At 32.8% G+C, this 442,500-nt stretch overlaps 18 protein-coding genes and 1 long non-coding RNA gene across 23 annotated transcripts in view; 9 read left to right on the top strand and 10 right to left on the bottom strand.

Moving 5' to 3' along the window:
* LOC148303970 (glutathione S-transferase 1-1-like) overlaps window positions 1-1,902 on the top strand; it is a 2,906-nt gene extending 1,004 nt beyond the window's left edge. The window contains exons 2-3 of the mRNA XM_088269078.1: window positions 414-584; window positions 1,537-1,902. Coding sequence (XP_088125204.1) covers window positions 414-584; window positions 1,537-1,686 — 321 coding nt within the window. The 3' untranslated portion in view covers window positions 1,687-1,902. The remainder of the gene's footprint in view (window positions 1-413; window positions 585-1,536) is intronic.
* On the bottom strand, window positions 1,838-2,587 carry HemK2 (HemK methyltransferase 2). The gene has a single exon (XM_088269079.1). The coding sequence runs from the start codon at window positions 2,585-2,587 to the stop codon at window positions 1,961-1,963; it is 627 nt and encodes a 208-aa protein (XP_088125205.1). The 3' UTR covers window positions 1,838-1,960.
* On the bottom strand, window positions 1,838-3,363 carry Snapin (SNAP associated protein). Its single transcript, XM_088269080.1, has 3 exons — window positions 3,077-3,363; window positions 2,823-2,988; window positions 1,838-2,749 (listed from the first exon to the last, which is right to left on the bottom strand). Exons 1-3 carry the CDS (start codon window positions 3,226-3,228, stop codon window positions 2,621-2,623), a joined length of 447 nt encoding a protein of 148 aa, XP_088125206.1. The 5' UTR covers window positions 3,229-3,363; the 3' UTR covers window positions 1,838-2,620.
* Window positions 3,364-5,355: 1,992 nt separating this feature from the next.
* LOC148303967 (general transcription factor 3C polypeptide 1) lies at window positions 5,356-17,772 on the bottom strand. Of its 3 annotated transcripts, none has more exons than XM_088269075.1 (13): window positions 17,531-17,772; window positions 15,257-15,535; window positions 14,677-14,807; window positions 13,971-14,109; window positions 13,712-13,866; window positions 12,942-13,125; window positions 12,430-12,556; window positions 11,178-11,388; window positions 7,735-10,647; window positions 7,173-7,308; window positions 6,463-7,098; window positions 5,680-5,779; window positions 5,356-5,515 (listed from the first exon to the last, which is right to left on the bottom strand). In XM_088269075.1, exons 2-13 carry the CDS (start codon window positions 15,527-15,529, stop codon window positions 5,400-5,402), a joined length of 5,121 nt encoding a protein of 1,706 aa, XP_088125201.1. In that variant the 5' UTR covers window positions 15,530-15,535; window positions 17,531-17,772; the 3' UTR covers window positions 5,356-5,399. The 3 variants fall into 3 exon arrangements, with proteins under 3 accessions (XP_088125201.1, XP_088125199.1, XP_088125200.1); XM_088269073.1 differs by having other exon boundaries at window positions 15,257-15,579; window positions 17,433-17,771; XM_088269074.1 differs by having other exon boundaries at window positions 17,632-17,730.
* Window positions 17,773-18,022: 250 nt separating this feature from the next.
* Pka-R2 (cAMP-dependent protein kinase type II regulatory subunit) lies at window positions 18,023-33,999 on the top strand. Its single transcript, XM_088269071.1, has 6 exons — window positions 18,023-18,587; window positions 27,794-28,076; window positions 29,126-29,384; window positions 30,236-30,407; window positions 30,952-31,041; window positions 31,120-33,999. Exons 1-6 carry the CDS (start codon window positions 18,383-18,385, stop codon window positions 31,248-31,250), a joined length of 1,140 nt encoding a protein of 379 aa, XP_088125197.1. The 5' UTR covers window positions 18,023-18,382; the 3' UTR covers window positions 31,251-33,999.
* koko (cyclin Q) lies at window positions 33,982-37,803 on the bottom strand. Its single transcript, XM_088269072.1, has 5 exons — window positions 37,602-37,803; window positions 37,184-37,402; window positions 35,478-35,690; window positions 34,744-34,983; window positions 33,982-34,273 (listed from the first exon to the last, which is right to left on the bottom strand). The coding sequence occupies exons 2-5, from the start codon at window positions 37,394-37,396 to the stop codon at window positions 34,184-34,186; spliced, it is 756 nt and encodes a 251-aa protein (XP_088125198.1). The 5' UTR covers window positions 37,397-37,402; window positions 37,602-37,803; the 3' UTR covers window positions 33,982-34,183.
* A 595-nt stretch (window positions 37,804-38,398) lies between these two features.
* Window positions 38,399-52,953, bottom strand: LOC148303964 (focadhesin). The gene is made up of 16 exons (XM_088269070.1): window positions 52,798-52,953; window positions 52,311-52,604; window positions 49,466-49,666; window positions 48,788-48,959; window positions 47,969-48,251; window positions 46,791-47,356; window positions 46,418-46,641; window positions 45,564-45,767; window positions 44,329-44,615; window positions 43,491-43,708; window positions 41,810-42,052; window positions 40,386-40,661; window positions 39,589-39,794; window positions 38,983-39,102; window positions 38,704-38,902; window positions 38,399-38,606 (listed from the first exon to the last, which is right to left on the bottom strand). The coding sequence occupies exons 2-16, from the start codon at window positions 52,583-52,585 to the stop codon at window positions 38,442-38,444; spliced, it is 3,639 nt and encodes a 1,212-aa protein (XP_088125196.1). The 5' UTR covers window positions 52,586-52,604; window positions 52,798-52,953; the 3' UTR covers window positions 38,399-38,441.
* A 24,407-nt stretch (window positions 52,954-77,360) lies between these two features.
* vret (vreteno) lies at window positions 77,361-119,047 on the bottom strand. The gene is made up of 27 exons (XM_088269086.1): window positions 118,815-119,047; window positions 118,325-118,465; window positions 113,793-113,874; window positions 112,642-113,100; window positions 112,489-112,558; window positions 112,355-112,382; window positions 111,284-111,665; window positions 110,451-110,589; window positions 105,186-105,306; window positions 101,437-101,809; window positions 99,934-100,114; window positions 99,144-99,198; window positions 97,769-98,141; window positions 96,894-97,059; window positions 94,623-94,671; window positions 93,357-93,482; window positions 89,376-89,757; window positions 88,788-89,211; window positions 87,632-87,692; window positions 86,085-86,224; window positions 85,299-85,430; window positions 83,182-83,351; window positions 82,456-82,582; window positions 81,680-81,837; window positions 80,578-80,653; window positions 79,210-79,380; window positions 77,361-77,859 (listed from the first exon to the last, which is right to left on the bottom strand). The coding sequence occupies exons 1-27, from the start codon at window positions 118,850-118,852 to the stop codon at window positions 77,696-77,698; spliced, it is 4,788 nt and encodes a 1,595-aa protein (XP_088125212.1). The 5' UTR covers window positions 118,853-119,047; the 3' UTR covers window positions 77,361-77,695.
* Window positions 105,498-110,360, top strand: LOC148303963 (uncharacterized). Its single transcript, XM_088269088.1, has 3 exons — window positions 105,498-105,622; window positions 106,148-109,669; window positions 110,195-110,360. The coding sequence occupies exons 1-3, from the start codon at window positions 105,498-105,500 to the stop codon at window positions 110,358-110,360; spliced, it is 3,813 nt and encodes a 1,270-aa protein (XP_088125214.1).
* Window positions 119,048-120,618: 1,571 nt separating the features above from the next.
* Window positions 120,619-128,310, top strand: LOC148303961 (protein KRI1 homolog). The gene is made up of 11 exons (XM_088269085.1): window positions 120,619-120,944; window positions 121,099-121,401; window positions 123,124-123,287; window positions 124,212-124,372; window positions 124,758-124,914; window positions 124,993-125,205; window positions 125,513-125,651; window positions 125,833-125,915; window positions 126,691-126,972; window positions 127,103-127,272; window positions 127,393-128,310. The coding sequence occupies exons 1-11, from the start codon at window positions 120,830-120,832 to the stop codon at window positions 128,177-128,179; spliced, it is 2,574 nt and encodes an 857-aa protein (XP_088125211.1). The 5' UTR covers window positions 120,619-120,829; the 3' UTR covers window positions 128,180-128,310.
* A 1,250-nt stretch (window positions 128,311-129,560) lies between these two features.
* HSPC300 (hematopoietic stem/progenitor cell protein 300) lies at window positions 129,561-130,626 on the top strand. Its single transcript, XM_088269067.1, has 3 exons — window positions 129,561-129,789; window positions 129,885-129,967; window positions 130,294-130,626. Exons 1-3 carry the CDS (start codon window positions 129,663-129,665, stop codon window positions 130,318-130,320), a joined length of 237 nt encoding a protein of 78 aa, XP_088125193.1. The 5' UTR covers window positions 129,561-129,662; the 3' UTR covers window positions 130,321-130,626.
* Window positions 130,627-132,018: 1,392 nt separating this feature from the next.
* Window positions 132,019-137,749, bottom strand: Not11 (CCR4-NOT transcription complex subunit 11). The gene is made up of 9 exons (XM_088269066.1): window positions 137,646-137,749; window positions 137,474-137,565; window positions 137,186-137,400; window positions 136,423-136,583; window positions 135,579-135,732; window positions 134,827-135,144; window positions 134,000-134,139; window positions 132,905-133,070; window positions 132,019-132,206 (listed from the first exon to the last, which is right to left on the bottom strand). The coding sequence occupies exons 1-9, from the start codon at window positions 137,684-137,686 to the stop codon at window positions 132,060-132,062; spliced, it is 1,434 nt and encodes a 477-aa protein (XP_088125192.1). The 5' UTR covers window positions 137,687-137,749; the 3' UTR covers window positions 132,019-132,059.
* Window positions 137,750-138,073: 324 nt separating this feature from the next.
* Cpsf73 (cleavage and polyadenylation specificity factor 73) lies at window positions 138,074-149,843 on the top strand. The gene is made up of 16 exons (XM_088269089.1): window positions 138,074-138,264; window positions 138,502-138,565; window positions 138,846-138,943; window positions 139,031-139,159; window positions 139,754-139,931; window positions 140,109-140,198; window positions 140,872-141,022; window positions 141,101-141,276; window positions 146,015-146,144; window positions 146,244-146,419; window positions 146,737-146,877; window positions 147,437-147,545; window positions 147,643-147,833; window positions 148,393-148,518; window positions 148,641-148,763; window positions 149,659-149,843. Exons 1-16 carry the CDS (start codon window positions 138,194-138,196, stop codon window positions 149,758-149,760), a joined length of 2,055 nt encoding a protein of 684 aa, XP_088125215.1. The 5' UTR covers window positions 138,074-138,193; the 3' UTR covers window positions 149,761-149,843.
* Window positions 141,754-145,381, bottom strand: LOC148303958 (delta(24)-sterol reductase-like). Its single transcript, XM_088269091.1, has 4 exons — window positions 145,176-145,381; window positions 144,576-144,772; window positions 143,272-143,539; window positions 141,754-143,010 (listed from the first exon to the last, which is right to left on the bottom strand). Exons 2-4 carry the CDS (start codon window positions 144,756-144,758, stop codon window positions 141,863-141,865), a joined length of 1,599 nt encoding a protein of 532 aa, XP_088125217.1. The 5' UTR covers window positions 144,759-144,772; window positions 145,176-145,381; the 3' UTR covers window positions 141,754-141,862.
* A 1,711-nt stretch (window positions 149,844-151,554) lies between the features above and the next one.
* yip2 (yippee interacting protein 2) lies at window positions 151,555-165,776 on the bottom strand. The gene is made up of 8 exons (XM_088269092.1): window positions 165,561-165,776; window positions 160,267-160,433; window positions 158,571-158,702; window positions 157,596-157,860; window positions 156,513-156,688; window positions 154,745-154,945; window positions 153,504-153,658; window positions 151,555-152,129 (listed from the first exon to the last, which is right to left on the bottom strand). The coding sequence occupies exons 1-8, from the start codon at window positions 165,577-165,579 to the stop codon at window positions 152,048-152,050; spliced, it is 1,197 nt and encodes a 398-aa protein (XP_088125218.1). The 5' UTR covers window positions 165,580-165,776; the 3' UTR covers window positions 151,555-152,047.
* Window positions 165,777-167,216: 1,440 nt separating this feature from the next.
* Window positions 167,217-173,518, top strand: LOC148303955 (uncharacterized). Of its 2 annotated transcripts, XR_015838409.1 has the most exons (4): window positions 167,217-167,533; window positions 170,048-170,207; window positions 170,898-171,139; window positions 172,921-173,518. It is a non-coding gene; the product is annotated as an uncharacterized LOC148303955 (long non-coding RNA). The 2 variants fall into 2 exon arrangements; XR_015838410.1 differs by lacking the exon at window positions 170,898-171,139 and having other exon boundaries at window positions 172,921-173,486.
* A 2,091-nt stretch (window positions 173,519-175,609) lies between these two features.
* LOC148303953 (uncharacterized) lies at window positions 175,610-197,580 on the top strand. Of its 2 annotated transcripts, XM_088269081.1 has the most exons (4): window positions 175,610-176,052; window positions 177,478-177,612; window positions 193,629-194,230; window positions 196,069-197,580. In XM_088269081.1, the coding sequence occupies exons 1-4, from the start codon at window positions 175,895-175,897 to the stop codon at window positions 196,236-196,238; spliced, it is 1,065 nt and encodes a 354-aa protein (XP_088125207.1). In that variant the 5' UTR covers window positions 175,610-175,894; the 3' UTR covers window positions 196,239-197,580. The 2 variants fall into 2 exon arrangements, with proteins under 2 accessions (XP_088125207.1, XP_088125208.1); XM_088269082.1 differs by lacking the exon at window positions 177,478-177,612 and having other exon boundaries at window positions 175,620-176,052; window positions 196,069-197,578.
* Window positions 176,204-179,292, top strand: LOC148303954 (protein spitz-like). The gene has a single exon (XM_088269083.1). The coding sequence runs from the start codon at window positions 176,960-176,962 to the stop codon at window positions 177,419-177,421; it is 462 nt and encodes a 153-aa protein (XP_088125209.1). The 5' UTR covers window positions 176,204-176,959; the 3' UTR covers window positions 177,422-179,292.
* An 8,736-nt stretch (window positions 197,581-206,316) lies between the features above and the next one.
* LOC148303952 (uncharacterized) lies at window positions 206,317-431,617 on the bottom strand. Its single transcript, XM_088269087.1, has 6 exons — window positions 430,666-431,617; window positions 361,371-361,725; window positions 338,589-338,702; window positions 337,196-337,324; window positions 225,534-225,737; window positions 206,317-209,797 (listed from the first exon to the last, which is right to left on the bottom strand). Exons 1-6 carry the CDS (start codon window positions 431,583-431,585, stop codon window positions 208,421-208,423), a joined length of 3,099 nt encoding a protein of 1,032 aa, XP_088125213.1. The 5' UTR covers window positions 431,586-431,617; the 3' UTR covers window positions 206,317-208,420.
* Between the last annotated feature and the right edge of the window lie 10,883 nt (window positions 431,618-442,500).

Raw genomic sequence — 442,500 nt, 5'->3', positions numbered from 1 at the left:
GCGGCCAATAAAGGTTAAAATACAAATCGGGGAAGCTACTTTAGAAAAAAATCATTGAAATCTGATTTAAGTCGATTGCCTAAATGACATATTTTTGACTAAAAATTTAAATTTCGCGCTTCGTGTCGAACATGCTGTGATCGAATTTAGCCATTTTTAACGAAAAATACGTAACACAAGTTTAAATTAAAAAAAAATTGCGAATATATTAAGGTTATGTCATGATGTAGTCTTCATCTTATTCAACTATTTACTAGAACTCTGTGGGTCAGTGTTGGCACGACCAAAATTAAATAAGTAATTTTTATCTTCATATTCAATAAAGAAAATATATAAACAAAGTACAAATCATATTTTCCAGTTAACAATTCCAAGAAATTATTGTATGTATACAAATTTTTAACATTTTTTAGTTCCCAGCTCTGTTTTTGGGAGAGAAAAAAGTCTCCAAAGAAAAGAGGGAAAGTCTGAACGAAGCTTTTGGGTTTTTGGACAAATTTCTTGAAGGAAAAAAGTGGCTCGCTGGAGGAAACAAATTCACAATTGCCGACATAGCCAATGTGGCATCTGCAGCAAGCATTGTGGTGAGTTAACTACGCCATGCCAAATTAATATGTCTGATAGACATTGGCAATTTCGTTATTATACTAACAGATCTGGCTTTGAGTTCTTCCTTTTAAATTTACAGAAATGGTAAAAAAAAAGTCGTGTGGTTTTCTTGTCTTTCAAAATGTCATTTACCATTTTTTGATTTTTCAGAATGATAGTTGATGAAATGTTTGCAATGAATTTGAATGATTTATTTAGTCTCTATATTATTAAACTTATGTAATCAAGGGGTTTATTTGTAATAAACTAAAATTTAGCAAAAGATACCTTGAATGTCATAATTGTGTATTAACCAGTTTTTTTATAGCACAAAATATTCAAATCACTATTGAGCTAGTATGTTGATTCCAGGAAATTTCTTAATTTTTTGAAGCCATGCCGAGGATATAAAAAAAATTGTTCTTACAGTTTTCAAATATAATATAACAAAATAGTTTATGTAAATGTTAGGGTAAGGGCAGGATTTCAAGATGATCATGTAAATTGATAATTCACAGTTTCGTTGACTAAGTAAAACAGGCTGCAAATGATCTATATTTATATCTTTCATTATGCATGTTTTTTAAAAACAAAAACTCCTTTTTTTATAAATTAGAAAATCAAATAAATTAGAAGATAGAATATAAATTAGAAGTATAATAAATAAATGCATTCGACCTTAGATCGTTCTACATTTTAAAGTTGAATTATTGTGCAACATAATGACAGTCTAGTTTTGTCATTTATTTTATTTTATCATTCATTTATTTTATCATTTATACACAAAGTATACATTGAATTTAGTACGTTTAAAAAAAGTGTTTGAAAAGAGTGAGTGATTGAAATTTTATCTATAAATTTTATCTCTTAGCATTATTTTATGAGTAACACTAATACTTAACAGTACTCTTGTTAAAAAACTTTTTTCTTAATTTAACTTTGTTCCAGGGAGCTGGCTGGAAACTGGACGAGTTTTTAAATGTTAAAAAATGGATGCAAAATTGCGCTGCAGAGATTCCAGGCTATGAAGAAAATAAGCAAGGAGCTGAGGTGTTTGGAAACGCAGTTCGAAGTAAACTGGATGAGGGCGAAATATAATCCTAAAATGGTCATTGAAAAATACTTCTCATTGTCGTTTGTAAATCCGTAATAGTCTAAAAATAATTATGTAAAATATGCTATTGATGATTGCGAATTGTAAAAAAAAAACAATGTGAAAAATGACAGGGTTCATAAGACAAAACTCAAATCATGGTGATATTAAAATTTTATATGAAAACATTTTTGTACGGTTTAAATAAACACTTTGTTGAAGGAATGCGTATTATTTAAATATATCATAATAAAAATTTAATAAAGAGTTCATTTAAACTTATATAATTCTTGTTATTTTCAAAACTTGCAGTTTTTCATTATAAGCTTTTCTCTCGATCACAGATGTTGAAGTAAAGCCCAAACCTCTCAACAAGTCTTCTATTTCACTCGGTGAGTTATCTTCTATGACCAGCATATAGCATACGCCCTCAGCAGATAGTATCTTTGGCAACAAAAAGATGAATCTATCGATTACTTCTCTCCCTTTGATGCCGCCGGCCCAAGCTTTAGAAATATCACTCTGGACAATTTCTAGACTGTCAGTCACAACATACGGAGGATTGAAAATAACAATGTCGACCGTGTTGTCTTTCAGGCAAGTGGTCAGGTCCATATTGACACAGTCAATGTTTGTTTTATTCATTTTGCCAGTGGCGCAAGTGATGTGACAGGCTTTGGGATTTATGTCTACGGCGATGCAGTAACAGCAAGGAAAAATTTTGGCAAAGGCAGTGATATTGATACCACTTCCAGACCCGACTTCGAGGCAGACAGAAGGTTTGATAAGAGATATGTTTTCCAATTCAGACTCCAGCGCATCTAGCATGAGGAAAGAGTCGTCGGAAGGTTCATATACACACTCGTAATCGCTATCCTTGATATGAGACAGCGCAGGAGTCTCCATTTTATGCCGTATAACTATCAGTTAAGTTTTTCATTAATTTATATTCCCTTCTTGGGAGACCTCATTGAACCCAGAAGTAGACGGTTGTTCACTGGTGTCGAGAATCGCTTGTCTCCGGGCGGCTTCTCTGGATACTAAATGATGAACTTTGTCTAATCTCTCCTGAAAAATCGACAACTCATAAATAGTAAGAATATTTCAGCAATTCCTATAATTTATTATAATCTATATTTACCTGAGTGCTCTGCAAAATTGTTGACACTGCTGTTATTTTGCGTTTACTGTTCATTAACTTTTTAACATATTCTTCAAGGTCTAAGAAGTTAGATTGGCTGTCAGAAATCTTCTTTAGTTCCTCGGCAAGACCATCAATTTGTTGTTTCAGTTCAACTTGTGTTATTCTAGAATATTTGTGTAAAAATACATTAAATTCAAAACATTACTGAACATATTAAATATGATATTTACTTAGCTTATTAACCGTGTTACCTAGTGGCTCGAACACTTTCATCCAATTTGTCAACAGTCGGTTTTAAAAGTCCCATAAGACCCTCAACCAAAGTGTCCCTCGTCGGGTTATCGCAAAAGTTTTCCGTGTTTTCTTCGATGGACGTTGCGGTACTCTCTGTATCGCCATCCATTTCTTATATTAAATTTCACGCATTGTAAAACCATAAAGTTGTAATAAAATATTTTCAAATATAGTTAGTAATGTGCAGCAAAAAAAATATATTCCGAAAAAACATACGTCTCGTATTTCTCTTTTTCAACTTGACAGCCTATGACAGCCGTTATCGCAGCTAAATCCATAGAAAAACTTGTTTAAATTTAAGATAGCCGTACACGCAAAAGTTCCGCCGGCGTTTTTCTCATTCGAAATTCGTGAATCTCATACAAAATTCCAAAAGCGGATATTTTCAGATTTGAAACAATGCTTGCTTGGAAAATTGCAAAAAAAGAGAAGGCCAAAATGTGAGGAGGCTTTGATAGGGATGTACAAGAATAAACTCAAAATTAAACAGCTATCTATTGCAGGGGTGACCATTTAATATGGTGATACTTAGCTATAATAATTGAAACATATATATATGTATGTATATATACATATATATATTTATATATATATATATATATATATTTATATATATATATATATATATATATATATATATATATATATATATATATATATATATATATATATATATATATATATATATATATATATATATATATATATATATATATATATATATATATATATATATATATATATATATATATATATATATATATATATATATATATATATATATATATATATATATATATATATATATAGGGTCCGCCATCTAAAGTTTTTTTTTTCAACTAGTGCTTATTTCGTGAATGGTAACACTTAGCTCATGTCTGATTTGACAGATAATTAGTTTTATCCTTCCGCTGAGCGAATATGGTTGTGTATACGCTTGAACAACGCTGGGAAATATTGCGACATTACTTTGAAAATCATGGTAATGTTGCAGAATGTGTGCGAAAATTGCGTACGGTTTTTGGAAGAAGAGAAGCACCGTCAGCTCCGTATGTTCGTTATCTTGTGAAAAAAGTGAAAGAAACTGGCATCCTCATCGATATTTTGCATAAAGACCTTGGTATGACGCCATACAAAGTCCAATTGGTTCAGGAGTTGAAGCCAACTGACCATCCAATGCGTTTTCGCTTCGCTGAGTGGGCCTGCGACCGACTTACAGAAGATGCCGATTTTGCCAAAAAAATCATCTTTTCGGATGAAGCTCATTTTGATCTTGGCGGGTATGTAAACAAGCAAAATTGTCGTATTTGGGGCACAGAAAACCCGCACGCATACATTGAAAAGCCGGTACACCCAAAACGAGTCACTGTTTGGTGCGGATTTTGGTCCAGAGGCATAATTGGGCCATTTTTCTTTGAAAATGAGCAAGGAGTGGCCGTTACAGTCAATGGCGATCGTTATCGGGCCATGTTGAACGGATTTTTGTTCACAAAAATTGAAGAGGAGGATATTGGCAACATTTGGTTTCAACAGGACGGCGCTACGTGCCACACAGCCGAAGCTACACTCGATGTTTTGCGCCCTGTTTTTGAAGATCGCATTATCAGCCGCAGAGCTGATGTCGTTTGGCCACCTCGGAGCTGCGATTTGACACCGTTGGACTATTATTTGTGGGGTGCCCTCAAAGATAAATGTTACGCCGACAAGCCAGAGACAATTGACGCTTTAAAGGACAATATTCGTGAAGCCATTGGTGAAATACAGCTGCACACAATCGATAATGTGCTTAAAAATTGGACCGATCGTGTAGGCTACTGCATGGCCAGCCGAGGCAGCCATTTGAATGAAATTATTTTCCATTATTAACCGGAAGGATTGTACTTATAAATAAAAAAAGAAATTTGAGAAAATATTCAGTAGTTTTTTTTTTATAGCATTTTCAAAAAAAAAAAGTTATTTGGCGGACCCTTTATATATATATATATATATATATATATATATATATATATATATATATATATATATATATATATATATATATATATATATATATATATATATATTTATATACACTACACCTGGGTTCTTTTTTACTGGCTTCTTTTTGGTCTTCCTCGTCCTCTCTTCCCTTTTTTTTCTCAATTACATTTATATTCATATTTTTAATTGTATATAGTGAACAAAATGTTTTTTTTACAATAATCCATAATGTATTGAAGTTAGAAAAAGACATTGAAACATTTGAGCATGTTTATTTTCTGAATAAGACATTTAAGAAAATCAAATTTCTTTCTTATATTTCCCGGAGAGTCCTTTATATATCGAACATCTGGTGATTGCATCTTCTAATACTTCAACATAAATATCTTCATTATCATCAAGAGTTGAAGCATTTTCTGTAATAAAATAACAATATTTGATTTCAAAAATAATAGTAATGTTTTTATGATCGAATATAATTCATAATTGAACACAAACATATAGCCATGTAACAAAACATATAGCATTGTGTTTGGTGTTGTCTCTTCAGGACATTTATGATTTTTTGCTTCGTACCTACCTTTTATAAATTCATTATTTATATTGTCATCTTCGAAGAGACCCGTTTTCTCATTTGCAGGAATTAAAAAAAGCCGAGTACATCCCATTTTAGTGGTCATCTGTGAACAAGTAACAAACAACAAATAAAATTTAAAACTTATGAATATCCTCTTATTGATTAATTTAGGCTGAAACAACCAGTGTCCATTTATTATTTAATTTTTAGATTCCTTGTTTTGTTATTTTATCTTTTTGATAACATATTTTGTACATGTAGCTATATAAAAACAAACTTTGATATTAGGAAATCAGTGTTATTATGCAGAAAATTCATAAACTATAATTAAATACAATTTTATTATTGAATCGAATTACCAACATGTAAGGAAAACCTTTGCGAACGTTAATTGTTGCCATGTACACTTTTGGCATTTAAATTCTTTAATTTTATTAATTCTTTTTAGAATCTGAATACATACTGACAGAATGGTTTACCATACACATTTGGAATTTTCTTAAATAATAAATACGGCTTCTTGTTATTACATTGTTTCATTTAATGGTTATCGGCATGGTAATGAACACTAAATTTCTGTTTAATGCTTTTAGAGGAAACTGTACATCATTGTTGGGGGAATGTTTTTTTTTTTAGTAAAATAGAAATACTTGTTCATTATATAGAAGGCAAAATACGTAAAAGATAACCTTATTATTTTAAAATAAAAATATTTGTTTCCAATATATGGATGTTTAACCGTATAACAAAAATATATAAATTGTCAAAACAAAAGAAGTTTGTTACCTCCAGAAGCAGTCGTAAGTGAAAAGGACTCATGAAAGAGAATCTCTTCTGCAGGAGAGTAAATTCAATGAGCGGGTGACAGATTAAATAACACAGGATTGTTCCTATCCATCGCCACAGAATTCGAACATTCAAGTTTCCATCAGGTGTAATCCAAGGACTTGGACATAAAAACATTTTCTCCAAGTTTCTATTGAAGTCAAACTCTTCACAAACTGTGGAGATGTTATCTTCATCGCCGCTATCTGAATCTTTTAAATTATCAGCCATTGTCATCTCAGCTATACTAACCATTCGTTGAGAACGCTGTGGTATATCTTCTATTTTACTTATTTTAGCAATTGCATCTATAGCATCATCGTCATCATCTATTCTTTTTCTTTTAGATGCTTGTCCGGTAAATGACGAAGACAAATCATTAAGATCACTCTGACTTTTCTCTACAATCTCTCTTTGGTCAGTATCTGTAGAATGTATAACATTCTTATCAAAGTCAATTTTAATGAACCAACTGTTAAAAAAGTTGTATGAAATCCAACGACTATTACATATACCAACTCGAAAAATATACTTTTTTCTTTTTAAAGCAAATAATGTTCTTTCTGTTTCTGATTTACTAAAAGCAGCGAATGTCCCCTGAAAAAAAAATTCTAAGCTTTATTTGGCAAAAAATATTGTTAAAGTTTAGAACAATTGAATCCTAATCAAACCTTGATATCCCGAGTCTCAGCTCCAATTTGCATTTTCTCATTAATAAACTTGAATATCTGATTTGCCAAACACAAATCACAATTTTCAACCAAAAATATGTCTATATTGACAGCTTCCAATTTGTAGACCGTATCGCTAAAATACATGTGAAGATTAATATAAGAAAAAAATGTTTATCTGGAATATAAAATAATGTTTATATATGTATCATGGATTGGAAAAAATAATGTTTGATTGGAATTTTAAAAATAATTATGAATAGATGGAGACAGTATTCCTCAATTATATATAATAGCCATCAATCAGTTTTGAACATCATCATAAATATTGCAAGAACTCATTTTCATTGATAAAAGCAACCCCTTACTTAGTGTATTAATTTGTACCTACATTTACACATTTTCATTAATGCAAATCTTCAAACTTTTTTTTTCATAATGGAACTAACGTATGACTCATAGAAATTTTATTGAAATCTCTTAATCAAAGTAATTTGATGTAAATGATTAATGTGATATGAAGAATAATTAAGTTCCTAAAAATGGATTCAAAATAGAATACCTTATCAGTTGGGTGAAGATATCATTTATTTCATCAAAATGTATTTGAAATTTATCATTTAAGTCACAATTAAATGTGACATTTAGATCACAGGAATTAACAACAACCATATCTTGCGCATGAGGCAGCGGTGGCTCTAGGAGTTGTAGTGAGCTTAAGGAAATTCTCGATGGATGAAGTTTATCATCTTCCATGAACAGTGAGGAATTTCCGAGATCATTGCTGGAACTCGGTTTTTCGGGTCTCTTAGGATCGATGATTAAAAGATTGTCCGGGATTGTGAGTTCTAGATTGACAAAGCCAGCAGAGGTCAAATCAAACAGCAGAGAAGTGGCCCCAGAATCCAAAACCTCAGGAATAAAAGACGTTCCGTGTTTTTCAATCATCGATGAGAAATGCACAAACAATTCGGAAAATATAGTATAGGGCGTTGTGGTGCACAACTGATATAAGTAAGTCTGAGAGAGGTGAAACGATGTCGTGTATGATGAGAGACAACTATTGTCTTTATACTTTTTCGTCATAGCAAACATTCCCGAAGATTTAATTTTATGAATGGTTTCTCTAAGAAAATTCTCAGAAAACTGACGATATATCTGTAGCAGGTGATACGCTTGCGACTGCTTTCCAGTTTTACAAGAGAGTGCGCTATGGATGATGCAAGTAAGGGCGTGTTCTCTTATTTCTCCTATTTTTTTTGGTTCAGTCAAAGCGGATGAAGGTGTGTGATGCGAGAGATCGATCAAAAATTTAGAATGCAACTCGGTCAAAGTATGAGGAAGAATATTTAAACTACTTCTATCCGCAGAACCTCCGTACATAATTTTGTGCAAATATTGGACAAGTTCAATGAAATGGATTTTGTATTCTCTTACAAAATCCGCATATTTTGGATGCGATTCTACAACTCTCGTCTTAGAATATAGTTGATAATATTTCTTTTGAATAAAAGGCTTTTGTTTGACTTCGGCCAAGCATAATCGAATGCTATGTGATATTTGTGGATTTTTGGCCATATAAAGTAGGCGTCTACGACAAGCGGCGGAAGTTTTGTTGGCAATGTGAGTTGCGACGTGCAACATGTCCCTGATGACTGTAGCGGGGGCGAGTCGAGAGTTAGAAAACATGACACCCACTGCAGTTTTACATAAAACCAGAAGCCGGTCCTCTTTGGGCTGCCAATTACTACGTAAAGATGTCAAATTTTTCAAAGCATTTTTATCAACTTCATCATAAAATGGTTTCCTTTCCTTGGTATTTTTACGTGGAGTAATGGTGCGCAGCGTGTATTTTCCTTTTTTTTTGTCTGGCATAAATACTATTCCGACATCTCCTCTTGAAAGTTTCGGTTTCTTGCGAGGAATGGAGGACATTTGAGAAGATATTTTTTCTGCCTGTTTCCTTTTTATAGTTTTAACAGGCATAAGAGTAACCCAACACCTTCTAATATGCGTGAAGAGACAAGAGTCCATTCCTCCAGCCCCTCTGCCGTCTCCTGGAATAGTTCCATTATCCGACGCTTCCGCTTCCGCTACAGAGTAACACCTAAACTCCTTAGCCATCTTGGCTTCCGCAATCTGTATCTCCACTTGTTGACCAATAGCCGCTTTAGAAAATCCTAACAAAGTGTTCAAACAGACAATTTGCAATCGATTCCAATACTTATTTATATCTGAGATTGATTGTAAATGAAAAGACTCACGTATGTAAGTTTTATTTTCAATTAGATAATACGAGGGAGTAGATGCAGTAGTGTCTAATAAACTGATATTTTTATTTAAATAGATGAACACTCTATCTTTATCCTTCATTATTCTTTGACCAAATTTGAGCAAACCAAACAGACACAGTCGTTCGACCACATTATATATGGAGAATATGTGGCGTCTTCTTTCGAATAAGGAATTCTGAATCTCCTTAGGCAAGTTCTTGACTAAGACTTGACACTTGAGAGGATGCTGAGCGTATTCTGCGATTTCATCAGAAAAGACGGTCACCTTGTGAATTTTCAAAAATACATTTAAAGGCATACATAATAGCACGTCAGCTAGTAGCATCCAACCACGTGGCCAGTTAGCATGCAACGGTACCGGTGGGACAAATAAGTACTTATCCGGAGCGTTATCGTACACAGTAGAGATTTCTGAAGGCAAAAGATCTTTAATCAGATGCTGTTGAGATAATTCCTGCAAATTACCTTCTTTATTCTTGTGGTCTAACATGATATAGAAAAGGAATTCATGGAGAATACGCATTTTACAAAATTTGGGAACATACTTGTATTCCTTTTTAACCTCTGAATACTTGGAAGACCCAGGTAGTAGTTTAGTTTCTGTCGCTACTTTCTTACAACTTCTGGCTAAAGCGACCATCTTGGCTTGTTCAACAACCGACTTGATATAAGAATGGTTGGAATCTATATGAGGTTCGCAAATGAATATAAGTTTGGAAGGAACTTTTCCATTCAACTTGACTGTAATCAGACGAAGATGGCCTTCGCTTTCCAGCCGTAGTAGAATTCGCATAATTGATTTCTTATCGATAAGCCCGTTTGTACACCCAAACTGACTTTCTACGCGATTGCATATCTTTAAAAGATTGGTAATGTCATAAATAATGTGGCGTTCACGCAGCTGGTCCATTATTATCTTGGCGCGTCGCAATTTTGTTGCTGTCATATAATTGCTGCGCCCGTGTTGAGAACTCGCAGAAAGTTCCCCTAAGTTCTCATCATTTTCGACAGCCATAAAGGACATATTCTGGCTTTTAGAAACCTCCTCGGCCCTGGTTTCAATATGCTCAGTGTCGGTTTGCTCAGTATTTTTGTTACATTTAATCAGTTTTGTCTTCTGCCCTTCGTTTTCATTCGCAAATTCATTTAGGTGGAGGCCAACAAACTCTGGGCAAGTATACCTGAAATATTTTAACCAATCAAGTGAGATCTAGATGTATACACAATTTATATACTGCAATTTCACATAATTATAGTCCTAAAAAACTGCCATGCGATAAACCCAATATCTCAAATGTACTTGTAATTATATCTAGTGGAAAAAACACAGTAAATATTAAATGCTACAATATTGTATAACACACTTTTTAGTTATTAATTGCAGGTGTGCGCTGTTGCACCCGACGCTTATTACAAACAGAACTAAAAGTTATCTTAGCAATGGTGCTTTATCATCAATAAAAGGAAATATTCAATGGACTATAAGACAATTATGGTCGTAAACTTATAAAGAAAAATTAACAATAAAAGTACAAAGATTAACAAAAGTTTTTGATATAAATTTCTGATCCATTTTATATAAAAAATAAATATTTTAAAATACGTTATTTTTTTATGCTGTATTAAAACACCTAAATCATGGAGTTCTTTTGGACCAAAGTTATGTGAAATAACGGTATTACAGTTATCAAAATACAGAAATGTGATTTACTTAGTTGTTCTCTGTTTCTTGACATCGACCATGGATCGGTGTACATCGCATCTTGTTCCGATATATTTTAAGGCATTTCTTGCGGTGAGGTGGTCCAGTCCTATACTTTCACAAAGTTCACGTTGGGAGATTCCTTTAGGGCCGGCTGCATACATACACAGGTATACCTGACGCAGTAACGTCTCTCCCACAAATCCAGAACCGTTGCCATCTGCAGATGACAGATAATGAGCTTGATATTTTGTTTGATTATTTTATTATTTTACATTGGCAAGCTCATTGTTAAAAAGCGATAGCATAAATTGACAAAACAGTATGTACATATTAGATAAATAGTACAGTGAGAACTAATATAGGGGCGCATCTTCTAAGAAATATAAAAAATACTAATGGATTAAAAAAAAAACATCGGAAGTAATAGTTGCGAACTATTGTTTAATGTGTTGATAATTTCATCTCCGGAAATCCGAACAAGATTTTTAAGAAAAACATTTTAAAAACATGCAAAGACTAAACCACACATTTATTATTACATAAAATTATTATATTATATATGTAACCTCATTTCGTTTAAAACTTTTTGAAAAGTTAATCAAGTATACAGTACTGTACTTGTATTGCTACTCAAGTACTGTAATATTGGATTAAAATGTAAATTCTCGGCTAATTTGAACTTTTTCAAATCCGAACAGACCACAGCCCCAAGTAGTTCCAATTTTCAGGGGTTCCACTGTACAGTAATAATAATTTTAAAAAGTAAATAAGTACATTTTACAAGCAGAGAAGAGTAAAAAAAGTATTTTGAACAACATTCAGGATTTTATGCAAAGATAGTAATGTTTCAAGAGTTTTTGAAGGTACATGTTGTTCATTCTATAGTCTAGCTACTTGTACAAAAATTTAATTATTTAAGAATGATGTGTTATAGCGGGATTTGGAAATTGTTCTCTTTTGAGAATAACAAAGCTTGTTTTTTTTTAATTTTGCAGAAAATTAACACATATTACATTTCAGAAACCTTATGTTGCGGCAGTGTGCACAGTTTTGTGCATTCTAGTTACCTTTAAAATAATTTAGAAAAAAATTCACCTTAAATATATAATTTCTTGTCATATGTATTTGCTCTGCCTATGTCATATGGCTAAAAGTTATTCTTTTGATGGGATCTAATATTACCTATGTTAAATTACATTTCTTTTACAAACTTCACCAAAACCAATGTGTTAATATAGTAAAATTATGTTTTCAATACCTAATTCATCTTCATCCTCTTCTTCTTTTTCTTCATCCTTTTGTTCTATGAGTTGAAAACCTCGTATTAGATTTTCATTACCACTATTTAATTTACATTTGTCGGGGTACACATCTTTGTATTTTAGCTGTAACGTAAGATTTAAAAAATAGTTGATTAATTTTATTATAACACAATCCTTCAAACATTGAAATAAAATAAATGAATATGAGCTATCATAGATACGTAGCACTAAGTGTACTATATTTATCATTGCTTTGTATACAGCATTAGTTTAGCATTTTGTATAGGTGAAAGTATGTGAATAGTGCTTTAGTAGTACATAGTATGTAGTGTTTGTATAATAATTAATATTTCATTTTAAACATATTAAAGAAAAATTGCATACTTGGTATTACAGATAATTGTAAAAACATCACAACTTGCTAACAGGAGTTACCTTGGTTATAGAAAGATATTTATCTTTATAACATTAGTGGAATAATTATTAATGTTTAGAGTAATGTGCTTACAGTTACTGTGCGAATTTTTTTGACAAATTCAGCCAACTTGACAACACTTTTAGGAACCATATTGTTTGACATGACATAGTTTCTGATATCTTGGTAGGTCGCTGTAAAATTTGGTTTCTGTTTTAAAATTTCCACAATTCCTTCGACAATTCTTTCCAAATTTGACATGTAAAGACGGTGGAAACTGGAACAAATAAAAAAGGTTAAAGCCACACATAATCAATTGCATACCTGCACATTTCTTAGAACTAGAATCCATTAGAAACAGAGACAGCTTTGTAAGAAATTATTAATCATTTCATTTTCATTGTCACGCATGTCATTGTGTAGAATGGAAATATTTCATAACATCAAAATACTGAATAAATCATGTTATTTTTTTATGATGATTCATGTGCAATCATTTTCATAATTTTTCAATAGGATATATTAATAAATTTCACAAAAAAAACAGTAAGTGTAAAGATTATAAGCATACATTTTAAAAGGTCATTTACACAGTGTGAAGGCAGCCCACTAAACCAATTTATGAGGATATTCCACCAAGCAATCCAAGACATGCCCGCCAACTACATTTTTTTGCTAATGGACTCACATTTTAACTAACTGGATAAGAATGAGCATTAACAATAGCCCGATAGACAATAAAATCCAGTGCACGAATGGTGGGGAAAATGTCTTTTTTTTACGTTTATGGGGTGCATGTTGCGAGTGACAGTGTTATATTTTTGCAAAAAAAAGAACATCTTTCTATGTGTATTATTACTAACCGTGTCAAGTGCAGTAATCGCCAGCTAGAAATATTCCTTTGCGAGAAATTTTTCTTCAAGATTAAATTAAGGCTTAATAGTATTTTCCGATAGTGAAATAATGTTTTTGGATCTTCTCCTGGTATTTGACCGGCCAAACCAAATGTAGTATCTCCCTAAAAGGATTAATAAAAAAAATTAATTAGTATTTAATTCTACACCATAAAATTAACAGTTTGATAGCTTGAATTTAAATTTTCAAGTATGTACAAATAATTACATTATATCTGGTCCGTCCTATTCTTTCCAAAAGGCTAAATTGCGCATTGGTGATGTTGTCAAACACAGGAGGAGAATAGGGTGCCAGTGCTCTCCAGCGTGCTTCCATTACACCAACAATAACCAGACTGTTTCCCCATCTAAATGTTAAACGAAATACACATCACTATTTAGAAATAAAATATAATTTACTACTTTTCGTATTGATATTTGACAGGTGCTGTAACGTAGATGGTAGACACTCGACTGTAAAATTGGTATAAAGGTCCGATTCCCGGCATTTGTAAAATGAGTAAGAAATATTTCTTCTCATTCGGTAAGAAAAGGTATTGTTTAATAATTTTTTTAAATATACTAAATATTTTTCAAATGGAGAAAAAACCTTCAGGTTTTAGCTAAAAAGACTGTTGCACAGTAAAAAGTTCAATAAGTGGCTTGATATTTATTTTTAATACGTTGTATTATATTTTTAAACTTTAAAAACGTTCTCCTGAAAAATCAAGTTTTTTGATTAATGACGTTCTTGAAAGGAGTGAGCGAATTGTCTGGGTATTTGTGACATATTTTTATAACTGCTCTACCTATTCTTACCACTTGCAGACAAGTCTCTAAAATAGAGGCCTTACGGCTTTTTACTTAGTTATTAGGTAGCGACATAGTTATATTTCTTCCAACTCGGACTGACGGTAGGTATAATCTGTGCATACTTTTCTATGGCATCTTCAAATGTTGTACAGCGGGCAATTGATGTAATATCCACTCTTGTTTTGTAATGTTGACAAGAGCCACGTGCCTCCTTTACCGGAACATAAGGATATATCGACAGCTGGGGATCTTCCTGAAACAAAAATTATGAAATCATGAAATAAAATCATATGACAACAATTTATAGATTTGTTATTTAATTTGTAAAACTCGATTTAACTAAATATTAAAATCAAACACTGATTTTTTGTGTCTAAATTGTATTTTATTATCGAAAAAACAATTTTTTTTAAATGTGACAATTGTTTCGCCTTGTTATGGCATTTTTAAACTACTGTAGTTTGAAAATGCCATAGAAGGTGAAACATTTGTCACTAATTAAAGTTTTCATGTGTTTTTTATAATGAAATACAATTTAGTAGACTCTAAAAATCAGTGTTATATTTTAATACTTTATATGTTATACTTTATGACGATGCATTTTCAATATTTTCAATTGTCTCTAAATAACGTGTGAGCAAATGTCTAATATATACGGATATTTTTTTAGTTTTAGATGTACGGTGATATTTTAATATTTACCAAAGCTTCGGGTTTTAAAACAAAGACATTGTCCACGGCATAAAATCGTTGAAAAGGTACGAGATCACCTCTGGGATCTGGTAACTTAAAAAAATCAACATCTTTCAAGTGGGTTACAATGTTCCAAAATCGTTTCTGCAGAGCTTCCGGAACCTGGTATTCCAGCCTGTCAGCCAGTCGGACCCATAACGCTTGGAGAGTTATTCCATCCAGGCCTTCCAGACATATCTCATCCAGGATAATACTAGCATAATTGACATTTATGTTCTCCATGACAATCTGAAATGGTTGAAGAATGGTGAAGATATTAATAAATAAAATAACTGAACAAAAAAAAAACACACACATTTTATTGTGATCAAGTGTATCTGAAGTCACCAGGAAGACAATGTAAACGATGCAGTTTTTGTAATTCTGGTTTTTAGATAAAGCAGATTATTTGAAAAAAAAAATGTTAGTCTGATGAAGATTTTTAATATTATAGGTGTCTCAGTTTGAGATGAAACATATATCGTATTTTATATGAACAAAGATGGCGGTCTGAGTGTCCCAGGGCTTACGACTTGGCGTTTGGCCGGGTTAAGTTATCACTTTATACACTTGAGTAACATTCACCATTCTGCCCATTACTGAATATTGCATTAATTTTATTAATTAGTGTATATATATGTAATGTCTTCATTAATTAATTCGGCAGTCACTTTGTGGTAAAATCTATCCATTTTTAATTAATGATTTACTTGTGAAAGGAATCCAACAACATTATATATTTTTAATTAATGTTTTACTTAGTAAATACCACTATTTCTTAAAATCTACTGTGACACGTGTTTCGATGCATTCCGCATCATTTTCAAACACCATATTGAAAATGATGCAGAATGCATCAAAACACGTGTAGATTTTAAGAAATAGTGGTATTAACTAAGTAAAACATTAATTAAAAATATATAATGTTGTTGGATTCCTTTCACATGCTAGTTCTTAGTTCATAGATTTGGCAGTATGGCTGATGGAGAAATTTGGAAAATATATACATATGTAGCTTACTCCATTTGAAATCTGATAGATGTTTCATCTCAAGTTGAGACACCTATGATATTGATAATCCAAGGGGTGAGTAACCCAGTGTCTTTCACAATAAATAATATTAGTAAAAATGTATGCATCAATTTTGAATATCAACAACACTATCTCAAAGGTTAAAATGATATTGGGTAAGATTTTATATTTTAAAATCAACAAATTGGCATAACTTCATATCGCTCACTCCTTTCAAGAACGTCATAAATCAAAAATCGTCAATTTTCAGTTGTGCATGTTTTCAGAATGCCCAGAAAATGTACTATATCCCAGAAAAAGAGGCATATTTTTTACTTAATATTTACCCGCTACAGGGCAGAAATTGTTGTATTTGCATTTTGAAGAAAAGGTATTGTTTAATTATTATTTCAAATAAACTAAATATTTTTCAAATGGAGAAAAAACCTTCAGGTTTTATCAAAAAAGATCTGTTGCACAGTAAAAAGTTCAATAAGTGGCTTGATATTTATTTTTAATACATTGTATTATATTTTTAAACTTTAAAAACGTTCTCCTGAAAAATCAAGTTTTTTGATTTATGACGTTCTTGAAAGGAGTGAGCGATATGTATACTCTTGGTATATCCACATGTCATATTAAAAGATGACATAGACAGAAAACCATAAAGTGTTTGAAAATTCCACAAAAATGGTTTTTAGGCAAAAGAGGTAGTAGCATCATCACTCTTTCAGTCAGTCTTATGGTGGGGACTGACCGGAGCCATTTCGTCGTAACATAACACGTTACGATGCGAGCATTGGTATAGTCAGCACAGCGAGCCGGGCGCTCCATCCATAGTCGGAGCGCTACCTTTAGTAATAGTTTATGAATCAGACAATTATTATTGGAGACCGTAGGTAGGCTCAAAAACAGAGACATTAATATAGATAACTTTCAATGAAATATAAAATCTTTATAAAATTTATTTGAATTAAATTATTGTAAAAATTATCAATTACGAATACTTTTTTTTAACATTTGTTTCTTAATTATATCATTATTGTTTAACGCGTGTAAAAAAATAATTATCCTATTTTTTCATTATAACCTTAAATCCAGGTAAATTAAATGAAATATTTTCGAAGCCGGTTACGTAGGTAGCCCTATTATTTTTTTTAATGTGCATTTATAATAAGAAAACAATAATAAAAGGAATTGACAACAATAAACAAAATATACTTAAATAGGTACCTATATAATTAACATGCTTTACACGGTATTAAAACCGTGTCAGAATATGTATCCGAATCGAATAATATTAAATTATTAGTCGAATAATGTTATCAGTTTACTTTGCTAAAATTGAAGAGAATAACCACACGACTGACGTCTCAACATTTGACAACGATTATACAAAGATTATATATATCTTCGATACCTTCATTACTTTTATTTTTTGACAGCTAATTTACGTACCATAAACTAGAAATATAACAAAATGTTACTAGTTGAAAATAATATTTTCCCAAATTATAAATAAATCTAGCACATATGTAGTTTGTCATTATAAAAGTGATCTCTTTTAAATTATGTACTTTTTCCTCTATTTTGGGCAGCCTTGTTCCATTTTTGAAAAACGGGAAAATTTTATAAAAGCGGTAGTTCCGATTTGCGAGTTTCTCAAGCCTTTTTTTCTTCCATATAGTGGGAGTTGTATGAAATAACCTGATGTCTATGGGACATTTTGTTATGGCAACTTCAAATCCACCATTTTTAGTGAAGGGTTTATAGAAAATTTGGGATTGTCAGGCTGGAGGACGGCGAGTTTTGGGATCAAAGTGTGTTAAATAGTTTTATTTCAAATAGGCTCTTGTTTGTGCTGTATTATTTATTCGAGTAGGTTAGAACCCGTGTTTTGCTTCCACCTAACGAGCTTGTAGATCTTTAAAATCAATTAAGTCTGCGTGAGTGTGTGTATAGGGCTTGTCCATAATCCTTAAACTAATGGCTAATCCCGTTGTGAAGTGCTAACTGAAAGACTTATCTAGCAGTTGTAGCCGCTGTGGGTCGGATTTTTGTGTAGAAAGGCGACACGAGGGAGAGATGAGCCGGCCGCAAGCTGGGCGGATACAAGTCCCGGACGACCTCAGGGAAATACTCTTGGAATTCACAATTAGCTACCTTCTAGAGCAACCGGGCGATGTGATAAATTATGCAGTGGAATTCTTCACCCGCCTGCAGCAAAACAGAGCGGCCACCGCTTGCACCGCCGCCACTCCCGATGAGTCCATTATATCTGATGAAGATGGTGAGTCTAGCTTTCTTCTCTCCTATTCTATTCCTCGTTTGCCAGACTCCGTCGGGAATATTCGTGCACGATTTCGCTACTCTACGGCTGGTGAACCACTTTTGGTACTAGGGCTTTTGCACTATTTTAATATTTATAATCTGGTTATTTTTATGTGTAGATATTTTCTTATTTATTTTTCATTCATACTTTTTCCCTATACATCTTCTAGCAATAGTGACCCCTTTTTTTAATAAGAATTATGGCTTTAGTTCCTTTCTATATTTATAAATATTGCTACTTAATTTATCTTAATTCTAACTAATCTTTAGTTAAAAGTTAACTGATCGATGTTGCCGGAGATAGATCTCTTTTAAGAACTTCAGAAATGAAGACAATAAGGAGCATAACCGGAAACACGTTAAGAAATCGAATAAGGAACACGGAAATTTGTAAAATATGTAGTACGGAGCATATAGTCAGATGGGGAAGACAGCAAAGACGATTTTGAAATGACCATGTCAATAAAATGCAAAAATATACACTGGGCCCAAATTGCTCTTCAAGAGAATCCAGACAGAATTAGATCACCTGGAAGACCTAAAAAGCAATGGTTTGACAGCTGGCAGTTCACATGACAAAAAACGGATAACGAAACGGTCAGAGTTTACGTGGTCTATGTTTGCTGGGTGGTAGAGAGCTGATGCCTCGTAAAAGAGGCAAGACTGATTACATGGCTTTCAGGATAACCAACTCAATCTCCCTTTTCTTGGTGATAGTTGTGACTGCAGGTTGCTGTGTCCATTGCCTTATTTCCACATTCCTCACCAACTCGAATCACCACATGCTAAAATTTGTTAAGAGCGGCAGAACACAGTTCTTTAAACTTATACTGCTGTTCTGGGCCCTTGGAAGGTTTTACATTTTACAGCCATATAGGAGAAAAGATGTAATGCAAACATTGAATAGGCAGCATTTGGTCATCAGAGTTTAATTCTCATATTCCGATACCTTTTTCGCAGTCGAGCGTCTACCCAGCTACACCTCGGTGCCTGTCTTAACAACACTTGCACTTAATTAATAATACTTGATTGTTTTATTTAAAGTATACTCTTATCAATACCATTATCCTCCTTGTATTGCAAATAAATAATGTATTGGCAATGAATGGAGTACATTACTATAGTATAAAACATATTTCTTATGTTTATTTTCAAGTGTTCAGTACTATTGATAAACATGAAGGAAACACATTATTCTTACGTTATATATTCAGTTGCGATATAAAAATATTTCTTAATTTGTCGTTCTAGAATTAGTTTGGTCTATGTCTCCGGAAGAGTGAAATTGTGTTACGTATATTTGGAGTCTTGGAATGAAAGTGAATAGGATGAGAGTTTTGGGAGGTAAATGTTGAAGTCCTTTGAGGTAAGGCATTCAATATTCAACTAACCGAGGGTTGTCTCTTGGTTCATACCTGTGCCAGGATTCTGAATGTATATAGCTCAATTTTCATTTGTGACTTGGTTCAAGCTAATTCCAATATGACAAAACATTATAATAAAACCAATACATACTATTAACAGCTGTGCTACATTTAGTATATTTTATAGTTTACATATTCCATTACTTTATAATGCGCAATATACATAAAGATACGGCACCATCAATTGATATAAATAAATAAACGTGCTAGGTTGTGGTCCCGTGGTTAGTGTCGCGGACTCTTAAGTCAGAGTTTCTCGGTTCTAACCTACTCTACCACAATTTGATACCTATTTCTAATAATGAGCCGCTTAGGCTCACAGAAGTAGTAGGAAATTGAAATATTTGTGTAAATAATAAAAACGCAAATATTTCTCTTTTAAAAAAATATATATATATATATATATATATGTATAAATATTTTTTTTTTTTCTTCTTGAGTTTGTAGGTGTAGGTGGCTATGTCATTTGTTGAGATCTGTAACATCTGATTTGATATATTGGATTAGTGTTTTGTTTACTTAGTTGAGAGAAATGTAAATGAATCAAATATTTGGTAGCGTGTCACCCGTAAATGGGCTAGAGGTAAAAATAATATTGGCTTGTTTTTGAATACCTTGATTTTTTTTACCATATTATTGTATAGAAGTGTCCACAGAATTAACATGATAGAAGGAAGGATGAATAGTTGGAACGTGTATTCAGCTGGTTTAAATAAATGCGGGGTTGGGTAATTTAATTTATTTCTTCTATATGTAACAGGATCTGATTCTCTTATTAAGTGCTGGCGTAGATGTATAGCGTACGCAACTTGGTACCCAGAATACTGGGGAAATGATCTTTAATGAGAGGTTTCCTGATGTTGGCTGCTTCAGAAATCTTTATCTCAGTCACTTGAGCAAATTTTGTCAATCAATGTTTACTTGTAACAAGTTAAGTTAAGAGTTCCACACATTTATTTCCTAATCAGTGCTTTCACCCATCACGGGCATCTTCAGAATGGCACCCGTTAGTGAGTAAGTAATTGTGGAAATAATTGTGTGGAGTACCAAATGTTTCCATGAATTTTCTGTGATAGTATATGTCAAGTAGCCGCCTCCATAATGTAATGGTCAGCGCGCTCGGCTACCGTACTGGAGGCCTCGGGTTCGATTCCCAAGGGGGGGTGAAAATAAATATAAGTGATTTTACACTGTAGTATTTATTTAATATTACGCCTTGAAGCGCAAGAGTGATCACCTTGCCTTCATGTAAGTAACGATCAAGATAACACTGCGTCAATACAGTGCCTTATGCACCATTGGGTGCAGATGAGGGTAAGAATGAATGAATGAATATATATTATTTTTTGACATCTCATGATGAAGAAGAATATAGAAGTGGGCATTTACGGGGCTGACGACCGTCATAGGCTGGTTTAAGTGATCACTTTACACACGTATAACATTCACCAATTCTACCCATTTTTGACAACCACACTACTCAATCTCTTGGAAGTTCTAAATATATGAACCAATTTAGAAACCTTGTTCTTGAATCACTAGAACTCCACTAGAGACATCTATTGGGGAGATGTAAATATAAATATGAATGAAAATATGTTTAAATCATTCCTAAAATCAATATTTGAAACAGTGACTTTGTAATTTTTCCATTCTGTAACTTACGAAATAACTTTATCGTCAAAAATACCTCACTGCTGAATATTTTGAATGCTTAAGTGTTCTTTTTGTGTCAAATAAATATAAAACGTCACAAAATAAATATTTGAACATTTTTTTTACTTGAAAAACGAGTGTTGTACAGTAGTCCCTGTGTATGTATGTTTAATTTCTTCATATGTGTACACCACATAATTTAAAAAAATGTATTTATTTGTAAATTTTTTTAAATTACATATTATTTTTTCGGATATATGTAAAAACAGAATTAGGTATTTATCCAAATTCATAAATGTGTTTTGTGTACAATGAAGGTCCATATAGTGGAATATGCCTGTGTACACAATTCTATTGACAACATATTGATCAATTAAACATGTGAATATACATATGTTCACGCATTGTTTAAGTATACATTCAAAGTACGTATGTAAAAAATTAAGATGTTTGTTTTTTTCTAAAGTTTAATTAAAATTTGTGTCCATAATGCTGTGGCTAGTATGTTTGGTTACTCTTGTTGCCCCAGATTCGATTCTTGGAGAGGGGGGTCATTAAACATATGGCATATGTGATGAAGCACACGCATGGTTTTGGCTCATACAGAATGCAAGTACATTCGGTAATTTAAAAAAAATTTCAATGTGCCTTTTATTATTCAATTATTCAGCCTTCACTGGTATACTGCATGGAACATGCTTGGTCCTTTTTTATCTTCTTCTTGTAATCCTCATCCGCATCTGATGGTGTTTAGGGCACTGATGCAGTGTTATCTTGATCATTAACTGCATGAAGGCTAGGTGATCAGTCCTGCGCTTTTTGTACCAGTCCAGATAAATATGAGAGTGAAAATCACTTTTAGTTATTTTGATCCCCTGGGAATCGAACCAGGACTTCCAGCATGGTAGCCAAACACGGTTAGCATTACACTACGGAGTCGGATCTCTTTTATGCCTTCTCTAAACTATGCACCATTGGGTGTGAATAAAGTCAGAGGATTATTATACTGTTTAATATATATTTTTTTAATATTTGAATTCTGATACACACAAATACTTCATTTAACTCTTACCACTCTGTAGGCCAGACTTTCTGGCCCATATGATTCTAGTAGGCACTCCGTGGGCCACAATGTCTGGCCCGGCGCAGGTATAACTTTAATCACTGATTTCTCTATCACCCAAGTGTATTCTACCAAAAAATATTGCAGTTAATCTTAATTAACATGGTCATACGAATTGCCAGACAGAGTGTCCTAAAATTAGGGAACCAAAATATTTATTTTAATGGTAGAAAAACTTCATTTTTTTTTATCAGAGTAGCTGATCAGTTATGAGAAAAAAATGGTCAGAGTGGAAAGGGTTAAATACTATTTTCAGGTAAGTTTGCGTGATTTGTGTTTGAAAATAGGAATCAAATTGTGGCAGGGCAGTGGTCGAGCCTATAGACCTTCCCGGCAGTCCGAGACTTGCACAGAACCACAACCTAACTCGGCCATTACATTTGACATAAATGGTTTAAGATTATTAAAGATCAATATATTTTTTAGTTATTGAATTTTTAAACACCAACAATGATTTAATTTTCTTGAAAATAGGCACTTAAATCTTTCATTAAGAGTTTTTTTTCAAACGGATTTTAGTTAAATGTTATTTAAATGGATTCGGTATTTGCATTTCATTACTAAAGCTTATTTCTGTAACGAATGTTTCGCACATAATGAAGTGTGTCTATCTGCGCTAATATATTCCCGAGAATTGAAATTATTATGTATGCAAATTGAAGAATTAGTTTCAGTTAATTTCTGGTCAGGTAATATGTTGACACAATTAACTAAAGTACAAATTTGTTCAGTTATTCATGGCTTCGATTCAGCCTCAGTTTTAGAAATGAATACGAATGAACAGTGTTTAATATTATATAATTTATGTGTTGATGCAACGACATGCTATGATGTTCAAACATGTCTGTTCCTCAGCCAAAGTAATCGGATATGATTTGCTTCTTTATACACATTAGTCTCTTGAAGTCTTCATTTATTTATTGAAAATCGGAAATGATCAAGTCATTGCCACATAGAATCCGAGGTATTTAAAGCAAGCTAGAATAATTATCCTCCAGAATTGAATGAGTTATTGATGCTTAAATAATATTTGTGATCATCTTATAAATTAGAATTCTCTGATAACTTCAACGACCTCATTTGTATGAATTCAAATTGAGAATAGTTTTATATTCCCGGTCAAAGTATATACTAATTCTCTCTTCTTTTTTTTTACGGCTTTTCACCCTTCAAGACTATTATTGCAAGTGTCTAATTGTTTTTTCTCAATTTCATATTATTTTTTAACAGACATTATAACGTGATATTTTCATACATTTTCTTTTTGCCATAAACTCTTTACCTATGTGAGTGATATATGTATAAAAATCTATTAAAATCTCATATTTTTTATTCCCTGTATTCTTCAAACTGCAAATGTACTTAGAATCTAAAAATTATACTTTTTTCACAGTAATTTTTTTTTCCTTATTTAAAATTCTTTTGCATTACATAAATTCAAAAACAAAAAATATTTATAAAAAATAAAAATGAATACAAAAAAAGATCCCACAAAGGCATGGCCTGTGTGTGGGTATACAAAATAAATAGTCATAGTACAGGGTATAAGGCTAATGTTTTTCTGTTTTTTGTATGTTAAGAGTTTATGTTTAAAAAAAATGATAATACTATGTTATGATGCTCCTTTAGTTAAAAGGTTACAATGAAAATATCAATATATATATTTTTTTATGAAACAACCAGTTTTTTTTAAATGTCTAACCGTGTAGTATAATGGTTTGTGTGTTTGTATCCTTAAGCATGACTTAACATAGTTTGATTCTTGGCCGCTCAACTTAACATAAATAAAGAGATTTATATGAAACAATTATCACAGTATAATTTTTTATGTGTTTTTGTTAATAAAATACAACTTAGTAGACTCAAAAAATCTGTGTTTGATTTAAAAAAAATACATCAATTAAAATGGAGTTCTACAAATTAAACGCCAAATCAATAAATAAATAAAGAGATATTAAATTTTTTGGGTCTTGCTGTTTATAAATATGTAATTCTGCTTCTGCATACTTCAACAAGTATCATTAAAAAGTGATAGCTTATCTATTACTATAGCTTTAATAATTCCTAGTCATAGCTCTCAAGTGATATGGAAACCATGGAAACCTCATTATAGCACTTGATGTATATTTTCTTAATTATCAGTTATAGAATGCGCTGTTTTTTTTTACCAGTGTCACACAAACAGTCTGTGACGCCTTTGACAATGCAATGGATTTGGTTAACAGTTTGTTACCGCGCGGTACCTGGAAGCTCAGTTCAAAGCTCAGTTTCTATGGACCGATTATTGGCAACCTAATGATTTTGATGATGCTAAAACTTGAGTATTTAGGTAAAAATATATTGATTTTTAATTAATATTTTACTTAGTAAATACCACTATTTCTTAAAATCTACTGTGACACGTGTTTCGATGCATTCCGCATCATTTTCAAACACCGTATCGTACGATAAATGATGCGGAATGCATCGAAACACGTGTCACAGTAGATTTTAAGAAATAGTGGTATTTACTAAGTAAAACATTAATTAAAAATGGATAGATTTTACCACAAAGTGACTGCCGAATCAATTAATGAAAAAATATATTGCTCTAATATCAAACACACACAATGCCTACGCTAAAAATAGCGAGAAAATAATAGTGAGATGTCAGATTAAAGGCAAGTGATGTAACAGGCAAGTGATGTACTTAATAGTAATGATTTATTGACTTCGTATTTTTTTATATTTGCATATCTGTTACTGTACTAAAAATTAATGGTTCTCCAAAGAATAAATGTTAAATTAATATAAATATCGCTCACTCCTTTCAACTTCATATATCAAAAATTGTAAATTTTCAGTTGAGCATGTTTTCGGAATGCCCAGAAAATGTACTATATCCCAGCAAAAGCGGCATATTTTTATCTTAATATTTACCCGCTACATGGCAGAAAGTGTTGTTTTTGCATTTTGAAGAAAAGGTATTGTTTAATTATTTTTTTTGAATATTCTAAATTTTTTTCAAATGGAGAAAAAACATTCAGGCTTGGTATTTATTTTTAATACATTTCATTATATTTTTAAACTTTAAAAATGATCTCCTGAAAAATTAAGTTTTTTTTATATATGACGTTAAAAGGAGTGAGCGATACGTCAAAAAAATTCACCACAAAAACCTTGGTTAAAAAATTATATTCACATTCCAGAAAAAATAAAGAGATCAGGCCTAATATTTTAGAAAATGGATTACGTGTTTTGTAAACTCTTCTATGAAGCTCATAATGTGAAGCTTAACTTTCCAATCATAAATAATTGATTTGCAGGAAGAATATACGCAAATTTTGAAAATAGATCAGTGGTTTCCTTTCAGCAGAATATTACTAGTACAGCCAATCCCGTAAATAACACACAAGATAAAATAAACAATGTCGGTCTATTTTCAAGGAGCTATCTTTTACATTTTGTTTTGGTTATACCTATTTTTACAGCAGAGATATTTTTGCGTTAAAATTCTTCACCGGTCTGTTTACTTCTTAATACTTTTTTATGTTTTATTAGCATTTCTCGTTTTACATCAAAGATTCATTTCTGGAGTTGAACTGACTGAAAATAAATTAATGTTCAATGCCTTCTGTATAAAATAATTATATACTTTAAAAAATATAATTTATGAAGCGCAATTTTTATAAAATAGTATCTCAATGGCGCTTATGCTCTGTACTATGTAAATTTGAAACGGTCGGGTATAGTTTTTTTATGAAAAAGTAAAAAGCAAATCGTGTTATGTGCTATTTTGAGTAGGTAATAATTATAATTTATCACTTAACCCTTCAATGAGGATTTTATTTTGAAAAAGGTTTTTTTAATTTCAAATATATGATATTAAGATATATTAGAAAAATACGAAACAATACTGACAATGGGCAACAGAGTCCACTACAGTCCATACACATAGAGACACTGCAATATTTTGTTTTCAACTACCCCATAAAATCATATGGGAAAATTGATTTGAGCTATTTCTTTGCCGGGTCGCCCTTACCAGGTACGAGCAAATCCGCAAAGGCCTTTTTTTTAGGTTGCATGTGGTACAGGCAAATTGGGCATAGGGTTAAATTATTGATAATTTTTAATTAATTTTATCATTATAAATGATTAAAAAGTCAGTGTAACTCTTCAGTTTAGGCCTTGTCAGATTTTTTTTAGTTTTTTTTTTAAATTTTGGGTGCTATAGAATGTGATTTAAAATAAAATATGTAGTTTGAAAATCCTTTTTATTCATTAACACAAATTAACATAAATATCAACCTAATATTCTATTTTTAATCTCGTCTGTATCAGAGTTCTGCAAAATAAACACCGTTATCGGTCTGTCAAATAAGAGTTGAACTTGAAAAGATCTGAAAATCTGATAAATTTTTACAATGCCAACAGCAAATTGTGTTTTATGTCACTGGCATTACAATTGTTAAGTGGTTTGAATGCAGACTGGTGAGGAAATGAAGTATTTACTTGGTTTTGTGTTTGTAAGTTTGATTTGAGTTTTAATTTAAATTAAGTTTTAATTTTTTAATTTAAATATTGTAGTTAATAATTAGTATCTTATAAAGTATCGCAATTAGCCTCCTCAATTATTTTCCACTCTTAAAAACTGTACATCAATGAAATTGCAAATGAAAACACATGTTTTTTACCACTTCCGTTATATTTATTTTAACGACTAGTTTCGGAAGCTACAGATGCTTCCGTCTTCGGGTCTAAATGTAAACTATAATCAGTTTATATTTAGACCTAAGATAGATCTGTAGCTTTTAGATCTGTAGCTTCCAAAACTAGTCGTTAAAATAAATATAACTCAAGTAGTAAAAAACAAGTGTTTTCATTTACAATTTGATCATGTCTTACCACAAAGTGATTGCCGAAACAATAAGTAAAGTAAATAAATGATATAATAATGATTGTTTTATTGCGATTGCGTAGAGCCGCCGGTGGCGCGCTTCAACTCTCGGCGCAAGTCCGTATTCGCGGAGACCTATGACCCGGAGGAGGACTCGGAGGAGGGGGAGGCGGGCGCCGTGCACCCCAAGTCAGACGGGCAGCGCGCGCGGCTGCAGGAGGCGGTGCGCGCCATCCTGCTGTTCCGCTCGCTCGACCCGCAGCAGATGAGGGAGGTGCTGGACGCCATGTTCGAGAAGCGCGTGCAGCCCGACGACTACATCATCCGCCAGGGAGACGACGGGGATAACTTCTATGTCATTGAGAGGTAACTCCACCACACATGTATCTTTAAATACTATAGCACTTTTTAAAAATATATATATATCATCGACTAAAATCCCCCGCTAGGAGAGGCGAGAGAAGTTCTTCCGAAAATCACTGAGCAGCAAAACCATCAGATTTCTTAGACTAAGAAATGGAATAGTTTGAATATTTAAAGCATTACCTTTGTGGATCACTGTGATGTAAAAAAATGTTGTAAAACATATATGGCTAACTAAGTATTGCACCCACCACTTCAAGCTGGAATAAAGAGTTAAAAAAAAAATAATAATAAGAAATGGAAGCCTGAAAACAGTGTTCAAATCATTTTATTCAATAATTAACATAACAAATTGACATTTAAGGCGTATATATTGAAAACATAAATTACTAAGTAAGTAAAAAGACTCTTGTCAAAGTCGTATAAGAATCCCGCTTCGGAATATCCCCTCAGACACATGGAACAGATCAATATCCGGCGTGATATTGTTCAGCATAGCGGTAGCTCTTCAGACAGGCATAACCATCGGGAGGTTGGTCCTGTATATAGGAATGTGAAACAATCTATGCTGACGCTGTCTTAGGTAACTATCGGGAACATGCTCCAGATAATTTCAGGATTATCGAACATACCGCGCAACAATTGATACAGATGCGTAATCAAATACACATTCCTTCTAGTCTCTAATCATTTGTAGCTAAGCATTTCTTTTAACCCTTGTCCGCACCCAATGGTGCATAGGGCACTGCATCGTAGTGACTCAGTGTTATCTTGATTGTTAATAGCGTGAAGGCAAGGTAATCAGCCCTGTGCTTCTTGTAAATAAATATGATAATATGAGTCAGTGTTTGATAATGTCTTAATAAGACGAAATGCGTCACATATTATCATATATATGTAAATAAAAGTAGAATTCAATCCAATAACCTTGTTTAATTTTGAATATACTACCCAAAAATTGATAATATGTAGCCAAGCATACCCTGCAGAAGTTCATTTGTTGTCGTATTGTTTGTTCATCTCTGATGGATTGTGGTTGTGTGTTTCGGCAGCGGGCAGTTCAATGTGCTGGTGCGCGGGCCGGACGGGGCGGATCGGTCGGTGCACACGTACGACGGGGCGGGCAGCTTCGGGGAGCTGGCCCTCATGTACAACATGCCCCGCGCGGCCACGGTTCGCGCCCAGACGCCCGGCGCGCTGTGGGCCATGGACCGCCAGACCTTCCGCCGGATCCTGCTGAAGAGCGCCTTCCGCAAGCGCAAGATGTACGAACAGCTCCTGGACCAGGTCCCCATGCTGAAGGCTCTGCAGGTCCGCCACCCATTTATTTTTCCTTTTTTTCATATTTATTTTCTTTCTAATTTATTATGTATTTTTTGTATGATTCTGTGTGTATTAACACATTTCGGACGGGAGTTTTTACGCCTACCGACCGCTGGCAATGGGACTTGACAATTGTGTAAATGTAGTTTAGACCTTAACAAAGAGATTTGTACATAATATTCATTAAAAAAACTTCAAAAACGTAATTCCTTCTTTTCTGACCTTTAAATAAGGCCAGCGCAGAAGGTAAAAATACTATTCCCATTCTTAAGCATGCATCAACCGAACGGGTAGTAATACCTTTCCCTTGCTTAGTGTGTTAATGTATAATATACATGGTATGGAAATAAAGTCCCATATTTACAGCCTTGGCTGTGGAAATGTATGTTCATGTAAATTTGGAATTTTTACGTATTACAATGAGAATTCAGGTATAATGCCTCAGTTTTTAATATTTGTACATAAGTTCGTATTGGAAAGTGTTCACGAGTACCCTAGTGATGAAGAAGGAATGTATTTTTGCCACTATTACTATCAATGAAATATATTATTATTTATTTGGCGCCTATCTGCTATTTAAAAATAACAAAATATTAAGTATTTTGAAGGAAAATGAAGAAAAAAAATATCCGGATTGATGGTAGATTTTATATTTTTTAAGCGATTTGATAGTTTGTATAAATGTAAAGGACAGATAGATACAGTTGTGACTAATAGTAATTATAAGCATATATATTTTCGTGCCAGTTTTCCGTATAAAATGTAAGTGCATTTTTCTCAATCTGTACTGCGCATGAAATTTATAATATAATTGGAAGTAACATATTGTCCACCTACAGCCGTACGAGCGTGCCAACTTGGCGGATGCACTGGTTCCACGCCAGCTGCAAGACGGAGAGAAGATCATCCGACAGGGAGACTCTGCCGACGGGATGTACTTTGTGGAGGAGGGCACCGTGAGGATCACCCTCACCAGGGATGACGGCCAGGAAGTCGAAATCAACCGCATCGGTCAGTACAGTGCTAATATACATATTTGTACTTTTATTACTCAAAGAATATAATTTTAAATACTGAATTTTGCTAGTATGATGTGGTGAAATCGCATCTGCGATGTAAATGACAGCGGTGAGCAGTCCGTAGAAGCATAAAATAAATTGGGTTTCTAAAATTCAAATTTAAATAACACGAAACGCGTAATTTAAATTTATAGCTGATTTGCTGCGAAGGGAGCTTCTCATCGGCAGCTGTGCTGATTTTGTAGAAGTGCAAGCTGACAAAAACATATGACAGTACAGTTGATCCATTCCTGCACAAATAAATTGTTCAAACCTTTTCATATACTCCGAATCGTAATTTTTTTTAATGAACTTTTTTATTTATCATTTATTATTACAATTCATACAGAATATACCTGCATTCATATTTGAAACAAACATATTTGGATACAAATATTGATTGCTTAATTTTACACCAGCTTTGGTTAATTGGGTCAAATATTCTTGTCCCGATGATGTGTCACTATTTCTCGGGAGTAATAGGAGTTCTGTTTCAGGAAAAGGAGGCTACTTCGGGGAGCTAGCGCTGGTGACCCACCGTCCGCGTGCCGCTTCCGCCTACTCGGAAGGCAGCACCAGAGTGGCCTGTAAGTATCCCCCCTCGACGCAAGTGTCCCTGTACATACAGACAGTGCGCATGTACTCACGGGCGTGTTCTCTTGCAGTCCTCGACGTGGAGACCTTCGAGCGCCTGCTCGGGCCGTGCATGCAGATCATGAAGCGCAACATCGACGACTACGAAGACCAGCTGGTGAAGATATTCGGCTCCAAGGCCAACGTGGAGGACGTCCGATGAAGGGCTCCTCGCTCCGCATGCCCCCATCCCCCCCTCCCCCCGCCCGCAGTATGTAGCTTCCCACCCCGTATGTTGTACATGATCCAAAAGCAATCCGGTAGTTTGGCCCCGATCAAATCGGCTAAATTTGTATCGTTATTTGTAATTTGAATGTTGTCTACGGATCCTACGTAGGTCGCTTGGCGCGTCCATTCCTCATCTCCCCATAGCTCCCCGTGTTACTGTGTTTCTCACCCGTACGGTACGGTATGTTGGTACTCTCTCACTCAAACTGTTCCAGATGTGCCGTGTTCTATACGCCGACTCGTATGGACAAACGTTATCTTAAATTTTCTAACTAAACTAATATGACTAACTTATGTTTTTATACCGAGCCCGCCGCTTGAACAATACTCGATATTAGCTTCTGTTTACCCGTCGGACGAACTGCAAATATGCCGCGATGCAATCCTTATATCTAGAAATACCTCGTGGACCGCACATGAACAGACTTGTCGATTAGATCTGCATATACATACTCTACATAGACTAAAGTTTACATCTATTTTCACATGACATTTAGAATCTCACATAGTTGGGTTATTCTCGAGCAATAGCCGATTCCCAAAATGACTAAGTTAAAGCTAGGATTTTAGAGAAGCTTACAATAACTTATACCTTGAACATACGTTTTGGATACCCTTAATAAGTGTTCATGAAATTGGTACGAAGTAATATTTTAATATATTTTATCCACTCAAATCTTAAACCAAATATGTATGAAAAATGTATAATTGCATTTTGATCAATACAAAGAGGGAAAAGTCAAAGTTTCGTACAACAATTGTACTGTTATATAATTAGGAATAGAGTTGTATTGATCTGAAACTGGTATTGACGTACCACACAGAGGTGGACCCGTATCTCCATACAGAGACTCATTTATATGTATTCTTCACCTGTTATCCTGCATTGGACTTTTAAATGTTTAACTACAATTCATTGTTTATTTTACCCTGGAAATGTTTTGTTGTATATATTTTTGAATCTCGAGTCTAGTCATTGTTTTCTTTCGCTCATTGTTAATATTTCTACACCAATTTATTCTTCTCAATTTTTTAAATTCTAATTTAGGTTATATACGACAGCCCGGGTTAAATGCAATCAAAGGTTAAATGTAATTAATGTGCGTACTTGTATAAGTACTGGACTGTGTCATCCTATGCTCGGCTTCGTAGGTTCCCGACGGGCTGTAGGGGGCACTAGAGAACCTAGGTGACTACCCTCTCTTCTCTCTATGAAGGGACATTCTGAAGAGAAGTTTTGGCCAAAAAGGTTGGGAACCTGCGTTCTACATTTATCTGGGATAACTACAAATAATGTTCAAAAGTGTACCAAAAATTGGAAATGCAATATGGTTTTTATCAAAGGCATTTCCTCGTTTTGTTTGCCATAGTTTTATTTACTCATTATATTTGGACTAACCTCCGTAATCTCTATATGGTAACCTTACTATCATAATATGTACTAATTACTATACCTAACGTATAATTTAGAATGGAATATAATATTGATCATGGGTGCACACAATATATTCTGCATATTACGGTTGAAGTATTTTAGTTAATATTGTTTGTGTACTTTAATGTAGATAACTCTCCTCACCGGTTATTTCCATTAACAGTGTTGGGGCGAATGTATTCATTTGGCTCCTACTGCATATTTTTAGTTTTGGACCAATTTTGTATTAAATTCCAGTAATGGAGGGCAGTGCTCCTCGGAGAGGATTGTAACAGGGTAGGTGTAAAGTGGAAGCGGACGAGAAGGTTATATTATTGGCCGGAGTTTACTTTGTAAAGAATATTTAGCCCTCGGTCTTCTATACGTCAAATTGTGCGTGACATAAATGTTTTCTTATTAAATTTAAGGATAGATTTATTAAGTACCTTAAGGAATACAGAGATAGTATTGCCGTGGCAGTCCGAGTGACACCACACACCCGACACCGCAAGGGAAACGTCTTCTGTCATGGACTATCTGTTCGTTCCCTTTTTCGGTACAAACATTATTATTTTTATAATCGAGCTTTCCTCTTGTTCATTCCTTAATTGAATTTATCAGTATTTTATTTATAATAGCGATGTTATATGAAAATAATTAGACAGATCTGCTGGCAAAGTGGAATCCGGTGCTGGTCACCGGCTTGTAGTTGTCCCTTGTTAGAGTTTAATGTTTCTCCTTCCCCTTGTGTCTCATTTGGTGTGCCATAGTACCATGTACTGCGGAGATGACGACCTTCAGGTGCCATTTCATGTGTATCAGCGGGCTAATGAACCTGTGGCAATATTAGGACGGAAGTGTGCAATACCGTAGTCGAATGTTGTGTTTCCCGTTGGTTCAGCCTAATATAGTTTCCCTTTGTAGAAACGACGTAATATTCCACATTTGTTGCCATATCAAATCCTAAATGTGATAGCTTATAAGGTGATGTCTGTATAATTGGTTTCCTCCAGTTTACCCTTACTTTGTGCTATATCCGCCCCCATTCGATGTGACCATAATTACTATACTAATGCATATCAAGGTAGTGGTTGGGTTTTTGTGTTGAATGGCTCACGAAATAATAGAATCATGTACTTTCGTGTGTTGCACCTTTTATTTGGTACTTGAAACTGCTTCCCCACGTAATGAGCTTACACCTCCAAAGTATTTATAATATATTATGTATTGTGAAATTATAAATAAAATTATGTTTGTTTGTAGATTTAATGTGCCTTTTATTTAAACCCATTACAACACTCCGATACTTGTAAGATAGAACAGAACAACCTACAATTTATATGCAATCAAATGAAACATAATCTATGAACTTACACAATATTTTAATTACGGTTTAGTCTTATCAAAATACAAAAGTCAATATTGGAATTACATTCGTGTCTTGATGGTGATATTTATGGCAATTCTTGCTCTGTATTGTAAACTTGCATTATCTTCTCCATTATCTCCCAGTTCTTTTCTCTCGAAAGATCTTTTGTAAAAAGCTGAAAATAAATAAATATATAAATTAATATTTTATTTATTTTCTTATAAATAAACAAAATTACAAAAAGTGTTGTTTTACAACGGGATTCAGGACACACTCATAGCAATCGGCAGCAGGCAGCCAAATCAGCTCTTTGCTATTACTTTTTTAGAAGATGAAAGTATAACTATCAAAAGGTCTAAACTTAAAACACAGTTGGGGACATTTTTTTGTAGTACGTTTTTTTTTGCATTTTTGGACTAAGTAGAATACTATAAAAAAATGTCCCTTACTGTGTTTTGAGTTTGGACAGTCGTATATAGTGCGAATATGGTCATAATTTTTTGCAAGTGATATCTGTCCTAAATGGTTAAAGATTGAGGACTTGAGGGCAAGATTTAACTAACACAGATCCGTCACAACAAATCTACGTAGTAAGTAGTCTCAAATGGTGCTGCCCCTAGACTAGGATAAGAAGAGTGTCCTCACCGAGTACCAGGTGGTGTCATCGTCCAGGGTGTTGGTGAGCGGCACCACCACCCCGAGGCAGTGCAGCGTCAGGCTCAGGCAGGCGGCTGCCGTGTGCGAAGGCCGGTACTCCAGCACTGCGGGCGAGTGGTGGAAGTCCTGCAGAAAGGCAAGCGCCGTGCGTGCGATGGGTGCCGCTGCCCACTCTTCCGCCGGGAACCATCCTTGCAGAGAGCGCAGGTAGTGCAGGAGGTAACGATGCTGCAATGCAACAAGAAAGAACATGCAATCACAATACACATTCATTCCGGTTTCGATTTATAAAGCTTAATTAATATCAAACACTTTGCCAAAAATATTGACATATCCAATTATCAATTTTACATTATTGAAAACTGTCAATTACGAAAACATACTGTCAATCTTTATTGATCAGTTGACCAATTTATTTGTATCATTTGACAAGCGTATACCTCGTAAGGTAAGGACTGACCGGAGCATTTCGTCGTAACGTGACATTCGCGGCGAGCATCCGAACATCAGATGGAGCACTCGGAACACTGTACTGACTATACGAATGCTCGCATCGTAACGTGTTACATTATGACAAAATGACTCCGGTCAGTCCCCACCTTTACAGTTTTACAAATAAATTTATGTGCTAAAAAATCATGATTACGTATCTAAAAAGTTTGGAACGGTTCTCATTGGTATGAGTTAGATTTGAAAAAAGAGAAACACTAAATCTCGCTTACCGGAGATGGTGGGTCCGGCTTGAAAGCCAGCGTCCTGAGAATAAGCAGCTCGGCGGTGGCGAGGGAAGAGCGCAGTCCCCAGTACTCCTCCCCCAGCTCCAGGGGCCCAGCCGAGCGCTGTAATGCTCCCCGAGATACATTCACAACGTCACGCAGCCGCAGTGGGTCATCGCGTAACTTCCCCGCGAGACAGAGGCAGGCTGAACCAATCACCTAATGATGAATAAATGTTTTTTTTTATTTTTATTCCATTGAAGTATTGGGGGGACTACTGTCATAATTAAATATATCATCGTTGCATATCTAATAAGCACTACACATGGCTCAACTCTGGCCGATGTCTGTACACGACGGATTCTTCAGTTCTTTGGACATGTTGCGCGTGGCAATGAGGATAGCCTGGAATGGCTGGTTGTGATCGGTAGCCTGAAGGAGAAGAGAGGGAGAGTAAGATCCCCACACGATTCTGATCAAGTTAAGGCAGCAGCAGGCACCTCAGTGGTTGGAGCGCTACATGCAGCGCAGTCAAGGGATAACTGAAGAAGAGTCACTGCTTCGACAAGGGTCACAACCTTCAGTAATGAGGACTAAGACGGAGAAGAAAGAGAAAGTATGTGTGATACTTTGGCTCTAAATGATTTATTCAATTATATCTAGATAGATTTACATGTTTCAAGGCAGTACAAAATTATTTATAAATATAATTTAAACATGAATTGAACAAGTAAAAGTTTGACCATCTATGGGCACAATAAAGGATTCATGTATTCAATTGAATAAATCGGTAGTGTAAAGGCAAAGGGTATATCTGTCTCAGACCAAATTTTACAGGACTGCAAAAATAAACTTGTGAAATTAAATAACTTATTTGTTTTATGTATTTTATGTTGCAACTGCAGCTATATCCTTTTGCCAGATTATGGAATTTGAGACATTTTGTGGAACAAACATAAAAAATTAAAAATTGAACAGATATACTCCTTTGCCATTACATTACCGAAATATGGTTAGTATAGTATGGTCAAAAATACAATAAAGGCTGTGAAGTGATAACATTAGATAGAATATGATCGATTTCATTTGATGACGTTTGGAAACAATATATGAGATCATTTCATTGTATTTTTTTTTTTAAGATGGTACCGGAAGCCTAACTCATGTAATTAATAACTATGATAACACAGCATCATTCTGTTGCAGTGCTTTATGCAATATTAGGTGAAAATAAGGAACATTTTGAGTGTGTCCAAATACTTCTTCACAAAATCTGGATTAAGTATTTGGACACACTCAAAATGTTGTAAATAAATTATCTGGTCAAATTATAAGCTTTAATAAAAAATGAAAATGGTATTTTCTGGCGTTTCTCATGTGTGTGATTATAATCCAGGATTCGGACCTCACATACAAGTTTCTGCTTAATAAAAAGCTACTTTACATCTCACCATTAGATGTCTCTAGTGAAGTTCTAGTGATTCAAGAACAAGGTTTCTAAATTAGTTCATATATATACATAGAACTTCCAATAATTAGAGTAGTGTGGTTGTCAATAATGGGTAGAATTGGTCAATGTTACACGTGTGTAAAGCGTTCACTTAAACCAGCCTATGACGGTCGTCAGCCCTGTAAATGCCCAGACTTCCATATTCTTCTTCATCTTTGATGAGATGTCAAAAAATAATATTAAAATAAGGAAGTTTACTCACATAGCAGTCATAGCTCGACTTGTCGACTTCTTTGAAGAATTTGTGAAATAAAGCGGCGGCCGTGGCTACTGTAGCAGGTTGAGCATTCAATTTTATACCACATTCAAATATGTAATGAACTGCCATGCTGTGTCCCGGGGCGACTATGTAATCCACGGGACTGACTCGTGGCTTGTCCCTCTGAAGAGCCATCACATCAATTACATCTTTCATTATAATCTGAAAACATTATTTATTTATTTTATTTCCAATTCAATTCCAAGCGAAAGTAATACAAATTCGAAAGAATTCGCGAATTTCGATTCAACTTTAAAACGTACTCCGCGGCGGAATAAAATATAAGGATTATGTATCTTTATACAAAAACAAAAACAGAAAAAAATAATTACAAAAACAGAAATAGAAGAAAATAACAAACTTTGTTTTTCGCCGGCAAAATTCGATCGTTTTCAAAAATTCTCTCGAGTCTCAAATATTGTTAGTAATGCAACAATCAATTATTTTTTTACTCTTGTGGTGTAGTTAGTAAATTTCCTTGCTTAAAAAAAGTTTAAATGCGAAGTGACTGATAAAGCGAAAGAATGACTTTCGAGGTTAGTTCAAAGACTATATCACGACTATATTGTGTTTGCTTTTGTGAAACCATAGACAATTATTTTTTTATTGTCAGGGCTCAGGGTGATTAATTTAATATGTAGGTACTCACGAAATTGTGACTGGCAATATTTTCGTAAACGAAAATTCCAAATATAAAATGTCTATAAAAAGCATTGTACAGAGAACGCAAGTGTTATTGTCTAGAATTTTAACTCATGAATTACATGAAATTATAGTAACTTTAAACATGAAGAGTAAATCCACTTACGAGTAGGCATAGGCTATGAAACTAAAAAAGTCGAAGCCTGAGTAGGGTCATGATAAGCGGTGTTGCATAAGCCGTAGCTAGATTTCAGAGACACTTGGAAGTTAGGTAATTTAAAAAAAATACATTGTACAAAATGTTCTCTTTCTTGGACGAAAAATGGTGCATTTTTTTTTACATGTTCATTTTTTTAAATGCATAGGAGGGGGTGATTATAATTAACTTTTTTTTGTCAATTAATAAAATTAATAAAATTTTGTCCAAATGCTTTGGTGGACTCCTAGCGATGTCTAAATGTATATGTATAAATTTAGAGGTTTACTCTTCTTGCTCCTTTGTATAATAAAAGTATATTGAATGAAAAAATATTTATTGAACTTAAAAAATAAACATAACTCAAATGTATTGAATGATTGGTTTTACACTTAAAAATTTAGTCCACACATTTTGTTTCTTGAAGTAAGAGCTAGACTTCCCAGCAACAAGTGCTGCGTAAAAAGTTTCTGTGTATTGTGTCGGAAGTTTTTCATTGAAACGGCTATAATGAAGCCATTCTAGTATCTGGAATCAAATACAAAAAATATTTTTCAACAATGTATTAATTTCAAATAAGTGAAGAGGAGTGATAAATTTTAAGAAAATAATAAAAGTTCATTACCTGACCATTAACATCTGACCACTTTGTCTGTACAAGTAAAAATGACATGGCTTGCGGAAACATGCTTAGTCTGAGGGCTTTAGAGGTAATTATTGCATCTATATTTCTCCAAGTAAACACATAATAGTTTGTAAACATCAGAACACTTAGGATGACCACGTCACAAAGAAAGGAAGATGATAGTTCTGTAGATGATTTTCTGAAAATAAATAAAGATTAATATTATTTTATTTTTAGCAGGTATAGCATGGATAAAAAAAAGAAGAACTTTAAACTTACTCTGCCATATGAACTTGTGTTCTAGCGAGAAGCTGCAAGAGCCAATCCTTAGTAGGAATATGATCACATTTAGTTTTCATCAGTACAGGACAAATATTTTGTAAGACGAAAGCATGTTCCCTGTAATAATATAAAGAAGGAAAAAGTGTTAAATACTTATACATAGTAAGAAATACGTAAGTAAAGCATAGAAACACAAGCAGAGGAAGACTGAGAAAACTTGATATGATCAAGTATTTCAAATATTTGAAAGTGTTCAGATTAGGAGTCAGCGGGTATGCATAAGGAGATGCATGAATGTGGAAGAGGCCAAGATTGTTTGCAAAGACAAGAGTAGTGTGGCATTTATTCTCTCCGCCTGCTGCCTACTCCTGCAGCGAAGTGGCATGATGGTTAGTTAGTTTTTGGCATACATATTATAAACTGCCTTGTTTAGTTTTTGATAAAAAGATGCATACTTATCATCTAATTTTTTTTGACATGTCCTATGTTTTTTGATAATCAAATTGGAAAGGCCATGATGTATTTTTTATAAGATTTTGAGAACAAATTAAAAATAAGAGTAAATATAAATTTAAAAAAAATTGTATAGTGGTAGAAATTTACCTAGGCATATTAATGGCAGCATCGATTATTTCATTTAGCCAGAGTAAGGGGCACTCTTGCTGACTCGTGCGAGCCATATGGGCCCTTATGCAGCAGGACTTACGGAGCATTTCTCCCGATACCTCCCACCAGCTGCTTGGTGAAGTCATCCTCTCTAGATACTCTGAGGACAACTCTCCACAGGCTTCGACGACCAGTGGCCAGAACTAAAAGAATGAAATCGCAAAAAAAACTGTGATTGAACGATTCCGCTTGGTTTAAAGATGTTTTTACTATTGGTAGATATTTAACCGATACAAAACTGTTTCACAGAGCTATAAAATAAGAAATGTTAGGTATATCCTTGAGAAAATTTAATGAGTGAATAAAGCAAAATACCAAGGGTGCAGACATCACAAAAACTATGGTTGACTATGTCAAGCTTAAATATAGGTGAAGTGGGATTATGCCGGCTGCGTAGCGAGGCTTCAAAATGGAAGGTGGAATCTAATAGTACTACAATGGTGGTCACGACTCACATATTACTCATATATTACTCAGGTATTACAATAAATTTATTTTTTCACCATCAATCAAGTAAATTAAAAGCCTACTGCAGTTCTATGTATTAATAATAATAATAAATTTGGATAACTTATAAAGCGCCATTTTCGTAAAAAAAATACCTCAAGGGCGCTTCACGGTGAATTCATTGGGGAAAATATTATGGTGGAAATGATTTAGCAAACAAATGTGTTTTTAGTCTCACACAGTATTTCCCATACAATCGATAAATTGTTAATCTAAACGATACACACCTTGTCATCACAATTTAAGTTCTCAAAATAATGCTCAACTAATCCAGAGAGCATATTCCTACTATCCTCAGAGATGTTCTCACTGTTGAGGGATGCTGTAACTGTTTTCATAAGTGTTACCATATCGCACTTAATATCACCTTTACTTTCACATATAGAGTCATGGTTGAGCACAGCATGTTCCGCTATTTTCCACAGAGTATCTCCGAAGAAATTACTTTGAACATTTTTACACAATATTGGAAGTATTTGAATAATTTGACTCATTTCCTCTTCCTGTAATGAAACAAAAAAATATTATTATCATAAATGTTTAAAACAGTCTTATCAACAATCGAACATTAGAAAAGGGATTATCCGGGATGTTTTTCATTTCCAAAATCAGTGTCAAAGTAGATTCTAAAATTACGAAACTAACAAAAATATTCCTTGTTTTTATGATGATTAAATCAAACACATCAAGTATTGTTAATATTTTTAAATATTTATAGCATTTACTTAGTGGTCCGTCATTTTTACAAAATGTTAGTATATAACCACTATTAAATATTTAAAATAACAAAATAGATTTTAATATTTTTCATAAACCAACTTATACAGACACCGTCATCAACAAAAATTTTAAAAATTCAATTTCTTACAAACATTCCGCTTTTCATTCAATGTTACATCGCTTAGTAAATTTACCATTATCAAACTAATTTTGATAAAAAACTCATTATGATAAAACAGATTGTAATAAAAATATAATGCAGAATGAATTGACACTCCTTAAATAAAAATAAAATGAATAAAAGTCCCTTAAATACTTTTCTATCAATCAGTAATATGTAACGACTTCCTGAATTTCCTGTCATCATCTGTTGAAACTTTTCTGTAAAATAAAATCTATAATATCTTAGTGACAATGGGTCAAGGGTTTTTTTTTTAGTAGGGAAATTGCATTTATTATTTACCTTGCTTATTATGTACAAGGTTTATAGATCATTTAATGGATTTTTGTTTCTTCTAGCTAATTAAATATGTTTTTATTTGAATCTGTGTTGGGAACAGGAGGGATAATCTAGTGTGGGCCAAACAGGAACTTCTCAGCATTTGCTCATTGCTGGGAGGAAACCACGTTGCACTCCTCAGGAGAAGGCGGACTGTTGACTGTCATCAGCAGACCTTCCGTTCCACTAGAAGAGGGTTCGGCATTTTGTGTCCTACTTTGGTTTATGTTACCAATGTCCTTCACTATTTTTATCATGTATGATACTACCTCTCGTGACAGTTCCTTATGAACTATTACGGATTCGATGTTGGATAGGTCCTCACCCAGGCTCCTGCAACGCGCCTCCAGCTGTTGTCAATGGGCCAAGGGTTGAATCCAGTATTTGTGTACAAAAATTTGAATATACATAAAATAAAGTTAATTCCCTTACTTTTTCCTTAACGATGGGCAGTTCTGGGAGGTAGTTTTGTAGGAAGCGGAGAGCAGTGCCGGAGATAGCGGCCTGGCGCGCAGCGAGGGTGAGCACGGCGCCGCACATGTGCTGGCCTCGCCCCATCACGTCCACCAGGAAGTTCCACTGTATGGGCGGCAGCAGGCGCGCACGCGCCCGTCCCAGGCACTGCAGGCAGTCCAGAAAGGCCTCGGGCGGGCAGTCAAAGGTCGGGCTGATTGACTGACAGGATAAAATGATCTGAATTATTCCTGACAGTGATTTTTACTATTCTTTTGTCATACCTGACGTCATTATGATTTAAATTAGATTCACTACTCTCAGCTATTCGGCTGTCTAAACTCAAAACACAGTAAGGGACATTTTTTTATAGTAGTTTTTTTTTTGCATTTTTGGACTAAGTAGATTCTACTTAGTGTAAAAAAAATGTCCCTTACTATATTTTAAGTTTGACAGCCGTATTGTGTCTTTGATATATCGGCTGTCCAAATTTAAAACACAGTAAAGGACATTTTTTTTGTAGTACGTTTTTTTTGCATTTTTGGACTAAGTAGACTCTACTAGACAGCCGATATCGCTCACTCATTTCAGCAATGTCATATATCAAAAAACTTGATTTTTTAGATCATTTTTAAAGTTAAAAATATAATAAAATGTATTGAAAATAAATATCAAGCCACTTCTTGAACTTTTTACTGTGCAACAGATCTTTTTAGGTAAAACCTGAATGTTTTTTCTCCATTTGAAAAATATTTAGTAAATTTCAAAAAATAATTAAACAATAACTTTTCTTCAAAATGCAAAAACAACACTTTCTGCCCTGTAGCGGATAAATATTAAGTTCAAAATATGCCGCTTTTGCTGGGATATAGTACATTTTCTGGACATTCTGAAAACATGCACAACTTAAAATTTACGATCTTTGATATATGACGTTGTTGAAAGAAGTGAGCGATATGGTGTCTATACTCTGTTAAGGATCCCTTATTACTAATGGATGAACATGATAAGTAAAGAGTAAAAAGTATCACCAATTTTTGACAATTTATTTTTACATTAAGTTCGGATGCGTACAATTTGTTTTGGAGTGATCGATGTATACAAAAAGTAAGGAGAAATTCTTTTATAATTATTTTGAGTCAAATGCTTTGGGATACGTATTGTCAAAATTCGGCAATATCATATGGCCACTCATATTGCCTAATTTGACAACCATTTTCTTTACCAGTGGATAATTTTGCAGAGCAGTGTGGACTCTAGTAAAACAACTAGGATCTTTTGATACGTTTGTTCACAAATAAATATAACAGCAGGTAGTTGACTGAGTTGGGACGTTTGCCCGAGCTTACAGAAATTGGTTGAACTCGTTACTGAATATCGGAAACTACTATCAGTAATTACAGGTCTATTTGCAGCTAGGTTTAACAGAAAATAGAAAATAAGACAGCCACATACATATAAACATTTCCATTTAACCCAAATATATTAAGGAGCCTTACTCATATAGAATTTAATTCTAACAACCAATCTCACAAATTCTAAAAACCTTATGTAAAAACTCTGCAGAATCCAAATTTAAAACATAAAATACTTGTCTATAGTTACTTCAGGAAAATAGAAGGTGTCTGTTTTTTATTTGAGAATGTAATGTTATTAGTACCTCGCGTCTGATAAACTCCATTAGTCCCCTGACCACACTGGCCGTTGGGAGGTAAGTGGCTGTCTGGGGCTCGCCACGGGATTCCTGCCCATCAATTAGACCGTAGACTCCACTGCGATATTCTCGCACTTCCTTGTCCATAAGAGTGTGACACATGTCCGACACACCCTCCAGAGCTGCCTGGTTTGTGTATTTGAATAGGTTGCCCCAACACTCACCTACAATTGTAAAATGTATAAGAACTTAAAATCAGCATCTATATGTGATACTCATAGAAGTGATTTAAGTCCATATTTTCTGAAATTGGAATTAATCAGATATAGCTGCCGTGGTGCCTACATATTAGAACCCTATCAATACAAATGCAGGGTGACTAAACAGAGGTCTCTAAACTAAATCTAATTAAGAGGAATCCCAACATAGTATGTATCAGGTTTAATTTTTTAAGTATGAATGATTTATTCTATAAAGTAATCATTATTCACATTAATGATACTCTGTCAATATCGTGGAAGCATACAATTCCATTTTTATTTAATTTCTACATTTTTATTATTAAGTAAATATTCAAAAATCGAAATTGTAGAGTTCCATTTGAAGAAGTTTGAATTTCGCAAATGGTTATCTAAGCTGCCGAAAAGAAAACAATACATATATAAATATATCTGTAGAAAACAATACATATATAAATCCTTTTTTAAAAATTTTGGTCACAGCAAAGTAGGACTGTGGATGAAGAAGGGTTATTTATTTAAGTATTTGTTTACAGTTTTGAGAAAATTGATGAATCCATCGTTACAATGAATAAAAGCTAATCAATTATTATTATGCTATTTACTGGGAACATAATCGAGGACATCTTCTGGTTTTCTCGCCGCATCAGATGGTGTAGAACAGTAAGCAGCAGGCAGTTGGACTCCTTTGCGGTATATCTCAGGAACTTGGTTAAGTCTCATGGTATTGACCTTGAAGTTTGACAGTGCCCGTAGAGCCGCTATGCTGACCTCAGGGTAGTTTGAGTCTACTACATAACTCCACAGTTTGGTTAAAACCTCAGATACAAATGCATCATATTCTGGCGTGTCAATGTATAGTTTGGGGACTTCGGATAAAAGGTTGCAAACACTTGAATAAAAAAGGCAATAATTAAATTAATAAACTATCCAAATAATGGGTAAAAAACTGTAAAGAAATATCTGTAGGGTACATATCGTTTTAGTATATTTTATTATGTGGCACACCTAAATACTTAAAAACACTTTTTAAAAATATGTATTTCCTTCATTAATAAAAATAATAAATTTGGATAATTTATGCAGTGCCATTTTACCTGAAGGGTGTTTATACAGACTAGATAATGACATGAAAATGATAATGATACTTGGGAGTCTTTAATTGGTCTTGGAGACTCGTGTGAACTGAGTCTGTTGAGGGGGGGGGGGGTTTCTGTTATTTTAACTACTAACACTAATATCACAAAATTTTGAAATATAATAGCTCCACAAAACGAAAAAATATGGTCACAAAAAGTGGGAGTATCCTTGGAGAACCGTCATAAATGAAAGATAACGACTGACTATCGACTGTAACCCAAAAAATATTAGCGTATGACAAATATTCTATCACCCAAAATGATAATCTATTTTTCCTAGATTATATCTAAGTTATGGAAAGTTTTATTGCAGAAATGTTGGTTAATTCAATATTTTGCGATGATTAACCGCATATATCTCAAATATTTTTTGGTAGAATATACTTGAGTGATAGAGAAATCAGTGACTAAACTTATACCTGCGCCGGGCCAGATATCGTGGCCCACGGAGCTGCCTACTAGAATCATATGGGCCAGAATGTCTGGCCTACAGAGTGGTAAGAGTTAATCGAAAAAAAATCCATAAATATATTTTATTTTAAAATTTGAATTATTTTTTATAACAAGATTAAATGGGAGCAATGTGAATACTGCTTAATTTTTTTGAAATTTATATAAAAGTATGAAGTGCTGTCAATGGAGACATTTATAATAATTGATAAAAGATTGCATGAAAGTAAATAATTTCAGGAGATTCTTACCTGACTTGGACACTTGGTCTTTTATCTTTGCCAATCTTGGGAGCTAGGGCTCTCCAAGTGCTAGCGGGAGCTACTATCCGAGCTTGCCACAACGCCTTCAAGGCATCCAATGTCAAGCAATATGCAGTTGCAGAACTGCTATCGGTGCAGCGGTTCAAAAGCCCTGATATTATGGGTACCATTTCTGCCCCGTAGTTGTCGGCCCTGATGATTTGAAGAAAGTCAATAACAAAACATAATATTCAAACAGTTTTGGTAATTTTTAGTCAAATGACTAATAGTTTTGGCATAACCTTTATAAGAGTTCTAATTACTTATTTAACTTTTTTGTTGGTGTTAAAAGTATTGTTATTTTATGGTTTCAAATTGACATTACTAGTTTTAGGAGAGCAGTCCTTTCCATCGAAAGGTTATTTAAAAGAGAAAAAATTATAAACACAGAAATTTCTTAATGGTAACAATACAAATATTTTAATTTATTATTAGATTAAAACCAATATTTTTAGCTTTTCCACTTTTTTATTTGACCAGCGACCGGGTTTCGTCGTTACAGACATCATCAGACATTTTGATGTCTGTAACGACGAAACCCGGTCGCTGGTCAAATAAAAAAGTGGAAAAGCTAAAAATATTGGTTTTAATCTAATAATAAATTAAAAATGCAATTCCATCACGAAGTGTCAGTGGATAATATAAATCTATTACAAATATTTTAATTTTGCATGTTGATACATAAATTTCTATTAAGCTGTAAGAATAAAATATATTCTAGAGATTTAATGCACATAATTTTTATAATTATTTTTTAGTTTTAAAGATCATAAGAATATTATGTAGCAACGTCTTATAGATACCTTTCTTGACAAATTTGTTTTACAGCTGTTGCTTTTGCTGTGAGGATCTCCCAATCGTAATCAGTAGTTGAAGATTTATTATCAATTAAAAGATCTTGTAAGTACGGATAGCATCTTGTTTGATTGTCGACTAATAATGTGTATAGGTCAATAAGGGTTGATTTTGGAAAAACCTTGTCATGGCGAAAGTTCTCCAATATCTGGACTATCAAAGGAACATTTTCCTGAAAAAAAAATATGTATTTACAAATATGTAGATATTCGGTGCTTCGTTTTAGAAAATCATGTTTATATACATATAAAGATGCAATTTTTTATTGAAAATACTTTAAACTGATCAAAAATATTTAAAAACAAAAAAACCGGCACTCACTTTTGAAATGGAGAGGTGGACGATTCCTCGCAGCAGTTGGATAATGTCGGCTGGCTCCTTAGAATATTTCAGGCTATTTAAAACTACAGGCAACATTCCGGCACCAACTTCTTTCTTGTATTCCACCACATCACGCAGTACTTTGAGGATAGTCAACTTGTTCATACTAACCTCTTTACATTTATATTTATGTATTAAAAGTGAGTACAAGTAAAGCACAATTTGGTATTTAATATCAACATTACTGGACTCGTCCAGTTGCTTGATCCAGAATTTGAACATTACATTGTCTGAAGCCAGTTTGGTGTGAGAAATAATCAACTCGGTAACTTTATAAATCCGGCTGTGTGTTAATTTGAAAAAGTTAAATATTTTGCCTAAATTTAATTTTGATGTAAATTGAGAGGTGGGTTTAAATGGGCGCTTTAGAATGCAATCCAACATTTCCCTAGCTGTTTCTGTAGCATCAGATGATAATGTTGTGGGGTAATAGAGCCATTGCAGTAGTGCCGATGCAAGTATGTACTCTGATATTGAGGACTCGCATAATTTATGGACGCTTTTGCCTGAAAATTTAAAAAAGAAATTTTAATATAACTATATATTATTAATTATTGTGAGTATACTGCAAAAGCCTGACCAAGTCAATTAATGTCATTTTGAAATAAGGTTCAACGGTTTTAAATGGTTCATAACTCTAAGAGTTCTATCACTTTGTTTTTCAAATTGTTTTATAATATTGCTAAAAACATTCTTTTTTTTCTGGACTTAAAAAAAGCACAATTAAGTTTTTAATAAAGTATTTATATAGTCATGACAACTCTTTTGAATATTCTTTTGACTTGGTTTCATTAAAATCACTTAAATAAATGATATAATAAAAAAATAGTTTGACAAGTATTATCTGCATGTAAGCAAGGTAACTAGTCTTGCGCTTCAAGCGTCAGGCCAGGGTAATATAGACAATTAATATAGTGAAAAATGTAATGTACATTTTTTATGGGATTTAAACCTGAGACTGAATACATGCTTCACAAATGTGCTTATTATGAACTGCATTAAGGAAAAGACTAACAAATTTTACTTTGAGAAAAAAAGTTTTAGTGCAAAGATTAAAAAAAAAACAGATGTCAAATTATTAACATTGAAAAAAAATTCTCGTCATAATCAATACTTACATAAGATGAACAGGTCATTCAAATATGGCAGGGGACACACCAAGATACCTTCTGAGAGAATACTAAGCAAGACTTCAGAAGAAATCTCAGCGCCTAAACAATTCAAGGCTTTAAGGATGACGGTGAAACAGGGTCTAGGGTCTTCACCAGAAAGAATTATGTTGACTGCCATGTTCCCCAAAGCCAAAATAGCACAGCACATAAATTCATTATTCTTGATAGAAATAGCCCACTCTAAAACTGCTGTCAGCATGCAATATGTCCGCTTTGACCAGTAATTTGCCTGTGACAATGAAAATATTAGCGGCATAAACAAACCAGGAAGTTTTATTCTTCAGAAAACAAAGATTTCAAAATAAAAATAAAATACTTTAATAAATGCATACTTTAAATAAAGCGAAATATTTTTAGAATTTTACTCAATTGTATTTACAGTTCAATTATTAAAATAAAATATGCATTCTCAGTATACAAATTAACAATAAATTACAATATTTTTCCACATTTTAAATATTGGAATATGATCTGTTCAACCAACCTTCTAAAAAAGAAAATTGTAAGTATTGAAATAAAATAAATAATGAATATTTTTATAAAAACCTTTTTAAAATCTATTTATAGGATTTACAGAAATTTTACACCTACATCTAAGACATATACAGATACAGGTCCAAAAAAAGTTGGCGATGAAAACTGATATGTACAATTGTGGTTCCTACCACAAAATAATAACGAAGTTTTTAAAGTGTTAACAGATGTGAAAATCATAACGCTTATCGTCATTTTAATAAATGCAAAAAAAAGTGACTTTATTCATACCTGTTGCCATCCTAAACATTCTATTATAAGTGGAATTTGTCCAGTACATTTCTCTGATGAAAGCAAAATGTTAATGGCTCTGTTATAAGTTTGAATGGATTGATTTTCATTTGGATCACAAATGATCCACATAAATACCGGTCTCATTAATTCTAGGCTTCCGGTGGACAATCTAGAAAATTTCAAAGATAATGTCAAGTTCTTAACCCTGTGATTTGTAAGTAGTACACATTGCTTCTAATAACTTAAATATCTCTATAAATATAATAAATACTGCATTTAGATTTCAGGTATCCATCAATAATATGTTTTCGCATTGAATTATAGAATAATATTCATAATAATTTAATAATTATCACTCATCTGCCATATTCGAGATACTTTGTGAAAATTAATAATAAATTTACCAATACAATCAGTATTGCGCCAGTGTGTGAATTAGGTATATTCATTCCAGAAAACGAGCGATGCTATTCACATCTCACTCTAAATCTCTTTTGGTATATAGAAATAAAAAAAATTAAAGCTCACTTTGCACTTTTATTTGTGTCTCGAAACTTGGCCACTCTTGGGTATCGAATAGAAATGGTTTTTAAACTATTTAAAAAATTTAGCACTGACCATTACCGTAAAGAACTCATTTATATTGAATATAATATCAAAGAAATTGAAACTTACTTAACATTAAAGAGACACATAGATTCCACTTCACTGAGAATGCTATCAACAGCGGCTGGCAGTCGTTGTAAAACCATAACCAAAGGATGTTGAGGCGAAACAAGAGACCAGTTACAAACATATTGTGATTCAGAAGTAATTTCCTGTTCTGCTATTAGTGCAAGAATACTTGATATTATTGAAGTCATAGCAGAGAAATTTCTGAAACATATAACAATCCATAAATAAATCAAAATAAATACAAAATAAAATATATAATTTAATATGCAAGTATTATTTCAATTAACATATTGGCTACCTAGTTAGAAAAAAAATCCTTAAGGGCCACAGCTGTAAACAGACTACATACAAATGTGAAGGCTGTGGTTCTTTTTTTTATATTGACGTTTTTTCATGAAACACAGAGCAATAAAAATATGATTATGAGGATTTAAAAATATTTATGCTATATTTCATAAATATTTTAAAAACATTCATTAGTTTTCATTTCTTTTCTCTGAAAAATAAAGTAACTTTCACCTAAAATTGTATCTTCATTTCAATGCAATGCCAAGTGTTTGTTTTCAGAGAAAAATCTGGGGGTCACACAGAAAGTGCATACATTTACATTACATGGCAAACGTGAAGCATATCCAATTCCCAGAAAATAAAATCCAATCTATGATTGGAGTTATATTTAACTCACGAAACCTCTTGACCAAACACAGCGTGCGTTAAATATAACTCACATGGCGTTCATCGTGTTGAAGAATTTAAAATGTAATTATACAGCTTAATTTATTATTAGATTAAAACCAATATTTTTAGCTTTTCCACTTTTTTATTTGACCAGCGACCGGGTTTCGTCGTTACCGACATCATCAGACTGGTTATACAGCTTAAGTTATAGCATACAGAAATCCCTTAGAACAGTGTTCCACAAACTTTTTCTGTTCAAGGTACACCAAATCAAGAAATTTTAGAGGTACACCAAAGAAAAAAAACAAAGTTAATTAAATATTGATTAATTATTAAAATTAATATAATGCCAAAACATATCGCTCACTCCTTTCAAGAACGTCATAAATCAAAAATCGTCAATTTTGAGTTGTGCATGTTTTCGTAATGCCCAGAAAGTGTACTATATCCCAGCAAATGAGGCATATTTTTAACTTAATATTTACCCGCTACAGGGCAGAAAGTGTTATTTTTGCATTTTGAAGAAAATGTATTATTTAATTATTTTTTTACATACACTAAATATTTTACAAATTGTTAAAAAATATTCAGGTTTTACCTAAAAAGATCTGTTTCACAGTAAAAAGTAAAATAAGTGGCTTGATATTTATTTTTAATACATTGTATTTTATGTTTGAACTTTAAAAACGTTCTCCTGAAAAATCAAGTTTTTTGATTTATGACGTTCTTGAAAGGAGTGAGTGATATATTAAATATTATGTTTAATGCAATATCTAAGCCTGTTTACAGTTAAGCAGTAGCTCAAGCGATCAAAATTTGGAGCCATTGTTGATAAGGCTGCTCTCATCTCTTCGTTGATCATCCTCATGCATTCTCTTTTTTTTATTATTTAATAGCACTCAGAATCGAAAATTTTAATTCGCACAAGTAAGTCGTGGCAACTGGTAAAAGAATTGCAATAGCACGCTTTGAAAGCAGTGGATATTCATTTTTTATATGCAGCCAAAATGTGCTAGCTCTGTTTTTTCTTCTGAACAATTTCAGTTTTTAGTTCCATGAATTCTTCTTGCTCATTTATCGGTAAGTGACTTTTTTTCCGCAGCACACCAACTAAACACCACGGTACACCAGTGTGCCGCGACACACATGCGGCGGAACACTGCCTTAGAATAAGGTGACCATTCTTACTGGTTTTATCAGTACGGTACTGGTTTCTTTGGCATTAGTCCTGGTCAGTTGGAAAATAAAACCAGTACAGATTTACCCATATCTAAGTATTGTTCTGGCTGACTCAGCCACTGATTATATATTAGATTAATAACATTATTATTGCTAAGACAACTGTGAAAAAACCTTATACATATGTAAATGTTTAATATATCTTGTTTTATCGATCGATGATTTAAAAATAAAAGGTAGGTATTGTAATTGCAGTAATTAGTAATTCGATAAATGATGGATAAATACCGATTTTGATATGTCGAGATCAACTGCCAAATAACCCCACCCCCCCCCTCCTGAAAAATCTGTGCGTTGGGTTTTTAAACGTGTACTGGTTTTTGCTTTGAAAAAAATGGTCACCTTACTTAGAGGTGCTAGTAAAATTTAGATTTGCAATAAATAAATAAAAATTTCAAAATGATTTTAACCCTTCCCTTACGATGCTAAAAACTTCCGCGCGCTCCGGTGATATGTATTTTGTACACAATATGAAAATGTGATTTAAAAACGGGAAAAATGTGAATATTCCTAAATGTTGCTTTTGTTGACCATAGTTGAAGTTAAAATGTATCAATTTTGTAATGTTAGCTCTGAAAGTACCTAAAGAAGAAAAAAAATACATCAACTAAAATGAGATCTTCTGAAACATTATGAAGGCGTGTGCGTAAAGTGCGGCACGCACGCATACTCTGAGAAACATCTGTGTATTGGCGATTCTGTCCCTGATTTATTTTACAATTGATTTATTTCCGTCGCTGCAAATGAATAACTTTATATTTTAATACTTTTATGTAACACGTAATAGTATTACGGAGGAATAAAAAAAATTCTGAGCCCGTATCTATTATATTTTATACTGATATTCTCATTTTTAAATTCGAGTTGTAGTAAATACATATCACCGGGAGGGGAAGGTTAAAATAAGCATATGATTATAAATACTTACTTGGCCGACGGAAGCATGGACATGGCGGCAGACATGGCCGGTGAAACTTCTAAAATACCCCCCGCTACTAAGCTTACAAACCCCCTACTCGCCGTGAGACTCACAACGGGATCTTCAGATGTACATTTGTCTTTTAGGAATGTCAATGGACACACAGTATCTTTCGACTCTATACTGTCTCCTGATGCTTTCACAACTAGTTCTAAAAGTCTCTCAACGGCCTCAGTTATAAGAATTACATTCTTGGATTTGAGCTTGTAATCAATTTCATCCATTTTTGCAGATGTAGATTTGCTAAAAAATGGTGGAGATCATTAAACTACAAGTAATTATTGTGTGTTCAGATAAATGGAATAAGTGATGGGAAATCAGGTAAAAAATATGAATATTATTAACTTTTCCGTAAATTCATACAAATGAAAAACATTATTTAACTATTAATTTCAAAATATTTTTGATTTTTAAAATAATCAATGAATTGATTTACCTTGCAATTCTACTACATAAAATAAAAATAAAACACTTTTGTGTTTTAAAAAAATGTTTTGAGATATTTTTAGGGTTATGAATATCTAAACCGTCTTAAACGTCACATTGACAATTCATATTGCCAGTGCTTACTAGATAATAATTACCCATAGACAATATATATGATACGCGCCAATATTTTAGTTTATTGGAGATTTTCGTTTATCCAGTACCCACCTAGATTGATAAATAAAATAAGAATAAGGGGTGTAATGGTAGCGTGTTTACAACACTTTGAGTGTGTCCAAATACTTAAAAAGTACTTTACGTGTGTAAAAGGATAACTTAAACCAGCCTTTGACGGTCTTCAGCCCCGAAAATGCCCAGACTTCCAGATTCTTTTCATCTTTGATGAGATGTAAAAAAATAGTAGCGTGTTTAGCTTTAGTATTAGAAGTGATTTTACACTTCAATATTTATTTGCGTTGCAAAAATGCATCAAACACAATGGTGATTACGTAGGAAAATTGGAAATAGCCTAAGCTTTCCAAAACTATGCATGTCAATGCAAATAAATGTGTTTATACCTTTTCAAAAATCATTGGAAACTTTATTTTACAGACAGCCTTCGTTCAGAGAGCATATGAAAATATGGACATTACAGGGTTTACAACCTGGCATTGGCTGACTTGATTGATCACTTTATAGGCTGTATGACATTCATCCTTCTGCCAGTTATTTGAGGCTCAAAAATAGAACAATAACAACAAAAACAAAATTAAAAGTTTCCCTTTCAAGATTTTTTTTATTAAATGATAAATGATCCAACACAAATAAAACTTCGGTTTTTAAGGATAGGAATGGTATTTTATTCATAAAAAGATAGGTGACTACATAATAAGTTTAAAGAAACAAAAAACTAACTTAAATATTTCACATCACCATTTAACAAAATATGATGGTACATACAAACAATTACATTTGATAATTACACAGAGATGTAATTGATACATTATTTTTATCTTGACAAAGGAACAATAAGTATATGTATATGTACATAGTTGGTACGAAATAAGTAGAAGGTGACTAATATTTCTTATTTTTATTTTAGTGACTTCAAACACATTTAATTTTTATTTAATTAAAACATAAACCATAATATCAGTGATTCAAAAATGAATTTCATGTAGTACAACTTATGATAAATGCACATATTATAGAAATTCGCATTACAGTTTATAATACAAAGTAAAAATAAGAAAATCATGTTTAATGGAACGAGCTGTTCATCTCATCATTAAGACTAATTTTATATAAATTTTGTAAATTTATTAATGAAAATGTAAGGGCACTACAATATTCAATATGAATATAAAATTAAATGAAGCAACATAATGAAGCAACAAAGAAAATAATGCAGAAATTGCACAAATTGCTTCAGATTAAAGTAAAAGGTATGGAAAAAAGTTGATAGCGAACAAACATAATTATTATTTAAACATAAAATATGTTGAAAAAGTTTATTTTGTATTGTATATAAAAGTATTATTTCTAAAGGATTTTATAGTGTTTTACAGCGGACACTTAATGAAAATGTAACAAATCTAATTACTTATTAGCTTGTATAATTAAATCAGTTAATTACTATGTCATATACATGTATAAAACCCTTTATTACTTGCATGGGTTTATAGTACTTGTGCACTTAAAAAAAAGTACTTGCCGCATTCCAAATTTCCCTGCGAAATTATTGGTGTCAGCATAAACCTTATAAACGTTTGAAAGTGATATTGGAAATAGTATCCAATATCCATAAAGTCGACATGAAAAAATGCAGAATTCAGAATTAAGACTTAAATGATATATAGTGACAACAGATTTGAGCCCTACACGAAGGATGAAGAATGAGGAGTTTGTTCATGAAACAACTGAATGGAGTTCTGGTCAAGTAGGATGGGATTTGTCATTGTAACGAGTCCAGTGGTTTTTCATTTTTTCTAAATGTACCAGGTGTATAAATTACTCTTGTCAAATTTTATTTTTCTATAAAATATGTTCACCAAAGGTTAAATCTACTAAAAGTTGTGTAATGGTTACGTATTATTTCAAAATGCACTATAGAAAAACACCATTCTACTACGTTAATTACATATCACATCAATACACATTTGTATTGTGTAGTGCAGGCCTGGCCAACCGCGGGCGCCTCTACGTGCGGCCCGCGGCGCCTTTACGTGCGGCTTGCGGTCGTGTGATAATTTTTTTTTGAGTATATTATTTTTTTCAAACTGTTCGTCGGAGAAATAAAACTTAAATAGCCGACCATATTAAATTTTTAAAGCGTATTCTTTAGCTTTCGAAGAGACCACAGATATTTCAGATAGTTCTCAGTTGGCAGTGTTTATTCGTGGTATTAATAAATCGTTCCAGGTTACATAGGAATTATTAAATCTCATAAGCTTGAAAGATTCTACAAAAGGTGAAGACGTTTTCCAAGCCATAAAAAAATGTTTGTTAGATAACGGCTTACATTTAGAGATGATCTTCAGCATTGCCAATTTAAGGCATACCTCACTGAATTAGATTCTGAGTACATATAGTGACATTGTTTATTTTACCAATGTTAGGTGGTTTAAGACGATTTTTTGAGTTACATGAAGAAATTTATTATTTTATAACCAAGGAGAATATGCCTATTTCAGAATTAAAAAATGAAGAGTGGTTGCAATACCTTTGTTTCTTGGTAGACATTATGGCAAACTTGAATCACTTAAATATGGAGTTGCAGAATCAGAATAATTTAATTACTGATGCTTATGATGCAATACTGATGCAATTTGATTGAAGCGTTCCAAATAAAATTATTGGTATTTGAAGGCTAACTTAAAAATAATAATGCACAACATTTTCCAATGTTGGAAGAATGGCAAAATAATAATTTTTCAAAATATTCTGACGAGATAAGAAAACTTAATTGTCGTTTTAAAGAACTGGTAAATTATGAGAAAACTTTTGAGAAGATTAGTTCTCCATTTAGTGTCGACGTTTCCACTGTTTCAGAAACCTACAAATGGAATTAATCGCCGTCTTTATATTTAAGAATTTAGACCGTCTATGCGGCCCAGGGTTTAATTTGGGTTGGCCAGACCTGGTATAGTAGTTATGTATTATTTCCAGCTCCATAGTGTACATGACTATGAACTCAAAATACATACAAGTGTTTTACTCAAATATTCATTTCATATGATCACCTTGCCTTTATGTAATTGACGATCACCTTAACATTGCATCAATTTGATGCAGCGCCCTTTACACTATCGGGTGCAAATCAGTGATAAGTTCTTTCCGCAACTGCGTAAGAGTTCCGCACGTTTAATGACATCCGTTCCCGCAACTTTTATAACATAAATTTGAATGGAACGTTAAGTGTGGGAGGGGTGTTCCAGGCGTTCCGGCCAACTACAAGTGAGCTGTGTGCCCAAATGTGAAGTCAAATAGAGTAACGTTATACGGGTCAAACTATTCTTGAAGAATGGGGCGTACATCTCGAAAGACTGCATTGCATGGTTCGTGGTCGTGGATCTAACATGGTTAGAGCAATGCAGTCAGTGCAGGACTTACGTATAAGCTACACAAGTGATTGTCGTGTACGTAAACTTAAAAATACCGCAGCATTATTAGTCCTTATGCTGCACGTCTGGGACATCCCATAATCTTCACCCAATTTTTTAGCGCATCTTTTTAAAGAACAAATCGGTATTTGCCTAGGGTTTCCATATATTTTCATATACTGAGAACTGGTTTTGCAAACCCTAGGGGGGATTCCCGGATTCCCCTGTGTTGCTCCGGTACACTCGAACATGCACTGACCTTTCGTATGGTTATTCCGAAACTGGTAGTCATGAAGTAGTGTTTTTAAATGGTAATACACAAAGTGAATGATAAGGAGAGTGTCACAGCCTCGGTGACCTAAGAAAGCATAATCAAACAAAGTCTATAAACAGTTTGGACGATATAAATAAATTCTTTTCTTCTGGGAAGAAGACAAACCAAATCAAACCAGAAAGGTTTTAAGGGAGACATCATTACATTGAGTTTTGTGTTTAATTGACATAAATGGTACGCTATGTGATTTGGGTGCTATCAAAGTAGTGAGTGGTCTATTCACCCTTCCCATTCCTGACTACCTTAGTAAACTCAAAGCTGGTGAAAGCGAGGAATGGAATAAAATATTCTCTATAACATCCACTGGATCCTATTATAAGTCAATCCAACCCGTGATACCCAAATCCCCTTAATTCCGCAATATCAAGATTCCCAAGCTGAATGTGTCCCTTCTGTGCAGGCTGAGGATCGGACACACAGTACTTGCATCCCACCTCAAAAAGATTAACATTCTAACTTGTTCGTTGTGCGCGTGTGGAGAGGAGGATGAGACTGCTGACCACATATTTTTCAACTGCCCCTTACTCCCTAACCTCGAGTTCATTCAGGACATTCGGTCGGAGGGTTTGTCCTTCCCGCTGAATGTCCAACACCTATTGTCAATCAACTCCAAAAATGTTAACGGTGCGATCATTAAACATATAAAAAAGTATGGCAAAAGCGTGTGACCCCAAAAAAAATCAATAAAAAAAAAATATTGTTTAAGTAAAATCACTAGTATGGCAGGTATCACCCAAAATTGGGTGCTTTGCCAATAAATTAAAAAAAAAAAAAAAAAAGTAGTGAGTGAACCAGATGTGTCGAACGTTCCCGGGTTTGATGAATTGGTATCAGTTTTTGAATGGAAAACGGACGACTTTATTCCCATTGTCAACTCGTTCTCTAGCTCAAGATCAGGAGTGGATATAAAGAGTGTTGGTATCAGAGAAGTAGACTTTTTCAAACTATTTATGAACAGCACGCTTATGAATTTTATCGCCGATCAACCCACAATAAGCAGTACCAATACCTCAAAAACAACTGCAACGAATTAAGTTGGAGGCTAAAATAGTGGGTAGACGTAACAGTCGAAGAATTAAACCTCTTTCTTCTTCTTCTTCTTATTATACGCCTTGCGGCCTGTTTTTAAGATGGATTAGCCTCCTGCGACGTCGATTCCCAGCTATCGACCCATCTGTTTAGTGGTCTGTCTGGGAGTCGTCTACCATGAGGTTGGCCATACAGTGCGATGTGGGGGAGTCTGGATGGTTCTATTCTTCTAACATGCGTATTCTTCCCTACCTAACGACATCTTCGATCTCGCATATACATATTTCTCTCGATCTCGCATATACCTCTTTCTTGCGATATCTATTTTGATGGCCTGCAACTCAAGGAATAAGATAGATCGATAACTGGTCTACTGATATATTGTTATTTTCACCAATATATTCCGATACCAAGTACCGCAACCGATTCCGGATAATTCTTAGAATGCTTCATTTCTGCGACAACACGCAACAAGCAAGTGGAGACAACATGTTCAAAATACGATTCCTCGTTGACCATTCCGAAAGCATTTCTGGACGATACATGTATCCTTACATGAATATATGTATCAATGAAAGTTTGTTCACGAAACCACAACCTGCTTTTCAAGGGCAGGTTGTAGTTTCGTGAATATATTTCGCCAGCCGTTTCGGCATATTTTTTTTTGTCATATGTGATTGTGCTACGGGTTATGTATTAAATTTTATTGTTTATACTGGAAAATCGACAGAATATGTGACACACCCGCACATCGGTATTTCGGGCAGTGTAGTTATGTCACTAATGGAGCCATATTTAGATCGTGGACACTTGTTGTTTGTGGATAATTGGTACACCAGCCCAACTTTGTTTCAAAACTTACACGCCCGAAATACAAATGCTTGCGGTACTGTTATTTTATTTTCTATGACAAATTTTGTGACAAACCTGCACCATGAACAATTAATTTTATGATTATGGATAAATAACTGCACGACTGGCGCGCTCTTCATTTATTTGGTAAGTTTTATAAATAAACTTTATTACACTTTCAATAACTATATGTTTAGAAGGATTTATTTTTGTCGTAAAATTCGCAGCGTGCTAGGTACCGGCCATACATGTACCTGCCGGCAGTTAACCGGTTAACAGTAGAATTTTGGCAATAAAATTTGCCAGTGCAAGAAGTCGGAGTGCGATTTTCCTGAACAGCACTCGGGCTCATCACTACAATGCAAACTCCTAGCCCAAGTCATACTCGAGGTAAACTGGGAACTGGTTAAAAACGTAAACAAGTTGAGTGAATTGATACATTTTATCGAGTCCTCTATACGTGACCATACTGTCCCCGCTGTTGTTCTCATTATGCCGCAACTACACTTTCCAGATAGTGATCTGCAAATCATGATCATTACAGAACAAAGGTATGCTGCTACCTTACAACATCTCTGTCAGTACAGTGGGAATACTTTAATATTTGCAACATCTATGTTTATACACTTGTGGTGAATGTCCCGCGCAGTTGCGAACATAGCAGTGTGACGTCACCAAGCCCCTATAAGCGAGAGCGAGCCGAGTACATTCTCTCTTTCGTCACCGAAACTGCAATTGTGTCTCGTTGTGACAAAAATTTGTAACATTTTAATAAATTTTTGTGAATTTCAGTTTAGAATAAAAACCTGTAAATCTTAAGTTGATTGTAAACCAAAATATTTTGTGCTAATAAACGCGGATTTCAAGTAAGTTCGATTATTTATTCTTTTCATGTTTTCATTTAATATAAATTGCAACCTCTGAGGACATAGTGGACGTGGGTGCCCGTAGTCAGTGCAATTGGGTAAACCACGCTCCCACACACTCTTCCACCATATGTTATACAAAAGTAATTATTTGTGCATTCCTCACCCTACACATATCAACCGAGCGGGACATACAATATTGGGTATGGGTAGGACATATGAATACGTCCTTGAAATATATGTTGCCCTGGAACGGGCGGTATGTATATTTTCCAACAACAAAGGTATTAGTCATCCGTACATGTCTCCACATGAATTTAAGGCACGAAGGAATTAGTATCATTTCACTATTGAGAGTGGTGGACGTGTTCTGGGTGAGCAGTGACGGGTACGTACTTACACTTACCTACCTATATTCGTATTATATATTTTTTATACTTCCAACCTTTTTTTTTTAGAATACATTTTTTAAAGTATCCTTCAAAATTAATGAAAGCGATATCAGCGATGACGAAATCAATGTACGAGCAGGTAGAAAATGGAGAAGTATTATGAGTTTGTCATTGGAGTCATCTGACTAATTTTGAGAAAAATTTTGATTACGACATGGAATTGAGTGATACTGAGAATGATGGTAAAGAAGTTGGTCCTAACAACAGCATTGCTTCTGAAGAATGGCTACCTCAAAATGCAAAAGAACTACTTTTCCACCGGATTGTAAATCCTGGAAAATCTTTCGATACTCCTCTTGAGAAGATTGACGTGAAGAATTTTAGTGTGGTCGAAAATTCAGTTCCGTAATAATAAAATATTTTGTTTAAATTAATCAATTTGTCGCGAGAATCGGCCTGAAGCTTTGGTTGGCTTCAAGTACCGCCTAATGTTCAAAGGCACATATTATTTTAGAATACATTTTTTAAAGTATCCTTCAAAATTAATAAAAGCGATATCAGCGATGACGAAATCAATGTATGAGCAGGTAGAAAATGGAGACGTATTTGAGTCATCTGACTAATTTTGAGTAATTTTGAATACGACATGGAATTGAGTGATACTGAGAATGATGGTGAAGTTGGTCCTAACAACAGCATTGCTTCTGAAGAATGGCTACCTCAAAATGCAGAAGAACTACTTTTCCACCGGATTGTAAATCCTGGAAAATCTTTCGATACTCCTCTTGAGAAGATTGAAGTGAAGAATTTTAGTATGGTTGAAAATTCAGTTCCGTAATAAAGAAAAATTGTTTAAATTATTCAATTTGTCGCGAGAATCGGCCTGAAGCTTTGGTCGGCTTCAAATACCGCCTAATATTCAAAGGCACATATTATTTTAGAATACATTTTTTAAAGTATCCTTCAAAATTAATAAAAGCGATATCAGCGATGACGAAATCAATGTATGAGCAGGTAGAAAATGGAGACGTATTTGAGTCATCTGACTAATTTTGAGTAATTTTGAATACGACATGGAATTGAGTGATACTAAGAATGATGGTGAAGTTGGTCCTAACAACAGCATTGTTTCTGAAGAATGGCTACCTCAAAATGCATAAGAACTACTTTTCCACCGGATTGTAAATCCTGGAAAATCTTTCGATACTCCTCTTGAGAAGATTGACGTGAAGAATTTTAGTGTGGTCGAAAATTCAGTTCCGTAATAAAAAAAAATTGTTTAAATTATTCAATTTGTCGCGAGAATCGGCCTGAAGCTTTGGTTGGCTTCAAGTACTACCTAATGTTCAAAGACACATATTATTTTAGAATACATTTTTTAAAGTATCCTTCAAAATTAATAAAAGCGATATCAGCGATGACGAAATCAATGTATGAGCAGGTAGAAAATGGAGACCTATCATGAGTCATCTGACTAATTTTGAATACGACATGGAATTGAGTGATACTAAGAATGATGGTGAAGTTGGTCCTAACAACAGCATTGTTTCTGAAGAATGGCTACCTCAAAATGCAAAAGAACTACTTTTCCACCGGATTGTAAATCCTGGAAAATCTTTCGATACTCCTCTTGAGAAGATTGACGTGAAGAAATTTAGTGTGGTCAAAAATTCAGTTCCGTAATAATAAAATATTTTGTTTAAATTAATCAATTTGTCGCGAGAATCGGCCTGAAGCTTTGGTTGGCTTCAAGTACTACCTAATGTTCAAAGGCACATATTATTTTAGAATACATTTTTTAAAGTATCCTTCAAAATTAATAAAAGCGATATCAGCGATGATGAAATCAATGTATGAGCAGGTAGAAAATGGAGACGTATTATGAGTCATCTGACTAATTTTGAGTAATTTTGATTACGACATGGAATTGAGCGATACTGAGAATGATGGTGAAGAAGTTGGTCAAAACAACAGCATTGTTTCTGAAGAATGGCTACCTCAAAACGCAGAAGAACTACTTTTCCACCGGATTGTATATCCTGGAAAATCTTTCGATACTCCTCTTGAGAAGATTGACGTGAAGCATTTTAGTATGGTCGAAAATTCAGTTCCGTAATAGTAAAATATTTTGTTTAAATTATTTAAGTACCGCCTAATGTTCAAAGGCACATATTATTTTAGAATACATTTTTTAAAGTATCCTTCAAAATTAATGAAAGCGATATCAGCGATTATGAAAACAATGTACGAGCAGGTAGAAAATGGAGACGTATTATGAGTCATTGGATTCATCTGACTAATTTTGAGGAATTTTGATTACGAAATGGAATTGAGCAATACATACTGAGAATAATGGTGAAGAAGTTGGTCCAAACAACAGCATTGTTTCTGAAGAATGGCTACCTCAAAATGCATAAGAACTACTTTTCCACCGGATTGTATGTCCTGGAAAATCTTTCGATACTCCTCTTGAGAAGATTGACGTGAAGAATTTTAGTGTGGTCGAAAATTCAGTTCCGTAATAAAAAAAAATTGTTTAAATTATTCAATTTGTCGCGAGAATCAGCCTGAAGCTTAAAGCTTTGGTCGGCTTCAAGTACCGCCTAATGTTCAAAGACACATACGGGATCGAGGCGCGTGTTGCCAAATCTCCAGCAAGTGGTCCCGACAAAAGGTTTGCCTAGCAGCCCCTCTCTCTTCTCCCTCTTCCGAGAGTTTCGCTTTTAATGCCCTCCAGACGTAGTCTACCACGAGCTTCCGGTTTTAGTAAGGAGTTTCGTACAGGTTGATTGCTCTTTCGTGTTGTTTCCTTAAAATTCAGTAAAGTATGGTTAAGACTAGGCTTGAGTGGTTTGTGAAGAAGAATAACCTATTTCCACAATGGCAAATTAGTTTCCGTAAAAATAAATCCTCTGTCGACAACCCCAGTGTATTGGTTACCGATATCCATATTTCACGGTGCTGTAAAACGATGTCATCGCCTGTTTCTTGGATGCAAGTAGTGGGTATAATGTCCTTCTTCCATTATTGGTGGATAGAATGAATAATATGGATAGTATCATAGATACTATAAAAGGATCCGTACTTAGGACGGTGTGCAAGGGTCTGCCACAAGGATCGGTACTGTTTAATATCTTTTGTTTAATATCTACACGCGGGATCTACAATCACACATCCTCCCTGAACTCTCCATTTTACAGTATGCAGATACTTTATACATAATTTATGGGGCACTGGAACCCATTTGTGCATGGTTCGAGGGTAGTAATCTGGAATTGGCTCTGACCATAAGTCAAATTGTAGTTTTTTCAAGAAAGCACAATATTCCCGAGTTTAATATATATATTTTTTTCCTTTATTTGAACATTTTGCATGCATAAATGGATGTTTTTAGAATAAGTGTAATTTTTTTCAATATATCGGGTGTTATCGACGTCATTATATTTAAAAATGTAGTCCTGAAAAAGAACTTTTTTTATAATTAAGAATAAAATTTGGTAAGGCAGTGCTGCCCCTCCAATAAAGAAATAGTTTCACTTCCGGGGGGTGGCCACCTTAATGTTCATCATTGGAATGTTATTTATTAAATTAAATATGTATGTGCACAGATAATACCATGAAAAAATTGGCTGAGATTTCAACTTAGATTTCATTGACGTTTGCGGGTTCAGCTGATGGCCAATAACTGCCTCCATATGTTGTGTACAAATCTGTTAACCTATATGGACACATGGACAATGAATGGTCTAAAAATATAGAAACAAGAGTGGTTGGTTTGACACTAATACACCTAATAGACCGAAAAAACTTTATTTTTCATTTCATAAACAAACAATGCCATCTTGAATCACGTGTTTGGTGTTTACAAATATTGCGCGAGTGATGGATAATTTATTTATTTTTTAAGAATTTGGTGCTTTGTGCCTAACTTTGTGTAAATTTAAATACGTCACAATTGTCGGAAAACACCGGTAATCATTTCGAATACTTAATCCAACATTATTGGTATTCGATACAAAATTTTTCCGATTTAAAAAAAATGAGTGATACAAAAAATGTTACGTCATTATCGCCGGTAGGTGGGCCCTCTCGGCGCAGCGAATCTCGGAAAAGATCCCGCAAACCGTTTGGTTCCTTGTTGTCAGGTTCAGAGTCTCCAGAACAGACAGCAAAAGCGGCTTTAAGTGTTGATGGACCCACAAATTGGCTATCTAGTTCAACAGATAGGACTTCTGGCTGATGCAGTGTTTCAAAGTCGAACCGGCGCTAAGGTCGCGGCGCCAGGCGACACTTCTTCCGTAGACTTAGGATCACAAGAGGACGACAATGGTTTTCTACTCAGGATATCCAAGTAGAGCTGCAGTTGGATTTTCAGAAACCCAGCTACTCGGATATTTCGAGCATTTTTTTATTTTGGAAACGTCCAATAAAGATCTTTCATCTACGTATTATATTTTCCTCCGGCGAGTGAGACAGATATATATCGATTGTTCTTCGACAAGGTACTGTCCAGTCCTGTAGTAGAGCTACTTCAAGGTAGAAATATCATTATTTTGGGTGATTTTAACCTGCAGTCGGCAAGAAACATTACAAGTGTAGAAGATGACCTCACTCTTCTGTGCTCGATGTTGGATCTCACACAGTATAATAATATTTTGAACTTTAAAAGTAGAACGTTGGATTTAGTGTTCAGTAGAAGGGCAATTGATGTACTTCAATCATTATCACCTCTTACGAAAGAAGATAATTACCACCCAGCACTTGAATTTTGTTACAATCCGATTGCAGATCGCCCCAGTCGATACAGAGTTCCCGGAGAGAGTACGGTTCACCGGAGGGGCTGGAACATGGACGGTATCGATTGGGGAGATCTGTATAAAAAATCGGATGTTAATGAGGTGGTACAATATTTTAATTATACTGTTGAAGGTGTATTTGATTCCTGCTTCCCTAAAAAATCTCAGGCTGCTGGTGGAAGGCGATATCCGAAGTGGTTTTCTAGGGATATTATTAGAGACATACGGACTAAGCATTTCTATCATAAGAAATGGAAAGCTTCTGGCTGCCACAGTGATTATGAAATGTTTGAACGTTACAGATCTGTCGTAAGACATAGCGTTTGATTAGCATACCGGGAGTTTATTTCCAGCATGGAAAATAATATTCTTCAAGATCCGAATACTTTTTGGGACTATATGAAGTCTCAAAAAGCAGATGGCGGGAATATTAACTCCATTACTTGGGGTGAAAAAATAGTACGGGTGCAGACATTGCAGAGGCGTTTGCAGGTCATTTTAAGACTGTATATCGTAATGAACCTCCGCTTCTTGATATTAATATTGCCAAGAAATGTTCGCCGATCGGTGAGCAGTTTATTGATGTTTGTAATATCAACGAGAAAGATGTGGCCGACACTATTAAAAAATTGAGTAACACTAATTCTCTTGGTCCGGATTTCATTCCAACTTTCTTCCTAAAAGGCTGCATGGATTTGATTAAAAGACCACTTTGTTTTTTATATAATTTTTCCGTGAATACAGGGGTCTTCCCGGAAACATGGAAGATGTCAAAGGTTACTCCTATTCATAAGAGTGGCTCTAAGTCATCCGTAGAAAATTACAGACCTGCAGCTGTACTTTCTGCACCAGCTAAGGTATTTGAAATCCTAATAAGTAAAATCGTCGCTTCCCGAGAAGAGCCGTTTATAATTGATGAACAACATGGATTTAGGAAAGGCCGATCGGTTGAAACAAATCTGATGGTTTTTACGAATTACGTCACAGAAGCTCTGGACGCGGGACATCAGATAGACTGTTCATATAGTGACTTCGCCAAGGCCTTTGATACAGTCAACCATGATGTCTTATTGAAGAGGCTGTATGAGATCGGTTTCTCGGATGGTATGCTAAAATTAATGACGAGCTACCTTTAAAACAGAAACGAATACGTCTTGTGGTGAGCCAACCAGCTCCGACCACCATAGACAAGTACTCTGCGGATGAGAGCGAAGTCACCGCGCCATCGCGGACCAGCGTGACTAGAGGCCTAAGGTTTTATAATGGATCTTGGGTTGACAAAAGAAGGTTACTCAACGATGCGACTTGTAGCAAAAGAGAGAGGGACTAACATAATAGAGGGGACGATCGAGGGAATAAACGCCAGAGGACGCCCACACCGCGAATACCTGAGGGACTTATACGAAGACATGGGCTGCTCGACGAGGAGCTGAAGGGTGTTTCGGAAAATAGACGAGAATGGCGAAGGAGATGTCATTTGTTGCTGCAGACCAATCCGCAGGATTGAGACCAGAGAGAGAGATCAAGTGATAGCAGAGGCAAAAAAGAAATGTTATCTTACAAATATTAGGATAACTTAAAATGAGGCTGTTGTGCCACTGCTGATATTTTTTTTCATACAACACAACCTCTGGCTCATGTACAAGCAGATGTAATACTACACAATATTTCAGAGGGCTGTGATACAATCAATGTTTATTGTAAATGGGGTCTAGATGGCAGCGGTGGACATAGTGTATATAAACAAAATTTGGCAAATAACTCAGAATATGCAGATTCCAATGTAATTTTGTGATATTCAAGTGTTTTAGTTTTTTTTTAGTTTTTTGTTTGTAAAACGCTTGAAATAATTATATTAAACTGGTTTAATATTATTTTCATTGGGTAAGTAATAAAATAATCACTTTTATGTAAAATTATGGATAATATTGTGTAAAATGTTTTTGGTCACAATACCCAAAGAAGAATTTATGGCAGTCGATGAACAAATAATCCCCGCCAAAACTAAAACATCGCGCATTATTCAATATAATCCTAAAAAACCTCACAAGTGTGGATATAAAATGGTTGTTTTAAGCGGAATATCTGGGTTCAGTTTTGATTTTGACTTGTATTGTGGGGCACATAGTTTCGTGAAATTACCAGAAAATACTCCAAATTTGGGCACCAGCAGCAATGTTGTGGTTCGCTTGGCGGCCAATATTCCGCCATTACTAAATTATAAACTTTTTTTCGACAATTGGTTTACAAGTGTTCCCTTACAAATTTACCTTACCAAAAAAGTCATATGGTCTCTAGGAACTGTTAGAGCAAATAGAGTTCCAGGAAATGGCATACTCAATAACAATGAGATGAAAAAAATGGAGCGAGGGACTATTGTGGAAAAAAACAACATTTAATGATGGCATCGAACTGAGTGCGGTTTCGTGGTTTGATAATAAAACTGTAAGTCTGCTTTCCACATATGCTGGATCATTGCCCATTTAACAAGCGAGCAGATTTGTAAGGAAGGAAAAAGTAAGGAAACAAATTCCATGCTCTCAAGCCGTCACGGTTTATAATAACTACATGGGTGGCGTAGATCTCTTAGATTCAATGTTGGGGTATTACCGGATTAAAATTAGGTCCAAGAAATGGTATATAAAAATATTTTTTCATATGATAGATTCGGTGACAGTAAATAGCTGGTTGCTGTTCCGAAAAAGGAATGATTATTATATACCCTTAGTTGACTTCACAATGAGTGAAGGAAGGCCAAGCTAATAGGGCACTCAAAATTAGACATAGCACCTTTCTTAGCAACATCTTCGAAGGAAGAATCTTAGGAAAACAAACAAGAGGCCGCCCAAGAACTTCATACTTCCAGGATTTGAAGCGGCTCATGGACGTCTCCTCCTATTCGCAGCTCAAGAGGATGGCGACTGACAGAGACAAGTGGCTGACACAACAAGGCGCTGCCTTTAGAAGATGATGATGATGACTTCAAGCTGATGCCTTAATAAAATGCGGGAAACTTAATTTAGCTATAAAAAGGGGAAGACCTAGCCAATTTGATTTGGAAAGTCGAATTGCAGAAAAAAATTAAGGCAGGGTCCCAAAGCAGAAATGCCGGAAACGGATGTGCGGTTGGATCAAACTGACCATTTGCCAATTTGGGACACAGACCATCAGAGGCGTAAGTACCCAGATTGTACAGGTCGATCCTTTGTCATCTTCGAAAAATGCAAAATAAACTTATGTCTGAATAAAGACGGGAATTGCTTTACAAATTTCCATGAAGAATAGTGGTTTTCGTTTCCAAGCCATGTCATGTACTCCAGTATTTTTTTTACTACAACTGCATGGCGTGCCAGATTTGGACCAAAATATTTGTATTTTATATAGGTAAAAATAAATTATTTGAAAAATAAAAAAAATATGTGTCTTTTTATTCATAATTTACCCATATATTTTTTTACAAGTTTTAAAAAAAATCCTGCAGTAAGGGGTTAAACCTTTCCTGCCTGACGGGACTTGTAGTTGTGCTAAGTTATGAGCCCATATCTAAGTTAACATTTTATATATTTTCTGCCTGACGGAACTCCACTGAGGTTCACTGACACCTACACTAAAATCATATTTGGAAAAGGTACTGGAAAAATTCAAGATGTAACGGAGCAGCAACATTTTGTGACTTGGGTATAATTTTTGAAAATCTAATCAGAGAAAAGTTTGAGAGCGCAGAGATTGAGCACAAATGTAGACAGATTATCGGAAATTTGATGTACGCAACTGGTTTGGCCGATACTTGTCGCTGGTACGTTTTGAATTTCAAATGACGCCCGACTGCCCGAATGCACGACAAAAGCGAAAGTACCGTCAGTAGCGATTTAACATTACTCCGGCGCACTCTATAACTCGTAGTGAAAGACTTTCGCCGTATTTTTGTGACCCGAGGACCGATTTTAACACCATGGAGCCATCAGCCATCCAGAGAGAATCGCCTTGATCCCAGCGCTGGATCAAGAAACAAACTGTATAAGCGTAAAAGGTTAGTTCGTCATTCATATGTATTGTTGATATTTATCTAAATCACCGTCCCTTTGTCTTGTAAGTTTCGAGAATAAATCGTCAAACTAACTCGAGAGAATAACACGACTCCAAAGCGATCTCCATATTTCTCTTGTAGAATCGTCGTCTTATTAAATTAATATTATTAAGTATTTCTAAAGTGTCGGTAACACGTGGTGGTCGCATTTCACACTGTGGCAAAATCACCGGCTACACGGGTTTATTCTAATCACACGTGCCAAAGAATTACTGGTCCTTCGAATCGATATTATTTTTGAGTTTATTTCGCACTGTGGCGAAACCAGCAACTGTAGGGACAAGACTAGGTTTATGTTTTATTACTAACAAATTGGATAGATTTCAGAGCAAACTATCTTCTGATTTGTATAAAGCGCTGAAACGAGTATTGCAATATGTTAGAGCCACTCTTAATGTTAAACTAATATAAATTGATAATTCTAATTGTTATTTGGAGGGATTTGTAGATGCAAATCGGGAAGGCGATAACGAGGATCGAAAATCCACTACAGGATATGATTTTCAGTATTTAATTGTTGCATAAGTTGGGCATCCAAGAAACAGTAAGGAGTCAGTTTGTCATCTACTGAAGCTGAATATATTGCTTGCGCACAAGCAATGCTCAAGGCTGACGTCTTGGATGATTTTAAAATCAATATTACAGGAAAGATTGTTATATTTGAAGATAACCAAGGCGCGATCAAGTCCGCATTAAACGCAGGGACGCAGAGACTCCAACATATCGACATAAGACATCATTTTATCAAGGAGAAAGTTGAAGATGGGTCGGTAGTACTAAATTACATTAAAACCAACGAGCTAATTGCAGATATTTGTATTCATATAGCCATGTATTTTGTATTCATATAGTTCATATAGCCATGGAGTCTTTTGCTCACTTATATCATCAGTTTTCTGACGGTATCTACTCGCGTTTTACGCGTAACCTCACCGGCAACGGTAACTCAACGACCAGCACTCTTCTTGACGACTCCTTGTGGAGTAGGGAACGACCAGCGAGATTCCCACACACGATTTTGAGTAACATCCCCTCAATACGGTCCAGTTTCACGACCATCGCGCGATCCTCCCTCGATTTGTTCTTGGGTGTCGTGAGATTGTTACTGGAGTTGACGAGACGAGTCCTCACCACAGTGGGCTCCACCTTCACCACCTTGGGCAATTTCCCGCTCGAGACGACGACCGTAGCAACGACGGGAATCCTCACCGCGGCTGTTTTACGATTCCATTACGTGCGACAGAACTTGCTTTCGTTGCTGCGTGATGGGAGGCACTTGTGCTAAGGCGGCGTGTGGAGGTCACGACGCAGGAGATCGGATGGACTGGGCCGAGTTAGAACGTTTGTACACAGCGTACACCCATCGCTCGAACAGTTTTCCCGAAGAAGTAGAAGAGGCCCCGCAAGCCGTCATCCCGAGAGATGAGTTGCAGAGACGGATCAACAGATTCCTCGAAGAAGAGCGCGCCATTGCGATTCATAACGCAATTGGTAACAACTACTACAATGAGCGCGTGGTCGAGGATGTGGCGAGAGGTGTTGTCACCCTGGAAGAGTATGTTACCGACTATAATGGCCGGGAACGTCCAGCCGGGGAGACAGCTATGTCAGCCCTTTCTCTGCGACGGCAGATGATGTACGAGATAGTTGGAGGGCGGAGAGATCTCATGTACTTGTACAGTTACAGGGCCCACAGAGAGGAGCACATCCGTGTGGAGGCAGTCTTCTACACCTTGACTGAAAGCCCCTTCCACTCCTTGGACGCCGCTCTTCTCTTGGAGAGTGATGTTGAACTATTACATCGTAACTTGTATGACGGCTACAACGGATTCTTCCAGGCCGATTTCATGCGCATGTTCGACAGATTGGTAAGTAGAGGAGTGAATAATCCCTCTGACAAACGCGTAGCACTGGCTTGCTGCGCTGAGATCTTCGATGGGATCATTTTACCCCCGAGCGAACTGCCTTCGGAGGATGAATAGATGACTGAGGGAGACTTAAACCGATGAAACTGTGGGAGAGATAAACACTCGATGAAACTGGTGGCGCTGCGAAGCGTGTTTGAGAGAATGGTGCTGAGAAGCGTTTTCGCTTCCGTGCAGGGGTATACAATACTGCACGTTAAATCTTGTCTTACTTTAACTTACAAATTTGCCGTGCTTCTAGTTAAAAGTGAGGTGAGAGAAGTTTTAATTAGCCAGGGTCGTATCAGCATCGTGTACCAGAGGGTACAGGTAGAAGATAGCTGTCTCATCATGAAATGTTTCAAATGCATGGGTTTTGGACACTCTGTTTCCAGATGCATGGAGGGGAAAGACCGCTGAATCCACTGTGCGGGAGATCACAAGTCGATCACCTGCACCAAAAAGGAGACCAAAGAAGAACACCGTTGTTGGATGCGTTAAGATGGCCAAGGGTAAAACCGAGGCCTCTAAACATAGGGCCAACGACAGGGACTGCCCCTACCGGCTAAAAATGATGCTGAGGACGATGGAGCGAGTTAATTATGGCTAATTCCGCTGTTCCGAATGCCACCGGGATCCAAATAAACAATTCAGGCGCGACTAAGGTTATACAGTGGAATTTGGGCCGCTGCAAAGCGGCACAAGAAGAAGCACTGGCCAACAGAAGGGGAGCGGATATACTGCTGCTTCAAGAACCTTATACAGGGAATACAGGCAAAATTAATTCATCGGGGGTTACCGTCTTTCAATCGGTAACTTCATCGGAGCATGTCTGCAAAGCGGCAGTAATAATCTGCAAACCCCACTTAAATGGTATTCTATTGAGTAAATATAGTAACTCCAATACAACACTGGTAAGCATAATCACCGACGCAGGCCCAATTATTATAGGATCCATGTACGTGGAACCACACGCGGACGTCAATCCACATTTAGATAAAATAAAACTCCTCGGAAAGGTACAAATACTCATAGGCTGTGACCTTAATGCTAAAAATGTGTGGTGGGGAAGTGCTAGAACGGACAAAAGGGGTGAAAACGTTGCAGATTTCCTTTCGGAACTCAATCTGCACACCTTAAATCAAGGTAACCGTCCAACTTTCGAGACCTATCGCGGTCAACGCTACCTCAAAAGCGTTATTGATACAACATTCTGCTCTTCAAGCCTATTAGACAAAGTCGACAATTGGAGAGTAGAATCCAATGACAACCATTTGAGTGATCATAACCCCATTTATTTTGAAATTTCTTCAAATATACAAAACCCCACGGAAAACAAGACAGCAATCTATAATACAAAAAAAGCCAACTGGGACAAATTTTCAAACAGAATCCAAAGTAAATTAAGGGTTAAAAATATAACGGAAACGTCCTTCTTTGAATTAAGCAACTCACTTGAATTAGAGAAGAACATTAAAACAATTATGCAAATTGTAAGCGAGTCGTGTAAAGCTAGTATACCGATCAGGAAACCCTCTTCAAAGAAACCTTGTCCATGGTGGAACGCTGAACTCGACAAGCTCAAAAAAGAAGCTACTAAATGTAGGCACAGGCTTCAGAACTCGGGAAGACTCCGTAGAGAGACAAAAACGCTCCCAGAGTATCTCGAGGCTAAACATGCCTACAAAATAGTTATCGAAAAAGCCAAAACAGAGTCATGGAAAATTTATTGCGCGTCGTAAAAGATGATGATCAATCGGATTAACTGGCATTTTCATCGTAACGGTAAGTTAAGTCCGAAACAATATGGATTCACACCCCAAAAATCGACAGAGGATGCTCTCAATGCCTCAGTCAAGGTAATCAGGACGGCACTGCAAGACAAGAAAATGATCGTCGCGATTTCGCTTGACATACGGGGAGCTTTCGATAATGCCTGGTGGCCATTCTTAATGTGCCAACTTAGCAGTAAAAAGTGTCCTAGGAACTTGTTCTTGCTGGTGAAAAGTTATCATCAACAGAGGAAAGTCGTGTTGTCACATTTTGATGCCACTCTCGAGAAGGTCACGACCAAAGGATGCGTTCAGGGATCTTCCTGCGGACCGAGCTTCTGGAACTACATCTTAGATGATGTACTCCAGAAAGACTTGGGCCAGGGGGTAGAACTGAGGGCATTCGCGGACGACCTTCTCTTGACGGCTGTGGCCGACAGCACGACGGATCTCGAGATAATGACGGATAACGCCCTGAAAACCATCACTACATGGGGAATTAAGGCCAAACTCCATTTTGCAGAAGATAAAACGAACGCAATGTTTATTACCAGACGAAAGGACCGCCAGCCGGAAATATACATGAACGGAGTCCGGTTGCAATTCGTAGACCATTTCAAGGTTTTGGGCCTCACCATAGACCGCAACCTAAATTGGTCTAAACACGTTGACAACGTTTGCAAAAAAGCAGCTGGCATCACGAACAAACTCTTGAGAGCCGCCAAACCGACATGGGGAGCGTCACCGGAAGTTATGCAGCAAATATATATAGGCGCTGTAGAACCTCTGATAACATATGCCTCAAGCGTGTGGGTGGAAGCGGTTCGCAAGAAAGTCATCAGAAAGAAACTGGACTCCATGCAAAGACATATTGCTATCAGGTCATGCAAAGGGTACAGGACAATCTCCCTTGTTTCAGCTCAGGTTTTAAGTGGATTTATGCCACTCGATCTGAGGATTAGGGAGCTTGCTGAGGCATACGCAGTCAAGAAAAGCCTTATCTTGCAGGACCTGCCGGAAGACAGATTCTACCAGGGAGTCGGAGACTACTTCTCCCTCCCTCATCCAGCTGAACGACTTTCCATAGATCACGGCTACGACGACCAGACTCTACCTGGGACATTGCAGGAAGAGTTGAGGATCTTCACCGATGGTAGTCTCTTGAACGGCAAAGTAGGTGCAGCTTTTGTACCCTTCGATGGCGTGAGAGAGCTGCCGTCGAGGAAGTTGAAACTCGACGACTTCTGTTCTGTGTTCCAGGCGGAACTTTATGCGATCAAAGAAGCCTTGTTTTATGTTTTGAAAAAACCCCCAAACAGATGGAAGCAGATAACGATCCTGACAGACTGTAAATCTGGCGTCCACGCAATAGCGGACCGAAATTCGATCAACCCTATTGTCATGGACATCAGAACAGATATTCAAAAGTTAAGATGCAGACACCAGAATGTGTATATCGGCTGGATAAGGGGTCACTGCGGTATCCTAGGGAACGAAAAGGCGGATGAAAAGGCCTGGGAGGCAACACTCAAGAAGACTGCCCCTGACTATGCCAACTTCCCGCTAAGTTTTACCAAAAGGAAAATTAGAAGCAGGACCCTCCAACTCTGGAACGATCGTTATTTGAACGAAACCACCGGAAAGGTAACCAAAATGTTCTTACCAACCATTTTCCATGCCTTTGATTTCAGGAGACTTTGATGCTCAGCAACCCTCTCCCACCGTAAGGCACGTTGAAAAGGCTCGCTGTAAAATATGCGTTAAATTCCCAAGAGAACAAGTTCCTAATTCTGTCGGATTCTCTGAGTGTTCTACAGAAATTGAAGTCTCCTCTTTTCCTATACCCCGAAGATGAATGCTGCATCGAGACTCGATTCCTCTTACTACAGGCGGCCTCGTTGAATAAAAAAGTTACTATTGCCTGGATTCCGAGCCACTGCGGCATAGAAGAAAATGAGAAGGTGGGCCCAGAATATGTGAATGAACTCAGCATCGATGACCTCCTCGTTATTGTAAAGAAAAGACTTTTTCACTCATGGCAGGAATATTGGGATACCTCTGCCCAAATAAAGGGTAAAAATCTATATTACATATCCCCTTTAGTAACGGAGAAAACCTGGTTCTCCCGGATAACTCTAAGCAAGTTCGAGACAACATCTATATGCAGAATGCGATAAAGCCATTGCTGTCGCAGTGCTCACTTGTTTAGAATACATGTCCGGGATACTGCCATGTGTGAATGTCGTCTTGAAGAGGAGGATCTAGATCACATGTTCATTGGGTGCCCGTTGAATGACGGCTACCCGAGCTTCCTTTCAGACCTCTCCAGCATAAACGTTCCATTTCCCACCAACATCTTAACCTTATTCACCTCCCCTAACAAACTTGTACGTAAAATAATTTGTAAATATCTTAAAATTAATTGTATACCTACATTTGTAAAGGTGTATGATAACTCACTAAACAAACTAACATTACTAATAAAAGTAACCTTCTTTGTTTGCCCAATAAATGACCAAATGCCAACATTTTTTAAAACTCTGGCCCCGCTTATTCCCCTCCCTACAGATATCCATCTCATCCTGGCAAGCAGGAACCCAATTATGTACAGACTTTTAGTTTTTTTTTTAATTGAATGGAATAAATTTATAGTTTAATAATAAGTCTATCATATTTTATAATTAAGAACAATATTCAATTAACTTGACATTGGCAAAAGCAATGTATTTCATGTGCAACGCCATTCTATATAAAAAAAAATATAATAAAATAAAACTAACCTCACTAACAGGAATACTAACACTTGAAATTCAAATGTAAAAAGTGTAAATAAAAAATAACTCGACACTGGCTATAACACCCAAGATGGGTGAAAAGCCATTAAACAGAAGAAGATAAGGCTCGCTTTATCCCCTAATATTCCAAGACCACCCCATATACCAATTCCCAACAAATCATCACCTTCACACCTTCCCCTGACCCCCTCCCTCACCAAAGCTCCCCACCCAAACATACCACAAATCAAGCCAAGTTCAAGGTAATCCAAATCAACCTCCACCATGCGAGGGCTGCTTCCGCATTGGTGTCAGACAAAATGATATGGGGAAAACTTGGCGTCGCTTTAATACAGGAACCATGGATCGCATTAAGAACATGGTTGCAGGACTTGGGACCGCTGGCAGGACTTTATACTCCACCAACGCGACCAGACCAAGATCCTGTATTATATTTGATAAAAACATTAAATTCCTGCCTATACCGGAAATCTGCACCGATGAACTGATAACAGCACATATAACACTCCCTACACAGGAATCCCAAAAAATAGTACTATGTTCTGCATACCTGCCGGGAGAAAAAGATGACACAACATTGCAATTTGCTCCGGTAGTGGACTACTGAGTAGACCAGGGAGCTCAGTTGATCCTGGGCTGTGACAGTAATTCCATGATACTACCTGGGGCAGCACGGACACCAAACATAGAGGTCAGTTACTTTATGATTATATCCTAACGCATAAATCACATACACTAAATTGTGGCGCCATTCCAACTTTTGTCTTTTGATTTCCCCCCTCACACACAAAGGTGACCAGGAACTTACGCCACCAATCGGGCCAAACCTCAACTACCACCTAACTGCCATAAGACTTAAATCAAGAAGACCTCCACTAAGACAAGGAAAAAACCAACAGTTTCAGTGTCTAAGAGGTTCGGAAGTCCAGACGAGAGGAGACTTGGAGCCTAATTCCCTGCCCAGCATCACGGAGAGACCACCCGGTATTGATCTCCCAAGCAGAGTTTGAACCAAACTGAACTGAATCCGGACAGGCCACGGGAGATGTGCCAACTTCTTTAAGTGCGAGTGGTTGGATTCTCCGAGGTGCAGAGACGCAGACCGTGAGCCAAGTCGTGTCAGAATTCAGTCTCAAGACCGTATGAAGGGAACCTGGAGGATTTCCTGCTCTCGAACGAATCAGCGACCGAATACTTAAAATATTACTTTAAAATTTTGACAAACACTTTTTTTGTGCTATTTGTATTTAGAATATCGATGCGATGTGATATTATATAACCATTCGATAAATAAATAATCCATGACCCCAAAGTTGGAATTGGAGATAGAGGAGCTTATTGAAGAACATCAAGAAGAGCCGACAACTGAAGAGCTCCGAGCGCTTCTAGTCTGGCAACATAATGCAGCTCAAAGGGAAACTTCGTCTCATATCAAACATGTTTCACATAATGAACTTTTAGCAAAATGAACTTGCTCCTGGACGAACGAATTAAGTACATTATGCGACCTTTCTTCAATTATGTATCAGTAATAGTTGATGAATAGATATCAAAGATATTAGAGGGAACCCTCTCAATCATAAAATATCCATCAAGTATGACAATTGAGTATCCGTGGCATGTCATGAGACATAACCGGTGCTTACATCTAAGTAACCATTATTAAAACTATTTTATGGTAAGAAGTCATCAATACTTATGTATATTACCATAAAAATTACTAAGTATATAAAATGCAAGTGAGTTCTTGCTAACTAAACTTTTTAAAACATAAATTGTTAACATTTTCCACAATAATCATAGTCCAAAAGTGATAAAATGGTATTGAGTTACGGTCGTTTTTTTACAATATGTGTAATCTATTATAGAAAAACTATGCAAAGAAGTCCGCATACATTATTACAAGTTCTGTTTTAAATACAGGCCTTGAATTATAAATGTGAATGCAACATTGTCAAGCATTTTCTTACTGCTTTGATAATAAGGTTCGTCCATACTCTTATTGGTTGGAAAATGAGGTTTGTCAATACTCTCCGATAAGTTAACACGTCGACTGCCACGGCACTTTTCAGAATTCCGGTCTAAAAAGCCAATTTCATTTACAATAAAAATCTTCTTTTACTTCTTGATTTTAAATAATTATATTTTCTGTTCATTTATTAATAAATTTTATGTTGATATAAGCCAGCGTTTTATCCTCTTCCCAGAAGCCATCTATCCATATTAGCACTGATATACTATGAATTTTACCACAGCTACACGAATATGGTGAGTAAACACAGTACGAGATAACTCCTAGTCGGCGTCCTAGCAAACATGCAATCTCCGAGTTATCTGGTAATTGGCAGTCAACGTGTTAATATCTGTCATTACATTTTAAGATTTAGTAGTTAAAAATTAATTGACCTCAATATCCTGTATCTCGGTCACAGCCAAATTTAATATTGACCTGTCAATACATAAAACAAACAAAAAAAACTTATAACAGGCATTCATTCTTGAGACAGTTAATCAAGTCGGGAATACCAATTTCATAAACGTCTTCAGAGTTTTGTTTCAGAAAATTCGGAATCACAGTGGGTTTCGTGGCGAGAAATTCTGCCGCTCTCTTGACTAACTCTGGAGATGGTTGCTCGGGGAAGTCTGAAAATTTAAATCATTAACAAGTGAGTAATAATTATTAACAACAAATAAAGCCAAATTCACATATCCCTCACTCCTTTCAAGAACGTCATAAATCAAAAAACTTGATTTTTCAGGAGAACGTTTTTAAAGTTTAAAAATATAACACAATGTATTAAAAATAAATATCAAGCCACTTATTGAACTTTTAACTGTGCAACAGATCGTTTTAGGTAAAACCTGACGGTTTTTTCTTCATTTGAAAAATATTTAGTATATTAAAAAAAATAATTAAACTATACCTTTTCTTGAAAATGCGAAAACAACATTTTCTGCCCTGTAGCGTGTAAATATTAAGTTAAAAATATGCCTCTTTTGCTGGGATATAGTACATTTTCTGGGCAATTCGAAAACATGCACAACTGAAAATTGACAATTTTTGATTTATGACGTTCTTGAAAGGAGTCAGCGATATATTGCGCAAATGAATTATTTACGCAATTAATTTTAACACATTGTTATCAAGCAGTTATTTCATCAAATTCGACCCTAATTATACTCAGTCTACCACTCGACCCTCAGTATACTAATCACAAGTAACCACAAACCCAATTCCGATCAGCACAATGTTTTTTCCCCTCTCTCATGCTCTTCCAAAAGTAAACATATAGAATGCTCATGATCATCATCATTCCGCTTTCTACCAACAGTATGCAAAAGACGCTTTTAAGCGTTTCCCGCAAACAAAACATTAGGTTTTTTTTTTTTTTTACTCCAGATGGTAACTATTCGTATATAAATTGACTATTCTAAATTGTCCGCCTCCGTAGTGTAATGGTCAGCACGCTCGGCTACCGTTCTGGAGGTCCCGGGTTCGATTCCCAAGGGGGGTAAAATAAATATAAGTGATTTTTTCACTGTAATATTTATTCAATATTACCCTGGACTGGTACCTGAAGCGGAAGGCTGATCACCTTTCCTTCATGTGTAAACGATCAAGATAACACTGCGTTTATATGACGCAGTGCCCTATGCACCATTGGGTGCGGATAAGGGTTTAAAAAAAATAATTCTAAATTGAATAGTTTATCTGGGTATTGATTGTCCCAACAGGTTTTGGAGAAAACATTGTTGAAATAAAAACTAAGCGATACAAAATTTTACTTTTGGGTCCATGGCAATAACTGTAAAATAAGTAGGACAATTGATCTAAATATATAATTATATAGATCGCTTCTTGCCCTTCATGCTTCGCACATAATCTTATACTGGCACATTGGTCTTCTGATTATGAGCTATCCTGATGTTACAGACATAGTTGATGGACATAAGTGTGGTTTATTTATGAAAAAATAAATAAATATATTATACCTTTAACAGTGCACAACGAAGACAAGGCTGGGAGAGGATCCAATAATTCAGGCAACATTTTTCTGATCCGAGAGAAATTCACGTCATTGCTCATGTTACCATAGTCAAAGGACCGAATATTAACCAAGTCTTTTACAACCTCCGTCACATAACCGCGATGCCACTTTCCATCTGGGAAGTTGAAAAAATCTATTATTGACATTTTGAAAAATGTTTATTGAATTGGATGAAAACAGGTGCTATAACTACGAAAATTTAAAGCAATAATGTGGTATTTACACAACGACAATCTAGAGTCCAGTCCATCGAGACGTTTCAATGGGATAATGTAAATAGGAATTTTTACATTTTGAGTGTGTCCAAATACTTGGAACTCACATACTAATATAAGAGTTTCTGCCCAATAAAAAGCTTCTTTTCATCTCACCAATAGATGTCTTTAGTGAAGTTATAGTGATTCAAGAACAATGTTTCAAAATTGGTTTATATATATATAGAACTTCCAAGAATTTAAGTAGTGTGGTTGTCAATAATGGGTAGAATTGGTGAATGTTACACATGTGTAAAGTGATAATTTAAACCAGCCTATGACGGTCGTCAGCCCTGTAAATGCCCAGACTTCCATATTCTTCTTCATCTTTGATGAGATGTCAAAAAATAATAGGAATTTTTCGACAGTGAAATATTTTCAAGACCATTTTAAGAAAATCTAATGAGTTTTAATGCTTTCGAAGGACCTGACCACTTCAAGTATTTAAAACACTTGATCATGCCAAGTTTTCCTCGATCTTTCTCTTCTTGTATTACCAACCACATTTGCCTCAACTATCCTTTCTTCATTTATTCCATTCACATGCCCAAACCGTCTCAACACACCTTTCTTACTTTTATAGATAATACTTATCTCAGCCATGCATTCATTCTTTATCACCATTCGAACATCTATCATAAATTATACAAATAAAATAAAAATAATTTATATTTGAAGCACTAACCTTGTGATTTTCCATTTTATAATTAAAATGTTACTTTGTTTTAAAATCAATATAAATATTTTAGTAGAGCTTTATTAAAATGTCTAAACACATTATAATTAAGTTATAATAAAATATTTAGTGATTTTAAAACATTTTAAACTTAAGTTACATTTTAATTATAAAATTAAAAATAAAATTATAACTTGTTAAAATCTTCTCGTCAAGTAATAATCCACAAACAAACAAACACAAATCTGCAGTAATATTATTGATGACTCGGGAATGGTAGGAATGACAATGAAAGACACATCATTCACCTTCAATGATACAACAGCTTTCCAATAATGGAGTATAAAAAAGGTAATGTTTACCATTCATTGGTAATGTTTACCTTTATACTTAAAGATGCACAATTCCTCCTCCCTTGGCAGGTATGGATCAGAAATGCTTTTGCAATACTCTTCAATCTGTAAAAAGGAAACATGATTTTAAATTTTTTATGTAGCTTGTAATTCGACCAGTTATTTTTATTTTTTCAAGACACAGCATTTTGATTGTGTCCAAATACTTTTCCCAATATGTAAAAAATAATCCAGGGATCTCGCATACAAATAAAACGGTCTCTGCTAAATAAAAAGCTTTTTCAACCCGACATAGATGTTGTAAACTCGTATGTACTGTGTCATAAGATTGATCATATATCTAGGAGTTCCGAAAATTTGAGTAGTGCGGATGTCAATCGTTAGTAGAACGGTGAATGCTGCACGTGTATAAAGTGATCAGTTAACCAGCCCACTAATAAAAGAGTTTCTGCTCAATAAATAGCTTTTTTTCATCTCACCAATAGAGGTCTCTAGTCAAGTTCTAGTGACAACAACGTTTCAAAGAAGTAATAGTTCAAGAACAAGGTTTCCAAATTGGTTCACATATATATAACTTCCAAGAATTTGAGTGGTGTGGTTGTCAATAATGGGTAGAATTGGTGAATCTTACACGTGTGTAAAGTGATCGGTTAACCAGCCTATGATAGGTCATAAGCCCTGTAAATACCCAGACTTCCATATTCTTCTTCATCTGTGTTGAGATGTCAAAAAATAAAAAAAATAAAACTAAGGGAAAAAAACAAATTTTGTTAAGAGATACAGTAGTTAACATTTGTGGTGTTGGAGGCGCATGATTTGAATCCTATAGACAGCCAGACCGAACCCAATTGTCAGTTGATACTGTACACGACGGATTCTCTAGTTCTTTGGACACGGAGCGCGTGGCGATGAGGATAGCCTGGAACGACCGGTTATGATTGGAAGCCTGGAAGTGAAGAGAGGGAGAGAAAAATCCCCCTCACAATGGACCGATCAAGTTAAGAGATAAGAGGAGAAGCTTTGCTTCATTGCTACCACAAGCGTCACAACCCTCAGTAATGAGGAGTAAGACATAAAAGGAGATTGGACACACTCAAAATGTTGCAAATATAATATTTTATTAGGACGTACCTGTTCAGTGAGACATTTAAATTTTTTGCTGGTGAAATCATTTTCATTGATGCATGAGACAACACCGATTACGAGCATATTTGTGTCGCTGATTTTCAGTGGTTGCCCCTTTCTTAGCGGTTGGTGCTTCATGTCATGTACCCTTAGAATAGGTAAACCTGAAAATAGATACCGGACTGGAATTATGAACACTATCATATTGAATCAAATAATGGACTATAAGTAAAATTTATTTGGTTGTTAATTAAAGGAATTTTAATTTAATTAACAACCAAATAACGTAACGCATGTTTGTGCTGAAACCTTTTGTGCATGTTGGTCTTCAGGTCGACCAAAAATCGCATGTGTTAAACATTTTATGTAGTTTTAAGTGTGTAAATGGTGCTATGGTGGTGACGGGTGGTATTGTTTGCATGCTGTGGTAGTGATTGTCCTGACGAAGAGACGGGTACGTCTCGAAACTGGTAGACATAAAAATCTCGGTGAGTGGTTATATACTAATATTATTAACATTTTTGTAAAAATATAAATAAGTAAAACTGACTAACCACAAAGCAAATGCATTAAATATTAATAATATTGAGAATATGATTTTATAACGTTTATCAATTTTATGTCAGTACTATGCTACATATTTCTTGGACGAAGTAAAGGGATTGTTTAAACAGAAACAATTTTTTTAAATTAAAATTTGTAAAATTTGATTTTGAAAATGAATTATATATTACCACAAAGTGACTGCCGGATAAAATAATGAAATTATCAAGTCAACTTACCAAGAATGCTTTTTCCAGATTGCTGCAATTTCTTCCATTGTGGTATCGCGAGATCAAGGAGTGTCTTATTGAAATCCTGCATACTTTGCTCTACTATTAAAAGTATGCCATCGGTATCGATACTTTTCTGTAAAAAAAATCTATAGTGAGATGCATCCTGTTAAATTCTAGTATTCTGTAAAAATCAGCCTCCCTAGTGTAATGGTCAGCACGCTCGGCTACCGTTCTGGAGGTCCCGGGTTCGATTCCCAAGGGGGATAAAATAAATATAAGTGATTTTTTCACTGTAATATTTATTTAATATTACCCTGGACTGGTACCTGAAGCGGAGGGCAGATCACCTTTCCTTCATGTGTAAACGATCAAAATAACACTGCGTTTATATGACGCAGTGCCCTATGCACCATTGGGTGCGGATAAGGGTTTAATTTTATTTTATTATTCTGTAAAAAAACATCAACAAATAGGGCCGCCAATAATTTAGCAATGACACCAACATAACAATAACTCCATCGTTTCTGTGACGTCATTCATTGCCGACTTACGAAAATAACGTTTTTTTGAAGGCGAATTTTCCAATAGAAAATGATGAATGAAAATATTAATTATATCAGCTGTTATAAACACAAAACTAATCAAATACAATCCTTTATAGGTTGTTATAGTATATTAATTTATATATTCCTCCCGTCTGACAAAGATCCATTGACATGATAATAGACTTACGCATTTGAAGACTGCCTTCTTTTCTATAAGCGTCCTAATGTATTTAAGGCAGAGTTCATTGTGCCGAGTGGAGGCGAGTTGAGCGAGCGAGACGCTCAGAGGAGGGGGCACCTTCCCTACCCAGGTGGGAGAGGGACGGAGGCTGGACACTTCCACTTGTGCCCTCTTACCTGCAATGAATCACATCTTGTGTTTAAACCAAGGCTTTTTTCTTAAGAAAAAAGGTGCAAAATATGAGTTTATTTTTCATTTCAAGTATGCACTTATCTTAACCCTTTCCGGTCCCCCAAAATTTAAAAAAAAAATCTAGGTAGACAATTACATTCCAGTTGGAAAAAATCTTGTCCTCTGCTCCACTTATTTTTGTAATAGATACGAGTAGCAGAAATGTAAGCTTGGAATTCAAATAAATAATACTAATGATGAAAAAAATGTCAATTAACATCCGACATGGGACCTAAGAAGAAAAAATCGATGTCGAATAAGATTCGACATTGGACCAGTAAGGGTTAATATAATTTAACCACTCAGAGAAAAAGTTTTTGCAAACTGAACTCTATTAACCTTTTAACCGCGTTCACTTTGTTCCTGAGAGACGCCCGTGCGCGGCAGTATTTCGCCGTTTTTTAAATGATTACTTTTATCATGTATTTAGTTAAGAAACAATTTATTTTCCTAAACAAAAACGTTCAATGGGATTCATTGTGCCTTTTTGGTACTCTATAATACACTCGTGTCACATTATTCTTCAAATATATCGTAATATAAGCAAATAAGATCGTAACATAAATAAATCAAAGCATGCATCGTGTGTCACTCTTACCCACTGGCAATGCGTAGCGTTGAGAGTGAGACAGATATAGGGCATGATTATGGCGCGGACTAATTACCAAGAAAAATCAGGGATCTGTTCTTTATTTATCCTTGTGATGTTACAAATTATTAGTCAGATATTTCAACAGATGTCATAAGGCCAAGGATTGGCGTATTATTTTATCCAAAGTTCCACACCATGAAAAAATACCTCCAAGTTTAACTGAGGTTCGAAACTTGGAGCAAAGTAAAAACACAAACGGTTATGTCAGCCGCGTACGGGGAATATTTTGTGAAAACACATACGGTTATGCGAGCCGCGTGGATCCGGTTAAGGGAGTGATTTTTATTAGTTAAAATTTTCACATGATTAAAGATCGATAAATAAATATTGTGACATGCATACAACGTGATTTGGCGGGTACCAAGAAGTATTTCTATAAAAAATTAAATATTGAATTTAGTAAAGAAACAATTGAAATTTTTCTCGGTAAATAACATTTTTTATTAAAATCCATCGTCCAAGTTACCACTGATAAAAAAAAACCAGCTCATACCATTTCTTCATCCTTCAACGTTCCAAGGATACAAAGGACACAAGGATTTAAATTTAAGACTTAGCTTCATATAGGGTGTTAAAAATGATGCAGGATGCATCGAAACATGTGTCACAATAGATTTTAAGAAATATTGGTATTTACCAAGTAAAATTCAAATTAAAAATGGATAGATATTACCACAAAGTGATTGGCGAATCAATCAATGAAAGCATTTTAATTTAGGGAAAACATTTTTTAAACTCTGTTGTCTGTAAATAATGCATTTATCGCTCACTCCTTTCAAGAACGTCATAAATAAAAAAACTCGATTTTTCAGGAGAACGTTTTTAAAGTTTAAAAATACAATTTATTAAAATTAAATATCAAGCCACTTATTGAACTTTTTACTGTGCAACAGATCTTTTTAGGTAAAACCTGAAGGTTTTTTCTCCATTTGAAAAATATTTATTATATTTAAAAAAATAATTAAACAATACATTTTCTTCAAAATGCAAAAACAACACTTTCTGCCCTGTAGCGGGTAAATGTTAAGTTAAAAATGTGCCTCTTTTGCTGGGATATAGTACATTTTTTGGGCATTCCGAAAACATACACAACTGAAAATTGACAAATATTGATTTATGACGTTCTTGAAAGGAGTGAGCGATATGTAAGCTGTTTTAGACTATCATAAAATGCTTACTGGTGACAGACAACACACTGGAAAAAAAGAGGTGAGATGTTTAAGATAAAAACAGTACTTACAAAGGTCAAAGATAAAAACAATACAAGTGCAGTTAAGAGGATCATATTGGATTACTCTGGCTCTATAATATTGGTCTTTAAACTTGCACAGGAGAACTTCGTCAGGTATGGGACTTCGGTCCAGAGGGTTAGCTACAAAAAACATGCAGATTTAATTAAAATAAAACATGAACAATCTGTATGATAGGTCAGCAAAGTGTAGCTTCAGAGGCGCGTGCGGCTCTCTGACCTTTTAATTGCACAATAAGGTTATTTATTATTCATTTAAAATATCCGCAAGAAGGTTCATTGACTGTACATATTCATGCGAACAATCTTTTTAAAGCATGAACCTAATCAAAAGCAAACTGAGAAATCGTCTAATTGAAGAGAACCTGAAAACGTGTTAAAAATAACGACAAGGGTTTGAATGAATTAAATATACTTGTAGTAATTTAATATGTCATTACTGTAAATTGTAAAGCAATGTTGGGGTGATTTCTCATAAAAACGGCGCTACATAAATTCTTCATCTTCAAACCCTCATTCGCACCCGATGGTGCATAGGACACTGCATAATATAAACGCAGTGTGATCTTGATCGTTAACACATGTAGGAAAGGTGATTAGCTCTCAGCTTCAGGTACCAGTCCAGGGTAATATTGCATAAGTATTAGAATGAATTATCACTTATATTTATTTGACCCCACTCTGGTAATCGAACCCAAAGTTATATAACAGGTCATGGACCTTCTTCTTTTATTTTTTCTTTTACTATGGGGAATAGTGGAATATGTATGTGTTTACCTCCATAACCAATGGTTGCCAAGTTGTCAAGGTGCAAAAGATACTTATTATTACTTTCTTCATCACCCGGCCGAAAATACACATTGCAGAAGTCAAAAAACTTTGCAAGTATCAAAATCATTCCCTTAGTGATGACCAATCTAAAAAAAGATATCGTATTACAATCTGCAAATTAAGTTTGAATGAAATATTCAGTAAATTTTTGACCATCGCCACCTTAGGTGGTAGGAAAAAAGAGTAAGGTAAGGATATTATTAAACCATATCCGCTCCCTAGGTGGAGCATATGGAGTCCACAAACTGTCTCCAGGCTTTTCTCTCGGCTGCCAGCCCCCTTGCACCCTCCCAAGTCAGATCCGCGTCCCGAAGTTCTGACGAGAACTGCCGACAAATTGCCAGCAGTGGTCGTCCTGGGCGGCGCGAACCTGATGCCTTATAAAAGAGGCAAGCTTGTTAAGGCTCTCAGGAGGCATGCTGAGTACATGGCCAAGCCAACTGATTCGCCTTTTCTTGACGACAGTTGTGACCAAGATTTGCTGCGTCCTACGCTTCTCTATCTCTTCATTCCTCGCAAAGTTTAAAACCACGGCACGCCTAAAATTCTCCGCAGACACCTATTCTCAAAGTTTAGTACACGGCTGCTCTGGGCAAGGTAAGAATAACAACCATAAATTTTTGCAAAAGTTTAAACTAAGGGAGAAATACAAAAATAAATAATTCAACATGAGATGGTTTAGACATGTGGAACAAATGAGTAAGGAAAGATAAATATTTGAGGCGAATGTAGTTGGAGATAGGAGCAGAGGAAGACTGAGGAAAACTTGGCTTTAACATGTATTTCAAATGTTTGAAAGTGGTCAGGTCAGGAGTCGGAATAATCAGAGGGTATATAAGAGGTCAGGGACCAGTCCAGTGTAATATTAAATAAATATATAGTATAAAAACAGTGTGTCGGGTTGTGGTCCCGTGGTTAGCGTCGCGGACTCTTAAGTCAGAGTTTCTCGGTTCGAACCCACTCTACCACAATTTGATACCTATTTCTAATAATGAGCCGCTTAGGCTCACAGAAATAGTATGAAATTGAAATATTTGTGTAAATAATAAAAACACAAATATTTCTTTTATTAAAAAAAAAAATCACTTATATTTATTTTCACTCCCCCCCCTGGGAATCGAACCCGGGACCTCCAGCACGGTAGCTAAACACGTTAAAATTACACCACGGAAGCGGAAGGATCACCTTGCCTTCATGTACGTAAGGCCTTGATCAAGGTAACACTACGGCAATAGGATGCAGTGCCCTATACACCATTGGGTGCAGATAATGGTTAGAAGAAAAATATGTATGAGGAGATGCATGATTGTGGAAGAGGTGAGGGATGTTTGCAAAGACTAGAGCGGTGTGGCATTTTATTCTCTTTGCCTACCCCTGCAGTGAAGCGGTTAGTCAGTTAGAATTCAACATGTCTAGATGTCTACCGCACACTTTAATTAATGATTAAAGAGTCTAGTGCATTATTTTAGGTAAATTATTTTTTAAATGCTTACTCAGTCATGTCGTTATACATGATGATGTCCTTCCTCCATTTTTCTTCAGTCGAAACTGTAGCTGCAAAATTTATTTAATATTTTTATTTCAAGAATATTAACACACTTCAGACGGGAAAAGTATTTCTAACCGTTTGGTCGATTGATGCTTAAAGACGGTTAGGGTATTTTTACCTTCTGCGCTGGCCTCATTTCAAAGTCAGAAAAGATGGAATTATCTAATGTTTTTACTACTACTACTACTACTACTACCATCACGCCGTTTCCCCGCAGGGGTAGGCAGAGAGGATGGAACGCCACACTCTTCTGTCCTGACATACACTCCTCGCCTCCTTCACATCCATACATCTATCAGAACGAGGAATAATTGAAAAGATTAGAAAGAGCTCTTTGCGGTGGTATGGACATGTGGAGCGAATGGATAGCGAGAGAATGACTAAGAAAATATATGTGGCGAATGTGAGAGGGAAAACAGAACGTGGACGACCGAAAAAGACTTGGCACGATCAGATCAATCAGAACCTAAAATCTGGCGGTGTCAAAAGTCTGCGTAATCGGAGGGCATGTATGACTAGATGTATGGATGTGAAGGAGGCTAGGAGTGTATGTCAGGACAGAAGAGTGTGGCGTTCCATCCTCTCTGCCTACCCCTGCGGAGAAACGGCGTGATGGTAGTAGTAGTAGTAGTAGTATAATTACTTCCCGAATTGCATCAGGGATAAAAGATGGCAGCTGGTACATATATATTACATCTGAAATCTTGGTATATATTTGGAAAATATTTGGGTACTGGAAAAGTTATCCAATTATGTATTGAGTTGACTCAATCACTAATCAATCGATTCTCTCACTCAATAAATCGAAAAGGTGCGAAAAGTGCCAAAAAGGGATTGCTATTATTACTTATAAAATAAAACAAAGAGGGATTTCACATTGAAAAAAACAAGACAACCAGTACTCAGTAGCAGAGGCTTGCATTCTATATAGGCCGAAAAGCTGTGCCTACTCTGGATTACTCGCGTTTCATATAGAAACACGACCAGTGCCTACTGTGCCTTTTCCTTACACAATACTACTGCGTACCCTTATTAAAAACGTGCACGCCACTGCTCTGTAGGGGGCTGTAAAATAATCATCATAAGGAAAAAGAACTCACATTTCATTAGGATTGGTTCTGAGACTGCATGTATCGGTTTTGAGACTGCATGTATTGGTTCTGAGACTGCATGTGTCGGTTCTGAGACTACATGTATCGGTTCTGAGACTGCATGTATCGGTTCTGAGACTGCACGTATCGGTTCTGAGACTGCACGTATCGGTTCTGAGACTGCACGTATCGGTTCTGAGACTGCATGTATCGGTTTAGAGACTGCATGTCTCGGTTCCGATACTATATGTGTTGGTTCCGACACTGCATGGATTGATTCCGATACTGCATGTAATTTTGGAGTAACCTTTATGAAAGCGATCCATGGGGCCATTGTTCCCGATATAAGTTGACCATTTACATCGATTTGAACTTTAACTTTTCTGTTTTCTTGAGATTTGGATACAACTTTAAAGTTATAAGCCATTTGTGTCTGAAAAAAATAAATTATAATGTACATAGAACCTTCATTTATCGACTGATTCAAGTCATCATGGTTCAGTTAATGGTAAATCCGTATAATATATTGAAGTTATAACAAGTTTTTTTTGCTATTAGTAAAAAAAATTGTTAAATAAAGTGTTAAGGTAAAATTACCTTTAGTTTTTTGGGGTCAGAAAATATCTTGCAGCAGAAGAAAGGTATTTCGGAGAAGGGTTTCGGGCAGATAATGGTGGATTTGATGTCTTTTCCCGTCACCGTCCTGCCGTCATCTATCAATGCCCAAAAGTCATTCCCGATTGCGACCGCGCGATACCACATACCGTCCTGTTTCAACAGAGCCGCCACCAAGCCGCTAGACCGTTCAACGTGGTTAGTTTGGGCATCGGAGATTATTTTGCCGCAAACGATGGCGAACTCCTTGCAGAGTTGTTCGTACACGCTGCGATTTCTCTCGCTGACTGTGAAGCAAATGTAACCTCTACAGATGTTCAATCTCATTTCTTCGCCTACAGCACACAGTTCCGCCATGAATTTCCTAAAGGAAAAATACACATTTAGTTTCTTGCAGATACTTTGTGGCACATTTTATAAAACTTTATAAAATAAAACTAGAGCTTTGTATTTAACCACTTTTATTTTTGATACTTCATTCAACCGGTTTTGACATGAATCTTGTCATCTTCAGGGATGGACATGCGCATATCCATCCCTGAAGAGGAGAAGGTTCTTGTCGAAATAGGTTGGAGAAAAGTACCAAAAATAAAAGTGGATAAAAACAAAGCTCTAGTTTTATTTTGTTAAGTAGTATCACAACTATGAAGTTAGTTAAGTAAAAATAAAACCAAAAAAAAATACCACATGATGCAAGCAAGTACTTCTCAAAATACTTATATATACATATATGTATAATCTTGTTATATTTATGAAAATAATATTCTACTTGTATTATATTATATCACTCCCAAGTTAATTGTAAGGAATATATGTAGATAATTCAGGCGATTATTTAAAATACTTAATTTTATTTAAAAAAAGACAAAAATCGTTTCACTTATTTTGTAGATTCACTATCGCCATCTTTATAACATATTTGGAAACATTACTACAGAATTGAGGCAATCAGTGCACAAGTAAGATGTCTCACAAAAATGTTGTCCTTAAAATTGATAAACATTGCAATTATTTTAATTGGTCCTGAATAGTTCATGCCACAAGACTAAACATTTTTAAAAAAGCTTGACCTTTTAATGGTTACGTTACTTCTGCGCTACACAGATATTTTACTTAATTTTAAAAAAATTATTTATACTTTAATTTATTAAATAAAATTAAAAAAAGTTAAAATAACTGTGAACAGAGTGTACCATCTAAACTGTGTATTTGAATCAGATCACCCTGCAGTCAATGTAAACTCAAAATATTATGAAGAATATACTGTTTTCACTCGGAATGTCGTATTTAAGATATTTGTATTAAAATTTTAATTTCACTTGGTAAATATCACTATTTCTTAATTCTATCAATATTACCACAAAGTTACTGCCAAATCAATCAATGAAATTAATTTATTTTATTTTTGAATTTTTTTTTTTTTTTTATCAATTTCTTTTGCAGAAGAACTTATAGTATATAATCCGGCATTATACATATTAAGTTGTCAATGTTACACACACATAGTATGTAAAAGTTCCTACACATGTTAGTTCCCCGTTTACAGTATGAAATTCATCATTCTTCTTCTTCAAACCCTTATCCGCACCCCAATGGTACATAGGGCACTACATCATATAAACGCAGTGTTATCTTGAATGTTAACACACGAAGGAAAGGCGATCGAACCTTCCGCTCCAGGGTAATATTGAATAAATATTAGTGTGAAAAAATCACTTATATTTATTTGACCCCCCCTTGGGAATGGAACCCGGGACCTCCAGAACGATAGTCGAGCGTGCTGAACATTGCACTGCGGAGGCAAATGGATGAAGTCCATGATTAGTATATATAAACTCGGCGTTAGGAGTACGACACAGCGACAGAGGTTTTAAGTTCTGCCACTAGAATAATATAAATAGTTTAACTCTTTATATTTTTACTATAACAAGAACAATAACAATAGAACTTATTGTCTATTTTGTTATTATTAATACCAAAATTGTCAAAATTGACAATACTGAAATCAAAATATAACCCACCAAAATGTATGTTAACCTTAGACTAAGACATTTTCATTTTCCAAATAAAATGGGAAAATAACAAATGTTGGTAAAGTTATCACATTATTCATACAGGTTAGCCCTCCACACATTCCACATTCCGCATATGAGGACTAATGTCTCCTGAGCAGTGTCCACATATATAGAAATGATGCTTATTGAAAACGACAAAAGATGCCTAAAGGGATTCTCTTTAATCTGGTAGCCTTAGCATTTATGTGCAGAAAAAAGTTTACTTCAAGTTTACTTCAATACAGGCTTCAATTGAATTGAATTGCTTGGACAAAATGATCATCGCCATAATCATTACAAAGGACCTTGAAATTTTTAGGTTAAGCCGATAGATCATTGTCCTACACAATCTGTAAAGAAACTGTGGATGGTAGCAAAAAGCTCCACTCGGTTTTAGGCATGAGAAAAAGCGACAAGACAAGAAGTTTGGTATATATTACGTCCTAAAAGCCTTAATTATTATGTCCATAATAATAATAATGCTTAAATTTAACATGCGACAGAAAGTGGGCAGTACAATGAACAGAGATAAGTGTCGAGTTGTGGTCCCGTGGTTAGTGTCGCGTACTCTTAGGTCAAGAGTTTCTCGGTTCGAACCCACTCTGCCACAATTTGATACCTATTTCTAATAATGAGCCGCTTAGGCTCACAGAAACAGTATGAAATTGAAATATTTGTGTAAATAATAAAAACAGAAATATTAAAAAATTATAATAATAAGAATTTAATGAAAATTTAGAAGTTGGTGGAGAGAAGAAAAAAAATTACAACTTGATCTACCTTAAGGTGATAATTTCCAATCCGATTGCCAAGCATCCAGAAGGAAAATCATAAAAGAGATTCTATGGTTTAATGAGATATCACTTCGGTTGGAAAGGCATTTTACATACTAAATTCTGGACACGTGCCTGATTTGTAATCATGTAGCAGTTTAAATAGGTGAAGCAAACATAATTTTCATTGTTTGCCACCTCGCGATGTTACTGTGTATATGTGCCTTTTTTATTCCATAGTTTTTATGAATTTCGATTGATTTCTGAATGACCGCGACCAAATCGACCCATGCGGCCAGTCAGCAGCAGAAATAAACTGATCATATTTTTTGCAGATCTCGTTTTACTCATTTTTATTCGTTTTATTCAGACATGTCAATGAGAGGGTATTTGTAACAGTCAAGGTATATTTATCAACTTTGTCAGGATTGAAGACTTAGACCCAGTTCAGATGCTCAGTAACAGTGTGCATATAGCTTATAAGCATTTAATACTTAATACTTGTAGACTGTTCATGAGGCGTTTACATGGAGTCAATTTGGACTAAGTTTAAAATCTTTTCATTACTTTAATCTCGGTTTGAGTTTTACTTGGTGAATACCACTATTTCTTCAAATCTATTGTGACACATATGGTGTTTGAAAATGATGCAGAATGCATCGAAACATGTGTCACAATGGATTTTAAGAAATAGTGGTATTTGCCAAGTAGAACTTAAATTAAAAATGGATAGATATTACCACAAAGCGACTACCGAATCAATACATACATGAGATTAAGGCAAAATATGTTATATATAATTCCGTTTCTGTAAAACTGGATGTTATGGCTTACGATAGTATATGTAGGAGACAATATATCCAACATTGGAGAAGTAATTTATATGACGCATCATACTTTTCCGTGACTGATCTTTATCTTGGTGTATTAATTTGTTTAATGTTAAAATGGGATTAGCCTCACTTCTGCTTCTGACCAGCCAGCCCTATATGGAGAGAGGAGGGAAATGGACTAACATGGAAATGTTTAATAAATAAAGCATAAAAACCAAAATATATTTTAATTCTAAAAGGTCATTCATTACAAAATGGTGGGTTATATGGAGTCGAGATTATGTAATGGATGTTATAGCATACTTGGTAACATTTTTCACATCCCCATCGTTAGCTCCATTTTGTAAATTTTTATTTGATATTTTTTCATCGGATTGTATTTTCATCGGAGTGATATTGTTTGGGTGAGTTTTTGCAGAGGATGGGTTACTGTAATTAAAAAGAAAATGACAAATGAAAAAATAAGGAGGGCCGTAAGAAAAGGTTTTTTTTTGTTTTTGCAAATCAGCATCTCCTAGGATGATTGTTCGGTACAGGCGCCCAGGCACTTGCTTACAAGCGAGAGGGGAACAATATGTTGGCATCAATTTACAAACTTGTACATTCCTGTCCCTTTTTAGCAAGTGGCAGGGTGCTAGATTTGGCATTATGCCCCCTATTTGAAAAATGCCATATTCCCATTTTATCAGCATAACACATGCTGTTATATGTAAACTGCTTTCTAAAGTTTTCTACACACTCTAACACAAAACAACACTTAAAAAAAAAAAAGCAATTTAAAAAATATATATATATCATATCATATCATATATATAAACAAAATAATAAATTGAGTATTTTTTTTTTATGTAATCAAAGAATAAAAACAAAATCTAGATGGAATTCATATTGTAACTCTTGTAATAATAGCTGAAAAATATGTTAAACGAACTTATTTTTTGACATCTCATCAAAGATGAAGAAGAATATGGAAGTCTGGGCATTTACGGGGCTGACGACCGTCATAGGCTGGTTTAAGTGATCACTTTAGACACGTGTAACATTCACCAATTCTATCCATTATAGACAACCACAATACTCAAATTCTTGGAAGTTCTATATATATATGAACCAATAGAAACCTTGTTCTTGAATCACTAGAACTTCACTAGAGACGAAAACCATGGTCGATGAGATGGTCGTCAGCCCCGTAAATGCCCAGACTTCCATATTCTTCTTCATCTTTGATGAGATGTCAAAAATTATTTGAAAAATAACTCCTATAATTGGAGATAATCCAGAATTGTGAACAAGTGTTTGGACACACTCAAAATGTTGTAATTAAATGAACTTAATTATTATAATAAAAAAATAATAAGCATTAAAAAAATAGACTACTGTAAGAATTCACAGTTCTTCATGTTATAAATATCAATAGAAAGTGATGTAATATAAAATATACAGTTGTAAGTTTAAAAAATTATTTATGCATTTAAAAACAAAAAATAATAATTTCAGTCTGTGAATATATCATTTTTAAGTAGAGTTTATGGTAAAAATAAATATCTACAGAAATAGTATATAACATACCTTGGAACGCCGTTGGGCGATGTCTCAGTCCGGGTTGTTGATGGAGGAGCTGAAATAAGTTAAAAGTAAATTTAAACCATGAAATGCCATGGATGATTGTTATTTTGAGACATCTGTGGGTGTTAACCTCTAAGCTGCTCAATTACGAGTGTCAAACTTTCCGTCCCATGCTAAATTATTTTACATTACAATATTTTTGACAAAAAAAACATATTTTTGCCTATTTTTTGTTGTGAAACTTTCGGAAGTCGTTCGGATATCCATTATAGATGTTCACAGTACACAATTCACTTTAATTACATATTATGTTTTTATAGTGTATTTACACAAAAATATTGACATTAACGGAAAATTTGGCTGCCGTATAGAAGACGCGGCTGCGGTACAGTCTATTCGTTGCGCAGTTCTTTTGAATGCGTTAAATTAAAAAATAAATGTGAATTAAAATGAAATTTAGAAAAATATTTTAAATTACAGTTTATATTAAAAAACGGACATGATTAATATTTTGGAATTGTGTGAAAATCTTGAAAACAGGGATCAGAACAAAAATGCATTTTGCATGTGGGACATTAAAATTGTGTGACTTTATTCCTTTTCTCGCGTTTTGGTAATGGTAGCTTTCACCATTTTTGCTTTCAGAATCGTTGTTTATTACAAAAACATGATATTTTCGTCATTGCCGTATAAATTTTAATTAGGTAGAGACATATTTATGACGATGAAAGTTATGAAAATGCTTCCAGTATTCGAAGCATCGCACGATAATAAGCAAACAAAAAAAATAGCACAAAAATATTACAAAACACCGTATTACACAATCACTTGTTAGTTAATTATAATATCCTTCTCGTTCCACACAGTTAATAAATATAATAAGTATTAAAATAAACCGATTGAACAGACTATACGATACTGAGAGCACGGGCCGAACATGAGACGACCGGAAGTATTCACTTCATGACAAAGTTGACACTAAATTAAAGTAATTTTGATATTTTATGACACTAAATCAAAGAGAACTAATTCATCCATGCCTCAAACCAAATTTAAGTGCAAAAAATTATACATAGGTGTTGATATAAGTACGTAAAGTTGAAAACCGACTATGCATGCGATGCGCAGTCAACGGTACTTCTATAAAAAATGACAATAAATGCGATGCGCAGCTTACGGGTTAAAAGACAAGCTTATGTTAATTAAGAGGTTTTTTTATTTTTCTATTTTTAGAATGAGAAGATTATTGCGGGGCTTAAATTTTGCGAAACCTTATTTTTAAATTAACACATTGTTCGTGAGAAACGCATAAAAGCATCATTTACATATATAATATAAGGTACAGAGCGGAAGACGCTTAAAAGCGTTCTATTTTATTACTTTTCGTACAAGGAGAGACGCCAAAAAACATTATACAGATCGGAACTGGGTTTGCAGTTAGTTGTGATTAGTATACTGAGGGTCGGGAGACTGTGTAAGTATAATTAAGGTCGGGGTTGATGGAAAACCGCCTGACAACAATGTGTTAAGGCAAAATTTCAATTATTGTTATGTGAATTAACGAGGTTTTACTGTACATGAATTCGTTAAAAAAATATTAACCTACTATGGATTTTAGGGCTATACGCAATGTTGTGTTTCTTCTTCTTCTAACCCTTATCCGCACCCAATGGTGCATGGGACACCGCATCATATTGATATAGTGTTATCTTGATCTTACTTACATGAAGGCAAGGTGATCATTCCTGCGCTTCAGGGACCAGTCTAGGGTAATATTAAATAAACACAAGATTGGAAAGAGTTCGAGTGCGCACTGCTCAAACCCGTTCATCTGAAACAGATGAGCAATGGAGAGCAAGATTAGCTCCGGCCTCGCCTTAAGTCTGACTTATTCAATCGGGAGGCGAGAGGCTTCCCACGAGGCGCTTCCATTAACTTGCTTTTTTTTTTAAATAGTGGAATTGCAACGCATGCCGGGTACACGCTAGTATTAAATAAATATTAAATCACTAATAATTATTTTCACCCCCCCTGGGAATCGATCCAGGGACCTCTGGCACGGTAGCTAAACATTACTCACGGTAGCAACGGGGAGCAAGATTAGCTCCGGCCTCGCCTCAAGTCCCCACGAGGCGCTTCCATAAACTTCCCTTTTTTTTTTAGTAGCATTGGAACGCATGCTAAACATGCTAGCCATTACACCACGGAAGCGGACATGTTGAGTTTACAGGACAGAATATGCCAATGAAGATTAATGATGGAAATGGGTCATACCGTTGAATACCGGACCAGGTGAGATGTTGGGTTGATCCTCAATAGTAGAGGGGATCCAGGGCTTCAGTGTCCCAATGAAGGATACCTGACTGTTGGATACTGTGACACTTAATGTTCTCTCCGAGTCGTTCTTGCTGTTGATTTTTACGCAGTAGGGTATCGAGTCCTGAAGAAAAAAAAGACAATAAAAATTTATTAATAACAATTTGGGTGAGGTGGGCTGGGTTTCTCGACTATTTTAACATTTCAACATAGATGAAGAAGAATACGGAAGTCTGAATATTTACAAGGCTTACACCCGACATAATAATAATCCGAGAAGGATCTTGCATACATTTAAAGTCTCGTTTGTATCAAAATCTCTCTACTAAATAAAAAGCTTACTTAAATCAATCATAGTATGTGAAAAAGTGTGATTCATTTAAAACACAACGTAGGTTGCAGAGATTTGATTTAAAATAAAGCTCTACACACTGTGAGAAAAAATTTGCGATTTAAAATACAAAAAAATGTATTGTAACTGCAGACAGTTGGTAGAATTCCATACTGAATTGTTGGGTAATATATCCAAAATTAAACAAGGTTTATTAGATTTAATTCTACATTAATTTATGTATATGTTAATACGTGACGCGTTTCGTCTTATTAGGACATTATCAAACACTTGCTGTTTGATAATGCACTTAATATATTTCAGATAAATCACTTTACACAATTGAGTATTTGATAATGTCTTAATAAGACGAAACGCGTCACGTATTAACATATACATAAATTAATGTAGAATTCAATCCAGTAAACCTCGTTTAATTTTGGATACATTACCCAACAATACAAAGTATGTGTTTTTCACAAAGAATGTAAAAAAATCTTACATTGAATTCTTTGTTATTATGCGTCAGCAGGCAGCAAAAGAATGGGATGTCGGCATAGGGTAGCGGGCACGCCACAACACGGTTCGCCTCCGCCAGGGGCACAGAGCGCCCGTCGTCGGGCAGCGCCCAGCCCGGCGCGCGGCTTACGGCGCGGTACCACAGCCCGTCGCTGCATAGCCGCACGGCCATCAGGCCCGCCCTGCCGGGCGCCTCTGCCAGCTTCTCGCACACCGCCGCAAACTCCTCGCACAGGGACTCGTACTGAGGGGTCGTGCCCTTGTCCAGAGTGAGGCACACCGTGCCGTTTGCTTCCGTCATCATCACAGACAACTTTAGTTCCTCGTTCACTTTGCAGGTTTCGGCGGCAAATTTTCTAATGAAAAAATATGGGAAATTAAGGTTTACATCTGGCGAACTTTTTTTTATTAATATATTTGTTAGTTGCCTTAGAAAATTTTCTTTGCCTATTATGTACAAGGATTTATAGCATATTTAGTTTAAATCCATCAATCAAGATCCGTCACATAGCTAATTTCTTTGTCTTATTCACATTTTCCAAAAACAACACCACCAAATCCGAAGATAGTCAACTACCCTATTTTGCACATTATGTTTACAAATCTGGCAAACTTAAAATAGATCTCCCCGTCCTCAGGTTGTAGGTCCAACTATCATTGACAACGTCACCTAGGCCATATCTTTCAAACAATGTTATCTTTCTGAAGAATCCATGAATTCTTTAGTATTGCTCTAGATGCCTTTCAAGGAAGAACCATGCCGTTTCCCCGCAGGGGTAGGCAGAAAGGACAGAACGCCACACCCTTCACATCTAAAATCTAGTCATACATGCCCTCCGAGTATGCAGACTTTTGACTCCACCAGATTTTAGGATCCGACTGATCTGATTGTGCCAAGTCTTTTTCGACTGTCTTATACTTTCTTAGTCATTCTCTCATTATCCATTCGCTCCACTTGTCCCTACCACCTTACTTCTTCATTTTTTCAATTATCCCTTCAGCCTTACATTTCCAGAATTTATTGATTTACGGCATTACTGCCTTTTACAAAAAATAACATAGATGCATAGTTTTTCTGCAATCCTTAGGGCATATGTGTCTTCAGACCAAAAACGCATGTGATTAATATTTTGTGTAGTAGTGTTTGAACAGTGGTTTGTAGTATTGTTTGCATGCTGGTGTAGTGATTGTCCTGATGAAGAGACGGGAACTTCTTGAAACCGATAGACTAAAATCTTGGTGAGTGGTTTTATACTAACATTTTTGTAAAAAATAGGAAAAATTACTAACCACAAAGTAAATGCTATAAATATTAAAAATATCAATAATATTAAAGAAATAATTTATTATTTTGTTACCTGATTTTTGGAGTGGAAACAATTTTATCCACTTTAGGTGACGTTGCGTTAACCACTGGAAAAAAAAGCAAGCCTCAAATGTAAAAGGTGATAATTTTTTAGAAATTATTCCTAAATATAGACATAAGTACCACTAGCATATTTAATTTGAATGATTATATTTAAACTGCTAGAATGCATCTTTTTATTTCACATTTTGATTTTATACAATTGTCGTTATGCAGAAACGCACCAAGTCTCCTGGCAATTGCCCTCGAAATTTCTCTTAAATATTTAGTGGATCACAAATTGACCATGACTCGTGAAAGGGAAATTAAGTAGTTGAAGGTAGTACTAAATTAATTAGATAAAATATTTGTCAATAAAAATCTAAACAAAAATTATGTTTTTTTTTTGACAGTTCAACATAGATGAAAAAGAATATGGAAGTCTGGGCATTTACGAGGCTTACAACCATCATAGGCTGGTTTAAGTGATCATAGTAATTGTTGAGTAATTTGTCCGCCTCCGTAGTGTAATGGTCAGCATGCTCGGCTACCGTTCTAGAGGTCCCGGGTTCGATTCCCAAGGGGGGTAAAATAAATATAAGTGATTTTTTTCACTGTAATATTTATTCAATATTACCATGGACTGGTACCTGAAGCGGAGGGCTGATCACCTTTCCTTCATGTGTAAACGATCAAGATAACACTGCGTTTATATGACACAGTGCCCTATTCACCATTGGGGTGCGGATAAGGGTTTTATTATTATTATTGTGAATCCAATTAAGACAGTAATTGTGGAATACCTTGATTGGATGTGCTAGGGGCAGGGGTAGGTAACAGTGGCACTTTACAGTCTGGAGTAGTAGGTATCCAGGGCTGCAGCTTCCCATTAAAAGACACCCCATTGTCAATAGACACTTTCACACTCAATGTCCTACAGGCGTCGTTCTTGCTTATTATTTTCACCGAGTAAGCGATCGAAGGCTAAAACATTAATGAAAGCTTCAATTTAAAAATCATGAAGTTTTAAAATATGTACTTCTTATAGTAGAACCCAACAGCCCCTTATACTGTGTCAGTCCTGAAGAGGAGAAGATGGACATGTCCTTAGAATGCCTAAGATCTAAGAAGATCTGTTGCACAGTAAAAAGTTCAATAAGTGGCTTGATATTTATTTTTAATACATTGTATTATATTTTTAAACTTTAAAAACGTTCTCCTGAAAAATCAAGTTTTTTGATTTATGACGTTCTTGAAAGGAGTGAGCGAAATGTCAAATATGATTGACATACGACGCCATTAGCAATAAATTACATTAACACATTGTAGTCGGGCGCTTCGAACAATAGACTCTAGCCTATAGCGGGTGTTTTTCGCGATTGGCGCAAAAATATATCGCTTTCTTAAAGTTCAAAAAAGTTCAATAAGTGGCTTGATATTTATTTTTAATACATTGTATTATATTTTTAAACTTTAAAAACGTTCTCCTGAAAAATCAAGTTTTTTGATTTATGACGTTCTTGAAAGGAGTGAGCGAAATGTCAAATATGATTGACATACGACGCCATTAGCAATAAATTACATTAACACATTGTAGTCGGGCGCTTCGAACAATAGACTCTAGCCTATAGCGGGTGTTTTTCGCGATTGGCGCAAAAATATATCGCTTTCTTAAAATTGACACAATTTCTAAACCAAATAATACTTTCGATTGAAATTTTCAAAGAAATCATATATGACATTTGATCATCAAAAATAAATTATAATCATAATTTTCAATTAAGTATTCCGTATTTCACAATTTTAGAAGCATTGTAAACTATAAAAAATAGTCTTCCCCTCCGAGGTATCATTCCCTATACAATGCTAATATATTCAAATAATAACACACCAAACAGTAAACAAAACAGTGCGAGCGGTATGAAAAATAGTCCAATACGTGAAATGGCTCAAACTAAACTTGAGATTGAGATCGCATAAAAACTCTAGATTTCTGGGGATGCCTTTACAAGCGACACACTAGCCAATCTGGACAAGACATCTCAAATAACGTCAACAGACTATCGCCTAGCACCCAGGTAGCAGATTACCCTTCAACGCATTTTATTTCACGCTGATAACAAACCCGTACATTGCCGTTTCCCGCCGATAACCGACAGTCGACAAAAACGGCATTTGCCGTGTCCCGCAGTTGACCGACAGTCCGCGAAAAACGGCAAATGCCGTGTCCCGACGACAACGTGTTAAGTTTGTGCCACCCTGTATTACTTAACATTTTTATAATAAAAAAATCTTTTTGTACTCACATTGATGATTTTCTCATTGTCAGTCATCAGACAGCAAAAGAAGGGAATGTCGGCGTAGGGTAGCGGGCAGGCCACGACACGGTCTGCCTCGCCCAGGGGCACGGAGCGCCCGTCGTCGGGCAGCGCCCAGCCCGAGGCGCGGCTCACGGCGCGGTACCACAACCCGCTGCCGCGGAGCCGCACGCCCACCAACCCCGCCCGGTCGGGCACGGCCGCCTGCTTCTCGCACGCCTCCGCAAACTCGTCGCACAGCGACTCGTACAGAGCCGTGGTCTCACTGTTCAGAGTGAGGCATACCGTGCCCTTTCCATCGGACATCACCGAAGACAACTTCAATTCCTCATTAACTTTGCAAGTTTCGGCTATGAATTTCCTGAAAGAAGTCAATAAAATTAAAATTCAACTCATGAAATTACTACTTCTAATTTATTTATTGTAACTGCAGACAGTTGGTAGAATTCCATATTGAATTGTTGGGTAATATATCCTAAATAAATAAGGTTTGTTGGTTTGAATTCTACATTTATTTATGTATATGTTAATACGTGACGCGTTTCGTCTTTTTAGGACATTACCAAACCCTCAATGGTACTACTTCTAACCCTTTTCCGCACCCAATGGTGCATAGGGCACAGCATTGTATTGAAGCAATCTAAATTGTTACTTACACGAAGACAAGGTGTACTCAGAAGCGCAGGATCACTCCTGCGCTTCGGAGACCAGTTCAGGGTAATAAATAACTATAAGAATGTAAAATCACTAATATTATTTAGAATGACTAATCAATTAAAATCACTAATTTTATTTTCACCCCTTCCTGGATATCGAACCCGGGACCTCCAGCACTAAAGTAATTTACTCCTTACAAAGTAATTTTGGTCTGCCTATGTAGTGTAACGGTTAGCGTGTTTAGCTACCGTGCTGGAAGTCTCAGTTTTGATTCCCAGAGGGCGGTGAAAATAAACATTAGCGAGTTTACACTCTAATCTAATAATTATTTGATATTACCCTGGACTAGTCCCTGAAACGCAGGAGTGATTGTTACTTACAATCAAGATAACACTGCGTCAATACGATGCAGAGCCCTGTGCATCATTGGGTGCAGATAAGGATTAGAAGAAGAATAATCAAATTAATTTACTTAAATGTTATTTATATTAATGACTTTGTGATTTTTCATTTTATAATTAAAAAATAAATTTGGCTTCAAAATCACTTCTTTAAATAAATTTGTAGTGATTTTAAACTAATGTAATTTTTTAATTATTTATTATAATAATTATTTAATAATTTATTTATAAGAAGCAGTAAGGATGCCACACCAATGCCAAGATGGTGCCGAGGCAAGATAACAATGTGTTTATATAATGCAGTGCCCTATGCACCATTGGGGTGCGGATAAGGGTTTGAATTTAAATTAAATTATATACCAATCTCTTTGTTAAGGTCGTAACTATTTGCACATAATTATCAAATCCTGTCGCCAGCGATTTGCAGGCGTAAAAAAAAACCTGTCAAAAGTGTTTCAACATCGGCACTGTAGTAGAAAATATGTACATATTGGGTTGATGCTAAAGTTTTGACGTTTTTGACTTATAATTTTTTCTAATTTTTTTTTTATATGTATTATTTATTTAACAAATTATATTATTTTCCATCGGTTCTTATAACCTTCTCCCATCTTTCTATCAACTTATTAATACCAGTACTAAAAAATTCCGCAGATTTTGATGCGAAAAATGAAGTAAGGGATGTTTTTACCTGCTCTATTGTATAATTTTTTTCATCATTTAATTTTTTTTGCAGTGATCGGAATAAATGAAAATCAGAAAGAACAAGACCTGGAAAATACGGTGGATGCTTGATAACATCCCAATTTAACTCATTTAGCTTGGGTTGGGTCATCAAAGCCACATGTGGTCGCGCGTTGTCGTGATGAAACACTACCCCTTTTCTGTTTACCAATTCTGGTCTATCCTTTTGAAGGTCCATGTTCAATTTGGATAATTGCTGACAATATCGTTCTGCTGTACTTGTCTGATCGTGTTCCAAGAGTTCAAAATACACAATACCCTTATCATCCCACCAAACACAAAGTATTACTTTTTTTATGGATTTCGGCCTTCGAAGTTGTTAATGGGGCTTGTCCAGGTATAGCCCTATATCTTTTTCTTGTCACGTTGTTGTACACGACCCATTTCTCATCCCCGTCACCAAACGATGCAAAAAAGGTTCACATTTTTGTCTCGCACTCAAAGCAACGCACGTTGAAACACGATCCAATAAATTTGCAGCCGACAATTGATGAGGTATCCAAACGTCGTACCGCGAAACCATTTCCATACGTCTTAATGTCTTAATACGGTTGTTTGGTTGACTCCCATCATTGACGCGATCTCCCTGATGTTTAGACGTGGATTGGTGTCAATTATGACTTTTAACTTGTCGTCATCAGACTTCAATGGCCGCCCGGTACGTGGTTTATCAATGAGTGAAAAATCTCCAGATCGGAATTTTGTAAACCATCTTCGTACTTGTCGAACTTTGATGACATCTGCTCCATACACTTCACAAATGTTTTTGGTTGCCATTAGCGGTATTGTCTTTACGATGACGTAAATATACTTTATCGAGCGACATTTTGAAAAAATACAAGGGGTCATTACTGTACTCTGGCTAGGCCAAAACTGAATTGAAAGTAGAAAGAAAGCATCCTTTATACAATGGAATCATAAAAAAGTAGATACTATTCATAATTTATGAAAAAAAATTTTTTTTACCTGGGATCATAAAAAACGGTCATAACTTTTGCATCAACCCAATAGAAGGCATGGAGGGGAAAAAACAAACTCGAAGTAAGAGGATAGGTTAAGTGTCTTATAAGGAGGATAGCTTGGTATTCTATACTCTCTGCCCACCCCTACTGGCAAGCATCATGATGCTTGCCACTTGAACGAATTGTTACTTGTTACTTGAACGAATGGACACTAGCTTTTCTCTTTTACCCTGAGTACATTAGCTTTTCTCTTTTCCATATCATTTTTTGACATCTCATCAAAGATGAAGAAAAATATGGAAGTCTGGGCATTTACGGGGCTGACGACCGTCATAGGCTGGTTAAAGTGATCACTTTACACACGTGTAACATTCACCAATTCTACCTATTATTGACAACCACACTACTCAAATCCTTGGAAGTTCTATATATATGAACCAATTTAGAAACCTTGTTCTTGAATCACTAGAACTTCACTAGAGACATCTATTGGTGAAATGAAAAGAAGCTTTTTATTGAGCAGAAACTCTTTTATTAGTATGTGAGGTCCGAATTCTGGATTATACACATGAGAATGCCAGAAAATACCATTTTAATTTTTATTATTTAACCTTATAATTTGACCAGATAATTTATTCACAACATTTTGAGTATATCCAAATACTTGTTCACAAAATCTGGATTATCTCCAATTACAGGAGTTATTTACATATCATTTTTTGACATCTCATGAAAGATGAAAAAGAATATGGAAGTCCGAAAATGCCAAGACTTCCATATATATATAATTAAAATAACTCCTGTAATTGGAGATAATCCAGATTTTGTAAACAAGTATTGGGACACACTCAAAATGTTGTGAATTTATCTTTTCCCTCCATTAATTTTCCCGTGCGGCAGTAATGTCTTTTTCCTTGCGTTCCAATGATTTTCACATGACTGATCACCTTGATAGGGTTCTTACTGTACTTACCGTGTTACGTTGGTTTCGGCATTGCGCTGATAAGACATAGGTGGGTTTTTTACGATCGCAGGAGTTATTTTTGTTGCATCAGCAATTACAATGTTTTGGCGTTTTGCTGGTTTAGTTTCAACTGAAATGAATATTACATTTTTGTAAATAATAATTTTAAATTTATAGATTGGCGTTTAATTATATTTAATTATATTGGTGGCTTATTAGAAACCATAGAAAAAAAGAATAAGAAAGATGATAGGATATAGACTGTGGCGCGACGACCGTATCTCTACAATATTTTTTTCAAGAGGAAGATCAAGGAGTCGAATGGAGAAGTCGGGCGTTGTAAGCGACGTCATCGCGTACCCCGTGCGGCGGCCCAGAAAAGGAACTCTGGGCGCGCGGCGGGCGAGACGGCTGCCCGCCACACTGCGGCCCGAAGAAGGGATTTTGTGTATATTTAATTAGCTTAGGGACCTCGGTATGTGTACGCAATGTACTGCCCCCTCAATAAAGACTATAATGTGTCGCTTTCGGGGGTGGTCTTTGCCCATACCGAGGAGAATTAAGCTCTAGGCTAGGTTAAGTTACTTTTAGGAAAATAGTTAATAGTTAAAAATATAATTCATTGTTGTAAAGGCACCGGTACGGTATAGAAATGTAGCCCGTCCGGTGCCTCTTAGAGAGAGACAGAAATATGGCTGTCTCTTTCCCCCGGCCGCTGATTGGCTGTACTTTCCCACTGTCGGGCGGTACGCGATCACGGCCGGGTATATAGAGGGCGCATTTCGCGACAATAAAGCAGTTCAGTTCTAACACCGAAACTTGTTATTACTCCTCCGCTCCCGATCTCTGAAACCTCGCCGCGCCGCCAGCCTGAACCGCTTCGCCTCTTTGCACCGATTCACGGACCTGTTTCGGAAAGCCCTTTTCAGGGCTATAGAGGTTGACTTGTCGGTGCAGCGCTTTGTACCCAGCTTACAACTGGGTACAGCGGTTGCGGCCATCGCGTCATCAAGCGGTATTTACGCCACCGCCAAACCGCCGGGACTTGCCCCTTCTTGCGCCGCAGAGGAGACCGGAATTTATAGTCTTGTGCGGACGGAAGACGTCTCGTACAAAGTGGTCCTTCGAGCCGGATCTTCTTCTGTGACGCCAGCCCCGACGAAGATGACGCATTCGCTACGCTCTGGGAGGTCCGCGAAGCCCACGCCCGATTCGGAACCTGACTTCTCCGACTCCGACGAATCCGTGGCCGGACAATCCGTAGACACGGTCAGAGACCTGAGAGCGAAGAACCGAGAACTCCGCGCCAGACTACGGCGCCAGACGGCTCCGAAGAGCCCGCAGCGCACAGATGCCGTCCCAGAACCGGCTGCCATCCCCCCCACGGAACTGGGGAGTGCTGAACTCACACAGAGGTGGGTCAACAACTCCGCCGACCCCATGGCGCAGATGGCCAGCGCGCTTGCTGAGATGGCTGCTGCCATCAAGAACTCCGTCACCGGGAGCCCCCGCCCGGCCGTGATGGAAGACGACGGGACCGCGGCCGCCCTCATCGCCCGCCAATCGAACGCTAAGCACCTACCGACATTCTCCGGAGAGCCGCTGGAATGGCCAGCCTTTCGAGCGCAGTATCTGCAGTCAACGAGAGTGTGCCGCTTGTCCGACTCCGAAAACCTGCTGCGCCTCAACTTGTCACTCCGAGGACGAGCGGAGGTAGAAGTCTCCGCCCTACTTCTAGACCCGAAAAACGTTCCGGAGATTTTCAAGAAGCTGGAGCGACGTTTTGGGCAGCCAGAGACCATCGTTGCAGCCATGCTCGCTCGTGTCGAGAGACTCCAGTGCCTCGATGGAAGTGGATCGGCGGAATCGCTGCTAGAGATGGCCAGTGCCATCAATAATGTGGTTACCACCATAGAAAGCTACGGAGCGAGCTACTTGGCGACCCCACAACTACTGAGCCAACTAGTTAACAAGCTGCCCCTGTGTATGAAGGTGATCTGGTGGAACCATCGCCGATGCACCGATGACAGAGCTGCAGTCGGAGAGTTCGCCCGCTGGCTCGAGGAGATTGCCGAGTCAGCGTCACGTTCCGGAGGTGCCGAAACAGTGAGCAATGTCCGAGGGAACAACCGGAAGACCCGCGACCACCACGTCAACGTTGCGACAACAGCGCCGCCGCCGGCACCGCGATCGTCGGTCGACAAGAAGTGTGACCTTTGCGCCCGGTCGCATAGGCTACAGTCGTGCCCGGACTACAAGGACATGAGGGTCAGCGAACGCTGGCAAATAGTGAAAGAGAAGAATTTGTGTTTCTCGTGCCTAAGAAACACCCATCGCGCGCCGCAGTGTGACAGAAGTCGTGTATGTGGGATCAATGGATGCCGAACGACCCACCACGAGTCACTCCATGAGTCGCGTCGTGCCGGTTTCAGCGAGACACGTTCGGCCGAGATCGAGCCGTCGAGATCGGACTGTGACGACACATACCGCAACGCACCCGTGTACGCAAACGGGAGAGCTGAGGCCAGCACCGCGAGTGACGACACTTACCGCAACGCGCCCGTGTACGCAAACGGAAGAGCTGAGGCTAGCGCCGCGAGTAAAATGTCGCGTCAAACAGAATGGAACCGTTCCGATAACGGGGAACGAAATAGGACAGTTGCTACTGTCTACGAGTCAACACGACACTCGGTGTTACTCAAAGTAATACCAGTACGTGTGCGTGGGCCCGAAGGCCATAAAGATATTTACGCGCTACTGGACGAGGGATCGGCCGTGACCCTCCTCGACGCCGCAGTCGCCGACGCGATCGGCGCTCCAGGACGAGTTCACGGGATCCAGATTCAAGGAGCCGGTGGCATGAGCACAGTTGATGATACATCGCGACGCATCGAACTAGAAGTGTCCGGCAGCAGTAGGGACGCCTACCCCATGCGAGCCAGCACTCTGACACAGCTGAGCCTGCCGCGCCAACCCATGTTCACTGGTGGTAGTATCAAGAGTGTACAACCACAGTTGCTGATTGGGCAAGATAACGCCTCTCTCATAGTGACGAGAGACGCACGTAGACGGGGGGAGTACATCGTCTCCGTCACCACCCTGGGCGAAACTGTGCACGGAGGAAGTGCGCGGAAAACCAGGCAGCCGATATTCACCGCCTTGCCAGACGAAAAGCTGGAAGAGCGGGTGAAAGTCGTTTGTACTTCTGACGAACAACGACGGGGGGAGCAGGCTGCTCCCATCACCGCCCTGAAGAAAGTTGTGCAAGATGAATGTGCGCATCAAGCCAGGGACGTGATCTTCACCACCTCGCCAGAAGAGAATCTGGAAAAGCGGGTGAAGGCCATCTGCGTTGCGGGAGCACGGAACCAAGGGAAGCAGATCGCTCCTATTACCACACTGGTCGATGCTGTGCACGAAGAGAGTGTACAGGAGGCCAGGAACCTGTCCTTCACCATCTTACCAGAAGAGAATCTGGAAGAGCGAGAGAAGATCAGCCACGCTACTGACGAACAACGACGGGGGGAGCAGGCTGCTCCCATCACCACCCTGAGGGAAGCTGTGTACGAAGGAAGTGTGCGGCAAGCCAGGAACGTGATCTCCACCGCCTTGCCAGAAAAGAATCTACAAAAGCCGGTAGAGGCCATCGACGTTGCAGAAGCAGAGATACGGGGAAAGTTTATCACCACCCTGGGCGACGCTGTGCATAGAGAAAGTGCGCAGGAAGCCGGGAACTTAGCCTTCACCACCCCCCCAGAAGAACATCTGGGAAAGCAAGCGAAAGCCACTCATAATGCAGAATCACTCGGGCGAGAGGAGCACGTCTCTTCCGTCATCACCCTGGGCAATGCCGCGCACGAAGGAAGTGCGCAGGAGGCCGGGGACATGATCTTCACCACCTCGCCAGAACAAAATCTGGAAAAGCCGTTGAAGACTAACTGTACTGTAGACGCGATGGGAACTCTCCCGCTGGAGCTGATGTCCCGGGATCAGATGCGCGCTACGGAGATGTTCGGAAGGCGCCGGGAGAAGCGATATGGATCGTTTTTAACCGGTATGACGACGAGAGGTGTTCATGACAAATTGGGACCCTTGCTGAACACTGACCTCGTGATCCCGACGCTAAGAAAGATGGCAACTCGCAGAGGCCATCCGGCCAATCTGTGCTCGGGTAATAGAACCCATGTCGAATCGATGAAAACGAAGATAGATGCTGCAAAGTGCAGCCGGGCCGATGATAACCGCCTTCAAGATGCAGCCACCTCAAAGGGCATCAAATGGAGCTTAGATGACCCCCCCACTGACACGAAACGACCCAAGGTGGAGATGGATCGAAGAAGAAGATGTCGTCGCAGCAAAGGATCCCACGTAGGGATGGTGGGGAGTGTAAGCGACGTCATCGCGTACCCCGTGCGGCGGCCCAGAGAAGGAACTCTGGGCGCGCGGCGGGCGAGACGGCTGCCCGCCACACTGCGGCCCGAAGAAGGGATTTTGTGTATATTTAATTAGCTTAGGGACCTCGGTATGTGTACGCAATGTACTGCCCCCTCAATAAAGACTATAATGTGTCGCTTTCGGGGGTGGTCTTTGCCCATACCGAGGAGAATTAAGCTCTAGGCTAGGTTAAGTTACTTTTAGGAAAATAGTTAATAGTTAAAAATATAATTCATTGTTGTAAAGGCACCGGTACGGTATAGAAATGTAGCCCGTCCGGTGCCTCTTAGAGAGAGACAGAAATATGGCTGTCTCTTTCCCCCGGCCGCTGATTGGCTGTACTTTCCCACTGTCGGGCGGTACGCGATCACGGCCGGGTATATAGAGGGCGCATTTCGCGACAATAAAGCAGTTCAGTTCTAACACCGAAACTTGTTATTACTCCTCCGCTCCCGATCTCTGAAACCTCGCCGCGCCGCCAGCCTGAACCGCTTCGCCTCTTTGCACCGATTCACGGACCTGTTTCGGAAAGCCCTTTTCAGGGCTATAGAGGTTGACTTGTCGGTGCAGCGCTTTGTACCCAGCTTACAACTGGGTACAGCGGTTGCGGCCATCGCGTCATCAAGCGGTATTTACGCCACCGCCAAACCGCCGGGACTTGCCCCTTCTTGCGCCGCAGAGGAGACCGGAATTTATAGTCTTGTGCGGACGGAAGACGTCTCGTACAGGCGTTGTCATATAAAAATCTGAAAAAGCTAGCTAGGTGCTTCACAGACATGAGGTTTGCTCTGGAATTCAGTATATAACATATATTATGCAAATGATCAATTCTTCACTAACCTGTTATAGTGACGGATATAATCCAAGGTTTCAGTGTCCCTCTGAACATCATACCATATTCTGAATTGGTCACGCTTACTTCGATAGATCTGTCGCCTTTATTCATTGACAATATTTCGGCAGTAAACGGGATATCCTCCTGTAACACAATCATATATAAATAAAATACATAAACACATTTCACAATAGATTTTAAGAAATTCAATTAGTAAAACTTAAATTAAAAATAAAGTATTTTGGATGAAAACTTATTTCTTCTAGAATCGTGTTTATTTTTGTTTAATATTGATTCTAGCTTTCTGATTGGTTGATTAATTTTGCCCTATGATGCTTTAAATTAAGTGACTCAGTGGCATTCTTTTCTCTCCGCCAACCCGTTAAGGGTTGTTTAAAACACTTCGGACGGGAAAGGTATTTCTACCTGTTCGGTGGATTGATGTTTAAGGACGGAAAGGGTGTATTTACCTTCTGCGTCGGCCTCATTTCAAAGACAGAACAGAAGGAATTACATATTTAATGTTTTTCTATTAATATTATGTACCAATCTCTTTGATAAGTTAAGTTTTACTTCCGTATATTTTCAAACGGTGTTTCAAAATGATGCGGAATGCATTGGAACACCTGTCACAATAGATTTTAAGAAAAAGTGATATTTACTAAGTAAAACTTCAATTATATGCAATGGATAGCTTTAACCACAAAATAACTTCCACATCAATTAATGAAACTCTTCGATAAGGTCTAAGCTATATGTACACAATTATCAAATCCCGTCGCCAGAGACATGCAGGCGTAAAAAATACCCGTCCGAAATGTGTGGAAACAAAAATCACCTTGGGGATTTTAATCTCATATGTCATCAAGCAACAGAAGAACGGGATGTCGGCAAACGGCAGCGGACATGCCGCGATGCGGTCCACCTCGGCCGAGGGCACAGAGCGCCCATCATCGACCAGCGCCCAGTTTGGCGGGCGGCTCACGGCGCGGTACCACAGCCTGTCGCTGCGGAGCCGCACGGCCATCAGGCCCACCCCCGCCGCTTCGCCAGACACCGCTGCCAGTTTCTCGCAAACAAGAGCAAACTCCTCGCACAGGGATGCATACTGTTGTTGGAATTTTTTATCAAGGGTGATGCACATGGACTTCTTGTCTTTGGTTTTTACTATCGACAGAGTCATTTTGTCTCCGATTTTGCAGGACTCTGCTATGGACAACCTAAAAACAAACAAAAAAATCCTTTTTAAGTTTACTTTAGCAAATATCACTATTTTTTTTAATCTATCGTGACACGTGTTTCGATGCATTCCGCATCATTCTCAAACACTGTTTGAAAATATTATTACGGTATAGTATTACCGTATGGTGTTTAAAAATGATGCGGAATGCTTCAAAACACGCGTCACAATACATTTAAAAAACAGGAATATTTACTAAGTAAAACTTAAATTAAAAATGGATAGATTTTATCACAAAGTGACTACTGAATCAATTGATGAAAAAAAGTGGTAATCCGACATTATGCGTGCAGATTTTTCAATAAAATAACTAGCAACTTGTTTTAAAATTATTTCTTGAGTACACCAAACTAACAAAAAAATCATCGCTATCACTTATTTGAGGACAACTTATGATGTCTCACTGTGTTGATCCATGTGTTGTGCAAAATTGGATATGAAAATATGATAGATGTTAAAAAAAATATATATATGTCAATCAAAATTTTAGTTAATCGGCTAAAAGAGTCACATTGTTATACAATTACATATACTTTCAAATCACAAATTACACATAATTACTTTCTTTTTAAATAAAATGTTGAATAAATTTTTTTGATAATGAAACATTCAAATTTTAAAGCAAAATAGTCATAATATAAATAAAAATATGTTTACAACAGTTTTTACCTTTCAACATCCTCTATTTTAGGTGGAGCTGAAATAGAAATAAGAAATTGTTAACTAGAAATATATATTTTTTTGATTTTTATGTCTTATGATTGTAAGTATTATAAGATATTTTAAACAAAAAAAATCATTACCAGGAACAAAATGTTCTTCCTTTAGAGAAGTTAATTCCTTCAGAACGGAGATTGCTTTAGGTGATGGTTTCTGTAAAAATTAAGTTATTATTTACACACATATGCTAAAGGATGTGTATTCATATCAAACATAAATAGCTTTTTTTTAAATACCTCAGTATCTTGAATGAGCAGATTAAGGATATCCCGTAGTACTTTCGAATACTTTATATCTTTCAACATTGTACTTTTCAATTCTTCATCATTCAATAACAAATTCATTGTATTATTTAAAACAGCTTCTACGTCAGGTTCAGGGGTGGCGACGGCATTTTGTCTTACGTTGGCATCTCGCGAGGCATCATGCATGTTTTCAACAACTCCAACTTCCAGCTTGCTATTTGGCTTTTTCCTTTCTTGCTTAAGACTTGACCGAGAACTTTGATGGGAATTCTGATGGGAATTTTGATGGAACCTTTGATGGGGACTTTGATGATAACTATTATCCCTGTGTGCTTCTTCAGATCCATTAGCCTTGGGAGTTATAGAGATGTTTGATTTTTCCAATGGTGGATTGTCTTTATTGGGACTAATCTTATTTTGTTTTCCCTTATTAAATTTGTCGTTTGGATGCTAGATATAAGAGAACAAATAGATTTAGTTCACATGATAATTTATTTCTATAAAAAAAACAGTGGAAGCTATTTTATACTAAAATATAATTCCAAGCAGACAGAAAAAGAATTTCATATACAGAAGAAAAATGCATAGACATTTCTGTCATAATACTTATTAGATTTAAGACAATAATTTCAATCAAAACTAAGTGAACACTTATCACCTGATCAGGAACATAGCATGCTTTGTTACATAAAGAATAATTCTTCCGAGTTTTCCCATCAAATATTTTAAATCATTATCAACCACTTTTCATTCACAATTATGAATAATGTTTATTGATTTGGCGTTTTATTTGTAGAACTCCATTTTTATTTATGTATTAATTTTAAATCAAACACAGATTTTTTGAGTCTACTAAATAAAAAATTAATATTGTGACAATTGTTTCGCCTAGTTATGGCATTTTAAAACAAATGTTTGAACTGACAAAAATGTTTATCACAATTTGCGATAGTGAAAAAACCATCTAGTATAAGTTTTAAGGAAAAAGTTTTTTGCTTCGAAACCAGTCAACATTATAATAAGATATTTTGTGATTTTACAACAAAGTTATTTTTTAAGTTATAGGTAAGTATAAGATTTTTTTAGAATTGCAACCTTTTAATTGTAACATACAGATTTAAATATAATTTTGATAAACTTACATTTGTCTTACGCACAGCATATGTGATGTCAAAATAAAATGGGGGCTGATTTGTATTGGCTAGCATTGCCTCTTCAGCATCCCTGTTGGGAAAAACAAAATAGCATGTAGTTATAATTGAAGACACAACATTTTAATGAATTTTAATAATCAAATACATAATGTATCTCTACAAATGTAATTATATTAATCCTGCTGCAAGTTTAAACCTTTAATTACGGGGTCAGGTATCAGTAATAATAACTCGTAATTAGGATGCAATCGGTTTATTCAACAGGTCGCTATGACAGTACAAGAACAAGTGTGTGCAGTCTCTTTGTGTCAATATCATCAGGGTTGGGTCTAATAATATAAACACACCTACAATATTATGTACACCCCTGCCCTGCCCCTAGAGGGCGCTTGGGGTTATGTTCAAGTTGTTAGAATTATTGCACCGTAACATTTATTTTTCCCAAACCTTGATGACAAACCTGTAATGTAGATACATATAAACTACTGTTGTATCCAAACCCGTAATGTAGATACATATCGCCCACTCCTTTCAAGAATGTCATAAATAAAAAAACTTGATTTTTCAGGAGAATATTTTTAAAGTTTAAAAATATAATACAATGTATTAAAAATAAATATCAAGCCCTTATTGAACTTTTCACTGTACAACAGATCATTTTAGGTAAAACCTGAAGGCTTTTTCTCCATTTCAAAAATAATTAATATAAAAAAAAATTATTAAACAATACGTTATCTTCAAAATGCAAAAATAACATTTTCTGCCCTGTAGCGGGATATTATTAATTTTAAAAATATGCCTCTTTTGCTGGGATATAGTACATTTTCTGGGCATTCCGAAAACATTGCACAACTGAAAATTGACAATTTTTGATTTATGACGTTCTTGAAAGGAGTGAGCGATATAAGGTAATGTAAAAACATGTTGACGGGACACTTGTAAAATGTTTTTCCTTAATTGTGGTAGGGGACACATAAATACATTGTTTTTTCGGAATCATCCTGTTGGTTGTTTGCAGTATATATACAGGTATATATACAGGTTTGAATGTAGGCGTTAAATACAACATCACAACTAATGATTCAAGCTATAATTTCAAATGGAAACACTACACTATTCAGGGTGAGGTATAAGACTGTCAACAGTATCATAAATATTGAAGCTCAATGGGGTAGTCGAATTTCATAAAAATTTGAAGCTTAATTGCTTTCTTGGTTATTTTAGCCTGCATGTTAGATTATTATTTAACAGTGCTGGTGCTATTTTTCATTCCTTTTAATTCTTACGTTATACATATACAGTGGTACCTCGACATACGAGTTTAATTCATTCCGCAACCTTGCTCGTATCTTGAATTACTCATATCTCAAAGCAAATTTCCCCATACAAAACAATTGAACTACCATTAATACGTTCCAACCTCCAAAATGTCACCCCCAGTTATTTTTGTTACGTGGTTATCAAATATCAAAATATTTATTGCACAAAAACAAAAAAGAGAATGTAAAGAAATAAATTAGATATCCTCACTGGTTTTTGCCTTTTTCGCTACATTTTTCTCGCTTTCACCTGTAGGCCGTTTAGAAAAAAACATGTCCAAGGAGGTTTGTTTCTTCCTCCCTCTCAGAATGTTCCGGAAATGAGTTAGACAAGTGTCATTAAAAAGGTCAGATGCACGACCTGTTGCAACTTTTTCTGGGTGTTTTTTTTCCACGACTGTGTGTTACTACCGAACCGAACTCGTATCTCGAATTTCACTCGTAACTAAAAGCAAAAAATCACTTGCTCGTCGGCTCGTATCTTGAAAAACTCGTATGTTGGGGCACTCGTATGTCGAGGTACCACTGTATAATGTAATGGCCCAGCCATTTGTCATTCGCACTTTTTCCAATCCTACCTAGAAAGTCGAGGGACTTGTCATTTGCTTCCAATGTGTTGTCCGGTTTTGGTGCGAGATGCGTCCCACGGCCATAAATCAATACAACATTTAAGGATTCTCTACCCTAAAGCAAGAGGGTTGTTAAATAGTCTAATTTCGTATTTCGTGAGAGTCGGGTGTAACATCACTTTACAGAGCTGTTTGGAAACACATGAGTCTTGACTGCCGTATTGTTGTTTCAAATAAACATATATATAAATAGTCGATACTGTATTCTTAATTAATACTGCCAATCCAATCCCATCTGCCTCCTGACAAAAAGGGGACTCAAGTGTCCTTGTTTTATTGGGTGTCAACAAGTGCTTATCAAAAGTGTCTTTGCACACATAGCACACATCCTATTACAATAATGACTCATGGCATCATCTTTATATGGAGGATAATTATTATTTGGCTTGTACATATGTTTATGAGATATAAGTATATGTGTGGGGAATGTTTATGTGACTAACTACATTTTTACCACACAGGTCTCAAGTTTCATTATACAAATGGCCAGTAAGAGTTGTTTTTTTTATGTCTCTATATTTTTTTTCTGGCAACAGATAAGAAAAAAAATGTACATGTGGTATTTCGTGCAGGGTTTTAACTAAATGTCACTAAACTCAATATTTAATGTACTTTTTGATAAACTACAAGTGTAATATTTTTATATACAATGTTAGGCACAATAGCTCTAACCGCTTGAACTTGAACCTATGACCCCAAGCACGCGCTAAAGGCAGGGCAAGGGTGTATGCAGGGAATGTTTATATTATTATTATACCCAACCCATATGAAAGCTAGACAAAGGAGTCTGCACACACTTGTTCTTGATTGCATAGATGAAACCTAATTACGAATTATTATTACCTATACCCCACCCCGTAATAGAGTTGTTTTTTTATGTCTCTATATATATTTTTTCCAACAGATAATAAAAAAAATGAACATGTGGTATTTTGCGCAGGATTTAAACTAAATGTCACTAAACTCAATATTAAATGTACTCTTTGATAAACTACGAGAGTGTAACATTTTTATATGCATAATCCAACGTATTCCTTTTAAGGGGTGTTAGACCAGCTTATGTCTCACCAAAAATTGAAAATATGACCTCAGTAAAAGTGCCTTAGTTTTTGAGATAATTCTACATTTATGTATTTCCCGAACACCTACGCCTTAGATCAGTTTTTTTTATTGCCACATTTTCAAATTTTAATATTTTAGGATTCTAATTTATGTTTTATGTATGTTATATTATGGGAGACCCTGTATATATTTTTTTGTATTTTGTGAATAGATTTTCAAAAATATATATATACGCTACTGGGCATGGTGAACACTACACTGAAACTTTCATCACAAAATATGATATATTTCCAAATATGATGATTTATACACAAACGTATAATTTTTTATAAATCAGTAAAATGAACAATGTGTTCAGGTACTGTTGGACTTCTGTACGACGAACTTCTGCTTAGAGAAGTTCTCAAAATAAACAATATTTCTAATGAACACAGAACTTTAAGGTGGAAACTGACCGGAGCATTTCGTCGTAACATAACGTCGTAACATCGCTCGCGGCGAGCATCACCGAGCATCCGAAACTATGGATGGAGCGCTCGGCTTGCTGTACTGACTGCCTGAATGCTCGCATCGTAACGTGTTACGTAACGACAAAATGCTCCGGTCAGTCTCCACCTTTAGGAACATGCTTTGTGTATTTTGATTTATATAAAACGAAGAATAATTTCTCTACATTTTGCGTGTGTCCAAATACTTGTTCACAATCTGGTGTAATGGCCCTGCCATTTCTCATTCGCACTGTTATTGTCCCGTTTAGAAAGTCGAGGGACAGGTCATTTGGTTGCAATATGTTGTCCGGCTTTGGTACGCGTTCCCATGGCCACCATAAATTGGTACAGCATTTTATGATTCCCTATCCTAAAGCAAGAGGGTTTTTAACATAGTCTAATTTGGTACTTCGTGAGAGTCGGGTGTGTCGGCTTAACAGAGCTGTTTGGAAGCATATGAGTATCGACTGCTGTATTGTTTGTTTCCAAATAAACATATATATAGTCGATACCGTGTTATTATTTAATACTCGCTTCAGTCCAACCTGCCTCCTGACAAAAAGGGGACTCAAGTGTCCTGTTTAATTAGGACGTCATCAAGTGCACGCGTACGCTAATCACAAAGTGTCTACGCGCACGCAACGCATCCGCCAAATATTACACTGGATTATCTCCAATTAAGAGTTATTTTTTATATTATTTTATGACATCTCAACATAGATATGGAGAATATGGAGGTCTGGGTATTTACGGGGTTTACGACCGTCATAGGGTGGTTTAAGTGATTATATATATATATATATATATATATATATGTGTATATGTGTATATGTGTATATGTGTATATGTGTATATGTGTATATGTGTATATGTGTATATGTGTATATGTGTATATGTGTATATGTGTATATGTGTATATATGTATACATATATGTATATATATATATATAGAATGTTCGAGAGGGTTGAACATGGAACAATATTTAAAAGCAACTTGAGAAAAATACAATTTGAGTACTTACTCCGGAGTCTCATATGTAATAAAGGTAAAATTCTTAGGTGCCTCAGCTCGGAAGATGTGAATAGGTTGTGGGTTCTGAAAAATCCTGGCCAAAGCTTCACGGTTCATTTCTTCGGGTATTTTTCTTATGTATAGTTTGGTGCTGAAAAATAATGTGATACAATTTTTTTAGTAAATCTGAAGCCTAAATTGATGTTTTATTGATTATGTTTTTTTAAACTTTCAACCGAGGGTTGGTTTCAAATGACGAGTCCGAAGCAAACTAGGAACTAAAAGATGACTATTAGCAAGCAAGGATTATAAATCCACGTGGTAAAAACAAAAAAAAGGACGCAAATCATTTACGCAGCAATCAATACACCACGGGAAAGATCTCCGTAGATAGCTTGAGACCACAAGTAGTAATAGATTGGGACAGATATAATCAAAAAGTTCCATCAAAATAAAATCAATATTTAGTTAAAAGCCAAAGGACATAACATTGAACTTACTATTCAAGATCACGGGATGATTGACCGTTTCGAATCATGTTGAATCCTTCCAGTTGCAGTCCAGTTCAGAAGCTTATGGTGGCAAAATAATTGCCAATTGAGAATCAATCAATATTTGAAAGCGCGGGATTAGTGTAAATAAAAAGGCACGAGGAAAGAAAAATAAATCACAGATATATTTGTATCACAGACCACAACGGACCGCAAAGGACACAGGACCACAGACTAATTGCACAGAATTTAAAATTATATGGGTAAAATTGTATGTATATTCTACCTAATAGAATTCGCAAGACCAAAGCTTATAATAGACTAATACATATATAGAATTTACCAGTATGCGCAAGACCATAGACTTCCAATTATATAGGTATATACAACAGTGTCTGCGCAGTCTCCGGTGACTCCCGGAATTTCACCGTCCGGCAGTCCGGTTTTGAAACATAAAAACGACTACGACAGTTTAGCGTGATCGAATTTACGCGCAACGTGTTCATGCACCGATTTAACAATTTCCCAGAATCTTCAAGACGTTATAAATATGGACATTGATGTTGAACCCCGTGGTTTTTTAATTTACTGGCAAAGCACCCAATTTTGGGTGATACCTGCCATAATAGTGATTTTACTTAAACATTTTTTTTAATGATTTTTTTTTGGGGTCACACGTTTTTGCCATACTTTTTTACATGTTTAATGATCGCACTATTAATATTTTTTGGAGTTGATTGATAAAATGTGTTAGACATTCAGCGGGAAGGACAAACCCTCCGACCGAATGTCTTGAATGAACTCGAGGTTAGGGAGTAATGGGCAGTTAAAAAATATGTGGTCAGCAGTCTAATCCTCCTCTCCACACGCGCACAACGAACAAGTTAGTATGTTAATCTTTTTGAGGTGGGATGCAAGTAAAGTGTGTCCGATCCTCAGCCTGCACAGAAGCAACACATTCAGCTTGGGAATCTTGAACCCCGTGGTTGTTCATGGCTGTCTGACACCCTCACATGCCTCACATCCTCTAGGTAATCTAAAGCTTTTTTCAAAAGTTCTTCACCTAAAAATTTGATACCTTTCCCTGAAGTTAAATCAGCACAGAAAAGATCCGTAAAAAAAGAGGGAAAGCAGCAATTTTGCAACTACATCTCTTTACAAAGCTTACAAGAAGCAGGAGAAAAAAGAGAAAGGGCAAGAAAAAAACAAGATAGAATGAAAAAATCTGAATTAACAAGAGCCAGTAAAATTAATAGAAAGCAACAACAAAAAACTGAGAAGAGTTAAAATTACGACGACACTAGTTTGCAAAATAAAGATACCAATTATCTTTATTGCAATGCACTATATTCCAAGTTGAGTGAAAGCAAGTATTCTTCTTCTTGATTCGCTACATATGGACTCATTTACTTTGTGCTAACCTAGACAGTGACAATGATGATTCTGCACCTCATAAATAAATAGTTAAAAGTCATCTAATTTGTGTGCCCCATTTTGTTGTACCTAGGGCAGAATGGGAAAATTATACGTTAAATTTTGTTAAATGTTTTTATTTAATTTTTTTACATAATATTGTTAAAAATAAATGAATAATGAGAATATAAACAAAACCCAAGTACTTTTTTTCAAATTCATTGTCATATTTCACAGCAAACATTAGGTACCCCGTTCCGCCCCGGTGTCGCCTACCTACCTAATAGGTGACAGTGCTAAAAATATTTGACTAGTGGTTGTTGATCCATGGTATGATCATATTATTGTCTATGATATAATTTGGTTGCAGGTTGTCACTATAATCATAATCTTTGTTGTCACTTGTCAAAATGCACGTGCTGCGTTTGCACGTCAGATTTCGTGCAAATAAATAATTAGTGCCCCGTGTAAATTACTATTATAAAAATAATTAGTCGTGATTTATTTTATGTGATATCCTGATGGTTTGCTATCTCGTGGCGAATATGATTAATTCACTTTTTTATTAATTATTTTGTTCACAAGGGAAAGTATAGATTTTTTTTAAAAAAATGGAAAAGAAATTATTTGACGATGAAGATTCGGACAATGAAGTTACATTCAAAGCTAATTCTGAATATGCAAAGAAATATAACATATTGCGACGCAAAGAAGAGTTGTTAAAATGTAAGAACAACTCCAACCTCTGTACTGATTAAGCATTTGATGTCATATTTTAGTGTCATTAAGACCTATAAATGCAACAAGATATAAATATTTTAATAGAGTATTGGAGCAACAAAAGAGCATCGATTTAATCCCAATATTATATATTTTTCAGTAAAGAATAAGTATGGAGAGAATGCTGTTTTATCCGAAGGCTCGAGCAGTTCTGAGGATGATGATGACGATGTTGTTTTGACTGAAAAGTTTGAACGAGACTTTTTCAAAACATTATCCTGCTTAAAGAAGAAAGATCCTCGTATCTATGACAACAATGTAAAGTTTTTTGAGAATGATTCTGTTGATAATGAGGCAACATCTCAGCCCATTAAGAAGTCAAGTAAAGAAAAGCCCATGACTATTCGCGATTATAATAGAAAAATTATAGTCGAAAATGAAGGGAAAATGAGTGACGATGAAGGTATAATATTTTAAATTTACATTTCAGTAAAATTTGTTTTTGTAAGTTGTGTTTACAGACTAAATGGCCTTGATATCCGACACAATATTTCCAAAAGTCACAATTTCTAGTGACTAGTTACCCTCTTTAACTTTTACCACTCTGTAGGCCAGACATTCTGGCCCCTATGATTCTAGTAGGCAGCTCCGTGGGCCACAATGTCTGGCCCGGCGCAGGTATAACTTTAATCACTGATTTCCCTATCACCTAAGTATATTCTACCAACAAATATTTCAGATAAATACAGTTAATCTTAATTAAGATGGTCATACGAATTGCCAGACAGTGTCCTAAAATTAGGGAACCAAAATATTTATTTTATTGGTAGAAAAACGTCGCATTTTCTTGATCAGAGTAGCTGTTCAGTTATGAGAAAAAATGGTCAGAGTGGAAAGGGTTAACACGATGACCGTCTGTCGCGTGACAGACTTGCGTTTCATGTGAATATCCAATAGCGACTCAAATAAATACACGTCTCCGTATGAGTGCCTCTATGGATGGGCCTAGCAACTGTTTCGTCATCTTTATGAGGTCTTGATCCTTAACCTCATCACTGTACAGAAGTGCATTTATGAAAATACTTGATAGATTTTGTTAAATTAAATTTGCACGCTCTTTATTTATTAAACAATTTATAAAGTGTCGTTTTCAGGAAATATCACCTCAAGGGTGCTTTATGAAAATAATAATAATTTTGGATAGTTTATATAGCGCCATTTCTATAAAATACTACCTCAAGGGCACTGGGATTGAATCGAGGAAAAAGAGATATTAATGATTCAGTGAACAAATGCATTTTTAGTATTTTTCTAAAGGTCATCTCACTCTCACTATTTCTAACTTCTAGTGGAAGAGCATTCCACGCCATCAGCCTTGCAACAGCAAAAGTACCCTCACCAAATTTCAGCTTAAAATTTTTCATAAAAAGCTTTACAATTTATAGTAATTTTAACATTTAAACATCCTCTTCAACTTTTCAACCACTTTATTTGTACATAAGTTATATTTGAAGCACTAACTTTTTGATTTTACGTTTTATGATTAAAATGGAACTTTGTTTTAAAATCACTAAATATTTTATTATATCTAATTATAATATCTACCAGTTTCAAGCTAACCGCTTCTTTATCAAGACTAAATAAAGAAGCGGTTAGCTTCGAATTCGGTAGACATTATAATTAAGTTACAATAAATTATTTATAGTGATTTTAAAACAAAGTTACATTTTAATCTCTTTACTTGTGATGAATTTTACCAATAGAAGGTATTTTGAGTGGTATTAAAGTATCAGTTCTCTGTAATACAACTAATAGGCGAAATGTCATATTTTTACAGAAATAAAATGTTATAATTGTGATTCCGTATTATGTCATATTTCATCTTAAATATGATTCATATATTAAATGTTAAAATCAAACACAGATTTATTGAGTCTTCTAAATTGTATTTTATTATTTTTTAACAGTAAAACTCAATTTCATAGACTCAAAAAATCGGTGTTTAATTTTAACATTTAAATATAAATTAAAAATGGAGTTCAACAAATGAAACACCGAATCTGTAAACAAATAAATAAAATATGATTTTATAAAATTCTTTTTATAGAACATAGATAAAATGCCAAGTAATCTCTAGGGATACAAATGTGAGGTATGCAACTGTAATCTTTTAAAAATATTTTAGAAGACAACGAAAATGATTATAATGAGCGACCGACTTCCCCTTCATATGTACAAGAGCAGGAACAGATTAAAAAAATGTTGTCGTCAGCCATTAAAGATGGCGATGAGGACTCTGATGAAATTGGAGGACTGTTTAGTAAAAAGATAAAATCAAAGCAGGAAGAGGTACATATGTGTTAGTTAATAATTTCGAATCTATATCTTAAGTGTTAAATGCAAGTTCTTCCAATTTATGTAACTCTATGATGGCTATATTGTAATCGCTGTCAAGCCTGAATAGTTACCTCTTGTTTGGATCTGGGAGTTTTCTTTTTTTAATTAATTAATTGAAGTACGCATAATCTATTTTCAATTTAAGGTTTACTTGGTATATACCACTATTTCTTGAATCTATTGTAGCTGGTGTTTCGATGCATTCCGCATCATTTTCAAACAGCGTATCAGTGTTTGAAAAAGTAATACTTAAATTAAAAATGGATAGATATTACCACAAAGTGACTGTCAAATCAATTAATGAAAATACTTGTTATGTGCGCAAAAATTAACCTCAAGGGACTCTTAAGTATTAACTGTAGCTTACATGAGTATACGTATGTTATCCTGACAGACCTACACATTGCCGCTAATCTCATTTTCCTCTTCTGAATTATATTTACTATCCTTTCTTCATTTCCTTTCTATTATATGTTCTTCATTCTGAGCTCCTTCACTAACATTATCTTTACCCTATCAAATATCTTCTTCTATATCCAAAAAACTCAAACTAAGGACTGATCACCTTACTTTCATGTAATTATCAATTATTTTTACGCTACGTCGGTTCACCAACTAAGGGTGTTTAACCAAATTATAATTAAATGTAATTTCCCTTAATTTATTACAATATAAATCTAACCCTTGTATGTAGATATATCACTCATGATAATGCAATATATATGTATTTGGTATAATTATGAATGTAACAACAACAAAAACATTTCGAAAAGACGGAAATTGCAGTGTTTACCTTCCTTTAATTTTTTTTACGAAGCAGATCATGAGATTTTGTTTTATCATGACCGACATAAATATGTTTGTCTATCTTACTAGGCAGAAGAAGAGAAGGGCTATAGAGAATGGATCGCTGGGCAAGTTAATCATTTGAAAAACGATTCAGATGAAAATGAATTGAAACCGCTAAAGGATTTTTGGTCTGATCCATTATTAGAAAAAGATGAAGCTTTTCTGAGAGATTATTTTCTAAATCAAAGGTAAAATGCATAGTATTTTATTATTTTATATTGTAATTACATATTTACCATATTAATATTTTAATGTTAGTTTGTCCGCAATATTAAAAACTTAGATATAAATAAGAAAAATAAATACCCAGATTGTTTTTTTAAATCTCATCAATCTTTCCTTTGGATTTTTATCCAAACCAAATAAAATATGTCGTCACTGTATTAGGTACCTCAATTTAAAAAAAAAAACTACATATGTATATCTGATTTGGTACCAAAGTGCCCTGTGGATGAAACATCAAAAGAACTTATATGTGACTTAACATATATATTATTCGTAGTTTTCTTTTTGTTGTGGTTTTCTTATTAGCGTGATGTTGTAAACATTAATATAATTCTTGCTTGCTTTTAGATTTAAAGAAAACACAGATAGCAGCAGGATTCCGAGTTATGATGAAATAGTAAATGAGTCCGAAGAATATATATCTGAAGATGAAAAGATTCTTGGGGAACAGACTGAATTTGAGCACAAGTTCAACTTTCGATTTGAAGAACCCGACCAAGACTTTGTACGACAATTGATAAATTGGATGCCTATCATTTAATAATTCAATTTTATTTTATTTAATAATAAATTTGTTTTCTAGATTAAGCGATATCCACGTACCTTGGAGCATTCTTTGCGACGTAAAGACGATAAAAGAGCAAAAAAGAGGTCCGAGGTGAAGGAAAGAAAAATCGAAGAGAAAAAACGTAAAAAAGAAGAAATCGCGCAACTCAAAGCACACAAATTGAAAGAAATCCAAGAAAAAATCATAAAACTGAAAGAAATTACTGGAAATGATCAACTGGCATTCAATGTAAGAATATCGATTTCACTTCCCACCCCTTGAATCATTATTAACCAATATTTTAAGGTGTTAAGATTTGAAGGGCCTTTATTTGCCGAATAAGAATTTATGTGCTATCTTTTAAAAACCAATATTTTCTTAAACAAAACATAAATGTATTTTGTATTTTGAAAGCATTAACTTGGTATTATAACACTTTTATCATTCATCATTCACTTTATGTAATAACACTTAAAAAACTTTTTTTGTGTGGTATTATACAAAGTGAATAATGAATGACAAGGAGTTGAGGTACTAAACATAAATACTCTTTAAGGATGAAGATATTGAGGGAGATTTTGATCCTGATGCCCATGATCGGAGGATGAAAGAACTGTTTGATGGAGAATATTATGAAGAACAGGTCGATGAAGATAAGCCAGAATTTCCCGATCTTGATGAAGAATTGGAAATTGGTAAATGTTAAAAATGTATATTTGGTTGGTTCCATATTCTGATATGAATTTAAAATTTATATCATAGAGTTATGATAGATATTAGTATATTGAAATAAACACAGATAAAAGGCATTTTTAGACCGTTTTGTCAAGACCAAATAATATGAAATATTAAATTTATTTTAATAATTTTTTACAGACAATTGGGATACATACAATCCAAAAAAGGCAACGCCTAATGCCGGTACAAGTGAATTGCATTGTGAAGATGAAAATTTTAATGTAAGAAAAAATACTTCCAATATTTTAATTTTAACTATAAATCTTTGATGGAATTGAATAATTTTGAACACTGTGAATGTTAGATTAAAATTTATCATATTTATATGTATTTGTAACAGTTAATATCGGCAATGGTGCTAAGTAATCCATCACTCAATAAGTTCATAAAATGACAAAAAGTCCACAAGATAGTTTTGGCGGATGAAGTTGCATTGGATATCTGACACCTCAAAGATATCAGAAGGCGGTGTATTCATCATTTTGCATCAAAATTTGTCGATGAGAAAACTCTGTTAAAAGTGGGTACCGCGTTAGCTAACAGTCAATTAAAAAAACATGTGTCGACAATTCAGAGTGCTATTTGGAGCTATTTTAGCGCAGTAAAAAGGAATTTTATGCAGTATATGACAACAGATGAAACATATCCATCACTACACTTCAGACTCATATTGGTAGTTGACTGGGTGGATAGCAACCGGCAAAAGCTGATCAAAGCGACCAAAAATACAAATAACAGCTGTTAAGGTTTTGGCCGTTGTATTTTTAAATGCCCTCGGTATTTTATTTTAAAATTACCTCAAAAGTTTTATCAGCCATCCTATGAACTTATTGAGTAATGAATTATGTACATTACATCAATAGTTTGTTTTAGTTTTTTATGTGTGGAGATATGACATTATGTATAGGACATGTAGATTTTATAATAACAATTCGGTAGTCTGTGAGTTAACATAATTCCTTTTATTGTTACTTTTATTGAACATTTCAATTGTAGATGGATTGTGATTATGATCCAAGTGTGGATCGCAAAGCCAATGTGTTAGACAAATTAAAAGAAGCAACAGACGGGCGTAGAAAGAGACGTAAAAGGAAGAACAAGTTAGCTGAAGTTTTGGCAAAAGAGAAACCTATTTTTGACCCGGAATCGGACCAGACCTTTGCGCAATACTTAGATGAGTATTACAAGTTGGATTGCGAAGATGTAATAGGAGATATGCCATGTCGATTCAAATATAGAGAAGTGGCACCCCTAGATTATGGGCTTACTACTGCGGAGGTAAATACCATTAACACATTTTCTTACTTCATTATTTATATATTGCTGGCTGGTAATGTTATAGGCACGTTATATTATTATGCAAATTATGTTTGAAGATTTTCAATATATGTACATACATTTTTCTTAGATTTTAATGGCAGATGATGATGAGTTGAACAGATGGTACCCATTAAAGAAAACTTTACAATACCAACCAGAACATAAACAAAGAAATGACCACAAAATTCTTCAAGCAAAAGCAAAAAATCTCAAGCTAAAAATGAAAATCCTCCCTAGCCTCTTTAAGCAACAAGAAGAGTAAGTACAATCACAATATAAGATACCATTCATATTTTTTCTATTCACTCATTGACTTTTATGATTGATTTTTTTCAAACTTTCATTTTCTTTACAAAACTAATACAAAATATTTCACAGGGAAGTTGACAATCCTGCTGAGGCACAGGAGCCTATGAGTAAATCTAAAAGAAAAAGAAACAAAAGGAAGAGGAAAAAAGAAAGAAATAGTGCTGTTGGAAATGTTAGTGGTGTATCTGAGGCAGAAGTTGACAAAGTGGACATTAAAAAACAGAAAAAGACTTCTGATAACAAGGAAATAGAGTTATCAGAGGGTAATGAACAAAATTCTGAAGCCAAAATGATTCCCGGGGATGCAGATAAAACATCAGTCATAGAGAGAAAAAAAAGAAAAAGGAAAAGTAGTGCTGGACATCTGAGTGCCTTGCCCGAGCTAGAAGTTGATAAAACTGAGAGTAAAAAACAGAAGAAAACTTTGGAAGGTCATTATGCTATTAAAATAGCATCACTGGAAACTAATGAACAAAATTCTGAAGTTACTTCTAATGATCTGATATCAGTTGTAGAGAAAAAGAAAAGAAATAAGAAAAAGAAGGAAAAGGAAACGGACGACAATCATATATCTGAAGTAATAATGAATGGAGAAATTGTCGAAGCCGACAGTTCTCCCCCTAGAAAGAAAAAGAAGAAGAATCCCAAACATAATGTTGATTCACAAACAAATGGTGAAACAAAAATTAATAAAATATCCAAACCTAAAAAAGATTTTAGCAAACATGGAAAGCATACTAATAAGTTGGATACCAGAAAATCTGATCCAATAAATAACATTTCAGATGAAAGATTAAAGGCATTTGGACTAAATCCTAAAAAATACAGGAGTTTCATGAAATTCAAGAAATATTAAAATGAAATAAATTAAGATATTATTAAAATATATTTTGTATAATAATATATTATATATTATTCAATAATACATGAATGTAATCATCAATTTGGTTTTATTGATTCCTCATCTAAGAGGTATTTACAAAATTAAATTATGAATGTCTAAGTGCATAATTTTAATAAAACTGTTTAAAAGCCAACATTATTTTGATTTTTACCCAACCAATATTAGTTTTATTTATTTTAAAACATTATTGTTACCTAGACAGATATAATATTGTAAATGCTTTTTGTTCATAGCTACCTCCCACACCCCCTTCAAAAGCAAGCTTCAAGTAGACTAAAAATATGAATCCCATATAAATATTGCACCCTTTTGGCATTGCGAAAAATTGGTTCCATTTTACGAAATACATAGTTCGCATACTTTGTTTATATCAATGAAAAATTTGAGATCGGAATATTTTCTTTCAGTTCGAAGAAGGTAAACCAAAATATTTTAATATAAATAAATAAAATATTTAATTGATGACTCCATCAAGAGTCTTCGTTTAACTGTCGAAACTGTGAATAGGTATTCTACACACATAGGGCTTACAATAAATGGTGCAAAAGCCCATGTGTTGTGCATAAGCTCATGCCTAGATGCCCATCAACCTTTGACGTTGAGTAACCAGCTCATCGAAAGGGTCGAGAGTTTTCAGTACTTTGGAGTGTACATAACTGCAAATGGCAGCCTTCAAAAGGAACTGGGAGTGCAATTATGACTCGCAGGGTCCGCATTTAATAGTATGAAGGCTGTTTGGAGATCAGATTTATGCTCGGTGAAGACTAAATGCCGCCTATACAATGCCTGCATTGCTCCTATTCTCTTATACGGCTATGAAACATGATACCTTACGAGGGCCCAGAGCAGTTATGTACTTAGCTTTGAGAATAGGTGTCTGAAGAATTTTAGGCGTTCGGTGGTTTGACTTTGTGAGGAATGAAGAGATAAGACTTAAGAGGCAGCAAATCTTGGTCTCAATTGTCGTCAAGAAAAAGCGATTTAGTTGCATGCCTCCCGTGAGCCTTAATCAAGCTTGCCTCTTTTACAAGGCATCAGGTTTAAGCCACCCAGGACGACCGCTGCTGATAATTCATCGACAATTGGCATCGGACCTGACTTGGAAGGATGCAAGGGAGCTGGCGACCGACAGAAAAGCCTGGAGACAGTTTGTGAACTCCATATACTCCACATAGGCAGCAGATATGGTTGAAATAATACTATAATATTGTTTTTTTGGAAGCTATGATTGATTTTTGTAAATACAAAAAAAAATCATTATAGATTTGGAAATTAATTCCGAAAGAGAAAAACGCGCGTGTGCTCGTTATTTTTTAATCTAGTTTATGGTTTTGTATATCTGTGGTTTTGTCTATATAAAATAGTTAGTCTGTGGTTTTGTCTGCGAAACGTCATTTTTGTGACACAAGAGTCAAAATAATATTAAAAACTAAAAATGTCGACGCCCGGTCGGGAAAATGAAACTATTGGCAAACAAATTCAGCAAGATTGGGCCAACAGAGAATACATCGAGGTTATTACGGGGAGCATCAAGAAAATTACAGATTTTCTAAACTCGTTTGGTATGTTTAGTCACTTACATCTATTATTATTTTTTTATATTAGAAACATACTTATAATCCCTAATATCATTTTAACATGCTATCTTTGTATTTAGATTTGTCATGCAGATCTCGCCTGGCTGTTTTAAACGAGAAGTTGACTGTACTAGAAAGAAGAATTGACTTTTTGGAAGCTTGTGTAAGTTACACTTTTATAATATTGGTCTGGAAGGTTTTCTTCTATTTTTTATGCTATATATTAGTGGACATTGGTTTACATATTTTTATAACTATTCCCTTATTAAACTTTTTTTACTGTTCTCTATTTTAAAATGATTACAACTATATTGTACACCCACGCACGGGCTGATCCTTCTTCTTTGTGTGTCATATCAGGTCCTCCGACGTTGACTATCCTTTGGGAGTAATTGCCCTGTCTTGAACAGCTCTAATAAGAGGGATCTAGATCCGAATTATAATTATTTCTGTTTGTTTTATGAATAATGGAATTTTGTTTATTTTCAGGTGACAAAAGGGGAAACATTGACATGAAAAGAAAAATTCTACTGAATCTTCATTGTGTTATTAAAATCAACTTTAATTTATCTGCATCGTTATTAGCACTCCTACGTCAAATATGTGCACCATAAGTTTTGGTGACATATTAAAGAAACTAAAATATTAAGTTATTCATGAACGCAAAATTTATATCCGCTTTATTACTGAGTACCTGTTTTTCTATGCAATATTATAGAACCGAAAGCAAAGTATTAAAATTGTAAGTTTTGTTAAAACTTAATGTGTGTACTTTTAAGGAAGTGTATGTCTTTTATACTAAGAATATATCTATAAAAAATTGTCTTGTTTTCAATCTATATTGCACAATATCGAACAGATTAATTGAAACAAAACTTTTTGTTGTTGTATTTTCGTAAAAAGTTTTGCAAAATCTTTTGTTTATTAGTTATATCACAAATTAATACTTAATATGATCTCATTTGGGCTCAATCAAAGATTTTACTCTTCTTGGCATCTATTATATAAGGTTTTGACACGTGGATGCCATTTTTTTGTCTCGAAACCATACCTGAATTATAGACAAAATAAGCTTTTCCGCCGTAGTGCAAACAATTTTGGAGAGCCGATTCTTACATATTGCTCATAGATTTTCAATTAGATTTGTCTGCCAAAATTCTTGATTAGTCCTAACACAGTTCATTGTTATTGTGTGAAAAACTTCATCAATTTTTTTGGATTTGTGGCAGGGGGTTAAATCCTGCTGAAATATTCCATTACCATTTGACCTTTGTTTTTGTATCTCTGGTAGTATCTTTTCCAGTAGAATTGGGTGATACTTCTCGCTATTCATCATCTCAGTCACTGAAAGAAGCAGCCCTGGTCTATATAATACGAGGAACACCCCCAAAACATTTTTTAGAGGGTGTTGAAAATAAAAAAAAAGGTTTATGTTTCAATTAATCTATTCGATACTGTAGGTAAATACTGTCAAGTAATTTTTTAAAGCCTCCTTTAGTTTACTAGCGATTTTGGCTCTAACAAACAAAATACATTATAATAACAATAAAAAAGGATAATAGAGGAGATAATAGAAGAGAGAGGAAAAAAACAATAATAATAATTAAATCAAATCGCAGGAGGCTAATCCCTCTTAAAAACAGACCACAAGGCCTACACCAAGCAGAAGAAGAAGAACTCACGTTAAGGAAAATGTAAAATAAACTATAATATATAAGTAGGTGAAATAATGCCTTCTCTTCTACTAAATATTTGCCACAAATTTTTACCATTATCTTTGCCATTTTTTTACTGCAAAAGTGGATGTTATCAATGTATTGTGACTTTACAATATCTAATTGTTCTATTTCTTCTAGCTTTCTAGCTTTTTCTAAAGTTAATTGTTTGTTTGGCTTAGTTGGATGAAAGACTTGACCGGTAATCATAGGACCTGGATTTGAATCCTGAAACTGTTGTTTTTTCATGTGACATGTGTTATTATTTATCTTCACTTGTTAGATAGTTGAATATTTTAAATTTGGCACCATGGTCACTACTTTTTCTTTTTTTGTAATACATAATACATAGTGATTTTAGTTTTCTCCAACTCCAACTCCATACTTCACTGCCATATATTAGGGTTAGTACCATAACTTAACTACTTAAATACTGCCAGTTTAGCTTTTACTTGGTATTCGAAGTATTGATGCGAAGGTTGGCAAATAAAAAGTTTAATTTATGTAGGTTTTAATTCTTTAATTTACAACTAAACAGTATCATAAATCATTTTTGTCAGTTTTATGATTGGTTTGAATATTGGGGCCCTCTCCGGCATCAAGCTGCTTGAGAAGTCTGTACAGCGCTGCTGCCTCTCTTATTCTGCTGAACCCAACACAGAATGCTTCCACTTCAATAAATAGTTCCTGTAACAATGACAATAATTTTAAAGTATTACCAGTTTAATTTATGTATATCAAAATTTAAATGAAATAATTTAAAAAAAAAATACATTGTCACCAACACTGCAAAACACACATACTCAGTCGAGGTCTAAGTTTTTTCAGCATTCATGTATGGTATTCTTTGAATAGATGAAACTAATTTATGTATTAATTTTTACAATAATTAAAGAAAACACTTCGTTTTTTACCACTTGAGTTTAATTATAGTTTTCCCCCTATCCTTATTTATAGAACAATTTTATATTTTATATTTTAGTTATTATACAGACCTGAATGATGGAAGTTTAGCTTCTGAAACATGTAGTCTATAATTAAACTCAAGTGGTAAAAAACGAAGTGTTTTCTTTAATTATTGTAACATGTGTTACCACAAAGTTAATGCCGAAACAATAAATAAAATATTAATTTTTAAATCAAACACAGATTTTTTGAGTCTACTAAGTTGTATTTTATTTAAAAAAACACATAAAAATTAATATTGTGGCAATTGTATCGCCTATTTATTTTTCATAATATTAATTTTTGTGTGTTTTTTATTATTATTATTAAAATACAACTTAGTAGACTCAAAAAATCTGTGTTTGATTTAAAATTTAATACATAAATTAAAATGGAGATCTACAAATTAAACGCCAAATCAATACATAGATGAAACCAACCTTGACATTGATAATCTTGTTGCGAATGAGAGACTGTAGAAATACACAAACCAGTCGCACTAAGCGATTTTGCATATATCGATCTCCAATTGTTTCGCATGTGGATATGCAATTGCTTATATAAAGATGTACAAATTCTACCGGCAAGTCTACAGATGTTGTGAGTCTGAAAAAAAAACAATTTTTATTTTTCATAACTATTTAAACACATGCATAGTTTGCACCATGTGTCAAATTGTCCTTAACCCTCCCTTCCCAGTGTTGTGTACCTAGTACACATTGCTTCTAATAACCATCAATATCTCTATAAATATAATAAATACAAGGCTAAGATTTTAGGTATTCCTCCATAACATATTTTCGCATTGATTTAAAAAATTATATTGATAATAATCAGAATTTATCGGGTACATCGGAGGTATTTTGTGAATATTGGAAACAAATTCGCGTATAAACGGCGTGTGAAGAGTGCGACACTATATTCGCATCTCACTCTTGCATACTTGCACTGTGCAAACGAGAGGAGCTCAAAGCTCAATGTTCTCAGTCTTCCTCCGGCTAGCGCCGCTATCGGTAGTGGCAGTAGCTCTTGGGTTTTCAACTAGAGCGGACCTATGCTTGTTCCGTGAGCGTTGTCAGATGGTTTTTTTAATATTTTCAGCAAATAAATCTAAATAATTAAAAATTTTGACTTCATTCATAATTAATTAAGGGGATTAGCTATGAATATTCGTATTTTTACCATTTAAAATAACAAATTTTTTATTGTGTAGTAACTACCCAACACCGGGACGCGCGTTTTTTTTAGCACCAGAAGGAAAAGGTTAATTAAATGCTTGCTTTGAGTTTGATCATATTTCAATGTAAAAAATATGGTAATATACCAGAATTTAGAAGAGCATAAAATGTTACATGCAAAAAATAATAATTTTTGAGATGTTTTTTGTCGGAAATAACACAGTATTAAATTACACATTGTTTTTTTTTATATGAACAAATTATAAAACAAAAGATCATGAAAAAAGTTTAATCTTCCAGTATTTTAAAAACTGATAAAAACAGACCCCACAAAACATTTTAATGATTTCATCAAACCTGTTTACGACTTCCATAGAGTGTAGAGACATTTCCATATTAACCAATTCACTGAAGTAGTCGGTTATTTGTTGCGAATGGATTAGTTTAAGTAAAACCGAAATTGCGACCATGGGATTATTCTCTACCAGTTCAGGTAGCTGGAAATAAATAAAATACTATTGCATTAATATATACGACCAGTGGCAATTATATTTTTGAATTAGAATATTGTGAAAATTGTTTACAGCATTACTGGAGAAATTATCAATATCATAACCAAATCAATGAATTATTTGGTACATAAAAAAACTTCAGGAATATTGTCTGGTGTTTATTTTATGTTTGTTATCTGTTTCGGCTGTCAAAATGCATATTTTTCTCTGCAATAAAATGCTGTTGATCAACATATACTTTAGCCATGCAGGCCTAATTTTTTTTGGTAAAAAATGCAACCTGTGTCATGAAACAACTTCATGTGTGAATGTGCAAATGTAGCAAAAAACCTTTATAATCAAGGTTCATATTTAATACATACCAATGTCATAATCGGTAGTTATAAGCTTAGAAGTTATATCAATTGTGGCGTTGGTATAACTATGATGCTTTAGTTTCTACCTTGAAAAAGGCCCCTGCGAGGATGGGGGGGAATGTTGGAAGGAAAAAACTACGTCCACACTTATCTATATAGTTTTTTACCTTACTTTCATTCGGTTCTTGTACGTACGAATTTCAGGAATTAATTATATACGAAAATAGAGGATCATCTGTATACATATGATTTTTTCTACTGTAAATTTGATGTTGTAGTCGAGTTATCACAATTATCGCCATCTAGTTATCTTTACCTGCTTCGGAGTTATACCAATTTGATAAACAATATTTGGATCTTGGTCCAGACACTCCAGCAATCTTTGTTGATGAGCGACAATCAGTGCTCCTTGGAGAGCAAGTTGAACCAGTCCTTTGGCTTCCAAACCGATACTGGATATGGCCGTGTCATTCTGTGAACTCTCACTCGGTTTTACAGCGGGTTCGTCGTTACTGGTTGTTGGTTTACTTGCCGCATTGGGCGGTGGAAGCGGCTTTTTTGATGCGAGGCCATCGAGGTTTGTATCGTATATCGGTTTGTAAAGCGAACGGTTAGGGAGATCCTTCCAGACCAACTGAAAATATCATTTTTAATTAGATAAATATTGATATACTATCCCGGTTTTAATCGAAGACTTGACATCAGTTAATAAATTTTATGCCAGCAAGAAATAGATGCTGCATTTCTTCTCTACTGACGATGATGGAACAAATCCAGATACAATTGTAATGTTCATTCAAGTTATTAAAAGAGTTTTTAGTAATAAATTCGCAATACTAAAATGATAAAATATATTTATAACATGAAGATTTATGAAAATAATTTTTACAATCAATTTGTAGTGAATTGTACATCATTTTAAAGACTTAAAGTAAAAAATCGTAGATGTGGAAGGAAATAAATTGACAGCAAGACAGATCTTCTAAGTGGAAGTCAATAGATACTAATCACCTTACGTAAATACATATGTATGTAAAATGAAAAAAAAATACAGAATTAGATAGATACCTCATCTACAAAATCCTTTTCATTGTCATCCAATTCTATCATTTGTGGCGAGACCCAAGTGCATCGTGGGACAAGGGTGCTATGCAGCAAGAATCCATCATCAAGTAGTAATGCTTCTATAAGTTCCTTAAATGCCGCTTTATTGAACGGGCCCCTTAAAAAAATAATAAGACATGAATAATTTTCCGCTTTCATTAAAACAACTGATCTTGGTGAAAGCAAATTTTTTTGTTATGGCATACTTTGTTAGTAAGCGATTATTTATCAATATCATTTGTTACTTCCGGTAAATAAAAACTCTGAAAAAAAATAACAAGGGAGATTTCCACTACCCGGAATTTGACCGTCCGGCAGTCCGGTTTTGAAAAATGAAAGCGACTACAACAATTCAGCGTGATCGAATTTACGCGCAACGTGTTCACGCACCGATCCGAAGAAATATGGACATAAGCAAAAGCCAATCCAAGCCAATCATCGTTTTAAACGCTAACTGACGTGCCAGACGGTAAAATTTCGTGTAATTCCGGGTAGTGGACAAGCGCCCTAAGGGTGTTATGCAGCAAGAAGCCATGATCAAGTAGTAATGCTTCTATAGACCCCATGCTTCACTTCCATACATTAGGGTTGGAACCAGAACTCCGTTGTGTACTGCCAGTTTAGCTTTCGGTGATAGGTTTTTATTTGGTATAACTGATTTCAATGGGGTCTTATATGAACAGGAAAAATCATCTTTTATGAGAATTGTTACATATTGTTTTGGAGTACATGAGGTTAAGATTTTGGTTTGATTTGGGTTGAAATAACTAAGATATTATAGCTGTAATGAAATTAAAACAAAAATTACCCGTCTCCAACAGGAATTATTCCCGGTAATCCGCATCGAGCTGTGGAAGGTAGTTCGGAAAGTTTTTCTGCTACAGTCATTTGAAGACCAGAATAATCGAATTCCAAATCCTTCCTGTTGCAGTCCATTAAAATGACTTGTTTAGCAGATTTCTTCATAACCTAATAACAAACATATTTTATTTTCATTAAACGATTCCGCAGTCACTTTGTGGTAAAATCTATCCATTATTAATTATAGTTTTACTTGGTAAATACCACTATTTCTGAAATCTATTGCAGCATAGGTTTCGGCTTCACTTTGTTGTAAGAAATGATGAAATTGTGAAACTAGTTATTAAAATAAATATAACTCAAGTGGTAAAAAACAAGTGTTTTCATTTACAATTTAATAAAATTATTAATACAAAAAGACATAAACTGCAACATTTTTAAACAATAGAAATTCATACAAATAATAATTAATTCATAATTAATAGGACCATGACTAAAGCCTCACCCTATTGTCTATGTTCCCGCAGATAAAAAATAAATAAATAAAAATGAGAAACAGCTCCTACCCCCTCTTCAACCATCAACATCCCAAGGACAGAGCTCTAAAATTATGATTTCTCATACGGTGTTTGACAATGATTTTAAGCAATAGCAGTATTTAGTAAGCAAAACTTAAATTAAAAATATATGTATTTTAAATTGAAGGCACTAATAAAACAATACTATAAATACAACAAGGGAGTTAAACTGTTTAAGTGAAAGCAACATACCTCTCGTCCAATTCCTGTTATAAGATGTCCTAGAAAATGTCTTTCCTGAGGAATCAAAACTTGCGGGCCATTCTTAACTTCCAATAATTGTATAAATAAAGGATTGAATGGATTATCCTGCTTGTAAATATCATAAAGTACAGCCAGACCGATCACTCTTTGTCCTGGTAAACTGAGATCCCCCCCAGTTATCAGAGTGGAAATCAGAAGGCAAACTACAAAAACAAATTGATTAGAATACAAATAAATAAAAAAATGGTATTTTTAAAAGAATATTATTACACCAACCGTTAAAATGTTCATGTTTTGGAATACGTTTCTGAACTTGGGAGCAGAGAGATTCCAAACTTTGAGTCTCGATACTTTGCTCAGAGAACAAACTGAAAAATAAATATCAAAACAATTAGCTTGAGAAAGAACAATGTAACAATTTTGCACAAAATATATTCCTTATACATACTCGCATAAAAATTTCACGTTATCAGTGACTATTTGTGTCATTTTTAAATACGAAACTAAGAAATTGTACAACTAAAACGAACATGTCAATCTTTATTTTTTGACATTTGATATAAAGAACAAAAGTAAGGTAATGATTTTGTAGATGGTTAAGAGAAAATTTATGAAGGTAGGTAAATATGATAGGTAGGTACACAAAAAAGTGGTGATTATTTAAATTACGGAAATGGAGCTGTAGATGGTATATAATTTTTTAGGTAAGCATAAATGATGTCTGGGAAGGGTAAGTAGGTATATAAATAAAAACTAGCCTTCTTTTTAATCATTTTTTGTGGATCTGAATGAATATTATCTAGAAGGCACTGAAACCATGAAAGTGTTTTATTGTCTATTAACCCTATATATTGTCTATGGCATTACAATTTATATAATATCTATGGCTTTTGTCGGCGTTTTATCCGTTTTTCCTGTGTGAGGTTATGTTGTTGATGTTTATTTGTAAATTTGATTGATTAATCTGTTTAAAAAGTTGTAATTAAATTTCCGAAAATGTCTGTCAAACGCAAGATAGATAATCATAATGTTGTAGAAGAAAGTGATCAGCTTATAATTCGACCACTGTGAGTTCATTTTTGATATTTTTCATGCTTGAAATCAATATTAATTAATTTAATATTTCGTATCTCAACAAATCTGTGAAATCGCTTGCTAAAATGCTCAATTATGCAAATAAAGGTATTAATCCTTACAATTATTTTTCTCAAAAAAATGGATACCTATGACGGAATGATATTTTAATTATTTTGATCTAGTTGAGGAAAATATATTATTTTTATATGTTTTCGATTTATTTACAGTGGGGCTGGTCAGGAAGTGGGCAGATCGTGCATTATGCTGGAATTCAAAGGCAAAAAAATTATGGTATAACTAAATTAAGTTTTTAATCTTTTGAAATGATTTTTATTTTAGGAATTAGAATTCATTTTCACTTATAAAAAAAACTTTGGTGAACAAAATGACCGCTTTGAATTAATATTGCAACATGTTTTTTTTTTAACCAAAACTATGCGCTTCAATAAATCACTTAATTTTTCTTACAATGTAGTATGTTTTATAATATTATTAAACATTATGTAGAGCAGCATATTTGCCTCTTATGATTTTATGTTTATATACAATGTTTTCATTGCATTATTTTCAGTTGGATTGTGGCATTCATCCAGGACTATCTGGAATGGACGCTCTTCCTTTTGTTGATTTGATAGAAGCAGATGAGGTTGATCTACTACTCATTTCTCAGTATGTACTTTCCATTTCCCTGTTGAATTTTGAATGAATTGTATTTGCGTGATTATTGTTATTATTCATATATTTTTTAAATTACAGTTTCCATCTTGACCACAGTGGTGCCTTGCCTTGGTTCCTTACTAAAACATCATTCAAAGGAAGAGTTTTCATGACGCATGCTACAAAAGCTATTTACCGATGGCTTGTATCTGACTATATCAAAGTCAGGTAAGTGATAGTTCATTTTGTTATTGTAATGACTGTCACTGTAGATAAATACTACACGTGTAACCGGTGCAGTTTTGTGATTATTTCTATTTGCAAAAGATCACATGAGTTTTGTGTTGTCAATTTGTATTTTTTTACATTTCCTACTCTTTTGTCTAAATTCGTTCCGGAATCTTACTCGTTTATGCGAAACATTTTTTGTTTTGACTGGCGTAGAAGTCCTGGCTTACAAGTCAATGTCGTGAAAAAGGGACTTGATCTTTCTCTGTTAATCGAGGTTCACTATATACTCTAGCAGATTTAAGTCTGTTGCACATTCAATATATATATAATTTCATTTCCGCTCAGTACCTTTGTTCTGTCGGCACCTTGACTCATTAACGTCTTCCTGTGACAATGGCAAGTTATCAAGCTTTGTAAATGACTGTAAGTGTGTAGTTCATTGTGAAGGAGAGCCCACAATTATTTATAGTTTTTATACGAACTGGAGAAAAATGAGGTACTAGGAAAGTAGGACACTCAGAAGTAGTTACTGCATACAAAGAACTCGGTACGTAGGCAATATGTATGCATAACAATTTTTTCTTCTTTCAGTAACATTTCAACAGAGCAAATGCTGTATACTGAATCAGATTTAGAGAATTCTATGGATAGGATCGAAACAATAAATTTCCATGAAGAAAAGGATATCCAAGGAGTTAAGTTCTGGGCATACAATGCTGGTCATGTTCTCGGTGCTGCTATGTTTATGATCGAAATAGCTGGTGTCAAGGTACTTTTAGTTCCCAAAATTGTCGATTATTATCACTTATTTTACACAATTAAAACTCAATATCTAGCCTTGTAATCTTTGTGTATAGTATGCACAGAAATGTCATCATTGTAACATTGAAATTAATGTCATAATTCAATGTGAAAATTTCATGCTTATATTTATAATGAATTTTAGGTTCTATACACAGGAGATTTTTCAAGACAAGAAGATAGGCATTTGATGGCTGCAGAAATACCAACAGTACATCCGGATGTGTTGATCACGGTGAGTATTTGCGTCAATCGTAAAGTTTTTATTAATTGATTCGGCAGTCACTTTGTGGTAAAATCTATCCATTTTTAATTAATGTTTTACTTAGTAAATACCAATATTTCTTAAAATCTACTGTGACACGTGTTTCGATGCATTCCGCATCATTTTCCTTTACTTAACTACGATTACCATGATTTGGCAATATTACATTTATTTGCTTTTTGGCAAAATCAACCAAAAGACTTAAATATAAAAGTAAATATAAGGTTTTAAAAAGGGTTAGTAATATATTTATACTTTTTAAAATCATATAAAGGCAGCCTTCGCTGGTGTATCTATATCTCTTGCACTGTACTTTGTCATCGAAATGTATTTTTGCATTCTTGCGGTTTTTAAACATGTTGAATTGTCAACTAACTTTGGAAAGTTATTTAATTTTTACACTACTCTGCTGGATAGGAAGTTTTTCTTTGGGTTGAGGTGGTAATTGGTTGCGTGGCATTTCTCATTTAAATTGATTAAAATAATGGTCTGTTTTTTTAAAATATTTTTTAAAACAAATTACATACTTGGTAAGTGAAAAATGCTTGTTTTTCTTAGTTTATTTTTTGATTAAGTTATACAAATAAAAATGAAGGACCCTTTTTAATCTTTGGTGTTATTATAACTTTTGTTTTTACTTTAGGAATCTACATACGGAACTCATATACACGAGAAAAGGGAAGAACGGGAGAGTCGTTTTACAGGATTAGTATCAGATATTGTGACCCGTGGTGGACGCTGTCTTATTCCGGTATTTGCTCTCGGCCGTGCCCAGGAACTCTTACTTATTTTGGGTAAAAAAAGACAATTTATATCTGTGAAAAATTAATGTTATAGTAACGTGTTAAATTAATGTTTTTTCTATTATTTAGATGAGTTTTGGTCCTTTCATCCGGAGCTACACGATGTTCCCATATACTATGCCAGTTCTCTAGCTAAAAAGTGTATGGCAGTATACCAGACGTATGTGAATGCGATGAATGACAAAATCAGAAGGCAGATAGCGATCAACAATCCATTTGTATTTAAACACATTTCAAATCTTAAGGTAAGTTATTAAAAAAATTATTAATTTGTGCATGTAAATTAAAACCTCATTTTACACAGTATAATTGTATTTCTGGTAACCTTCATATAAATCGACATAAATTTACCTTGATTTTACGACACTCATGTAACCCTGTTTTTACACTGTTTTGAAAATCTGAATTTTGACATTTCATTTTTCTAGGTAAATTTATATTTGTTTGCTACATACATGTTTTTGTGAATGTTTTTTGACATATTGCTTATGCAAATTTGATATCCAAAGAAAAATAGGTAAAAAACCCTTCTTTACTAGCATCTAAGTAAGATGCATGCAAGTAAAGACTGATGAATCAACAAAGTAGGTAAAATTTCCTATGGCATAAATCAATGTAAAAATAAATTTTTTAAAAAATCATCAAGTTGGAGTTGGCAAAAACATATAGGTAGTTACGCAATGTGATCAGTGTCTATGGGGTAAAAGTGAAAGTACTATGGATATGAGATCCGGAAAGAATAGATTTTATTTAAGTTTAGATTGAAACTCAGCAAAACTCTGAATAGGTATTCTATATATTTATGTATTACATATTACAAATCAATAATCATTATTTGATTTTATTTTTGTTTCCAATTTCATACACATCAATTTCTGGTTTTGTTTTGTCATATAGATGTGGAAAGGCATCTTCAGCCCGGTATTTTTTCCTTACAATTTCATACAGTGTCAAATCAAACATTTGTTCAAATTCTGCCCGAGACATAAACGTATCAGCGTACAGGAAGGAGAATCCTCCTACATCTCGAGTAAATTTTTCCATTTTCCTCATAGCCGTAACGGGATTATACGGTTGTTTATTTTTCACTTGACCCGGCACTCCATATATTCCCAAATCGTTGTACATTGCATAGTTTGTATTCGGTACCATATACTTTTTATTTGGTTGTTTCAACTGTCCCGATACTGGCCCGTGATCATAAATCCTGCAAGGGTAAACTAGTAAGGGATAGGCTTCGAATAACTTCTCCGATATATCGATTTGCTGTTCCAATTCATTTATCGGTAAGACGATATCTTGAAATACCTGCTTTGTGAATGTAAATGCTCTTATACCGGGTGTTGTCGTGAATTTCAAGAATGCTGGCTTTGGGGGAAGTAACCAGCCGAATAAAAGTCTAAACAGAGGATTATTTCCGAATGGAATCATAGACTCTACTACCCAGAATATAGCTCTATTGTGTCTTAGGAGATATTCTCTTAGAGGTATAAGTTCTTCATACTCTCCTTTATTAAGAAAGCTTTCCACATGCTTATAAAACCACGGTTTATACCAGTTTGTCAAAGTGTTTACTGGTAATTTTTCATTATAATCCGAGTAATCGCCTATCATTATCACCGCTTTGTCTTTACTGTAAATTGTTGCTTCAACGTAATTTGGCAATTTTTCAACGGGAGTTTTACCATCTGCACCAGATACCTCTCTTATCTTGTCGCAGTATTGTTTCTGGCCAGATACTGGGATGTATTTCATCCTTATATAAGGTTTAACGGGCACCACTTTAAGCGTTAGGGCAACGAGGAATGCGAGGCTCCCGTGTGACCAGGGAAGTGTCTTGAAGAGATCGGAATGCTCGTTGTCAGCGGTGGCTTCGATGAAACTACCATTTCCAATCACAACTTCAAATTTGGTGATAGTTTCATGGTATAGTCCTACCTTGTGGGAGTGTGTAGTCATTCCAGTTCCCATAGCCAGACCTGAAAACAAAATTATAAAGGTACGTGAGATAAGGATATTCAAAAAGCTAATCACGCAACAGGTGTAAAATAAACTGCTTGCAAATCTGTTTCTATTCAATTATGTATACGATTAGATGTACGTTGAGATTCTTATCTTTATAAGAGATAATATTAAAATAAAATCATACTTTTCTGTTACATGAATGAATGACTTGATTGATGTAACTACATATTGTGTAAAATTCCTAAATAAAATAAAATAATACAACCATAACTTACCGCCAAGAGTAGCGTCGGCTATTTCCAATGTCACGGCCAGTGTATAGCCCTTAGGAATGAGATATTTGGTTATATCTCCAACAGTGACCATCGGCTCGACTCTAACTGTCCGCTCTTTCTCGTTGAAGGATAGGATATCATATAGAGGAATAGGAATTTGATGACACAAGTCCTTGCGGTAAAATGTGGTAGACAGAGATAGCCAGTTGGGGCGAGATGTACATAGAAGTTTCCTGCCTTCTTTTGGTAGTTTGTTCCATGTTGATACCTGTAAAAAGACAATATTGTAATTTTCGATTAGTGTCCTTAAAAAAAATGAAACAACTTTATTACTACATACCAGAATAAAATATCTTGTTTTCAAGTATGTATTACCGTTTTACAATTACAATAAGAGTCCAGTGTCGTTTCTAAGGATATTTTCACATTCTTATATTATAAGACTTCAGTTCACCTGTTGATGGGAGAATTGCTCTCCTAAAGTTAGTAGTGTTGATTTAAAACCCTAGTAAGACAGTACCATGAACATCGCAACAACTTGATTTATTTATCGGCAATTATAAAATGTTAATGGTGAAATCATTAGTAAAATTAAGATTTCGCAAGTTAACCTTTCCCTCCCGGTGATATGTATTTACTACAACTCGACTTTAAAAATAAGAATATCAATATAAAATATGATAGATACAGGCTCAGAATGTATTCCTCAATTTGTATTCCTCCATAATATAATTATGTAAATTATTTGTAGTATATTAGTAGTATAATTCTCGTTTTCAGATACTTACCAGAGCTAACATTTCAAAAGTGTTACATTGCAACATCAAGTATAGTCAATAAAAAGCAACATTTGGGAATATTCACATTTTTCCCGTTTTCAAATGATATTTTTTATATGGTGTACAAAATACATATCATTTTTGCATGCAGAAGTTTTTTTAGCACCGTAAGGGAAAGGTTAAGAAAGTAGACTTGATTAGTTTAGAAAATATATCTAACTTTTTATTTATTTAGCTTCTAAACGCAGTATCACAAATCACTACTTATCCATAAAAAAATCTGAATTATAAATTTACACAAAAAAGAAATATATATATAGACATTCTATTGCTTTGATTCCGTTTGGGTGCTAAATTTTGCTGAAGAGTTTAACTAGACTGATGTAGCTTCTGTATATATAAAAATTATTGTTACTAAAATATAAAATTTGCATCTACAAACTTTGCAATAGCATTAAAAATTTAGTTCTCATGCTGTATATTTTTTAATACTGGTTTTTACATATCTCTAATTTAATACTTTACCTTATCTTGAATAGTTCTCACTCTTCTGTCGTGATAGTCAGGACTGCTGAATATTTTTTGATAAAACCAATTTCTTGTTTGGAGTACAATTTCGAAAATGAAACTTGCCGGAAGGCAGAACACTAGAACTACCAGACCTCTGTTTTCCTCGAGGAAATATATTAAAGAATCTTTCCACCCCATTGTTTCTTCGGGTGCTGAAAAAATGCTCGGCAATCATAAATTATCACTATTTGGTGTCGTGTTGTTTCATTTTGTTTTTCCCTCATTTGGGTCCATTTATAAAGGAGCATCGCAACTTTGTATTTTCAAATGTATTTATTTTACCACGGGCTCTTTTTACTTAAACTAAATGTGAAATATTATAGAAGTTTAGTTATAACACAATGATATAGTTGTCATATGTTTAGTAAATACATAAAGCGACAAAAATATACAAATTAAAAATATATCAAAAATATACTCAAATGTTGATAGCTCAAAAGTAATAAATATGTGTTATTACAATATGGTGCAGAATATATATTTTATATATAATTATTTTTATTCTGCCTCCATGTAAAACTTGAAATAAAAATGAAAAACTTAAATATTTCTAACCTTAAAACTTGATTTTCATTAATATCAAATTTACCCTTGAACTCCAAACTTATCAACTACTGTCGCTGAAGGATATAAAATGAACAAATTCTATTTTAATCTCTACCTATCAATTTATTTGATAACAAAATACAGGCATATTTGTATGTAATTACTCAAATTAATTGCCGCCTTTTTGACATTGACATGTAACGGTTGCCATGATTAAAAAAAAAAATGTTGACAAAAATAAAATGGGGTTAGTTGTTTCACTCTTATTATTGTAATTAAATATAATGTAGGTACATTGCACTTAATAAGCCAAGTAATATATTGTAGTAATTAGCCATTTAAAATAATTATTTATATTCATATAAAAATATTTACGAAATTACATAAACATTTATTATACATATTTTGCTACAATATTTCTGTTTTCCTCATTTTAAAACAGCTTATGTGAGTGCTATACATGCAAAAATTAACATTTTTAGTTGATAATTAACGATTGTTGTATAATTCACGCCATACAGAAATGTAGAAGTAAAAATACAAAAATGAAAACATTTATTCAATGAGTTAATTTATGTTTAAAAAAACCTTTTTTGTATTATTGAAAAAAGACAGAATAAAATATTATCGGTTACTACAAATTTTCAAGTATTGAAAATAGTCACTTCTGCTTTTATATCCCCCATGGACACAAAATTACGGTTGGGACTATTTATTTATCTCACTTGGTAGCTCAATTTTTACCTGGAGTAAATTTCACATTTGCTTACATTTTCAGGGGTAAAAATGTAAATAAAATTTTTAAACTGAATTCAATATACATATGTATAGAGTTATGCTGGTTTCAGGGCATCGATCACTTCGATGATATTGGTCCATGTGTTATCATGGCCTCTCCGGGAATGATGCAATCCGGACTTTCCAGGGAACTGTTTGAGTCATGGTGTACAGATCCCAAAAATGGTGTTATAATTGCTGGTAAGATAAAAATAATATATCATATGATAAAACACAAAACATGGATGAATTAATGTTTATAGTTTAATTAAATTGATATTGTTTTGTTTCATTTTTCAGGTTATTGCGTGGAGGGAACATTGGCAAAGACAATTCTTTCGGAGCCAGATGAAGTGACTACGATGTCAGGTCAAAAATTACCACTCAAGATGTCTGTAGATTACATTTCTTTCTCAGCGCACACAGATTATCAGCAAACTTCAGAATTCATCAGGATATTGAAACCCCCTCATGTGGTATGTTCTGAATTTATTTTTATTTGGTTTAAATTTACAAACATAGGAAATTAATCCGAAAAATTGAGATTTTTCATATTTTACTCCAATATCATTGCCATAAAGTAAAACTCATCTTGTGTCATGAGGATAGTTCTGCACTTGATGAGTTTTATTTTTAAATGATAAAAAACAATAAGATTTTGTTGCCAGATTTGGAACATTAAAATCTATAAAGAACATTTTAAAATTTTCAAGTGTGGAGACGTGGAGTGTCCCGCTCAACAGGTTTTGAAAAAACTTAACTAAGCCCTGATGGAATCAATTATTGCCACTAGGTTCTTGTCCACGGAGAGCAGAATGAGATGTCTCGACTTCGCGGAGCTTTACAGAGGGAACACGGCACTGCTCTCACTCTACACAGTCCCAGAAATACACACGCCGTACGCCTGGTATTCCGAGGACACAAAACAGCCAAGGTTTGCAACTTGCAAATAATAATAATAACAATAAACCCAAGGTGCATAGCTCATCTCAAGAGCACAATTATTATTTGTTTCGATACATAATCTGCGCATATTTTCAACCTTGTAGGTTTTTAGTATTTTTTTTTTACTTTTAACAAAAATGTTAGTAAGCGAAAACCACTCCTTTTGTGAGAGGTTACACACTAACATTTTTGTTAAAAATTAAAAATAACTAATCGCAAAGTAAATGTTTTAAATATTAAATATATATGTTTTTTTTATATTGCCGAGATTGAAAAAACATTGTTACCATGTTTTAAATTGCAACAATGTGTTTATATAGTGCATATGTAATATTCCTTATCGAGTTTTTTTTTTTGTTGCAAATTAACTTGTTGGAGTCTCAATTACCATTTATAAATTAAGAGATTTTATGAATTATGAGTATAAATAAATAATAAATGTGATTTTTGGAACCAACATTACAAATTATTAAATTTTTATTGTATCCTATTGCTTCATGTAATATAAATGTATAAATGTTTTATCTACTTGATGACTGGACTTGTAGGTGGTTGGAAGTCTTGCCATGGAAGGCCCAAAGCCCAAACAGGCTTTATCTGGACTCATCGTTAAAAGGAATTTTAACTACCACGTATTAGCCCCAGAAGATCTCAACAGTAAGTTAAAATAATCTAATTTATGTCTGTCTACGTCTAAGAATAATTCCAAATTATATTTCTGCCTAACTAATTTTTATTATTTGTAATTTTATAGAGTACACGGAATTGAGTCAATCTGAAGTGACTCAGAGGCAGTCGGTTCACTATGCGGGATCCATTCCTCTCTTGAAGCACATGTTGACTCAGTTAGCGGGAACAATAGAATTAGTCGATGGAAATGAATCAAAGTGGAAACTCTACAAATGTATAGATCTATTAATCAACAATAAAAACATTACAATTGAGGTAAGAGTTTATACATCATATGGTATTCAGTGTAAGGCGGGGTGTTATTCATATAGTGTCTGAAATCAGGTATCATCATGCAGTAAGAATATCCGAGTAGTATTCAAATAGAGATTTTTTTTTAAATAATAAATTCTCTTTGCAATGAAATTTGTTTATAAAAATCCATGAAATATTTCCACTTGCAAAATTTGCTTATTCAAAAACACTACTACAAATGTGTGTTTTTAAAGTTGGTATCAATGCTGTTTTAAAACCAGCAGATTCTACTCTTTCTTCAAATTACTTAAAACATGGTTTGCCAACCCCGCAATAACAGTACAGCCCGGGGACCATAGACAACAAATAGCCAAGTCTTGCAGCTAGACATGTACTGATGTCACACCAAGTGGCCTCCTGATTTAGATGTAATGGCGGGAATTCAAATTACTAGAATTTAATCCTTTATTTATACCTCATTTCTTTACAGATTTCAATAAAAATAGTGATTTTTTTATCTGAATTTATTTGCCATAAAAAAGCGAGACAATACCTAATTGCACTATGAATGTTGTTTCAGTGGGTTGCCCAACCTGTAACGGACATGTATGCGGATGCGATAGTCGCTGGCGTTATGAACGCTTCTCTCTTACCAACCCCAAAAACACAGCCACTTATGCAGAAATTGGATAGAATGCATTTTAAGGTAAGTTTAAAAATGACCATGCCAAAAAACAAGCGTTGAGTATGAGCATATTATAACAAAACCATTGTAAATAGGTCTACAAAAATTATTTGCACTTCTAATAGTCTTTTATTTGCTTCCAGGAGTGTGTTATTGAAATGCTTCAAGAGATGTTTGGTGAAGACGCCGTTCCGAAAATGTTCAAAGGAGACAAAATAGTTATCACTGTCGATGGGAAGAAAGCAAACATTGATTTACTAAGTCTTGTAAGTGCCAAATGCAAAATAGAAATATTTGCGATTTTACATACAAATATTTCAATTTATTATTATTGGTTTGGCCGGTACTTATCGGTAGTACGTTTTGAATTTCGAACGACGCCCGACTGCCAAAATAAAAGACAAAAACAAAAGTACAAATAGTTGCAATTTGTACTTTTAAATTGCAACTATTTGTACTTTTGTTTTTGTCTTTTATTTTGGCAGTCGGGCGTCGTTCGAAATTCAAAACGTACTACCGATAAGTACCGGCCAAACCAATTATTTTAGTACTCATTTTTAGTAGCGTGGCTTGTTGATAAAAAATTGAATTAACTTCAACTAGTCTAACAAACATATATGTAAATGTATTTGAAAAAAATTATGTTTGAGAAGAAAAAACTTCTCAAATTCATTATCCGTTATCTGACATCTTTCCTCGTGCTATACTCCATGTTTCTTGATTTCTTACAGTGGTGGGCCTTTATTTAGTAAACTTAACTAACTAACTAACCATCACGCCGCTTCTCCACAGGGGTAGGCAGAGAGAATCGAACGCCACACCACTCTGTCTTTGCAAACATTCTTTGCCTCTTCTACATTCATGCATCTCCTCATACATACCCGACGATTATTACGACTCCTGACCCGGCCGCTTTCAAGTATTTGACATACCTGATTGTGCCAAGTTTTCCTCGGTCGTCCTCTGCTTCTTTTTCCAACTACATTCGCCTCATAAATTTGTTTAACCGTTCTTTCTTCACTCATACGCTCCACATGTCCAAACTAAACTTTTGCCTCACAATTAGTTTTATGCAAGATTAATCTCAGTAAAGACTGCGGGATCGCTGCGTTTAACTTATAAATAATATCCATGTACATTTGTATTTACAATTTTTTTCAGGAAGTTGAATGCGAAGAAGATGAAACATTCCAGCACATAGTTCATACGGCCATCACTAAGCTTCATCAGTCATTAATGCCGATCAAAGTGTCAGGGAACTAGCTGTAACTTGACTTCTTTTTACAGTTGTGTGATATGTATTTTATAACATTTTTAAAAATTATTAATAAAAATTCTTTAATCAACATGTTGTTAATTTTGATTAATAATTATGAAGGGTTTATCTTTTTTACTCTTTATTATAATATTGAAATAAAATATAATTGAATGAAATGCTTATCTCTGGCAAATTGTACTACAAATTACCTTTAACACTGGTTGTGCACTAACGATCTAGAAGTACAGTGTATGAAAATATTGTAGTCCAGTAGACTCTTGATTTACCGTGGTTGCTTAAACCGGAAAGTGGGTTAATATCGAGATGTTTAAAAATACCTATGATGCAGGTCTTTCAAAATTCGAAATGCACAAATCAGTGGTGTTACCTAATTTCTAAAAACGATTCTACATGTTTACCACAAGACGCAACACAATATGACAAAACATAAACAGTTGATTTGATTCGTTAACCGGATCCACGTGGCTCGCATAACCGTATGTGTTTTCACAAAACATGCCCCATACGCGGCTGACATAAGCGTATGTGTTTTTACTTTGCTCCAAGTTTCGAACCTCAGTTCAACTTGGAGGGATTTATTCATAGTGTGGAACTTTGGATAAAATAATACGTCAATCCTTGGCCTTATGACATCTGTTGAAATATCTGACTAGTATTACAAGGATAAATAAAAGAACAGATCCCTGATTTTTCTTGAGGTCGATAATTAGTCCGCGCCATAATCATGCCCTACATCTGTCTCACTCTTGACGCTACGCATCTCCAGTGGGTAAGAGTGACACACGACGTGTGCTTTGATTTATGTATGTTACGATCTTATTTGTTTATATTACGATATATTTCAAGAATAAAGTGACACAAGTGTATTATAGAGTACCAAAAAGGCACAATGAATCCCACTGAACGTTTTTGTTAGGAAAATAAATCGTTTCTTAACTAAATACATGATAAAAGTAATCATTAAAAAAACCGCAAAATACCGCCGCGCACGGGCGTCTCTCAGGAACAAAGTTAACGCGGTTAAAAGGTTAAAACAACTAAACTGTCCTCTATTGGATTTATATAAGCCGGTCATATTATAGGGGCTAACTACCCCAGGAATCAAATGTGCGTCTCTGGCCACTTTTATAATGCACGGTAAATTCATAGTGAAGTTTTTTTTAATGTACAAAAGCTTAGTAAGCTTCAGGCAGGTATTGCAAAACATGCATTTTGTGATATTTATTCATTAACCAGGATATTTATTTAACCATATTAATTTTATCGTAGTCAATGTAGAGTATAGCATTTTGCCCTCAACTTACATATAAATCACATATAGGTGAAAAAAATATGTGTGAATTATTGTAATTACTTAAGAGTTTATGGATTGATATTGATAAACATTTCAGTTCAATTACTTCATTTAATTAGAAATGTTCAATCAAGGGCACAATGATGAATGTTACACAGTATGTCACTTAAACCAAGAAAAAAAACCTTTAAATGGCCAGACTTTTCCTGTCTCATAAAAAAACATTGTTATTTCATATATTTTATTTTAAAAAAAAATTGAATAATAATATAAACGAGTATAAAATAGTATAAACATTAAAATACGCTTCCTTTTTAGTCGAGTTAAAATTCCGAAATTATAATGAAATACGTATTTGTAATTTTACTACACATGTGATTGCATTGCTTGCTGAGAAGTATTGGCACTATATAGTTTAACTGTTTAAACTGCACAATAAATAAAAAAGAGAAAACATGGGTATTATTAATTTAAACATTAAAAAAATTACATATATTTTTATTATTATTTATTGAGCAATGTTAATTTTTTAGACTTTGAAACACAGGGTGATAAAGATAAAATTTGATTCAGTTTGTGTTTGTAGAATAATTGGGTATAGTCGACAAAGTCCAAAATGAACTAGAAATTTGGGCTATTGTGAGTGTAAAAATTGATTTGAAAAGGCATTAACAAAAAACAGTATAAAAAAAAATATCTAAATATGATTGAATTAGTAGCATTTACATGTGTTTAGCAATTGTTATCATCAATCGAAGTAAATAGATGCTTCTTCATACCCTGGAAGTCATAAGAATATAAGTATTTTAAAAAATCGAGGTATTAAGGTATTAATTTGTGCTCCATGTATTCAATATGTTTTATAATTATATGATAAAATATTTGATATAATCTTATTTGTTTCCTGATAAAGAGATAAAGAGTGGAAGGAAGAACTTGTTTGTAATATATAGGCTTGGGAGTAATTTGTAGATTCTTCAAGGGATTTCTACAAGCAAAGCGATTCCTTGTCCTCCTCCGATGCATGCTGATCCGATTCCCCTCTTCAATCCTCGGCGCCTGAGGAACAAAATTTAAATAAAATTAACAACCTATTATTTATTCTATCAGACAAAAGATTGGTAACTGGAGTGAGCTATATACATATTGTAGTCGTACTGGAGAAAATGACCAACTAACAAAATGTAAAATGTTCAGGAGGGCCATTTAAGTCACTTTTGCTTGGCAATAAAATAATCATCAATGTAATTAGTCATTTTTAACAAGTCAATATATTATACTTTCAAGTTTAAAATCTTTTGGGATTTTTTCAGGGCAATATTAAGCTAGTAAGATATCAAATAGTCAATGATCACGTTTTTGTAAAAAATGCACTTGGTCACTTTCTCCTGTATGACTACGATATACACCACAAATTTCTAAACTGATGGCGTAACTATTAGCCATACTTACAAATCTTTAAAATAAAAACCAGTATGTGAAATGAATCCGCGGGCATTGCATATGTACATATGCAATGCTCGTATAGTTAAAAAAAATATTGCAATATGGATGTTCAATAATGGGCAGAATGGTGAATGTTACACAAGTGTATAAAGCGATCATTTAAGCCACGCAAATGCCAGGTCGTAAGCCTTGGGATGCTTAGATTCCAATCTTCTTTTGTATAAAAAAGTATAGATGTTTCATCTCAAGTCGAGACATCTACCTATACTAAATTAAATTACTTTGACCGAGAGAGATATGTAGTTTAAAAAAATGTTTATAGCTCACAAAAAAAACTGTCTTTTACTGCTTACCAACATAAAAATAGCCACTTAAGATTTCTACCCAAGACTGCCAACTGCCAAATATTTGATATTTAATGTAGACAGTGTTCAGGAAGAAACTATTTGCTTAAAAAACCAGTTGACATTATAATTATATTAAAAGATATATAGTGATTATATAACAAAGTGCGCCGCCTCCGTGGTGTAATGGTTAGGGTGTTTGGCTATCGTGGTGGAGGTCCTGGGTACGATTCCCAGAGGGGTCAAAATAAATATGGTTGATTTTCACTCTTTTATTTATTTAATATCACCCTGGACTGGTTCAAGAAGCGCAGGGCGGATCACCTTACCTTCATGCAATTAAAGATCAAGACAACATTGCGTCACTACGATGCAGTGCCCTATGCACCATTGGGTGCGGATAAGGGTTTAAAAAATATATGTTTAGTTTTCAAAAACTGCCAGTAGAGAATTCTGATAATCTTGCCTCTAAATTTTGGGTTTATGATTTTTTATCTTGCATCTACCAATTTTATGTGGCTTTAACCTAGATTTTACTTTTATTTTCAAGATTTACCTTTAAATGAACACAAATTGCACTTTGTTTGGGGTGCTACTGTATATGAATTGTGTTGCTTAAAAATATGTAAGTAACTAGTCATACTTAAGCTCATGGACCAGGTGAGCTGTGATTCTGGCACCAGAAGCAGCCAGAGGATGTCCTAAAGCGATTGCACCTCCGTTTACATTCAGTTTCTCCATATCCAAATTCAATGCCTTAGCACAAGCCAATGTCTGAACTCCAAACGCCTCATTAACCTGAAAAAAAAACAATTATAATAATTAGGAATGCATTATTAATTATTACTTATTTATGATGTCGCTAGCATTACTGTTTATTAATCGGCAACACAGTGCATGGTTGTAATTTAAGGTCAGATATATATTAGTCGTATTTTCTTTGCAGAATAAAATGTCATTTTTTCTACTTTTACTGCATCAGATAATAGTTGATATTGTCAACCTCTTTTCCTTTATAGTTATGAATTGTTTGTGAATTAAAAGTTTTGACAATGTTATGATATTAAATTTAGAAACATTTTATGAAGATTATTAAACCCAATACATATATCGTTTAAAAGTTGCGTTAAATACATTTTTTAAATAATTGGCAATATTTTTATTAAAGTATCTACATTTTACAATTTAAAAAAAAAACTAACTAACCATCACGCCGCTTCCCCGCAGGGGTAGGCAGAGAGAATAGAGCGCCACACCACTCTGTCCTTGCAAACATTCTTCACCTCTTCCACGTTCATGCATCTCCTCATACATACCCGCCAATTGTTACGACTCCTAACCTGACCACTTTCAAGTATTTGGCATACCTGATCATGCCATGTTTTTCTCGGTTTTCCTCTGCTTCTTTTCCAACTAATATTCACCCCATAAATTTGTTTTACCGTTCTTTCCTCACTCATTCGTTCTACATGTCCAAACCATCTCAACACACCTTTCTTAATTAAACATCAGAAATTATACCAGTATTCATAAATCCAGTTAACATTTGATCTTTCAATTAAAAAATCTGTAAAAAATATATCCGGGCGATCCTCTTAGTTGAATTGTAAGCTAGTTGAAATCATAAGTTTTCTAGTAAATTTTTAGTACTCATCGCAAAAAAAAAACAATAAGTAAAAATTTGGATAGTAAAGACTCCACAATCTATGTATTTACTTTCTTTACAGTTTTGTTTGCTAAGAAATGTCACTTTGATAGTTGTTCTTTCCTTCCAATTATTTATTGTTTTATGTAATAAAAATAATAGACATTGTAATGGAAAGTTTATTATTACACAGTCTCTTATTCGACTTTCCAACTAGATAAATTGATTTGTAATCTTACCTCAATGAGGTCAATATCGTTGAGGGTCAGTTTGGTAGCCTTAAGGAGATTCTGAATGGCGTTGACTGGACCGATGCCCATGATCTTGGGTTCCACTCCGACGGTGGCCCACCCTGACAGGCGTGCCAGGGGAGTGAGGTTCTGGGACTTCATCGCTTCTTCATTTGCCAGCACGATGGACCCGGCTCCGTCGCAAATACCCTGGAAAGGACAAAATTTGCAACTCTCAACAAAAGACAGCGTCTACAATCTAGTTTTATTGCCGGTGAACAAAATATGGCATCCATCATTTAAATTTACACTTTCACAGCCTTCTAGATGTTGAGCTAACTCATATCTAATATCAGTAAAATTTCTTCTCTTATATCTCCACATTTTTAAACATATATTTAACCCTTGAAAACTAAACTATATTTAAAGATATGTACATAGTAATTAAACATTCGTCAAAACAAACTAAAAATTATAAAAGTGAAAATTATCAAAAGTATTTATTAAAAATACTAACCGGTTACATGACACTTAAGTTTGGTTTATTAGGAATTAACGTAAGAGACATTTAACAATAAATCACTATTCCGTAAACAAAGCCTTGCGGGTGCGGGGTGCAGGGAAGTAAGTGCACTTGACTTTTTCGGAGAAGGGCGTCGTCACGTGGACGAATGTTTAGTTATCTAGGGCTAAATAACATAGTGCCGATTGTCTTGTGATCGTTTCTGATTATTCATTTATCTGCTATCAAAAATAAACCTCATAATATACAAAGAAAACATAGATGAATTTTATTATTTGTGGTTTATTGCAAATATCCTTATCTATATTTTACCTTTGACCCGAGAGATGACTAGGGTATTCAGCAAACCTTATCATATAATGGCCAAAGTCCAAATATTAGACATATTATTAAAACATCTTTATCGTGAGCAAAATATCAGGTAAATAAGTTATCTAATGCCTCAAGCAACCATGTTGTTATTTAATGTTTTATTGAACAGAGAATATTATGATCTCATTCGGATTAAACGGATAAATTTTGGATTACATAATACAAATTGGCATTGTTCTTTTTATTTGTTTAAGACTTAGGAGTACATGAAGCTTAGTGAATCAGTATTTTCCATACACAAATGAAGTGGGGTGATGTTTTATTATAATTTCGACCAGTTTCCAAGCAAACAGCTTCTTCCTCAAGACTAATTAATACTTTGATAATATAATGATGTATAATAAGATTTACATTGATTTCATAACAAGATTATTTTCTTAAGTCATAAATAAGAAGTACTTTCAAAACATCGTTGTGAATATAAAATGCCCAAATTTGCAGATTCTTTGGGTTTTTAATGTACTCATTTTGGTACGCTTGAAGAAACAAAATTTTGACATTTATAGTTACTTTCTGTAACTCACATATGTTATGTTTGTGTTTAAGGACATGTAAACCTTAGAGGCTAGCATACTCTACCATTTGAATAAATAACGAAAGCAGTGAACAAAATTGGCAATGTAATTAAATACATTTTTAAAAATTGCTATTTTATGAATTCAAGTTAAAAGATCAAACGAAATTCTTTAAAGTTTAAAAGTTTTAATTATACATTTACTAGTTATAACCATCGACAAAGCGGATGGAAGTAGTAGGTAAATCCACCCATATTGTGGTTTTTTTATTTGATATGCACTGAATTATTTTTTAAATACCTCTTTATTCAGAAATTTATGCATTTATAATTTATCCTCATAAATAAGTTATGTTTGATAGACTCACAGAAGCTGATCCGGCTGTCACAACTCCATCCTTCTTGAAGACTGTTGCGAGTTTTCCGAGACCTTCAATTGTGGTTTCTGGACGAGGGTGTTCATCTACTTTGATTTCTACATCCTTCCTCTTAATATTAACTGTTACAGAAGCAGTTTCAGCAGTGAATGCGCCTGCATCAAAACCTGAAAACATAAACAACAATTATTATTAATAAATCATTTTAAATAACTGCCATTTTAATTGATGCAACACAAACAATGCTTGCTATACACATTTATTACATACACACATACACATCTATATACATACCGATATACATTTTACTTTAATGAAACACCAATCCTTCTAGCTCTTGCTTTTATTATGTAATTTGATTAATTGATTCGGCAGTCACTTTGTGGTACTATCTATCCACTTTTTGTTTATGTTTTACTTGGTAAATACCACTATTTCTTCAAATCTATTGTGACACGTGTTTCGATGCATTCTGCATCATTTTCAAACACCGTATGTTTATTATTTTACCATGTATACTGTATTACATTATTATAATTTATATATCAATTTTGGATTTACAATTTATTAAAATCTGGTTTGATTATAGCGATTTTTATAAATCATAGACAAAAAACGTTACGGACAAAGAAAAAGACAATTGCATGAAAGATCTTTGCAACAATTTTATATAGAATAGTATTTTTTTTTAAACGCTTATGTGCACCTGATGGTGCATAGGGCACTGCATCACATAAACGCAGTGTTATTTTGATCGTTAACACATAAAGGAAAGGTGATTAGCCCTCCGCTTCAGGTACCAGTCCAGGGTAATATTGAATAAATATGACTGAAAAAAATCGCTTATAATTATTTGACCCCCCTGAGAATCGAACCCGGGACCTCCAGTACGGTAGCCCAGCGTGCTGACTATTACACTACGGAGGCGAAAAAAGAGTAGTAAATATTTAATTCTTAAAAAAAAAAATAACCTTTTCAAAGCGAGTCAAAGAAAGGTATCATTTGGATATGACTATATTTGTGAATATTTACATACAAAAATTATTTTTATTGAATCAATGGCGATATCCTCACCAGCCTTCCAGAGTTTCTGCGACCTCAGGGCAAACTTGTCCACCTCCTCTCGGGGGATCTTGTACTGCTCACCGAGGTTCTCAGCGGTGAGGGCCATCGGCAGCTTGCAGTAGCTGTCCGTCAGTCCGACCCACAGGGTGTCTTCGAAGGAGATCGGCATTCCCAGGGTCGTGCCGAATCGCACCCCGCGCACCGCGTAGGGCGACTGGGACATGTTGTCACAGCCCCCCGTCAGAGCGATGTTGGCAGCCCCCGTTAGGATATCCTGAAGCAAAAATAACCCACATTAACTAACCATTGAATCAATAAACTGAACAAACAAAAAATAACCTTATTTTATAATCTTATGTAGTCTTTCCTCAGTATGTGGATAGGTTATGTTTCTAGACAGGCGCCGTGGAGTAGTTGGGTAGACGGTCGACTGCGAAACTGACATCGCGGGTTCGATTCCCGTCAATTGCAAAATGAATTCAAGAAAGATTTATTTTCAATTGGTTTGGGTGTTTGTGATGTTTTTTTTTAAATTTACTTTCCCTATCCTTACTATCCTACCTGCAGACAAGCATCTAAATTAGACGCTTTGCGGGTTATTCCTTAAAAAAAAAGGTGCAAATATAGAGACTTCTTATTTAATGAGTTATATAAATGACAAATGAATTTTGATTTGCATTTGTTTTATCAAAAAGTTTTTAAATTTTGATTCTAAAGATTGAAACGATATTGAAAAATAATATGATCGGTGAATACGCAAAACTGTGAGAAGAATAAATACACAAACGCTAATGGAGTATTATGCGTTGGCATTAAATTGTCAACTATACATGATATTTGAAGTCAAATATAAAATAAATACAATTTTGGTGATGTTTTCTTATGTGCTGACCATTTTGCTACTCATCAAATCAAAAGGTTAACAAACGTAGAGTGGATTACAGATATCAATAAATACTTTAGTAAAATATAACTCAAACTAACTTGGGCACCATTGACGACTGCCTGGAATCCGGAGCCACATAGCCTGTTGATGCCTAGAGCAGGTTTATCTATGGGGATACCACATCGGAGCGACACGTGGCGAGGCAGGAACGCACCATCGGAAGAAGAACTCTGAAATGACACAGATCATTTAGTTGGACCATACTGGATGAATTTTAAACTTGACAGCACACTGCCAACAGATTAAGATAAATAATAAAAATAATAACTTGATACAAAGCCATCAATAATCTGGATTTGACATTTTGTATCATGAATTAAGAAAAATTGTTTTTTTACTAGTTCTCATTTTGGGCAAATGTGGACAATATCACTAATTCAAATTAAAAAAAAAAAAATGTTACAAATATTGGAACCAATCAAAAGTTTTATTTCTGCTGTAGTAGGTCTTAACACATTGTTTGCGGGAAACGCTTAAAAGCATCTTTTACAGTAGAGAGCGGAATGATGATGTTTATAAGCATTCTATTTGCTTACTTTTGGTGGCGCGACAGACGCCAAAATACATTGTACAGATTGGAATTGGGTTGGTGGTTATTTGTGATTAGTATAGGACCCTAATTAATATACCAATTAAGTTCTGAATAAAAAAACTGCCTGATAACAATATGTTAATGGTAATAGTTTTTTGGGTTTATTATGAACGATTTAAATTAACAGCGTTGATCATGCTTTTGACAAATTTGATATTCTTTATCATTGATTTTTTTAATATTCATAGTTCTTTTGATTAATGTTTTTTTCTCCTGGAAAACTGACATCCACTTGACTAACACATTATAAAAACATTCCTGTTATAAAAATAAACAGCTTTTATGACTCGGTATGAAAATAAGGGTGTTGTAAAAAATATTTCCTAAATTAACAACATATTTAAATATATAATCATAAAGACATTTTTTATCATTTACAAAAATACTTTAATTTCATACTTTTTTGTAAGCCTAAGCGACTCATTATTAAAAATATGTATCAAATTGTTGTAGAGTGGATCCGAACCCAGAAACTCAGACTCAAGAGTCCGAGACACTAACAACAGGACCACAACCCGATATAATAAAAGTAAATATTTATTTATTTAAAATATTCATAAATGAGGTACTTAATATGATATTATTATTATTATGTCTAGAAATAATAGATACATCACAATTCAAAACAAATTATAATTACGTAATAATGATTTAAAACACTAATATGTTATATTGATTTTTGAATTTTTTTTTACATATACATGTTATTTTTATTTACAAAAATACTTCAACTTCACACTATTTCTGTGAGCCTAAGCGGCTCATTGTTAGAAATAGATATAAAATTGTGGTAGAGTGGGTTCGAACCGGGAAACTGAATCAAGAGTCCGCGACACTAACCACGGGACCACATCCTGACATATGAATATATTATATATAATTATACATAATTAAAAAAAAAGCAAACAAATAACAATAAATAAAAAAATATAAAAAATTGTATTAACATGTTAGTATTTCGGCTCAACACAGGCCATGCCTAAAGAGCCGTAATACATATAGTAAATGTATCTATGAAATACATAATAAATAAATTTAAAAAAAAAATATATATATATATATATATATATATATATATATATATATATATATATATATATATATATATATATATATATATATGATGTAAAAAAAAAACTTACGACCAATACGTTTCCAATAACTACTGAATCTACTTTATCAGGGGAAACTCCGGCTTCCTTTAAAGCTGCGGTACATGCTACAGTTTGTAGGTCGGCAGAACTCTTTCCCTTGAAGACTCCTCCATAAGTACCAAAAGGGGTACGTTTAGCCCCCACAATAAAAATACCTAAAACAAACATTTTCAACATTTTTACAATTGTGTTTTGTGAAAAAATTGCTGTTTGACCTTCCAGCGGGCGCGTTGTCATAAAATTTATCACAAATGCACCTTATCGCTTCCTCCACCCTTACCACTTATCCAAGTATCCAGCTCCGAGCTATTCGAGGGTCAGTGTGGCTATAAAACTACAGACGTACCTAGTGTGCTAAGCTTGTTTTTCATTGAAATTTGGAAATTTCCTTTGAGCGTTAATTTTAAAAAAATCGCTCCTTAAAGTGTATTTTATGTATTTTATAGGGAAATAAACTAATTTTCCTATTTATTTTTCATTTAAATTGTTTTCTTTACAGCTAAATGTAATTTTATTTATTTTAGACGTTTATGTTTTACACATTAGTGTTTTAACAGGAAAACATGTCAGACCAACTGTAGAGAGGAGAAACTGAGAGAAAAGAGTATTGATTTTTCTATTTCATTTTATTCCTAACTTAACGAGTTTTGGCAGATTATGTTAAATATGGATGATAATATTTTAAATTTTCTACCGATATGCGCCATTGGCAAAAAACTTAATTTTTTAACATAACGTGGTTTGCAAGTGGACTACTCATATGTAGGTTACACTCAGTGGCGGACCTTCCCTAGAAGCCCAAAAGCCCGGCTTGCCTAACAACTCCACATAAAGATGACTAAATCTAGACCAAATGATTAAAAATACAAAATTAATGCATGCCTGTTTTTAAATTATCGCGCGCTTTTTCGTACTACCCGAGATAGCCGAGTGTAAACATTCGGCTTTCGCCCTGTCTGTTGCAGGTGCAGGCGATACAAGATTAGCCATCTCGCTCGCTCTCATTGGCTTCAATTTGGGCTTCTGGTTCCGGCAATATGTCTTATATTTTTGCTTATAAAATATAACTCTAACCATAAAATAGTAGGTACATATATGGCATTTTGTATGAAATTCGGAAGCCAGCTTCTATTGGCCTGAACCTAGCCACACACACGTGCTGCAGAATTTGCAATTGTATCGAACGTATTTCATAATGGTTATCTGTCAAACTATTCTCAACGACTTTTATGCCTTTGTATTTGAGTCAATTATTATTCATTGATTATTTGCCTAATCTACATATTTATTTATTATTGGAAATTATCTAATTATTTCCTTACGTATTCATACGTCATAATGAGTTCGGAAATGGCCGATGTCGTTCCTTGTAATGATTTAAAGTGTGTAAAAGAGTTACTTCATAATGGAAAGGTTAGCGCTTTGAATTTTATTAAAAAAAAAAGAAATGATTACATCTCTAAGACCTACTCCCAATTTAAATATATCGCAAACTGTTAAATCGCATAAAAGGAAGTTTAATCGGTCAGTATACAAAACTCGATGGATTGCCGGTTGCTCTCATATTAATAAATTATTTTGTTGGTATTGCGTTTTTTTTCTAATGACAAAAATGTGTGGAATTCATCCGGTTATGATGATTTAAACAATTTAACAAACGCCATAAAACGACATCAAAATAAACAGAAGCATTTGAACGCTGTAATAAGTTTCCATAATTTCGGTAAACATAGAATAGAAACACCCATATCTCGGCAATTATCTGAGGAGGTAACTAGACATAATTTAAAAGTAAACCATAATCGAAGTGTTTTGCAGCGGTTAGTCGATGTTGTTTGCTATTTAGCTCAGCAAGAACTCGCTTTTAGGGGACACAATGAATCTGAAACATCACTTAATAGAGGAAATTTCCTAGAGCTCATTTCAATGTTGTCTAAATATGATCTTGTTTTAGAAAAACATATGCAGCAAAGCGACAAACAGGGTCCTAGTTACCTTTCTAATAAAATACAAAACGATATTATTTGCAGCGTATCGGAAGTAATGAGGAATCAAATAAAATCGGAAATAAAAATGTCCACTTTTGTATCAGTAATTATAGATGACACGCCAGATATTAGTAATAAAGAACAATCATGTGTGATATTTAGATATTTCTCTGGAAATTATATACATGATCGATTTTTAGGATTTATTGATGTATCCGAAAATCGAACCTCAGATGTACTTGCCGAGATTATCATGCATTACGTAAATATTTATGACTGCAAAAATAAATTAGTCGCGCAAAGCTACGATGGCGCGAACGTCATGTCTGGGGTAAGAAACGGGGTGCAACAAAAAATTAAAGAGTTTTGTCCTCAGGCTATTTATATTTGGTGTAATGCCCATATATTAAATCTAGTTTTATCCAAGTCTTGTAGCAGAATTGGTGAAATAAGTTAATTTTTTTCTGCTGTTCAGGCTTTGGTTCATTTTTTTAGCAACAGTACAAAAAGATCCGCTCATTATGATAAATTTTGCAATAAAAAAATACCACACATTTCTGCTACTCGTTGGGCGTACTCATCGCGTACTGTAAATATTATATTTGAACAAAAAAATAATCTAATTGGCTTATTTAGTGAAATGGCTGACAATCCTCAGCAATGGGAAGGCGATACAAATTTGTCGGTGGAATCTTTTTATAATTCTTTAAAATCTTTTAATTTTAATTTTTTTTACAAGTATTTCACATAATATTTGAAAAAACCGATAGTTTATATAATATCATACAAAAATCCCAAATCGACGTGGGTTACTGCAGCAATAAGATAAAAGAATTTCATAATTGGTTGAGTACGGATTTTCAATCGCAATTTAATCAAATATATGTCGTTGCATCTCAAAACAATACTGCCCCTCGCTTAAGACGAAATGTTTCGTGTGCTCGTACGGAATACAAAAGAATTTTCATCCAAATTATTGATAACATATCTTCCGAAATTAATGACAGATATTCTGAAATATTCAAACTTCATTTTTTTCAATTGCTCAACAACAAGCTTTACGACAGATATAAACTGAATTTTCCAACTGACGAATTAGAATCTTTAGAATTTCACTACGGTATTCATTTTGATAAGCAATCATTAAAAAATCAATTAATATGCCTGTACTCTTCTTCGGACTTGAAGGATTTTAATGTATTTCAGCTTATAGATTTTATCAACAAAAATAGTCTTGAAGATGCATTTTCAGAGTTGCTAAAGTTAACTCATTTGGTGATCACTATACCAGCTACAAGTGCTTCAGGAGAACGCGCATTTTCAGCATTAAAACGAATACACACGTACTTAAGAAATACACAAGGACAAAATCGCCTTTCCGAACTCTCTATGATTGCCATAGAAAAAAAACTAATAGCAGATCTCAAACATTCAGTGACTTTTTATGAGGATATTATAAAATCGTTTTTGAAAAAAGATAGGCGGTTTGCTTTAGAATACAAATAAAAATGTTTCAGTACGTTGCGGGGGTATTTTTCACTAATTTTAAATATGTGTATATTCCTATTCTATAACATTTAAGCAAATTTATTTGTATGATAAATAATTCTCGAAAGCTTTTATTTATAATTCATAAAAAGGTTTGAGCAAATATATTTTTTAGGGTTAATATTTTTTTAAATCCTATCAAAAGTGATAAACATACCATATATACTTTATCAACCATTATTGTTGTATGTATACATATGTATGGATTCCGATGATGATTATTAAACACTATGCATGCCATTATATGGTGATGGTACTTATTGGTGATGGTTGATATCTGAGGATGATATTTTATTTTAGTGAACATTTTCTTTATTTCAAAGTGATGGCTATACCTTACAAAAGTTACATGTATGCACATTTTTACAATGATTAGCATACATTGTTTAAATTTATAATACTTTCAGGGTGCTTACTATACTGGGAATGATATGAGGTGAAGAAATTATAGGTACATCATGTATTCACGAATGTGAAAAATAATGGGCTTGCCTTACTGGTAAACCCTAGGCACGCCACTGGTTACACTGTACATATTTTATAATTAAAACGCAACTTTGTTTTAAAATCACTATAAATATTTTATTATAACTTAATTATAATGTCTACCGGATTCGAAGCTAAAGTCTTGATAAAGAAACAGTTAGCTTCGAAACCGGTAGACATTATAATTAAGTCATAATAAAATATTTATAGTGATTTTAAAACAATGTTACATTTTAATTATAAAATGGAAAATCATAAAGTTAGTGCTTCTAATATAAATTATATGAATATATTTTGTTGGTTGGAACTAAAAATATAATAAAATACATTAAAAATTTCAAATTTGTACATTTCTGGGTTATACTTGTTTCCGTGCTCTAAACAATATCGTGCCGTACAAATATCCATGCCTGCCCTACAACTTTTCTATGTATTTTACTAGTCAAAGTGTTTGGCAGTATCAATATTTCTCATCATTCTTCAATAATTCCTTCTCTGTCCAAGCGGTCAGATTATGGAATGAATTACTTCTCCGCATAAAAAATGCACCCTCTCTAATAACTTTTAAGAAACGTCTGAGACATTACTATCTATTATTACAATCCTAACTGTCCATCAAACTTCATCCCTTAGTTTTTTTCCTCTTCTACCTCCTTCCCCAAACTCCGTTTTTCCTTTGCCTTCCTTATTATCATCAATTTGTATTTTTTTAATGTTCAAGTACTATCTACCCTATGATTGCAAACAGCTATATAAGGTATCAAACCTTTTGACCAATATCACATATCTGTTTTTGGTTGGTTGGAAGATACAGCTTTTTAACAATAAGCCGCCAATGTACTTTTTTTTCTGTATAGGAAGTTTAAATAAATCAATAAATACCTGAATATACAGAGACACCTCTTAAAATTATTATAAGATACTATAAAATTTTAACTGCGCTTTAGGCTCTATATAACAGTAGGTTTTTTTTAGTCACCAAAGCAGGTTAAAAGAAAACGTAAGAAAAAGTGATCCACACATTTTGAATACAAACATAACAAGATGTTAGTATTTTCATATGTAAGAAAATAAAGTAAGCTGCAACTACAAAACAAGTTTAATTGGACTTTGGAATCAGTCAGACTCGTATTTCGTATGAGATAATTGTGTTATTAATATTCATTTATACGTTTCCAGAAATAAAAAAAAATATTTAGAGAGGGAATGAAAGAATTTGTAATTTATAAAATGTTCATAGCCAGAAATATATTTTCCTACCTTTTACTGCAGTTGACATGGCTCAGTATTATTTATCTGTAGTGAAATGGGCAAAATCAGAATGCAAACTGAGGAGATCAACTGAAGTCTTTCTAAAATGGTAAGATAACGCTAACTGATAAGAATAAATTCCGATATGAAATATTATTACAAACAGGTACGAAAATATCGGCACCGCTAAAAACACATAGCACAGATTGAACTTTGGCACGTAGCAAATGTTTTTGACATTTTAGTTTGACAAATGAAAATATTATTATTGTCTATGGTACATAGAAATGCACATAGGTACCTACCTACAATACTATCATAAAAGGAAAACCAAAACGAACTTACTGAGTTGTTTTGTAATCTAAAAATCTTAAAGGAATAAAATAAAATAAAATAAAATAAATATGTGAAATTCTAAACATTTGGAAAATTATTAACAGTATGCTAAAAAATAGATAGAGGTTGTTTGTTACCAGCACATTCAATGTTTGTAAAATATGAATCAATCATTTCTTAAATTAGGACACTCACATTAAAAATCACATAACGAAATATTTACATAAAATAGTCAAATTCAAACGAGATTCTAATTCTAACGTAACGTTAACTTTAACTGGTGTTGACATCGTTAACATTGGTTTTAGTTTAATTTTTTTGGCAATTAATAACTCTTTTTTGGTAGACTGACCAGAAGCAAATAGAAAAGATATTGAAAAAACACATTGTTATAAAAAAAAAAATACTGTCATTTTGTCTAAATAACCATTTCCGATTTTGTTTTTATTACCTTATTCTTTACATTATTGAAGAATACAATGATATCATTTGAATAATAGCATAATTTTGTCTTTTTGTTTTTATATAATTTTTTTCACTGTAGAGGGTTATTTATTTACAAAACTTTGAGTGTGTTCTAATACTTGTTTACAAAATCTTGATTATCTCCAATTATAGGAGTTATTTATCATTTTATTTTTTGACATCTCATTAAAGATGAAGAAGAATATGGAAGTCTGGGCATTTACGGGGCTGACGACCGTCATAGGCTGGTTTATTTATTTCTTATTCCTTTCAAGTACAAACATGATAAAGTTATTCCCCTCTGAGAATGAGGGTTTTATCCATGGAGAAGTAAAACAAAACTGCACCAAACATTATCTGTGCAGATTTTGAAAACTACCTAGATCAGAGATGGCGAACCTATCGCACGCGTGCCATACGTGGGACGCGAGACGATTTTGAATGGCAAGCGAATTAAGAAAGAAAAATACTTAAAAAAGAGAATACTTAAGAAAACATAATTTTAAAAAAAATAGCCACGTAATACACGTGGCCATTTCTTCGTTTACCAATATTTTCATTAATTATTATTTTCTTCAATGAACTTTAATAAATCAGACGTGAGAAGTAGACTTATAAACCAAAGTACAAACAAAAGAAAGCTACCAGCTATGAACCCGATAAAAAAATTAGCATCTAGTATTCAACAACAAAAATATCACTAATTATGAAGTTTTAAGGGTTCTACGTTTTTTGATCATGTCTATTTTTTATTTAATATATTTATTTTGACATTAATATAGTAAGTACTTCATTATTTTTGTTTTGATGTATTAATGCTTTTTATTAAAAATCTGAAGTTAATGGATTTGAATTTCTATGACATGCTATGGACGCGACATATTAATATATTGAAAAAAAATGGCACTCAGGCTCAAAAAGATTCGCTATCCCTACAATGATAAACGGTTGGTGCTGTGATTACGGTGATAAGTCAAATGCAAATCTTCATTATCTGCTATTTACATTATCTTTAATCAATAAATACGCGATCAGAACAAAAGACTGTTAGCCAACTTCTGCATGTTTAAAACATTTGTATTTATGAAAAAACTTTAGATGACCAACATGTTAAAACAATTAAAATCTTACCATGGTCCAAACTGGGAAAGTGTCGATTATCAAGGGGAAATTTATGTGCGGTATGTTATTTTATTTATTCATTTTTGTTCATAGCAGATCATCAGCTCTCTCTGTCTCGAGACCATAGTTGCCAGACTCGAAATACTGGAATAATTTTTCCTTGGTTGTTTTTTTTTCTAATTAAAAGAGAAATATTTGTGTTTTTTATTATTTCAATTTCATACTATGTATTTATGTGAGCCTAAGCGGCTCATTATTATAAATAGGTATCAAATTATGGTAGAGTGGGTTCAAACCCAGAAACTCTAAGTTAAGAGTCCGCGACACTAACTATGGGACCACAACCCGTCGGGTTCACACTAAAAATATCTAACTCGGTTTATTTAATGGAGTTGTTGCAAATCAATGTGACAGAATTAAAAATTAATGTAATGCTGAGTAAGGGATAGTGGAAAATATATTTTGAGGTGGTTTGGATGTGTTAAGCAAACGGTACCAAGTCAAGTCCTGGGTTGAGCAAATCATAAAAATATTCTACCGCACTCTTCATGCCTTAAAAAGACTTCAGAACTTCCTCCCGACCTCAGCGAAAATAAAATTGTCCCAATCTATTCTTCTTTCTTCCATATGCTATGCCAATGTTTGCTACATTGATGCGAACGTCGATCTTATAAATCGTCTGGATCGTCTACAAAATCAAAGCACCCGCTTCATTTCCAATTATGACCATGTTTCGCGGAACTAAAATGGCTTCACTTCAACCAGCGCATAAATCTTCAATCTCTCACGCTACTATATAATATTCTTCACAACCCCAATGCACCTAAATATCTGTCTGAAAATTTTATATACCTCTCAGATCATGGTCTATCACTTCGTTCTTCCCAAGAAAGGACACTTTCCATTCCTCGCCATAACACATCATTTTTCAGTAATTCCTTCTCTGTCCAAGCAGCCAGACTATGGAATGAATTACTTCTTGTGAAAAATGCACCTTCTCTAATAACTTTTAAGAAATAACTGTCGATCAATCCTCCTCCTCTAGTTTTTCCCTCTACCTCCTTCCGTAAACTCCCTTTTTCCTTTGCCCTCCTTATTATCATCTTTTGTAATTTATGTATTTTTTTTTAAATGTTCAAGTACTATCTACCGTCTGATTGCAAACAGCTATATATGGTATCAAATATTTTGATCAATATTGATCGATATTGCTTTTTAGCAATAAGCCCGCCAATGTACTTATTTATTTTCTGTACATGAAGTCTAAATAAATAAAAAAGTCTATGAACTGGAGGGTATAGATGAAAAGGAAGAAGGAAAGTATATCAGGACAGATGAGAGTGGCGTTTCATCCCTTCTGCCCACTGGCATGATGACAATAGTAGTTGTTGTATTGAGATGCGGAAAGCAAAATATGTCGAGGGTTAATGTTTTTATCTCTATTGATATCTCTTCTGATAAAATTTCACAATGATATTAAAAAAAAATTATATTTATTTTTCTTTGATCTTTATCCACACTCAGATGGTAAATAGTGCTGATGATGGAGTGTTATGCAAACTTAAATACCTCAATTACGCCAGCTCCCATTCGTATGAAAGCGAAACCGGAAAACCTCAGAGACAAAACCATCATGTCGGATCACGGAAGGGCAGCAAAAAAGGATAAAAGTGAAGTCCCGTTTGAACTGTGCTAGACTGGAAGTTGGAAGTTGGCCATCCACAATGACGAGGAGCTCAACAAGCTGCCCTCCAGCGTGACGACTATCGCTCAGGAAGGCGTTCTGCCCAACACCTTGGCCATTCTCCAGCCCATGGGATCAAGAGGAAGGCGTTTTAATATGTCGGCTCATCTTTTCTCCGCTCCAGACTCGACGGCCCGAGACCGATTGACGACGTTTTAATCCATTTATTTTTTATATATCATTATCATCATCATCGTATTATTATTATTATTAACATCATTATCCATGTCTTTATAAGCGCCCTTGAGGTGGTATTTTACGAAAATGGCGCTGTACAAATTATCCAAATTATTATGGGATTATGAATTTAAAGAAGGCATAGTAATCAGTTCTGTACTCTAGATTCTTGGATTTAGGAGGGAATTTATATTTAGTAGGTGACAAAAATGGAGTAGTTCAGGGTGAGCAACATTGCTGCTGTATGGAGGAAAATTTTAGGTAGGAAAAGGAGAATGATAGAATGAATGGCAATTGAAGATGCATACCTATGCCTCGTGCTAGCGTTAGTAAATTATACAATGGTAATTTGTGTGAGTCTCTTAGAGAAAAAAGCACTATTGTAAAACTTTCATAGCAAGATACGGCGTATTTAATTGCAAATGAGTAAAAAATACTTCAATAATAGGAATGAATGTTGGCTTCATATTTACTTGTAAAGTTTTTTGCATCCTTTTTCATTTGTTTTTTTTTGCTCTCTCTAAGCGTCTGGATAGCATATATAGCATATTTGATTATATTTTAGAAATATTTATTTATATTGAAATTAAACATCAAATGAATAGTAAAATGTACAATGTTATGAAGACTATATTAATTTTGCTTGTTTTAGGATACCTGTTATGAGAGGCACCCCTGAATTTATTTTTATAGCAATTAAATTTCCGATACATATCCGAAAAATGTATCGAATTCAAAACCCCTTGGCCTATTTGAGATTTGCTCTGTTTGGTGAATATTTATTATTGCAGGAAAATAAGACTCTACCAGAAGTAAGTATGCTTTATGAATTTATCAACTGTAAATTATTTTGTTAACACGTTCACTGCCTTTAAAAAAATGCAATTTCTTTCAAAACAGACAGATTTTTTTTTTAGTTTCCAGAAGTGTCTTTATTACCAATTAAAATAAATTTTTTGTACAAATTTTTTGTGGTATATTTGCCCATTTATAGCTATCACTCGGATCCTTGTATTCAACTCTCGCTAGCAGTGCACGCAATAGACTGACGCATTTGTATGTTGATGTGATCATGGATCACGGATCCGTGCAGTGGGCACCATGCGCTAGATGCTTGATTCACGGATCCGTGTAGTAGGCATGCAAAGTGTTTGATTGTTTAAATGGTTTTGGAGTTTTAATTTAAAGAATTAAGTTTTCAACTCCACCGCCACTGTAAACTTTTACTGAATGATTCAACTGTTCATTTTCCAGAGGACTCTTTTATAGGGTGACTCTGAAAGTTCCCGCCACATTCCCAGGTCCGGTATAGAAACTCTTGGTTTTCATTCGGACCTATCCATTCTAAAAAAATATATATTTAAAAAAAAACTTTTATCGGTTTTTAGTAATCAAAGATAATTTTATTTACTAATGCCTTCTAAGTCCCTATCAATGTCAGCGGAGCATATAACTTCATACTAACTAGTTTGTACAATCCACCACCATGTTTTAATACCCAGGGTGACAGCGGCAGGAAAGTTAGTATCCCTACTAGGGGACCCCAGCCCCATCCGCACCGATATTCCAACCTCCCGCGCTCTATACCCACCCCTAAACCCAAAGTCCTAAGGAGGAATACCAAACAATCTATGCTACCAAGCATTTCCTAAACCTAAAGTTCAACCTGATGAGGGTAGGGCAAGACTCAGGAAGGCGACCAAGGATGATTGTTAGTATTCAATGGGACCGTAACAGCACAGATGTGAGTTCAGTTAAGCCTACCAAAACAATAACTCAATTTGAAGGTTTTAGCCAATTAGGATACCTGAAGGTGGATTATGCATTCTCCTTAACATCTCCCATTTTTCAACCCAGCAAAAAACGAAACAGCCAAAGGTTCTGAGGTTATCATTATTAGCCACCGGATTGGGGCGCCATACCGGCCTTATCGTACCAAATCGGCAACCATATGGTCTCTCTCAACTGGCAGAACAGGGCAGTGCCACTGAATATATTCCATTGACTGAGCAGGAGCGCCACAAACGCATCCAGGGTCTGTCGCAAAAGATAATTCATGGAGTTAACCCCTGACCTCCCCGTGTCCAGTGAGCATTTGTACCATGTAATGGTTTAAATTGATCTTTTCCAATTTTGATCTGACTCTAATATCGGGGAAGAACGAATATATCCATCTCTCAACCAATGCGGCGTCCCATCTTTTCTTAATCATCCTTAGGTATCTAGATGCCGAAAGGCCCACTTAGTGGCGATGACAGATCGGCCATTTTCAATAAATGTGCGGACGGCAAAGCCCCAGTTTTGTCCAGACCAAACTATGGTAATGACTGAAAGTGGCAAGCCTCTTCCGATACAGTGAGACCACTCCCAGGTTCCTACCCCCACCACACGAGATATACCGGCCTTTCAAAACTGCACTGGCTATTTTGCCGCACCTTGTATATGGTTCAGTTTTCAAGTTTTTTATCACTTCTGTTTTGTTTTTTTGAACTGGACAACTTTTCAATTATGTTAACTCTTTAAATAAAAAAATTATTAACTTGATATTTTTAGTTCTATTTTTGTGTAAAAATGACTGGAGCATCAAGTGGTAAATAAGTTTACACGGAATAGGGCTAGGAAGGGGGAAGATGGGCAGTAGTTGATAGCTGAATAGTATGGATTTTTTATTCGCAGTTCATCAGTGATCATGAGTGTTAGAACCATATGTGGTAAAGAATTACAACTCTCATATAAACTTGGGTTTTGAAGCCATGTCTGTTATCTGTTAAAAATCTGTCACAAAGAGATGTACCGAGTATTCAATTGATCAGGTGGTGGCCAGGATTAAGGCTAACTGGTTCAACAACCATCACAATAACCAGCTGCGAAACAGACCTATCGGGTTGCCAGAAAACTTTGTTACGTAGATTTAAACAAGCTCAGTGACAGGTCAGAAAGCATGCTGTATCGTTGTTCCTCTATGGTAACAATGTTTATTGAAATTCGAGGTTGGACATGTCTCCACCCTTACAAAATGTAATTTGTCCAAAAAATAAAATCCGAGGACCATATGAAGTTCAAAAATGTCTGAACTAATGCTGGAGAATTTCAGTCTGGAAAATGACATTTTCAAAGCTACCTTCTGTGACAAATTACATTCACCATCTCAAAGGGATAGCCACCCACACAAAATTATTAAATTACATACCACAAAGGTACTTTTGGTGTGTATTAAGGTGACACAAATTATTAGATGGAATGCAGAGCTTGATGGTGAAAATATGCCTTTACTTACAGGAGTCTAATAACAGAGAGAGATAACATAATATATTCACAATTAAAATTAAAAAAAAAAAAACAAAATTTATATAGCATCACCTTTTTTAAAGATAAAATATTTTGTGAGATGTACAAAGTACTCACATTTCAAAAAATATATTTTGACCTGTCATCCCTCAAAGCTGTTCTAGTCAGCCTTTAGTTGTTAAAATGATTTGTTTGAAGATGGAGATGATTGTTTCTTATTTTCTATTTTTTTTTCAGTTTATGGTATTTCACCCAGTTTCACCACAAGATGTGGATAGTGCTATCCGCTATAATTGTGATGAAAGATATTACTCAGACCCACAAGGAAACTTCTTTTCTGATGCAAGCAGATTGCCGATCAAAAATACATATAATTCTGTGATTGTTTTAATGAAACGAGGAAACATATTTGATACAAATTACACTAAAAATCATTTTCCAATGTACCTTATTGAACTTTAAAATTGTCAAACATTATTTTTGTTTTCAATATTATGTTATGTTTGATACTAAAAATACTTACTATTCTGACTTGCTGATATCCTTTGATTCATTCATATTTTTAATTTTAATTTTATTCATTTATTTCATAGATACATACATTTTTTTTTATAAGTATTAAGGCTCTTTAGGCATGGTCTGTGTTGAGCCGAAATACTTACATATTAATAAAAAAAAATATTATTTTATTATTATTATTATTTTTTTTTTAATTATTAGATTATATATATACTACATACAATAGATACAATAACAATTTAAAATAAAGGTTTTACAATTAAATAATTACACCTAGACTTTAATTAATTCATTTTCTACCTTGTCCCTTCCAACGAGAAGCAACCATCGACGGAGACTGTTCTTAAATACATGATCACTACTGGAATTCTTAATGGTTACTGGCAGTAAATTAAATATCTTTGGCATATTTAATGTTTTTATATGATTTTTATGTACCAATCTCTAGTTAAAGTCTCATGTACATTATTATCTTATGTACAATATTAAGTCGTCACCAGCTGTCCGCAGGCATAAAAAACACCCTTTCTATGTGTGTTTATATGCACTTATTTGTTTTTTGTTTTTTTAATTATTAGATATATACATTACATACAATAACAATTTACAGTGTAATGGTTTTACAATAAAATACTTACACCTGGACTTTAATTAATTCACTTTCTACCTTGTCCCTTCCAACGAGAAGCAACCATCGACGGACACTGTTCTTAAAAACATGATCACTACTGGAATTCTTAATAGTAACGGCAGCAAGTTAAATATCTTTGGTGCAAGGAATGAAAAGGAATAATATTATTTATTTATCACACTGAAATGCGGGATCAAAGCTTACATATTATTCTATTCCAGGCAGATTACTTCATTATTTGATAATCTATTACAGTATTACATTTGAGTACCTTAGAATCAAAACTTGATTTTAAGAAAAAAGTTTAAAAAAAACCCTTTGCATTATATTCATTAAAAATGTATCCTCGGCACGGAAAAAATCAGTGAGGGAACACTAATGTGATTTGTTATTATGTATGTGATGAAAAAAATTAATTCATACCTAAATGTCACTTCGTACCCTTTTTTTATTTATTTTTTGTTTTTGTTATGAGGTTGCTTAGCAGAGGTGACACAGAAGTTGGAGAGTCGCAATTTCCTATGAAAAGAACCGCACGTGAGCCACGGTCTGTTGACCCCTGCGTTTGGCTAAATTATTTTAATTTTAATTAAGCGGCTACAACAGATTAATCCCTCGCGATCCACTCTAGCACTAATTATAAAAATAAAGAACAAGTGAAGTGTAAACCTTGTATGTTATAAACAATACAAATGATAATGCTTCTCCCATTCTCTACAAAGATACACTAGGGCTTTTGTTTGCCAAAGAGCCAAATATGCACATTACGATTTAAAAATACCTCTATTCAAATCTATTTCCAATTCTAATACACCTTAATTATAATTTTAGGTCTTTATTGAATTGCGGGTACACTCAATAAAACTCGATTTCACACTTAATAGGCAATTTATTCATTGGTAAAAAATCTTTTGAAAGTAAGGTGTCCATAAGAACACTACTAATTGCGAATAATGTCCTTGCATCTTCTTCAAAAGTTTGATCAAGTCAGATTTGTATGTCGTTATTTTTAGCATGTTTCCAGGTTCTTATTATTGAGACGATTTCTCAGTTTGCTTTTAATAAGGTTCATGCTCAAAAAAAATTGTTCCCACAAATGCGAACATGAGTCAAAGAGCCTTCCTGCGGATATTTGTGCCAGAGCCGCACTTAAGGGTCAAAGAGGCGTATGCGCCACCCGAGCCACACTTTTCCTACCAATGCACTGGACCAGGTGAGCAATTGGAACTTGACTCAAGTGAAGAAAGCTTTGTTCCTATATGTTTCATTCCAATAATTTTAGATAAAGTGTCAATTTCATAAAATGAAACATCGAGTGTAATAAATGTAATTTCTGTTTTGTTTCTACAATTCAATAGATTTAAAACCAGGGACCGAAAAGGAACTGTTGGAACAGAAAAATCAGGTGCTACTTAAAAAAAGTGAATTTTTTAAGGATGCGGCATATATTTTTGTACGATATTTGAAATGTAGCCTTTAAATGTAGCATCATCAGGGTTAAACGTGTACATGTTTAACCCTGATGATGACAAGATTCTTGTCGAAACCGGTTGGAGAAAAAATGTACGAATAAAAAGTGATTAAAAACAAAGTTGTTTTATTTTATAAAGTTTATAAAATATGCCACAAAGTAGGTATCTGCGAAAAACATAATTTTTTTACTTAAAGAGATAAAACCTATCACCGATATAATATAATGAACTAGTAACAATTTAATTTAATTAATTATTAATTTCCTTTATTCAAAAGTTGACAAAAATGTTAAATCGTTAGGGATTCAGATTTTTTTTATCTAGAAGGCACTGAGGTTGCAAGTTGCAATATTTTGCGCATGCGCTTAAATCATAAACATCGCAAAAAATGTATGACGTTTGAATGTCATTTTATAAGTAAAAATAATTAAACGTAATTAGCATCGTGTAATTGATCGATTTTTTTGTGATAATGCGTATATAACATAGATCAAAGGCTTCACAGAATAATTAAGTGCATAGTGTTTCTACTGAAGTATTGATATCATATTCGATCTAAGAAAATATTGTTAATACATTTAATTTTAAAATGAAGCCGTTGCTCCTTGCTTTCGGAAATCCTTTGATGGATATATCTGTATGTATAAATGATTCCAGTTTGTTGAAGAAATATAATTTGTTAGAGGACGACCAAAGAGAAATCGAATCAGAGGTTATAGACGCTATTTTAGAAGATATATCTCCAAGGTAAGCAGTAAATGTTTGTATCATATTTTTATTTTGTTTAATTCATGTTGATTAATAGATTTCAGAAAAATGATTTTTCCTTGTTTTCCTACATTATTTATTTGAAAAAAGATTTTAAATTTATGAATTGACAAATGGAACGGTTTCATAGGAAATGTACCCACGCTGAGTTCCAATGGTTCCAATGTTTCACTTATGAATTGCTGAAATAAGGCTTTATTGGAATTCGGAATGAGTTGCGATTGGAATTCTACTTGTATAATAATGTAACATTGTACGTACGTAACTCGGAGTGTAGGTAGGTACACGGTTGTGTCGTGAGTGTGAGTTAGTGTGTACGGACAGGAGTAGGGGGGCGGGCTCGAGCGCCAATGCGCATGTGTGGGTCACCACTACGCCAGCAGCGGTCCGGTACACCGTTAACCCACACTTTCTTGCCATTCATTCTCCGTCTCTGCCGGCAGATGGCGGATGTAGTAAAACGCCCTTCTGCCACCGAGTTCATAGACAACATTCTGTGTACTTCCAACACCATTTTGTGTAATTTTGGTCGCGAAAGTGTCTCGTCGTGTCTGTGCCGTCCGAAAACTAGTTAATATCGTTTCGAGTGTAATTATTCGAACTTTTAACAATCTGAAATACGAATACGCGAACTCGCATCGCGTCTCGAGTGGGATTTCGATAAACCTACGCGATGTACTGTACGCGTTCGTTCTGATCGAGCGATCGAAAGTAGGAACGATCGAGATAAACGATGCATTCCGAAGCGTTACGGCGGTCCCGTCCCCAAGTCCGAGATGATAGTTTGGTATTCGGAAAGTGATCGGGTCCACCGCTGCACGGATCTGGGCCGACCGTCATCGATGTCAGAATCGGGCGGCCGAGCATCGAGCCGGAGGCCCTCGTCATGCGCTCGCTAGTGGCGCTCCTGCTGGCGGGGCTGGCGGCCCTGGCGCTGCTGCGGCCCGCGGCCGCCTGCTCCAGCTCCATCTCCAAGCGGCCCGCCAGGCCGGCGGCTCCCGCCGCGCCCCCCGCTCCGCCGCCGCCGCGCACCAACGTCACGTTCCCCACCTACAAGTGCCCGCACCCCTACTCGGAGTACTACTGCCTCAACGACGCCAAGTGCTTCACCATCATCATCCAGGACAACCCGCTGTACAACTGCGAGTGCAAGGACGGCTTCGTGGGCCAGCGCTGCGAGTACAAGGACCTGGACGGCTCGTACCTGCTGTCGCGCTCGCGGCTCATGCTGGAGAAGGCGTCCATCGCGGGCGGCGCCGTGGCGGGCATGATGGTGGCGCTCGCGCTGCTGCTGGCGGCCACCATGATGCGCGCGCGCGCGCGCGGCAAGCGGCCCGACGCGGCCTAGCCGCGCTAGCGCTCTCACCGCTGCCACCGCTCCCACTGCTCCGCTCCGTGTTGCAGGGCGTCATGGCGCGCGGGCGGCGCGGCGGCCAACAGCGCGCGCGCGCTGGCGTGGTGCGGCGCCCGCGCGGCGCTCAGCGGCGCCGCCTCGGCGCCCGCCGGGGCCCTGCTGCGGGCGGCGCGCGTGCTGCCCTGGTACGTCGCCTGGTACTGCGTCGGTGCGCGCCGGACTGTGCGGACGCTGCAGGCATAGGCTACTTTTACCACTTGACAGTGTTGTCGGATAGTGTAGTGCCAGTGGATGGATGTTCCCCGAAGCCCGCGTACCCCGCGTACCCCGGGAGTGAACAGTAATTTTAACGCTTAGTTCTTGTATTAGTCTCGATACGATAATGTAGGGTTAAGATTAATTGTGCCTCGGAAGTATTCGGTGGTATTCGCCTGGAATATGGAATAACGTGGAAAGCTTTAAGTAGTAATACCAAATATATTACATTTTTAATGAACTTTACTCGGAATAATGATGGCCTTAATCCGTTGTTGGATTCTCTTCATAATTCGATTATAAGATACTGCCTTAAAATTCCACTCGCGTCGCTTGTATTTATTGAAGAAATATGTATTTCCGCTTGTTTGAAGCCTTCCCGATATTGTTACGGAGTTTTGTGCAAGATTCTCGTCTCGCTTCCTGTAAATACACTCCGCCACTTGTACCAAGTTGCTGTTAACTCCTTATTCTACCAGCCGTATGTTTGTCTCCTAGAGTGAGTACGAGGACATTACGAGGAACGTTGTTTGTATAAAATGAAATATATAAATATATTGGTGTATCGCGGATTTCCTCTTGTAAGATATGTTTTGCCTCGAAGCGGCCCGGCGATCCACCCGGCCCGCTAGTGTTACGATATACATACATATAATATTATTGTGTACATAGTATCATATTAGGTATTTATTAGATATTTAACTATATCCTTTATTTATTTATCATGGAGTACTTTAGACACGTTTATCTGACAAACTTTGTGTTTTACACAAATCTTCCGTCACATTTTCCCAGAATACAATTCCACAAAGGACAAGTTTTGTTTGCCAGACACGTTCATTCTTTTATTTGCCAGAATTTGATATGTTATTGTGTCATCTTCTAAAAACTATAATATTATACTTTATGCTGCAAATTGACAGCATCCACATTTATTTAGTACTATTGTCGGAGTGAATGTAGTGTACCCAGTATTACCGGAGTGATTGCACTCTCAACTGTCTCTCCCGCAACTTGTAATGTTGGATTATTATTTTGTTCATCTTGTATTCTAAACATTTTCCAAGTGATTCATTTGTAATGAAAATTATGTTGTACAGTTGCCTCGGTTTAAGCTTATCTTTAGTGAATCTATGTGTTGAATATTACTATTTTAATGCACTTCTTTCAGTGAAATAAATGTTATTGTTGTGAATATGGAAATTATATATATATATTTATATTACTACGCATTGAAATGACATAATTATGAATTTGTATTATTAAAAAAAAACCTTTTTGTTTATGCACAACTTGGACAATATTAGTTTTGGTTTTGTAAAGTTAAAAAATGAATCACATGTGACCGTTAGTTGATTTTCTCAGTACAGCAATTTGCATAATGTTAAAACGAATGAATTTGTACCTTTTTGAATCTGATATTGGCTGTTTTTCTTTGAATCGAGATATAATTTATTAGTCGTATTGAGCGGAAGGATGTGTGCAAGTATTATCGGGAGTAAATGTCTCGCTGTCAGTTTGCGGCATGCCCCATGGTAGACTGGAGTGCCTTGCCTATACGATACGAACCAGTTCGTGGTGTACAATAAACTAGACTGTTGGATGCATAACACTTTGTTTGATTGCCATTCCCTCCACTCCGACACTGCTGCATTCACTTCATGATACTCAAGTTCCTAAGGTTGGGCGATGACTCCTCAATCCATTGGCTGTTTTCAGCTAATTCAAAATAAACAATGCTATTGTTTTTTGTATATTTTTTGTATTATCGACATATAAATAAAAATGTTGCCGAACAGAACATACACTTTATCTTTACCCCATTTTGTGTCACTCGAGTGTTTTACCTTCAAATAAGTCACTATTCCTCGACTTCACATTTAGACATTCCCATTATGGTAGATTTCTATAGATGTTCATATACAAGTGCTTAAATACAACTTTTCTTGGTATCAAACATACATATATACAAACAAATACTCCTGGAATTGTATTTGTATCTCACCCGAAGACAACATTATACACCTACCAAATTCCCAAATCAATCTACCATTTACTTTTGCAATTACACCACTTAAAGTTGGTACATAATTAAGAATTATAGTACATACTACATATCCAAGAAGATATTGATTGGAACAGTTGAATCGAGCAATATAATGACTATTGTACATTGTCCTCGATTTAAGGAAGAAAAGATTAGCTGAGAACACAGTCTATGAGGTGGATTGAAAGAACATACTTTCAGTTGTGACTAACCTTATGGTTTAAGACTCAGGTTTTATGGAAATACAATAAAAACACCACATAATAAAATACAAGGTGTTTGAAGTAGTAGAAGTACCATGTACAAAGAGAGTAGGTATTGCCTCTGGTAATGTTGGTTTAGGTATACAAACAAATATTTAAAAAATTGCCTCTCATTTTTTAGTTGTGATATGCCAAAAGAAAAAATTTATAAAATTTATTTAAATTTAATTTTATAGTTGTAATATGGGAAACATTTTCAAACTAGAAATAACTATTTATTCACCTATATTCCAAACCTTCAAGTAAGGATCCATACTTCTAAGAATCATATGGTATATATACACATGACTTAAAACACAATGAAAAAAGTGAGATGATTTAAAAAAAAATTCTATCAATATGTTTTCAATACAAATGTAGTATTCAGATATTTAAACAGAAGTGCAAGGGGCATTCTGAAAACACATTTTTTGTAGTGAAAAAAGATTGAGTTCTATTTTTGCTTAATTGTTACTTTTTGTAATGTCAACCTATAAATAAGTTGTCACATACTATAAAAAGGATTATTTTTATTGTGATCAAATCAGACACAAAAATGGTAGGTATTTTGTGTATTAACTAATTCATAAAATATAAAAAATACAGTACAGTTCGAATCATTGTTTTTTTTTTCAAAAATAATATGGGAAAAAATCCAAATGATAAATAAAGTTCTATTATTTCTAGCAATAATATGTACAAGGGTGCTTTGATCTTGAATTCAGTCAAGTCTTTTCTTTTGCTTTCTTAAAAAATATTTGAGCATAAAATAAAAAAATGCAAATTCTCAATATTATTAATATTTAAAGCATTTAGTTTGTGGTTATTCATTTTTACTTTTTTTTTTTACAAAAATGTCAATAATATTAGTATATAACCACTCACCGAGATTTTTATGTCTACCGGTTTCGAGACGTACCCGTCTCTTCGTCAGGACAATCACTACAACAGCATGCAAACAATACCACCCTTCACCACCATAGCACCATTTACACACTCAAAACTACACAAAATGTCCAACACATGCGATTTTTGGTCGACCCGAAGAACTAAAGGTTAACTTCATATAAAAAATTGTTAACTTGATTTTTAAAAATCTAAACATTTTTAATAGCGCTTGGAGGTTATATTTTAGCTCAGCAGGCTGATCAAGAACGATGGCAGGTGGTTGAATATTGTATATGGGAGCAACGAGGTTTTAGAGTGCATCCCTGAAGATGGTAAGGCAATGGAACCATTCCCCATGCCTTCTAAAACAGGGCTTATTGATTGTAACGTAATTGCCTTCTTCTCTTCTAACCCTTATCCACACTCAATGGTGCATAGGGCACTGCATCGTATTGACGCAGTGTAATCTTGATCATTACTTACATGAAGGTAAGTCGATTTCTCCTGCGCTTCAGGGACTAGTCCAAGGTAAAATTAAATAAATATTAGAGTGTAAAATCACTAATATTTATTTTCGTTTCAACCCCCCTGGAAATCAAACCCGGGACTTCCAGCACGGTAGCTAAACACGCTACCCTTTACACCATGGAGGCGGACAAACGTAATTGTAATAAAGTTAATTTTTCATATTATTTTTTTTACATCTCACCAAAGATGAAGAAGAATGTGGAAGTCTGGGCATTTACGGGGCTTATGACCGTCATAGGCTGGTTTAAGTGATCACACGTGTTACGTTCACCAATTCTATCCATGAGTCTTAAGCCCCGTAAATGCCCAGACTTCCATATTCTTCTTCATCTTTGATGAGATGTCAAAAAATAATATGAAAAATAACTCCTATAATTGGAGATAATCCAGATTTGTGAACAAGTGTTTGGACACACTCAAAATGTTGTAAGTTAATTTTGTACTAATTTTTCATTCTTCTTCTTCTTTGTATAGGCATTGTGGCCTGTTTTAAAATGGGATTAGCCTCCTGCGATGTCGATTCCCAGCTGTCAATCCATCTCTTTGATGATCTACGTTGGAGTTAGCCGTGCCGGGCAATATGGCGGAGTCTGGATGGTTCCATTTCCCTCACATGCGCATACCATTGTCTTCTTCGTTGCCTTCCCACCTAACGACATCTTCGATCGTTCCTTATTCTATCTCGTAGACTCTTGCCAGATATGCTTCTTAGAGTCTTAGCGCGTTTTTGGTTACTGCGGTGTGTCCGCTCTGCGTTCGATCCCATATCGCTCCTTTCAAGAACGTCATAAATAAAAAAAAACTTGATTTTTCAGGAGAACGTTTTTAATGTTTAAAAATATAACACAATATATTACAAATAAATATCAAGCCAGTTATTGAACTTTTTACTGTGCAACAGATCTTATTAGGTAAAACCTGAAGGTTTTTTCTCCATTTAAAAAATATTAATTATATTTAAAAAAAATAATTAAACCATACTTTTTCTTCAAAATGCAAAAACAATATTTTCTGCCCTATAGCGGGTAAATATTAAGTTAAAAATATGCCTCTTTTGCTGGGATATACTACATTTTCTGGGCATTCCGAAAACATGCACAACTGAAAATTGCCGATTTTTGATTTATGACGTTCTTGAAAGGAGTGAGCGATATGTCATGATGGGTCGCACACAAGTTTTATATATTTTGATTTTGTTTATTAACTAAATAACTAACCGTCTCGCCCCTCCGCAGGGATAGGCAGAGAGATAGAACGCCTCACCCCTCTGTCTTTGCAAACATTCTTCGCTTCTTCCGCATTCATACATCCCCTGATACGTACTCGCCGATTATTTCGACTCCTGACCTGACACTTGCAAGCATTTTATATGCATGATCGTGACAAGTTTTTCTCGGTCTTCCTCTACTCTTTTTTCCAATAACATTCGCCGTATGAATTTGTTTTACCGTTCTTTCCTCGCTCATTCGTTCCACACATACAAATCATCTCAACACACCTTTCTTAATTTCATCGATGATTGACAACCACACTACTCACATTCTTGGAACTTCTACATATGTATATTGATCAAACTCGAAACACAGTGTTTGACTTCACTAGAACTCCACTAGAGACATCTATAGTGAGATGACTTCCATATTCTTCTTCATCCATGTCAGTGCTTCTCAAACTTATTTCGTCTATCGCCCACTTTGAAAATCAATTATTACCCTTAAATTTTTTTAACTTTACTACAGTGAGATTCATTACTTTCATTCTAAACGACACTTTTTTTTACCAGTGGGAGCAATTAAAACGCAACTTTATAAAATTAAGAGTATATTTTATTCAAATAAAAACAAACATAATTAATTTTAATTTTAAAATTAATCTAATTTGAAGGATGAATCTGATGATTTTTAACAAGTTTGTTGATATCCGGTTTGAATTTACTCTTCCATTTTACCCACCATTTTTTTCTGGGCCCCTTTTCCGCCCCCCTCTAGGCCACCAGCGCTTACTTCATCTTCAAACCTTTATACTGATATATTATGACTAAGGCACTCAGAGTTACATACCCGTACTCGTCAAGCTTGTGAAAGCTAACGCGAAAATGTACAAGCCTCTTGAGTAAATATTCTTCTTATCCTTATCCGCACCCAATGGTGCATAGGGCACTGCATCCTATAAACGCAGTGTTATCTTGATCGTTAACACATGAAGGAAGGGTGATCAGCCTTCCGCTTCAGGTACCGCTTCAGTCCAGGGTAATATTGGAATAAATATTAGAGTGAAAAAATCACTAATATTTATTTTCACTCCCCCTCCTGGGAATCGAGCCCGGGACCTCCAGCACGGTAGCCGAGTGTGCTGACCATCACACTACGGAGGCGGACAATCTGCCAGCGCGTACAAGGGGGCATTATCGCTCACTTTCAGAAAAGCTGATCTTTGTTGAGATGTCAAAGAATAATGTAAAAAATAACTCCTAATGGATCATTCCCATGATGTGTTATTATTGGCTAATAAATTAATATGAAATAATCACAAGACTATCGGTAACATTCTTATTGAAATCTGTAGAGAAATAAGGGAGATATGAAGGTTTAAACTTTAGATATTTTTAATAAAGCGAAAAACGGACACCGCTATACGTCATCAAATTTTACCTCATCGGGTGTGTTATGGGGCGTATCCCTTTATGTACCTGCTTTATAGAGCTGTAATAGTGTTGATTCGTTTCTATGACGTCAATCGTTACCAACTTACGAAAACGACGCTTTTACGAAGGCGAATTTCGCAAAAGAAAATGACGAATGAAAATATTTATTATATCGGCTTTTATAAACACAAAACGAGTCTTACACAATCCTTTATAGGTTGAGTGTGTTAAATTAGATATTCCTCCAGAGAGATAATACGATCCAGATTTGTGAAGTATTTGGACACACTCACAATGTTGTGATTAAATTCATGTTTGGTGTAAGATATTGAATAGTGGAGTGAGCGGGTTTTGTGAGATGGGGCCTCTTGGAAGTGTCGCGGCGCATGCGCCGTAATGGCGATAGTAATAATAAGATTCGAGTAAAGGTAAAGAGTAGTTTATTATTATTACTAGGCGGGATTTGACCCCGGAGCGGCGAGGGTAGCGGAGCGCGACATCACCTGCCATTCCCCACTAAGCCGAGCCGACCTGCCCAGACACAGTGGACTTGTGAAACTTTTTATTTTATTAAAAAATCTTATAATGATTAAAGAAAACACTTGTTTTATGCCACTTGAGTTATTATTCAGACCTGAATGATGGAAGTTAAGCTTCCGAAACTAGTAGTCTTTAATAAAACTCAAGTGGTATAAAACAAGTGTTTTCTTTAATCATTGTAACATGTCTTACCACAAATTTAATGCCGAAACAATAAATAAATAAAAAAATCTTATGATTTTCCTTTGTGGGTTTTTTATTTTATTTAGAAAAATATTATTTTCATTTTTATATTTGTTAGTTGCCTTAGTCCGCCTCCGTAACGTAATGGCCAGCACGCTCAGCTACCGTTCTGGAGGTCCCGGGTTCGATTCCCAGGGGGGGGGGAAATAAATATAAGTGATTTTTTCACTCTCAATATTTATTCAATATTACACTGGACTGGTACCTTAAGCGGAGGGCTGATCACCTTTCCTTCATGTGTTAACGATCAAGATAACACTGCGTTTATGTGATGCAGTGCCCTATGCACCATTGGGGTGTGGATAAGGGGTTGAAGAAGTTGCCTTAGAAAATTTTCCTTGCCTATTATGTATTATGTGCAAATATTTAAAGCATATTTAGTTTATATCCATCAGTCAAGATTTGTCACATAGCTCATTTAGTTGTCTTGTCACATTTCCCGATTAAGACACCACCAAATCCGATAGATCCTTATGCCCCACTGCCTCATAAGTTTTTGTCAACTTTTGTCAACAATACCCTCTTTTGCACATTCTGCTTCTAATATAAATCTCTCCATTTCAAAAATTGGTCATGCCCAGACAAAATAAGGGACATCCTGTGAAATCATCTTCGTGGGTTACAATCTGTGTGATGATCGGTTTGTTTCTTTCATGGTCAGTCTTCATCCGTTTCTATTCTCAGCTCGTCTCTTCAACTCGGTGTATTCGCTATAACGCATGTCGGAGATAATTTGATCTAAGTAAGTTATAAGTTTATGCCTTCGCACATGCCTTTCGCATTCGTGGTATCTTATAATATGAACGATTATTAAAGTTAAAAAAAATCATAAGTTTTTATTTTATTTGGGAATTTATTTAATTATTTTTTAAAGAACAGTCAAATCAAGTCATTCAAATATACAGAATAAGTAATAAATAAATAATTTTGGATGATTTATACAGCGCCATTTTCGTAAAATACTACCTCAAGGGCGCTTCTTGAAGTACATACTGAAAACGTGATTTTCAATTAAGTTCATTTTATTACTCGTACTATGTGTTTATTTATTTGTATTATTTTATTTTATTTGGGAATTTTACGGAACAGTTACTGTTCATATTTATTTTACCTCTGATTTATATTTCCAAAAAAATACCAACAACTAGAGGTAAAATAATTGTAGATTCTTTGTACACCAAGTCATTCATATACGAGTATTACAAAGTAGGTAGAAAATTTCACATTCGTATAAATACCTCTTTATTTGTTAAAAAAATATACACGTAAATATACACACACACAAGGAAGTGACCTATATCCAGCAGTGGGAGACAGAAGGCTAGAAAAGAAAAAGAACCTATAGCAAAAGAAGACAGCGAGGATTCAGAAATTGCGAAAGACCTATTATTGCCTATAATGTCTTTGCACTATTCCGTGTCTGTCTGCTGTGCTGATCGGGGTTGTGGGCGTCTGTGTACCGGCCAGCATCGGGTCGGAATCGGATCTAGCTGACTAACTGACTAACTAAGTACTAATCCCTTTCACTGCCTACACCGGGGTACTTCTAGAAAATTTGGTGATGGATTTATAAACTTGTATTTGTTTAGATTTGCAGTGACAGGGATTTTGAAAGCTTTTAAATGTAAAATCACAGTAAAATCGGGATACAACTTAATGTTGTATCACATTTTCAATAAATTTAGCAACTTAGATAAAAAAAATGCTTTGCAAGAGCAGATCTGTCAGGAAGCCTAGATGCTTCTGTATCAGATCTGGGCATGCGGTGGGACAGCTTTCAATATAGACCTATTATTGCCAAGTGCACTGGGGTTTGGTTGTAAAAAGCTATCAAAAATGATTGCGGCCGCTTACCACTACTGGCGATGAAGCGATTCTACGAAATCTGTAGGGACAATAACGATTATTATTACGAAACTTTCAACTCTGGACCCTCTGCCCCCGTGTCAATACACTAAACTTGCCCGCCACTGTACTTTGATTACACCAGTGGTCGCCAACTTATTAGCCAAAGAGCAAAAATATGCACATTACAATAATTAAAATTTTTCGACATACATGAAGAAGAATATGGATGTCTGGGCATTTACGGGGCTTACGACTGTCATAGGCTGGTTTGAGTGTAAATCACGTTACACAGTGTAACATTCACCAATTCTACCCATGATTGACAACCACAATACTCAAATTCTTCTGCACATTACAAAAAATTAAAATTTTCGACATAGATGAAGAAGGATATGGAAGTCTGGGCATTTACGGGGCTTACGACCGTCATAGGCTGGTTTAAGTTTAAATCACTTTACACGCGTGATACATTCACCAATTCTACCCATGATTGACAACCACACTACTAAAATTATTGGAACTTCTAGATATATTGGAAACACAGTGTTTGACTTTACTAGAACTTCACTAGAGAGATCTATGATGAATTGACTTCCATATTCTTCTTCATGTGTTTGAGATGTCAAAAAATATTTTTAAAAAATGTAAAAAATGTTTACAACGATTAAAATTTTTCTTGTGAACCAAATCTTTTTGCAATTCCAGTACACCTTAATTATAATTCTTCTTCTTCTTCTTCTTGGTGTAGGGTTTTAAAAGGGATTAGCCTCCTGCGATGTAGATTCCCAGCTATCGATCCATCTCTTTGGTGGTCTGCCCGGGAGTCGTCTACCATGGGGTCGGTCGTACAGTACGATGTTGGGGAGTGTGGATGGTTCCAGACTATAATATAGTAATAATTTAAGAGTAATTATAATTTAAGATATAAATATAAAATTATGGGTATACTCAATAAAACTTGATTTCACACAAAACAAGGATTTTATTTTTTGACAAAAAATCTTTTGATTGTGTCCATAAGAACACTACTTATTGTGAATAATGTCCTTGCGTCTCCTTTGAAAGTGTGATCAAGTCAGGTTTTTGCGTCGTTATTTTTAGCACGTTTCCAGGTTCTCAGACGATTTATCAGTTTGCTCATAATAAGTTTCATGCTTCAAAAAGATTGTTCACATGAATACGTAGAGTCGAAGAGCCTTCTCACGGATATTTGTGCCGCACTTAACCTTTCCGCAAGAGCGCAAGAGTGATCACCTTGCCTTCATGTAAGTAATGATCAAGATAACACTGCGTCAATTCGATGCAGTGCCCTATGCACCATTTGGTGCGGATAGGGTTATAAGTAAGTAACCTTTCCAGGAGTATGTTCGTATATGTACGACCAATACAAAACATGATTTATGACGTGATATATACCAAAACATGTTTAAAACATGATTTATGTCAGAATTGCCAATGTTGCGATAAATCATGTTAACTTGTGTAAAGGTTTTTTTTTACTCAAGAAAATATGTTGCTTATAGCATCGACTATGATATAAATTGTCCGCCTCCGTAGTGTAATGGTCAGCACGCTCGTCTACCGTTCTGGAGGTCCCGGGTTCGATTCCCAGGGGGGGTCAAATAAATATTAGTGATTTTTTCACTGTAATATTTATTCAATATTACCCTGGAATGGTACCCGAAGCGGAGGGCTGATCACCTTTCCTTCATGTGTAAACGATCAATTTTAACACTGCGTTTATATGAAGCAGTACCCTATGCACCATTGGGGTGCGGATAAGGGTTTTATTATTATTATTATGATATAAATTATTAAAAGTAAAAAAATATTTAAAAAAAAACTCACTCCAGGTTAAAGATCAAAGAGCCGCACGTGGCTCCGGAGCCCCAGTTTGCCGACCTATGGATTACACCATTATACGTTACACCCCCCAAAATGTGACCACATTAACTAAATATTGAATTATTATTTTACATACGGTTCATTCCCATTTACGACACTGCTCACCTGTCAAATTGCATGATTGCCCTTAATCCTGTCCTCGTTTTCTCGCGTACATCACACTAAAATTATCAACTATTTGATTTTTTATAAATAAAGAAATATGCTTAGATTTCCAATATGAAAATTAACTCCTGTGATTGGAGATAATCCAGATTTATGAATAAGTATTTGGGCACACTCAAAATGTTGTAAATAAATTAACTGGTGAAATTATAAGCTAAATAATAAAAAATAAACATGACATTTTTCGGCGTTTCTCATGTCGCTCACTCCTTTCAAGAACGTCATAAATCAAAAATCGTAAATTTTGAGTTGGGCATGTTTTCGGAATGCCCAGAAAATGTACTTTATCCCAGTAAAAGAGGCATATTTTAAACTTAATATTTACCCGCTACAGGGCAGAAAATGTTGTTTTTGCATTTTGAAGAAAAGGTATTGTTTAATTATTTTTTTAAAATATAATAAATATTTTTAAAATAGAGAAAAAACCTTCAGGTTTTACCTAAAAAGAGTTGTTGCATTGTAAAAAGTTCAGTAAGTGGCTTCATATTTATTTTTAATACATTGTATTATATTTTTAAACTTTAAAAACGTTCTCCTGAAAAATTAAGTTTTTTGATTTATGAAGTTCTTGAAAGAAGTGAGCGATGTGTGTGATTATAATCCAGGATTCGGACCTCACATACTAATATAAGAGTTTCTACTTAATAAAAAGCTTTTCTTCATCTCACCAATAGATGTCTGTAGTGAAGCTCTAGTGATTCAAGAACAATGTTTCTGAATTGGTTCATATATATAGAAAAAAATATATTCATTTTATAGTCAGTTACAGGTGTTACTTTTACTTTTTTCAGATACATAAATATTTTTCCCTGTACATTTATTTTTTTCTACGTTTTCCATGGGTACACATCAGCTTCATACAATCGATTGTCTAATTTATAAGTATAAAATAAAACTATTGGAAATTACAGGAAGCGAGACCAATAAGAACTCAATAATGGTCATTTCTGCCTTACTTAGAACGAATAATTGCCATAAAAAATTATCTGACATGTTGAGTTTGTCATAATCGCATTATTCTATATTATCAGGTGATCGAATGGATGATTGAAATGACTTAATAAGGTGATCGGTAATTACAGGTTATATTAATTGCCATTATAGCCAACACCTACTCGTAAAAATGCAACATTGTGTCAGGTAAAATAAACATATAGGGTGGCGCAAAATTTATCACCCTGTCGGAAGATGTTAAAATTTTTGCAAATGGCGTCTTACGTCAATTATATTTGGCATTTGTGAACTGGATAGCTGCAGTATACAAACTGATTCAGGCTGGCGCAAAATTAATCATCATTTTTTTTATTTATTTAAACTTCATATACAGAAAAGAAATTACAGTGCAAAGGCGAGCTTATTGCCATGAATATATTCCAACCAACCAAATTTTGTTTTTGAATTACTTTTTTTCTAAATAAAAAAGAAATGAGTAATGGAAATCCTTAATGGGACCTTTACAAATTTTCTGTTAAGTGGAAAAGATGGCTGCCGCCAGTCTTGATACACATTTGTGCCCGTTTTATCTGTATGTTTGTATACTGCAGCTGTCTAGTTCACAAACGTCAAATATGACTGACGCACGACGCCATTTGCAAAAGTAATGACATCTTCCGATAGGGTGAATACTTTTGCGCCACCCTGTAGTAGTCGAGATCTCCGAGCGCCCGCACAGTCTGTCGTATAACTCTATAAGGTTGTCTTGTTCTTATGTCAATATACATATTATGTCAATGTTATTTTATGTTATTTTTGTTATTTCATTTTCAATTAATGTTTTACTCAGTAAATACCACTATTTCTTAAAATCTACTGTGATTCTTGTTTCGATGCATTCCGCATCATTTTCAAACACCGTATGTGTGTGTTACTACATTTTTTATTTGAAATTAGAGTTTTACATAGTAGATATACCAAATAGTGTTATTTACTGAGAAAAACATTAATTATAAATGGATAGATTTTACCACAAAGTGACTGCCGAATCAATTAATGAAAAGTTGTTATTTTAATTTGCTTTTTAATATTGAGCCATGCGATTCTTTCGGAGCTTAATTACTGGGTACTGACAATGTAGGCATTCGGAAAGGAAAAGCTACCATCTATTATAATCCTAGAAATTACCCTATAAACCTATAAAAGATTGTCAGAAATATTAAGGCCCAGCATTCGTTAAGTCGAAACTTAATTTTCGAATAAACCCAGATAACATTTTACGTCATTGTTTTTTTTCTTAAAACAACGTTTTTGTATTGAATAAATAAGTTTTTTTCGAAAAAAATATATGGTTTTGAAAAGAAAAGTGTTATAGAAATACAAAGAATAATTTTTTTTTCTGCATATATTCTAAAAAACAAAATATCTAATATACATCTTTGCGGTGGTATGGACATGTGGAGCGAATGGATAACGAGAGAATGACTAAGAAAATATATGTGGCGAATGTGAGAGGGAAAACAGAACGAGGACGACCGAAAAAGACTTGGCACAATCAGATCAATCAGAATCTAAAATCTGGCGGTGTCAAAAGTCTGCGTAATCGGAGGGCATGTATGACCAGATGTGTGGATGTGAAGGAGGCGAGGAGTGCATGTCAGGACAGAAGAGTGTGGCGTTGCATCCTCTCTGCCTACCCCTGCGGGGAAACGGCGTGATGGTAGTAGCAGTAGTAGTAGTTCTTTAAAAAAATCGGGCGTGAGCAGACAAGTGACCTCTCCGGTGGTCTCCGGTGGAATGAATGCGATTCAACGAATGTTGGGCTTTAACCACAGTATATCCTTTTTCCGCCTTCGTAGTGTAATTGTCAGCACGCTGGGCTACCGTACTGGAGGTCCCGGGTTCGATTCCCAGGGAAGCTAAAATAAATGTAAGTGATTTTTTCACTCTAATATTTATTCAATATTACCCTGGATTGGTACCTGAAGCGGAGGGCTGATCACCTTTCCTTCATGTGTTATCGATCAAGATAACACTGCGTTTATATGATGCAGTGCCCTATGCACCATTGGGGTGCGGATAAGGATTTGAAGAAGATGTTCTTTTTTAGCCTTAAAATATTTTCAATTAAATTCTGAACCGAATCATGTATGAGGCTATTAGTTGCAGAATCAGAATCCTCCACTTAATGACTCTGGATCATTCAATAATTTTGTAATAATGTTTGAATATTGTTTGAATTGTACTCAGGAGGGTTTTAAAGCGAAATTGTTGTTTTAAAATATAGCTATTTTTTTAACTTTATTTTCGTACCAATCACAAAATTTTCGATTTTGTTGGATAATTCTAGGTTTGCTTCTGACACCCTCATATTATATCGTTTTGGTTGCATATTTCTGTTTGTAGACTTACTTTTTTTATTTGATTGGTTTGTCAAAAAAATTGGGATCATATTTTTTTTCTTCTCTTCTTTTCTTCTCCGTCTTAATCCTCATTGCTGAGGGCTGTGACCCTTGCAGAAGCAATGACTCTTCTCCAGTTATCCCTTGACTGCGCTGCACGTAGCGCTCCAACCACTGAGGTGCCTGCTGCTGCCTTAATTTGATCGGTCCATCGTGTGGGGATCTTCCTCTCCCTCTCTTTCCCTCCAGGCTACCGATCACAACGTGTCGTTCCAGGCTATATTTTTTTAGCGTGATGAAATTTTTCACCAGGGTTAACTTTAACATTATTTTAAACCGGACATGTATCCACCGTCAGTCAGTTAATTTTACCAAAAACAAGTAGTATTTATCTTTTTTTTGTTTTTGTTTTTTTTTGTTGTTTTGAATATTGAAAACATTTACTTTGTGGATCATATTGATATATTATTTCGAGAAATAAAAATACTTTATGTTCTGATCCGCTCACATTTTTATTAACCAACTAGTTTCGGCAACAACCTGTTGCCCTCTTCAGGGTTTATTCAGTAATAAATGTTAATTTTAGGTTAATTCAGTAATAAATATTCAGTAATAAATTAAACCCTGAAGAGGGCAACAGGTTGTTGCCGAAACTAGTTGGTTAATAAAAATGTCAGTGGATCAGAACTCAAAGTAGTATTTATCTTTTTCATATTATTTTTTGACATCTCATCAAAGATGAAGAAGAATATGGAAGTCTGGGCATTTACATTCTTCTTCATCTTTGATGAGATATCAAAAAATAATATGAAAATAACTTCTGTAATTGGAGATAATCCAGATTTTGTGAACAAGTATTTGGACACACTCAAAATGTTGTATATATTTATCTTTTTATCGAATAGAAGTAAAGTCTAATTTATCTACACTTAACGCTATTGGAATCGATATGTATATAATACCTTCATAAACATTTTTTCTATTATTATGTTGTAAGAGCCTTGTATAGTATATTATGTACAGTAAAACTTCGATATAACGCAACACTATTGAACGAACTTCGGATATAACGGGCGAAAAATCCCATCAAATTATTGACTATTCGTCAGATATAACGAAGTTCAACTAAATTTTACGCATTTTTATAATTTCAGAGAGTTGACTATAAAAAAAAATATGAAACTTCAAAAGAGCAAAAAAAAATTTCTTTTTCAAAGCAGGATTACCGAAAGCAAAGTCGTCACTACGAGTGTCCGAAGACAATAAATAGAAATTTGTTTGTGTTTTGTATTGTTTACTTATTAATATCTCTAAATACAGTGTTCATATTAAATAATATTGATTTACTTTAAACCAATTATTATAAAATGGTCTCCCGAGTTTAACGGACACCACTTCTCCCCAAATAGTCCGTCATATCGAGGTTTTACTGTATTATGATATTTTTAATGAAGTGAAAAGGTCACGCATCGAAGGGTCAATTAGGCACAATTTGGTCTTGAACTTTGATAATTTGTTATTAACCTTAATTTTTTATCAACTGTGGCAATGCACGGCACAGTTTACAGGAACTCCCCCAATACCCAAACGGACGATGCGTTTGTCTCATCCACGGTGTACACAGATCCCTTGTGGCGAACGTCGGAGCTGCCTTGCATTACTCCCTGGACTTCGCGAGGACATCGGTACAACTGCAACCTTTGATAGAAGAAGCCAGGGTCATATATGTGGAAGGATTCTTCGTCCCCAACCGTTTCCCAGTCTGTCAGTATCTGGTCGAACGAGTCCAGACACGATTGAAGAAGTGTCTCGCCTTCAACCTGAGCGCTCGATACATCTGCGAAGATTTGACGGTAGAAACAGCATTCATGGCAGAGAGCGCCGATATCCTTTTCGGCAATGCGAAAGAATATCAAGCATTCGGAAGGAAGAGGTATGGCCTTGAAACTGCGGAGGAATGTGCGGTGAGAATACACGAATTGAGCAAGGGTGATGATAGAAAATCTGACGAATCTGTAGACAGTTACTTGAATAGATTTGGGAAAATTGTCGTGATGACGAACGACTGTAATTCCGTCATTATGGTTTGGGGAAAAAACGAAAGTTGTAAAGAAATAATTCCTGTGAAGAAGTTGGATCCCAAAGACATCGTAGATACAACAGGTGAGCTAATACGAATATTTATTTATATTTTTTACGCCATTTTTATGAAAAACTACCTCAAGGGCGCTTCGCTGTGATTTTTATTTTTTATTTTTATAAAAGAGAAATATTTGTGTTTTTATTATTTACAAGAATATGTACTTCAATTTCATACTATTTCTGTGAGCCCAAGGGGCTCATTATTAGAAACAGGTATTAAATTGTGGTAGAGTGGGTTCGAACCGAGAGACTCTGACTCAAGAGTCCGTGACACTAACCACGGGACCACAACTCGACACTATTATAATAGAACAAGTGCTCTTTTTTTATGATTACAGACAAGATAATTTGTCATAGTATTTTCTTATCTTCCAATTGCATCTACACATTATATTTCCTCTAGAATTGTGTCCATGCTCATGTTGATATAAAAATCTCCAATATTATGTTGTTCTTTCTGCATTCAATTATCCATATCCTCTCCCTATGTGGAGCATATGGAGTCCATAAACTGACTCTAAGCTCTTCTGTGGGCTGCTAGCCCCTTTTTACCTTTTCAAGGCAGATCCTAAGATCAGAATCGCCTCTTTAAGACGTCAGGAGTGACCACTAAAATTCTTCGCGGGCTTCTTCTTTCTTCTTCTTTAACCTTCTGTCATCCACTGCTAGATATATGCCTCTTCCGTATCCTTCCATTCTCTTCGGTCTGTTGGTGTTTGCAGCCAGTTTCTACCCCCCCCATAGCGGCTATGTCGTCGGACCATCTTTTTTGAGGTCTTCCGACGCCTATTTTATTCTCCCAATGTCTCCATCTCAAATTTTAGGTGTTCATCTTGTGGGGGTCCTGTTTTGTAACATGTCCCGCCCAATACCACCTGAGTTTTGCCACGCGATCCGTGATATCCGCTTTTTTGGTTTTGTTCCTGATTTTTTCGTTTCTTACTTTATCCCTCAGGCTTAAACCAAGCACGGATCTTTCCATTGTTTCTAATTTCGTCACGGACATCTACCCTTGAATAGGAAGATGTTAGTTATATGCGAGTATTCCTATGATTTTCTTTAATCTTCATAAAGTATTTGGCTTCCTCTTTGACATATGTGGACATATCACATCGTTAGGAATTCGCTGGACATCTTTTCGGTTCGGTTCGTTTGGGCCACCTTTTCGGCGGGTCTCAATTAAAAACGGGCCGGATTATTTGTGTTGCTTAGTTTGATATATTGTAGCCACGCGAGCCGAGTGGGCGCATTTCCCACCGTTTGTTTAATTATGTCATAAAATCTACATAAAACAACAGACTGAATGTTTAGCGCGAAGTCTGGCGGAGTTGTCGGTAGGTGAGCAGTGCACAGTGAACGCGGCGATGGCGTGCGTTTGCAAACGGATTGTGTTCGGTTTTTTGGTGCCGCATTTCAGACATCCAATTTTTACGTTAGTGGAGTTATGAAACACGGGGAAAGTGTCGATCGCTGCAGCGTACATTCTTTGATCGGCAAACCATGCAATGTGTGTTATAATAAACGAACAATATATATATATATATATATATATATATATATATATATATATATATATATATATATATATATATATATATATACATTTATTTCATCATGGGATTTGCTGTGTCCTACGCCTTCTTAACTTCCAAGAATTCGAGTATTGTGGTTGTCAATCATGGGTAGAATTGGTAAATGTTACACTCGTGTAAAGTGATCACTTTAACTAGCTTATGACGGTCGTAAGCCCTGTTAACGCCCAGACTTCCATATAAGAGTATCCAAGAAAAATACTTGTTGACTTGTCATGAAATACTGTAATTTAATTATGATTATTGTAATTAGATATTTTGTTGTAGGTGCAGGGGACGCTTTCGTAGGGGGCTTCCTCTACGCCTTCATGGAAGGGCGGAGCCTCGGGGCTGCCGCTCGCTATGGGTGCCGTATCGCCGCTGCAGTGATCGGACATATGGGGGCTGACCCCCCAAACACTCCCCCACCGGATCTAGATGAATACCCCGACGAATAAAATAAACACTGAACTAATTCATTCGTGCGAATTCTTCCACGCTAGAACTTTTTACGCATTGTGATTTTTTGATAAAGTTCATATTATTTGTATAATATTATATAGTTAGTACCAGGAAATTTTCTGGTCAAATACCACCGTTCGTTGGTCTAAACCTGTGGCCTATGCTGCATCTTAACTACTCTAAAAATAATCTGAACATCTTTAATATATCTCTTTATTTATAGATTTGGCGTTTTATTTGTAGAACTCCATTTTAATTTATGTATTAAACGTTAAATCAAACACTGATTTTGTTCCTCATTACTGAGGGTTGTAACCTTTGTGGAAGCAATGACTCTTTTATACATAAAAATATTTTTTTTGCACACAATCTTCGCCCCTTCCACATTCATACATCTTCTCATACGTATGTACATGCCGATTATTGCCGACTCCTGACCTGACCACTTTCAAGTATTTGAAATACTCAAGTATTAAAATCATGCCAAGTTATCCCCGGTCTTCCTCTGCTTTTATTACCAACCACATTTGCCTCATAAATTTGTTTAATTCTTTTCTTCATTCATTCGATTCACATGTCCAAACCATCTCAAACAACCCATTGATAATGCTTATCTCAGCCTTGCATTCTTTCCTTGCATCACCATTCGAAGATCTATGAAGCAACGTTTTGCCACACATTCGTCTGGGAGAACGCATCCAATCCAGGTCTGAAGGGGTGTAAGTGAAACCACGTGAGTTGGAATGAAAACGCTTCAGTGGGAAATATATCGACCCACATTGTGTACCTGATATTATGCAATGATGTTTGTACCTACTCGTACATACAATGCTTCGGAGCCAGTTCCAAGACGATTCTAGCTACCCTTTGAGGTCATCATTTTTGTGTGAAACAAATAGTGACTAAGTTTAATTTTAAGCAGTAAATTTGAAAAGGTGAAAACCATTAGTTCAAAGTGACGCATGGCAAAAAAGGAGCAGAGAAAGACCGAAGAAAACTTGCCATGATCAAGTATTGCAAATAATCGAAAGTGGTCGGAATAATCGGCGAGTACGTGTGAGGAGATGCATGAATATGGAAGAAGCGAAGAATGTTTGCAAAGACCGAGTGGTGTGGCGTTCTTTTCTCACTGCCTACCCCTGCGGCGAACTGGCGTGATGGTTACTTAGTAAGTTTGGTTAGTTACCGAAAATATCTGGATGTGGAAATAAAATCTAGTAGGCATTGCTTTGCGATTAACTTGACTTTTTGCGGTATAAAAATATTTTATAATTTATATTTGAAGCATTAACATTGTGATTTTGCATTTTATAATTAAAATGTAACTTTGTTTTAAAATCACTATAAATATTTTATTATAACTTAATTATAATGTCTACCGGTTTCGAAGCTAACCGCTTCTTTTGATAAAGAAGCGGTTAGCTTCGAATTAATAATAGTATTAATCAGTCTTGATAAAGAAGCGGTTAGCTTCGAAACCGGTAGACATTATAATTAAGTTATAATAAAATATTTATAGTGATTTTAAAACAAAGTTACATTTTAATTTTAAAAATATTTTGTTTTGTATAAAAACTTGGTTTAAAAAAAATCTTGAGTTATGTATTTAAATTATGATGATTTATGAAAACGTAAATGCCTCCTTTACGCATGACGTCAACAGGCGAACTCAATCGGGTACCACCCCCGGATTACGTCACTTTTCCGATATCTTATCAAAGCCCTTTTCTTTTTCCGACTACCTATAAATTTTGTCATGAAAATTCACTGTTCATAGTGGCCACACTAAATGGAATAGTCAGGGGTTGAAAACCTGCCGGAGTTGAATTTAATTAAATTATTGTTTAAAAAAAAAACGTAGCTAATCTATAAGACATAGCACGGAATCTAGGCATTTTATTTGAGTATGTTTTCAGTACAGTTCAAGTAATCATTGCCATGCTATTATTCAATACTTTTTAAAATTTGATTATGGTATGTACGTCCGCCTCTGTGGTGTAATGGTCAGCACGCTCGGCTTCCGTTCTGGAGGTCCCGGGTTCGATTCCCAGGGGGGTTCAAATAAATAAAAAAGATTTTTTTCACTAAGATATTTATTCAATATTACCCATGACTAGTACCTGAAGCGGTGGGCTGATCACCTTTCTTTCAAGTTATCGATCAAGATAAAAGTGCATATATATGATGCAGTACCCTATGCACCATTGGGGTGCGGATAACTCTTTTCTTTTCAAAACCATTTAATTATATCGAAGAAAAACTTATTTTTTTCAATGCAAAAATAAGTGTTTTAAGAAAAAAATATTTACGTGAAATGTTATCTGAGTTTATTCGAAAATTAAGATTTGTGAGAATAAGAGAATATAAAAGAGAACTCTTTTCTTTTCAAAACCATAGAATTATATCGAAGAAAAACTTATTTTTTTCAATGCAAAAAATAGTGTTTTATGAACAAAAATATTTACGTAAAATGTTATCTGGGTTTACTAGAAAATTAAGATTTATCATTATTTAAATGATGATTTATCGTATATCGGGCCTTAAATACAATATCCCTGATTATTGAAAAGACCTATTGTTTCGAAGCTCTGCAATAAACTTCGACCCCTAGTTCGTGGTGTTTTTATAATTTACTCCAGAGTGGACTGTGAATGGACATTTTGTTTGTGTGTTTGACATCGGGGCTAAATATAAGTATCGCGGTTTCTGCTCTGTGAATACGGGGGTAAGTGTAAGTACTAGATTGTGTCATTAATTTACGGGGCGGGGGTGTTTATTAATTGCCATTTATGGTAAAAATCACGCCATTCGGAGAATACCATGGCGTTCGACAATCCACGCGTCGGGAGAATCGTGCGGAAACACCCTTTGTTCCGTTCCAAATCCGATGATTACATTTCAATATAAAATATTTTTGTAGATTCAAGATTTGTTCGCTAGCTGAGTACACGATAGGAAAAAGCTGGGGCGATGACCGATTATTTGAAAAAAAATATTTATTTGAAAGAAAGCTAATTTTCTGAATGGAAAGTCGAACTGAAAAATTTCACTTTGATTAAATAAATAACATGTTGAAAAATATAATTAAATAGTTTTTTTTCTTCTTTGACACGTTGAATGCCGGCCTGAAAAGCTAGATTTCAGGATACGGCGAAATCATAATTATATATATATATATATATATATATATATATATATATATATATATATATATATATATATATATATATATATATATATATATATATGTATGTATATATATATATATATATATATATATATATATATATATATATATATATATATATATATATATATATATATATATATATATATATATATATATATATATATATATATATATATATATATATAAGCAAGTCAAAAGAAAAGTTATGCTTTGGCCGTCTCCTGAAATCTAGCCTTTCAGGCCGACAAACTTCAGTTTTTATCTACTTAGGTTTAACATAATGTATTTTAATATTTTATCTATGTAGATTTAACATAATGTAAATATTTATCACGCGTTAAAGCGTGATCGGCCATCGGATGACGGGCTGGATCACGCGTATACGCGTGACCGGCAATCACCGTGTTAAAGGAATAACTCGCAAAGCCTCTACTTTCAGAGGCTTGTCTGCAGGTAGGATGTAACGACGGGGAAGGTAAATGTGAAAAATACTACACAAACACCCAGACCAATTCAAAAACGAAATCTTTTATTTATTTATTTTGCAATAGCTAATATTATAACTGCTAGTAGTTCATTTAATATTGTAGTGGTTAGCATGTTAGGCCCCGGGTTCGAATCTCAGGAGGGCCGAAATAAATATCAGTAATTTTTCTAGTAATTTCTCGGCTACCGTTCTGGAGGTCCCGGGTTCGATTCCCAGGGGGGGTAAAATAAATATGAGTGATTTTTTCACTGTAATTTTATTAAATATTACCCTGGACTGGTACCTGAAGCGGAGGGCTGATCACCTTTCCTTCATGTGTAAAACGATCAAGATAACACTGCGTTTATATGACGCAGTGCCCTATGCACCATTGGGGTGCGGATAAGGGTTTTATTTATTATTATTTTAATTGTTCTAAGCTTCTATAGGATGCAGTGCCCTATGCACCATTAGGTGTGGATAAGGATAAGAAGAATATTAACTCAAGAGGCTTGTACATTTTCGCGTTAACTTTCACTAGCTTGACGAGTATGGGTATGTAACTTTGAGTGCTTTAGTCATAATATATCAGTAATGACCGTTACTCTGAACTCCTTCAAATGAAGGTTATCTGCATTCAATTAAACATATGCTACTTTATTTGTGAAACTGTAGCGTAGTATCCTGCCTTCAAATGGCCACAAAGGTGTTGACTTCACGTCGTTCTGACGCAGTGCCCTATGCACCAATTAGCTATGTATGTATGTAATATTAGGGGCCAGTTAATTAGCTAGATATTGCATATACTTTGATTAAGTTTTGAGTGTGCGCTCTTGATTCAACCATTACTGTGTTACTTTAATTTGTTCATATTTTAAAATTTTTATTTATTTTATTTTTGTTATGGTTAAATTTTTATTTAATTTATTTAATATACTTGCCAGATGTCCAAACTATACTGACATTTCAAATATGAAAAATCAAAATATTGACAGTAAAACATTGTCATCATATAACACACGCATGGCTACACTGTTGGCAATATAAAAAATTAGTAATAATTGAACCAGTGTCTTATTATCTGTAGTTACTTTGAAATATGTCAGTAATAGGGGCTAGGTCAGTGTTAGGGGCGTTTACCTTAGTTACAATAATAGTTTTACTAATTTAATTCATTTGCTAGACATTTCTACTTATGACAATCGTAAAATTAGTTTCGCTGTTCTCTTCAATAAAGAGATTAAACTCTTGTGCTTGAAGAGGGACTTACACTTAATATTTATTATTCATGTTTGTGGGTGATATAATTTATCTTATTTTATAAGTGTTTTTTTAAATATTTTCAGTGTGTTTTTTCGATTAACATGATATATGAGGCATTTAATTGATTTTTCAGCATTTTGATGTCAGCTCAGCGACGAAGTTGACTTGGTTCAACCACAAATAACTATAATTCATAGATCGATCGTAAATGGTAGTGTACGCCGCTCCGCTCGTACTACACATTTACTTATATCGCTCACTCCTTTCAAGAACGTCATAAATAAAAAATCGACAATTTTGAGTTGTGCATGTTTTCGTAATGCCCAGAAAATGTACTATATCCCAGCAAAAGCGGCATATTTTTAACTTAATATTTACCCGCTACAGGGCAGAAAGTGTTATTTTTGCATTTTGAAAAAAAGGTATTGTTTAATTATTTTTTTAAATATACTAAATATTTTTCAAATGGAGAAATAATATTCAGGTTTTACCTAAAAAGATCTATTGCACAGTAAAAAGTTAAATAAGTGGCTTGATATTTATTTTTAATACACTGTATTTTATGTTTGAACTTTAAAAACGTTCTCCTGAAAAATCAATTTTTTTGATTTATGACGTTCTTGAAAGGAGTGAGCGATATGGGTAAAAGCGCAAAGTAATACCAATATGGCCTCAGAAAATTGCATGAGAATATTCAATTTAAAATACCCGATAATTTTCTTACTCAACAAAATAAAAACACTCCAGACGTTTTTTTTTTTTTTTTTTTTTTTTTTTAAAACAACGCGACACTAATAGAAATAGAATTAAATTAATTGTATATGATTTTTGCAGGGTTAAATTTGGATTTTCACGGCCTTATGGTGATAGCTTTTTCAGGAATGTAATAATTTGTAGGTAGATTTTATCTTAAGAGAGAAAATTAGTACATTCATATACATAGATTAATGGAACATGCTTTTTAAAATATTTATGATTTAAGTGTTTGCGGTAACAACCTTATCGTAATATAATCTTTTTAAAAGGGCTAATTTTGTAATTTTATTTTTGTTTTAAAATGGTCCCGATTCATAATTTCTACTTTACTGATGTATGTATATTTTTAGATGTTACATTTTTTTTATACGTAAACATATTTTGTATACAAAAATTGCAATTTTTTTATTATTTTAAAATGGACTTGTTTCGTAATATCGACTTTTCTGAAATATACTCGGTTTCCGATATCTTTAAAAAAAGATGTATACTTATTTTATATGCAAATTGTACAAATTATGTAATTTTATGAAAGTAGTTTTAATTGGATGAAAGTAGACTGAATGCAGTCGAAATGCGATCTCTCAGAAGAATGTGCGACAAAACGATGTATGATAGATGTACGAATAGTGAAATAAGGAAGGAATACAAAGCTGAGATAAGCGTTATCGATAAAATTAAGAAAGGTGTGTTGAGATGGTTTGGACATGTAGAACGAATGAGTGAGGAAAGAACGGTAAAACAAATTTATGAGGCGAATGTTAGCGGGAAAAGAAGCAGAGGAAGACCGAGAAAAACTTGGCACGATCAGGTATGCCAAATACTTGAAAGTGGTCAGGTTAGGAGTCGTAACAATCGGCGGGTATGTATGAGGAGATGCATGAACGTGGAAGAGGCGAAGAATGTTTGCAAGGACAGAGTGGTGTGGCGCTCTATTCTCTCTGCCTACCCCTGCGAAGAAGCGGCGTGATGGTTAGTTACTTTTTTTTTATGTAATTTTATTTTCGTTTTAAAATAGCCCTTTTTCAAAATATCAACTTTACTGGTATATTTTTAGGTATTGCATTTTTATATGTGTTATTTGAACTTATTTTGTATTAAACATAAGTGCAAATAACAAAAATAATTATAATTTTATTTTTGTTTCACAACGGCTTTTTTTTCATAACACAAGCTAACTGATATATTTTAAGGTATAACATTTTTATATGTGATATTGGAATTTATTTTGAATAAGGACCGTCAGTCCATTTGATGATATATACATTCGTTTGATAATGCCATAACAAGGCGAAACAATTGTCACAATATTATTTTTTAATGTGTTTTTGTTAATAAAATACAACTTAGCAGACTCAAAAAATCTGTGTTTGATTTAAAAATTAATACATAAAATAATAACATATGTCTACACGGTTGCGAAAACTGGGTTCAATGAATTGAAAGAGATTTTATCCTTGAAACATTTCTAACAATGTGTGAAAAATTCCTAAACAGTGTTGGCGTTCAAATATTCGCATTCAATGTCAAATACTATGCTCGGTTTATTCGTTTCACGGAAGAAATGAAATTACTGCGGTATGAACTGGCGAAAAAATTACTAAAGAAAATATCAAGTGGGCGACAAATTCTATACATGAAGGCAGGCAGGTTTTCCCGTACTGTAATAATTTGAAATTGGTAATAATTATTATTCCGCTCCGGGGTGGTATGTGTTAAAGGGTGGAGGCAGAGCCGGATTGAATATTTTATTGCCCTTTTGCCACATTTAAAAAAAAAAAATTCTCTGAGTAGTTGGAAAACCAGCTCATTTGCTCTGGATGACTAGAATCTTGAAACGTCTTTTTAAAATTGAAGTTTGACTTAAATTTAAACATCACTTTTTCTTAAAATCCATTATGACACGTGTTTCGATGCTTTTAAGAAAAGTGATACTTACCAACTAAAACTTTAATTAATAATATATAGATATTACCGCAAAGTGACTGCAGAATGTCACGTAATATTGTCTGTATTAATATTTTTTCAAACGTATAATACATGTATTTAATAGTTTTTTCAGAAAAAATCCTACATTTTTTAAAATTTTCGTTGTCTTCCCCTAAAACATGGTGTGTATGTTAATTATCGACAGTCATCGTGGTGTACTTGGATAGACGGTCGATTGCAGAACTATCTCCAGTTCGCGGGATCGTTTCCTGCTAATACGCAATAATTATTGACGAAAAAAATTTAACGTCCCGTGTGAAAATTCAAATTATTATTAAAAAAGTATTAAAAAAATGTGTCTACCACTTTCCAATTTTTCCTCATTTTTATCAGTTTATTACACACCTCTTAAGTACTTTGTGTGTTTTTACTTAAAATTATAAAATACATTTGTGAGTAACAAAAATAAAAATGAATAAGTATTAAAAACAAATATTATTTTTCATATATTTGAATAAAATAAATACTGCCTCTGGTGTAAAGTTTGTTTTGTGATCGCATCCAGCCCTGTGTGTGTGTGGGCCCCCCCCGGGTGCTGGTAATATTTTAGGGGTCTACCGAGGTTGAGAATAAAAATGATATCGATTGAAACTTTTTTGTCATAAAAATACATAATGGGCTTCATACAAATAAACGAAAAGTTACATTATTATACAATAAATTATCGCCTCAGCGATTTCATATAATAATGAGTCGATAAACTCGGTTTATTTAGTTACTATATTATTACTATATTTATTTATTATTATTTAAATACAATTAGTATCTATTGACCTCTACTTGGATTCTGTCTGTTCATTTCCTTCCACATCTAAGCCTAAAATAACTGGTAGGTAATAATACTTGTAACAAGTAAACAATCAACATATTATTCCATAAAGTTAATGCCGAATCAATAAATAATACGTATAAGATATAAGTAAATAAAACACAAAAGAATTGGCAATTTCCTTTATTTATATACTAAATTGGCAAATATTTTGTACAAAATTCTCGATACAGTCCTATAAAATTATACATTTTTGTATTAAATTACTATTCATACGTATTGTTAAATAATAACAAGTAAGGAAATATATTTTAAATATAAAGAAAAACAACGTTTTATTCTCCACGTAGAATAATGAACAAGTATTAAAATAAAATATTAATTACAAGTTATCTTCTATACAATTTATACAAGCTCTGCGATATAAAGCACATTTAGGCTGATATACTAATTTGTTTTATGATATTTACATTAGTAAAAATAAAATATGAATTTACTGAAATAAATGGCGAGTAAAAAGTCCTTCCATGTAAAAATAAAACTTATCATTGGTCTACTTTAATGAAGCTATAGGTCCAATACGATATTTGCTCTTCTAACATTTCGAAAGGCTCCAGAAATATCCAATAATGTATTTTGATTGTTAAAATTTACATGTTAAAGAAAAGGTTTATAATTGGGACTGTACCGCCCCACAGTGGACTTATGAGTGGTCTTCTAAGGGGGTAATAAGTGCCTGAGGTGAACGGAGGGGGCAATGTTGAAAAAAATATAGATATTATTTCCCCTTTCTGTCAGGGGATTTTCTATAATAGCAATTTCATTCGCTCCGTAGTCAGATTTTTTTTGTTAAGAGTACTGGGCCAAAAACGTTGGAAACCCGTGTTTTAATATATATTGTTATGAATGAAAGTTGACAGTTGATTTTTTAATGTGTTAATGATAGATATGTATTTAAAAATAATTGAATTGTACGTTAAAAAAAGTGGTTTGATTTTCTTATCACATGTGTATATTAACGAAGTATGTATATTATTTAATATATTTTTCTATCGTTGTATTTCTGGAATCAAATTAAATAATTATTAAAAAAATGTGAAGTAAAGAGTTTAATAGCAAACAATTCATATCCACGTCGATTAGACCTTCAACAGTATTGCAGTACACCATTCATATTTTTATAATCGTACATATATCAATTATTAGCAATAACTCTCAAACAAGAGAAAAATTAATTATTGCGAATTTTAAAACACGAAAATATGTCGTTGTGATGTATGAACACATTAATCTTATAATATAAAGAAAAATAGTCATGCATAGTACCAGTTTTACACGTGCCACGTCATTTATCCTTTTTCAATATTTTGCTTTGCGATGCGTTATGAATATATTTAAATTTAACCAAATGATATGTATTTAGAATAAAATTTAATTTATGCACTGATATGCGACACCTAAAATTAAAATTCTCAAAATTGTGTTATTAAAATATTTCACACTGTTTTTTCGGTATTGGAAATCTGATTATAGTAATGAGAATATCATATTTTATGCAGAATCAACAAAAAAGGAATTCTCATTTATGTAAATTGAATTGCTCAGTTAGATATTACATATTAATATGACGTCGCACATCGATTTATTTTCCTTTTCTAGCTAGCTTTCAGACAACTCGTGAAAAATATAAAAAAATAAGAAGAAAAATAATGTACATTTTCTGTCAGAATTTAACAGCTGTTAATTTTTTTCATAGTTTGGACGGATACAACCATTACCATTCAAGTCTAGGCGGTAATGACACAACGTAAATCAAAGTTGCGTATGTTTTATTTCGATGATTTTTTTTTTATTTCGGCGTTAAAAAAAAGTACAAAATATTTTCTTAGATTGCGAAAATTGTGAAATATTTGGACACATTCAAAATACAACAGTAAATAAAATAATAAGTTAAATTATAAGCTACATAAAAAATTAAAATCATGATTTCAGGCGGGTCTTAAGTATGTGAATATAATCCAGGATTCTCGGACCTTGCACACAAATAAAAGAGTTTCCATATAATTTATATTTGAAGCACTAACTTTGTGATTTTCCATTTTATAATTAAAATGTAACTTTGTTTTGACTGAACAATCAGTCTTGATAAAGAAGCGGTTAGCTTCGAAATCGGTAGACAATATAATTAAGTTATAATAAAATATTTATACTGATTTTAAAACAAAGTTACATTTAATTATAAATGAGTTTCTGCTTAATAACTTGGAATCATGTAAAATTACAGTATAATTGTGTACTTATTTTTTTGAAAAGGACAGTGGTAAATTTATAATGTTTTCGAAGTATTTAGGATAAAACACCTGGTTTCTTGATAAACGAGTATTTTTAAAGAATGTGAATTCATTTTCTTGAATCAATGCCTTGCTGTTTAAACTTCTAAAGAATGATGAACAAGTGTATGTGTCAAGTCATAAGTTTATAGTGACGACTTTAGTCGAATCAATAAAAGAAATAAATGAAAAAAATAACATAAAAGTATTTCATTTTTACATATACCAGTATTCATACAAATTATATGAATACATTATGGGAAAGAATATTCGATCCGAAATTATTATGTTGACAAATGATTTAAATGACGTTTCAAAACATTTTGATGAATCCTATCAGTCGCAGCTTGCAAAATTGTTGACATATTATTAGTGAATTATCATTCTATTGGAAGCACAATACATATTACATTATTATATTTATATTATATAGGAATACAGGGTTGCCCCATGGATTATAATGGCATTCAAGGGCGTCACACAAAAGCAACATTATCCGAAAGGGTTCAACATTTACATGAATGTGTAAATTTTACATTATGATTTTTACAAAAGCCTCAATATTTTGTTTACATTTTAACTTAATCTGAAAACAAGTAGGTGTTATAAAATTTAAACAAATTTGTACAAAATAAACTTATTATTAAAATTATTTAATATGAATTTCTACTTATGAGTATTACTTTAAATTAAAAAAATACATTTGTAATTTGTACTACGTTGGAAAATATCAAATCAGATACACAGTATTGGATAAAATTAAAATAATTATTTTTAATTATATTTTGTAAAACAAGATTCCCTTATCTTTTTTACAAATAAATAAAATTTGCGTAATTAACTAAATTAGAAATGAAAAATATAAAAAAGGGTTTTAATCAAATATTTTTGATTTTAAATTAAAGTTTTTCATAGTAAATACCAAATAGTGTTATTTACTGAGAAAAACTTGAATAAAAATGGATAGATATTACCACAAAGTGACTGCCGAATCAATTAATGAAAATATTTTTGTATATTTATTGATTCGGCATCAACTATGTGGAGTGACATGTATTTAAAAAAAATAACACTTGTGTAAAACCACTTAATGAGTTTTATTCAATTTATTTTGACTTGTTTCGAAAACTACAAACTTTTGCTCGTTAGTTTTACTATTCACCTGTAGATGTAAACATCTGTAGTTTTCGAAACTAGTCGTGTATAATAAAATAAAACACAATCAGCTGTATTACCAAAGTGTTTATTTTTTTTAAAGTAATGAAAATATTTTGAATACAAAAATATACATTAAATTACATCGCGGCTAAAGTAATAATTTATCGGTGTCAGGAGAAATATATTTTCTACTGGTAAAGTCGTTTATATTTGGGCTGGCGCTATAACAAGGCGGTCAGGCGTGCGGCACTACGCCATCAGGAGAGGATGCAGCGCTCGTCCTGCGGGCGCAGCGCCCCCTGCGCCCCCGCGGGCGCCCGGGAGCCCCGCGCGGGCCGCAGCCGCGCCGCCGCCACCGAATCGTTGGGCACGTACGCTATCCGCACGCCGCCGCATGCGCGCCGCGACGGCAGCGAGTACAGGTCGTCGCTGCTCGAGCTGCTCGAGCACGTGGAGCAGCAGTCGTCGTCCCTGGCTGGGCCTCCCGGGACTCTCGGGAGCCCCAGCCCGCGGTGCCGGGACTCTCGCGAGCACCCGTCACGGTCGTCATCTCCTTCGAACCCCTTGTTGTCGTCTCCTTGGAATCTTACGCTCAGGTTAGCTCTACCTTTCGGTGTACGAGGAGCCTTCGCGGGAGAAATATCCATTACTTTCCCTGGCGCAGGACTTCTCGTTAACTCGGGCATGGATCCCGTTTGAGGCCCGTTTTGTCTGCCTTCCTCCCATTTGAGAGCGTCCGCTAGCGTCTCCATCTGCAGCGGGTCTCTTCTCTTGTCTCTGGACGCATGCCATTCTTCTTCGGCGCTATGTTCTCTCTCTAGAAGTACTCTGTCGAGGCTTTTGCTGTGTCCCGGGACGAAGGAGCATGCTGGCGCTGGCGGTGGTGGGGGTACAGGGGGTGTACTAGGTGGTGGAGGCGGGGTGGGAGGTGGGCTAGAGGGAGGAGATTCAGGAGGTTCGCTAGGTGGCATAGATTCTACGCACGGAGTAGAACAAGGAGCGTCTTCGTCATTTTGGGAGTAAGCGAACTCCGCTCTTGCTGTGTAAGTTTCAGCGGGCGGTGGGGTTTCAATACCTATGGGGCTAGAGCAAATAGTAGGTCTAGGAGATCTCTGGAGAGCTCTTCTTCCCATTTTGGGAGATCGCATAGGCGTGGGGCTCCTGAGAGACACGTGAGCTGGCGACCGCACGGGGCCTGGTAGAGCTTCTCCAGGCGGTGACGGTGGCGGTCTGGTACGCGGGGGTCTAGGGGGGCGGGCCCTGGGGCCGGAGGAGTCCGAGGGTGTGGGCGGCTCGCCCTTGGAGCACGCGATGGAGCAGTAGATGGCCCCCTTGCGCGGCAGGAAGGGCCGGCCGAGCAGCGAGGCGCGGCAGGTGTGGCAGCAGAAGCAGCGCTCGGCCGCGTGCCAGTGCTGGCCCTCGTGCGACATCTGGCCCTGGTCCACGCCGATGGGCTCGCCGCAGGAGTCGCAGTACTCGGCGAACATGGCGTCAAAGCAGTCCAGGCAGTAGGGCCGCTGGTCGCGCATGATGTAGCGCTGGCCGCCCAGCTGCCGGTCGCATTCGAGGCACGCGAAGTGCTTCATGTGCCAGGCGCGGCCCTCCGCCTCCGTGCACTCGTCCGCCAGAATTATCTGCAACAATTCAAAATAACAAAAATATATACAACTATTTTATTTGTATTTCAAACAATTTTATTTGTATATTCTCGATATTATTAATATTTAAAGCATTTACTTTGTGGTTAGTCATTTTTACTTATTTATTTTTTTACAAAAATGTTAATAATATTAGTATTTAACCACTCACCGAGATTTTTATGTCTACCGGTTTCGAGACGTACCCGTCTCTTCGTCAGGACAATCACTATGGTGGTATTGTTTGCATGCTCTAATAGTGATTGTCCTGACAAAGAGACGTGTACGTCTCGAAACCGGTAGACATAAAAATCTCGGTGAGTGGTTATATAATTATATTATTAACATTTTTGTAAAAAAATAAAAAAAAGTAATTTTATTTGTACTTCTTTACTTAGCTTATATTACATTTAATACGAACTATTATTTACATTTAATTTACATCGTAAATACTGTGGAAGTCCAAGAGGGAGGCCTTCGTTCAATTCTGGACATAAGAAGAAGGTTGAAGTAAGTAAGTATTTACATCTTCTTGTAAGAAGTGCACCTTCGTACAAGGTTTTGCAGATCTTCTTTTTATAAAACTTTTCTTTTTAAATTCATTCAGACTCTTTTCATTCTACATTCAGGAATCTCATCACCAATAGCGAAATAAGTTTGCATTTTATCAATGCAAATGTAAATCAAAAAATATTTTAATAATTGAACATTCTTGTACATTTCCTCAAGGAAGTGCATGTGAACGGAAGACAGCGGGAAGTTGGAGTCACAGGGGTCAGCCGAGGATCTCACGCTAAGCTGAGCAGTAATTCTGCTACGTACTCATACATATAAGTGTTGATATTAAACACACCATTTCAACCACTTTCTCCAGTGCAAAACATTAAGAAATATGTAATTGTGATATCACTCACTCCTTTCAAGAACGTCATAAATCAAAAATCGTAATTTTTCAGTTGCGCATGTTTTCGAAATGCCCAGAAAATGTACTATATCCCAGCAAAAGCGGCATATTTTAAACTTAATATTATATTATTAGATTAAAACCAATATTTTTAGCTTTTCCACTTTATTTTTATTTGACCAGCGACCGGGTTTCATCGTTACGACGAAACCAGGTCGCTGGTCAAATAAAAATAAAGTGGAAAAGCTAAAAATATTGGTTTTAATCTAATAATATATTAAAAATGCAATTCCATCACGAAGTGTCAGTGGATAATATAAATCTTTTAAACTTAATATTTACCCGCTACAGGGCTGAAAGTTTTGTTTTTGCATTTTGAAGAAAAGGTATTGTTTAATTGTTTTTTGAAATACACTAAATATTTTTCAAGTGGAGAAAAACCTTCAGGTTTTATAAAAAAAGTTTAATAAGTAGCTTGATATTTATTTTTTAATATATCGCATTATATTTTTAAACTTTAAAATCGTTCTTCTGAAAAATCGAGTATTTTGATTTATGACGTTCTTGAAAGGAGTGACGAATATCAAGAACTCCCATTCCACAAACGGTATTTGTAAGGCGCTCTTTGAGTGTTCATAGTGTTAAGTGACTTGTTTTTAAGGGTTGAACCATGTTTTATTACATTTTGACATCTCAATATAGATGAAGAAGAATATGGAAGCCTGGGTATTACAGGTCTTATGACCAGGCTACAAAGCCTGATTAAGTGATCACTTTACACACGTGCAACGTTCACCATTCTACCCATGACTGAGAACCACACTACTCAAATATTTGTGAATCAAATATTTTAATAACCTTCCTACGGATGTATAAAAAAGAATATGTTAAATACTTAAAGAAAAGTCCACACAAAAAAACACAAAAATACTGTAGGTACATCCTTAATACATCCCTGTATTCGATAATCTTAATTTTCTTTAACCCCAGGTAAAATTTGATGTAATTGATTTTTTTTATCTAGTTTTTGTAATGAATAAATAAGTTTTCTTCAAAATAAATTTATGGTTTTCTAAAAAAATGGGCTCTCAGAGCAGCCGACCGCTTAATGAATTATATTATTGCGAGATAGGCCTTAAGTAATATAAATAAATATTGATTGTTAGTCCCTCTCCAAGCACAAGAGCTTAGTCTCTTTTTTGAAGAGGCGCAGCGTAACTAGATTTTTTTTTTATTAGATATGCGTAGCTAACTAATTAAATTGTATTTTTTTTATAACTATATTAATCAAATAAAAATTTACAAAATATATCGATTGATATGTTTGAGAAAAAAAATATAAGAATACAAAAATGTCGGTACTTGGCGAGTACTGGGAAGACTTGATGTGTATTCTGGAACAATCGTGTTCCGGAGGATGCGAAAATGGGGCAAGTTGTTAATTGGATAATAAACGTATAAAGTATGAGTTCTTCTAGCGAGTAGGTACTTTCTGTTAAATGCAATTCCGCGTCATGTCTCAACAACACGGGAGGAACAAATTAATCAAAAGATACAAATGTTACATTCAAACAATACTTCAAGTGAAAAATTATTAAATATGGAATTGATATTAGTGTTAAAATACAAAATAAAAATTATTGAAGAAACAGGTAGAATCATGAATATGTTGACTCAAAAATGTTTATAACTGTAAATTTATATCAGACTTCATCATTTCATTTGCACCAAAACGATCCCTACCCGGATATCATTCTCGGCCCCCGCAATAATTAAAGTGACAAAGAAAATATCTAAAAAAGAAGACATCAGTTAGCAATGTGTGAGTAATTACATCGCGCAATTAGTCATTTATTGAGGTCGAACTGTGGAATTTGTTGATACAAAAAGTACGCATTGCGAACTATCGCTTTATTTGTTTTAGATTCTGTTATCTCGTACCTGCAGTCACATATCTTCTTTGATATTTAACCGTCTGGTATCAACTTTAATAAAAAATGCTGAAAGAACTTAATCGGACCAGGAAGTGATGACACACTGAAAACGGAAATATCAGGGTACGGCTGGGAACAGTCTAGTCTAAATGGATTGTTTGCTTTTTATATCATGCTGATAAGGTAATTTCAGCTAGTATTTTGAAAATGAAAAGTATTATAGACGTTGTATGACGTAATGTTACTATTTAAAATGTTTTTGCAATTTGTTTAAGACCACCTTAATTAGTGTATATATATATATAATATATTTATATATTATTTTATTTTATTTGGGAATTTCACAAAACAGTTACATACATCAAGTCATTCACATATACAAGTTTTACAAAATAAGTTCTTGTATATATATATATATATATATATATATATATATATATATATATATATATATATATATATATATATATATATATATATATATATATATATATATATATATATATATATATATTATATTTACGCATCAGGGTGATTTAATAAGATAATAAGAGAAGCAACTATGGTTTTTATACGAAAGAAGATGAAAGTCTGAACATCCCGAAAATAAATTATCATTGGAAAATTCTATAATTTATATTTGAAGCACTAACTTTGTGATTTTCCATTTTATAATTAAAATGTAACTTTGTTTTAAAATCACTATAAATATAATAAAAATGGACTGGTACCTGAAGCGGAGGGCTGATCACCTTTCCTTCATGAGTTAACGATCAAGATCACACTGCGTTGATATGATACAGTGCCCTATGCACCATTGGGGTGCGGATAAGGGGTTTGAATTGAATATAGAAAATATTGAATAAATATAATGATTTTAAAACAAAGTTACATTTCAATTTATTTAAGTTACATTTGGAACATTCGTTAATCATAACTGCGTGAACCAGTAAAATTATAATTTTTACTAGATGACACATTCAATACTCATCAAGTTAGCGGTTTGAGGAAGTAGGTGATTTGAGGTTACGGTTAAATGGAAAATTATAAAATAAGAATTAGATAATTTTAAAATGTAGCAGAGTAGTCCAGTAAATAAAGAGGTATAAATTATCGATTTTACAATACGAGGATTATCCAGCATGACAGGGTGTCTTTTAAGTTTGCGTGTTTGTTCGGCTTTATGGCAAGTAATGTATTCAAGGCTTTCGTGAGATTCAATCAAAAATGTAGTTTAATTTATCAACTTACGTATAATATATGTATCTGAAGACAGACTTGAATTTCAAATTTGTTTTTCTTTAAATTTCAACTTGAAAAAATACGCAGTGCTTTTAACGAAATCGTTTCATAAATATGAAAGAGAAGATAATAATATTAGACATGAGATTATAATTCATTAAAAATTATTATAGAAATTAACTCACTGTAAATTGATTCATTATAATTTTTTATTTAATTCATTATAAATTATTATTTATAATCATAAATCATTCGGTCATCTGAATTGGTGATTATTTTGATTCCATTTGAAGTTTATGATCAACTTGGATAAAATTATGCAGCATTCAAAACGATGCAGTGCCCTATGCGCCACTGGAAGCAGTAAATACAATAGAAGTGGTTTTAGCTACAGCTATATTCTTATTTTCTCATATTCTCAACTACATCCGCTTCATATATTTATTTACATGTTCATTCTTTACTCATTTCGCTCACTCCTTTCAAGAACGTCATATATCAAAAAATGGATTTTTTTCAGTTTTTAAAGTTTAAGAATATTATTAAATGTATTAAAAATAAATATCAAGCCTCTTATTGAACTTTTTACTGTGCAACAGATCTTTTTAGCTAAAATCTGAAGGTTTTATCTCCATTTGAAAAATTATTATATTAAACTAACTAACTAACTAACCATCACGCCGCTTCCCCGCAGGGGTAGGCAGAGAGAATCGAACGCCAAACCACTCAGTCTTTGCAAACATTCTTTGCCTCTTCTACAATCATGCATCTCCTCATACAAACCCGACGATTATTACGACTCCTGACCCGGCCGCTTTCAAGTATTTGACATACCTGATTGTGCCAAGTTTTCCTCGGTCGTCCTCTGCTTCTTTTTCCAACTACATTCGCCTCATAAATTTGTTTAACCGTTCTTTCTTCACTCATACGCTCCACATGTCCAAACCATCTCAACACACCTTTCTTAATTTTATCGATAATGCTTATCTCAGCCTTACATTCTTTCCTTATTTCATCATTCGAACATCTATCAAACATCGTTTTACCACACATTCATCTGAGCGATCGCATTTCGACTGCATTCAGTCTGCTTTCATTATTATATTTAAAAAAAAAAATCAAACAATACCTTTTCTTCAAAATGCAAAAATATAAATATATGAAAACAATAAACAGGTATAATAAATAGGCATAAGAAGCATTTTTAAAAGAAATAAATGAAGAAAACATAAGATAAGAAGCATATTTAAAATAAACAAATGAGAAAATATAAAAAAAAACATTAGATAAAAACAAAATAAGAAAATATGACTAATCACTACATTAAAGATACTTTATGGAAAGATTTCCATAAAGTATCTTTTCAGATCATTTATTTTGGATCCCCGAATGGGTTCTACTTTATATATGTCAGGCAGCTGGTTAACATTTCTATCTATTCAAATAAATATTAGCGAATACGATTCCAAATAGCTCCCTGAATTGCTTAATAATAGTACCAAACCTCGACTTAAGTCTTGGTCGATGGCTGAAAAGTTTCAGAATTTAAGTGCCGTGTACTTCGTAAAGGTGGCGTGCTCACTCGAGGTACTTGAACTAATTAAAATACATTCAAGTGTCAAGTACCTACTCATGTTAGTTTCACCAGTGCGTGGTTTAGTGAACACATAACCGTTTATTTAAAAAATAAAACAAAAATAAGATCACTTATTACGTAAGACGAGGGGGGTGAGTGCAGACATGTTGTTTTATTAGTTTCGTGTTCGGTTTCTCCCTAAAATAATGGCTTTCATGACTACGTGAAATTATATCGAATATTTACATGGCATTTTTTCGACTAATTGGTTGATCTTTGAGCGTATTATACAACAACTTAAAATCAGGTTTATTTGATAACGAAGCATGTATTTTTTTCACGACCGAGTACTGAATAACTATTTTCCGGTGTACTTCTAAAGGCCCAGTATTTGTTGATTCGCAACTTAATTTTATCTCAATTTAGGTAACATTTTTTGTACTTAATTTTTTTTCTTAAATCACAATTTTTGCGTTGAATCAATAAATTTTTCTTGGAAATTATTTAATGGTTTTGAAAACAAAACAGTTATTTGAATATATATACAGTAAACATTCTTTAAAAAAATCGGACGTGAACAGATATGTGACCTCTCCGGAAGTTTCCGCTGGAATGAATTCTGTGTTTGCGAATATCTCCTTAAATATCATTATATTGCTGATTAAGTATCTCTCTAACCCTAATCCGCACCCAATGGTGCATAGGGCACTGCATCGTATTGACGCAATGTTATCGTTGTTCGTTAATTATATGAAGGCAAGGTGATCACTTCTGCGCTTCAGGGACCAGTCCAGAGTAATATTAAATGAATATTAGAGTGTAAATGCACTAATATTTATTCTCACCCCCCCTGGGAATCTATCCTGGGACCTCCAGCACGGTAGCTAAACACGCTGACCATTACACCACGGAGGCGGACTAACAACATTTTAAAATTGGTTTACATATATAGAACTTCCTAGAATTTGAGTAGTGTGGTTGCCAATAATGGGTAGAATTGGTGAATGTTACAGTGATCACTTAAACCAGTGTGTAAAGTGATCACTTAAACCAGCCTATGACGGTCGTCAGCCCCGTAAATGCCCCGACTTCCATATTCTTCTTCATCTTTGATGAGATGTCAAAAAATAAAATGAATATTTTTAATGTTTTAATTTGACAAAGTACTGAATTAATTTTAGCATATTTTATTTCAAGGATAAATTGTAAGATGGTACCCATCACACCTTGTAACGTATCCTAGGTACTTAACTTTCCTAAGCTTTGCGTGCCATAATGCTAAATATAATATTATAATTTGCAATTAATTTATACCGAATGACTCATTTTACTGTGTTAAGGATGTTGTTCTACAGAACTCAGTAGTTGGTCCTGCTCAAGGAAGGCCATGCTCATTTGTGCGTGTTTGTATTCAAGACAGGGTTGGTAATATTCACTCGAACATAGTAAGAGGAAATAACAACACTCGCTACATAATTTAGTTGACAGGAAAAATAGTGTTGTCATTTTTCCGGTTCAAACCCGGAAAGTCCGGTTGAGATTTAGCAAGGTAAGACTGATTTGACTTATTGATTTGGCGTTTGATTTTTAAAACTCCATTTTAATTTATGTATTAATTTTAAATCAAACACAGATTTTTTGAGTCTACTAAGTTGTATTTTATTTACAAAAACCCATAAAAATTAATACTGTGACAATTGTTTCGCCTAGTTCTGGCATTATCAAACAAACATTCATTTGATGCCATAACTAGGTGAAAAATTTTTCACAATATTATTTTTTATGTGTTTTTGTCAATAAAATAAAACTTAGTAGACTCAAAAAATTTGTCTTTGATTTAAAATTAATACATGAAAAATACTATTTATTATAATATGAGGTATGTAAACGGATGCTTGGGAAGAGAGTATATTATTTTTATATCATTGTGACATGTGTTTCGATGCATTATACACCATTTTAAAATACCGTATAATGATGCGGAATGTATCAAAACACGTGTCACAATAGATTTTTTAAAAATGTGGTATTTACCAAGTAAAAAGTTCATTTAAAATTGATAATGATTACCACTAAGTAACTGCCGAATCAATAAATGAACAAAATTAACAACTTGGTACCCATAACAAGTCTGTAAATAAATCCGCGATGTGCAATTCCCCAACTGTGCCTGAAAATGTCTGAATCGGAGCACCCTCCAAAAATTCTCATTTTAGAAGACCTTTTAAACTAACATGTACCGCTCACTCCTTTCAAGAACGTCATAAATCAAAAACCGTCAATTTTCAGTTGTGCATGTTTTCGGAATGCCCAGAATATGTACTATATCCCAGCAAAAGAGGCATATTTTCAACTTAATATTTAACCGCTACAGGACAGAAAGTGCTGATTTTGCATTTTGAAGAAAAGGTATTGTTTATTTTTTTTTTTTTAATTTATTAAATATTTTTTAAATGGAGAAAAAACCTTCAGGTTTTACCTAAAAAGATTTGTTGCACTGTAAAAAGTTCGGTAAGTGGCTTGATATTTATTTTTAATGCATTGTAATATATTTTTAAACTTTAAAAACGTTTTCCTGAAAAATCAATTATTTTGATTTATGACGTTCTTGAAAGGAGTGAGCGATATATGAAGACAGATTTTACATAAATGGTATTTTTCTTGATTAAAGTGGCAAAGGATCGGTTATTATTTTAACAGGTGTTAAAACATTAACCGAGGTTGAAGAATAGCTATCGTTATCCTGCAGAATACCCGCCAGACAGTAACTGGCGGAGAGACAGTAATTTCCCGACCAGCTGAGACACGAACGCGCTCTTCTGGAAAAAATGGCAATTTTGCATAAGATTGCGACCCAATTGGATAATGAACGCAATCACTCAAACACGACGACCATATCTCTGTCAAAACTGTTTGTCTAATAAATGATGTCTAATAAAATGTTAAAAATAAAAATTGTCTAGTAAAATGTTTAATGACGTAGATATATTTGGGAAAAGCACTAATTCCATAAAAAAAGAACTAAGCAGGAAATTGGGTGAATGATTGATCGTTGGCGTTTGTTCAACAAGCCAACTGTTTATAATCCCTGTTTGTTGGATGATTTATTTTGATATGGAATAGGTACTATACACACACACACACACACACACACACACACACACACACACACACACACACACACACACACACACACACACACACACACACACACACACACACACACACACACACACACACACTCACACACGCTCACATTCACCCCAACCAACATAACTTTCATAAGAATAGTATTTTCAGTGGATTTTTTTAATTGGCTGTAGATTTGTTAATTGTTGTTGTATATTGTTTTGTGGTGGCTGTAAAAAACCCAAATAAATAACAAAAAAAAACTCATCTTTACTGTACAAAAAGGATGCCCATCTAGTGTACCGAAATACAAGGAATTGAATGAATTAAAATGAAATAAAATTTGAAAGGCAAACCTTTCAATTTTGGTTTCATTTGAATTCATATTTCATTTTCGATTTTGCAATTTGCAATTTTGAAATATGTATATATATACTTTTATATTTTTTTAAATTTTACAATTTGACTATTTGAAAAGCGTCAAATTTCGAATTACGTTAAGCCCGAGATCTCGAGCGTTCAAATCACAACGCGCTCGGTCGCGCTGAGCTCTGACATAATGTGTAAAGGCAAAACTACCCGTAACTCGAGTTGCGGCTGTTTGGCTTAACACGGCTCAAAGCATTCTTATAACTGGCCTCTATCATATGCAATCACAGATTTTTCTCCATCTCTTTTCTTTACATTAATTCATTATCCATATAGCCTCAAAATTGTATATGATACATGTTTTGGCAAAAAGCATCATTTTCTAACTCGTTTATTTCACTTGCGGCTATTTGCCTTTCCACATTACGCTCACTCCTTTCAACAACGTCATATGTCAAAAATCGTCAATTATCAGTTGTGCATATTTTTGGAATGCCCAGAAAATGTACTATATCCCAGCAAAAGCAGCATGTTTTTAACTTAATATTTACCTGCCATAGGGCAGAAAGTGTTGTTTTTACATTTTGAAGAAAAGGTATTGTATATATGTATATATTTTTGAATATGCTAAATATTTTTCAAATGGAGAAAAAACATTGAGATTTTACCTAAAAAGATATGTTGCAAAGTAAAAAGTTCAATAAGTGGCTTGATATTTATTTTTAAAACTTTGTATTATATTTTAAAACTTTAAAAACGATCTCCTGAAAAATCAAGTTTTTTGATATATGACGTTGAAAGGAGTGAGCGATTAGTGACGCCTCTTTACGCTCATTTTTTTTAGAATATTTATTGGAATTAGACGATTTTTTAGAATATACATATAGGGGAGAGTGCCCATGAGTGGGACAGAGGATGGATGGGACAATCGTCCTCCAGCCCAAACTATTGTTACAAAAAAAAATTAAAAATTACCCAACATTAACGCTACGATATTAGACAGATTAATCCTCAAACCTCAGTTCTCGACTGACAGTGAAGCGAGTAAGACGTGTTACAATTTTTTTGCGCCAAAAAGTAAATTATATATTGCAGTTTGATTTTGTTTGTACATATAGGTTATGATAAGTGCTGCAATTGATATATACAATTATTTAAGTTGGTTCTCTCAGGATATTATAAAGTATGTTTCATCAAATTTACTTTAGAATAAATGTATCGATTTATCTATTTTTCTAAAAATCACGCATTTCCTTGAATGGGACGCGCGCAGTGATCATGAATGGGACGGTCCCACTCAAGGGAAAATTGCCCCATTCATGGCGAATACTTTTAATTTATATTAAAAATCGTTTGTACTCGTTTGTATTACACGCATTGTAAACGTTATATTGTTTTTAGGTTATAATGCCAAAAACACGGCATCGTTCACCAACCATCAATCACCAATGTTCTAATTGAAGCTGCTGTAGAAGAGGTTTTAAATAAAAGCAAAATATTAGGTCGGTTGCAAAGACATATGCAATAGGAAAATCTTCTCTTTATAGACATATCAAACAAGTAAAGGCTGATAGGAAATAAAAGAGCCTATCAGCGGAAGCTAAACTGGCAGTGCATAACGGAGTCCCGGTTCTAACTCTAATGTATGGAAGTGAAACATGGAGTTGGCAAAATAAGGATGAAAGTAGACTGAATGCAGTCGAAATGCGATCTCTCAGAAGAATGTGCGACAAAACGATTATGATAGATGTTCGAATAGTGAAGTAAGGAAGGAATGCAAAGCTGAGATAAGCATAATCGATAAAATTAAGAAAAATGTGTTGAGATTGTTTGGACATGTAGAACGAATGAGTGAGGATAAAACGGTTAAACAAATTTACTAGGCGAATGTTATTGGAAAAAGGAGCAGAGGAAGACTGAGAAAAACATGGCACGATCAGGTAAGCCAAATAATTGCAAGTGGTCAGGTTAGGAGTCGTAACAATCGGCGGGTATGAGTGAGGAGATGCATGAACGTGGAAGAGGCGAAAAGAATGTTTGCAAAGACAGAGTGGTGTGGCGTTATATTCTTTCTACCTATCCCTGCGGGGAAGCGGCGTGATGGTAAGTTAGTTTTTTTAGTTAGTTAGTTTAGTCTGAAGCGAGAAGAAATACTTTCCACGTATTTAAATTCAGCTGGAAGAATATGTTCTACAGTACAGAAATAAATCAGTAAGGGGAAATCAAGTATAATATCTGACACTTCAGAAAAGGACAAGTTTTTGAAAATACAATTATTTAAGAATGGAAAATGAAAACCTATAGATAGACCATAAAATAAGCCTAACGCTAAAAGAGTTTTAAAAAAACTCAGTTTTCAACAAAATATTTCAATGAGTGATGACAGAGATCAGTTCAGATAAATCAGTTGAAATAGAAGGTGTATCACTGACAAAAACAAAAGGAAAGGAGGATAATAAGTCTCACATATGTGAAGGAGAATATCAATATAGTTTTATGCAATGGCTTAAATGTAAAATTTGTGGCCCATGAAAAAAAAAAATTTTGCCAAAAATGTTGCAAAAATGTTTAATAAAATTTCTTTTACATGTGTCTACGTATTATACGAAAGTGTCTACAGATGATTTTTGTTTTAAAATATAATTATTCCATCAATCTAGCATTTTAATTAATGTCCCATTCATGGTATACTGGTGTCCCTCTCATGGGAGGGTGTTTATGAATGGGACATTTTAGGACATTATTTGAAATCGATTTTTCAGGCAGTTAGGTTAATTTTTTTAGAAAACAAAGTATGGCATATTTGTAGCTAAAAGATTGAATAAAGAGAAACCACGTTTACTTTTTGTGATTTATTTTACAGAGAAGAACTAGAGAGGCAAAATCAAAAACGTCCCATCCATGGGCACTCTCCCCTACTGAATTTTAATTTTTTTTTAAACACCTTACCTTTTTTAATAACTCTTTTCATTTAAAAACCAAATACATACATACATATTTAAATGGATTTCGATTCATACTGATTGTGAGTTCTTCATTAAGCGATTTTACGGAATATACTCGTAAAATAATCGCTTTAGATACGTATTCATATAAATTAGTTAGATAACATTCCTAATTGTAGATGCAGTTTAGTTTGGTTGGTAACCTTACTCGAGTTGGCTACCAATTCCTATGCAGCTACGCTTCCCCTTGACCCCAGTGCAGTACAGGTGCATTGCTGGTGTTTCGTAAAACCATTCATTCGTGACCAATAACAAATAACCCTTTGATATTTTATTTGTGCATATAATAATATTTCCCTTTCGGATCAATCGACTTTGCGGCATGCGTGAAATTATCAATAAACATTATGCCAATTACTAAATAAGCAATTTAACTACATACTTAATATTTTTTTAAATTATTTAACTGCTAAATAATATTTGTTCTGAAAGGTTATAAAAATTATAAGGCCCAAACCATCTCAACACACCTTTCATAATTTTATAGATAATGTTTATCTCAGCCTTGCATTCTTTTCTTATATTATATCATCATTTGAACATCTATCATGCATCGTTTTGCCGCACATTTTTCTAAGAAATAGCATTTCGACTGTATTCAGTCCACTTCGTGGCTTTACTTCCATACATTAGAGTTTTCTTGTGTTTGTGTGTTTGTTATCAATTTGTACAAATTAAATGAAATACAAAAAATCGGTAAAAAAAGGACTCCAGTGTTTTTTTCAAGTCGAGATAGATTATTCATATTGAAGTGGGAAAAATCGACGTTTAAAAAGAGATTTAATTACATCTATAAAGCAAAATTTGAAAATGTTTTAAATTAGGTTTGTACAAATTTCCAATATTATTAATATTTAAAGCATTAACTTTGTGGGTAGTCATTTTTACTTTTATATTTTTTTACAAAAATGTCAATAATATTAGTATATAACCACTATATACAAAAATATTCGTAAAAAAAATATAAAAGTAAAGTTAAGTCAATTTATAATTTTGCAATACTTGCCTACCTCTGAGAAAAAATATCACGATCGTTAGTTGGTTAAAAAATTACTTATTCTAGGCACGAACCATATTATTCAAGAACCTAACTATTGAATTTATATGTTTTTTTTTTAAATTACGCATTAATACTTCCTTTAACATATTAATTAAAATATACGGATACATTTTTAAACTTAATAAAATCAGACTAAATAAAGCTTGCGAAACAAATTTAGGAACCTTATAAGCCGCTATATTTTATAAAGAAATCTTTCATTAATAACACACCGTGGTAACTAGTAATTTCGCCAATTTCGGGGACGTCTGAAGGGGGTTTCCTAGTAAAATACCACCCTCGTCCCCGTTGATGAATGTAAACTCGAGAAGGGATGAGGGTGTAATGTGTAGGCGCATACAACACTCACTTCCGCTGCAAAACCTTTGCCTTTAAATACTTCATACCATTTTCCTGCTTGATAAAAGGTATTTTCATATTCAAAGGGGGAAATTCCAAATGTCCTAAGTGTAGTTTGATGAACTTTACTGGAAAATTACAAAAGTTCTTGAGCAGATACATGTCATATTTGGTATGCATTGGTTAAGCGACTGACAGGCTTTGAAATGTTGGTGCTTCTAGCTGTCCATGTGCCTCTAACACCAAATTTCAATTGCGTGAATTTTTCTCCTTTCTGCTGTTTTTATGGTCTATGTTTCAGCAGCATTAAGAAAAATGGAGTGGACCAAACTCTTGACAAGCTTTATCTCGGTGCTTGTTACTCACATTCCGGTTTTTACAGATTTAAATTTAAAATACAAATTATAATCTAAGTCAAAGAGGAAGGTAAATGCAGCTTCGAAAATATTACTACTACCATAACGCCATTTCCCCGCAGGGGTAGGCAGAGAGGATGGAACGCTACACTATTCTGTCTTGACATACACTCGTCGCTTTCTTCACATCCATAAATCTAGTCATACATGCCCTAAGATTACGCAGACTTTTGACACCACCAAATTTTAGGTTCTGATTGATATGATCGTGCTGATTGATATGAAGTCTTTTTCGGCCGTTTTCGTTCTGTTCTCCGGCTCACATTCACCACATATATTTTTATAGTCATTCTCTCGCTATCCATTCGCTCCCCATGTCCATACCACCTTAGAGAACTCTTCTTAATCTATTAATTATCCCTAGTTCAGCCTTACATTCCTTTCTAATATCTTCGTTTTTAAACCTGTCTTACAATAATTTTCCACACATTCGTCTGAGGGACCGCATTCCAACAGCGTTTACTCTGCTTTAATTCTTCCTTTGCCAGTTCCAAAAAGAGTTTCGGTAACGAATTACAACTTTTGACGAACGTCCTTTTTTGCATATATTTTTTAATGAAATGGCACATAGCTCGTATGAATTTTTCACTCTTTATTTAGTGAACTGGCCCACGCCATCCGGGATTTGGGATTTTTATTCAAACTTTAAAAAAAATATATAATTTATATTCGTGTTCTTTTATTAACTGGAAAGCTATTGGCCAACGTACCCACGCAGATAAATTTTCCTTCATTATTATTTCAAATAAAGCAAATGTTCCAGTTCATATTAAAATAAGCGAACTACGATTTAATCAAGATTGCTAAAGTAATATACGTTTAAAAATATTACCCCTTTCTTAACTCAGTGAAGTTCTTTTTTATACTCTTTTTATTGTTTTCATTTAATTTGTAAAAAAATACAGCAAAAATATAAAACTATAATGTATGGAAGTGAAGCATAATGTTGGTAAAATTAGGGTGAAAGTGCACAGATTTCAGTCGAAATTCGATCTCTCAGACGAATAAGCGGCAAAACGATGTATGATAGATGTTTGAATGGTGAAATAAGGAAATAATTCAAAGCCAAAATGAGCATTATAAAATTAAGAAAGGTGTGTTGAGATGGTTTGGGCATGTGAATCGAATGAATGAAGAAAGGATAGTAAAACAAATTAATGAAGATAATATGGTTGGTAAAAGCAGAGGAAGATCGAGGAAAACTTGACACTATCAAGTATTTCAAATATTTGGGCGTGGTCAGGTCAGGAGTTGGAATAATCGGCCGGTATGTATGAATATGGAAGAGGCGAAGATTGTTCGCAAAGATAGATTGGTTTAGCGTGGTCATTTATTTATTTTCTAAAAAGAGAAATATTTGTGTTTTTTATTATTTATAAATATACTTCAATTTCATACTACATATTTCTGTGAGCCTCAACGGATCATTATAAGAAATAGGTATAAAATAGTGGTAGAGTGGGTTCGAACCGAGAAACTCTAACTCAAGAGTCCGCGACACTTACCACGGGACCACAACCCGAAATAGTCAAATAGGTTAGTTAAATATATACGAGATTGAATGGGGATCAGGACTACGGTAGAGACGCTGTTTAGAACTGCCCAGGACACAGATTACTTTCAAGTGATGATAGTCGACGTCACGGGGACCTGACATGGCACGAACAAAAGAAAAAGTGGTTGTTCTCGCATCGTCGCAAGCCGAGCACCTTGGCTTGAGGGTCCACATGTGGTTAGTTAAATAGCGGGTTGTTCTCACCTCGTCGCAGGCCGAGCACCTCGGCTTGAGCGTCTCTGCGTGGTGGCGGCCGCAGTAGAGGCGCCCGGCGCGCCAGAAGTACACCAGGTCCACGAGCAGCTCTCGGCAGACGGCGCAGCGGAAGCACGCGGGGTGCCAGCACGCCGCTGGACCAGCTCGGGAAGCGCTAACTCCAGCATCACCGGGGCATATACTATCCCCGCACTAGAACGAAAAACAAACACACAAAAATTAGATATTTAAAAAAAAAAAAAAAATTTTTTGGGAATTTCACAAAATAGTTACATCAATCAAGTCACTTACATAAATGAATTACACAAAATAAGTACTGTAGAACGGGGCTACTTGAACTTTGATGTGTTACTTGAGCCCAGTACAAAAAAAAAAAAATCCGTATTTGGTCTACAATAATGAACGTGTCGTGACAATAAGTGTCACCTGTCAGGGAAACAATGAATCAAGTCGATACGTTCATTATTGTAGACTAAATACAGATCTATTTTTTTTTGTACTGGGCTCAAGTAACACATCAAAGTTTAAGAACCCCGTTCTACGGTAGATACTTGTACTAATATGTTGTACATAATAAATAAATAAAATAAACTTAAGATTTGTACCCTTGGGACGTTAAAGGATGAAGAGGGGGTATAAGCTGTTTTTTTGAAAATGATGGAAATTTCTTCCAGACAGGCTTGTGGGTTTCAGCAGCTAATTCGATGCTGAATTTAGTAGACAGGAGAAAGCAAGCTCGGGCGGGCGATGTCGCTGCGCTCCGCCGGCTACATATTATTATACCATTATTATGACGGCTTGTATAATGGCGCAGGTTAATCGGCAAGATGCTGACGCCATCGGCACATCGACGGCCGACACTCTTCGCCAGAGAAACTCAACCGAAAAACGAATTTCTTATTTATTGTAACTGCAGACAGTTGGAAGAATTCCATATTGAATTGTTGGGTAATGTATCCAAAATAAAACAAGGTTTTTGTTGGATTGAATTCTACATTTATTTATATATATCTTAATACGTGACGCGTTTCGTCTTCTTAGGACATTATCAAACACTCATAATGTCCTAAGAAGTGTGTTTGATAATGTCCTAAGAAGACGAAACGCGTAAAGTATTAAGATATACATAAATAAATGTAGAATTCAATCGAACAAAAACCTTGTTTTATTTTGGATATATTACCCAACAACGTATTTCTTTTCGATCTATTCAAGTCTTCAAATCGAACTATACAAATACGTTTTGCCCCTTACAAACCAACCCCAAAAAATCCCACTCCTATGTACTCTCCTTTTTTTGAGATTGTTCGGTTAAAGTGAGCAATTTAACATTAAAATATTCATTATTTTACCCACTATTGACAACCGCATCACTAAAAGTTTACAATCAATCTGGTCAAATGAAAAAGAAAAAAAGGGCATATAAGTAGTCTACTTACAAACCACGTTATGTTAAAAAATTAATTTTTTTAGCCAATAGCTGCAATCGGTAGTAAATTAAATCTGCTGATTTGAACTTTTTGAGAGATTTTAGAAAGTGAACTTTCGATCAGCATAGCGAATTTGCAACGGTTGTTGATTTTTCTAATACTTGATTTAATATATAGAAAATTAATTCTTCTACCGATTTGAGTTTTTTTGAGAGATTTTAGAAAGTGAAAGAGTTTTGCCAGATTATGTTAAATATCGACATTTTTTACCGAATGACGCCATTGCCTGAAAAAAACTTTTAAGGCAATGGCGACAAACCACGTTACGTTATTTTTTTTCAACATAACGTGGTTTGCAGGTGGACTACTCATATAAAAACACGCGAGTATTTAAAACACAATGTCAAAATTTCTGAGTCCTTACTCTGAATCTCTTTGGATTTAAGATTTTGAGTAAACGAACATAGGCATTTTTATTTATACGAGTATATACAATTACTTTTTGATAAAAACTCATAAAACATCTTCTTCTATGTTGAGATATCAAAAAATAGCTTCTAAGTGGAAAGAACCATATTTGTAAACAGTCATTTGGATATTATAAATATTATATATTTTTATTGCAGATCTCTGGTTGTTTGGACTAGATTATATTAAATTTAAGTCTTATACCATAATTTGAACTTAAAGCTCTTCGATATAATTTATAAATCCCAGATTAAAATCATAATGAGCATGCAAATGCTCGAGATAACTCGGGTTTGACGTTGCAGCACGATTCATTAGCGGACTATCTGTAAGGTGTCTGGGGCGGGTTATACACGAGACTCCCGCACGAAAACCACGTTGGTTCAATGTCCACGTTCCTATATCGACTTCCGGTCAATGTGGATAACTGGGAGGCAGGGATAGTCGTGTATCCTTAACCTCAATAGTTTATAACTCTTGGAGTTTAGAGGCTAAATCAATGTTCAGAAGGCTAACTAACTATATAACTATATATATATATATATATATATATATATATATATATATATATATATATATATATATATATATATATATATATATATATATATAATACACTAGCTAACTAAATAGTCCTGCATCCTTTTTTTAGATGGGAGTTGTATTTACTTTTTACTTTGCTTATTATGTATAAGGTTTAAAGATCATTAAGTTTTTTGTTTCTTCTGACTAAAAATATATTATTATATTATATTATTATTTTATTATATTATTATTTTATTATAATATAATAAAATAATAATATAATATAATAATTCCTCCGTAGTGTAATGGTCAGCACGCTCGACTACCGTTCTGGAGGTCCCGGGTTCGATTCCCAGGGGGGGTAAAATAAATATAAGTGATTTTTTTCACTGTACTATTTATTCGATACTACCCTGGACTGGTACCTGAAGCGGAGGGCTGATCACCTTTCCTTCATGGTTAACGATCAAGATAACACTGCGTTTGTATTACGCAGTGCCCTATGCACCATTGGGGTGCGGAGAAGGGTTTAATTTTTTTTTAATTATATTATTATTTTAACCTGTGTTGTGAACAAGAAGGAAAGACTATTGTGGGGTAATCAGGAACTTCTCCCAGCAATGGGCAAATGCCGAAAAGTTCTGTGTCCTTAACCGAAATAGTTTAGAGCTCCTGGAGTTTAGAGGCTAAACCAATATCAGTTCAGAAGGCAGTACTAAATACTATGTTACGGTCAAGTGGGCCATCGGGTACACGACCCACCAGCCAGCCGGAACGCTAAATTGGATGGCCTCTTCTGGATGTTAAAACTCTCTTGGATTGGAGACAGGTTGATACATTTTCATAATGATTTGAGTGTCTCCAAGTATTTGCTCACAAATCAGGATCTGTCCACTTAGTAGTTATTTATATTGCCATTTCAACATAGATGGGGAAGAATATGGACCTGTTTCTTATTTTTTATCAGTTAGGAACATCGACAATAACGGGAGGCTTTGGTCATTATAGTATTGTTAATTATGGATTTGATATTAATTTGGATTTCTATTATAGTTAGTGTCGGGCTTTGGTCACATGGTTAGTGTCGCGGACTCTTGAGTCAAGAGTTTCTGAGTTCCAACCCACTCTACCACAATATGAAACCTAATTATGTCATATTAATTGTATTAATATTTTTAATCATGCGCCGCTTAAGCTCACAGAAAAAGTATGAAATTGAAGTATTTAAAAAAAATAATAAAAACACATTTTTTTTATATTTTATTATTATTTTGAGGTAGGTACTAATGAATAGAATTTGCCATCTCAAATATCAATGAAGAAGAATATGGAAGTCTGAGTATTAAAGTGATCACTTTATACACATTTAACTGATACCATTCTACCCATGATTGACAACCACACTAATCAAATTACGGAACTTGTATATATTTTTTAATTGACACGTTCTTTCACATGTGATATTACGGCACCATCCATGTATACAATTTGAATTTGTATTTGTAAAAAAATGTGTCAATTGAAAGATATATGTTTGTATAAGTAAGAGTTTAAGTAAGAGTTTTTTAGTTTTATAAGTAAAAGTTTGTATAAGTAAGAGTTTTTTAGTTTTAGTTATAAGTAAGAGGATTCAAGTGGACATCCAGGTTCAATTAAAGTATCCAGGTTCAACAAAATTTTTATTAACGAAACTGTTTTTTTTTTGAACTGGCATAAAGAATTCGTTGTAGTAAAAAATTATGTAAAAATGGCCAATTTATATATATAACGCCATTTTTGCAAAAAAATACTTACAAGGGCGCTATGTAATACTGAAGATTTTTCATTGTCCATTTGTTAAATAAAATGACAAACCATCGAAAATATCAAAAGAGATGATACACCATAAAAATATACAAATCAGCATAATATAAATTACGGTGATGATTTTATTAGTGCAATATTGGCAGTATATAAAATAATCATTTATCACCAGAGCATTGACAGCTGCAGTTTTATGCTTTTCTCAATTATAGTCGAGTCGTCTGAGATACAACTTGTGAATGGACTTTCGATGATCGTAGCCATCAAGAATGGAGCATTCTCGGACATGTATGAACATACGCGATTCAATTGATCAGTACCTACCTATATTGATTGTAAATTACATGCCAGTAGCCGCGGAGGCAAAAAGGAAAGTGAATAGGAAGGACGGAATTTAATCCTGGTGTCGATGAAAAGGATTTTTTGCTATCGCGACGTGACGTGTGTCAGATTCTTGATGATGTCAGGACCAAGTTTCCTTATAAGGAACGACCTTGCGACTGGACGTGCCACGGGAACATACTACATGTTTACATTCCTTTCTATCAATTTATGCCACGATGTAAAAAGGAACAAATTACTTTACTATGTCTCATGAAAATATTTGCAAATTATTTGAACTTTATTCACCGCGCATCAAAATTGATAATTTTTTGTTACAAATTTGGCCACAATTTAAGTTATTGGGATACCTCAATTAGTCCGGTTTAATTGTAGTAAAATCTATTATTTCGATAACTGTAAATGCTCTAAATTTCACTGTTTTTTAATATAAATTTCAACTGTTTTTCTCTTCTTCTTCTTCATTTTAATGGCTTTTCACCCATCTTGGGTGTTATAGCCAGTGTCGAGTTATTATGTCAACTGTTAAAACATTAAAAATCTTACAAAACTATGTATAAATTTCTGTCAAACAATATTAGGGGATGAAAAAACTTAGGAATATAATATCATAATTTTACACATGATTTTACAAGTATTTTTTTATGCAAAGTTTTCTGGAATCACGGTGAATACAAGGGTTGAGGATCGGCCTAATATAATTTTGTATGGAGTTTTATTTGTTTGTAATGTTGTGAATTCTATACTCAAAGGCATGAATTCGGAATGTTAGTGCAGCAAACAGACTATACGCTTTCAAGATGTGGATACAAGAAGCAAGGACTCAATTTGTGACTCTATCTTGCGTGGATAGATAGTCACAAATTTAGAAGTTCCGGGGTAAGTCGTGAACTGTTAACTAATGTAAAAATGGGCAAGATCTTTTACCTGGAAAAAAGTGCTGTTAGAAATATGCATTCCTGTAAAAACTAACGCCGCTTCACCGCAGGGATAGGCAGAGAGAATAGAACGCCACACCTTTCTTTGTCTTTGCAAACATTCTTCGTCTCTTCCACGTTCATGCATCTCCTCATACATACCCGCCGATTGTTTCGACCCCTAACCAGACCGCTTTCAAATATTTGGTATACCTGATCGTGCTAAGATTTTTTCGGTCTTCCTCTGCAATTTTTTTTTTAATAATTTCCCCTCATAATTTTTTTACCGTTCTTTCCTCACTCATTCGTTCTACATGTCCAAACCATCTCAACGTTTCAACATTCCTGTAACTTATTGTAACTTATTGTAACCATCTCAACATTCCTGTAACTTATTAAGAAAGAGAAAATTCAGAAGAGTTGAGGAGCTTGAAGGAACCAGATGTTTTGGATGAGAAATACATATGAGATTGGACCGGAATAAGAAGAATGGGGTAGATGCTCAGAACAGCAGAGGAGAAAGAAGGTTTCTCCAGAGTAATCACTAACGTCTCGGGTACCTGATATAGCACCAGAAGAAGACAAAGATGGAGTTTCGTTACTAAGTAAAAAATTAACAGAATTTGTGAATACGGATATAAGCGAGGTATACCCGCGCTAAGATCATTCTTAGTTGATCTCCTAAAGAAAATTTAAATAATATTTTCGTCATCAGAATTCACTTCGCCGCCCACACATTGGTAATCGAAAGCTAAAAATTAACAAAGCAATTTTTTTACGAACATAGTCCATATCTCGCAGGATGTAATAAAACCATACAATTTACATTGTATAATACTTTTGAAATGGAAATTGAGTACATATATTTTTTTTGTACTCAATATAGATCAATGGATCAGGATCACATGTTTATCGCCTAAATTTTAATCTGCTCTTAAGGCCCAGTATTCGATAAGTCGCAACTTAATTTTCTCTAAAACCTACTAACTAAAAGGATACTGTATCAATTTTAAATTAAACATATTGTAAAAAATATTGCTCGCGAAAAGACGTCCGACCTCTAGCGCGGCTCTACGATATGAATTTCAACGTAGGAGATCTCAGCCTTAATAATTTGTTTACTTTTTATGGAAATGGGAAGCAATTTATTTTAATATGTATATTTTTTTAATTACCGAAATAATTAAAAAGTGTCGGGTTGTGGTCCCGTGGTTAGTGCCGCGGACTCTTAAGTCAGAGTTTCTCAGTTCGACCCACTCTACCACAATTTTAATCCTATTTCTTATAATGAGCCACTTAGGCTCATAATTAAAGTATGAAATTGAAATAATTATGTAGATAATAAAAACACAAATATTTATCTTTAAAAAATATACATAAGTTTAACACATCTTTTTACACACACACACATATAATATGAAGACATAAGTATTGACAATAAGAAAATATTTGTAAAATTAAAAACATTTTTATTAGTAATTAGAATGTCAATATGCCTTTTATTTAAAAAAATAGATTAAAGTGTAGAATTTATTACGTCATTGTGATACTGTTATTCGATCATATTAGGTTATTAAGTATCCATCGTATTAATAATTAATTTTAAGGTAGCCGATCTATCCCACACAGTAAATATTAAAATTATTATTGTATTGAATAAATAAATATGTATTTATCTCAATGAGTGTTTGTGGGCGCAGCTGACCATATATGGAAGCCTTTTAGATTTTATTTTATTTATTATGTTAAAATTATGCAAAATTTTGTAAATGACTGTTTGAAATATGTAGGCCATGATTTAGATGGAGGGTGTTGGTTTGAAGGTTTTCATCGCAATCATTTAATGTCTAACGTTAAAAAAGTTAAATAACAAAACAGTGACATATTTATGAATAAAAAGGAAATATTATGGAACTATTTTATTGATATCGTGATGCTAATTGAGATGGTAATATAGCTGTTTACAGGGCTTACGACTTGTCATTGACTAGTGTAAGTATTCACCAAATATTATGAGTAACATTCATCATATACTACACATGATTTACAGTCACGCAAGTCAAGTCTCGATAAAAGTTAAATTTTTGCTTCAGATGGCGTATATTATGACTTCATAGAAGACTTCTATGGTTCCGATTAGTATGTAAGTAAGCTATCAGTAACCTTCATTTATGCATGCGAGGTTCATTCTGATTTTTTCAACATTATAGGAAACACCCGAATATATCGGTTATATTTTATATTATGTTTACATGTTTTATGGGTTACTTTAATATTCGGATATAATCGAAGTATTGTGAAATATTAATGATTGGTTTTATTGTATTTTAGTCAGATATTTTTCTATTTTATGTATTTTAAATCAAACACAGATATTTTGAGTCTATTACTTAGTATTATTTTATAATAAAATAATACTAAGTGGTATTTTATTGTTAAAATAAAATAAAATAAAAATAAAAACACAAAAAAATTCATATTGTGACAATTGTTTCACCTAAATAAGGCATTGTTAAACGATTCAAATACAACTTAGTAGACTCAAAAATCTGTGTTTGATTTTAAAAACATAAATTAAAATAGCATTCTACAAATTAAACGCCGAATCAAGAAATAAATTTTTCTCTTGTTGATAATGAAAGGTGTCTATTTAAATTTATTTTGTAAAAAAATAACAACAATACTTATAACATACGGTAAAACTAGATTTTTACATGATCAAATATTGTATTTTTCAAGCGACATGCGACGATAACTTTTTTATTTTACTTTAAAAACAGATCGTTTTGATAAGATAGCGTGGTAGGTAATATTTTAAAATAAAAAAGTTCAAACATCTATTCACAATTTCCGAGGTTTAAGCAATTTGCGAAACGTCTTTTTCTTGATTTATTTCACTAAAACATGCCTGACGTAGAGCTTGTCCACGGTATCTAAGCTTAATCTAGCCTTAAGTAATCCGTGAATTTATGATCGGTTATCTGTATATATTATAATTTATTTATAACGAATGAATATATCCCTTCGGCCAAGGAAGGGTTATGCACATTAATATTAAGTATATAAATAATACGATTATACGCTCACATATCGCTCACTCCTTTCAAGAACGTCATAAATCAATAAACTTGATTTTTCAGGAGAACGTTTTATAAACTTTAAAAATGTAATACAATTTTTTTAAAAATAAATATCTAGCCACTTATTGAACTTTTTACTATGCAACAGATCTTTTTAGGTAGAACCTGAAGGTATTTTCTCCATTTGAAAAATATTTAGTAAATTTAAAACAATAATTAAACAATACCTTTTCTTCAAAAATGCAAAAACAACACTTTCTGCCCTGTAGCGGGTAAATATTATGTTAAAAATATGCCGCTTTTGCTGGGATATAGTACATTTTCTGGGCATTCCGAAAACAAGCACAACTGAAAATTTACGATTTTTTATTTATGACGTTCTTGAAAGGAGTGAGCGATATGTAGTATAATGTGGAAATGAAAATAGCAAAGAAAATTATTAAAACAAAAGACATTGGATTTGTCAGCAGTCATCAACAAATCACTTTTTTCTGCAGATTTTTATTATTTTATTATCAGCGAGCATCCGAAACTATGGATGGAGCGCTCGGCTCGCTGTACTGACTTTACGAATGCTCGCATCGTAACGTGTTACGTTACGACGAAATGCTCCGGTCAGTCTCCACCATTAGAGATGTCAAAGCAAAATGAAAATGAAAATAGCAAAATTAGCGTGGTCTTTATTTTTTAAAGCTAATTTTATAAAGCCCGCCTTCATAAGGTCCGCCTCCGTAGAGTAATGATCAGCACGCTGGGCTACCGTACTGGGGGTCCCGGGTTCGATTCCCAGGGAAGGGGTGTGAAATAAATATAAGTGATTTTTTTACTTTAATATTTATTCAATATTACCCTGGATTGGTACCTGAAGCTCAGGGCTGATCACCTTTCCTTCATATGTTAACGATCAAGATAACACTGCGTTTATATGATGCAGTGCCCTAAGCACTATTGGGGTGCGGGTAAGGGTTTGAAGAAGAAGAATTTTACATGGTGTAAAAAAGGAATCTGTGCTCTATATGCCACTCTAGCTGAAAGAAGAATATTTTATTTAATCTTTCTCTTAAATAAAATCACTATTAAACATAACATACTTCTAATCTAGTGTCCGGATTCGATGAATCATTGGGCGGATTCAAAGAGAAAACATCGTAACTCAAAAATCATAATATATTTTCTTAGAAATTGTTCAATAGTTAGATGTCGCTAACGAATAATGACTAATGGAGTAAGTAATGCATTTTCGCTCATTTGTGTAAGTGATACCCAACCCAGGTATAATAATTTAAATCCGAATTAGTTAAGGTCTTTCAGGTACCCTTATAATCGGCGCATATGTATGAGGAGATGCATGAGCGTGGAAGAGGCGAAGAATGTTTGCAGAGACAGAGTGGTGTGGCATTCTATTCTCTTTGCCTAAGATTGAGTAAAAATGTATTCCTCCGTGGTGTAACGGTTACCGTGTTTAGAGGGGGTGAAAATAAATATTAATAATTTTATAATGTAATATTTATTTAATACTACCTGGGCTGGTTTCTGAAGCGCAGGAGTGATCACCTTGCCTTCATATAATTATCAAGATAACACTGCGTCAATAAGATGCAGTGCCCTATGCAGCATTGGATAAGGGTTACAAAATGGATAGATATTACCACAAAGTGAAGAATTAATTAATAAAATAAGTTATTGTGTTTGTCTGGAAGCCGAATCAAGAATTCGCTTCACGAGCATCCTACCATTGTAGACTGCGCGAGGGAGGAAGGGGGGAGGGGGACCGGAAGCGGTTCCGGATTGTCCCCGGACCGTCGGAAGTCGGATTCCTGGAACCGGTTCGTCATTTGCCGCGTTTTTTGGTCCGTTTGACAACTGTTTGTCTGTGGTCTTGTTAGCGTTGTCTATTTTTTTAATCCCAAACGGCGGAAGCTTAACAATATTAACCCTTTCTCAATTGAAAATTAACATATCATCGGTGATATTTTTAAATAATTTTATTATGAATCATGATAAGTCTCTTTCTATATCGCTCACTCCTTTCAAGAACGTCATAAATAAAAAAACTTGATTTTTCAGGAGTACGTTTTCATTGTTTAAAAATACAATACAATGTGTTAAAAATAAATATCAAGCCACTTATTGAACTTTTTACTGTGCAACAGATTTTTTTAGGTTAAACCTGAAGGTTTTTTCTCCATTTGAAAAATATTTAGTATATTTAAAAAAAATAATTAAATAATACATTTTCTTCAAAATGCGAAAACAACACTTTCTGCCCTGTAGCGGGTAAATATTAAGTTTAAAATATGCCTCTTTTGCTGGGATATAGTACGTTTTCTGGGCATTCCGAAAACATGCACAACTGAAAATTGACGATTTTTGATAAATGACGTTGTTGAAAGGAGTGAGCGATATGTTATTCTTCTATATTTTGCTAAAGGTACCCTGTATTTGGTTAGTGCAGTTATTTTCAAAGATGTTTCGTAACTGCAGAAACAATTTATGGGAAAAAAAATTAACAGAACTTCTAATGTGGAAGCCCAAAGACTTTCTTTTTCCATTCCCATAGATTGCTTCGTCTCTTTGAGACATCTAAAAAATATTGGTCAAAATCCTGCTTAAAATTTAAGTATTTGTTTCAATTGATTCGGCAGTCACTTAATGTTTTATTTGGTAAATATTTCTATTTGGAAAAAGGATCAGAGGAAGACCGAGAAAAACTTTGCACTATCAAGTACGCCAAATACTGAAAGTGGTCAGGTTAGGAGTCGAAACAATCGGCGGGTATGTATGAGGAGATGCATGAACGTGGAAGAGGCGAAGAATTTTTACAAAGACAGAGTGGTGTGGCGTTCTATTCTCTCTGCCTACCCCTGCGGGGAAGTGGCGGGATGGTTAGTTAGTTAGTTAGTTTATTTCTATTTCTGAAAATTTACGGTGGCACGAATTCCGTTTCGATGCATTCCGCATCATTTTCGACACCATACGGTGTTTGAAAATGATGCGGAATGCATCGATACACGTGTCTCCATAGATTTTAGGAAAAAGTGGTATTTACCGAGTAAAGCTTTATCTGAAAATAAAGTATTTGTAAATACATATTTGAAATATTGTTAATGCTGTGTGCAGAAATAAAAGTAAACTCGATTTTCATGAAATTTCCATAGAGAGCATATGTTGAATTTTGATTATTTTCAAAAAAATATGTATGCATAAGAAAAAGGTGGGTAAAACCGTTTAAAAAAGTTTTTTTCATTCGAAATTAAATGAAGATTAGGAAACCGAAGTACGCAGCGCTACCAGGATATCATGACTAGCTCTAGGGTGAATAATTTAATCATATTGGGTATAAAGTGGGACACATTTATGAGCATTTTTACAATGTCACAATGTCGTTGAAATGTAGGAAAATAGGTCGAATGTAGACAATTACCCGTGATTACCCCACCGATATGACAAATTGGCATCATGACAATAAATAATCGTTCCACATGGGGAGGTTGTTACATTCCACGGACTAAAGGTAGGTAGGGTAGCTACCCTTCACCTTATTTGGAATTGCCCCATTCGACATTCAATAAAATTAAACGAATTGATTTTTATGAAACTTCTCAGTTAGGAGAAAAAAGCGTGCTGCGATACAATAAATGTTGTGTGCCTCTTATTAATGGGGTTGATCACGAATACAGTGACCCTAAGCCTATCCGCACACTTGCGAGAAATCAAACCGAACGCAAATCAGTTTTTATTGTTTTTTATTTATATCTGGAAAAACCGTAATCGGTAATTAGTTAGTACTCGGTACGTATTCGGTCGTCGCTATATACTTATGAGATGAAAAATCTTCACTTTTTCGATTAATTTCGATTAATTGAAACTTTTATTCTGTTTGTATTTTATTTTATTTATCTTTTAATATTCGTCGGTTATCAATTATGAAGCTGAAAAATAGAATACTTGTACAGGCTAGGGCGCTCGGAGTTCCAAATTTGCGTGTTGAGTTATTTACATATTAAAATATAACCGATCAGATGGTGCGCTTAATAATTGAAGCTAGAACTAAAAAATTAATTTGAAAACTAAGAGTTACATACATAAAAACCTAACCAAAATGCAATCTAAATGCATTTGCAGGCGAAAAACCTCAATGATCGGTCGCCTATTCGAAACAATCCATCTTGCGAAGCAAATAATATGCGGTAATTTCCCGCAAGTGTGCAAACACCCTAATTCAAAAGTAAGTGTGGAGAAAATAATGAAACCGACGTAAAAAGCGTAAATTTTATTCTTCAGCCAATTACAATGATCAATATCACGAATATGCTTCTTTTGAAAAATAACGTTATCGTTCGATTCTCATCTTATTTAGTTTACTAGGTAGTAACATCTGATTAAAAACTGAGTTCGGTAACCTTTACACCAGTGTTTTTCAACCTTATTTGTACCATGGCTCAAATTAACAAATCAAGAATCTACACGCCCCCCCTATCAGTTTTTTATTTACCAAATAAACTCTGTGAAAAGTAATTTGCTTCAAATAAGAAGTTTACATGTGCAATACATACTATTTTTATTTAATTTTCACAAATAAATAATATGTTATTATGTTACATTACAGCTCGAAAGAAAATTAGTGCGATCCTTGGTATTGGTTTGAGAAACCGAAAAGCGAATAAAATTCTAAATACTGACGATCTTCTTTTAAACTAGCACTATCAATTTTTGCATTGGGTCAGAAACTATAATTATAATAAGTTTTTAAACTTTACAAACTGTAAACGAACGAAGAAGTCTAAGAAAGAAAAAAAGAAAAAACACAATAAATAAATACATAAAAATAAATTCTTTTAACAACAGTCATAAATAATAAAAAAATAATAAAACCCTAATCCGCACCACAATGATGCATAGGGCACTGTGTCATATAAACGCAGTGTTATCTTGATCGTTTACACATGAAGGAAAGGTGATCAGGCCTCCGCTTCAGGTACCAGTCCATGGTAGTATTGAATAAATATTACAGTGAATAAATCACTTATATTTATTTTACCCCCTTTGGGAATCGAACCCGGGACCTCCAGAACGGTAGCCGAGCGTGCTGACCATTACACTACGGAGGCGGACAACATAAATAACAGATGTAAATCCCTCTCCAAGCCACAAGAGCTCAGTCTCTTTATTGGAGAGAACTGCGTTTTTAAAATAAAGATTATAAATATAAATATTTAGGAAATTAATTAAAATTATAAAAAAAACTTTTGTAACCATATTAAATAATAAAAAAAGACAATCACACACATGCGAAGTACCCGACTGTAATCTCATTTTTTTTACGTTAGGCTAGTATTGCCATCTATCACTAAAATTAACATGGATGAGTGCAAATAAAAGAAATATAAATGTGAGTCCATCATATTCTCCAAAAGTCAGAGTGGCAATATTTTTTTTCTTCTAAAATGTGTTTTTTCGACAACAATGTAACAAATATCAACGATTTTCCCCCCAAGACATTCAAATTGCCCCACGTTGGGAAGCACTGCTTTACACGTACGAAAAATTCTCTATATAAGTAGAGCCGATATAATAAACCACCCAAAACCGTGATAGTTTACTTAACGCTAAGGGTGAAAATAAGATTAAATTATAAAATAATATATTGAACACTCACTAAACAAACACGATCGCGATTTCGTGATTTATTAATAAGATAAGATTGAGTTTAATGGATTAAAAATAGAAAAAATAAAGTACTTGATTGAAAGATTGGCAGAAAATAAATATTTGTAAATTTAATACAACCGAAGGTAGTATACGAGTCTCCCGCTTTTCGTATTTAAAAAAAGGAAAACGAAAAGCCAATTTTTAAACATTCCATCCAAAATTAAAAATACAACATTTTGGATATGTCCAAATTCTTGTTCACGAATCTGGGTTTCTTAATTTAGGAGATATTTTAAAATAACTCCTAAGAGGAGACACTCATATTTGTGAACAAGGATTTGGACACATCCAAAAGGTGGTGAATAATATAACTGGTCAAATTATAAGCTGCTTAAAAATTCAAAATTATGTTTTCAGGTGTCTCCTAGTACGTGAAATAATTTGGTTTGTAATACATCTAAATAAGATCCACATAAGATGCCACAAATCCAATATTTTTTTTAAATTTTCACACAATAATGAACTGTGTTGGACTGGTCAAGAATTTTGCCAGACATAAACCTAATTGAAAATCTATCGACGAACTGTAAGAATCGGCTCTCCAAAATTGATTGCACTACGGTGGAAAAGCTCATTTTGTCCATTCAGGTATTTGTTCGAGACGAAAAAATGGATTCCATGTGCCAAAGCCTTTTATAATAGATGCCAAGAAGATTAAAATCTTTGATTGAGCCGAAGTGAGATCATATTAAATATTGATTTGTGATATAACTAATAAACAAAAGATTTACAAAAAAAAAGTTTTGTTTCAATTAATCTGTTCGATACTGTATATATATCAGCAGAAAAAACGTGTATTCATGTTTAAATTAATTAAATAAAGAAAATGCTATAAAAGAGGTCCTCAGGCGTACCACCTACCTAAGCAGATGACAACGATATATTAATATAAGCCTAGACGAAGAATAAAATCATTCACTATTACTCATAATAAAAGTATGTACAATACTTTTATAGGCGCCAGTCAAACCGCTTTCAATTATTGTAATGAAAGGTGCGGACACCAAGACGTTCTCGATGATTTGTTTTAAATTTACGGTTAAACGTTTTCACGGAACAGTTCATTGTATTTGGTGACTAATCGTCCCAGATTTTGTATTCTAATGACAGGACATTTCTGTTTCCAAACCAGAGACAATATGATTGTCCAAACATCTAATATTTGAAGTCTCTTGATGAGTCTTGTTTTTTTTCTTCGCATTGTCGATTGTCTGTGGTGACATAACTGTTCCATATTTGAATAAACGTCATGCAGCGAGAATAGAAGAATTAGGTAGGAAGGTACCTGGCTATATTTGATAGCGTAGAATATTTGTTTTGAGCTTTTGTGTCTCATATCGTCAGACAAAGGAGGCGCGATGTTTCTACCTTTTTTACATATCTCGTTTCCCATACAGAACCTTTTGTGCGTTCAGAAAGTAAACTTGCTCTATGAATAGACTGACAATAGGGGGCAATGTTGTCGATTAATATTTTCTTTAGCATTGTCCGATTTGAAAGTGTTTGGTAATCTGTAATTGGTGTAGAAGTAGATAATTTTATTAGGTTACAAATGGCCAAATGCAAAATACAAAGCAATAAAAGATACAGTAAATACGCATATAAAAAAACATAAGGTAAGTAGCTTATTTAAAGGATTAAAAAATATATATAACTACCAATAACACAAATATCTTTTCATAAAGCATTTTTCTAAAAATTTGTTTTACTTTTCACCTGTAGTTTTCACAAGTCGTGTGTAATGAAATAAAACTCATTAAGTGGTTATTATACAAGTGTTTTATTTTTATTTTTTAAATAAGCATGTTTGTCCACCTCTGTAGTGTAGTGGACGACACGCTTAGCTACCATTCTGGAGGTCCCGAGTTCGATTCTCAGGGGGGATCAAATAAATATAAGTGATTTTTTCAGTCTAATATTTATTCAATATTATCATCCTGGACCTGAAGCGGAGGGCTGATCACTTTTCCTTCATTTGTTAACGATCAAGATAACACTGTGTTTATATGACGCAGTGCCCTATGCACCATTGGGGTGCGGATAAGGGTTTAAAGAATACAAGTGTTTTTTTTAAAATTATTTTTAAATAAGTATGTTTTAAGTTAATTTATTTTGGATCCCTGACCGGGTTCTATTTAATGTACTACGAATGTATTCTTATTTAAACAGCGATATTCACTGCCACAACATGTTCTGATCAATTTGTAAAAACCGCATTATAAAACCGCACGAGAAAACATCAAGACATAAAGTATACTCAACTAGTTTGCGGTTATTTCACTATTGCCTATCCGCGGCCAGTTCAAAGGGAGGTCCAATTTCGTATCCCACCCAAAGTGTTGTCGTTATTATTATATGTGTTTCCTATAATTGGGCGGTAAAACCAACACAGGGCGGCAGGTAGGCGCAGCTGAGTCGGTGCGCAAATTTGTAGGCGGCAAAGAGAGGCCTTTAATGTGAGGGTACTAGGTTCTTTCTCCCGAGGTGGTCGAGGAGATAAATCATTAGCGAAATGAGCCTGTCCACCGGGTTTGATTCGCGGCACGTTTGTTTGGCTATAGAAAACTATATCGGGACGTCTTTGATAAGTGATACTTTTAACGATGATTCTATGAATTTGTGTAAAAAACATAAAGCTGTATGATTCTTCGAAAAGATTCACGAATACATACTATTTGTAGCGTCCAAATATCATGTGATTTTCAAGAAATTAACCCACAGGGTCAAGTGCTTGAGTACGCTTTTAATCTATGTAGCTAACCTTTTATTCAATTTTTACATTCATGCATATTTTTGACATCTTAACATGTATGAAGAAGAAAAATATGGAAGTCTGGGTATTTACAGGGCTTACGACCTCTCATAGGCTCGTTAACTGATCACTTTACACACATGTAATATTCATTATTCTACCTTTGATTGACTACTACACTACTCAAGTTATGGAAATTTTTATTTTTATTATTTATTTATTTTATGATATTTATTATAAACTGTATTGGAAAATTTCTTAATCCAATCATAGATAGCTGTTGTGGACTCAATCATGGAATGTCATGAGATTGATCATATGTGTTTGAATCGAAAAATTTGAGCAGCGTGGTTGTCAATAATGGTTAGAAAAGTGAATGTTACACGAATGTAAAGTGATCACATAACCAGCCTATGACATGCTATAAGCCCTGTTAATGTACAGAACCCCGAATTCTTCTTCTTCTATGTTGACATGTAAAAATGTAAAATAACTCCCAAGCGCAGAAACTCAGATATGTGAACAAGTATTTGGCCACACTCAAAATTTTGTGAATTCGTTTAAAAGAAAAAATTACATTTTAGCCTCTAAAATGGTCAAACACGCGTGATATCTTTTAAAAAGATATTGGCAATAACATATTACAAAGCGTGTGAAAGGGATTATTTAAAAACATATCTTTGTGATGTAAAAATTAACCGTTTATTGCTTTTGTAGAATAGAAGTATAAGAGTATCCTTAAACTAGAAGTTGTGATTTCTTGATTGCCAAACTAGAAAATGTATTATTTAGCTTCAGAGTTTGACCGAGTTGAGAGCGTGGACAATTAACGATTTTGCCTCTTACCATATTAATGAAAACTTAACTGGATATGACCAAATTCGAAAAACGCGAGTATTTAAATTAAAACAATACCAGTTTTGAGGTCAATAACTATTATATATGTGTAAATATAATAACGGATAATTTATATGGCATATTGCCATTTTCGAGTTGTAATAATCGGCGGGTATGTATGAGAACATGCATGAAGTGGAAGAGGCGACGATTGTTTGAAAATACAGATAGTGTGGCGTGCGGTTCTATTCTATCTGCCTACCCTCTCAGAAAAGCGGGATGATGGTTAGTTAGTTAATATTGAATCAATTGCGGATATTTTATCACAATATGCAAGTCACTTTTAGAAAAATTATATTCCTGGAAAATCGTCCGTTTCAAATTAGGAATCCGACTTTCTATGGTGTACATAGCATAGAAACACGTTCAGAAAATAACAGAATTGGCGAATTATTATGTCTATGGTTCCTTTTACGACGGCGCGGCATTGCCAACTGTCAACAAAGTAAATGCCTAGTTAACAATGGTTGGCATTTTCCGCTCCTAGGCAGGTCTCGTCACACAAGAGTGTTGGCTTTATTACCTCTCTGCTGGGTAATAAATTACTAGAATCGCACACCGCTGTGGGCCAACAAATTGAGACATTAGACTGCAAAGGATCAAGACCGCCCATAGCTGAGATATGCAGGTACCTACCGGCGGACGGGAAGAGAAGACCATTACGGAATCTATCGCAGATTATTTATATTTATTTTGCACGGATTTTAGAAGTATTATACGTTCTATTCAGACACCAAAGAGTCGTCAAATAGCGATCATTGTCGAACTGAACGGTATCATACTGACAATTGATATCGTCGTAATCAGCGTTAGCTCCTGAGCGCTGAAAAACTTCAAATCAGATTAAACATGTGGAAAATTGTAACGTCAAAAGATTTTAGTGTCATATTTTGACGATAATTGAATACCTACTCAACTGATTTATACAAATAAGTAGTCATTTATTGGGTATTTACATTCGCAACAACGACCTAAAGCATTAGAATTTTGTATAATTTGTTATCTGTATTTGGAGAGATATTTACAGTATAAATTTAGAAATAAGGAATGAAGATTTTTACTTTCATATTCAACATCGGTATACTATGGTTCACCCAAGAGGTCACTAACGATATTCATAAAAATATATTGTTAATATGTATGTATTAATAGTTTTAAAAAATGTCATACATGGGTATATTATTACCAATTATTTTTATAGAGCTAAATGAATTTAAGAATATGTAATTCCAAGCATTAAAAAAACCATTCAAAATATATAAAAACAATCATACTATTCCAGGGTTTATATGCCGACGTATTTTCAATTTTTAGAAACAATGACGATATTTTTTTGTTGCTGCAAATATGTGATTCTTCTTCTATTCTTATCCAAAGCCAATGGTGCATAGGACATTGTTTGATATGTTGATAAACAGTATTACTTTGATCGTTAGTTAAACAACAGTCCTGCGCTTCAAGCACCAGACCAGAGTAGTATTTATTAAGCAAAACTTAAATTAAAAATGTTATTAAATAAGTGAAAATTATGTATTATTCAATATTTATTGTATTTTGCTATCTTGGAATCGAAACCGACACCTCTGGCACTGTAGTCAAATGCCCTACGACTATTCTACCGAGGCAGACTAAATTATTTTTAATTTTAGAAAATATTTGTTGAATTTTGTAATGAAATTAATTTATCGTAGTACATGGTGAATTGACTATATATTCTTACATCATCCCTTCAGAATTACTGTATGGTTTAAATAATATTTGTATTTGCATTTTCTTGTTATTTTATTTATTTATTTATGTAGTTGTAAACAAAATATGGCTGACTAAGTATTGCACCCACTGCCTAGTAAAGCCGGAATGAAATTATTTTTATTATTATTATGCATTAAATTTATAAATTTATCACCTTTTAAAACTAGAACGCTAAAAAACAGAATATGTTCTTCGTTATAGTAATTATCATTAGATACAAATTAAAGCGAATGAACGTAACGTTTTTGGTAGTAAAAATGCTCAATTGTTATCGTTAAAAATATTCCCCGCTATTAATCAAAGATCAATTATTGAATGTACATATCTATGAATAGATGTAAAAAAAAGTTTATCATTGTCTATGGACTCTCACAGAATTTCGAAATGAGAACATGTGAATTATTTAAGTACCTACTTGTACTCTTAAAACTTCACAAAAATCGATCGATCTGAAAACACATGCTCTTGTTTATTGTTAAAATTAATAACTGATTCTGTACATAATTAATATTAAAAATAGCTGAAAAGCGTGATGATGTATTAATTATATTTCTTGGATAAGAAGATATTACTTAATTTTTACGAGGCGATTTGTTTTCTCCCATGGCCCGCCAAAATGGGTCATTTTTTAGAGTTGCCATATTATATATTAGGTTTGTTCTTTTATGTAAGACAGAGAAATACGATTTATTTAGAATTTAAAATGAATATCAACCGTAAAAAATTAAAATAAAAGGGTGTACAAATCACGATATTACATGTATATTTCATAACACAAAAAAGTTTCGAAGAGATTGAACTCTCAAGCTAAGTATAAACATAGCATGTATGATAGGAGTCCCAACAGTGATGCATCTATTTTTATATGAAGGGAATATGGAAATCTGAGCTGAGCTTGCGAGGGTTTACGACCTGGCCCTGGCTGCCTTAAGTGATCACTTTATGCACTTGCGACGTTCAACATTTTGCAAATTGTTGATTATTCACATTGCATTCACTATCGAAAATTACACTGGTTTAACAATCCCATGTTATCTTAGAACTAACAGATGGTGCTGCCCTCATACGACGTCAAATATTGCAAATATTGATATATCATCCTTATGGTGAAAATCCAGTGTTTGACTGAAGACAAACACAAATGAAAAAAAAAATAAATATAGAAAAATATAAATTACAAAATACAATTTGCTTTCGTATAAATACAAATTATTGCTTAACATTCGTATAAAGCAATGAATAGTAAATATTTAAGGTAAAATACCATCTGAACTATGATTTTGACCGAATTTCAGCATTATAATTAAATGTTAATAAAATAAAAAATTGGTTCGGATAAATCTTTGATCGTAACAAGAACCGAATGATCGTCAAAGTTGCGGAAAAAGATGAACGCACCTAATATCAGATTATCGCTAAAATTTCATTATGTCTCTTTTATTTTTTTTATTTTTTTTTTACAAAGATGGAAAACCAATATGAGAAACTTTATTAATGTGTAAAAAGGTAATTTAATAATTAAATTTAGCCGTTGAGATTTTATAAGGCCCAATATACGATAAATCGCAACTTGTTTTAGTTTAAACCCAGGTAACATTTAACGCAATATTTTGTTTTGCTTAAAACATTGTTTTTATAAAGATTAATAAGTTTTTCTTCGAAATAAAAATTATATATGGTTTTGAAAACAATTATTAAAAGGTTGTTAAAAGAGTTATTTTTTTACTATTTAAGTCACCTTTTGGTAAGGAGTTATTTTCTTTTCCAATACTAATTTTTTTTCAAAAACTTATTGTAATAAGTATATATTCTAAAAAAAATGTTACCAACTTTAATGTTTAAAAAAACAACAACTGTCCTGTTTCGTTAGCAAATTTTCAAATGTACCTCGCGACTGGCCTAGCTTTGTTTTTTCGCATTTAAGTAAAACTGACAGATGAGGGTGATGTGAAAACTGAGCTGATTTTGTAATAATAATTGAATAATTGTAAAGAAATTCTCATGATATGTACCATTAAGAGAAATAAACTGTAACGAGGAAATTAATGAATACAGATTTTGTTGATTGAGTTTATTTGGTCCGGAAGAACTCTAGCGTGTTCAAATCTGAGTTTATTTTAAATAAGTTATCTCTGGAGATTCTCCAGCAGTGTTTGATTTTAAAATCTGTATAAAAAGATGTTATGTATGTCTAAATGCAGTAAAAATGCAATCCTTCGGACGAATGTGCGACAAAACGACGTATGATAGATGCTCGAATGGCGATATAAAGACAAAATGCAAGGCTGAGATAAGCATTTTCGATAAAATAAATAAAGGAGGGTTGAGATAGTTTGGGCATGTGAATCAAAAGAGTGAAGAAAGAATAGTAAATATTTTTTTTCAGGCGAATATAGTTGGAAATTGAAGCAGACCAAGACCAAAGAAAACTTGGCACGATCGAATATTTAAAATACTTGAAAGTGGTCAGGTCTGGAGTCGGAATAATCGGCGGGTATGTATGAGGAGATGCATGAATGTGGAAGAGGCGAAGATTGTTCTCAAATACAGATTAGTGTGGCGAGGTGTTTTATTTTCTCTGCCTATCCCTGCGGAAAGCAGCATGACGTTAAGCTAGTTAGTTTATAATGTATGTATTAAATCTTAAAATCAAACACTGATTTTTTTAGTCTACTTAATTGTATTTTATTGTTTAAAAACACATAAAAATAAATTTTGTGACAATTGTTTCGTCTTGTTATGGTATTTTCAAATTTAATATATTTGATTTTAACATTTCATATATAAGTTAAAATGGAATTCCACAAATTAAACGCCAAATCTATAAATAGTTTAAAATGTATTGGATTAAAAAAACTACTATGTAATTTTTTCCTCACTAATTTTATTTGACCAGTAACCGACATTATCAGACTGATGCCGGTTACGACGAAACCCGGTTGCTGGTCAAATAATATTAATGTGGAAAAAAATTACATAGTTGTTACTTTATTATATAAAATGCAGTTCTACCAAGAAATGTCAGTACAAAACTTTAAATTAAAATGTATTTTCAGATGTTGGATATTCGAGATCGAAAATGGTTATTAAATTTATGTTTATATTTCAGATTCGACCACACAGAAAAATGACCTTGCCATTATTCAGTCCGAAACGTTTTGTAATAGAATTTGCAAGTTTCCGACACTAGAGACTGTTACCTTAGCACGGATTCGGTGTATGTTTTGATATCGTTCGGCAAACTGCTCATAGACAAACACTGCCACGATAATTAGAAGGCGGTGGAACGATTGATGTAGCGGACAGTGATATGGGTAGAGCCCGGTGGTAGGAGAGATGATTAACAGATAGTCAGATGGATGATAAAAGGCCAGGACGAGATCGATGAAAAGACTGATTGGTAGTCCGATCCTAAACCCATTATCCCAATAATGGTTCATAACGACAAATGATTACTGTAGACTTAGGTTCAGTTTTGGGATAATACAAATAAATATAGCAAAAAATATCTACGAACGTTTATAATGTAGTTATAAAAACAAATATATTTATAAAATCTATTTGAGATAATTTTTATCTCTAAAAATATCATAGTTTAAGAATTGAGACAGAAAAAAACACATATCACGTAATTAAGTGAAAAAAATATATGTATACATTTTTTTTCATATAAAAAAGTCCTCAAAATGAATGACATGCACATATTATGTATATAATAATGTTTAAAGAAGTATTAATTATACAAATACGCATTTTTAAAATGATAAATTGATATCAAAAGCTTAAAAAAATTCGTAGTGTATAAATAAACTTTGAGTTAAAAAACATGATTAAAGCTCAAGAAGCTAAAGTTTTTTTGGAACGATATTAATCTTTTTCCACTTACATACTTTATCTCTTCCTAAACTGCAGGCAATTTTTAAAACGCTGAATATTTATATTATATAAGGATACGTATATCAGTATAAATGTAAGTATATTAATTTAAACAAGAGTTTTTTTTTTAATTTATCGCTTTGTACATATATTGGAGACCAAATTTCTATAGGTGTAACATACATATAATAACACAAGAATGTATATTGTGAAATATATCTTAAATTAAAAAATTATCGTGTCCAGGTTAATAAATGTTGAAAAAAATAGCGTAATAAAATCCAATGTGACAATATAAGCTAAAATATTTTTGTTCTTATGGTTTATTTTTTAAATGTCAAACACTTATTTTTTTCCAAATTAACTTGTAAATTTTGAGATTCCCAGATAGGGTCCAGACAGAAGTGATACAGATAGGCATCGGAGGTGATATAATTGATCTAGTACGTCTCCAGTGTCGCCACAGCGAGGGGCCTGGCTCCGACTGCGGGCCCAACATGCGCCAGGCCTGTCCAAATAGAAGAGGTGTCGCTTTGATTCAGCCCGCCTTGGATATCGGCCAGGGGTTTAAAACCTTGGAAACAAGCTTTTGGAATTCAGTTAATTATCATTTGTTTATTAATTTATTGAACAATTTATATAACGCCGTTTTCGTGAGTAATGGGACCACAAGGGCATTTTACAATTCACGATAATTTTAACAATTAAAAATTAAGTGAATTTTAAATTTTTGTTACACACCAACATATGTAGATATAAAATTTATATATTGCGCAATAAAAATCCACCATAGCACAAACTCGGAATGATTAAATGTAGTATTTTTATTTTATAACATTTTTAATCGGTGATACACGAAAAACGTGAATAAGTAACGAAGAAGATCAATATGATCCTATTTAAAAATTTGGTAAAAAGTGTTTTTTTTCTCATAATTTATGTAAGTATGCAAATTATAGTATGTAATGCAGATAATTTCCGATATTGCATAAAAATATTAATCAAATTGTATTAATTTTATCTTTATAATTCTTACATAATTATTTTTACAACTCTATTTATACGAAGATAATATAAATAACATGATAATATTTAAGATACCGAAAAAATTGTATATAGAATTCCTGATAAAGGTCTTCCATTAATTATGAATTGATAATAATGGTACTTAAAATGCAATCCGGCGCCAAAAGATAATGCAAATATTTTAATATTATATAATGAAGATATCAGTTTTATCGCAATTTAAACTGATTTAGGAGAGTAGCTTTGTATTAATTACAATGCCTTGAGTTAAGGGTGGTCACTCCTGTTGGATTAGCGACCTTTTTATGTATTTAACGATCAAGATAACACTGCTTCTACTCATATACAATGCAGTGCCATTGAGCATAGGCACCATCGGGTGCAGATAAGGTTAAGAAAAATATAATTGGAATAGATAGATACAATAAAATAACAACTATATACATAGTTTTTTTCCACTTTTATTTAATTTCTCTTATCCATATTCTAAGGGTTTTGTCCTTACCGACATATAACGACAATACCCGGTCACTGGTAAAATAAAATACAGTATAAAACTATATTTTAGTTGTTGTTTTATTATATAAAATGTAGTTCCACCAAGAAATGTCAGTACAAAACATTAAACTAATAATATAGCTCGTGAGTTACATGACTCATGTTGGTCTTGGCAGTGAGCTGTAATACAAAGGGAAGTCACAATAGACCTGATATGGTCGCGATGACATAAGGGATGCAAGATCCCTTGACCCCCAAAGGAAAAAAAAAATAAACTAATAAAGATCGATGGTAAAGATTTTTTAATTCTTATCTTGATATATGAAATACAGTGTCTGCCATAAAAATATATTGAAAAAAATTGTTCACACAAATATATTTCTAAATATAAAATGTTGACTACATCTTTATATTTTATCTCCTGAACGGTGATCATGCCCTAATGTAGGTATAATTTATCGGCTCGTTATGGTATATAAAATACTCGAGATCGGTCGGGTCTTGTGTCGGGTGAAGGGGAGGTCCTCTTAGCGGGGGGAGGGGGATAGAGGGTGTCCTGATGTCCGACAATAATTAAGTCACACTCTTCTGTTTTTTATCTGCTTTTTTTTACAGTGGGAACATTCCGATCGTCTTGGCGCTTAGCGACATCGATCCATATACTGTCACAGATACTGTTATCGCATTTTCTTTTTAAAAATATTTCATTTCGTTTAATAAGAGAGCGGTTTTAATACGAATAGTGTTTAAAGATATTAAAACTGTTAGGTATGTATAAAATATTTGAGTGTCAGTGCCGAAATATCGGCGTTTATTATATTATTTATCGATTTGGCATTAACTTTGTGGAATAATGCGATTATTTAAGGAAAATAAAACAATTGAGTTTATTTATGTAAACACAACATTTTCTTGAATGTTTTTCGCAGATACTTTGTGGTACATTTTATAAACTTTTTAAAGTCATTATTTATAGTAAAACAACTTTGTTTTTAACCACTTTTTATTAGTAGACTTTTTCAAACTAGTTTCGACAAGAACCTTGTCATCATCAGAGTTTATGTACTTATTCAATACCCGATAACCGAGGTATTATGAGGTGCATTATCATTTCGAAATATAAATTGAAAAAAGTGGAAAATTTTGTTCGTGAAGGAAGAATTCATAAGAAGGAATGTCTTCTACGTGATATTTCTTGTTTTAAAGTAAATAACTTTCCAGGGAGTAATAATAAGGAGAAGTACTGTAACCGAAATACCTTTAGCATACCTGACATTCATAGAACCGTTAGAGTCAATTGAATTGCAATTTAATGAACACTTCTAGTACATACAATTTTGTTGTTAATATTTGATGATTAATTTTAAGTATATTACTTGAAGAAGAGTATTGAAATTTTACCTTATAATAAGTTAAGTATAAAAATGAATGTTTCTATTTTTCAAATCAGTTGTCAATATCAATAGAAAAGAAAATTTAAATACTATTTCATTTTTTAAATTTAAATCACATTTTGGCCTAGAACAAGGTTGGCGAAACGAAGAAACATGTATAAGAGATGGCATTATTAGAAAATTAACGGCAAAAAATTCATAAGTAATCATAAAAATTAATGGATTTTTAAATTTTTTTCATGATTAAGAAATAAATGAAGAGCAGTTAATTACAAAATTACAGGTACATTTCTTATTATCATTTTATCGAATATTTTTTGCTGATACTTTGTGGCATATTTTATAAATTTTATAAAATCAATAAAATTCGTTGTTTTTAACCACATTCATTTTTGGTATTACTCTTCCAACCGGTTTCGACAAGCACCTTAATATATTGTAGTACGCATCATTATACATTATAGCACGTATCTGTCCATGAAGAAGACAATGTGCTTGTCGATAAATAGTACCACAAATGAATGTGGTTAAAAACCAAGTTTGAAATTTATTTATTTAAAAAAAATTAATAGTTTCATATTTAAACGAGCAGATTGAATCTTCAATGTACTTATATGTTTGCCTCCGTGGTGTAATGGATAGCGTGTTTAGCTACCGTGCTGGAGGTCCTGGGTTCGATTCCCAGGGGGGGTAAAAATAGATATTATTGATTTTGAGTATTTATTTAACATTTGCCTGGACTGGTCTCAGGAATTGCAGGAGTTATCACCTAGTCTTCAAGTAAGTAGAGATCAAGATAACACTGCATCAATGCAGTACCTATGCACCATTGGGTGTGGATAAGAGTTAGAAGAAGATATGTTTATGTATATACATATACATATATATGTATATATATATATATATATATATATATATATATATATATATATATATATATATATATATATATATATATATATATATATATATATATATATATATATATATATATATATATATATATATATATATATACATATATGTATATATATATATATGTATACATGTAATAAAATTGACAGATACTATATCATAATCCTTTAAATCCTTCTCCAGTCAGTTTTCTAAGAAATCGCACGGCATTCGGCATTTTCTCTGCCAACAGGCTATCGATATGGGAAAGAAAACATAAAGCGACAAGATGAAAGAAATACATATAAGGTATTTAGAAGCGAGTATACTAGGACACGTCACAAGAATATCTGTTGCTTCTCCGAACTAATACAAAAACAGTCCTTGCGTCCTTTTTGTGCTGAAATACCGGTCTGCAGGACTTTACGTGTGGTCCTTGACGCGGATCGCAGTAATAGTACTAGGTATGTGGTGCGTATGTATGAACATACATACTTGTATTATATATATATATATATATATATATATATATATATATATATATATATATATATATATATATATATATATATATATATATATATATATATATATATATATATATATATATATATATATATATATATATATATATATATATATATATAAAATAATAATAATAAATTTGGATAACTTATATAGCGCCATTATAAGACAACGAAGGAAAAATATAATTTCCATTAAAAGCTGTTTTTAAATGTATTGAAAAATACTCATGTATTTGTAAAGTTCATTTGATGATATTAATAAATATTTATGAAAATTACTTCACTGAAAATGAATTTCAGTTTGCTTGATGTGTATATGTTCATATATATGTATTTGTATTGTTATTTTTGACATTTCAACATATATGAAAAAGAATATGGAAGTCTGGGTATTATATTAACAGACCGTCTGGTAATCACTTTATAAACTTTCCATGTTCTTCTTTGTCTATGTTGAGATGTCAGAAAAATGTATGAAGTAACTCCTAATTGGAGATAATCCAGATTTGTGAGCAAGCATTTAGATACACATAAAATGTAGTAAATATTTTATTTATAACGAAATGTGTACATGATTTTTTTTACTAATTGTAATGAATAAACAGGTATATTGTTTCAAGATATAAAAAATAAATAAATAAAATCTTGCCACAGTTCAGGCGTCATTTTTACGACTTCTCACGAAAGGTGGCCGCTTCCACGGTAACGCTCGCTTCTGCGGCAATGGTTGGTAAAGCGGAACTTCGTGACCGTGTAATGGGTGGTAAAGTACACCCCGAGGGCGGCTCCGGGGCCCGGGGGCGCGTGTCCGCACAATGGGCCCCCGTCCGCACGTGAGGAATGCGGCATGAAGAGGATTTACCCTACAGAGAAATGCGGACCCATTTTTTTACGCATTAAAACTTATTCTATGAAAGTTTGGAGCAATAGAAATAGGTGTATAGCATTGAAATACTTGCAGGAGGCTGATATCTACTGATGTGAATAATATTTTTTACTTACATCTCAACAAAGATGAAGAAAAATATGGAAATATGCATATACTATAGGGTTTGTTGCCTATTATAGACTGGATAAGTGATTAATTTATACACGGAACTTTTGGAAATGGAAAATTTTTGGAAATCCAAAAAATATAATCTAAAATTGTTATCCGGTTAGGATCTGGCAAACATCCAAATAAAATTGTCTCTGCTAAATATAAGCTTTCCCAATCCAACCATATATAGCCCCAGTGAACTCACATGTACAGTGTCATGAGATTAATAATATATGTAGGAGTTCCAAAAAATTCAGTAGTGTGGTTGTCGATAATGGGTAGAATGTTGAATGTTACACTTGTGCAAAGTGATGACTTAACCAGCCTATGACTTGTCATAAGCTCTGTGAATACCCAGACTATGATCTTCTTCTTTATCTATGTTGAGATGTCAATTAATAATAATACCTTGAAATATCAGTATTAGAAATACAAATTAATGTCAAACCCATAATTAACAATACGATACTGACTTAAACCTCCCATTATTATCGATATTCATATGACACGTCATAAGCCCTGTAAATACCCTGAATTCTTATGACACTACGTTGAAATGTTAAAAATATATTAAATTTGATAAAGTCTTTACTTAAAACACTACTGAGATAGACATCAGAATGTTACTTATATATTATTCATTATCCATTTAACAATCAAGATAACACTGTTTCTATACGATGCAGTGCCCTATGCACCATTGAGTGAGGATAAGGGTTAGAAGAAGAAGAAGAAGATTTTATTAAATAAAAAAATGTATTGATTGGTTCATACGAGTTATTAAATGTATTTCGATACAATCCAGAATGACACATGCTTAGGTTACTGCTTACCTTCTATAATATACATACACAATACGCGTACACATATAAGTGAGTAGGTAGAACCTTATTTACTTAGTAATAAATCGTATTATTCGATTGAGAGTTTATTTTTATACACAATTTCAGTTTTGCAATACAATAAATCCTCCTTCAATAGAAATAACACCCTGTTTATAAAAGTGGTATAACATTTAAAAATATTATACAATTATTTCGTTACTGAAAAAGAATACTATGCATCTTCTTCTTCTTGGGACTTTCCCAACTTATTGCTGCTGAAGGCAGTTGGAGTTAAATATTACTTCTTCTATTTCACAAATCCACGCAGGATTCTGTCGCATAATGTCATCCATATATTCTTTGTTCCCTCTCGATAGATGTCGAGGGATATTCATTGAAAAATAATACTACGCGTTCATTATAATTTTTAAATAAGTATTTTGTTTAAAAATAATTATAAATATGCATTAATGTTCGCTTGTTAAAAATCTCAGATTTTGTAAAGTTATTCACCGATTGCTTTGAAATTTTGACACAACATTGCATTCAAATACGCAAGTGACAGATAAAAGCTAGTTTTTATACGGTGATGTCAGCGCCATCGGTTGAATGTAACAGCAATACACCCAATAATAATATTACTCATGGTGAACAGCGTATTTCTTGGCAGCTGCTAAAGTATTGTGAAATGAAAATGTGTGCTTTCGCATTTCGTAGAAAAACTAATCAGTAAAAAAACATCACGCTGCTTCCATGCAGGTGTAAGCACAGTGCATAGAACGCCACCCTTCTTTACCACTTTTTTTCCTCGTTCTTTCTCTACTCTCATTTTTAACTACACTCGTCTCATAAATTTGTTTTCCCGTTCTTTCCTCTCTCACACTACTGACAGTGTGAAACCGTGTTATTTTAAAAATACATAATAAAACTTTCGCTTTGTAACTTTTTTTTCAAATAACTAATAATAATAAAAAAGAAAAAAAGTTAAAAGCCTTTGCAATCGCCGTGTGGCTGTGGTTAAGTATGTTACCTGGCCACCGTCACACAATCGTAAATCCTTCGTCCTTTTGTGTCCTAATAGTTAAATGTGGCGAGAAATTGGCGAAGCCTCTGTTCTGTCATATGCCGATGCTGTGTGACATGTCCTTTATAAATACTTTACAATTATCATACACCATTGCACCAGTGAATGGATACAATTTCAGCAGTTTGTTTTTGACGAAATTTATACAATACGAATTTAATATGGTTAAAAGTTACATATGAGAATTTCAAATACTTGGGAGTGGTCAGATTTTTGGAACTTCGGCGGGTATGTATGAGAAGATGCGTGAATGTGACAGAGGCGAAGATTGTTTGCAAATACATATAAAAATGTGTGGCGTTCTGTTCTCTCACCGGCTTGCGGTTAGATAGTTTTATTTTCATTAATTGATTAGGCAGTCACTTCATACGTGGTAATATAATATCCATAAATTTTTATTTTGAGTTCTACATGGTAAATACCACTTTTTTTATATCAGATCAGAATAAATAAATAAAAGAAAAATAATTTTGGATAATTTATAAAGCGCCATTTTCGTAAAATACTACCTCAAGGGAGCTTATTACAGCGTGAGTATTGATATGATGATGATAATGATAAATAACAAGAGAGATCGCATGTAAGAAACAGAGGGAAAGAGTATCTCAAGAAAATACAGCAATCCTAAATATGCATTCAAATACTCTGTTTATACAATATTTACACTGTCATTAATTGGTGCTTGAATTGATACTACTGATATTAATGGTTTGTGATAACTGAAATGTATGATCCGTGATTCGATATTTTCGAGATAACTAGAATAAATTGTGATTCCGGATTTTGTTGTTTATTCCTTGGGTTTGTTAAAACACGACACTAAATATTACTATAAAGATAGATATTGCTTTATATTGTTCATATATAGCGTCATGTATAGCGTCTGACGTGTTTATTTAGAATCTCATTCTATCGCTTTGTATCGTTATATTAACATCCCTCTCTTTTGTTTTTCTCCCGTGGCGTCAGAATGTGTATCTCTCTTTCTGCTCTCTACTTTATATCTTTTTTCTTTCTCATGTAACGAAATGTACCTATCAAACGTGACACGTCTTTCGAATTAAACTCTTGATTCTCGTCCAATTATCAACAATGAATCACTGCCTAAAAAGTTGAAAAACTTTAAAATATCAGACTTCGATTGTATGATAGATGTTCGAATAGTGAAATAAGGAAGGAATGCGAAGCTAAGATAAGCATTATCGATAAAATTAAGAAAGGTGTGTTGTGATGGTTTGGACATGTAGAACGAATGAGTGAGGAAAGAACGGTAAAACGAATTTATGAGCCGAATGTAATTGAGAAAAGAAGTAGAGGAAGACCGAGAAAAACATGGCACGATCAGGTATGCCAGATACTTGTCAGGTTAGGAGTCGTAACAATCGGCGGGTATGTATAAGGAGATGCATGAACGTGGAAGAGGCGAAGAATGTTTGCAAAGACAGAGTGGTGTGGCGTTCTATTCTCTCTGCCTACCCCTGCGGGGAACCGGCGTGATGTTTAGTTAGTTAGTTAGTCGATTGATACCTTTGAAGTTCGCGAAACTCCAGGAGGCCAGAAGATTGTAGGAGGTTTAATTCATTGTCCCATACATGCATATGGTATAATGGAAGTTTCGCACCTCTTAGCATTGTGGCGGTTCCTAGAAGCGAGTAGTACGGAGTCCCTACCTAGTAGTAGTGAGGCTAGGCCGTGCCGTCGACAATAATGAAGCAAACGTGTCAGCAACACAATGATCCGCCCAGGACCATTTGCAATACAAATATTTTGAAAGGCCCATTCATTATTTGGGGGTCCTTTATGGTTAGCGGACCCGCCGCCTTCCAATCAGCGACCGAATCGACTAAAAACTAAAAGGATAATCTAAATCGTAAGGATAACTGGCTATATGCATAAGTAGGTAATATTATAATATCCACTTTGTAGCGTTTTATCCGAATTTCACATTGGCTTTGATCATCTTTAAATGGCGAGAAATTTAATACTAAAATGTACCTATAACTTTTGAACCAATGATGGCAAATGACAACTATAAGTTAGATATCATTATCTTAAGTTTTCGTATTTTTAAACGCTGAATAGGCACTTCAAAATGCTTGCTTTTTAGTGTTGAGCGTGACGTTTAGCGTAATGGCAAGTAAAGATGTAAAGATTATGTTTTTATTTAAGTTTTACTTGGTAAATAAGTGGTATTTACCAAGTAAAACTTGAATTAAAAATATATAAATAATACCGTAAATTACTGACGACTCAATTAATTAAATAAAATAATGATTATAACTATAATTTCAGATTCGTGACTTTAATTTGATGTTTGCTATGATGAACAAAATAAAATATGGCATATTCGGTTTATTTTTACTTTGTGAGTATTAATTTTTATTAGAAAATTCTAATGGAATAGTTTTCGTGAAAAATCGCTTTAAAATTTACTTTGAATTTACTCACAAAAAAGTTTTACTTAAGCGGGTTTTTAGCAATAGGATTCAGAAACGTACAATTTAATTAATTAAAAAATTCTTAAAACCTATTGTGACACGTGTATTCAGCATTGATGCTGAATGCTGAATGCATCAAAACACGTGTCAAAAAATATTCTTAAAAATAGTGCTCTTTACCAAGTTGAATTTAAATAATACGGATAGGTTTTATACCAAAGTGACTGCTGAAAAATAAAAAAAATAGTTTAAGATTTTTTGACAATGTTTTTGATATTGTTATTACTCGTATATAACTTTCAGACAAACAAAAATCATAAATCACATAAAGATTAGGAGACAAAAATCGATTGATCAATTTAATAAGCTTTGAATTAATTTTATAGTCCTCAGTTTAAAAAAATCCCCTTTCTTACTAAACATGGTCTATAAATGTCATCAAATTTAATGGTGACATAAACATTAAATAAAATAATATAAAAGATGATGTTTTTTCGTTCAAAATACGATTCTCATTGTAATATATGCAGATTTTTATCAGCAAAAGACACGCTACTATTTTAAGTATATCAGTAATACAATCAGTTTATGGGATTTTATATTATGGAGATATTAGGAAAAAGATAAGTTTATTTATATGGGCTAGTATAAAAATGAGTGTCGTCGGTACTAAGGCAAAGATTTGTTTTATAATAAATTCATTTATATAAACTTTACTTTCTATAAATGGAGTAGTGAAGTCATGCCCAAAAATCAATTTGGTTTTAATCTAATTGAAATATTTTATATTATTTATTACTTCTATTTTATATACCCACCAATTTTCTTGGAGCAAATTTTACATTTGACCCACATCAGTTTTGTGAAGTTATTAATATAAGATGCCTAGAGAATGAGTCCATTCGCCAGGAACTACGCCTGGATGGCTTGACTCTGGCCAATAACTGTACCCGACGGATTCTCCAGTTCTTTGGACACGTTGCGCGTGGCAACGAGAATAGCCTGGAACGACTAGTTGTGATCGGTAGCCTGGAGGGAAAGAGAGGGAGAGGAAGATCCTCACACGATGGACCGATCAAATTAAGGCAGCAGCAGGCACCTCAGTGGTTGGAGCGCTACGTGCAGCGCAGTCAAGGGATAACTGGAGAAGAGTCATTGCTTCTGCAAGGGTCACAGCCCTCAGAAATGAGGATTAAGACGGAGAAGCCTAGAGAATATACATGTGGGTTTTTTTTCGCTACAGGGGTAGGCAGAGAGTACCAGATTCTTCATACGTCTAGTTGTATACACCCTCCTCACACGAAAACTTTTGTAGGGCTAGTTTCAGCATCAGATTCTGATTGATTTAGTGGTATTTATGAAGTATTTCTTGGCACGACTAAGGGTACTCAGGTACCACGGAAGAGGATCATTGTGCGAAGTGTGATGGAAAATTATCTCACCACAAATAAAAATTAATATCGAAAAAGTAATTTCTCAATATTTAACGACATTTTAAAGGCCTCGTTCGGTTTGGCAGATAAAAACAAGGCGGCTTTCTGTCGTGGGAACGGATTATTGCTCTCCCGAACCAAACACGAGGGATTAAGTATTCTGGACTCGCAGAAAAGTGCTGTAACTTTAAAATATGTAAAAAAAATATTCGCTGTTATGGCTCTGGACTGGTATGGATAAGATTACTTTGTCTCTATGTTATTAACACCAAGAAAATAACGTATGTAGTTTTAAATGATCTCTTATTGGTATCTTAACGACCTCCAATTCATTATGATTTTAAATAATTTTACTTGCAGTAGTAAAAGAGATGTGTGTTTCTGTGTTTTGGATCTCGTTCTATGTACGTTACCATAAAGTGTATCAATTGTAATTAGTCGGTTTTGTTGGGAGGTCTTATGTTATGTGAGAGTAATTCTTAAATGCATATATTTATGTTTATATTTATAAATTTTTATATTTTCACATTTGTTTATTTTAAATATGCTTCTTACCTTATGTTTTCTCATTTATTTCTTTTAAATATGCTTCATATGCCTATTTATTATACCCGATTATTGTTTTTATATTTTGCCATGTATTAGTTTAGGTTATTTAAAAAAAATCTTTTTTGTAACTTTATTATTTGTGTTCCGAAATGAGAAATAGAAAATACTCATTTGGAATATTATGTATGTGACAATATGTATGTAATATGTTTTCAAAAAAAAAAAAGAAAAAAAAAAGAAATTTGTTATAGTATGTGTGTGTAAGCATATTTAAATTTATCATTGACGATACTACGTAGTATAAAAACTTCTATGACATCAGATCTATAGGATTTTTGCAGGTGTCGAAGACAATTGGATGTGTAATCAGTAGGCACCATTACATTGGGTGTTTCCCAAAGTAAGAAGGCTGGCAAATGGACACAATTTAAGCTCGTAGACAATTGCTATTAAGAGGGTGTACTAGTATCTAACATACCTGTCACTTCCATTGTTCAATGTCACAGTGTACATTAACAGAAGCGTCAAATATTTGACTTGTGCGAGTATTATTTTTGTGAATAATGGGACGAGGAATTTTACATTTTCATTGTATGCAGAAATTGGCAAAGCATTATTAAGCATATTTGATTGAAGCATCTTCAGCTTAAAAATATTTTAAGAACAAAAAAACTAACGGTCACGCCGTTTTACTGAAGGGGTAGGCAGAGAATTTGCGAACAATCTTTTTATATATATATATATATATATATATATATATATATATATATATATATATATATATATATATATATATATATATATATATATATATATATATATATATATATATACATATACGTATTGTGAAGTTGAAGAAGAAACATAAGAAATATGTGATATCGCTAAAATAAAAACAAGATAACTACATATCACGCCGTTTCTTCCCAGGGATAAGTAGAGAGAATAATACGCCACATAACTCTGTCTTTACAAGCAATCTTCGCCTATTACCATCGTTTTGACGCACATTCATCCTAGAGATTGCATTTCGACTGCATTCAGTCTATTTTCATCCTACTTTTGCAAACTCTACGCTTCACTTCCATACATTTTGATTCGTGTAGGGTTTTGGTCCCGTGGTTAGGGTCGCGGACTCTTGAGTCAGGGTTTCTCGCTTCAAACCCTAATCTACCACATCTTGATACCTATTTTTAAAAATGAGCAGCTTATGCTCATAGAAATAGTATGAAAGTGAAGTATTTTTGTGAATAACAAAAAAAAAACTTTTTTTTTTAATTTTAAAAATAAACACATTGTATTTGTAGATTTGGCGTTTAATTTATAGAACTCCATTTAAATTTATGTATTAAATGTTAAATCAAACACTGACTTTTTGAGTGTACTAAGTTGTATTTTATTGTTTAAAAAACACATGAAAATGCCATAACTAGGCGAAACAATTATCACAATATTGATTTTTAAGCGTTTTTTTAACAATAAAACACAACTTAGTAGACTCAAAAAATCATTGTTTGATTAAACATTTAATACTTAAAATAAACATTAAGGTTGGGGAACTAGGACTCGAAAAAAACTAATAACTGTCATACAGATAGTCTGAGAGAAAAAAAGATTAATTCTGCATATTTTATACCGTGAATTACGTCTTCGATTAGGAGGGTCATTACACATTTGAAGAGTCAATGAAACGAAATCGAAGGCAAGCATTACATCGATCCCTGAATAATTTGGATGTTCAGGACCCCATTATTAGTTCTGCCGGAGACCGACCCCAGACTGCTCCATCCATCAACGTGTTGTGATGACGGACAATAATTAGGAATTGAAATGTCAATAATGGTCGCAGGACCCATGTGCCTTGTGTCCTGGGAACCCTTTGTGAATGCCACGGCGTAATAAGGGCCTTCCTTCAATGCCCGAGTCTATGACTGATGCTCTCGGAGGCGATATCACACTGATGTACCAAAACCGAAGATATTATGTAGGTACCTATGTATTAATACAGAAGCATAGAGATGGTAAAAATTATGACTAAAGATTCAGATTCGAGATTTTTGTTGATCTCATATTGTTATAAAATATTAAAGTCAGTTTATTTTTCAAATTATTACCATTTATTAACCAAGTCATTTGGCACCGTTTATATCGTTTACAATTAATAGTAACTTTAACATTTATACACACACACATATATATATATATATATATATATATATATATATATATATATATATATATATATATATATATATATATATATATATATATATATATATATATATATATATATATATATATATATATTAATAAACATATTGATATTCTTTTGCTTTTAAAAGAAGTACATTTAGCATAAGTAGTCTTTCTTAAGAATTTAATCAAAGACTTTAAAACCGAAATTCGTCTAAAAAATCTTCGTTTACGTGTTTTATTCAGATATCGGTGTATACAAGATATAGAATCAGGTAATGCCTCATAATCATAAAATATAAAAAGTATAAGTCCTACATTACACGGTAAAATTAGTTTATAATAATGGCAGACTGATCGGTAACTGAAACCGGCACAGAGGGCTAATAAATCCAAAGTGATAAATACGAATTAATAGTAATAAAGACGGCATTGGAATACCAATAAATTTGAGTAATAAACACTATACTAGTCGGATCTTGATAGCGTTATTAAAATAAATATACCACGTTTGCTCCTGGTGTGATATTTACCCAGTACGTGCTTGTTTTGTCATGTCCTCAGACGCGTGGGGTCTGTCGGCATACACATTATACATACACCACACAGCTCTCCCTTCTTCCTTCCTATTCTCTCCTTTATCATCCCACCCCCTCCTGTCGACCATTTTGATTCTACACCCTCATCTCGACAACTCTCACTGGTCGTATTATCTGTGATGTTAGCAATGAAAAAATAAAACAGAGCTTAGATTAACACATGATGTTACCTACATAAGTATTTCTCCAAACCATTATAATTTCAAAATTTTAATTTTCTTGTCTGATTTGATGTATTAACGGCTAGTTTAATGCTAGATCTATATACCTAAGTAAATCTCTAAACCTAAATTATATCACTATTTTAATTTATTACTCTGATTTGATGTATGAACGATTAGTTTAACACTAGATTTAGATATCCAAGTATCTCTCTAAACCGTTTAAACTATTCTTATATCCATATTTAAATTTTCTACAGTATTGACGGCTAGTTTAATATTAGATCTAGATACCTAAGGATCTCTCCAAACCTTTTAAATTATTATAATATCAATACTTTAATTTTCGACTCTAATTTGATGTATTGACAGCTAGTTCAACATTAGATATAGATACCCAAGTATCTCTTGAAAAATTCCAAATTACTTTAATATCAATGGTTGATTTTTCTACTCTGATCTATGTTTTGACGGCTAGTTTAACACTGTATCTGGATACCCAAGTGTTTCGGCAAACCTTTTTTAATTGTTAAAATATAAATATTTGGTTTTTCCACTCTGATTAAATGTATTAATGGGTAGTTTGTTCCTAAATCTAGCCTTAGTATCTCTTGAAACCTTCTTAATAATTATACTGTTTATAATTTTTTGCTTTAATTTATTTAGACGTTTCTGGAGAGATCATGTGAGAAGAGCGAGTTCGGATCGAGTGGTGAGGGTGGCAGCGGACAGCAGCATAGGCGGGATCAGACCCCAAGGAAGACCACCTAAACGATGGAAGGATAGCTGGTCTTCCACCTCCCAGGAGCGACCCGAGAATGACAGGACCTAGTCCTAAAAGAAGAAGAAGAAGAAGAAGAAGAAGCTTTAATTTCATGTATTAACGACTAGTTTAATACTAGATCTAGATACTTACATATCTCTCAAAACCTTCCAAATTTATGTAATATCAAGATTTGTATTTTCTTATCTGATTTAATGTATTAACGGCTAGTTTAATGATAGATCTAGAAACCAAAGTAGCTCTCCAAATCTTCTAAATTATTGTTATTAATTTTATATCTTATGGATCTGATAAATGACACTAATAACAAGAGGGTTAAATGTAATAAACGTAAAGGTCAATTAATTGCTTAAAGTATATAAAATACTCGTAAATAAACTAAATCCCATATCTGCTGAAAGCTGAACTTGAACATACGAATTGTACATTGATTAAAGAAAACACTTCGTTTTTTACCACTTGAGTTTTATTATAGACTTCATGTTTCAGAAGTTAAACTTCCATCATTCAGGTCTGTATAATAACTAAAATATAAAATTGTTCTATAAATAAGAAGAGGGGAAAGTAAGGGGAAGGGGTTAGTCAAGGGACGGAGTTTGAAAACAAAGGAAAAATGGAAAGCAATGGTGAAGAATTTTGAAACAATAAATTATTTAATAAATTATTATTAGAATTCAGGTTTTTTTGGATTTCTAAATTTTCAAGATAATTCATAATTTGGCCTTTATATGGAACAAGGTGTAATAATTTTAATTTATGAGAATGAAATGAGTGATAAGTATCTATTATATGATTTGCAAATTCCGAAAAATAATTACTAACAAGACCGCTATGATGTTCTTTAATTCTAATCTTTAAATTTCTCGCAGTTTGGCCAATATATTTTTTATCACAATCTCCACACGAAATTTCATAAACACCACTTTTTTGTAATAAATCAATTATTATTTTTTAGTTATTATACAGACCTGAATGATGGAAGTTTAACTTCTGAAACATGTAGTCTATAATAAAAATCAAGTGGTAAAAAACGAAGTGTTTTCTTTAATCATTGTAACATGTCTTACCACAAAGTTAATGCCGAAACAATAAATAAAATACGAATTGTTCATATCTAATTTCTTGGTAAAATTACATAAATTATTTTTCGCATTGAATTCGGTATGGCAATTCGTCAATTTTATTATCCATTTTCTCACAATTGCTTCGTATTCAGTGTTCCAAAAAAAATCAGTGTACTTTTTTCTCCCCATACATTGCTTCTGAAGCAGCGTCATAACCCTTGCAATAAATTTCACTCGCAGACTTGTTTGCTTTTATTTCCATGTTGTATTAAACATGGCATGAAATTGAACTGTCTACAGACGTATTAATAATTGTCAAATGATACCAGGCGCCACCCCTCGGTGCTATAAAAATGTCTGTGAGATTTTAATGGACTTTATGCAGCATCGAAATTGGCATTAGCCAAAATGTATTCACAAAAATATTTCACAGAAAATAAACTTAAGTTAATTTTATCCCGTCTGGAAACAGGGTGAACAAAAAGCGTTCAAAAAGTAAGGTGGTGTTAATTTTTATTGTAAACTAAAAATTTAGACAGTTTTTTTTTAACTGTCAAAATAAAACAGAAAGAACTTAATTTACAACATTTTGAGTGTGTCCAAATACTTGTTCTCTGGATTATCTCCAATTACAGGAGTTATTTTCATATTTTTTTTGACATCTCATCAAATGTTACACGTGTGTAAAGTGATCACTTAAACCAGCCTATGACGGTCGTCAGCCCCGTAAATGCCCAGACTTACATATTCTTCTTCATCTTTAATGAGATGTCAAAAAATAATATGAAAGAACTTAATGTTTAGGCTGTAAAAATGCACCTTATTGATTCAAGTTTTACTTAGTAAGTCCATTTTTTCCTCAAAATCAATTACCACACGTGTTTCGATGCTTCCCAGATCAATTTCAAACACCGTATGTGAAGCTTACTCTTAATTTTAGAGTATAGAGGTGTTATTATCAAGTAAAACTTAAGTTAATAATGGATAGATTCTCACAAAGTGACTACTAAATTAATAAAATAATTTATTTTTGTTAATGGATAATAATATAAGATTTAAGTTTTGTACTGACATTTCTTGGTGGAACTGCATTTTATATAATAAAATAACAACTATGTAATTTTTTCCACATGAATTTTATTTGACCAGCAACCGGGTTTTGTCGTAACCGACATGGATAATAATATATTGTTTGAAATAAATTCACATGAAATAATTGTGTTTATTATGAATTTATTATTACACATATTATAGGTATTTTTAATTTTATGATATAAAAATAATAATAAATATTAAGATAATTTATGTTATTACATATCCTAATGTTACAACTTTTGGTCAATATCATCAGATAATTTTTTGACATCTCATCAAAGATGAAGAAGAATATGGAAGTCTGGGCATTTACGGGAATAACTCCTGTAATTGGAGATAATCCAGATTTTGTGAACAAGTATTTGGACACACTCAAAATGTTATCATCAGATAAGTTAGGAAATATCATAGAAATCTGAAAATTGAAAAGGAAAAATAAATTAAATAATGCTTATAATATATAAATTAAATAACAATGAGTTTTTGCGATCGATTTTAAGATAACCAAATCAATAATCGTGTTCAAGTTATTTACACATCTAATAAAATATAATAAAACCCCTACCGTACCCCAACGGTGCATAGGGCACTGCTTCATATAAACACAGTGTTATCTCGATCGTTTTACACATGAAGTAAAGGTGATCAGCCCTCTACTTCAGGTACCAGTCCAGTGTAATATTGAATAAATATTAGAGTGAAAAATCACTTATATTTATTAAACCCCCCTGAGAATCGAATCCGGGACCTCCAGAACGGTAGCTGAGCATGCTGACCATTACACTACGGAGGCGGACAATCAAAATAAGAAAAATATTTGAATCAATAAAATACTAACGGTTTTAATAATATCACAGTGAATTCAACCCCCAAATTTAATTTAAAATAATTCATAAAATTATCACTTTTTTTCGATAAATTCAACTGATTCGAGATTGTTCTAGTCAAAAGCGAATCTCCCTTTTTAGCTTTATATCCAATGTAACTGAACTCAATAAAAAAATTCTAAGTCAGAAATCAGATTGGAAATTTCTTTATCACCAGACAGAAAAATCATGGAAATATTAAAGAATAATAAAAAAGTTCCTACCCAAGATGATGCACTATAGAAAAATCTTATTGGAAGTTTCTTTGAGTCAGTAAACAATATGAATATATGCCCTCGTATTACAATGGACTACAATGCGAAGCATATCTTATATGGGATTATAACACATTGAGACAAGACCTCTATCAAAATATTTATTGTTGCTATGGTGAAAATGAGGTAAATCGAGAAGTTAAAACCGGCTTCACAATGGAAACTAGACTAAAAAAATATTTTTTAAATAATCATAAAAAAGTTTTGATGATTTTAGATACGCACATAGTTTCACAATACGTTTTATAATATCAACACTCAGTTCATCTGTTAAAAATGATATCTTACTTATGGAGATTAGTTTTTTATCCGCATTTTTATAACGATGAATCTTACCTTTAATGGTGCATAGGGCACTGCATCATATAAACGCAGTGTTATCTTGATCCTTAAAACATGAAAGAAGGGTGATCAGCCCCCCGCTTCAGGCACCAGTCCAGGTTAATATTAAACGACTATTATATCAGAGTGAAAAAAAATCACTTGTATTAATTTACTCCCCCTGAGAATCGATCCCAGGACCTCCAGTACGGTAGCCGAACACGCTGACCAATCATGGGTAGAATTTGTAATTGTAACACGTGTGTAAAGTGATCACTTAAACCAGCCTATGACGGTCGTAAGCCCCGTAAATCCCCAGACTTCTATACTCTTCTTCATCTATATTGAGATATCAAAAATATAATATGATAAATAATTCTATTATTGGAGATAATAATCCAGATTTGTAAACATGTATTTGGACATACTCAAAATGTTGTTAAAAATATATTGTTGGATATTATTTTTTGAAATCTTATCAAAGATGAAGAAGAATATAGAAGTCTGGGGCATTTACGGGACTGACGACCGCCATAGGCTGGTTTAAGTGATCACTTTACACACGTGTAACATTCACCAATTCTACCTATTATTGACAACCACACTTCTACAATTCTTGGAAGTTCTATATATAAGAACCAATTTTGAAACATTGTTCTTGAGTCACAAGAATTTCACTAGAGACATCTATTGGTGAGATGAAAAGAAGCTTTTTATTGAGCAGAAACTCTTATATTAGTATGTGAGATCCGAATCCTGGATTACAATCACATACATGAGAAACGCCAGAAAATATCATTTTTATTTTTATTATTTTAGCTTATAATTTGACCAGTTAATTTATTTACAACATGGACACACTCAAAATGTTGTAAATAAATACATTGTTGGAATTTCGTAGAGTCGATTGTGGTCCGGGCCTAAGCGTATGGTGTGTGGTTCCCAGTAGGTGTACGCTAATGGTGAAGTGGCCCCAAATAAAAGTCTAAATCGATTTTTATTAATCTGGGTCCCCTTATCTGGGGCCCGGATCGGCCGGTCTAATCGAAAATCCAAATAGCGCCCTCTTATCTCGCCATCGCGCAGCATCCCAATAAATACTGGACCTCTAAGGACCTAACCTTTCCGCGCGACTGGATATTCCGATTTAATTTTTCAATATCGGTATTCTGAGAAAGTTATGTAAAAATTTAGAAATGTCTTAAAATTAAAATATAATAATTGACTGTTTAAAATAAAAATAAAATATTCAAAATAATACTACTTTAGATTATGTATATATATATATATATATATATATATATATATATATATATATATATATATATATATACAGTGGGTGGCCAAATTATTAGGGACACTTGTACTTTTTTGTAATTTCCAAGTTTAAATGAATTTTCTGGTCAATTAAATTCGTTGTAATTATTTTTTCTAATGTTTTTTTGTTGCTGGTATCATTACTATTATTTTGAAGATGTGGCAATACTGTGAAATATCAAAAAAGTAAGGTTTTTTTATCATTTGGATGTTGATTAGTGAAAAATGGTATTGGTGTGAGCTCAGTTAATATTTTTTCAAACCATTTTTGTGTAAGTTTTTTAAGTTCAAGACCATAAAAACGTAAGTATTGTTTAATAATTTATTTGTTTTGCTAATTCAACAAGTTAATTTCAATTCATTTTTAACTAAAATTCAATTTAGTTTGAACTGAACCATAATATTCTCAAATTAAGTATGGGCAAGTCTTCAAACATATCTCTAAGAAAATGTAGGGATGTTATAACCTGACTACTTCATTCCACATATTTTTAGAAAGAAATAGCAGCACTTACAGAAGTTTCAAAATCAGGAATTCATCGGATACAAAGAAAAATTGATAAAAACCTGCCTCTAGAATCAGCCCGCTTCGGAAAAAAAGGCAGAAAAAGGATCAAAACTCCGCGTGGTGCCCATAAAGTCAGGGACATCTATTTCCAAAATCGTAAAATGTCTATTGATTGTCTAACTGTTGTTAACTTTTGTTGATAAACGATGAAGGAATTAACGTCTTAAAAAGGACAGTTCAGAGACGGTTAGTTGAAGTAAATCTAATGGGTCGACGTCCAACCAAAAAACTACGCCTGACTAAGACATGAAGAAAAACGACTCTTATGGGCCAAAGAACACCGGAATATAACTGTTTCGGACTGGAATCGAGTATTTATGACTTATATTTGTATAATAAAATAAAAAAGTAATTAAAAATACACATTTTTGCAATCATGGTAATACTTTATAGGTCTGCTTCTAAGACGAGTCAACATTTAAAATTTTGGTGGGAAAAACTTCATTCGTCCGACGTGGCCCAGGAGAAAAATTCCACCCGGACTGCCTTGTGAAGAGGGCTAAAAACACCCTGTTAGCATAATGTTGTGGTTCATGATTTCATTTAAGGGTATGGGACGATTCTATACCATGGAAGGGACCATGAGGCAAGACCAGTACCAGCGAGTACTGAAAAGTCGGGTCCAGCCGAGGCTAAGGAATGGTTCCCTGGTGATGAAGAGTATGTGTTTATGCATGAATAGGTACCGTGTCATAAAGCCAGGAGTGTTACCGCATTCTTGGCTGAAAAAAACGTCTATTGAGTATGTGTTTTGCCTTGCCCGGGCAATTTGCTGGATATGAACCTTATTGAAAACATTTGGAGGCTAACGAAACGGGAAATTGCTAAAAAAGTCATCACCACCAAGCGGATACTGATAGAAACTCTTACCAGAGTATGGCATGGTAACCTTAATCTTCGGCACAATGCAAAAATCTGCATAGAAAGCATGCCCCGACGTTTGGAAGTTGTAATTGCAGCAAAGGGTGTTATTACTAAATATTAAGGTTTTTTCTGAAATTTTTGAATAATCGCTTTTTATGATAAAAATAAATTACTTTTATTAAATGTATGATTATATTGTTTCTATATTCTAAATAAAGTAACCCAATGAATAGAAAAATAGTTAAAAAACCTAATTATTTGCTCATTAAATTCATTTGATCATGAAAATTACAGGAAATTCAAAGTGTCCCTAATAATTTGGCCACCCACTGTTTATATATATATATATATATATATATATATATATATATATATATATATATATATATATATATATATATATATATATATATATATATATATATATATATATATATATATATATATATATACCTAGTGGTTGTAATAAAATAAGAATCGAATCTAGATTCTAAAAACTAATCCGTATCAGAATCTAAAATGGCATCATAAAAAAGTGAATTTAATTATTTTATTATTATCCTTATAATAGTGTTTGTCGTTCGCACCTAAAAGGTTAAAGACGGCGCGAGTCTGTGAGAAGAGAAATAAAACAATAAAAGGAAAAAATACATATTCTCGATCCTTCTTCGTCCTTTGGATGGAGTAACCTTGAAGTAAAAATGCAAGGAATGCGAACCTCCTCTAACATGATTCATTACAGTACAATTTACTCAGGAATTTGGTACTACAGATTAATATTTTGTATAACACATTACGCATCTTCATCTTCGGTATTACATCTAGGTATGGGCGATCGAATTAAAAAACCGAATTGAATTACGAGTCCTCTAAAATAATTTGTTAATCGATTCGGTTTTAGGAAAAGTTCACTTGAAGCTAATCACGTAAAAATCAGTTTACAAATTTGGTTTTGTCAATATATTATATTAAATGAAATATATGTAAAAAAAAATATTATCTCTTGCACCAATTTTTTTTATTTAAATTGTTTTAAACTTAGCAGGTTAGTATTTCGGCTCAACACAGGCTATGGCTAAATAGCCAAAATGCAGATAAATTATAAGAATATATATATATATATATATATATATATATATATATATATATATATATATATATATATATATATATATATATATATATATATATATATATATATATATACTTAAGAAATTAATAACTTTGTGGTAAATTCTACTCATTTTTAATTTAAGTCTTACATGGTTAATACCACTATTTCTTAAAATCCAATGTGAAACGAATTTTGATGCATTTCGCAGTTTTTGAAAATAATGCGGAATTAATTGAAACACGTGTCACATTATATTTAAAGAAACAGTGGTAATTACCAAGTAAAACATAAATAAAAAATACATTTGGAATTTTACATTTTATACTGAAATTTAAAAAAAAATAAAAAATTTAGTTTATTAATTTCTTAAGTATATATATATATATATATATATATATATATATATATATATATATATATATTATATATATATATATACATATATATATATATATATATATATATATATATTTATATATATATATACATATATATATATATATATATATATATATATATATATATATATATATATATATATATATATATATATATGCATCAAAATTCGTTTCACATTGGATTTTAAGAAATAGTGGTATTAACCATGTAAGACTTAAATTAAAAATGAGTAGAATTTACCACAAAGTGACTGCCAAATCAATTAATGAAATTACCAATAATTTAAGATGGAAAGAAATATAACCATGTCAATCGGATAACCTAAAAATAAACTGTTACCCATTTATCATATTTCTAAGTACATAAGTTTTTTATTTATTAGTATTTTAATCGATGAAATATATCTGAAATAGCATCGACTGATAAAAGTAATGTGTGTAGTTATTTCGACCATTTTTGGAGTGGATGCCCATGGATGGATAATGCGTTTATGCTTTAAAAGTAGAAAAAAATATAAAGGAAAACTTACCTGTCTTCTACACATCTTTTGTATAAAGATTCAGAGTATGTTATATTTAATTTATTTACCTGAAACAAAAAAGAAAAAATCAATTAATCATAATGTTTTTTGAAAATATTATTATTAGTCTCAAATAATTTATAAATTAATGTTTTGGAAACTGTAACATGTTAATGTATGTTTATATGTATGTGATGTAATTGAGTGTAAATAATATATCGCTCATTCCTTTCAAGAACGTCATAATTCAAAAAATGATTTTTCAGGAGAACGTTTTTAAAGTTTAAAAATTTAATACAATGTATTAAAATTAAATATCAAACCATTTATTGAACTTTTTACTGTGTAACAGATCTTTTTAGGTAAAACCTGAAAGTTTTTTCTCTATTTGAAAAATACATAGTATATTTAAGAAAAATAATTAAACAAAACCTTTTCTTCAAAATGCAAAAGCAACACTTGCTGCCCTGTAGCGGGTAAATATTAAGTTAAAAATATGCTGCTTTTGCTGGGATAAAGTAAATTTTCTGGGCATTCCGAAAACATGCACAACTGAAAATTGTCGATTTTTGATTTATGACGTTCTTGAAAGGAGTGAGCGATATAAAGAACTTACAAGAATTTGAGTAGTGTGGTTGTCAATAATGGGTAGAATTGGTGAATGTTACACGTGTGTAAAGTGATCACTCAAACCAGCCTATGACGGTCGTCAGCCCCACAAAAGCCCAGACTTCCATATTCTTCTTCATCTTTGATGAGATGTCAAAAAACAATATGTACATAATAGTTTATATTGAATGTGATATAGGGTAGACTAAAGAAAAAAACTGACGTAACGGCCCCATCTTGGTTTTTCTCTGTCGCTCACTGTTTTATTGACGAAAAAAAATTAAAGAAATATATTCCTTTACATAAATTTGTTCATTTTTCGACCTCCTCGACATGAGTTGGTTCCAATCAAGATACTCATCTCTATCCCGAGCGTTGTATTCCTATTAACATTGAACAGGACCTCTCAGTTCGTGACCCGGACACAATGGAGCGCTACCGGGTGGCCGCGTTACAAAGGGATGTTTCAACACTTTCAGTTTTACACAAGATGATAACCGGTTTCCAAAATGTAATTCGATCTCCAGAAGTAGCGACGAGATTAAGAGATATAGCCTATCTTTTTTTTACCAATTAATAATAAACGTGGGTAAGTATACATTTTGATTAATAACAATACCCTCCTGGATAAAAGCGGGTGCAATAGTATAAGAGCATATCTAAGAAATGTATGTACAATATAAAGCAGGTAATTTAGATGTTTTATTATTATTAATAGCTGTAAAAAATACTATGTATATTCCCAATTGGTAATATGTGTTTTTTAATTTTAATTTTTTTTTATTAACATAAATTGTAAACATTTATTTAAATCACAATTTTAAAACATTTAAAAATATATATATTTTGCAAAGACCCTAAAAAGCCACCTTGTGTGTCTTGTCGCTGGAGTTTTTTTTTATACATTTTATATTGTTTTTTACCATTTTAACCTAATATACAGACAAAAAAGAGAGAAAAATTGCGAATATATACATTTTATAATTTTCATAAAATTAACTCTTGATCATTTACCCATTCCTTTATCTTGCCTTTGTTCCATGTTTTATTTTGACCTCTAACATCCGTCAGCAACAAATTAATTTTTTACGCATTTTACTATCCGTATTCATAAATCCTGTAATAATTTTATCTAGAAACGAAAAGCAGATAAAAAAAAAATGGATATCGCAAGCCATAGGGAAGCTACAGTTCTAATTTTCTGTCGTATTTAAAATAAAGATGTTTCATTTTAAGTTGAGACGCCTACAATATTGATATCTCTTCCGTAGGATGAATAATCCTGTGTCTGATCGATATGGCAGAAAAAAAAGATGTGTTGAGATGGTTTGGGGATGCAAATCGAATGAGTGAAGAAATATGGTATGGTAAAATAATTTATGAGCTGAATTTCGTCAGTTATACAAGCAAAGGGAGACAGAGGAAAACTTGGTAGGATTAAGTATTTCAAATACTTGAAAGTGGTCAGGTCAGGAGTCGGAATAATCGACATATGTATGTCCGCCTCCGTAGTGTAATTAATAGTCAGCACGCTCGGCTACCTTTCTGGAGGTCCCAGGTTCGATTCCCAGGGGGGGTGAAATAAATATAAATGATTTTTTCACTCTAATATTTACTCAATATTATCCTGGACTGGTACCTGAAGCGGAGGGCTGATCACTTTTCTTTCATGTGTTACAAACACGGAAGCTGATTTTTTATACGAGAATCTACAAGAGGTATTCAGTTTTTTTAGTCAAAAGGCCGTATTAGAGCAGCCAAGGGGTCTAAAGGTCCAAGGTTCTCAACCCCTGGTTGAAATTTAATTGATTTTTAAAATCTTACTTGTTTTTTTTTTTTTTTAATGTAAATTGTTTTACACAATTATTGTATTAAACTTAGCATCTTAGTATTTCGGCTCAACACAGGCTACGCCTAAATCGCCAAAATGAGATAAATTATAAAAACTAACTAACTAACTAACCATCACGCCGGTTCCCCGCAGGGGTAGGCAGATATAATAGAACGCCACACCACTCTGTCTTTACAAACATTAATCGCCTCTTCCACGTTCATGCATCTCCTCATACATATCCGCCGATTAACCTGACCACTTACAAGTATTTGGCATACCTGATCGTGTATATTTAAGAAATAAATTAAATGAATATACATAGAGGTATTCAGTTTTTTTTTAAGTCGAAAGGCCGTATTAGAGCAGCCAAGGGGTCTAAAGGTCCAAGGTTCCCAACCCCTGGTTGAAATGAGTTGATTTTCAAAATCTTTCTCGTTTGCTTTCAGAAGCGCCATCATCTGATGATAATATGTAAATCGTGATCGAGAAGGCAGTGTCTTTTCATTCTTCTCCACACCCCTCGGCCAACCTACCGATCCCATTCCAGATAGCTCGCCTCATCCAGCGGGGAACAAATGAGGGGGTAATTGTGTCGGGACGGCCCTTTGTGCGCGAGATGGAGAGATCCTCCAGAGGCGAGGGATGGACGGGGTATGCAGAGCTGATTAGCGGACACAAAGAGAGACAGAATAGAGATCACGGAGAACTGATAAAGTGATGTGATCGACGCACGAACGTTGTCAAAACGTCTTAATTTTCATAATTCAAGGAGACATTGACATCACACATCGCATATGTGGAGGTCCTCACCAAAACGATACATTTCCATTATAAATGATTTAAAGTAATCAGGAATTCTAGCTTGAAGATTTGTTATGTTTTGGTGCGATTTAATGATTTCATATTGGTTTAACACAGGTTTGGTCACGTTTTGTCGCGACTTTAAAGAACAAATTTACACTTAAAGGTTTTTGTGCAATATTGGAAATGTAGCTTTTTGGTGATGACCTCCACATATGTGTATATATGTAAGTATGATAACCATCAAAGTGTCCAAATAATTGTTCACAAATCTGGTTCTAAATGGAGAAACCCAGATTTGTGAACAAGTATTTGGACACCCTCAAAAATTGTGAATTATATTTACGTTCTCGGCAAATACATATATGTATATCTACATGTATTTAGTCGAGAATATCTCTCCCTAACCCTTATTCGCACCCTATGGTGTATAGGGCACTGCATCATATTGACGCAGTGTTATCTTGATCGCCACTTACATGAAGGTAAGATGATCACTCCTGCGCTTCAGGGACCAGTCCAGGATAATATTAAATAAATATTAGAAAATAAAATTAATTATTTATAATATTTTGTAACAACATTTTGAGTGTGTCCAAATACTTGTTCACAAAATCTGGATTATCTCCAATTACAGGAGTTATTTTCATATTATTTTTTGATATCTCATCAAAGATGAAGAAGAATATGGAAGTCTGGGCATTTACGGGGCTTGTCAATAATAAGTAGAATTGGTGAATGTTACACGTGTGTAAAGTGATCACTTAAACCAGCCTATGACGGTCGTAAGCCCCGTAAATGCCCAGACTTCCATATTCTTCTTCATCTTTGATGAGATATCAAAAAATAATATGAAAATAACTCCTGTAATTGGAGATAATCCAGATTTTGTGAACAAGTATTTGGACACACTCAAAATGTTGTAAATAAATTATCTGGTCAAATTATAAGCTTAATAATAAAAATGAAAATGGTATTTTCTGGCGTTTCTCATGTGTGTGATTATAATCCAAGATTCGGATCTCACATACTAATATAAGAGTTTCTGCTTAGTAAAAAGCTTCTTTACATCTCACCAATAGATGTCTCTAGTGAAGTTCTAGTGATTCATGAGCAAGGTTTCTAAATTGGTTCATATACATAGAACTTCCAAGAATTTGAGTAGTGTGGTTGTCAATAATGGGTAGAATTGGTGAATGTTACACGTGTGTAAAGTGATCACTTAAACCAGCCTATGACGGTCGTCAGCCCCGTAAATGCCCAGACTTCCATATTCTTCTTCATCTTTGATGAGATGTCAAAAAATAGTAAAAAATTAAGTATATTTATTTTCACCCCACCTTGGGAATCGAACCTGGGACCTCCAGCACGGTAGCTTAACACGCTAACCATTAGACCACTGAGTCGGGAATGTACCCAGGGACGATGCATCGACCTCTGATGTTAGCCGTTAGATTCGATGTTTGACATGTGGCGTGATGCTTCTTGCAAATTTCGTGACGTCTCTCCGTCAGAAATTCTCAGAACGGGACAATAAGATAATTCGCTTGTTTAGCTGAATTAATTCCCACTTGACAAACAGCTAGTCAGTTCCCAGCATCAGACGGCTATAAAAATGTAATTTTCTTATCAAATTACGCCAATTGTCATTGTCTCCATGATGTTGAGATTGTAAAATGTCGGAAAGTCATCTACGTGTTAAATTGACAATTTAAAATGTAACATTTTATTTATTTATCTTTACTTCAAACCTTGAGTGAAGTGTGCCAGATACTAAGGTTCATATGTCATATATTATAACCTTTTGAGTGTGTCCAAATTCTTTTTCACAAATCTGGATTATCCACTTTAGTACATAACAGTTCATATCTTGTAATTGGGGTTATTCGAATACTACTACAGGATATTTGTAACAACCTTTGATGGCGTAATTGGCCAAGGTCAAGTATAAGTCGCCATGGTGATACTACAAATACGGGGAAATAATTATGTAAATTGTTTACTACGTCGATTCAGGGGAAACTAATGGGGAGAAATTACGAAATTGTATTTTCCTCGTTAATTGTGAAAACCTACTCTCTCTTGTGTGGAAATCATAATATAGAGAGACCAATTAAAATTAAGGATGAGATTTTGAAAGACTAGACGTCTTTACGCGCACAATTTTTTCTAGAATATGTAATAGAATTTGCCTTTTTTCAACGAAAATGTATCGAAGTAATACATTTTCAAGTAATAATAAAACTCTTTACCTTTCAATGACTCTTTTCTTTTCGAAATCATATATTTATTTCAGAGTAAAACTTAGTTTTTCAATCCACGAACAGTGTTAAAATAAAATAAATTGTTACGTCAAATGTAATCTGGGTTTAATGAAAATAAAATATGTATCAAGAAATTAAAATATTTAAGCATGACAAGTTTTCCTCGGTATTCCTCTACTTATATCACCCTAGATACCCTGCATACAAATAAAAGGGTCTCTGTTAAAATAAAAGGTTTCCAACATCCAAACATAGATGGCTGTTGTGAAATCATATGTAATGTGTCATGAGATTGATCATATTTCTAAGAGATCTAAAAAAAAATAGTATTGTGGTTGCCAATTGTGGATAGAATGGTAAATGTTTCACGTGTGTAAAGTGATCACTTAACCAGCCTATGACTAGCCATAATAGACCTCGTAAAGACCCAGACTTCTGTATTATTTTTGAACTATGTTGAGATGTCAAGTGAATACTGATATTTTGTATAGTAAAATATTGTTGACTTTGTGTGTCATAGTTGACCTCATTTGACCTCATTATGGAATGATTTTAAAAAATTTAATTTAATTTATTTTTTATTAATTTCATAGATACAAACATTTTTTTACTATTTGTATTACGGCTCTTTAGGCATGGCCTGGGTTGAGCCGAAATACGTACATGTTAATTTTTATTGTTTTTGCTATATTTATTTGTTTTATTTTAATTACTAGATTATATACATTACATACAATAGATACAATAACAATTCACGGTGTAAATGTTTTACAATTAAATCATTACACCTGAACTTTAATTAATTCACTTTCTACCTTGTCCCTTCGAAGGAGCAACCATCGACGGACACTGTTCTTAAAGACATGATTATTCTGAAGCCAGTAGTCATAAGGTAGTTTTTGTTAAAGAGGTTTTACAAAAAGTGAAAAATAAATGATAAGGAGAGTGTTAGTGAATATATAATACATATTATTTTTAGGGAACATTTCTATATTGCTATCAAATATTTAGCAACATACGCAGTTAAAAAAGTATTCTTATTTCTAAGTACTTGAGTACTTGGTTAGAAAAACCTCCCCCACCCCTAGGGTTCATGACCTACTACGCATTGAATAAAAAACATCCCCTAAGTACACCGTAAGCTTGGTATTTGGGTCGTAGTGCCTTTTGTCAAAGCCTTCTCCCCCTTTCTATAGGTAAATTACCTCCTTTGTTAACTTGAGATGCCGGCAATAAGTACGAAAACAAGAAAACAGAAATTCAGGAAGAAATCAACAGGTAGGTACATAAATATTTCAAATACATAATTGAGTAAACAAAGCAACATGTTTTCGAGAGAAAATATTGTTGACATTTTGTTGTGATAAAAATATGTAATTTTTCGGTGTTTTAAATAGAACTGTTATATAGGAACATTTTTTTCCCGAAATGACAAATCTCAATTAGTGTATGGTATGTAAATATTTACAATAAATATTAAATGAAAACAATTCTTAAAAAATGCGGTTGATAGTAAAATTTCAAAAACTTGTATTTTTAAGGAGGCCTTGAAATGAATAAGCCCTGAATTCAAGGAGTTAGTTGATTTTGAAAATGACCTTAAATTTTATTATGAATAAATTTTAAGTTTGTTATATGTTAAGTAAAAATTACACGAATTTACTTGTTCTTTGATAAACTACGATTTTTTAACTACGTATATATTTGTGGTATATTTTTAGCTTATGATTTAGGTTTTTTTAATTATTAAAAACATTGGTTAATTTGAATTACTAAGTAATCACGTTTATAACTTAAAATACTTAGCATACAAATACCAAGTATGAAAAAAATTGAAATAAATATTATTTTCCCCGTCTTTCTCATATTACAGATAAACTGAGAATTAATTTTTATCACAAAGTCAACCCTTCGACAATTTGTTTTTTAGATCAATTATTACAAGGGCAAAAGATCACTCGAAAATATTCAAGTGCAAATGTCAAATAATCGTAAATCAGAAAAATGAGAAATTAAGTCTGAGAAAAAATCCTATCATACTTCGTAAACCGTTCGAAATTATTATTTTATTCTTTGGAAAAATAACCTTTTGTCAGACAGCAAACAAAGCCATAAACCAACCCGTTTCCTTTCTACAGTATGATTCAACTATGATTTTAAAGAAAATTATTTAAAAATCTTTGAAATTATTAAGTTTTCTAAAATGAATAATGTCTATCGATGATTTTGTATATTTAAAAATTATGTTTTTAAATATGGAAAGGAGAGTAAATACTGGACACAACATGAATTTTGCACTGAAACCAGTTATAGTAAATAAAAACCTTTCAGCGACTGCTTAACTGGCAGTGCACAATGGAGTCCTGGTTCCAGCCCTAATATTTGAAAGTGAAACATGGACTTGGTAAAAGAAGGATGAAATTATACTGAATGCAAGCGACATGCGATCTCTCAAACGTATGTGCTGCAAAACGATGCATGATGGATATTTAAATGGTGATATACGGAAATAATGCAAGGCTGATTATCACCATTCGAACATCAGTTCTCTTTTATTAACAATATTTTGAATACCTATATCTATGTATATCGTTGTTCATAAAACCTCCATATTTTTTTCCATCTATGTTCAGATTTTAAAAAAAAATGAATACTTCCTAAATTGTATGATTCATTCCACTATCTGGAATTATCTTTGACTTGGTTTTATTTCCTGCCCAGTTAACCGTCGTGTATGGTGGAAAACCCAAAGGGTTTAAGTGTGCGTTTAACGATTAAGAAGAATTGATAAGGAAAACTATCGCGTATTGTCTTATCTGTAAGTGGATATTACTCGGTGATACCTATATGTTTCCCGTGCCTTACAAATTAAATACTATATAATTTAGCACATCTGAAATGTTAATGACCGATTACGAGAAGGTCATATGTCGGCAGACTATAATAAAGAAATTTGGACTTTGAAAAACCCATTGGTCAGGTCAGAAGTCGTTATAATCGGCGGGTATGTATTTTTAAAGATGCTGTAATGTGTTTCATTCACAAAATAAATGTTTAAAAAATCCCATATATCAGATTGAAGCATAACAATTAAAAATATACCTACCTCTCTGCCTACCCCTGCGGGGAAACGGCGTGATGGTAGTAGTAGTAGTAGTAGTATTAAAAATATATTTATACACACTTTTTAAACATTTTTTTAAATCTCGAATAGAAATACCCTCAGAACTTATTTCTAAACGTCAAAATAAGAGTTTCATTGATGTAAAGTATACATAAAGCTTTACATTTAAAGCATAAAATTGGAAAATGTGTTTGAATGAACGTAAAAAATAAATAGTTGTCGTGTAAAAGTTCTATTTTTAACTGGTTCGGCTATTTACGTTGCCGCATAAATATACTCGCACATATAGGATATCGCTCACTCCTTTCAAGAACGTCATAAATAAAAAATCGTCAATTTTTAGTTGTGCATGTTTTCGGAATGCCCAGAAAATGTACTATATCCCAGCAAAAGCGGCATATTTTTAACTTAATATTTACCCTCTACAGGGTAGAAAGTGTTGTTTTTGCATTTTGAAGAAAAGGCATTGTATAATAATTATTTTTAAATAAACTAAATGTTTTTCAAATGGAGAAAAAACCTTCAGGTTTTACCTAAAAAGATCTGTTGCACAGTAAAAAGTTCAATAAGTGGCTTGATATTTATTTTTAATACATTGTATTATATTTTTAAACTTTAAAAACGTTCTCCTGAAAAATCAATTATTTTGATTTATGACGTTCTTGAAAGGAGTGAGCGATATATACACACATTGATGTCCACATTCGTGCAATTCCCCATATATACCCGCCGATTCCGACTCTTGATATGACCACTTCCAAGTTTTTGAAATTTCACTTTCTTTGAGGTCCATCTGCTTCTATTACCAACCAAATACGCCTCATAAATATGTTTTATTGTTCTTTCGCTTTATAAATATCTCTCTTTATTAATGTAGTTTATATGCCATATTAACCTTAGAGGCCTAGACATTTTACATACAGAATAAAGATGATTTATATATACATATATATATATATATATATATATATATATATATATATATATATATATATATATATATATATATATATATATATATATATATATATATATATATATATAATATATATATATATATATATATATATATATATATATATATATATATATATATATATATATATATATATATATATATATATATATATATATATATATATATATATATATATATATATATATATATATATATATATATATATATATATATATTTATATATACATAAATTTCTTTTAAATTTAATTAAATGTGAATATATAAATATAAAAGTATTTTTTTTTTAAATTTGGAAATGACTTTCAATTTGTTCTTCCTCTTTTGCCTTGCAAATAATTTAGCCTAAAGCATTTGACGTAATTATAATAATATTTAATAAAGTTTCAACTATTCATGACGCATTTCAAAACATGACATTGTTTAATGGTTTCCGATTAGTGTTATCAAATCTTGATTATGATAAGAAATAAATTAAAGCAAACCGGAAATATAAAAAGTATATTTATTTCGATATCTAAAGCTTTTCCGATATTGAATATTTTCAGCGAAATTACTCAATATAAATAAATAATCAAAACAGCGGATACAAGGTGCGTTGTATTATTTTCTATGATTTATCATGATTAAATAAACAAATATTTGACTGTCTTAATAGATAAAGATTATTAAATTCATTTTATGAAAATATTTTTGATATTTTTATATTTTAATATTTTATTATTTTATTTTATTGGAAGGAAAAACAACAGTTACAATATATGATAAATCAGAATACAAAAAAAATCATGTGTACCAATTACAGTTTTTCACAACTATGCATAAGAAAAGTCTATATATAAGAAGAGACATGAGACAAGGATGGGATAAAGAGAAAAGGAGATGACAGTGATAGGAAAAGAAGAAAAGGAAAGGACAGGGAATAGAATTACCCTTATAGGTTTAAAAGGTTTCGAACAATTTAGCTTTAAAGTTTGAAAGATCGGAGTAAAACATATCAACATATCAACACATTGTCATAACCTGTTTATCATGATTCATACAAAGGCAACATTCGAATAAATTGAATTGATATTTTTGGCATCTCAACATTGATGAAGAAGAGCATAAAAATCTGAGTATTTACAGGGCTTATGACTTTTATTTGGCTGGTTTAGTGATCGCTTTACACGCGTGCAATCACCAATTCTACCCATGATTGACACTATGCTAACCATTACACTGCGGAGGTGTACACAATTATTGCATCGTATGGGTACTAATTAAAAATAGCAGTGCCTTCTGTATTTTATAAAAATAAATATGTTATGGCATCTTCAGAGGCGTGCGTTCTATATGGGCAGAAAAACAGTGCCTACGCTGGATTACTCGCGTTCCATATAGAAGCCTGACCAGTGTCTATCCCTTACCCTTACCCAACCCTACTGCCTACCTTGATAAAAAATTTTGTACACGCTACTGGGAATCTTTATAGTATCCACATCTTATTAAATAAATTTTAGTTGTAAATTTTGAACATTATGGGAATTTTTAATAAGTTTTTTTTTTATGTTTAAAAATGAAATGCATCATAAACAGGTATCACAATAGATTTTAAGAAATAATAGTATTTTCTAAGTAAGGTTTAAATAAAAAATGCATAGATATTACCATAAAGTAACAGCCGAATCAATCAATGAAACGATTTGAGAGTAAAACGAGTATCAGACTCCTAATTTTATGCGAAGGATGTACCAAAAGTTAAGAGTTTATGGAGAAATAATTTCAAATATTGTATTGTATCGATTTTAGACTTCAGCTTATCTGAATACCGATTTAATTGTAGGGCTGGTCGAATAAAATTAATTACCTACATATCCTTAAACTATATCAAGGTTCATAGCAATCAAACACGCATATTTTTAAAACCTAATTAGTATCCTTAGATTTATGTGTTTTTAGCAGTCGAATAAAGAACCATAAAAAATAATGTTCTATAAATAACTAATGACCCAACCTTAAAATCCTGATCCTTTTAAAAAATCCGAATATTTAAAAAAAAAAATTATTTTATTTTTTATAAGCCACTGAGGGAGGGGGAAACAAAAGTTATCTCTCGACGAAAATAAATTAAACTAAAAAAAATTAAACAACTTTGTTTTTACTTATTTTTTTATTTTACAAAAATGTTAATAATGTTTTAGTATATTATTAGATTAAAACCAATATTTTTAGCTTTTCCACTTTATTAAATAAAGTGGAAAAGCTAAAAATATTGGTTTTAATGTAATAATATATTAAAAATGCAATTCCATCACGAAGTGTCAGTGGATAATATAAATCTAATAATGTTTTAAGTTTAACCGGATGTAGGAAAAATTAAGTTATCACTACTACTAACCATAGTTAAAAAGTTTTCTATTCATAGTAATACCAGCTTTCTTTATGACAAATCCACTTTCTATAAAGTACAGAGTGACTGGAAACTTGTTAGAACCTGCCATTTTATTTTCGACACGGTAAACCTTCCTAACAACTGGGGTCTACCCTAATGTGGTTTACTAACACTAACGCGCCCGTAATTATTTGTGGAGGTATGATGATTTGTACCACGTGCTATGAGCTCACTCTATTTTTGCAACAATCCCTCATATGGCGCTCACACCTGCCCTTACTTCCTGCATCCCTGGGCGCACATCCGACCAGGAGCTACATCTTCCGTTCATCTGGCTAAGAAAACACCTGGATAAAATGCCCAAACTGATACGAAACGTATCAAATACTACTTTGAAAATGATCGAAACCTTTTGATAATCAAGAAAAAATTAGATAAAATTCAAGCAAGAAATTATATTTTTGCATTTCGTCTATTCTTTTTCAAGTATCCTTTTAGGCATGGGTCGTCAAAGTGTGGCTCGGGAGCCGGCTCCGGTACAAATCCTATGGGAAGGCTCTTCGACTCTACTTATTTATGCGAACAATTTTTTTCAAGAATGACCCTTATTAAAAGCAAACTGAAAAATCGTCTTATTGATGAAAACCTGGAAATGTGTTAAAAATAACTACATACAAACCTGACTTGATCAAACTTTCAAAGGAGATGAAAGGATGTTAATCGCAATTATCATGTTATGTGTTATGTGTTGTGTTAACAATTATGTGTTCTTATGCATACCTTACTATCAAAAGTTTTTTTTTAAATGAATAAAATCCTTATCAAGCGTGAAATCAACTTTTGTTGAGTGTACCAGTAATTCAATAAAGGTCTAAAATTCTAATTAGGGTGTACTAGAATTACAAAAAAATTGTAATGTGTATATTTGGCTCTTTGCAAATAAGTTTTCCCATCACAGGTTTAAGGTATAAAACACTTTTATAATTAAAGTAAAATACCCAAAATAATACCAAACATCTCAAACGCCACCTTGAATTTGATCGAAACCTTACGATATTCGAGAAAATATTTGATAAAAATCAAGCAAGAAAGTATATTACTGTGATTCATATATTATTGTTCAAGTATTTTAAAAGTAAAGAACACTTTTGCAAATATGGTAAAATACCCAAAATAATACCAAACATCTCAAATGGCACCTTGATTGTGATCGAAACATTTTGATATTCGAGAAAAATTTAGTTAAAAATGAAGCAGGAAACTATATTTTTAAAATTCATATATTATTGTTTAAGTATCTTTCGAGATAAGAACACTTTTGTAGCAATGTAAGTAGTGGATGTACTAACATTATTTGATGCTATTATTACGATTTTACCCTTTAAGTAAATGTTGCATATTTTCTTGCGTTTTCGGATTGTCGATTGTCCGGATTCACCAGCCGGCGCACGGGATATGGAGCACAATGAACAAGTCTACTAAAGCACACGACATGTTTTAATATCACAATTTAAGTGTGATCTTGTACATCTTATGAAAGGACACGAGACAGGGGGTTGGACAGAACGGTACACGGAAAGGTGCAAGAATTTTTTTTGTGAAATACTTTCTAGCACAAAGCTTGCATCTGTTATATCAAATTCATCGAAAGTTTTCAATAAAGAAGCAGATGTATCAAAACAGTGCTTTTGCAGGATTAAAAGCAACACTTGGTTACGTTTAAAGTAAAAATGTGTTTAATAGACAATTGGCTCTTATATGATTGGTTAAAAATATACGTACTTTTCCTAAAAAAGGTTCAGTGATAAAAACACGTTTAAACCCTTATATATAAATTATGTTTATTTCTTTCGTTAGCTTATATAATATTTAATATACAAACTAATATTTACATTAAATTTAAAATCATGTTTATTTTACATCTTCTTACAATAAACATAACATTTATTTTTAAATTCATTCAAACTCATTTTATTCTTTATACATACATTCTGGCAACTTATACATTTTTAAAAACTTTATACATAATGCGGAGTCCGCCTCCGTGACGTAATGGCTGTCGTTTTTAGCTATCATGCTGGAGGTTCTGGATTCGTTTCCCAGGGGGGGGGGGTGAAAATAAATATTATTGATTTTATACTCCAATATTTATTTCATTTTACTGGTCCCTGAAGCGCAGGAGTATCACCTTGCCTTCGTGTAAGTAACGATCAAACATTGTGTCAATACGATTCAGTGCCCTATGCACCATTTGGTGAAGATAAGGGTTAGAAGAAGAAGATACATAATGCGGTTTTGCGGTTCAGTTTTTTTTTTCAACAATGGTCTTATTTTTTTCTTATTTATAGTTGATGAATAAACCTTTCGGCTTGATCGCGTAATTTATTATTATTACAGTTTAAATCCCTAGCTGATGTATGCACGTGTAGATGCATTATTCTGTATTCACTCTAAGCCATACGATACAGCATGCAAATCGTTTGACAATATTACCCAATAAACATGCATAATCGTACTTTGCGGTCAGTGATTGGGATTCAAATGCGGTTTAACGCAATCGTGTGTTGTTTAAACTTAATCATACTATTTATCAGTACAAACCGACCACAGGTGCAGTCCACATATGGTAAGATGATTTATTTCATAACTTTTGGCATTAAAAAAGTTCATTTAGATTTTTACATCGAAAGCTTAGTTGAGAAAGGAGTTAAATTAAAAATAAAACTTTTTTTTACCACTCGAGTATTATATTGTAACAACTAGTTTCGAAAGATAAAGACGGTTCCACCTACGGGTTTAAATATTACTAGTTATTGTTTCAACACAACATTTTGAGTGTGTCCAAATACTCATTTAAATAGTTATTTTTCATATTATTTTTTGACATCTCATCAAAGATGACGAAGCATATGGAAGTCTGGGCATTTACGGCTAAATAGCTTATTTTCATCTCACTAATAGATGTATCTAGTGAAGTTCTAGTGATTCAAGAACAATGTTTCAAAATTCGTTCATATATTATATTTAGAACTTCCAAGAATTTGAGTAGTGTGGTTGTCAATAATGAGTAGAATTGGTGAATGTTACACGTGTGTTAAGTGATCACTTAAACCAGTTTATGACGGTCGTCAGCCCCGTAAATGCCCAGACTTCTATATTCTGCTTTATCTTTTAAGAGATGACAAAAAAATAATACTCAAGTAATAAAATAATAACTTTGTATTTTTTTCCGGATGAATTTTATTTGACCAGCAACCGGGTTTCGTCGTAACCGACATCATCAGACTGCTGTGAGGATAGACGAAATTCTATGTTATATACTCAACAAGGCAGGAGTTTGTATAATTTTCTCATCAAATGATTTAAATTACTAAAGTATTCGGATTAGCTAGTTATTTTTTCAATAGTTAATTGTCTAAATTCACGGAAAAGATCACCAGTTCACTCCGTCCCTTGCGGGGCGGTGATTGAGAACATTTCGTAATACGTAATGGTAATAAGGAAATGAGTAGCTGGCAGGCGGCGCAGCCACTTGATGCTTGATGTAACACAAGTAGGTACCTAGGCATGCAGTGTGTCACCGTTAGCTGATTAGGCCAATTGCAATGTGTAATCCTCACCGTGCGTCTTACACGTCGCGAAACAGGCGGATACTAACGTCCGATTAAGAGGAAATATAAGGAGAATTAGAGAGTTTGGAGATAAGATTCGGATGCTTAAGTCCGATCGTGAATAAATAAGGATATATAGAAGAGTTTCTGCTCAATAAAAAGCTTCTTTTCATCTCACCAATATGTAATGTTATCGACGGACGCGTCGCGTGCGCTACGTGCGCGAAGACACCTTGTGATCAGCGTACGCGTGCACTAAAAATTACATAGTTGTTATTTTATTACTTGAGTACTATTTTTTTTGACATCTCATCAAAGATGAAGAAAAATATGGAAGTCTGGGCATTTACGGGGCTGACGACCGTCATAGACTGGTTTAAGTGATCACTTTACACACGTGTAATATTCACCAATTCTACCCATTATTGACAACCACACTACTGAAATTCTCGGAAGTTCTATATATATATGAACCAATTCAGAAACATTGTTCTTGAATCACTAGAACTTCACTAGAGACATCTATTGGTGAGATGAAAATAACCTTTTTATTGAACGCAAACTCTTATATCAGTATGTGAAGACCGAATCCTGGATTATAATCACATACAAGAGAAACGCCAGAAAATATCATTTTCATTTTTATTATTTAAGCTTATAATTTGACCAGTAAATTTATTTACAACATTTTGAGTGCATACCACTGTATTAATATTTTTCCATCATAAATCAAACCTAATTTACTTAAAAGACATTTGAGGAGTGTCTCAAATTACATGTTCATAATATCTTAGCATTTAGCAGTTCTGTAATCTGTGCTAAATCACTCATCGAGTGATAAAAAACAAGGAACTACCCATTAGCTAAAATGTGGCTTCTTTGACACATTTTTTCCGTGCTCCAGTAAAAAACAGAGCCTCATTAATTGCTTCGGCAGTCACTTTGCGGTAGTATCTGTCCATTTCTAATTAAACTTTTACTTGGTAAATACTGATATTATTAAAATCCATTATGATTTCGCTGCATTGGATTGCTATGAAAAAAAAACTTCATTAATCGGTTCGGCAGTTTTGCGGTAATATTTAAACAATAATCGAAATTAGGTTTATATATAGCACGAAGTATAACATATAATAAATTTTAAAAAAATACACCGCTCTTTACACGATTTCTTGTAAAAATGGTGCTTTACAAATAAGCTAAATATTATCATTATTTTATTTATTGTTTCGGCATTAACTTTGTGGTAAGACATGTTACAATGATTTTTCGGAATTTGCAAATCATATAATAGATACTAATCACTCATTTCACTCTCATAAATTAAAATTATTACACCTTGTTCCATATAAAGGCCAAATTATGAATTATCTTGAAAATTTAGAAATCCAAAAAAACCTGAATTCTAATAATAATTTATTAAATAATATATTGTTTCAAAATTCTTCACCATTGCTTTCCATTTTTCTTTTGTTTTCAAACTCCGTCCCTTGACTAACCCCTTCCCCTTACTTTCCCCTCTCCTTATTTATAGAACAATTTTAAATTTTATATTTTAGTTATTATACAGACCTGAATGATGGAAGTTTAACTTCTGAAACATGTAGTCTATAATAAAACTCAAGTGGTAAAAAACGAAGTGTTTTCCTTAATCATTATCATTATTATCATTAACATTAATACAACAATTTCTTTGGTTAATCTTATTCCTTATAGAAGGTATCTTACTTGAATTATTACGCAAGTCGTAGAAATAACAAGAAATAAATGAAATATTATTTAACCATATAAGATAAAACACAAGAATACGTTAATATATTGCAAAATCCTTACTCCTTTTATAAGGAAAATCATTTTGCGGGAGAAAGTTAAGACTTCAGAAAACAAATTTGGTCAATGTGATTCAAAACCAGGTGTGCCATGAGTTGTATGGGAAATTGCGCACAATGTTTTACTTCGTAAGGAACTTTTAAAGCACATAATACTGCTATAATCAGTATGTCACATATTTATAAGGAATTATCATTGGTCAATTTAGTATAATGTAATTAATTTATTCCATCGTATTGTTCACAATGGAGTTACTGCATTATTTTCTTCTACCTACCTATTTGAGATAAGCCATTGATAATGTAAGTAAAGAAGGATGAAATTAGAATGAATGCAGTCGAAATGCGATCTTTTCGTGAGGTGAAACGATATATGATAGATGTTCGACGGTGAAATAAGGAAAGAATGCAAGGCTGTAAGATAAGAATTATCGCTGAAATTAAGAAAGGTATTTTGATGGTTTGGATATGTGGGATGAGGGAGTGGGAATTTTTATTTTTTATTTTAATTTGAAACATGGCATCAAACATCATTATTATATAATTGTAATGTAAATAAAATACCTTCTATTAAGAAAGGTGTGTTGAGATGGTTTGGACATGTGGAACGTATGAGTAAGGAAAGAACGGTTAAACAAGTTTATGAGGCGAATGTAGTTGGAAAAACAAGCAGAAGAAGACCGAGGAAAACTTGGCACAATCGGGTAAGTCAAATACTTGAAAACGGCCGAGTCACAAGTCGTAATAATCGTCGGGTATGTATGAGGAGATGCATGAATGTAGAAGAGGTGAATAATGTTTGCAAAGACACAGTGGTGTGGCGTTCGATTCTCTCTGCCTACTCCTACGGGGAATGTCCTACAAGGCGATGGTCAGTTAGTTAGTTACTTAATTAATAAAATGTTTCATTTATTTCACAGATGTAAGTAAAATATAAATTTATTTTGAATTTTTATAATGGTGAATCAATTAATTTAAAATGGTTAATAAATTATTTCTGTGACGCATTTTTCGCATGGTGGTGTGCCAAATAAAACAAGTTAACCAACCATGATTTCATGTACCTACGCATATTCATCATGGAATAAAATTTAAAATTCCATAAAAAACCTGTCAAGGATAATCAATGAGAGATTAATATTTTCTTATCGATTTTCTGTTTATGAGAAAACTGACGTTTTTAACTCACACAAGTCACAAATCCTTCCTTATACATTCAGATATTAAATTAACTCAATTATACTCACCAGGTGTTGCTCGTTTTGAAAGTGATGAAGTGCATTTAATGCAATAATAAAAATAAAATTCGTAAATGGGCACAGCCAATAATTTAACACCATTAAAACTCACGCAAGTTAGTTAAAAATAATGTATAAGCATCACAGATTTAAATATTAAATGTGGCTAAGTGAACCGACTTGAAAGTCAAGAAAATTGTTAGAGAAAAGTAAAAAAAAATATTTTTCAATTGAATCCAATATTTTACCTATTCTTGAAATAATATAGAAGAATAGCTATTTGTAGCAAGAGATAAAATAAAAAAAAAAAACATTATATTTTTGTAAGAAAAAAATGACGCTAGAAAAAAATATTTATGTATTTACTGTGTACTAAAATATTATTATTCTGATTTAATGGTAATTTTTTATGACAACATACTTGATTTAGTGTGGAGAATCAGCGTAAATTTTTATTTATTTTAACATTATTTTTTAATTTTTTGTATGACTATTTAAATGATTTTTATCCGCGAAAATGAAATAAACAAGAGTATGCATTTTAAAATAAAAAAAAAATAATTGTATTTTTCATATTAATTATGTATTTCATCTTTAGCTATGGCAATTTGTTTAGTTATTAAATAAACAGGTACGTATTAACTATCTGTGTTTTGGCTCTTTCCTGTATTGTGTCGAAATACCTGCACGTTTAAGTAATACAATTGACTTATATATTTTATTTAGTTATATTTTTTATGCACACGTTATAAATCACTAACAATATCTATATTTGACAAGAGTCCAGATTACCTATTGCCATTCTACACATTCAATGTATTGGTATCATAAATAAAATACTAGTTTGCGTTTCGTCTTCACATTTTGATAGCGTATTAAGGAGCGCCTTAAATCGAGCAACGCGGCGTGGAACATCTGTGGAGGCAAAAAAAACTCAACATTGTCTAATCGAAACTACAGCAGAAAAAAAGCAGAAAACACAGCACCGTCGGCCGGCGCAAATATTATAAGAACAAACTCAGTTCGAGGGCTCTGTTATAGTTTTTTTTCCTGTAAATTTGGAGCCCTTGCTTTGTGGATTTGAATTAAATAGAGAAAAAATAGGACGTGTGCCGAGGGGGAGGAACCGACAGATGGCAAACGTCTCAGCGCATGCGCCGAGCGGGCCTTTTGACAAATATTACATAGAAAGCGATCGGAAGTTCAACCTTAAGGATATTAATATTTATTATTATTTTTTAAATAAAAATATTTTGTTGTTAAAAATAAAACAACGTTTTTGTTGGATTCAATTCTACATTTATTTATGTATATCTTAATACGTGACGAATTTCATCTTCTTAGGACTTCCATATTCTTCTTCATCTTCGATGAGATGTCAAAAAATAATATGAAAATAACTCCTGTAATTGGAGGTAATCCAGATTTTGTGAACAAGTATTTGGACACACTCAAAATGTTATAGTTTAATTACATTTGATATACAAATAAAAAACATCAAAATATAATGATTTGATTTAACAGGATTTTCTAAATATGTACATAGATAATTAATATATCCTTTTCAGGTATTAAAAAAAGTTTATAATAAATAATATATTGTATATTTCAAGTCTTTCGCCTTCTCTTCTCGGCACCCCCTTATGTTTTATAATTATTATTATACGCAAGGACCTCACCGTTTATCGGCGGTACTTGGTTCCTGAGGAGAGGAAAAAACCTGTGTTTGCACTGCACACAAGCTCACACACGACACGCACACAAACACGCGAGACACACGTGCTTCGGGCGAGATGAAATATATGGGTCGGTAGATCGCTACCGCAAACATTTTAAGGTTATCAAAGACCCTCAATCTGGGAGGCGTGTCGACGTTATCTTAAGCAAACTAACCTAACTTAACGCTTTCGTAATACCACTAAAATGTATAATACACTTTTGAGTGGTATAACATTAAATGATGATAAACCTAACCTAACTTAACACACTTGTTATCATTCATCGTTCATTTTGCGTAATACCACTCAATAATAAACTTAAGAGTGGTATAACAAAAAAAAACGAATTATGAATGATAAGAAGAGTGTTATATTTTAACATCTCAACATAGATGCAGAAGAATATGGAAGTCTGGGTATTTGCAGGGCTGTGACCTGTAATAGGCCGGTTAAGTGATCACATTATACACCTGTAACATTCACTATACAACCACACTACTGAATATTTTAAAAATCCTTCATATTAATTTACCTCATGACATTGTTAACGTGAGTTCAATTTTCTCATTTACTTACATACATTTAAATTATTATACTCGGTTACTAACAAAGGTCATAGACAATTTAGGAAATTTAGAAATACATAAAAAATTAAGTTACAATAAAACGTTCATTAATAATATGCTTTTTCAAAATAAGTTCAAAAATAAGTTGTCATGTACATATATGTATGTATATTAGTGAATTGAATTGAACTGAAAACTTTCTTCATTAAATCAAACTATTTTGTTTTTAACCATTTTTATTGGTAATTTTCTCCAACCGGTTTCGACAAAAACCTCGTCATCATCAGGTTTAAACATGTACCTTAACATGTTATTAAACATGTACATGTTTAAACTGATTATGACAAGGTTCTTGTCGAAACCGGTTGGAGAAAAGTACTAACAAAAAGTAGTTAAAAACAAAGTAGTTTGATTTTATTAAATGTGCCACAAAGTATCTGCGAAAACATTCCAGAAATGAATAATTTCTACCTATCATTAAGTAAAAATAGCGTAATACGGTCAAAAAACTTCTTAAAAAGAAATAACCCGCAAAGCCTCTATTGGAGGCTTGTCTGCAGGTAGGATAGTAAGGATAGGGAAGGTAAATGCGAGAAATACATCACAAATACCCAGACCAATTGAAAAAAATATTTCTTGAATTTATTTTGCACTTGGCAGGAATCGGGTTTCAACTCGCCACGGCGCCTGCCAATCAAGTGCACGGAACTGCGCCCCACAGTTTGAGAGTCACCCGCAGATGGCACCGCAACCAGCGCGGTGTTGAGTGCGTTCAGTACGCGAATGTAGATATGATATGTTCCGCAGCAGACCCCCTCGCCCGCTCCCCGCCGGGTACCCGGGCGCAGTGCTACCCGGCCGCCGCCAACCCTCCGCGAGGGCAGCTGCTGTAGCGGGCCGAGGGGCGCCTCCTGCTCCCGGCCCTCAAGGTGCAAGGATCACAGCATCTTTATCGTGCATTAGCGTATCGCGATGTCTTCGAAAATTAAAAATAATAATAATAATACCCTTATCCGCACCCCAATGGTGCATAGGGCACTATGTCATGTAAACGCAGTGTTATCTTGATCGTTTACACATGAAGGAAAGGTGATCAGCCCTCCGCTTCAGGTACCAGTCCATGGTAATATTGAATAAATATTACAGTGAAAAAAATCACTTATATTTATTTTACCCCCCTCGGGAATCGAAACCCGGGACCTCCAGAACGGTAGCCGTGCGTGCTGACCATTACACTCCAGAGGCGGACATTATTCGAACATTATTCGACTAATATTGGACTAAATAATCGTCTACAACATTTTCAATGTTTCCATATCGGTAGTGTAAAGGCAAAGGGGTATATCTGTCTCAGACCAAATTTTACAGGAGAACAAAAACAAACTTATGTAATTAAATAACTCATTTGTTTTATGTATTTTTATGTGAACATATCTTAATGAAACTAAATAAGTATTGCAACTACAGCTATATCCTTTTGTCAGATTATGGAATACACTGTTTTAGACATTTTGTAGAACAAACTTAGAATATGAAAAATTTGACATATATACCCCTTTGCCATTACACTACCGAAATATGGATTATCTCCAATTTTATTGGAGTTATTTTTCATTTTTGAATAGATTTGGCGCTCAATTTTTAAATCTCCATTTTAATTTATGTACCAAACGTAAAATCAAATGATTTTTTGAGTCTGATAAATTGTTTTTATTGTTATGAAAAAAAACACATAAAATTCAATTTTATGACAATTGTTTCGCCTAGTTATGGCACATTCAAACGATTTGTGAAGATGAAATGAAATAAAGATTAAATAAAATTTAATTTTCGAATTCGCTCGAAAATGCCATAACTAGGCAAAATAATTTTCACAAAATTGATTTTAATGTGTTTTTCAACAATAAAATACAACATTTCAAGTCCCAAATATAGAATCCATTTAAAATAAAACGCAATTTTTCAAATACTAAAGGGTGACAACTATTTAAATTTAACAAAAAAATTTTCATCGAGATTCTCAAACGATTTTTCTACTCCAAAATGCAACACCAAGCAATTTCAGCAAAACATCAAATATTCGGCAATCAAACATTTCAATAAACTCCCTAAAGAAATAAAAAAATAGATGATATAAAAATACATTAGAAAATAATTAAAGCTCTATACATTTAAATCTTGAAAAAATATACAAAAAAAGACTATTATATCTTTTATTATAACATTACACCACGAGTGTAAGTCCCTCTCCAAGCACAAGAACACACTCTCTCTTATCGAGAGGCACAGCGAATCGAAATATAAAAGTTCTCCATATGTATAAATGATTCAAATGTATTATGTTATAAATAAAAATGTAAATATATTAAATGAATAAAAAAAACTTAACCTGATTATTGAAACGCCTGAAAATATGATTTTCAATTTGTACGCAGTCTTTAATTTGACCAGATAATTTTTTTCACTACATTTTAGGGTATGACCAAATCCTTGCTCCCCCAAATCTGGGTTTTTCCAGTTAGGGGTTATTTTTACATTATGACATCTCAAACACAGATGAAGATCTTCATCTATGTTGAGATATCAATATATAAAAAAACTCAGGAGAACTGTGGAGAAACCCAGATTTGTGAATAAGGATTTTTATATATTTAAAAATTAATTAACTAACCTGTTAGTTAATAAATTGCTAGTAAATTTGTAGTCAAAATTCGATCCCTCAAACGAATGTGCGTCAAAACGATGTATGATAGATCGATGTTTGCATGGTGAAATAAGAAAATGATGCCAGGCTGAGATAAGCATTTTCGATAAAATTAAGAAAGGTGTGTTGATACGGTTTGGGCATGTGGAACGAATGAGTGAGAAAAGAACGGTTAAACAAATTTATACAAACAATAAAATATATTAATTAAACTACGGGTAAATTAATATTCTTCTTCTTCTAAGCCTTATCCGCACCCCAATAGTGCATAGGGCACTGCATCGTATAGAAGCAGTGTTATCTTGATCGATAAATACACGAAGAAAGGTGATCAGCCTTCCGCTTCAGGTACCAGTCTACAGTCATATTAAATGAATATTAGACTGAAAAATATTTATTTTGACCCTCTACAAAATAAATATTACAGTGAAATATTTGTAATCCAAATTTTAACGTCATGTTTTCCGGTCAAAAAATTCACGTACAAATATTTCGCCTTTCCTTTCGACGTGACACGATCGAAAATATCACATTCTAATGAATATTAATTATTGTTTATGTGTTATACTTTCCGGGGGTCTTTGCCCTCGCAACCCCCCTCCCTGCCTCCACCCCGCCCCCGTCACGGGCAGGGGTGTTCACCTACCCCATATTGTATGCATAGGATGTGTGTTATTACCTATGGCGGAGTGTGTCCGAGACACATTTCATGACATTGGATCCGGAACATGTTGCCTTGTGTGCTATGGCCAGAAACCCAGTTGACTTCTGCCGTAAATTTAACAGTAAAAAAGTAACTAACATATCTGCAGAGGGAGGCAGAGAGAACAGAACGCCATACTAATCTGTCTTTGAAAACAATTATCATCTCTTCCACATTTATGCATCTCCTCATATATATCAGTCGATTATTTCAACTCCTGACCTGAGCACTTTCAAGTATTTGAGTAATTTGAGGAATCGTATTTCGACTGCATTCAGTCTACATCATCATTCTTTTTTCATCGTCTTTCATCATTCTTTTTCCAACTCCATGTTTCACTTCCATACATAAAAGTTGAAACCAGGACTCAATATTGATAGTCAAAAATGAACCCTAAGTTAAGGAAATAGAGATAATTTTGTACACTATTTCTAGTCTAAAAAATAAAAATAAAATATGTAAGGTTCTAAAGCTAATAATATACGCCTTTTCAAGTGTAAAATGTTAATGTGTACAAGTCTATTAAGCTAAAAATGTACACTTTTCAAGTATAAAGTAAGTAAAAGTGTGCCAGTTAGCTAATGATGTTCATTCTGTCAAGTCTAAATGTTGAAGTGTGGAAGCCTCTAAATCTAATAATGTACCCTTTTTCAAGTCTAAAATGTATACGTGTCCAAGCCTCTAAAATTTATGATATACACGTTTTCAAGTTAAAAAAGTAAATGTTTTTAAGTTTGTTTATTGGTTTTTTTGTTGTTTTTTTGCTATTGCCTTATAGCACTTATTTTTACTTTATTGCTCTTCTCAACTTTGCATCTTATAACTGTTTATGTTTTTTTTATTATTATATTTACTTTAGCTCCAAAAACCTTTGCTATATTTTATTCTTGCTGTTTACTTTTAACTCATTTAACATTTGTGAAATTGGAATGTTACAATTACCTGTTTTATTTGTTATTCATTATTGTAAATGTATTTATGTTAATGTTCTGTAAAATTTCTAAATAAATAAAATAAAAGTGCGCAAGCTTCTTAAGCTAACCATGTACACTTTTCCAAGTCTAAAAAGTAAACTGGGACATTCGGAGACCCTTTCCGCCATGTGTCCTTTGTACTTTGGGGCTTCCTGGGCACGCGACCCTCTGCCCCGATCTTCCACATTATACCCTTAATGTGGTCCCAGAGTACACAAGTAGGTACCCCGCGGGCAGGCTGCGGCGAGCGCCACTCCATTAGGTGCTACGTCGGACCAGATGAGCCGTGAAACTGCAGAAACTGCTGTCACACGAGTGGGATGTCACCCCTAAAAACGTCGTATAGTAAAAAAGTTCGACTTCTGATTGAATATCATAACTATGATGCTTGGTCAATCAACTTTGTTAAAAATTAAATTAAAAAACCTTCTTAGAGGAGATTGGTATACTGGCATACCATATAAAATAAGGTGAGCAATATCCAATATTTTGGGTCATCACATAAGTAAGTAGTGCGGTTTTGTTAAAGAACTTTTATTTTTTAAATAAGGTAAACAAATCTTTAAAAAAATCTAAAATATATTCTCTCACGCTTTCTTCGATGTTTTTCATCTATCTGGTAGACTTATAATTATTTTTCAAAATTAACTGGTCTTTGACAAAAATATTCCGGTACTGATTTGACCTCGTCTGTGGTAAAAAAAATACTATTTCTTATTCATATTACATATTCTTGATGCATTTTTATTGTTTTTTTTTATTCAAATCATTTTTTAAATATGTATTACCTCAAACAGATACGATACATAGATTTTTATACGAAGAAAATATGGAAGTATGAGCATCCCAAGACTAACAATATTCGTTATTATTACATACCGTCGTTGTAAAAATAGTGAGTGAAAATCCAATGTCTGATTTTTCATCAAAATATCAATAAATTTTCTGGAAAACATCAGCTAAAAAGTATGAATTATCCATGTATAACGCAATGAATGAATTCAATTTGTTTTTCATCTGATCTGTTTGCAATAATTTATTTACTTTGTTTACATTCTCGATTATTTAAAACCAGAAGCATAATATGCAAAACGATAATCGAAAATACCAGGTTTATATATTTTGTTAAAGAAAAAACCTACATTAATTATTCAAAAAATAGATATATAATATAATGATGTGGATAAGAAAGTATTGAAGAAAATAAAGAGAGTTATACAGCAAAATTGAAAAGGAAAGTATTTGGTAAACTAGCGAAGAGTCATCTGATTCAATCTCTTCACTTAAGTTTGATTTGATTTATTGATGACTGATGAGATGGTTGTGAATGGATACCATGTATGTAAAAAAATTGCGGAAAGATCATAACGGAAGTCCGAGAGACGTACGGCGACATTCCGATGCGAATTGCTCGGTACGAAATAGACATACTAATTTAAAAATAATTCCTTGATGAATGCAAGAAGCTGTGAATGCAGTACCGATTTAGATTTAAGGGTTTTTAATAGAATCAACTCAGACGGCCCTTAGTTGGACGTAGACGCCATATCGGATCAATTGAAGGAAAAGTCGTAAGGTGTACTGCAGAATTCTGGTAGAGCAGTGGACTGTAGTAAAACACCCATGATCCCAGACGTTTATTGTCCAATAATGGGAACAGTAGACAGTTCAATGAGTTGGGACGACTGCTCGAACATGCAAAAATCAGGTGATTGGGGACCACTGACGATCCGTCGCTTCTAAAGTGAATAAAAATTATGTTTTTTATATTTGCTCTTTGGCTATATTTTCTCATTTTTTATATTTTCTCATTTGTTTATCTTAAATATGCTTTTTATCTTATGATTTTCTCATTTATTTCTTCTTAATATGCTTATTATGACTATTTATTATACCTGTTTATTATTTTTATATTTTGCCATGTATTAGTTTTGGTTATTTAAAAAAACCTTTTTTGTAACTTTATTATTTGTGTGTGTAATAAAGCTGTTTAATTAATAATGTGAAAAAATATAATAATAATTAAAAATGGAAAAATTAACACATGAATTTATAATATTTTCAGGGCCGTTCATATACGATTAGCATTTTTTCGGGTAGGTAAGTATATATGTACGTACCAGACGCTTTCTGGCCATATTATCTGCTCCGCAATGGGAAAAGGCATCAGAAAACTATTTATAAGACGCTAAAAAAGACATCCATGTAAAAAAAGAACCAAAATCTTTTTCACGTATATGTAGGAGCTTCAAAACACATGGTAGCATATTAAATTATGTATAAAACATTTAAAGCGGTAAAATTATTAATAATTATCAATACTTATATTTAAAATTTCATTGTTTTGCTGAAATAATGACATATTGTTCCCGATCAAGGCCAGAGTTGGATGAACGATTAACAGTTTTAGTGATGTGCGGATCTTTGCGTACCTACTTACACTCGATATATTGTTTATTATACGTTATGAATGGTATTATGTATTCAAATAATATTTTTAAACAAGTGACTAACTCGGCCAGGCGCTCGAAATTGCGCGATGTTTCAGACTGTTGTGTCATATTGTGTTATTACGTGGTACGTACGAGTTTCTACAAGTTCTTTCAGCGATTTCATGACGAGAGAAATACGAGATGCTTCGTCAGTGGTTTCAGGAACATTCCGCGCGTCTATTTTCAGACTATTGCAACTCAAAATCCAATCGAGGATCCAGAATGAATAAACCGAAAAAATACTTTAAGGAAAGATATTTGTGTCAGTGATTAGTTATATTATATTTTTTTTCCTTTAAACATACTTCTTCACTTTTTTAAAAATCTCTATTTACTGTACCTTTTATTGTTTTATGTTTTACATTTTGCCGTGTTGCCTTGTTCGTTATTTTCTTATTTGTTTTTCTGTATTTTTTAACCTTAATTCATATCCCATATGTTTTAGGTATGATTTTATGTAATTTTATTAAATAAATGGAATCGCTGGTTGACCAATACACACACGCCGATTATTCTGACTTCTGACCTGACAACTTTCAAGTATTTGTAATATTTGATCATGCCAAGTTTTCCCCAATCTTCCTCTGCTCCTATTTCTCGCAACATTCGCCTCATAAATTTGTTTTACTATCCTTTCTTCAGTCATTCGATTCACATGCCCAAACCATCTCAACACACTTTTCTTAATTTTTATCGATAATGCTTATCTCAGCCTTGCATTCTTTCCTTACACTCGTTCAAAGTTTCGCCGCACATTTGTCTGAGAGAACGCACGATTTTTAACGTTACATTATTATTTATTAAGAATCCTTGGACAGGAAGAGCGCTCTGAGGCGAGTCCGCGCGTCCGACGGAATTATGTCATTCCGTCTAGACAGAAATCCGCGGTCGAATTTATTTAAATTTAGTGTCACTGGCCTTCATGGTAAATGGAAAAATTCTCTCGTCCTTTGCGGCGATACGTCACGCGTCTTCGGATATGGAAGAGGCTTCCTGCGCGGCCTCCTTCAAACCGGAACACTTTGCAAAATTCGGCGGTGGTATCAAAAGGGTTAAGAGGAAAATTTCAAAATTAAACGGAATTATGCTTATTTTACCACAACTGCATAACAGTTATTATGATTTAACTCTTTCAAACCCAGTATCATATAAAAAAATATTAAAAAATAATAAAAAACACATAATTTAATAAATACGAGATTCGCATATTACGAGTAAAAGTTCCTATATTTTTCGTTTATCGAAATTAGTTACGATGAAATTGGGGATTTTGATTTTAAGGGAATATTCGCACACACAGATTTCATTGCACCAGAGACTACCGGAGAGGTCACATGACTGTTCACGCCCGATTTTTTAAAGAATGTATATTGTATATTTTTTATTAAAAAAAATATATATTTATATTAATTAAAAAAATTAATTAACTCCTAATCTTTCAGTTCATCATTTCATTTCAAAATAAAATAATAATTATAGAGAAAATTTTCTTTTTTTAATGCAAAAACCTTAAAAAAAAACAATTACGTTTAATTTGACCTGAAATTGAGTTTTCATTTGAAATTACGCCATAATGAATACTGAGCCTTAATTAATTCTAAAAGTGGTCCTCTCCTGTTGAATACTTATAAAATAAAACTTAAATAAATTTATTATGTATTACTTCTTATTATGTATTGTGTTAAAAAAAAATTTCGCTAGCCTTCTTAACAACAAGTTTTTATTTTTATGTTCGTAAGTACTTAATCTTATCTATGATAATACATAACAAAATAAATAAATATTATTCAAACATTGAAGTGTGTGCTATACCAAGTGTTGGGATGTAATTCATTTGTTGGAGTGTCTCTAATGCAAATAAAAAAATGATTTAATGATAAAGGACTCGACAAAATGATACGTACGACTGTCATGAATGAAATCACATATTGTGTTGGATAATTTATAACTCGAGAGTGTTATATTATGCTATATTGTTCCACACATGGGCAGTGTGAACGTTAAGAGGGGTGTTTACTAAAAAATTGTAAACATACTGACTGGGTAATATCGCTCACTCCTTTCAACAACGTCATATATAAAAATAACTTGATTTTTCAGGAGATCATTTTCAATTTTTAAGAATATAATAAAATGTAAAAAAAAATAAATATCAAGCCACTTATTGAACTTTTTACTGTGCAAAAGATCTTTTTAGGTAAAACCTAAAGGTTTTTTTCCATTAAAAATATTTGGGTATATTTAAATAAATAATTAAACAATACCTTTTCTTTAAAATGCAAAAACAACACTTTCTGCCCTGTAGCGGGTAAATATTATATTAAAAATGATTACATGATAATACGGATTATTCGTTTCCATGTTTTATTTCATATTAAGGAGTACACGGACTCTCGTCTTAAAAATACTATATTTACATAAAAATCTTCAATGGCTGCGTATCAAACAGTCGTACAATGTCCTTTGTGCGGACACAAAACGCATCATTATCTAAACAAATTAAAGATGAATGCACAGTCTGTGTGTGTCTCTTTCTCCGTGAGTCACCAAGTTCTGTCATTTTTTTGGAAATTGAACCTACCTTGATAAGAAAGGGAATGACGTACCTGGCTGGTAAACACTTTTTTTATCAGCCCGTTGACTGTGCCTTCTTATAATTTATCGTCAAAAAGTCACGAAATAGCGAGTGTTTTTGCCTAGAATTTTCACTCATGAATTACATGAAATTATAGTAACTTTAAACAGAAAAGAGTAAATCCACTCACGAGTAGGCATAGGGTATGAAACTTATAATGTTGAAGCCTGAGTAGGGACGTGATAAGTGGTGTTGCATAAGCTGTAGCTAGATTTCAGAGTCACTTGGACGTTAGGTAATACAAAAAAAAAGCCACGATTTTTTTTAAATACTAAAAATAGGTTCTATGAAAAATGCATAAAAAGGCACGAAAACGATAAAAAAATTATTGACATAATAAAAAAGATGGAGAAAAATATGGAATTCAGGTATTTAAAGGGCTTACGACCTGTCATGGGATGGTTTTAAATGATCATTTACAATACTTATAATATTCATAATTCTAACCATGAATAACGACCACACTACTCAAAATTTGGAACTTATAAATATACAATACAATCACATAATTGACACATGAAGTGTGGGTTCTCGGCAGCAACTGTGATTAATTTAGCAGATACAATAATTTATAAATGTATGTAATATTCTTTCCGAATCCCGAGACGCCTTAAAATACCATTTTCGATTTTAATGAAATCTATAACCTGAATAAAACATGACAAATTAATAGTTAATTATTTATCGATAAACCTGATTCAAATATATATATATATATATATATATATATATATATATATATATATATATATATATATATATATATATATATATATATATATATAAATCTAAAACACTTCTATAATTGAGATTATTAATGCAAACACGACTAGATTCATCTGAAACAGTTTATATTTTCATATGCTGATGAGAACATCTATAGTTCTAAAAAATTATCGTGTTTATACATTAATATTAAAATTTCAAAAATCTTTATAAAATTAAACAACTTTGTTTTAACCACTTTTTTATTATTAGTACACTTTAACCTACCGGTTTCAACAAGAACCTCGTCATCATCAGGGTTTATTAAATTCTAAAACATTAAAATACTCATAATTAATTACATTCCCTTACTAAAAAAATAAATCCTAAAAGATCCTTTTCCTAATTCTATTTTAGGATTAAGTTTTTGGCACATTTTATAAAATAAAATATGCCACAAAGTATCTGCGAAAAACATTAAAGAAATTCTAAAGTCGTTTCAAACAATTGTTTTATTATTATATTGAAATATATAAAAGTAGCTTTGAAAAGCTCAGATGATTTAGTCCCGTCTAAAAAAGAATATGAAAATAATGTCATATGTAAATACAATTATAAACAGCTTCGATTCTCGATGTGACGGATTTGAATATACCGTGAAGAAAACCGGATATTTAAGTACTAAACTTATAAAATACTAGAAAGTCAAGTGGTCACCACCAAGTTCGCTATCACACATGGCGCTGCAGCGCGTGCGCGTCTGGCAACACATTGCGCCATTTTTTGTGTTCCAATTGTGAAAATGGAGCCAAGATAATGTTGAACCGGGCTTTTTTCTAGGGGTTTTTTTGTGTCTCGCAGTTAAAAGTGCATATCAATTTTTATATGGTGTTTATTCAGTTACGTCACAACATCTTGCACTGTGGCGATGGCAACTCTCGCTGACAAACTGACGGTCAACAGGTGAACTAACCAGGACAGGTTTTTATTAGTTTTTTCAAGTGAAAATCTCTTCAGCTGTCAAAACTTTGGACAAGTGGAAAAAAGAGAGATAGAAAACATTAAAAAATATATATAAAGCCATACATTCTTTAATATCACTTCGGTTTTGACAACCACCTTGTCTTCTTCAGGGATGGATACATACAGACTCCTAACAGCTAGTAAAAATCAACCCCTAGAGGTTTATATATTCATTCATTAAACACTTATCCGCACCCCAATGGTGCATAGGGCACTGCATCATATAAACGCAGTGTTATCTTGATTGTCAACACACGAAGGAAAGGTGATCAGCCCTCCACTTCGGGTACCAGTCCAGGGTAATATTGAATAAATATTAGAGTGAAAAAATCACTTATATTTATTTGACCCCCCCAAGGAATCGAACCCGGGACCTCCAGAATGGTAGCCGAGCGTCCTGACCATTACACTATGGAGGTATTTAAAATACATTAATAAAATACATACATATTTTGTATAATATATGTCGCAATATTTTAGACATTTTAAAATTTTAACAATTCTGAAAAGCTCAGGTAAAATAATGCATAATTCACGGTAACAATTTTTTGGAAAAAATAGCATTTCTGAAAAGGTGTTTTTTTAAGAACGAAGACTATGTAATGCCAATATATCACTAGAGAAAACTTTTTGATAAGATGGTATTTTTGAATTACGTGATGTTGTGGATCGTCAGGCTGCATTAAAAAACGCACACAACTGCATTTTTCCTACCAATACTCTGAAATACACCTGCCGACGAGTGCAACATCCCCGCTCGGGTAATTCCGTTATCCAACCCATCACAAGAGGCAAGATGCTCTCTTTTTCAACGAAATATATGATGAAGATTTAAAAATTATAGTAAAAGATATTCAATATTAAAAATTATATATTGTACTGTTACTGTGCTTAAATGGTGCCATTAAAAATAGGTTGTTATTTAGTGTTTTCCAAAGCTAGACATTTACTTTCTGGTATTGAATGTTTATTTAAATTATTGATTTGGCATTAACTTTGCGGAGTAACACAAAGATTTAAATATATAAATTATACTCCTCTTATTAGTGTATTAGTGTAAATACGACTAGTTTCAAAAACTACATACGTTCTCATTATGTGGTGAAAATACAAAATAGTTTGTATTTTAAAAAATAAATGTGTAAAATATTTTTACATTTATTATGTAAAATTCTAGTAACGTTCTAAAATCGTTTTGACATTGATATGATAAGAATGCAGTCTACAATATTGTCAAAAAATACGCCTGGCACGCATAATAACTAAGGTTATTCTAATTTTTTGTTAAAATAACATGTTATTTATTGTTTCGACATTCACTTTGTGGATTGATATGATTAAATTTTAAATAAAACATTTTTTTACCTCTTGAGTATTATATTTTGTTACTAGTTCGGAAGCTTCAAACGATTCCAACAATGAGTTTAAATTTATACCTGTAGATGAAAGCATGTGTAAATTTCGAAACAAGTCGTAATAATATATTATATAATACTCAAGTGGTGAAAAACAAGTGTTTTATTTATAATTCAACTATCATTTTTCTATAACAATGCATTTGATTTGAAACAATACCAATAAAAAATCCTTTTCTCTTGTGGAGAACGTGTATACCATCTTCGAGTTATCCTTGGGGTAGATCGCACGGAAAAGGCAAATTCGAGGATTGAATCTGAGCTTTTGGGAACTAAATTCTATCACAATATTTTGAGTGTATCCAAATACTTGTTCACATATGAAATGTTGTGAATTATATAATAAGTCAAAGTAAAAGCTGAATAAAAATTGGAAATCATGTTTTCAAGCGACTCCAGTACGTAAAATAATCCGGTTAGGATCTTACATACATCTAAAATAATCCTCGGTACTTAAAAGCTTTATCAAACCAACCATAGATGGCTCCAGTAAACTCACACATAAAGCGTTATGAGATTTATGATACCTTTATGTAGCAGTTCCAAAATTTTTAGTTGTGTGGTTGTCAATCATGGGTAGAATGGTGAATATTATATTTGTGTTAAGTGATTGTCAAGCAGCCCATAGGTTATAAGCCCTGTAAATAACCAGACATCCATATTCTTTCATTATTTGATTCGGCAGTCACTTTGTGGTAAAATCTATCCATTTTAAATTAATATTTTACTTAGTTAATGCCACTATTTCTTTATCTATGTTGAGATTTCAAAATGTAAAAGTATATTTTAGCTAAACGATGTTTGAAGTGGTATTGTACAAGGTGAACTATGAATGATACGTTACGTTATCATACCATAAAGTTATTAATGTTTTTAAGAAAGAAAATACATTTTTTATTATTAGTCTCAGGGTGTTTTCCTGGGAGACAAATCGTCAGAAGCCGAAGTTGATTTTAAAGTAAGAACTACCGCTTACCTCAACTCTCGACTGACGATTGCAAGCGCCGAAGAATTCTCAGTCCTTGATGCACTCCATTTCCACTACATAAAGATCAATTTCCTTATTTCAAATAACAACTTGTACCTACACTAAACCGGCTCAAAGCTCTGTCTGCTATCCAGGAGTGTTGGAGCAAGGGATGCAGGAGGTCCTGAGACGTGAAGCGATCCTTCGCATGTATTTATTCATATCTACAAGTGTAATAGGGATTTCTCATGATGTTGTTTTATTTTAATTTAATTTAATTTTATTTGTATAAATTTATTTAGATCACATTTTTATTTGTATACATTTATTTAGATCACAATTTATACATATTTAGAACTTTTTTTTGCAGAGACCCACCAAGCCACCTTGTGTGTCTTGTCGGTGGAGTTCTTTTTTAATACATTTTTTTTTGTTTTTAACGATTTTCACCCAATATAGATACAAAAAAGTGAAAAAAAAATAAGATTATAAACATTTAACAATTTCCATAAAACTAACTCTTGATCATTCGCCCATTCCTTTATTTTGCCTTTGTTCCATATTTTACTTTGACCTCTAACATCCGTCGGCAACAAATTAAAAATGTTCGGAGCGAAATATTGCAGTGTTCGACTCCCATATTTATTGTTAATACTTGGGACTATCAAACCTTTGTTGTGTGTCAGTGAATAAGTTAATAAATTAATATAAAAAAATTTCAAGACCATCGGTACGATTCTTATTGAAATCGTACATAAATAAGGGAAATATGAAGGTTAAAACTGCATATTTTAATAAAACGAAAAACGGACACCGCTATACGTCATCAAATTTTACGTCATCGGGTGTGTTATGGTGCTTATCCCTTTATGTACTGCTTTATAGAGCTGTAATAGTAGTGTGGATTCGTTTCTGTGATGTCATTCGTTATCAACTTACGCAAACAACGTTTTCAACGAAGGCGAATTTCGCAAAAGAAAATGATGAATGAAAATATTAATTATATCGGCTGTTATAAACACAAAACGAGTCTAATACACACCTTTATAGGTTGACTGTGTTAAATTAGATATTCCTTCCTATATTAACTCCCCCTCCCGATTTTGTTTCTGCATTAACTTTATGGATTGACATTTTGATTAATTTATTAATTAAACACTTGTATAATACCACTTACAGAGTTTTATTTAATTACACACGACCATTTTCGAAAACTTTTGTCCGCCTCCATAGTGTAGGTCAGCACGCTCGGCTACCATTCTGGAAGTCCCGAGTTCGATTTCCAGGGGGGAATATAAATAAAAGTGATTTTTTACTCTAATATTTATTCAATATTATCCTGGACTGATACCTGAAGCGGAGAGCTGATCACCCTTCCTTCATGTGTTAACAATCAAGATAACGCTGTGTTTATAAAATACAGTGCCCTGTGCACCATAGGGGTACGGATGAGGGTTTGAAGTTTCGAACTACAGATTTCCATCAAAAAGTGATTACAAAAACTGATGAAAACATCTGATCAAAAACTGATTACAAAAACTGATGAAAACATCTGTAGTTTTCGAAACTAGTCGTGTATAATGAACTAAAACTCAATTAGTGGTTTTAAGTTTTATTTCATATGAAAAAGTATTTTATTTTTAAAATAAGTAACTGGGTATTAGATTTTTTTTTTATATATCACTCATTAATATTTTTGAAAAAAATGGTGAAAGTATAGGTAGATTCTGTAAACGGCGATAGGAAATAAATGACACGTAAAATACCTGGATGTCCGTTGTAAGTTGGTAATAAGTTCCCACGACAGGAGTCTCGGTTGGCAATAAATCCATAAATAACTAAAACACTGTAAATATGTTTACGAGCACCATAAACATACTTTAAGGATGTGCGAAAATGTCTTACCTCAAAGGGACTAAGGGATTTAAAATGCGCTAGACTCTCTTTACACGGTTTCGGAATAATACGGTACTGTGTTTATTATTATTTAACTATGTTTGATCATGTTAATTAACTATCCTAAATGTATAATTTATATTTTGTATATAAAAAGTAAAAAAAAAGATATAAAAATCGTCAATTTTCGGAATGCCCAGAAAATGTACTATATCCCAGCAAAAGGGGCATATTTTTAACATAATATTTTCCCGCTACAGGGAAGAAAGTGTTGTTTTTGCACTTAGAAGAAAAGGTATTGTTTTATTATTTATTTAAATAAACTAAATATTTTTCAAATGGAGAAAAAACAGGTTTTACCTAAAAATATCTGCACAGTAAAAAGTTCAATAAGTGGTTTAATATTTATTTTTAATACATATAATAATATCTCCTGAAAAATCAAGTTTTTTTCAAATATATGACGTTGTTGAAAGGAGTGAGCGATATAACCAACTAAATTTAACTTAAAGTTCACTTTTAAAAATGATTTATTTATGATCTTTCTCTCATTCAAAATTTTATTTTTGTATGAATGTCAGACCGCAATAATTTCAATTTCATGACCTGATGATGGGATGATTATTCTGAAACCAGTAGTCACGAATTAGTGCTTTTTAATGTGGTATTACACAAAGTCAATGAATGATAAGGAGATTGTTATTTAAGTTAAATTGTATTTTTTTCATATATATTTAAAATATGTTTTGTACAAACTGGCTACAGCCGTTAATAAAAAATATGAACAAGGGTGAATGGCTAGCCTTTTACGTGTGGAGTTTTCTTTTTTTTATTTAGGGGTTATACAAGAGCCTTTTTCGTTACTGTAATCAGTAAAAAATATTTAATTTACTGTGTGTACTTATTATTTTAGGCGCCATACTTTATATTTTTATTATATTTTTACGTTCAAAGGGTTACGTTTCTTGTATATTTACGTATTATTTTCTATTTTATTAGAATTCATAAAAAAATAACAGTCTAGTACATTTTATACAATACTTTCGACGTGAGATTTTTGCTTTCTTTTTATGGGCGATTATTGTTGAAATAAATTTATAACATTAAAATGTTCATTAATATTTCATGAAGGTTTCAATTAAACCGTTAATAAAAAGTAATAATTTCAACCATAGATGTCACCATTGAAACACCATGCAGTGTCTACGTATTTTAAATGAGGCTTAGTACTTTATTTATTGTTTCGGCATTAACTTTGTGGTAAGACATGTTACAATGATTAAAGAAAACATTTGTTTTATACCACTTGAGTTTTTATTAAAGACTACATGTTTCAGAAGTTAAACTTCCATCATTCAGGTCTGTATAATAACTATAGTTACTATACAGACCTGAATGATGGAAGTTTAACTTCTGAAACATGTAGTCTTTAATAAAAACACAAGTGGGATAAAACAAGTGTTTTCTTTAATCATTGTAGGCTTAGTACTAGTGTAAATTCCGAATAATCTAATGTGCAAAGGCAAATAGCCGCAAGATAAAAACAGTTTTAGTTTTAAGATGAACGAGTTTAAAGTTAACTTAAAGTGATGCTTTTTGCCAAAACATGTATCAAATTAATACAATTTTGCGGCTATTTGAATAATGAATATCTCGGTACAGGAAAGAGATAGAGCAAAATCTGTGATTGTATATGATAGAGGCTAGTTATAAGAATGCTTTGAGCCGTGTTACGCCAAACAGCCGCAACTTGAGTTACGGCTAGTTGCCTTTACACATTAGTAATGTGGTTGTCAATCATGTATGGATTGGTGAATGTTACACACTGTATGAAGTGATCACTTGAACCAGCTAATGAGAGGTCGTTAGCCCTATAAATGGTCAAACTTCCACATTCTTCTTCATCTATGTTGAGATATCAAGTATAGAAACCTTGATATTGATTAGAATTTAATTCCATTAATTCATTCGGCAGTTACTTTGAAATAATTAATATCTTTCTATTTTTGATTAAATTTTTACGTGGTAAATACCACTATTCTTTTTAAGTATGGTATTTACTAAGTTAAAGTAAAGTAATAAAAATAGAAATACGTATTTAATTCGTTTGAAACTTGACCTCCATTTCGAGGAATAACAGCAAACTGAGGTCATTTACCTAAATGTAAAAATGTTAAGGTTCGTTTGTTCAAATTCTTAAAAAAAATAAATGTAAATATGACAGGAAATAAAATATGTTTTTTAACTGGTTTTTAACGCAATGGCAGCGCCATCTGTTGAACCGAGGAGCAAAATATTCAGTACCGAAAATCGTTCATGGGGAAAAGCGTGCTAAATGTTGTCATTAAGCAAGTTCAATGTTTTCCACAGATTTTTAATATTTTCATTGCCTCAGCAATTTATACATATTATAAATGTGCGTTTTCTATTCAGTTTAATTTCCATTTAATCAGACTGAGTCACAGAAACGCGTAACTGGGTATATAAGTATAGTTAAAAATAAAAAAAATGTTATAAGTAAGTGTGCTAGAAAAATTTCGGAGTTGAAAATTTATCTCAGACGCAAACCAGATGAAGTATTTTTATTTTATTTTTGCCTTCGTGTCTTGTATACTAGTGCCATCTTTACGCAATTGCTGACAGTTCAGAGGAAATCCCCCAAATGATGCCCCGGCGCCACTGAGAATTGTGACTACGAGCGCCATCTACCATAAATTGTGTGAAGCTTTTTATTAAGAAAAGTAAGATGGGCGTTGATAGTTATTAAAAGCTTCGTACAACCTTCGCGAGGGTCGCAATAGCAAATGAATATATTTTGTCATCTCAACAAATATGAAGAAGAATATGGAAGTCCGGGTATTTACAGGGGTATGACTATCATAGGTTGGAAAAGTGATCACTATATAAACTTGAAATATTCACCATTCTACCAATGATTGAAAACCGCATTTCACAATTTTTTTAAAAACATACTGTTATCGTATAAATCTCACGTCGCTTCATGTATGAGTTCGCAGCAGTATCTATGGTTGGTTTGATTTTGCTTTATTTAGCAGAGACCCTTTTATTCAAATGTATGCTTGATCCTTACTGAATTATTTAACATAAGCTAAGAGACGCCTGAAAATACGATTTTAATTTTTTATGCATAAATTTAAGCAGTTGTTGGAATTGAAAAAATCTAGGAAAAATCAAATGATGGAAAATTAGAGTACCAAATGTAGATAGTAATGTTTCAGGCGTTTTTCGAAATTCATCAGAGATGGCTTGATATACAAAAAAAATATATTGATAATAATCTTATCATACCGGCTACCGTACTGGAGGTCCCGGGTTCGATTCCCAGGGGGGGTCACCCTTATATTTATTCAATATTACCTTGGACTGGTACCGGAAGCGGAGGGCTGATCACCTTTCCTTCATGTGTCATCGATCAAGATAACACTGCGTTTATATGATGCAGTGCCCTATGCACCATTGGGGTGCGGATAAGGGTTTGAATGAATGAATGAATAATCTTATCTCACCTGCAAAAGTTGTTTCAGAAAATCCTTAGTGTCACAATTACACTTATCGACATTTTTTTTACCGACAGAAAGCTTGGAAAAGTTGTTCAAAATCTTATCTTGGTCCAAAAGCGACAACTGCGAGATTCGCGACATTTTGCACAACTGGCTGCGACATTGACAATGGAACCTTTTATATTCAAATCCCAAATTCAATTTCAAGAAATCACGATTCCACAATGAAAGTATCTCACGAGATTTCAATCACGAAATAAAGTGATTTAGCGGCATTATCGAAAGTTTTTTCCACTTAAGGTTTGAAAGGAAAATTTATGTATTTTTACAGAACTTTGTGGTAAAAACACAGTAAAGCACGTTTGATTAAAAAGCGAAAGTTTACTAAGGGCTTTTACGAGTATTAAATAAAAATGAAAAGTGATTTACGACTGTGCAGTAATTTAATATATATTCGCCCTGTATACTATACAATAAATATATAAAACACTCTCCTTCCCATCCATTGTTTACTTTGTGTAATACCACTTTTTTAAACACTTATTTGTGACCACCGGTTTTGGAAAATCATTCCATCATCAGGTCATTAAAATTAAAATTAAATTATTACATTTAAATTAAAATAAAATTATTACGATTTGACATTTGTACAAAAATAATATTTTTGAAAGAAAGAAAGACGACAAATGAATCACAATTGTGATTGAAGGAATTTGAAGTGGAGGTTTTTATTACCAACCACAAAGTTATCAATGCAATATACAAAATACAATAAATATATATATAACGTGGTAATATTTTTCTTTTTAAATTGGGTGTAAATAATATGTAAAGTGGGTGTATAATAATAAAATAAACAATGTGTTGCTTTGTACTTTAAGTTTATAATTAAAGTTCATTCTTAATTAATCTTTACAATATTTTTCTATCTATATATCTAACTGATTCTGACAGTTAACAATATTATATTTTTTCTATCTGATGTCTTTTGTTTTATTCAGCGCGACGCATGCGACATCTGGTGGTAGATCTGTTTTATGTAGGTACTATATGTAAGAACTTAAAAAAATGTATAGGTAGGTACCTTGGTATTTTATTACATATATTAATGGAATTATTTATGTTATTATTAACTTATTCGTTTGTGAGACAAAATCACTATTGACACATATTAATATAACTGTCCTTTAAATATATATTTGTATTGGATACATAATTCAATATTTAAAAAAAAATCAAATGGTTTTTAGCGTGATGGTTATTTAGTTAGAAAAGTATGATAGATGAGTTAGATATATAAAAAGAGATGATTTAGATAGTTAGATTGTTATTCAACCTGTCAACCAGTATATTTTTTGGAAGAAAATTAAATTTTAAGCTCTATGGACGAAAGATGAGTAAATAAGACTAGTGTTAAAAGTAAAGAACATAATGGTCACCCGAATTTCATAAAATATATGAACGGTGGAAAAGATAATATTGTTAGAACGATATAAGATCTCGAATATGAGACAAGGATTGTCCATAGCTACCTAGTGTTTAAGGTATTTTAGGGATGTGGTCGGTTCTAATACTTGTCTAGAAATTTTAATTAAATAAAGTTAGCGAAGATTCACACCGTCGTGGAATTTTCACCACAAAATGAAAAGCCGTAATATTCGTAGTATACGAGAATCACAAGACACGGTGCATAACAACGAAGTAAAATTCGGTTAAATTGTTTTTCATCGATATTTCATATAATGTTATTTTTCACGTTAATATAATTGCAACGAGTTATCTATGTCAGTATTCAGTCTTCCTGTAAAATATTAAAGTTGTCTGAACTTGCAATGAAACATCTATTGTTTTTTATACGAAATAAGATTCTAAATCTGGACTCTAAATCTGTCGTAAGCCCTACAATGCTGAAACTTCCATCGTCTTTCGGATAAAAAACGATAGATATTTCATCACAAGTTGAGCTTTTTATACATATTTAGCAGAGACCCTTTTTAAATTTAGACACTCCCAAAATGTTAACATATAGTGGAAAACGTTTCAATACTGAATTGTTCTCAATTATTATTTTAGTAGATTTTTAACACGTTTCTTTTAAAAAACAGTATTGCCAAGCGTCAAATAAAAATGGGTCTGTTGATGTGGTGTTGTATAAGCGGTAGCTAGATAATACATACACAGAGACGTTTTGATGTAAGTTTTTTGGTTTTTCTTCTGCATAGCTCTTTGATGTATTAAATTAGAATATCTTTAAACTTAAACCTGCGTATGATATATTTTCCACACTTTTCATGAGAAATAAAATTGAAATAATTAAATATTGAAAAATAACGTTTTACGAATTGTATTTTTTTTTAAAAACCCTTATCCGCATCTCAATGGTGCATAGGGCACTGCGTCATATAAACGCATTGTTATCTTGATCGTTTACACATGGAGAAAATGTGATCAACCCTCCGTTTCAGGTACCAGTCCAGGATAATATTGAGTAAATATTAGAGTGAAAAAATCATTTATATTTATATGACCCCCCATGGGAATCGAACCCAGGGCCCCAGAACGGGAGCCGAGCGTGCTGACCATTACACTACGGAGGCGGACAAATTGTATAGTTAAACAAAACACGATGTTATGATCCTTACCCAAAATAAATGGCAGGTAAAGTAACGCGAGCTAGAAGGGTTTCCCCGTATCTCGCACGGGATCGAGTCTCGGTGTACGAAAGTAATTTTAGGAATTCGGTGGAAGTTTGTTTTACGAAATGATTTATGATTTGTCCCCTCTACTCGTGTCTCCGCGAAGCTCAAAAGTAATATTTGAATTTCACGGATCCGCGAATAGCGGCCGGGAAGTTTGAAATACGATATTTGAGAATTTGCATTTTTCTCCAGACTTTAAAACACGCTCCGAGGTCGGACGGAGCTAGCTACCTTAAGAGTGAGGCGGTGAAATATGATATGAAGAAATAACACAAGACGGTTCTGGGCGGGATAGTGACTGATGATGATGAATTGATTAGGCACTTATGGTTTTATATTTGTATGACGCAATTGAAGGGTAAAGGTGCCTATATTGTTGGGTAAAAGTGCCTTTTTTGTCCATCAAAATTATGGGTAGAATGAATATTAATTTATTAAAATTAAACACTTGAACAAACCACATTAATGAGTTTTTATTTACGACTAGTTTCGAAAACGACAGATGTTTTCATCTTCTTGTACAAATTAAAACTAACGAACAAAAATTTATTTAGGTGTATATATAGGTTAAAAAATATAGGGAGGGGGGTTAAGGAACAAGATTTTTTGTAAAAGGAAACATTGATAATAATGGTGACGTATTTTGAAACAGTATATTATTAATAAATGTTTTATCTGAATTTAAATATATTATTTTAATATACTGTTTTAAAATACGTCACCATTTTTATCAATGTTTCTTTTTACAAAAAATCTTGTTCCTTAACCCCCCTTCCTATATTTTTTAACCTATATATACACCTAAATATATTTTTGTTCGTTAGTTTTAATTTGTACCAGAAGATGAAAACATCTGTCGTTTTCGAAACTAGTTGTAAATAAAAATAAAACTCATTAAAGTGGTATATTCAAGTGTTTAATTTTAATAAAATAATCATGTCATTCCTCAAAGTTAATGCCGAATCAATAAATAATTTGAATATTAATGTTTATATCCACATAATCCATTCATAAGCGAACTACAATATAACAGTTTATCGGTATAATATCAAAATGAACTATATACTAAATAAATTTGAGTATATGTGTAAAATGAATGAGTGGGGACAATTAAAAGAAAATTGATTTAAAATTCTTTTGGTTACATTTTTTGTGTGTATTTTCATATAAACATGTATTTATGTTGATGTGAGTGTGAATGTGTATTTATATGTATTTATGTATTTATATGTGTAAATGTATTTATGTTAATATTTTTGTATATTTTATTTATTTGTTAATTTTTTTAAAGTTTAAAATTTTATTTAACATTGTATAATATATGTTTATATGCCATATAAACTTTAGAGGTCAACAAATTTTAACTCGAGGTTTGGATAAAAAATAATGAATAATTAAATTAGTATAATGCATAAATAAGTTCAAAGATTTTCCTATTTGTTTTTATTAGTAAAATAAATAATGTTAAAAAAAATAATTTGCAGTTTTCCGATTTAAATAATTTTATCTAATGGTAAAATATTCTTTTTAATTAAAAAAAAATACCCGTATGATGATAAAAAATGCTTTTAAAATTAGGAGAAAATAATAGACATCATGACTATCAAGACTGACAAAATATTAATCGAGATTAATGATTTAATTTTAACTCCAATTTAAAGTAAAGTTCATTTTAACATTTTATTATTTTACAAATAACAAATATCTATTTTCAAAGTAGGTGAGAAATTTTTCTAGGGGTTTAACAGTATTTTTCTGGAGAAATGTTAAAAAAAACACAGCTGGTGCGATGAAACAGCCCTATCGATAAATAACTTTAGCGAGAAAAACTTGTGTAAATCACAAATTGAATTTTCCTGTATCTGTGGGCTTAAAGCAAGTGCGCCGGGTCACATTTCAATAGGGAAACGAGGCCAGATGGCTTTATACACGCGGATGTAGCCGGTTTTGGATGCTACTAAAACTAAACTGAATTTCAATTTTGGAGTGTGTACAAATCTTTGTTGAATCTAGTTAGGCCGCCCAGGAGCTATATTGTTTTATATTGATATTTTAACGGAGATTAATAAGAATATAGAAGTATATATGAGTATTTATATTAAATTTTATAAATTTAATCAACTTTGTTTTAACCACTTAATTTTTTTAAAAGTGCTTAAAACAAAGTTGATTAATTTTATAAAGTTTATAAAATGTGCCACAAAGTGTCTGCGGAAAACATTCAAGAAATTTATATTTAAGTTCAAGTATCTGGGAGTTGACATCAGTAGCACTTTAAATGCGCACAAGTGTTGGATGCTACTAAAAGTAATCTAAATTTCACATTATTTTGAGTGTGTACAAATCTCTGTTCCCAAATCTAGGTTAAGCCCACTAGGGATTATTTATTTTATATTGATATTTAAAATTGAAGAAGAAGAATATATTGAACTTCAAATTAAAAGAATATATTGAAATTCAATATATTGGTATGAGTATTTATATATTGATGTTCAAGAGGAAAGAATGGATGATAAGAGAATAACTAAGAAAGTATATTTGGCATATATAATTTATATTTATTTTAAGCCCATTTTATCCGAATGCTTAGTGTAGTGGTTAGCACATTTGGCTACCGTGCTGGAGGTCCAAGGTTCGATTACTAGAGAGTAAAAATCAATTACAAGTGTTTTCCAGTCATAATATAATATTGATTTAATATTACCCTGAAATAGTACTTGATCGCCTTGCAATACAATAACCGATCATATTAACATTGCATCCATTTGATGCAGTGCCCTATGCACCATTATTAACGGTTAAGGGTTACTTGACTTAGGTATTTACAGGGCTAATATAGTTTATATTAAATTTTTGAATTGTTAGGATGCGTGAATAAAAGCAAAATGTCGTACACCCAACATCGTGCAGGCAGCCAAGGGAAGGAAAGGTTAAGCTTTCATAATTTACGATGTATTTAAGATCCTTAATAAAGCATAAAGGACGAAAGCCGAAACGTTTCTGGCGCCAGGACATTTATTGGGACATAATTCATAGTATGAATGGGAATTTCGCTCCCGACGCCAATTTTATACTCAGTCAACAAAGTGATTCGTACAATGAATGTTAATATAAACTTTCTGACAATTTTTCTAACGTGTGAAATTGTTTCAGGCAGGCGCCGTGGCGTAGTTGGGTAGATGCTCGACTGCGAAACTGGTGTCGCGGGTTCGATTCAGGCCAATTGCAAAATAAATTCAAGAAAGATTTATTTTCAATTCGTCTGGGTGTTTGTGGTGTATTTTTCACATTTACCTTCCCCCTATCCTTACTATCCTACCTGCAGACAAGACTCTAACAGAGGCTTAGCGGGTTATTCCAAAAAAAAAATCTCAACAAGTTTATAAAATGATCAATAAAATAAATAGCATTTTAATAAAAATTAAAAATAATAAAGGAAATCTGTTTATAATACTGCAGTTCTAAGCGTATTTGAAAGCTATTTCTTGCGTTATTTATTCAAAATGAGATACATTATTAATGAAAAAAACAGTAAAACTATTGCCTTTTGTGAAGTGCGGAGAGTAATGGGGAAAATTATATCGTAGGTAGGTGTCACGCGGGGTGACAGAGGTGCTAAGTGACAAAGGAATGAAAATATGTTAGGGGTGCGTTTCCCGCCTGCCTTTTACCACATACCACATTTTCAATTTATTAATTGTTTTTATACATTTATTAGGTATAAATGTTAGAGTAATATGTAATATATTTTATTTACCTACATTATATTCGAATTTATGTATTAATTTTTAAATCAATCATAGATTTTATGAGTCTACTAAGTTGTATTTTATTGTTAAAAAAACACATGAAAATTAAAATTGTGACAATTGTTTCGCCTAGTTATGGCATGTGTTTTTTTAACAATAAAATACAACTTAGTAGACTGATAAAATCTGTGTTTTATTAAACTATTAATATATAAATTAATATGGAGTTCTAAAAATTAAACGCCAAATCAATAAATTAATTATATTCGAACGTTTTGTACATCCTTTGGCCGCACATTCTTTACACTGCTATTAGGATCATATAAATAAAAATGTCCTTAAAATATCGTTTACATACTAGATACATAACGTATGCATTTAAAAATTGATGGATGCATTTCCTAAAAATAAAATATTATGCTATCGGGGCTCTCCGGCAGTTGAAATGCGATATCATAGACGAATGTGGGCTAAAACGATATATGATAGATGTTCAAATGGTGATATAAGAAAAAAAGCGAGGCTGAGATTAGCATTGTCATTAGAGGTGTGTTTGAGATGGTTTGGACATGTGAATTGAATGAGTGAAGAAAGAATAGTAAGATAAAATATCCAAAAAAGGCCTTTATTCATCTTAAATTTTTACATTTGGGCACATGTCGAGTTCTGGTTCCAACCCTTATGTATGAAAGTGAACCATGGAGTTGGCAAAAGAAGGATGAAAGTACGTGTGAATCGAATGAGTGAGGAAAGAACAGTAAATAAAATTTATGAGGCGAATGTGGTTGGTAATAGAAACAGAAGAAAACTAGGCATGATCAAATACTTGGGTGTGGTCAGGTCAGGAATTGAAATAATCAAAGGGTATATATGAAGAGATGTATGAATGTGGAAGAGGTGAAGATTGTTTGCAAAAACAGATTAGTGTGACGTTCTATTCTATCCTAATTTTATCGATAATGCTTATCTCTGCCTTGCATTATTTCTGTCCGAAAGTATGTTTTTATTAAATTTTAATTAATCATTTATTGTTTTTGTCACAGCCCTGAATCTGGCCGACCCCTTTGGATACACATGGCGTTGCCATAAATCCAGGGCTGCTAATAAACATGTCGGGCACAAGTGGCGCGGGGAGGGGGTGTGACGACACGAATCTACTACCATTTTATCCTTCCAACTACAGCCCCCGAATTTATCGCCACGTTCTTTGGACGAACTATCTCTAACGCGATAGTGAAGGCGATAAAATCTCCATAAAACATACCTACGTATGTTTTGTACACATACAAAATTGCGTAAATTTATTTGAAAAAAAAAATCACTAACTATCACGCCGCTTCTCCGCAGGGGTGGGCAGAGAGAAAAGAATGACATGACTAATCTGTATTTTTTATTACGACTCGTTTTCGAGTAATTTTGGTCTAATTTGTATTTGCGAACAATCTTCGCTCTTACTACATCCACACACATAGCCACCGATTTTTATGATTCCTGATCACCTCTGTTTCTATTTCCAACTACTTAAATAACTAACTAACTTTCTAAATTATAAAACATCACGCTACTTTCCCGTATGAGTAAGCAGAGATAATAAAATACCGCACCAATCTGTCTTTACAAAAAATCTTCGCTTTTTCTACATTTAAGGGTATACACATCGAGAAATAACACAATAAACGACGTATGTATTTTATGATAATATTTTTAAATTAAATGAGCATTTAAGATTTTTGTGCGAAAAAAATTATAAATAAAATTATGAAAGAAAAAAATTGGTCACAAAGTAGGCACATTTTTGGTAAATCATCTTTAAACAGTGTTGCTTAATAATTTGAACTGAAAATATATCAAGAAATCACAATTTGAATTTTTTTAAACTGATATTTTCATATTATTTTTTGACATCTCATCAAAGATGAAGAAGAATATGGAAGTCTGGGCATTTACGGGGCTGACGACCGTCATAGGCTGGTTTAAGTGATCACTTTACACACGTGTAACATTCACCAATTCTACCCACAACCACACTACTCAAATTCTTGGAAGTTCTATATATATGAACCAATTTAGAAACCTTGTTCTTGAATTACGAGAACTTCACTAGAGACATCTATTGGTGAGATGTAAAGAAGCTTTTTTATTAAGCAGAAACTCTTATATTAGTATGTGAGATCCGAATCCTGGATTATAATCACACACATGAGAAACGCCAGAAAATACCATTTTCATTTTTATTATTAAGCTTATAATTCGACCAGATATATTTGCAGTCTAAAAACATTTCAGTGCTCGCTACTGTATATATTTATTAAACATAATTATACATTTGTAAATGATATTTATACATTTGAGTAGTGTTGTTGGCAATCACGGTCAGAATGATGAATTTTACAAGCATATAAAGTGTTCACTTAAACCAACCTACGATGGATCGTAAATCAAGTGAATACCCAGCCATATATACCTCATCTATGTTGAGATATGAATATGTGACTGGTAACTTTTCCATATCAATAAATTTTTCGTGATGAAAATTTTCAGTATACACTCTTTCAACAACCTATCAACATGCTGTATGAAAACGTCAATTAGAATTATTTCGGGCGGTGTGGTTCGGAACCAGTCCACTAATATCAGCGGAATCTCTTCTCTCTTGTCAGCCGAGATCCCACCCCTATAAATTGTGAAGCCTTCCACCCCTTCCATTAGCGAGGGGGGTAGCTTGTGTGCTAACCCAACAAAGAAAATGCATCCTGTAATCACCTATGCAGGAAGCTATATGGAGTAGCCACCTGGTGGAAGATTAAAGAAATTGCGTTTATTTTAATTATTGGGTAATGTATCCAAATTAAAACAAGATTATTGGATCGAATTTCACGCAAGTCTCCAAGCACAAGAACGTAGTCTCTTTTATGGAACGCACAGCGTACCTAGTAAAATATATTTTATAAGCAAAAATATCTAGTTAATGAATCTCAAACCCTTATCCGCACCCCAATGGTGCATAGGGCACTGCATTATATAAACACAGTGTAATCTTGATCGTTAACACACGAAGGAAAGGTGATCAGCCCTCCGCTTCAGGTACCAGTCCAGGGTAATATTGAATAAATATTAGAATGAAAAAATCACTTATATTTATTTGACCCCCCCCTGGGAATCGAACCCGGGACCTCCAGAACGGTAGCCGAGCGTGCTGACCATTACACTACAGAGTTGGACGAGTTAATGAATAAAAATGTAATATTTTTTGTACCTATATTAAATAAAAAAAAACATTGAACAAAATTATTGTTTTTTTCTAAAAAGCGTCATACTTGTTTACTAGTAAATCACATAAAAAAAAGATGTTACACAAAAAATCTTTTGTCACAGTATGTGTAACTGAGTGTGTGGAACCACATTAATTACTATATTTGCTGTCGTAAATTAAATGCTTATTTCCTTTATCCTTTATTAACGGCGAAAAGCTGTTCGCGTAAATCCGAATTTAATGTCATACCGACTTCGAGACATTCGATGTTATAGCAAATAAAAGTTCGATTCCAGCTGTGATTACAAATATCGTTAAAGGCTAAGATGAATCAACTAAACGGCGTTTAATAAAAATACATCAATCTTTGGAAAATAATGTGAAAAATGATAATATTTTGAGTGTGTTAAATTGTTTGTTTAAAAATCTGGGTTTTGTTCACTTGGGAGTTATTTGTATAATATATTGATATCTCAAATTCAAAACTCAAAAGAAGATGAATATGAAATTCTGGGTATTATTAACAGGGGTTAAGAGCTATCATAGGTGAAATGTGAACATGAAAGTGACTAATTTATACACATTCAGAATATTTGGGCTCTCAAAGTATTGTGAATAAAATAACTGGTCAAAATATTGAATTAAATCATATTGAAAATCATATTTTTATGGTCTCCTAGTATGTAAAATAATTGGAAAGAATCTTAAAAACATTTCATAAAAGACTCTGCTGAAAAACTACTTACTCAACTCAACCATAGATGGTGCCGATAATTTAAATGTAATGGTGTCAATTGAAGGAAAAATACAACCTCCGAAATATGAGTAGAACCATGGGTAGAATTAGTAAAGGTAGAGGAGAGGCAATTGAGATGGTATGGGCACATAAGACGTAGAGGACCTTAGCATATTGTAAACCAGGCGATCACCATGGATCTTTCTCGAAAGACATCTAGTGGAAGACCAAAAAATTCATGGATGCTACAGAAAGATAACATAATTCAAAGGCATAATCTAGGTGACATTACATATGATAGAACGACCTACAACCCTAGGACGAGGAGAGCTAATCATAAAGTATGGATCTAGGAAAAAGAAGAAGATTCAAGGTATCAAATTTATCTTATAAAACGATTGAAGGTGTCCATATAAAAAAAAATCTTCGTATTTTACTGAAATGTATTTCAGCTGCCTTAACTGAAAATTCTCCATCGTATTTTCTTTCAGCGAGCCACATATTTTCAGTAATGTAAAAGTGTTCACATATTTACAGAGGGGTGGTTTCAGGATAGTATTTCACGAAACGCGATGATAAAGAGGAAAAGAGGGGGAAATGATGCTTTCCCGTGACTTCCGGCTAAAATGCGTTCCTTTTTCAAAACGCCTCCTCTTGACAAAACGCATTTCCGCTTACGCGGGAAAATGTTTTACGCTCATATTAAATATGACGTTACGTTCTTATTGGGAGAAGCTATAAAGAACCTATAAATTACTTTAAAAAATGCGCTATATTTTATTTTTGTATGTTTATTTACAAATTTATTTTCTGTTTTTTCAATATTTTTTAATTAAAATATTATAATTTTTAACTTACACCATATTCTATGGTGCATAGGGCACTGCTTCGTACAGAAGCAATGTTATCTTGATTGTTAAATACATGAAGGAAAGGTGTTCAATCAGCCTTGCGCTTCATGCTTCATGTCCATGATAATATTAAATAAATATTATTATGACAAATCGTTCTATATATTTTGACCCTCCCGGGAATCGATCTTGAAATCTCCAGTACGGCAGCCAAATATGCTAACCATTTTACTTCGCAGAGACGCGAGATAGAATATGTAAAATAACAAAAAACTTTGGACATTATTTCGTTAAAAATCTAAATAGTACCTACACAATAATAAGTTTTGTTAAATGTATTATGTGGAAAAGAAATTATAAATGTCTTTAAACAATATCAATTAAGTTTTGTTAAATACATAATACTATACAGTTGAAATTTCAAATTTTTCTGAGTTATTATGATGTTAAAATACGAGTGTATTTCATATTATTTTTTGACATCTCATCAAAGATGAAGAAGAATATGGAAGTCTGGGCATTTACGGAGCTGACGTCAAAGGCTGGTTTAAGTGATCACTTTACATACGTGTAACATTCACCAACTCTACCCATTATTGACAACCACACCACTCAAATTCTTGGAAGTTCTATATATATGAACCAATTTAGAAACCTTGTTCTTGAATCACTAGAACTTCACTAGAGACATCTATTAGTGAGATGTAATGAAGCTTTTTACTAAGCAGAAACTCTTATATTAGTATGTGAGGTTCGAATCCTGGATTATTATATTTACGAGTATATTTAATATCATAATTGCAGTTTGTTTTAAAATCTCAAATGTTGATAAGTATGTAATAGTTGATGTAATAGAAATAACAGTTAAACAAATTATGAGGCGAATGTAGTGTGAAATAAGAGCAGAAAAAGACTGAGAAAAATCGAAAATTATTTAAAAGTAAAGTATTTCAAATGCCATACTAGTCAGGTCAGGAGTCGGAATAATCGGCGGGTATTATGAGGCGACATTATGAAGCATGTGGAAGAGGCGGAGATTATTTGGAAAGACATAGTGTTGTGGCATTCTATTCTCTCTGCCTACTCGCTGCATGAAGCGGCGTGATGGTTAGTAAGTTTTTACTTTTAATCTATTTTTACAGTGCGCTTTTTATTTGCAATAGTTTAACTCACGTGTTAAGCCGGTTGCATCACCAGGCGCTCAGCCAATTGCCACACTGAATCTGTGAAACCGGTACTTTTCGTAATACCATCATAATACAAGCTCTACTCGCATGCATATAGATTGTTTTACTTTGGAATAGTTTAGAAGTTCAGTTATTCAAATTATCTACTTATTCAGTCGTTGATAGATAGAATATATAGGCAGTGCCGATGTTTGCTACGATTATAAATAATAACTTTGTTAAAATAATTTCTGTTACGATTTACGTAAAATTAGGGTATGAAATTGTCGATTAAACCTTCAAAAGGTGCATTAATTATCTCACTTTGTATTGTATTTTCTGCTTAGTTTTTTTGAATACTTTCCAAATTATTAGCTTAAAATTCATACCATACTACTCAAATTTAATACAGCGCTCTATTTTAATGCTGGTAAGAGAGGCGGTAGTATTAAAATAGTTTACGTTAGACAAAAGGATCTAAATTGCTCTATAATTATATTAAAATAAACGTTAAACTTCAATATTAAGTTACGGAACTCCGTAAGAATTAAACGAATAATCGCGTAGAAGTCAGACTTGCAAGGACTTGGAGCAATTTGTATGCAAATAAGGCTTCCCACAGGAGGATAAGGGCGTCTCGATGCATCCTGTGGGCGACATCTAGTAGAACTAAATTAATATAACAACGGACGTTTTCACAGGTTTTATTGTTTCACCATTCCCAGCTACCGATGGCGACGTTTGCCAGAACTCTTATTGAAAAAAGATTGTGATTTTTTTGTACTTACCCATGAGATTCCAAGATGATTTTTGATTAGCATAATTGGTACATACCTGAAATGAAATAAACAGTGTTAATATTGGTGATAGCTTTTACGGTTAATAAAGGCATTTAAAGACGGTGCTTTACATAAAGTGCATACATTATAATCTACCATCTGATACAATTAAAGAACAAGATTCTGTAATTTTACCCATTCGTTTTATGGGCGTCTGTTGAAGATGTGGTAGTTATGATTAGAAGATAGATAAAAGGTGAAATTTTTAATTGGTAATGTAAATAAGCCGAGATATAAGTAAATGAATATTTTATACTAAAGAAATATTATTGTATACATTAAAATATTTTAAATTTAAATGTGGTTTAACATGCAATTTCACCGAGATTTATTATTATTTTAATTTTATTGAATACGTTTTTTTAAGTCACGATAAAATTATTTACTAGCTGTTTGGAAAATCGTTGCTGTGGGTCAATGTAGGTTAAAAGGAAAGAAAGACAGGAGATGGCATGCATTTCTATGTTAAATTTTTCAAAGCTAGTGGGTATATGATTTTTTAGGATCTGTCAAGAGCCTAAAATACTGAAAAAAAAAAATGGCTATCCGCCAAGAACAAAGTTTAGTATTGCATGTGATGTAAATAAGTTCAATGGATGGCGATGCTATTAAGGTGAAAACTATTTTTTTTAACTGTATTTACAATGTATAGAAGATAGAACTCCTGTAATTAGAGATAATCCAGATTTTGTGAACAAGTATTTGAACACACTCAAAATGTTGTAAATTCAATGCTATATTCTACCAATAGACAATATGATTGTGGAAACAACTTTATGTATTTAATTACTGAGGTTGGTGACGAATTCCGTTTCTATTATCAAAGTTTTAGATTGAAGTAATAAATAAGTAAATGAGGAATTTTCCTAGCGTAAACCACGAGGATCCAAACGACTTTCAAGATGGCGGCCAATTAACTACGACTATTTGGTGAAATTAGATCGCACCGCCTCAAGGGACTACTGTTCATCAATTTTAAGAATAATTTCATCAAACGAGATGCAATGCGGGAATATATATTGTTTATTTTTATGAACATATTGATGGCTTAGTTCCACAAAGCTGCAACGGATTAGTAATAAGTGGATATTACTTAATCTTTAAGTAACTCAGAAATAAAATATTAATATAAGTTTTTTTATGAAACCTACTGACTGGGATATTATAAGTATTCAAGAGTATTTAAAAATTATTTAACATTGCTTAGTGAATAATATTTTTAATGTATTTTCCATTAATTTAAATATATAATAGGAAAAAGGGGATGTTATTTACATAAAGTAATATTATTCTATCCCAAAATGAGTCAATGCTGACTCAATGGAAAAATCCTATAAAGGAAATTTTGTAATAATATATATTCCTTCTTCTTTTAACCATTATCTGTAGGAAACAGTGCATAGGGTAATATGTACATCGTTTTGACGTAGCATCGGTACTGATCAACTAATGATCGTTACCTTCATGAATTCAAGGTGATGATCAATCTTGTCCTTCTGTTATTAATCTGGCCAGGATAATATTGAATAAATATCTGAGTGAAAAACATTTATATTAATTTTTATAAATATTTATAGAATTTATTGTGATGAGTGACTTTTACTTTTTTTTTACAATAATGTAAAGATTTTTATCCACCGGTTTCGAGACTTACTCGTCTCTTCATCAGGACAATCATTGCACCAGCATGTAAACAATACCACACTTCACTTACATCTCCCAAGTGCATGTCAGACCTTGGCGTTTAGTGCATGTTGTTCGGCAACCTTACAGACGACCAAAAAAGCATGTGTAGTTGTAAGTGTGTGAATAGTGCTATGGTAGTGACGTATATATATTGTAGGGTATGTCTCGTAACCGGTAGACTAAAATCTCAGTGAGTGGTTATATAGCACTATTACTTAATTTTTTGTTTAAAAAAGTAAAAAAAAGTACTTAAGACGTATATAAACCCGCTAACCATTACGCTACGGAGTTTAACTTATATTGAGGAACATAATATTAAAATTAATTAGTGAAAAACGTGGATGTTTTAAAAACTTTGATACAAAATTACATAAAATATTCACGAACGAGGTGCAGTATTAAAAGGATGCATTAAATGCTAGGGGAAAGAGCATTTTCTTAATTAAATAAAACATAAGAAGTGAAGAGACTTGATTAGAATGAAGATCCTGAATAACAATCATTTTAGGGTTCTCCTAATAGCAGGAGCTATCTCCAAATGAAAATGGAATTTTTTAATTTGCCAAATTAATTTAGACAATTAATATAGGGTGCGCATCGTTATTTTTTATATAAGAGGGTGCGAATGGCTATTATTGGGGAGGTTTTTCAAAGTAAACAGTATAATGATAATTTTGTTGCATTTTAAAACTGTTTGTTTAAACATAGTATTTATACCTAACTCCTTAAAGATTATATAAAGGATTATTTAAAAATTAATTTACCATTTTAAATATGTAAAGAATATTTATAGCTAACCTTTATGATACTTATGATGTTACAATAAACGTATTATTGTTGATATCTTAACATAGAGGAATAATTTTTTTAAAATGTAGGTATTTACAGGACTTATACCTGTCATTGGCATCTGCTATAGGAAGAACAAGGCCAGATAGCTTTATACACGCGGATGTTGCTAGTTTTTGATGTTTTAAAAGTTAACAAAATTTAAGAACATTTTATATTTCTCAATTTTTTACTATTTATTTAATATTCTTCCTATTTTTCTGGCTACCATTTTTACAATTATCTACATATACACGTACATACACACGTAAACATTGTATTAAAAATTATATATATATATATATATATATATATATATATATATACTATATATATATATATATATATATATATATATATATATATATATATATATATATATATATATATATATACATATATATATATATATATATATATATATATATATATATATATATATACAGTGGGTGGCCAAATTATTAGGGACACTTGTACTTTTTTGTTATTTTCAAGTTTAAATGAATTTTTTGGTCAAATTAATAAGTTTTAATTATTTTTTCTTATGTATTTTTGTTGCTGGTATCATAATTATTGTTTTGAAGATGTATCAATACTGTGAAATATCAAAAAAGTAAGTTTTTTTTCATTTGGATGTTGATAAGTGAAAAATGATATTGGTGTGAGCTCAGTTAATATTTTTTTAAACCATTTTTCTGTAAGTTTTTTGAGTTCAAGACTATAAAAACGTAAGTGTTGTTTAATAATTTATTAGTTTTGCTAATTCAATAAGTTAATTTCAATAAATTTTTAAATAAAATTCAATTAAGTTTGAACTGAACCATAATATTCTCAATTTAAGTATGGGCAAATCTTCAAACATATCTCCGAGAATATATAGGGAAATTATAACCTTACTACTTCATTCCACATATTTTCAGAGAGAAATAGCAGCACTTACAGATGTTTTGAAGTCAGGAGTCCATCGGATTTAAAGAAAAATTGATAAAAACCTGCGTCTAGAATCAGCCCGCGTCGGAAAAAAAGGCAGAAAAAGCATCACAACTCCGCGTGGTGCCCATAAAATCAGGAACATCTATTTCCAAAATCGTAAAAAGTCTGTTGATTGTCTAATTGTTGTTGATTTTTGTTGATAAACGATGAAGGAATCAACGTATCCAAAAGGACAGTTCAGAGACGGTTAGTTGAAGTAAATCTAATGGGTCGACGTCCAACCAAAAAACTACGCCTGACTGAGGCATGAAGAAAAAACGACTCCTATGGGCCAAAGAACACCGGAATGTAACTGTTTCGGACTAGATTCGAATATTTATGGCTTGTATTCGTATAATAAATTAAGAAGATAAAAAATTTATGTATTTTTGCAATTATGGTAATACATTACAGGTCTGCTTCTTGGACGAGTCAACATTAAAAATTTTGGTGGGAAAAACTTCATTTTTCCGACGTGGCCCAGGAGAAAAATTCCACACAGACTGCCTTGTGGAGATGGTTAAAAATACCCTGTCAGCATAATGTTGTGGTCCGTAATCTCATTTAAGGGTATGGGATGCCTCTTTATCATGGAAGGGACCATGAGGCAAGAATAGTACCAGCGAGTACTGAAAAGTCGACTCCAGCCGAGGCTCAAGAATGGTTCCCTGGCGATGAAAAGTATGTGTTAATGCATGACTCGGTATTGTGTCATAAACCCAGGAGTGTTATTACATTTCTGGCTGAAAAAAGCCTCTGTGTTTTGCCTTACCCGGGGAATTAGCTAGATATGAACCCCATTGAAAACCTTTGGGAACTAACGAAACGTGAGATTGCTAAAGAAGTCATCACCACTAAGCGGCAAATGATAGAAACTCTTATCAGAGTATGGCATAATAACCCTAATCTCTGGCACAATGCAAAAATCTGCATTAAAAAGTATGCCCTGACGTTTGGAGGTTGTAATCGCAGCAAAGGGTGTTATTACTAAAAATTAAGATTTTTTCGAAATTGTTGAATAATCACTTATTATGATAAAAATAAATTGGTATTATTAAATCCATGATAATATAGTTTCTAAATTCTAAATAAAGCACCTTAATCAATAAAAAAATATTCAAAAAACCAAATTACTTGCTCATTAAATTCATTTAATAATGAAAATTACAGGAAATTCGAAGTGTCCCTAATAATATGGCCACCCACTGTATATATATATATATATATATATATATATATATATATATATATATATATATATATATATATATATATATATATATCCATATATATATATATATATTTTTTTTTTTATTATTAAACACTTATATATACGACTAGTTTCGAAAACATACAGATGTTTTCATCTTCTGGTAAAAATGAAAACTTACGAACAAAAAATATTAAGGGGTATACATAGTTTAATAAATATAGGGAAAGGGAGTTAAGGTTGAAAATATTTAGGGGTATATTTAGGTTTATTAACCTATATATACCCCTAAATATTTTTGTTCGTTAGTTTTAATTTTTCCAGAATATGAAAACATTTGTAGGTTTTCGAAACAACTCGTATATATAAATAAAACTCATTAAGTGGTATATTCAAGTATTTAATTTAAAAAAAAATCAACATGTCATTCCACAAAGTATATGCCAAATCAATAAATAATAAAATAAATATTATATATGGACGAATTTTTTTGTTTGTGTTTGAAATATTAAAATGAGAGAATGTGATATACGATAGATTGACGAAGGGAATGATGAGAACACAAGAAGTAGAAGGAAAATAGTTAAATTCTAGATTCACGACATTATTTTTATTATTTTCAAATTCTTGTTTATAAACCTGAGTTTCTCATGGTTGTCAATCATGGGTAGAATGGTGAATGTAACACGTTTTTAAAGTAATCACTTAACCAGCCTATGACAGATCATAAGTTCTGTAATACCCAGACTTCCATATTTTTCTTCATCTTTCTTGAGATGTCTAAATATATATTCAAGACTGTCTTTGAAGACCAATTAAAACTAAATTTAAATAAAATATTAGATTTAAAAACCACCCTAAGGAAGTTTAAAAGCAAAACTTTTCCGAATGTAAAACGAAGGTCCATTTGAAACGGACGGTAAAGTTTTGATATAGTAAAGTTTGCAGAAGTGTCACTTGGCGTCTGCGTCTTGCTTTGGGATGGTCGTTCAACCACCCTCCTCCTAAGGGTAGGAGTCGGGATCAGGCTGCATCGGAGTGCAATGATTTATTCAGCGCATTAATGTGCGAGTGCTACTTCCAACCCCAATTTTATTTTTACGTTTCGGCTTAGATTTAGTTTAAAGTTTTAGACATCTCAACATAGATCAAGAAGAATATTTAAATCTGGTTATTTATATGGCTTACGACTCATAAGCTGGTTAAATTATCACTTTACACACTTGCAACATTTACCATGCAACGATTGTGATATCAAAAAGATTATTATTTATAAAAAAAATTAAAAACCCGCAAAGCTCCTACTTTAAGAGGCTTGTCTGTTGATAGGGTAGTAAGGATACGGAGGGTTAGTGTGAAAAATACATCACGGATACTCAGACCCATAGATTTTTTTTCTTGAATTCATTTTGCAATTGACGGGAATCGAACCCGCAACGCCAGTTTCACAGTTGAGCGTCTACCCTACTACGCCACGGCGCTTATCATGATTTCATAATTAATTCTGCAGTCACTTTGTGGCAAAATCTACCCATTTTTAATTTATGTTTTGCTTAGAAAATACCACTTTTTCTTATAATCTATTGTGACACGTATATCGATGCATTCCGCATTCTTTTCAAACGTTGTTTTGTATTTATTAAATAAAACTGATACGAAAAATAAAAGAGATTCAATAAACCTGGAGCATAAAATTTGCAATTGTGGGCTAAATATACTAGCTCTTAGGACAAAAAATGTTTTTTATTTCATTATTTATTATATCTCAAAAGTTGCAGAAGAATATGGAAGTCTAAGCTGGCTGGTTTTAAGGTGAAGAATATTTGCAAAGAAAGAGTTTATTTATATGTTTATTTTGTTTTAATTTTATTTTATTTGCAATTTTAGCCATGGATGATACTTTTTTTATATTTGCTCAAAAATGGTGTATTTAAATTTATTTCATTGCAATAAAATTAATAATTAGGAGTTAATTACATATTTCTCTTAACCTTCTAATAGGGATAAGGGCATTTATTTCAGATTTCAAGAAAGATTTTATATCTAACTCAAAGTGCAAGTGTTGACATCTAAGGGATGTTGAATTTCTCCAGGGGTACTAAGATTAATATATCACGTGGGTGGAGGGTGGCCGGGGGGGGGTGACAGGTGTAGAAGGGGGTGGGTTCGAGTTTTACTCGTGGGGATGAAATATTGTCATACGAAGCAGACTGGAGAATTCTTCAAGGAATTCTTAGCGTCTTCGCGAGCGAAGCAATAATAGGCATGGCTTTTTAAATAGAAAAATGTAGCGTAATGATGTTTTATTAAATTCTTTGTGAATTCTTGTCCGCCTCTGTAGTACAACGGTAAGCATGTTTAGTTATCCATGCTAGAGGCCTTGGGTTCGATTTTGAGATGGGTCAAAATAAATATTATTGAATTTTCTCTTTGAATATATTTGATGTTACCCTTGCCTAGTGCGGATAAAGTTTGGAATGTTTACAATGAATTGCAATTAAGAAAGCATTGATTTATTTAAAACTTACTTTGAATACAAGGACTTTTAAATTTTTCCTAATTTATTTCGAGATGTAAAAATGTAAGAATAGCTCGTAAGTGAGAAAAGCTGGATTTGTGAACAAGTATTTAGACCCACCCAAAACTGTTGTGAAATAAAAGTAATTTTTTTCTGCAATATAATATTTATTTAATATACCTTGGATTGGAACCTGTAACGGTACTAAAGATCAAAATAGCGCTATTTTGAGACCATACAGTCTTCTATGCACTAGATGTGCAATAGATGCAGATAAGAGCAAGAATAAGGTAGATGGTGATTTTACAACAACAAGAAAAGTGTGGTATATAGATATTTTTTAATTTCATTAATTGATACGTCGGTCACTTTAAGGTAATATTGATCCATTTTCAATTAAAATTTGATTTGGTTAATACAAGAGGTATTTATAAAATATTTTGATAAAAGAGGTATTTATTAAGTTAAATTAAAAATAAATTTTCAATTAGTTCAGCTAGAAAGGCAGACAATACTTCTTGAATAAAAATAGAACCAATACTTCAAACCATATTCAGTGCTGGCTTCGCTAGTTTAGAGGTTTCTAAGCGATTCTATTCACCACGTAAGGAGTAAGCGACATCTGTATGCGGCCCATAAAATATATAGATCGAGACAAGAATATATTATTCTCGGAATTTCGAATGACAAGGGGAAGGAAAATCCATAGTTCGTGGATTACCATCATCTAAGGGCGCATTAAAGCCTCCATACAGTCCTCCCCATGTGTACAGGAAAATATCATAAGATAATATTACCGTGGTAAGGTGAATTATTAGTTATTATAAGGTGGCGGTGTAAATCACAAAACACCATGCATTTGTAATTTGATAAGGGATCCAAATAAAAGTATATATTATTTAAATATATTTATAATAAATTAAATATATGTATATTATCCACTGACACTTCGTGATGGAATTGCATTTTTAATTTATTATTAGATTAAAACCAATATTTTTAGCTTTTCCACTTTTTTATTTGACCAGCGACCGGGTTTCGTCGTTACCGACATCATCAGACTGGTCTGATGATGTCGGTAACGACGAAACCCGGTCGCTGGTCAAATAAAAAAGTGGAAAAGCTAAAAATATTGGTTTTAATCTAATAATAAATTAAATATATGTTTATTGAAAGATTTAGATATCAATTCTAGATATTAATTCAAGACTATCAACAAAGATGCAGGAATTCAGTATTATTATTCAAGACTTTCAACAAGAAAAATAAATTCATGAAATAAATTCAAGGCTATCAACAAAAATTAAGAAATTTAGGATATTTTTTCAAGACTGTCAATAAAGATGACGAAATTCAGTATATTTATTCAAGATTATCAACAAATATGAAGAAATTCGTGACATTGATTTGAAACTCTCAACAAAAATAAATAAATTAATGATATTAATTGAAGACTTTCAACAAAAATGGAGGAATTTAGTTTATTTCTTGAAGGCAATCACTAAAAATTAAGAAAATCATGAAATTTATTCAAAACTATAAACAAAGATGATATATCCATATTCAAAATCATGATTCAAAATTATCAATAAATACGAAGAGATTCAAAATATTGATCCAAACTATCGAAGAATAATACTCATCAACTGACAACTACGTTACTTAAATTATGGTAAGTTGTACAAATGCTTCGATTGAAAACATCCATATTTAGGAAAAAACCTTCATCTGTGACATCTGTGATTGAAATAAGAAAGTTAACAGAATTCCTTCTTTAAGTGAATTTAATTGTTTTTCAGAATTATTTCGAATGTTAAAAACACCAACAAATAATTAATGCAGAGCAAAATATTTCATAAGAGCAATAAGATTACTTTGAGGCAAACAAGTGCCGAAGATGTTAAATTTATTATAACGAAATCGTTTAAAAGGATTCCCCACTGAGACACCCTCTCAGCCCTAATCTCGGCCTTCAGGCGATATAAAAGTTTACCAGATGCAAACGGAATAGGGTGAATATTGAGGGTTGCATTCGAATACGAGTTCTCACGAATCAACAGAAAAATAATATCAAAAAGTAAATTATTTAAATTAATTAAAATCTGCTTACGTGTGCAATATACTAGTAAGTATTATTTAAATTTAAAAATTAACATATTTATTTTCTACAAAACATATACTTTTAATTTCAAATTTAAATTAACATGTTTTCACTGCGTTATCTCGTTCTGAGAGGCACATTTAAGAATATTTACTTATAAAATTGTTTGATAAGTAATTTGTCTATCATAAGTCATGCAATAAAAGCAGAATGATACGATCTATATCAAATCTACCCACCTCTATTTTCTATTTATGAATAGCTCTTTAAAACGAAGTTTAATTTTCTTTATTTAATGGTTTTATGGATAGTGAAGCCAAGTTATACAGCTTTATTTTGTAATATTTAATCTTTTTTTTTTACACCAAACAATGTTTTTATTTGCTTTGTTTGGGGTGTTTTTGATCTTGTGATTCTACGAGTATGTACATATGTCTTCTATATACATAGGTGTCAACTATTTTTTTTTTGGTTATTTATGGGTTTTGCTAAAAGGTGCTTTTTTGTGATTTGTGTGAGTAATTCTTATATACAATATATTGGTTTGGGATTATTGGTGTATAGTTGTATGTATGTTATTTGTAGAGCTTTTTTTTTCAAATGGTCCGATTTTATTGCATTATAAAAACAAATCTAATTTGTATTTTGACACATGTTTCGATGCATTTCGCATCATTTTCAAACTTGTAAAAACATATTCCTATGTACAGATTTTTTTCTTTTCGTACTATATTATATCACGACATTTGTCTTGCTTATGTAAGTATGGTATGGAGATAAGTAAGTGGAAAAAATACCTAAATTTTATGTTTAAAACATGTTTAGAGACTGTTTCCTGAATTGTTGAATGCCTGAGTGAGAATAAATGTTAGAATTATGGGGGTTGAATGTAATGAGACAGCGAAATGATGCTCCATGATCTTCTCTGGATATTTTCATGGGGGAGGGTGCACTATTGCCGGTGGTGTATTGTGTCGATATTTAAACGCAAAGTGCACCATTTAAAGGATTTAGCCGGAAGTAATGGTGTTCAAGGGTAAATAAAGGAGAGTACATAAAATCGGAACAATTTATAGGTATATTAAAATATTAATTTTAAAATTAGTATATACGAATTCGTATAACGCGCGACAATAGCGAAAAAAATAAACTGATATATTATATATAAGTGTTTTTATAGATTTGGTGTTTGATGTATAGAACACAATTTTAATGTTTTAAATGTTTAAATCAAACACTGATTTTAAGAGTTTATTAAATTGTATTTTATTGTTAAAAACACATCAAAATCAATTTTGTGACAATTGTTTTGCCTTGTCATCGCATTGTTTTCAACGATAAAATATAATTTAGTAGACTAAAAAAAAACAGTGTTTGATTTTAACATTTAATAAATAAATACTAGAGGTGCCTCACGAGAGATTAAATCTGTTATTTTTTATACGAAAGAAGATGGAAGTTTGAGCATTCCACGACTTACGGACTTACACGGCATTTGGCTATCTTAAGTGATCAGTTTCCATTATACTTTTTTGATCAGTTTATACACTTGTGTTACGTTCACTATTCTGTATACCATTAAAAATACAAGTTAAACATAAAATATATGATGTAATCCGAAAAAAGATTGTTGACAATTCAATTGTAATTTAAAAGGGCTTACCTCATAGCAGGCGAGTTGTGAAGTAAGTTGTCTAACGGCTCCTCTCCCGAGAGCTTCCCTTTTTCTCTGAGCGCTGAAAAGTCGCAACTCTTTCCTTTCTTCATCCGTCAAGGCGTGGCAATATCGAACCTTGGGGGAAAAATCATATCAAATATTAAAAAATATATATGTAAATTGCCACGGATTCATAATATAATATCATTTCCCATTGAGACTGGTCACTAACTTTATGTTATATTAAATGCTATCATTTTTTATTTTTATTTATTGGATTATTTATATGGCGTCGATTTCGTGAGAAATCATCTCTAAGGCGTTTTACAACATACGATAATTTTAACATTTAAGGGGATATTTGTTAACATAGAATTCATTCCACCGGAGACCACCGGAGGGGTTACATGTCTGTTCACGCCTGATTTTTTTAAAGAACAATCTTTCTAATTGGATATTGGATTTTTTAAAAAGAATATATTATATTTAGAAAAAATAGTTTTGTATTTTCTTTAACTCCTTACCTTTCAATAACTCTTTTCTTTTCAAAACCATATAATTATTTCGAAGAATTTTTTTAAATGCAAAAATGGTGTTTTAAGAGAAAAATCTATTTATTACAAAAGAAAGAAAATTATTTGTTACATAAAAAAATATTACCTAGATTTAGAGAAAATTAAGCTGGGACTTTAAAAATACTGGGCCTTAAAAACGACATCTTTATCACGTCAAATTTATCTAACCTGTCACATTTGGCTTTCGTACGTTAGGGACGGAAAGCCAACACATGTTCATTCAACACAATGGAAATATCATAACGCTACGAAGAAAATTTATAATTAAAAACAAAAAAAAAACTACTAGCAAGACTTAAGTTTTTTACGTTTCAACTGCGGCTACATTGATTTGTAAAAACATTAGGTAGTTAGGTACTACGTAAAATAAAATAAAAAAACCGGAATGACTAGTTATTTTTTTATTTGCAGAATGGGTAAAAACATGACCGGCATGTAAAATAGCGTAAGTGGTTTTTTTCTCATAATACATTATCATAGAGGATCTGTACAAAATACACATTTTTAGTTTGTTATTGTAATATGTGGTATTTTAAAGGGATCAATCTTTGAAAGAGGGAGGAAATTTTATTCAATACTTGAAGGGAGAAGTAAGTGAATTTTAAAAATCACTTCTTACTATTAAGGCTTATTTTATTGTAATGTTTTTTTGCGATTAAAATCACCTAAAAAGAATGCAAAGTTTTTCTTTATTTTAACTACTTTTTCTTAACATTAGTTATTTGTTCCTTTGTTCTTTGTCTTTATGATTTTAATGGTGTCATTAAAAATAATTTTTCACTAGAGAATAATAATATTGCATTTAAAAATTTGTATTTGCTTACTTCGTTGTCGTGTGGAGGGAGTTGTCGTAAGAGTTGCCGAACTCGATGTCTTTCCCCAGCGGAGTTCACGTAGGGAATTTTATCTTCTGGGAGTGAAGAAAAGTACAGATGAACCTGAAAAATAAAAGATTTTTATATTTAATTCCTTTATAACGAAACACATTAACAGTGCCCTCTGACGAGTAAGATGAATATAATAATTACACCCAGAAAAAATATATTTGTACAATAAACTGAATTTGAAAAATTAAATATTTATTTACAAACAATTGAGTAAACAACATTTTGAGCGTGTCCAAATACTTGTTTTTAAATCTAGATTATCTCCAATTATAGGAGTTATTTTTCATATTATTTTTTGACATCTCATCAAAGATGAAGAAGAAAATAAAAAGCTTCTTCACATCTCACCAATAGATGTCTCTAGTGAAGTTCTATTGATACAAGAAAAAGGTTTCTAAATTGGTTCATATATACATATATAGAACTTCCAAGAATTTGAGTAGTGTGGTTGTCAATAATGGGTAGAATTGGTGAATGTTACACGTGTGTAAAGTGATCACTTAAACCAGCCTATTACGGTCGTCAGCCCCGTAAACGCCCCGATTTCCATATTCTTCTTCATCTTTGATGAGATGTAAAAAAATAATTAAGTCAACGATTGGACACGATATTTTTTTTGTTTTTGTTTTTCAATTAGCTTTGAATGTATACATAGTTTCCTTGGTAGAAATGTTTGTTTTTGTGTAGTTCTATACTATTTCCAGTTTATATAATAGAAGGTGCGGTCGTGTTATCTTTCTGACAAGGGTAATTTACATTAATTACGATGTCTAGGATATTTAATAGCACGACTCCATATGGGCTACCATGCGCCTGTCCAATGAAAAAGTATCAGGAAGCCAGGAATGGAAGGAGGTCTGGAGTTCCTTATTACACCAGTTATTATCTAATAAGACTTCCACGTCGAGTCGAGAGCCGTCTACCTCTTCAGAATTCTTGTTATCCGGGTAATATGATTTACAACATCAGCTCACGAGTTTCGTATTTTCGTATTTTAAGAAAGAAAAAAAAACATTTTTCAGATGTTAAAACGCGATTTTAATAAAAAATGTGCATTAAAATATTATTTGAAAAATATTAATTATTTTATTTGTTTGATTAAGATGATCTTAAGCAAAATAAAAAAATAATGTTTGTATAATTAATGGTGTATTAGGGCCTATAACCCTCACGCCGCTTCCTAGCAGAGGTAGGGAGAGAGAATAGAACACCAATTTGTCTTTTCAATCAATCTTCGCCTATTACACATTCATGTATCTCATCATGTACCCACCGATTATTCAAACTCCTGATTTAACCACACCCAAGTCTTTGCAATACTTGATCATGCTATGTTTTCCTCGACCTTTCTCTGCTTTTATTTCCAAACAAAATACATTTACCTTACGAATTTGTTTTAGCGTTTTTTCTCATTCGTTTGCTCCATATGTCCAAATAATCTAAAAACTCATTTCTTAATTTTATCGAAAAGTTTACCTCAGTCTTGCATTCATTCTTTATATCACTATTCAAACATTTATCATATATCTGGTGCTAATAATGATATAATAATCATAAGAAAGCTATTTTTTGCTTTTACGAGTATCTATAAAGAATAACGAATGAAAGCTTAAATATCATGCTTTTATCCATTCAGGATAATGAACGAAAGCTAAAAAAAACAACTACAAAACAACAGCAAAAAATTAATATTTTTTTGGGGAATTACGTAGTATCTGCTATGTAAATACTTGTGTTTTCAGATATGTTAATGTCGTCTCTAAAGGGTGTGTCGATATGAAGTTGGATGTATGCATAAGTAATAAATTTTGAAGTCCAGCAGTGCTTTTGTTTTTATAAAACCGAAAATTCAGTACTGTGTGTGTTCGTGCAATATTTCAAACATGAACTAGCTCTCGACTTGTAGACTGCAAATCTAACTTCAAAATCACATTATTTGAATAAACTTATTTTCAAACTTTTGATACGAATTTTGTTCTTATTTTGCGGATTAAAGTATGAAGTTGGTGCACTATTCACAGCGACGTAATTTATTTAAAAAAATATTTAAAACGAACAAGTGTTGAATTTCATAATTATAATACCAATCGCAGTAAGTTCATCGTACAAAATTTTTAAAATCCATATCTAGAAGCTATATATATAAATATAAATCCATATCTATAATATATGAAGCGAATGTGGTTGGTAATAAAAGCAGAGGAAGAAAGAGTAAAACATTGCAAGACCAAGTATTTCAAATACTGGTCAGGTAAGAATTCGGAATGATCGGCGGGTATGTATGAGGAGATGCACGAATGTTGAAGAGGCGAATATTGTTTGCAAAGACATATAGGCTTGGCGTTCAATTTCCTCTGTCAACCCTTGCCAAGGAGCGGCGTGATGGTTAGTTAGTTAGTTATCAATTTAATCATCATATATGGTGGGTAAAACAATCAATACAATTTCTGGATGCGGTTATTCCTGGTAAAGAAAGTCAAAGAGAAAATTTGATGAAAATAATAGGATTTCATTAGTTGATTCGGCAGTCACTTTGTGATAATATCTGTCAAATTATACTTATAGTTTTACTAACTAAATATAAATAAAAAAATCTATTATGACACTTGTTTCGATACGTTCCGCATCATTTTCATAAGGTGTTTGAAATGGAAAATGGAATGCATCGAAACATGTGTCACAATAGATTTTAAGAAAAAGTGGTATTTACCAATTAAAACAAATAAAATATGGATAGATACTTCCACAAAGTGTTTGCAGAAACAATAAATAAAAATATGTTAATATTTATTTATCGATCAGGTATGCCAAATACTTGAAAGCGGTCAGGTTAGGAGCCGAAACAATCGGCGGGTATGTATGAGGAGATGCATGAACGTGGAAGACGCGAAGAATGTTTGCAAACACAGAGTGGTAGGGCGTTCTATTCTATCTGCCTACTCCTGCGGGGAAGCGGCGTGATGGTTAGTTAGTTAGTTAGTTGTTAATATTTAAAGGATCGAATCTGTGGTTTGTCATTTTTTTTTTACAAAAATGTAAGTATATATTGCTACGTGCAGCGCAGTCAAGGGATAACTGGAGAAGAGTCATTGCTTCTGCAAGGGTCACAACCCTCAGCAATGAGGAATAAGACGGAGAAGAAGTTAGTATATAACCACTCACCGAGTTACTTGAAAGATTCCAGACTAAAATCTCTGTGATTGGTTATTTACTAAATTTTTTGTAAAAAAAAATAATAAAAAATAATTTTTGTTTTAGACTCTTAGAAGAATAGCTTCCTTAGCGAGTTGACGCTGCGGTAAGCCTGTAAGTCGGTAAGTCGGTAAACCATGAATATAACTAAATACTGTCGGTATGGAACGGGATTATTCTGCCCGCGGACTAACATAGGTCACGCTATTACTCGCTTTATAACATTCTGACACGCGATTTTTTCAGCATCTGTAGGTATTTGAACCCTGCATAGCTGGGGCTTTTATCAACCACTAACCCATATGAAAATCATTTATTTATTTAATTAAAATAACAGTTGTATTGGGAATTTTAATGACAGAAAAATGCAAAACAAAACTGTAACATTTCCATCAGGTAAATGAACGGATTATTTGAGATAAGAATAAAGAAGTCATTTACAGGACTTTATATACATTTTGAGAGTGTCCAAATCTTTGTTCACAAATCTGGTTGTTGTTGCAGTCATTTTTGACATCCCAACATGGATAAAAAGTCATCGTCACTTTTGAATAGTGACAAACTGTTCATATCTTTATTTGCTGTTTTAAGGTTAAGACATATGTTTACATATATATACTCGTATATGCATTATGAAACAACAAAAATACAAATAATGTAGATAACAGAGGTATTAAAAAATAATTGTAAAATGTATTTTTTTAGAGATCAAATACCAAATTTGTAAAAACGATAAAAAAGTAAATCATAGAAATAATCGTAATACATATAAAATATAAATAAGGTGAAAAAATATTTTAATTACTTGATGGTCCATATTTTCATCCGTATAGAGCAAATGTATTACCGAAACAAAAGACTCAAGTATGATTGTCCCCAAGTGATATTAAAAATGCACTCAGAATAAATATTACTTAGTTTTCCCCAAATAATGTTTACCTTAAGATAAGAGAACACGATTTAGTTAACGGTAGGTACAATTAATACAATGGAACGCGGTTGGAGAATATGGGTAATTTTGAAGTAGGTAATATTTTACCGCTGTAATGTGCATACACAAATGCATGTAATAACCATAATAGCCTCTTAACACGTATTTCACAATTGATTAAGTAACCTATTAAACAAAAATATTACGTATTGCTGCCGGTGGTACTTCATATAAATTAATTTTACTTCATATATCGCTCACTCCTTTCAACAACGTCATATATCAAAACCTTGATGTTTAAAAATATAATAAAATGTATTAAAAATGAACATCAAGCCACTTATTGAACTCTTTTCTGTGCAACAGATCTTTTTAGGTAAAACCTGAATGTTTTTTCTCCATTTCAAAAATATTGAATACTTATATTAAAAATAAAAATTAACAATTCCTTTATTCAAAATTCAAAAACAACACTCTCTGCCCTGTAGAGGGTAGATATTAAGTTTAAAATATGCCGCTTTTGCTGGGATATAGTACATTTTCCGAAAACATGCACAACTGAAAATTGACGATTTTCGACATATAATATGACGTTGTTGAAAAGAGTGAGCGATATGTAATATTTGAGTAGTTCACTTGCAAACCATGTTATGTTAAAAAAAAGAATATTAAATCTTCTACCGATTTGAGCTTTTTTGAGAGATTTTAGAAAGTGCACTGTCGATCGGCTTAGCAAGTTTTGCAAGAGTATTGATTTTTCTATTCCATTTTATTCCTGATTTGACGAGTTTTGGTAGATTATTTTATGTATGGTCGTTAATATTTTTAACTTTCTACCGTTTGAAGCCATTTTCTAAAAAAAAATAATTTTTTAACATAACTCGGTTTGCAAGTGGACTACTCATTTCAACGAATGCAAGTATATATATATATATATATATATATATATATATATATATATATATATATAAACATATATATCTACCATTCTACCCATGATTGACAACCACGTGCCTTAAATTTTTCATTATATTATCATTATCATGACGCAGTACATATGAGTTCACAACATCCGTGTTTGTCCAATTGAGAAAGCTTTTATTTTCCAGAGACCATTTATTTGGATGCAAGATCAAAAATACCCAGATTAACATATTCTTCTTCATCTTACTTGAGAACCCAAGTATAAATGGAGATAACCCGGATTTATTAACAAGTATTTAGACATACCTACTCAAAATGTAAATAATATTTTTTATATTTCCAAATAGAAGTAAAGGGTACGTAAAAAGCAGGGTAAAATCTAATATGCAAGCAAGCAGAAATTTAATTTTTGAGTAGTTTTCACCGCTTGGAAGTCCTTGATTAAGAATCCACTTAATTAAGAATATCGCCCCCTTTCAGTTTATTCTTACCGGTACAAACTTATTATTTTATGAGCCAAAACGTTTAATGTAGCAAAGGGACTCTGATAAAGTATAATATTAACCTTACATTTACTTGGGGTTCTTTCCTTCCGTTAAGATGAGGTAATTATTGTAATTGTTATGGAGGAAACTTTTCTTTGAATAGCCCCTAAAAAAGAAATGCTTAGAAAATTATCTTAACACTCTCAATATACAGATCTCAAAACCATGTATATAATATTACGGATACAAGAGACGTTTTGAGAAGTAAGAATGTTGAACACAACTATACCAAGATATATCATAGGTATCTGAACTTGAAATTAAACATATATTGATTTTTATAAAGGAAAAAGGAAGTCCGAGCAGCCCAGGGATTACAAACTGGTGTTTGGCTTGCTAAAGTGATTGCTTTACAGACTTGTGTAACGTTCACCATTCTGCCCATCATTGAACTACTTTGTATATACCATATATATGTAATGCTGGTGGATTCCTTTCACTTGCTTGTTCTTAGTTCATAAATTTGACCGATTGTGGTACCATCAGTTGTGAAATTCACAAAGTAACATATATAAATATACATAAATATAAATATCTAAGTAATTATTGATATGTCAACCATAGGGTCAATAATTCAGTGTCTTTTAGAAAAAATAACTACTACTACTACTACTACCATAACGCCGTTTCTCCGCAGGGGTAGGCAGAAAGGTTGGAACGCCACACTCTTGTGTCCTGACATACACTCCTCGCCTCCTTCACATCCATACTTTTGACACAACCAGATTTTAGGTTCTGGTTGATCTGGTCTTGCCGAATATTTTTCAGCCGTTTTCGTTCTGTTCTCCTGTTCACACCTAAAAGTCTTTTTTGGTCGCCCTCGTTCTGTTTTCCCGCTCACTTTCGCCACATATATTTTCTTAGTCATTTTCTCGTTATCCAATCGCTCCACATGTCCATACCACCGTAAATAATTCTTCCTATTATTTTCAATTATTCCTTGTTCAGCCTTATATTCCTTTCTTTTATATTATTAGAAAAAAATAAAATAATAAAAATAGAAAATTCATCAACCCAATAGCCATCAAGCAAGATATGGAATACGGAGGTTCAAAAAATATGTAGTCCAGAGGATAAAGTGAGATGGAGAAGACAGCGAAGACGATTCTGGAATGCCCATGTCAAAATAATGCAAAAATACAGACTGGCCCGAATTGCTCTTCGAGAGAACCCAGACGGAGACGATCACCTGGAAGACCTTCAAAGTGATGGCGTGATAGCTAGCTGTCCACATCACAAGAGACGGATAACAAAATAGACAGATCCTTGAATCTATAAGATGGAAGACGAAGAAGAAGAGGTAGAAAAAGCGTAAGAAGTGTTATTAAAGACGCGAAAAAAACGATTTTATTTTATAATGTGATATCGCTCACAACACTTATTGTGGCTATTTAGGAAGCCGAGGTAACAACTAAAAGAAAATACAGAGCTTCATTTATATTTTTTTTACTTATTTTATCTTTTAACCAATTAATCTTCCCCGTAACTCGAGTCTTTCTTTACCAATTTTCCCTTACATTTCCCGTTTTCCTTACGACCCGAGGGAGCCATTTAATTTTTTGCCTCGGTAAACCTGACGCACTCGAGCGCCTCTAGCGGTGGTTTTTCGAACCGTTTTGACGTTTACCAAACTCTAGGTGTCTGATAAAATATGAAGGTAGTTTTTTGCGTATAATTTAAATATAAGTATATCATATATTCAAATTGTACGCGAATATTATTTAAATTTGCATACAACAATTCATTTATATAATAAAATTATGTAAAATCATACTTGAAACTCTTGCCACAGCTTAAATGTAATTAGATTTAAGTTTTGTACTAATATTTCTTCGTAGAACTACATGTTATAGAATAAAATAACAACTAAATTTAAATTTTTTCCAACATTTTACAAAAACCGTGGAATCGTAAATCATGCGTTGATGTACACTGATATTAATGTATTTTTGTTTAACTACAACGTATGGTTTAAAGAAATAGAAATTATTTGACGACGCATCGCAAACGAATTTACGGATGTTAAACCGCGTATGGGTATATTTATTTACCTTTTCCGATTTTAAATATATTATTTTCCCAGTGCAACAGCTGGCGGCAGTCGAAAAACATATCTATTAGTCGCAATGCACAATCCTGATGCAGTATTCAAATTAATAATGGGCCCTGCGATAGCCGCGTGCATTTTTTATTTGCTCAATTTTCAAAATGGCGGCCGCTGCGAGCTTTGGGGGTGTTTTATTCTGTAATGGATGCAGAATGAAAAATGTAATGTAAATATTTGAACATTTCACCTGGGATACGGCGGAGACGGAATAAATTATGGCGGCTGTGGTTGGAATGACAACTAGCCGCCCCTATCCACAAAGGCAAAGGGATGAAAAGAAGAATATACAAATGTCTGAAAAATATATATGGATAACGATGTGCAAATGTCTACTGAAAATAGAGAAAACCCTTTAGCTCAAAGCTGAAATCTCATCAAGAGATATTATCACAGCGACTGAGAATCTTTTAATTTTTAAATTTTTTTAAATTTAATTTTTACTAAGTAGATACCACCTACTTATTTAAATATAATTATATTTATATATATATATTTATATATAAATATATATATATATATATATATATATATATATATATATATATATATATATATATATATATATATATAAATATATATACATATATATATGTATATATATATATATAAATAAATATATATATATATATATATATATATATATATATATACATATATATATATATATAAATATAAATATATATACATATATATATGTATATATATATATATATATAAATATATATATATATATATATATATATATATATATATATATATATATATATATATATATATATATATATATATATATATATATATATATATATATATATATATATATATATATATATATATATATATATATATATATATATATATATATATATATATATATATATATGTATATATATATATATATATATATATATATATATATATATATATATATATATATATATATATATATATATATATATATATATATATATATATATATATATATATATATATATATATATATATATATATATATATATATATATATATATATATATATATATATGTAATAAAATAACTAGGTACTTACCTATACATTTTATTAAGTACTTACAAATAGTACCTACATAAAACAGTTCTACCAGATGTCGCATGCGTCGCTCAGAATTAAACAAAAGACTTCCGATAATATTATTAACTGTCAGAATCAAATAGATAGATAGATAGATAGATATAAAAATATTATAAAGATAAAATAAGAATAAACTTTAATTATAACTTTAATTACAAAGCAACACATTGTTTATTTTATTATTATACACCCACTTTACATATTATTTACACTTAATTTTCAAAAGGAAAATATTACCACGTTATAAAACGACAATTTTGTTAATCAAAAATAAAGAAACAAAATAAAAATAAAAATGGATACTGCTCCTCAAACATTACAAAACTTACTAGAAAAATTAATACAAAATGCTCAGGTAAGCAAACATCAAAATTTAAAAGATATTTCAGAGAAGTTCATCATTGAAAAATTTACAAGCAAAAATCCTAATGCAAACCAGTGGATGGATATTTTTGAAAAAGAATGTATACGTTTTGAGGTGACAACGGATGAGAAAAAAATTGAAATATTAAGATTGTTTATGGATAAAAGTTGTGAAGATTGGTACAGTTCGATGATGATAAAATTTTCCATGAACTCAGAATGGATAGTATGGAAAAACAACTTTTGTAAAACATTTACAAACAAGGGATGGAACCATGTAATGTTTGCATTATCTTTTAAATATAACGACGGTTCCTTGTTAGACTATGCCATAAGGAAGGAAAAACTTTTGTTGGAGATGAGAAGAACGATCGACATGGGTACCTTAGTAGATCTTATTGTGGCTGGTTTACCAGAATTTATAATTAATAAGATTGATAGAGAAAAATTAGAAGATACAGTCGATTTATTCAATGAAGTAAAAAAACACGAAAACATTGTAAATAAAAAAAGGTTTTCGGATCAAAGAAGATATGGAAATCTAAGAACTAGTGGTAAAATTAAAGATAAAAGTCCATGTAAGATTTGTGAAAAATTAAATAAGGGAACTCGATATCACCCTGAAGTAACGTGCTGGTTTAGAACAAAGGAGGATGATAAGTTTAAATAAAAATACTATCAGACATGTAAACAATTCAGTTATAGAAGCTAAGTTAAACGAAACCGATCAAAAAAACGAATAGTAACACCATTAATAAATGTCAAACTATTACTAAATGATCAAATTGAAATATTTGGAATTTACGATTCAGGTTCAAATGTTTCTCTAATAAATTCTAAGTTATTAAAACTAAAAGGAAAAGGAAACAATATGAATGAAGCAGATTTAGTAACAATTAATGGTGTTAAAAAGACAAACGGTTTGACGACTTTGAAAATAAAAATATTTGAATTGGAAAAAAACGTTGATGTATATATTATTGATGAAGAAAATTTCAAATATGATTTTTTGATAGGATTAGATATGATAAAAAAATTTAAACTAATCCAAAATGAAGACTTAAAAATAACACAAAGACAATGCTTGAAGAATGAAAATAAAAATAAAGTAGAAAAAAATACTACAAAATATAAAATAAAATATACTGCAGAAAAGAAGAATTTAGAAACAGATTGTCTAAAAAGGAATCCAGTATTAGAATCGAAGGAAAATGCAGATGAACAATTAAAATTTGTTAATTTGGTTAAATTAGAAGATATTTTCAAAGATCAGAATAAAAATGAAGACATACAAATAACACAGAAACAGTGCTTGAAGAATGAAAATAATAATAAAGTAGAAAAAACTTCTACGAAAGATGAAATAAAATATACTCCAGGAAAGAAGAATTTAGAAGTAGATTGTCTAAGCCGGAATCCAGTTTTAGAATCGAATAAAAATGCAGATGAACAATTAAAAGTTGTACATTTGGTTATATTAGAAGATACTTTAAGAGATCTGAATAAAAATGAAGGAATTCAAAAGAAAAAAACAAATGGATTGAGAAAAACTGTGTCTACTTTAAAAGGGTCAAGAAAAAAAAATACAAAAAAAAAGAAAGAAAAAAAAGAACGGAAAAAAAGAAAAAAAAAGAAAGAAAGAAAAAAAAAACAAGAAAGAAAAAAAACAAGAAAGAAAAAAAAGAAAGAAAAAAAAAGAAGGAAAAAAGAAAGAAAGAAAAGAAAAAAAACTTTATCATATCACTAAACTTATACCAGTCCCTTCACTACAAGGAGATGATCCGGAGAAGGAGGAGTGAAAATTTTACTTTGAATTTTCTTCTCCAAGGGGGGAGATGTAATAAAATAACTAGGTACTTACCTATACATTTTATTAAGTACTTACAAATAGTACCTACATAAAACAGTTCTACCAGATGTCGCATGCGTCGCTCAGAATTAAACAAAAGACTTCCGATAATATTATTAACTGTCAGAATCAAATAGATAGATAGATAGATAGATATAAAAATATTATAAAGATAAAATAAGAATAAACTTTAATTATAACTTTAATTACAAAGCAACACATTGTTTATTTTATTATTATACACCCACTTTACATATTATTTACACTTAATTTTCAAAAGGAAAATATTACCACGTTATATATATATATATATATATATATATATATATATATATTTATATATAAATATATATATATATATATATATATATATATATATATATATATATATATATATATATATATATAAATATATATATATATATATATATATATATATATAAATATATATATATATATATATATATATATATATATTTATGTATATATATATTTATATATATATATATAAATATATTTATATATATATATATATATATATATATATATATATATATATATATATATATATATATATATATATATATATATATATATAAATATATATATATATATATATATATATATATATATATATATATATATATATATCTATATATATATAGCCCTCTTTAAAAATTGTAAAAAGTAATTAGTAATTTGTAGTTCATGTAAATTATATTCAGCGGAATGAATCATTTCTAATCGAAATTGGTTTGGTTTTCTCATAAATTTCTGCAAATCGTTTCATTAAATTTTTATGTGCAATCACGTTGGTGTTAATCGAAAAATTTAGAGAACATACTGTACTTTGATTGTTTTTCCGTATAATATTCGTATAAAAATAATATTATATTTGCCATTGATTTTCATAAATCGGTGTTGAAAAGAATCAATCTTGATAAGGAATTATTTAGCTATAATTTTTTATTAACATTCCCGTTTTGTTTATATATTTTGATACGTTAAAACGATTTATTTTGTTCTAACTGATATTTTGTTTACAAAGGTCAGTAGAAATTTTAATTAGACAAATCTTATATAATTTAGTGATGGGCATTAGTTTTACAACATTTTGAGTGTGTCCATATTATAATCCAGAATTCCGATCTCACATAAAATATAAAAGTTTCTGCTCAGTATTAGATGACTTTTTTGAGTTTATGAATTAAGTATGTATTCTAGTTTTGAGAACTGTACAGAAAGTTCTCATCAACAGGTGAAAATACAGACTGTATTTTTCTTTTGTTGATTTAAACATATGCTGTTCTCGAAAATGTGTTGCCTACAAAATGTATTTTATTGTAAACTACAGTCTACTTGATGGTGTAATGATTATTCTGAAACTAGTACATGACAAAGAGTTTTAAGTGGTATTTCACCATTTTTGCAAACTCTGTTGGTTTATAGTTAATATGTCCAAAATTAAACAAGGTTATTGGATTGAATTCGATTTTTAGTTACGTATATATGATAATATGTGACGCGTTTCGTCTTATTAAGACATTATCAAACAATCTAGAGTGTTTGATAATGTAGAATTTAAATTGTAAAGTAGAATTCAATCCAAAAACCTTGTCAAATTTTGGATATATTACCCATATATTTCAAATGGAATTCTACCATCTGCAGTTACAATAATGCGGAATGCATCGAAACACGTGTCACAGTAGATTTTAAGAAATAGTGGTATTTACTATGTAAAACACTTAGTAAAACAATAAGTAACTCTATTAGTGTCAATAATAATGAACTAAAAAATACATTATGTTAGCGTACTTATTATAAATTTAACGTTACTCGAATATAAAAACGTCAGAAGCAAACATTTTGATTGCAAGACTTCCAGTTCTTCCTTTTGCGATTATCCCACAGAGGAGAGGGAGGGTGCACTATATTCCATATCCTTCGTCCTTCCATACATCCTGTTCCACAATAGATCCTAGAACAATAGTAGTGACAGGAGTACATGAATCATAGGAGCATTGTGCACACTGACTGCAAAGGGGAACAAAGGCAAGAAAGAAAAGCGCACCGCCTTTTGTCCATACGTTAACGCCCGACATGTACCATACACATTTTTCAGCAACTCCACCCCTTTACGGGAGCAATTTAGTGCATAAGGGGTGTATTTGAAGCGCCTTCCTGAAAATTGTGTCAAAATAAATAAATAAACTCTAAATTTTTTCCTCACTTTTTATCTTCACCCCAACCCAATTGTGCATAGGGCATTACATCATGTGAACAAATAAAACGTAATCTGGATAGTAAATTATTGTACGTGAAGGTAGAGTAAAGACTCTTACTTAAATGCTTTGGGTTGGTGTTGTGAAGTCCAGAAATTTGAAAAGATGATTGAATCTTAAGAACTTTAAAGTGTGTTAGCTTTTAATTTCATAACCTCATTATTAGAGCTTATTAAACTAAAACTTTTCACTAGTCATTGTTCTATGCTAATAAATCTTTTATGTTTGTGGTTGTAGATAAAAAATAGCTCAAAAGAGACAAAGAGAATCTACAAATCGTAGTCATACAGGAGAAAGTGACCAAGTGCATTTTTTTTTACAAAAACGTGATCATCTACTATTCATATCTTACAAGCTTAATATTGCCCTGAAAAAATCCCAAAGGATTTTAAACTTGGAAGTATAATATATTGACTTGTTGAAAATTACTAACTGCATTGATGTTTATTTTCTTGCCAAGATAAAGTGACTTAAATGGCCCTCCTGAACATTTTACGTTTTGTTAGTTGGTCACTTTCTACTGTACGACTACGATATATTTATAATTGAAATAATTTTATGGCGAGAAGGTATACCCCCATTTATAGAATTAAAAACTGCTTGTATTTTTACCTGTTGATGAGAATACCTGTAGTTCTCGAAACTAGTCGTATTTACATTAGTAACTCAAAAGTGATCTTAACCTTTAATATTTTAATATTTAAAGAAATTGATTTAATTGAAACGAACATTGGAGTTGACTTTCGATGATTATCTCAATGTGTGAAGGTCTTGTTTATAAATATAAAAAAATGCAACAAATTGCTTAAAATCTGCATTAACAGTATCCGCAGGTTATTTTTACGAGGCATAACGAGATGCAGTCTCGGGTCCATTACCGCTGTGCACCACAATAGGAGATTTACGATCGAAACTGAACTGCACACAAATTCATAAAGCAAAACGAGGAACAACGTTTATGTACTCGAAATGGAAAATTTTCATATAAATTATTTGCCTACACTGTAGAATGAATACATCATAAATAAGCCCCCCCCTGTCATTCGCACAGGTGAGAGCATTGATCCGGGAATGTTCTTCAATCATTATTATTTTGTACATTATCATAAGGATATTAGATAAAAACTATCCATGAATTGATTCGGCAGTCATTTTGTGATAAATTCTATCTAATTTTTACAATTTTTAAGTTCACCTTAGTAAATACAATAAGCTCCCTTACAACTTGAAGTAGGTACCCCTTAATCCTAGGGAATTTTATAAGAGGTTAATGTTTTTTTTAAAGAAAAGAGAAATATTTGTGTTTTTATCATTTACAAAAACATTTCATTTTATTACTGTTTCTGTGAGCCTAAGCGACTCATTATTAGAAATAGGTATGAAATTGTGGTAGAGTGGATTCGAGCCGAGAAACTCTGACTTAAGAGTCCGCGACACTAACCACGGGACCACAACTCGATACATTTAAAGTGTATTTTTACATTTGAACTAGCAGAAATGACTGTAGTGAGTTATTTAAAATTAAAATACAATATTTGAACATTTACTTTCCTATTACGTCCACTTTGATAACGTGGTACCTATCTCAGCGTTATAGAGGGGTTTATTATACCACTATTTCTTAAAATCTAATGTGACACGTGTTTGGATGCATTCCGAATAAAAAGAATATAAATATAAATGAACCCATAATACAATATGACAATACAACATTTTGAGTGTATCCAAATACTTGTTCACAAAATCTGGATTATCTCCAATTACAGGAGTTATTTTCATATTATTTTTTGACATGTCAAAAAACAATATGACAATGACGAAAGCCTCCCCCCTACTGTTAATGTTCCCACTGATAAGCAATAAAAAACAACAAAAAAAAACAAAAATAATAAATAAGTGAAATCAAAGAACAGCTCTTAGTTTCATGAGTTCACAACAGTTATCTATGGCACACTACTCAAATTGAAAATATGTGGTTGAATTGTGAATGTTGCACGTGCGTAAAGTGATCACTTAACCAGTGTAACTATGACAGGTCATAAGCCATGTAAATACCCAGATATCCATAAACTTCTTCATCTATTTTCAGATGTCATTCCTTTATTATTCAAGAAATGAATAAAAATATTTGATTTGGTATATTTTCATTCTATTTTCTACGATTGGTATTGAATTCAAATGTACCAGAATAAGCCATACAGCAGATGCATAAAATATTGCTGCATATATGCAGTTACCTGTGCTGCACACTCATAGTGCAATATGTGTACTAAATAATGCATTGCTTTATTTTACTGTCGGTGATATGAAATTCGACACGAGAAAGGCGTTCGCGAGCTTCGTAGTGTTTGAAATAAATCATATTAAACTTGTAATAGAATCCTCGCAGATCTGAATCGAGCCCGTACTAAAAGGTTTATGGATATTTTGAAACAAAGGACTAAGGATATGTTATTGTTTATATGTATTGCCATCAAATAATACCGTCATTTAGTGAAAAGCTCCGATTATATTTATCAAAAATCCGGTCATATATCAAAAATCGTAAATTTTCAGCTGTGTGTGTTTTCCGAATGCCCAGAAAATGTACTATATCACAGCAAAAGCGGCATACTTTAACTTAATATTTACCCGCTACAGGGCAGAAAGTATTGTTTTTGCATTTTGAAGAAAAGGTATTAGTATATATTAAATATTTTTCAAATGTAGAAAAAACCTTCAGGATTTACTTAAAAAGAACTGTTGCATGGTAAAAAGTTTCATAAGTGGCTCGATATTTATTTGTATGTCAAACTTCAAAATGTAAAAACAACATTTTCTAATAAATATTAAGTTTAAAATATGCCTCTTTTGCTGGGTTTAAGTACATTTTCTGGGCATTCGGAAAACATGCACAACTGAAAATTGACGATTTTTGATTTATGACGTTCTTGAAAGGAGTGAGCGATATGTGGAATTATTTGATTGGCTTTAATCATTGTCAATCTAGCGTTTTTTTATGTGTTGTATAATTCCCAAACAAATAAAAAACTATTGTGATAAGAATATTCTTGAATTTTTAATCATCCGTAAAAGTTTGTGAAATTAATATGGAATTCCATAAAGAATTCATCATTCAGGAAGGTGTGTCTTTTGAAATGCATGTAATATTACTAAGCCCTAACGCGAGAGCTGTCTTTGTAAGGATGAAGTGTGTCGTAATGATGATGATAATAAATGAACCGTATTATATCTCGGCATTGGTTGCAAGAGCATTTCTGCTTTCTATTCAATCTCCTCGGTCCACAACATTCATCTTGTGGATCGGTAATTAATACTTAGCTCCCCGTCGTGGTAGAAAGTGATCTAGGATAGGATTACCGCCTATTCTAGAGATTGTCAAACCACGGCTCGAGAGCCACAAGGAAATTAATTTAAAAAAATACAGCAACTTGAATTAATATTTTCATTAAAAGTTACAGCCAACCGATTAATAAGTGTGCTTCTTCATAAATATAAAAAAAATTAATACATTTTTTTTCATTTAGTTGTAAACCATCACGCCGTTTTCTTGCAGGGGTAGGGAGAGATAGTAGAACGCCAAACCAATCTGTTATTATAAACAATCCTCGCCTCTTCAATATTCATGCAGCTCCTCGTACATTCCCTCCGATTATTTCGACTCTTTGAAGTACATATTTGAAATAATGATTATGTCTAATTTTCTTTAGTTTTCCTGTGCTTCTTTTTTCAATCACATTCGCCTCATAAATTTGTTTTACTGTTTTTTTTCACCCATACGATTTGCATACCCAAACCATCTCAAAATATCTTTTTATTTTATTTTATCGAAGATGCTTACCTCAGCCTTGCATTCATTTTTTGTATCACCAGTTAAACATCTATCATATATCGTTTTGCCGCAGTGAGAGTTTGCATTACTGAATTCAGTCTGCTTTCATCCATTTTTGCTAACTCCATGCTTCACTCTCATGTGTTATTATAGAAACAGAATGAAAGAAGTATGTTACCTATAAATTATGCATAAATTTAGAGTTATAAATGAAATCAGTACATAATTATGTCTTAAAATGTTCTTTCAATTATCAAATAAACGTATTTTACTGGAATATTTATTTTATGTAGTTGTATTGAAATCCTGGCTTAAAAGTGTTATTTGTGTTCTGGTAAAAGTGGGTTAAAATTAGGACTCCATTGAATTTTTAGGTATATCTCTAAAGTTTGACGACCCCTGGTATTTCATCTGAATGTATTAAGTGGAACAATACACAAATGTAACACAGATTAACGCACTTTGTCAGTGAGCTGCCCGTCGATTCCGAACTATAAATATTTCAGTTTGAAACTACAAATTGAAGCTTTTAATCGTTTTGCTGGTGAATTAATTGCCCGTACATTCATCGTTTTTTTTTTACTCTTTTACGCAAATGATGAATTTACTGCGCAAATGAAAGTTCACTATATTTTACACACGCACACACATAAGTATACTTCTATTACTACTACTATAACTTCCATCAGGCAGTTTCTGTGGGGTAACCAGAGAGGATAGAACGTCACAGCTTCAGTCCTGACATTAGCTTCCTTTACGTCCGTATGGACGTCTGGTCATACATGCCAACAAATTAACTGCCAACTGTCAGTCTGTAGAAACAATGTTGATAGTTTAATAAACAAACTTTAAAAACACATATAAATATAAAAATATATATGTTCACATAAATATATAGACCCCCCTGGGAATCGAACCCGGGCATGGTAGAGAATTGTGCTTACCACATATCCACAGAGGAAGATAAATACATAACGTACTGTAAATTGTAGTAAATCTTTTTCATGAAATTCAGGCTGAAATCATTTACGTATTCATGATTAAAATAAAAATAATTTTATTAATGTTTTCTAGAATAATGTACTTCAAAGGTTTGTCGTAACAATATTAGGTAGGGCAAAATGAAATGAGGATTCTCACCCTAGTTATTCTGTCTAATTACAAGTGCTTTTTCTCACCGTTTCCGAATTTATTAATGAATCATTGTACATCTTTTTGATAGATCAATTAATAACAAGTGGAGTGTGTTTGAATCAATCACGCGTGCTCTCAGACACGCAGTGTGGATGATATATTAATAATGGTATAGTTATAAAATGTGTTTCGGGAGTTAAAGTAAAACAAAAATGTTAAGAATTCCAATGTAAAGAAAGAGTACAAAAGATATGTGAAAGATCGATTTCCATATATGAGATAGAGACCAGAGCAGACACAGCGAGGACCAAATCTCTTCTAAGAACTTCAGTAATGAGGACTGAATAAGGATTAATATTGAGGAAAAAATGGATGTATAATACCACAAAGTGACTGCCGAATCAAAAATAACTTTGTTTTAAATGTTTTTGTATTATTTAAAATAATAATAAGGTAACCAATTAAATGCAACGGTTACCGTTATATTTTCGACGTTCCAAAATTAAGTTATACAATGATTTTATTGCAAAAATTTTAATATTAAAAGTTTTTAAATGAAGATTCATAATCTTTTTTAATTTTTTTACTTTATTTAAGTGATTTACAGTAGACAGTAAAAATAGTAAGAAATACCGAGTGAGGAATACCGACATCCGGAGCATGTGTAAGACGGAGGATATCGTGAGGTGGGAATGACAACGAAGGCGATACTAGAATCATGTAAACAGAATGTCAGATGACAGACTTCCACGTATAGCCCTTCAAGAAATCCCTGAAGGACGCAGACCCCCAGGCAAACCTCCAAAAAGGTGGAAAGACAGCTGGGAGTCAACATCCCAAGAGCTACAAGCGGAGGCACAAACAGATCCTTAGGATCTAGAAAAAGAAGAAGAAGAAGAAGTAAAAATAGCAATAAAGGTATTATTTTGGTAACTTAGATATTTGCCCTAGCGAAAAAGGTAAAAATGTGAGTGGTAAATTACCAAAAAAAGGAAAAATATCGCTAACGATGATGGCAATTTTACGAAAATACGCTATAATTTACCAGAACGTGCTTAAATTGCGCTGCAATAAAATTCGAGAAAACTTGGAACTTTTCCATGAAAATTTTCCTACGTACGACTATTGGCAGATGTAAAAGCCTCTAAGGTCCCTAAAGCACCGCTGTAGGTAATTTTTCATCGGATACGATGGAATTTTCATGAAGTCTACTTATTTGAAAAATTGTGAAAATGTTTCTTGAAGCGAGCATTTAAGCTACGAGAAATAAATTTAAAACCTAGAACCATTTTTAAAGTATGTATGTACAGGGTGGCACAAAATTAATCGTCCTATTGAAAGATGTTATAATTTTATGTAAATATATAAATATTAAATTTAAAGTTCAGAAATGTCGAATATGATTGACGTAGGACGCCATTTGCAAAAAATATCAAATCTTTCCAAAGGGCGATTTATTTTGTGCCGCATATCAAATTGTGGTAGAAAAAGTGTGTATAAACTTATTTTTTTACCTTATTTAAGTATGCATTGTTGAGTTTTATTATGTGCATCGTTATATGTACCAGTGTTAAAACCTTAGGTATATTATTAATTGAAAAAAAACGAATTTCACCTGTCAAATGCGGGTAAGATGGATCAAAATGTCAGTTAAGTAATATATTCATGAATTCTATAATTAATTCCGACATGTATTCTGTTTAAAGTGTATTGGTTTGAAAATGCTTTTAGAGGGAAATTAAGCTATCATTACTTGCAAATGGAGTTCTGCAAAATAAACAGCAACTCAATTAAAGCATCCAAGTTGGATTCTGTTTTAGCACAGACTGGTACATATTACTGTACTACCGTGCTAAGCATAGATGGGGTAACTGACGTTTCAGGGATGTTTTGATAGATTCTACCCAGAATCTTATGTTATGATGATGCACATGACTCACGATCCGTTTTTCTTTCGATATTGCCTGAAGTGTTTCCCGTTAACCATGCATTAATAGCGATCCGTTCATTGACGATTTTCTGTCACGCATAAAAGCGGTGGAAGTAATTCTATCTCTGTCACATATAACACCGCTGCGTCATTTTTTTACACTAATCAAGGCAGCTCAAAGTGAAGCGAGTTTTCTGTAATGTCACCAGGTTTGCGATTCTCACTGTATCCATGGTTACTCAGTTGCAATTCGGATTATACCAAGTGGTCCGCCATATCGTAGTCATACAGGAGAAAGTGACCAAGTGCATTTTTTACAAAATCGTGATCATTGACTATTTGATATCCGACTAGCTTAATATTGCCCTGAAAAAAAAAGGATTTTAAACTTGGAAGTATAATATATTCACTTGTTAAAAATGACTAACTGCATTGTTTTTATTTTCTTGCCAAGTAAAAGTGACTTAAATGGCCCTCCTGAACATTTTACGTTTTGGTAGTTGGTCACTTTCTCCTGTACGACTACGATATATGTAAATTCGCCTTAAGTCATTCGTGAGTGTGTATCTGCCATGACAGGGTTAGATTCTAAAGACTTATAGCAAGTCGGTAATGACGAAACTCCGTTACTGGCCAAATAAACTGTATGTGGCAAAATCTATATAATTAGTTATTTTATTATATTAAATACAGTTCCACCAAGAAATGTACAAACGTTAAATCTAAGGAATAATTTCATACAAGATTTTTTGCAAAAACTGAAGTATCCGACGATTCTGAAGCCAAAGGAACATGAAATTTCAAGAAGCGTTAGATACCCCCATTGCGTTTAGTGCGGTGGTAAGTTGGCAGGATTACGTATTCATGTGATAGGCTTAATATGTATTCCTGTAATGGACATTAATCAATGTACAGGTAATAACTCCGTGAACGTGCTCCGATCTACAGCTGCATATTTGAGGCCATTTATGAGACGTATTAAGCGTATTATTGTAGAATAAACGTTCATATTATAAAACCCGAGAGTGATTGATTAATATAATTCGATCCTGGGGCAACATTGAAAGAATGCGGAAATAATGTTATCAGGTATGTTTTTCTAAAGACTCCTTGTATTTTAAATACATGCACGACCACAAATAACATGATTTCTACTTCATTTGATTTAATTGAATTATTGTTTAATTATGAAAACTAACTAACAATCACACTGGTCTTCCACATTCAGCATCTCCACATACATACCCGCTAATTATTTCAATTCCTTACCTTTTCAGTATTTCAAATACTTGATCATGCATAGTTTTCTTTAGTCTTGCTTTGGTCCACGTTTTAAATTTGTTTAACTACATTCACATCTTTAATTTGTTTAACTGTCGTTCTTTTTCATTTGTTACGTATTTCCATCTCAACCCACCTCTCTAAATTTTATAAATAAGGCTTATCTCAGCCTTGCTTTTTCTCCCTTATTTCACCATTTGAATATTTTTATTTATTTATTCGGCATTAACTTTGTGGAATAACATGATTATTTTATTAAAATTAAACACTTGAATAATCCACTTTATCGAGTTTTATTTTTATTTACGACTAGTTTCGAAAACGACAATTGTTTTCATCTTCTGGTACAAACTAAAAACTAAAAAAAATAAAATAGTTTTTAATTTGTACCAGAAGATGAAAACAATTGTCGTTTTTGAAACTAGTCGTAAATAAAAATAAAACTCGATAAAGTGGATTATTCAAGTGTTTAATTTTAATAAAAAAATCACCATTTGAACATCTATCTAACAACGTCTGTGAGATCGCATTTTGACTGCTTGACATCCGTACATTACGGTTAGTATCAGGACTCTATAGAAACTCTTGGTTTCGATTTTTACTCATCCATGCAAAAAAAATAAAAAATAAAGATCTTGTATCGGTATTTAAGCAATCATCCAGCAAAGTTTTTCCCGATTAAAGAAAAAATGATAAGTAATACTCCTTAAGTCCCTATTACTCTCAGCGGTGCATGTCCGTAATATTCATTAGTTTGTACAATCCACCGCCATGTTAAAATACCCAAGGTGACCAGGCTGACACCAGGACTCCATTGTGTTATTATTACTTTAATAAATATGTTTGGGAATTTTACAGAACAGTTCATCAACATGAATCAAGTCATTTACATAAATGAGTTACACAAAATAAGTACTTGTACAAAATAAGTACCCTTATCCGCACCCCAATGGTGCATAGGGCACTGCATCACCTAAACGCAGTGTTATCTTGATCGTTAACACACGAAGGAAAAGTGATCAGCCCTGCGCTTCAGGTACCAGTCCTGGGTAATATTGAATAAATATTAGAGTGAAAAAATCACTTATAATTATTAGACCCCCCTCTGGGAATCGAACCCGGGACCTCCAGAACGGTAGCCGAGCGCGCTGACCATTACACTACGGAGGCCGACAACTTGTACGAGTACTATTTAAGTAACAAAACTCCATGTTTAGTTGTAATAAAATCCTCACCTGTTCTGGTCTAAGTCCCGGCGGGACCCAGGTGTACTCCTCGAGGGCGCATCCCGAGTCGTCGTCGGACTGCGAGTGCCGGTGGGGGTCGGGCGGCGGGCCGCCCTTGGCGAGCAGGAGCCGCTCGGCGTGCTCCAGCAGGCCGCGCAGCGCGCCGGCCGGCGGCGAGGGCGCGGCCGAGGGCGCGGGCGCGGGCTGCATGTGCCCGGGCGCGGGCGACATGTGCGCGGGCGCGGGCGACATGTGGGCGGGCGCGGGCGACATGTGCGAGGGCGCGGGTGACATGTGCGTGGGCGCCGGGGCGGGCGCGGGCGCGTCCATCGCCGGGGAGCCCGTGCAGTTGCGGCAGACTGGCCTGGAAATAATTAAGAAAATAAATAATCGAGCTTCCTAGTATGGGTGTTTTAGAGACGCTTTACACTATTTATTATCTAGGCAAACCATATAAATTGCAGCGAACGTACCAGTAACGGTACCAGTCCAGTGTAATATTAAAAAAATATTAGAGTGAAAAAATCACTTATATTTATTAAACCCCCCTGGGAATCGAACCCGGGACCTCCCGAACGGTAGGTGAGCATGCTGACCATTACACTACGGAGGCGGACGCAAAAATAAAATAAATGAACTAAAATTTGAGAAGCATAGTTGTCAATCATGAGAAGAATGGCAAGTGTTACACATGTTAAATTTGATGAATTAAACCAGCCTTTGACAAGTTGTACGTCATGTAAATTCCCAGACTTCCACATTCTTCTTCTTGAGTGTTGAAATATCAATAAAAAATCATGATAATAATAATAAATTTGATATTAAATTCCAGCTATAAAATCTAATCCGAATTAACTTACAAAGTCTGTTTTTACGCGGTTTCGTAATATAGGAATCCACTAGACCTAAGTGATAACGAGTTCTAATGCCTTGAAGATGATTCCCAAAACCGTTATGCATCGCACATTTCTCTTTATTAATTACTATATGAAATAACATCAAGAACAGGTTGTTTGAAACCGCAATGTCCAATAAATTCAAGGCATCTTCTGGCTGGCTAATGCAGTCACCTCTTATTAAATAATCTACGTAATTGGCCATATATATTATTCAGGTGATATTCGTGTCCATTTCATTTGGTAATGATAATAATCAACGAATTTATTGTTCAGATGTGTTCTGCATTAAATTAAAAGTAATGGTTTTAACAGTAAGTTATTGGAACTTGACTTGAAAAAATGAACATATGGTTTGGGGGCATATACTGTATTTAACAATTTTGTGTATTTTTTTCTTTTACACTAATTTCAAATTAAACTCAATTAAAATAACAACAAAAAAGATTTTACTGCTTTTATTATATTTTTTATACACAAATTTCAAGTACTGCTCAAACATTTGTTCAAAGTTTGCTAAATTAATAAAAGATTTTGTATAATAATAAAACAAAAATAAAATTCTTTGTTCCGTTTTCATTTTTGTATATTTGTACATAAATTTTGAGGTATACTCAAATAAATGCGTTACTGGTAAAACAAAACTGATTGATTTTTATTTTTTATTAATAAAACTCTTTTTATAGTCTTGACCCGATTCAGTACCTGATAGTGCATAGGGCACTGCATCCCATATAAGAAGGGTTTATTTGATTACGAAGGTCTCTGGTAATAGGAAACCTAACTAAATTTAATCGTAGATGGTTCCGAAGATGTAGCATGTGCAAGATGTTTTCAATTGAAGCACAAATATTATTTCTTAACTTTAATAAAGTGTGGTTGTCAATCATAGGTAGAATGGTACTTGGTACAAGTGTATAAAGTAATTACTTAAACCAGCCTATGACAGGTCGTAATCTCTGTAAATACTCATACTTAATACAGTTTTTATTTAAATACTCATACAGTTTTTATTTACCTACTTGAAAAAACCCAGACATCCATATTCTTCTTCATCTTACGTTGAAAAAAATAATGGTTCTGTTTATATTGGAGTGTTTTCATATACAATAAAACGTCTATTATCCACAATAAAAATTCAATTTCTATTGTGAAATAATGAAGTAATCTGTTTGCCGTCATAGCATAGTTTTATGACTTTAAAGGCTAGCAGAAAGCTCGCTGCTCATACAATACTTGCGTGATCTAGAAAAATAGATTCCGATAGCTTTAGGCTACCATGTTTTACTATTTGTAATCCGGCGTGTAAACAGATTACACGCAGAATTTCCCGGATAATAACATGCCAGAGATATCACTAATACCTCATCTGGCCACTAGAGCCCGAATATTTGGGTGAATCACATTGCTTTCCCCATATTTTCTTCACATATCTGCATATATCATGACGCAGTATCAAAATGAGATGTACTTTTTATAGCTTTTTGACATCTCATCCAAGATGAAGAATATGGAAGTCTGGGCATTTACGGGGCTAAAATTGGTTAATATATATAGAACTTCCAAGAATTTGAGTAGTGTGGTTGTCAATATTGGGTAGAGTTGGTGAATGTTACACGTGTGTAAAGTGATCACTTAAAGCAGCCTATGACAGTCGACAGCCCCGTAAATGCCCAGACTTCCATATTCTTCTTCATCTTTGATGAGATGTCAAAAATTAATATAAAAAATAACTCATATAATTGGAGATAATCCAGATTTGAGTATTTGGACACTCTCAAAATGTTGTAAATACTATTGATTCATTTGATATCAACTTTGTGGAAAGACATGTTGATTATTTAAAAAATTTAAATGCAAAAAAATTTAAAATAGCATTTATTGAGTTTTATTGAATTAAAATAAAATAAAGAAAAAATTAATTAAAATAATCATTTGTATAAAACCATGTATTGATTTTTATTTTATTAAACATGACTAGTTTCGAAAACTACAGTTATTTTCATCAACAGGTGATTTAGTAATCACCTGTCATTACTAGATTTATATTATCCACTGACACTTCGTGATGGAATTGCATTTTTAATATATTATTAGATTAAAACCAATATTTTTACCTTTTCCACTTTATTTTTATTTGACCAGCGACCGGGTTTCGTCGTTACCGACATCATCAGACCAGTCTGACGATGTCAGTAACGACGAAACCCGGTCGCTGGTCAAATAAAAATAAAGTGGAAAAGCCAAATATATTGGTTTTAATCTAATAATATATTAATACCTGTCATTACGTTTATTAAAATTTGAAGTAAATTACTTACAATTTGGTTTAAGTTAACTGTTTAAGTAATAATCTGTCGATGAAAACAACTGTAGTTTTCGAAACATCATGTTTAATAAAATAAAACTCAATACATGGTTTTATACAAATGTTTATTTTAATTTATTTTTCTATTAAAAAAGAGAAATATTTGTGTTTTTATTATTTTCATAAATATTTCAATTCCAAACTATTAATGTGAACCCAAGTGGCTCATTATTAGAAATTGGTATCAAATTGCGGGTTCGGGGTTTTTTAATAATCAAAATGAAATATGTCAACTTATCATGGAATTTTTCTTAGATTTTTTCAAGTTTTGTATAACCAGCGCTTAAATTTGAATTTATATGGATAGTTAAAAACATAAAAAAAAATGAAATGCCACGTTGTATGAAAATTTAAAATCAATCAATGAAATTTAAGATTTTAAAGAACGATTATTTACATTTTTAGATAGAACATATTAAGATAAAAACACGATTTTATCTTTAAAAAATTTCATCTTTTTTCTCTCTGATTTAAAATACTAAAATACACATTTAATTTTTTTTAAATATTATTAATCTGTTAGCCCAAATATTGTCACGAGAGCGATAAATTCAGTTTAAATGATCCACAAAACTTAAACATTAAAATATCTTAAATTTTTCTAAAATAATATAAGCAAGTAAAAACGTGTTTAAAAAAATACATTTTTGGAAATGTAAGAAAAGGTTTTACTTTTTCTACGAAGGTAATGGAGAGCGCAGAAATGGGTGCCCGTGATGTAATTAGGTCCACAAAAAGATGCCGAAACAAATGAAGAACGACAAGAAGAAATATTTTTATGTGTAGTCGATTTTATAACCATTCATTACGCATAATAAAAAGCATAAAACGGGGACGGACTAATAAATTCAGTTGTTGCTCTGAAAAAACCTTACTTTAATGACGGTATGTTAAATCATCTTTCGAAGCAATGTGACTGAAAAATGACCAAAACAGATGACGATCAAGATGCAAACGACTTCTCGGTAGAAAGTTTCGAGGAGGAAATTAGTTTATATTTTACCCGCGCATCAAAGAAAAATACTCAATAAATGAAGACATCAAAATTTAACAGTCGCGATTGAGTCAATATTTTTAATTAATGAAATTAACTTGATTATAATCGCAGATTGTGTGGCGAATATTTGATACAGGGTGATAGGAATTCATGGAAAAAAAACACAAGAGACAAAATAATCTAGATTCCCTTTTTATTACATTTATTAAAACTAAGGTCGAAATTCATGTATTTGTTTATGACGTAAATTAATCACCCCTTAATGGGATACAAATCCTCTTAAATATTATATAATATGGCATAAAGGAAATTATAACAATCTATAAAAACTGTGAAAAACGCGAGATGTCTCGTGTTGGCCATATGCTCCACCTAGAAGAATATAAGAAGAAGAGAAGAAGAAAAACTGTAAAAAGTAGTATTTTGTTGTAGTATGGGCCCTTGTCAGTATCCAATGGTGCATAGGGCACTGCATCCAATGGATGCACGGTAGTTATTTTATTTAAGGTATCATTATTATTATTGTATTACATTTCTATTTTATATATGGTATATATTTCTCATCATGCTCGCGTTCTGGAGGTCCCGGGTTCGATTCCCAGGGGTGTTTAATAAATATAAGTGATTTTTTCACTCTAATATTTATTCAATATTACACTGGACTGGTACCTGGAGTGAAGGGCTGATCACCTTTCCTTCATGTGTAATCGATCGAGATAACACTGCGTTTATATGAAGCAGTGCCCTATGCACCATTGGGGTGCGGTAAGGGATTTATTATTATTATTATATATTTCTAAATGGTATTACATTTCTATTTGAAATATATTTATTTTTATTTAAGTTTTAATTGGTAAATACCGTATTGTATATAGTGTTAGAAAATGATGCAGAATGGACCGAAACAAGTGTCACAATAGGTTTATAAAAATCATGGTATTTATTGATATTATTACAAAATGACTGCCGAATCAGTTAATGAAATTAAACATTTTAAAATAAGAATTCACTAATAATAATAAAAAAAATAATCTCTAGACATAACAAGATCTTCAGAACCGGTATTTACTTTGCTCAGTGAGACAAGACTATATATTTAAAATAATTTATTGATATGGCAAAAACTTAACGAAAAATCTAAATTTAAATACAAAAATAAAACACTTGTGCAATACCACTTTTGAGTTTATTTTGAGCCATTGTGAATCCGTCTCATCCTGTATATTTCATATTGTGGGGTAAAAAAATTGATGCTATGTTTCAGGATTTTTTCTTTATTAGGAATTGTTTCAATTAAAATTCCGGTTATTGTGTAAGGAAATTTAAATTTGTGGCCATTTTATAGATACTTAATTATATTTTATAGCCTTGTTCCCTGATTGGGTGAGTGTCGTATTATTATCGCGATAAAATCTTACGTTGAAAAACTTTATAATTATTAACATGCTTTATACAAACTGTATTCTGTATGTATGTATTCTCTTAGGTCTAAGAATCTAAGCGTTTTGCTGTTTCTTCACAATAAAGACCCATTTATTAAAATGTTTGGCCGTTACCGACATCATCAGACAGGTGAAAAGCATGGTAACAAATCCTTAAAGTAAAATAATCTTAAATATAATATAAACGTTTTAAATATGTGGTCATGTCATAAATTTTCGATGAAATGATGGAAAATAAAATAACAATTTACATCACAAATAACTGATCGTCTTGCTATCAAGTGATTTATTATAAATGTTATACTGAATTGATGCAGTGCTGTGCCCTATACACCATTTGGTAAGAATAATGGTTGGCAGAAAATATTAAGTAAATAAATATGTTTTTTTTGACATCTCATCAAAGATGAAGAAGAATATGGAAGTCTGGGCATTTACTTGCAAGTATTTGGACACAATCAAAATGTTGTAGATATATAATATATGTATTTAAATATTTGTCAATATTTATTTATTAATATTAAACTTCTTGTTCAGATTATATAAATATATAAATTTCTAAGATGCAATCTCTTCTAACTAACCATGCTACTTTAAATACAAATGGATTTTTTGGAAGATGTATAAGCACAATATCACTTCATGGAAGGCGTTAGTATCGTTTTTTAAAAGGGCTATGTTTTGTTTTTATAAAAAAATCCAAAGGTGCGTTTGTTTTCTAATTCATCTCAAATTTTCTTTCCCCCAGTTTATTCCGAGCGAAAGTTTAACTAATCTTTATCCAAATTTAATTTCTTGAATGTTTTTCGCAGATACTTTGTGGCACATTGTATAAATTTTGTAAAATAAAACATCTTTTTATGGGTACCTACACTTTTTTCAACCGGTTTCGACAAGAACCTTGTCATCCTCAGGGTTTATGTACTAATTCTAAAACATTAATAATTAACTTTAACCTATTATGAGTATTTCAATGTTTTAGAATTAGTACATAAACCCTGAGGATGACAAGGTTCTTGTGGAAGCCGGTTAGAAAAAGTGTACCAATAAAAAGTGGTTAAACCAAATTTAATATTTATTACGACATACAAGCGCGCATTCTTTAATGTACATGTATCCTTGCGACGATGTACTAATAATGTAATGAAATTATTTGCAAATATATTTGATAAAACAAACTTAAAAAATAAAAACACCTTTTCAAAATACTGAAAAAAATATGTAACAAGAATAGCGTCTTCTTTCTTTGTTACAGCTAAAACTACTAAAACTAATTAAAATATAAGCGCAAGGCGATAAATCAAAGAGTTTTGTTAAGCGAGCGTAAAGTTGAGAAATAATTAGCGGAGTAAGGTGAAGAGTGAACTTTAGAATCTGGTTTGTGGTCCAATTTCGGTTTAACGCCGGACCACAGTACCAAATTCCGTGATTAAATTAATTTAGAATATCAAACTTGAGAAACACGAGCTTTCTAATGAAATTTTATAACACGAAATTGAAATAATTACAATGGTATTCCATTAAAAATACTCTACGTAGAATAAGTTATGGATGAGTAAGTTTGGGGTCGAGTGAGTTTCACCAAAATTTCTCGAATAACTGAAAATTTTGTATTAATATATATTTAAGTTTTGTACTTAAAAATATATTAATTCAAAATTTGATAAGTATATCTTGATGGATTAGCATTTCGTAAAATAAAATAACTATGTAGTTTTTTCAACATTTATTTTATATGACCAGTGACCAAATTTCATCGTTACCGATATCATCACACATCACATTCAAAAAAGAAAATAAAAAAAATTAATGAAAATCAGTGTGTCTAGTCTTTATGTTAAATCTATAGATAATAGAGAATGATAGTTCTCGAGCGGGGCAAAATTTTATAAATTTTTAAAATTTATTTAAAATAGTCACAAAAATATTAAAATTGAATTAATTTGCTAGATATTTCAACTGTTAACATATCTTTGTACTAGTTGCGCTGTTCCTCTCCAAAAAAGAGATTAAGCTCTTGTGCTTGGAGAGAGACCTAACATACACTAACTGTTTATTTTGTAAACTTATGTATGATTTAGTTTTTTTTAAATGTTTTTGTTTCAATTAACTTGCCTGTAATTTTTAAAAATAATTTTAGTACCTACTTATATGTTTTATTTAAAAAATAATAGTAGAAAGGTTATTGAAATATTTGGTTCGCAAATATTTGATGTTCTGTTGGAATTGTTTGGGATATTATGTAAATAACTAAGTACGCAACACGGAGATATAAATATTAATGCACTACCATGGGGTAAATATAATATAAAATTTAGTGAGAACGTACGAAAATTACACCATAAACCGAATTCGTTATATGTTATTTAGAGTAAATTAGTACAATACATCCCTGGGCATCACGCCGCATCCAGAATTCAAATTACGACTGATGGACCAAGGGGTATAATTTAGTTTTGGCATTTTTAACCTTCCTCAACCGAAGTATCTAAAAGTTATGCATGTTCCAAAAGGGGTGATAGATAGACCACAGTTGTATTCATTTAAATGTTATGTAAACTAATAAAAAAAATATTAAAAAATTATATGAAATCACGGTTTACACCCCTGAAAGGATTTTGTTTTAACATTTTGTTTAGCCTCCCACCAGTGTAATGATGTTAGAAACGACGAAACTCGATCATTGGTGAAATAAAATAAATGTCAAAAACGTTTATTTGTTATTTTATCAAATGAAATGTCGCATGTAATAATAATACGAAGCTTGAGATAAATTAGTTAATTTCATTATAGACAACTAAATGTCTCATAAAGTATTTTTTGAGGTTTGTTTTATCAGGTAAATTACTGTGCACTTTGTATTTATAAATTTAATTAACATGAAGTAAAGGCTAATAAATAAAATGAAGTAAATGGAGTACGTACTTATTCTTTGTATAATGGTATTTTGGGCAATTTATCATCTTTTGAATTCTCGAGCAAACATTAAATACAAGAACAGCACTGTATTTTATGAGGAAACGCTCTTACTTATTATTTTTTAACCGAATTTCGGATAACTCGGCATTTTCACAAATTCTGCCACCTTTCGGTCCACACATGATCATGTTTTCGGGACTCTGTATAAAGATTGAAAAAAATAATCAAATTTTGTGAATGACGAAGTTATTGAGTAGACCGTAGTTTTAGGGGGATTTTAAATCCCCCTCTTAGGTCTGAATAGGTTAATGTCGGTAGTAAAAAAACATTAGAATCATTTGAACTCGCAGTCGAAGCATTGCCCTATAGTGTGTAATCACCAATTACCGATTATACGGACATACACAACGCGGATGGTATTCTAGAGGCATATTTCAAAAAGAGGTGTTGATAAATTTTAGTTGGTAGCATAATTGAATCTTAAATGTAGCAGGAAGATAATTGTATTGAATACATTATTTTGTATATTGAATATGCACACCTAAGGCTCGCATTCATCATATTAGATTTTTATAAGATCAGAATATATCGATAAAATGAAAATTTAGTTATTTCAATTTGGGAGTGGTCGCAGATGCGAGATCGTGCGTGTAATCACAAATAATTAAACCTTTTTTAACGTAGATTTGATGTTTTAAAGCTATGTGGAAAAGGAAGTAATTTTATCTAATTATAATTAAAACGTTAATCGATTCTCTGTATATGGAATATGGGAAATTTGTTCCAAAAAGGTTTGTAATTTAAACTATTTTTTACTAACTTAACGCTTTTTGCACAATTTTTTTTTAACCCCGAGCATTAAAATGGGGAAAACAATTATAAAAACATAAATTTTCATAATGTACAAAGCGTTCTTTTTGTAAAATACTTCCTTAAGTACGCTTCATGGTGATATTATTATATAAAACACTGTTTTTTCTTGGCCAAATTGATAGTAGAAGTGAAGTAAAAGGTTAATTTTCCTTTGGCTACAGCGTCAAATTATATGGTCGAATTTGTCACATCATGACACATCTGGTTCCGGTCCTTTCTGGTCGTAAATCCATCAAAAATCCATTATATAAAATTAAATATTTTTATAATCCTCATCAAACCTTGCATTATTTCCTTACATTGCCATTCGAACATCTATCATACATCAAAAAATCATATTTCAACTACATCCAGTCTACTTTTATCATTTTTTTGTGTCTCATCTTACTTCTATATATATTTGACAGATTTGTCTCATTACTCAATTACGTCATTAGTTATATAACTCCGATTTATTATATACATTTATATATATATATATATATATATATATATATATATATATATATATATATATATATATATATATATATATATATATATATATATATATATATATATATATATATATATATATATATAGTAATGAAAGGTCACATTTGCTATAAATGCGAGATTCACAATGCATGATTACAGAGAAATAATTTGTTTTCGCGTCGTTACATCGTGTTGTATATCATTACGTACATTCTGTACGTACGATACAAATATATGATGTGTTTAAAAAGGATGTCAATTCGAAGAAAACATTTGATAATTCAGGATGTCATGTCGCGATAATGCAATGAGACGATAATGATGATAAATGAACAGGGAACAAAGATGTTATGCCGCCCTGGTAATGATTATTGGATGATTTATATTACTTGGATAAGCAAACGACATAAAAATTAAAGGAATTGGTTGATTCGTCACTGTATTATTTCACATGTCAGGAAACATGTGAGCATTTTTAACCTCATCTTTGAAAGCGGGTTGTATTTTTTTAAAGAATCAACATACAAACCAGGCATTGAAGAGGACACACACACCAAAAACAATTTGAATATGAATATTTTGTTTTTTTTTTTTAAATGTTTTTTGCAGATACTTTGGCACATTTTATAAACTTTATAAAATTGAACAACTTTGTTTTAACCACTTTTTAATTAATTTTTTTTTAAATTGTGAATTTACTTTTTTTTACTTCTTACTTGGTTATGTCAGTATGTAAATGTTAATGTGTCCCTTAGAGACAAAAAAGAGTCCACGCATTCATGGAAGTCTGGGTGTAAACCAGGAACCATGAACGTAATGTAAACCAGGCAATAGCTACGGATTTTCCACGAAACGCATCTAGAGAAAAACCAATAAAATTTATAGTTACTACAGAAAGATAACATGATTTGAAGGCATGGCCTAGGTGACATTGTCCACGATGGAAAAACCTACAATCTGAAGATGAGGAGAGTTGACCAAACAGTCTATAAAGACAATAAGTTGGAATGAAGTTAAGTTAAGTTAGTAAGTATCTATCTAACGAAAGGTGCAAAGTGATCACTTAACGAGGCTATGACAAGTCAAAACCCCAGTAAATTTGCCGACGTCCATATTATAATTTATCTTTGTTGAGATGTCAAAAATGTAAAATAACTCTTAAGTGGACGGCAACCCAGATCTGCGAATAAATATTTCGACACTCTCAAAATGTTTTGAACTTTTTTGTTTCTTTAAGTTCTCATAGGTGTTCTGAGATGTATGATTTGGTTTGCAGTTATCCATCGTGCTGTGGCATAGAATTCTGATTCTAGCTTATCAGTTTTATGGATATGTAATGGATAGTACAACTAAAGTAAAAGTCCGAATTGAAATCAGTATTGAAAAACTTTCCCCGCGTGTGGTAGCACCGTTAGTCCAGTAGCGATCAGAACAACTACAAAAAAAAAAGAAATATTAATGATCTCTTCGAAGAGGCGTGCTAATAAATCATTGAGAGCAATCAAGGTGATTAACTATGACGTATCGATTTCCTTCAATATCTGAACTGAATTACGTAACCGCGCTTACATCACGAATGGGTCCATATAATCGAATTTCTGATGATTTTTCGTAATTAAAAACACATTGGCGCCATTAATATCACGCTTCATTAACGCAGCCTATAAAATTCACCAATATCGAGACAGTCTCTAGAGAAATTTGTGATCAAAATGCAATCATTTTAAAATTGAACCCTTTACTGTCAACGCAGAAATTAAAAATAAAAACAAATTCAAACAAACATGAACTTTGTGGTATTTAAAAAAAACATATATTCCTTCATCACATGAATTGGCAGTCACCTTGTGGTAATATATATATATCCATTTTGAATTTCAATTTTCCTTTAATTTTGCTTTAAATTGTAAATACCATTATTCCTTAAAATCTATTGTGATACGTGTTTCGATGAATTCCGCACCATTTTCACTAATATGACCATAACTAAAGTCTCCTCCCTATTGTCTACGTTCCCAACGATAAAAAATTACGAAAATATGTATTTCGATGCATTCAGAATAATTATCAAATACCATATGTGAAGTTTGATCAAAATATTAGAGATTTTAAATTATTTGAATTAAACGGGATTTTTTACCCTGCGGATGATATATCAAGATATATTTATTATAGGTTTCTTGACTGAGACTAAACATATGTCGTTTATTTTTTTAATTATAAATGTATTTTTTTTATATTTATTTTATTTTCATAATACATAGATACATTCAATATACATATTCATTTCATATATACATTTATTATACGTATTACGGCTCTTTAGGCATGGCCTGTGTTGAGCCGAATACTAACATGGTAATACAAAATTTATGTTTTAATTTTTTTAAATTTTTTAATAATGTTTTTTTTTAATGATTAGATTATAAACATAACATACAGGAGATACAAATATAATTTATAGTTTAAGGTTTTTCAATGTGATAATTACACCTGGACTTTAATTAATTCACTTTCTACCTTGTCCCTTCCAATGTTAAGCAACCATCGACGGACACTGTTCTTAAAGACCTGATCACTCCTGGAAATCTTTATGAACATCTTCTAGCATCATTCTATTGTGCTGGCAAGTGATCACTTTATATACTTGTGTAACGTTCACCATTCTACCATAATAGCATTAACCTTGGAGGTATGTAACCAGTCGCAAGTTTCTTTTCGTCGTTGGTTGAAATTTTGATAAAAAAAATCATCTTAGTTAAAACATTCATGACAAAGTTTACTATATTTTACGATATAATGTCAGAATTCTTATCTTTTTTTCCATTTAATTAGACTGAGGTAGAACAACGAGTAGCCGGTTGGTAAAAAATAAAATAAAATTCAATTTAATCGTTTAATACTATAACATCCATGATTCAAATTCCATCGTGAAATAGTTCTGTATGCAAATGCTTACATTTCAATAACTGAAGTTTTAATTTGAATTTGATGATAAGAAATAGATTTATATATTATAATTGATATCGAAAAACTATTTTAGTATCCGAGTGTGCTGAAAGAATCCAGTCATCATTAATCAAAATCATTAATCAATGTATTTGAATAATCCAAAATCTCCTACGGACTGTGCAAGTATTGGATAAATATACATATGTAGAATATCTTACATGTACAAAAATATGAACGTTTGAGGCACCGTGTTGAGGTTCGTACGAAAAAAAAAACAAACAAAAAATAAAAGAAGATAAATAAATATATCCTTAAGGGACTCATATAATTTTGCGATAGATTACAAAATATTGTACAAGTACGGGCATACAAACCCGAGTGCTTACATTTTTCCTCTTATTACATTTTTCCTCTTATTTACTACTTTCTTTTATTTTTCCTCCATTTCTTTTCCCATAAACCAGTAATATTTTTTACCCTGAGCCTCTTTACTAATGTCATCTGTATCTCATGAAATATTTTCACCCTACGATCATAAAATCTAAAACGCAGGACTAATCGCTCTGCCGTCAAATTATTAATGATCGAGTCAATAATTTTGTATTATGCAGCGCCCCATGCACCACTTAGGCCTGGATAGAAGACAGAAGAACAAATTGAAAATATTTTTTAGAAGAAGGTGTATAAATTCCAATCATTCATTATGTTGAATTTCAAATTGATAACTTAAACCAGCCTTTGACAGGTCATAAGCCCTGTAAATATCCAGACTACCACGTTCTTTTTCATCTTTGTTGATGTATCAATAAACAAAATAACTCCTTAAGGGACAACCCAGATTTGTGAATGAAAATTATGACGCACTTAAGATACTGTAAATATTTTTATTCAGGCCCAAGTGATGCATGGAATACTTGGACAGCTATATTTTAAGAATCTCTTTATCATTCAATGTTCACTTAAAAGTAGTGTTTTTAAATGGTATTACACAAAGTTAATAATGTATAAGGAGAGTATTATGTTACCACACTAAAACGTTAATCAATCTTTTAATATCTATCAATTTAATTGTTGGGTAATATATCCAAAATAAAACAAGGTTTTAATGGTGGGTATTTCGACGTTACCCACCGAAATACCCACCATTATATGTACTCATAGACCTAATAATAGCAATTTTGTTAATATATAACGACATCTTGTAAATATTTTTAGTCAGTGTTTAATAATGTCCTTAGAAGACGAAACGCATCACGTACTAAGTTATACATAAATAAATGCAGAATTCAATACAAAAACCTTGTTTTATTTTGGATTTACTACCCAACAATTCAATATGGAATTCTACCAACTGTCTGCAGTTATAATAAATAAATCTATCAATTTGATTGTTGTTTGAATTGATTTCAAAAGCGGAATTTCAAAAAGCTGCTTTAATAGTTAAAGCTTTACTAAAATTAAAGTTGTATAAAAAACACGTATGAGTTCAAGCATGGGACTCTGCTCTTCAAAGGTTACAGCATATTTGTTGGCTCGTAGTTCGGTGCTACAGGAAGTGTTATTATTGACTAACGAATACCGCAGCAGAAAGAAACACCACCATTAAATAGTTTACAAATCTCTGTAACTAACTAGACCAGTTCGTCCTCCTTCAAATGTCAATTTATTTGAATTGAAATCAATAAAACTGAAACCGGTTTTAAAAACCACAAAGCGTATTTCAAAAAACCATTACCTAAAAACTGTCAGTAGGTATATGACTACGAGTAAAAACTGAATGTTTCAATTGTATCAAAATTTTTTCTAGTATTTATTGAGAAGGGAATGTGTTAAATTAGACATTTACTTTCAGATATTCTCAAGAGATGGCGCTTCAACTCACATGTGAGTAATCGTTTGCATAATTGCATATATATGTGCATATATAGGTTCTAAAAGTCAAAGAGATGTTTATTAGTGACCAAAATGGTGAATGTAACACGTTGTAAAAGGATCAATTGAATAAACTAAATTCAGGCAATTAAAGGTCTTTTGACCCTTATCCGCACCGAATGGTGCATAGGGCACTGCAAAACATGAAGGAAAGGTGATCAGCCCTCCGTTTCAGGTATCAGTCCAGGGTAATATTGAATAAATATTACAGTTAAAAAATTAAAGGTCTTAAGCATTGTAAATGTAAAAACTTCTATATTCCTTTCTCAAAAGTACTTCTTTGTCTTTCTTGAGACATCCAAAATATTTTCTTGTCATTCATTATTTGAGGTTTATCAAATAGACACCATCAAGAGAAACGTACATTTACCATATATTAAACAAAATATGAATCAATTAATAACATAAAATAAATACAATTCAAGCTAATAAAAGCAGTGGAAGACCGAAAAAAAATTGGCGCGATCAAGTATTTGAAATACTGAAAAGAAAATGGTCAAGTTAGGGATCGGAATAATCGGTGGGTATGTTATGAGGAGATGCACGAATGCGGAAGAGGTTAAGGACTGTTCATAGACAGATTGGTTTGACATTCGATTCCTCTGCCTACCCCTGCAGTGAAGCGTCGTGATGGTGATTAAATTAGTTAGTTAATATCATAAAGTGTGATTTTAATTAAAATTCAAGTCGTAGATATAATTAACTCGATAATTAACACAGAATCACCAGGTAACGGGTAGTGCAGTGGATACGGTTCTTCTCCGGTCATGAAATCAGGTTTGAATCCCGTCTTTGATGATGCTCTCACAGGACACGTCAATGTGAGAATTTGAAATTATGATATGTTGGTAAATAAGGTGTAATGTTTGTTACACGCAGGAAAGTACAAAAAATAGTTTTGAGGTACCTATGGAGGTATAATTCATAGGTAAGAACATATCGCTCACTCCTTTCAAAAACGTCATAAATAAAAAAAAGATTTTTCAGGAGAACGTTTTTAAAATTTAAAAGTATAATAAAATGATTGAAAAATAAATATCAAGCCACTTATTTTTTTATCCATTTGAAAATATTTACTATATTTAAAGAAATATTAAACAACACCTTTTCTTCAAAATGCAAAAACAACACTTTCTGCCCTGTAGCGGGTAAATATTAAGTTAAAAATATGCCGCTTTTGCAGGGATATAGTACATTTTCCGGGCATTCCGAAAACATGCACAACTGAAAATTAACGATTTTTTACGTATGACATTGTTAAAAGGAGTGAGCGATATGTATATATATATATATATATATATATATATATATATATATATATATATATATATATATATATATATATATATATATATATATATATATATATATATTTATATATATTTATATATAAATATATATACATATATATATATATATACATATATATATATATATATATATATATATATATATATATATATATATATATATATATATATATATATATATATATATATATATATATATATATATATATATATATATATATATATATATATATATATATATATGTATAAATATATATAAATATATATTTATATATATATATATATATATATATATATATATATATATATATATATATATATATATATATATATATATATATATATATATATATATATATATATATATATATGCAGCAGCATTGATAAGACTTTTTTTGATAATTATTTTCACTGCAGGCATCTCTTTATATGTATAAAAAAGAAATTATCGAAACCAGAAGCGTCTATTCCAAATAGAGAATAGCAGCTAATCCTGAAGCATGAAATTTGTTTAAACCGTATCTAATTTTTTAATACGATTCTAGTACCATTGCTATATTGGGCAGATCCGGTTGCTTTTCACTATGCCGATTTCATTAATGAATTGCTGCTTGCACAACTAATTAATTGACATACAAATTCTTACATATATCTAGTAAAGGTTGTATATAAGTTCTGGAAATAAACAGATTAAAAATATGACCTGATAAATAAATATAAAATGACCATACATGTGTATTGTATATTCACTTTTACTTTACCCATTAGAAAATAAACAACTGATGCCTGAAACAATTCCGAAACCTTGTTCTTGAATCACTTGAACTTCACTAGAGACATCTATTGGTGAGATGAGAAGAAGCTTTTTACTAAGCAGAAACTCTTTTATTAGTATGTGAAGTCCGAATCCTGGATTATAATCACATACATGAGAAACGCCAGAAAATATCATTTTCATTTTTATTATTTAACTGGTCAAATTATAAACTAAGGTGAGCGGTGATTTGGACATAGGAAGCTTAACTTAGTATACTCAAGAAAATAATAATGTATGATATGTACATAGATGCGTGTTGAAAAAAAGTGTTTGAAAATTATATAGAATGCGTCACAATAATGGTATTTACTAAGTAAAACTAAAATTAAAATGGATAGATTTTACCACAATGTGACTGCCATTAATCTATATGAAATAAGAAAAAATCCTACTTAAAAACAGGAAAAAATAACCTTTATCCGGCCCTTACGCCAATATGACAACTGAATTTTTCAATATTAGATATGGACATAATTAAATTTGATATGACGTAAATCGTACCTCTAAACTGATAAAAGGAGGCTTATATAAATTAGATAAGTCGCGTTATGTGATTTGGTGGCATTTTCATAATGGGATGAAGCGACGTCTTCGAATAAAGTCATTAGTACCAACTACTGGTGATTTTTCGTCTGGACCACCCGGCTCTCGCGAGATTATGTAAATTTGAGATTTAATTATCGTGCCATCAAAATATATTACAACTCTAAACATACCACTTAATGGACGGACATCTTGTAGAATACGATCTTTGACGATCTTAATGTGGAGTGGTTTATAGCTGTGTCATAACTGTCTTCGATTTTATACGACGAAGTTTGGGATAGAAAAACTTTACACAACTTTTAATGGACGAATCGGAATACCAAGAATTTAAGGATGTATTTCACGATTTTTATTTTCATGTTACTACAAATATTCGACACTTTTATCGATAAATTATTGGTGAAGCTTCAGAAAAAAGTGAGATCTTTTCTGCGTTAAAATAATCTCTATTCTTTGGTTTTAGTATCATTTACTTAAAGGCTTTTGTTAACTTATTACACATAATCATAAAAGGTAAAATTAAAGGTCAACGAGGTGTGGGCAGAAGACAGATCTCCTGTCTCTAGAATATACGAGATTGGACGGGGACCAGGACCGTTGAGGTGCTATTTAGAGCTGCATAAGATAAAGAAAATTATTCTCAAGTGATTCCACATTTGTAAAAATACCTGAAAGAGGGGCGGGAGGGAGGAAAAGAGGATAGTAGAAAGCTCGAGTCAAAGTTTATACGAAACGAGGGACACACCACGATATCAATGTCGACCGATAATGTTGAATGATCTTTGCGCTGACGATGGCGAGTTGAACAATTGAACATATCAAAATCCCCATATTCATACTTGAGTTTAACCGATTTTGATGAACGATAAATATAGGAACTTTGTTTAAAGTTTCTTTTGTCGTTGGTTAGCCAATTTGTTCATAATATATTACATGTAGGTACTCGTATATATATTCTTTGATAAAATAGTATGATAAAATAATATATTTTCTTTTCAAGTACCTACCTGTATTCCTTTTGCTGATGCCTTTCACTTTTAGAAAATTTGGTGATGGATTTACAAACTTGTATTTATTTAGATTGGCAGTGACAGGTATATTGAAAGCTTTTAAATGTAAATTCACAGTAAAATCGGTGTACAATTTTATGTTGATTTACATTTTTTTTAATACTTTGGCAACTTTGTTTAAAAAAATGGTTTGCAAGAGCAGGTCTGTCAGGAAGCCTAGATGCTTCTGTATCAGAATTCTAGGAATGCGGTGGGACAGCTTTCAATATCAACAAAAAAAAGGACCTGTATTTATGGTTCGAAAAGTACGTATCTAAACAAGGATGAACATAAAAAAACAAGGAATTATGCATTAACTAGAAATATTGTAATAATTATCGCTTTATTGTTAGGAAGTGACATATTCTAGATATCGATATGATCCGCGAAATCATTGCCGAGGTTTTGCATTCGGTGTATACGCGTTTTGCAAAATATAGTGTAAAAAATCCTTAACATATTTTTTCATATTTTTTATCGATTAAACAGTATTCCTAACACATGGGTAGGTATTAAATTTAATATTTATGTTGGTTAGTTTAAAAAAATAAACAAACGTTCTGCCGACGCCACCAAGATGATATTAATCTTGTCTCGATGACATGATGGATACTGCTGGGTATTTTTTACAATAGCGAACGGAGGCGTAAATAATCTTCATTAATCCGACACGGTAGTCAACGCTACGAATAATAACACTTATTATTCCAGTCGGCCACATTCTTCTGTGGAAAGCCGATAAAGCCCCATACAGGTTCACAGTAATAATAAAATATTTACTTTAAAAACTAGCGTAGCTAACGAGATTACACAAGATTTTGAGTAATTTAAAAACCTAAAAAATAATAATATACTCCTTCCATATATTACTGTCAAAGAATTATATACAGTCAACCCCCCTTTAACGTTTATTCGGTACCACGTTATCGTATGGATCTTTATATGGGGTTAATGTTTTTAAATTGTATTTTCATTATGAATGACTCATTTCAGTCATTTTCGCTGGTTAAAATGTAAAAATACAATTAAAAACATTAACCCCTTATAACGTTCTCTTTGATAACGCGGTACCTTTACAAACGTTGTAGGGGGGTTTACTGTATATTCTAAAACAATATATATTTTTTAAAGGTGTCTCAATTCATCGTATGTACGTTATTATTTTTTTGAAGACATTCTTTATTTTATTTTTAATTTTGTGTAGTTTTTTTTTATTGCTAAAAACTAAACAAACACTAAACATCGCGGCTCTGACATGTAGGTAAAGAGAATAGAACGCCGCACCAATCTGCCTTTGGAAACAATCGCTTCTTCTACATTCAAACATTGAGACAAATGCCAGTTCGTAAGCCCTGGAATACCCTGACAACCATATTCTTTTATATAAAAAACTATAGATGCTTTGTCGTAATCACACATATATATACACACATGTATGTGTATACATTTTTTTTGGTAAATTTTAACAAATTTTTGCCATTTCGCTATTATATTGGCAAATACCACTTTTTCTGAAAATCCAACGTGACACGTGTTTTGTTGCATTATGCATCACATTCAAAACCTAGGAAATGTAGAAGTATAGGTATTCGAAAAAATCTGTTGACTTTTTATGAAATAATTATTTTGATTTTTTCGACTGGTACCAATCAAAATATAAATTTAAACGATAACTTTTTTATTTTAAATTAGCTTCTCATACCAACTAGCTGTTCCTAGCTCAATGTGGGAGATAAGGTATAGACGACTTTGTAACTTTACACATGTGAGTAAATATGCTATCAGGAGTAGACTGACAAAAATTTCATTCTTGTTTTACACGTCTGTTAGGAGTCTAGACTGGATGAGATGAAACGTGTTTTAAGGGGAACATGGAACATACTTTGATTGGTAAATGTACGGTATTCGATCAAACATAGTCACTTTCTACTTGTCAAAGAACCTTTCAGAGTAGATAAAATAAAAATATTATGTTATTAAGCGTTGGCGTTGGTACTTGAACTTTTCTAACGATCAAGGGGGAATGTAGGTTCTTATTAAATAAAATAATCGTACACAATATTTTGAGTGTGTTGAAATCTGGGTTTGTTCACTTAGATGAAGATGAAGAAGTAGATGAATGTATGAGAATTTACAGGGCTTTCAACCTGCCAAAGGTTAGTTTAAGTGATAACTTTTTATACGTTTAGCGTGTTAAGCTACCGTGCTAGAGGTCTGGGCTCGATTCCCAGGGGGGGTAAAAATAAATATTAGTGATTTTATACTCTTATATTTATTCAATATTACCCTAGACTTGATTGATTGAGGATTGATGAACTTGCTTACATTTAAGTAACCATCAAAATTACACTGCCTCGATACGATGCAGTGCCCTATGCACTTTTGGGTACGGATAAGGGTTAGAAATTTTTACACGTGTAACATTCACCATTGCACCCATAATTGACAACCACATTACTTAAATTTCGAAATTCATATTTCTACTTTAATTGACACTTTTTTTACATACTAGGTCTTGGCACCATCTATGGTTGAGTTGAGTAAGTTTTTTTAATTAGCAGAGACCTTTATGAAATGTATATAAGATTTTTCCAGAAAAATCTTATGCTCTTTAAATACCCAGAATTCTGATTTCTTCTTCATCTATGTTCATATATCAATTTAAAAAGAATAAAAGAATACTCCTAAATGGAAAAACTCCAGATTTGTAACAATTTTTTTTACTTAAATAATAATAATAATAATAAAACCCTTATCCGCACCCCTATGGTGCATAGGGCACTGCTTCATATAAACGCAGTGTTATCTCGATCGTTTACACATGAAGGAAAGGTGATCAGCCCTCCACTTCAGGTACCAGTCCAGGGTAATAATGAATAAATATTATAGTGAAAAAATCACTTATATTTATTTGACCCCCCCTGGGAATCGAACCCGGGACCTCCAGAGCGGTAGCCGAGCATACTGACCATTACACTACTGACTCGGACAAATACATACTTAAATACATACTTAAAATATTGTGAAAATAAAGTTCTTAAAAAAAAAAAACAAAAAAATTCTGTATGTATTTCTTACTTATGATTAATTATGAAACCCCTTCATCACACATTTGTTTTTGTGTGAAAAGTACACAAATGAAAATCCTTAAGAATAATAACTGGCCATTGAGTCCATTTAAAATCGTATCAAATTACTTAATTTAAAATGAGAGGAGTATTTTAGCTGCAAAATATTCATACCATAAAGATGTTTCGCTAAATTAACACTAATTAATTGTGAAAACTTTACTGAGCTGGAGAAACGTTGTAACCTAAGACTTTTAAAAATCAAACAAGAAAAATGTTTTCAGACAAATTTACTTGAAAAAAGAAGAGGTTGGTTTTGATTTTAAAATAACAGCTTCTGCTGTCGGCGAATTTTTTTAACCCTTTGACGGTTTTAGTAACACAATATTTCTTTTAGAATACCACGAAGAATTACAATAAGAAGTTAATTAAAATAAAAATATTATCTTACCACAATGTTAACAATGCTTTTAATATTAAAAATAAAAAACTACGATAGTTTTCTTTTGTTTACAAGATAATTTTAAAACGTAAATTTAATTCGAACAAGCATCGCAAATTTGCGCAATTTTTTTTATATTTTAGTAATAATCATTTGTATATTTTAGTATGTAATTTATAATTATACAATCTAAATCATTCATATTATTTTTTGATATCTCATCAAAGATGAAGAAGAATATGGAAGTCTGGGCATTTACGGGGCTTACGACCGTCATAGGCTGGTTTAAGTGATCACTTTACACACGTGTAACATTCACCAATTCTACCCATTATTGACAACCACACTACTCAAATTCTTGGAAGTTCTATATATATGAACCAATTTAGAAACCTTGTTCATGAATCACTAGAACTTCACTAGAGACATCTATTGGTGAGATGTAAAGAAGCTTTTTATTAAGAAGAAACTCTTATATTAGTATGTGAGATCCGAATCCTGGATTATAATCACACACATGAGAAACGCCAGAAAATACCATTTTCATTTTTATTATTAAGCTTATAATTTGACCAGATAATTTATTTACTACATTCTGAGTGTGTCCAAATACTTGTTCACAAAATCTGGATTATCTCCGATTACAGGAGTTATTTTCATATTATTTTTTGAGCCCCGTAAATGCCCAGACTTCCATATTCTTCTTCATCTTTGATGAGATATCAAAAAATAATATGAAAATAACTCCTGTAATTGGAGATAATCCAGATTTTGTGAACAAGTATTTGGACACACTCAAAATGTTGTAAATCATTCAATTTTTTTTATGAATGTCTCACTAAGTAGAAACACAAGACGTTATTTGCAATAATAAAAATATGAACCGTAGAAACCTGTGCTTTGTATTTTATTTCTTATCATTTAACCAGACCAGAAGTCACAACAACAATTATTTTTTGGATACAACAATATAATTAAATGAAAACTAAAAAGTAAAATATGAATTTAATGTGCATCATTTGATAACGCAAGTCTCAAGAGAGTCGAGGCCTGCTTCATTAAAAAATATCATTCTTTTCTCTCTTGGTAATATGTTTGAAAGCTTCAAAAGAATTTCAGTGAAACATTACGAAAGCTCTTTTGAATAAGCTTTCGTTCATTTCAAACTTTCTATCCATTTTTAAATGAACGGAGTGTGTACTTTTTGCTGAATAAACGAAGTTAGCGACAGTCACTGGCAGCCAAACTAAACTCTGCAGTGTTTTTCTAGCGGCACCGAGTCAATGAAAACCTAAGTTATATAAATATTTTCAAGAAGCAGAAATTTGACTTTGGTTAAAAAAATAGTGTTAAGTTTGAGAGAAAAGGTGGAAATTGAAAATGATAAAGTGGTTTAAAACGGAGAAGATTTTGAAAACGTCTTTTCTTGTAATAAAAGGTGCATAAGAAGATAGTAACCTTCTTTACATGTCATGTAGGGTCCCCCTGACGTTAAGAGACTTGTGAGAAAGTGTCCCTATTGTGGACAGACTAAAACAGCTCCTCGACGTTCTGTACTCCTAATGATAATATACCTAATACTATATTAACAAGGACAAAAAACTTTATAATTAGTTTATTGCTTTGAACATAATAATAAAAACCATTTAAACAAGGTTTATGTAAAATATTCTCTCTCCCAACAGATCTCGCAACTAAATATTCATTCAATTTAAATTTGCGTACGTTTCTCGGTAATAATTTTTTTTAATGACATAATCTAACGATACTTATCCATATTTTTTAAATACGGAAATTTTAAGTACGGAAATCTGGTTGAATAACCATGCTCTTATTTATTTTTATGCAAAGTATCAAATATATACACCCTGAGACTATTTTGAACCATAGGATACCCTAATTTAATGATTAGTATAAAAATGGTTAATTGTGTCTCCAGTCAAACAAGACTTTTGGTGCTAACAATCAAAATAAAACAAAAAATGAAAGGTTTTTTTTTAAATTCCGTTTTAAATTCAATTTGAAACGGAATTATTGGATGAGTAAAGGATTGTGAGATACGAGTAGTTATTTACGTCATTGACTGATTTTGTATGTCAACAGTGACAGTGGCACTTCCTTGTGTCAACTAGGCCTAAAATCATATCTTCAACCTATTTCATTTCATAGTCTATAAATTTACCTGAATCATATCTCTAGTTAGACAAGCTTTTCGGTACTAAAAAAAAAGTGTATTTCAAGAAAGAAAAATCTGTGTTGAAAAGCCGAATGGTGAGCATATTGTCCTCTCAGGATCTTTAAAAACTATGCTTCTCTGCATTGTAGAACTGTCCTTACTAGAATCAACATCACACACACACACACACACTCACACACACACACACACACACACACACACACACACACACACACACACACACACACATACACGCGCACACACACACACACACATTCATTCATTTGTTAGATCTTTACTAAATATTTAGTACTAATCTTTATGTTTCTGTGGTTAACTATAATTGGCTTGTTTAATGTATATCTTTTATTTTTTTTTGTTTTACATATGTTGCTGTTGTTAACCCCAATAAAAAAGAGTGTGGCGTTCCATCCTTTCTGCCTACCCCTGCGGGGAAACGGCGTGATGGTAGTAGTAGCAGTAGTTAAAAACGTTTATTCTATACGGAATTACTGCATAAGCAAAGAATTACGGGATAGTCACTTGCGTGGACTTTCTCTGTCCATTTCCCTGTGTCAACCAGGCCTCAAATCTTATAAACCCTATCACGTCTTCATAGCCTATAAATTTACCTGTAAAGCAAATAAACACAGAATCGGTCCTTTGATCAATATACAGTGATATAGTTTTCAAGGAACAACGAGTGATTACATCGGACCACGCGGGGAATATTAATACTGAAATTCATACAGTTATGTGCTGGGAACAGCGTGTTCTCAGCCCGAGGGAGTTGCGAGCCATTACATGTGAAGCCTTGATAAAAATAACAGAATAAATTATAATATCTTGATCATATCTTCAATTTAAATTATATTATATTGCCCTGATAGGTTTAAGTGGCCGAAACTGATTTTTACATAATAACTATAATATTCGTGAATATTTTAGATATAAATATCCTCTATTACGCACGAGTTTCCACCACCGATTTAAATATATATATATAATATATATATATATATATATATATATATATATATATATATATATATATATATATATATATATATATATATATATATATATATTTATAAATATATATAAATAAATATATATATATATATATATATATATATATATATATATATATATATATATATATATATATATACATATAAATATATATATATATATATATTTATATATTTATATATATTTACATATATTTATATATATATATATATATATATATATATATATATATATATATATATATATATATATATATATATATATATATATAAATATATAAATATATATATATATATATATATATATATATATATATATATATATATATATAAATATGTATATATAAATATAAATATATATTATTTTTTTAGTTTTCAATTTTTTTCGTAGACTATAGAAGTTTTTTTGAATATATACAAAAAATCACTTTTGTATCGAATATTACTAGTTCACATATTTTGAGGGTATATGTGTAATATACTCTCCACTTGGGAGTTATTTTTACAAATTTTTTGTTTGTTTTTTGTCGTCACTTAACCAGCCTATTACACTTCATAAGCCCTATAAATAAGGAGACTTTCATATTTTTCTTCATCTATGTTGAGATGTAAACCAAAATAATATTGCTATGTTAAAAAATCCCTCACCCACGTTTCTTTTGCACCTAATATTAAAAAAAAAACTGTTTGAACACGTGTGTTAGATTGTCAAATGGTTCTATGTGGGATTGTTATAATATTTAACTTATTACGCATAGTACTTAATTTGGCGATTGTAATTCATACAGCGTTTTCTTGTACACGACTTTTATAGCTAGATTTTGTGAGTGGAATATTTAAAATAATTTCTTAGACCAAACAGTAGTAGATTATAATAAGCCCTCCTCCTAAGTACGATATAAGTACGCATAACCCGCGTATAAACCAGCGATATCGAATAATCACAAATTCAACATTCATACACGGATCTTCTGCTATAACTTAAACATAGATAACTAATCTATCATATCAATAAAATATGTATGAGTATAATTTCTTACATTTAATATATACGAATGCTTAAAGACTACTTTTAAAATATGAGTAAAATACAAAAAAAAACGTTGAAAAAGTTCCAAAAAAACGAAACAAATAAAAAAACCTGAGGTAAGAAGCATGTTTAAAAGAAAACAAATGAGAAAATATAACAATTACAAATACAGAGTCAATATATTTAAATCCAAAATTACACAAAGTTAACGATAAATGATATGGTAAAAATATCGTTATGATCCTTCTTTCTTTGCGTTCCTTATTTTCATAAATTTTCAATTTGAATCATATATGTACAATGCTGTGGTTATTGGTTCATTCATATTGATATCAATTGTATCATGGTGTAATTTATTTATTTTTTCGATCAAACTTTTTTCGATCAAGCAATCACTATTCGCTTTTCAATTTCAGACGGCTGAATATAGTATACAACTTACTCAATTGAATTAAAGATGCTGTCAAAAACTCTCATATGAAATGGGTCCATTTAAGAATATATATACAACATCCGAAATTTAAGCAGTATGGTTGTCAACCACATGTAGAATGGTATAATGATATAAAGTGTCCATTTGACCGAGCATATAGGTCGTTAGCCCTGTAAATACCCAGAATTCAACATTTTTCTTCATCTATGTTGAAATATCAATATGAAAAATAACTAAAATAGCACAATGCTGGAACTGCAAGTATGAAAAAAGGATTTCAATTAACAGTTTTTTCCAACACAGTTTTTCACACTCCAAAAGCACTCATTTAGTTTCAAAAAAAAACTTTGTGATGGAAAAACTCGTTTTACTGTACAAAATATATGATTATTGATTTTTAAATTCATCCTTATTATCTTATTATCTCTGGACTTGTACAATTTATTCAGTAATTTCTGTAATATAATAAATAAGTGCACTGCGAATTGCTAGTCTGTTCATAGTACAGAAGTAATGTACACCTAACAACTAAGAAAACAAAAGAAATAAAAACAGGATCCGTTATACAGGGTGATAAATTTGAATTTTTTTTCTTCCAATTTAATTTCTGATTATAATTAAAAATTTTAAAATTCCTTTCTGGATTATAATTTTACATTTAAAAAATGTATTTTTTTTATCTATGTACCAAAAATACAAAAAAATTTTAAGTTCATTTGCACCAAGAATATGTTTGATTTGGATAGTGTGTAAAGATTATTGTGTACAAAAAAAATGAAAATTTTCATTAATTGAATCGGCAGTCACTTCATGGTAATATCTTTTCATTTTAAAGATTTACTAGGTAAATACCCCTATTTCTTAAAATCTATTGCAACACGTGTTTTGTTGCATTCCGCATCATTTACAACCACCGTATGCTGATGCGGAGTGTATCGAAACACGTGTCACAACAGATTTTAAATTATAGTGGTTCTAGCAAGTAAAACCGAAATTAAAAGTGAAAAATACTTACAATTTAACAAGAGGTCGTGACTTATGTTACACATTCCAAACTTATGTTACACATTCTTCTTCATCTACATATGTCGAGATATCAATTAATTGACTCCAAATTTTAAAAAAATGAAAATAAATGTTATCATTTTTATAATTATTTTTGACACCTTAAGATATATGAAGAAGAATATGGAAGTCTAGGCATTTATTAATATATTAAATTAACTAGTCAAATTATAAGTTAAAAATTTAAAAAAAATTAACAGCTATCCTGTTAATTTGTAGCGTTTCTCGAGTATGTAAATATAATGCAGGATTCGAACCTCACATACAAACGAAAGAATTTCTGCTCAATAAAAAGCTTCTTTTATCTCACCATAGATGTCTCTAGTAAAATTCTAGTCAATTGATGCACTATGTTTCGAATTTCAATAAGATATATAGAGCTTCCAAGAATTTGAGAAGTGTGGTTGTCAATCATGGGTAGAATTGGTGAGTGTTACTCGTGTGTAAAGTGAACACTTAAACCAACCTATGACAGTCGTAAGACCCGTAAATGCCTAAACTTCTACATTCTTTATGGAGATAATTCAGATTTGTGAACAAGTATTTGGACACACTCAAAATACTGTAAATTAATTAAATGTATAAACTAACTAATGTTTTTATGTATAGTAATTGTATATATGAAATAAATATGTATATTTGAATGTATCTATGTTTTATGAAATAAATAAAAAAATAAATAAAATGAATAATAAAAAAAAACTTACGTTAGGTCCTGTACGTACGAATGTGTGTAAGGAGGTACGAATTTAAACACGTATGAGCGAGCTCGCATGTAATACTGAACGTGTACCAGAAGCCAGCCACGCCTGTAATTGCCACAAGCTACACCACGAAGGCTCCAGAACCTGTCCTTGTGTACCAGCAGGACTTCACTAAATGCAAGGACTGAGAAAAAGTTGACTTGCGAATGCGAGGAATCTCTAGTTGACTGCTGATATTTTACATGAAATTCAATTTGTTATGGTGTATCCAAAAATATGAAAAAATTAACTATTTTTGCGGGATTCGATTACAAACACGTTGCTTGAAAGTGAAGCATGGAGTTTGTAAAAGAAGTATTTGTAAGTAAGGAAGTATACTTATATTTTGAATATTTAAAGCATTAATTTTGTGGATCATTGTAACAAAAAGAAAAAAAATGACTTTGTTTTTTTATCCACTCACATTTTTATTAAAAACCAACTAGTTTCGGCAATAACCTGTTGCCTTCTTCAGGGTTTCTTTTGTATAATAAATCATGTATGTATGTTTAGCCATAAAACAAACCCTGATGAGGGCAACAGGATGTTGCCGAAGCTAGTTGTTTTTTTATATAAAAATGTGAGTGTCATTTAATTTCTCCAAATAATATAAAAACACTTTTAGTCATGTTCTCGAGAAATTTGATCCCAAATACCATTTTAACAATGTCATATATTGTTAAACAATATGTGAAAGGATTGCTATAATGAATAATAACGAGTGAAAGATATGGAGACATTGTCAGTCTCATGACACAGTACATATTAATTCACAACAGTTATCTATGTTGGATTGAGGAAAGCTTTTATTTAGCAGAGAACTTTTTTTGTATGCAAGATCCTAACTCTTATTGGAAAAATCCAGATTAGTGGAGAAGTATTTGAAACACTCTCTTTGTCATTCATCGTTCACTTTGTTTAATACCACTATTATAATTACTTATTTATGACTGCCGGTTTTAGAATAATCATTCCATCATCAGGTTATTAAAAAATAGGTATTTGGACACGCTAAGAATATTGTGAACCAAATAAATTATATTTTTTATTGATTCGGCATTAACTTTATGGAATAACATGTTGATTATTAAAAATAAAAAAAAACTCTTGAATATACCACTTATTGAGTTTTATTTATATATAATACGACTAGTTTCGAAAACTTAAAATGTTTTCATCTTCTGGTAAAAATTTAAATATTTGTTTTAATTTTTGCCAGAAGATGAAAACATCCGTAAGTTTTCGTTTCAATTTACTGTTCTGTTAACAATTCATTAAGTGGTATATTCAAGTGTTTAATTTTTAAACATAATCAAATAAACTATGTCATTTTAGCCAGAAATTTTGAGGTGGATGTATTTCAACAAGTTTTTCAAATTTAGTATTTTATTCTTGGAAAATAGTTAATATGTCTTGTTTTGGAAAGGTGTTGCATTATTTTTAAAGACTGTGTAATTAAGGTGTCATGTATGGTTTGGTATTATATATCTTATAACACATCATCCTTACTTTACATAAAAATATAAATGTAAAAAGAATGTATAAAAATATCCATGTAATTAAGGACCGCACTTAACAGGATCATTACTACGTACACTGAATGCAGACATTCCAAATCAATCAGGAAAATAAAATCATATTTTTTAGTACCCCGATGCTTTAGGGTAGGCACTAAATTGCTTCGTAAATTACGAAAATGCTCAAGGCGCATATGTTTTATGACATCAAATTGGGTTGCTCGACTCATGTGCTTTTTTATTTTATTATCATTTGAAATTACAACTCTCCCCGTATTTATGTTTATGCTAGCCTCCTGGGCTAAAAGTTAATGACTGACAACATTACTTTAAGCAGCCACGTTGTTAAAAATATGACGTTAATGTAGGCGCAATAAAATAACAACAGACGAATGAAAGGAATCTTTTTATAACAACGATGATGCTTGTTTTATTGACTGTTCAATCCGTAGAAATGTACACATGTATAGAGTGTTCTTTTTAGAGGTTTGGTTTTTAAACTGGAACATTGTTTCTACAGACTGTCAATTTGACAGTTGATAGTTGATTTGTAGTCAGTACGTTTTGCCATTTCTCCATGAATAGACTGAATGACCATCTTGTCGTAGATTCTATGAATGGGCCAAAAACAATATTCAACGCAAAATTTTGTTCACCGATGAGGTAAATTTTAGGTTAAATGGCTGTCAATAAGCAGAATTGCCGAATTCCGAGAGGAGAATATCCTAAAGCCTTTGTTGAGACGCCCTTACACCCATTTAAAGTCACCGTGTGTGCTTTATGGGCAGGTGGAATCATTGGCTCATATTTTTTTGCAAAACAATGCTTACTAGAATGTCACGGTCATGGAGAGTGCTACAGAGCCATGATTACCGACTTCTTCGTACCTCAGTTGAATGGCATTGATGTGACAGAGCTGTGGTTTCAACAAGATGGTGCAACATGCTACACGGCGAGTGACACCATCAATTTATTGCGGGAAATTTGAATTTGTATTCATCTTTAAAAAAAAACGCCCTTTACGTGTTTTAAACTGAAGCTATAGAATGATGGGTGAGCATATTATTACAGCATTGTAGTACCTCGATAATACCACACAATTATTTCGATGAGAATGTTCAAATTGTGTATATTGTGCATATACCGAATCATTTATTCAATGACGTATGAATGATTCATATATTCCATTACGAATTTATTAAAATTTTTATGATAAAAACATTACGATTTTTTTGCGATTTATTTGAGATAAAATCGATGGAAGGAGTATATTTTTGTTTTTAAAATGATTTTTTTTTATCATTCAAATATGTTCATCATTTTTTTTGTTGATATATGAACATATAACACATGAAAAAGTCTTAGTAAAAAGTCTTAAGGAGGTGGGAATATAAAAGTCTTATATTTCCACCTCTAAAGATAAAAATTGATATAAATAGCTTTTAATCAAAATCAGCGTTAGTGAACAAGAATTTGAACACACCCAAAGTTATAAGAAAATCTTCTTCGAACCCTTATCCTCACCCGATGAGGCAAAGGGCACTACATCATATAAACGCATATAAAGTGCTATCTTGATCGTTAACACATGAAGGTAAGTTGATTAGACCTCCGCTTCAGGTACCAGACCACGATAATGTTGTACTAATATTAAAGTGAAAAATCGCTTTTATTTATTTTGTTGAAAATTTAAATAAAAAATAAATATTTATGATTTTATTATTTACAAAAATACTTCAATTTCAAACTTTTTCTGTGAGCCTAATCGGCTCATTATTAGAAATAGGTATGTGTGTATTATAAATATGTGTATTGTAAATATTCGAAACAATTATCTTTGATATAATTCGAATCAAATATGACTACGACGCGATATTATTGCTTTGCATTTCTCGTCTCCTGAGGGACTGTCAATGTGGTATTTATTATATAATAAAAAAAACATGATAATTAAAATAAAAATAAAACAGTGTAAAATACCACTTTCGAGTTTATTAATGTAAACACGACTAGTTCCGAGAACTGTGGATGTTCTCATCAATAGGTGAAAAACTGTTCGTAATTTTCTACTACTACTACTACATCGCTTCCTTCACATCCATACATCTAGTCATACATGCCCTCCGATTACGCAGACTTTTGATACCGCCAGATTTTAGGTTCTGATTGATCTGATCGTGCCAAGTCTTTTTCAGTCGTCCTCGTTCTGTTTTCCCGTTCACATTCGCCACATATATTTTCTTAGTCATTTTCTCGTTTTCCATTCGCTCCACATGTCCATACCACCGTAAAGAACTCTTGCTAATTTTTAAAATTAATTCGCGATTTTCAGTTCATACATGATATAATGTAAGAGACATTAAAATCAAACTGTAGTTGAAAATGAGCTGATAGTTTTGTACCACCTTATTAATTTATAGTACTGCGCAGTTTAATGATTAGTTGTTCCGTAAAGATTTACAAGACACTAGATCAGGTAATAATGTTCGAAGGGTTTTATGGAAGGGAGTCGAAGTATTTCAAAACATTCTCAACGATTTATCGACTCTTAAAATACAAGAGCTAGAAACATTCATTCCGTAATAAGGGTAAAGGTTGAGTCGTAAATAGAGACGCGTACGATACATATTGGAAAAATCTAGGATTGTAAATTATATGAACATACTCGTACAATATATTATACTTTACAGCCAACTAGTACTAACAACATATTTCTAACATAAAAATAAGAATATGTCCATGGAAGCCAAGCTAGCGGTTCACAACGGCGTGCTAGTACCGACACTAATGTATGGAAGCGAAACATGGAACTGGCAAAGAAAGGATGAAAGCAGAGTGAACGCTGTTGAAATGCGCTCCCTCAGACGAATGTGTGGAAAATCATTGTATGACAGAATTAAAAACGACGATATAAGAAAGGAATGTAAGGCTGAACGAGAAATAATTGAAAAGATTAGGAAGAGTTCTTTGCGGTGGTATGGACATGTGGAGCGAATGGATAGCGAGAGAATGACTAAGAAAATATATGTGGCGAATGTGAGAGGGAAAACAGAACGTGGACGACCGAAAAAGACTTGGCACGATCAGATCAATCAGAACCTAAAATCTGGCGGTGTCAAAAGTCTGCGTAATCGGAGGGCATGTATGACTAGATGTATGGATGTGAAGGAGGCGAGGAGTGTATGTCAGGACAGAAGAGTGTGGCGTTCCATCCTCTCTGCCTACCCCTGCGGGGAAACGGCCTGATGGTAGTAGTAGTAGTAGTAGTAGTAGTAAAAATAAGAAAAATAATTTTCGCGACTTTTAAAAGCTGTGCTTTAAATAAACTCATCTCCTTCCAACCCTCATCTGTAACCAATGGTGCATAGGGCACTGCGTCTCATCAACTTATTGTTATCTAGATAGTTAATTACGTCAGGATTCAAATACCAGTCCAGGGTAATATTTATTAAATATTTGAGTGAAAATCACGAAAATTTATTTTTAATATATTTAAGTGTTTTTTAGAAGTGGATGGATGTGTGGGATTTTACAGGGCTTACGATCTTTTTATGCATAACACGTGTAGTGTTCATCACTCTAACCACAATTGACAACCACAGCCAAATTAAAAATGCTGTATTTATGCTTCAATTGAAAACTTCTTACTTGTGCAATTTCTTCTGCAATATTAATGGTTGATTTTTTAGTACTTGATTTGGGTGTTGGTACAAAAATACCCAACAAGAGGATTAGCAAAGGTTCCTTGAAGATAACGTTATAAGAGAAATCAGAGGATGTTGTTCCTATATTCAATGTGTACACGTATAAAATATAGCGTCTCATCTGCGATATGATATTGACAGCCCAAAGAAAATATAGTCAATAGATTTATCAAGCCCCAACCATTATTTCTTAGGATGCTGTCGGCGAAGGACACAAAACAAATTTATCAATGCAAAGTCGGGGATTGATCTGTCATTATTTTTAAAACCACTTTTTTTACTTTCTTATTCATGCAGTAAACTGTAAACTTTTCATTGAAATCATTATTTTATGTATGTAAATGTATGAGAGTAATAATGTTTATTATTTAAAAAAGTGGTTAAAAGAAAGTTGTTTTATTTTATAAAGTTAAAAAAAATGTTTATGGTTATACATCAACGATTTGACTTTTTATTTAAATTTTTCCATTGTATTTTATAACTGTATAATAATAATAATAAAACCCTTATCCGCACCCCAATGGTGCATAGGGCACTGTTTCACATGAAGGAAAGGTGATCAACCCTCCGCTTCAGGTACCAGTCCAGGGTGATATTGAATAAATATTACAGTGAAAAAATCACCTATATTTATTTTACCCCCCTGGGAATCGAACCCGGGACCTCCAGAACGGTAGCCGAGCGTGCTGACCATTACACTACGGAGGAGGACCAAATAACTGTATATGTCTGCATAAACCTCAGAGGCTTGCATACTTCATATACTTAAGATAAAAAATTCAAATTTAAAAAATATAACAATGTTTTTAACTGGGAATAGAAAGCAAAACATTTTTAATTTTTAGTTTGAATTTTAATTGATTACCACTTATTCTTATAATCTATTATGACACTTGTTTCGATTCATTCGATCACTATTAAACACTGTTTGTTGATGCTACTGAATCATCGAAGCTCTTGTCACAATAAATTTTACACAAAAATGGTATATCCCAGTAAAAGTTGCATTAAAAATGAAGTAATATTACCACAATGTGATTGTCGATTCCATTAAGGAAAATTAATAAAATAAATTATCATTTTGAAACAGAATGAAAATGTAAGTATCAATCTTTAAAAACCACATATTTTTATTGTTATTTTTGTTAATAAAATGCAAAAACAGAAAAAAAATACAGGATAAATAACAGTCATAGTAAATTTAAGATTTACTTTAATAAATAACTGGATATTACGACAAATTTTTCTTAATTTTCAATGAAATCTTACCATTAAAAATATATGTATTTAATAAGAATAAGTGTTATTTCTCAAAGAAAATTACGTTATTTTAAAAAAATTCTCAGAAAAATACTGATTTACAATTGCTGTACCAGCTTCACCACGTTATGGGATAAGGTAAAAAATATTTACAAGCAAGAAAGTCGAGTGGGAGCTATCAGAAAAAAATCAAATGTCAAACGAATCGTGACTTACACCAACCGCGGAAGCTTTGTACTGTCGCATCATTCGGTACTGTAACTGATCTCTTCCAGAGTCCATAGCCTTATATGGGGCCGGGAGGAGAATGCGGACATATAAAGCTGTGAGGTTTTAACAATAGGAAGACAATAGACAGTATTGAAAAAGACTATGAGGTCTTAGTTGATACTGTTTATGAAAAAAAAACAATAAAGCTGTAAGCCACAATGAATTTGGACGATTGATATCTTTGAATTGGTTATAGTGTAGTATTGAAATGGACAACCAACCGAATTTGCGTAGTTTGGCGAACCCTCATACAAATAATCGAAATATATGACATTTTTAACTGTGACTCAATCGCAATGATATCATTGACATATCAACACAGGTGAAGAAGAATATGGAAGTCTGGATATTTACTGGGCTTACGATATGTCATAAGCTGGTTTCAGTGATAACTTTATGTAGTGTAATATTCACCAATTCCACCCAAGATTGACAAACACACTACTCAAATTCTTGAGACGTCTAGATATATTGATCAAACTTGAAACAGTTCTGTGTGCAAAAGTTCCTAGAGGAAACTTTGTTAGGATTTCTCGTCATGATTGAAAACAACACTACCCAAAATTTTAAAACCAGTATTTCTTTATCTACGATGAGATATCAATAAAAATCTTGAATCTTAAATATATATGTATAACACACTGAAGATTTTTTTAAATATATTTTATGGCCTATTATATTACGGCCTGATATTTTTTCAGAATTTTTTAACAAAGTTTTAGGCACCACGCAGTACTTTCAGTACGCTAAATCAGCAGCAAGCAAAAGCTGCTATATTTAAAAAGCATTAAGCTTTATATTCAAATTATTTTTATTATTTTCATCACACTTCCAATACAGTAAGTACATTGAAATCGACTAGTAAGTCACACTCTGAGAATTGAAAATCCTATAAAACTGCAATAAAACACCTAGATTTGCCTAGTTTTAACAAAAACTGGTTTTCATCGCTTATAAACTTGAGGCACAATTCCAGATAATTGGAAACCGTTCGATAGTGTATACTTTATGTCGTGGCGACAATGACGTCTGCGGTAACGAACTCGTTTGGTCCATAAAGGCAACAGCGTCCTTTGTAAGTGGACCGGAACGAGGAATGGATGACGGTACCTTACAGTGAATCTTCCTTCAGCCCGACGTCACTTATTCGCTCTCGGGTCACGACTTCCTTATCAAAGACAAAAGCGATTCGTTTGGAGATAACGAGCCACGTACAGATAATGATGATAACAAAAGGACTGTAAACTTAAGATATTTTCAATCGTTTCAATTTTTTGCTTTTATTGGCTAATTTTGCCTCATTTTGGAGTTGTTACGAGTCATATTTTTTTGACATTTCATCAAAGATGACAAAGAATATGGAAGTTTGGGCATTAACGGGGCTGACGACCGCCATAGGCTGATTTAAGTGATCACTTTACACACGTGTAACATTCACCAATTCTGCCCATTATTGACAACCACACTACTGAAATTCTTGGGAGTTCTATATATATGAACCGATTTTGAAACATTGTTCTTGAATCACAAGAACTTCACTAGAGACATCTATTGGTGAGTTGAAAAGAAGCTTTTTATTGAGCAGAAACTCTTATATTATTGTAGTATGTGAGGTCCGAATCCTGGATTATAATCACACACATGAGAAACGCCAGAATATATCTTTTTCATTTTTATTATTTAAGCTTATAATTTGTAAATACTTAAAAGCTTATTGTAAGTATTTATCAGTTCCTATAAGTTAATTTAACTAAAGTAACATTTAAAAACTAAATCGATATTGTTATACAAAATTGTTAAACTATTTATGGATTCGGCCTTAATATTGTGGTATAAGACGATGATTCAAATTTGTTATATAACCTCTTATAAAAGGTTAATAACAATAAAATTTTATAAAATTAAACAACTTTGTTTTAACCACTTTTTATTATTTGTATATTTTAACCTACCGTTTTCGACGAGAACCTTGTCATCGTCAGGGTTTATCAAATTCTATATCATTAAAAATATTAAAATACTCAAAGTGAATTATATTCCCTAACCCAAAAAAAAAAAAAACATTTAATATACCCCGATGATGACAAGGTTCTTGTCGAAACCGGTAGGTTAAAGTGTACTAATAATAAAATAGTGGTTAAAATAAAGTTGTTTAATTTTATAAAGTTTATAAAATGTGCCACAAAGTATCTGCGAAAAACATTCAAGAAACAATAAAATTGTCAAAAATAGTTGTACTTTACATAAACTCAAGGTGGTATTTTTGACATTTAAACAATATTTTTCAGTCTGCATACTTAAATCGTAAACTTTTCTCAAAATTGTGATTCGTATTTTTTACATAATCGAGAATCATATCATGTACTGGTAACTTATATGTATTTCATTTTCAGTACCTCATTTTGTGATTGCATTTTGAGATTTTACCCAATTACGAGAATGTCATTCATATAAAAAGAGAGGTGTGTACCGACTTTTACATAATTATTTTTTATTTCATATATTTTAAAATTTTCCTTCGAAACTTTGAATAAAAAGTATCAATTTCTTCACAGAATCAATCTGATAATATGTAAAAAATAAGAGAGGAGGAAATATGATTCACATAATTAAACATAACAGTTTTTTTATCACCTGACAAAAGTGTTCCAGGAATCTCCTAATTTTAATAAACATATCCTCATACTTAACTTAATCGTTGAGCTGACTTAATGCTTTCCACAGCATTCAATAATTTAATGATCCTATAATGAAAAATATCTATTGGAATTTAAACACACCTCTGCATAAAATAAATATAAATAACCTTTATTTAGACTTTGAAAAAGCGTATAAAAATATCACATAAATAATGATGAATAAATTTAGAGCTTTTAAATATGTTTTAAACCCTTGGCATTTAAATCATCATACTATTTTCTAAAAAAATACTGAATTTAGAGGGGAATGTCTGCAATAATTTCAAACATAAGTGCTGCAGTCTAATTTTTTTTATAAAACTGTTTAAAATAGTCAAACGATTCTGATTATACTTAAAAATTTGTAAATATATTTTATATTTATTGGCATATTTCAATACTTGAAAATGGTCGGGTCAGAAGTTGGAATGATCGGCGTGTATGTATGAGAAGAAGTATGAATTCGGAAGAGGCGAAGATTGTGTACAAAGACAAATTGGTGTGGCGTTCTATTCTCTCTGCCTACCCATGCGGAATGCGACATTACGGTTAGTTATTTATTTAGTTATATGTAAGATAATTTGTAAGAAAAGTATGATTTTAACGATTTGTTGGCCTTTTTTGTCGATTTTTGTACTTTTAGAACTCAAATGAAAGTTCAACGTTCGAGAAGGTTAAATCTTATTTAAAAATTTAACCATGTTTAATTTAATATTTAAATTTCTAGGGAGTAGCGACATGGTATTTTTTCATTCCTTTCGCCCTAGGGGTCTCTTTTGAATATCCGTCGGTCCCCCAAAAGGTGCATTTTTCAAACGCAATCAAGATAAAACCACAGTGGTCTACGTATCGTTACAACTCGCCCAAGTAATAAATATCTCAGTTTATTATTGACAGCCGACAACACTAGGCATGTTACACACAGATATGATATATGACGTTGGTAGTGACATATCATTAAAATAACGTTTTGGGCTCTCATCCGCATCAATTGAATATCACGTTTTGTATAAAGATAGATATCAGAGATAAAATCTGTTAAAATCTCATATCGTATACAAAATACATTTAAAAATTTTCACAGTTACATGTGTTTAAATACACAAATTCTTAAAAAATAAATTCGTATTTATGTTGTGTGTTTGTTAAAATATCTTCATAGAGTAATTGTATACGATAATTGATATTAATAAAGCTTGATATAACAAAGTTTAAATAAGTATTTTGTTTTTAACCTCAACGAAATTTGAATCACGGTAAAAAAATCTAAAATTATTACAATTTTGTTTGATAATTATATCATTCACCTAAAATTAAAACCATTCAATGAATGGATTTATATTTTAAAGGACTTCTACCACGAAGACCACGTAATTTAGTTTTATTTTTAATGTTTTATTGGATGATGAATAAAAGCTCTGATATTTTTTTATTGTTACTGGTATTTTGAGAAAACACCTAGAAGATTAATAAAGTCATTAAAACAAGAAAAAAAACTAGTTATATAAAAAAAAATCAAATTATTAAGGGATATATTACAAAGTATTAAGTAAAGGCAATTATTTAATAATATAAAATGTGCAAATCCAAAAAGCTATGATCATTAAAAATCAAATATTTGTTTAAATGAAATAAATGTTGTTGATTTTGGCACTTTGTGAAAATATCACTATTTCTTAAAATCTATTGTGACTGAGGTATTCAAAAATGATTTGAAACACGTGGCATAATATATTTTAAGAAAAACTGGTAGTTACCAAGTAAAATTAAAATTAAAGTAAGTAATATTTTATAAACCCTGATAATATGAAACCACGATATATACATATTTGGTGCTCGGAAATATAAAAAATGCATATTTTAAACGAATTGAACGCACTCTTTGTACGCTCGAGAAATTTACATAAGTTTACACTTTTAACGATATTTCTGAGTTCTACTAATCTAAAAATAAGACGTTCAATTAAGTGTATATGATTTATTACTTTTTCTGCCAGTTAATTACGGTATTCAGTGAATAACTTAATTAAGATATTCACATAAATAAAAACAAACATGATTTTTAAACGGTTGCACTGAATGGAAGGAATTTTAAATACCAATTTGAGCCTTGCGAAAAAGAAATAAATAAAACCAGCAATTTTATGTATCTATGTCAAGATTCGATTTAATTACTAGACTTTTATTAAAAATTTATGACTTTAATTTATTCGTGCGACATTTCATTTTTATTGGTCAATCACGAAAGTAATGTTATTTTAACTTTTTTTTTGACATCTCAACATAGATGAAGAAGAATATGGAGGTCTGGGTTTTTAAGTGATACTTTACGAACGTACAATATTCACCATTTAACCTACATAAAATTGACAATCACGCTACTCAAATTTCGCTAGTTGTAAATACTATATATCGACACCTTTCACATGTGAATTCTCGGCACCGTCTTTGTTTGAGTCGAGTCAGTTTTTATATTGAGAAGAGACTTTTATAAATTCAGATATCCATATTCTTCTTTATCTATGCTGAGATGATAATACAAATAGAATCATTAGTCCTTAGTTGAATCCTCGGAACAAAGATTTCTACGCAAAGATTTTACCGTGAAAATATTTTGTATTATTTTTTTCATTCTTTTTATTTTAAATTCTTTGGTATTATACAACATAATATAAATACAAAAACAAAAAATAAATATAAAATGTTAATACAAAAAAATATCCCACAAAGGCATGGCCTGTGAGTGAGTACACAATATAATTTAGGTCATAGTAAAGGGCACTGGCAAGAATAAAATAGATATTACAAGAAGTAGAACTAGAATAAATGTGTTAATATAAAATACAAAATACTTGAATAACAGAAAACTAAATAAAAAATTAAAAACGTAAAAATAAAATTAAATACTAAAAAATAAAAAAAGATGAAAAAGTAAAAAGAAAAGTAAAAAGTAAGCATGAGTGATACGTCTACAAGAAAAATTAATTAAAAGGAAAAGAATTAAAGGTATTAAATTCTCACTTATATAGAGTATTATATTAAAAGAAATAAATGGGGCTTGATTTCGAGCTTGATTTAATAATGATTGTTTTACATTTTTTGTTTGAATTTATTTATTTTCTAGTTTTATTAGTTTCTAGTTTTATTTATTGACTTTCAGGTTGTTATGCATGAACACAATGTATATATTTAAGAATTTGACACAAGTGCATACATACCTTGATTTGCATATTATAATTTTTGCTGTATAACATGCATTCGTTGTATCAAATACCTCAACACGAGAATGGTAGCACTTACCTGTAACAAAAGATAGAAATACATTATTTTACATTATTTTTACAATAAAATTAAACATGATATCTTTAATGATGAAAACCGGTCACTGGTCAAACAAAAAAAAAGGAAATGACAATATAGCTGTTGTTTTATTATTTGCTTAAAATGCCAGTACAATTAAAAAAAGACCAAATTCGAAACGCGCTGTAATCCGAACGTTGCCAGTTTCAAAAATTGTCTGATTTCTTAGTTAGGTTCATTGGTTTATAAGAAAAAAATAAGATTTTCTTAAGCTAAAATATTTTTTTTAGGTTTTCAATTAATCATTCAGTACCTTAGAAAAATGCCAAATAATGAGTATTTTCAAGAACCGAAATGTACTTTTTCTCATTCATTTTTGTAAAAATACTCAACAATCTGAACGATTCCCTAATCTGAACGACCCACTGCAAGATTTACGTACGGATTAGCGAGCTGGCACATGTTAAAAGCTCACAAAAGTAACCAAATATTCAAATGAATATTCATATATTCTATGCTCATTCAAGTATTTAGCTTAGGATGGACGAGTGGCTGGCGTGTGAATTTATGTGAAATTAGTAACTAAGAAAAATTAGTTTAAATAACGCGACTTGAATTTGAGTGCATTAACATACAAAATCGATTTGATATGCATATCAAACCGATACGGTTTAATTCAAAGAAAAATAGAACTGAGTTTAATCAAAGTCATGGGAAGTACAACACCTTGGAGAATTTCACATGATCCCATTAAAAATGTTAGCACAAAATGTGTGCTTTTAACATCGACTGAAATTGCCGAAAAATCTATGTGAAGAAGACGTATCGAACCGTTATACCGTAAGGACTTGAGTCGAGATATAATAATTTAACTCGATAATGCCATAACGGTAAGATAAGTGTTGATTAAAAAATTAAAACTGTGTTGTAAATGAAATGCATGAGAAGCAATTTAATTATATTGATATAAACTGCTTTAATTTATAATAAAGAACATTGATTGATGCAACAAATATTAATTTTCAATTGTTTTGTAGAAAAATTGATTGTTTTAAATTTTTTAATAATATATTTTTTTTCTCGCGATTGCACCATATTTTTAATGAATCAAGAAAAAAGTTTTATCGTGATTCATTAGAAATTCAGTGGTAAAGAGGTGAAGTGTTGAAAACATATTGGATCTTCTTAAACGTTTATGTACTATCGGATTTGGAACAGTGTCTAGTTGACTGGGTTGAGACAACTAAAAGGAATAATACGATTTTTGTTTCTTATATTAGTATTTTACTAAAATATAAAGGTTGTTGACACTGACGTTTTTAAATCGGTTGTTTATTACAATTCTCAAGAAGTTAATAGTGCTGGAAAAAGATGTTTATTTTTAAACGAATAGTTGTCAGAATGGTTAACGTAAGTGTTTAAAGTGATCACTTGAGGCGGTCAAATGCTTGGCCATAGGCTCTGAGATGCTCAGACTTCCATCTCCTTTCACATTAGTTACTTTCTTATTAGTTTTTTTGTTTGTTATGTTAATCTCATGGCTTAAAAGAAGTCATGGATATTACTCATCGGGAATATTACATAAGTCGCTCACTTCTTTCAACAACGTCATTTATAAAAAAAAAAAACTTACTACTACTACTACTACTACCATCACGCCGTTTCCCCGCAGAGGTAGGCAGAGAGGATGGAACGCCACACTCTTCTGTCTTGACATACATACACTCCTCGCCTCCTTCACATCCATAAATCTGGTCATACATGCCCTCCGATTACGCAGACTTTAAAAAAAACTTTAAGTTCGAAAATATAATAAAATGTACATATAAAAAACAAATATCAAGGCACTTACTGAACTTTTTACTGTACAATAGATCTTTTTAGGTAAAACCTGAATGTTTTTTCTCCATTTGAAAAAAATTTAGTATATTCAAAAAAATAATTAAACAATACCTGTTCTTAAAAATGCAAAAACAACATTTTCTGCCCTGTAGCGGGTAAATATTAAGTTAAAAATATGCCGCTTTTGCTAGGATATAGTAAATTTTCTGGAAATTCCGAAAACATGAAACACACAACTGAAAATTGTCGATTTTTGATATATGACGTTGTTGAAAGGAGTGAACGATATGTGAAATATGTTAAAATAAATAAATAAATAATATGAAACAATAGACGTTTCATCTTTAGTTGAGACAGCTATAAATTTATTATATTCCGTGAATTTTAATTTCAGCCACTTCACAATACTTCACATACGCAGCATATTTTATTTCTTGTTTCATTCAAGCATACGCAGCAAAACAATTGATTTTTCTACGAGATAAAGAAATCTATGATTAATTACTACCCACTGCAAAAAGTTTCATAAAATAAAGTAATAAATCAATTGAAAAATAACATTTTGTAAGCGTTTAATTAAATCGCAACGCGTACAATAATATTATTTATTTTGTTCAATTAAAAATTTTCTTCACACAATTTTCCATGCAATAAATTTTACAGTTGCGTAGATTTATCTGTTCATTTGAAAGCAAATTCGAGATTGTATTCAAAGGTTAAATTCGTTTAAGATTATCTTGCGATGAAAGTTATCGTAATGTATTGCGGCCACGTTTGTCAAACAGAATGAAGAGAAATATTACTTTTTTCAGAAGAAAAATTAAAAAAGTGAAATTTTTACCTCGGAAGAAGGATTTGTAAAAGGCTGCAAATACGTATGTATTATTTTGCATTTTGCTAAATATTCATCAGTATTTTATGATAAAGTAGATACCAAGGGCTAGTTTATTATAGAATTACAAAGAGCTATTAGTTTTTACTCCAAAAAATGATGTTAAAAAAAAATTGGACAGAACTTTTAAATGCAGCAATCAAAAAGATACAATTTTAAGTAAAAATAGGTTGATTTTATATTTTTCATTAATTTGGCATTAATTTCATTGAAAACAAAATGATTTAAAAATAAAGATAATTATAGAATAAAATAACAACTGTGTAAATTTTTCGACATACATTTTATTTGACCAGCAACCGGGTTTTGTCGTAACCGACATCATCAGACTGCTGTCATCTAATTGGCGTAACCGACATCATCGTAACCGACATCATTACCAGTCTGATAATGTCGGTAACGACGAAACCCGGTTGCTGGTCAAATAAAAATCACGTGGAAAAAATTACATAGTTGTTATTTTAATCTATAAAATGTAGTTCCACCAAGAAATATCAGTACAAAACATAAATCAAGCTATAGTTTTTTAAACTAGTCGTATACTGATGAACTAAAAAAAGCGGTCTCATGCATTGTTATTTTTTTGATATTGTATATAAAAATAACACAATAATTCATATTATTTAAATCATCCCATAGCATATTTTTTGAGGTTTATATTACTTACTATAAAACAAATCATAAACGGGTTGAGACAATTTGTCATAGAGAAAATAAAAATATTTATTTCCCTTTGAAAATCCGTGCCAAAGTTTTAAGGTACGTATCCACTTTATCACACATTGTGTGACCTTTTGAACAATAGAGCGTTTTTTTGTGGCTGAAAGTTAGACTGTCAATTAGTTCAGACCGCAGTTGAATTCTCCGAGATTAAAACCGCGGCTCGGCGGTGGAAGTGAAATATGGCACACAAAAACTCATAAGTCATTTATTTTGTGATGTGTGGAATGCAAACTTAATTAAATTTCATTATTATCTCTGAGCTTTCTGTTTTTATGAGTTCTGCTTTTGAAATGGACAAACATCGAATCGACACCTAGTCGTTCAAATAACATGTATAGTTTAACTTAGAAAATAACTTTGTTATAAAATTACTGCGTGACTTCGTATAAAAGATGGCATTTTGACTACATTTAGTATATTTCAATGGAATGAAATATAAACTTTTTAGTTTTTTCCACATGAAATTCATTTGAACAGCTACCGAGTTTTGTCGTAACCGACATCGTCAAACTGGTGTGAGGGTAGACGAAATTCTATGTAATATACAAGTCACGGGTTGAAATGATAGGGCCATGATTTGTATATTTTTTTCTTGGCAAAATTAAATAAATTTTAATGAGTTAAAATACTGTATTATAATGATGCTTAAATGTATTTATGGTAAAGGTTTTAAGTATGATTTGATACAATTTTATTTAAGAAATGGATTTTGTATGTTTCCAGTAGATAGTTTAGTATTAATTGGTTTTGAAAAAGAAGCTGTTTGCTTTGAAACTGACCGACGTTATAAAAAAGTTAAAATAATAATGTAGTAATTTTGTAAAAAAGTTATTTTGTAATTATTAAAATAAAAAAATACAAAGTTAGCGCCCCAAATAAAACATATTAATCACATAAAATGTATTATTTCGTACGCAAGGAACAGAAAACGGGTTTGTTTGCTACCACTCGTTGAGTATTTTTGCTAAAAAAATAGAATTATTTATTGATATCATGAAATACAGTTATTACACCTTATTTTTTGTCTTTTTATGTACATCCATATGTGCATCGGACAGTATATCGAATAATTTAAGGTTATTTGTGGTCGAAAAACTATAAAAGCAAGGTGTTCAATCAAACCCCATGTACAGATCCAGTTAAATCGTGTAAAAGCTCAGTGCACATATAAAAATACGATTTCAGTTAATTTTCAAAAATTAAATTGAAAATGAAAAATTTAGAATTTACGAGGTAAATACCACTACTTCTAAAAATCCATCCGCACCACGATCAAACATCGTGTTTGATACTGATGTGGTATGCATCGAAACACGTGCCATATTAGATTTAATAAATAGTGGTATTTACCAGGTAATTCAAAATTTCAATTATCAGATATTACCACCACAAAGAGACCGCATAATTAATTATTGAGTCCAAAATTTCATTATTGAATGGTTAAAATGAAAAAAACACGTCATCTTTATTACCTTTCAGATTAGTATATTAGAAGCAATTCGATATTGCGGTATTGAGGTATCAGACGTGCCAAAAGAGTATACAATTATTTTTTTACGGCCGTTCAAACACCTTTTTCTAGGTTATTATAACGATCAAGATTATTGCTTTCATTTCACATAAATTTGCGGTGCTTAAAACGATGATAGAGATCGCCTTAACCTTGGTAACGGCCCAATCGTCACCAAGAGACATTTTCTTCCTGGCTCCATTCCAACTTATCGAACTTGTAGACTGTTGGGATCAGCTCTCCTCGTCCTTAAGTTGTAGGTCCTTCTATCATATACAACGTCACCTAGGCCTTTGAATCGTATTATTTTTCTGTAGCATTCATGAATTTTTTGTTTTTTCTCTAGATGTCTTTCGAGGAAGATCCATGCGATCGCCTGGTTTACAATATGTTCAGGTTCTCTACGTCCTATGTGCCCATATCATCTCAATTTCTTTTTCTTAACCTTATTTCTGATGTCAGTTACACCCAGGCTTCCATAAATGCGTAAACTCTTTATTTTGTATCTAAGGGACACTCCAGCTGACCATCCAAGCATCAGCATTTCAGCAGTTTCTAGTTGCCTAGAGTAGGCGTTTTACATCGTCCATTATTCGACCATTGAAAATTGCAGGTCTGATAATTTGTATGATATACTTCACAATATTTAGAAAACTTTTGTCCACATCAATTTACTTTGAAGTGTCACAAATTAATAAAAAAAATTAAGAGAAAATAATATGTGAGGCACATTCAGAAGCTGGGGAAAATGCTAGCTTAATATTGTTATACGATACGTGACAAGATCCAATTAGAATTTGCGCCGATCGTAAAACTCCAGTCTAAACTACAAAGCATTTTAAGTGTTGCCATCAAATTAAAATATTTTATGCCAATTAAGAACTCACTACAGTGAAAAATTCCACACATAATTTAGAAGAAGAAAAATGAGGTAGGTTTTTTGAGGTATTATTATAATATAGAACACAAACTTTTTCAAATTTCTTGTCGCAACTAAGTTGCATTGTTCAGTAGCACGCCATGATAAATTATCACGTTGGGTCTTACTCAAACATCGGGTAGGTACTTGCAACAATGCTCTGTTTAATTGGTTGTTTTAACGTTGAGTGATGACTGACGTTGCTGATGGAGAATTGGAATAGAAACGTTCTCACTTACCCACCTGATAATTAAAAATCAAGATTAATATAATATCTTAACATAGCTGAAGAACAATATTTTCACTTCATAAAATAAAACAACTTTGTTTTAACCACTTTTTATTGGTACACTTTTTCCAACGCTGACAAGGTTCTTGTCGAAACCGGTTGGAAAAATTGTACCAATAAAAAGAGGTTAAAACCAAGTTGTTTTTATTTAAATTTTTTTTCAAAGTTTATAAAATGTGCCACATAGTATCTGCGAAAAACATTCAAGAAACAATATTTTCAGTCTATCACAAATACTGGATTTAAGCTGTGAAATAGTTCGAACCAAATAAATGTTTCTGCTGTTATTTTCAAATATAAATGTCAACACTGAAGTTTGGATAAGAAAATATGAGTAAAAAGTACTTTCGAAATCTGAGTAATACGTTGTATCAGTTTTAGTTTGAACCACATAATGAAATAAACACTATAATTAGATGTCCAATATAGGTATAGTTCTTTGGCCACGTTGCGCGTGGCAACGAGGATAGCCTAGAACGACTAGTTGTGATCGGTAGCCTAGAGGGAACGAAAGGGAGAGGAAGATCCCCACACGATGGACCGATCAAGTTAAGGTAGCAGCAGGCACCTCGGTGGTTGGAGCGCTACATGCAGCGCAGTCAAGGGATAACTGAAGAAGAGTCATTGCTTCTGCAAGGGTCACAACCCTCAGCAATGAGGAATAAGACGGAGAAGAATAGGTAAAATGGTGTCCTTAACACAAATGTATAAAGTATATACATACTTCAGCCGGCCAAATAATAGATCTTAAGCCTAGTCTTGCTTTGAATAAAAGTGGAAAATAAACTACATACATATATACTTCAACTCCTGCCTTGTGGTGTATATAAAATGAAGTCTTACACCAATCTGAAGATATTGGTAACAACAAATCCCAAGCACTGGTCAAATAAAATATATGTGGAGAATTATATATAATAAGATATTATTATTTAAAGTACATAGTTTTTATTTTACTATAAAAATGCAGTTCCACTAATAAAAGTCAGTACAAATCTTAAATGAGTAGAATTATTAATGTTACTTGGTGAAAAAAGGCAATTTGAATTTTATTGTGTTTATAAAAATCCGAAATATAAGTAATTCAACGATTAATTAGTAATGACCATCTTTGAATACAAAATTTGCTTACCCAAAAAAAAGTCTGTTCTCAAAACTAATCGTGTTAACATACCCTAAAGTGGTCTCGAACAAGTGTTTGATTTTCATATTTAAATATTGATATGTGTACTGTGTACTTTTAGATCATTACATGGACAAAGCATTGGTAATCATTTGTGTACACACATATTACAGATTAGGGAATTATTTACACTGATACAAATTTTGCTCATCATATATACTTAAATTATATTTATACGAATAAACCAATACCTTTTCATACTTATCTTTGAATGCGGGTTATATTATAAATTATATCATTAAAGTTGTGTTCTTTGTATAAACTTAAAACAGGAAAATTATCTATTAGTTACATGATTTTATCTTCTACTATTACGACAATTTCCGTATATGTCTATTATCATACATAATAAGTACATTAAAAATAATTTCCTTGCCTGGAATGTGAACTTAATGTGCAAGCGTAACGGTTTATGCCTTCTTGACCGATACATTTACATCGCTGAAAATGAGAGTAAGCGTATTCTAAAGAGAATTATACACGGAGATAATACCTTTGTATTTGTATCTTATTCTCCTTGAACAATCACAACGCTTTCGTATTCTCAGGAAAATATTGGGTCTCAAACAGATTTTGTGCGGTGAAGACGAATAAAATCGCACACAAATACATGAAAACAAAAATAAATGACAAAAATACATGTCGAATTGCAACAGCTATGACTCTGAGGAGAGAAGTGTATTTAGAGGAGAGAAGTATAACTAATCACAAAAGGTAAAATAAGGTCTAAGAGGTTTGGGCAGTAGGCAGGTCTCCTGGCTCTGAAATATACTGGATTGTACGGGGATCAAAACCATCGAGACGTTGTTCCTGTTCCTTTGAGAATATTAGCAGAAGTGTGAATTACATACTTTAACAAATACGAAAATAAAATTTGTTTAAGACCACTTTCTGAGTTTATTATTGTGAACAGGGCTAGATTTGAGAACAACAAATGTTTGCGAAACTAGTCGTGTTTACAATCTTAAACTCAAAAAGTGGTCTTAAACAAGTGTTTTATTTTTGTATTTAAATCATCACAAAAATGATACTAGTAAATAAAAAGTAAAAACTATTAAAAATGTTTTCTTTTCGCACGATGCTAGTATAACGTTTTTTTTTAAATAAATTCAACATATGAGTGTGAGATTCTTTATATATTTTTTAGTAAAATTAATGATATATGACGACTCAATAATTATCATTTCCATTGCTAATTTTATAGCCCCGTTAAAATTATCAAGGCCTCTGTTTTAAATCGTGAAATAAAACTAACAAGGCAGTGTTTATCGGCTGCTACCCACACCGAAACGGTAAGCTGTTATTACTTATATCCAACAGTATCCTGTAGGTGTGTGACATTAATAAAATGTCAGTTTCTAAATTTATTTCGTACTAATTTAATGTGAAACTGTGTCGGCCCAGCCAAAGAAAGACATTAAAAAGGCCCACACCGACATTGCTGCTCTGAAGTGTGCTAGTATAGGAAAACCATGTCAAACCTAAAAGCTATGAATGTTTTAAAAGAAAATTTAGAAATCATTCTTTGGTTTGCACGAGATTTAAAGTATTGAAATCGTTGAATCACTTGAGTTGCAGATATGAGTGAGACATACAACGATTGTAGGGTGAAATCACGCCTTAGAGCAGTTAAGATATAATTTATTACAGTACCATATTTGATCATTTTGACGAATTGTATATATATATATATATATATGTGTGTGTACTTTATTAAAATTAAACACTTGAATATACCACTTTAATGAGTTTTATTTTTATTTACGACTAGTTTCGTAAACGACAAATGTTTTCATCTTCTGGTACAAATTAAAACTAACGAACAAAAATATATTTTGGTGTATATATAGGTTAATAAATATAGGGAGGGGGGTTAAGGAACAAGATTTTTTGTAAAAGGAAACGTTGATAATAATGGTGACGTATTTTGAAACAGTAGATTATTAATTGTTGTTTTATCTAAAACATCTGTCGTTTTCGAAACTAGTCGTAAATATATATATATATATATATATATATATATATATATATATATATATATATATATATATATATATATATATATATATATACATCGATTTACTGGTGGAATACATTTGGTCAAGGGCTGTATAGTAATTAAATTAATTTGTATCTGAGAGTTCATCGTCTAAGTCAGCCGAAGTATTAAGAAGTGAATATGTACGAGAGCCAAAGCCGCAAATAACAAATTCAATTAAGATTTGATCTGCATCTACCTCACGGCATAATTAGATTCCCTTTAACACTCGACTCACTCATATTTTCATAAATTAACTTTCTTTGAAATGTTTTTTCGAACAACCCGATTACAATAACCCGTTTTTTGCTCCGAAATAAATTAATTAATCTACATATCTCAGATAAAAAAAACTTTGATAAAATAAAAAAACTTTGTTTTAACCACTTTTTATTGGTACATTTTATTCAACCGGTTTCGACAAGAACCTTGTCATCGTCATGTTTTTAAAATCACATTTAAAAAAAAAATTAAATCGTATTTTCATATGGTGTACTGAGTGCTGGAAGTTTTTGGTAAGGGAAGAGTAATTAACTATGAGTATTTCAATGCCTTAGAATTTTGTACATAAACCCTGATGATGACAAGGTTCTTGTCATATAAAGTTTATAAAATATGCCACAAAATATCTGCGAAAACATTCAAGAAATACTATAAGTATTTTCTAGTAATCTTTTTTGCAGCAACTTAAAAAATCCTTAAAGAAATTGATATAAGTTAATAATGATGTTCTTTTTGTCCATTTGCTCACGACAGATTGCACAGGGTAGTGCATTGTGTTGATGTGATGTTATCGTGATCTTTACGTATATAAAGGCAAGGTAATCAATCCTGCGCTAAGGTTACCAGTCCAGGGTAATATTAGAAAAATATTTTTCTTCTTATTGACTTCAACTTCTTGACAACCCTCATTCGCATCAGATGGTGCATAGGGCAATGGATAATATAAACGCAGTGTAATCTTGATTATTTACACACGAAAAAAAGGTGATTAGCCCTCCGCTTCAGGTCCAGGGTAATATTGAATAAATATTATAGTGAATTTAACCCCTTCGCTGGGAATCGAACCTGGGAACCTCCAGTATGGTAGCCATAATAAATATTAGAGTAAAAAAATCGCTTATATATAATTGGATCCCCCCTAAGGAATCAAATCAAGGGAATCAATTATAATGTGGTTGTCAATCATTTGATAAATAAAATCACACACATTTTATAAAGTGATCACTTAACCAGCCTATGACAGATCATAAACCCTGTATATACCCAGATTTCCATATTATTCTCCTTGTTGAAATGTCAAAAATGTAAAGATGAAGATTTTCGTTTATTGAATGTTTACTGCCCAAGGTCTAAGATTTGTTGTTCTATGAGCCATTCTATATGTGATAGTTGCACGTGTATAAAGTATATCACTTAACTAGCCTATGACAATTCGCCAGCCCAGAAAATACCCAGACTTCCGTATTCTTCTTCCTTTGTGTTGCATTGTTAAAGATGTGATAAGAAAGATTTTTGTTTATTGAATTTTTATGGCCTAAGGTCTTATATTTGTTGTTTGTGAGTCATTCAATGGGTGATAGTTGTTTTCATTTAGCCAATTGTAAATGTAATTGAAAAATAGCGGTACGGTTCATCACAAATCATGACACACTTACAGCAAATTAGAATAGCGAGGGTCCGCGGTTCGTGTCCGGCAACTTTTACTTTGAACTACCTACCGTCCGGATGATAAGTTGTTTAAAGCGTTTTTGTACTATTATCTACACGGTGTTTAGAAAGTCAATTACTAATATAATTGATAAATTCTTCCTTAGTCTATTCAAATTATTGTCTTTGTTAGGGTCAGATCTCCTCGTCCTCAGGTTGTAGGTCCTTCTATCATATACATTGTAACCATCTCAATTGCCTTTCCTCTACCTTACTATTGATATCAGTTACACTCAGGTTTCCACAAACGCGTGAAATCTTTATTTTATTTCTTGAATGATTTCCACAGATACTTTGTCGCACATTTTATAACCTTTATAAAATGAAATAACTTTGTTATAACCACTTTTTTATTAATAAAATTTAACCTACCGGTTTCAATAAAAACCTTGTCATCATCAGGGTTTATATTGTTTCAAAAACATAAAAAAAAACATAAAAATACTCTCACCAAAAAAGTGGAATGTTTGGAAGTTTTTTGGTGAGAGTATTTGAATGTTTTCAATGTTTTTGAATTAATATAAACCCTGACTATGACAAGGTTCTTGTTGAAACCGGTAGGTTAAATTGTATTAATAAAAAGTGGTTGTAACAAAGTTATTTCATTTTTTAAAGGTCTTTATTTTATCTCTAAGGGATACTCTAGCTTACGAAATAATATAAAATATATGAAATTTAAAAAAAAAAAGAAAAAAAAGTAAAACAAACACATCATCTTTAAGATTAAGAATTCCAGTAATGATCATGTCTTTGAGAACAATGTCTGTCGATGGTTGCTTCTCGTTAGAAGGAACAAGGTAGAATGTGAATTAATTAAGTCCAGGTGTTATTATTTTATTAAAAAACCTTTATACTTTAAATTTTTTTCGTATATATTCGGCTGTCCAAATTTAAAACACAGTAAGGGACATTTTTTTTGCATTAGGTTTTTTTTGCATTTTTGGAAGTCTACTTAGTCCATAAATGCAAAAAAACCTACTACAAAAAAATGTCCCTTACTGTGTTTTAAATTTGGACAGCCGTATTGTATGTAAAGTATGTAATCTAATAATTAAAAAAAAAAACAATATTAAAAAAAAAATGTATTAATATGTAAGTATTTTGGCTCAACAAAGGCCATGCCTAAAGAGCCGTAATATGAAATAATAAAAAAATGGCTGATAAAAAAAATATAATACGTAATATCCTTTATACAAAAGAATTAGTTAAAATATACTTCACTTTATGCCAATCTTCTCACCCCCCTTGGAAATCGAACCCGGGACCTCCAGAACGGTAGCCGAACGTGCTGACCATTACACTACGGAGGCGGACATTAATTATCAATTAATTATATTATTTTTATTCATAATATTTTCGAGTTTACTCAAATTCTTGTTCCCATGGTACACTTATGCTTAATTTCTACCCACCATACATGAAGAAGAATATGGAAGTTTGCATATTTACAGGGCTTACGACCTTATTTCAGATGTCATAAACTAGCTAGCTTTATAAAACCAATTTTTTTTATAACTAACTAAAACTAACTAACTAACCATCACGCCGCTTCCCCGCAGGGGTAGGCAGAGAGAATCGAACGCCACACCACTCTGTCTTTGCAAACATTCTTTGCCTCTTCCACATTCATGCATCTCCTCATACATACCCGACGATTATTACGATTCCTGACCCGGCCGCTTTCAAGTATTTGAGATACCTGATTGTGCCAAGTTTTCCTCGGTCGTCCTCTGCTTCTTTTTCCAACTACATTCACCTCATAAATTTGTTTAACCGTTCTTTCTTCACTCATACGCTCCACATGTCCAAACCATCTCAACACACCTTTCTTAATTTTATCGATAATGCTTATCTCAGCCTTACATTCTTTCCTTATTTCATCATTCGAACATCTATCAAACATCGCTTTGCCACACATTCGTCCGAGGGATCGCATTCCGACTGCATTCAGTCTGCTTTCATCCTTCTTTTGCCATATTTTTTACACACCGTGTAAACTGATGTTCGACATATTTTAACAAACATTTATTGAATCGTTCTGCACATCAAGTAGGCCACTCTCGAGTGCGTCGATTTATCAGCCATTAATCATTTAAAATATTTTAATCAGAATATCATGCACTACGTATGTAATTTCACAGCATCACACATATAAATATGTACGCTAAGACAGGTCTCGGGTAGTAATTTCACATATACGTTCCGACTTATCGTTTTATAAATAATGTTTTATTAATACCTTCTATTACAGAAACTTATGTTACATACATATTATTTATATTTGAAGCACTAACTTTGTGGTAAGACGTGTTAGAATGATTGAGGAAACACTTGTTTTTATACCACTTGAGTTGAATTAAAGACTACTAGTTTCAGAAGCTAGACTTCCATCGTCAGGTCAGAATAATAACTAAAATATGAAATACAAAATTTTACTAGTAGTCTTTAATAAAACTCAAGTGATATAAAAACAAGTGTTTCCTTAATCATTCTTACACATCTTACCACAAAATAAATGCCGAAACAATAAATAAAATATTGCTTACTGATATAAAGATATTCGTTTGGATATTTTAAAAAATATATATTTTCTTGTTATAAGTGTTTCCTTAATCATTGTAAGCAATATTAGTATCCTCCGAGATTTTTTTTGGTAAGATCAAAGATCAAAATTATGCGTGTAATAAAAAAAAACTGTTTGAAAATTCGCAATAAATTAACAACTCCCATATCCATGATACAGATTGGGAAAAAGAAATAAAAGCTGCCAACCGATGGCTACAAATCAAGCGTTATGTCAGTGCGCCAACGGCATCGTTTTATATTTCTTAAGTGAATTTATTATATCGAAACTTGTTTAGCTGATAAATTAATTACGGAAGAAAGCATCTTTTTACCAGTGGGAGGGAGGGGGGTTGAAATATAATATAAATGTTAAGATTGAGTTAATCTAATTATTTGGATGTTCGATATGATTTTTTTCGCATGGCGTTTGTAAATATGTAATTTTTTTGTTGTTGAAATAAATCACATTAAAAAAAAATATTAAATTTTTATATTATTGAAAGAGGAAAGTTTTATTTTAAAAAAATATCGTGTAAGGTTATACATTTTTAGTATTTCCAAATTTTCTTTAAAAAATCTTTAACAACTAAAATACTAAATTTTAAGTGTCCCAAGTACTTGTTTACAAATCTGGATTATCTCCAATTATAAAAGTAATTTTTAATATTATTTTTTGACATCTCATCTCGTCAACAGATGGCTAAAAATCCCTGTTCTCATTTTTTTACCTGAAAATTTAGAGCGTAAAGCTTACTCAAATCAACCATAGTTGCTGCCTAGAACTCACTCATGACTTCCAAAAAAATGAGTAGTGTGGATGTCAAAGTCAAAGTGATCACTAGCCAATGATGGGTCCATATTTCAATATTCTTTTACATCTATGTTGAGAAAGCCTTTTTTTCATAGTTACGTGCTTTAGAATTACTATTGACTGGTTCCTGACATATATTACTGTTCACCTGTAATGAAAAGTCCATACAAAGGAAATTAAACAATTCTTCATTCCCATGTATTTAACCCTTATATTTTTTAAGTCACAATTTTTCTCGAAAATTACATGACACTGAACACTGTGTTTAAAAAAATGCCAAAGACAAAAAGTAGAAATAAAAAACCTAATTATGTATTTTTACACTTCCTTTACTTCCACTCCTCATTCATTAAAAAAACGTTAATTTGACAGGTGGCTTAATTAAATTGCTTTTATAATTTACATTTGAAGCACTAACTTTGTTATTTTCCATTTTATAATTAAAACGTAACGTTGTTTTAAAATCACTAAAATTTTTAAGGGATTTTAAAACAAAGTTACATTTTAATTTTAAATTGCTTTATTTACTTTTTTCGAGTTTTGACAAATATAATATGAACAAAATATTATTTTAATCCCTATATATGTCACACATTTAATACATTTACTAAATATTGCAATGATTATTGACAAATCAATCACTGATGAATAACGCGTGTCAAGCGTTTTTAACTGTTATTGGCATAATTGCAAATAACGATCAACATGATACGCGCATATCACGATGTAACTTTTTGCTGCGGTTAATCGCACGTGTGTGGCAGGCCTAACAGTGGGAATTAGTTTGTTCGCACTCTCCAACTTTTACATAATACGAACAAGTGAATCTGGAAAATTCAATTAGACTCTTCTCGGTGATATTAATTTCTAATCTGGAGTTAAATCTAATTGAAAATATATAACTAAATCTTTTCTGAAGATTCTAAAGCTGAAGACGATTAGAACGTTCGCTAATCTCACTTTCATTTCTTAATTAGTATATAAGTCATTAATTTTTAATCGACTTTTTAAAGTATATTTCATCCTCGAATTACTCCAAAATATTAACGTGAGATATTCTTGTTCATCAAATTAATGTTTTCTCTTATTTTATATATTGTTTCGGCATTAACTTTGTGGTAAGACATGTTACAATGATTAAAGAAAACACTTCGTTTTTTACCACTTGAGTTTTATTGTAGACTACATGTTTCAGAAGTTAAACTTCCGTCATTCAGGTCTGTATAATAACTAAAATATAAAATATAAAATTGTTCTATAAATAAGGAGAGGGGAAAGTAAGGGGAAGGGGTTTGTCAAGGGACGGAATTTGAAAACAAAGGAAAAATGGAATGATGGAAGTTTAACTTCTGAAACATGTAGTCTATAATAAAACTCAAGTGGTAAAAAACGAAGTGTTTTCTTTAATCATTGTAATGTTTTCTCTTAATGAATGAGAATTTGTTGCTTCCGTTTTACTTTTAAAATAAATATTTTTTACTCACATATAAATGTTTCTGTAGTTTTGATTATTCGTCAGTAATTGCACATATTTTACAAGAATTTAATGAATAAAAAAAATGGGTGAATTGAGGGTTTTATGGTAGAAAGATAGATGGAATTTTGTTATAATAATAATAATAATAATAAATTTGGATAACTTATATAGCGCCATTTAGTAAATACATATATTATACAAGAGTATAATGAATAAAAAATGGGTAAATTGAAGTTTCTATGATAGATGGATCGAAGAAAATAGTGTAGAAAATAGTAGCACTGATTTGAGTCTATTTAATTGTGTATTTTATAAAAAAACTTAAAAACATAATTTCTTGTGACAATTTTTTGGCTTGTTATGGCATTCTCAAACTAATATTGGCACTGCATTGTGAATGCTTAAACAGGTGAAACAATCGTCAAAAGAATTTGGGTTTTGAAAATAAAATAAACAATTTATCAGACTCACATCAGTGTTTGAGTTAAATATTTAAAACTTTATAAAATAAAACAACTTTGTTTTAACCACTTTTTATTGGTACACTTTTTCCAACCGGTTTCGATAAGAACCTTGTCATCATCAAATTCCTTACGATGCCAAAAACTCTACGGAGTACATATGTACGGAGTGCGTGGAAGTTTTTGGTATCGTAAGGGAAAGGTAATTAACTATAACCTAACTATGAGTGTTTCAATGTTTTAGAATTAGTACATAAACCCTGATGATGACAAGGTTCTTATCGAAACCGGTTGGAAAAACTGTGCCAATAAAAAGTGGTTAAAACAAGATTGTTTTATTTTATGAAGTTTATAAAATGTGCCACAAAGTATCTGCGAAAAACATTCAAGAAAATATTTTAAATACTAAAACAAATTTCAACAAATTAAACGCCAAATCAATAAGTAATACTGAAACACTCTCTTTGTCATACATTGTTCACTTTATGTAATACCATTTTTAAATGTGGTATTACAAAAAGTGAACAATGGATGATAAGGAGAGTGTTATATTACCACAAAGTTATCAATGCTTTTGATATACACAATAACACTGCATTCCCTGTCGTGAACTTTGGTATTTAAGTTTTACAATTTTTAATTTGAAAGCCCGATGTTGGCACGAATAAGTAGCTAAGTGCAAACAATGTAATGGGTAGGTTTTCGTTCACGCCGCGAGATGTTTGAAATAGCAACACTGGATTAAGGACGTGTTGTGGACGAATCGTGACCCCTCGCCGAGGCAGGAAGAGGCGAATAGACAACACGCGGTGGCCATAGCAAATATTAATTGTTTCACAATCCTGTTATATTTATTAATTCACGATCAGTTTGCTATTTCATTTCGACGTGAATGAAATTACGTGACAAGGGATATAACCTAACGTATGTAACAACTACTTCTTATTCTTATCCGCACCCAATGGTGCATAGGGAACTGCATAATATAAACGCAGTGTTATCTTGATCGTCAACACATGAAGGAAAGGCGTTTAGGCGCATTACACTACGGAGACGGACTACTACTACTTCTAACATAAGTCTGTTATAAAGGTGTCTCAACTTTATACGAAAAATGTATCATATTTCCCTTTTTTATAGAGAGAGATGGAAGTCTGAGCATCCCAGGGCTTACGACCTGGCTATTGGCTGGCTTAAGCTATCACTTTATACACTTATGTAACGCTCACCATTATACCCAACATCCATATAATACTGATTCTGAAAACCTATATACATGCAATAGTCTTAGATCCTTCCGCATGTAGGGTTTTCGAAACATTCGTAAAATATAACCGGTTGTTAAGCCATTAGTTGAGGGATTTGCGACGTATTTATTAAGTTTATTTCATTTGAACATAGGTTTTCATTCAATACCACACACAATACCACACTTCTCTGTTCTGACAACAAAATCTTTCATCTCCTGCTTAAGCTAGGAGGTAAGCATAATTTGATATCCGTAAAAAGGCTTTTAAAATGTCTTCTTCTTCCTTATCATAGATCCTCGGATCTGTCTGTTCCATTATCCATCATTTGTGAAGTGGACTGCCAACTGTCACGAAATCACTTTGGAGGTCTTCCAGGTGATCATCTCCGTCTGAGCTCTCTTGAAGAGCATTTCAGGCTTGTCTTATTTCTTGCATAATATTGACACGGATATTCCAGCAATCGTCTTCGCTGTCTTCCCCATCTGACTATATCCTCCGTAATACACATTTTCTGAATTTCCATGACTTATTCGGTCTCTTAGCTTGTTTCCAGTTATGTACCTCAATGTCCTTATTTCTAAAGTTCTTAGAAGATATTTGGTTGAAGTGTTTGGTCAAAAAATATTTATATTTTTTTGGAATTGCTTGGTGTTCTCTCTCTCTGGTCTCAATCCTGCGGATTGGTCTGTAGCAACAGATGACATCTCTTTCGCCATTCTCGCCTATTTTTGGAAGTCCTCTTCGGCTCCTCATACGTCTTGCAGCCCATGTCTTTACATAAGTCGCTTAGGTAATTGCAGCGTGGGCGTCCTCTGGCGTTTATTCCCTCGATCGTCCCCTCTATTATTTTGTGCAGGAAACCCTCTTGTCTTAGCACGTGGCCGATCCATTCGGCGCGTCTTTTGGAGATAGTCGCGAGTAGGTGCTTGGTGTTACATTTAAGTATTCTGAATTCATTTTGGAATATTTTAGAATAACTACTGATGATCCTAACCGCAATGGTGCATAGGACACTGCATCAAATTGATGTAATGGAAATTTGATCGCTTGTTTTTTAAGAACAAACTTGTTTTTTTTTGTATTTTTTAATACTTGAAGAATCACATTTTGTAAAAACTAGTTTCTTAGTTGAGGATTAAGAATTTTGAAAATAATGTTTTTGTTGAAAAAGTTTTTTTTTATAATTATTTTAAAAATGAACATAAATTCCAGTCGCGACGTGATTTCTATTTTCTACCATCCGGATGACAGAAAAATATTGAATGAAAATGTGGTGAAGCAAAAAATATCTCGAATAAAATGTCATTTAATATAAAATAATCTGAGCAATAAATTAAATAAACGCCAACGCATTTAGCGGACGACAAATTCGCCGGCTGTCCTCAAAGCAGTAACAATTCATGAGAGCGCCATTTAAATCATAACATTATACCGTGTAAACGCCACACAGCAATTCATTGGTCGTTTAACCACGAACTAGTAGTAAAAACCGTGTAATTTATTCGCCGTTTATCTGTTAGTTAGAGTTTACTAGAAATTGAACAACTCGGAATCGTGGAAGGAAAATACAGGTAAATTTGAATATTCGTGATGTTTCATACTTCTCTCTATAGAGAGGTTGAAAGTGGAGCGGACTTTTAATAATTGTTAGTTAATGCCTTGACATACGATACTCAAACTACGGACGTTGGCTTGTATCAGACGAAAATGTGAAACGCTTAAATGTAAGCTTATAGTACTTTCTTCTTAAGCCTTCTGTCTTTTACTGCTGGATATAGGCCCCTTCCGTATCCTTCCATTCTTTTTTTTATTTGTAATTTATGTTTTACTTAATAAATACCAATATTTCTTAAAATCTAGTGTGACACGTGTTTCGATGCATTCCGCATCATTTTCAAACACCGTATACTAAGTAAAACATGAATTAAAAAAATATTGATTTTACCACAAACTGACTGCCGAATCAATTAATTAATGTATTTTTTTACTCTAATTTTCATTCAACATTACCCTATACTGGTACCAAAAGCAGAGGGCTGATCGATCACCTTTCCTTCATGTATTAACGATCAATATAACACCGCGTTTATATGGTGCAGTGCCCTATGCACTATTGGGGTGCGGATAACGGTTTGAAGAACTGAAGAATATTTAAGAATTGGACATAATCAAGTTGATAGTCGCGGTGTCCTATGTACCATATGTGTGTGGATAAGACGTAGAGCAATTACTGCAACCGTTTATCAATTTACAAAACGTGAAGTTTAAAGTGAAGAAAAATAAATAACTTATACGTACATATTACACATTATTGAAATGTTATACTGTTTAATGATGATTTTATGTCAAGTTTTTATTATTATTAATTGTGTGAATTACGTGTTATAAACCAGTATTTCTCTGCGATCAACTTAACGTATAAGTAAAATTGTTATTACAGTTAAAAGTGCTAGAGAAACTAGTTAGTTGTAACGAATCCATGACTGCTGATTGTCAATGGTCTCCTATTACGGACAGGTCGCGCGTCCGGGCGGGCGTATTAGCGAAGAGCCGCATTCTCGGGGTTCGTAATAATTCAGATAGACGTAAAGGCGTTACTATGGCATTCTATTAAATAAAGCCAAGATACGTGTACATTACAATAAAAATAGATGATTATTTCCTGATATAGAAAGAGTGATAAGAAAGAGTTTTTTTTTTAAATTCTCTAACGTCCAAGTGACTCTGAAATCTAGCTACGGCTTATGCAACACCGCTTATCATGACCCTACTCAGGCTTCAACTTTTTAAGTTTCATCGCTTTTGCCTACTCGTGAGTGGATTTACTCTTTATGTTTACAGTTACTATGATTTCATGTAATTCATGAGTGAAATTCTAGGAAAAAACACTCGCTATAAGAAAGAGTAACTTTAGTGATAGCTTTTGGATGAAGTTTAGACGAAAACCACATTGTTAATTTTATTTTCATAAAGTCTATTCAAATCGTAAAAAAATGTGGTTATATGATATTTCATATCTACCGTATATTGCGTCAATATTATTTATAAACGCATAAATCTTTTTCGATTTTGAAGAGATCTTTTGGTAATTTTAACACACTATTAATAAAATGAGAAAATAAACCAGAATTTACATAAATGTACATTTTAATATAGTATATTAGTGAGATTGTGAAAAGTTTTTTAAAAGAATTTGGTCAACTATTGACTGAACATAATAAGCATAATAATAAGAATAATAAAAAAAGTGTATCATGTTTTAAGGCGTCTCTAAGTAAATCTTTAAATCTTATACTTATCAATGTAATAAGATATCGAGACAGAAGGACGTTAGTTTATATTCTTATTTGATTACGATGAATCTGATCACCTAGTATAAAGATACGTTTCTACGCATATTCCATTTTCCTAGATATTAATAAAAAATCCTTTTATGATAATATCAAATAATACGTTTTTAAGCATGTTTTATTTTCAGTTTTTTCCTATGGTATGAAGCATAGACACTGAACAAGGAACTGTCACGAAGTGTCAAACAGTTGGAGATGTGGATATATCCTTAAAATCCTTTGGCATATGAGGAGACGGGTTTGGAAATTCTCAAAGGAATCCGCCGGAGAAGAAATAAGGAGGATGAAAAATAAAATGTCTTTATAATACTTATATAGTATTAAATTATACTTAATTTAATTATACAATACTCTTTGTTAATATTATAAGCATTATTCTAGGGTAAGCTTACTAACCAAATTAAATTAATCGTCATAAAATTTACTTCAATTCTTTGTAGTTTAAATTATCTCCTAATTGAAAAATTTTAAATTTCAAAATAAAACACTCGTATAAGACCACTTTTGAATTTATATCAAACTAGGAAACTAGTTAACCATCAAGAACTACAGATACATCTAATCGACGACTAAAAAAAACAAATGTTCTTAAAATTAGTCGCGTGTTCATTAATAACCTAAAAAATAAACAAGTGATTTATTTTTACTTTTAAATGTTATTCCACATAATTCCACAAAGCCTATGAAAAGGGAATGAATAATAAAGCAAAATAAAATAAAGAATTATAAATTAGATGAAGTTTGCGTTTCAAAATCATTATACGTACGTGGGTAAAAAAAAACTTTAATAAACTTCCGAAAAAACTTTAAATCTATAAAAAATTAAAAAACCTTCAAAACTTAATTTTTAAAAATATATAAAACTCACCCCTACCTAGACTCCATACCAAGGATTTTATTTATTAATTGATTTATTTACTTTGTTTTCATTTACTTTGTTAATAAAAAAAGAATAATTGTAAAACGAACTCCCTCTCTAAACACAAGTATTTACTCTATTAGAGAGGTAGAAACGATATATTTGAAATGTTTTGCATATTTACCAACTATTTTGTATTATTTAAATATGTATTTTGTAAAAAAAAATCAATAAAAAAACTTATATTATATATTAAGTTCACAAGAATAAAAGAATGAAGCGATTTTTTTTTGTATTGGTGTGTTTCTAGAAATATAGTAGAGTTACAGTATAGTAGTCAGGAATACACAGCCCTCAAACCTACGTTAGAACCAATTTCCACTGTGATATAAAAAAATAAGCTTATAGGAATTTACAGTTTTATTAAAGTCACGCTACGCATAGTCCTTGTACGAGCATTGTAACAAATTGCCATGTGTGTGTGTTTTTTTTTATAGAAAGCCGACTTCCTCGTCTGAAGATCGTGATGATTCTTGGCAAACCACTAGTCGAGTTGCTTGATGGATCGGTTGGATGACGGCGGTGGCGGAGTCAAAGAAAAGTTGAAAGATTTTAGATAAACCTTACACGATTTTGCAATCTTACCGTTTTGAACTCTTTACAACGGTTAGGAGTATAGAAAAATACCACAGGTTATAAATTTTTAATATATTTTTCTCAATTTACACACTATATGGAAACGTTTTGTTTTTTAGTCTTGTATGTATTTTACTTTCGTTCTGACTATGTATTGTAATGTATTTTTTTAAAACTATATTGCACTCTTTACTTTGGTTTTTTGTTACGTATATTATTTACTTTATTTTGAAATTTTGTTATTTTTGCAGGTAACTTGTAAATCTTAATCCTAAAATGAGTAATGGAAATTCCTCATCAGGAATATTATATTACATACTATTTTTAACATTTCAACATATATGAAGAATAATATGGAAGTCCGGGCATTTACGGGGCTTACGACCGTCATAGGCTGGTTAAAGTTATCTTTTTACACACGTGTAAGATTCAGCAATTCTACCCATGATTGACAATCACACTACTTAAAGTCTTAGAACTTCTTTATGTAGTTCAAATTTGAAACATAGTGCACACACTCAAAATATTGTAAGGGAGTCTTATATGTGTTACTTGTTACTCTTATGCATGCAATATGTTGAAAAAATATATTTAAAAATAGTATATAGAAGCACAAGGTCTAAATCACAGAAACACATCAAACAAATCCTAACAAATAGCTCTTTTGGTCAAAAGAACTTTGATAATTATGTAATAAAGTTGAATAACCGCTTCTATTATCTATAAAAAAATTCACTGGGTAAACCCGGTGAGGGTGAATAATTGTAAATTGGAACTTGTAATTATGTGTATGAAGAAAAATAAATAAGTGGATGGTACGTAATTTGTTTAAATGTGTCTAAATATCTGCTAAGATTGAAACTTGATTTTTTTTTAAATATTTTTGTATTTCCTATGTATTTTGTTTTGAAATTCATTTTGGTGGTAGGTAGCGAAAATAAATAGGTTTCCTTTACAATTTTCCATTTATCTACGTATTTTGTTGAAATGTATGAAAATATCTGCAAAAATTGAAGCTTTAAAATTTCCTATTTTTTTTAAAATTATCTTATTTATTTTATTTTAAATTTCCTTCATTGGTTTATAGCAACAAAATTTTAGAGTTGAAAAAATACGTTTAACGATTTGGTACCATATTTGTACAACTCTATCCACAGTAATTGCTTTTACGAAAATAGTTCGAAACAATTGATTGACATTTGACAGATGGTTTGACATTTCGATTAATTTTGAAACCTCTGCATTTTACTCGTACTCGTAAAGGCAGTGGCGTGCATTGCATATATACAAAGTAGCAATGTTCATCCTATCTTACTCTGCGTTCTATATAGGCACATACAAAAGTAGTGTTTATAATTGAGAAGAAAAAAAATGCGCGTTCAGCACAATACGGCTATCCAAACTTAAAACACAGTAAGGGATATTTTTTTTGTTGTACGTTTTTTTGGACTAAGTAGAATCTACTTAGTCCAAAAATGCAAAAAAAGTATTACTAAAAAAATGTCCCTTACTGTGTTTTGAGTTTGGACAGCCGAGTACAAGTGATAGACGTGAATCATTTTAAGGGCCCAGTATTCAATAAATCACAACTTAATTTTCTTTAAACCATGTTTTTATTAGACGTAATTGATTTTTTGCTTAGAACACCGTTTTAATATTTAATAAAAAAAATGTTATGGTTTTGAAAAGAATTTTAATTCCTTGAAAGATAATGAGTAAAAAATTGTAATAATATCATATCAATTTATATAAAAAAAATCAAAACCAAAATTTATTCTTAAAAAATATGGGGCGTGTATACATGTCTGGCCCCTCGCGCAGCCGGTCGGTAAATGAATTCAATGTTTGCGAGTGCCGCGTTAAAAATAAAGAACAAGAAATACGTGAGAGGCAGAGAAAAAAGCATTTGAAAAGAAATACAAAAACACGAAATTTGCATGAAAAATATTTTAAAAGACTTATATCTCGATCGTAAAAAAAACTTTTGCACACTTGTGTTGATATTGAAAATATGTGTATAGTATAAAATATTACAAAAATTTAAGAAATCAAAGTAATTTGAAAAAATTGATTCGGCAGTCATTTTATGGTAAAATCTATGAATTTTTAACAAAATTTTCAAATTCTTGAAAATGTTTTAAAATGATGCAAAATGCATCGACATGCGTAAGACAATAGATTTTAAAGATTAGTGGTATATAGAAAGTAAAAATTAAATTAAAAATATAATTACAGTACACTAAAAATGAACGCATTAAAATTCTTAAAAAAGTAATATAGTATTAAATACATAATGGTAATAATTACAACATTTAATTCGTACTTTAAAAATTAATCAAAGACCTGAGTATCTCTCTGGGTATGTAATATAAATAAACGTTATTTAATTTTGATAACATAATACATTTTAAATCAAGTTTCTAAACGATTACAGCTTTCATGAATGGGTTAGAAAAAACATATATATATGTTTGATGGGAATTGAACTCTTCACAACTAACACGCTAGCATAGGCGTCCGCAAAGTGTGGCTCGCGAGCCACGTGTGGCTCTTTAAGCAATTTGTGTGACTTTGTTAAATTTAAAATAACATTTTTGCAGATTTTTTGTTGTTGCGCTTATTCATTTTATGTTCGGTTGAGGAAGGAGAGATGGTGCCGTTTAAGTACATATGAGTCCCCATAAAACCTTTCTCTTGATAAAAATGCAAATATTGGAAAGAAAAAAACCACACTACATAGTTTCAAACCACTTTCATTTTCCAATATGCCAGTAGAAGGCTCTCTGATTGAAAATCTATTACTATGACTAGAATTTCATTAGTGACATCTATGGTGAGATGAAAATGCCCCGTAAATGCCCAGACTTCTATACTCTTCTTTATCTATGTTGAGATGTCAAAAAATAATAAAATAAAAACTTGTAATTAGAGGTAACCCAGATTTGGGAACAAGTATTTGAAAACACTCAAAATGTTGTAAAAATTGGCTTCACAAAAATTTCCTAACCGTTTTTTGTACTCATGTTTGGCTCTTTTGGTCCAAGAGGTTTCGTACCCCTGCTCTAGCACATCGTTCACCACGCTTCTGCAGATAAACTGGGTCAAGTTGATGGATAAGACACGTTATAATCACCAAATAAAACTTGATTTATCTTCGTACAGAGTAACTTAATTATATCGTTCATGTTTATCGTTTTATCTGCATCAGGTAGATATAAATTAAAAATCTACTGTTAATTTGTTTGTATTTTTGCCTTGTTACTTACTCCGTTAGTTTAATTAGCTTACGTATGAAATTCACACAACTACGTATACGTTTGTACGTGCAGTATGATTGTCTGCAATTAATCTATTTAAATAAATTATACGGTGTTTGTTTTGACGTTTCTCACGGATTACTGAATTGAATGAAATATAAACTGAAGAAAATAATTTCAGTATTTTTAGAGTTAAAATTTTCGCAAGGTTAACGTCAGATAACAAGGTTGTAATTTAGTTTTCTAAGAGGGAAGATATGCTAAAAAAATATTTGTCTTACATAAGTTATATTCGTTTTGCAGTATATATCATTATTGTAAAAAAAATATCGAACAAAGGCAAAATAAAGGAATGGGTCAAGTATTAAGATCAAGAGTTATTTTTATAAAAATTGTAAAATAGTTTTATTCTTAATATTTCTCTTTTTTGTGTGTATATCAGGTTAAAATGGTTAAAAACAAAAAAATGTTTGCAAAAAGAACTCCACCGACAAGACACACACGGTGGCTTGGTGGAACTCTGCAAAAAAAGATTAAAATTGTTCTTTAAATAAAAAATACAATTTTGTTTAAAAAAAAAAATAAAAAAAATTGTCAAGTGCACATTAATATTATGCTTTCTAACCTCTTTTTTATTTTATTTTTAATATGTTCAAATTTATTCTCATCATGTCATCTGGCACTGCTTTAACATTTGAACTCTCTATATACAATTTTTAAAGTTTTGCTCAGTAGAAGGATGTTAAGTGCTGTTGCATAAGCCGTAGTTACATTTCGGAATCACTTGGATATTAGTCAAAGAGTCAGTAGGATGTTTTAATCGTTTATATTACCATATATTGCATATTATTTTATTTTTATTATTATTATTTTTTACATCTCACCAATAGTGAAGTTCTAGAGATTCAAGAACAAGGTTTCTAAATTGGTTCATATATATAGAACTTCCAAGAATTTGTAGATATATACAATTTGTCAATAATGGGTAGAATTGGTGAATGTTACACGTGTGTAAAGTGATCACTTAAACCAGCCTATGACGGTCGTCAGCCCCGTAAATGCCCAGACTTCCATATTCTTCTTCATCTTTGATGAGATGTCAAAAAATAATTTGAAAATAACTCCTGTAATTGGAGATAATCCAGATTTTGTGAACAAGTATTTGGACACACTCAAAATGTTGTAACCATATATTACATTATCATGATTGTTATCATTAAGACCATAAATGTTATGGTTTTTTTTTTACGTTGGAAAGCTGCTTGTTGATGCAGATAAACAGTTACAGATGGCAGGGGATGATCCTAGTCTTCTTATTGTCCTTGTGAACAAAATGCCTTAATGCGCTAAGTTTCACCAAATATGTTCTTAAAAGTCTAAATTGCTATGCAGTACTTAGCCATAAAGCAGTTAGACATGTTTTTAGATGAAAAAATGGTAAATTGAGTTTAATAGCTGATGAATAATTAAGATAGGAGCTACAATGATATCCAACATGACATAAGAAGAAACGCGTCAGCATTATTAATTCAACTTGTTGCGAAACACATAGCTTATCGAGATAACCTACATTTTCCGAACACGTGTTTTCTAACTGACAAAACATCAAAACAAAAATGACATGTAAATTTACAAAAAAAAATTGTAAGAAATTTTTTGAACAATCATTAATCAAAATAATATATGTAAGAATAAATCAGGTTGAAAATAGCTATTTTTTCACCGAGAAATATATGTTTTTGTCTATATTTGTATGAGAATCTACCATATGTATGTGTTAAAATGTGAGACTATGTAATTACTATGTAAAAATTAAAAAAAATATACATGTTACATCAAAAATGTTATTCTAATAATAAGTTTTTTGGGTTACATATATAGCGCCATTTTCGTGAAATACTACTTCAAAGCTCAAAGATGCTTATTAAATTGGATACAAAATATATGTACAAGAGGGAGATAGTATTCACCAGAAATTTGGATGTTGTCGTATTTTAAAACAAATATTTGTGTTTCTTTTTTTACATACTTATATTATATTTCAATTTCATATTATTTTCGTATATCGAAGTCAGAGATATGAGAGGTCTGTTATCAAAAAATATATCATGTTGTTGTAGAGTCGGTTAGATTAGAACTCAGAAACATTGACTCAAGATTCGGAGATACTAACCACCGGACCACAACCCGACATTGATGAGTTTCCATATGGAAAAATGACATAAAATGGTACTTACTCATTGCACGCCTTCACAGCTGACTGAGTGACGGTGATCATTGTGGTAGTCACGCCTTGTGTGGTGAGACAATCCAAGGAATCGACAGCACCTGGGAGGCTGCAGATTCCTTTCCTGTCTCTTCCACCAGATCCGACGAAGTTCTCGCCATTATCTCCAAACATCAGCTGCCGGCCATCGTACTTTGGCGGAGAATTCTGGACCGAAGTTCTTCTGTACTGCACATTGGCGTTAACGACGCCTTCAGCATTGATTGTGGCTTCTTCCGTTACTATAAAAGCACTTCCGTTTCTGCAAACAGTTGTAGTGCTTCTTTCAAATTTTCCACCGTTGTGAGATGAAGGAAGCAGTGCGCTGCTGATGTCCATGATAGGAGGCGGCAACGGTGGTCTTTTGTTAGAAAGGACAGGGTAATTGTTGAAATCTCTATAACTGCTGTAGGGGTAATTCGGATCATCACATGTGTTTATATTATTTTGATCAATGTGCGATTGGGTATAAGGGTAAGAGGGATAACTGGTCGGTCTTGGGGAAGGTGTTTGAGGTGATCCTGTTTGAAATCCGTACATGGTTTCAGGATTCGCTCCCAAGAGGTAAGGATCGTGGTAGGGGTAAGGATCAGGACTCGGTACCTTTGACTCAGTTTTTCTTTTGTATTTGATTCCATTAGATGTGACATCAGCGACGTTCGTCTCATTGGGGTTCCCAAGAAGGAAATCGTCATTGAGTTCTGAGATTTGAACGCCGTTTTTCTTTCCGCTTGTTGGAGCAAAGTTTCTCCCTGTCGCTTTTCTTCCATACAATTGTCTGTAGTACTTTTCTTGGTCTCCATACATCCAGCACACTTTCCACCATTGTCTGCACATGAGAATGTTGGCGGAACTGGCAGTCTTTATTTGGCTATTAGCTGTGGTAGACATTTTGACGGATGGTCTTCAACACTCGAACAAGATAATCCGCTCAAACACGAATAGATTTAACTGTTTTCTCACTGTTAATCACTGCACTTATTTCTAAAGTAATCGTCTCTTCCATGGCTAGAACGAAGATGAAATAATATTGAGAAACTGGAAGTATGAACTAGAAACGCACGAAAGGTTTTTTTGACGACTACATCTTATCATTTTAATAACATATACAGTAAGCTCATGGCGACGCTGACGGGTAAATCATGTTAAAGCTCGTTTATGGTATCCTAATTTACATTTAATTAAATCTCTCGAAATAGAGGTCGACAAAAAAATGTAGCATGTTGAGAGAGTTACAAGATTTGTTTGATTCCGTTTGGGAATAATTATTAAATAAAGACTTACAAACATGAATTATGGAATGTTGTCTGTTTGACCGAAACCATTAATCTTTTACTAAGTTACTTGGTAAAACGGAACACCGTTAAAATATTCAAACGCTTCCATGTAATATTTTTTGTTTCTCATTTTAAACTAATATATCTTTACAAACATCATAACGAACAAATAAAAAACAATTCTCTAGTTGCGACGATTAATTCCGACGTTTGGATTATTCATAAACAGTTAATAAATATGTATATTCAATATTTAAAATAATTATTGAGTGGATTTAAGTTTTGCACTGAAATTTCATGGTGGAACTGCATTTTATAGAATAAAATAATAACTATGTGTTTTTTCTACATGAATTTTATTTGACCAGCAACTGGGTTTCGTCGTAACCGAAATCATGATTTCGGTTACGACAGATAAAACGTGGACAAATAACTACATAGTTGTTATTTTATTTTACAAAAACTATTGAATCTCAAATGATTTCTTTGAATGTATGTATTATATATAGAACTCACATAATTGAATGTCAACACCTGTATTATTGTATGTTTAATATACATACACACACAGACACACGTACAAAAAAAAAATATATATATTTATATATATATATATATATATATATATATATATATATATATATATATATATATATATATATATATATATATATATATATACATACATATATATGTTGCATGTTACATTATATTCAGTTTCAAAGAAGAACAGAATACTTATGGAATTTAATACAGTTATATAAGCATTTTATTTTTTACCTATTGATAATAAAAACGAAGCTTAATATGAGGCGTTACGAATTCTTTTAAAAAATAAGCACCCATGGAGTCTTTTATAACAAAATATAACATATTGAGAAGGCTTCAAATTATACATAAATGCTAGATGACCACACACGGTGATTAATTGTACCCATTCTAGATTCGACCGCGAATTATTATCCAGATTAAAATAATCATCTCGCGTTTAAGAGCAATGCCATAAAAGTTTTATTTCAAGAACTCGAATCCATCTGATAGTATCTGCGCCAATAATTCTGCACGCTGGTCAGAACGGGGAGCTATTAGTACTAGCGTGTCGTATGTTGATCCAGGCAATACGATATGAAGAATATAAAACCAAGTATGTATACCAAGCCAACTAACAGAAAGTTTTCAAAAGCTTTTGGTAAAGCTTAGGATCACGCATGTTAATCATTTCACCTTTCTGCACTGGCGCTTCAGAAAATTTGCCAGATCTATTTTGCTCTGTTTCAGAACGAAAGAATGTTCACTCGCGTTGTTACCTGACCACTGTTTCATTTGATATGACGGACTGAGGCAATGTGGGCGTGTATGTGTATGGGTGATGCGTTCGCAAAGAGCCACCAAGATTTAGTGTGATCAAAAAATATTTTAAAATCTACCATTTTAAGTAGTATTCTAGTACAAATTTTTCACTTCAATTTGGACGTTTTACAAACCAAATTGATGTATCATAAATCTTATGTTATTTCATGTTTGAGTTCATGGCAGCATCTATGGTTAATTTGGAAAAGCCTTTGTTTAGCAGAGGCCCTTTGTTAATGTACGCAGACTTCCATATACTTCTTCATCTACATATGATGAGATGTAAAAATGTGGAGAGAGCCAAATTTGTGAACAAGGATTCAGACCCACTCACAAAATGTTTTTTTTTTGTATTTAAACCGATTAAAAAAACTTCAAAATTTACCACAAACGGTAACAAATGGTAAAAAAATGGCAAACAAAAACCATAACTCGTATGTGAATCAAGTCAATTCAATATTAAACACCCTGTATATCGTTAAGAGCTGCTTCAGAAGCGGCCAGGGCATGCTTTAAAACCCCGCATTATCGCTTCTTGCTCATTGAAAAGTCTCTTGGTCGGGAGCTTTTTGATTTCGGTAATTAATACTTTTCACAAAGAAGAGGGCGGTCATTTTCGATTCCCTCGCGAGATTGTAGCGTCATTAGGAGTGCCTCAAGGATCTGGTCTCGGGCCCTACCAATAAATTCAACGCAGTAAGAAGTACGTAGATGTATACCACGATACGTTGCCCGTTAATTAATCTATGTTGTGTGTATAATTGTGCGAACTTTGTATGAATAGCCACGCTGAGCACGGTGATTAAGTTGTCCCGCAGTGGCCTGAGATGTAAGCAATAAAAAACACAAGTTTTCTCACATAAAATACACTTTCTGCTGGGATCCAATGCATCTGGTTGACAGATATCAAAGATAAATAAAGCAAGAAAAATGATTTTTTTCAAACGATTAATTCATTTATTGATTTGTCGTTTAATTTGTAGAAAACCATATTAAAAAAAAATTAATCATACAATGATTTTTAGGGTCTATTAAGTTGTATACATATTTTATTTAAAAAAAAAATACAAAATTATTTATACAAATTCATCGTGACAATTGTTAGGACAAGTAGCTACTGTAGTTTGGTAATACCCGAAAAAGGAGAAACAATTATCACGACGATTTTTTATTTTTTATTTTTTTAAAGCACATCCTAAAAATCAGTGTTTGATTTTAAACATTGAATTTAAAAATGATTTCGTCAATACTATTGAAAAAATCAAAATTTCACAATTTATATTTGTCTATATCATAAATATATATTCATTATAAGGAAATAAAAATAAAAAAATCACAAGGTTTTTGTGGTTACACTGTCATTAGATTAATAATATATGTAGGAGTTCCAAAAAAAATGGGTACTGTGTTTATTAATTGTGGGTTAAATGGTAAATGTCACACTTGTGTAAAGTGACCACTTGACCAGCCTATAAGAGGCCGTAACTTCAACTTCGAACTCCTTATCCGCACCCAATGGTGCATAGGGTACTGTATCATATAAACGCAGTGTTATCTTGATCGTTAACTCATGAAAGAGAGGTGATTAGCCCTCCACTTCAGGTACCAGTCCAGGGTAGTATTGAATAAATATTACAGTGAGAAAATCTCTAATATTTATTTGATCCTCTCTAGGAATCGAACCCGGAACCTCCAGTACGGTAGCCGAACGTGCTGACCATTACACTACGGAGGCGGATAAAAAAAAATGCCAGATATATATTGAATAAATATAAGAGTGAAAAAGAGGTCGTAAGCCCTAAAAATATCGAGATCATATTCTTCCAAGTTGAGGTATCAAAATGTAAAAAAAAAATATTACCGTTATATTACAGTTTGTCGATACCCGTCAATACTGAATTAGCATTAATGCGCAAAAATATTCGCGGAAACGTTCCTCGGGATGTGGAACGGTTCAAGGGAAGCACGCTAATTCATTCGGAATGGAGAATCGTGATGGAGATTGTAGCGGAATTAGTGTTTCCACTTTACGCCACGGGTAAACGACTCGCCAGGATAATGCAACCGTCACAGTCACGCCTGGGAGACTTCACTTGTTTGACAGAATGGCGTAGGATGGATCTCAAACCTTACGCACACATTGCACTTGACACTCCGTTAAAGAAACGCGTTTTAAACCTTGTCACTTCGCAACCACTTATCAATGTATTCTTTAAAGTAAAATGATGTTTCAGCTGTGGTGATACTGTTATTGTATGCTTAACTTAAGGCGGGCTAATCAATACTATGTAACTAATTTTAATGACATACACAAGTTTATTAAGTGATCACTTAGGGCAGGTTGTAAGTTCTGGAATGCTCAGACTAACATCATCTTTCAGTGAAAATAATAGATGCCTCATCTCAAGTTGAGAGACCTATAATACATATATAATTTATACTATAGGTGTCGCAACATGAAACGAAATTGTTAGGAGATATTACAACACAAATTTGTAATGATTCCAGACAACGTATGTTATTACTAGTTTTAAATATTTACTCAGTATCTGTTAATGTTTTAAAATAGTTTATTTCATTACATAAGATTTTGGTTATATGGAGGCTTTTTATGTTCCAACACGATTAAGGGTAAAATTTTGATTGGTATTAAGTTGACAAGTTTGTTATTTTTAATAGTAATTCAAGATAAAGCTACCTTATTTCTAACACTTGACAGGCTTGTCTTCTCTAAATAATCAGCTTATTTTAAGGCTCACGAAATATTCTCTCAAATTTAATTTTGATACTACATATGTGCTCTGAAAACCTGTTTATTATTTTCAATTTATTTGTTTATTTCTCGATTTAGAAAGAAACTACGTTCATAACCTCTAGGTAAGCACTATTATTGTCTCTCATAAGGGTAGTATCAGATGCTTTGAATATGAAGTAAGGCTTATAGTTGATATGTTAAATTTTGTATTAGTAAAAAATCCTTTTCATTACTTTAAAACGCCTTTAACAAAAATATACAAAAAATATATTGAATTAGAGTAACAAGCTAAAATATTGATTTTATTCTTTGAAAATGTTAGTTACACTATACTTATGGTACAAATGAACTTGAGTTATATATAAGTAGCTTCCATCATTATTTTTTGGCCTAATTTGCAGCCATTGGTGCAAAGGGCACTGCATCACATCGAAGCAGTATTTTCTAAATTATTAATAATACAAAGATAACGTGATTAGTCTTGCGCTTTAGGTACCATTCCAGGGTGGTATTGAATAAATATTATAGTGAAAAAATCACTTGTATTTGACTCCTCTCTTTGGAATCGAACCCGGGACTTCCAGGAAGGGTGCCGAGCAAGTTGACCATTACACTATGGAGGCGGATGGAGAGAAACTCATATATGTATTTAGATTGACAAGAGTAACTCAGATTTATAATATGTGACCGTTCTCAAACTTCAATGTCACGTCAGCTTTGAAAACTGATGTTACTAATTGCATCCTTTTGAAATAGTTTTAGAGCCATGGGCAGAATTAATCTTATCACACGTTAGTAGGCAAGATGTCATAAGATAAACTGACTAGGTTTGCAGATTGCAAGAGCGATTCACGAGGTGTTAATTCATTGGATACGCAAACATATTGTGCTGTTTAAATATGGTAATTAATCATCACGATTCCTCGTAAAATGGCAGATTATCTTCCATCAGTGTCAATATCAATGGCGCGCTAAGAAGGCGGAGTAATAAGGATTAAAGAAGAGGAAATATAAATTTTGATACGATACTACTTGTTAAGGTTTCATTAACATATGTACAAGAGGGTGTTAAATCTCATTTTTATGGAAATATATATACACACATACATATATATTTATATATATATATATATATATATATATATATATATATATATATATATATATATATATATACATATAAATATATATATATATATATATATATATATATATATATATATATATATATATACATATATATATATATATATATATATATATATATATATATATTTATACATGTATATATATATATATATATATATATATATATATATATATATATATATATATATATATATATATATATATATATATATATATATATATATATATATATATATATATATATATATATATATATATATATATATATATATATATATATATATATATATATATATATATATATATATATATATATATAAAATACCTAGGTACCTACCTATACATTTTATTAAGTACTTACAAATAGTACCTACATAAAACAGTTCTACCACCGGATGTCGCATGCGTCGCACTGAATAAAACAAAAGACATCAGATAGAAAAAATATAATATTGTTATCTGTCAGAATCAGATAGACAATTATTGTAAAAATTAATTAAGAATAAACTTTTACTGTCGTTTCTTTAATTACAAAGCAACACATTGTTTGTTTTATTAATATATACCCAATTTACGAAGGAAAATATTACCACGTTATATATATATATATATATATATATATAAATATATATATATATATATATATATATATATATATATATATATATATATATATATATATATATATATATATATATATATATATATATATATATTGTCTGTGTTTATATGATTATCATTGTCCTGAGGGTGTCCTATCTAGGGCATGTGCTCAGAGGATATAGCACCTCAGAACAGAAAGAATATAAGGTATATGCTTAATAAAAAAGCTTCTTTACATCTCACCAATAGATGTCTCTAGTGAAGTTCCAGTGATTCAAGAACAAGGTTTCTAAATTGGTTCATATATATAGAACTTCCAAGAATTTGAGTAGTGTGGTTGTCAATAATGGGTAAAGTTGGTGAATGTTACTTGTTAATGTGTAAAGTGATCACTTAAACCAGCCTATGACGGTCGTCAGCCCCGTAAATGCGCAGACTTCCATATTCTTCTTCATCTTGATGAGATCTCAAAAAATAATATGAAAATATAAGGTCGTCTAGGTGTGGGCAGAAGGTATATCTCCTGGCTCCGGAATATATGAGATTAGACGGGGATCAGGACTGTTGAATACAAGGATAATGGTCCATGATGATGAGTCTTTTGTTATACCTACTAAAATAATATTAAAATGAATTAATTTAAAAATAATTATACGTGTATGTCCAATGTCCAACCTATTTGAAAGCGAAAATCATCACTTGTACAAAAAAATAATACAAAAATAAATAATTAAAATGCAACTTTGTTTTAAAATTAATATAAATTATACAAAAATATGTGTTCACGTATAAACTTTAATCGATACTGCAGCCATAGTAGAGATTTCCATTAAACCAGAAGTCCTTATTACGAGGGGAAACGGCTTCACCGGGACTCGATCCTGATCGTCGTCAGGTCGTGATGAAATGCAATCTACTATGAGTACCCCTTAACTTGCACATAGATCACTTTTACTGCTGATAGAAGTTCCTATCTGCAGCCATTAACCACTTACATAATAATTTTGCTAAATACGAACATAAATTTATACACGGCTTTGGATGATCCTAAGGAAGCTCGTTCGATGTACTTAGAAACATATTTTTCTTTTATTTTTACCTCAAACTAGCCATACTCAGCTACGCATTGTCTGCATTGCTGAGGCTCAGCATGGTTTAATAGGAAAAAAAGACGCGAAACCGCATACATATTTCATACATGTTTAATTTCACAATGGCTTTCAATATTTTAACAGCTACCAAAAAGTATGCTGCCTGTGATAAGAAATTTCTAGTATTGCGTGTATTGAAGTTGACAACAGATAGCGCTGCCATTAGGGTAAAAAAATTGTTTGAAAAAATCAATATAACGTAACGTAACGTAAACAATGTAACGTTTTGTCAAAATTTCAAATAAATCGGTAAACAAATTTAGAAGACATTTCGAACGTAAGTCATACTCGTAGGCTGTTAGGTGATCACTTTTCACACGTGTAACATTCACCATTGTACCCATGATTGACAACCACACTACTCAAATTTTGGATGTTAATCATGAGTAGAATGCTGAATGTTATACGTGTGCACACTTACCATTCTATGACAGGTTGTAAGCCTTGTAAATACCCAGACTTCTATTTACCTTTTCACCTATGTTGAGATGTCAAAATGTTAATATATTAATTTTTGAGTTTAGTTGTTTTGACGCAGCACACTCGTGCGTTATCTAAATAGAAGGAAAACTTATAATAATTTTCCTAAGCGCTATTTACTAAGTCACTAATCTATGTGGTAACAAGGACCGAATTATTTTAATAAAAAAATAGAGGGATCCAGATTTGCTAACAAGTATTTGGACACACTCAAAATGTTGTGAACTTTAGAAGATTTAAGCTTCTAACAAACAGACATTTACATTTTTATTTATACTCGTATACACATCTTCGGAGTACCATCATTTCCTTCTTTGTTTTTGTGGTAATCTCGAAGATGGCGCACAACAGTAAAATCCGATAATTATATCCCTGGCGTATTTCCGACGTTTACTGCAGCGGCCAGCCGGGCAAAAGTTATTAAGAAAACGTTATTTTCTATCCCGGGACCGTGTTTATCCCGGGATCGTGCTTCGAAACACGTGGACCATAATAATCATCACTCCGAGATGAAGATGCTGATATCGGCTTTGCGAAAGTAGATAAAACTTCACGCCTGATTTATTTCTGAGTAAGACATGATCGAAGAACACTGGAGATGAAGATAACTTCGATTAATGGAGAGAAACATGTATTTTATCTACCGATATTTTACGAGCAGTTGTTACAAGCATTTAAACAGTACAATAAACTTGCGGTAAGTGCAAATATTATATAAATTAATTTAATCGTAAATATATACTGGTTATTATGACTCCTTAATGCAAAATGGAGTCATGGTTCCATACTGTAGTGTATTTTGACAAAAATGGCAAAGGAGTAAAATACATAGACTGAATGCAGTCGGAATGCAATAACTCGGATAAATATGCGGTAACACAATATATGGTAGAATATGTAATAAGTAAAGGATGCAAGGTTGAGATAAGCATAATCGGAAAAATTGAGAAACGTGTGATAAGGTTTTATTTATTTCACTTTGTTTTTTGTTTTACTTTGGGAGTTGCGTTTATTTTTTACCTTGTTTATTATAAACAAGGTTTAATGATCATTATGTGGGACTTTGTTTCTTCTCGTTAAAGATGTGGTTATATCTCGTGACCATCTCGTTTAAATTTATAATTAAGGATTAGGACCTCACATACAAATGATTGAGTGTCTTCTCAATAAAAAGCTTATTTCATCTCACCAATAGATGTCTTTAGTGAAATTCTAGTGATTCAAGCTACATGTTTCGAAATCGAATCATATATAGATCATCCAAGAATTTGAGTAGTGTGGTTGTCAATCATGGGTAGAATTGGTGAATGTTACACGTTTGTAAAGTTATCACATAAACCAGCCTATGACGGTCGTAAGCCCGTCATAGGCAGTAAGTATAAAAAAACAACTCATAATTGGAGATAGTCCAGATTTCTGAACAAGTATTTGGACGCACTCAAAAGGTTGTAATATTATTAATAGTTAATAGGGGTTGAGTATTGAAATGTGTACACGGTTTTGAAAGGGTGATTACAATATTAAATGGTGAACACGATATTTAACTTTCATATAAACAGAAATGAGTTTCTATAGTTGAATATGCCGAGAATGCAATCTTCTCAGCCCGCTTCCCTTATTAACAAATAATCAGAAGACATTTAAGAATTAATGTTCACAGCCGTAATAGTAGATAGCATCTTTCCTTTATACTTAAGCGCCTTTAACTTCTGTTAGCCTGGTACCCATCGGGTGTCGTTATTAATGAAGCAATATATAATGACGTATCTTATCGTATGATTGATCTAGGAATATTTAATGCCAGAGAATAACACTACTGCGAGCTACACGGTTCTGTATTCCTGGTTCTTAAAGGATTACTATTATTTATTGTAATAAAAAAAACTTACTCGTGTCAATTTTGATACATTACATACTCAACACTCTGATGAAAACATAAGATTTAAGAGATTGCGTTGATTGGATAAAAATAATACATTTATTAAATAAAATTAAAAGACTGCATTTTTATTGTTAAAAATAAAATAAAACCTTGTTAAAGACCACGTTTGAGATTATTATTATTTTTATTTCACGGTTTCATCTAACAGTTTGAATTTTCAATTGTCGATGAAAACATCTGTAGTTTTCGAAATTAGTCGTGTTTATATTAATAGTTTTAAACTTTAAAAGTGACGTTTACAAGTGTTTTTATTTTTTAATTTAATCATTTTATCAGCATGTAATATTCTGCTCTACTGTTTTTTTTAAGAATAAAAAAAGCTTTAAACATAATTATATCCTCAGTTTTCAAAGGAATTTTCTTAAACAAATAAAAAAATACATTCAAATTAAAGCATTTGAGAAATATTTTTGCTAAGCTCATTTTCATTGAAGTGAAGTATTATTGTCAGGAATAAATAATTTTTTTGGTTCACAAATTAAAAATATAATTTTGTTTGTAAACACTTTTACTTTTGGTGATTTTCTCCAACGGTTTCCTAAAGATGACAAGGTTCTTATCGAAACCGGTTGGAAAAAAATGTACCAATAAACAAGTGGTTAAAAACAAAGTTGTTTTATTTTATAAAGTTTTCAAAATATACAAAAGAATACAAAAAATAAAAGTGGTTAATAACACAGTTCTAGTATATAAAGTTTTACAAAGTGTGCCACAAATCATCTGCATAATTTTTCAAGAAATTATTCTTTAGTTATTTAAAACCAATGGAGATTAAATATTTTTTCTCATTTTATAAAAAAAATTAAAAAGCTGAACAATTTATGTTATCTCGTTGTATTTTCGAATGATGTATAGAAAAGGAAAGAAATAAAGTTTTATAATTAGGATATATTTTTTAATTTACTTTAAAATGACACCAAAATAAATATTGCATAGCATAACGATTTATGTTGTTTCCAATTAATTATACTTATTCCGGTTACAGTTGTTTTTCCATAAAATATGGTAACCAAATCTACATAATAAACTAATCATCCTTTTTTACATGCTGTATTTATGTTGAATGTCATATTTAAAAACATTTTCATCAATAAAACAA

The sequence above is a fragment of the Brachycentrus maculatus genome, unplaced genomic scaffold, assembly GCF_059751285.1.
Source record: "Brachycentrus maculatus isolate JH-2025_06_01 unplaced genomic scaffold, ASM5975128v1 h1tg000337l, whole genome shotgun sequence".
Lineage (NCBI taxonomy): Eukaryota > Metazoa > Arthropoda > Insecta > Trichoptera > Brachycentridae > Brachycentrus > Brachycentrus maculatus.
This window is presented reverse-complemented; position numbering and strand designations above follow the sequence as displayed.

Excerpts from the sequence above, each read along its gene's own strand:
- yip2 (XM_088269092.1), bottom strand. Across the intron at positions 158,703-160,266 it reads TTATTGGAAACGTATTGGTC|AGTTCTTCTTCCGATGGTGC; the intron begins GTAAGTTTTTTT and ends GTGTCATTTCAG. Across the intron at positions 157,861-158,570 it reads CAGTCGTCAATGGTGCCCAA|GATATCCTAACGGGGGCTGC; the intron begins GTTAGTTTGAGT and ends TTTTTGCTTCAG.
- Not11 (XM_088269066.1), bottom strand. The coding sequence starts at position 137,686 with ATGACACAAATAGTCACTGATAACGTGAAATTTTTATGCGA. Across the intron at positions 135,733-136,422 it reads ATAATTCCTGTTGGAGACGG|GGGCCCGTTCAATAAAGCGG; the intron begins GTAATTTTTGTT and ends TATTTTTTTAAG. Across the intron at positions 135,145-135,578 it reads AAAAGGATTTTGTAGATGAG|TTGGTCTGGAAGGATCTCCC; the intron begins GTATCTATCTAA and ends TGATATTTTCAG.
- LOC148303954 (XM_088269083.1), top strand. The coding sequence starts at position 176,960 with ATGCGCTCGCTAGTGGCGCTCCTGCTGGCGGGGCTGGCGGCCCTGGCG.
- LOC148303958 (XM_088269091.1), bottom strand. The coding sequence starts at position 144,758 with ATGGGGTGGAAAGATTCTTTAATATATTTCCTCGAGGAAAACAGAGGT. Across the intron at positions 143,540-144,575 it reads TGAGAACTATTCAAGATAAG|GTATCAACATGGAACAAACT; the intron begins GTAAAGTATTAA and ends GTCTTTTTACAG. Across the intron at positions 143,011-143,271 it reads AGCCGACGCTACTCTTGGCG|GTCTGGCTATGGGAACTGGA; the intron begins GTAAGTTATGGT and ends TTTTGTTTTCAG.
- LOC148303961 (XM_088269085.1), top strand. The coding sequence starts at position 120,830 with ATGGAAAAGAAATTATTTGACGATGAAGATTCGGACAATGAAGTTACA. Across the intron at positions 121,402-123,123 it reads GAAAATGAGTGACGATGAAG|AAGACAACGAAAATGATTAT; the intron begins GTATAATATTTT and ends AAAATATTTTAG. Across the intron at positions 125,652-125,832 it reads TGATGAAGAATTGGAAATTG|ACAATTGGGATACATACAAT; the intron begins GTAAATGTTAAA and ends AATTTTTTACAG.
- koko (XM_088269072.1), bottom strand. The coding sequence starts at position 37,396 with ATGAAAGATGTAATTGATGTGATGGCTCTTCAGAGGGACAAGCCACGA. Across the intron at positions 35,691-37,183 it reads AGTCGAGCTATGACTGCTAT|GTGATTGGTTCAGCCTGCCT; the intron begins GTGAGTAAACTT and ends ATTCATCATTAG. Across the intron at positions 34,984-35,477 it reads AGCCGGACCCACCATCTCCG|CATCGTTACCTCCTGCACTA; the intron begins GTAAGCGAGATT and ends GTTGCATTGCAG.
- LOC148303967 (XM_088269075.1), bottom strand. The coding sequence starts at position 15,529 with ATGGAGAACATAAATGTCAATTATGCTAGTATTATCCTGGATGAGATA. Across the intron at positions 14,808-15,256 it reads TTTTAAAACCCGAAGCTTTG|GAAGATCCCCAGCTGTCGAT; the intron begins GTAAATATTAAA and ends TTTTTGTTTCAG. Across the intron at positions 13,126-13,711 it reads CGATTACTGCACTTGACACG|TTTCCACCGTCTTTACATGT; the intron begins GTTAGTAATAAT and ends TATTTGTTCCAG.
- Cpsf73 (XM_088269089.1), top strand. The coding sequence starts at position 138,194 with ATGTCTGTCAAACGCAAGATAGATAATCATAATGTTGTAGAAGAAAGT. Across the intron at positions 139,160-139,753 it reads TCTGACTATATCAAAGTCAG|TAACATTTCAACAGAGCAAA; the intron begins GTAAGTGATAGT and ends TTCTTCTTTCAG. Across the intron at positions 146,145-146,243 it reads AAATGGTGTTATAATTGCTG|GTTATTGCGTGGAGGGAACA; the intron begins GTAAGATAAAAA and ends TTCATTTTTCAG.
- LOC148303963 (XM_088269088.1), top strand. The coding sequence starts at position 105,498 with ATGGAGAAGTCGGGCGTTGTAAGCGACGTCATCGCGTACCCCGTGCGG. Across the intron at positions 105,623-106,147 it reads CGGCCCGAAGAAGGGATTTT|CTTACAACTGGGTACAGCGG; the intron begins GTGTATATTTAA and ends CTTTGTACCCAG. Across the intron at positions 109,670-110,194 it reads CGGCCCGAAGAAGGGATTTT|CTTACAACTGGGTACAGCGG; the intron begins GTGTATATTTAA and ends CTTTGTACCCAG.
- Snapin (XM_088269080.1), bottom strand. The coding sequence starts at position 3,228 with ATGGATGGCGATACAGAGAGTACCGCAACGTCCATCGAAGAAAACACG. Across the intron at positions 2,989-3,076 it reads GAAAGTGTTCGAGCCACTAG|AATAACACAAGTTGAACTGA; the intron begins GTAACACGGTTA and ends CAAATATTCTAG. Across the intron at positions 2,750-2,822 it reads CAATTTTGCAGAGCACTCAG|GAGAGATTAGACAAAGTTCA; the intron begins GTAAATATAGAT and ends TCGATTTTTCAG.
- LOC148303964 (XM_088269070.1), bottom strand. The coding sequence starts at position 52,585 with ATGGATGAAATTGATTACAAGCTCAAATCCAAGAATGTAATTCTTATA. Across the intron at positions 45,768-46,417 it reads AAACAAATTTGTCAAGAAAG|GGCCGACAACTACGGGGCAG; the intron begins GTATCTATAAGA and ends TCAAATCATCAG. Across the intron at positions 39,103-39,588 it reads GCTGCCATTAATATGCCTAG|GGAACATGCTTTCGTCTTAC; the intron begins GTAAATTTCTAC and ends ATATTATTACAG.
- LOC148303953 (XM_088269081.1), top strand. The coding sequence starts at position 175,895 with ATGAAGCCGTTGCTCCTTGCTTTCGGAAATCCTTTGATGGATATATCT. Across the intron at positions 177,613-193,628 it reads GCGGCGCGCGTGCTGCCCTG|TTTACAGGAACTCCCCCAAT; the intron begins GTACGTCGCCTG and ends TGCACGGCACAG. Across the intron at positions 194,231-196,068 it reads AGACATCGTAGATACAACAG|GTGCAGGGGACGCTTTCGTA; the intron begins GTGAGCTAATAC and ends ATTTTGTTGTAG.
- LOC148303952 (XM_088269087.1), bottom strand. The coding sequence starts at position 431,585 with ATGTCTACCACAGCTAATAGCCAAATAAAGACTGCCAGTTCCGCCAAC. Across the intron at positions 337,325-338,588 it reads TCCCTCCACACGACAACGAA|GTTCGATATTGCCACGCCTT; the intron begins GTAAGCAAATAC and ends TTTTCCCCCAAG. Across the intron at positions 225,738-337,195 it reads CACAACTCGCCTGCTATGAG|TGCGGGGATAGTATATGCCC; the intron begins GTAAGCCCTTTT and ends TTTTCGTTCTAG.
- HSPC300 (XM_088269067.1), top strand. The coding sequence starts at position 129,663 with ATGTCGACGCCCGGTCGGGAAAATGAAACTATTGGCAAACAAATTCAG. Across the intron at positions 129,790-129,884 it reads AGATTTTCTAAACTCGTTTG|ATTTGTCATGCAGATCTCGC; the intron begins GTATGTTTAGTC and ends CTTTGTATTTAG. Across the intron at positions 129,968-130,293 it reads TTGACTTTTTGGAAGCTTGT|GTGACAAAAGGGGAAACATT; the intron begins GTAAGTTACACT and ends GTTTATTTTCAG.
- vret (XM_088269086.1), bottom strand. The coding sequence starts at position 118,852 with ATGATTCGAAACGGTCAATCATCCCGTGATCTTGAATA. Across the intron at positions 100,115-101,436 it reads ACAATGAGAAAATCATCAAT|CCTTCGATCGCTTACTCGGT; the intron begins GTGAGTACAAAA and ends TTAATGTTTTAG. Across the intron at positions 79,381-80,577 it reads GTGCATCTTTAAGTATAAAG|ATGGAAAGTGGCATCGCGGT; the intron begins GTAAACATTACC and ends TCAACTTCCCAG.
- Pka-R2 (XM_088269071.1), top strand. The coding sequence starts at position 18,383 with ATGAGCCGGCCGCAAGCTGGGCGGATACAAGTCCCGGACGACCTCAGG. Across the intron at positions 30,408-30,951 it reads AGTCGAAATCAACCGCATCG|GAAAAGGAGGCTACTTCGGG; the intron begins GTCAGTACAGTG and ends GTTCTGTTTCAG. Across the intron at positions 31,042-31,119 it reads AGGCAGCACCAGAGTGGCCT|TCCTCGACGTGGAGACCTTC; the intron begins GTAAGTATCCCC and ends GTTCTCTTGCAG.
- HemK2 (XM_088269079.1), bottom strand. The coding sequence starts at position 2,587 with ATGGAGACTCCTGCGCTGTCTCATATCAAGGATAGCGATTACGAGTGT.